The sequence below is a fragment of the Erythrolamprus reginae genome, chromosome 3, assembly GCF_031021105.1.
Source record: "Erythrolamprus reginae isolate rEryReg1 chromosome 3, rEryReg1.hap1, whole genome shotgun sequence".
Lineage (NCBI taxonomy): Eukaryota > Metazoa > Chordata > Lepidosauria > Squamata > Dipsadidae > Erythrolamprus > Erythrolamprus reginae.
The window spans coordinates 157,803,508-158,380,223 of record NC_091952.1 but is presented as its reverse complement, the minus strand read 5'-3'; the positions used below and the strand labels follow the sequence as shown (position 1 = coordinate 158,380,223).

General features: G+C 39.2%; 4 protein-coding genes across 7 annotated transcripts; 3 read left to right on the top strand and 1 right to left on the bottom strand.

The window, feature by feature from the left end:
• Nucleotides 1-95,314: 95,314 nt before the first annotated feature.
• On the bottom strand, nucleotides 95,315-181,959 carry BASP1 (brain abundant membrane attached signal protein 1). Its single transcript, XM_070747110.1, has 2 exons — nucleotides 181,642-181,959; nucleotides 95,315-96,984 (listed from the first exon to the last, which is right to left on the bottom strand). Exon 2 carries the CDS (start codon nucleotides 96,973-96,975, stop codon nucleotides 96,259-96,261), a length of 717 nt encoding a protein of 238 aa, XP_070603211.1. The 5' UTR covers nucleotides 96,976-96,984; nucleotides 181,642-181,959; the 3' UTR covers nucleotides 95,315-96,258.
• Nucleotides 181,960-296,452: 114,493 nt separating this feature from the next.
• MYO10 (myosin X) lies at nucleotides 296,453-473,965 on the top strand. Its single transcript, XM_070747109.1, has 41 exons — nucleotides 296,453-296,555; nucleotides 338,511-338,609; nucleotides 366,893-367,051; nucleotides 377,074-377,261; nucleotides 381,828-381,962; nucleotides 390,461-390,585; nucleotides 391,437-391,450; nucleotides 391,551-391,635; nucleotides 393,135-393,238; nucleotides 394,208-394,337; nucleotides 394,674-394,792; nucleotides 397,709-397,855; nucleotides 397,957-398,057; nucleotides 398,278-398,344; nucleotides 398,645-398,737; nucleotides 399,149-399,217; nucleotides 399,632-399,714; nucleotides 408,006-408,114; nucleotides 410,085-410,165; nucleotides 443,966-444,090; nucleotides 444,178-444,292; nucleotides 447,086-447,192; nucleotides 449,486-449,698; nucleotides 449,877-449,916; nucleotides 450,049-450,921; nucleotides 451,703-451,826; nucleotides 452,700-452,943; nucleotides 453,255-453,350; nucleotides 457,036-457,129; nucleotides 457,701-457,756; nucleotides 459,444-459,586; nucleotides 460,978-461,172; nucleotides 461,462-461,619; nucleotides 462,422-462,545; nucleotides 463,892-464,189; nucleotides 465,358-465,565; nucleotides 467,456-467,592; nucleotides 468,997-469,117; nucleotides 470,277-470,732; nucleotides 472,219-472,410; nucleotides 472,960-473,965. Exons 1-41 carry the CDS (start codon nucleotides 296,535-296,537, stop codon nucleotides 473,068-473,070), a joined length of 6,159 nt encoding a protein of 2,052 aa, XP_070603210.1. The 5' UTR covers nucleotides 296,453-296,534; the 3' UTR covers nucleotides 473,071-473,965.
• An 8,162-nt stretch (nucleotides 473,966-482,127) lies between these two features.
• On the top strand, nucleotides 482,128-546,728 carry RETREG1 (reticulophagy regulator 1). 4 transcript variants are annotated; one of them, XM_070747100.1, is made up of 9 exons: nucleotides 482,128-482,416; nucleotides 491,084-491,190; nucleotides 491,808-491,838; nucleotides 530,556-530,682; nucleotides 535,147-535,231; nucleotides 536,580-536,717; nucleotides 537,100-537,164; nucleotides 539,018-539,144; nucleotides 541,349-546,728. In XM_070747100.1, exons 1-9 carry the CDS (start codon nucleotides 482,223-482,225, stop codon nucleotides 541,843-541,845), a joined length of 1,371 nt encoding a protein of 456 aa, XP_070603201.1. In that variant the 5' UTR covers nucleotides 482,128-482,222; the 3' UTR covers nucleotides 541,846-546,728. The 4 variants fall into 4 exon arrangements, with proteins under 4 accessions (XP_070603201.1, XP_070603200.1, XP_070603202.1 ...); XM_070747099.1 differs by having other exon boundaries at nucleotides 541,346-546,728; XM_070747101.1 differs by lacking the exon at nucleotides 482,128-482,416 and adding an exon at nucleotides 487,057-487,621 and having other exon boundaries at nucleotides 541,346-546,728.
• Nucleotides 546,729-554,770: 8,042 nt separating this feature from the next.
• ZNF622 (zinc finger protein 622) lies at nucleotides 554,771-570,265 on the top strand. Its single transcript, XM_070747098.1, has 7 exons — nucleotides 554,771-555,209; nucleotides 556,118-556,732; nucleotides 557,568-557,819; nucleotides 559,991-560,153; nucleotides 562,648-562,760; nucleotides 568,665-568,808; nucleotides 569,986-570,265. The coding sequence occupies exons 1-7, from the start codon at nucleotides 555,176-555,178 to the stop codon at nucleotides 570,111-570,113; spliced, it is 1,449 nt and encodes a 482-aa protein (XP_070603199.1). The 5' UTR covers nucleotides 554,771-555,175; the 3' UTR covers nucleotides 570,114-570,265.
• Nucleotides 570,266-576,716: the final 6,451 nt, after the last annotated feature.

Sequence of the window (576,716 nt, the reverse complement as noted above, 5' to 3'; positions counted from 1 at the left end):
TGCGCATGTGCAGAAGCCCCCACCCACCCATATACACACATACATACTCCTCCCAATAGCGAACTGGTACCAAAGGTAATTGAAACCTACTACTGTGTTCTGTCGGGCTCTCTGGTACACTCCTCCCAAAAACTCACAGGTACAAATTGCAGACACACACACGTTTGAAAATTCAAAACAATGTTCTTTATAATGAAAATTCACTTAAACCAAGCCCTCTTTCGGTATAGCAAATAGCACTGGTCTCCAAACAAACTGGTAATTTGTACAAGTCCCTTATCAGTTCTGTGATACTTAGCTTGCAGCTGTGAGGTAATTCACAGTCCTTCTTCTTTCAGAAAGTGAAACACACTTTGCTCTGGTTTAGTTTCAAAGCGGGGGAAAATCAGCACACAAAAGGTCAAAGTCAGTAAAGCAGTCATGAAACACAACGATCAGATAATCCTCCATAATGGCCAAACCCACAGGCTGCTATTTATAGCAGCCTCACTAATTACCACAGCCCCACCCAACCACAGGTGGCCTCATTTTCTTTGATAATAATCTCTCAGTTGTTGTTGCCTATGCTCTCCGCATGCATGGCTGTATCATTAACTCTTGTTCTGAATCCAAGGAGGAGCTAGATAATTGATCTCCTTCTGAGCTGTCTGCCACACTCTCCTCCTCCCTGTCACTCATGTCTTCTTGGTCAGAGGAGCCTTCATCAGCAGATTCCACTGGGAGCAAAACAGGCCTGCAGCATGTGGATGTCTCCCCCACATCCACAGTCCTTGGGGCAGGAGCTGGGCCAGAGCTAACCAAACACTACTGATTTATATTTTATATTCTAGGCTGATGAATTGTCTACATCAGTTTCCTTATGATGGGGAAGAATCATGAATCAGTTTTATGTTTTGCCCCTACACTCCAACAGCTGTATGAAATCAGGATTCTTCTTTATAAGCTCCATAATAATGTTGCTGCTCTGACTTAAGAGGTAACCATTATTACATGCTTCAAGAAGCAGAAAAAGCAGCCCTGAACAAGTACATAACTTTATGCCAATTGTTTTAATTAATGTAAGTACGATGAAATCATAATATATTCTAATTGTTTGTTTGCCAGTATTAAAGGCTGTAAGTCTCTGCTTTCAATTTTTATTAAAGAGTAACTTAGTAAATTGTAATTGAACATACGGTATGTCAATTTAACCAGCAAAGACTTGGAACTGCTGTAAAAAACAAAGATAAATAAAGCAAATGAAGTTTAACAAGTCAGATTTGATAAGAGTATAGATCTCTTATTACATAGAAACCATTTAAAATGTGGGCTCATGTTTATCATTTGGCTTGGTTAATGAAATATTTGAATAACAAATCCCTAAGCAGCAAAACACACCCATTATGTTCACATAACATGCTATGCCCTAACAAACTGAGATTGTTTTACCTAATTTGAAAGCTGCTGGAAAACTATAGGTAATTTCCAGATTATTTTTGTATCCAGCAAATTCCCAATCAATCCCTAGTTCAGAGAAAACACATATTTAAGTCACTTTAGCTAGGGAAAAAAAGGTTAATATCTATTTATTGAACATCAGCAAGTAGCAGCATTATGCTTTGATATTAATCTTTATCTCATTAAATCCCTATCTCATTAAAGTGACCCTTTTATTTTCATCGTTAGTTTAACCTTAGATGAGTAAAGTTTATTAACTATGATTTTTTAAGTTTTTAAGTATTTATTAGATTTGTATGCCGCCCCTCTCTGAAGACTCAAGGTGGCTCACAACAACAATACAGTACACAGAGTAAAAATCCAATATAAGTTAAAAAACGAAATTTAAAACCCATAAATATTAAAAACAATCATTACTTCACAATCACACCATTCTCATGTATTACAGTCAGGGAAAAAAGGTGGTGGTGGGGGAAGCGATAATTATTCCCCCCATGCCTGGCGACATAGATAGGTCTTCAACATCTTGCAGAATGGGGGAAGAGGAGGGGCAATTTGAATCTCCTGGGGGAGTTGGTTCCAGAGGGCCGGGGCCGCCACAGAGAAGGCTCTTCGCCTGGGTCCTGCCAGATGGCATTGTTTAGTCAATGGGACCCGGAGAAGGCCAACTCTGTGGGACCTGATTGGCCGCTGGGATTCGTGCGGCAGAAGGCGGTCCCGCAGGTATTCTGGTCCGATGCCATGTAGGGCTTTGTAGGTCATTACCAACACTTTGAATTGTAACCAGAAGATTAATATTAATATTAATATTCAACTGAAGTCAACTTTTCTTGTTGGAATTAGTGGACAGCCAATTAGTAAGGAGCCATAAAATATTATTTTTGTGTAAGATTACTATAATGAGACTGTTATTTGACCAAAAATGAAAAGATTCTGAAATACCCACAATAAGGAATGATTTTTGAAAGCGACAAAACTAGTAGAGACAGCAAAATTAACTTGGGTGATAACAACAACTACATTTATCTGAGGTTGGAATGCCCTTATGCTTTTTTCTTTTCTTTTTTTTGTTAAAAAAGAAAAAATGAGCTTGATTTATGAGTGTAAGATGAGAGAGAGAGAGAGAGAGAGAGGGCAAAACATAAATGTATTTATAACCTTTGTCAAAAAGAGTCAGAGCCACTTCTTTATACAGCACTCCTTTCTTTGTTATTTGTTATTTCTTTTTCAAGTTTCATTACTTATTCACTATTCTTGTTTTCTTTGTTTCTTTTCTAATATTGGCGTTGGTTCCATCTTGTTAAAAAAATCTCTTCAGTCAAAAATATATTTAGAAAAATAAATATTTATTATTTGTCTACTTAAATTGAGTCCTTCGGGATTGGGCGGCATAGACGTCAAACAAACAAACAAATAAATAAATAAATAAATAAATAGTAATGAACTAGCTCCTTTTCTGTAATTTGAATTGAAAAATATCATTTGTAAAAGCACACACCAAACCTGTTCTCTTATCTGCTCAATAATTTTTCAATGCTTTGATGGTAAATATTAAGTGGAGAAACATATTTATTGGCAGGGATTCCTAATCTGATTGCTTCCCAAAAATTCCTGCAGAAAATTACTAGTGGCCACAACTTTTTGTTATAAGTTTTCTCCAGCTTTTTAAATATATTTTTTTCACACCTGTTTGCACACAGAGGAGCTCCTGGTCCAGAGGTGGGTTCAGACTGGTTCTATACAACTGTTAGTAACTTGGTGGCCTGGGTCACTAAAACCAGCAGCAACTCAGGCCTGCCACACCCCTGAGCCAATTTTCTTGGCAGCGCCATAGGCACCACCATCTTGTTTTTTGCTTCTGCACATGCACAAAAGCTTTATTAGGACTTCATCTGCACATATATGCAAAGTACATCCTTGAGCGAACCGGCAGCAGCAGAAGCTGGAACGCACCCCTGTCTTCGTTTTTATGCAATCCCCAACCCAAAAGGCTTAGAAAGCCAAAATTTACTATGTTTCTGCCCATCTGCATTGTTAAACCTCTGACCACTATCTGAGCTAGAAGTCCTCACGTATGTGCCTCTTGTTATTGTCAATCAAAAAATAAAAATTTCACAAATTGAGAGGCTGGGCGATTTAACGCCCGGACGACATTGGCTGAAGGCAGGAACCAACTCGGCACCACCTATCAGCAGGGGTTGATCCCGCGCAGTAGCGCGGGAATGCCCCAAAGTTCCTTTGGCTGCTCAGGCATTCTGGGAGGCAGGAGCAGGGCGAGTGCCTTTTATCAGGGCCTGCTTGCCACCCCAGCCTCCCTTGCTCTCACGCTCTATGCCAGACAAACACCCACCCACACTCCACTCAATCCAGGGTGTTTTTAAAGGTTGCCTAGTTTGGGGCCGAGTAGGAATTCTTTTTGCAATCTTAGAGCATTTGCTACAGATTGTTTTTTTCACCTACTCCATCCTGGACGAGTGAAATGGATTTGTGGTTATGGGTGCATCTGTTAGTAAATAGGTTTTGATTCAACAATTGGATGTATATACACTTGGTCACTATATGGCAGAAACGGGGTGGAAAGGGTATCAGTAGCAACTGTGTGTTCTCCTTTGGGCATCTTTTTAAAGATGATTGGCACCCCCATTGCACAATTCATGCTTTCTCATCGGATGGAGCGGTGTGAAGGGGGTGCCCTTGGGGCTCACCTTCGTCATTTCCGGTTCCGGGTCATGCAGGGTGAGCCCTCCCACACGCTGGGCATGGCTTTACGGGCTGGATGTAGGCGGGGCTTGCCTCACCCTGACCAGGCATGGAGTTATGCCCATTTAGTTGCCCAAGCATGTTGTGTTCAGGAAACTCCGCCCCATTTAGCGACCCCTGCAAGTCTTTCTGTTAATATTTAATGAAGTGAACCATCTTACCGAGTGTTCATTTCCCGTCCGATGCAAATCATGCTATTCAGAGAAGTAATGTACAGAAGCATAGTAACCTAGCCTTTTAATTTATACTTAATTGCTTGATGGAATCTAGTTTCTATTTTTAAATAAATATTGCATTATACCAAGGTTACATGTACTATGCATAGAAATGTATGTCAATGGTTTATTAAGTTAAGCAACTTCTCAAAATCATAATCTCTAGCAGCTAAGTCTAAATTCCGCTCCTTTCAGGTTCTTTAGAATAATATGAGGAGTGCCAGATATCACTACAGGATATGGTTATTTGAGGAAGATTATGTCTCTGACACACACACATACACACATATATATAAACACATATAAAACAAGAATGAGAGAGAGATTATTGGAGTTTAGCACTGCAACATTTGCCCCTTTATATTATTTAATGACAGGCAATTTTAGTTATATTAAATTACATATACAGTTACAAATATAAAATCACAAATGTTTTTTTCCATACAAAGGGAAAATTAAACACCTATGAAGATTCTGAAGAATGGTCAAGCAAATTCTTTCTGCAAATTCAGAAAGGTTTCACAGCAATTTACAGGCAGATGAAACCTTTCTTCTTAAAGGCTTATTTTAATCCATCCTATTAACATCTTTAGATAAATCGAATTTAAGCGCCATCATATTAGACAAGTGCACTGTGTGGAGTGAGAGAATCCTGAAAGAGAAAATAAAATAGCAATTAGATTACCTTGTAATGCCAGTTGTACTTTTATGTCCTGCTATTTTTAAAACAATTTTCAAAAAATATTGGTGGGATGATTATTGATCAAATTCTGAAGTAAACTACTTTCTTCTTTAAAAAATATGAACTCACCAAGAAGTGCCAAGTTGGTCTTTTTCTGTTCGGTAACCATGAGGACCTGGTGGTGGGATTGACAACACACCCAGACTACTGCAGGTAGACCTGCCTGTTCATTCATTAATTTTGGAGGATTAAGCAGATCTAATGTATGCTATCAAAACTTGGCTGAATGAAGATGGGAATATTGTACTCACAGAAATTTGTCTAGGCAGGTTTCAACTTCTGCATCATCCTTGATTTCAATGTCAGGGGAATTGAAAGCTTATTTTTAACCTGGATCTTTGTTTCTGGACTGATAAAGTATGATTGTCTATGTGTGAGTTTGCTGAGCTATAGAAAAAACCCTAGGGTCCTCTGTGTGTGTGTATGTGCATGTGTGTGTGCGTGTGTGTGTGTGTGTGTGTGTGTGTGTGTTGGCTACTCTGCTACCAGTTAGAGAAATAAATATTTCATACTTCTGGTCTATTAACTATTTGAGGGCTATCATACATTGCCATTATTCAGATAATCAGTTCTTTTTTGGGTAACAGTCAACCTGTGGAGTCACCACAGAACTTTCCTAGGAATGTATATTTTCTAACATCAAAGAGCAACGTATCAAATGGTCATTGCTCCATCATATTCTCTCTTTTCTTACTAATCTTGGAGAAAGTTTATCTTAGCTGTTTTCCTTCTCAATTAACTCTCTTTGATGCGATGCCTTCTTTTTATGGCATTAGCCTAGTAACAGAGCTTGAGGTGCTGTATTTGCAAAACCAAGTAAGTTCTCTAAATACTCTCCCACTACCTGATGAGTAAAGAACCATGGTTACATGATACCACATACTAAACAAATCTGTGGCTCGGTGTGGGATGTCTTTTCAACCAAGTTAGTTTCTTAAATAACTGAATCATGTCTCAGATATGTTTAATATGTGGTGCAACAACAGAAACTGTGCATATCCTTGTCTTATGAAGTGGACATATATTGATGACACAGATGCCTTTAAGTTCAGGAACTGAAGGAAAGTCTTGTTTGCAGAAAATGGTTCCTTGCCGTAACAAATGGGATGTAAAAATAGTTTTGAGAATTTGGAGGCAAAGTGGAAATAGGAAATGGAAAACTAATAGCCACAAAGGTCCAAAAGGATCTGTTTATTGATGTTCTATATTAAACATTGATTGTGGAAAAAATTAACCAAGTCATTTGTGAATCTTTAACAAGCTTTTGCTTAAAAGTGATCTTCTTTATGTCAGTATAGTGATAAGCTACTATTTCTGGCTTCTTTATAACCAGAAATATCTCTAATATAACCCCTGGGTCATTTTTAAAATCATATGTTCACAATAAGGCTTTTCAGAATTATAACTCCCTGTCTCCCTCATTCATACACATAAACCCCAACCCCTACTACTTCTGGCCTATTTAAAATATTCTTAGAGCATCAAAAGCCTTTCTGTCAAAAACCCAAATTAATATGCTTTCCCCCTCCCCTCTGTAAAAGAATCAACTGCATATTTTTCTCTTGATCTGTCATTTCCACCCCACTCTTTTTGGCATGCATGTTATAATAGAAATAACAAGATGACAGAGTGTATTGCCAAAGTTTACTCTCCAGATCTCACATAGCTGAATTCCTTAATCCATGATTTATAGCCCTCAACCTAGTAGTGGGATTCAATTTTTTTTACTATTGGTTCTGCGGGCATAGCTTGGTGGGTATTGTGTGGTGGGCATGGCTTGGTGGGCGTGGCAGAGGAAGGATATTGTAAAATCTCCATTGCCTCCCCATCCAGGGAAAGCTAATGCAAAATCCACATTTCCTCCTAATCAGCTGGGACTCAGGAGGTAGAGAATAGATGGTGGTGGGGCCAGTCAGAGATGGTATTTACCAGTTCTTTTGACTACTCAAAATTTCTGCTATTGGTTCTCCAGAACAGGTCAGAACCTGTTGAATACCACCCCTGCCTCAACCCCAAATGTCTTTTGCTTTTACACTTTCTTTCTATCAATGGAATATTAGAGTGGCTTAGATGTTTTGCAGATAAATCAATAAACAAACAAACATCACCCTAGACTCCCTTAAATTCTGCCCAACTGTTTTCTTCTGAAAGAAAATTCCATTGCCAATCTGTTCTCTCGAGCACAGATTTTTTCCTCCAACCTGCTTTGCTTGAGTTTCTTCAGACAGACTCCCTGAATTTCTCTCTCTCATCAGCAGAAAATATCTTGAATGTAATTACCATGACATTTCTTCCACATTCCTTCCTTTCAAACTTCATTTTCCATCCTCTTTCAGATTCCTCTCTTTCACTACATTGCGTACATTTTACACACCCTTCAATCCTTGGTCTTTCTTTTTTAAATTTTCCATGTTCAGGGGTTTCTTTCCAAGTTAGCCTAATCTACCACCACCACCACACACACACAAAAAAAACCCATCTCACCACCACCTTTAATTTCAGGTACACTGAATAACCATGTTTGAACTAAAAACAATAAATACTTATTCATTACTAATGAGAATGCATTGGAGGCAATTTATAGCCCACCAAAATGAGCTGGGTCCGCCTCTTGGGAAGCCAGCATAGCAAATCCTTTTGTGTGATAATTATCAAGACAAAACATAATTCTATGGCTTATAAGCCCCCTTATCACTGAATAGGAAACAGACCAGAATTCCTTGTTAAACCCTTGTTTGCGTGCCACAGAAACCCTATGTCATATTTTTGTCATATTTGACAAAGTTTTCCCTAATAAACTACTGCATTTTAAGTTCTAAAGAACCCCAAAAGTTAGTGTGCAAAAGAAATCCTGGGCCAATTCGTTTCCTTTCCCTTCCATTTTTTTTTCTTACCTTCCTGGGAGCCAGTCCCATTTTATTTCTATCCTCCACAAAGTTAATACTCTGGGGTGCTTGAGATACTCTTCTCTCACTTCTGAAAGATGAGACCAGATCATCAGTTGTTTCAAAGGTTTCTGTGTAAGTAACATCAACGAGTTTGCTCATTTGTTTGTACTTCCTTCCTGCAGGCAAGTATAGAACATGGAATTTTGAACACTAATACTTATATGATATTTATATTGCATCCAAATTAGAGTCGGATTGTTCCTGTTTTGGACTTCAGTCAGGGCATCTTAGTTGGTTTACGAAAGCAGATTTTGAAAGGAAGACTGAACAGACCCATAAAGGGGAAGCTAAGTTTTAGCCATTTGTCACAACTTGTTTCCCCTTTCCTGCCAAAATTAGCAGATTTATAGAGATCTATTTTCTCTGTGATCCATCCATAACAGTGAACCAATGACAGTGATAATGAACATGCACAGGGTTCATTCCCAAAGCACTTTCATTTCATATTATCCTGGCTAGGGCTGGGCAGACTTACAAAAAGTGGCTATAAGTTTTTTTCTGACAAAATTGCCCTCTGCATGAGCATAGGTTGAAAGGAAAGGAAATAAATAAATGGTTTTCAGGAAAATTTTCCCTGAGATTTCAAGAAGGGAACAAGACTTGTATTTAAGTGTTTGCATTCATAAGTGAGGAAGCATTCATCAATGTTTGAATTTTTTTTTTAAATCTTTGTGCTGATAAGGGAAGCATATTTTCAATCATTACTCATCAATATTTTGACTCTCTCTCCATTTTTCTCTCAGATAAACTCTCTCGAAGAAGGTCTGGTGCAACTGGAATGGATTACATAGGAACACAGCAGAAAAAGGGGTTATACATTTTAAAAGGTTAAAATCTGTGATGATGGGGGAAATACTATGGGATGCAAGATTTATCCAGTGATGGGCTCCTATGGGTACGGTTAGGAACGCAGTACCGGTAGCAAAATTTGGAGCTCAACCCCAGAGAACCCAATTTTCACTGAAAGATGTTGAAACAAAATGTATAAGCCACGCCCACAGTGTGGTAGTAAAAATTTTGGTAGCCCATCACTGGGTTTATCCCTAGATATTTAATAAGATCTATCTCAGAGGACTATGCTACTGTTTATCTCCATATATTTTCTACTTGTAATGAACAATACAAAATGCCACATTTGAGTAACTCATTCACCTAGAAATAATGAAAATCCAAGTCATGCTCTCTAGTAAAATAAATCATAGTATCTTAGGGAGTCACTTACTTTTGAAGTTCATTTATGAACCTAAGTCCAATCTCATTAACATTTCTATTTACTTCCTCAAAATGAGTTGGGGAAAGTCTCTGTTATAGGAGCATTTCCAAATTCAACTCCATGAATATATTTCTTTCTCCCATTTCAGCAACAAAGCAAATTTACTATTGATAGCCAGTTATGTTAATTTGTTACTTTAAAAAAATGAAATCATTTTCATAAATATTAAGGTTCTATTTTTTTCTTTTACTCTTTGATTTATGACAAAGCCTTTCACAAGTTTGGAAAACAAAGCAGAAAAAGTGTCCCACAGATTGATTGATTGATTGATTGATTGATTGATTGATTGAGTGAGTGATTAAGTTCATGGATATTTGTACCATTTCATTGAGTAATACATAGGGTTTTTAGCTACAGGTTTTTTTAAAAAAATGTATTAGATTTTTACTGTATGCTGTGCTTTTATATTTACTCTGTGAGCCGCCCTGAGTTTTCAGAGAAGGGCAGCATACAAATCTAATAGATAATAAATAAATAAATAAATAAATAAATAAATAAATAAATAAATAAATAAATAAATTTGAAATAAACATCAAATGTCATATAACATCATTGCTTATGGACTAATCCACGACAGATACCAATAACCTTCATGGTTAATTGCAAAAGACATATGCATTGAATTGCATCTTGGGTTCCCCAGTTTACTCTTTTTATTCATCCTTGTAGCAACTAATAGGGAAGTAAAGATCAGTGATTTTGCTGAGGAAAGGAAAAGACCTCCTGCCACAAATAGACAATTATTGTGTCTCGTGTTGAGGCTACTAATGTTTCAGCTTTTAAATCAATCCACTTCTGTATTTCTATCCTAAATGAAGATGATAGCTGTTTTTGTAAGGAGTTTATGTATGTGCCCAGTGGTCAAGTTATAGAGTTTAAAACTGAGAAAACAGCATCAGTCATAGAACTCAAGGGCTTATGTTAGGATTTTTGGTCAGTAAAATTGGCATGAGTCACAAACTGCCAAAAGATAGGCTCCTAACCACACTGGATTGTCTTGTCTGAAAATGTAAGAAGGGGGTGATTGACTATGGCTAGAATCGCCTTTGGTTTTTACACTATCAGTGTCTACTAGAACACATGCCAGATATATCTCTTCCACTATCTCTAGATTTATTTATTTATTTTAGAAAAATTCTCATCCAATCAGACATAAAATTGAAGGGAAGATTAATAACAGTTTTCTGTACCTGGAGTATTTGTATTAATCAAGTTGCTCTAAATTAATGTAAGCAAATTTTGACCCATACTTTTATGCAGCTCTAGAATCTTCTGCTTGCGCTGCCAAACTTTAATGGTCCAAATTCTCAGATAATTTTTTTTAAAAAACCAAGAAGCACAATGTTTTATTTTAAAAGTATTCAGGTCTGCTTTCTAGTCTTCTTCCAAAAACCAAGCTAAACATTCTGGCTTATTTCCCTGTGCCAATATTATTGCTTCTCTGACTATCCTCTCTAATTCTTTCCTAGAAAAAACAAACAAACAGTAAGTACCCTGGGGAGGTGGGTATATGTTTAGATTTAAAGATAGTCAAATGTATCTAAAACAGTTTTTCAGTTGTTTTTGAAAAGTATGTGTTGTATTCGTTTTTCAAAATGATTAGTACAGTCAGTGCAGCTTCACATTTCAGATATTCAAACTACATTTAGAGAACTGGATAAAGGTCCTTGAAGGACTCAGCAAAATGAGATAAAAGGTTTTCTTCAGGGAGACATAGCCTATCTATGCAAAAAATAAAACTTCACAATAAAGAAGAATCCAAATATACTTACACGTTGGCATCTGTTCTGTCTAGATGGGTCACCAATCAGAACTGAAAACTATACACATTCAAATAATAATATATAAAAAGTATATTGCTTATAAAACATTCAGGTAAATAATGGTTAATCGTTCTAATGATAAATTAGTCCATTCTGGCAGCATTCACAGCTTAATATCTCTGGGATAAGAACAGGTCCAGGCCAGAAGCCAAAAACTCATTAGTATTTTCCTTTGAAGTGATTCTGTCAATCAATCGGACTTACATTTCACCACAGCCCTTCAGATGATGCAGATTGCATGGTTAGAGCAATCTGAAAGCAGGAAGGCACTTTTAACTCCAGCTCACACACGGCCATGATTTTAGGAATATTGTTCGCCACTTCCATTGCTCGCAAGGCTGTCACTTATATAGTGACAAGGCGTGGCCAAGTGTTCCATAGAGCTACTAACGCAAAGATCCTTCCTTCTCAGATACTCCTGTCTGGACATAGTTCTCCTCACTCTTCCGTCTAACATGGGCCCCTCTTCTATTTCATCTTCCTCCCCTGACTCACTTAATAGCATAACTGGAAGTGCTACAGTTATGGTTGGTCCTCATTCTCTAACCCCTCATCACTCTCACTATCAGACTCAGGTGTCAAGAACACTGGCCTAAGATGCCAATATGCATCCATCTCTCAATCCTCGAAATCCATGACCAGCTGAGCCAGACATGGACCAATCACAACAGCACCAACCCCTAAGATTTAGACTCCTCTTCTCGAATTTTGGTGGTAACCTGACTCTAATCCTCTATTGTTGTTTTATCAAACTGGAATGGTTAGAAGTTGCAACACGTTTACAAAACCCTTTGTCTGTTTACTTCCCACTTTGCTCCATACTCCCTAGAAGGTAGTAGTTTGTTTTCATTATGTATTTTATTTTTTTATAAATTACCTTAAGATTCTTCTGGATGTGTTGGGGTGTTGATATGAGTGAAATTGGTTATCACTGCCACTTGACTGCCTTTCACAATGATCTCTTGTCACTGGGTATGTAGTAGTTTTATATTTAAAAAATTCTCCTATTTTCTCTCAATTCATCTTTCTTTTATATATCAGTCCCATAGGTTGTAAGCCTTTCTTTTTTTAAAAAAAATCACTACCTTATGGAGAAGAAAACTACTAACTTTTTAAAGTCTTATTTTTCCCTCCAGCTGCTGAGTGTGTCTAATAATTCAGTTAGATGCCAATTCAAGAAGCCACTTCTTGAAGATGTGAACATTTTCCATAAGCCAGAGGCCAACTTCATTCCACAGGGCAACTTTTCATAATCAAACAGGGCTTGGGGGAGAGAATTTAACAACAGACAAGTTAAAGCAATGTGCTTTAGGCCTCTATGGGTCACGTCTAATTTAAGAAAGTTCAGAGAGTCAGCCAACTCACATGAGTCAACTTCAGTGCTGTACATACAAAGGGAATTAACTGTGGTATATGGGAGTCAGCATAAATTTTGCTTGGTCCTTATTTCTCTTCCGGCTTTTGGGCTTGAACACAAAGATAAAATATTTAAAACTAATCTCATTGTTTGAGAGGAGCACACACTATTTAGGTCTACCAAAATAATCCAAGCAATTGATGTGGTGTCATGATTAAAGAACCAGCCTAAAACTAAAATACTCATTTTCAGATTCTCATTCCAATCTATGTATTTCACTTGGTAACTTTGAACAGTGTGCTTGCTATCTCTCAGCCTAACACTTCTCTCACAAACTGACATTGAAGAAAGGGAGATAGAATTGCTGAAAAGTTGTAGTTTGGAGATTAATACTCTCTATAATTTTGGGTACCTCCCATTCAGGAAAAGAGCTCACTCTATCTCATTTGGATGGGATGAGAGGAACTAATTCTTTAAACCTTTTTTAAGTATGCATTGATATATAGCAATAGTATATATCACTTCATAGTGCTTTACAGCCCGCTCTAATCAGTTTACAGAGTCAACATATCGCCCACAACAATATGGGTCCTCATTTTACTGTCCTGAGAAGCATAGTTCCCTCTAAGCTGAGCAGGTGAGCAATCGCTCACTTAAAAATCATCATCAACTCAGAGTTTTCCAAACCTGCCCAGAAGCCGAGAGGGAAATTTTATTATTATTTCTGTGTCGCCCAGTCCCGAAGGGACTGCCGCTCAGACACTATACTTTTCCGCCCACCCCAAAAAAAATTTAGAGAGAACACTGCTGAGAAGAATGGATGACTAAGTGAACTTTGAGCCGATAAGGATTGGATTCCTAGCAGTCAGCAGAATTAGCCTGCAATACTGCATTCTAACCACTGTATCACCCCAGCTCTTTTCTATATTTGGAGGGGGGGACCTCAAGTACTCATTTTCTGCAGAAAACAATAGGAAAAGTCACTTACTTTTTTTAATATGCTGCCAGATTAGGAAACATTCTAGACAGAAAATAAAACTAACCAAAACCTTAATGTAGATAATTCTCATTTACCTACCGGACTGGCAATTCTATCATTTAGCAAAATAATCATTAAATCTGAGGCTCACCTTACTTCAACTTTTGTTTGCTTTATAAATAAGGTCAAAAATGGAAGGGTTGGTTGTAATGTTGCTTTTTCATCTTTGTGAATGGTCACTGATCAAGGTAGTCACTATGGCACAGCAATCAACTATATAAACAAGACCATGTAAAACATAGCCGCTAAAATCAAACCCTTCATGAACTGATCAAGGGTATTATTCAAGTTATTTTATGTGTGAAAACCTTCCTATTAATATGAATGTCCCTGCTTCAAATGGAGATGTATTTCTTATCCTACACAAGCACTTACTACTCTATAATTTTCTTCCATCTAAAAATCAAATATCGACATCCTAAGTCATGTTTTCAATCATGAAAATTAAAAGATGCATATACTAGCTACTGTTGCAATCAGGTAGAACAAAACCTATTAGGAAAGGCTTTTCATATGGAATGGTCCCTTATGCATTACTCTTCCCTTCCCACTAAAAGAGACTCGGCAAACTCTTCTTCATGTCAAGCTCAGCACTTTGTGCACTTATTAATATTGTCTTCCGAAAAACTATATAGAAGTGGTTAGCTATTGCCTTCCTGTAGGACTTTTTTCTTCTAACTTTATCCAATTTCATTTTCTTTATTTTAACAAAATCACCCAATGCCCATATTTCTCAGTGCAGTTTACCATAAAGCATATTAATATTGCAATTTGAATAAAGTCCTGTAATACAACACCAAGTAGAATACAAAGTCAAAACTGCATATAAATTAGATAGCAGAGAGGCAGTCATTCAAAATATAAAACTATGCAAAAATAAATATAAATAAAATATAATTAAGAGCCAAATTTTAAAAAATGGAGGAAATAAAAAGGATTTCACCTGGTGTCAAAATGATGCTAGTTTGGGAGTCGGTTAAATCTTTTGGGAGAAGAATTTCATAAACATAACATGCTCTCTCTTTGGAGACAATTGTCTCAGTTCTTTTGGTGGGAGACCTGGAAGAGATCTTTAATGGAAGATCTTAAGCTCTGGACTGGTACATGTAGGAGAAGGTGTTCCCTCAGGTAACCTGTTCCTAAGTCATTTAAGTCATCCTAAGCCTTTGAACGTTAAAAACAATACTCTGAATTGGATCCAGAAATGTATTTGGCAACTAGTCTAGGTAGCGAGGTACTGGCATAAAATGTTGTTATTGGCCTGTCTTAGTAAACCAACTGGATTTCCATATTGCCTTCAAAGCTAAACGTAGGAGAAGCTACTTGGTTAGTGATAAATTCCAGTCTGTTTTATTCTTACCGCTTTTCCTAAGAATTATACTTGATGGGTTTAAAAAGCATGTGTAACTGGATATTTTATTCCTGAAGCTTCTCTGATTAATAGGTCAGAGCTTTTAAGCTTACATCTTAAAGCTAGATATGAAGCAATGCTTTCTAAATCACTTAACCTTTCCTTTCAGTAACAGGAAAAGGAATAAAACACTGGTTTGCACTGCTACTCAAGGGTATTTTGTTTTGCCCTGCGCTTAACCTCTAGGTCTTTTAATCTATTGGGCATTGCTCAAGATTTTTCAGCCCTCAATCCTCTCAGCCTTGATTAGTTCAGCAGGAGTCTCACACAAGAAAGAAGGAAACTGTAACCAAACAAACTGGGCAGCTAGAAGGAAGAGGGAGACGCTGAAAGGAAATATTAAATGCCTAATAAGATGTGGACTGAAGTTTTCTTTGTTTGCAAATAAAGCCATCACAGAATCCGTTGCAGGTTGGTGTGACTGAGAAACCCAGTGTGGGCCTCTGCAAATAAAAAGGGAGAGGAATGCAGAAAATGATTATTCTCAGCAACCTGAGAATTTGGCAAACAGTTTAGTCTGCCACCTTTGTGCAGCTCTCAGATGAACCTGTTAGGTTCATTCCATTTGAATAAATCATTACCATTTAGAGATTGCAAATTGGCAACTGAATCCGAATTACTCTGATCATAGTTTGGCTTAACACTCACGTTTCATGTTGTTGGGACTCATGAATTTATGAGACATATTGCATCCTGAAGGTTCTCCCATATTAAAGCACTCTGATATACATAAGCACACATGTAATTTTATATACATATGCACATACAGACACCCCCAAAGCTGATGAATCTAACAAAACACAAAACACAAAGCACAGATCAAGATTTCTACATTCATTTTTCTGATTAGTGAGCAAAAGGCACTAGTTGAATCAAAGTAATGGGGGCCCAGATGAGAAAAACAGCGAGATTTTGAGAGATTGCAATGGTGTCAACATTTCCATCTTAGCAAGCTTAGCAAGTTATACAATTCAACTCTATTATGTAAGTTGAAGGGATGCAGCCCTCCTTCTATTTAGTAGACTGACATTTTGTAAGCTCATCTAGGCCGAAAGGATTTCTTCTCTAGACTTCTACCTAGCAACTAGGCTAGAACTGCTCCCCTCTCTCTGGAGCGTCTTTAGCATTTTTATTTATTTGTTTGTTTGTTTGTTTGTTTGTTTTGTCCAATACACAATAATACACAACGAGGGTTATAGAGGATATAATCAGGTAGAATGTATTAAAGGGGGAATAGAGGAGAAAATAAAGGAGTGAAATATAACTATGAGAGAATAGCAGAAAAATAATGGGGTTTTTAAAATGTTTTTTAAATTATTAGATTTGTTATGAATTGTTCTATTGCTGTTGTGAGCCGCCCCGAGTCTACGGAGAGGGGCGGCATACAAATCTAATAAATAAATTAATAAAATAAATAAATAAAAATATAGGTATAGAAGAGAAGATATAGGAGAGACAATAGACAGGGGATGGTAGGCACTCTGGTGCACTTATGTATGCCCGTTACTGACCTCTTAGGAACTTGGAGAGGTCAACCGTGGATAGTCTAAGGGTAAAGTGTTGGGGGTTAGGGGATGATACTACAGAGTCCGGTAGTGAATTCCACGCTTCGACAACTCAATTACTAAAGTGGTATTTTTTACAGTCAAGTTTGGAGCGGTTAATATTAAGCTTATAACTGTTGTGGGCTCTTGTGTTGTTGTTGACCTGTTTAGCAGAGATCCCTTGACTAGATTTCTGAACAGCTCCTGTAATGTTAGGCAATTGACATGAAAACTCTTCTTTCTAATTCTGAAAATAAAATCTCTGTTTCTCTGTTCTAGTCTTCAGATTAGTATTTTCTCAAAATTTTCACTCAGTGGTGATGACCAGATACTAAATAGCCACACACTGCAGTCTGGGCATTTTGTTCTTTTGAAAGTCAGTATTGATAGAGTCTTATGAAAGATGAGAATGGAGTTGACATAGTTCTCATTTGCTCCTGGTTTATCCATTCCAATTATAACATATGGGTAATCATTTCCATTTCCTGCATAGAACATGGTGTCATATGACCACACCACTTAATGGTGGAAATTCCAGCACTCACAGTTGCCATTGTTAAGTGAATCACTGCAGCTCATGAACAGTTTTGACTGAGTGGTCATTAGGTGACGACCACCTGTACCACCTGAAAGAGCACCTTTTGTTTGGTGCTTCTCCATAGTTTTTATATCTTGCCAAAATCTTCCATCCAAATTCTTGTACAGACTTTTAAGATAGAAAAGTTAGGAAAGAGCAAAATAAACTACTAACCGGCCAGGCAAGTTCTTAGTTCTTTGTTAATTTTCAAGACTGCTCGTTCAGTTAACCACAGATTAGCATAAAATGTGAATGGTAATACAGTATGTGTGTCCAGAAGTCTTATTTATATTGTAATGGCATGAAGAATGAATAATAGTGCTGTGTTTTGCCTCTGAAGATGACTACAATTTCTAGCCCACCCCAATAAGATTCCTCTTGTCAGTGAAGTAGAATCTGAGGGAAAGATACTTTATAGGACCTCTGTCTACTCTCAGTGATCTTATTTAACTGATTCAGTCTGGTTTTTGTTAATTTTTCTTGATCCATCAGAACTGCTAAATAAAATCTTAACTTTTTCTTGCTTGTCTAGGCAAATCTGGACAAGTATTGGACTATATGTAAATAAGCAAATCCAAAGTCTTGGCAGGATCATGCTCTGAGCTTTCTGGAATCAACTTATGCAGCCAATTATTTTTTCTTAGTTCTAAATACTGGGACTTATGCAGCAAATGAAGAATTTTATATATATATATATTTTCAAATAAAAGTTGATGTGTATAATTTGAATTAACATGTTTTCCTTATTTTTATGTATACACAAACATTGCAGAGCCCTGGGCACAAAAGAGTATTATCTACCAAACTAGTAGTAACTAGTTTTAATTATTTGGGTACTGCATCAGCAATATTATAAAGAGAGGGCAGTTAAATGAGGAAAATTGTGTCTCTAAGCACTCATATCTTTCATCCACCATACTCAAGAGAGACCACAGTGTAACTCTCCTTGTGTTTTCAGTTCTCGGATAGAATAACCCAGTCCAAAATGTTAACCTTTTATTATCAAGAAATTCCATGCAATTCAAAGGGAATTCTTTACATGGAAGAATACATTGTGGCCTGCCAGCAGCCAGCAGAGCTGGGGACAGACTCGAACAGTGAGGAGGTTGGAAAGGAACAGGGGCCAATCCTGTAGTCTGGGGAAGGCTCTGATGAGTGCTCTGCGTCAGAGGCAGAGATGGGGCCAGGGTCGTTGGACAGTTATCAGCTACATTCTGAGTCAGAGATAAGTGGGACGGAAGAACAGCTGGATCCTGTTCCTGCAGAATTATCAGGAGAAGTGAAGAATTAAGGAACAGAGGTTGACTTGGGAGTAAAAGCACAAGGGGACACTGAATGACCACTTCCATAGGAAATAAACAGTAGCGAAAAGGGAGTGGTGTTTGCAGGAGACAATTAGTTCATTTGTGTGAAGATTTGTTTATCTGAGAGACTCCTTGCCAAGTATTTCCTTGTTCAGCATTGCATCAAGAAGTTATTGGCCTGGCAACTATCCAAGGACTGATAAGGTCTGTGTTTGCAACTCACCCTTGAAAGTCTGTTTGCTGGAGATGAATGCTTAGAATTCACATTAGCCAAATAAAAAGGGGTTTTTTGGAACAAGGAATCTGTTTCATAATTTGGTGAAACCTAGGTCAGAACACAATGCTAAAAATGTTTCCTTACATTCCAAAAAACCCTCCATTGCTCAATGTTTGAATTACCGTGACCCCATTCCTTACTATATGATGCCATGTTGATGAGAAATGTCAATTCTACTCTATGAAGTCATATAATTGCAAGATTTGAGAACTTCTGCCTTATTGCTGTTGTGACGTGCTAGAATGAAACAGCCTTTTAAAACATGTATTGGCACATCATGGTTATTAACTAGTTTAATAATTCTCATTTTAAAGTTGCCTAGTTGCTACTGCTGTGGCAGCAGAGAATAAATGATTCTTTCTTCCTTTTCTCCAAGTCAGCATCAATGGCTTCAGCCTGGAGAAGAGTCTCTCTCGCCAAAAGAAGATTTGCTCTAGAAGCCAGACAGTCCTACTTATGTCTTGGCAGAAGAATAAATGACACTGAAATCTATTTAAGGAGACAGCCCTAAGAAATACTCAGGGGTAGCAATTAAATGTCTGTCCATCCTCCTCAGGATCATGTGATGTCTGTCTGGAATGAGAGATTTGTTCACTGCATTATGGGATTGTCTCTGGTTTTCACCACCCACCAAAGAGGTGTCATTGGAAATCAGAGATCCCTTAGATAAGTTTGCACTTTCAGTGATCAAAATTCACAATCACATGGGACTATAGATCATAACAGTACACTATTATTTAACTTAGGGAGAATCTAATCTAACAGGCTCAAACTCAACCCTGACTGGGTGGCTGTGGGTCCTGCCTCCCAAGGACAATCTCATCTGTCCATCCATCACTCAGGGGGGGATTTTGACCCCCTCAGAGAGGGTCCGCAACTTGGGAGTCCTCCTAGATCCACAGCTGAGGCTAGAACAACATCTCTCAGCTATGTCTAGGGGGAATTTCGCACAGGTTTGCCTGGTGCACCAGTTATGGGCCTATTTGGACAGGGAGTCTCTTATCACAGTCACTCATGCCCTCATTATCTCTAAGCTCGATTACTGCAATGCACTCTACTTGGAGCTATCCATGAAGAACTTTCATAGACTTCAACTAGTCCAGCACATAGCCGCGAAAGCCATGTTGGGTATGCCTAGGTATTCCCACAATAGTCCAGCACTCCGGGAGCTGTTGGCTGCTGATTGGTCTCCAAATGCAATTCAAGGCATTGGTTGTTATCTATAAAGCCCTACATGGCATTGGCCCAGATTATTTATGGGACCGTCTTCTGCCTCACATGTCCCAGCGATAGGTTAGGTCGCACAGAGTTGGCCTTCTCCGGGTCCCGTCAGCCAAAAAATGCTGTCTGGTGAGTCTGTGGGGGAGAAACTTCTCTGTTGCAGCCTGGGTCCTCTGGAACTAACTCCCCCTGGAGATTCGTACAGCCCCCACTCTCCTCGGCTTCCAGAAGGTATTAAAAACACATTTATGCCGACATGCCTGGAGACCATGAGTGATAGTTCCGTTCCAGCCATTAGTATGAATGAGGGATGATTGATTGTTTTTATATTGGATTTTATCTATTTTTTCTAATGTTTTAATTGTATTCTATTTTTATCTTGTCTTTTTTACTCTTGTAAGCCGCCCTGAGTCTGCAAGGAGAAGGGTGCTCTATATTAACAACAACCTCCTTTTTAAAGTTGTATCAACATATATTTGAATTTTTGGCTCAATATTTCTTTTTTTTAGGGAAAAGGACCTAAATTCAAGGGCAGCAGGAGTTTGCCTTGTCTTATTCTTTGTCCTGATTGTTTCCTGGCAATCTTTTTTTTTTAACAAACCACTAATATCATCACAACGGGCTTCCTATAAGGCAGCTAAAAGTGGCTCCTCCCTGCAGAATAATGTAACTACTACATACAACAATGGTGTAACTACTGATTCCTGAAAAAGGCTGTCATACTGCCAGGAAGGAGGATTAATGAAGAAAAAATTTAATCACTACTGTTGTGGAAAAGTTTTGTCATTTTGTGGAGTTCACAAAAGGACTCTACAATGCCCCTCCTAATTTGCCATCCTAGCAATGAAAAGGGGTGGAACTACCTAGGCTTATTTTAATAAAGAATATTTGTTCTCAAGAACCAGCATAGCCAGATTTTAGAGGAGCAAAGGCAAATAAAGAGAGAACAAAGAGTTAGCTGAAAGATTCAAACCATCTGAGGGTATAGGAAGAGAGCCAGATAATTTACAATTTATTGACAATTATTCTCTTTTTCAGTTTGAGTAATCAGGAAAATAGTCAGGAAAACCCCTAAACATTCTTTCCTTCAAAGGAATTCAAATACAATAAATGTCCTGCTGTGGGTTTACTCTGCTAGTTGTAGCCAACTTTAGAGGGCAGTGCTCATCTTCATTTCCTTAGGCCATTGAGCCAGCACTTTCTGAAGATGTTTCCATGGGCCACATGACATCACACCTCAGTACAAAATGTGCAGCAAAACACTGAATACCATCACCTTCCCACTAAAGTGGTACCTATTTGTTTATTTGCATTTACCTGCTTTCAAACTGTTAGGTTGGCAAGAGCTGAGACAAGTGGTGGGATGTCATGTGATGGTAGGACTTGAACCACTAACACATAGGTCTTCTCTGGTATCTTTTAAATCACTGAGCCACTGAGTTCAGTCAAGTACAGTACATCGCAAACATTTTTCAGCATTTAGGATATGAAAAGCAATATTGGAAAAATCACACTTTCTAGTACTGGTACCATCTATGAGATGTTAGAAGGGAAACTTTTAGATGCAAATTATGTTCTTGCAGTTGCATTTCCTTTATATAAGGCAAATGTCCTATTGTGAAGACAAATGGCTCATGTACATGGACAAATGGCTCATGTACATGGACAAATGGCTCATGTACATGGACAAATGGCTCATGTACATGGACAAATGGCTCATGTACATGGACAAATGGCTCATGTACATGGACAAATGGCTCATGTACATGGACAAATGGCTCATGTATTTAAGGCTATTTCATACACAGTCCATAATTCACTCCAAATTTTGAACTCACCTCTTATCTCTGACCCAGAGACATATCTTTGGTTGTGCCTTCAATTATCTTTTTATTTATTTCTTGAATTTGTTCCCAAGTTTGATTTTTAATTAAAAAAAGACCAATGCTGGCTTGTAAGCATTCAGAGTTCATGTTCCTAACTGTCTCTTTGTCTCCCGCTTCTTTCCTATGACTTGTTCCTTGCTTCGAATTTCCGGAAGAAATGAACAGCTTTTCCCAACCTGCTGCTGTTAAACGACACTAAAATGCAACTCCCACAATTCCCATTTCTCCAGATTGGAAAAGGTTAAAATAGAACATGAGAGCAATTTTTAAGGGGCATATATATTATAAGCAGCAAAGGCCTGCTACCGGTGTGCCTTCTGCACCCATTGGTGTGAGATTTTGCTTCTGTGCATGTGCACAAGCAAAATTTCACATGAAGATGCTCGCGTGAGCAAGATTTCAGTGATTTTCACCGATATTTTTGCTTTCACACATGCACAGAAGCAAAATATCGGCAAAAATCACCGAAATCTCACTCGCACAAGCATCTTTGTATGAGATTTTGCTTGCTGTGCATGAATAGAAGCAAAATCTCACACAGGGCTGCATCGGGAGCACGCAGCTGCTTATACATCCCAAAAATCGTTACTGTTGTGGTTAGCTCTGGCCCAGCTCCTGCCCCAAGGACTGTGGATGTGGGGGAGACATCTACATGCTGCAGGCCTGTTTTGCCCTCGGTGGAATCTTCTGATGAAGGCTCCTCTGACCAAGAAGACATGAGTGACAGGGAGGAGGAGAGTGTGGCAGACAGCTCAGAAGGAGATCAATCCAGCTCCTCCTTGGATTCAGAACAAGAGTTAATGATACAGCCACGCATGCGAAGAGCGATGCATAGGCAACAACAACTGAGATATTATTATTAAAGAAAATGAGGCCACCTGTGGTTGGGTGGAGCTGTGGTAATTAGTGAGGCTGCTATAAATAGCAGCCTGTGGGTTTGGCCATTGTGGAGGATTATCTGTCCGTTGTGTTTCGTGACTGCTTTACTGACTTTGATCTTTGTGTGCTGATTTCCCCCCGCTTTGAAACTAAACCAGAGCATAGTGTGTTTCACTTTGTGAAAGAATAAGGACTGTGAATTGCCTCACAGCTGCAATCTAAGTATCACAGAACTGAAAAGGGACTTGTACAAATCACCAGTTTGTTTGGAGACAAGTGCTCTTTGCTATACAAAAAGAGTGCTTCGTTTATTTGCATTTTTCAGTATAAAGAACATTGTTTTGAATTTTCAAATGTGTGTGTGTCTGAAATTGTATCTTTGCATTTTTGGGAGGATTCTACCAGAGAGCTCGACAGAACAGTTATCTGAATGTAGTACCTTACCGTTCTGGTAGTAGACTCTCACTGATTATAAGACAATGAATAGGGAGGTTTTGAGTTTTGTATTTTGAATATTACATTTACACATAAAGGTAAAGATTTCCCCTGTGCAGTCATGTCCGACTCTAGAGAACAGTGTTCATTTTTAGTTCTTAGCCAAGGGAGCCAGCATCATCCAAAGACATTTCTGTGGACATGTGGCCAGCATGACTATAATTATTAATTTAATAACAATAATTTATTAGATTTGTATGCCGCCCCTCTCCAAGAACTCGGGACTATACACCAAGGCAGACAGAATTCTCTTACCTTCCCACTGAAGTGATACCTATTTTTATCTACTCACATTGGCATGATTTGAACTGCTAGGTGGGTAGGAGCTAGGCAAGTAACTGGAGCTCACCCTGTCTTGCAGCGCTCAGGTCTCAAACCTGGACTGCCAGCATTACAACTTTACTGCTTTCATTGCTGAGCCATCACTCTCCATATATGCACATATAATAAGAAAAACCAGTCTACTCTCTACTTCTTGAAATTCATTCCTAATTCATCTACTTCGTTTTTTAAAACAGATAAATGAACTACAGTATTCTATTATGGAACTCAAAACCTACTGTTTTGGGGTCTGTGTTTGCCTCCTTTTTCCTAATTCCTAACCCGTTTCAACAAACTTTTCATCCCTCAGCAAAACTGGGACAATTTTTCATTGATTATATTGTTGAATTTGTCCCCTAAAGGATAAAGGAATCATTTACTTACTTTAATTATAAGAGATTCACAATGCTTTTAATTTTAAACTTTAAAAGAAGAAAAACTGCTTCATTTGCTAACTCTATAGCAGTGGTTCTCAACCTTTCTAATGCCGCGACCCCTTAATACCGTTCCTCATGTTGTGGTGACCCGGAACCATAAGTCAAGCGCCAATTTTCCCAGCAGAGCTTTAAGCTGATTGGCAGGAAGGTCAGAGGGACACCCCTACTGTAAATGCCTGATTGGTCGGATTGTAAAAATATGTTCCAAGGCACCAGAATAGAAACTTTCGTTCCTAACACTATGGGAAATTTGTCTTTTCCCATGGTCTTAGGTGACCCCTGTGAAATGGTTATTCGACCCCCAAAGGGGTCCCGACCCCCAGGTTGAGAACCACTGCTCTATAGCTTCCCACTAGCTATAGTTCAAAGAGTCCCGTTTGAGATTGGGGCACGACCTTTTATCTTTTTCAAGCCATTTCAAGAAAGCTTTAGAGATCACCTTCTCTAAGCTCCTGGACCTAAATGTGTTGAGACTTTGACCATGGTGGAGGGAGATTTGGTTGTAGTCACAATATGCTGCCTCTTTAAACTGGCTGTAAAGAGAGCTGTAAAGCACTATGAAGTGGTATATAAGTCTAAGTGCTATTGTTATTGCTATATCATTCTTGAATACCTAGTTGTTAAACTCTTTCTATCTTGCACGCTTTTTCTGGCCAATTTTATCACTGAACAAATAAACCCTGTTTGGCCATAGAGGACAGTAGATTGCAAAAGACAGGTGTAAAGGCTGCTTGCATGGTATTTAAAAATTAAAGAAGACCAGGGGTGGGCTCCAGACAAAATGCCTGGAATGGTCGTTCAGCTGTGGAAAGCAGAGCACGTAGGCCCGTTCCGGTTCCAGCTGCTGGTGCACGTATGTGCATAAGCAGCCGGAGCAATTCCGATTAACAATTACTGGGTTGTTTGCTTCTGCACATGTGCAGAAGCAAAGAAGCCAGCAATGTTTGCTGCCAGAAAGATGCCTGCATGCGGTTCCAGCTGCTGCCATTCTCCGGCCACACCATGCCTACGGCGCTCCTGCAGAGTAAAAGGCAGCTGCTGCCACAAGAGGCACTGGGGGTAGATAGAACAAAAATTGGCCAGCGGCTGCGAGAGGGTAAAAGGAGGCTAGCGGCTGTAGGCCACCACTGCCGTGAGAGGCGCAGGGGTGGACAGGGTAAAAGGCAGCCGCTGCCACAAGAGACACCACAGGCAGGCAGAGCAAAATATGGCTGGCGGCTGCAGGCAGCTACTGCTGCAAGAGGCCTGAGGGTGGGCCAAAGGAAAAGGCGGCCGGCGGGTGCACGCAGCTGCTGCCGCAAGAGGCACTGGCACAAGCAGAGCAAAAGGCGGCAGCGAGCCGCAATGACCGAATCATTGCAGGGCAATGGTGGTGAGCAGGGTGAACAGCAGTGGCAAGCGGCCACTTACCCTTTTTTAGGCTATTTCTGGAAATCTTGTTTTTGCATGAGATTAGGCTTCTGCGCATGTGCAGGAGCCAAATCCCGCATGGAGGGGCACCATGCAGGGTGTGAGGGTGCGCGGGGGGGCATGCTCCCAGCCCATTCCAGTAGGGCTGGGAATGGTAGCCTGCCCCTGAAGAAGACTATGAATAGTGTCTAAGGCTAAGCAGAGTAAGAAACAGCCTTCACTGCAATATTAGGTAATTAGTCCTTCTTCAAATTCAAATGGGATAGAAGAGAGATCATTTTGCCTTCACCCACACAGCTCATGGACAAAAAAGAAATTTCTGAGTCCATCCTGATATTTTACCAATCATATAAAAATATGGCTGCCGTTCTGCAGAGATTTGCCTATCAAACCATTGAAATTTACACCAAGTTCAGAAGTGAGACTTTATCAACATTTTTCTCACTGCTGATGGCTTCTTTTTTAAAAGAAAAGTTGCTGTTTTCATAAAAGAAGGAAGAATTGCTGAAACAAAGAAATTTCAGCCTTTTGGTGCTTCCTTCTGTTTCATTTACATAAGGTTTTCAAGTGCACATTTAATGTCAGTCCAGTTTTAATTAAAGTTATTTGGAGGATTAGCAAAGATTTGAAAGAGAGCCCAGTTGAATCACAGCAGAAGCTCAGACTGCAAACAGCCACCCAGCAAATAAGATATGGAGCTTGCTGGCAGGATTTTCTGGAGTCAAACAAGAAATAATGAGTTGTATTTTGAGTCTTGGATTTTGTCTTGTACTGGATATGCTTTTCAAACTGATTCTTTTAAATGTCTTAATACTTTACATCAATGTTTCTTCAACCTGGTCATTTTTCCAAGAAATACAAACAATGATCAGAATATAGTGGATACATCATTAGACTCGGGAAATATAAGCTTGTTTCAAACTCATTAGGAGATCTTACATAATATATTATACTAAAATTACCATATTATTAAGAATATAAGATGCCCTGGAGTATAAGACACATCATAGTTTTGGGGGAGGAAAACAAGGAAAAAACAAATCTGCCTCTGTCTCCCAGCAAACAGCACAGATTATATACACTGTTTGCTATGTATTTCTGTGCATGTGTGTCTGATCCATAGAAATAGGGGAGAATTGGATAAATGTACATTGTGGCAGTATATTAATGCCAGCAAGTCTTCTTAAATATAGTCACACTAACTCTTCCTTATTTTAAAAAGCTTCTTCATTTTGTTAAGTTGTCTAGAACAATAATAAACCCGTCTTTAATAATTTGAACATTCTATAAATATTTATAGTTATTGACTCACCTCCTTGCAGCAAAAAACAAACCGACAGTTTCAGCACAATCTGATTAGCACAAGAAAATAAAATTCTACCTTGCCTCTCCTGCCAGCAATTTTCCCCTGTACGGATTTAGTTTCACTTTCCTTTTAGCACATGGGCTTTCCTACAACTTCAATCAATCAGCTGAGCCTCAGGAGATATATAATCAGTGGCTTGTGATAATCAGGCTCTGTGCTGGTTGCTGCAAGGGGTAAATTGCTGGGAGGCAGAGACCAAAGGGTAAGGATGGCTGGGTGGAGCTACAATCAGTGTATAACATGCCATATTTTCACCCTCTTTTGGGGGGTAAAAAGGTGTGTCTTATACTCTGAAAAATATGGTAGTTCATATGTTATGAGAATGATAAGGCAAGACAAAGCTTCATGCTAAATAATTCAAATGGCAACCCCATATCAATATTTTAATCATGTATTAGTGGTTAATTAGTAGTGTTTATTGATAACCTCAAATTTACCCTTAATAGTGGATGTAGTGGCTCAATGGCTAAGCTGAGTTTGTCGATCAAAAGGTTGGCAGTTCAGCAGTTCGAATCCCTAGTGCCACGTAATGGGGTGAGTTCCCATTACTTGTCCCAGTTTCTGCCAATCTAGCAGCTCGAAAGTACTTAAAAAATGCAAGTAGAAAAAATAGGGACCGTCTTGGTAAGAAGGTAACAGCATCCCATGCACTTTTGGTGTTTAGTCATGCCAGCCACATGACCACAGAGACATATTTGGACAACACTGTCTCTTTGGCTTTGAAACGGAGATGAGCATCTCCCTCTAGAATTAGGAACAACTAGCACATAAGTGCAAGGGGAACCTTTACCTTTATTATACAGTGATACAGACTATTTTTATTACTTTTTTAAAGTAGCATTAGATTTTTTTTTAAGTAACATTATTCTGTTGTTTTGTTAAGATGGATTTTTTTTCAATGCTAAATGCTATGTTTTGACTTATAAAGTAAAAAACAACATATAGAGATACATATATCTGAATATACTATATATATATGTTCTTAACAATTTATTCATCTATAACAGAGTTTTTAGCACATTTTAAGATGTGTGGACATCTTCCAGAATTCCCCAGCCAGTAGCCCCCATTCTCTTTGCTTTCTATGATGCAATTTATCCCTTGGTCTGCATCTGGTATGGACTCTTCTTAGGTAGGAATAGGTAGATTTTCACCATTTCAAAATAAACTATGCCAGGCTTGTTCTATTTAGGAGCCCTTCTATTCCTTCTAATGAATGGTGCTCTGGATATCAGACTCCCAGTCCTGCTTTGATGATACCACTGGATTCACAATAGTGGTTGGCAAACAACAGCAGAAAATATATGAGAGCAATCATAGCTGATTTATCTCCACCTGCATGGAGATAATGTCTTTTATTTGTTTATTTGAAAACATTCTTAGCCACTCTTTGTTTACAGCTCTCAGAAGGGCTTACAACTAAAATAATAAATTTCCATCAACTGACATCTTGCATAAAAACAACCACAGAGAGAGGGGGAAAAGCCTAGCTAAATAAAAGGCTCTGCACAAAGTTGAAGGGAAAATAAGATTCAGGGAAGGAAGAAAATGTTGTATATTCCTAAAGAGTAATCATACATGCACAGAAGAAGTGGAGTGATCAGATAGGCTGCCTTTCCATAAGCCTGCAGAAGTGTCTTCACTTTCTCCCACATATGTAGAACGTCTGAAAAATCTTGCAAATCCTTTTTATAGGCATTATTACTAAACAAGGTCCCAGCATAAAGTTAAGAACAGTTGCAATTTGATCTACTGGAATTCAGTGGAATTATTATCATTATGTCTCATATTTCTGGAGGTTTCACTGCTGCAAGTGCTAAATAGCTTCAGAATAGGCAGAGATAAGAAATCTAAATAAATATCCTAGAAATATATAAACACTACAAAGTCTGGATCCAGATTTAAACTTTTCCACAATGTGGAGGAATGTATATCCTAGTTTTGTTTAACAACCATAAACAACGGAATAGTAGAAGAGCAATTTCATAATTATTTTTCTTCTCAGAGCATGGAATAGGTATAATTTCAGAAGCAAACATAAGATGCAGTATAGTAATATTTTATTTATGCTATTATCTGTTGTTATAATTCTTACAAGAGCTGTGATAACTGTTCAGTGGTTCTAAGTTAATCACAATATTAAAGTAACTGAACCTATTTCCCACCTTCTTAGGCTGCCAAATTTTATGAAAGCAAGTAACTCTCTCTTTTATACTGATAAGGATGTGTCAAAGAGCCCGATTGGTTTACAGGTTAAGGCAGGGTATCAAACTCAATTTCCCTGCATCGGGGTTGTGTTTGACCTCACAGAGCTGTGGTGGGCATGGCCAGATCAACATGGCCAGCTAGGTATCACTCGTGTTAGGAGCCCAAGCACTCTATCAGTGAAAATGGACTCCCAAGCTCCTTTTCAAGCTGTGATGGCCTCCTGCAACTCTCTGCCAGTAAAAACGGACCTTGGGAGGATCACCCATGGTGCCTCGCAAGCTCCATTTTTGCTGGCAGAGGCACCACAGGCCAGTCCTTTGCTGTTTTCAGATCTAATCTTCCCTGTGTACCAGATCCAGCCCCCAGGCCTTGAGTTTAACATCCCTGTGTAAAGGCATCATGCTAGAAACCCAGAAACTGTGATTTACCCCCAGAAGCCGAGTAACAACGCTGAGACATGTTGTGGATTAAATATGGGTCATTTATTGAATTAACATAAATTTAAATAAATTTGAATACGCCAATTTAAATACAGTACTTAAATTCAGAACAAACTAAGGACCTGCAGAGGCCAAAACTAACGGGGCAGAAATTCCTACCATAACATTCCTTGGCAACATTGGGCAAAAACTCCTTGTTGACCCAGGTGAAGGTACCACCTTCACCTGGATCCAAGCCACGCCCCTTTGTCATGTGGGAGGAGTCCACCCTCCAATCCCTGTGTGAATTGGATCCGGTGATTCCCATGGACATCCTCTCTCCAATCCCCGACGTTGTTCCAACCTCTAGTTCCTGAAGAGAGGCGGTCCATCACCCTTTGAAGGATGGCCAAAGGAGCATGCGCAGTTGCTTCTAATTGCCCATTTCCGCCCTTAACCTGCCAAGCCCCAATGACCAAAGGGAGGCCTATACCACTAAGTGCGCCGCACCCCCTAACCAATCCAGTCCACACCGTCAGTGTAGAATAGGCAAAAAAACGGCCGCCTCTAAAGGGGAGGCTGCAAAAAATTCCTATTCGGCCCCGAGGCGACCTCCTTAGGACACACTGTTGATAGCGGAGGGTGGGCGGGTGTTCGCATGAAGAGGAGCCAGAGCAAGCGGGAGGTCTTTTCCGGATTGCCCTTAAATAGGGCGATCCAGGACCTCCCCCAAGTCCCAGCAGGCAGCGCACCGCCCTGGTGCGCTGCCAAAAGCCGAACTTCTGGGTTCCAGAGGAACCTGGAAGTCCGGAGCTCCAAAGAGCTGCCGGCAGCGTCTCCCCAGGCCCCGCAGGTAATTTCAGCCGGTGGTTTAAACCGCTGACTGGGCATTTCTGGTCCCACCATGGCTGAATTCAGACCTTTCACCCTCTCTCAGCCCTAGGATAAGCAAACCACTTTAAAATGAGAAGTTTTCTAATAAAACTGCAGGAACGTCTACAGACAGTCATCATGAGTTAAAAACTGACTGGAGGGCATAACAAACAAACTAAAAACTAAAACATTTGAGTCCAATGCTCATTGCCTTGGCAAAGTACTTAAAACCACATATATAATGCAATGTTCCTAGTCAGGGTTCAAGGCAATGCAATTTGCGTTATCAAGATATTTCATATTTTTTCAGAGTTTTATCTTGCAATTCCCAAAACTGGACATGCATGTGGAAATATCTGTTCTAGTTATTGGAACTGGAATGGAAGGGCTCCAACAATAACACAATTGGTTTGATTTTAAAAAATGAAGTGAGGAGGGAGAACGTTTATTGCAATTTCCTATGGACCTTTATAAAAAGGAACGACCATATTGAAGGTTTGCTTCTAACAGACAGCAGTCTGACCAATAATTAAGTGAAGAAGATGCCTGCCTGTTTCCTCATGAAAGAATTTTGACCAATGAAATTGCAGCTGATTGGCAATTGGGAAGGAGTGAAATCCACAGAGGTGGACTAACTGACCTTATGTTAGCATAAAAGATTTTCTGATTTGTCACAATAATTCAATTTCTTCTCATTTCAAAGCTGTTACTGCTCTTAAAAAGCAATTGAGAAATATGCAATATTTCTGTAGTTGTGATATGTAGTACATATTCAACCCAAAGTAACAGGTAGGAATACTGTTAATAAGTAATAGACCTTTGAACTCTGGCACATATATATATGTATGAGCCGGGGTGGCACAGCAGGTAGCATGCTGTACTGCAGGCCACTGAAGCTGACTGTAGATCTGTAGGTCAGTGGTTCAAATCTCATCACCGGCTCAAGGTTGACTCAGCCTTCCATGCTTCCAAGGTAAGTAAAATGAGGACCTGGATTGTGGGGGCAATATTCTGGCTCTGTTAAAAAGTGCTATTGCTAACATGTTGTAAGCCGCCCTGAATCTAAGGAGAAGGGCGGCATGAAAATTGAATATATATATATATAAGTAGTCAGTAATGAGAAGTAATGAGAAGTAACCTCATTAGTGACTAATTAGCAACCATTTGCAAATATAATAGTAATAAATGGTAATTAAAAATTCATTTTCTGACCAATATGCGCTAATTAAATTTTGCATGCATGACAAATCCTAATCTTTTCATCATATCTCCTTTCCTCCCTCCCACCCTCTTTTTCTCCCTCACTCCCTCACTCCCTTTCCCTCCTACCCCTCTCTCTATCTCTCCCTTCCTCTCTCTGAGAGAGAGTGACCATTTCAGTTAATGACCTGTTTGCTGGAACAAAATTTAACCTCAGCTTCTTCACACTGTATATTTGCTTATAAATTAGTGAAGCCCATATGAAATGTTGCCTTCTGGGTATCTGGAAGAAAGTATTTGCTATAAACACTGAATCTTCTTGACAAAACTCTCATTAGTCTATGATTTGTCTTTTTGTTATTGTATGAACAAACTATTGGAAGTTATTATAGAATTCTTCGATTTTATTCATGTTTAGAACATAAATCTAGATCATTCTATTATGATTGGTTTTTCTTGGACTTAATTTAAAATCATTCCATCATCCGAGCACTAATTTTGACATCCTTTTGTTAATAATGGGAGCTATTCTTCAGATGTGAAGTGACCCATTCTAGTCCATTTTGGTTTGATGATTCCTGGAATATCAATATTTAATTTTAGCATTTTTGCTCTGATCAACACCAAGTAAATTGATATGTCACAATGACATTAGGAACTATTCTACTCTGAGTGGTACAAAATGGTGGTCAGTCTAAATACAATCCACTGGAGCAATAAATTAGAACCCATTCCAGGATTCTGTTAAAATAACCAAATAGACCTTAACAAGCAGGATATTATCAACATATTAATGGCAGTTAAACTCCCCAAGTCAGAAGCTATTCAGAAAGCTGCCAGAGAAGAGCAGATGGTAAAAATGAATAGCCTATGGCAGCGGTCACCAAACTATGGCCCGCAGGCCGCATGCGGCCAACTGAGGCCATTTATCCAGTCTGCGGGTGAGTGACAGTGCACCAGATTTTACACCTTCTTTCAGCGCTGCTAACAGTCCATTGCTGGGGGGGGGGGGGACCATGGCGGTTGGGAGATTGCTGTCAGGGCAGCAGGGGCCCGCTGACGTCAAGCCCTGTGCTGGCCGGCAAAGCCAGCCACCCAGGGAAGCAGCATGCTTTACAAAAGCATGCTTTTCAAATGTGCTGCTTCCCCGGGCAGCCAGCTTTCCTCGCCACCACTGGGCTTGACATCATCTGCCGCGACAGCAAACCCCTGACCACCGGGCTTGCCTTGTGCCATGAGGGCTGGGAGGGCAGCCACTTGCAAGCCCCTAACCTTCACCACCTCCTCTTCCATCACCCAGCTGCCTGAGCCTGTGCTGTTGGAAGATCCGGTGTCACTTTTGCTAAAGGTAGGCAAAAAAGAGAGAGGGGGGGAAGGAAGGAAGAGGGAGAAAGAAAGAGGGGGAGAAAGAGAGGGAGAGAGAAAGGGAGGGAGGCTGGCTTTGTGGGAAGCGGTGGCAGCAGCAGTGGCAGCAACGTCCGGAGGCAGTGGCATTGGGGGCCCCAAGGAAGGTGCAGCAGGTTGAGGGGAGGGCTTCAGCAGCGGTTGTTTCAACATGGCACTGCAACATGGTGGCTGCAAGGCCTTCAATGAAAAAAAAGGTGAAAAAAATATAGAGAAAAAAGGGGGAAGGCCGAGTGGAGGAGAGGGAATGGACAGCTGAGACTGATGCTGATGCGGGGAGAGCGACGCGTGGCATTGGGGCCGCTTCTAAGCTGGTCCCTCCAGTTAAATAAAACAAAACATGCCGGCAGCGACTCACAGGAGAAGAGAAAAAAAGGAGGAGAAGTCTTCTCTCGTTGAGCGTGATGGGAATGGCAACCTTCGCGGAGGGACGAGGGTGGAAGGAGGGAGGAATAAGATGGAAGAGACTGAGGCCACAACAAATGCACACATAGAAAGAGGAAAAAAAGAGGGAAGGGGGTTGGTCGTGGTGTTGATGCGCTCAGGGTCATCAAATCCCTTCCTGCCGAGAGGGAAAGTGGACGGCTCTGCTATGTTGAGAAAGGGAGGGAGGGAGGAAGAGAGAGAGAAAGAGAGGGGAAGAGAAAGGGGGAGAGAAAGGGAGAGGAGGGAGGGAAGGAAGGGAGAGAAAGAAAGAGGGGGGAAGGAAACAAGCGAGCAAGAGAAGTGACTTGATTTAAGCATATGGTAAAAAGCACCCAAAAAATAACAGAGAAAAAAACCCCAGCCCTCACCTGTTTTTGGAAATGGTTCAAGAGTTCACAAACACACACATACACACACAAGGGGGGAGGAGACAGGAACGGAAAAAGATAGGAGAAGTGAGGGGGGAAGGAATGAGAGAAAAAGGGAGGAAGAGGGAGAAATGAGAACAGTGGTAGAAATTTGAGGAGGGATGATTAATTATTAAATATGGATTGACTATGGAATATTGGTAAAAGATATACTTAGGTGTTGTTTAATATTAGGATGTATGAATTCGTAAAATTGGATTAGAATTTTAGCACTATATAGAATTACATAGGTAAAATTAATGGAATATACATATGATATGTACTATATGATTTTATGAGTTTGCATTATGAATTTAAAATATACAGTGATACCTTGCCTTACAAATTTAATTGGTTCCGGGACGAGGTTCTTAAGGTAAAAGGTTTGTAAGACGAAACAATGTTTCCCATAGGAATCAATGGAAAAGCAATTAATGTGTGCAAGCCCAAAATTCACCCCTTTTGCAGCCGAAGCGCCTGTTTTTGTGCTGTTGGGATTCCCCTGTGGTTCCCCTTATGGGAAACCCCACCTCCAGACTTCTGTTTTTTCGATGCTGCAGGGGAATCCCAGCATTGTAAAAATGAGCACTTCGCTGGCAACGGAAGTTCGGATGTGGGGTTTCCCAGCGAAGGGAACATCAGTGAAATCACAGCATCACAAAAACACCAAGGTCCTCGAAACCCCACCTCCAGACCTCTGTGTTTTTACGATGCTGTGATTTCACTGAGGCTCCCCTCGCTGGGAAACCAGAGGTGGGGTTTCCCATGGAGGGGAGCCTCTGGGAAATCCCAGCAGCACAAAAATGGGCACTTCGGCAGGCAATGGAAGTCCGGAGGCAGGGCATCCCAGCGGCAGCAGTGGGTTTGTAAGGTGAAAATAGTTTGTAAGAAGAGGCAAAAAAATCTTAAACCCTGGGTTTGTATCTCGAAAAGTTTGTATGATGACTGGTTTGTAAGATGAGGTATCACTGTACTTGGAAATGTAGAAGATTGATGAAAGTTAACAATAGTAAATGCTAAGTGCCTGAAAATTAATTGAGCTTGAAAATATTGAATGAAATTATAGAAAAATATAATTTATGGAAATATGTACAGTGTGCATAGGGATTTTCTCATAGGTTTTTTTTTATAATCCGGCCCTCCAACAGTCTGAGGGACAGTGAATTGGCCCTCCGTGTAAAAGGTTTGGGGACCTGTGGATTATGGCCATGATGGCTCTGACTAGTAGGAGCCCTGTGATGATGTATTGGTGATTTTTTTTCCAGGTTTAGATGGCTTCTCCACACCGAAAAAAGCACTCCCACCTACCCTCGTGTTAATGCCGACCTTTATTCTTCATCCGAAGCACAGCTGAGAAGCTCCTCAGCTATGTTTTGGCTTGTAATGTCACCCTGAACATGCACAAAAGTGAACTCATGTGGTGGGATGTGTGCATATGCATTGCATGGATGTGCACCGATAGTGAAATATAATTGGAACTCACTCCTGTGCAAACCTATGGCACACATCCATAGGTGGCAAGTGGAACAGTATCTGAGGGCATACTAGACATTGCCCTATGTCAGCTCCAATGCACATGCGCCAGCTGATTTTTGAGCTTGGGAAAGGCCATTTTTGGCTTCAGGGGGCTTCTCTCATGATTAGGAAAAACAGGTTTGCCCATTGGGCCATTTTTTGCACTCTGAAAGCTTCAGGGAAGCCCATGGGAGAAAAACGGGCCAAGGGGGGGGTGCATGCACTGGGATGCATGCATGCATGCACAGTGCGGCATGCATGGGGGAGATTTTATGTCTCATCACACATGCACACACTCTCATTTTTTGGTGTGCAAGAAGAAAAAGATTCACCATCACTGGCCAATGGCTTATCAAATGACTTGATTAAAGCCCAAAGAAAGGAATGTCCAGTTGTTAATATGTATAGAAGCAAAAGTACTAAAAAAAACAAGATGGTGCTGCTGTAGAGAGCCATTTTGGGGGCGTGGCAGGCCTGGGTTGCTGCTGGTTCTGGCAAACAAGGCCACCAAGTTACTACCAGTTCCATAGAACCGGTCTGAATTGGGATAAACCCACCTCTGATTTGGATGTTTAGTCATTTTTTCTCTAGATCTCCAAACCCAAAGGAATGTATTGCAAAAAGGATTGTCTCTTAAATGAGCACAAATATAAAATATGCTTTTCTGATAAGGATGTAGCTTAGCTACATATTGGAAGAACGCACCCCAAATACAACGTATAGTATAGCCTTTTCATTATTTTATAGTGTTCCTGATCCTCTGAAAAGTTCTAACCGTGTTTGACTTTCCATAATTACAGTCTTCAGATTTTCTACCTTAAGAAAGTCATGGGATAGAAAGAACAGATGTTGTGCACGTAGCCTGTGCTCTCCTCATGCTTACTTAGTTGAAATGTGTGAAGCATGACACCATATCTTATCCTTTATGAACACCCTGAACAAATAGGAGGGGTGATTTCTTAGTATAGAGTAAAAGAAAGCATCCCTAATTAGACAAAATTATGAAACATAGGAATTAGAGTATCTGAAGATTGTTGGCAAAAATGAGTGGTGGCTATGTGAACCAGGAAAAGTTAAATGCCAGGAAGTTCAGTCTAGCACAGTGTTACTCAGCAGAGAGAAACAGGAAGAATACAGTATTGCAGGCTAACTCACTGTTCACTCCAGGAGTTCAATTCTGACTGGCTAAGCCTTTTATCCTTCCGAGGTCGGTAAAATGAAAACCCAGATTGTTGGAGCAATATGTAAACTACTTAGAGAGGGCTGTGAAGTGGTATATAAGTCTGAGTGTTATTGCTATTGTTGGAAAGTGAGTGAGGGAAGAGGGCTGAAGAAACATTACATTTGCATGACCATAATATATTCCTTGTTGTATTTTTTCCTTAAACACACTCTTCCTTAAATAGCTTATTCAATCTAGCATCAAGCAGCATTGAATATTTTCTTACTCATCTGGTTGATCTCAATTCCCTTTACCTAGAGTAATTAAAATAGAATTCTTTCTTTTTAATTGATTCCAGAATCCAGATTCAAAATTTCTTACATATATTCTAAGAATTTGAAAACCAAAGAAGTAGGCAATTGCTCGTACACAATTTTCTGTGAACTTTTATTGCATAAAGGTAAAGATTTCCCCTGCACAGTCTTGTCTGACTCTAGGGGGCAGTGTTCATCTCCATTTCTTAGCTGAGGGAAGCAACATTGTTCAAAGATGCTTCCATAGACATGTAGTCAGCATAACTATCTGCCAAGGCTCACAGAATACTGTTATCTTCAAGCTGAAGTGGTACCTATTTATCTATTCACATTTGCATGCTTTTGAAATGTCAAGTAGGCAGAAGCTAGGGTAAGTAATGGGAACTCATCCCAATGTGCATTGCTTCGGTCTTGAGCTGGGGCTGTCAGCTTCCAGTTGACAAGCTCAATATTTTAAGCCTCTGAGCTAAAAATTTCACCCCATTCCATCACTTAGTTCCTCATAATTTAAAGTCATGATTGCTTAGATTAAAATGGAACATTGTGTTTATATCCATAGTATGCAACACTAAACAAAAAGCAAACTTGCATGAAAGTTTTGTATTCCAAAGAGAAATAAAACAGACCTAGGCTGGATTTTGATTGTAACGAGAGAAACAGCTTTGAATGCTCATAAACAACTTGGTCCTTTTTATATGACAAAATGCTGTTGTGACAAAGGAACCTGGCACACATGTGTCACATATTTTCCCCCCAGAATTCTTTAAACATTTTAGTATGTTACGTGCTTTTACAGTCACTTTCTGCAGATTTTTTAAAAGTGATCTTGTTGAGTCTCCTTGATTTCTTTGGTGATTTTTATTATATTGATTGTAGTATACGTCTGACAATCTCTAGGGAAAATCTATGCTGATTGGGTATTGATAATGCTGGAACTGCCCTTAAGCAATACATTTGGGATATAGATCTCCAAACAAACTTACAATAAGTAAGATGTTTCATTCCAGTATTTTCATTTTCTTCACAAGAGTTTTGTTTCAGCTTCCTATTTATTATTATTATTTCAAATTTCATAAGGCCTTAACTTTAGCTGGCTAGGATGTTTTTCCCTTAGCAGTTCTCTTTTGATGTTTTAAAGATACTTCTATATACTTTTAGTTATGTCCATGTAGCTCAATAGAAACTCTAATCTATTATGTGCCATATATAAGAATTCTTCACAGTCCCTTGTAGTATCTTGTGTTGAAGAAATATCTAGGTATTTCTATTTAATATTACTTATTTTGGACAAGTCAACTAATTTTGTGCTACTATCTATACTACACCCAGTGAAGAGCTACCACAATTTTTACTACCACACTGTGTGCATGGCTTATTCAGGATGCCCTGCATTTTCTTTCAATATCTTTCAGTGCAAATTGGGTGCTCTGGGGTGGAGCTCAATTTTTGCTACCCCACTGCATCTCCCCCCCCCCCATCCAGGCAGTAGCCCATCCCTGAATACAACCCACACTGCTACTTAGGTTTGGAGTTTCTTATTCACATTTTATTTTGATACGTTGTAGTTTCCCTGCAGAGGGCCCATTTCCTCCCCCCTCTTTTCTCAACAGCTGATCAGCACCTGTTCACCTAGCTACCCAGCCTGAGGCAGGGGGCGACCCAGGAAGGAGAGTACAGGAAACACAGAGGAAATTGTCCCCCCAGAGAGCGACACTGGTGAGGTTGTAAGTCGAGTACTTAACAGTTCACTTGAAAAATGATTATCGTTCAAGCCACTCCCACCTGGTCAAATGGCCAGCAAGCCACTCCTATCCAGTTGCATGACCATCAAGCCACACCCACAAAATAAGCCACACCCGAGGTGTGGCAGTAAAAATTTTGGCTGCCCATTACTGACTGAATCTAACAAAACAAAGACATCTGTATAATCAGTTCTCTTACCCAAGAATTAGAAAAGCCTTTTGCTTTGACTGGGATTAAATTCATCCAGAAAGATCAATGTATAACCTGGGGGTATTCCTATAAATATAAAAGGTTCCCTGACACAAATGGTATTTTCCAATTGGTTCATTAGTTTAGTCATTCCTCTAGGACGCTATGGCAACAGTGATCCATACACTAGTAACCTCAGGACTGACCTGTTCCAATGTACTTGAAGTAGATATATATTAGATTGCTTGTTTGCAGGGAAGGTACAGCTAGATTTAAAATAAAACAATACTTTCAAATGGAATCAAAATTGCTGCTGATGAAGAGTTATAATATCTGTATTTATCATAACCTATAAAAATCAGTACTTCATAATAATAATAATAATAATAATAATAATAATAATAATAATTTATTAGATTTGTATGCCGCCCCTTTCCGAATACCATAACATTTGTATAACAAGCAAAATAGCACATCTTGGCTGTGCAGGAAAAAAAAATCCATATTTTGATTATTTAACAGCTTTTCCCAGAAATGATTTAGAATTCATTGCATATAAGTGTGTTTGTAATAATTTGCAGGGCCTGAATTTAGTTATTAAAACACTCGGCTCTTTGAACAGTTAAAATGCACTCTTCTCTAAAAAGTGCTATTATTTAGGCTTCCACAATGTGTTATCATATTTTTTTAAAAAAGATAGAAATGATGTTGTAGCAACACAACATTAGCAGATGAAGAAAAGGTTTTAAGAAAATTTAGAAAGAGCTACATTTGGTAGCTTCCCAAACTTCAAAACTGTGTGCAGTGATTTTGACAGATTCTAATATGAGACCAAGAAATGTTCATCACAAATTTAGCATGCATAATTTTGGTGAGAGTGGTATAGAAATACATTGCTGGTTGTTCAGACAACATGGCATTTGGCTTGAAATTAAAGGCATTTTTAACAAGAAATGGCCAATGTAAATATATTATGTGTTGCGGTGCTGTGTTGCTAGGTTCTCCAACTCATCCTACTTGTCTTAAATAAAGTCTTACAGTCCCCATTTTAAAATTTTCTGGCAGATTTCTGGCTGCTGTTTAACTTTTGGCATTTCTCAATATATCTCTTTCCTGAAAACCACACTTGCCGTCTTCATAATTCATGAAGGATAGGAAAATTCTCAGAATCACCACTACCATTAACAGAAATGATACATTACATACAGTCCTTGACGTACAACGAAAAGTGTTTCCAAAGTTTCTGTGGCTAAGCGATACATTGATTAAGTACATGTTGTCCCAATTTACTTGCTATAATTGTTAAGTCAGCAAATCACTGTAATTGTTATGCAAGTTATTAAGTGAATCTGACTTCCCCATTGACTTTGCTGTCAGAAGACAGCAAAAGATGATCACATGACATTCGGACACTACAACTGTCATAAGTACAAGTCAGTTGCCAAATGTCTGGATTTTGATCACGTGACCTTGGGTATTAAGTCGGAGGCGAGTCTGTCATGGAACTCAGCTTTATTAACCGCAGGAGGAAAACAACCAGGAACAAGAACTGAACTCAACAATGCAATGACAGGTTATTTATAATAATAATAATAATTTAATAATAATAATAATTTATTAGATTTATATGCTACCCTTCTCCGAAGACTCGGGGCGGCTCACAACAATAATAAAAACAATGTTACAGTGGAACAAATCTAATATTAAAAGAGAAAAAACATATAAAACCCCATCATTTAAAACCAAACAACACATACATACCAAACATAAAATATAAAAGCCTGGGGGAGGTGTCTCAGTTCCCCCATGCCTGGCGATATAGGTGGGTCTTGAGTAATTTACGAAAGACAAGGAGGATGGGGGCAGTTCTAATCTCCGGGGGGAGTTGATTCCAGAGGGCCGGGGGTGCCACAGAAAAGGCTCTTCCCTTGGGGCCCACCAAATGACATTGTTTAGTCAATGGGACCTGGATAAGGCCAACTCTGTGGGACCTTACCGGTCGCTGGGATTCATGTGGTAGCAGGCAGTTCCGGAGGTACTCTGGTCCAATGCCATGTAGGGCTTTAAAGGTCATAACCAACACTTTGAATTGTGACCGGAAACTGATCAACAGCCAGTGCAGACCGCGGAGTGTTGTAGAAACGTGGGTGAATCTGGAAAGCCCCACGATGGCTCTTGCTGCCGCATTCTGCATAATCTGAAGTTTCCAAACACTTTTCAAAGGTAGCCCCATGTAGAGAGCGTTGCAGTAATCGAACGTCGAGATGATGAGGGCATGAGCGACTGTGAGCAATGACTCTCTGTCCAAATAGGGCCGCAACTGGTATACCCCAGCTGAACAAGTAGACAACCAATAGGCATGTCGTAAAGCGCCCACCAAAACTCAGCAACTTCCCTAGTGATAGGAACATCCAGTAGAACAGAAACGTACTATCACTAGGCAGGGACATAACAATGGGGATGTTGCTATGGTTGCAAGCTACCGGTATGCCCTCTGGGATTGTTGTAAGCATGCCTGCATCCGGCAGGTGCGTGCACACCCGGCAGCACAAGATTTGGCTTCTGCGCATGCACAGCAAGTGACATCTCATGTGAGGATGCTCTCACGTGTGAGATTTTGCCAATTTTCAGTGATTGCTTCCGTGCATACTCAGAAGCAAAAAACCCTCCAAAAATCAGCAAAATCTCATGTGCGAGAGCATCATCATGTGAGCTTTCGCTTGCAGGACATGTGCAGAAGCTAAATACCATGCATGCACGCATCAGGGGCATGGAGATGCATGCGCATCACAATTTCCACCAGTGGAACCATGATCCCAGCCGTACCGGCTTCAATCCACTACTGGTTGTAAGTGTGAAAAATGGTCCTAATTCACTTTTTTCAGTGCCATTATAACTTTGAATGGTCATTGAAGGAACTGTTGTAAGGCAAAGACTATCTGTTCATTTTTATTTTGACCAATAAAGATATTCCCAACAGTTTATTTCAACAGAATAAAGACATTCCCTGATAGCAATGAATTTTTTTATTATTGTAAATTCAGCTTAATGTTATTGATCATTTGTTTAGTTTCCAATTGGGATCCTGGGCACATGAAGATAAGTGGGTTTAGGGATTAAGTGCGAAAATAATGACTGTTGATCCATGGAACAACTGCATTACAATGCTCTGTGAATGGTTACCATGTTGGTGCTCTGCCTGTAAATCCATAAAGGTATTCAAGCCAAGTTATCTAAACAACCAGGATGGTCACATGGCAATCTTTGAAAAAGAGACACTTGTCAGTAGCTTTATCTTTGACTAGAACAGCAGCTCAGCCATGTCCAAAATCTATGTTTGTGTGTATGTTTGGTTTTATTATAAGGGTTTTTAGTTGTTTTATTAATTGGATTTCTACATGCTGTTTTTATCATTGTTGTTAGCCGCCCTGTCTGTGGAGAGGGGCGGCATAAAAAATCCAATAAATAAATAAGAAAGAAAGAAAGAAAGAAAGAAAGAAAGAAAGAAGAACGACACCATTTTTGCATGTGTATTTCGTTTTCTCAGCTTTTGTTTAATCCAACCTTGGCAGGCAGGCATGTTGAGGTCAGGTGATTCATAAAGGCAGCCCAATCCAAGTCATGAGATACATTTTTCTGTGGCTCAGCTTCCCAGCATTTGCCACACTTCCTGAGCAAGGCAGAATCATCAGTTATTCGTCACTGCTAAGAATGTCTCTATTTCAACTTCTGTAGCAGAGGGTTTCACCTATTGCTGCATCAAATTTCAACCACTCCTTCCCTGCCGAGAAGAAATTTGCCTGCCTTTTGCATATGACCCATTTCTGAAAGCAGCTCTCTAGAATGAAGGAAGGGAATCCTTTGGAGCCCTGAGGGTATATCATATGCAGCATCAAGCAATTCAAGGGCATACCTTCCACTCTGTGGGTAACCGTTTATTTAGAAATACATACACACATACACACACCTCACATTATCTGTAGGAGAGAGAGAAGGGAGAGAGAGAGAGAGAGAGAGAATATGAATAGAGAAAGAGGCCCATTCATGGACAGTGAGCACATCTGAATCAGTGATATTGACCACATCGGGATCTCCTCTTGACCTGATTGATTTCATGATGTTTGTTTTGGTGAACTGAGCTGATTTATTTCTAACTCTGCACCAGTTTATTTGACTGTACAGCAAAGCTAGAATAACACAACTACACTCCAAAAAGACCTGAACTCTGTTTCTGAGTGGTCTAACACATGGCAACTCCAAATCTCAACTAGCAAATTCTCTGTACCAGTGGGGTGTAGTTTATTGAATATAATAATAAAACCAATCAAAAATATAACAAAAAGCAACCAGAGCATCATTTCAATTTGAAAATAGCAACAAGAAGAATCTGAGCTCCAAATACGAATTGAATAAGCAAATTATCACAGATAATCCCCACTCAGTTAAAGACCTCGGTATACTAATAACAAAAGATTTAAGTGCCAAAGCCCACTGCAACAACATAGCCAAGAAGGCTTCAAGAGTTGTAAACCTAATCCTACGTAGCTTCTGCTCTGGCAATCTCACACTACTTACCAGAGCTTACAAAACCTTTGCCAGACCCATCCTCGAATACAGCTCATCTGTTTGGAACCCATATCACATCTCAGACATTAACACCCTTGAAAATGTCCAAAGATACTTCACCAGAAGAGCCCTTCACTCCTCCACTCGAAACAGAGTACCCTATGAGACTAGACTTTCAATCCTGGGCCTAGAAAGCTTAGGACTAAGACACCTTAAACAAGATCTAAGTATTGCCCACAAGATCATATGCTGCAACGTCCTGCCTGTCGGCGACTACTTCAACTTCAACCACAACAACACAAGAGCACACAACAGATTTAAACTTAATATTAACCGCTCCAAACTTGACTGTAAAAAATATGACTTCAGTAACCAAGTTGTCGAAGCGTGGAACTCATTACCGGACTCCATAGTGTCATCCCCAACCCCCAACACTTTACCCTTAGATTATCTACGGTTGACCTCTCCAGATTCCTAAGAGATCAGTAAGGGTCAAGTACAAGTGTACTAGAGTGCCTTCCGTCTCCTGTCCTATTGTTCTCCTATATCTTCTATGCCTTTCTTCTATTCCTATATCTCTTCTTCTATTCTTTCATTGTTATGTTTTATTCCTATATCTTCTCTTCTATTCTTTCTTAGATATATTTTACTATGTGTATCTCCTCTATAACCTTCATCATATATTTTACTATGTGTGTGTATATATATATACCCACTAAAGCCCTCATTGTGTATTGGACAAAATAAATAAATAAAATAGAAGCGGACGGTGGGAGTGGGGAGATTGCTATGACTTTGCAGAACACAATTTCCCATTGACAAGAATGTTTGCCTCACACTTCCTCCTTCCTAGCTTTCAGCTCAAGCCTACCATTGCTCATTCCCCACGCCCATTCCATACAAGGTAAATAGCCAGTCTATGAAACTTCCTGCTTTTGATATGTAGTAATTAGAACTTACATTCGCTCTCCTTCAATGTAGCTGCTCTTGCAACATGCAATTTTGATCACAGATATTGGGGAAGGTACTCCATTGGAAAACTTCTACAGGTGGTTCTTGACTTACAATCAAAATTGAGCCCAACATTTATGTTGCTAAGGTAAACATCTGTTAAGTGAGTTTTGCTCCATTTTACAACCTTTCTTGCCAGAGTTGCTAAGTGGATCAGTGCAGTTGTTAAGTGAATCTGGCTTCCCCATTGTCTTTGCTTGTCAAAGGGTTCGCAAAAGGTGATCACATGACCCCATAATACTGCAACCATCATAAATACGAACCAGTTGCCAAGCATCCAAATTTTGATTACATAACCATGGGGATACTGCAACTGTCATAAGTGTGAAAAACAGTCATGAGACACTTTTTTTCAGTACCGTTGTAACTTTCAACAGTCTCTAAACAAACTGCTGTAAATTGAGGACTACCTGTATCATGTTATCTCTCACAACTCTCAGGAATGAGCAGGGGAGTGGCATCAAAGTGGCTGAGAAAACATTGGGAGGTTTCAAAAGTTTTGTTTATTTTTGTTTTTATTTTTCATCTTATTTATTTATTTTATTTATTTATTAGATTTGTATGCTGCCCCTGTACGGAGATTCGGAGCGGCTCACAACAACAAAACAGTACAAATCCAATGGTTCAAACAATTTAAAACCCTTAATATAAAAAAACACAATCATATATCTCATACAAACCATATATAAAGCAGAAACAGCCCAGGGGAATCAAGGTTTTAAGGAGTTTGCAAAAGGCAAGGAGGGTGGGGGCAATCCTAATCTCCAGGGGGAGGAGTTGATTCCAAAGGGTTGGGGCCGCCACAGAGAAGGTTCTTCCCCTGGATCCCACCAGACGACATTGTTTTGTCGACGGGACACAGAGAAGGCCAACTCTGTGGGGCCTAACTGGTCACTGGGATTTGTGTGGCAGAAGGCGGTCCTGGAGATATTCTGGTCCATTGCCATGAAGGGCTTTATAGGTCATAACCAACACTTTGAATTGTGACTGGAAACTGATCGGCAACCAATGCAGACTGCGGAGTGTTGATGTGACATGGGCATATCTGGGAAAGCCCATGATTGCTCTCGCAGCTGCATTCTGCACGATCTGAAGTTTCCGAACACTCTTCAAAGGTAGCCCCATGTAGAGAGCGTTACAGTAGTCGAACCATCTCCCTTGTAACTTCCCACCATAGCAACTTTTCTAATTGTTGGGGTTTTTTCCAAGAAATGAAGGAAATATATTTCCTGAAAAACAAAGGTGGCAGGATTCTAGCGAGGTGACAGAACTGTTGTCCATTGTAACTGGAGTAGAACATTGATTTCATTATGCTCTTTGCACTTTCTTCTTGGTTAGCTGGAGGAAAAGAAAATAAACAATGATTGGGTCATGGCGTTCTCAACTTGTTCTTATATTCTAAAGTTGACAGAAGTAAATATGATTATGAGTCTGTTTCAGATTGCTTTGTGAAGCATTGCAAATTAAAATTGTGATGATTTGGAACTACACATCTCCTTTTGAGCACACATAGTATCTCTTTTAGACACTTATATAAGTACCCCATATCTATCACCTATTCACCTATATCAGGGGTATCAAACTGGAGGCCCACAGGCTGGATGTATCATGCACAGGCCATGCCCACTCCAGCTAGAGGAGAGAGATGTCATGAAACGTCACGTGACAACAACATGACACAGTCAGTTGGACATATGTACCCTATATGCATACACAAAGCTGCTGATTCATACTCAAATCCTTACTTTTCTCTCATATCACTAATATTCTATTAGTTCTCCTACTTCTTGGAAGAAGCTTGGTGAACAAAAGCCTTGAGAAGTCATGATAATCTGCGGTTTTGTGCCTTTATCATCAGATGTGGGGTTGCTGTGGAATCTCATGAAATTACAACATAGCCCCCTCAAACCCACCCAGAATAGTCAGTAATGAATTATGAGATGAATTATACTCAGTGATGGGCTACCAAAAATTTTACTACCACACTGTGGGCATGGCTTATGCACTTTGTTTCAACATCTTTCAGTGCAAATTAGGTGTTCTGGGATGGAGCTCCATTTTCACTACCCCACTGTGTCCCCCCCCCACATCTGGGCAGCAGCCCACCCATGATTATCTACTATATAAAGTGTATGTACACACACGCATGTGCAGCTCTTCTAAAATTATATACGTTCAACCTCATTTACTGCGATAGGAAAAACATACCCAGAGCCCAGAAGGGAAAAAAGAAAAAAACATCAAAATTTTGTTACCAGTACTGTGCTCCTGACCGTACCCATAGGAGCCCACCACTGATTATACTCCATAATATCTAGAAAGCTGCATATTGGCCATTTATAGTCCTAAATAAAGGCTCACATACTAGTAAACTCATCATAACTGGCTAACCGTTACCTATTTACGATGATTATTCTTATAGTTAAAGTAAGCAACTCTACAGTTTATTTTGGAGTTGGTCTAGTGTAATGTAGTCTAGATTCCAAGAAGAGAGGGGCTGTATTCCAGTGGACCAAGAGACAGAGGTTTTTTAATATTGTGGTACCTCTACTTACGAACTTAATTCATTCCGTGACCAGGTTCTTAAGTAGAATAGAATAGAATAGAATAGAATAGAATAGAATAGAATTTTTATTGGCCAAGTGTGATTGGACACACAAGGAATTTGTCTTGATGCATATGCTCTCAACGTACATAAAATAAAATATACATTTGTCAAGAATCATGTGATACAACACTTAATGATTGTCATAGGGGTCAAATAAGCAATGAAGAAGCAATATTAATAAAAATCTTAGGATATACGCAACAAGTTACAGTCATACAGTCAACATGGGAGGAAATGGGTGATAGGAATAATGAGAAAAACTAGTAGAATAGAAGTGCAGATTTAGTAGAAAGTCTGACAGTTTTGAGGGAATTATTTGTTTAGTAGAGTGATGGCGTTTGGGGAAAAACTGTTCTTGTGTCTTGTTGTCTTGGTGTGCAGTACTCTGTAGCGACGTTTTGAGGGTAGGAGTTGAAACAATTTGTGTCCAGGATGCGAGGGGTCAGTAAATATTTTACCCGCCCTCTTTTTGGCTCGTGCAGTATACAGGTCCTCAATGGAAGGCAGTAAAAAGTAGAAAAGTTTGTAAGAAGCAATTTTTCCCATAGGAATCAATGTAAAAGCAAATAATGCATGTGATTGGTGAAACCACAGTGAGGGTGGAGGCCCTGTTTCCTCCCTGGAGATTCCTAGAGAGGCCCCATGGAGGCTTCTCCCCGCCTTTTCTGGTCCTGTTTCTTCCCAGGAGATTCCTAGAGAGGCCCCACAGAGGCTTCTCCCTGCCTTTTCCGGTTACAGTTTCAGAGGCTTGGGTTTGTAAGTGGAAAATGGTTCTTGAGAAGAGGCAACAAATCTTGAACACCCAGTTCTTATCTAGAAATGTTCGTAAGTAGAGGCGTTCTTAGATAGAGATACCACTGTAGTTGGTTAGGAGAAAGAGTGTTGAGACGGCTCCTCACTTGCTATTCCCAGAATATATTTTTGATAATGTAAATAATTATTATAGTTTAGGAAGATGACAAACTGCTTGGAAATAACTTGATGTCCCTTTCTTGGTTCCTGGGGACTTGACGGTTGATTAAAAGATCTATATTTCATCTTCAGTTCACATACTCTCAAGGAAATTTTAATAAAATTGCAAGTAATCTGTAGACAACTAAAATGTGTGTTGTCATTATCTTTAAGTGGGCAAAAAATGCATCATATGGGAACAGTTCTTGAGCCAAGGTACCTCAAATGGGCTAACTTGCACAGTGTGTTCAGAATCCAAGGAGCTATGTCTCTCAAAGGAATGAAATTTAGGGAAATTGGGGCTGATTCAGTGATATTGGCCACTGCTGTGCTGGTAGGCTGTTGCTAGGCCCCTATAATCAGAGGTGGGATTCAGCAGGTTCTGACCAGTTCTGGAGAACTAGTAGCGGAAATTTTGAATAGTTCAGAGAACCGGTAAATAGCATCTCTGACTAGTCCCACCCCCATCTATTCTCTGCCTCCCAAATCCCAGCTGATTGGAAGGAAATGGGGATTTTACAGTAACCTGCCCCTGGAAGGTTTTGTGGAAATCTTACAATATTTTATGGAGATGTTACAGTATCCTTCCCTCGAGTGGAGTGGAAATGGAGATTTAAAAGTATCCTTCCCCTGCCATACTCACCAAGCCATACCCACCAAGACAAGACAAGCCACACCCACCAAGCCACAGCCACAGAACCTGTAGTAAAAAACTCAAATCCCACCACTGCCAATAATCTTCATTTTCAATGTTCTGTGACAATTTCCTAGTAAGTTTCACAATCCTTCACTCCCTCCCCTATCCAGCAGCAGCCATTTACCTATCTTTTGGGATGGGAAGGAATATTTACAATGCTCCCTATCAGATTTTCATAGGGAAGCTCAATGGCGAAGCCAGAGGAAAGACAAAAATCGCTCTTGCCACTATTGCTTTTTTTGCCCAATCTAGGGGTGAACCAGTGGGGTGTAGGTTATTGAATATAATAATAAAACCAATCAAAAATATAACAAAGGCAACCAGAGCATCATTTCAATTTGAAAATAGCAACAAGCAATACATAGGAGATCAAGTGGACCTTACTCGTCTTAAGAAAAATAAAAAGATCTTAGGAAGGAAGCATCACACCCTTTGTGTGTCATTCCTCAAAATTCCTATCTCTCAGTAAGACCTCGGAAAAAGAGCACTCAGAGAAGTGTAAAGCAGTTTCACTGAGGGAAGACATCCTTAGAAAGGAAAATAATAATAATAATAATAATAATAATAATAATAATAATAATAATAATAATAATAATAATAATGGGTTTTTAATATAGTTTTATATTGGATTTGTATTCTACTGTATTACTATTGCTGTTGTGAGCTGCTCCGAGTCCTCGGAGAGGGGTGGCATACAAATCTAATAAAATAATAATAATAATAATAATAATAATAATAATAATAATAATAATAATAATATCATCATCATCATCATGCCAGATCATCCCGTAAGCAATTTCTGAGGCTTACAATATGTGTTTGTAACTGAAAAGCTGTGTTCCTGATATATATTTCATTTTATGTACGCTGAGAGCATAAGCACCAAGACAAATTCCTTGTGTGTCCAATCACACTTGGCCAATAAAATTCTATTCTATTCTATTCTATTCTATTCTATTCTAATCTTGATCCATTCACAAAACACTGGGAGAGCTGCTAGTGTTTTCTCCTTGTAATGAGATTAGTTTAGATCATTTTCATGGTTAGGCCTAGACAGTCTTCACTAACTCCATCAACTTCCTTCCTTCCTTAGTCTCTGCTGGTTTTTTCCTCTCTCTTCCAGTTTTAGTCAAGTGGGTTTGATAATTGAAAAGAAAAAAGAAAAGAAAAAAGAAATCTCCTGTGGAAAGGACACAGGATTAAATAGGGAGATGCTCTCCTTCCCTGAAAAGATTTTAAAATTAATATTGGACTTAACCCAATGCTCTGATATGTCAGGTTCAAAGCACCTGATATGCCCTTTGTTGCAGATCGAATTTGACCTGTTTCTCATTTTTTTTCTCCCTACAATTTTCACCTTTGCTTAGCCACTCAGAGCAAAGCTCGCTGAGGAATTCTGGGAGTTGAAGTTGACAAGTCTTAAAGCTGCCAGGATTGGAGACCCCTGACTTAGAGAGCAAGTATTATTTAAACCTAATTTATTAACTTAGAGTTGACCTAATTTTCATACACCATTTTGGGAAAACGGCGATATTCTACCATGGCATAAGAGCAGTGATCATTAACAAAGCCGATATGCATACAAACCGTTTTGCAGCATAGCCAATGGGTGGGAGTGAACACAGAATGTATCTACTTTTGTAGGTAATTATCACAAGGTTTAGGGAATTAATGAAAAAATGTGCCTGTCATAGCAGATTGAAATGAAATATGAGTCAGTCTTCCTCCTTTAAAAAAAAAGAAAAAAGAAAAAGAAAACTCTGTCTTGGTATCAGCATTCCAGAGTGGAGCAATGCCTTTGTATTGTAAATGCAGCCTTTGAAGTTGGCCGAAGTTTCAACTTTAATTGGAAGTGTTAGTTATGTCTTTTTGTTTAAGCATTCTGACAATGCTTGCAGAGGCTGACAGAATAATAATGCAGCTGAAAAGAAAATGACTGTGTCAGAAAAAAAAAAGGTTCAGTTTTTGCATCCAGCACACATAAAAGCAGAATAACTTAGCAGGGTTTTTCTTGCTTTTGTTTTTGTTTTCATTCAATCCTCTTGCAACTTTAACATTGGAATTATAATTATACCAATATGTATATTGGGCAATCAGACACAAAATTTTAATTGAAACGTTTTGAGCTGAACTTGTTAGTAGGAATATTGTGAAACATGTGGTAATTGTTTCCCTGAGTAACTGGACTAGTTGCATCAAGTTTAAATTTGGTTCAGGGAGTTCACATTGATACATTAACAATTGATACTGTCTCTGCTTAAGCTTTTGATAGTATGTTAAAGCTAGAGAGTTATTTCTGGTCACCCAAGCGAAAGCTAAAGCAAGAGAAATAAAACCCACACCAACATTTCCTAGAATTAAAACAACTTGGTTTGTTGCCACAGAGATTGCAATAAAGTTATTGCTTTCCAATAGGAGAACGGATTTCAGCAGCCATGTAAATTTAGCAAATAACATCTTTTTTCTCTCCACAGAATGCTGTCCGAAAGCCAAGTGTTGTTCTAAGGCAGGCAGGAGCAATTATTCACTGTAGACTAAGCTGTGCTGCTCCCATGGTGCTTCCAGCTGTTTCGTTTAAGAAACATATAGCTTCAGAAATCCAACTCTGGCTTCCAGTGGATGGGCAGTCAGGCTAGGCTAGTGCTGAGCATAGTTCCCTCTAAGCTGAGCAGTGAGCAATCGCTCACTTAAAAATCATCATCAACTCAGAGTTTTCCAAACCTGCCCAGAAGCCGAGAGGGAAAGAGTGAGAGGGAAGGAGAGAGAGAGGAAGAGAGGAAGAGAGAGAAACAGAAAAAAGAGAGGAAGGAAAAGAGAAAGAAAAAGAATGGGAGTAAGGCAATGTACCCTCTAATTTTTTTTTGGTGTGGGCAGAAAAGTATAGTGTCTGAGCGACAATCCCTTTGGGACTGGGCGGCATAGAAGAATAAATAAATAAACAAACAAACAAATAAATAAATAAATAAATAAATGAATGAATGAATGAATGAATAAATAAATAAATAAATAAATAAATAAGAAAAAATCCCTTCTTTTTTATTAAAAGAAATTAATAATTTAAAAAAACCAAAATCCATTACTATTAAAACTAAATCAACCAGCAAAACCAAAAACATAACTATTAATAAAAACAGGTGAGGGCTGGGTATTTTTTCTGTTATTATTTAAGTGCTTTTACCATATGCTTTAAATCAAGAGTCACTTCTCTCTCTGTTTTTCTCTCTTTCCTGTCATTCTCTGCCTCAATCATTTTCTCATTTCTCTTTTCTCCCCTTTTTTCTATCATTTCGCTCTATCTCTTCCTTCCACTCTTCTCTCTCTCTCTTCCTTCCTCTCATCTCTCTCTTGCTTTCTCTCTCTCTCTTTCCCTCTCTCCCCCCTCTTTCTCTCTCTTTTTCTCACTTTCCCTCTCGTTTTCTTTCTCTCTCACTCACTCTTTCTCTCTTGTTTTCTTTCTCACACTCTTTCTCTCTCTTGTTCTCTCTCTCTTGCTATCTCTTTCTCTCCCCCCTTTCTCTCTCTCTCTCTCTTTCTCACTTTCTATCTTGCTGTCTGTTGCTCTCACTGTCTCTCGTTCTCGCTCCGTTCTTCTCAGCGGAGGCCGGCGAAGGTGATATTCAATGTCGGGGGCGCGGGCATTTGCGCACGCTCCAAATCCCCCTGCTAGCCCCCCAGAACATTCAAAATAAGAAAAGCCTTCGTCAGCGAAGGCTTTTCTTATTTTGAATATTCCGAGCGGGCTAGCAGGGAGATAGGGAGCACGCGCAACCTCTCGCGCACCCCCGACATTGAATATCACCTTTGCCGGCCTCCGCTGAGAGAATGCCTGCTCCACCTCTCCTGCAATCCCCTTGCCGAGAGCCCAGGACGAAAGTGCTCTCGGCAAAGGTGAGACGGGCAGGGTGTGTGTTCCGGGTGCGGGAGGAGCCGCGCTGAAAGGCAGGAGGCGGCGGAGGAGCAGAGGGGGCGGGCGGAGGGCAGCGCCGAAAGGCCGAGGGGCCGGAGGAACTGTGGGGAGGCAGGGGCGGCCGCGGCTCCATTCCCTTCTGCTGCCGGCGCCTCCCCGCCCCCCCCCCCACGGCTGGCATGGGGATGGGGAGCGCGCGGCCATGAAAAAGGCTGTGCTGGGGTGTATTTTGGGGCGCGCAGGCACAGCTTTCTGGGAACGGTGGAGTAAGGAAGAGAGAAAGAAAATCAAAATCTAGTTTGAAACTAGCTCAACTATTTAAGTGGCATTTTGATATTGATAGAGTTGCCCTATTATGAGCTCACTGTTATAGACACACAGTACAGTATTTTATTTTGAAATTCTCTGAGGCAAAACAGGGTGGGTTTTTTATTTGTTTGTTTGTTTGTTTGTTTATTTATTTATTTATTTATTATTTCTGTGCCGCCCAGTCCAAAAGGGACTGCTGCTCAGACACTATACTTTTCCGCCCACCCACCCCCCAAAAAATTAGAGGGAACACTGGTGCTGAGTATTGATTATGATCACCACAAGACTACTGGATCCTCTTCTGTTAAAAAAAAAAAAGCATTCAGTCTTTCATAATAAGTATGTCACTAAGAGAATTAAACAATTAAGTTAAGGGGTTGAGGAGCTTGTTGCAGGACTAATGAATGGGATGGCAGAAAGTGAAATCTGAACCTTTGGTATAGTTCATTGTCCAGGAAGAGTTTGCACAGAAGGAAAAGCTGTTTAAAGGAATAGAGAGAATCCCAGTGGGATGGGGGGTTTTCCCAGTGGTTTAGAGTTTGCTCTAAACAATTTCCGCCAAATGAGTAAAGCTAGACTATATTTATCTTCAGAGTGGTTTGTTTTTATCATTAGCTAGTTTAAGAAATAGTACTAGTAATAGCATTTAGATTTATACTCTTTCATAGTGCTTTACAGTCCTCTCTAAGTGGTTTACAGAGTCAGCATATTGCCCCCCAAAATCTGGCTCGTCATTTTAATGACCTCAGAAGGATAGAAGGCTGAGTCAACGTTGAGCCAATCAGGATCAAACTGCCAAACTGCAGGCAATTGACAACCAGCAATACAGTGTTCCCTCGATTTTCGCGGGGGATGTGTTCCGAGACCGCCCGCGAAAGTCGAATTTCCGTGAAGTAGAGATGCGGAGGTAAATACACTATTTTTGGCTATGAACAGTATCCCAAGCCTTCCCTTAACACTTTAAACCCCTAAATTACAATTTCCCATTCCCTTAGCAACCATTCAGATTATTACTCACCATGTTTATTTATTAAAGTTTATTTTTAAAAATGTTTTTTAAAGGCAGACAAAAGTTTGGCAATGACATATGACATCATCGGGCGGGAAAAACCGTGGTATAGAGGAAAAAACCGCTAAGTATTTTTTAATTAATATTTTTGAAAAACCATGGTATAGACGTTCCGCGAAGTTTGAACCCGCGAAAATCGAGGGAAGACTGTACTGCATTCTAACCACTGTGCCACCATGGCCATATTTATCAAATAATATTTTTTATTATTTAGGATTATATGAGACTTTTGGAAATCTGTTTTTTCTCTTCAGTCACATCTGAAAAAATACAATGAAATACTGTAGACACTTTACGGCGTACGCTATCCCAGTGAGTCAAGTCCATATTGGTTGATTTGTTCAAAAACTGGTGCAGAAGAGTTATATTTTTCTTTACTTGCATGTTTTATAAAGAGCACATATACACACAGATTTTCCTCAACTGACAACAGTTCATTTAGTAACCATTCAAAGTTACAACAACACTTTAAAAAATGACTTATGATATTTTTCACATTTACAGTCATTGTAACATCCCCTTAGTCACGTGATTTATAGTAAGATGCTGACAACGGATTCATATTTATGACAATTGCATTGTCCTGAGTCCATGTGATCCCTTTTTGTGATTTTCTAAATTAAGATATGAAAAGATTAAAGATATATACAGTATATAAAGCCCACTTTAACAACATCACCAAAAAGGCATTAAGAGTTGTAAACCTAGCTTCATGTAGCTTCTTCTCCGGTAATATTACACTATTAACCAGAGCATACAAAACATTTGATAGACCAATTCTTGAAGACAAGTCATCTGTCTGGAACCTCCACTGCATATTGGGCATTAATATAATCAAGTGTGTCCAGAGATATTTCACGAGAAGATTCCTCCACTTCTCTGCTCACAACAGAATACCTTATGCTATCAGACTTCATCATGACCTAAGCGTAGTTCACAAAATTATCTGCTACAACATCCTATCTGTCAACATCTACTTCAGCTTCAACCACAGCAATACACAAGCACACAACAGATACAAACTCAAAGTGAACCACTCCAAACTTGATTGCAGAAAATACGGCTTCAGCAACAGAGTGATTCATTCCTGGAACTCACTACCTGACTCTGTCGTTTCATCCCTAAATCTCCAAAACTTTTCCCTTAAGACCTCACCCCTTTCCTAAGAGGTCTGTAAGGGGCGTGCAAAAATGCAGCAGTGAGCCTACTGTCCATGTTCAAATGTTCCCTTTTATTTGTACCCAACTTATGTATTCAAATAAAGTTATATTTATGTATATTATCAAATATGTACTTGACAAAATAAATAAATAAATAAATAAATAAAATGTGTGTGTGTGTGTGTGTGTGAAATAACAGATTATATACTAACATACAGGGGTGGGCTACTGTCTGGATGGGGGAAATGCAGTCGGTAACTAAAATGAAGCTCTGCCCCAGAGCACCCAATTTGCACTAAAAGATGTTGAAGAAAATGCCCACAGTGTGGTAGTAAAAATTTTGGTAACCCTTCATGCTAACATATATACTACTAAAAAAATTGTTTAGAAACATAGAAACATAGAGGTTTGACAGCAGAAAAAGACCTCATGGTCCATCTAGTCTGCCCTTATACTATTTCCTGTATTTTATCTTAGGGTGGATATAAGTTTATCCCAGGCATGTTTAAATTCATTTACTGTGGATTTACCAACCACATCTGCTGGAAGTTTGTTCCAAGGATCTACTACTCTTTCAGTAAAATAATATTTTCTCATGTTGCTTTTGATCTTTCCCCCAACTAACTTCAGATTGTGTCCCCTTGTTCTTGTGTTCACTTTCCTATTAAAAACACTTCCCTCCTAAACCTTATTTAACCCTTTAACATATTTAAATGTTTCGATCATGTCCACCCTTTTCCTTCTGTTCTCCAGACTATACAGATTGAGTTCATTAAGTCTTTCCTGATATGTTTTATGCTTAAGACCTTCCACCATTCTTATAGCCCGTCTTTGGACCCGTTCAATTTTGTCAATATCTTTTTGTAGGTGAGGTCTCCATAACTGAACACAGTATTCCAAATGTGGTCTTACCAGCGCTCTATATAGCGGGATCACAATCTCCCTCTTCCTGTTTGTTATACCTCTAGCTATGCAGCCAAGCATCATACTTGCTTTTCCTACCACCCGACCACACTGTTCACTCATTTTGAGACAGAAATCACTACCCCTAAATCCTTCTCTTCTGAAGATTTTGCTATCACAGAATTGCCAATACAATACTCAGATTGAGGATTTCTTTTCCCCAAGTGCATTATTTTACATTTGGAAACATTAAACTGCAGTTTCCATTGCTTTCATCATTTATCTAGTAAAGCTAAATCATTTACCATATTACAGACGCCTCCAGGAATATCAACCCTATTGCACACTTTAGAGTCATCGGCAAATAACCAAAACTTCCCTACCAAACCTTCTCCTATATCACTCACAAAGATATTAAAAAGAATAGGACCCAGAACAGACCCTTGTGGCACACCGCTTGTAACCTGTCTCTGCTCAGAATACTCGCCATTAACAACAACTCTCTGATGTCTACGCTTCAGCCAGCTGCAAATCCATTGAACTATCCAGGGATTAAGTCCAGCTTCTTCTCTACTGCCCTTCTTGTGGATAGGCACAAAACTGGCCATTCTCCAATCCTCAGGAACATCTCCTGTTAACATGGATTGGTTAAACAAATCAGTCAGGGGGGTAGCAATGACAAATCTGAGTTCTTTAAGAACTCTGGGGTGGATGCCATCTGGACCCATTGCCTTATTTACCTTTAATCATTCAAGTTCTTCTAAGACATCAGCTTCTAAGATCACTGGAGCTGAATCCATACAGCTGGAAGCAATGCTATAGCCATCTATAGTATTATATTGTAAAGTGTCTTTTGAAAAAACTGAACAGAAGTAGCTATTGAAATGGTCAACAACCTCCTTATTCCCATCAATGTATGTATTATTACCGGTACTGAGCTTCAAGATGCTGCAGTTTTTCTTCTTCCTATCACTAATTTATCTGAAGAAGGTTTTATCCCCCTTCTTTAGAGATTTGGCAATTTCTTCCTCTTTTGAGGCTTTAGCAGCATATATTATCTGTTTCGCCTCCTTCTGTCTCATTTTATACACCTCTCTATCAGCTATACTTCCAGACTCTTTATACCTCCTATAGGCAGCCTTTTTTTCATTGACTATAGCCCTTACAGCATTGCTAAACCATAGCGGTTTCTTCTTCCTTTTACCTTCCTTTTACAGAGTCCTCCACCTCGGCAAAAAGAACCCTAGACACACATACAGCCTGGGAGATACCCCACTCAGCAGTAGTGACTGCGAAAGAGATCTTGGAGTCTTGGTGGACAATCAACTAAACATGAGTCAGCAATGTGCAGCAGCAGCCAAAAAAGCCAACTCAATCCTAAGCTGCATCAACAGAGAAATACGCTCCAAGACCAGGGAAGTACTAATACCACTCTACTATGCCCTGGTCAGACCCCACCTGGAGTACTGCATCCAATTTTGGTCACCTCACTACAAAAAAGACATTGAAACTCTGGAGAAGGTGCAAAAAAGAGCAACCAAAATGATTAGGGGACTCGAAACCAAGACTTACGAAGAGAGACTGAGAGAACTGGGCATGGACAGCCTAGAAAAAAGAAGGTCTAGAGGGGACATGATAGCAGTTTACAGATACTTGAGGGGTTGCCACGGTGAGGAGGGGGTCTCTTTATTCCCCAGGGCACCAGAGGGCCGGACCTGGAAATAAGGAAGAACTTCCTGACGGTCAGAGGGATCAACCAATGGAACTGCCTGCCAGGGGAGGTGGTGAACTCCCCAACCCTGGACACCTTCAAGAGGAGATTGGACTTCCATTTGGCTGGGGTGCTGTAGGGTTTCCTGCTCAGGCAGGGGGTTGGACTCGATGACCTAACGGTCCCTTTCAACTCTATTAGTAAGTAAGTAAGTGAGTGAGTGAGTGAGTGAGTGAGTGAGTGAGTGAATGAATGAATGAATGAATGAATAAATAAATAAATAAATAAATAAATACCTTTAGTTATTTGTCTTACATACAGTCCAGTGGCTTTTAAGGTGGGCTTTTTTAGTACAGTCCACTGGGTGCTTGCTCCTGCCTGTTTATCCCTCCCCTTTAATTCATTATTTAAATATTCCCCCATTGCATTAAAATTTGTTTTTCTGAAATCCAATACTTTGGTTGCAGCATAGGATTGCTCACAATCAGTTTTTACATCAAATTTCTATTATTGTTTATTAATATTTATATAATATTAATAATTATATAGAGATATTCTGACAAGCAAAGTCAATGGGGAAACCGGATTCACTTAACAGCCTTGTTATGTTAATTTAACCCCACTGCATCCTGTTCACTTCAGAGGAGTCTGTAACGCAATTTAAAATTTTATTTGATACAAATTGTACAGTAGAGTAGGGGCCCAGTAGAAAAGTTAGTATTCAGGACAGGTAACTATTTAGACATAATTACAAAGTTGGATATTTTACTATGTGCCACTGAAACTATCCAGAAACGTATTGAGTAAAGTCCTGCAGCATCTTCTTCAAATGCCCCAAGTGCATAGGTGATCATTATTACCAATCCCCATGAAGGAGATTAATCACCAAAGGGCATTTTCACTACACTGCTCCATCCCTTTCTCAGTTTCACAAACTTATCTGGAAGAAGATTGACGTCATCTTCAAACTGAGGACAAACAGCAAAAACTGCCCTGCCCCAAGCAGAACTTCTTCACCTCTACTCCACACAGAAGAAAAACAGCATAACTATCATGGCTGACTCACCATGTACCCCGCTCGTAACCAACAACAGAAACAGGGAGGGAGAAGGGAACATTTTGGAATGCAAGGGAGGTTTGGGAGGGAACTGAAGAATTCAAGTGAGCCAAAGTGGTCTGGGACAGTCTCAACTCCCCAAGGTCAAACAATGGGAAAACTCCAAGCTGCTCAGAATGTTCTCAAAACATTCTGGGATTTTATCTATGTTGCTTCTCACCCCAAAACGTAACCAAACCAAAACCTTGTCTCAAAGGTGCTTTTTTCAAAAGGCAATTGGACTTTCTGGTTTTTTCTTTGAAGACGTGTTCTAATCCAAGAAGATTTGTATGCCGCCCCGAGTCTTCGGAGAGGGGCGGCATACAAATCTAAGTAATAAATAAATAAATAAATAAATAAATAAAATAAGCTTCTTCAGCTCTGATAGGATGGTGAGGAATGGAAAAATATATACATTTTGCAGACAGATGGACATTTGCATTATTTTAGCAAGTCATTAAGGTCACCTGGAGGTTTATCTGCGTCATCAGGGTCACCTGAGCGGAACCTTCTTGAACTGTTGAAAGGACTGTGTTGTATATTGGAGATAGATTATGTCCTTTCCACCCCCCCCTGTTGACAGAGGGTCATTCGGTTTTGACATAGATGGCCTCTTTAACCCTTCTTTCAAACCAGCGATCCTCTCTGTCCAAAATATGGAGTTTATTGTCTTCAAAAGAGTGGCCTGTATCTTTTAAATGCAGATGGACTGCTGAATCTAGTTCTGATGTGTTTGTTCTCCTATGTCGTGAAGTAGTTCTTTCATTTCCCCAATGTACAGGTCTACACATGGCTCACTGCACTGTACTGCATATGCCATGATGTTCAGTTTCTGTTTGGGTGTTTTATTCTTGCGGTGGACAAGAATATGCCTTAGTGTATTCTTGGGTTTGAAGTGTGTACATATGTTCTTTAAAGTTAGACTCTTTCTAAAATAATGTCACAGGAGTTTCTTTTGCTGCATTTACCAATGGGATGGTTGACAATGGTTGACCAGTCTCTATGAAAGGGAAAGGAAAAGGTGTGAAACTTTTTCTGACAACTTGACAAAGATGTCTTTACCACCATAGTGCAAAATAAGCCAGGCTGCAAACATCTTCCGTTTTGTATTCGCAAGGTTTTTTTTTAACTTTTTACATGCCTCACAGATTTTATTTTTAATAATAATTTCATTAGCATTATAATAGAAATGAAAACTATTGCAAACTAAAAAAAGAATAAAAAATAGAAAGTGAAGTAATGAAGAGAAATAGTAAAAAATAATAAAAAATAAAATAAATATATACAGAAATAACTTCCCCCAGTATCACAATTAAAAACAATATTAGTAACTTATCGTCTTATCTTAAAATACAACAAATGATATCTTCTTTTTGTAGCCTACCTTTTACCTACAGTATAAACAGATTCTTAAAGTATAGTCATTTCAGTCCTAATCAGCAAAAACCCATTAAGGGTGACCTGAGATAACATGTCTACTTTAACTTTGATCAAATAAACCAATTTTGCATCCCACCCTTTTACTTTTAACAAGCATTACTTTCAACAAGCATGGACAAGCATCCTTTCAAATAATGTCCTAAAATTTAATTTGATTTCATTTTGTCTTTCTTTTTTCTCACAAAATTCTTCCAAGGTTTTAACAAATAGCTTGTCAACCCTCAAAATGACTTCAGCAATGCTTACTTTTGTTTTGTTTCTCAGTTGCCACTTCTGGGGGGAAGGGTAGTCAGAAAATATTGGAAGGTGCCTTAACTGCTAGACAAAACATCAACTAGAATCAGCATGAGAGTCAAGATCATGGCAATGAACATCTGCTGAGACTGAAAAGTAAGCTGCTGCCAGGCTGATTGGTTAATGTGACCTAAGACACCTGAGAGGGATTAGGGAGTTTAGACGTGTGGGAATTATTTAGAGCTAGCTTCATCCTTCTATGTGCTGATGTGATATATTCAATAAAAGGTCTTTTGAGCCTGACTGAAGCCTCAAAGTCCTGATTTGATTGGGTTCATTATTTGGAATCATGACATATCTTTTGTAAATTCAGTATAAGAAAGTTATTCAAATCATCCTTTTGGTTTATTATTTATTATTATTATCCTTTTTAATTATTAAGACATCCACTGGTTCCATTTATATATCCAATGTAGCAGTTTTTCCCATATCATAGGATCAGTATACAAGTAGCAAACTCAACTGGCTTTTGGATCCAAGTACCCAAGCAGGGCTTCACATCTGATTTATTTATTATTTATTTATTATTTAGATTTGTATGCCGCTCCTCTCCGAAGACTCGGGGCGGCTCACAACAAGATAGAACAAATCATAAATAATCCAAATAACTTTAAAATTTTTAAAAGATTTAAAAGATTGTCTGTGAAGTAGTATTTATTAACTGAGTCAAAAACTACTATATCCTCTAACTCAGGATAATGAGTGGTTCCAAACCTGAAAACCTGGTGGGCATGTTTCTCTCCCTAATGACCAAGTTTGGTAATGCAATTCAGCTCTTTTATTTATTAAATTTATTTTATTTATTTATTTATTAAATTTGTATGCCGCCCCTCTCCGCAGACTCGGGGCAACATACAAATTTAATTAATTAATTAATAAAATAAATTTAATAAATAAAAGCTGAATCTTCCTTCTAGTCCTTGATCATAGCTGTTTTCTAGCAGCTACACATGGCATTTAAGAGTCCCTGAATATTCACCACATTCATACTTTTTATGGGGTCAGGAGCAGTTAGGTTCATATACTTGCTACTATAAACCTTAATCCAGACTTATTTGAGTAAGAGCTAATCCCTGGAGCTTCTCACGGGTTGAAGAAATAGATTGAGTTCTCTGTATTAGATCTTACAAACAACCTCTACTATCAGCTTTCTTTTACTAATCATCCAGGTTTTAATAAGTTTCAGACACACAACATGGCCCAGAATTGGAACAGATAGCCTGTACAACAATCACATTCTAGAACATAATCCTGACATGGAATATAGAAAATCATGGATTGATAAAATTTGTTTAAAACCAAAGTGGATTTCTTTAAAAGCAGAAGCAATCCTAATTTATCTTTGGAGTTTATGGGCAAATGAAATGCACAACAATGCAAGTATGAAAGAGATGACAATAACTAACACTGTATTGCTAATTCATATGCTGCATGGAGAGAATCTCTTTTTTATTCACAGAGCACACTTGCTCCACATTATTCAAGGATTATATAATTGGCTTCTTCAAGTCAATAAAAGAATGCAAGCATCACGTAGAAAGGATGAAATGTTTTAGCTGACATAAACAAACTTAAGTCACTTTTTGTTATTTATAAAAGGAATTCTTGAGAACATCAATCAAGGAATATGTAGAGGTCATACAAATTGCTAAATTTCCTTCACACCTTGCTAAATTTCTTCTCACACCCTCTCTCAGGTCTGCAAAAATTAATAAATATTGAACTCTAGGATTTTAATGTGGCCTAGCCCAATTTACACAATACACAAAGAGTGCAGCAAAGATTACTCTAATTCAATTTTTCCTCTCTCTGTCTTCATAGGTGAAAATAGTGTACTGCATTTAAGCCATTTGAAACTGTAATGCTGTGTTAATACAGCATCAGGCTGCCTTTGAATTTAGCTGATTTTGGAATTTCTGTTAGATAAAAATCTGGAGGAAACCATTTAATAATTTTATGCAAGTTCAGTGATGTTCTGCAAACCAAACTGTCCTCAATGAATGACTAGCTATCAATATTAAAACAATTTAAAACTTTGTTTTTAACTGTGTGTTTTTATGATTGTATCGCTTTTATAAATTGAATGAATGAATGAATGAATATTATTATTTAATAATGTTATTCTTATTGAATAATTATTATTTAACATTATTTAATATATTCTACATTTTTCATGATGTTCTCCCAGATGCCCCCTCCTTTAATCTTCATTTAGAGCACAATGGACTCTATTAGCTCAAATAATGATAAGGGGTGGGAGATGACCATTTTTAAATGACTGAATTATTTTAAAATATTATCACAAAGTACCAGAATAAATGAATAGCCTAAAAACTCTATTCTTTGCTGCTATATTTTTTTAGAAGGAAGACACACCCTCTCAAATCTATTCAAACTATTCATAATATCAAGATTTGTCCAAACTATCAGCTATCATTTTTGTCCCAAGAAAGAGATCTAAAAATTTCAAAAATATAATATATAAACCTATTACTATATGATAATATAAACATCATTGTTTGAATCTTTATCTGTCCTTATGAACTGCAGCTATTTCCATCAGATACAGTACAGAAGCAAAATCCTTTTCTAAATATTCTAAACTTTTGTCTGCATCATTTACAAACTTTGCAATAGCAAGTGGTTGCACAATTTATTCTGCAACATAAGCTATGTACCAATTTCACACATGTAAGATGTCTAAGCAATTCAAATGCCAAGTTGAGCTCCTTGTGTCAAACAAAAATAAAATGCTATATTTTGATGCTGAGCACTATGACAATGTTTTCTCCAATTCAAAATATCCTGAAGGACACTCCTCATTCTCTGCATTAGAAACAAGCCTTAGCCTCAATTTTTTTATGAAATAATCTTGTGTGAGAGAGAGGGGGGGGGAGGAGAGGGAGAGAGGGAAAGGGAGGGAGAGAGAGATGTTCAAGAAGAGTTTGACATGCCTCTGGAAGTACGGTAAATTTTCAAATAACAACCAAAATATTACTCAACAGTGTCCAAATTGTGCAAGCAAGTCATGCTTCTTGTTTGAAAAAGATAAAGTTTGTGTGTTCTACAAAGGGACATAGCTGAAATGTCTCCTTTCTTATGTCCCTGCCACAAACCTAACCAAATATCTAGCATTGCTGATAACTATTTTTGCTGATACCAAGAGAACTATCTTGTTCAACCATTGCAAAATTGATTTATGAATGAGGCCCAGCGGGTATAAAAACCCACCCTCAGCACACACAACCAAGGGAACAGGAGCCATGTGACAAAGCAAACATCTAATCCCTTGGGCATGAACAGTGATTTCATGAATTTTGAAAGGTGGGGAAATTTCTCCTCAGTCTATTTACGATCAGATCAGCATTCCAGAGACCAACCCAATAACTCTTCCAGTCCTCGCCTCAGCATTGCCAGTCATAAGCAGTTTGAAAAAGCAGCATTTTAAATCAGCTTCTAACCCAGTCAGCTTGGAAAAGTGAATAAAATGTAATGTAAACAAAGAAATTCTTCTCAAAACTCACAGGGGGAAAGGCTCAATAGCAAAGGTGGGGAAAGTCCTATGATGCTGCCGTGATGACACGAGTTTGATACCCCGGGTACTAAAGCTTTAGCTAAACTTGAACTCTACTTGGAAGGATAGAAAGGAATGAGATTGGCAGCCAATATCTCTGATATCATATCAATCACCTGGCTGCTACATAGATACTGACATTTCAAAAGGCTATCTTATGAATTATAAAATAGAGGCAAGGTGAAGAACAATAGGCAAAACATTGTAAATAATACCTAATTATTGATGCTAGTAGCTTATTTAACAAGACTAAGACATTGTTGCAATTTCCTTTTTGTCATATTTTAACACTTGCTGAAATTCCTTTCTACATAACAGGTTAAGTAACAATATAGTAGGGACCTCTACTATAAAAATAAAAAATGAGCTAGGTAATACTGTACAGATAATAACCTCAGGAGATTCCCTTAAATAAACTCCTGCTTTCTCTGCACCAGATTGCAGCTGTGATCAATAAGCATGGAAGGAATTTGTCAGAAACAGAATCTGTTCAAAAGCACCCATCATAATTAGCTACCATATGAAAACATTCTGAAGCTGGCATTCTACAGTGCATTGCCAGTGGCAGCAGATGTAGCCTGAAGACTTGCCCTAGTTAAATGAAGCTCTCTTTTTTTCAAGGAAGACTTCTGCTATGTACAAGATAAGGTATTATTTGCAATTATGTATTGGAGTAGAGTTAAATATGTTGTGTTTCACATCATTTAATGTCTCATACCCAGAGTTTTGGTTAACTAATATGGAATCAGATCGTGAAATAAAAAGCCAGAGTAGTAATATTGGGTTATAATAGCAGTTTAATAAAACAGTAAACAGAATCCAGATAACCCTTGCAACTCCATTTTTTAAGTTGCATAAACTTAAGGAATAAAAAAGTTTTAAAAATTAAAAATAGAGTGAAAAAACAAGACATAAGTAAAAACATTATGAAGATGAGTTCTTTGTAGAAAACTCTTCCCTCCCTTCCCTTTTTTTCCAGCCACTAACTACTACTTACATATTTGTGCCATGCTTTAAATATTAAACATGTTTTTTTTTTTAAGAGATATCTGCTTATTATATATCTATTTGACTCATTTCATCTGTTGGTTTTAGTTCATCTGTAAATCTTACTTTGAAACTGTATTACAAATGTATAAATTGTCTTGTCATATGATATCTCATATACATATACATACACATACATATATAACTCAAATTTGGTTAAATTTCTGTTATGAATGTATACAGTTTCTTTGGACATCATTGTATATTCTCCAATTTGGGTCTCCCCCATTTTTTTTATCAACATCTCGTTTGATGTAGTGAGTAAGCACCAGTCTCCATATAAGGACATCATGAAATGTAGTCCCACCTGTGGTATAAGAGCAGCTGCGTTTATTTATTTATTTATTTATTTATTTATTCATTCATTCATTCATTCTTTCTTTCTTTCTTTCTTTCTTTCTTTCATTCATGCATTCATTCAATCATTCATTCATTCATTCATTCATTCAGTTAGACTTCTATTCTGCCCAATCCCAAAGGACTCAGGGAGGCTTACAATAAACAATATAAATACAATGCAATAAAAAAGAAGTTGAATATGAAATCTAAAACAATAAAACCCTCATTAAAAAACCCATGATAGAACAGTCACAACAACATGCATACCTACCATTCATACGATTTAGCCATGATGGATGCATTTTAAGGCCCTCAGGCCTGCTGGCAAAGCCAGGTCTTCATGGCCTTATGGGAGGCCAGTAGGGTGGGAGCAGTATGGACATCAGGGGGGAGTTGATTCCATAGAGCCGGGGCAGCAACAGAGAAGGCCCTCCCCTGCAGTCCCACCAACCTGCATTGCTTAGTCGACGGGACCTGTAGGAGGCCAACTCTCTGTGCTCTTATAGGTCTTTGGGAGGTATGTGGCAAGAGGTGGTCCTGTAGATAGTCTGGCCCTGAGCAATGTAGGGCTTTGCAGGTAATGACCAACACCTTGAATTGTGCCTGGAGACTAATAGGAAGCCAATGCAGCTCGCGTAGCATAGGTGTTATATGGATGTACCGAGGTACACCCATGATAGCTGGCGCAGCTGCATTCTGGACTGTTTGCACTCTCCGAAAACTCTTCAAGGGTAGCCCCATGTAGAGTGCATTGCAATAATCAAGACGGGAGGTGATGAGGCCCTCAGTGACTATGCATAGAGCCTCCTGGTTCAGAAAGGGTTATCTTGGGCCAGTCACTCTCTCTCAGCCCTCAGGAGCAGGTAATGGCAAATCACATCTGAAAAACTGTAGGGACATGTCCAGGGACTCTAAAAATCAGACACAATTGAAAGGAAGAAAAACCATTTTGTATCATTGGCAAAGTTTCACTTTTCCAATACTGTGTCACATACATTCTTATCGTAGTCAGCATGTACCTTAATATGTTGTGATACTTTTTATTTAAGCTTCCAAATAAAGTATTTGTAATCTTTTTCAAGATCTCCACCCCCTTCTTTCATAAGGTCTTCTTTTAATTCTTCATCCCCTTGTCATCATATTAACCCTGGTAATTTCCCCTCTTTGTTAAGCAATTCTTGCAGTGTCTTTAAACTGTTTTTTGAGTTGGAAAATCCTTGCAATATGAGTTTCAGCTACAGTTTGACCACCAGTGGGTTGCTCCCAATTCAGCCCAGTTCTAAGAACTGGTAGCGCCGGCATTGTGAAGCTCCATCCACCCACCCAGGATGCTTCTGCACATGCACACAAATGTTCCTTGCATGTGCTTGCGTGTGGACGAACTGGCAGTAAACAGTTTTAGAACCCACTATTGAGTTTGACCATATATCAAGGGTGAAATGCTACCATTTTGAGCCAGTTCACCTGAACTGTTAGTAACAAATACTTACAGTTCTCTGGCAGTAAAAATGCTTTTAAGAAGGTTTTTTTTTTAAGTTTCCCATGATTGTGCTGCACAGCTGATTATCACAGCTGATGAATCTTTTTTTTCCCCTTTTTAAAAGCATTTTGACGACCTATTACCCAGAGCTGGAAGTAAAAAAAATGCTTTGCAGATTTTTTTCATATGTCACCAATCTCAGCTGTTTGACAATCAGCTGAGATGGGAGGGTGTGGGAACCTTTTTTTTTTTTTAAAGCATCTATTCACTGAAACTGTGACTCTGTGAGGTTCCTGCTTTGTTTCAGGGTCCATTTTGTGTGAAGTCCAGCTGCTTCTGCATTGTGTGTGAGTCAGTTGTGTAGCTTTTATTATTATTTATTATTTATTAAATTTATTTGCCATCCCTCTCCGAAGACTTTTTTGTGTATGAAAGTTGGTTTTTGAGCTCTTTGTGGCTCTGTAGGGTTCCTGCTGGTTGTTGCAAGGGCCATTTTGTGTTCTTTAGCATTGTGTAGGATTCAGTTGTGTAGCTTTTGGGTTATTTTTGTGCAAAGTGTGATAATACATTTTTGAGCTCTCTGACTCTGTGAAGTTCCCACTTGTTGCAGGGGAGATTTTGTGCGAAGTCAATTGCTTTTGCATGGTGTGTGAGTCAGTTGTGTGACTTTTGTGTTGTTTGTGTGTGAAGTGTGAAAGTTGGTTTTTGAGCTTACCAGGTCACATGATCATGCCCATCAAGCCACACCCATCCGGTCACATGCCCACCAAACAATGCCCACCAAGCCACACACACCAGGCCATGTCCACAGAACTGGTAGGAAATTTTTTTACATTTCACCACTGCCATATATGATGATGTTCATCCATAGTTTTTGAAGAGGACCTTGACATCTTGGGAGGGATGTTAAGACTTGCGCATGAATTGGATTAAAGTGAGAGAGGGGTGTGCATAGTCAGCCTCACTCTCTCTTCCCAGATTCCATCTTGTTCCAATAGCAGGACAGAGTCAAGACAGTTGGAGATGGTCTGGGCACAGTGGTAGACCAGGGCGTCTTTCATGTCTTGCCGTGCTCTTAGCATACCACATTGCTTTCAGAGACCACTTTCATGACCATTGTCCTAATATAGTAGATTTCATCTACTCAATCCACCAGAATCTGTCTTCATATGCTCAGGAAAGACAAGTCTCTATCTCACCGAAGGTCAATGACCCAACAGCCACTGTGCATGCTACAGCTACTGGGAGCCACAGGTGAGAGCTGAGTGACAGGTGGGGACCAAAGTTGAGCAAGCCACCCTAAAAGCTTCCCTAAAATGGGCTGCCATAAAAGAACATGACATGCTTCTACACCAGAGGTGCTACCCCTTCATAAATAACTCATACATCCCACTGCTATATATGTATGTTGAGCAAGTTACAATCATTTAAAATAATGAAGAAATCTGATTTGGGGGCAAAGACTGCAACTCATTTATAAAGTAGACTTCAATGGACCAAACCCTTGTCTGGAGTGGGGAAAAATCACCCAGCATGGTTGAGATGGAAGGCCATCTATGATTTCAAACACCAATTGCCCAATAGACAATATTCGATATGTAGATCATCTGTCAAAGTAATACATGATTTTTTTTTCCTGGAAAATACAATCCTTTCATCTTTCTCATCATCTGTGTGTGGTTTTTCTTTTCTTTTGGTGGCTTCTTTAAATGGCTTGGAAAAGTGTGGGGTGGTGATTTTATGATATGACTGAGATTCTGCCTTCTTGATGAGATACATTTTTCCTTTTCCTTTTTTAGAAAGCTGAATAGAGCAGGAGAATCCTGATTGGAGCATCTATGTTTTGTGAAATGCAAACTTCAGTCCATTCTGGGTAGAGTTACCTTTCAATATTTCATTCTAACCAGGGGTGGGGTCTAATTGATCTCGCTGCCAATTTGTTTGCTCAGTGCCAAAAACTATATATATATATATATATATACATATGCCACATGTTTTTTTGCTGAATTTGAAAATTAAGGGAGACTAGGATAGATCTATTTCGGCCTTATTTTGGCCTCATCAGCTAGCCATACCCACTGGGACTTGAACCTGCAACCTTTGCCTTGTAAGGCAGAGAATTATCCTCTAGGCTACAGTATCCAATCCCTTCAGCTTTGCACCAGGGAAGGGTTACATATTTTTGTGTCGAATCACCCTGGTGTATTTGAAGGAACATCACAGCTCCTTATTTCCCTCTCGGCCCAACCCAGGGCCATTTCCAAGGCAGTTAATTTATTCATAGCCGACAATTCTATCTGTATGTGTCACATGTTTTTTTGCTGAATTTGAAAATATATATAAATATATATAAAATGCTGAAAACAAGATGGCTTATGAAACTCCATATGCCTGACCAGAAAAACTGTCTACCAAGAAGGTATGAACAAGAAGCTCCTTGTAGTTAACCTATATAAACAAGCTATAGAGTTCTAGATCCTAAAAAATGTGATTTGAGTGTGGCAAGAAAAACTTTAGAAAGAGACTCTATCACTATGACAAACATTCAAATTCTAACTGTAAAAAAATGAAGCTGAGAAGGAGAGGAAGAAGGAAGTTCTGAAAGCAATATTAAATCTGCAACAATAACAGCAATAAAATAACTTGGCTTCTCCATCTGCCCTAAATTAAATAAAGAAAATGTGAGGTAAACACGAGTGGATTTATGTAGAAATAACTGGGAGCTCTGGTCTAATATTTTGAAGAAATTTTCTGGCCTCCAGGGATTTCGGTATTCTTGCAAAATATAAAATAGTTCTACATGCCTACAATCTGGTCAATATCCACTCCTATTTTAGAATGCAAATTACCCTAGTTTCTTGGGAAGAAAGAGCATTCAAAACTCATTCAATCTAACTCTTGCCAAAGGTTCTCCATTATCTTTCAAGTTTCAGCAAATCAAGTAGAATATTACATCTGATTTATAACTAAATGTAGCTTCTAGCGGTTACTGTCCATTCCTATTCTGAAAGCAATTCCAGAGATTTGTATCTTCTTAAGGGCTTCAGCTTAAGAACTCCCCCCAGAGATTAGAACTGCCCCCACTCTCCTTGTCTTTCGTAAATTGCTTAAGACCCACCTATATCGCCAGGCATGGGGGAATTGAGACATCTCCCCCAGGCTTATATAGTTTTATGTATGGTATGCTTGTGTTGCATGTTGGGTTTTTAATGTGTTTTCTTTTAAACATTAAATTTGTCACATTGTACATTGTTTTATTATTGTTGTGAGCCGCCCCGAGTCTGCGGAGAGGGGCAGCATACAAATCTAATAAATTATTATTATAATTATTATTGTGCTTTCTTTTTCCTTTCTTTTTTTTATACCCATCCTGCATAGAATGAACTTCATATTTGATACCCATCCTACATAGTATTAACTTCATATCCAGTGACCTATTCATTTCATATGTTTTAGTGTGCAGTAAAGCCAATTGGCTAAAAAATATAAAATATGCCAACAATAGCTAAGGAATGTAAAATATGCCCCAGGATAGGGGGTTTCAAACTTTATCAGGCCATCCTAATTGTTGCTTTAAAAAAAAAAAAACCTCTGACCAAGACACAAAACTCTAGTAACAGAAAATTGTCTGCATTTGAGTTCCTTTTTTTGGTTTGTTTTGGCCTTAGTTTCTCACAGATCTCCATCAAGATCTCATAAAATCTTAAGGTTCCATGGAAGATGTGTTTTTTTTTAAAAAAAACAACAACAACCCAACCCTTTCTTTGTGAATTAGTAAACTTTTTCAGCCTGATATTTTGAGAATAAGGAAGTTTCTACTGATAACAGTTGAATTGTCACATCAGGACATTCTACCTTCCTACCTAACCCAAACTTATACTTGTGGCATTCCTGAGTTTCTCTAAAAACTCTGAACGTAATTTCATTCTATATTCTTCCTCTTTCCTTCAGAATAATGTATGATACTTTACATTAAGAAACGGCCAAAAATAACATGTCGGCCATTCCCTTGTTTTTTTAATTCTTCCTCTAGGGTGGAACTTTCTTCCTCTCTCTGTTCCCGTCCGTTTTAATTATAATAGCCTTCAGGCATTGCAAGTCCACTTTCCATTCGCAGTGGCCCTCCTTAGAACCTACAGTACTTCAAATCAACACAGAACAAGATTTGCAGTTTTAAGTGCTGATGTTCTTACCAGCAAAAGAGTTTGTCCTACTTTTATACTAAACCATCTCTAACTGGTTAAAAAATCAGGAGCAAAGCATTAAAAAAAACCCTAGATTTTCACTAAGCCATTAATATTGCCACCAAGCACTTGGGACCATGTATTTTTCAAAGTGCAATATAACAAATTCTTGCTCTGGTAAGATATTAGCTCCCGAAGAGCTAACATCAATCAAGTTGTATGAAAAGCTTTTCTTTAAAACATTAACTGTGAACAGCTTCATTTTGTTCCATCCCATAGTCATTCCCATCCCCAAAATCTCGAGAAGCATTTTAAAGCCAAGCTGTAATTATCTCTATTCTACTAACACAAAACACTGAGAACAAGGAGCAAAACTCCCTGCCCCACCCTGAGCTGCGGCAAATTCTGCAGCAATAAAAGAATCCCCTCATTTTGGCTCTACACAAGGGAAGGAAGGCAAGACAAGGAAAGCAGCCAGGAGCATCTCATAGGCTGATCTTTCTTTAGAGAAAGGGAAAATGACCAGATCCTTTGTATCCAAATATTCAGCCCCAAACCTTCCGTCTAACTTACTGAAGTGGTGTTGCAAAGCCCTCAAGAGTATATTTTGCCGTCTGGAACTTGCAGTTTAAAAATGGAGGAGGAAGTCACAGTTCTCCTTAATGAGGAAGCAAAACCGTTGGCATCTTTCCCCCTTCCCTCTAAGGGGAAAAAACCCCTATCAACAGCAATTTTGACTGTCTGCAGCTCAGCCAGAAATAAACAAGAACAGTTCTCCCACCATGCTGATGCTACTGTAGGAGCATAGAAATATAGAAGTCCTCTAAACTGGACCATTGTATGGAAATTTTCAGGCATCATTTGTGGGTTTTTTCCCTCTTTAAAAAAAATCTCTCTAACTAGTTTGAGTTTGTCTATTTTTTTTTCAATAATAGATTTATTTTCCTCTGATTTCTAGCAGAAGCATTATTATTACTGGGTACATAATACTGTGAAATCAAAGCTGCCAGTTCTTTAGCTGGTGTTGGCTTTCATGTGCATCTAGGATGTTGTAATGTATTGGCATTGTATACATGTGGATATGCAGACAAAGCAATGTGGCTTTTGTAAATGACAGATGGAAATTTTGTCAATGTGCAGATTTTCAAAGTACCATCCAAGAGTTTTGATATGGTGATAACCACTGGAATCAACACAGCCGGTTTATGCCATCATCATTTAGTTCTGATTTTCAGATCTTGACATATTATGATCTACTCCAGTTCTTTGTTTCCTATTCCACAATCCCTGATATTGCCACTTTAACTATATCTATTCAGTGGTACCTCTACTTAAGAACGCCTCTACTTAAGAACTTTTCTAGATAAGAACTGGGTATTCAAGATATTTTTGCCTCTACTTAAGAACCATTTTCTACTTAAGAACTCAAACCCAGAAATTTTTCCCAGGAAATTTGAGAGCGGCACGAAGGCCTGGCCAGTTTCCTGCCATCTCAGGCTTTTTTGGGCTGCCAAAGGAGCCTTTCGGTGGCGCTTAAGGAGACTTTGGCAGCCCAGAGCGAATGGAGCATTTTCCTTTCTCTAGGTGCTTGAAGAGGGAATAAACCACTTCGGTGTGGTGACTCCCTCGCACTGCTTGTAATAACTAAGATACACAAGTTCTAAGTATTTCTTCTTTATTCACAGCAGCAGCTTAACGAGCGGCTGTAACACTTTCGCTCCGGCTCGCGCTCAGCAGAGAGAGACGCGTAAGACCAGGAGCCTCCTATTTATCACATTTAGCCCAGCAACAAGCGGCGGCTGACAGCTATCTGATTTTGGCGCCAACATACACTAGCCAATAGAAAACAGGTAAACAGTTCTTATTACATTTGATGATTTCTGCTTAACAACAACTATTTAGAACTTTGCCTAGATACAATTCTTATATAAACCTCGGACATAACACCCCTCCCCCTCTGGTTAGTTTTTTATTTACACTTTATTCTGACAAATAAGTAATATAGTCATCCAACCGGGCAGGCCTTCTCGGTGTCCTCTCTGATCGACGAGGTTCATGGGATACTTGGGTGTCTACGGAAGAGGAGGGTTCTTCAGGTCCTGTTGAAGAAGATTCCCCACGACTGGCATGTGGCAGAGAAGGGGCAGCGCTGGAGTGGCCACTGACCCCAGGTAAGTCCCAGTCTATTTGTTCTTGATTTCTGCCCGGTCTAGTATAACTCCCTGGGGGGGGGGGGTGAAGGAGTAGAGACCCCATTACTATTGTTATCCACATTTGTTCTTATACTAGCTGTTTCCTATCTTTCTCGTATATGATCTATGTGTCATTTCCATAGACGTCCATCATTTAATTTGATCATATAAGTCTTTGGGCCAGATTGCTCGGTCACTATGCCATATTCCCATTGCTGGCCCCTGTCAAAATTCTTAACAAATACCGGTTGACCCACAGACATTGCCCTTTCCGGAATAGACATATTTACATTTTTGAATTGTACAAAAGAGGGGTGAAGTCTGTCCAGGGGAGACCTCAATTTCCTCCCCATAAGTAGCTCGGCTGGACTCTTATTGGTGGTTAAACTGGGTGTAATGTGTTGAGTCAGGAGAAAGGTATCTAATCTCTCTTGCATCTCCCCTGGGGATGACCTCTTAATGGCCTCTTTGGCCACACGGACATATCTCTCCGCCATCCCATTAGACCAGGCTGCGTGGGGTGATGTCAAAGCATGTCTGACCCCTAGATGTGCCAAGAACACCTCAAACTGCCTTGAAGTGAATTGGGGCCCATTGTCCGACACTATGATGTCTGGACACCCATGCGTTGCGAATAATTTCCTTAGAGCAGTTATGACAGCTGAGGAGGTAGTGGACCCTAGCAGAATAATCTCCAGCCACTTAGAGTATGCATCCACTATAATTAGAAACATGTTGTTACCCACTGGGCCCGCCAAGTCGATGTGCACCCTTGACCACGGGCTTTGAGGCATGTCCCACTGTGCAGGGGTGGTTTTGGGTGGATTTGATCTTGTTTCCTGACATTGTGCGCACGTGGCAACCCAATCCTCAATTGTTTTATCCAAACCAGGCCACCATAAATAGCCTCTAGCCAAGGCTTTCATCCTGACCACCCCTGGGTGTCCCAGATGTAACAATTTAATGACCTGTGGCCTTAGAGTAGTGGGAATGACCACTCTGTCACCACACAGAATACAATCATGCATGACTGACAGCTCCATTCTTTTAGCCTTATATTCCCCCACCCCGGGGTCTTCTCCATTGGGTGGCCATCCTTTTAGAATATATTGTAGCACCCTGTTTAAAATAGGATCCTTTTGTGTTTCCCTAGCCACTTCTTTAGCAGTGACCAAGGGTTCAGTATTTAACTCAATGAGGAGAACATCTGCTGCTGGGGCAGGGTCCTCTACCCTTTGCCCTAAGGGGCAGCGACTAAGGCCATCAGCATGGTTTATCATGGAGCCCCCTTTATGGATGAGAACATAATCATACCCTGCCAAGAAAATGGCCCATCTAGACATGCGGGGAGACATAAAAGGAGGGGTTGGGTGACCAGTGGCTAATAGACCTAATAAAGGTTTGTGGTCAGTGACCAATTGGAGGGGTCTCCCTAATAAATAGTGGTGGAACTTCTTCACTCCAGCCACCAATGCCAATGCCTCCCTGTCAATCTGGGCATAGTTACGTTCGGCCATGGACAAGGTTCTAGAAAAATAAGCCACTGGGGCCTCTTGACCGTTAGGGAATACATGGGCTAGGACCCCGCCCACCCCGTACGGTGAAGCATCGCAGGTGAGCCTAAGTGGCAGGGTAGAGCTGTATTGAATTACGACACTCTGCAATGTTAAAAGGTTTTTTACAGCTGCGAAAGCCTGATGTTCTTTCTCACCCCATTCCCAAGATGCTCCCTTGTGGAGGAGTCGATGAAGTGGCTCAGCTGCGGAGGCCTTCTGTTTCAAAAAAACAGAGTAAAAATTTAATAGCCCCAAGAAGGCTTGCAGCTCCGTTTTACATGTGGGGGCAGGAGCGTCCTTAATTGCTTTGATTTTTTCCTCAGTGGGGTGGATTCCCTGTGCATCTATACGGAACCCCAAAAAAATCAACGGAGGGGGTCCCCCACACACATTTCTCTGGCTTAAGCCTTAAGCCCTTATCCCTTAGACGGGAGAGTACTTGCCGGATTCTGCTATGCAGCTGCCCAGGGGTGTCCCCACAAATTAAAATGTCATCAAAATAGGGGACTACCCCTTTAAGCCCGCTCAAAAGTCTTTCCATCAACCTTTGAAATATACCAGGGGCCACACTGACCCCAAATTGTAAGCGTGTACACTTAAAGGCACCTCTGTGCGTAACAATAGTTTGTGCCATGGTTGTGGCATCGTCGACGGGTAATTGTTGGTATGCCTGGGCAAGGTCCAGCCTTGCAAAGATTCTCCCTGCCCCTAGGGTATGCAGCAACTGCTGGACAACTGGTATGGGGTATGAGTTGTGCTGCAATGCTTTGTTAAGAGTCGATTTATAATCCGCACATACTCTAAGGGAGCCATCCGGCTTCATGGGGGTCACTATAGGGGTTTCCCATGGGGCATGTTCAACAGGGACTAGGATGCCCTGGGCTTGTAATTTTTGTAATTGGGCATCCAGCTTTTCTAACAAGGGCAGTGGTACCCTATGTGGTTTCAAACGAAGGGGGGGAATAGTTAGATCCAAGGAAAAAGAAATCGGGGGCCCCTTGTAAGTTCCCAAACTATCCCAAAATACTTCTGGAAATTCTTGAATGAAATTAGGCACCCCCAGATTAGTTATTTTGTGGAGGCCAGTGACAGCTAGCCCCAAGGGAACCATCCAATCCAGACCTAACAGAGTGATTTGCCCCTTCCACAATTAAAATTGGCAACACATGGTGGACATTTTTAAAGGTAACAGGTATTCTAGTTCTCCCCAATACCCGAATAGGGTGTCCCTGAAAGTCATTAATTGCAATGTCCAGTGGTTGCAAAGAGTCTCGAGACAAAGCTAGCACATAGAGCCGCAACTTATGCCACGGCATTAAAGTAAATTTGGAGCCAGTGTCCAGCTCCATGTGGCATGGTTGGTGATTTAGAAGAAGTGGGACAACAATTTTATTAGGGGGTGGGAGATAAGTGCCACAGTCGGTGTGTTTTTTGTTACCTCGGTGGTTCCAAGGCCGTCTGCTCCCTCTGCCCTGTTGTCTGAAGGGTCGGTAGTACCACTGGGTAGAAAACGTGGGTAGCAGGTCTTGATTGCCAGAGAGGTCATCAGGTAGAGTGGCCCGGCAGACGGCGGCAATGTGCCCGCGTTTATCACATCGGTGGCAGAAGGCGTCTTTGAAGGGGCATCTGGATCTCGGGTGCTGACCGCGGCATCCGGCACAGGGCTGGAATGACGGGCGGGGTTGCCTCGCTGGTGGCCCCTGAATTTGACAGCAGTAGTCTTCATAGGTATCGAGGTCTTGAGAATGGTGCGGATGATTTCCTGGGGTGCGATGAGCTTCAGATATTTTGCAGACAGTTGGCAGCTTGTCGTTGGACTTCAGGTCAGCTGCAGCGGCTTCGGCCACTTCAGCTGTTTGAGCAGCCTTGATGACATCTTGTAGGGATGAATCTTCCGCCGCCAGCAGCTTGTTCCGAATTGTTACATTCCCCATGCCAAAAATGATGGCATCTGTTAAGCGAGCTTCAGGATTCTCGAATTGGCATTTAGCTAAAATAGTCCGAAGACGAGTAGCAAATTGGTTGATAGATTCCCCCTCAGCCTGGGCTGTGCGGGAGAACTGATGCCTGAAAACCCTCGCCGGTTTTGTTGGTTTAAAATGGGATGCCAGTTTATCCCTCAACGTATCCCAAGCCACGGAGTTGGCGGGCTCGGGATCTGTCAAGGTGCCCACCAAATCCAAAATTTGGGAGCCACAATAATTAAGAAATAGGGCTCGTTTCCTGCCGTCCTCAGCATCCTTCATGCCGGCTGCCTCAAGAAATATCTCGAATTTAGCCATATAGGCAGTCCAAGTTGACCTCTCAGGGTCAAATAGTTCTGGAGGTTAAATGATCGAAGGGGTCGCCAGTAGTATTTTTTTTCCGTATGTGAGGAAAAAAATCACCTCTAGACCCTCGTCGACACTGTAATAACTGAGATACACAAGTTCTAAGTATTTCTTCTTTATTCACAGCGGGAGCTTAACGAGCGGCTGTAACACTTTTGCTCCGGCTCGCGCTCAGCAGAGAGAGACGCGTAAGACCAGGAGCCTCCTATTTATAACATTTAGCCCAGCAACAAGCGGCGGCTGACAGCTATCTGATTTTGGCGCCAACATACACCAGCCAATAGAAAACAGGTAAACAGTTCTTATTACATTTGATGATTTCTGCTTAACAACAACTATTTAGAACTTTGCCTAGATACAATTCTTATATAAACCTCGGACATAACACCGCTTCCCATATACCCGGCGCGAGGTTGCCTCCCAGAGCATCTGGGCACCGAAAGGCAAAAGGGGGCACTTCGCCCCGGCCTCATCAACTTGGCTTCAGCCAAACTGAGGAGTCACCAAAGTGAAGAAAAGGCACTGGCTACAAAGCAAATGAGCAAGAGGAGAGGGGAGGCCTTCAGCATGGGAAGGAAGAGGCAGCAGGTAGCAGCAGCAGCAGCAGCAGTCGCCTTTTGGTCAAAGGAGAAGGAGGTTCCCCCCTCCGCCTGCCAGGGTTTCTCTCTCTGGTGCAGTGTATGGGGGGCAGCATCACACCAGGTGTCTGGGGGGCACATGCTTCTCCTGGCCGCCTTAGAGTCTCTCTTTATTTTTTAAGCCTTAAAGTTTTGGATTTTTTTGATTCCCCTCACCTCACCTTCTTCCTTTGGCAGTGACTGTCTTCTTTCTCCTCCTCCTCCCACCCAAATTCTGAGCTTTTATTTCTTTCCTGATGGGTTTGCACACATTATTTGCTTTTACATTGATTCCTATAGGAAAAATTGCTTCTACTTAAGAACATTTCTAATTAAGAATCTGCTCACGGAACGAATTAAGTTCTTAAGAAGAGGTATCACTGTACTTTCTTATTTTCAATCACTATTACATCGTGTGTGTGTTTTGTACCAAGACTTTGTGTTCAGAAATCCCATAATATTTTAACCTGCTAATTTTTTTACCACTTTTTCAACTACATGTTTTCACCAGTTTCATTATTAGTGATAATTTTTATAGATGTTCCAGTGAATCATTTTGGTAACTATATTATGTTTTTTGTTATAATCAATTTGTGCAACTGTCTTACATGAAAATATGAGCTACTATTCCTTCTACTTCTTGCACAATCTCTACTTTGAATCATTTGATAATTCTGGTCTTGATTTCATTAGTTAAAAGAGCTTGCTTCTTCAGTTTCTTTTTATAATATTCAGGTTGTAAGCCATTGCCAGCTTTTATCTTTATTTACATTCCCCATCCATCTTTTTTAGAACTTGACCATCTAATACTAATCCTTGCCAGCATTTGTGTTTTTATTACATTATTTTGATATTCATATTTCATTTCCTGTACATTCATTAAATGCCAAGTTTTAATTTGCACCAATGCTTGTTCTTTGTTGTCTTTCATGGAATCAGCCAATCTATGCTGTGGAAGTTTTGTTTCCATTTCTGTGGGGCAAATACAGATAGTCCTCAATTTACAACTGATTGCTTAGCAGCCATTCAAAGTTATAATGGAAGCCAAAGGTATTTAAGATCTCACCCACCCACCACTTCTGCACTCAGCAAGCAACCATCATTTATAGTCATTTGCAGCATCACACAGTTGTATAACCACGATTTATGACATTTTTGCCAGAATCCAGTATTTATTTCTGGTTTCTGGCAAAAACAGTCCATTGTGGACAATGAATTTGTTTAACAACAATGGTGATTTACTTAAAAACTGCTGCAAAAAAATGTAAAATTGATGATTCACTTAATGACCTGAATGATTTACTATATTATTGGGCTCAGTTAACAATTGTAGGTCAAGGACTACCTGTATATCTATCAATATCACAATGGAGAGATAATACATAGTGGATCATTTTATTGGATTTTGGTCTGAATTACCCAGTTTAGTTTTGGTCCAAACTGCCATTATTGTTATTATAGTTTTTTTATTATTTGCCAAAGACTAGTGTTGAGCGAACCCAACAAAGTTCGGGTTCGGCGAACTCACCTGAAATTTGCCGTGAAGTTCGGGTGAGTTCGCCAAACCCGAACCTGAACCCGAGCAACAGCAAGCCGCTGCGGTGTCATTTTCTGTAAAAATAAACAAGGCATTCTTTTATTTTGCTTCCTTTTATTTTTGCAGAAAAGGATGCCGCAGCGGCGCTGCAAGCAAAAGGAGGTGGGGAATCCCACAAAGGGATTCTGGGGGAGGGGCATTGACATCATGGAGACTCCTTCCTCCCCGTTTCGGCCAGCCAAGAAATAGTCTCCATGACATCAAAGCCCCGCCCCCGGAATCCCTTCATGGGATTTCCCACCTCCTTTTGCTTGCAGCGCCACAAGCAAAAGGAGATGGGAAATCCCATGATGGGATTCCCCACTCTCATCCCAGGCGGTGTAGTTTCGCGGTGTTCGAGCGAATGCCAAACCCGAACCTGAACTTTACCCTTTCGGGTTCGGCGTGCCGAACACTGCAAAATTTGGCACGAGCCCGAACTTTGCAAGTTCGGTTCACCCAACACTACCAAAGACAACTTTGTAAAGTTAAAAATGATAATCCTGAGCCAACTGCTTCCAAACAGCTGTATAAGGAGGCCTATAAAAATTTTCCTGAAACTTTAAGAGTTTCTTCTTTACCTGAGTATCAGCTGGGAGCAGAGGAGTGAAACAAATGATATCTGAGAAAATTCTGCAATCTGCAACAGGAACCAGATAATACAAAAAAATATATATTCTTATATATCATAAGCAGATAGCCAGACAATGTGAAGGTGAAGGATTTTTTTCTCTCTCTCTCTTCAGAATCAGTTTCAAAATTGCAAGGTTTAAGGGCTGGTGATCTTGCCAATTTTGCTCAATGTTACTTGAGAAGGTTGCAATCCTATTACCCTGTTTTTTTGGGAATTCCTGAACTAGATTGGTTTGTGCATAGAAATATACAGTGGTACCTCCACCTACAAACGCCTCTACTTATGAACTTTTCTAGGAAGGGAGAAGCCTCCGTGGGGCCTCTCTAGAAATCTCCTGGGAGGAAACAGGGCCTCCACCAATTGCACACATTATTTGCTTTTACATTGATTCCTATGGGAGAAATTGCTTCTTCTTACAAAGTTTTCTACTTAAGAACCTGGTCACGGAATGAATAAAGTTCGTAAGTAGAGGTACCACTGTATAATATTGCCTTTTTTAGCCCCCTTTTGGCTCCCAGGGGGCTGTAGGGAGGCTTGCTAGGCCCAAAGGGGTGAGGGGGGCTTCAAGGGAGAAAGAAAGAAAGAAAGAAAGAAAGAAAGAAAGAAAGAAAGAAAGAAAGAAAGAAAGAAAGAAAGCCTCACTATTTGGGGATCCCCACGTGCACGGGGTTTGAGTTGAGAGCTTTTATAAGTGGCTGCTAAGCTATCCTCAGACGAAGCTAATCAACAGTCAAGCTCTAAGAATGCCAGATGATCAATGGACATGTTCTCAGTTTCATTTTGGTGGCAGTTTTTTTCCTGGGGTTCTTTACAGGAAGGGAGGAAAGGAAGGCATAGTTCCCTCTAAGCTGAGCAGTGAGCAATCGCTCACTTAAAAATCATCATCAACTCAGAGTTTTCCAAACCTGCCCAGAAGCCGAGAGGGAAATTTTATTATTATTTCTGTGCCGCCCAGTCCCGAAGGGACTGCCGCTCAGACACTATACTTTTCCGCCCACCCCAAAAATTTTTTAGAGAGAACACTGAAGGACGGTGGAAGAAAGAGTGGGAGGGAGAAAAGGGAAGGGTAAATTCTTTTACTCACAATTCATCCTCACTGTTTGGAGATCCCCACATGCACTGAGCTTGAGTTGAGAGTTCATTGAAAGTGCTGTTAACTATCCTTGCTCAAGCTAAGCTAATCAACAGTGAAGCTCTTAGAATGCCAGATGATCAATGGTCATGTATTTAGTTTCAAAATGTCTGGGTTTTCTTCCTGCTACCAAAGACCTTCTGGAGTTCTTCACAGGAAGGGGGGGAGGAAAGGAGATTTAAGGAAAAGAGAGAGGGGGGAGAAAGAAAGAAAGAAAGAAGAAAGGGGGAAAGAAAGAGAAAGAGAAAGAAAAAAGAGAACAAAAAGAAAGAAAAGAAAGAGGAAGGAAGGAAGGAAAGAAGGAAGGAAGGATGGAGGGAGGGAGGGAAGGAAGGGAGAGAGGGAGGGTGGGAGAGAGAGAGAAAGGAAGAAGAGGAAGGAAGCACCACAAACACTGCCACTAGACGTGACTTCAGAAGACACTTAGAAACAGAACAGTGGGGGAGGAAAGGAGATTGAAGGAAAAGAGAGAGGGGGAGAAAGAAAGAAAGAAAGAAGAAAGAGGAAAAGAAAGAGAAAGAGAAAGAAAAAGAAAAAAAGAACAAAAAGAAAGAAAAGAAAGAGGAAGGAAGGAGGGAGGGAGGGAAGGAAGGGAGGGTGAGAGGGAGTGTGGGAGAGAGAGAGAAAGGAAGAAGAGGAAGGAAGCACCACAAACACTGCCACTAGACATGACTTCAGAAGACACTTAGAAACAGAACAGCAACTTAGGGATGAAAGATATCTCTGAGGTAATTTAGTCCAACCCTGGGCTGTAGCAGGATACTTTACATTGTCTGGATTATTTTGGTGCCTTTAGCAGAGAGGGAAATTGCCAGAAAGAAAGTGTTTACTAGGACAAGCCTGCCATGCAGAGGAAGGCAGAGATAGTCCTTGACTTCTGACTACAATTGAGCCCAAAATTTTGGTTGCTAAGCAAGAGCATTGTTGACTGAATTTCACCACATTTTATTTTATTCATGACATTTCCTGGCTCTAGCGTCATGTGCAAACTAGGGAAGAACATCTGAAGACATGTGTAATGTTTTAATGTACAGACGTTATGGTTCAATGTGTGACAGAAAGTGGACTCTTGGTGTGTTTTTCCAAAGGCAGTAAGTGAGGATGGATGTGCAGTTTTATAAGCTCTCTCTCTCTCTGTGTGTGTGTGTGTGTGTGTGTGTGTGTGTACATATGCATACAGTATATATAGTACATAATGTATCTTTTTGTGTGCCTGTGTGTAATATGTATGTACATATATGGCATATATACCTAGGATTAAATAAATAAATATTTTGGATGTTCCATAGTAGTAAATAGACAGGAAAATTGTATCTCCTTGAGGCCTTTGAGGCGAGGAGAGGATAGGCACCCTAACCCTAAACCTTGACATGAGTGACATCAAGTTGGCCACTCCGAACCAGTCACATGACTACCAAATCACTCCCACCCAGTCACATGACCACAAAGCCACACCTACAATCACATGAGAATCAAGTCACATCCACAAAATTGAAACCCTCCCCTGGGTGGGACTTGTACAAATACATTTAAATTTTGAGAGGCAGAATGTGTGCCTGAGAACAGAAGGGGAATGAAAAAGATGGTTCCTTGATAGAAGTTGTATTGAAATAGCTATGTCGGTTGTATTGAAATAACTGTGACTCTCTTTCTGAAGTGGTGGATATGTACAACGGAGGCCCTTGATTTAAACATACAATACATATCATATTCCCTAATCTATCTGCTGACATTACTAACAACACTTGCAACTACCAGGCAATGTAGCCATGACAACTCATTGCCAAAACTCCTTTTTTTCCCCCACCAAGCAGTCTCTTGTTTTTTGTTTTATTATTATGACGGAGAAAAAAATTCCCCTAGAAGTTGCTTTGACAAGATGTTTGCTGATATAGTCATATACATCCAATCCAAGTTAGACACCAATCTGAGAAAATCTAATGAATTGTCTGGGTAATATCTTGGAAAAGTGTCTACAGCTTTTTTCAGTTTGCAGAGGCTGAGGAAGTAACATTAGTTTTTCTGCAATATGGGGTCAGCTACATACAGGCTGATCTATGCCCTGTCTGGCTGCTTTGAACTTTGAGGAAAGAGAAGTACAACTGAATTTGGGAGATGGTCAATGCCTTATTTTTGGACAGGGGAGCTGCTTCAGCAACATAATACTCACCTGCTCGCTTGCAACATTTGTTACCAGTAGTTTCTGACACTGATTAAAGGACCGTCTTTAATGAAGCAATGAGTGGTTTGGTATCTGTGAATATCCAAGCTGAACCATCCATTTTATGCATTTATCCCAGGAGTCAATGCTAAAGGTCCACTTCTCACATGAGGTTAAATGGTAGGTTTGCTAATATGTCTGCTTTCTTTCCCATTTGCCTACCAAAATTTGGGATTGTGAACATTGTCCAAATGAACTTTATTCTGGCCTTTTAACCAGCTTGTGATACCACACTCTGTACGTTGGAAGTGTTGGATCGAGCTGACCTCTAAGCACTTACAATGGGTGATTTATTGTGCATAAACCTGGACATGTGTTCGTTGAAACATGCACAGATAGCCCATCTTCATTTACATATGCATTCATATGCATCTTAATATGCATTGGGACTTGGTATTCTCAGTTGTAACAATTAACTCAGTTCATACAACATGGGCATGATAGTTTAATAAGGTGGATGGGCTTTAGATAGATACATTGCTTCTCTTCCTGCAAACTTCCTATGCAAAATTACATTTCTATTACACTGTTAATATTATAAAGTTTAGATGCTGTGTCACTAGTTTTGTCTGATATACAGTACTGTAGATTGTTAAGCTTATATTATATTGATCTAGCATGGTGAAACATCTGGTGTCTTGGTGTAGAATCTTTATTTACAGTTGCCAATTTTTTGTGAGAGAAAGAAAACCTCAGTCTGGGATTAAATTCTCACATAGGAACAGAACAGTTTGAGAGGAAAGGCTGAGTAGGAAAGCTCAAGACTGAAAATCAGAGGAATTATTGAGGAAAGAAAATGGTTAAATCAAATAAATTTGCAAGCTTGGGAGTGGATTTAAATAAGAGAGCATACACTTCCTTTTAATAACGGGATAAAAATAATAAAATGAACAGATACATAGGTGAATGAATCCTTCATTTTTCTTAAAATTGTTCAGTGGATGATTGAAGTAACCTGTTGTGTTCAGCATTAAATCAAACCTAATCTGAATATTTCTTCAAAAAATAATGAGAAATTGCGGTACTTTGAAATTAGTGGCACAATTTCTGGGGACTACAGGAGTCTGTGACTTCAAATCCATTCTGCAGTCTTTAAGGTCAGGAAAAATCTTCAAAATACAATTTAAAAAACCAACATACATAATTGATTTGAATTTACTAACCAACTCATTAAGGCTTCTTAGAAGAACTTTATTCAGATATTTTGAACATAAATGAGTTAAATGCTTCTTCACTTTTGCTATGCAGAAAGAAGTGGTTGCTTAGTTTTGAAAAATCATTAGTGGCACAATTTCTTTAAACATTGAAATTTGAATTGTGCAGAGTATTTTTGTTTGTACGCCAACTGCTTTCCCTAAAAGTGCATGAAACAAAAAGCACACGTAGCATAGATTGCTCAGCAGTCAGTGGTGTCCAGAAAGAAGGGATTTTCCATGGCATTTTTGCACTGTTCATCATAGCAAGTTGCCAAGTGTCTGTACTAGATCTGCCTAATCAGCATAGCTATTTCTTTAAAAGGAGTTTAGCCATTATTGCACAAACTTGCTTTGTGATGATCACAGCTCCCTGCCAGTATGCATTATCCTAACAATTGCTTTTTCCCTAGCAACTTGTAATGACCGAGTTGATCATTCTAAACTAATTTGAAACAGTAATTATTTTAGAAAGACTTGAAAGTTAACTCCAACAGCACAGGTTTCTTATAGGACATGTCAAGCAAAACAAAAACACCTAAACCAGAGTTTTTGATTTTAATATAATGAAATAGGAAAAAAACAACCCTGGTAATACAATATTTTTTAAAAAAAGATTTTAGAAAAGACTTCATTAGTAGCTTTATTTATTTATTTATTTATTTATTTATTTATTTATTTATTTATTTATTTATTTATTTATTTATTTTTGTATGCCGCCCCTTTCCGTAGACTCGGGGCAGCTCACAACACAATAAAACAGTTTAAATCTAATAATTTACAATTTAAAATATTTTTAAAAAACATTATTTAAGCAAACATACATACAAGCATACCATACATAAATTGAATTGAATAGGCCCAGGGGAGATATCTCAGTTCCCCCATGCCTGACGACAAAGGTGGGTTTTAAGGAGTTTATGAAAGGCAAGGAGGGTAGGGGCAGTTCTAATCTCTGGGAGAGCTGGTTCCAGAGAGTCGGGGCTGCCACAGAGAAGGCTCTTCCCCTGGGGCCCACCAACCGACATTGTTTAGTTGACGGGACCCGGAGAAGGCCCACTCTGTGGGACCTAATCGGTCGCTGGGATTCGTGCGGCAGAAGGCGGTCTCGGAGATATTCTGGTCCGATGCCATGAAGGGCTTTAAAGGTCATAACCAACACTTTGAATTGTGACCGGAAATTGATCGGCAACCAATGCAGACTACGGAGTGTTGGTGTAACATGGGCATACCTGGGGAAGCCCATGACTGCTCTCGCAGCTGCATTCTGCACGATCTGAAGTTTCCGAACACTTTTCAAAGGTAGCCCCATGTAGAGAGCATTACAGTAGTCGAACCTAGAGGTGATGAGGGCATGAGTGACTGTGAGCAGTGAGTCCCGGTCCAAATAGCTTTCCTGCACCAAAGACTGATCTATTGTCATCAAAAAGTCAATATAAAAATAATTTTCAGTGGTGCATCCATACATCAGTCCCATTGTGACATGTGGTGGTTTGATATCTAGGGGAAAATAGTCTCAGAATCAACCCAAAGCTGTTTGGTTGGCAAGTCCCTTTTGTTATATCAGATTCCCCTCTACATGAAATCCATAAATTAATTTGAGTGAAGGTTGTCAGGGTATTTTCATGACTTGATATTTTAAGTCATGTGAGAAAAACAAGGGATAGGGAAATTTAAGGAAGCGGAATAGTCATCTGAGAAATAAAATTATAATTGGAAATCAAATAATCTTACAATTTTTGCCATGGGATTTTACTATTATAGAAGGCAACTATATAAGATTAGAAGATTACGTTATAAATAGTAGTAACTTGAGAGTAACCAATTTATAAAAGCAAACATTTTGCTTAAGTTGTTGGCTTTTATAAGCTCTATTCTAGCTATGACATGGCATTGCAACTGTAATTATAACTACCAGCTACGACTTTAGGTCATCATAAATACAAAACCACATGATAGCTACCAAACCATATTTAATTGGGCTGAGTTTGGAGTTGGCAAGTTAAATATAGCCTTAAAGGAAACTGACATCTGTCAACACAGCTAAATATTGTAAAGCCCATGAGATCAATGGGACTTACTGCCAGTCATCGTAATCTAAGTGTTTCATTTAATGGGAAAGGATGGGTGTAAGTGGTAAGGAATGCTAAATGCATATTGAAAATACTGATACTTCTTTATAAACAAGCAAGTTTTGCCTTACCTTCCAAGTGTGTTCAACTATGGCTTCCACAATTCCCAGTCAGCATGTATGCACACCCGGAGTTCACTGGGCTTGAGATGAATGTATTAGCACTATCTGAGAGCTTGCCTGTTGGCAATGAAGATGTTACTGTCATTTTTCAGTAAAGCAATCTTTTCCGTGTTTAGTCAGAAGAAACTCTTAGTGTGTTCAACTGATTTATCATCTAGTTAGGATAGGAACAGTAATTCCTTCTGTTGTTTCTTCAAGTGGAAAATGGCCCGAAGTTTCAGAAAGCAGGGTATCAGGGGATTCTAGCTATTTAACATCTGTTCAAAATTTTATTCAAACACAGAGAAATGTAAATCTTTAAAACATGTCTTATCTATGTTTATAAAATGTGTCTTTCACCCTGTATATTGTATATGTATAATTTTCATCAAAACCCTAAAATAATAACTTTGGGATACAGAGACCAGGGAAGGTTGTTTGGGTTTAACATATGCTTACATTTCCCACTTTTTACCAACATGATTGGCAGCTGCATTGGTTTGTTTCTTTTTCAACCTGGAAAATGCTGACTCAGGGATATGAGCTTTTATTTCAGAAAGAAAGAAGTGGTGCAGCTGACAAAGTTTGGATAATAAATCAAATATTGCAATAGGGCGTGAAACAACAATGTGTTTAACTCATAGGCATGTGATACATTTTGAAAGCTCTTTAGGGATTTGTCAGTTGTTATATGTTGCTTCAGAACCCAGGGTTATAAGAATAAAAAAAACCCCTCATGGTTATCTAAAGCTGTTACTGCTCCTTGTTAGTATCTAGGTCTTCTGCTTACATGTACCATAGCAACATTTGAGTAGCCTGGGTGTAACTTGTATCATCTTCTAGAATCATTCGGCCATCATTGTGCCAAAATAACTGCAGAGTGGGACAGGTTTTATATCTCCCAGTGAGTCTGTGGAAAGCTGTGCAGTCACTTTAAGTTAATAGTAGGGAAAGGGGCATTATACTTACCTAATACGCCCTTTCTCGTAGGATGGAGCTAGCCTCCAAGAACGGGAAAAGACACTGCCCTTAGCCAATCAGGACTGAGTCTGAAAGTGTATAAATAGGACCTCCGTGCCTCAGTTCCCCCTCTTTTGACGAGAGACGTAAGTCAGATCCTGCGTGCAATCTTCAAACCATAAAAAACCCAACCATTTGTATTTGTGATGCAGCAGTGCATCAAGGTACATGTTTTGTCATTTTGACAAAATGTTGGCTTGCTATGGAAGCTCAGGTACTCATCACTGTTCTGTCTCAAGTGATAAATAGAAATCTATAAAAAAAACCACCATCTACTACTCTAATCTAAATACCTTGGAAATTATGAACTTTTCTATCCTTTTCTATTGGCTCCCCAGGAAAGCATCACATACAGTAATCATTACATTATGGTTTAATCTTTTCTAAATTGATATTATGGGAAAATGCAAACTTGAAAATATTAGTTTTGTGATAATGTTTTGATTTGTTTCACACTCTTAAATAAAATGACTTAAAGGCTATTTATTTCATAACAAGGTACACACACACACACACACACACACACACACACATAAAAATACACCTTACTTTATATATAAAGAAGAGATACTGGGTCTTCCCCATTTCCTTTTTCTTTTTCCATATATATTTAAATCAAAATCCCATTGAAGGTGTCTGCTCTGTTGTTATACTTAATGTTATTATAAATTATAAATTCAAGACCAGTAGAAGCAGCACATCATCAATTTTGCAAATAGGCACGTTCCCCCTCTCATGGTAGGTGGAATAGAAAGAATAACATCTTCTTTTGAGATATTTGTGAATTTTCCATCACCACATCAGTGGTGGATAGTTTTCAAGTAAGCAAGGTCTAGGAAGTAAAGTGAAGTACAGCAAGCACCTATTGAGAATTAACGAATAACTTACGTCTAAGTAATCACTACGCCTTATATTACCTTTCAGTGCTAGAAATTAGCTCACAGTCACCTCGGTGAAAATTTCTGCCTGATTCTAGTTTTTTTTTTTAAATTTTATCTTAATTTCAATACAAAATTATGAAGATTAACCATGTTGTTTTTAGAAGAAAGGCTGATTATACTGTTGCATAGATCTCAGTAACTAGCACTTGAATAGTTTTTAAATCAAGATTTTGTAAGAGGTGATAGATCAAAAGGTGTCACTACATACAAATCATTTCTTTACCAAAGCTGTAAAATCATTTCACAAACTAACAATTCATTAATTTCAATAAGACTTTGACAAAGCTAATTTTTCCAAGATCTAGTTTCTATCTTTGAACGAAAATCTCCAGGATTATGAAGTGAATAACTGAAATGTAATTATTCTATTAAACTATTTCTAGCTTGATTCATTTTTATCTGTTTCTCTTTCCTGAAATATGGTGAAATCTTTGATTTTTATGGACTTCAGTTAAATGCATCTCATACATCAGAGAACACAAAGGACATAATTTGTATAATTTGTGCTGCACGTGACATTGTTTTTGACTCAACAGTCAAAAAAGAGAAGAAATGTCTATGCAGAAATTGAAAGGGTGATCAGAAAAAAAGTATCTGGTTGGCAGAGATCCAGATTGGTCTGGAATGAAATTACCGAAGCTTTTCTTAACTATATTTTCATTATTTTTCTGATCTGGAGGACTTTTTTATTTGGGCTGGGGCATAGTTGATATATGAATTCTGTTTTTCACACTGTGGTGTTGTTAAGGCAGTTTGGTGTCTTTTGTCATGTGCCAGCTGTGGGCAACACAGAGAGTGCCAGGGAAGACATGACAGCAGTCTTCCAGTATCTCAGGGGTTGCCACAAAGAAGAAGGAATCAACCTATTCTCCAAAGCACATGAGGGTAGAACAAAAAGCAATGGATGGAAACTAAACAAAGAGAGAAGTAACTTAGAACTTAGGAGAAATTTCCTGACAGTCAGAACGGTTGATCAGTGGAACAGCTTGCCTCCAGAAGTTGTGAATGTCCCATCACTGGAGGTTTTTAAGCAGATGTTGGATAACCATCTGTCTGAAGTAGTGTAGAGTTTCCTGCCTAAGCAGGGGGTTGAACTAGAAGACCTCCAAGGTCCCTTCCAACTCTGTTGTTGTTGCTGTTGTTGTTAGTTCAAAATGTGGTGAGTAATCCTTTCTTCCATTTTGACCAAATCTCTTCTATATTTTCAGGTTTTCAGTTGCATAGTCATTTATCATGCAACTGACCATTGTTCTTTGTCATAAAGTCACTTCATGCTCTTTTGAAGCAAAGCTGGTAAGTAGAGCCCTGATATGAATAACTTAAGTGTATTTTATGCCTTGAGTAATTCTTCTTGCTAAAAGCCTGGAATGTCAAATTATCTTCTAGACCTTGCTGTCTTGGACTTTCTGTTTGTCCAGGCTTTATATATTTAATCTCAGGTGAAGGACTCACAGCATGTTAAAATTAGCTTTCTGTCAAACATGGCTTTTAAATTGGATGAAAGATAGGGACACAATAGCTAATACGTAGGGATCTTGAGATATTTGAACTATGGCATTTACTATTAGCTTTCCTAGTTTAGCAAGGTTAGCCCTATTGGCTAATAGTAAACGCTCATCACATTCTACCTATATCAATAATTAAAAGCTAGTCCCAATGATTCCATATGTTATTATATTATATATTTAAGGCTAGTTTTAGGCCTGCTTTAAGAATAGAGTATTTTTCCATAATGCTGCTTAATTGGGATTCATTTTCCTAGGAAAAATTGAAAGGCTGACACTCTTCCTTTTTATACCTGTCTTAATAACATTAAAATCATTTCTTTTTTGACCACATTCTAGATCAAGAATGGGCATGACCTGATTAATGTCAGGTCCTTTCTTGCTGCATTGGTTCAAGTCCTAGTCCAGTGATGGCGAACCTTTTTTCCCCTTGGGTGCCAAAAGCATGCACATCCGCACCCTATTGCATGTGCGTGCCCACAACCATAATTTAATGCACCCCATGTGTCCTGCCTCTTTGTGTATGAGCAGGTGACCCCTGTGCTGCCCCACCCCCATGCATGCATGCACAAACCATCTCCCCTGCTTCCCCATTTCCTGATTTCTGGTGAGCCCGGAGCCTGGGGAGGGTGGAAATGGCTTCCCTGTCCCATCGCCTGGAGGCCCTCCGGAGGCTGAAGACACCTTTCCCAGAGCCTCCGTGTAAGCTAAAAATCAGCTGCCCGGCATGCATATGTTTGCTGGAGCTGAGCTAGGCAACAGTTCACGGGCCAGCAGATTTGCCTCTGTGTGCCACCTGTGGCACACGTCATAGGTTCACCATCACGGTCCAAGTCATTGTTGACATGCGACAGTTCTTCAGAGTTTTTTTGTACTGTCCATGATTACCATGAGAGATCTACAAAATCCAGGTTTCTCTTTTTAATATTTTAAAATCTATGTTTAATCATTGGGCAAAGTCATCTGGTGGCATAAAACTATATATAATTGATATGGTAATTAGTGCAGGTGGTCCTCGACTTATGACCACAAATGGGGCCCAAAATTTCTGTTGCCATGTAAGATGGTTAAGTGAGCTTTGCCACATTTTATGACCTTTCTTGTCACAGATGTTAAATGAATCACTGCAGTTGTTAAAAGTTAGTGACATAGTTAAGTGAAGCTGGCTTCTCCGTTGACTTTGCTTGTCAGGTCACAAAAGGTGATCACATAACCCTGGAACACTGCATCCATCATGGGGATGACCCCAGGACCATGGGGTTGTTGCAACAGTCATGTGAAAAACAGCCTCTTTTCTCAGTACCGTTGTAACCTTGAATGGTCACTAAACAAGCTGTTGTAAGTCAAGTAATACCTGTTCTCAGTTTCCTGGAGAACAGATAGAATTGGAGATGCACTCAGGAGATAAACAAATAGGGAGTGAACCCAGAGTGTACCTGGGTACTCCATTTGCAACTGAAATATTTTACCATATGAAACAGGCTTGTCTTGGATTTCACTATAATTCTTAGCTGCTGAATGGCAACCCAGAATGATATACAGTGATCCCCCGGGTATCACGATCCCGATCATTGCGAACGGGCTAAATTGCGATTTTTCAACCCGGAAGTCAAAACACCATCTGCGCATGCGCGCCCTTTTTTTCTATGGGCACGCATGCGTAGATGGCGCCGGGCAGATCAGCTGCTGGGCGGCTTCCCTGGGTCTTCCCCCTCTTGCTGGCGGGAGGGCGAGCGGCGGGCATCAGCGAGGAGTTTCCCCACCGCCCACGCAAACTCCTCGCTGCCGCTCGCCCGCCCTTCGCCCGCCCACGCCGTTCGCTCGCACCGCTTCCCAGCTGAGTCCTGAAGCGAATTGGCTTCAGGACTCAGCTGGGAAGCGGCGCGAGCGAGCGGCGTGGGCAGGCGAAGGGCGGGCGAGCGGCAGCGAGGAGTTTGCGTGGGCGGTGGGGAAACCCCAGCGCCGCTTCCCAGCTGAGTCCCCTTCCCAGGAACCCCAATCTTCGGCTCCTCGCTAGCGCTGCGGAAGTAAAAACACCATCTGCGCATGCGCAGATGGTGTTTTTACTTCCGCAGCGCTACTTCGCGAAAACCCGATCATTGCTAGGGGTCCTGGAACGGAACCCTCGCAATGATCGGGGGATCACTGTATTGGTTTCAGCTGATTTGCCACCTGCAGCCAAAGCAAACTGGCTTCTACCTTGGAATATATCATGGAAATTTCTTTGAAAATGATCCGGAATCTTCAGTCAGTAGAGAATGCCAATGAGGAAAGAAACATATTCCCATCCATTCTGAAATACTGGCACGTTTACATTTTCAGAGGCTGGTGGAACTTGCTGGCCTACATGGCTTGGATGTTGTCTTAGAACAGCAATGGCTAACTTTTTTTGGTTTGCATGCCAAAAGGAGGGGAGCACGAGTGGGAGCACATGCATGTATGCCCACACCCATAATTCCATGCACCCCCACAAACCCCCTGGCACAGGATGGCATGTCCATTTCCCACTCCCTTCAGAGTGAAAGGCTTCAGAGCCTTTCTAGAAGCCTGGGAAAGGCAAAAACAGCCTCCACCCCCGGAGGTCTTCCAGAGTTAGAAAATGACCCATTTGCCAACTTCTTGTTGGACCAGAAGGCCTCTTTTTTAATCTCCCAAGCTCCAGAGCCTTTTTAGAAGCCTAGAGAGGGCAAAAATGGCCTTCCCCACCCCACCGGTTGTCCTCCAGGAAAGGTGGTAAATTGGCCATTTCTGGCCCTCCAGCAGTTTTCCCCCTCCATAGACTCCTAGAAAGGCTCTGGAGCTTGAGCAGAGGTAAAAAAATGGGCCTTCCCAACCCCCCTCCAGAGGCTGTAAATAGGCTGTTTCCCAACTCCCAATGTGTCCAAAAGGCCCGAAAATCAGCTGGCACATGCTGGACCTGAGCTCCCATACCCACTGATACAGCTCCATGTGCCACTTGTGGAACACATGCCATAGGTTCACCATCATGGTCTTATAAAGTTATTTCTCCTGTAGTCTTCAGGAGTTTCAATTTTGTTGATGAAGACTGTAATAACTGTTGGGTTTCTGAAAATCAGGTCCAGCTTTTTCTAAAGGTAGGTCTTGAAAAGTGAAATAGCATTCTTTTAAGAGGTCTGCTCTTCACTGGTCTCATTTGGATGACAAATACATCCTCATTTTACTAAAGATGGGATGTAAATGGAAGTGTGCTTCTAATATTCTGCCTTTAAATCATGGGTATCAAATTTGTAGCATCATGTTGCTGTCACATGATGTTTTGCAACGTTTTTCCCCCTTGCCGAACTGGGGTGGGCATGGCCTGCGCAGGACACACCCAGCCCATGGGCCACCAGTTTGACACCCCTTCTTTAAACTATACTTTAAAAAACTAAACTATACTGCTAATACCTCCTATAATTTATTGAAACATTAGATAGGAAACACTGATGTTAAACTATGGAAATAGTTAACATATGCAAGAACTGTTATATTGTACATCCTTGACTAAACACCATTTAGATGCAAATCTCCTTTATTTTATTTATTAATATCTGGGCCACATAATTTCAGATGAGTAGATAGCGAAGAAAGACCTGTCTATATATTTTTGTCATCTAGTGGAGTTCTGTATCCCAGATCCATACATTTATAGATACTTCCTGAACATAGAACGAGAGACTTGCAAACCGCAGAGGCCAGATAGTCAAACCTCCTGTTCAGGGTTTGAATCCCTTAAACAATTTGGAAAATTTATCTAGTCTCTGTTTAAATACCTTCCTTTAAAAGGAACATACTTTATGATGCTGCCTATTTCAGAGGTTTACCATCAGGAAATTCCTGTATCTACTCAAATCTACTTTTCCGTAGTTTCTGTCCTTTGATTCTGGGCCTGCCGTCTAAGACAACAGAAACCAAATCCCTTCTGTCTTCTATATGCCAATCATTTAGATATTTGAAGATTACTTTCATGTTTCTCCCAGACTTGTTTTCTGGCTACTTACAGATATGTGGATTTTAAATTCCCAGAATTCCCGCTGATTGGGGAATTCTTGAAGTTTTGAAGTCTAGATACTTTCAAGTGGCCAAAGTTGAAAAACACTGCTTTAATAATTCCTCACGGGAGTTTAAGTCCCATCACCTTCTTGGTGGTCCTCCTCTGAAGGCATCCACATTTTATTACAGTATGTGGGTTTTTATTTTAGTTCTTAAAATATCTACCCAGAGCATGAAGCAGGTTATACTTAAATAGTTTTGTCTTTGTTATGCACTATGTCTTCAGAATTAGTGGCTCTTTCTCATTTTTTTTCTCAATTCTCAACTCCCTAATTCTTTAGCTAACAAGATCAAAAGAAATAGGTTCACTGTACCTTCAAAATATCAACTTTGGAAAAGCTATAGCAATCTCAAGATACAGGTACATAATATAAATATAGATATACTGAGACATAATTTTCCATGCGATTAACAGATAAACTAGCAAAAGATACTATTGAGTCAGAATACACACTAATGATAATGGCCACATGCAGGGTTAAAGCAGTACCTTTGGTGACCAGTCTTGCAGTCCCCGATGCTTGAACCCTAATATCACTAAACAAATATTTCAAAGTCCAAGAGTACTGGGACAAACTAGCTACTGCACATCCCTGCTTCTATAGGAAACATTCTTAATTTTATCTGTGCAATGGATCATAAGCAACAGCTTATGTACAAGTGACTGTACAAGTGTTTTCTGATTTCCAATTACCCCAATCCATTTTCCATCTGTTTCTCTCTTGCTTAGCTATGTCTTGATCTCATCTTATCTCTTTTCCTGGGAGACCTGTCTCAATTTGGTCAACGTTCTCAATAACTTTGGCACTGTTAAATTCTGATTTGGAAAAGAGACACAAAAGGTCTCCTTTTAGAGGAAGGTCCCAGAATTTGATAAACAGAAAGAAGGGAGGAGTCCATATCATGTCCACTAACAGTTTATACTGTGTACTCTTTAGTTTAATGAAGTTATCAATATATTATGGAGTGAGGAGGCTTTGGTTTTTCTGCTGGCTTGTGACAGAACCTAATATTGATTTCGGCACAGAAAAAAATGACTGGACAAATAGCACCTAGATGGGTTTTGTTCCTAACCTGGGCCTCCATGCTTTTAGTCCAGCACTTTAACCACTATACCCCACACTGGCTCACTATTAGTGAGGGAAGTTAATCTAAATAAAATTGCAGCCGCTAACACCTGAAATGTTTTTTAAATTATTTAACTTTTATTACTGTTGCACCATTTATACAATTACATATAATTTCAATGCATCCATTGTACATTTTGCTTTTTCTTTTGTTTATTTCCAATGAGAGGTGACTTGGTGTCTGTGACACAGAATGGAAGAGAAACTGGAACTGCAATGAACGCAGATTTTTTTTTTTCATTTTCACTGACCAATAAACAGAACTACAGGTGCACTCAACCACAGACATGCATTAAACTCGTCATGAGAAATCTAGGTAGGCTAAGTAGGATGAGAATGCTTTTTTTAACTATTTTTTTTAACTCCCAAAAATATTTGGGGAAGAAGAAGAATTGCAGGATTGGCACTGAGAAAGAAAAAAGATGTTGACAGCTATGTGAGTTTTGTCTGAAAGTTGCCATTCATCCACTGCATAAAAAATACAAAATGATAAAGCCTGTAAATAAAATGTTTAAAGAACCCACAAGAAATACTGCTTTTATAAAGGTTTGATTGGTGTGGCACTGGCCCAGAAGGCAGAATTAATCCTATCATTGCTCCTCCATCCCTCCTAAGAAAAAAGGAAGGAAAAAGACAAGTGGAGTGCATTTAGAGCAGGTCAGGAGGAAAAAGGAAGAAGAGAAAGAGGCATACTGCACTTTCAGACAAACTGGGTTGTCTTCTTAATGAAATGCAGAGATTTTTTTGGGAAGTTGGCAGAAACTATATTAGATATTTCCCCCACAAAAATACTATTTAGATTACCCCATGTCGACCATTCCCCCATCCCCCTTAACTTAATGGGACACTTCTTGTTTGCTTGCTTGCTTGTTTTCTTGGGCAATACAGTTCAGCTACGTAACAAGTTAGTAGAGCTGGGGAGAAAAAGATAATTAAAAAAAAAAGACACAGGTTGTTTTAAGTGGTTAATTTTGTTTTGTTTTGCAATAGGCTGTCCAATTTAATCCTTCACTGCTATGGTTTGATCCGAGTTTGCTGCTGGAGCTTCAGATGGTTTCGCTTCCTCTGGTGGGGCTGCAGGCTCGGAGGCCTTAGCAGTAGAACTAGGTGCTTCTGTTGTTGGTGGGGTCTCCTTGGAAGAAGGTGCAGCCTCGTTGCTGCTGCTGGGTTTTGAGTCTGAAGCTTGGGCCACATCACTTTTAGTTTCTGGGACTGCAGGAGCCTCAGTCTTTTTGGCTTCCCCTTCCTCCTTGCCCTTGTCATCTCCTTTACTAGTAGCTGTGACCTCTGAAGGCTGGGAAGCTTTTGCATCACCACTGGGCTCCGAGGATTTCGGGGTGTCACTGCTGGCAGGAGGAGCATCTGAGCTCGCCTCCTCCTTAGAGGTTTCAGTGCTCTTCGGAGGCTCTGCTTTTGTGTCACCCGGAGAGTCCGGCTTCTCTGGTTCTGCCTTCTTCGGTTCTTCTGGGCTTACACCTTTCTCCCCTTCCTTCTCTTCTGTCTTGTTGGCAGCTACCTGGGCATCCTTGTCTCCCACCTCCTCTTTGTTATTCTCCTTCACTTCTGCAGTCTCCGTGGTGGTCTGCTGGCTTGAGTCATTCTCTTTTGGAGCCTCCCCTTCCTCAGCTGTTGTCCCCTCGGCCTTCTTGTCTTTATCTTTGGTCTTTTCATCATTCACATTATAACCCTTCTTCTTCTTGCTCAGTTTACCTCCCATGGTGGAGCTCTGGAAATGAGAAAAAGGAGAAGTTTATCCTCCAAATAAGGTTACCAGTAAAATGAATACTAAATTACTTTGCCCTTCTCACACAATATGCAAACAATAATACTGGGGTAAATAGAGAAGAGTGGGCTGCATCCAGACTAAATTTCTCAATCGTGTTTTTGATCTCATTGAAATAAATGAAGTTAACTAGTCATCAATCCCATTTCACAAAACAGCAGTAAACAAGACTGTTTCAGACATGTTGTGCTATCAAGGCAACTTACTAAACTGTAAGTGGCTGTGTTCATCCATAAAGCTGAACCCAAAGAACATTACGCTCAGTAGGATAGGTATTTGAATGCAATCCAACCATTTTATAACTGCAAACTTAAGTAACATTTTAACTATGAACTTATGCTGTACCACTTAAGTTGCAATTGGATTTAATTTTGCCAGATAAGGAAAATCATTATATCTACAGTATTAGTAAAACCATAATTGCACAGAGTAAATAAATACCTGGGCCCAAAATATTGTAAATCTCCATTCCATACAGTTACATTGTCATGGTTTTCTTTAAAATTGTTTCTAATTTAACAGAAGTCTCCATTAAAGATTTGTCTCTGCGGATTTGGCCATAATAAGATACAGGTATATTAAGTTCCATTAAATATTTATTGCCCAATGCAGTGGTAGCACAACAGGTGGAGTGCAGTACTGCAGGCCAGCAGTTCAAATCTCATCACCAGCTCAAGGTTGAATCAGCGTTCCATCCTTCCGAGGTGGGTAAAATGAGGACCCGGATTGTGGGAGCAATATGCTGGCTCTGTTAAAAAGTGCTATTGCTAACATGTTGTAAGCCACCCTGAGTCTAAGGAGAAGGGCGGCATTTTTAAAAAATTCAAACAAACAAACAAACAAACAAATAAACAAATAAATTTCTAAGAATGTTTGGAGTAAATCTATACTAGTCTTCCTCATTTTTCCCCTTTCTACAACTCTTTAATCCAGATAGCAGTGGTATTAGAAGACTATCTGTCATACACCTCTCTTCTCCACAATAAACCTGGTCTAATTACTGGAGAAATAAACACCAATTCAAAATCCTGTCCCTATTCAAATGCCCTGATATACACATTTCCTATGTTACCTTCCTTCATATACCATTCACGCCATTTCACCTTGATATAACAAAGGAAAATTCCATTGCATTGAATAAAATAGAGCAATTTTTAAAGTATAAATGTATATGACAACATCCAAATAGGAATGGGCAATCTTACCCAAATCCTGAAAGAAAGCCTGCTTAATTTATCTTCATTTAATTTTCCTTCAGCCTTCCTACAGATGTTTACTAGAATGAAACTTTCCATGCATTGCAAATTGTAGTCCAGGCAAATGAATTTTATTCTCTTGTTTTAGATGGACTTTTTTTCATCTGAAAAATATTGGACAATTTTCCAAAGCTTCATGTAATACTCCACATTTTATGAAGTTGCAGTCCTATGCCATGTGTAGCATACTTCTTGCCTTGCTCCTCTCGGATGCCAATTTTAAACTTTCATCTAACATCTAACCTCTATTCTGATATGATCTCAGATAATAAACCAGGAAAATAAGTTGGAGCACAGAAGAGAGAAGTAGGGAACATATTGTAGCAATAAGCTTTGGGTAATTGTTGGATCATAACTTCTGGGCACATTAGTTCATGTGTGTTTATTCTTTCCTGTATTTCCTGTAATTTAGAAACGGAAAGATTTGCTGGTGGTTTCCCCCATGTTTTAGGAAATAAAGATTTTTCTATCCACTTCTATATTTACAAGCATTCATGACTATAATAAAGCTGTTTTAGAAAAAGAATTAAAAGATAACAGCTTGCTAGGAAAGATTTTTAAATAATGCACTGAATTTAAAATGGATCCCACATCAACCCTTCCAAAAAGACACCCAGGTCCACTTGGGTCAGGAAAACAGTCGCTAAAACCTAACAACATTAATGCCACTCCATTTCATCCATGTAGGTCGCTGTGAGTTTATTGCATAAAGAAAACAACATGTTCATGCCCATCCAGTCACATTTGACTTCACCGGAGTTTTTGCAAATCAGCAATAGCCATGCATTAAACAAAAGCGAGAATTATATTTGCTTCCAGATAGTCGATCCCCAATTAAGCCTCTATTTGTTTGCCTGGCAATGGCTAGATAACACAAACCTGCTTTTGTGCAAGGTGCCTTTTTCTTCCCTCCCTTCCACAGTTTCTATCCCCAGAACAGGATGGGCAACAGAAGTAGGTAGAGTGCAAGCTGCCAGAAGATACACTGCAACCTGACCATCAGTTATGCCATTATATTTGAATGCTATTATTTTTTTCACAAGAATGAAAGATAATCATATATTTAACTGAGATAAAAACCATCAGTCGTGATGGAGGGCTGCAGATGAGAAGGGCATAAGGTTGGAATGGGTTTTCTGTTTTGTTTTGTTGAATGGCCATTGGATTTAGACAGGGTCATTTTTGTCCTCACCCAAAATATATTTCATTTCTAGTCCATTGACATTTTGATTTCATCTATTGATTCTACTAATTAGATCCTGTTCAATGAACTCAAATGTCCTTCTTGCCCCAAGCTACGATGAAATCAATGTTTTTTTTGTAGCTGGGAAAATTCAATGGGGGTGGGTAGAGATACTGAGTCAGAAATAGAAAATGGAATAACATGGCAGCCTAACACCGCTTCTCTAATAATTCTACAATGGTCTGAAGAGAATTCACTTCCTTCTTGTTGTGGTTAGCTCTGGCCCAGCTCCTGCCCCAAGGACTGTGGATGTGGGGGAGACATCCACATGCTGCAGGCCTGTTTTGCCCCCGGTAGAATCTGATGATGAAGGCTCCTCTGACCAAGAAGACATGAGTGACAGGGAGGAGAAGAGTGTGGCAGACAGCTCAGAAGGAGATCAATTATCTAGCTCCTCCTTGGATTCAAAAGAAGAGTTAATGATACAGCCACGCATGCAGAGAGCGATGCATAGGCAACAATAACTGAGAGATTATTATCAAAGAAAATGAGGCCACCTGTGGTTGGGTGGGGCTGTGGTAATTACTGAGGCTGCTATAAAGAGCAGCCTGTGGGTTTGGCCATTGTGGAGGATTATCTGATCGTTGTGTTTTGTGCCTGCCTTGCTGATTGTGTGCCTTTGTGTGCTGATTTTTCCCAGCTTTGAAACTAAACCAGAGCAAAGTGTGTTTCACTTTGTGAAAGAAGAAGGACTGTGAATTGCCTCACAGCTGCAAGCTAAGTATCACAGAACTGATAAGGGACTTGTACAAATTACCAGTTTGTTTGGAGAGGAGTGCTCTTTGCTATACCAAAAGAGGGTTTAGTTTAAGTGAATTTTCATTATAAAGAACATTGTTTTGAATTTTCAAACGTGTGTGTGTCTGAAATTTGTACCTATGAATTTTTGGGAGGAGTCTACCAGAGAGCCTGACAGAACACTTCTGGACTTGAACAAATGTATTCTCACCAAATGTAGATTTCAAATTTCCACTTAGAAATATTAGGAAGAGGAAGAAAATTTAAAAAAACCTGGAAGAAGGTAGTGAAAAATACCTACGTATATATATTGGACATTTAAAACTAACGGTGGTGCCACACTTTCAGCATATCTCAATGCAAGCACAAGTAATGAACAATTGTGTGTGTCTGTGTGTGCAGGACTGTTGTCACTGAATTTTTGTCTTGTCATTGGTTGTTGTAATCAAATTGTTGTCAACTCAACACCATCCAGCCAAATGCCTATTTTCTTTTAGCTCTTTTAAATGTAAGACTTTTTCATCTTATGTTGGTTTATGAGCTCTGGTTTGCATGCCGCACTTTAATGCTTTGTAAGCCAACCATTCCAGTCCATTCCACTTGGCTACTATATCTATGGCAGTACTGAGTGCTACCAGCTTGCGTGCACGCGCCACTTCTGCGCATCTGCAGAAGCATCTCGGATGGGTGGGCGGAGCCTCCCACCTTCAGCGCTACAGGTTTTAAGAACCAGGCCAAGCCGAGAGCAAACCAATGCTGATCTATGGTGTGAATACTATCCCCTTTCCGGCCCCTCATATCTGTCCCTGACTTTTTTCTTACAAAATAACTTTTTTTTCCATTTAGGATGAAGAAAGAGGGAGAAAATTCTTAGAGGAAACAGTGAAACATGAACCTCGTTTAATTTTATTTAACAAGCTGAATTAAGAGGAATGTTGTTCATATTTTTTCTAGCCCTAGTCCAAGCAAGCATAGTAGAATTGTGGTACTTTTCCCCCCTTTTAAAACAAACAAATTGATCCAGGAAGAGTAAGCAAACAGGGCAATCCATTAATCAACCTATCACTGGGGCAGAGGTGGATACAGATTTAAAAATGGCCATTGAAGTCCTTTTCTTTATGGATATGTAGTGCAGATTCAACAGGGTTGGGGATTTCATGATAATGATAACAACAACAACAACAACAACAACAGAGTTGGAAAGGACCTTGGTGGTCTTCTAGTCCAACTGCCTGCTTAGGCAGGAAACCCTACACTACTTCAGACAAATGGTTATCCAACATCTGCTTAAAAACTTCCAGTGTTGGGGCATTCACAACTTCCGGAGGCAAGCTGTTCCACTGCTAAATTGTTCTAACTGTCAGGACATTTTTCCTTAGTTCTAAGTTACTTCTCTCCTTGTTTAGTTTCCACCCATTGCTTCTTGTTCTACCCTCAGATGCTTTGAAGAATAGGTTGCCTCCCTCTTCTTTGTGGCAACCCCTGAGATATTGGAACACTGCTATCATGTCTCCCCTGGTCCTTCTTTTCCTGCAACCGTTCTTCATATGTTTTAGCCTCCAGTCCCCTAATCATCTTTGTTGCTGTTCTCTGTTATTATTTCTAGTCTCAATGATCTTCCAGTCTCCCTCACCATTTTGAAAGCAACTACTGTACACTCAATATGTTGAAACCAGTCTCACCGTGTTGAAACCAGTCACACTCATTATGTTGAAACCAGTGACTGTCACTGACTGATTGAGACTAAAGCAAAGGAAAGATTTGAAATCTAGAAAGGATTCCTTATATCACCCACTCCCCAGCTGATTTACTCAGGGAGGCAAATGGATGCAGCATGGATAATGTCTGTTTTTGTTTAATATCTAAAAAGTAATGCTAATATTTATTCATTTATTTGGTTTTTGTTTGTTTATTATTTATTTATTTATTTATTTATTTATTTATTTGTCTCCTATTTTTCTGCATATGCAGCAATTAATTGGCTTATGCCTTAAGCTACTCAAGCAAAAAAAACAACAAACCCAATAACAACCAACAGTTGAGAAGTATTCCTTTGTTACAGGTAGATATGGGGGGGGAGCATAACAGAAAAAGATGAGTATTCTGGGGAAAGAGGGATTGTTCTGGTTTTATAACATTGGGGTCACTGAAAAGAGGGGTTGACCCCAGTGTTCCCTCTAATTTTTTTGGGGGGGCGGAAAAGTATAGTGTCTGAGCGGCAGTCCCTTTGGGACTGGGAGGCACAGAAATAATAAATAAATAAACAAACAAACAAATAAAAAACCCACCCTGTTTTGCCTCAGAGAATTTCAAAATAAAATACTGTACTGTGTGTCTATAACAGTGAGCTCATAATAGGGCAACTTTATCAATATCAAAATGCCACTTAAATAGTTGAGCTAGTTTCAAACTAGATTTTTATTTTCTTTCTCTCTTCCTTACTCCCATTCTTTTTCTTTCTCTTTTCCTTCCTCTCTTTTTTCTATCTGTTTCTCTCTCTTCCTCTCTCTCTCCTTCCCTCTCACTCTTTCCCTCTCGGCTTCTGGGCAGGTTTGGAAAACTCTGAGTTGATGATGATTTTTAAGTGAGCGATTGCTCACTGCTCAGCTTAGAGGGAACTATGGTTGACCCCCTTTCTCTCTATAATGTTTGCAGCCAGTTCTTCTGTGGATTGAGGCTATCTCACTGAGCCTTTTAGTTTTAGTTTTCCCAGGTAATTATTAGGAAAACATGAAGATTTATACGATAATCTTACTCCATGGAAATTTCCAACAAAATATAAGGACATTATTTGGTCTTTGATCCATGGCAAGAAAGAAGAGTTAAATCCTTTCAACTCAGCCATCATACCAGTCTGAATCCATGCCATCGTTGTATTAGTTCTTTAAAATGCATTTTTATATCTGTGAAATATTATAGTGAGTTTTTAAATAGATGCTGCATTACATCAGCATTCCTCAAATTTTTAAACAGAGGGCCAATTCACAGTCCCTCAGACTGTTGGTGGGGGGGCTGGACCGGCTGGGTGGGCATGGCTAGATCATGTGACTAGGTGGGCATGGCCAATTTAACAGTCCATTAAACAATGCACACTAATTAAACTGGAATTTTGCTCCTGGGGGAGTTTTATTTGCTTTTGTTTGCATGTTGCTCTTTTGGTTGAGTTTTGTTTTTAGTAGATCATTTTTTCAGTTGTTTAGGAGTCTTGTGGTCCATTTCAGAAAACTCAGTTTTGCCGCAATTCTTCTCAGCCCCAATGAACTTGAGAATTATCTCCCTGACTGATTAATGGCTTTTGCGTGCCGCATACAGTCCATGGGCCATAGTTTTAGGACACATGCATTTCATTATATACTAGGTCCATGGTGGCAAACCTATGGCACATTACCACCAGTGGCATGAGGAGCCACCAGTGGCATGAGGAGCCACCAGTGGCATGAGGAGCCTATGGCACATTACCACCAGTGGCATGAGGAGCCATATTGAGCCATGTTTCATCTCCAGTGCACGCCAGCTGACTTTCAACCATGGGAAAGGCTGTTTCATCCTCTGGACACTTCAGGAAAGCTTCCTTGAAGCCCCGGGGGGGGGGATCCTCCAACGGACAAACTGGAAGTTCAAAAAAATGCACTTCCAATTTGCCATTTTGCATTTTCCAAACTTCCAGTTTGCCCGTTGTGCTGTTTTTTGCATTCCGGAGCTACAAGGAAGCTTCCCTGAACCTTCCAGAGTGGAGAAAACAGCACAACGTCAAACAGGAAGTGTATTTTCTCGAACTTCCGGTTTTCCCATTTGGGCATTTTTTTTCACCTATCAGGCTTCAGAAAGAGGACACTGCGGGGAGGGAGGGTGTGCATGCATGGGGGGATGGAAGGGTTGTGGGCATGTGCACGTATGCTAACACACACACACACCTTTTGGCACATGAACCAAAAAAAGTTCTCCACCACTGTACTTGGTGTTTAAAAAACAATATTAAAAGAAAAAATGACTACAGATCTTTTAAAAACATGAGTGCCAGCTCATATAAGCTCAGATTTCTCTACAGCACTAATCAGCCTATATGCATCCAATGCAGGATGCAGAACAGATTATCTTTTAAGTGCCTTTTAATTTACTGCTTAAAATATATCCCATAATTGCCATTAAAAAGTGTAAAGCAAAAAACAAATATTGCTATTTTGTTTGTGCATTGAATATAGGAAGTCAACCAATAAATGAGTATTAACTCATTTATGAGATACTGTATATGAACCTTCAACACCTGTAGAAATAGATACACAGGAAACTAGCCCAACATGTTCGGTGGAAGAATAATTGCAATAATCCTTAGTCAGCAGTACTTTTGTCCATACTCATGAGGATCAGAAGTATTGTAGTCTCTAGACATCCAAAAGGCAACAAGTTAGAGATGGATGTGCCAATCAGTTCCTTATATCAAGTGTTATAAAGAATGAAATTCATATCCAAAACTATGAATTGTTTCACAGTGTTTCAAAATTGTCTTCAATCACTTAAAAATATGAACATATATGCTTAAGAACATAAGGAGCAGATGCTTCCCTACATTTGTGGGGAATCCTTTGATTGTGGATTGAACTCTCTCTAAATAAACCTCTTGAGTTCATATTATATATTAAGGAACAGTTATGATTACATTTGTGTCAGCATTCTTACAGATATTTTGAATATTTATGATATTTATGATATACCGCCTTCTGCAGTATGAGTCCCAGTGACTGGTTAGGTCCCACAGAGTCGGGCTTCTCCAGGTCCCATCAACTAGACAATGTCACTTGGCAGGACTTAGGGGAAGAGTCTTCTCTGTGGGGGGCCCAGCCTGGAATCAGCTCCCCCTAGAGATTCGCACTGCTGCCTCCCTCCTCACTTTCCACAAGAGTCTTAAGACTCATTTATGCTGCCAGGCTTGGGGTGATTATATCTCAGCTCCCTATCCCAACGAATGGTTGTATGGCTATTGTCTGAATGGGTATGACTGCTTTTTAACATAACTGGGGATTTTAGATTGTTTGTTTAGTTTTAATTAATTGGATTTAGCTATTGCATTCTGTTGTTTTCTTTTTATATGTTGTAAGCCACCCTGAGTCCTCGGCGAGGGGCGGCATATAAATCCAATTAATAAATAATTAATAAATAAGTAGTAGGTTTTCTGCAAAACCATCTTCATTACCACTTTATTTGTGCTCACTGAAACAAACCTAACAACATACAGTTAAGTGCCCAGATACAAACCAAGCAACATTTTTTTTCTATTTCTAACAGACTGGTAAAGGCAACATCTTGGCAAAGGTTGACAGTCATTATTTTTAAGATTTAAGATCCTGCAGCTACTACTTTAAAAACCACCAGATCTTAAAAAAAAAAACACTTTCTCCAGCTCCCATTTATTGCTTAACCTCTTGATAGTGAAAGGCAAGAAAAACAATGCTATTAAAAAGCTGCAGGATTAAAAAGAGAAGTATGATTATATCCATACACTATTGACTAAGCTTGTGAGAAACTCACAGCTCCAACCCTCCACCACCAACTTTTCAATAAATTGTGGACTGAATTGGGATACATTAACTAGATAAATTTGCCTAAGTATATAAATAAAAATAATTAGGTAAGCTGAATGGATGGCCATTCCTCCTATCTCGACTTGTATCGTCTTTGTGGTGGAAATGTATAGAACAGCGATGTCAATGTTCGATTTCCTTAAGGGCCATATCAGAGGTGTGTTTGATCTCAGGGGGCTGGTGGGCGTGGCTAGCTTGACACCACTCATGTCGGGGGCACCTGTGGCAGCCCAAGCGCTCTGTCAGCGAAAATGGAACTCAAGATGGTTGCAGGAAACAGTTGAAAAGGGAGATTGGGAGGGCCACATGTAGTTCTCACAAGCTCCATTTTTGCAGACAGAGGGCTGCAGGAAGCTGTTAGCCAAAAATGGAGCTCAAGAGGGCCACATGTTGCCCTCCCTAGCTCCATTTTCAGTGGCAGAGGCACTGTGGTCCAGTCCTTCACTTTTCCAGGGCAGGCCTGAGATCAGATCTAAGCACCCTGCAGGCAGGATGTGGGCCACAGGACTTGAATTCGACACCCCTGGTATAGAAAATCACTGAAGCATTCCTTTTAAACAAAGGGAGCTTATCCAGCAAATCCTGCTAAGAGCTTCAATAATATCCATATGTCAGTTTCTCCCATCATACAGCTGTACTAAGAAGACTAGAGGCAGCTCTTGCAAACCCACTCCTTTAAATAATTCTGTGTTTAGGATTTAGGGTGGAACACTCCCATACACTCAATAAATCAGCCAATTAATGGAAGAGAAGGATTCAAATAAAATTCTTTATAGGACTTTAGACCAGCTTCAGCAGTTTCGATAATAGTAGAAGAGCAGCTATAGACCAGTGATGGGGATTAAATTTAGTGCAAAAAGTTGCTGGAGTTAGAATCCACAGTCAAAGTGACAAGCAAGAAAGGCAGATACGGCCTTCAAATCACAGATATGCCTATCTAGGAAAGGATTGCTGAGGCTCTTGGCACAGCATTTTTCGGGACTTTGGAGCAATGTGCTGGAGAAGAAAAATTGTGCTCTGCATTTTTGCTGTTTTGCTTTTTTAAATCCCTTATGCTAAGCAAGGGGAACAGAATACAGGACTACTGGGGAAAATTATAGATCCTGCCAGTAAAACTGAACAGTCATCTAAACTTCAGGCCAGCTAATAATCATGTCTGTAACATGAAACTTAAGGAACAGTTCCCTTCCTGTGGCAATTTCCTCACTTCGTTTTCTTCTTCTTCTTCTGGTTTGCTCTCACTTGTGGCTTGAGAGAATTTTTCACGTTTTCACATATTCTCCCACCCCACATTTAATGTCCTAACTTGTCACAGAGGTCCTTTCAATACACCAAGCCTGCCTTATTTTCTACTCTTTTCACTTGTGCTTCCTGTCCTTCATTGAACAAAATCAGCTTAAAGTTCCAACTTTGTTAAAGTCTAATTTCAGCAACTGCTGATGCAAAACTTTTGACAAAGGGAAGAGGGTTTACTACATCTATCACGAGCCAGCAGATGATCCTCTGCATGTGATTACATGCGCAGAGGCAGGCATGTCCTACCAAAGAATATATATTTAAATGATTAACAGCAAATCTCTGGTCAACATTCAGGTTACTCAGTTAGAGGATCACTCTGCTGTGTTCTTACATTAGCTTCCAGAATTATAAAGTCTAGTGCAGCAGTTCTCAATATGTGGGTCGCAACCCCTTTGAGGGTCGAATGATCCTTTCACAAGAGTCACCAAAGACAATGGAAAACACATATTTCTCATGGCCTTAGGAACCAAGACACCGCTCCTCTATCCATCTCCAGGCAGGTCCACCCACATGCAAATAGACTACTGCAAAAAAAAAATCTGTACCATAGAAACTTCTGAGCATGCACAGACCCGAATTTCCGATACTGCGCATGCATTGCTATCTTGTTTTTGGCTTTTTTTTCTTTTGTAATTTTTTTAAAAAATTGTAAAGTGCATGCACTCCCATGAGGCATGGCCATGCAGCACAGGAGGAACTGAACTGGCAGCGAGGTAGGTTAGAATCCACCTCTGAGTTTCCTAAATAATATTATTACTTTATGGTTGGGAGTCACCACAATATGCGGAACTGCATTAAAGGGTCACGCCTAGTGAAGGGATCCTCATCGCCGGTGTTCCCGGTGTGCTCCCAGTGACCAGCACAGGTCGGCATGAGATTCAGCTTCTGTGCATGCACAGGAAGCAAAATCTCACATGAGGATGCTCACACATGCGAGATTTCACCGATTTTCGGTGATTTCTTTGCTTCTGTGCATGCAAGGAAGCAAAAAATCACCAAAATCAGTGAAATCTCGCACATGCGAGCATCCTCACATGAAATTTCACTTCCTGCACATGCGCAGAAGCCAAATCTCATGCAGGCGCATGCATGAACACATCAGAGACGCAGAGATGCAGGTGCATCTCCATGTTTCCTACCAGGACTGCATACCGGACCCATGCAACAGTCCACTGGTCTAGTGGAAGGTTTGTTGGGAGATTTATAGAGTTATCACTATCTGCACAGAAAATATGGATGCTTCATCAGCTATCATGGTAAAAACAATTATCAGTCACTTTGTTGCAATAGGGCAGTGATGGCGAGCCTATGGCACGGGTGCCACAGGTGGCGCATGGAGCCATATCTTCTGGCACGCGAGCCGTTACCCTAGCTCAGCTCCAACGTGCATGTGTGTTCCAGCCAGCTGATTTTTGGTTCACAAGGAGGCTCCGGGAGGGTGTTTTTGGCTCCCAGAGAGACCCTGGGGAAATGGGGAAGGGCGTTTTTACCCTTCTCCGGCTTCAGGGCAGCCTTTGGAGCTTGGGGAGTGTGAAACTTGAACCTACTGGGCCCACCAGAAGTTGGGAAACAAGCCTTTTCTTGCCTCCAGGGGGGAAGCTGTTTTCGCCCTCCCCAGGCATTGAATTACGGGTGTGGGCTCTCACGCATGCGCGATAGCACACATACGCGCTCTTTCGGCACCCGAGGAAAAAACGGTTCACCATCACTGCAATAGGGCAACAAATACCAAAATACCAATTTGACAAAGTTCTGTATATGGGCCCACTTTGCATTAGGCCAAATGATACTGTAAAATCAGTGCAACTGAAAGTATCACCGTTCTTACTTTGCGCTCACTGTTAAACCATTACTCTTTTCAAAACCAGCTTATTGAATTGCTGTCCAGTTCATGGATGGAAACTGCATTAATATCCATGGCTATTATGTGATCCTCTACACCCCCACATTATGTCACAAATTACTGTAGTGATACTTTTTCATGCATTTTAAAACAAGCAGTGAAAGAGATGCCTATGATCTCTTTTATACAGGCATATGCAAATATGTACATATTTACACATCAAAAGTTAGGTCAGGAAACATTGTTTCTGCCCCTGTTGGTGTTTTATCCTGACCACGGCTTTTGTGGGTCTCAGCAATTGAAAAAAAAAAATACTGAAAGCAACCTTCTGCAAAATGTTGCCTACATTTAAATCTCAATTAATCAGTAATGCTTGGATTCATACATCAAACTAAGCAGACCATAGTACAGTATAAGCTTAGTGCACAGAGTGTAAGCTGGATTTTTGCTTTTCTCACTTACCACAATGTACCAATCTCTAGTGCCTTCATATACTTTTTATACCTCCATTGACTTCACTGTTTATTTAACGAAAGATTACTTTAACAATTCAATGTAAATTATTATAACAATTATTCAATGTTCTATACTATCCTGAAAAAATTATTGCTGCCAACAGGTGAATGTACAGTGGTCCCTCGATTTTCGCAGGTTCGAACTTCGCGAAACGGCTATACCACGGTTTTTCAAAAATATTAATTAAAAAATACTTTGCTGTTTTTCCCCCTATACCACGGTTTTTCCCGCCCGATGACGTCATACGTCATCGCCAAACTTTCATCCGCCTTTAATAAATATTTATTTTTAATAAACTTTAATAAATAAACATGGTGAGTAATAATCTAAATGGTTGCTAAGGGAATGGGAAATTGCAGTTTAGGGGTTTAAAGTGTTAAGGAAAGGCTTGTGATACTGTTCATAGCCAAAAATAGTGTATTTACTTCCGCATCTCTACTTTGCGGAAATTCGACTTTCGCGGGCGGTCTCGGAACGCAACCCCCGCGAAAATCGAGGGAACACTGTATTATTTGTCTATATCAATTACTGAAGTAAACACTCAGGAAATCTTCACTTTAAAGCATTCACAATCTTCTTTTGTGAAAACAATTCTACAGCCCAACCTGTGTAATCTGCAATTCTTAGCTTGCTAGAGAAAAGCAGGAAGAAAATAACTTTATTTTAAGTCCATAGGACTCCATTATTAGGAAATCTTTCTCTCCGTGACTGATAGCTGATCACCTCAACATCATATGGCTTTTAGCCATGTTACTCTAGGATAAGATGCAGGAAAATTGTTCTTTAAACACCCTTTCTGCAACCTAGGTTTATTATTCTTAAATAATTGCACCCAGGATGGAAAGTGACTGCAAAAACTAAGTTGACAAAAGTTCCTACAAAAACCTTAACCCTTATTATCTTGGGTGGATTATTTTCTGCCCACATTTTACCTTGCTTTGGAAACTACAGTGTATTCCATTAATTTTCTAAATTTTACTCATGAAAAGTTTCATTCCTTTTAAATATTACTTGTTAACTAGGTTAAATATTACTTCAATTTAGCATTTAGACTTACCGGTATATACTGTTTCATAGTGCTTTTATAGCCCTCTCTAAGCGGTTTGCAGCGGTTTAATAATATTATTTAGTATTTATTAATTAACATTAATTATTTTTAATAATATTAGTAATAAAATATTACATTAACTAGGGAATTCAACAGATAAATATAACCTGCACTGCATATCAGACATTACATACATACATACATACATACATACATACATACATACATTCATACATACATACATGAATGAGTCCAGAGATATTTCACGAGAATAGTCCTCCACTCCTCTGCTCATAGCAAAATACCTTATACCACCAGACTTGAAATTTTGAGCTTAGACAACTTAGAACTACAACACCTTTGGTATAAGTGTAATGCACAAAATTATCTACTACAATGTCATACCTGTTAATGATTAATTCAGCTTCAACCACAACAATACATGGGCACACGGTAGATACAAACTTAAGGTAAACCACACCCACTCGATTGCAGGAAACATGACTTCAGCAAGAGTGGTCAATGCCTGGAATACACTACCTGATTCTGTGGTTTCGTCCCCAAGCCCCATAACTTTAACCTTAGACTCTCTGCTGTTGATCTCACTAAGAAGTCTATAAGGGACATGCATAAGCACACCAAGGTGTTTACCGTCCCTATCCTACTTTCCCCATTAATCGTATCTATTTCCTGTATTCATAATCATGTTTATACAGTACTTATATCTGTTATCTTATATGTTCTTGAAAATTAATTAAATAAATAAATAAATATAACATAAATAAAGTCCTGGAACCAGAATCCTTTACTGGAATGTACAAAGAGGGAATTGTTCCACTATCTATAATTAAATCTGAGTTACAGATTTTAAAATATTGAGATCTCATTGTGTAGCCTTTATAGGCAAAGCATTCAATTTCCCATCATCCTTGAACCCGTGTTTGTCTTCAGCTCAAATCACCATTACAAGTTTTATCAGAAGTTGACTGGCTCACAACAAAATTCATAGGAGCAAAAGATGGAAGTATTTTTGTGCCATCACAATGTAAACCCCAACCTTCTTGTATATCCATGCAATATCACAACAAGCATATTAAAAAGTGAGAGGTCACTATGCGATGCTGGTCTTATTATCTGCCGTCTTTCATAAATTGTTCAATTCAAACTGAGCCATAAAATGGAAAATGGCTGAAAGGGTATCCTTCCAGTAATTTTCTATACTGCAGTCTACTACCTCTTACATATTACAGTACATCAATATATCATTGTACAAAAGTTATATTGTGCTTACTTTTATGTCAGATCCACATTTCTGACAAACAACAGTTAGCTGCATAATTTTCAACAACCAAATATGGTTTGCCACTAAAGTAGAAATAGAAGCTTCTAATCTGTTTCCCTGACATGAACAAAAAGGAGAAAGCAGTACAAGGAATACATCACTATTTATGCCTTCTCACACACATTTCCTACATCCTGGAATTAGCCTTGGAAGAATCTTCTTCTACATTATCATCAATCAAGGTAAATTTTGCTTCCCATGATGTTGATGGTTCAATGGTAATTAAGCAATAACAGCAAATATGTGACACAGAAAGGAGACTGCCCTGTTGCCTGTTAAAAACTTGTCATGGTTGTAAAAGTATTTTTCAATCATTTCTGATTTCAGCTCTAAAAGCCAGCTCATCTACCACAAACCATTGATGTTCTTGAAATGCAACAGGGAAATATAGATTATTACAAGACAAGAAAAGATTGAAAAAGTCCAACATTTCTAAGTACTCTTGTAATAAAGAGTTTTGAAGAGGAGGAGGAGGAGGAAAAATGAAGTGGGGAGACTGGCAAAGTCCACAGAACATACTAAAACACAGAGATATAATCATATATATCATATATAATCATGAGGACCCGGATTGTGGGGGTAATACGCTAGCTCTGTTAAAAAGTGCTATTGCTAACATGTTGTAAGCCGCCCTGAGTATAAGGAGAAGGGCGGCATAAAAATTGAATGAATGAATGAATGAATGAATGAATGAATGAATGAATGAATGAATGAATGAATATCTTAGTTTGTTGAGTAGGATAATCAAAATTATCCATCCATTTGGATAATTTTGTCCTATCTGAGATACAAATTGGTTGATTCAAATGTCACTATCAAGATATTTTACCTTTTAATCGCCTTTTCTTTATATAATCATGCAGGAATTAAGACTTCATGCTAATGTTATCCAGGAAAAATCTGAAATAAAGGATCCTTCAAACTGTATTACAATGCTTAACTTTTACAGAAAATTATGCCAAAAGTCTGGACTTTTAACAGAGGAAATTTACAATGACAGGATGTCCCCAGCGATATTCTAACAAGATAAGGGATTGTTTTCTGTTAACTGACTAAAACATAGGTTACTGCTAAGTACTATAAAACCTCACGTTCCAGATGCTAAGTACTATAAAACCTCACGTCAATTAATACTGATTGGGTCTCCTTATGTTTTAAAAATAGTTCTTATTGTAACTTGCAACAGATTTAAAAACATGATGATTACATGTAAGTAATAAAAAAGACAAAATGGTATAAATGCATGTCTTTTTAGGTACAGTGATCCCTCTATTATCGCGAGGGTTCCTTTCCAAGACCCCTCGCGATAATCGATTTTTCGCGATGTAGGGTTGCGGAAGTAAAAACACCATCTGCGCATGCGCACCCTTTTTTTTCTATGGCCGCGCATGCGTAGATGGTGGAGTTTGCGTTCCCCGCCACCCACGCAAAGGGGAAACTCCGATTCGGCTCCTCGCTGCTGCTGCGCTACTGAGCAGATCAGCTGCTGGGCGGCCGAAGGAACCTTCCCTGGGTCTTCCCCCTCTTGCTGGCGGGCGGGCGAGCGGTGGGCATCAGCGAGGAGCCGGGGTTTCCCCTTTGCGTGGGCGGCCGGGAAGACCCAGGTTGGGGGTTCGGGGGGGTGCTGGGAAGCCCCCCAGGCCAGCTGCGACCTTTTAAAACAGCCGTGCCGCTTCCCAGCTGACTCCCGAAGCCAAACGCGGAAGTGGGGGTCTTTTTAATTAATTTTTTTTTTAAATCGCGATATAGAGTTTCGCGAAGATCGAGATCGCGAAACTCAAGGGATCACTGTATTCTCATAACATAATTAATAAATAGAAAAAAAACTAAGTTTAAAAAGTTGATACGCATAGGAGTTCTATTGGACCACCTGCCTGAAGGCCTAAACCCCTGGTGGCACAGTGGTTAGAATGCAGTATTGCAGGCTAATTCTGCTGACTGCCAGCAGTTGGATCCTGACAGAGTCAAGGATGACTCAGCCTCCCATACTTTTGAGGTGAGTAAAATGAGGATTCAGATTGTTGGGGGCAATATGATGACTCTGTAAATCACTTAGAAAAGGCTGAAAAGCACTACGAAGCATATCTACTGCTATTGCTAAATATACAAGTAATCCTTGACTTACAAGAGGAGTCGCTTAAGAACCATTTCAAATTAGGACAGAACCCCAAAAGCTACTTGTGACCCAATCCCATAGTTCTGACAGCTACACACTATCCCATAGTCACTTGGCTACAATTTTATTTATTTATCTATCTATCTATCATCTATCTATCTATCTATCTATCTATCTATCTATCTATCTATCTATCTATCTATCTATCTATCTATCTATTTGTATGCCGCCCCTCTCCGTACATTCAGGGCGGCTCTCAACACAATAAAACAGTTCATAACAAATCTAATAATTTAAAATTTAAAATATTTTTAAAACCCCATTATTAAGCAGACATACGTACAAACATACCATACATAAATTGTATAGGCCCGGGAGAGATATCTCAATTCCCCCATGCCTGATGACAAAGGTGGGTTTTGAGGAGTTTACAAAAGGCAAGGAGGGTGGGGGCAGTTCTAATCTCCGGGGGGAGCTGGTTCCAGAGAGTCGGGGCCACCACAGAGAAGGCTCTTCCCTTGGGGCCCGCCAAACAACATTGTTTAGTTGACGGGACCTGGAGAAGGCCCACTCTGTGGGATCTAGTCTGTCGCTGGGATTTGTGCAGCAGAAGGCGGTCTTGGAGATATTCTGGTCCGATGCCATGAAGGGCTTTATAGGTCATAACCAACACTTTGAATTGTGACCGGAAATTGATCGGCAACCAATGCAGACTGTGCAGTGTTGGTGTAACATGGGCATACCTTGGGAAGCCCATGACTGCTCTCGCAGCTGCATTCTGCACGATCTGAAGTTTCCGAACACTTTTCAAAGGTAGCCCCATGTAGAGCATTACAGTAGTTGAATCTCGAGGTGATGAGGGCATGAGTGACTGTGAGCAGTGAGTCCTGGTCCAAATAGGGCCGCAACTGGTGCACCAGGCAAACCTAGGCAAACGTCCCCCTCGCCACAGCTGAAAGATGGTTCTCTAATGTGAGCTGTGGATCGAGGAGGACGCCCAAGTTGCGTACCCTCTCTGTATGCTTGGCTACTAGCTCATTTTTACCCCTGGTTAAAACATTTAGTGGTCACGTGACTGTAATTTACAGTGCTGATTTCCAGCCTTCCTTTCCCAGCCAAAAACGCCTATAGGACTATATTAATTCACCCACTTAACGGCCACAGCATCCAATGCGAAATAAAAATAAAAATCACAAAATCAAATCTGGTGACAAAGGTGCTTCAATTTATGACTTTCATGAATTATGACAAAAGTTCTGAGCTTCATTACTTGTAATTCAAGGATTACCTGGAATTTTATCTTGCAAGTGTGTAAATTATGACTGGGACTAAAACTTATCTTTCAATATGTTTCTTTTCTTTTTTTAAAGAAAGGTAGGCTTCTACCCTTAATTTTGTGTATGTCAGTCTCAAATGTGCTAAATGAGCAATAGGCAAAACAAATTTAAGAAAGAACAGGATTTCCAGAGGATAACAGTTGTGCAATACATTTAAGGCTCTTACAGTTTCCCATGGAATCGAGTACAGTGATCCCCCGGTTATTGCGTCCCCGACCATTGCGAACAGGCTAATTTGCGATTTTTGAACCCGGAAGTCAGAACACCATCTGCGCATGCGTGCCCTTTTTTTTCTATGGGCACGCATGCGTAGATGGCGCCGGGCAGATCAGTTGCTGGGTGGCTTCCCTAGGTCTTCCCCCTCTTGGCGGGCATCAGCGAGGAGTTTCCCCACCGCCCACGCAAACTCCTCGCTGCTGCCGCTTCGCTCGGGCCGCTTCCCAGCTGAGTACTCAGCTGGGAAGCGGCCCGAGCGAACGGCTTGTCCGCAGCCTGCCTGCCCGCGCGCCCGCGGCTCGCGCGCCCTTCTCCCGCCCACGCCGTTCGCTTGGGCCGCTTCCCAGCTGAGTACTCAGCTGGGAAGCGGCCCGAGCGAACGGCTTGTCTGCAGCCTGCCCACGCCGTTCGCTCCCCCTCTTGCTGGCGGGAGAGAGAGAAGTCCTCCCCAGCACCCGCTCGCCCGCCCTTCGCCCGGCCACCCACCGTTCGCTCGCTGCTCGCCCGGCCACCCGGGTTCGTTTGGCTTGAGGGCTCAGTTGGGAAGGCGCGCGGGTGTTTTAAAACGTCGCCGCCGACATGGGGGGCTTGCTAGCCCCCCCCCAAACCCAGGTTGGGGGTTCGGGGGGGTGCTAGCGAGCCCCCCATGTCAGTGGCGACGTTTTAAAACACCCGCACACCTTCCCAACTGAGCCCTCAAGCCAAGCGCAGAAGTTCGCCTTTGGCGCTTGGCTTGAGGGCTCAGTTGGGAAGGCGCGCGGGTGTTTTAAAACGTCGCCGCCGACATGGGGGGCTCGCTAGCACCCCCCCAAACCCGGGTTGGGGGTTCGGGGGGGTGCTAGCGAGCCCCCCATGTCGGCGGCGACTTTTTAAAACACCCGCGCGGCTTTCCAATGAGTCCCGAAGACAAACGCGGAAGTTTGACGTTTGTCTTCGGGACTCATTGGAAAGCCGCGCGGGTGTTTTAAAACGTCGCCGCTGACATGGGGGGCTCGCTAGCACCCCCCCGAACCCCCAACCCGGGTTTGGGGGGGTGCTAGCGAGCCCCCCATGTCGGCAGCGACGTTTTAAAACAGCCGCGCCGCCCCCAATCTTCGGCTCCTCGCTAGCGCTGCGGAAGTAAAAACACCATCTGCACATGCGCAGATGGTGTTTTTACTTCCGCAGCGCTACTTCGTGAAAACCCGCTCGTTGCGGGGGGTCCTGGAACGGAACCCTCGCAATGATCGGGGGATCACTGTACATATCTGTGAGGATAAAATACTCAATTGTGGAAATTGGATCACATTGGAACTTATTAACTTACTTACAGATAGCTTATAATAGTGTTACTATTAGTCAATGGAAATATCGGTAATTGATTTTAACCAGAATCTAATGCAGCCTTATAATGACAGTGTTCAATGATTTCTATTAATGTCCTTATACATAATTTTAGAATATTATCATTGGAATTTTTTAAAAAAATATCATCTAGAACAGAGGTCCCCAACCTTTTTTGCACCAGGGACCGGCTTTAAGCTAGACCAATTTTCCACGGCCCGGGGGGGGGGCTTTGGTCATATGGGGGTGGGGTTATGGAGGGGTGGAGCTTAGTGACGCAGCCCTCCACACTTCTCCACAGGGCGGGGAGAATCAGGAGGCTCCTTTGGCGGCTGGGGGCTGCCTGGCTTTGTGATTTTGGCTGGGGGGGGAGTTAGGAAGGTCCTACTTCTCCACCCCCCAGCCAAAAATTCAAAGCCTATCTGCTGGATACGGGCGATGAGTGGGACAGAGTGGCGCGGAAGCCTCTTGCAGCAGCTGCTACAGCCACCGGCTTCCGCGCCGCTCGTCCCACCCATCGCCCGTATCCAGCAGAAGCTGCTGCCCGAGTGCTCTTGGCCGGCGGGATTCAAAGTGCTGGGGTGGGGGGTGTCCCGACAGCCCCCCCACCCCAGTGCTTCGCCTCCCGCTGGGACACCCCCCACCCCAGCACTTTGAATCCCACCGGCCAAGAGCACTCGGGCAGCAGCTTCTGCTGGATACGGGCAATGGGTGGGACGAGCGGCGCGGAAGCCTCTTGCAGCAGCTGCCACAGCCACCGGCTTCGGCGCCGCTCGTCCCGCTCATTGTCCGTGTCTGGCAGAAGCTGCTGCCCGAGTGCTCTTGGCCGGCGGGATTCAAAGTGCTGGGGTGGGGGGTGTCCCAGCGGGAGGCGAAGCACTGGGGTGGGGGGGCTGTCAGGACACCCCCCACCCCAGCACTTTGAATCCCGCCAGCCAAGAGCACTCGGGCAGCAGCTTCTGCCTGACACGGGGAATGAGCGGGACGAGCGGCGCCGAAGCCGGTGGCTGTGGCAGCTGCTGCAAGAGGCTTCTGCGCTGCTCTGTCCCACTCATCGCCCGTATCCAGCAGATAGGCTTTGAGTTTTTAGCTTGGGGGGGACTTAGGAAGGTCCTACTTCTCCCCCCCCCAGCCAAAAACTCAAAGCCTATCTGCTGGATACGGGCGATGAGTGGGACAGAGCGGCGCGGAAGCCTCTTGCAGCAGCTGCCACAGCCACCGGCTTCGGCGCCACTCGTCCCGCTCATCGCCCGTATCCAGCAGATAGGCTTTGAGTTTTTGGCTGGGGGGGGAGAAGTAGGACCTTCCTAACTCCCCCCCAGCCAAAATCACAAAGCCAGGCAGCCCCCAGCCGCCAAAGGAGCCTCCTGATTCTCCCCGCCCTGCCCGACACCCCACCCTGTCCTGCATAATGTCATCTGCCGGGAGGGCAGCGGCGCCGCGGACCGGCTGGAAAACCCCAACAGCCCGGTCCGCGGACCGGCGGTTGGGGACCTCTGATCTAGAAGATGCCATAAACACTTTTTTGCTATCTGGATTGGGACTCACTGCTCACAGTCACTCATGCCCTCATCAGCTCAAGATTTGACTACTGTAACGCTCTCTACATGGGGCTACCTTTGAAAAGTGTTCGGAAACTTCAGATCGTGCAGAATGCAGCTGCGACAGCAATCATGGGCTTCCCAAGGTATGCCAATGTCACATCAACACTCCGCAGTCTGCATTGGTTGCCGATCAATTTCCGGTCACAATTCAAAGTGTTGGTTTTGACCTATAAAGCCCTTCATGGCATCGGACCAGAATATCTCTGGGGCCGCCTTCTGCCGCACAAATCCCAGTGACCGATTAGGTTCCACAGAGTTGGCCTTCTCCAGGTCCTGTCGACTAAACAATGTCATCTGGCGGGTCCCAGGGGAAGAGCCTTCTCTGTGGTGGCCCCGACTCTCTGGAACCAGCTCCCTCCGGAGATTAGAACTGTCCCCACCCTCCTTGCCTTTCGTAAACTCTGTAAAACTCACCTCTGCCGTCAGGCATGAGGGAATTGAGGCACACACACACACCCGGGCCTATATAATTCATGTATGGTATGTTTGTGTGTATGTCTGTTTTAATAATGGGGTTTTTTAAAATTTATTAGATTTGTTATGAATTGTTTCATTGTATGCTGTGAGCCGCCCCGAGTCTACGGAGAGGGGCGGCATACAAATCTAATAAATAGATAGATAGATAGATAGATAGATAGATAGATAGATAGATAGATAGATAGATAGATAGATAGATAGATAGATAGATAGATAGATAGATAGATAAATAAATTAATAAATTAATAAATAAATTAATTAATTAATTAATAAAAATAATAAATAAATAAATAAATAAATATTATGAGGATTATAACAACTGGAGCCTGTTCCCGATGGACTCATGCACAGAACTGTCAGGAGAAGGAAATAATTAAGAAACAGGTAGACTGAGGAGTAAAAGTACAAGGAGATGCTGAATGGCCCCTCCTATAGGAAATAAATAAGAGCGAAAGGGGAGTGGTGTTTGCAGGACATAATTAGTTCATTATTCATTGAAGATTGGCTTATCTGGGTTATGCCTCACAGAGACTCCTTGTCATGTATTTCCTTGTACAGCATTGTGTCTGGAAGCTATTGGCCTGGCAACTATCCAAGGACTGATATGGTCTGTGTTTGCAACTCACCCTTGGAAAACTGTTTGCAGAACTTCGCTGGATATGAATGCTAAGAATTCACCTTAGCCAAATAAATAGAGGTTTTTCGAGACAAGGAGTCTGTTTCATGATTTGGTGAAGCCTAGGGTCAGAACACATATAAGCAAACTGCCATCTAAAAACCTTGAAAATTATGTGAGAATAGAGACGGTCTAGCCCAGGGCTAGGCAAAGTTGGCTCTTCTATGACTTGTGGACTTCAACTCCCAGAATTCCTGAGCCAATCATACAAGTTATAGAAGAGCCAACTTTGCCTACCCTTGGGCTAGTCAAAATCATCACCTTGAGGATTTATAAAGAACATCAAGCACAACATAGTTAATCTCTGTATTACAGAGTATCAGAGATGAACAAGATAGACAATCTCTTCTCAAAGAATTTGCAAATACAGTGGAACCCCGACATAAGAGCTGCTCTACTTACGAGCAACTCGAGATAAGAGCTGGGAGGGGAGAGATATTTTTGTTCTACTTACAAGCCCAAATTCGAGATACGAGCGCCAAGGAGCTGTCTCCTGAAGCCAAATGCTAACTTCCGCGTTCGGCTTCAGGAGACAGCTGCGAAGCGGCGCGCATATTTTAAAAGGTTGCAGCCGGCCTGGGGGGCTCGGGGGGTGCTTGCAGCCGGCCTGGGGGGCTTGCCAGCACCTCCCCGAGCCCCCTAGGCCGGCTGCAACCTTTTAAAACACGTGCGTGGCTTCGCAGCTGTCTCCTGAAGCTGAACGCGGAAGTTAGCTCTTTTTCTTTCTCTCTTTTACCTTCCCTTCCTCTATTTCTTCTTTTCTTTCTCCTTCCCACCTTCTTCCCTCCCTCCCTCCCTTCACTCATTCCTCTCTTACTCTCCCCTTTCATAAATTTCCTTGCTTCCTTCCTCTGTTCCTGTCCCTTCCCTTTTTCCTTCCTTCCTTCCCACCCTCCGTCCATTCATTCACCCATTCCTCTCTTGATCGCTTAAAGCCGGTCCCTGGTGCAAAAAGGGTTGGGGACCTCTGTCCTACAGGATTGGGTGGCAGAGAAGTTGAACATATGTAAATTTAAAAGTTTAAGAAAGTTTACAAGTTAAGTGAAAGAAACTTCATTATTCATTTATATGTACATGTACATTTCTTCATTAAAAACTTGTCTTTCTGCATAATTTAGACTAACTTTGTGAGTTTTTTGAGGGCTGGAACCAATTAAAATTATTTACATTAATTCCTATGGGGAAAAGTCGTTCGAGATAAGAGCTGCTCGACTTAAGAGCCCAGGTCCGGAACGAATTAAACTCGTATCTCGAGGTACCACTGTACTGTACTATTTAAGTGAGGGAGGACAGATTAAAGAGGGAAGGCAAAGGATGAGAGGCAAGGTAACACAACATGAACATGATTAGACACAATTTCACAATCTAGGATTACGCTAATTGGCTTCAAAACTTGATTTTTGGGCAGACTTTTATTTAGAAATTCTTTGTTGCTCTGTGACATATATTTCCTATTATACATGCCTAATTTACAACGCAAGGGTTTTTTCCTATTTTACCTTTGAAAATGTGAATGTACTATTGGGAATAATACCCATACTGAGAGATGAATGAAAACTACAAACAGACAATTGATATACTGTATTGTCTACTGAAGTTTCCTTGTAAATTTGAAAAATTAGTTTAAGAAAGTAAATGAAAAAAAATGCCCCTTATCCTCACCTGACATTTATATCCCCCTACTACATGTGCCTTCAACCCAAGCTTGTGTGTGTGTGTGTGTGTGTGTGTGTGTGTGTGTGTGCGTTAATTTCCTGAACACTGTGAAGTGGCAGGTAAGAGCTATAAAAAGGAAGATAAAATGGGAAGATTCTTTATATTGTTAATCTGAGCTTGATTGAAGCCTCCAGTCCCAGTTTCTACCTATTCCATTAGACATTGTTCAGGAGATTCTCCAATACTCTTTTCAAAAAGTACTTTTTGAAAAACACAGACTGTGGGGGCAGTAAACAGACAGAAAACATAAACTTTTTTAGAATACAACTTTTCTTAATCTCAAAACTATACACCAGAAGATCTCCATGCAGAATTAAGGGCATACAATGTATACAGTATACAGGATGTCTTAGTACATCAGTATTATTGCCAATAACACAGTTCTCAAGTAAGCTGAGAACCATCTTTTCTTCGGATCTATGCCATTACTTCATCATTGCTAACAATGACTGATTTTTAGCTATTATTATTATTATTATTATTATTATTATTATTATTATTATTATTACTATTATATTAATAATAATAACAATAATAATTACATCTGTATGCTGCCCATCTCCGAATACTGCAAATGTTTCTAAACAAAATTATATTTTATCACCAAACACTTTTGCTGAAGGTTACATATTTTATTCATTTATACACACACACACCTTATCAGGGGTGGGCTACTGCCTAGATGGGGGGGAACGCAGTGGGGTAGCAAAAATGGAACTCCACCCCAGAGCACCCAATTTTGCAATGAAAGATGTTGAAAGAAAATGCAGGGCATCCTGCATAAACCGCGCCCACAAAGTGGTAGTAAAAGTTTTGGTAGCCCTTCACTACCTCTTATCTTTCCATTACCATATTCAAAAGAAGCTAGAAGGCTCTACAATGAAACCCTAGCAAAAGTAACAAGCATGGTTTGGAGTGAAGCTACTACTGCATGAATGCCAGCACATCACACTTTGCTCCAACATAGAAGCAGAACACTCTCCACCCACAGATTATTCTATGTATAGAATGGGAAGCTAAACCTGATTCAATGGTAGAGATGAAATACAACCTCCAGTGCATCTTAAATCATCTAGTCTGACAGGTGGCATTCAGAAGCTACATGAAGCCTGCTGCAAGTAATCATTTTGTAACCTCGAAAAGTTTTGCTTTGCTTTGGTTTTTTTAAAACCATCTACATGGTTTAAGATTTGTCCATGCTTAAAAAAACCAATGTTGTGGCTGAAAAATCTGTACCCCAAATAGCTTGAATCTTGTCTATTTTTGGTGCCTTGACACATTGCACAAATTTTGATGTCTTGACATTAAACTGTTGGAGGTTGTTCAGTTTTGATGTCAAGCTAGTGGAAGTTGTACATCTAAGGAGTACAGATCACATCACAGAGTAGATATTATTATCTCAACATTATTAGTTCAAAGGTTATTCCATGGTAACTGAAGGATAATATGGTACCATCACTCCACATATAAAAACAAATTAAACTACTTCTAGAATCTTACTTCCAGATTAATTCAGCTAAGGTTTAATGGATTCTCAGGATTCAGGATTCTCAGTCATTTAGTCATGGTTGTCCCAAAAGTGCTTGTTCAAGAGGCAACTGAACTTTCTAGTTTTTCTTTGAATACATTTCACTTCTCATCCAAGAAGCTTCTTCAGCTCTGGCTTGATGGTGGGGAATGGAAAAATGTATACTCATTGCAGACAGCTGATCATTCTTTTACAGAGTCCTTGAAGTCACCTGGAGTTTTCTCTGTGTAGTCAGGGTTACCTGAACAAATGGCTGTGGGGTATTCTTGGAACTATTGAAAGGACAGCATTGTACACTAGTTGAGAAGCAAACTATCTTCAAAGAAAAACCAGAAAGTCCAGTTGCCTCTTGAAAAAGTACCTTTGGGTCACCTAAGGCTTATGATGAGTTTAAGTACTACTGTACCTAAAAGACTAGTATTTGCTGAAGCATTTGAATGGGAAGAGTTGAGCAAAAAGAAGTTGAAACCAGAGTTAGTGCAAAACCCAAGTTAGTGAATTCACAATTCAAATTCCACAGTAAATGGGCACGTTTTATAGATTTCATACTGCATCTTTCCCTACGTGGCATACTTGTTTTAAAGTGTTTGCTATCCAAAGCAACTGAGAGTTAAAGTTTTAACTTCACAGTCTGAGTTACTGGATTTTCAATACATCAAAGCAATGCTGTTGTAAACATGCCATGAGGGATTTAGCTTTGTTTAATGTTCCATTCCACCACAGTTTCAAAACAAGAGTTTTCCTCTGTAGATTTAAAGATTACTGGATGACCCATGCACAATTTCACACACTTTCTATCATATGAATATTTTGTTTTTGCCATTCTTATCCACAATTCATGTATTGATCACTGATATTTGGAGTGACTCATACTGATGTTTTTGTTCATTTCAATTTATTTTTGATGAATTGAAATGGCTTATGACTCCCTAGTGAAGCTGTAGAAACATGACTTTCAGGATTATGCCCAGAAGTGTAATTTTGGTACAACTGTATCCTAGACATGTTTATTCATCAGCAAGTTGATAAAAGCTCATATGCATGTACATATGAGTACACAGAAATACACAGGAATGGGCTCTATCAACTTTATCCTGCCTTCTGATTAATCCATGGACTAATCCAAGAATCACTTTTACATTCAATTGTATTTCATCAGGCAAAACAGGCAACAGGAAAATTAACTACATTAGAAGAAAATCGTTTCCCACATGATGGATTCCCATCAATGCAAATGTTTTTTTTAAAAAAGAAATATTGCAATGCCTTAATGAGGTAAAGATTACTTCATATTTCTAGGCCTGATCCAGCTTCTTTATAGTCTGCATTACAGTACTGTTAAATCAGCCAGAGAGTTAAACTGAATCACCACTGCTGAAACTATTTCTTGTGGTTGCTATTAATAATAATAATAATCAGGAAGGAAGCTATCCTTATTTGTATTTTTGCTCCCTAGTCAACAGCTAATGCTTCATACAAAAATATTCACCAGCCATCTTGGTTAGTGTATACCAGGGGTGGATTCCTCCCAGTTTGGACTGGATCGCCTGAACCGCTAGTGACCCGCTGTTGATGTCGTGATGGTGTCACGGATCCAGTTTGGTTGGTGTCAGTCTGTGGACACTGCAATCTTTTTTTCTGAATTTTTTACTGTTTTGAAGCATGCAGCCCACTGGCAAAGTAAGTGGAACCCACCCCTGGTGTATACTTTTCCCTTGCCACATTCCATCTGCATAACAGTTTTACAGGTAACCAAGTGAGCTTCATGAATGAATTAAATGTAGAATGTATTTATATATTTATATATTTATTTATATATTTATATTTATTTATATATTTATATATTATTTATATATTTATATATTTATATATTTATATATTTATATATTTATATATTTATATATTTATATATTTATATATTTATATATTTATATATTTATATATTTATTAGATTTGTATGCCACCCCTCTCCTCAGACTTGGGGCGGCTCACAACAATAATAAAACAGTGTACAATGAACAAATCTAATATTTAAAAGAAAATATCTAAAAATCCATTATTTAAAAAACATACAACACAAGCATACCATACATAAAACTATATAAGCCTGGGGAAGATGTCTCAATTCCCCCATGCCTGGCAATATAGGTGGGCCCTGTCCATTACTCTCAATGTTTATGGGAGAATTGCTTATTAAAAATCTGTGGCAGCTTCACAAATTCTAGAGCCAGATGTGTTCTGATTGGCAGAATGTGTTTACATTTGCTTATACAGTGGTACCTCGAGATACGAGTTTAATTCGTTCCGGACCTGCGCTCTTAAGTCGAACAGCTCTTATCTCGAACGACTTTTCCCCATAGGAATTAATGTAAATAATTTTAATTGGTTCCAGCCCTCAAAAAACTCACAAAGTTAGTCTAAATTATGCAAAAAGACATTGCAAGAATAAATGTAACTTTACTTATTAATAAGATGATAAGCTGAGAGCTTTCCTTCCCTTCCTCTTTTTACCCAAAACAATCAACATGGCAAACTTTTATTTTTATTCATTAAACTGTAGTTATTTATTCAACTTCACTGCCACCCAATCCTGTAGAGGGAGGAAAGAAGGGAGGAAGGAAAAGGAAAGCAAGAAATGGAGGGAGGAAAGGAAGGAAGGAAAGAAAGAAAGGAAGAAAGGAAGGAAGGAAGAAAGGGTGAAGGGACAGGAACAGAGGAAGGAAGCAAGGAAACTTATGAAAGGGGAGAGTAACTTCACTGCCACCCAATCCTGTAGAGGGAGGAAAGAAGGGAGGAAGGAAAAGGAAAGCAAGAAATAGAGGAAGGGAAGGTAAAAGAGAGAAAGAAAAAGAGCAAGAAAGAAAGCAAGCAAGAGAGCAAGAAAGAAAATGAAAGAGAAATAAAAATAGAGAGGGAGAATGAAAGAAATGGAAGGAGGGAAGGAAGGAGAGAAAGCAAGAGAAAGAAAGAAAGCAAGAGAAAGAAAGAAAGAAAGAGAAAGAAAGAAAGAAAGAGAAAGAAAAAAGAATGAAAGAGCAAGAGAGCAAGAGAGAAAAAGAAAGAGAGAGAGAGAGAAAGAAAGAAAGAAAGGCAACTTCAAAGAAAGGCTCACTGAGCATCTCTCACTCTCTCTCTCTTTCTATACCTCTCTCTTTCTCTCCCCCCTCTCCCCCCTTTCCCTCTCTCTTTCTCTCTCTCCCTCTCTCTTTCTCTCCCCCCTCTCCCCCCTTTCCCTCTCCCCCCCAAGGCCGGCAGCGATGTTTTAAAACAGCCGCGCCGTTTGCGAGCTAACTCCTGAGGTGCGGAAGTTCGCCTTTGGCGTTTGGGCTACTCGGAATGTGAAATTCAAAACAGCGTTCGGCTCCCCCCACCCCCAGCAGAAGCCAAGGACCCCCAGAGTGGGGCGGCAGGGGAGGCGACCGCCTCTCCACTCACCAAGTGCCGGGATACGAGCCGAGAAGAGCCGGGCTGGCTTACTTTCCTTCCTTCCCGCGCTGATGCAGAGCCACTCGAACAAAGCGTCACGCCCCCCTGACGCTTTTGGCAGCAAAAGAGCCCAGCGTCGCTTCGGAAGCCGCCGAAAGCATCAGAGGGGCGCGACGCTTTGTTCGAGTGTCTCTGCATCAGCGCGGGAAGGAAGGAAAGTAAGCCAGCCCGGCTCTTCTTGGCTCGTATCGCGGAGAGGGGCGGCATACAAATCCAAGTAATAAATAAAATAAAATAAAAAAATGTCTCTCCTCTCCCAGCTCTTATCTCGAGTAGCTCTTAAGTCGAGCAGCTCTTATGTCGGGGTTCCACTGTAGTAGCTCCTTATTAACAGTAAAACAAGAGAGTAATAGATTCCTAAGAACTAAGCAGAAGGGAAAAGAAAAAATTACATTTCAAACTCAGAATGAATCACATACACTGGCTGTCTGCCTATGTCCAACAAGACATAACATCTGTCTCTGACTGATGTTTATCTCATAGCTTGCATAGTGTGAGATAGGATCCCTATGCTTCATAGATCAAAGCTCCTTCCAGGACAGAACTGATGATAAGGTTTCTACATTCCTGAAATCACTGTACTGTAATCACATTCATCACAACTAACTTTCCAGGAATGGTACATACTTTGAAGAAAGGATGAGTTGTTATAATACATTCCTGCAGCCAAAGCATCAGCAGTGCGGTATGGGTCACCCTTCAATGAATCATCATAAAGGGAAAGTTGTTGTTTTTTACCTATGCTGGAGAGTAGGATCGTAAAGCTAAGGAATCTTTAGCAAAATGAATGGCATAAAAATAAAGCTGCCATTTTACCACTTGGTTTTGTTTACATCTCCAAGATCACCTAGAGCAGGGGTAGGCAAAGTTGGCTCTTCTATGACTTGTGGACTTCCAGTCCCAGAATTCCTGAGCTAGCGTGATTGGCTCAGGAATTCTGGGAGTTAAAGTCCACAAGTCATAGAAGATCCAATTTTGTCTACCCCTGACCTAGAGATAACATATTTTTTGAGTATAAGACACACCTTTTTTCTTCCACTAGAAGAAGTGGAAATGTCAGTGCATCTTATACACTGACATCCATTTTTGGCCTCCCAAAGCCCCATCCCTTTGTCCGATTTTTGTGAAAAATGGGCCTGTTTATCATAAAGACGGGGTGCACAGAGGGGTTGGGAGACTGTGGAATGCTCTTGGGGCCCGGGAAAAGGCAAAAACAGCCCTGTTTTGTGAAAAAAATGGGCAAAGGGGGCAGTTTTTTTGCAAAAACAGGAGCATTTTTCTTTCCCCCTAGTCCCTAGAAGCACTCTGCAGGACTCCCAAACCCTCTGTGCACCCCATTTTGGCAAAACAAATGGGGTGCATAGAGCATTTGGGAGGCCTGCAGAGTGTTCCTGGAGGCTGGGGGGGACAAAAACATTTTTTTCCTTACTTCCTCTTTGAAATCTTGGTGCATCTTATATACTTGTGCGTCTTATAGTCCAAAAAATTCAGTAATCATTGGGTGCTTGCTCTTACTATACCTCACCATCTACCAATAGGTTTTTAATAATCAAATTAAGCTACCAATGGACAATGTTTACAGCATCATTAAAGGCTACCTTATGATACTTTTGCACTTTGATGCCCTCTTATAAAATCTGTGAGAATTACAGTTTGGTGAAAATGCTGAGCATTGTCACAATTTCCCACTCGAGTGTTAAGTTCTAGTTGAGAGATTAACTCTCATACCAGCAAAATTGTGGATACCTGTGTCTGTCGGGGCTGGGGAGAATGAAAAAGAAGTGTACCTACAGTTGGATTTGCTTGCTGTGCCGGTTTTCTTTACTCCTTACCCGAATTGTTATACCATCAAATCATCAGGCACCAAGCAGTTTACAGCAATACAATTCGATAAAACATAAATTCAGCCCACAAACCCAAGTCATAAAATCCATCATCTACTAAAACCAGTTAACATCCAAAACAAACTATAAAGGCTACCCAGAACACCATCAGTATTCTGAATCAGTCATATGAGCCAAGATGGCACAGTGGGTAGAGTGCAGTACTGCAGGCCACTAAAGCTGACTGCCAGATCTGCAGGTCAGAGGTTCAAATCTCATCACCATTGACTCAGCCTTCCCTCCTTCCAAGGTGGGTAAAATGAGGGCCCAGATTGTGGGGACAATATGCTGGCTCTGTTAAAAAGTGCTGTTGCTATGTTGTAAGCCCTGAGTCTAAGGAGAAGGGCGGCATAAAAAATCGAACAAATAAAATAAATAAATGCTAGCTAGCTTTCTTAGACCCTATACATTTCTACTTGGGATGCACGCAAAGGGTAGATGGAATTTGTCACAAGAGATGATCCTGAAGGTCTTTTTGTTCCAAAAAATATGAAGGATGTGGGTATTAATGACTACAGGTAGTCCTCGACTTACAAAAGTTCATTTAATGACTTTTCAAATTTACAATTGCACTTCTGACTTATGACCGTTTTCCCATTTACAACCACTGAAGCATTCCCATGGCCACGTGATCAAAATTCAGATGCTTGATAACTGGTTCATATTTATGAGGATTGCAACATCCGTCTCATTTAGCAACATGAATTTTGGGTTAATTTATGGTCGTAAATCGAAGACTACCTGCATTTTTTACTTTCCAATTTAGCTACTAGCCTGCAACTAGTTTGATTTAATGCAGAAGAGCTCTTGGGACATAGCATGTAACAGCTCAGACAACCCAAACCCATAACCCATGGCAGCCAAAAGCACTCTTAACCATTTCCCTTACATGTTATTTTTTTCAGAGTGAAAAGTAATTTAAAGAGTATATACACTTAAGCAGTCAAATAGAAGTTGTTTCCCGTTACAAAAATCATTTTTTAAAAAAAATTAAAATCACCAATACTCAAAAATCAAACATTTTTACAATTGGTGAGAAGAATCTTCTTTATACATTTAAGCCACTTTTCCTCAAATGGAATTATTTCCAGATGTGCTGGGACAAGAGCTTCCATCATTCACAGCCAACATTTTTATTCATGGTCCATCTGTTCAGTTTGTTTGCTTTGAGTTCCCCCTCTTTAAAATAAACCATTTTAAAATAATCTTCCTCACATACAAAACAGTGTAAATTGTTAACCCATTGCTTTAAGATTAACAAAAATAATGGGGTTGGAAGGGACCCTGGAGGTTTTCTTATTCAACCTCCTGCTGAAGCAGGAGGCCCCGACCTATATCATTTCTGCTGATACAGTTCTACAGAGGAATCATTGAGTCTATCATCTGCACCTCTATAACTGTCTGGTTTGGTGCTGCAACCCAACAAGACCGACACAGACTTCAGAGGATAATCAGATCTGCAGAAAAAACAGTTGCTGCCAACCTGCCTTCCATTGAGGACCTGTACTGCACAAGTCAAAAGGAGGGTGGGGAAAATATTTACTGACCCCTCACATCCTGGACACAAACTGTTTCAACTCCTACCCTCAAAACGTCGCTACAGAGCACTGCACACTAAGACAACTAGACACAAGGACAGTTTTTTCCCGAACGCCATCACTCTACTAAACAAATAATTCCCTCAACACTGTCAGACTTTTTACTAAATCTGCACTTCTATTTCTACTAGTTTTTCTCATCATTCCTATCATCCTTTTCCTCCAACTTAGGACTGTATGACTGTAACTTGTTGCTTTTTTATTTATAGATTTTTGACAAATGTATCTTTTTCTTTTATGTACGCTGAGAGCACATGCACCAAGACAAATTCCTTGTGTGTCCAATCACACTTGGCCAATAAAAAATTCTATTCTATTCTATTCAAACAAATGGTTGGCCAGTCTTTTCTTACAATGCTCCAGCGATGATGTTTCCAATATTTTGTTATATTCTTGCTCTTAGCACTTACAATAAATGAATCCCAAATACTCTTTTTTATTATTTTTTCTTAGAGATGAGTAAGAAGAGTAATTCCTTGACAGAAGAGCTTAGAAGGTACTAAGCAGGCTAGAGTCTGTTAGGAAGCCAATAAACTAACAGCAGCCCTTCCTAATTCATTTTCAGAGGATCTCTGGGAAGAAGGGGATCTGTCACGCAGGAAAGTACTCCTGTCTTTAAATCTGTAACACGTTTATTTCTGGAGGCTTGCCATTCATGCTGAGTTCTTGTATATACTGGAAGTCTACATAATCTACAGCTTTCTTTTGCATTCAAGGATTCACTTATGCATGATATCCCATTATAGCTAAATTTTTAATGCCAGATTTTCTTCTAGGCTATGATTGAAACCATGGATTTTGCTTACATCAACAGAAGAAAAGAACACACTCTTCTTAAAGCTAAGAAACACAGCCAGAGTTCCTTGTCTGTTTTGAAATTACGTAGTTAATTTGAGAGTCAGATATTCAACTGCAATGGAATATAAATTCTGTTCTGTTCTGTTCTTTCTTTCTTTTTTTTTCTTTCTTTCTTTCTTTTGTCCAATACACAATACATATTGAAGAGAATAGACATGAAGTATTATATATAAAGAGAAGATATAAAAAATAGAGGAGAAGATATATGAAGGAAGAAAAGATATATGATATATGAGATAAGGAGAGACAATTGGACAGGGGACGAAATGCAGGTTAGTGCACTTATGTACGCCCCTTACTGACCTCTTAGGAACCTGGAGAGGTCAATCATGGTCAATCATATTGGCTCAGTCTTTGTTATTTTAAGCACTAGGTATTGAATTCCACCCATATAAAATAGTTGACAAACACACATGAGACATAGAAGAGAAATGCTTGGAAAAACATGCATTTTTGAATAAATAAATAAATATTGAAGGATTATGGAAACCAGGAGTAAGGTGGTCTTCTAGGTGGCATTAATTGCCCTTTGCCATTCACAGCACAGTATAACAAGGAAGAACTTTCTCTTCCAATCCAAATAAGGTTTATTTCTCAACCCATTTCTGAGTTTCAAATATGACTATGGGTATCTCTCCATTCTATTTCCATTGTGCTTGCACAGGGAAAAGTGTGCAAAGTAAGTTGTGTGCATATATGTTGTGGTCAATTGAGCTGAAAAAATGAATGTCTAGCTTAGTGATAGCAAACCTATGGAATAGGTGCCACAGGTGGCACGTGGAGCCATATCTGCTGGCACGCGAGCCATTGCCCTAGCTCATCTCCAATGTGCATGTATGTGCAGACCAGCTGATTTTTGGCTCACACAGAAGCTCTGGGAGGGTGTTTTTTGCTTCCAGAGAGCCTTGGGGGGGGGAGAGCGTTGTTAACCTCCCCTGGCTCCAGGGAAGCCTTTGGAGCCTGGGGAGGATGAAACATGAGCCTACTGGGGCCCATCAGAAGTTGGAAAACAGGCCATTTTTGGCTGCCAGAGTGCCTCCGGGGGGTGGGGGAAGCTCTTTTTTGCCCTCCTCAGGCATTGAATTATGGGTGTGGGCACTCATCTATGCATGATAGCATGCGCCCATGCTCTTTCGGCACCTAAGGAAAAAAAGGTTCGCCATCACTGGTGTAGCCTATTGTTATAATGCTCTTCTAAAATGCTGTGCTTAATAAGACTCTTGGAGGAATAAAAATATTATTATAAATTAACAAATACCTGTGGTTACAGGGATATAATAAATCATGAATTAGCCAGGAATGAAAAGCCCTAGAACAGACCAAATAGTATCATAACCAAACTAAATATACACTAATATTTCATACATCTCTATTTATTTGGAGCACTAATAGTCTGTCAAGGCAGGCTGAATGAGAGTGGAAGAAAAGGGAGATAGATCAGATTAAATCAGAAGATGGTTTGCTACACATCTACTTGTGACATACAGATACTATATTATTGCCTGTCTATGGTGTAATGTTGCCAATGTAATATTGTAATGATAATGAGCCGGGGTGGCGCAGCAGGTAGAGTGCTGTACTGCAGGCTACTAAAGCTGTCTGCTAGATCTGCAAGTCAGCGGTTCAGATCTCATCACTGGCTCAAGGTTGACTCAGCCTTCCATCCTTCCGAGGTGGGTAAAATGAGGACCCGGATTGTGGGGGCAATATGCTGGCTCTGTTAAAAAGTGCTATTGCTAAAATGTTGTAAGCCGCCCTGAGTCTAAGGAGAAGGGCGGCATAAAAATTGAATAAATAAAATAAATAAACAGAGGAATCTGGCCTGATCTAGTCAACTAGACCACTAAGGAAGCAGATTTTCAAGAGCTGAGGTATAGAGATCCCAGGGAAGTTTGTAACAGGCAAACTAGAGATTCTGACAAGTATTATGTGCCAGCAAGTATCCATTTTTAGAAACCACATAGAGATTTTGCCCATGATCATCTATCCCTAACTCAGTCCTTCTTCCATTGGCTCACCCAGTAGTGGAACTGATTCTTTTCCTTTTCCTCTTTCTTTCTCATCTTTCTCAGCATGAGAGCATTCTCTAGTCTAAACAACCAGATAATATGCACCAAATAAGATAATTTCAACCTGGTCATTTTGTCTCAAGTGAGAACATTAGTTTGATTTGTTTGATGATCCTTTGTTTCTTTCCTTGGCTGTCCTGGTACCCCCAAGTGCTTTCTCCAGCACCAAATTTCAAAAATGTCAATACTGATTTTATCCTGCTTCCTAAAAGTCCAACTTTGGGATATGGCGAGGTAGTATGTATCTCTAATTAAAACAATGGCATATCTGAGCTCAGAATCATAAACAGGACAAGCAGTCAGTGAGAAGGCGTTTCAGCAGCATTAAACAAGAGTATTAAAAAATGAGTATGCATTTACATTTTTTTCTCCTGAAACTCCAAATGCTCAGAGGTATTTACCCTGAAAACATGTGTTTCAAATGTTACCTTCTCTATATGGAAAATAATGAGATGGAATATTAAAATTTCAACCAAGACATTTAGGGAATCTAGCAATGTCTAGAGAGATGCTGAAGTCTTCCTGGAAAAAAAACACACACCAGTTGCCTTTTGAAAAGAGCTTTTATAAGAAACCAACAATGATATGAAATGTAAAAATCAAATGATTCTGACTGCATCTGTTTTATCGGAGCTGACAATAATAAAAGGCTATGAAATATAATAATCACATAATGAATCAATCTAGTGGAATAAAGTTAAGTATCAGAGCATGTGCAATTGAAATAACCTTCCAGAGCATGATACAAACACAACTGCCCTACTAGTAATTCCTAAAAACTCACTCAGAACATTAAATGTATGATTTTTAAACTGAAGTTAATTCATTAGACACAGCTCATATTTCAGTTTTCAGGTCACCTGAATCTCATGTATTCATTTGTGCTTAATTTTCAATTGGCATTATCAGCAGTTCATGAATCATAAAAAATCAAATGTGAATACCAGCTGGAGGGGATATCATATTGTAAGGTTTTCAGTGGTTCAGGTTTCCTTGATTTTTCAGTGGGTTCCAATTTCCTTAAGGCACTTTAAGTCTGATGTGCTTGACAAACTAATTCTACAGATCTTGGATACTGTAAAACATCTGGGTAATAATTACAAGAATACAGAAATAGAAACAAATGAGGATGTGTACTTAACCAAAAAACAAAGTATACAATGGGTTCTTATATTTTTCAATCATCCTCTGAGCTGAGATCTATATGAAAATAGATCATCTAAAGTGACCATACAGTTGATTCATATTAGGAATTTAACCTTTAAAATGGCTCTACTGAATTCTTTCAAGCCTGTGATTTGGTCATTTACTAGCCAAGAAATAAATACATTCCTTTCAATTTTTATCAGGTGGAACAGGATTTTGAACACTGTATTCTCCAACTGTGAACTACAATAGTTTCCCTACCTAAGACATCATACTTCGATTTAGTTTCCTACATTCTATAGAAGGCTTCCTCTGATCCTCCACCACACTTTTACAAAAGAGCAAAAGAACACAAGATCACATGTATAATTTTGTGTCTCATTGCTGATGTGCATTTTGGTTACAGTCCTCCAGCAGCTGCATGTTTAGCAATGTATATTGCAGCAACTTTTGGCAACATATATTAAAGATATGTTGTAGGAACATGACCATGGAGAGGCCACATGTAGGACATGAGGTGAGCAGCTTGCAATTTGAACATGCTATGAGCCACTGTGGATGAGCAGTCATTGTTGGTAATTGACTGTTGACAAGTCTGCTTTTTCATAATTTGTGTAATCACCTTTTAATGTTTTGTCAGCTTCCCAAGATCTTGAGCAAAGAATCCTTTTCCAGTCTTGTTACCTGAGTGGCATTTTAAATAAAAGTACTGTATCTTCTAGATCAGTGATGGCGAACCTTTTGCTCAGGGGCCAAAAGAGCAAGTGCTATCATTGATTGATTGATTGATTGATTGATTGATTGATTGATTGATTGATTGATTTAATTAGATTTGTATGCCGCCCCTCTCCGTAGACTTGGGGCGGCTCACAGCATACAATAGAACAATTCACAACAATCATGCATGCACAAGTGCCCATATCCATAATTCAACACCTGGGGATAGCGAAAACACCCCCCAAAGTCCCACTGGAGGCCAGAAATGGCCTATTTCCCAATTTCTGTGGGCCCAGTAGGCTTGTGTTTTACTTTCCACAGGCTCCAAGGGCTTCCCTGGAGCTCGGGAATTATAAATACACACTCCCTCATTCCCCCCCCCCCAGAAGCTCTCTGGAACCAAAAACACTCTCCCAGAGCTTCTGTGCAAGCCAAAAATCATCTGGCTGGCACACACATGCAACGGATCGTGTGCCAGCAGATATGGCTCCGCATGCCACCTGTGGCACCCGCGCCATAGGTTCGCCATCACTGTTCTAGATCCTTCTATTTGCAGAGGGCTTCTCACTGGTATCTGACCTGACTCAGAAATCTTTCTTTCCTTATGATTTGCATGCCAATAAGAACACCAAAGTCCTAAACAAAAGGAGACATCCCCTACCCTCTACTAGATTCATAGCATAGCCTTAGGCAAATTAATACTATTGATTCCATTCTGAATCTGAAAACTAGAAACATATGGAACTGCCTCATAGTTCTGTTGAGGAGATGAATGAGATTAAGGACTATAAATTGAAAAGACACAGGAAGTATATATCATAATTTCTTCATAGTATGAAACATTGCTCAACTATGCATCTCGTGAACTCCAGTTATGAATTTGTTGAAGTCTCTGATAGAATGAAATGAAAGCAGAATTAGGCCAAAAAGTAAGTCCTCTAACAATATATTCTCTATGCTCAAATCTGAGTTCTGAGTTTCTAAATTTAAAGTTAATCCTCTTTCAAACGAGGTATTTTTTTTCTTTTTTTAAAAAAAGTAGGACTGCATGAACCTTCTAATCTTGCAGAGGCACCATGGGCTGCATTTTTCATAAAGTCTATTAAAAAAACTGTACTAATACCAATCCAAGATTTATATTTCCCTTTCACAAATAGCAGTAAATTGCATTAAAGTAAGTCCACAAAGATCAGATAAGAAAGTGAGAAGGGAAGCACTAAGAGTAGAATGACATTCTTGTGGTTTCTGAACATGATAGATTGGAGCAGAGTACATAGGCACAATTTGTACTCACAATTTTGCTATGAGTTTTTACAATCGTGATATGCTTTGTGCTGCCTCGTATGCACATTTTTGTTTCTTTTTTAAACAGTGGTTTGTATTGCAAAATAAAATAAAATTATAGACATATTCATGCAGTTGCTTTCCAGTATGCACATAAAGCAGGGAGTCTGGATTAGCACCGCTCTTTTTTATTTTGACAATACAAAAAGGATGTCTCAGCAGGTATTGTTTGTCTTAATTTTTTGCTAAAATGATCCTATTAATCTTTGGACAACCCTATTAGTTCACCTTTGTTTCTGCTAAGACAAATTTGGAATTGATTCTGTTTCATTGCAGTGACAACCAGGGAACAGGCCTGGACTTTTCATATAAGAATTCAGAGTTCTCCTTAAATGGACCTCAGACTTAAGCTTCCTGGCTTTGTATTAGAGTACAAAAGCTTTATAAAAAATGGCTAATAAGCAGACATTTAACAATGAGATATTTCTTGGGTTACTGTGCTATAAAGTTACTTTTTTAAAGGGGATAATGATAGGCAACTAGGATTACTTTTTCAGCATTTGTCTTGTAGCACCTGCGAAATTTTGTTCATTTGTTTTGTGAGGATGATTACATGAACATGCCTGGCATTTTGCTTGACAATTGAAGTTTTTCCAAACAAATCAGATAGAGGTGCTTCCTATGGTATTAGTCAACAGGTCCTATTCAGGAAGATCTGGCAACACTTGATCAGCATGGAGAGGTTTTTCTTCATGCAGGATGAGACAGAAAGTGATGGCTTCTTATCTCCTCTATGGCATGGATGATTGACTTTGACTTGGATTGGGATTGCAAGCTGGGGAGAGACTCTCCCAGTGCCATGCCACTTATCCAGAGATGATAAACAAGACCATCCCATATGGCTTCCATACTGCAGCATTTCCTCTAATTTTGCTGCCACAGCTGGGCTTAAGGAACCTTGTCCGACATCTGTTGCCTTTTTTCTGGTGATGTGAGGGTTTTGCTTTTTGCTAGATATACAATGTGCAGGGTTTTTTTCCACTTTATTATTCCTACTTTTAAAATGTAAGTCACCCAGAGACATCTGGAAATCTGGGTGGTGTATGTGTGTGTGCGTAAGCATAATAAAACAGAAAGATTGGAAAAGTTAGCACTTGTCAGACAGTAGAAGAAAGTGGCAAGGCAGAAAGCAAAGGCATAAAATAGAAAATGAGAAAAATATTGATTTAGACTAAACAGAATATAAAAGAACACATTAACTGACAGACATGAAAATTCAGACACATGCCACAAATAGAATCAGCCCTATAATTTCTCAATCTTTAGTCATGATTTTTAAAGAGTAGAAAAAAGCCATCCAAATATTTAGATAATCTGGAGAGAGTTGAAGCCCACAAGTCTTAAAGTTGCCAAGGTTGGAGACCCCTGGTCTATTATATCTCTACTTGGCAGAGAGATCTTGGTATCTCTGTTAACATCCTTGATATTTCTCTTCGTATCTTGACATTAAATGGCAATTTCTTTTGTCTGGTCACAGCTTCAAAGCTATATTATCCTTTGTACTCTTTGCTTTGAATCCTATAACAACCCTTGAGGCAAGTTACTAGTTCTGTTTTTGTGCTTGGCACCAACATGTTTGTGAATTTTATTCGGCTTCAATATTGCTTGGTCTTCAAAATAATTACCCCTATTTTATACACAGAAAAGCTCTGTGTGCATTCCTCATATTTCCAATGCCACCTTTTTTATCCCAACTTTTCTACATGATTTGCATATAGAGATCCACTAATGCACCAACATAAAGCTGTGCCTCTTGGCACAAAATCCAGTCCCATGCATAATGTGATGAAGATTGCTTGCTTTTAATTCTGGAAGGGACTTAAATCTAAGCCTGAACAAAAAATTGCAGAGATCCTGCAGGATATTTAGAGCGCTTCAGAAAGGTACTTTCAAAGACTCAGCAACTGCAGCCCTCCAAGTCTGTTTAAACCAGTGCTTCTCAATCCCCCCCTCCCAGGAAGAAATAAACATTTCATGCCCCCCAATTCTCCGATCTAGGACCCAATGGAATTTTAGTGTTTTGACATGGGCCTGGCCAGTGTCAAGATTCCAGGCAACATCCAAACTAAATCAGAGTCCAAGTCAAAGTACTCCTCAACGTTCCAGTTTATTTCCTGAGCCAACCTGGCACCTACAATGGGAAACCTGAATCTGAGTTTCCCATTCAGTTGAAAGTTCACATCCCTTGTCTCCCACCCACAAACTTGTCACATTGCCTACTCAGATTGTGCCAGTATGGCAAGTCCTTCCTCCACTTCCACCCAGGTGGGTGGGTATAGGATATCCTTGAACCACTCATAAGAATGCTTTGTGGCAACATCTGTTCCCTCATGAAAATCACCTCCCAAGTTCCCAGAAACGCCAGGTCTTCTATAGATAGTGTGTCGCAAGCCATTAATTTATCACTAACTTCTGCACTGGCTTGACAGGCAGCCACCCTTCAAGAAAAAAGTATATCCTGCCGTGGAGTGAGATTACAAGGGGTTAATCAGTTTAACCATCTCTCCCTCCCCCAGCGGGGACCCTTGGGTTTAATCAAGCCAATGTTTTTGGGTTGCCGTTCAGGCCCATAAGTGCTTCTTCTTCCGGGCACTCACAATGAATAGCGTGGAAGGAGACCTTTCGAAGCTTTCACACAGCTGCAAAGGATGTGCCTCCTTGTCCAGCAGGAAGTTCGCCACACCATTCATGGCTACCACGGCACTGTTCATTGCTACCACGGCACCTGCTGAGAACAACAAGAACTCACACAGCCACCCTGACCCACCTGGCCGCTTCTCTTCTGGGCTCAGAGCAGCATGCAACTGAGAAAACACTCCCTATCCAGGGGAATTAATCGAGAGAGGCCGCAGATGTTCACCAGGATCACATGTGCCCCCCAGGGGGGCACATCCCACTTTTTGACAAGTACTGGTTTAAACCAATATGTTGGAAACCCCAATGAGTCTTTGGTCAAATCTTCCAACTCTATGCAAATACTCTTGGTGTTAATACTGCACATGGATATGTTCATCCAAAGACACTGTACAACAGTATTCTGGGAGTAGATGTCCTCAAGTCTTAAAGTTGCCAAGGTTGGAGGCCTGTGAAATAGACAATCTCACAGATACTAGAGGTGCTCACATGGTTTGTGCTGAACAAGGTATTCTTTGGTGTATGTCAGGGCTGCCATACTTCCAGCCTGTGGACTGGGTGTGTCATGACTGGCCACACTGTCAGAACTATGTACTGTACTTAACCAGTTGGGTTTGTCAATATATGAACTAACCAGCAATGTATATTTAGAGAAATTAACACAATGTTGCTTTAAGGGCTAGTGTTGCAATTAGCTATAAGAGGGAGCCAGGTGGGCCTCTCCCCCCCCCATCTTACTCTCTGCTAGTTTTGTCTGTGTGACTATACTGTAGACACACCCATGGCTGGTTTAGTGAATGGGAAAAAAGTGTATGCAATAGTTCCACCAATGTTTTAAATTAGCCAATGTGTAAGGCAAGTAAGGATTTGGAAACCAAGCATTGTAGATATTGGCAGGGGTTTGGGAGCAGTTTTCTTTTATTTAACCAACGTATATAAATTGCACAAATCATACTCATAGAATCATAGAGTTGTAATTGACTAAGAGACTTTCAAGACTAAACTCGCTGCACATTGCAGGATTCATTGCACCATGTCTGATAGATGACTATCCATCCTCTCTTTGAAACCACTTCATATAATAGCCTATTTCACTGATTGACAGCTCTTAAGTCTTTGCTAAGGTCTCATACGTATCTTCATCCTTGGAATGTCATCTTCTGTATTCTGCTAGGCATTATAGTTGTTTATGGCTCATCCACTTGTGGAATATAATTGGTTCTTGAACCAAAGTGTCCATAGCCAAATGAAGCCACATGAATAGAGAGCATATTTATTTATTTGGACCTATATGCCACCCAACTCCGGTGGGATTCTGGGTGGCCCTATGCTGTTCAGCTAATGTATAACCATCTTGTTTTCTCTAACTCTTGGCACCTTCCCCTCCACATTAAAAACAGCTTTCGGAAATCCCTGAAAGCACTTTCCTGTGGTAAATTAACTAGCAGAACGCATATCTCTACCTTTTCCTCTTGCACCCTGAGTTGGAGGAGAAGATGGAGATAGGAAAGAAACGGACCAATCAAAATCTCATTCCATCTCAGCCTTCCTCCTCCTCTGAAGTAGGCGCATAAAAAGTTTTGATCATTAGATTTAAGCACCTTCCAAATTGCAAACAGATGGAGAAATTAAATCATACAAAATAAAAGCCTGAACAGGGGGGGGAAAGAGGAACATGAAAGATCAGATTTGACAAACCCCACTAACATGTAAAGCTACTGTAGTTCTATTTTATATCTGGTCTTAAAAGCAGCAACCAACTCAGTTTTGCAGCATTGGTTTCAACTACAAACAGCTTGTATTTTTCCACTTTGGAGATAAATGGCTCCTTGATGGTCCTCAACACAGGTAGCTTGCTTGCTTAAGGGAACTGCCATCCCATCTCCTAAGCCCCCACCAGGGAAGGGGAAAAACAATGTCAACACTTTCAATCGATGCTATAAGATAAAGGCATATTTTGCAACAACAACAACCCAGCAATCAAGAGATTTGAGATACTGAGCTGCCACAGGGCAGTTAAGACAAAATCTTATAGGCTCTTTCTTTATGGCATGGTTTGCTGTGAATAGCTTTGGAAGAAAAGAAATGTTTCTTGAAGGCTGATCTTTCACCTCAATTCGGAAATTATATCATGAGGGCAATCACAGTTTTCCTGTTCTGGTCATAAAATTATAGCCAGAGAACTGGAATGTGTGGAATGCATTCTAAAGTAGAGCACCCTAAGGAGAAATCCTAAATGTAACTTACTGTTAGTGGATAGCTGGGAGCAGAGAGTAGCATTGCCCACATTCCAAGCATTCTGATGCCAGAACATTAATTGATTGCCACATTAGCTGACACAGGATCAGCCTAAGGCCAAGGGTCCTTTAAATGGAAAATTTAATAGGAGGGAGAAAAAAGATTTTTTTAAAAAAGTGATGTGCAAAATGGGATTTATTGACAATAAAGTAAAACTCTACACCTTTTCAGCAACAATAAGCTCAGTCAGAAAATCTTTTACAGGAGCTGTGCTTTTGAGCATAAGCTTCTTTGAATTAAATATCCCTCCATAAAGAGCTTATCCCAGCTTTGAATGAGTTGGGTTCCTGCTTTGTGAATAAATTCCAGTTTGCACCAATTTTCTTTTGATCTGTGCTGATTGGGTGTTGCGTGCATACAATGTTACAGATCAAAACAAAACATCTTTACAATGAAATATTACTAAATTATTTTAGCTTGATCATCCTAATTTTTTTCAGGCCATTTCCTGGGATGCAAACTAAGTAATTTGCTCATACTGTATATCTCTTCTTGGTTTTATTTTTCTTTTTGGGGGGGGGTTGTTGTCTAAGCAAAAAAGACTCCTGGAACAACATCATTCATTTTACTTTTAAATGGTGCAAAGGCACAACCCACTTAAAAATGATTGCCTTATTAATTTATAAAGCAGGGGTGAGATTTATGTTTTGCACCAAAAAATGAATCAAGTAGGGAGAAGTGCAAACTGATCCATTCCTGGCTTCTTCTAACTGCATTTGACCACTTTGAAAGTCTTTTATTTCTCTTGAAAAGGAGGCTGGCTAGAGAAACAAGATAGCAAAGGGATCCTCACACCAAAGCTATGACTAAAATGACAGCCATTTGAAGCATATATCACGAAATGCTATCCTTCTTCCAAATCTGATATGATAGAGGTCATTTCGCTTGGTGTTAAATAAACATAGTTAAACAAATAACTGATAGAGGGAAGAAAATATGTCACTTAGCTTACAGGGAAAGGGAGTTGTTAAACCTTTATTCCAAGTAAAATCCTAATTAGAATTAAGACTCATACAAAAACAAACACCCTCTACTAATGATTTTCCCCCTTCCACCATATTCTTGTTTACATTGTGGTGCAGGATTACTTAAACCCCCAATCCATCACACCACAAACATGTATGTATGTATTGCTGACTCTCAGAATTCAACACTGAACATTGTTCTGCGTATTAGCATTGGTTAATTGGTTAGGCAGGATGCCAATGAACTAAAATTAAGCATCTAAAGTTTCGGCTATACTGATTTAAGATCACGAAAACAACCTACCAAACAAACGGCAGCTGAAGTTTAAATCTGACAGAAAAAGAGGAACTAAAAGGGGAAAAAATGAAATTTTCCATAAAAGGAAGTTTGATCACCACTTGCCTGCCTGCACAAATTTGACTTTAGTTCTTCAATTCGTATAGCTCCAACAAGTAACTGCAGAGTGTATGTGGCAGTTCTTATACTTCTACTGAACAAAGGGCCGGTCAAAATATTCGCTGTACCTGCTTATTTACAAGAACAGACGGCATAAGCCATATGGCCCGCTGACCTTCCATGCTCCAGTCTCACCCAAATGTTTAAACATTTGAAAACAAAAGCTGACAAACCACATTGCAGCTGCTGGTGGTTTTCTGAGCTATGAGAAAATGCATTTCAAATGCACTGTGGGAATTATGGGAAACTAGTCTAGGGGTAACAGCAGGAACATGGTCAGAGATTTTGGAATGGAACATCTGGCAGTAATTAGAAGAGACCCAATGGTATACATTTAGGGTTTGGGAGGCATGGGGGGGTTGGTTTCTTTTTAAAAAAACAGACTGGGTGTCTGAAATTGAGCCCATTCTTCATGGTTTGTCTTATATTCAGGGTTGTATAAGGCACTTCATTCCAAAAAATGTGTAGAAATCCTCCATCTTGGTCACTTAATGATTATTTCTATACCCTAATACAAAAATGACTTTACTATATTATACGATTTTATGTGTGCTGTTTCTCTCAAGCTCTCAGAAGCAGCTGTCTGTGTCTATCTGTGTGTAGTCCATTTTCACAAATCCTATGTATCAGTTAATCAGAAGAGAGATGGAAGGTCTTTTAGTCCAACCTTCTCAAGGAGGAGACCATATACAATTTGAGGCAAGTGGCTGTCCAGTCTCTTCTTTAAAATCTCCAGTGACGAAGCACTCACAACTTCTGAAGGAAAGCCATTCCACTCTTAATTGTCCTCACTCTTAGGAAGTTTATTCTTAATTCCAGGTTGCTTCCCTCCTATGTTTCTTGTGTTGCCTTCTGGTGCTTTATGTATGTACATGTGTGTACATATGTATGTATGTATGTATGCATGCATGTATATTCGTATGTTCGTATGTATGTTCATATTTATTTATTTATTTATTTATTTATCTGACTTATGTGCCGCCCAATCCCATGGGACTCAGGGCAGCTTACAACAATAAAATAACATAATAAAAAGTCAAAGATTAAGCAATAAAACCCCATTAAACTAGTCAATCAATTATAACATCTGTAAAATCCCTTAGACCAGTGTTTCCCAACCATGGCAACTTGGAGATATTTGGACTTCAATTCCCAGAAACTCCCAGCCAGCAAATGCTGGCTGGGGGATTCTAAAAGTTGAAGTCCAAATATCTTCAATTTGCCAAGGTTGGGAAACACTGCCTTAGACTAACAATGCAATCATCCACTCACACATACCAATCAAATCATAATTGGGCCAGAGCTAAGATATTGACTCTCACGGCCCACAGGCCTGCCGGCAGAGCCAGGTCTTCAAGGCTTTTTGGAGGCCAGTAGGAAAATAAGTTGACGTCCTCTTCTTTGTGGCAATCCTTCAAATACAGTGATCCCCCGCTCGTTGCGAGGGTTCCGTTCCAGGAGCCCCCGCAATGAGCGGGTTTTCGCGAAGTAGCGATGCGGAAGTAAAAACACCATCTGCGCATGTGCAGATGGTGTTTTTACTCCCACAGCGCTAGCGAGGAGCCGAAGATTGGGGGCGGCGCGGCTGTTTGCCGCCGGCATGGGGGGCTTCCTAGCAGCCCCCCAAACCCGGGTTGGGGGTCCGGGGGGCGCTGTCTCTCGGCGCTTTCAAGCTGAGTCCGGGAGCGAATTCGCTCCCGGACTCAGCTCGAAAGCGCCGAGAGACAGCGTGGACAGGCCCGTTCCTTGGCGCTGTCTCTCGGCGCTTTCATGCTGAGTCCGGGAGCGAACTCGCTCCCCGACTCAGCTGGAAAGCGCCGAGAGACAGCGTGGACAGGCCCGTTCCTTGGCGCTGTCTCTCGGCGCTTTCGTGCTGAGTCCGGGAGCGAACTCGCTCCCCGACTCAGCTGGAAAGCGCCGAGAGACAGCGTGGACAGGCCCGTTCCTTGGTGCTGTCTCTCGGCGCTTTCGTGCTGAGTCCGGGAGCGAACTCGCTCCCGGACTCAGCTCGAAAGCGCCGAGAGACAGCGTGGACAGGCCCGTGCGGCGAGAATGAACGGCGTGGGCGGGCGAAGGGCGGGCGGCAGCAAGGAGTTTGCGTGGGCGGTGGGGAAACTCCTCGCTGACGCCAGCAAGAGGGGGAAGACTCAGGGAAGCCGCCCAGCAGCTGATCTCCCGGTTGCCATCTACGCATGCGTGCCCACGGGCACGCATGCGTAGATGGCATTTTGACTTCCGGGTTGAAAAATAGCGAAGTACCGTGTTTGCAATGGTTGGGGACGCAATAAACGGGGGATCACTGTACTGGAATACTGCTGTCATGTCACTCCCAGGCCTTCTTTTGTCTAGACTAGCCATTCCAGTTTCTGCAATCATTCTTCATGGTTTAGTCACCAAACCCTTAATCATTCTGGTTGCTCTTCTCCACGAACTTAATTTATTGACACAATTATGAACTAAGTATCATTTTCCATATTACATTTTTTTTTTGGTATAAACCATAATTTAATCTGGTTGCAATTTTGACTATAAAGAATAAATGAAAATATTTACCAGAGGCAAGACTGTTACCACCCCTAAACCTGGGCATTTACAAAATAATAGAAATGTCAGGATGCTTGAGAACTTCCTTTCCTTTTCTCCCTTCCCTCCTTCTCTCTTTCTCACAGGCCCCACCCCCAATATCCAGATGTCTACAACTGCTTGAAAGACTTTGAGACCAAGACAGTAATTAACCAAACAAAGCCTATCTCTTTTCTAGTCTATATTTCTTATGGACTAGGCAGGTAACTGAATCTAGATTTTCAGAAATAAGAAAATGGAAACTTAAAAACTCAGAGCCTCCGAAGAGGGGCGGCATACAAATCTAATTATTATTATGAATAATAATAATAATAATAATAATAATAATAATAATAATAATAAAAGGTATTCCAACTCTTGCAAAGGCAATACAGTATGTTGCAGCACAGATACTGATTTAAAAGCATAGTTTGCCATACATACATAATTGTCATAAATAATCTTGTAGGACTGCACACTCTGCCTAGGAACAGCCCTGTTTTTTTCTGGAACATTTTGAAATATTTCCCCCCATAATGCGCTACTTGGTAACCAACTTAAAATACTCAAAACAATAGTGAATGGGATCACAGGCCTGTAGTGCAAGTCATGCCATTCAAATGTGCCAGTCATAAATTCAATGTACCAGCAACCTGAATTATTACTTGCAGTTTGTAAAATAACCTAAGTACATAATTTGTATTGTCTGTGCAATAAATGACACATGCAATGTCACTTTCTCCCACCCTGCTTGGCCCTCCCAGAAATGCCAATGAATGGGATGAAAGCTAATACTACACAATCAATATGAGGTATAATAGCTTCTGAAGAAACAATTATGAAAATAGCAGTTTTATGGTTGAATCCTTGGATGCTAAGATTATATCACTGTGGGTTGGGCAGTCCGCCCCCCCTAAAATTAAAGTACCACCCATCTCACTTTCAGAATGACTCTGGGCAGTTTACAGCATACAAGATGATTTGCTAGGTAAGATAAATCATGTTCAATATAGTTAGTAAAAAGCTATCCAGCACATTTTGAACATTTGAAACATGAGCCTATGAATTTACCTTTCACTCATGTATGTTGATATGTATTATATTACCAAGTATATTCTTTTGTATGTTGAATGACAGCTTCAATTCCTTCTTTTCCTCATGAGAAAAGGAACATTGGAAAGCAAGTTAATATTTTTAAAAAACTATTGACCTTTTGATATAAATATACTCAGTTTCAGATCCTGGCATGCGGATATACTTGGCCACCATAAAAATGGTAGACAGCAGCTGATACATTTAAAAATGCACAAGGCAGTATGTGACATAAAACAGATCTCTACTGTTTGAAAAATATGGGTTGCTTATTACTACATTTGCACAACAGGGTAATACCCTGCAACTGTTAGAACTAAATGTTCCATGTGAAGTGTCACATAGTTTTAGCTAAACTATTCACTTTGAAAATGCCTGAACTGGTTGGACATGTACTTATTTGCACTTTTAGCTTTAAAATAATCCCACAGATTTTGGTTTTTTTAAAAAAATGAGGCTTGAAAAATTTCACCATTGTTCAAGGTGCCAACAAAACCACAATTAAGGCTGATGAAAATAATGAGATGGCAGAGGCTGGAAACAAACATATTTCAACTTGTAGCACATTCCAGATCAGGATTGTTAATTATAAAGTCCAGTAGCCCTCAAAATTGTTCATTATAAGAAAATAGATTCTACAGCTACATTTGTGATATAAGATTTAAGAAAAGTGGGTTCATCATTCATCTATTGGTTAAGGCAGCACTTGGCTTGATTCCACCGTAATGTTTTATCCAAACACATCACTGCTAATGCTGAAAACTGGTCAGGCAAGGTAATGTTGCAAAACCTTTTTCCACAAGAATAATTGCTCCTCCTGTTCTTGAGAGTTGATTGTTAATATTGCAATAGGTTTTTTTTTCTTTTTTAAAGAGCAGCCAGCCAACCTCAATGATTGAAATAAATTTCCTGGAGGGAACTGGTAGATTCATCAGCATTAAAGCACCTCATTGAATCATATGTTATCATTGGAAGATTTTACTAGTTTTATTTATTAATCTAATTTATATAATTGACTCTGAGAAACACACAAGAATATGTGTTTTCTATACCACTATGGTTTCTAAAAAAACCTTTCCCACTGAAATCAAGACTTAAGCTACTTTTAACAAATTTATTGGGGGGGGGGTGTTTGAGGAATATTATGATCCCATTTTATATATCTGTTTAATTGAGAATAGTTTGTTTTTCCTTCTAGAAAACTGAAGATTAAAATAATATCTGTCCACTTCTTATTTACTTTTTTACTCAATTAAATATATTTCAATTTCAGCTCAGATTAGGCTGCTTTTCCTTTTTCTTTTAAATGGGTCTTTAAAGGTAGCTGAACTTCAGATTTTGGCAGGCAGAAGTTCTGCTCATACGCTCCTGTCTTTTGAAACGTTTCCAGAATGTGATTCTTATTACAGGTCCTGAATCAGACAGAGAAAGTACTTCTTTGGACTATTGTTATCAGTTTCTAGGAGGTTGGGAAGAAGTATGTGATTAGAGTTGTGAATCATTGTGAAGGAGGGAGAGAATACAAGACCAGGTATTGAGTGTGCCAGATTAGTGATATATAAAGGTTAAACTTTTGGATTAATCCCCTGAGAATAGACATATCTACAAAGTCATAGTAAACATGCTTGACTATCATGTCTGTATCCTCATTAAGAAATTCAAAAACATCAGACTCTATATTGCTGTATCTCTGCATAATTTGGATGTACCTTTGTTCTATAAACTCTTCTGTGCTGGAATAGCTAGCTACCATTTTTTAAAATAAAGGAAAAAAATTAAAATGGAGGTGAAGTTACTTCCAAAGAACAGCTTATTAAATCATCTGACACCACTGCACAATATTACTCAATGGACTTCATGTACAAAACACTAACTGAAAATTTCTGTGTTGTTTAGCTGAGATCTCTCGTGATGATGCCAAAATTCCTAAAGTTTTGCATTAAGATTTCTGCATTCCTTCAGAAGATTACAAGAGATTTTATACAATACTCTCATCCAAGACTCTGGTGAAATTGGCAGTGCCTTAGAAAATCTGACAATCTTGCAAGATGTCAACAATTTTATTCTTTTGAATAGGAAAACAGTGGCTCTGTGGTTAGGATGCTGGCTTAACAAGCAACAAGGCCGTGTTCAAGACTCGAGTACCATGGAGTTGGTTAAGTTTGTGTCCTTCAGCTCCTGCTGGGGACATTGAAGAAACCCCCAACTGGGCATCCCCTGGGCAACAGTGATGTCACCAGCTAATCTTTTCAACCCACACTCATGCTGCTTCCAACATGAGTGTGATGTGATTTTTAAATATATTCATTTTGCATTAACAGTTTAATTTGCAGTTACAAATGTTATTTTCAGAAGAATATAAATCCCAGAGACTTTTAGGACATTTGATCAAAGTAAATTAGCAGAAAAGTAATGTCTTCTATTAGAAAAACAGTAACACCTCCTATGTAAATAGTCTACGTTGCATGGAGAATGAGAATGAGGAAGACTGGCAGTCAGAAATGCTCCCTTCAGACCACTGCAGGACCATTCCTCCCAACTGGCCCAGGGGGTTCTGTTCCTCCATGGCTACTTCATCCAGCACCTATTTTTGTTTGTTTATCTGATGAAATAAAGCTAGTCCTCAACTTATAGGAGTTCATTCAGTGACCATTCGAAGTTACAAAAGCACTGAAGAAAGTGACTGCTTTTCACAGTGTAGTCCTTCACTAATGATGTTACCTGCTTTGGTAATGAAACATCTGCAAGAGAACAACTACGTTCAGAGAGCATCAGGGACCACGCAGTTCAACCTTGAGCTACAAATATTCTATTGGCATGCCAACTCTGCTAGATTGGATTATCTGGACAGATACTATGGAAGATAGGCAATCTCTCAAGGAACCAGGCATCTTAAATGACCAGCATCTTGAATCAAATCAAAAAGCTAATTGGCAACCAACAAAACTCCCAGAGCAGAGGTGTTGCATGATTTAGGGGCCAGCTCTTACGTCACTCATGGAAACCAAAATCCCTTTTGGCAGGATGCCCCCAAGATACAGGATGCTTCAGGAAACTGCAACATTTGGCAAAAAACACTCCCTGAGCAAAAAAAACAGGGAGGGCTTCATTTTTGGAAAAGTGACAAAAACATACATATCAAGAACAGCGGTTTTCAATTTGACATATTTTCAGCCCATTTCAGGAGCAACAACTTTAAAATGAACATTTACTGTACTAGCCATCCACAAGCAACACAAACACTACTTCATCCTCTGCAAATTGTGTATCTTGATATAGAATATATGGAATTTAATCCACCATGAAAAAGCTTTCTAAGTCATTTAATAATAATATGATCCACAAGAATTTAGTACATTAATTTTGCATTTTATTTCATGGGGTTTGTCTGGATATTAACATTTGTGAAATCAAGAACTAGTTATCCTAACAATCATTTGCATGCTGCAATGCTCAACCTGCTAGTGGATACTTGGTCATGACCTCAGAAAGTAAAAAAAATAGTTTTTCAGTAGGATTTTTCCCATATAATGAAAAAATGATACATTTCTCAAAGACAAAGCTAAACATTTCAAACAATGAAAAATATTTTATTTTTTACCAGTTGAAATCACATAGATTCCTTGTATCCAAATATCATAGCTAGTTTCATTCCTTTGTACACACACATTCAATTCACACAAAAGCCAAAACGTCTCCAAAATTTAATACGAATACAATTATTCCCCCCCCCCCCCCAAAATCCAGTTTACCATTTGTAGTTCTCTCATTCCAACTGGACTATGAGAACAAAATAAGAGAGTTTGTGTACTTCCATCTCAATCATTGGATTTGATTGCATTTGCATGGATATGAAAATTTTTCCATTCAAGCCAAGATTATTCCCCCAAAATATTATGATGTACAATGGTAAGAATACATACTATGGGGTTTTGTTGGTTATGGAGAATTATGAATGTGGTTAGCTAATGTTTAATACTGTGATACTACCCTTCATGAGGGAAGGGATTATGATGACAGAGAGTCATTCCACAACTAGCTTTCTAGAGATCCAGTAGACATGATGAATGTGCAGGATATACTTATTCTAATAACCAGACACACTATACAACTGACAGTAAGCATCAATAGTTTTATAAGAAAGATTTGGTGCATATCAGTTACTTGACATAGTTCATTGAAATTACTCTACTTAATTTAGAAAATAAGTAAAGGGGCAGGATGAAATTTGAAGTACCATGAAGAAAGATTAGATCTGCATACTAAAGTTACTGTATCCAGTAGCTCACTGTTTTCAAACACATCACTTTACAGAATAACAATTTTAGCTGCCATATTTTTCAGACTATAAGACATACCAGTGTATAAGATGCACAAAGATTTTGAAGAGGTAAGCAAGAAAAAAAATGTCCTCAATGGTCCCCAGGAACTCTCTGCAGGCCTTCCAAACCCTCTGTGTGCTCCATTTTTTTTTTTTTTTTTTGCAAAAATGGCTGAAAAATGGGACAATTTTTGCAAAAAATGGGGCAAGCAGAGGATTTGGGAGGCCTGCTTCTCGGGTCTGAGGGAAGGCAAAAATGGGGGCACAAATGGACCCTCTTTTTTTGAAAAAATGGGATTCAGGGGTGGGGTTTTGAGAGGCCAAATATGGCTGTATTCAGTATCTAAGACACACCAACATTTCCACCCTCTTTTAAGATGGTTGGGAAGGTGTGTGTTGCACTCCAAAAAAATGGTAGTTTTCATATATGCCCACTGTTATATTTGTCCAAAGTTCTTGGTTTTTACAAAAGTCATTATTAAAGTATGACATATTTTCCAACGACACCATTCTGATGGCATTTTATTGGAAAGGTGGCATTCAAATAGCAATAATAATTATGTGATAAGTCAAAGACAACATGCAATATTGTTAGCAGGCGAGGGATATTGTGTACCAAATTTTGATGAGTAGACACATAACTGAAATGACCTCTGCATATGAATCTGTCCTGTAAATGTGGCTTTTATTCCTGCCTTGACACAAACTTTCACTTTGCCTTGGGGCAAGCCACCATTCCTCCACCTGAAATCTTCATCCTGAAAACCCATTTAAGCTACTTTATATACAGTAGTTCCTACATAAACAAACAACTATGAAATATTTTGCAGAAGAAAATGAACTAGAGGTGGTATTTATCCTTAATGAGACACCTTCTAGAGTGATATAAATAGAAGAACGTGGAATTTAGATAGATAATAAGTGTATTACGTGTCCTACATGGCATAGGACCAGATTATCTCCAGCGTCCGTTTTGGTCCCACAGAGCTGGTCTCCTCAGGGTCCCATCAGCCAGACAATGCCGGCTAGCGGGGCCTAGGGGAAGAGCTTTCTCTGTGGGAGCCCCAGCCCTCTGGAATCAACTCCCCCCAGAGATTTGCACTGCCCCCACCCTCCTTGCCTTTCGTAAGAATTTGAAAACACATTTACGTTGCCAGGCTCGGGGTCATTAGACCCCAGTCTTTGTACGTGAAAGCCACATTTACAAGACAGATTCATATCTGTCTACTCATCCAAATTTGCTACACAATATCCCTGGTGATAGTATGTATGTGATTCTTTGATTTTAAATGTTTTGTTTTTACGATAATTTTAAAATTAATTATTCCATTAATTGGCCTATAAATGTCTTATTACTGATCTTTTACCAAAATGTTGTAATCCACCCCAAGTCCACGGAGAGGGGCGGCATATAAATCCAATTAATAAATAAATATAGTGCTTATGACCAACAATATGTTTTTGTCATTCCTTTTAGCCATTAAAAAATGTCACAACTTTGAATGGTCACTAAATGAAGTCATAAATCAAAGACTACCTGTAATAACTTTGTTACTTCTCAGATTTCGTGCTTTGATACATTTGGTACGTAGTAAAAATATGTCCTATTGTTATCATGAAACAGATAGAAAAGGAATTACACTGTGATAAAAAATTAGATTTTAATAAGAGATCTAACTATATTTAGTTATTGCATTTATTTGGATGCCCAGTTCAAACAATGTTATCTGAATAGAATACAAAAATAATCAAGAACAAATGCAAAACTCTAGAATAGTTACAGCATAGAAATAATATTAAAAAATTATGATTTTAGAAAAGACACCGATAGCTTAAAGATGTACCATAATATGTTATAGTCTGTTAAATAAAAGATGAATTAAGAATCACTTAGGGAAAGAGGAAGAGGTAGAAAGAGGAAGTAGAAAGGTGAATGGAGAAGATTGGGAGTGGGAGTGGAGGGAAGTAAGAAGGGGGGAAAGGAGTAAAAACACAGAGAGAGGAGATGGAGATAGAGGGAGTGTAAAGAAATGAAGAAAAATAGACTGATAAATAGCAGCAAAAAATAGATGCAAAATAGGATATTTATTTATGACTATTGGATAAAAATGTATAATTATGTTTGTTCCATATTTTAAGGTATATGCATTGATGTATATATGAAAATTGTGGAGAAAAAAATTACAAACAAACGCAAAACAAAACACACACACAGCATTAAAAGTGAACTAAAGTAATAAAATGTAACCAGACCAAAAATATACTGTAACTCATGTGATTTAGAACTGTGCTATTCCCAAAGCAAATTCTAACATCTAGGAGCCATTACCAAGAAGATATGTTATATAATGTCAACAAGGTAGACCAGACGAAGAAACTGGGGCTACATATATCATGGGTTTTTTTTTTACCTTAACAGTTACAGAAATAGAATCTCATAAGAATCTCCACTACATTCTGGACCAAATGAAGCTTCTGACTCAATTGTATTTTGATTGTATTTCAGAGACTTGTAATAAACAATAAGGATTGTGATAAATAAATATATCTAAACGTACTAATGATGATCTACTGCAATGTTCTATATAAAACACTGTGAATCAGGGGTCTCCAACCTGGCCAACTTTAAGATTTGTGGATTCGAATTCTTCTCCCAGATTTCAACTCCCAACTTTGCTAGCTGAGGAACTCTCGGAATTAAAAGTCCACAAGTCTTAAAGATACCAAGGTTGGAAACCCTTGCTGTGAATGACAATATCCAAGGAAGATTTCTTTCTGAAGTAAATTCAGTGAGAAACACACTCAGATTACACTCAGATTCATTTAGCACTTATAGGTTATCCCTATCAAAAATAGTTCAGCTCTAAAACTTACCTAAGTTAGAAGCAGATGCTATACAAACTAATGTTGTGCTACTAGTAACAAGAGAGGGTGATTCCTTTGAAATAATTGAAGAGAACTGTTTTTAGTACTTGAAAACAAGTTACCGGATCAGAACAAATATCTGCCTAAGTCAGCATCTGGTTTGTCACATTTGGGTACTTAAAAAAAAATTACAACAGCACAATACTGTTTGTCAGTAGTGGTATTTATGAGCATCTTGGTGGCAGCAACAGCTACAATCTCTGTGACAATGATGGGTTTTCCTTTCAATTCCCTTGGAGGAAGAGTGGCTAGAAGTCATGGTTGTGATGCAGTGATATCACCAGAATGGGCAAGGCTGAATGTAAAATGGGAAATAATAGCTGTATACAAAGTGAAATGCTACAGATTCACCTAAACTGTTAGTAACAAATATTGTACTTCCAGTTTTCCAAACTGGTAGTAAAAATGCTTTTAAAAAGTAAAAAAAAAGTTTACCACCATTGCAGAACACAGCTGATCGTCACAGTTGATGAACCTTTGTTGTACTTTTTTGAAAACATTTTTACTACCTATTCCCCAGAGCTGGTAGTAAAAAAAAATGCTTTAATTTTTTTTAAAAAAAAAATCTGACTTTCACCTGTTTGACAATCAGCTGAGAGCAGGATCATCCCAATATTTTAAAAAACTTTTTAAAAGCATTTTTTTAAAATTACCGATTCTCTGGAAGTGTGACTCTGCTTTTTGTTACAGGGGCCATTTTGTGTGAAGTCCAGCTGCTTCTGCATTGTGTGTGAGTCAGTTGTGTAGGTTTTGTGTTATTTTTGTGCAAAATGTGATCGTTCGTTTTTGAACTCTCTGTGACTCAGTGAGGTTCCTACTTGTTGCAGGGGTCATTTTGTGTGAAGTCCAGCTGCTTTGCATTGTGTGTAAGTCAGTTGTGTGGCTTTTGTGTTATTTTTGTGCAAAGTGTGATAGCTCAGTTTTGAGCTCACCTGCTCACGTAAGCGTGACCACCAAGCCACGTCCACCCAGTCACATGACCACCAAACCATGCCCCCCCAAGCCACACCCACAGAACCAGGAACATTTTGAGATTTCACCACTGGATATAACATTCTATTTTGAATAAGTGTCACTAAAATTTATATTTTCCTTGGGATTCTTGGCACATCTCATACAAGAAGTATTTGGGGAGGGGGGACACAATTTAGCAAGAAAAAATAAAGATGATAGGAGAAATCAATATATTCATGACATTTGATAACATTGATCAAAAACTGCAGAATTAAATCTGGAAATTTGAGTTATAGGTAGCCAAGGGTACATTTGGTAAACAAAACGACCTCCTTCACTCTGCTATTTATCTATCTATTTATTTAATACATTTATATAGCTGCCTATTTTCTAACCAACAATGGGCAACTCCTAATTGCAAAGACCTGGCCTTCTCAATTACACTAGAGCAGTGTTTTTCAACCAGTGTGCCGGGGCACACTAGTGTGCCGCGAGACATGGTCAGGTGTGCCGCGAAGCTCAGAGAGAAAAAAGCAAGAGAGAGAAAAAAGAGAGAAAGAAAGCAAGAGAGAGAGAAAGCAAGAGAGAAAGAAAGCAAGAGAGAAAGAAAGCAAGAGAGAAAGAGCGCGAGAGAGCTAGAAAGAGAACAAGAGAGAGAGAGAAAACAAGAGAAAGAAAGAGAGAAAGAGAGAGAGAAAGAGAGGGAGGGAAGGAGAGAGAGAGAAAGACATAGAGGGAGGGAGGGAGAAAGAGAGCAAAAAAGAGAGGAAGGAAGGAAGAGAAAGAAAGAGGGATGGAGAGAGAGAGAAAGAAAGAGGAAGGAAGGGAGAGAAAGAGGGAGGGAGAAAGAAATAGAGTGAAGGGGAGGAAGAGAGAGAGGGGGGATTTTTTTGTCCAAACTTTTTTTAGCCGCCGCCCCCTCCCTGCTCAATGTGCTTAAGGGTTTCGTAAATGTAAAAAATGTGCCGCGGCTCAAAAAAGGTTGAAAATCACTGCACTAGAGGACTGTGGTGTCCGTTTGGGGGAGCATTCAAACATTGCATTGGTGAATGTTTTAAGAAAGAGCCTCATGCACCATAATTTTCCTTTAAAAAGCTGTCAAATTTACGTTTCATAAAATTTTATTCCCCAGCACAACCATCACCATAAAATTAATATAAGTACAGTGGTACCTCTACTTAAGAACACCTCTACTTAAGAACTTTTCTAGATGAGAACTGGGTGTTCAAGATTTTTTTGCTTCTTCTTAAGAACCATGTTTTACTTAAGAACCCCAGTCTGGAAAAAATTTCCCAGGAAATTTGAGAGCGGCATGGAGGCCCACCAGTTTCCTGCCATTACCCCTGGGTTTCTCTCTCTGGCACAGTGTATGGGAGGCAGCCTTGCACCAGGTGTATGGGAGGCGCGTGCTCCTCCTTGCCGCCTCAGAGTCCCTCTTTTTTTTAAACCTTAAAGTTTTAGATTTTTTTGATTCACCTCACCTTCTTCCTTCGCAGCGACTGTCCTCCTCCTCTTCTTCCTCCTCCTCCACCCACCCAAATTCCGAGCTTTTATTTCTTTCCTAATGGGTTTGCATGCATTATTTGCTTTCACATTGATTCCTATGGGAAAATTGCTTCTATTTACAAACTTTTCTGCTTAAGAACCTGGTGATGGAATGAATTGAGTTCTTAAGTAGAAGTACCACTGTATTTATTTAATACTTATATTCGGCTTTATTTGTGAATTTATTTATCTTTGAAATCTATGGCTTTCTTGTCACTATGCATGTAGGAGATGACCAGGCTGAATCCAAGAAGGGGTGTCAAAGGCATCATCAGTCAAGGGTCCCTTCTTGCCCACAAGAGATCTAAATTCAGTTCTCCTTGAATTCCTTTCATTCTTATCTACTGTCATTTGGTTTTGACAAAGTAGCTTCTTGTAAAGAACTTAAGCTTGCAATAAATCATATTCATTTGAACTGCCTGAACTTCCCTGGCATTTGAGATTTCTACAACTACCCCATGTTCCAAGTGGGGAGGAGGGAAATGTGATCATGTGTATGACCTTACCTGGGAACAAGTTTTATGCCTTCCTCATTTGGTTTGCTTCCTTCACAGAAATTAAAAGCTGTAAAAAGCTGAGTCCAGAGCCTACATTCTAATTGTGCACAATAAATGTTATCAAGTAGTCCAGAATCCTGAAATAAGCATGCTTTGTCCGACCTTGTTCTAAGAGCCAAATCAGTAAACTTCCAAAAAGAACTTAAATGAATATAAAGTCTTGCAAAGCTTCTCTACTTGGCAAATGGGAAAAATGTGACTCTAATGTAAGGGCTGTTTCAGCTAGAGGCCATTTTGGAACTGTTTTGACAGCCACTGTAACATAGTTAATTTGCCAATTTTATCCAAATGACTTAATACCCCACAAAACTCATATAGGTATGCAATATCATTGTTTATATGACAAGAAAAGCTGTCCTACCCTTTAGATCAATTGTTTTTAAAAGGGAAATTTTGTTTCATAGGAATAATGCAATTCAGTTATATTTCTTCTATTTTTATTATTTTTATATTGTACTTGGAAAACTTTCCCCATCTTGTAACATTTGGAGCTTTCTGTGATCATAACTGTTGAAAGCAGGCAACAGTTCCTTGCCATTTCAGGTAGAAACTGTAGGGTATACTATCACAAAACTAACCATGACCACATGTAGTTTGGCCTAATCCACTTGAAGCCCTCAGCATCCTGTCCCAATCTTTTTTGCAAATAACTCTGGGAAGTGAGGACTCTAAAAGTAATATTTAAAATAAAGAAATAGACTCTCACAAATTCAATTCAGGGATATTTAAATTTGCCTAATAGGAACATAATTTTTATAAACCTGAATGGCTATAATTCCTTTATTTTCTATAAGATACACGTGTGTAAAATAATTGAATGGAACAAATAATGAGACAATTGAATATAATAGGGACAACTGAAATGATTGAAAAATAAAAGTGATTCTGATTGGATTGATTTTCTTATCTGCAAACCATTGAAGCTAACATTTAAAATTTACATATGCTAAGAATGGCTGACATGTAAATTATGCACAGAATGGATCTTCCATGTTTCAAGGCCAGTCCTATTCTTTATTCAATCTATCCTGACAGTTAAATTAATTTAAGAGATGAAAGAACAACTCTACAGTGCTGAAAGATTATGTCTATAGAATTTGACCTGTGAAAGAGATTTAACAGAAGTTGGATCCACATCAGTATGCCTTAAAGCCACTTCTGTTCTTAGGCAGTAGTCTGGTCAGATGTGTTTGACAGGATTAAGAGATATTCTCAATTTGTTGATTACTTCTGCCTTCAATATACTGTACATAAGTGAGCTTGAATTCTGGTTTCTGTATCTCTGGAATAGGTTGCTTCAAGAGTTTTCAATGCATATCTTCCATTGCTGTGGCTTCCACTAATTCCTTATGTTTCTGCTGTCTTTAATAATGTTTTCTCCACTGATCTTGTTTCAAAACAACAGTCTAAAAATATTTATTTTTCAAAGAATAAATCCATTGCACATTTAAAGCAATTAATTGTAATATTTTTCAGCTCTGTTACTTCTGTAATGGAAATTAGACAAGGTAGATGTTATCGTTCCAAATGCCAGCTTGTTTTGCCAGTCTAATTTGCAACTTCCTGAACCTAATCTTCTGTATTTGATATTCTCATCCAGAACAAGTGGTTGCAAACAGGCCAGTTTTGGAACTGCAGATTGGCTTCCTTCCTTCTGAGTCATGTTCTTGGACAGATTACTCACACCTCAGTTTCCTAGTGTTCTACGGGTAAGATAATTTTAAATGATACAGGCATATGTAGATGTTAATAATACTGCAGATACTGAAACTCCTAACTCAGCATACAGTGGGCTGAAATGATCTAGTTTCCAAAAAATGTTTAATTTTCCCTCCTTCCCTCCCTCTCCTTTTTCTCCTTCCAAATTGATTTTTAAAAAGAAAAACTACTTAGATACAATCACTCGATTTCATATTTGGTGTATTACATCAATTTTACAAGCAACTACCATTAGTTTCAGAGGAATAGATTTCCCCCCAAAACCAAATACTTTTATACAGACTTACATTGACAACAATACAGCAAAAACCTATATACAACCATTACTGGAGGCTAGAAACCATGACATGGTTATATGAAGTTCATTGGGCAATGCAATGTTACATTTTATTCCTCTGATTAAGATATTTCACAACTATTAAAACTTACCTGCCTCTGCTGACTATTTTAGAAGGCTAATACTGTAGTAAAAGGTTCACAGGGAGTACCAATATCACCAAGATGGAGTCTAAAAGAGTTTGACTATCACATTAGTTGCAGCATCACACATTCCTAAGACAACTGAGGACACTGAAATAGCCTCAGCTGTAAATGATCATAAGCCACAAATCAATATCTCAATGTCTGCATATATTCTGTATGTTGGCACTACTTCTGAACCAGGAGAAAAATATTTTTGTGGCGTTGTACACAATCTAGGAATACAAAACATTTAAAAAATTGCCAACCAAAAGGAACAAATAAGTTGATATTATTTTGTTTAGTTATGACATCCAGGCAACGTTTCCAAAAAACCTCTAAAAATATAGTAATACCATGTAATCCAGTTCAATTATTTAAAACTATACTTGCCTATCACAAAAAAATAGTCTTCCATATGTCAACTTCAAGATTATACTGGGAGAACAGTACACATTAAAGAATATACAGTATGGAGTATTATTGGGCCAAGTTATGAATTGATACAAGCAACCCTATTGTTTGGTTGCGATTGCTATGAATATTGTCATGTGTTTAACTATCAGTTTATCTGATATTCCCTGTCTATGAAAAGCTTCTCAGCATATGGAGAATCATTGGCTCAAAGTTAAATTAATCAAATCCCTATAGAGGAGTTTAATATTATATTTGTATTATATTAATCAGAATTTTTAAGAATTTTACCTCTTCAAAATTTAGGTTAGAGGTACAAAATCTGTCATGGTGTAATTTAAAATGGATTATAATAGAAATGTACTCTCTCTTTTTAGTTGTTATTTAGACAGCGGAGAAATTTGTCAAGATTCTATGGATAAAAGGAACAAAGATTAATTTTCTACCATGTCAAAACAATGATGTAGAGCAGGTGTCAACAACCCACAGCTCCAGAGCCACATGTGGCTCTTTCATCCCTCTGCTATAGCTTCCTGTTGCCGGAGCCTTAGTGCAGGAGCAAAGCACCCTTGCCTTTGCTTGAAACAGCATTCTGCCTTCATCATGGTACAGTTGCTGTTGCTGCCTCCATGGCCTCTTGCAGCGCCTTGCACAGCACAGTGAAATTTAGCATGCTTCAAAATGGGGGAGATGAAGTCTCCTCTTCCTGAAGCCTATTACAACACCGAGCCACAATGCAACCCTGCATTGCCATCAGCTCACTCCTACCTCCCAGATGTCTGTTGCTTTTCCTGCAGAGCTGCCAGTGTTGTGGTGCCTCGCCTCCCCATTGGCCAGCTGGTCTTCGGTTCTCCGCCAACCAGCTGATCATTGGTAAACTGCTCCTGGGCTCATCAGCATTTGGGCCTCAAATTACCATCACCCAGCATCAGTTCAGAGTTTCTCCCTCATGAGTAGAAAAAGAAAGAGAGGCAGAGAGACAGAGAGGGAGGGAGGGAGGGAAAGAGGAAGGGAAATAGAGAGACAGAGGGAAGTAGAAAAAGAGAGAGAGGGAGAAAGTGAAACAGAGAGACCGAGACAGAGAAGCACAGAGAGAAAGGTGAGAAAGGAAATTTTTACAGAACTATAAATATGTTGAGGCCATGAGACAAGGCGGTGTGTGACAAGAGGTGGCTGGGAGGGTCTGGTAGGCAGGGCTGGGCATTGCAAATAATTTAATAACTGGGCATTTCTGCCCTAATGACTGGTTGCGTAGGTGTGGCTGGAGGGTCATGTGACTGGATGGGAGTAAATAACATTGAGTTGACCACGCCCAGCCAGGTTTTGTGGCTCCCGGTGTTTGCTCTGAGTATTTAAGATTACAGACTCCTGTAGAGTGACCCAGAAGCCAAGCATTCACAGACTGGTCTTTTCCAAAGGAAAAATTAGCATAGTGTTTTGGGAAAATTATGTACCATTAATATTCCAGTGGTGTCCAGAAGATATATCAAGACGATATGACCTCAGGAAAAGATAATGTGACTACAATGAATTGTGTAGTATAAATGCAGCCTCTGATAACTTGGGATATATTTAACAGACAGCTCAAAGATAAAAAGCCAGGCAGTCACCCAATTCAATGCCCATTCTGTTTTCACAGAATGTTACGTGTTCCCTTGCCCCTCACATCTAGTGAAAGCATATTAAGTTCCAGAATGCACTTTTTTTTAATGAATCTGTTGTATGAAAAGAAAACATAGCTTGCTCTCAAAAACTATTAAGATCAATGCTTTAAAAAATATTCTTCCAAACTTGCTGGCCAGGTTTTTTTGGGATAATCAGATTCGCTGGAAGATTCAGCATGATTGTTTCAAAATCTCCTCCATTTTACCTGAACATATTCATGAACAGACAATTTATATACTAGGACAGCCTCAGAAGCAAAGTTTCACAGAACATCACTATGAAAATCGTATAATCATTTCACTGCCATAACTTATAGAATTATTCAGATCATTGTGGTAGCACTGTCAATGGAATATATTTTCAGAGTCACTGCAGAATGTTTACCTTTCAAAATTTTATAGCATTGGTCGCAAACCACAGTAAATCAAATACACTTGTACACCATAGATATGCAGTATGTTTGCTACAGGGAGTAAGTTTTTAAAACTATGCCCAATTGCCTAATAAATTGTCAGAGCATGCTTTAAAATACAATAGCAACAGACCTCCCCAATGGTTATTGGAGTGCTTATTTATTTATTTACTCATTCATTCCTATATGTTTGTGATTTATCCCTCACTTCAATCTGAAGGGCCATTAAGCAGCTCAACTAAATAGTTTTCAATTGCTAGCTTTCCTTTTCCAATATTACTGTGAGTGTTGAGAACTGACTCCGGCCATGTCATGAATGACTAATCCAGTTGGATGAATGTGGATGATTGTGTTCTTTTAGGAAAAATGAGATTTTAGAATTTTTAGAACTTTTTAAATATTACAGTTCCTCACATATTTTGTACTTTGTATTTATTTTGATATAAGCCACTCTGAGTCAGTTGAGAAGGATGGTATAGAAATCTAATAAAATAAAATAAATAAATAAATCTAATATAATCACAGAAGAAACATGGATTGTGATTGACAAACATATCTCAGATAGCAATGTTCTGGCATAGAATACACTGGATGAATTGTGATGAACTTTAACATGCAATTGCATATGAGTGTGATCAAAAAAGTTAAGAAATGCAGCATTTTTTTTATAAAGCTGCAGTTCATGAATACAATTTCTGACCTACCAAGCCAAATATTAATGAATTCATGAGACATTTAGAGATAGGGGGAAAGACAACCCCATTTCAAGGACAGAATGAGCATTATTCGAAAGGAAATCTGTTCTTGTTCACTTAAATTAAGACCACCTATCAATGTTCTACTGTTTCCCTTTAAAACAGAAAGCTAGCAAATAGTTCTCTCAGAACCTTCTTAATTTGGGGAGTACCTGCTCCCTAATCTCCATATGGGATCCTTCCTGGACTTTGCCAGTGGTATGATTACAGGATCCATTTTTTTCTATTACATAACTTAATATGATGGAGTGTTTTGAAAGTAGTGTTCTCTGATGGTGGTGGGTTTTTTTACTGATTATTAGGCCCACATGTCCTTTTTTTCTTTTTTTCCTATAGCTGCCCTATAAAAATATATGAGAAAGATAGTTCAGAACAATAATGTGCATTTTGTCACCATTTAGAGCAGAGATCTGCAACCTTAGACACTCAAAAGACATTTGTACCTGTTTCCCACAGAAAAACAAAAGCAGAGCCAAACAACATGGGTGGGCATGGCCAACTTGACATCACTCATTCCCACCCAGTTACCTAACTCCCTGCCACACCTGGTCATTAAGGCAGAGAACTGGATGTTTAAAGCTCTGGCGACAGGGAGCCACAGCAGAGTGATGAAACAGCTGGATGTGACTCTGCAGCTGCAGGTTGCTGACACCCCACTTAGAGGAACTTTGGGGGGGGATCTCTTTATCAACCTTTACCAAACAACCATGATAGGACAATCTGTAATAATCTGTGCTACATATGTATAAAGCAAATAAAGACCCAAACTGGTGTCCAAAATAGATATAGAGTATTATATGAAATAATATACTTATTATATTATATATGTATTATATTAATAATATAATTTATTTTGTGTAATAATATACAAAATAAAGTATTGATGTGAAATAATATACTTTGATACTCATCAGTTTACCAACAGTTTTTCCGTTGGGGTAGAAAAGATTGGATTGAAAGAGGAATAGAGACTCAGTCACGTGACTTAGAATTGCTCCTGGAAGCTTCTTTGCTAGCCTAGGATTATTCTGGCCTTTGGTCCACTTAGATTTGACATGTATTCAAGTTCTTATACTCTGAAAAATATGGTTTTTATGACACTTTTTATGATTTTTAACTGTTCTCACCAATCTGGCACCCTCCAGGTGTTGAAGCAGCACTAGAAAGTCACTTTCATAAGATACTTTAATTTGGTTTCCTGCACTTGATACCAAAATGACTCTTTCCAACTTTATGATTTCATGGAATGTCAATCCACAGAATTCCTCACCAATTGGCCTTCAGATTTCCATTATACTGGATGGGTGCCATTTTTGTAGATGACTGCTCTATTCCATTGCTGTAGATTATATATAAAGAATCAGTTGTCAACTTAGTAACATCTAAATTACTGATCAACAGAGGGAGTCCTCAATTAATGATGAATGACTATCACTAAATGATGTGGCCATAAAATGCAATGTCAGTTGTCACGCCACTTAGCAATGGCAATTTCAGCATTTCTGGTTGCCACTATGAAGTGAATCTCATGACACTTAAGCAAGGATGTCACCTCACCACTGTATGCAATTTCCTCATTGACTTCCTGTGTTGGAAGAAGTTCGTGAACAAAGAACTTATCACCATGGGACATGGTGATAGCAGAACTTCATGGATCAGCTGTAAGTTCCATTCAGTGCCATTACAAATTCAAACAAGTGGTTGTTACTAATGAGCACCTGCATTTGAAACTACAATGGAAAACAACCATTTGATTCCATCCTGGCCTTTGCACAGGATCTCCTTAGGACATGGGTGTCCAGCTTGCCATGTCACATTGCTGTCATGTGACGTTTCATGAAATTTTCCCCCTTTGCAGAGCTGAGGTGGGCATGGCCTGTGCATGATGCATCCAGCCTGCAAGCCACCTGTTTGATACCCCTGCCTTAGAATAAGGGGAAACGATAGCTGAAGTGAAGCAGATGAAAACTTTCCAGAAGATACCTCCAAATGCAGTGATACCTCATCTTACTAACTTAATTGGTTCCAGGACGAGGTTTGCAAGGTGAAAAGTTTGTAAGACGAAACAATGTTTCCCATAGGAATCAATGGAAAAGCGATTAATGCGTGCAAGCCCAAAACTCACCCCTTTTGCCAGCCGAAGCACCTGTTTTTGCGCTGCTAGAATTCCCCTAAGGCTCCCCTCCATGGGAAATCCCACCTCCAGACTTCCATGTTTTTGTGATGCTGCAGGGGAATCCCAGTATGGGAATCCCAGCAGCACAAAAATGGGTGCTTCACTGGCAACGGAAGTCCAGAGGTGGGGTTTCCAGCGAAGGGAGCCTCAGCAAAATTACAGCATCGCAAAAACATGGAAGTCTTTGAAGCCCCACCTCCGGACCTCCGTGTTTTTGTGATGCTGTGATTTCGCTGAGGCTCCCCTCGCTGGGAAACCCCACCTCCGGACTTCTGTTGCCAGCGAAGCGCCTGTTTTTGTGCTGCTGGGATTCCCCTGCAGCATCACAAAAACACGGAAATCCAGAGGTGGGGTTTCCCAGGGAGGAGAGCCTCAGGGGAATCCCAGCAGCACAAAAACGGGTGCTTTGTTGGGAACAGAAGTCCGGAGGCGGGACATCCCAGTGGCGGCGGCTTGGGTTTGTAAGGTGAAAATAGTTTGGAAGAAGAGGCAAAAAAATCTTAAACCCCGGGTTTGTATCTCAAAAAGTTTGTATGACGAGGGGTTTGTAAGACGAGGTATCACTGTATTCATTTTAGATTAGTTCATTATGATTTCTTTAAAAAGAAAACTGAAAAATTAACATTAAAGCAATATAAGCTGGTACAAAAGGGTGGGGGATTTGGAGAAATGTAATAGTACAGAGACTTGAATAGGTAATTTAACAGAGGCGTTATACATTGCATAAAATTGAGCAGTGTCAGCAAAGAAGAGATTGGCAAAATAATAACGACAAAAAGGACACCAAGTCTTGAGCAAGAAATGTAGCAACTCCAGAAAAAGCAAAGGAGAAGACTTTTTGAGAAGTTAAAACAGAAGCAGAAGCAGCAGCAGAGCAGAACCTGTTAAGGGCCAAAGTGCTTGGAATAGAAAGGGAGGAACTACTGTACATATAGTATATCATCAAAGTTTTGAAGAAAGAGGAAGAAAAGAGGATGTTGACACCAAGATTAAATTAAAGTGAAATGGTTCCTTATCACCATGCTCACTTTGGGAAACAAGGCATCACCCGCCCACCACAATAAAAATCCTATGGGAAAGAAAAGTTAAAAATGGCACTGTGAACTGTAAAATTACTTACCCTAGACAGAATTTCTTTGACTGCCAATGGAGCCAGGATGAATACAACAGTTAAGGACATGGCTTTAATATAATTATGATGTAAAGACATAATGTCAAAAATAAGCTAAGAGGGCTTTAGTTAATTATAGAAGTCAAGCAGTTTAAGACTTCTTTATTAGATAGGGTCTTCTTAGTGATAGAAGCTAAGCTCTGGAATACGAACAAGTCATTAAAATGGATCTCCATCAAATTTTATTTCTTAAAATTTATTATTCCAGTTCTACTTGAGTAATTACAAATGAGATTACTTCCCTCCCTATAATAGTAGTACCTGTCAAGGATATCCAATATTTCCTCTTACATTTAATTTACTTTGGTTTATTTTATTTTATTAGAAAATTCTGTGATACTCAAATTACTATATATAGATGTCAGAAGACGTTATTTTATATGGATGATATCCAGATAGGTCTAAGCATTGTCAAAGATCTGTGCAATATAATCAATATTCTGGATATAAAATAAATTGAAATAGATCAAATATTTTGCCAGAAAGCAATAAGGTTTCTATATAAGAATGGCTTTTTGGTTGTTTTTTTGTTCACATTCTATTAACTTACTTGCACCCAGGAAAATATCTTGTTTGGTTAATATGGATATTTCAAATAACCTAGTACATATTAATGGAGATATCCATAGGTTTATGGCAAAAAAAAATATTGTGAAAATGTATATTAAAACTGATATATATTCCAAGAAAAATGGCCATGTTAATTCTAATTCTAATTAGATGTTTTAAACATCAGTAATTAAACGTTTAAACAATGATCAAGGTTTTCTCTTTCAGGGTTGCATTTTAATATGAAAATGGTCTTTTTACTTTTCTGATTTTTAATATTATTTTGGACATATTTTGTTAATGTCTATATTGCATTAAATTGTAATGAAAATGACATTGATATACCACTAAGAGTACAACTGCTCGGGAATTCTGGGACCTAAGAGTACAACTGCTCAGGAATTCTGGGACATATTAAAGATGAAAACACTTTCAAAAACATCTTTCAAATATCAAGACCAATCTTATTGCTTGGTCCTCAATATAGTGAAAACTCCATTATATTTCCTGCACTGAGCTAAAATGTGCTGATTTAAATGATAATTGGTTAGAAATTAACAATTGATCAATGTTCTAATGAGAAACTGACCCTTTTGAACAATCCTTATTTAAAATCAGCCAAATTTACTACACTGATTGAAGTTCTTAGAAGAAGGTTAAGATCTGAAAATCTTAAATTATACAACAAATACTGTATTGGAATTTGTGTTTATCAGTCTGCTGCGGCCTACAGGTGGTGCTCTTGCCTCACAATCAGGAGGTTGTAAGTTCAATCCTAGATAGCGGCAGATGTAGGGTCTCCTGTTTGAACAGCGAGTTAGAATAGATGGACCAGCAAGAACCTTCCAACTCCGTTAAATCTGTTAATCTGTTAATTTGATCATTCTCCTAAAGATCAGCAGTTCCTGGAAAGACACTTTTGTAGAAGATACCAAGAGTTGGTTTTCATGAAACATAACAACTTTCACTGTTTGGAATTTACTTTATTGGTATAAAAAGACAGTAGACTATGTTTCTCTGTGGTCAAGATTCAATTTGCTCTTACAAAGTGAGCTGTAGCAATTCTTATGTAAACATAATTGTTATATTTTTGTAGCTTTTTTCTTTTTGTTAATTTGTTTTGTAGTTTCATCTTGTTTTGTTCTACTGTATTTGCATTCACACTTTTTTTAATTTTGCAGTTATATTAAACCAATAAAACATGTTTAGGGACAAGACAATAAGAGTTATGAAGCCTGAAGATACTAATTAAAATGTCGTGGTGGCTATGGATTTATTAGATAAAGTCAGATAAGCTAATTTCTCTGAGCCTTATTTCAAGGCTCAGTGTCTTTTGTTTATTTGGCACTCAGCGTAGAAACATGGCAGATGAGATACCAAATGTTCTACTGTGACATAAAAGAAGCACCCTTCTTTCAAATACGTTGACATTACATCTTGTTCCCTTCAAAAATAAGCTTCATCTTAAGAGACTTTGCAGCACTTAGCTTAAACCCACAATCCACACCCATCAAATCACCTTGTACATTTGGTCAGCATCACCACCACCCCTCGCTCAATCCTGGCTCATTACCAAAATCTATTTTTCTTTTAGACATCACCAGAATTGGAGAAAGTGCCATGGAATAAAACTGTTCTATAGTTTTAGTGTATTTATATAACCATGTTTTTTGCATGAAAGCCTGGGGAAACCTATAATGCATACACATATTGAAGAATTTGTATGTAGTTTAGCCAAGAGGGCAGCAGGGGAACCTGGCATCTGATGAAGAAGAAGAAAAATTGTGGAGAATCATTTCCCCTGGTTTCCAGATCTTCTGGTTCTTGAAACAGGTAAACAAACAAAAACAGGCAAATAGTCCCATAAGCACCAAATATTATACATACATGCATACATACATACATACATACATACATACATACATACATACATACCAAATAGAGCACTGCACACCAGAACAACTAACAAGAACAGTTTTTTCTTGAATGCCATCACTCTTCTAAACATAATTCCCTCAACACTGTCAAAATACAGTGGTACCTCATCTTACGAATGCCTCTTCTAACGAACTTTTCAAGATACGAACCCGGTGTTTAAGATTTTTTTGCCTCTTCTTCCGAACTATTTTCACCTTACGAACCTAAGCAGCTGCTGCTGGGATGAAGGGATTTCTTTTTTTCCCTTTTTTGAAGAAAGAAAAGGGAGGGGCTGCTTGGAGTAGGAAAAATTTTGCAGAGAACAACGTGCTTGCAAAGGCACTGAAAGGGTGTTTTTTAAGAAAGAAAAGGGAGGGGTGCCCCCCTTGCCTTTCTTCCTTCCCACTCACCCTTTAGCCTAGCCTTGCTTCTTCCACCCGCCCCTTTAGCTGCTCCTCCCTGCCCTCTGTTCGCCTCCCTTCTAAAGTTTGGGATTTTCCTGAAGGATTTGCACGCATTATTTGCTTTTACATTGATTCCTATGGGAAACATTGTTTCATCTTACGAACTTTTCACCTTACGAACCTCCTCCTGGAACCAATTAAGTTCGTATGATGAGGTACCACTGTATTTACACATGTTGGGAACGATGATCTTCCTATCATTCCCATCACCCATCTCCTCCCACAAATGACTGTATAACTGTAACTTTGTTGCTTGTATACTTACAATTTATATTGACTGGTTCCTAATATGAATTGATTGCTTATTTGTACCCAGATTATCATTAAGTGTTGTACCTTACTATTCTTGATGAACATATCTTTTCTTTTATATACACTGAGTGTATATGCATTAAGACAAATTCCTGGTGTGTCCAATCACACTTGGCCAAAAAAATCTATTCTATTCTATTCTTTCAGGCAGAACATTGTTGCATAGCATGGTACTTATCCAAGATCACAACATACTGTGTCTGTGTGTTGTATGATATAGTTGTATGATGTTCATAAAATTGTGCATAAGCATTCACCTGGTGATTCATCGTACTTATTTTCAACACAGGCCACTCCAGAAAACATTGTGTTGAATGTAGGCCCCATTGATTTTTCCGTCTTACTTTGCTTTCTCTTTGCATTCCACCATATTAGGGATTTCCTCCCAAACCAATTTGTGACAACAGCAATGCTGTCAAAATATCTAAGCCCATAGATATATGCTAATTGTCTTATTTTGCATGCTTATTCTTTTTTCTACACAACTTTTGTCAATAAAAATAACAGCTTCCAGCCTATAAAGGCCACCACCAAGGCTCTTGTCTATTAGGTTTCCCTGGGAACAATGCAGCCTTCTTTGCCAATTTTTCCCCTCTTTTTAAAATATTCACAAGCTGTACAGTTAGTCCTCAATTTATGACCACAGTTGAGCCCCAAATTTTAGTTGCTAAGGCATTTGTTAAATGTGTTTTGCAACCTTTTTGCCACAGATGAGTGAATGCGGCTTCCCCATTGACTTTGCTTGTCAGAAAATTGCAAAAGGTGATCATATGACCCTGGGATATTGCAACCATCGTAAGTATGAACCAGTTGCCAAGCACCTGAATTTTGATCATGTGACCATGGATATGCTGCAATGGTCATAAGCATGAAAAACAATCATAACCCACTTCTTTCAGTGCTGCTGAAGGGGTGAAGCGAGCCGGCCATGAAGGGAGCATGAGGCTCTGCCCACCTGCCCAGACACCACCATTTGAGTTCTTTTATCCTCTGTGCATGCACAGGATGCTTTGTGCATGTGCAAAGGGTAAAAGAAACCAAATGGCAGCATCCAGGCTGGTGAGCACAGCCTTGTGCTCCCTTCGCAACCGGCTCCCTAATGACAGACAAGCACAAGCAAAATGGGAGTATTTCACCCCTGTGCTGTTATAACTTTGAATGGCTAAGTGTTGAGGATTACTTGGATTTCCTACCGCTTGGCATGCATCTCAGATTCTAAATAACAATCAGTAAGTTAATCAGGCAAAAAAAAAAGCTTAAAGTACTAGAGCAGCAGAAACATCTTCCTTAGAATTAAAAGAAACAAATTAAACAAGGCTGCATTTCAGCAAAGAATAGCTGATTCAACTTGTCTGGACTTGGAAGCTAAGCAGAGTTAGGCCAACTTAGTACTTCGATGGGAAATCTCAGGGAATATTAGTGTAGTAGTAGAAAGTGCATTCCAGAAGAAGACAGTGGCAAATTATTTCCAAGAAAAATCATATGATCACTTTTGTAAAATCACCAGGTGTCATCTTTGATTTACATAAGGAATGCTATGTTTTTATTTGTAGACACTTACAATTAAGCTTAGTAGAAGCAAACAAAAACATTACAACACTTACAAACATTTCTCTTCCCAATTCTACTATTATTTTATTTTTAATAGTAAAATATAACATTTCCAGAGTAGCCAGGAATGAGATTTGTACTGTTAGTTCCAGTCGCTCTTGCAGCATTGCTGTTTTTGCTACCACCACTATCAGGGTTTTTTTATTGATTTATCATTTGTGCCTGAGGAGACACACTATATAAGATGAGGCTCAATGGAGAGCACTTAGCTCAGTGCCTGTGCAGAATTAAAGGAGAGGTGTGCAAAACCAATAGGTGGTTCTAAGCAGGACATCTAAGTATAGATGTACAAATGCTCTGAGCTGAAACTTATTCCAAAATGGCTATTGATCATACTGTGCACACACAACCCTGGACCTTTGTAGTTCTATGATAGGGTTAATCTGGTAATTTCATTTCCAATTTAGCCAGCACAACCACAGAGATAAATGATAGTCCCAGAGCTATTAGCTCAGACTGGATGCATGGAGAGGAATGCTGCAGTATAGCAGGAGTTAACTAGCAAGGTCAGGACTGAAAAGGTTGTGTACTCTATTTTGCTACTCCCTTTGCACAAACTAGAAAAGACAGATTACCTGGTAGGTAAATTATCAGTAATGCATTTCATTTTCTTGTTAGAGGGAAGTGTTGACTTCATGCGAGTGGGCTGCATATGGGCTTTATGTGCTACTTTCCTTTGCTGCATTGTACACTCCTAAATAAAATAGGTGAATGCAAATAAACACTAATAGCCACAGGTGGGTGGGGTACATATTCTGCTTCACTGAAAACTGTTGTTAGTATTGCTGAAATCCTTAAGATGTAAACATAAAGATTATTATCTAGCACTGTGTTGAATATGTTTGGTCAGTCTTCTAATCTTTGGTGAATTTTGGTTTATACTCTGTGTATGTTCTTTTTTGTAAGTTTAACATCTAGCTTTAAATATATTTAAAATTTCAAAGGCTTCTGGGTTGATTTGATCCATTTATTGAATTTGGTGTGCATGTGTTCACATTCCATGTTATGTGGGAGTGCCTTGTTGATGTTGGTCTTCAGGGCATATGAGCCGGTTTGCAAAATTTATTGCATTAATGTGTATTTGTGTACAATAGGAATAGTAATGCTGTAAATGGCTGCAGACAAGTCGGGTTTGTATTAACCTAGCAGATGTTTTTTTATTAGGCCTCTACTGGGAGCAGATTGACCCCAAAAGAAAAACAAATCAAAACTCTAAAATCCTGCTGCATGAACTTGTTTCCTAAATGAGTCAGGGTGGGAACCCATACCGGCTGCTTTCTACCATTCAACCTGAAGGGGGGGTATGGTTAAGAGGATGATTACCTATTTTTATGGTTCTATGGTGAAGAAAGGCTATTCTCATTGTTTTATATGGCTAACAAACAAATCCCAGGGGAAAAGATATTCAGAAAAACAGTCTGTTACTTTGTTTCAAAGTTGCTCCATTGGAATATATCCAAGTTGGGATTTTTTATAGAAAAAAATAAATATAGCTAGACTTCCAAGATTTTATATGTATGTATGTATGTATGTATGTATGTATGTATGTATGTATGTATGTATGCATGCATGCATGCATGCATGCATGCATATATGTATATTTCCAATTTGATCACATCCTTACATCAAACCTAGAGCCAATCCAGATTACTTAAAACTGCTTCAAATTGGAACAATGAACTAATATTAGTTGATGGTCCTATTTAGCAACAGCTAAAACTAACATTCTCAGAAATTTATAACTGTTACATGAATAGATACTACTTTCGAATTTTAGTAGGGGAATCCAATGATAATACTGAAGGAGCAATTTCTTACATTCACAACTTGGCATGTTGTGTCAAATTTAATACTATAGTTTTTCAAACTATCTTTGATGGCTTAGTAAAGCATATGAGACTACTATAGCTTAGTCATCAAATCAATGATCAGAAATGTCATAACATGTTTATCACTTAATGGGGCTCAGTTCAGCAAGTTTCTCTCCCCCCCCCCTTTCCTCTCTTATCTCAGAGCCATCTATGGTCCATGTCTCTTAATTAGAGACCTGTCTCAATAAAAAATTTTAAAAAATCAAAATCAAGGAGTTGTCAGTTTGCCTGAAGCAAAAGATAACAGGCAAAGCAAAACTGGGGAATCTTGGACTTACATTATACAGCATTTGCTCTGCAGGAGGGTCAAAAGAAACATTCTCCATGTTTATTTAAAAGAACAAAAATGATTTTTGCAATATTTCTAATGAATGCTAATTAAGGAAATGTTATTAGTCTTTATATTAAAAAAATAATATCATGTTATGACTTGCTTCTACAATATCTCGCCCTGCCAATTTTTAATTTTCTCTAGGGTGCATTTTGAAATGATTATGGGAATTTGCACCATTATATAGGAGCATAAGCCATGTGTCCAGAGATTCACAGCAGTCCTCCTACTCCTTTCATTTGCTATGGCGGTAACCATAGTAAACGAAAGAAGATTAGCAAGGGAATTTTTGTAGCCTTCTAGCAAGGACAGCTAAAACTTAGGTGCTATTTGGGTTACTTACTTATGTAGGTGGAGATCTTTAATTGTATGGCTGTATAAAGTTTCCATTCAAGAAATTAGAAAAATCTTTTGAGAATATGAGCCTGCATAATGTTTACCAGAAGGAAGCAAAACGTTGTGGAATGTTCTCCCATCGTAAAGATATCTATGCAAACTGTTGAGACACCAACTGGGGAAGTGCTCATTTCCTCAGTCCTCTGCACCTAAATTGTTGCTTAGGGACCTGAAAAATGCTACTGATCTTTCATTTTCCACTTGGTTTCACAAATACAGTATAGCAAAGTAGGCTTAATCATCAGGCAATGTAAGGCAGTTATTTCAAACAGCAGACTTTAGCTATCATAAAAGGGAAACAATGAATAGGTGATAGACCTCTAAGAATCAGCATATGTTTTACATGAAAAAGAGTAATTAGGCAACACTTCTAACTCTCAAATACACTTAAGCCATTTTATTTATTTATTTTGCATTATTTTCTCCACTGTTCTATTACGATCATGCTATTCCTTATTTCATCTTTCTTTTGTTAAAATGTCATCTTTTTCTTTTCCCAGTTTTGATTTATCTTCTTGTTTACCCTTACAAAATCAGTAAAGGGAAAATAATAAACCTGAAAATGACCTGAAGGAGGAAAGAAGGGAGGGGTGGGAGGGAAGGAGGAGGAACATTGAAGGGTTCTTTTTATTATTTATTCCATTTTATATGCTGCCCATCACACCAATAATTATATTTTCTTAGAAGTTAAACAAATCTTTAAAACATTTTACAAACAACAAAGAGCATTGAATTATTGATAATAATAAGAGTCATGGTGGCACAGTGGTTAGAATGCAGTACTGCAGGCTACTTCTGCTGACTGCAGGCTGCCTGCAATTTGGCATTCAAATCTCACCAGGCTCAAAGTTGACTCAGCCTTCAATCTTTCAGAAGTCAGTAAAATGAGGACCCAGATTGTTGGGGGCAATATACTGACTGACTCTGTAAACTGCTTAGAGAGGGCTGTAAAGCACTGTGAAGTGGTATATAAGTCTAAGTGCTATTGCTATTGTATAATAATGTAATTTTACTTTTGAAAAATAAAATAGGAGAAATGCAACTTATTGCCTGTGTTGGATCAATTTTCCATTTTTGTATGTCTTTGATGATTAAATAAAACAAATATACTTTTCCTGAAAGGAAGGGTTTAAAAAAAAAAGGCAAAACTACAACCTGAAACATTGTTTGAACTGGGATAGTTTACCTCCCCCCATCCTTTGTGTCATTCATTCTGCAAACCTACTCAGAGTAAGTTATTATTTTCAAATATTTTGAAACAGTATATTTAGATGTTATAACTATTTAGTTAAAAAAATGATAGTATATGACACTAAGATAATGCAGAAAGGAAGGATATTCTTACAGTGTGTTTCATTCTCAATAGGTATTTTCTTTGGTACACAGCTTAATGCATGGACCATCTATTATACAGCATATGGTTTCTATTTTCAAGTCTCTGATGCTTTTAGGAATTTGTACCTTGACTTCATTTACTGATGTTTAGCTGCAATATGAATTGATTGACAAGAGAAAGGCCAACCTGTTCACACCCTTCAGCCCATTCCCCACAAGTTATTTCCTGAATCAACTCAGCTATTTAATCTAAAACATTCATCTTTCAACCCACCAAAAGGGTTGGTGTTTGGGAGAAAGACATTTTATCTAAACTTGCCCTATTCTTTCTTACTTCTTTTCTTCCTTTCCCATAATATGGAGATCAAAGTAGAAAAATACTAATACTTAAGGTGTTTCTATTTGGGGGGGAAGTATTGGGGTTTTTAAAAAAATATTTGATGTAGATAAACTGTTTAGGTATTCAGTTTTATCAGATGACAAGCAGTTTTGCTTAATGGAGATATTATTTTACTCTTTTTCTGTTAGCCCCTTTTTCCAATGCAATTTTTGTAAGCTATACATATAGAAAATGTGTTGTATAACAAACAAACAAACAAACAAAAAGTCATAGTTTACCAACCACACTACCTTTCAACACTTTGTGAGATTAAAGATAACAATTTCCAAAATGTTTAACTGCACGCCAGGCTTAGCATTCATATTCCTCCTGTATATGATTCAGCTGGATGCTATTTACTAGGTAAGAAGGCCATTTGCATTCCTACATATCTGGGGGGGATCTGATAAAGAGACAGTTGGGTTTACTTGCCTCAACAGCCTCAACCTTCATTGTCTGGACAAAAAAAGAAAGGAAAAAAACAAGAGGAAAAATTCTCATTTCTTCCACAGCCTTTCAGAGCCCTGATAGTTCAGAAATGGTTGTTTTAAGGTCTTTTCTCTAGACTTGTATTTGAATGTTGTTATAAGCACATATTTCATTCCATATCTGCATCAGATATATGGCAGAATCATTCTTTTCATTTGGCAGCATACTATGGGTGACCGAACTGTTTCTGGGGAAAACAACTCACTTTGATCATACAATTTTGCCATCTAAATGAACTCATCATTACATCATTAAATAGCTTTCAGCGATATCTAGTCCAGTCTGGCAACATCCTAACACATTAAACTTAAGATGAGAGGTCTCCAAAACTGCCAGACAAACTAAAGACCTGACTGTATATTGCATCGGTGAAGACAAATCCTGTGCTACAGTGTGTTTGTTTACTGCACAGAAAAGTGTTATCATACTGCCAGCTACAGCACTTAATGTGAAGACTGGATACATGATTACATTGTTCTATGCAAAAATATAGTTACAAATGTTACAGAATAGGACCAGACATTGCAGAATGTTGATTTGGACACTTTCTCCAATGCATTCTGGCCCTGACATTAGGTTTTAGGATTTCGTCTACAAATTGTGGTTTCTGTATTACGTGGAGTCCTTAGACTGACTTAAGATCATGGTGGAGATTATGTAATGTAGAATTATGGTGTGAGGTCCTTTTTTTTAACAAAGAATAAAGAAAAATACAGTCCTTTGAATTTTAAACAGAATTTGAAACAAAAGGATAATGCAGAGTATACGGGAGTGCAAAATAGCACCTGTCTACAGCTTCTTAAACCAAATTCAAATTGCACAACCTTGCTAATGACTAGATTTCAAAGTTAAAAGAGCCAATCACTTCTGAAATTTCATATATATGAAGACTGGCCATAGTATCCAGCAATCAGACAAAAATATTCAATTCAGCACCTGTTTAATCTGTTTAAAGTGTTGTGATTAAATTGAAAAAAGGGGGGCTCCAATTCAGTCTATGATCTGTGTGGAAAGATTAAATAGCTTTTTTTCCTGAAGAGCAGGTGTTTCTAACACATATGCTAAAAGATTTGCAACAGATTATGATAGAACAGTGATGGCAGGGAGAAATGTAACAAGGGGCACAAATGGTATAAAATGGCAGGCTGAGGTAGGATAGGTAAGTTCTTGATTTTAAGACATATTTTCAGAATGGAAGTCAGAGTAATTCTATTATAGTTGATTACAGAGTTTGAAATATTGGTCAAGAAGGTCTGTTTGTAAATTAAGTAATATAATATTTGCATTTTCAGTAGTCACTCAATCCAAGGGAGATAATGTATTGCATACTAAGAAGTTATTTTTGGTTTCCATGTCTGTTTTTGCTAAAAATGAGACAAAAGTTAAGTGGGGATGGATGAAGGGCATATCATTTTGGAGATGTTTTCCCTTTAAACTACATCACATCTAGACATTTAATTCACTAATTAGGACAAGACCTAGCAAAACAATAGTTGTACAATACTTTAAGGATATCAGTTAACCAAGGCTCCCTAACCAACAATCAAGGGTAGTACTAGCCCATAATCAAAGTGGTGATCTCCAAAAGAAACCTCAAATTCAATCTAATCCTAAAAATTATACATCTTTCAGATGACTTTCACTTGAGATATATTCTGCTTGTGGCATGTTACAAACTTGATAATTTCAAACTTTCTTTTTTTCTGGAACAAAGAGGGGCAAAGAAGAAAGAGGAAAAAGAACAAGGATTGAAAACAGGAACCATAGAAATTCTGCTTCTTTTACCTAGAATAAGACTCACTTCACAGGATTTTATTTTCTCACTTTCAAGGCACATCATTTGCACAAATCTTCTTGTGCAAAATGTGAACTGGCATTTCCAAACAAAAAGCAAAAGCTTCCATGGAACGCATCAGGAAAGACTTAATGAACTCAATCTGTATAGTCTGGAAGACAGAAGGAAAAGGGGGGACATGATCGAAACATTTAAATATGTTAAAGGGTTAAATAGGGTTCAGGAGGGAAGTGTTTTTAACAGGAAAGTGAACACAAGAACAAGGGGACACAATCTGAAGTTAGTTGGGGGAAAGATCAAAGGCAACATGAGAAAATATTATTTTACTGAAAGAGTAGTAGATCCTTGGAACAAACTTCCAGCAGACGTGGTTGGTAAATCCACAGTAACCGAATTTAAACATGCCTGGGATAAACATATGTCCATTGTAAGATAAAATACAGGAAATAGTATAAGGGCAGACTAGATGGACCATGAGGTCTTTTTCTGCCGTCAGTCTTCTATGTTTCTATGTTTCTATTAAATTTTACAAGTGATAATAGGCAGAGTTAAAGATATACTACATAACAGACAAGCAATGAATGCAGTCAAACATATTTAAAAGGGGTTTTGTTGGTTTTCTTCTTTTTCTTTTCTTTCTTTCTTTTTTTTAAGAAAGTACCTACTGCCCAGATAGTTCTCTCAAGTACTTGCTATATTAAGAATTTGTTCCTTTTTACTTTCTTCTAAGTAAAAACACATTAATTATATAATACTTACCAGGAACTGTCTTCCAATGAAATCAGAAGATACTTCTAAGCAAACATGTTTAGAATTTTGGCTACTGGCTTACCATTAATGAGTCTTGTTATAAATATAACACATAGAAGCTACACTTACTAAGGCTAACAAACATACCTCTGGCTGCTATATTACAAATATGAATGTCAATCATTTACTCAAGAGACCTTGCAAAAAAAAGATAAAAAGAATTTAGAGTGTTAGAACAAAGTTCCATTTTATGTTGCAAGTTTCCACACAGACTTCAACAACTTCTGCTTTACTTATGAAAGATGCTTTTCTAAGTATAACTATGCTTACATAGTATGTTTAGTTAGTCAGCAACAATGACAGGAAAATAAGACACATTAGAAAATATGTTTTATTTGCAGTTTTCTAGGACAACTTGACACTATTATTTTCCTTGCCAGCTATTTATACCATATGTTTGAAGGGAGAAAGAGAGAAGACAAGACTATAAATATTATCTCAAACAGAACTTAACCAATGTTAGATCACTTGAGCAAGATCTTAAAGAGAAACTTCAGTTAGACGTTTTTCTCAGTTGCAAAGCAGCAATTCTGCATGTGATAGATTTCCTCAACTGTTAATTTACTAACAAATTTCCTGAATTACTCAATGGTTTAACAACTTACAAGACACAAAAGCAAAGGAGAGGGAGAAGGAGTCAGTGTAGGCTGCAAAAATCTGGATAACCATTAGAGGGCAACAAAGAGATACAGAAAAGTCTTTGGAGTTATTTGCCATAAGTATTTCAGGGTAGATATATAGGTCTTAAAAATAAAGCTATATAAATGACAATTGGAGTATTTATTCCATAATTTCAAAATATTCAGTAATAAACAGATTCTTTAATAGAAAGCATTATATAATAAAAAGCCTTATTCTCCTTCCAAATTTCTACTGTTTGTTTTCTCTTCTCATATTTAAATCAAAGCTGCTACTTTTAATAGCCCCACTTCCATGCCTCCATGGGTTTGTTTCTCAGAAAATCTATGCATTGGCCCAACTCTTGTCTTAAGCAATTGATGTGTTAATTTATTATGGCAAAATTATATATCTGTCTTCTTTATGACTTTTTTGTAATTAAATGAATGCTGAACAACCAACTGCTGTAGCTATTACACAATGTTAACAATCAATACTCCCAATTTATATATTATTTTATTTAGCAATTGAACACCTCCAATTGTGGCTTTTCGAATTTATTGAAAAGCTTGCCCATTTTTTGTAAAATATCCTTCTCAACTAAGTTAAACCTGGATGGTATTCACACAGATTTTGTTACTATTTTGGAAAATCTTTGGGGAAAGCAATATATTGACTTTGAGGCCTGTAGATGGAAGGATGATATCCAATGAGCATTCAAAATAGTCTTTAATTAGCTGAATTATTATTGTTTCACTAGATTCATAGACAGAATACAGACAATACGTACACTTGGGCCTTCCATTGGTTATTCATTTTTTAAAATGGCAGTTTTTGATAAGGCAAATAATTCAAAAGATATGAGAGAAGCTTGACAATTAAAAGTGATTTCTTCTATTATAAATATGCCAGGCAACCATATTCTTCTGAGATCAAGTTTGACCATTTGCATCAACCACCCACAAGAAACATACATCCATATTAAAAATAAAGGAACATTACCATCTTAAAGCTCTACTTGACAAATGTAGAATTTTTCAGTTCTCTTAAATTGTTGAATCTAAGCAAATATGAATTGCACCCATCCCACTGGTTAGACTTTATCAATTGAAAAAAAGAATTTGTTCACTTCCAGAATATGCTATAATAGCAACATTTTCACTTAAGTGTATTGATGCAGTCACTAAGCTTCACTAAAATAAATCCAGTTATGCCCTAGCAAATAGCCAGCTTTTGCTACATGTTAATACAGAGGAGTGGGGAAATGGCTATCATGTTTTCAATAAACAACTGAGAAAAACAAGAGAAGCAATAAGTGGAGTTTCAGGAGACAGACTAAAAGGTGGGAGTCTGAATACATTCATCCATTTCTGTCCTCTCAGAAACCATGACAGAAAAGAAAGCATCCAGCTAAGGTGGAAAAATCTGAATAACGGTGGCAGCTTGGGTGTCTGCTATGGCAACAGCTTCTCTAAGTATCATGAAATGTGGAATTTAATTGCATTACACACATTGACGTTCCCTAATTGTCATTTTCCAAAGGATCAGCCTAATTAGTGCATTTCAACTACCCTCCTAATATTTGCAGACAAGATGGCCAGCTTAGCTGATACTAGTTGAGGAGTAGAAAAAAGCAATGAAATGGTTGCCCCAGTTCTCAGCAATTGCTTGAGAGCCATTTTGCAAGACATGAGAGTGTGAGATGGGGGGGGGGGACCACAGCCTACACCCACCATTTTCATTTATTTACCTTGATTTTTCCTTAATTAAATGGCAGGGATGGTATCTTTTTTTCTTGCCATAAAAGGAAAACTACTGAGATGTAATATCACACTAATGACAATCTTACCCATTCTATCCTGAACAAGGATTTTCCTTTTTAACAATTGACATAATTCCATCCATGTGGGATTGCACATGCTGAGACTTTAAATACTGGGTTTAAAGCCAATACAATATTTGCCAATGCAATGATTATTTAAGTGGGGTCTGTTGATGAATGGACGTCCTAAAATGCTGTCCTACAGATCCTGAGTGATTACTCTCTCAAGATGCCAGTCTTTGTTCCAATAATTCTGATATGAGCCTGTCTAAGGATGGAACGGCTGGTCTCATCTCTCTTCCACACCCTGCTCTCCTACGCATGCGCCACGCCAAGACAAAGGAATAGGTAATTACAGAAGACTTTCATTCATTTCCCCTGCAGTACTGCAAAAGAGAAGCCAAACTGGAGGGTTTTCTCACCTATGAACATGATATGGCAAAAAAAAAAAAAAAAAATCTGTGAAAGCATGCATACCGCTGATGGCTCCTTTAAAAGCATCCCTTAATTAAACAGGGGTGGCCGGGTTTAACATTTCCAGGGTTACCATTTAAATGCACATCCTAAAAAAGGCAGTCTGCAAGGGTGGAGAAGGGAAGGGGGGGGGGGGAAACGCCAGGATTTAGGATTTGCAAAATACACAGATTTGCAGGGGGGGTGAGGGGAGGTGGAGGAAGGGTCTTCCATATGAATATTCATGGAGCGCGGAGCATCTGTGCAGTAATTTTGATCTTAATAAAGATGGGTCGCCGGGTTTTTAAAAAGCTCTTGCCTTGCAGCTTTTGTATTAACCAGGGTGGGGGATTAAAAACAGCGTCTTTTCTTTTTTCAAGTCACATCCGTGAGCATTAAACAAAACCATAAGCTCTTTTCTTTAGGGAGGGAGGGAAAAAAAGAAAGAAACCCCAATCAACACATGCCCGAATGGTTAAAATTGGCAGATGTCCATTTTTACAAAGGAAGTATTATTATTGCCTCCCTCCTCCCCACTCCGCCACGCCAAGCCGCCCATCAGTTCTCCGCTAAAGAATCCGCACGGTTACTTTTTTTTAACGTTTGATCCACCGGGCACTCCCAAATTGTTCGGAGTCTTCTTCTTTTTTCCTACAAAGCGTTCCAACAGGTAATACTGTGGACAAGCCTCTTTCGGCAACTCCGGCTCTTAAGAATGGTTGGCAGAGCTCTCTCTATAAACGCTCCCTGCCTCCCCCCATTATTCTAACACCCCCCCCCCCCCCAAATCTTCTGCAGGGTCTTAGCAGGGATGGATGCCACCCCACCCCTCCCGCGCGCCTTCTTCGAATCGAGCCTTTTCTCCCCGCGGTGCAAGCAAATGGCTTTTTCTTTTAAACAAAAAACAAAAAAACACCACACCATTTTTAAAAGCCCTCCGCCCCGATCTTCCCACGCAAGGCTCTCCATCAGGCGACCCTCCAGCGGATGTTTCGTGCCCAGCAGAGATTTCATTTCTCTCTACGTCTCCCTGCTCGTATCGCGCAATAAAATAAAATAAAATAAAAAATAAAATAAAAACCCGGCGGCTATCGCTTCTCTTTTCGTGGTAGTAAAAAGTCGCCGTCCAGGAGCATGTGCGCTCCACAAGGCGACTCCCAAGAATGGATCCATTCCTTTCCCCCTTTACCTTAGGGTTCTCCCCCCCCCATCTCCCTAAGGCAGATTCTTGAATCTCGTGCACATACGCGAACATACAAACACACAAACACATCCTTCATACATGTATACCTGCCCGAAACCGTTACCAAAGAAGCATGCATATCCGACAACCTGGAGGAAAGAATCCAATCAATTGGGCAGCGTGGGGGGGAAACATCAAGCTCTCAAACGCGGGGAAAAAGCCTTACCTTCTTTGCCTCGGTTCCTCTGTCCCCTTTTGTGCGGATTGGGGAGGTGGGGGGGGTGGGTGGGGGTCACAAAGAGAGCGAGAGCGAGAGAGAGAGGCCCGGCTAAGCCCCCGCGCCCACTGACTGAGACGCCGGAGATCTCCCTCGCTCGGTTGCTGGGAGTGGAGTGGCTGGAGCTGGCTGATTGGAGCAACGCCGGCGCCGCCGCTACTGCCTCTGCATTTCGCTCTCCCGCCCCGCTTCTCTCGGTGACAGTCTGTGTGGGCAGTTCAAAAGCCACCACATGCACGCGCGCGCACGCCTCTCTCTCTCTCTCTCTCTCGTTTCCCCCACCCACCCCCGGTTTACTGAGGGTTTTTTTTTCTCCCCCCCCCCTTCCTTTTTTTTTTATATATTCTCCCTCCCCCGCTCCATGCAACCTCTTACGCTTCGAGAGAAGCTCGCTCGGGCTCGCCCTTTAGGGGGCGTCCTGAGCCCCGCTTTTTTATACACATATATAAAAGAGAAGTGCCTTGGAAGGTGTTTTAAACGCAGCTTTGAACCCGAGCGAGCTGCCAAAGCTTACGTTGAGACACTTTGCAAACCACGTCTCCCCCCCTTAAGACAAGCAAAGCCTGTATAGGTATATAGTTTCTTAAGCGGAGATGCGGATTGGAAAGCATCTACACATAGCTTTGAGCCCGTGCTGCCCCTTTCCCACGAAAAGGGCTCTTGAAGGGATTGTGAGGGGTGGGGTGGGAGAGAAATAAAATAGAATTCAGCATTTCTTCGGACGGATTTCTCTCTCACAAGGCCTTCCCCACCCCACCCCTCAATCTCCGCGGGTAAATCGTATTTTTATTTTTCCCTCCCTCCCTGTATTTTTTTAAAATTATTATTTTGAGAGCCTCCCTCATGGTGCGCGCGGGCGAATTCCGGCACCGTTCTCGGGACTGGAAAGGGGAGTGAAAGACGGAGAGCACGCTCCCGCGCGCGAGGGCCAGAGCAACACGCGGTCTGGTATGCTTGCTTTCTCTGAAGGAGCGACACCTCACAGCCAGAATGAAATAAGATACATAGATGTTAAATAAAGACGGATTCCCTCCCAAAAGGTCGACGGCGACGTCTTCGTGCTTGGAAGGGACGTTTCGTCGTTACGGGAGGGCGTTGCTCCGTCTCGGAGCGTCTTTGAGGCGTTGGAAAGGCGCGCAGAGCCTCAGAGGGCTTGCAAAGACAATGGGAAAAAGCGGCGAGCGGACAGAGCGCTGAGTCGCTTTCTGTGGTAGGGGTTCGCCTCGGACGTGGTGGCATCCTCCATGGAACTTTGGAAGAGCCCCGTCTGACACAACAACTGCCCTGCGCTCTTTTTCGCCTTATTTCACAATCCAGTAAAAGGCTTCCGTTATCTACAACCTCCTGTTTCCTTCCGGAAGAGACCGCCAGTCATCTTAAGAGCGAGCGCTGCATATGTTTAGCACGGGACAACACGGCCTTGATGCTGCTGTGGTGGTGTTTTATTTGTGGTTCTGTGGCGCCCTCTGTCGGCTAATCTGCTGAACAGCAGCTTGTCTTTTCTATGAATTATAAAGTCCAAATGTTTCCTTTGACGTGTGCTTCGGTACAGTTACACTACTGAATATGTTTCAGTTATGAAATCGTAATGCAGCGTAATATGTAAAACGTCTTTAATTAAAACTCGGTACACTTGTATGCATTGGGTTTAAGAGTGCTGATTGCAAATAATTGGATTATGTCCAGTAATCCTGATAATACGAAGGATTTACTGTTGTAACGTACTGTAAAGTTAAAATGGGTTCAGATTTGCATTTTCGTGTGCATTTTTATTTTTTCTACGCTGCATTAACATGTTCACAAATAGCAAGAAAGAATCAACCGGGCTTTGTTTATTCAGTAATGTTTACTTGAAAGACATGTTTAACGTGGCAATTTTCCTGCCATTTAGCAGGTTCAAAAAGGACTGAGAAGGGGGGAAAGAGACTAAGCAGAATCAAATCGTTTATTTTGCATACATAAATATGTATTTACTCAAAATGTATTCAATTTGCTACATAAGCATGTAAAGCTTGAAGCGTTTTGTAAACCGTTACTGAAATTTCGGTAAATAGATGGAAAACAAAGTAAAAATACATGTGACTGCAATACCTTCCAAAGGTTAGTAGTACTGAATCCAATGCTGCAGTCACAGTGCATTAGTTCCCATAGCAACCAACATTTATGGTATCTTTTTTCCCAGTGCTTTTAAATTGCATCTACCGTAAATAAAATAAAGAAAATAGTTCCTGTTGTAAAGGTAAAGGTTTCCCTTGCACATATATGCTAGTCATTCCTGACTCTAGGGGGCGGTGCAAATCTCCGTTTCAAAGCCGAAGAGCCAGCACTGTCTCTGTGGTTATGTGGTGGCATGACTAAATACTGAAGGCGCATGGAACGCTGTTACCTTCCCACCAAAGTGGTCCCTATTTTTCTACTTGCATTTTGAATTGCTAGGTTGGCAGAAGTTGGGACAAATTACAGGAGCTCCCTCAGTTACATGGCACTAGGGATTCGAACCTCCGAACTGCCGACAAGCTCAGTATCTGAGCCACCACACCCCTACTTCCTGTTGTAGAGAAGGCAAAATAAATTACAGTCAAGAATGGTCAGTTTGGTTTTTCCTAGGGGAAAAATATGCAGAGTATTCATATCTACAATTAGCATGATGGATAAGTACAGCAGTTCTGGCTAAGTGGACATCTAATAATTTCTTCTGTGATGATGAGCCACTATTCTGCACAATTAATAGAAACAGTTTGTGAAATGGGAAGATTGTCATTCATATCTAACCTTGCACTTAGATTAATGTACCATTTTTACTTTAGAATCCATCATGTCAAATAAATTCCTTAATATTCATATGTACTTCATTAACTCTCATATATTGGAAACATGGAGCCCAGAGGAGGTGGGGGGGATTGGACTATAGATCTACTAATTGTTACAAAAACAGGCAAATCATATATTCCCACTAAGCCATCCCTGCCTAAGTTACTATATTACAAGAGCCCTAATATGTTTAGGTGCAAATAAGTTACTTCTATGAAACATTGTATCCTGTATTGAAATTATTGTAATGAGGGCCCGGCCTATTAATTTATTAGCAAACTAATTAAGAGGCTTTTGTAAGGGAGTCATGAATTAGCTCTAACTAGAGCTGATCCATCTATGTATATACTTTTGCTTGATATTAGAATAAGGAGCTAGCTAAAACCTACATTGACATTTACTATAAGAAGTTAAAGAAGCTGACCTGACCACAAACTTCTGTTATAGGAAATGTTACTTTAGCTGTCTGACTGTGGCTTTGTATCTATGCTGAAGAATTTTGCAAGACAGCCCATTACTGGAACAAGGAAAGGTAACATAGAATTTGGCTTAAGCTGTGGTCAAAAATGTCCATACAAACATCCAGAGGTAAAAAGTTCATCACTAGCATGTTAAAAAATATACTATGTTATGTTAAAGTTATGCTAAATTCAAAAATATACAAGACAAGGGTTTCCTTTATCTCTTTATTTTAGTTTTAGAAGTTTTAACTAGAGACATAAGACAGGTTGAAAAAACATTGTGCTTGAAGATTTAAAAAACCCACAAAATATAATGATTGAGATTAAGAACCTTGGAGTTGCAATGATTAATATAAGTTCTAAATTGTTTCAGAACAGCTACATGACTGGAATAATAGTAAAAAAGGATTTATTAAGGTGGGATAAATTACAATTCACTTTGCTGGGAAGAATTTCTGTAATCAAGATGAATATTTTACCTGAGATGTTGTTTTTGTTTCAGATGTAACCAATGTTGATGACAGGCACGTCATTTAAGCAATAGCAAAATGATATTTCTAAATTTATATGACAAGGGAAAATGATAATTAAATAAAAATTGTTGCAGGATGCTAAAGAGAGAGGAGGTTTGAAGCTAGCAGATTTGAAATTACATTTTAGTTTTATGTCAAAACTAAATAGTATTAACAGTTTTAAAACACTTTGGATAAAGGAATGGATAACCTTGAAAAATAAGAAATTATGATTTGAGATTTGAATGGCATGTCTATTTGAATCTTAAGTAAACACAGATTTTAAGAATTGTTTTATTAAGCATGCCATCAAACGAGTTTGGATTAAAAATAAAGCAAGATACTTTTCCTAAAACATCTGTTGGGTTGTCAACCCAGGAAACGTTTTTTAGAAAAGCAATGATACAAGACCAATCTGGTGGATCCATGGTAAAATATTATGTTTTATTCCAGGTGAACCAAATATCAATATAATTAGAAGAATTAAAGTTTCCCTTGCATATTTGCCATTAGTCCAAATGTTTAACAATTACAAGAAAAAAGTAACTTAAATATTAGAAGTCATGATTTTGAGTATTAAAAATGAGATTTTAAATTGCATTGTGTGACAATGATGGACATGTTATTGCTAAGATTTATAAATTGTTGAAATTGAATTTGAAAAAATGAACATGGTAAGAATTGTATGATCCAATGGGCTATAATGATTGATAAATAAAAAACATGTGAACTAGTGAGTTGAAATTTACATTGAATTATACTTTTTGAAAGAATTTTTTTATAAAGTGATGTATTGTTGGTATTTAACATCTGAGAAGTTGTCAGAAATGTATACAGAAGTTTCAAATGTTGGAAATGCAAAGAAGATACTTTTTATCATCTCTGGTGAACTTGTGATAAAACAGATATGTCAAATGCAAGGCCTGGGGGGGAAAGATCCGGCCCACTCGATGTTTAGATCTGGCCCATAGGGTCACTCTGGAGATGGTGAGAGGTCAGCCCCCTCCATCTCAGCCCTGCCCTAGCCGTACTCACAACCAAAGGAAAAACCTAAATCCAGTGGGCCAGAAGACACCCAGCTACCACAACACTCGGGAGCAGGTTCCTAATTTTTTTACTATCACTCTGTGGGCATGGCTTGCAAGTCATGTGACCAGTTGAGAATGGCCAGCCCAACATTTAGCAAAAGGCATTATTGCAAGGAATCAGCAGAAATGTCCCATTCTAAGGGGGAAATGCTTCGTCTATTCTCCAATCTGTTCAAGATGAGACGAAATGAGACAAGAAGGATTACACTCTTTCCTTCTCTCGCCTTCTGTCCTTCCCCATCTTCCTCCCTTTGCAAAGAGTGTATGTGCATTGGATCCATCAGCCACAGTATGTGCCTAGAGAGCTTGGGGTAATCCTACTAGACACGCTGTTCTCCCCAGTCCAGAAATCCTTGGCTAAAGTTAATCCAGTGGCCCCCATGGCAAAATTCCAAGGTGCTCTAGAGCATCTAGCATTCATGCAAGGGCATCTACATGCGTCACCTTCCAGAGATGGTCCAGGCAGGGCCTGGGCTCACAGCAGAGGAGCTCCTGCCATCCATTCCTCCCCACCTCAGCAGCCTGAGAAGAGTCCAAAGTTGCGACAATGCCTGGGATCATGGCCATGCATTCAGAGTTTCTCAGAAAGGGGGGGGATGGAGATAGCTCCCACCGCCTGTTCCTCCACACCATAACAGCCCGAGAAGTGTCCAAACATGTGGTGCCTGGGATCATCGCCACACATTCAGACCATGTTAGTTGTTAGCCTACACTGCACTGATGTCATCTAATGTGTATGGGTTTTATGATATATAAGCAGCTTGTTGAATGCCCAAATCTGGTTGGCCTGATTTGAACTTGGGTCCCAAGTGTAACTCTCTTTAATTATGCCCAGAAATAAAATGTTGAATATCAGTTTTCCCTCTCAGAATGATTTTTGGCTCTAATTGTGCCAAGTAAGATGCAAGCTGGGCCAACAACAAATTAATGCATATTGGGATTTATTTGCTTCTACTTCTCACTGACATATGGGTAACTTATCTTATTTAGTTAAGCTCTCCTTCTTGTAAATTTGCTTCAAAAATATGTAAGCATGAATAATGCTTCCATATTTTTGCTTAAAATTATTTATGGGGGGGGGTGTATAAACAAGGGAACAGAATATATATATGATGTTCACCAGACAGTAAGATATATGTGAATTTGGTTATCAATAACAAGCCAAAGACACATTTTCACTCTCTCTGCCACAAAAACAATTGAAGTTCTATTCATACAGTAAGTTGGGTCACTCACATTTATATTTGTGCAAGATTATCAGCACCTTAGGGTAAAAATTTAATTGTTGCTAATGTTGATTGTTCACAGTGCAAAATGGAACAGAATGGACCGTTGGTACCCTCCTGGTCAGTTGGTACCCACTTGTAATTTTATGTTGGAAGGATCTTGGCAGATATTCTTCCTCCTGTCACCCGAGGCCATTCTCACATATCATTTCAGTGATGCAGAGTTATGGCTGATAGGATAACATCCTACCCTATATAATGCATATGGATATATTTGAACAGGACTTACATTTCATAAAAATTTGGAAGAAGTGCTCTGGATCTCTTGTGAATGCATTGCCTCTCTAATATTTATTAAAACAATCCACTTTTTTCCAAATTCAAAATAACTAGTTGAGTCAGTAAGTACAGTGGTACCTCTATCTAAGAACGTCTCTACTTAAGAACTTTTCTAGATAAGAACCAGGTGTTCAAGATTATTTTGCCTCTTCTCAAGAACCATTTTCTACTTTTAAACCGGAGCCTCCGAAATTGTAACCGGAAAAGGCAGGGAGACGCCTCCGTGGGGCCTCTCTAGGTATCTCCTGGGAGGAAACAGGGCCTCCACCCTCCCTGTGGTTTCCCCAATCGCACACATTATTTGCTTTTACATAGGTTCCTATGGGGAAAATTGCTTCTTACAAACTTTTCTACTTAAGAACCTGGTAATGGAACGAATTAAATTCATAAGTAGAAGTACCACTGTACAACTATAGTGTGTGTCATTGCTATTTTTTTCCTTTGTGAACTTGCTTGTGCTTGCTGTTGCACCTGACTCTTTCTCTCAGCCCAACTCAAAGGCATATGAATAAATAAATACTTTGTGGTCACTCTATGTATATACACAGTATACCTATACAACAAAATTCACATGACATCTAAAAACCAGTCCGAACAGACATAACAATCCCAAAAAACATGTCCCACCCATCCACAAATTCCCCACCCTGATCCACCCAAACATCCACACAACAGACAAGTAATACTGTCCAGCAGCTCACTGATGGTGACCCTTTAGTTAATTGTTAAGTGCAAGTATAGCTCTGGGATGAAAACTATTCAGAAAACATGTGGTCCGAGTTTGAATTATTCTGTATCTTCTGCCAAAAGGCAACAGTCCAAAAAGATTATAAACAGGATGAGAAGAGTCTCTGAAAATGTTGTCCAAGAACAGTGAGATGCAAAGATATCATCCAGGGCTGGTAGCTGGAGCCCCATGATATTCTGGACAGTCTTAATGATTCTCTGTAGAGCTTTTTTATCTGCTACAGAGCTGCTCCCATACCATGCAAGAACACCATAGGTCAGGACACTGTCAGTAGTGCTGCAACAGTAGGACAGCAATAGATGCTGAGATAGATTTAGCTTCTTGAGCATTCTCAAGAAGTACAGCCTTTTTTGTGCCTTCTTCACAAGCATGTTAACATTCATCGCCCATTAGAGGTCCTCTGGGATATGAATACCCAGACATTTAAAACTACCAACCCTCTCCACCTCCTTGCCATTTATGTGCAATGGTAAATGTATTGACTCCTGAAGTCAATTATCAGTTCTTTAGGTTTTTTGGTGTTAAGTGTAAGATTATTTTCTTTACACCATAGTGTCAGCCCTTGTGCTTTGTTTCTATAAGCAGACTCATTGTTCTTATTAATGAGCCCCACTGCTGTCGTATCATCTGCAAATTAATAATTGTGTTGGTGTTGTACAATGGGATGCAGTCATGTGTATACAAGGAATAAAGGAAAGGGCTTAGCACATAACCCCACGGAGCTCCTATGCTTAGTATCTGAAGTGTTAATGTTCATAAATGGGAAGGTGGAAAATGTGAAAATAGAATCTAAAGTTTTATATGTAAAGGTCAACTTACCATTAGGTTAAGTGATAATCTTGGAAACATCTGATATTACAATTTTCTCCAGAATGGGTGAGGCGTTTATGGCATTTGTATCAGAAGTTCCAAAATAATTTGTCTAGTTTTTTATATTAGATCTCAGAATAAGCATCATTTATTGCTCCATTTTAGCCATTGTCTTACACAGGACCAAAGTGATTACTAATTATATTTGTATGCTCTCAGAAATTTAAGTACCGTAAACATAATTATCTTTGTCTTCCTTAATGTGATACAATAGATTCAGCATGAATTCAGCAAGAGATAGATAAACACTCATAGAAATTTGCAAGGAGTGAAAACCTAGTTATTTAATGTTTGATGACTTTCAGACATCAGCTACTTAATGACTTATATAGGGCTGGGGGCTCTTTTTTGAAAGTTCTTGTAAAGTGAAATAAAAATTCAAATTAGATGGAGCATCCAACCAAGAAATGTGAATGTGCATTTGCTGTTTCTATTGACTTTGGTCCCTGAACTAACTCTCCAAATCAAATCTCATTTAAGTTTTAAAGAATATATTTTCTCTTTTTTTTATCTATTATTAATACCTCTTATGATAGTACAAAATAGAGATAACCTGTTCTTGCAGCTTTCTGGACCACACTGAGGAAGTGCATTATGTGTGTGTTCAGACTACAGCAGGGCTGTCAAACTCCTGGCCCACGGGCCAGTTGCATCACACACAAGCCACGCCTATACCTAGTGGTGCAAAGTGGGAAAAAGTCTTGATATGTCACGTGGCACTGCCTTAAAAACGTGAGTTTGACACCCCTGGACTACAGTCAATTCAAAATACATCACTGCTAAATCCTTGGAGTCCTCGGAGAGGGGCGGTAAATAGATAGATAGATAGATAGATAGATAGATAGATAGATAGATAGATAGATAGATAGATAGATAGATAGATAGATAGATAGATAGATAGATAAATGGCTCCAAGAGAAGAACTATTATCTTGAGGGATCTTAAGAGCTTCACTGACTTTTTGTCCACTTCCAAGCACCATTCAGAGTGCTAGAGCAACCCTTCAATGCTACATGTGTTGCTCATGTCTGAAATCAGCAACAACTCCATGGAAAAACTATGGAAGATTAAAACATTTGTCAACCAAAAGCCAGGTCAGAAGGTAAGGAAACAACAAAAGAAATTAATTACATCACAGGGATAAATTACTACACAGTCTGACACCACAATCACAAACATACAAGTGGTAGCATCAGGTGAGAATACTTAAACAAGAAACTGCATTTGCCAGCAACATAGTAACCATACTTAGATGCCAACATTGAAGTCTTCTTGGGAGACTTTTCTTACACTTGATCTTAACAAAAACGCTGAATTTAACAGATCATCATTCTGCAAGCCATCTTTTTCAGTGACCATAATCATCTTCAGACCTCATTTTTGTCAACCATCTATTGTATGTTGGATTTTTCTGATCGTAATCTTGGAATAACTTCACTATACCTTCTCATTTAAGGATTTTTCTGAAACAAACAAGACACACAGTTGGATGAAGTCTTTCTAGATTTTTGAAGGAATATTTACTCCAGTTTGAACTTTCTCATATAGATAGTCCTCAACTTACAACCATTTATTTAATAACCATTCAAAGTCACAACAGCACTGAAAAAGGTGACCTCTTACAGGTATGACCTTTGCAACATCCTCACAGTCACATGATAAAAATGTGAATACTTGGCAACTAGCATGTAATTATGACAATTGCACTGTTTCAAAGTTATGTGACCACCTTTTGCAAGTTTCTGATAAGAAAAATCAATGGGAAAGCCAGATTGACTTAATAACCATGGTTCTAACTCAGAGGTCTTCAAACTTGGCAACCTTAAGATTTGTAGACTTCCATTCCCAGAATTCTCCAGATGGCTGGAGAATTTTGGGAGTTGAAGTCCATAAGTCTTAAAGTATGCTGAACTGATTATTTTAAATAAGGCATTATTTCTATTTTCAATTCCCTTCCAAATAATTCAAGGTATAGAATTTGCTTATCTTTTTTAATAGAGGTTCAATTATTTTCATTGACTTGTTCACTATGATTGCAAGTTCTCTTTCCTAACTCAGGTTTTATTCATGCATAGAGGAAAACACACACACACACACACACACACACACACACACACACACATATACCTCTCATATGAAATGAATAGATATCCTCTATTCATTTCATATGAGAGGTTCATATGAGAGGTAGATCCGCAGCATCATCATTTCTGAATTACTTCGTTGCAAATAACAAGCCACATGGTGGAGCTCTCAGGTAATCAAAATTATTTTAAACTACCATTTATCATTTACACTGGGGAACAATTTGTAACACAATTTATGTTGAGTTTGGTTTTTGAGCTTTTTTATAGTTAATTAGGCACTCTGGTTTCAAAACTAGTTAGTTTTACACATTTTACTATGTGTATATAGATATATACCCACTAAAACCCTCATCGTGTATTGGACAAAATAAATAAATAAATAAAAATAAATAAATAAACCATGTTGAATTTTTTTCTCTACAACTTATATATATGTATGTATGTATGTATCACATGCTTTTGCTGAATTTTTAAAATTAAGGAAGACTAGGATAGCGCTAATTTGGCCTTATATATATAATATATAGTTAATTAGGCAACATGAGCATCAAATTGTATAATCTTGCTAACTTCCTGGAAAATCTTGATGCAGTCAGTGATGAGCAGGGTGAGCAAGGGTGACCAAGATTTGAAGGTCATTGAGGCACGGTATCAAGATAGATGGGATATATATATGATGACTGACTATTGTTGGAACATCAAGCGAGAATGTCCACAGATTAAACACTTCAAAAAATGCTATAAGCGAAAATGTTTACCTTAATATGTATAATTACTGTTTGATTAAAAAACAACTATTTGTATGTACAATTTAACTTGCAGTAACTATTATAGCTTTTGTATGAATAAAATTATTCTTTGTACATTTGCTAAATTTTTATTTTACTTTACTTTATATGCACAATGACTTTTGAGGGTATCCTGTAGCTTAAAAAAGTTGACATGATAGGCAAAACCTGTGGTTATTTTTGGATCCAGAGGCCAAAAATTAGTTGAAAACAAGTCACAGATTTAAGACAACGAAATTGCTGTTCCCCAGTGTTATATGAGGGAGGTACCAATTTAAAACCAGTTTCCTTTGGTTCTCCTAAATCATGAATATCAAAATAGAATTCTCAGTTTATAACTTGAATTCCTTCTGACATATTCAGATCATGCATTCTAATCCCATCACTCTAGTAATTAGAATGCTATTTGTTTACATAAGCCGTTTTTGTTATCCACACAGATTCTGCTGTTGGTCATCATTCTTTTAGTGTTTGTCCCATTCTTTCAAGATTTGGTTAATTTTGCACTGTATTTGCCCAATCCTTAAAAAGAAACTATCAGTGTATGAAGTGACAAAGGAAGTTTAATTTAACAGCTGGCTTCTCATACAGTCAGAAACCAATTTAGTTTGAGAGAGAAGGACTGGCCCTAGCAACCCCAGCTGGGTCCCATCATTCCTGGTTCCAGCATTTTATCAACCCTGGCTCTCATATTTGTTGATTCTAAAATATTTGAACTAAATACCAATCTGGTAAAATTTGGAACCAAATTACTGTATACTTGTTCATTTAGTTTCCTTAATTCATATCTTTCCCCTAGATCAGGGTTGTCCAATCTTGGCAGCTTTAGGTCTTGTGGATTTCAATTCCCATAACTCTTCAGCCAGTCATGCTGAAGTCACCAAGATCCTCCCAAGCAGTAGACATGCCCACTGAAAACCAAGTAAAGATGCCCCTGCAATCATTACAATAATGTAACAGCTATCTGAAACTTTTCTCACTGACACTTAAATTACCATGGGTAGATGCATTTGTCAGGGAGTGGCATGGCAGCTGAAAAGCCAGATCCTGGAAAGAAAAATTCAGAGTGACATATGAGATCAAATTCTTACCCAGAGGACTCTTGAAATGGGAGACACTGCTTAATTCCTAAGTCTTGCTTTGAAATCTTACCCCATTTTTCCAGAGAGATTTATTTTCATCCTATATTTTTAGGTGCAAAGTTTGATAATTGGATCTAAGAAAGTACCTCAGCCTTTTACAATGAATGTCATGCATGGCACCAGCTGTCTGTTTCTGTGAAAGAAAGGAGCATATAATAACTACAGTTCATGTCTATATAAGACAGAGGGCAGACCTGATACTAATTAAGACTCATACAGAGAGGTCTTAAACAGATCACATTACCAAATTATTTATATTACATTCATAAACTTAAATGCATGCATGCTTACACTCTCTTATTTTGATCATTAATGCACACATCATTAGAAAGAAACGAAACAGAAATAGTCAGAATATATTTCATAAACTAGGGCAAGCAGTCTGCAGGTTACATGCAATTCTAAAAGCCATTTCATTTGGCATGCAAAATTGGATGGAAACTGCTTAGTGGCAATTTAGCAGTTAGAAAGGATTATGTTGCATTTAATATGCCATAGAAAACAAGCTGTTGTATGAAATAACCTAGAGAAATATGAAATTAAAACCGAGTGGATTTTCTATTCATTTTTCAAAGCTATTCAGCAATTTATTTCTTTTCATTTAAAATTTTGCATTTTCCAAATGGCCTACTTGATAATCCAAGGGCTATAAATTTTATGGACACATAAACGTGGACAGAAACATACCATTGATTAATGGTGGTAGACTTATATATGAATTTACTTGATTTATCCTTGTTCTTGTCCTCTTAAAAGCATATTGCTGGCCAAAGCTATTCGCGTAAATTTATGAATTTATATCTCACCTTTTTTTTGGTTTTGACTCATCTACTTCCCCTTGCATACTAAGAAGCAAGATACAACAACATTTCAAGCAGTGAAGGGCTACCAAAATTTTTACTAGCGCACTGTGGGCTTGGCTTATGCAGGACGCCCTGCATTTTCTTTCAACATCTTTCAGTGCAAATTGGGTGCTCACACCAAACATCATGAGTTATTGCAAGCTGCAGTCCAGTTTTTTTTAAATACCAACAAGGGGTGGGCAGATGTTTTTTTTTAATACCAACTAGGGGTGGGCAGATGTTTTTTTTAAATACCAACTAGGGGTGGGAAACAGGCAGGATGGGGTGGAACACAGTTCCACCAGTGGAAATTTATTTATTTATTTATTTATTGGATTTGTATGCCGCCCCTCTCCGAGGACTCGGGGTGGCTCACAACATAAATGAAGCTGTGTGCCCAGCTCCGGCAAACCATCCCACCCTCCCATCCTCCTCCTCAGAAAGCGGCAGGGAGACCAGCACCGGCAGGAGTTGCAGGGAGCCCATTTCCTCCCCCATCGTTTCTTAATAACTGATTGGCACCCGTTTGCCTAGCTACCCAGCCTGAGGCAGGGAGTGACCCAGGAAGGAGAGCGCGGGAAACACAAAGCAAATTGTCACTCCAGCGAGCAACATTGATGAGGTTGTAAGTCGAGGACTTAACAGTTCACTTGAATAATGATGATCATTCAAGCCACTCCCACCTGGTCACATGGCTGGCAAGCCACTCCTATTCAGTCACGTGACCATCAAGCCACATCCACAAAATAAGCCACACCCACAGTGTGGCAGTAAAAAATTTGGCTGCCCTTTACTGATACAACGATGCTGTGCTTCAGTAGTTAGATGGCTTAGACCAGTGATTTTCAACCTTTTTTGAGCCGCGGCACATTTTTTACATTTACAAAACCCTAGGGCACATTGAGCGGGGGGGGGGGCTAAAAAAAGTTTGGACAAAAAAATTCTCTCTCTCTCCCTTCCTTCCTCTTCCTTTCTCTTTCTCCGTCCCTCTTTCTTTCTCTTCCTTCTTTCCTCTCTTTTTTGCTCTCTTTCTCTCCCTCCTTCCCTCCCTCTATGTCTTTCTCTCTCCTTCCCTCCCTCTCTTGCTTTCTTTCTCTCTCTTGCTCTCTCTCTTGCTTTCTTTCTCTTGTTCTCTTTCTCTCTCTGCTTTCTTTCTCTCTCTTGTTCTCTCTCTTGCTTTCTTTCTCTCTCTTGCTCTCTCTCTTGCTTTCTTTCTCTTGTTCTCTTTCTCTCTCTGCTTTCTTTCTCTTGTTCTCTTTCTCGCTCACTCGCTCTTTTTCTCTCTTGCTTTCTTTCTCTCTCTTGCTCTCTCTCTTGCTTTCTTTCTCTCTCTTGCTCTCTCTCTTGCTTTCTTTCTCTTGTTCTCTTTCTCTCTCTGCTTTCTTTTTCTCTCTTGTTCTCTTTCTCGCTCACTCGCTCTTTTTCTCTCTTGCTTTCTTTCTCTCTCTTGCTCTCTCTATTGCTTTCTTTCTCTCTCTTGCTCTCTCTCTTGCTTTCTTTCTCTTGTTCTCTTTCTCTCTCTGCTTTCTTTCTCTCTCTTGTTCTCTTTCTCGCTCACTCGCTCTTTTTCTCTCTTGCTTTCTTTCTCTCTCTTGCTTTCTTTCTTTCTCTTTTTTTCTCTCTCTCTTGCTTTCTTTCTCTCTCTGAGCTTCGCGGCACACCTGACCATGTCTTGTGGCACACTAGTGTGCCACGGCACACTGGTTGAAAAACACTGGCTTAGACATTGGTATTCAAACATAGATCTTTTTAACACTTATATTTTACTGTGTTTTATTAATCTAGGTGAAATGTTAATACATAGTGCCAGTGCATGTACGATATGCCATACACTAAATAAATAAATGTACTTTCAGACTGACAAGATGTTGTTAATGTAGCTTTACAGTAAAGCAGAATTACTTTCTCTGGTCATGTTTCCTCTCTGATCTACCTGGCAAGGCTGACACATATAGAGCATATTACCAGGAAGTGACTAGGGCAGGGGTCGGCAACCTTAAAAACTCAGAGCCATTTGGATCCGTTTCCCAGAGAAAACAGACAGCTATTAAAACCAAATCAATAAGTAACTTTGCCCATTGTCGTTTTCTTAGAAGCCACAGTGCTAAATACAAATAAAAGTTTTTTAAAAAGATGCTTATAGAATGGAGTTCCTAAAAAGGCTCAGGATGGTATTTGTTTTTTCCCCTCTATGAAGGAAACAGTTTAAAGGTTGATTGGTTGCTGTTGTTGCAGCAAAGTCCTTAAGAAGTAAATCCATCCCCTGACCAAATGTTTCAATTGCTTATCCTCAAAATCAAGAACTGCCAACTTTCCTTTTAAAAAGCCTTTTGCAGTCATCCTACCAGCAAAACAAATAGGTGTGCTTATTCCTTCCAGTTCAGATCAATAGGAAGTAATAGGATAAAAAAAATTGAGTTCTACAAACTCTTGGATCTGATTTAGTCATTCATGTTGACTTTCAGCCAGATAGATCGAAGGGGATACACAAGTCAGAAGGTTTTCTTTGCTACTTGTTAGTTGAAGTCACAAGATGTCAACTTGTGACTGGTCATTGTTGAAACAAGATGTACTGCAAGTGCATTGAAGATGTTGCCAGCCCCTTGCTTAAGTGACATGTTTTGCAAAATCCCCACGAATGCCTGGAAAGGATTCTTCATTGAAAGCGTACATTAATTTTAACTGTGATCCCAAAGTATTTCAGCTGAAATGTGCCAGAGAACATCTGGTTTTCAGAATTACAAGAGTGGGGAGAATTTTATCAAGGCTATCTTGGCTGCAAAATCTGGACAATTACTAGATAGCAATAGAGACAGGAAATACATTCTGGTGTTAGCTTTAACCCACATATTCAGGTTTGAAACCCAGGTTTTGAGAAATTGGTAGAACAGAGGAAAGAAAACGAGTCCTAGATAGTGAACTCATCTCTGAGAATTGTCTTAGGAATGTCTATTTAGTTATGCTATCCATAGAATTTGACATTAATTGGATCAGATATTTAGTAACAACTTGAACATTGTTCTCTTCCTCTCCCTGCCTCATTCCTATAGCAAACCTATTGCATTTGTACCTCCAACTTACTTCTACACGCTTATTACTATTACTATTACTATTATTATTACTCTAAACAAAAGGTTAATTTGTGTACTGGACAGATATTACCAATATAAGGCCCTTTTTATTTAGAAAAAAAAGTAAAATAACCAACTAGTCTGTTTTGAGATCACTAGTATAGTTACTGTAAGAAATTTAAAAGAAGAATTAATATCCAAGTGTGTGCATCATTAAAGGGCTGCAAATTTTTTTACTACACACTGTGGGTGTGGCTTATTTTGTGGGTGTGGCGTGCCGGCCCTGTGACCAGTTGGGAGTGGCTTGGTAATCATGTGACCGAGGGTGGCTTAAAGATCATGTGACTGGCTTAAAAGTGGCCAACTTGACATCACTCACGTCAAGGGTTTGAATTAGGGTTAGGATACCTGTCCTCTCCTCGCCTCGAAGAGATATAATTTCCCTATCTCTTTACTATTATTGAACATCCAAAATATACTTTTTAATTCTATTTGTATATGACATATGTGTAAATACATATTACACACAAGCATACAAAAATATACATTATCTACAATATAAACTGTATGCCCAACTCTTCTAAAATTATACACATTCAACCTCATTTACAGCATTTACTCAGAACCCAGAAGGGGAAAAAAGAAAAAAAAAATTTTTTTTCTACTGTTCTGCGTACCTGACCATACCGATAGGAGCCCATCACTGGTGTGCATTTGTGTGTATGCATGTGCATGTCTATGTGCAAATATAGTTTGGAACTATCTGTTTTCTATAAATACATGTTGTTTGTGCCCCCTAGAAAATTAATTTCCAGGGAGAATTAATACTATTATATGTGTACCAAAATCCCCCTGATCAAGACTACTAGCCAAATTGCAAAACACCAGCCAATTGCAAGATGGTGATAAACAGATTTTAAAAAACAACAACATTGATACTCCTCTCTTGTTATAATCTAGGATTTTGTAGCCCAGATCCGGTAGTTTTAACATCAGACCATATAACATTGGCAAAACTTGTTGTCTTTCTTACTTGTTTGAGAAGAATGAGGTTGGAAAATATATTAAACAGGAAATTCCTTCCAGAAGATAAGCAGCTACTCAATTCCAGAATTCAGCTATCGTGCAACTAAAATGCATTTATGAATTATACTCCTCTTTCATGAATAGTCAGCATTTTACATATATTTACCAAAAGGAAATTCTTAGATTACAATCCATCAAGATGTTTTAAAAATTCACATACTTGTGGAAAAGTAAGAGCTCTGTCAAATTTATTGATTCAATTTATTATCTCCCCAACTCACTTTTATATGATACTGCATAAATGTTTTTAACAGTTACATTTTTACCCTATAAATATTTGTGTCATCAGAAAATAGCTAATACTTAGTCTTATTTACACTAATTCATTCACTTCATTACACAGTTCAGTTTTTTTGTAAGGCTGGAGAAAAATAAGACTAAGCCACATCCATAAATTGTAAATTAAAGTTTACTTTCATGAACAACATGTTTCTGTTTTTTTAAAAGGTTTAACCTGCCATTTTTAAATTTTGAACTTTTTCTTATTCCAATAAAAGAATCTTTCTAGAAAACAAGTACACAAAATATGGATATATTATAATTCTAAAGGTAAAGGTTTCCCCTGTGCAACCATGTTCAATTCTTGAGGGTAGTGTTCATCTCAAGGAACCAAAGACACTTTCTGTGGTCATGTGGCTTGCAAGACTATATGCAGAGGCGCACAGAACGCTGTTACCTTCCCACCGAAGTGGTACCTATTTACCTACTTGCATTTGCATGCTTTCAAACCAGTGATGGGTGGTGGTGATGGGAGGTTCCAAACACCCACATGGGGCACATGCACAGAAGCAGTAGAACACATGTGCAAACTGGTAGTAACAGGTTTTAGAACCCATTATTATGTCAAGCTATTAGGTGGGCAAAAGCTAGAGCAAGTAACAGGACCTCACCTATTGTGAAGTGCTCTGGTCTTGAACCCAGGCTTTCAGCTTTTCCAGATGACAAGCGCGGTGTCCCTCACCCCTGACTCATCATGCCCCCACCCATTATAATTCTATTCTTGCTTAATTGAGAGTACATCCTGTGAGACCTAATGGACATACAGTACTGCTGGAGACTGAGTTATAAAAGTATCAAATATGTTTTTCACAATTTTGCTATTTTAAACCCCAAGTGTAAAGGTTTCCCTGACTGATGATTCCTCATTACACGAACACTTAGAAACATAAATCACCCTTGGCACAAGCATGACAAATTTAGTCCCAAAGTTCCAGTCGGCATCATTTTTGAGGTATCAGTTGCCACTATACCTGTGAATATCTGAATCTCACAGAGGCAAGGAGCATCTGATAAGATCAAAGCAGGTAGATCAATCAAAGTCAAGCCACAGCAAGGAAAAAAAATATCAAGGAAGCAGCAGATGAAAACAGATCTTTGCACAGCTGCAGCCAAATTCAGCTGCTTGAAAAGCTGTGTCTGTTTATTTTATTTGGCAATATTTATAAGCCCCCAATCTACGCAGACTTTGGGTGGCAGACAACAGCTCAAAATTTGATGCATTAGAAACATTAAATAATGTCACTCAACTGATCATGATGATCCCCCAAACAATAATTATAAACCAAAGCTTGCTGAAATAGTATCAATTACTCTCAGTTATTCTCAATTAACAGGGAAGGATAGGGCCATCAATACTTTTATGAGTAAAGCCTTTCTCGAGTGGGATCACAACTGAAAAGGCCTCAGCAAGGAGCCAAAGTCAATTCAATTAAAGGTTTTTTTTAAAGTATGAGCCATTCATACAGTACATATTGGTATCCAATGAGTTACCGTAATTAGACGGTTAAAGGATCCTTATCTGATTCTGTGCCGTAAGAAGGAAATTCTGCTTGGTTCACTGACTAAACAGTCTTCTATGATTTTGAATAAGAATATAACATTCCCCTTGTAAAATGGAGTGTTGAAACTTATCCTGAAGATTTTGTTTTATTTTAATTTTTTGGCCTGTGAAATCATTACAAACTCCAAGATAATAAACATTCTAAAGTGTAATTAGCAAAATTAAAGGGGGTACGATTTCAGGTCAAGAGGCCTTTTGAATTACTTGGGTTTTTTGTGTTAAATGTTTATGCAATTTGACCAATTCTATCAACCGAAGAGAATTCTTTGGGATAGATAATGATAGTGTGGCTGGAAGCAAATGAATTGCACAGTAGCTTTAGACAAAGACTGCTCCTGGAGTGATTAAAATACCAACAGGCATCTACAGCAGGCCTGTGCTGAGCAATAATGATTGGGCATTTGATTTATTCATCCATCACTAGAAAGACCACTTTTCTTAAGGCAGGAGAATGTATACAATCATTAGCCTTTGGATGATAATTTAATTAGTTACGGGGAAATTGTAACCTTTACCATATGAAGCCTGGTTCAATGAGTCACAGTTGGAAATTCTTGTAATTCTTGTTTGGAGATTTGTTGTCTATTCACCTTGAGAAATAAAACTTTCTTCGTATTAAAAGAATTATCCATATATATTCAATATGTGGGTTGTCACTGCAATTTGTAGCTATTAGAGTAGAAAGAAAATGTGTGACCAGGGTAAAATACAATTATTTTAAGTATCTATCCATTCTATTTGTAATTAGAAAAAGGAACATTAGATGCTTAAATTCCAATACATGGTAATACGCTATAAGAGGTCTGGTATTTACACACCCTTAATCTAGGAATGCTATAGGATTAGTAAAGCATCCTTTCAACAGGAAGTAGAAAACAAGGAGCAATTTTTACCGACCAGACAATCTTTAAAATCCAAGGGATGAAGAACACAACTGAATTTTGTCAGCATTCCTCTAAATTTGTCTTGGTAAAATAATGTTGGAAAAATTTGAATTCTATATTGGTCTGCTACAGTGTAAGTTTCACTCTAATATATAAAAACTCTTGTTAGATTAATCTTAATCATAATATTTAAAATCTTGTTTATTTTTAAAAAGAAGTTTCCAGAATATTGATATAGACATAAAAATATTGGTGGAGTACAATAATGATAATTTTCCATTGTCCATACACAGTAAAAGTTGAATTTGCATTTTTCAACCTTCAGTTCAAACTTGACTGGCAATTTCAGAAGTTGCCTGTCATTGCTTTTCTTCCTTGGACTGAGAGAGAGTAAATGGTCAAAGGTCACAGAAAGGACATTCTTTGTTGTGCTTTTTTGATGACATTTTTGATGTTAGATGACCATTTTAGGTCTTCAGATATGATAGAACCTAAATATTTCTCATAAAGCCCTTCAGAATATCTCCGGGACCGCCTTCTGCTGCACGAATCCCAGCGACCAGTTAGGTCCCACAAAGTTGGCCTTCTCCGGATCCCGTCAACTAACAATGTCATTTGGCAGGACCCAGGAGAAGAGCCTTCTCTGTAGCAGCCCCGACCCTCTGGAACCAACTCCCCCCAGAGATCAGAATTGCCCCCACCCTCCTCGGCTTTCGTAAGCTCCTTAAAACCCACCTCTGTCATCAGGCATGGGGGAATTGAGATATTACCTTCCTCCTAGGCCTATCCAATTTATTCATGGTATGTTTGTGTGTATGTTTGGTTTTTAAATAAGGGTCTTTTAATTCTTTTAAATATTAGATTTGCTATATGTTGCTCATTATTGTTGTTAGCCGCCCCGAGTCTACGGAGAGGGGCGGCATAGAAATCTAATTATTATTATTAGACTATAATAATATAATATAATATAACTATAACTATAATAATAATAATAATAATAATAATAATAATAATAATAATAATAATAATAATAATAATAAAGTCTACCACCATTTCTATGCTTTTGAGTGTGTTCTGTTCCAGATTGTTCCATTCACACCAGGAGGTTAGTTGTTCAACCTCCCATCTGTATGCAATTTCTTCATTGTCCTGAATGAGACCAATCACTGTTGAAACATCTGCAAAGTTCAGTAGTTTAACAGATGGATTGTTTGAAATGCAGTCATTGTTACATAAAGAGAAGTGGTGAGAGTACACAGCCCGGTGGGGGTGTGCTATTTGTACAGGTATCTGATGTGATTTTTCCTAGCTTCATCTGCTGCTTCCTGTCTGTTAGGAAGCTTGTGATCCACTTACAAGTGTATTCAAGTACCGCTAGCTGATTTAGTTTAGTTAGAAGAATGTCCAGTATGATGGTATTCAATGCTGAACTAAAGTCTACAAAGAGGACCTTACACAGATCTTTGGAGATTCAAGATGTTGTAGGATGTAGTGCAGAGCCATATTAACAACATCATCTGTCTATCTATTTGGTATTAAATTGGAAGGGGTCTAACAGTGGATCTGCGATGGTTTTCAAGTGGGACATCACTAGCATTTCAAAGGTTTTCATATCTATAGTCATTCAGTTCCTTGATGGAAGACTTTTTCTGCACTGAGATAATAGTGGAGCGTTTGAAGCAAGAAGGAACATATCTCTAGTGATTTGTTGAAGATTTGGGTGAAGATGGGGGCAAATTGGTTAGTACAGAACTTTTAAGCAAGAAGCAGTTATCTTGTCTGGGCCTGGTGCTTTTCCTGGATTCTGTTTGCGAAATAAATCTTGCACTTCCTTTTCTGGATCACCAGGGGTTGTGAACCCAATGAGATAGGGTCAGTTGTAGGAGGCTTGGCTGTTGTTGGTCTGTCTGGGATGGAGGTTGTGGAGATAGGTGGCTGCAGTTTCCTTTCAAACTTGCAGTAGAACATGTTCAGGTGTTCTACTACAGGTAGAAAATAACACATTCAGATCATCTGCCAGTTGCTTATTACCTGTTTTTAAGAGTTTTTCACATGTTTGCTGATTCATTTGTTGAGAACTGATTGCTTTTCCCAGTAGCTTCTTTTTGCTACCAAGAACTACGGAGACTTTTCCCACCAACATTGACAGGGCAAGCCACTAAAATATAAAATGAGAGCAAACCCCACTTCTTACTAGCATTGATATATTACCTAGTTTGGAAGAAACCAACCAAGCTGAGAGAGTACCAAGGAATCCACATGGAAACCTTTTTTGGGACTTCAAATCTGTAAGGAAAGTGGTTGAAAGACTACCTTCAGAAAAAAATTAAAAGCTTGGTGATTGACAGCAGGCAGACCAAAAGGTCCCTACTTACAAGCTTGATTGTCAGCTTAGATGGGATGCCTAAGGTACTGTATTTCACTTAAGCAGTCTCATGATCTGGACCTCACTCATGAAATGTTGACGATCAATGAGCACCTTAGATATCACCTACATTTCCTAACAAATGTATGTGTGTCCTAATCAAAAAAACGAATCACCTAATTTTAAGAAGCTAAAATTATTAGAGATTCCATGTTTATCCCTGGATAAGTCCCAGATTCCTGACACATATAACCCAGCCAAGTTCTGATCTTCTGTTACTAAATATGTTGGCACTGTTCTCTCTCATTTTCTTATGCTAGTACAGAACATGATCCCCACTTGCCCTGTCATATCACATGTACTGCTGTCTTGATAGCCATCTACTTCAACAGTCACAGCACTATTGTTGCTTAATACTACATTTATATGGAAATGACAAAGATTATGAAAATTGATTATAATCTTTCCGGGAGCTACAGCTGTAGGGAATTTCCCAGTTTATCTTACATCATAAAAAAGTGTCTACGGAGAGGGGCGGCATACAAATCTAATAAATAAATAAATAAATAAATAAATAAATACATACATACATACATACATACATACATACATACATACATACATACATACATACCCAGATTGAAGATTTTCCCCCCATCTTATTTCTCTAGCCTCTCAACTTGAACTGCTTTAATATCTTTGTTTTAAAATTATCATAGTCAACTATTATGAAATCCATACTCTACCTTAGTGTTTATTAAAATCAACTTAAAGCTTGTGTGCACTTTGGCGTCATTTTGTTTGATCCTAACCAATGGTTCGCTCATGGATACAAAATGCAGGTGGGTGCATGCACAGCACTAAAAAAAGATAAATAGCAAAAACAAGATAGCGGTGCCTACAGTACCACCGAGAGAACCAGCTCAGGGGCATCGCAGGACTAGATCGCTGATGGTTCCAGCGACCTAAGCCACCAAGTTACTAACAGTTCTATAGGACCAATCCAAACCAGTAGGACTCCACCTCTGATCCTAATAAAGATGTCAGAGAGCAAGTTTGGTGCAGTGGCTAAGGTACCAGGCCAGGAACTTCCACTAGTGAATTTTAGTCTCACTTTAAGCAGAAAGCCAGCTGGGTGACCTTCAGCCAGTCACTCTCTCTGAGCCCTAGAAAGGAAGCAATGGCAAACCACTTCCAAAATCTTGCTAAAAAAATTACAGGAACATATTCAGACACTCACCAGGAGGTATGCATACACTGACATATATCTTGAGTTTTGAAGTATAATATGTAAGTGTACATGTATTTGTGTATACACAGCATATGTAAATGATGTCTAATTAAACAGATAAAGATCCAGAAACAATGCTTCCGTATTATAATAGCCTGAAGCAGGTTTCATAGCTGAGAACAAGTGCTTCCTGATCTGGGATTGGTTAAATTATCATCTGAATTGATACTGTAATCAGCAACACAATCTGGAAAAATAATTTAATCACAACTGCATGCAATGCAATGGAATGAATGAAATTAGATAATGAAATTAAGCCAGACTCCCCTTGAAGCCCTAACCCTAAACTGTGCCAAATTCGTGACTATATATTTCCACTAGTGACTGCAATGGTAAAATAATTCTCTGTTGTTGTTACACATTGCTTGCCCTTATTTTGTATTTTGATTTTTTTACAAGCATAAACACAGGGACATAGGATAGGAGTAAAGGTTACAAAGTTGGATTGACACTCATTTATGGTACAGAGCCCTTTTTTGGAATTTGAATCTTATTTGAGGACATTTACATTTTCAGCCTGGTGGCAAATAATAACTAAAGATTTTAAATAGATAGATAGATAGATAGATAGATAGATAGATAGATAGATAGATAGATGGATGGATGGATGGATGGATGGATGGATGGATGGATGGATGGATGGATGGATGGATGGATGGATGGATGGATGGATGGATGGATGGATGGATGGAGGGAGGAAGGAAGGAAGGAAGGGTTAGGTTTTTTAAAGCCACTATAAACCTCACAGATGCTTAACTAACAATCAATTTTCACTCCAGGAGCTGTTCAACACATATCAATTTGTTTCCCAAGTGTAATAACAGAGAAGAATTTTCTACTTCCGCAATGAAGGCAAAAGAGAATGAGACCATGCTAGCTGATAACCTATCCCAAATTTGTGCATCTTTCTAGCTAAATCTTCATATCTATCTGTTCCACAGAACACATGAGTGTCAATGACATGGCTAACTGACACAGTCCTTTTACTGATTCGTTTATTTTGTGATGCTGAAGAGTGTTGTGAAATACTTGTGGTTCTTTTATTTGGGGTAAAAAAAGCATATAAATATCTCATAAGCTTCTTCCTCTTCCCAAAATAGACAATCTTGGACATCTTCGGAGAGGGGCGGCATACAAATCTAATAAATAATAATAAATAATAATAATGATCCCATTGTCAATGAAGTCTCTACATACATGCAGCTGTGAGGTAACAAGTCTGCAAAAACGCACATGAGAATTACCGTATTTTTTCAGAATATAAGACACCTCCTTTTGTATTGTATTCTGTGAGCCACCCCGAGTCTTCGGAGAAGGGCAGTATCATATAAGTCTAAATAATAATAATAATAATAATAATAATAATAATAATAATAATAATAATACTTTTCTCCACAATCACGATGCATAACACACCAGACATCCTGATTGTGGAGAAAAGGAAAGTATGGATCATTGACATCGCAATCGCAGAATTGAGGAGAAGCAGCTAGTGAAATTAGTGAGATACTAAGATCTAAAAATCGAGCTGCAACAACTCTGGCATAAGCCAGTGAAAGTGGTCCCAGTGGTACTTGGCACGCTGGGTGCAGTGCCTAAGGATCTCAGCGGACATTTGAAAACCATCAGAATTGACAAAATCTCCATCTGTCAATTGCAAAAGGCCGCTTTACTGGGATCAGCACACATAATTCAACACTACATCACACAGTCCTAGGTGCTTGGGAAGCGCCCGACTGGTGATGAAATACGAAATCCAGCATAGTGATCTCCTTTGCTGTGTTGTATAATAATAATAATAATAATAATAATAATAATAATAATAATAATAATAATAATAATAATACACACCGGAGTATAAGACTCACCTTAGTTTTGGGGGAGGAAAATAGAGGTGGGAATCTACCTACCAGGTATTCCTTTGGCTAGCATCCTTAGACTGGTCAGTTTCAACACATCTTTTTATCCCTTGGTTAGGGCTGAAAAAAAAACATCTTCGGAGGGAGTAGAAATGAAAACAAGCCTGCAAAGACTTAGGGCTGGAAAAAAACTTCTTTGGAGTAGTAATGAAAAAAATCCTCCAAGAAGTAAAGAATCCACACCTCATTAGGGCTGAAAAAAATTTTTCAGAAGAAGTAGCAATGAAAACAAACCTGAAAGCAGGGAAGGACCGAGAAGATCATTAGCATTCATAAGGGCTAGAAAATTTTGTTTTGAAAAGCTACATTCAGAATATAAGATGCACCCAAATTTTCAGCCTCTTTTAGGAGGCGAAGGTGCATATTATACTCTGAAAAATATGGTAGTTTACAAAGTTATACACAACTCACAGCCAATCTGGTTGACTTAAGACAGAGGTGTTAAACTTGTGGACTGCAGGCTGGATGCATCGCGTGTTGTCCCTGCCCCCACCCATTTTAGCAAAGGGAGGGGAGTCCAAATATGTAATGTGACACCACCATGATGCCGCGAGTTTGATGCCTCAGACCTAAGACTATTTTTAGTGACTTAAGACTATTTTTCACACCCCTATTGCAGCTTCCCCATAGTCATGTGATCAATGTTTGTATACTTGGCAATTAGTTCATATTTATGATAGTTGCAGTGTCCCAGGAGCATATGATTCCATTTTCTGACATTCCGATTACCAAAGTCAATGGGGAAGATAGATTCACATAACAACCAGGTGACCTACTTAACAACTGCAGTGATTCACTTAACAATGGTGGCAAGAAAGGTAATAAAATGGGGAAAATTCACAATGATTTTTTTCACTGAGCAACATAAATTTTGGGTTCAATTGCACTCATAGGTTCGAGGACTACCTATATTAGAAAGCAAGCCATGTAGTCTGATAACTGAAAAGGGAATTTGCCTTACTTGAACAGTTTTGAGAATAAGGAGATTGTCAATCTGTTTGAGCAAAAGTCTCAAAATCTATTCAAATACTTTTTGTGTAGTGCTCATGTCCTACCAAACAGAATTTTCTATTCTGAAAGGGATTTTAGGTTGAAAAAAGATTTTTGTTATCTCACAGAGTAAGCCAATTCTGCTGATCTATTGATTCATGAAACTCAATTACTGTCAAGACTGAAGCCTACAGACAAGACAATGAAATCCAATCCACTCCTTTATTTACTTACCATGTTTTTGGGAGTATAAGGTGTACGTTTCCCCTGCCCCCACAAAAAGAGCCTGAAAATTTGGGTGTGTCTTATACTCTGAATGTAGCTTTTTCAAAGTTTTTTCTCAGCCCTAACAAGTTCCTAATGATCTTTCCAGCTCTTCCCAGCTTGTAGGCTTTTTCATTGCTACTCCTCCTGAAAAAGTTTTTTTCAACCCTAAATCTTTGCAAGCTTTTTTTCATTGCTACTCCCCCCGAAAAAGTTTTTTTCAACCCTAAATCTTTGCAAGCTTTTTTTCATTGCTACTCACTCTGATTGGGGTTTTTTTAAGTCCTAGCCAGAGAATAAAATAATGTGCTGAAGCTGACCAGACTAAGGATGTTAGTCAGATGAATACCTGGTAGGCAGATTTTCCCTCCTATTTTCCTCCCCAAAAACTAAAATGTGTCTTATACTCTGGTACATCTCATACTCTAAAACATACCGTATAGGGGCATATTTCCACTCACCAACGTCGCAGTGAGATTGTCAGTTTTTCCACTTAGTCAGAAGGGAGAGAGGTGCATCTTATACTCTGGAAATATAGCACATTAGTGGTGCACATTCCATCACAATTACAGAATAATAAACACATTAAAATAATCCTGGGAGACATAAATTGAAATTTGTTATGATTTTAAAACAATATTTACAATTTGTCCTCGCTCTGTCATTCTGTGTTATATGCCTATGTAGTTCTCGGACAGGCTCTGTTTCAAGAGACCAAAGTTCATAAGTTTGCCTGGACAAATCCAGAGGCATCGGTTTTGATCCTTGTTCAGAGATAAGCAGAGATAAAGTCATAGATCAAGGACAATCAGTCTGAACAAAAGTCTAGAAGGTGAAAACAAAGTAGGATTATAGAAGAGAGATGGACAATAAGTGGGAAATATTTAGTTGTTAAATCAAAAAAATGACAGAGATTAATTTGCAACAATAAAAAGATTTCATATCTGATTTTCAGTCAATCCAGTAGAATTTCATGAAAATTTAGCTTTAGGGCTTGGTCTTTTTTATCAGTATTTTTTTCCTTTTTATGATCCTCCAACCTCTTAATTTGGATTAGAATCAGGACAACTGGATGAAATTGGGTGTTTACTGGCTGGATGCCCTTCCTGATGCTTACATGGAGTTTGCAGATGTTTCCGCATGGTGCCCTGAAAGGGAAACATCTACCACTAACTAGAATTGAACTCTCAACCTTCTGAGTGGGACGAGAGTACCTTCACTACTATGCCACCATGAAACTCTCTGTGTTACCACTAATATTTAAAAACAAATAGTAGGCACCAGGCATACTAGTGATCTCCAAATTAATGACCTACTTTATGTATCCTGAGCTGGTACTTTCCAGGTGTGCTGATATTATAAATGTCCAATTATATGTAGAAAGTACCATGAAGGTGGCTCATAAAGTTTATTGTGAGAGATATGTTGTATAAGCGATATGGTAGAGATTGAAGTAATTGGAATTAATTTGTATATAATAAGAAAATTGAAGCATATGCCTTTTTCCCTCTCAACAGCTCTTCAACTGATCTCTCTATTCTTACATGCGGTCCATGATGATCTCACAAGTAAGGGCATAAGTGCTATCAGAGGTGGGCTTCAAAAAGTTTAGCAAGGGGTTCTCTGCCTGGTTGCTGGGTGGGCAGGGGCTAGTTGGCCACCTGCACAATGGTGAGAGGGATGTTTTCACCCTCCCTGAGCTCTGCAGGCTTTTCTGGAGCCTCCTGGAGGGGAAAGACAGCCTCCCCAGGCTCTGGAGGCTCTCGGGAGGCCAGAAATGAACTTCCATTAGGCCCACTTTTTCCCTCCCCGAGCCTGTGCACATGCCCTGCCCTTACCTGCATCCAAAATGGGCCAAGTAAGGCCTCCCGGGGGGGGAGTAGGGTAGGCAAAGCGGGGCCAGCCAGGAGTGGGATTTGGAGGTTCTCCAAACTGCACTGAAACTTATCTAGGGGATCTCCCAAACCCCTGCAAACCCCCAGCATCCCACCCCTGGATATTATATACAGTATCTGTCTGTCTTTTTCTTAAACCTATGTGTTGGATAGTAAAAGAGCTTTTAGGGGGAGCAAATTTACTACATGTGAAAAGTGCCCTTCATTCTTTTACCCTATCTAGTCAAGATAAAACCCACTTTTAGCAAGTATAAAATAAACACACTGGATTTTGGATTTGATGTACTCCAACTTGAAAAAAAATGAATTATTGAATTTGTAGAGAAGATACCTGATGGAAATATTTTATTCACATGCTTTCATGACTTGGAAAGCCAACAGTCTAAATTTGAGACCCGAAAATCATGGGGTAAGTACCCATCTTTGCCTAGCTACTGCACACCTTGCAGTTCAAAAGCATGCAAATTGTATGTAGATAAATAGGTACCACTTCAGTGGTAAGGAAACAGTGCTCCGCAATATCATGCTGGCTATGTGATTATGGAAACATCTTCGGACAGCACCGGCTCATTGACCTTGAAAGAGAGATGAGTGCTATCCTTAGAATCAGCAATATTAGTGGAGTAAAATCTGCAGGGACTCATTTCCTTCCCTTTTTCCTGATTTAGTAATACTTCTGCCTGTTTGCCAAGGTTTGGCATCATCACCTTATACATTGCATGTAATCATACATTACACCCATTATTCTTATTCCACCTTGAGGCCTTGGGGGTTCATCTTTGATAGAACTTGGCTGCTGGCCTAGATCTACATTGCACAGCTATATAATGGCATTGTTTTTGTACTTTTATCAGGGAAAACGGCCATTCCATAAAATGAATGATGTCTATAATAATATTTGTTAAAATGAAAGAAGGAGATCCACCTTAAATATATCATCACAATCTTTTTTTCTTCTTGGACAGCAGTTTCTCTTTCATTCCTGGGACACAAGACAGTTTCAAATATTTGTCCTAATCTACATCTTCTATAATAAACCTTTTCATGGCATTTATTATTGTTGGCTATAAGTTCCCTGCTAGATTGAGGCATTAAGTATGCCTTAATCTAGGTGGTTCTCAAACTTTCTAATGCCGTGGTCCCTTAATACAGTTCCTCGTGTTGTGGTGACCCTTAACCTTAGGTCTAGTACCAATTCTCCCAACAGAGCTTTAAACTGATTGGCAGGAAGGTCAGAGGGATACCCACACTATAAATGCCTGATTGGTCAGATTGTAAAAATATATACAGTATCTTTAAGAAGTAAGAAGGAAGCCTATCCGGCACAAGACATACCCATATTTTTTGAAGTATAAGATGCAACTTCCCCCCCTCCCTGAAGAGGCTGAAAATTTGGGTGCATCTTATACTCCAAATGTAGCTTTTTTGTTCCCCAGCTTTAACGAGGTGCTAACAATCTTCCCAGCTTGCAGGCTTATTTTCATTGCTACTCCGAAGAAGATTTTTTTCAGCCCTAAGTCTTTGCAGGCTTATTTTCATTACTACTCCCTCTGAAGATTTTTTTTTTTAGCCCTAAAAATAAATTTATTTTATTTATTTATTTATTAAATTTGTATGCCACCCCTCTCCGCAGACTGAAGCTGACCAGACTAAGGACTAAGGGCACTAGCCAGAAGAATACCTGGCAGGTAGATTTTCCATCCTATTTTCCTCCCCCAAAACTGAGGTGTGTCTTATACTCTGGTACATCTCATACTCTAAAAAATACCATATAGGGGCATATTTCCACTCACCAATATCGCAGTGAGATTGTCAATTTTTCCAGTTAGTCAAAAGGGAGAGAGGTTCTCCAATTTTTTGTTAATTCAAAGCAGTTTTTACATATCAATCATATTGTGTATGCAATCACACTTGGCCAATAAAGAATTCTGTTCTATTCTATTCTGTTCTGTTCTGTTCTGTTCTGTTCTGTTCTGTTCTATGCTATGCTATGCTATGCTATGCTATGATATGATATGATATGATATGATATGCTATACTATTTACAAGAATTCTAAATTATGGCTAGAAGATGAGAATTGCTATTCTAGATATATGGGGAATCAAATATACTGACCTCATGATCACTTGAGACCCCCTGTAATTCACAGAAGTAGCCATAGTCTTATCAAAGATACTGTATGATCAAACCCAAACAAATGTAGCTTATTGTTCATAGCAGGTTGTCTTGTTGAATGAATTATTTTTTCTTTTATGCCCAGACTTTTAAGCTCAGACTTGCACATACAAAATACATGGCTATCACTAAGCTCCAAACAGGCCATGCTCTGTCTTAGCTGCTTTTGCAGCCACCAGATTCATAGTATTAAACATACAACACAGGAGATAATGACTATTTCTTGTGAATGTTCTTACAAAGCTGCAGACAATTGTGTTTCCAACAGATGTGGTAACCATCACTGGATATTTTATTTGAAGTCCATTCCCTTCTATCAAAAAGAGATGGAATATGCAAAGCAATTTTTTTCCCAAACTTTCAGAAAGTTACAGCTTGTTTTGTTATGTACTTAATAAAGTTTTCCAATAGTTTCACAGAAGCACACAGAGGAAAACTTGGCTGTTGATTGTAACCAAGCAGCTATATTTCCCAATTTAATGGCTTGGGCTATTTTAAGTTTCCAACAGGGAGGTTTACAAATATTTTCCTTGGCTTTGACTCTTTTAAACATTGCCATCCATTCAATTTTTTTCAGCCAATTTTAGCTTTCGGATATCAGTTGATTCATAAAAGGAAGATTAACAAAAACATTTCACGTTGGACTTAAAAATAATATATTTAATGATCCCAAAGCTGTACTCCTAGCAAACAAAGATAAACAGAAACAATAGCCTTCTGTCTAAAAAGACATCTCTCTCTCCAAGACAAGTCTGCTGCATGCCAAACCTCAGCTTCTTCTTCTAGTGACTTGAATCTGTCTTTGTGCCTAAATTGGAGTCAACAGGATGCTGCTTCATTATTATCCCCTTCCTGGAGGCAATTTCCTTTGATTGCAAGGTTCTTCTGGTGCTATGAGCATCTGTCCTTCTACTTCTGAAGTCAATCCTTTGTTGCTAGGCCCCTAATAGGACAGTCATTGAAGCCGTATATGGTATTATTAATGGACTTTTCAGAGTTGTTTACTGGCCTTGTGCATTCCAACCAATTCTCTTTGTAAGTGAGGTGGAAAGTGAAGCAGGAAGACTAAGTCTGCTTCAACAGTTGCATCTAAGATTGCAGCAGGGCCATTTTAAATGAAGGTGAAAGGTCGTAACAGTGGTCTTACAATTTCGGCGTTTATTTTACTGCCTTGAATGAAAATATAAATCCAAGAGACAATTCATTTTTGGGAATTTTTCCTCACTGGACAAAAAGCAATGGAGAAAAATTTACATTAACACAGGCAACAGAGAGGATGAAGGTTGCAGAGTTCATTCTGCCCTGGGCCTCTACAAGTATCTGAATTATAGCCACTTCTCTCTGTTTTCATTCCACTACTCTGAGTTTTCTAATCCCATTCTGCACATCTACAAGGCCCTGGATTAGATGGACAAAATATCACAGCTTGTTGGGGTTTTTTTAAACCCAATACTTTCCAAAAGAGAAGTTTTACAAGTAAATTGCAACAATTTATGGATCCATTGCTAGACTGGCTTGCCATAACATTAGAACCAGAGAATTGTGCTAACACAGATTTGGAAACAAGCAGAGGTGAGTGTCATGCACAATGAGACCGGGGTGAGTTCCTCCCGGTTTGGACCGGTTCGCCCAAACCAGTAGCGGCTCATTGGTGACATTATGATAATGTCACCAAACTGGATTGGTCACTGCCAGTCCAAGTGTGCCGCCATCTCTCTTTTTTTGAATATTTTAAAAATTATTTTTGAAATTTTTTGAATTTTTAAAAATGTGTTTATTTTTTTGAATTTTTTATTTTTTTGAATTTTTTATTTTTTGAATTTTTTTTTCTTCTGAGTATGTGCAGAAGCTGGGTTTCCAGAATTGTGCATGTGGTCACTGTTCTGTCGGGCTCTCTGGTACACTCCTCCCAAAAATTCACAGGTACAAATTTCAGACACACACACGTTTGAAAATTCAAAACAATGTTCTTTATAATGAAAATTCACTTAAACTAAGCCCTCTTTGGGGAAAGCAAAGAGCACTGGTCTCCAAACAAACTGGTAATTTGTACAAGTCCCTTATCAGTTCTGTGATACTTAGCTTGCAGCTGTGAGGCAATTCACAGTCCTTCTTCTTTCACAAAGTGAAACACATTTTGCTCTGGTTTAGTTTCCAAGCGGGGAAAAATCAGCACACAAAAGGTCAAAGTCAGTAAAGCAGTCATGAAACACAACGATCAGATAATCCTCCACAACAGCCAAACCCACAGGCTGCTATTTATAGCAGCCTCACTAATTACCACAGCCCCACCCAACCACAGGTGGCCTCATTTTCTTTGATAATAACCTCTCAGTTGTTGTTGCCTATGCATCGCTCTCCGCATGTGTGGCTGTATCATTAACTCTTGTTCTGAATCCAAGGAGGAGCTAGATAATTGATCTCCTTCTGAGCTGTCTGCCACACTCTCCTCCGCCCCTTCACTCATGTCTTCTTGGTCAGAGGAGCCTTCATCAGCAGACTCCACCGGGGGCAAAACAGGCCTGCAGCATGTGGATGTCTCCCCCACATCCACAGTCCTTGGGGCAGGAGCTGGGCCAGAGCCAACCACAACAGGTCGCCATCTTGTTTTTGGCTTTTTGATTTTTTAATTTTTTGGGGGGGGTGTTGGGCATTGTGCATGCGTGCGTGCATCCACAAGGAGCGCCAATGCCATGTGGGAGAAAGTGAACCAGCAGTGAGGTAAGTTAGAACCCACCCCTGAATGAGACCCACTTTTGCAGGTTTGCTGAAAATAGCAGCGAGGGTAGGGCAAGCACAGGGCAAGGACCATGATATTTTCACAAACGAGATTTGGCATGTTCAAAGGGCATGTTTCGCAACTTTCTTAGAACACATTCCGTGAACACAAAGTGTGAAGCACTGTTCAAATTTAAAAAGCAGCATTATATCCTGGACTTTAAAGGGAATCCTATTTACTGGGAATCAAACTGATGTTAGTGGAGGCTAAGTGTTTTACTCCTCTCCCATATGCAATATATATTCCCAACTAAAATAATGTTGCAAGATCTTTTTTTCTACCCTCAGTCAGGAAAGTCCTTCTACTGCTTCTAGCTCTGAAATGTCCTACTACTCAGGGAACCATAAGAGCAGAACATAAACCTGCCACAGAAACAGTTAACCAGAGAAATAATGATTTAGAAATAGCTCTGGCAGCTTTCCTCAATGTGGTGTCCTCCAGATGTTGTGGGGTTGCAACATCCAGAATTCCCAACCAGCATTTCTGTTGGTGGAGAGTTGGTCATGGGAACAGATTTATTATTTGAGTACAGACTCTGCGAAGCAACTACAGCAAGTAGAACTGATTTTGCTCTGTTTTCTTAGAACTGAAGAAGAATTCAGGACCTTAGCTCTCTAAAAATACCACAGGCTGAAAAATGAGCTTAAGCAACTTGCTTGCCCCTTGCTCTCAATTAAACCCATAGACCAAATAAACTTCTTCTTGGTGGAGAGAACTGGTGATCAGTGAGGATATTGGATGAGACTTTATCAACTACCAAAAGATATTATAGAAGAGAATACAGGCTTGTTGCCCTACTTTGAAACCCAACTCAATTTGTAGCATAAATTCTACAGTTGTGCTCATAGAAAATGAACTTGGTTCAAATCTTTAGTGACATTTTCTTCACCAATAGCCTGTATTCCCCATCTGTATGACTCCATATAAACAAAAACATATACCGTATTTGGACTCTCATGTAATTTCATTTCCAGTTGAAAACCAGGGCTGCATTTGCTAATCTGGTCTCATTGTTCTGGTGTAAAATGTTCAACATGGCTTCAGTTCTGATTGTTCCTTTAGGGTGTTTTTTCCTCCCATATTTCTGCAAACCTTGAGTTTCCCACAAACAAGCAAATGTTTCTCTTATTTCTCTATGGCCCCATTTTGGCTGCAGTCCTGCTGGCATTTACTAGGTGAGTTTGCTATTGGAAGGAGTATGCTTGGCTGAAATTAAACTGTTTCAGTGATTTAGGTATTAGTATGAGACTGGGAGCAAAATGCTAGACATAAACTCAACTGACATTAACCAAACAACTGTGTAATAAGTGGTTTAAGCAATGCTGATCTTTCTATTTCCTAAATATTGACTGAACCTCAAAACCAAAGCCCTCCTCAGTTCTATCTGCAAGTTTTGTTTTTAATTTCTCACCATTTTTTTGGTAAGGACCATGCATATTGATTTAGGGTTGAAATAATAATCTTAATTGACATTAAGTGTGGCTTTACTTGATTAAAATGAATCTGCATTTTATGAAATGTCTTTCTTGTAAGGATGGACTATGAATACAATATGATGTTTAAAGAGCTTCCTATAGACAAATGTACCATTTTACAGAACATAGAATCATAGGATTAGAAGCAGAAATGGGATTCAGCAGGTTCTGATCCGTCCATCATAAAATGATGTCAATTTCTGAGAGCTGAATACTGTACCCATTAGAACAGTATTTCACAGACTTAAAACTGTTTAAGAAACAGCTTTATATTCTACCTGGCGGGCTGCTGGAATTTGCTGTGGTTGCCTTGGTTTGGAAATAACAGCTACCAAGTCAACAATCAGAGCAGGAATCAACCCAACGTAACTTATTAGCATTAAAGAAGTCAAGGGCAGACAAAGATCATAGATCAAGTTTGTTGGAAATCTGAACCTCAAACAGAATCTATTGTCTGAAAGCCTGTGGATTCAAAAACTAGGGATTCAGGACATTCACAAAAGCCATGAATCCATAGGAACATCATTTCCAATATACATTGGTCTGAACTTGGGTAATTTAATGCAGAATTTATAAAATCCTCAGAGCCATAGACTGAAATAGATAAATTTCAAAATATCTCCAATTCCATGACTCAGTGACCACATCCATTGTCCAGATGCAAACTAAAGGCTAGAGCAGTGGTTCTCAACCTGGGGGTCGGGACCCCTTTGGGGGTCGAACAACTGTTTCACAGGGGTCACCTAAGACTATGGAAAAAAACAAATTTCCAATGGTGTTAGGACTTAATGCTTCTATTCTGGCATGTTGGAATATATCTTTACAATCTGACCAATCAGGCATTTACAGTGGGGGTCCTTTTAACTTTCCTGCCAATCACCTTAAAGCTCCGTTAGGAAAATTGGCGCTAGACTTATGTTTGGGGGTCACCACAACATGAGAAACTATATTAAGGGGTTGCGGCATTAGAAAGGTTGAGAACCACTGGGCTAGAGCCTAAACCATACAAATATCTACATTGCTTCTGGTCAGGTGGAAGTTTATGTTAGTTTCAGTAATATAATTAATGAAAAGGATGAATAATGTTTTGATGGCTGGCTGCCAGACAGAGGAGGTTGGTGGTAAAACAGAAAATGTGATTAAAAAGACAAGATACGTGGTATTATAAGGTTCTGTTTTGGATAAATGAGGGGTTCTTTCTGCCTTTGTTTTTAAAATTATAACAAACATATTATGTAAATTTTTATAGTATAGTATAGCATAGTATAGTATAGTATATATTTATACACACACACGCATACTGTACATATATATAATTATATAATATGTTTGTTGCTGTGGTTGGCTCTGGCCCAGCTCTTGCCCCAGGGAATGTGGAGATGGATGCAGGGGAAACTTCACCATGTCATAGGCCTGTGTTATTGCCAACAGGGTCAGTTCAGAGTTTAGTTTCCTCAGACAAAGAAGAAGGTGGGAGTGACTTGGAAGAGGGGGGCTTGGCACACAGCCCAGGCAGTCAATCTCCATTATCTTCCATTGATTCGGATGAAGAAGTCTTAGACCCACGCAAGTGCAGAATTATGCATAGAAGAGACCAAGTAAGGACATATTACAGGAGATAAAAGAGGCCACCTGTGTTTGGGTGGGGCTCCAGTAATTAGGGCTACTGCTATAAATAGCAGCGTGTGGGTTTGGCCGTTGTGGAAGAGTATCTAATCGCAGTTCTTCAGGAATCGTGTGTTGCTGTTTTCTGGATTTTGTTTGTTGATTTTTCACACCTTTGAAACCAAAGCAGAGCAACGTGTGTGTGTGTGTGTCTCACTTCGGTGGAAGAAGAAGGGGTGTGAAGTTTCTTCACAGCTGCTAGCTAAGTACTTAATGACGGCTTAAGGGAAATTGTATAGGCTACCCGGTTGTTTTGGGACGAGTGCCCTTTGCAATACAAAAAGAGTCCTTAGTTTATTTTGAATTTTGTGATAAAGAACATTGTTTTGAATTTTCAAACGTATGTGTGTCTGAAATTTGTACCCTTGAATTTTCGGGAGACTCCTACCAGAGAGCCCAGAAGAACATTTATATTACATTATAAACATATATAGTGTGTGTGTGTGTGTGTGTGTATGTATGTATATATGTGTGTGTGTGTGTGTGTGTGTGTGTGTGTATGGCTAGCTGATGAGGCCAAAATAAGGCCGAAATATATCTATCCTAGTCTCCCTTAATTTTCAAATTCAGCAAAAAAACAACAACATGTGACATATATATATGTGTGTGTGTGTGTCACATGTTTTTTGCTGAATTTGAATATATATATATATATATATATATATATATATATATATATATATATATTTGTTTTCGTAGATTTTCACGGGTACAGGTATGACGGTCTTGGTATATTCGGGTTTCTTCCCGTGTAGGATTTGGAAATTTCTGGCGACGTTTCGATGAGGTCTCACTCATCATCTTCAGGCTGGTGTTTCTGTCCTTTTTCTCAGGCGAAGACTGCGAGACCTGAGCTGCATTCCTTCTATAAATACTGGTGGCTGGGTGTGGTTTGATGGCTCAGTAATTGCCTGCTGTGTAGAAACTTCCTGGTGAGTCAGAGGGGTAACAATTGGGGTCGTTGATGTAGCTGAGGTATGCTGGTTAGTTAATGGTTGTAGATTAGGCGTGATGTCCTGTGTAGTTAGAACTTGTAGGCTGCTTGATTGCTTTACAATGTGTGTCCTGAGTCTGGTTTCTGTGGCTGGGATATGTTTGAGGGCTGGTTTCCAGATGTCTGGTAAGCGAGAGGTATAAGCGGGATGATACCTCTCGCTTACCAGACATCTGGAAACCAGCCCTCAAACATATCCCAGCCACAGAAACCAGACTCAGGACACACATTGTAAAGCAATCAAGCAGCCTACAAGTTCTAACTACACAGGACATCACGCCTAATCTACAACCATTAACTAACCAGCATACCTCAGCTACATCAACGACCCCAATTGTTACCCCTCTGACTCACCAGGAAGTTTCTACACAGCAGGCAATTACTGAGCCATCAAACCACACCCAGCCACCAGTATTTATAGAAGGAATGCAGCTCAGGTCTCGCAGTCTTCGCCTGAGAAAAAGGACAGAAACACCAGCCTGAAGATGATGAGTGAGACCTCATCGAAACGTCGCCAGAAATTTCCAAATCCTACACGGGAAGAAACCCGAATATACCAAGACCGTCATATATATATATATATATATATATATCGCCTGAGAACAAGGACAGAAACACCAGCCTGAAGATGACGAGTGAGACCTCGTCGAAACGTCGCCAGAAAGTTCCAAATCCTACACGGGAAGAAACCCAAATATACCAAGACCGTCATATATATATATATATATATATGTAGATTGTTCTGAGTTCGGGTTTTGCCCTGTGTAATATTTTGCATGTCTATGCGACGTTTCGGTGAAATCACATTCACCATCATCAGGCTGAAGTTTTAAGCTTCGTGTTGCCGTAAATATGGAATTTTTACATATTTACAGCCACACGAAGCTTAAAACTTCAGCCTGATGATGGTGAATGTGATTTCACCGAAACGTCGCATAGACATGCAAAATATTACACAGGGCAAAACCAAGGTCCCACTTGTCATCTTCAGGTTGGTGCTTCTGTCCTTGTTCTAGGGCGAACATATTCTTACCATCAGATTGTTCTTCCTTATTTCCAGGTTTAATCTCTCTTTGGTCAGTTTCCATCCATCTAATCTGGCCTTTTAGTGCTTTGGAAAACAGCCTGAACCCCTCCTCTCTGTGGCAGTCCCTCAGATATTGGAACACTGTCATCATGTCTCCCCTGGTCTTTCTCTTTTCTAGACTATCCATGCCCAGTTCCTGCAACCTCTCTTGTATGTTTTAGTTTTCAGCCCCCTTATCATCTTGGTTGCTCTCTTCTGCACTTTCCCTAGAGTTTCAATGTCTTTTTTGTAGTGTAGTGACCAAAAGTAGATGCAGTACTCTAGGTGTGATCTAGCTAAGATTGACAGATACTCTCCCAACAGTTAGGAGGAATGGGCTCTATAGAACCAACTTCCCCCTGATATCCATACTGCTCCCACCCTGCTGGCTTTTCACAAAGCTACGAAGAGCTGGCTTTGCCGGCAGGCCTGGGGGCCATAAATTCACAGCTTCATGGCCAACTGTAAGAATGGTGTGCATGTATATGAGTGTGATTTTCTTTTTGTAATAACTTTTTATGGGTTTTTTTTAGTTTATTATGTTTTAACCTCAGTTAACTGTTTGACTTATTTTATTGTTTTGTATTTATTCTTATTGTACTTGTACCACTGTTGTAAGCTGCCCTGAGTCCTTTGGGATTGGGCGGCATAGAAGTCAAACAAACAAACAAACAAACAAACAAACAAACAAACAATGAAGCTCTTGTTAACACTACAGCTTTCAGAGAAATCCTAAAGAAAGTTCATTGTATTCTTCTACCTTAGGCAGCAGGATGCCTTTCACCAAAGTATTATGCTCACACAACAGAGCTGGGGAAAATTTGTGAGCGTTTTTGACCATATACAAGCAGTTTAACACTCCTCCTTGCAATTTCCTTACTGCAGAGAGATTTGTGAGTCCATTCAGCGAATCATGCTTACAGCTGAGTTTTAAACATCAGCGCTAAATGAACAAAGGTCTTTAGAACAGCTGGTTGTGTAGAGTTGTTGGGAATAAAACTGGCACTCTAACGTTCACCTGCCATCCAGGTAAGAAAGTTAAGAACAGTATGAATACAACTATCAGCATTCCAGGAAATTCTATAATTACTATGGGAATGTTTTTACTTGCAGGCAGGAGAGAGTATGCCTTCATCAGAATGTGGTTTATGATTTCATTATAATTTCACATTGCACAAGGCAGACAGGGGTATTTTTTCTGGCCCAATTCCCTGTTCAAACTCAACTCACGCTGAGAAAACAAGCTTTGAGTATTTCTACTTTATTGGCCAGAGATAGATTGTTCAAATTACATGCAGTCACTTTGAATCCTATCTGGGGATAACCAATGTATTTTAAGTAAAAATAATAGCTACCAGAGAGCAACTTAGTATCTATCTATCTCTGAAGTGTTGTTGTTTTTTTAATGGTAGCATTGGTCTCACTGGTGATTTGGGATGAAAACCGCAGATCTGTGAAGAAGATGGATGACTATTTCATCCACCAATCAATTATATATTGGGTAAGTGGTTCAGCCTCTGGTGGAATTAAAACAAGGTTACATTTTAAAAAATATTTGGAATGTCACGTGTTTTGAGAATACAGATGTTAATTCTAAAAAAAACCAAGAACCCAGAAGTCTTACAGTTAGACAGCTGGACTCCACAGGGAGAAAATTTCCAGACATGCTTGTCCCTTTCTGAAATGCTCTGAGGCTCAAAAGAGCAACTATGCTGGAGTTCGGCCTTGTGTAAGCAATTAAGCCTGGCACTCAAAAATGTAGCGGGTCACGGGGGTAAGAGAGACATTCCTGACCTTGCACTTTACAAAAATGCTGTGTTATGTTCATTTTAAAATGACTGTTCCCCAGAGAAAAGAAAAGGCTACCCAGAGTTCTATCTGTGAAGACCATAGGGGTGGGCGAAGTTTCAGAGTCTCCTTGGTGAATTCTGACTTGACATTTTGCATTCACAGGTAGAAATACCCAGGCCCAGAACAGTAGGGTATGTGTAGATCTCATTTGTTATGAGAAACACTGGCATAGGTAGCTAATCCTCATTAAAGCAGTCTTGCAAATGAAAACATCCTTTTTTCCCTGTGCCTATTCTTTAACACCAGTAGGAAAAATTACCACAAGGGTCCTAAGCAATATCGGGTTCCTACCCAGTATACGGGCCACACTGCATACCGATAGTAAAATGGGCGTGCGCGCACAGCTTTGGGTGTCCAGCATGCGCGTGCATCCCTGAGAGATTTTGCTTCTGCGCATGTGCATAAAGCACACAAAGGGATGCGCCTGCACGTGAGATTTCGGCAATTTTTTTGCATGCACTAAGGCAAAGAAATCGCCGAAATCTCACACACACGTCCCCTCACAGGATTTTACTTTCTGGTTCTAAGTCATTACTAAGTATGATTAAAAAAATAAAAATACATAAATCTGCAAGTTAATAGTACTGACTAACAAATTCAATTTTTTCCAATTTTTTGTGAACTTCTGACAAGCAAAGTCAATGAGGAATCCAGATTTGCTTAATAACTGTGTTACTAATTTAACTACTCAACAACTCGCCCCGGAGATCAGGACTGCCCCCACCCTCCTTGCCTTTCGTAAGCTCCTGAAAACCCACCTATGTTGCCAGGCTTGGGGAAATTAATATACCCCTCAGCTATTATGATTTATGTATGGTTTATGTGGGTTGTATGATTGTTTGTTATTATAAGGGTTTTAAATACTGTTTTTAATATTGTATTTGTACTCTGTATATTGCATGTTGTGAGCCGCTCCGAGTCTTCAGAGAGGGGCAGCATAGAAATCTAATAAATAATAAATAATCTAATAATCTAATAATAATAATAACTGTGGCAAGAAAGGTCATAAAGTGGGGCAAGAGTCATTGAAGAAATATTTCACTGAGCAGCAGAAATTTCAGGCTCAATTGTAGTCATAAGTTGAATACTACCTATATTAGGCATAATCAGAGGTGAGTTCCTCATGGTTCAGACTGGCTTGCATGAACTGGTAGCGACTCGCTGGTGACATTACGATGGTGTCATAGAACTGGTTTGGTCAGTCCCTGTCCGTGGGCGCTGCCATCTTTTCTTTTCTTTTTGGAATTTAAAAAAATAATTTGGATGGGGCATTTTTTCTGGGGGGGTTTTCTTCTGCACATGCGCAGAGCCACATTTCCGGTACTGCCTATGTGTTTGCCATCTTGTTTTCAACTTTTGGGGGGAAGTTGATTTTGTTTGCCACTGTGCATGCATGCACCCGCAAGGCGCACCCACATGGCGTAGGAGGAAGTGAACTGGCAGCAAGGTAGGTTAGAACCCACCCTTTGGCATAATGATACAATATTCCTTTAGGTTCAAAGAAAACATGCTGTTTTGCAGTTCATCTGTGGACACAGAGGTGTCTCTGCAGTCCCAATCTAGAAGAGTAGAGTCTTGCATAATCGGGGCATTGGAAGTCCATTGTTGTACCTGGATTTTAAACAATCATAACTAAAGACAGATCAATTGTTAAATAATTGACTCTAAATTCCTTGAACACTTTCCACTGCAACCTAACCATTTGGGATAATTATGCAGAATACTTCATGAATTACAAAGAATTACATAGTGGAAGTGATCCTCTTAAGCAGTGGTGAAATCCAATTTTTTTTACTACCAGTTCTGTGTTCGGGGCTTGGTGGGTGTGGAAGAAGAAAGAGGAGGATATTGCAAATTTCCCATTCCCTCCCCATTCCTGGGGGAGGGATATTGCAAAATCTCCAATCTTATCCCACTCACTCTTGGGCCAGCCAGAGGTTCTCCAAAATACTCAAAATTTCTGCTACTGACTCTCTGAACTATTAAAAACTTACCCTATCGGTTCTCCAAAACGTGTCAGAATCTGCTGGATTTCACCCCTGCTCTTAAGCACTGCTATGCTACCTCATTGTGATGGGAGCTGTTCCTGGGAGGGACAATAATCAGAACACATCTGGCTGGCAGTAATTCAAATCTCAGTGCTTTAGATTTTTGAAAATAGTTATATTATTTCTTTACTAATGGGGTTCACTGAGTACTCCAGACAGATCTACTTTGTGCTATCTAGAATAAATGCTTGTAGCTCCAGTCTGTCTTGTTGGCTTGTATCCTTGAAATTCTTTGGAATGGTTCTATTTCTCTTTTTTCTTTCCAGATCCCTCTTTTTATTAAGACTGGCTTAATTCTTACCCCCAAATGAAATTAATTTGTATCTAATGCATATATAATACATTTGGGTTTTAAAAGCTTAAATCAACCCGTGTATTTATTACATAACAATAATAAACCAAACTCAATTATTTGCTGGAATAATACTTTAAGCAGGTAGATACAATTTAATTTTTCAGTGGCATTTAACTATTTGAGGATTACCCTTGGAATAAAATATTTCTATTAATAAAGCATAATGAAATCAGATTGTATGATATGCAAATTGAAGCAACTAATAAAGCAAATATCCTGCAAATTATATCTTTATTCTTACTATCAGCCTTTGATAAACTTGAACAACATGGTAAAATGTTTTTGCTTGTTGGAATTTTTTTGATGCAGTATCACGGGAGTCTCTCACAATGCAAACAAAAGGGCAAATCTTGAAATCTCAAGCAGTTACTATTTAAAGGGCTATGTGTATTCAAAAGAAAAACCAGGAGATTACAAATTCACCAAATGACTAGAGCAATTACTGCAAACACAATGCATTCATTCTCTTTGATTTGATTTCTTGTATAGAATAGTGGCTTTTATCAATTAACCTCTAACTGTTAGCAGGGTGTTGCTCATTAAGGAAATATATGAAAAAATGTGGAACTGAACCCAACTGTAGCAAGTAGATCAGGGATCACTAAACTTGGCAACTTTAAGACTTGTGGACTTCAACTCCCAGAATTCTCTAGCCAGCATAAAGTGAGACTTTAGCAGATTCACTCTGGTTCCTGCTAGAAGCTGTATTTTATTCCTTGTTTTGTCAAAATATAGAAGAGGAGGACATCACTTGAATCTTGATTCCTTGCTCAAATATAAAACAACTTCAAAATCTGGATTTTATAGCTACAGTTATAACTCTGTTTTTACTAATACTGCTAGAAATCCTTTGTGGAGTAAAGAATTACAAACAGGGATGAATTATATCAGGTGTAATGTTATCAACTATAAATGAAACCTAATTATTAGAAGGATTTTAAATTTGTAATTCTAGTGTAATCCAACACAATATAGAACAATAATCACTTGTATTATAAAACTTAACTTTTGCATTTTCTACAATATTAAGAAGGTAAATAATGGTGCTAAATAAGGAATCAGACAAGAAAATAAGTAAGTCTTTCCTATTAAATTTACAATTTGATCACCAGTGCTGAATGTCAGTGAATTTTGGATTTGTTTTTCCCCCTCACACCAAACCTCTTATTTACACTATCTAGAGAATCATGGGAAATGCAGTGCATGGAAACTTATTAATATTTCTAACAGTATTCTTAGGAGCCTCATTACATTATAACTCTTAAGGTGCAGGGAAACTAATTGATACCAGTAGATCAAAGGCAGCCTATCAAACAGATGTCTTTGAAAACTCTGTAACAAGAATTTTTTTAGCTTTCTGTTTCTCTTTTCCTGCAATTAATATTGAGCAATATATGGCTCGTGATACAGGATATAAAAAATAAGTTTAATCAGAAAATCTCACCTTTGTTAAATGGCAGAGATTTAAGGAGACCACCGGAGTATTTCAGGTAATGTGAAAAATCTCCACACGCTTTCAAAAATAAACTTTTGCTCAAGTTTAATGCCAAGGATGCCAATAGGAAAGAACTTTGATCAGGGTAGAGAAAGTATATAATTATACTATTGGAGGATTGATTGGATTGCAACTATTGATTGATTGATTTATAAGCAACAGTGGGCTACTAGCCAGAATTCTAAATTGTGCTTGCTGCCACAGCTCGTAAGTGCTTGCAGGGCCAGCACGATTTTGCTTCTGCACCTGTGGAGGTAGCAAAATTGCACACGGAGCCGCAGGTATGCCAGTGTTTTGGTGAGTTTTTTTGCTTCCGCATTTATGCCAAAACATAGGCGCACCTGCGGCTCCATGCATGATTTTGCTGCCTCCACAGGTGCAGAAGCAAAATCGTACTGGCCCTGCAAGCACTTACGAGCTGCAGCAGCGAACGCAATTTAGCATTCCGGCTAGTAGCCCACCGCTGTTTATAAGCCACCCAAACTAGGAGTTGTGGAAGTGACTTAGTTAAAAGGTATTGCTTCTATTCCAATCCTTGCTACTTGATGTCTGTGTAACAACATAAATAACCATCAGCTTCTTCCTTTCCATTACAGTTTTTTTAAAGAAACACTTTAAATATGAAAGTTTTTTTTTCTAAAATTCTGTTCAAAGCAAAATTTATGTGCTTGGCCTGGAATCACTCTATCTGCCTCTACATAAACAGTGTTCTGAATACATAACAGGTTCGTTCCCTCTACACAAAACATTGATGTTTGCCAGATTTTATATGAAAATCTAGCCAGCAAGCTAAACAGTTGCAGAGCTGTAACTTATGATAAGCTTCCTCTTCAGCTGCTTCTGAGGTAGCTTTTACAGAGTCACACTTCCAGCAGACAGAAAGCAGGTGGTCCACTGGATTAAAACTAAAAGTAGATGTTAGCCCTCCTCCCTTCCGAGTCTATTTATATAACTTACTGCATTTGTGGAAAGGACCCTGCAGACCAGCTAAGAATGTTTAATAGCTCTGGAAGGTGACTACCTGGCTTCTCTAATGGAAACTTGCAGGAAATCAAATTTCATTCATTCGATTGAGTAGAACCATTAGAAAGCAAAGTCTGATGTTGGGACCTAGGAACCCAAAAAGCAGGAAAACAGAAAAGAAATTGAACATTAAGTTAGTGATGGCAAACTGAGTACCCAAACCAGAATGCACACACCTGGGCCAGAAACCCAAAATCAGCTCACCAATGCACGCACATGTACATGCCAGCCACTTGGTCTCTGGGTTTCCAGGGATCACAAAGACCTGCTAGCTGGCACACATGTGCACACCAGAAACCAGAAGGGCAGCTGGCGATGGTGCATGTGCCCACAGAGTGGGCTCTGCATGCCCTCTCTGGCACGCAATCTATAGGTTTGTCATCACGGAAATAGGTAATGTTACAGCAACAAAGCTGTGATAGGGAGTGGGATGTGGGGTTTGAAGGAAACAGAAAAGGCAGGTGGGACTATTAAAAGAAAGTTCAGGAAAAGTACCTGTGTTTCCATTTTAGAGGAACTACTATATATGGTAGGAGGAGGAAAAAAAATACTAAGAAAGCTGGCCATGATATTTACCAATTCTTGGTAATTGTGCTACTTAAATTTGATAGAAGAATTAAAGGATATTCCAAGAGCTCAGAAAAGATGTTCAGAACCATGCTTTCCCCATACTTACCATGAGTGCAAAACAAAGAGGTTGAGTTTATACAATTTTTAATGAGGGGCTATCAAATCAATGTCCACTTTTAGCAACCACACAGATTTTCTTCAGGATGCGAATAATACAAGATAAGGCATATGATGCAAGAATCAAAACACAGTATGATATGTAAACAAACTGAAAATGACAAAGTAGAAAGTAGGCTTGTGGTAAAACACAAAAATGGAGATGGAATTGCACCTATCAGCAGAAAAATTTGGGAGTTTGGATCTCTAAGTTCAGGGAGTCCAGATTCAGCCTCTTTGATGCTTATTGTTTTTACAGTAAGTGCAGAATTGTGACCAGGCAACAAGGGCAGAAAAAGTCAGAGAAGGGGAAGGAATGAGTTTCCTGTATTCCAACTAGCTTTATCAATTTTTGCTTGTAGACTTATATTTAACATGAGTTGTTTATTTTACTAAATCTTTAAACCAAAGCCTGTGTAATGTGATGACCTTGCCCAGAGTTCCTCAGATAAAAGTATTTTCTTTCCATTAATCATTTGTGTACATACAACTGTTGTGAGGACCTTGAAATTTGTTAGATAAAACATTCCATTAGTGATGATGGGAAACCTATCTTTACCCATTTGAATAAAAAATTACTGTTTTTTAAGGAGTGAGAATGTGCACAAAAATATAGAATTATTACCTGAGTGTAGGTTTTATGGCAAAAAGAAAACCTTAAACTGACATGCATTGTGTCCATTTAAATTTGTCTGTTGTATCCTTGATTTCATGGAGCCAATTTGTATGAAGTTACAGCAAAGTATTCCATCATTTAATGGAAAATATGTGGAATATTATTTTATACATTGAGTGAATAGAAATAGCATTAACCAAATGACAACTAGTCACAATGTGCAAGATTTTGTGTACATTGTTTGCCAAGGAATAGGAGAATTTTACATGTTGGCCCCCTAATCGTGTATACATAAAATAAAATAAGACAAAAATGGAATTTGTGGAGAGAATTAGTTAAAAATAGACTGTGTGTGTGTGTGTGTGTGTGTGTGTGTGGAACCACCTTCTGCCACATGAATCCCAGTGACCGGTCAGGTCCCGCAGTGTCAGCCTTTTCCAGGTCCCGTCAACTAGACAATGTCATTTGGTGGGGCCTAAAGGAATAGTCTTCTCTGTGGGGGCCCTGGCCCTCTGGAATCAACTCCCCCCCCCGGAGATTCATACTGCCCCCACCCTCCTCGCCTTTCGCAAGAGTCTTAAGACTCATTTATGCCACCAGGCTTGGGGTCACTAGATTCTTGCCTCCTGGCCAATGAATGTGTTGAGAGAAAATGTGTTGAGAGAAATGAAATGACTGTTCTTATGGCTTTGGGGTTTTTAGATTTTTAATTTTTGATTAATTGGATTTAGGATGTTGTATATTATTTTAGCCGCCCCAAGTCCTCGAAGAGGGGCAGCATAAAAGTCCAATTAATTAAATTAAATTAAATTAAATTAAATTCCCACAGCACAAATACAGTCTCCAAATCAAAGGATGGCTTCGGCCAGACAGTATTAGAATTCAGAGGTTGCCTTACATTCTAGGAAGGCATTAGTCAACACATGGAATTTCACCACACTTGATTTCAGGAGTCTGTTGAAAGTGGCAGAAATAGATTTCATTTTTGTTGTAAATGTCTTTAAATTTGAAGTCCTGGCTTTCCAAATATATTTTTCTTTAAAAAAAACCAGTGTTTTAGTGATAACAAAAACTGTTCCTTTGGCTTCCACCCAATGAAAGGAGGGTCACAGGATGGCCTGTGGATTGCATAGTCTGATATATTGGAGATTGTGGGTGAGATTGTTAATTTTCTAGGTGTTATTGTTTCGAGTTTTATTATTGATGTGATTTGCCCATAGCTGTGTTCAATAAGTTGAGCAAATGGCTTTATATGTATTTTAAATAAATAAATATGCACAAAATGATTGTATATGATAAGTATATGTTACTAGACACAGTTCAGCCAAGATATACCAGAAATCCAATAGCATTCTTAAAACAATTTATTCATAACTGAAAAACAATAGTATTTTCCCAATATTGTGGGAAAAGTTATTACTATTCAATACTTTTCCGGCTTTTGACAAAAAGAGTTAGCTGTAGATACCACCCAGCGTCAATTTTATGAGTGCATTGTTTCCCACGAGGAGATTGTGTTGCATTGTTGTGTTGGACCTGTTTTAAAGTATTACAGTGCTCAACTATTGTTTAAAGGGTAAGGTAAGAAGTGAAGACTATTTACAGATAAGAAATTGGCTGGTAAGAAAAAAAAAGGCTGTTCAATCTATATTTGCTATTCGGTAGGCTTATAGAGACTGCAATTGCTCTCTCAAATTGTTATTGTCAACAATAAGCAAAATGCTAAAATTTAATTTCAAAGGGAAGAAAAAGTCAACTATCACTACAAAACTTATGAACTTTCTTTTCCCATAATACTGCAGATAGGACAGTTTTCTACTTATCAAAAGAAAAAAAGGGGGTTGTCAAAGAGAAAAGAAATGAAAAGAAGTTATAGTAGGTCCCCACTATTTAGGGCTCACTTATTATCCTGGACATGACTGTATGTATGTATGTATGTATGTATGTATGTATGTATGTATGTATGTATGTATGTATACAGTATATGTGACATGAGCAAGGATTGAGACAGAGGCCTTTGTCCTGCAGTGGATAGACAATAGCTAGAATGATGTGTGTATGTTTGTACATATATGTGTCTGTGTGTCTGTGTATGTGTGTATACATATACACATACATGCACATGTGCAGAAGCCTCCGAGGTGGGTGGGCAAAGCCTTCTGCCACCACTGCTACTGGTTTGTAGAACCAGACCAGTAGCAACTCACCCTGATATAGACACACATCTATATAAATAAAAGTTAGACATTCTATTCCCCCTCCCTACCTGAAAAGAACTCTGTTCCAACTGCCAGTTGTCTTATATTAAAATGGTCTGATGCTAAGGAGTTAAACATTCTACATAAATTTTCAAGCTTTAAATGTCAACGAATCAAGCCTGATTGTAACTACTCATTAATTTTTAAGCTTTAAGTGTCAATTTATCAAGCCCAATCATATAGTTTTGTAGCAAATAGTAATAGCATTTAGCAATAGCATTTAGACTTATATACTGCTTCACAGTGCTTTACAAAACTTCTTGATGGTAAGATTGCCATCTTTTCAAAATCTTGAGATTCTATGAATGGTTTGCTTTTTTTATTATTGTCCTCGGAGAGGGGCGGCATAGAAATCAAATAAATAAATAAATAAGTAAGTAAGTAAGTAAGTAAGTAAGTAAGTAAGTAAGTAAGTAAGTAAGTAAGTAGTAAGTAAGCAAGCAAGCAAGCAAGCAAGCAAGCAAACAAACAAACAAATAATTAAATCATTTTACTATATAAAATTGTCATATGATAGCACTGTTTACCCTACATGATTAGAGCAAACTGTCAAGATAATTAACAGAATGTAAATGGAAGATTACTAAACTTTTAAAGGAAATGAAAAAAATTAATCAATAATATATTTATTCTACTTAATAAAAATTAAAACAGAACTATTGTAAATTACACAACTGAATATTCAATGCATAAGATCCCAATGCATAATAGCTTCATATGAATAAAATAATAGTTTTTTATGAATACACTAAATGCTTACCGTAGTCTCCCCGGTTATAAGCTTCCATTGATGCCTATAAAATGGCTACATTAATTTGCCAAAAATGTAATATAAATAACAGAACAAAATGTATTAATAACAATTGCAGACTGTACACATTATTGTAATTTAGATTAATAAAAAGAACATACATCGAAATTAGATGTCACCAAACTGATGGAACATAATTTCATATTTGTGAATTCACTTTTTAAAAAATGAAGTGAGTAGCATAACATAGGAATGAAATTTTAAAAATGTTGCAGTATATTTTATTATAATATGCTTTGTTCAATAAGCTTTCGAACTAAAATCTTTTCAAAGAGAATGGGGAAAAAACAAGTCATCTCTTCTAAAGGTTTTTGTTTGGAGGTTTTTAACCTCGGGTAAGTAGGTCAGTATGTCAGCTTTAATCCAATGAAGTGGATTGTCATCCCAAAGCTCTTTATCGGCATATGAATATAAACCATATAGCTACGAGTTCTCTGTTCTATAAAATACCTTAATTAATTCCACAACTTAGACACAATCCAGAGAGTTTTAGAAGGTTTTGATGCACATACAAAATTGCAAGATAAAAAGGGATTTCCCGTTCCTTTCTAAAAGTCAGCAAAAAATAAAACAGTTCCGATCTTACTTTACATGATCCTATGTGTAAGTTAAGTCAGGATATTTTAAACATGTTAGTGGTTCTAGCCAAGGTGAATTCATTTGTTTACAATGCTAATTACACAAATAACCTATGCTATTTTACAGATTTCTTTGTAGTTTTGCCCTTTGATGTTAATGTCCTTGAATTCTGGATTTCTCTTTTACAAGAAGCCAATGCAAATTACTGAAAATAGAGAGGTTTTATCCCTTTGGCTCTGTCTATAACGCAAACTAGAATGGTAGTACTTTTTTACACGTTCTTTGTAAGTTTGCTTGCTGCTAGAATGGGATTATGTGTGTAAATCCTTTTTTAAAAGTGTGATAGCATTGAACTGTTTAGCACCCCTAATTCTACAGCTTTTTATGGTGTACTTTATAATAGGGTTTGTTTGGGTTTTTTTTACCCATAGGGCTGCATCATGCTTCAAATAACTCTATAGGGAGAGATATAGGTAGCCCACGACTTATAACAGTTCATTTGATGACTGTTCAAAGTTACAACAGCACTGAAAAAAAATTGACATGACTGTTTTTTACACTTATGAACATTCCAGCACCCCCAGAGTCATGTTATCAAAATTTGGATGTTTGGTAAGTGGTTCATATTTAGGACTGTTGCAGTGTCCTGGAGCTGTGTGATCAGCTTTTGTGACAGTCTGACAAGCAAAGCCTGAAGCCAGATTTACTTAGTAACAACTATGTTACTAATTGAAGAACTGCAATGATCCACTTAACAATTGTGTCAAGGATGGTTGTAAAATGGGGCAAAACTCATTTAACAAATGTCTCAATTAGCAGCATACATTTTGGATTCAATTGTTGTCGTAAGTTGAGAGTTACTTGTATCATTTATGGGGGAAAAAAGCTTTCAATCAGGAAACACATTTAACTATGCATCAAAATCACCAAATCGGATATATGCTTATATGAGAAGTCAGCTATGAGGCTGATAAAACTACTATCTTGATTCTATCCAGAGGTCTTTTTTATTTCGAGGTATTCCAGGGTGAGCTACGACTCACCCAAATGATAAAATTGATTGGCTGCAATGAATGCCATAGCTAAATAGAGCTAAATAGGAGGTTGGAGGGAAAGTTGTCATATTTAGTTAAATATAATCTTTGATCAGACCCATCAGCAGTGATTATGCTGTTACAGTAGTCAGAACAACGAAGCTGCTGTTCTTGGGATGAAGCAATATTTTCTCAACACCAAGAGTTCATAAATAAAGAGGAATATTTAGTCTGAACATTATTTTTTTAAAAAAATTGAGGAAGCTATTTTATTGAACTGTTTTTAAAGTAATAGGGTGGATGTGACTGAGAGGAGTTTTTCAAAGCTAATCTTGAATCCTGGTTGTTGAAGTCTGGTCAGCCAAAGGAAGGAAATCTTTGTTTCCTTTTTCTGTTGATGAAAATCTAGTGCTTAAAAGGCAATTCCAGAGAAGGGGGAAAGATAATATCACAAATGTTGGAACACGTCCCATTGCTGTGGCATTCATTTTTCTACGGTTGCAACAGTCCACAGATCAAAAGTTTCTCAAATAATGCTACAACATTCCATCTTTTGTTTATATTTTAGTGATTTGTTTTATACACCACAAATTCAAATATCAAGAAAATATATATGATAGATTAATGTTTTACATTTCTATTTTTATGCCATGCAGAAATTATCCAATCTTAATTTTAAGCCTGGGTTTTATTGAAAAGCCAATTAGTAACAAACAGGATATAGATGTTGGAAATGTAAACATAGCAACCAACCATGGGTGGGTTCCAGATTCGGCTACTGCCAGTTCGCTCAGGGATGGGCAGGGCGTGCGGGTGTGTTTTTTGTGTTACAAGCCCATATGCATGCGCAGTACTGTGCACATGCACAGAAGCAAAAAACAAGATGGCAGCACTTGTGGTACCGGAAAGAGAATTGTCTTGGGTCCATGGCAGGCCTGGATCACTGCTGTTTCCAGTGACCCAGGTCTCCAAGTTAGTAACTGTTCTGTCTGGGTCCCCCCAGACACCAACACCAACCCAAAAGAGTAGCCAGACACACTGGTAAAAAGCAAAGGCAGTTTATATACTTCAAAGCAAACACAGGTAACAAAAACTGTGCTTACAGACAGGAACACTATGAAGCTTCACAGAGGTTTCACGAAGGCCAGGCAATAAAACAGGATTCTTGCTGGCAAAAACAACGCTGGAGATAATAAAACCCACGCCTCCCCCAAGTCTTCCAGACTTCTAGGCCACAAGCCAAGATCAGAGATGCCGAGAATCGAAGCAAGGTCACAGGACTCCCAGTTGATAACTCTCCACAAGACTGTAAGGGCCTGCCTTTTCAACCCTGCTGAGGAGAACCACACCCAAACCCAGCTGTTGCCAATTCAGGGATGGAAATACCTTTCTAATTGGCCCCGTCTTTGAGCTGCACGTCGCTGCCTCATGTCTATTATAGCCTGTGCGTCTTCATCCAATGAATCCAGGCTACTAGCTGGGGAGAGCCCCCCCCCCCCAGTGTCTCAGGCTGCTCTCCCTCCTCCTCTTCCTGACGTTCCTCTCCCCCGTCTGCCTGGTCCTCCCCCTCCTGTTCACTGTCCTCCTCCTCTGGGCATGGATCCGGCAGAGATCCAGCCGGTCCCTGAGGAGCCTCAGGCTGAATCACAACAGTAACCGATAAGAACATGTAAGAACTCATCTCTGCAACCAACCAAATCCATAAGTAGAGCAACCTATAATCCATAGCTGGGCTATATCTATTTCCAGGCCTGCTGAGTTGTTCCAAAAAGCTCAAACACTTGAACCATATTTGGAAATGATTCAAATGCAGATCATGGAAGGAAGGCCCCTCTCCCAATTAAATTCATTTTTCTAATCATGGAGTCAACAATTTAAAGTCCAGCTTAAAATAGCAACTGCAGAATGAATGGGTTACTAACATATATTGGACGTATCCAAAAGCTATAACTTACATCTTGTCCCCATTCTAAAATTATAGAAACTAACTGCTTCAGAACTCTATCTCATGCTATAGATGAAGTTTCTGATCCAGGAAGAAAATAGAAATACAATGAAATGACAGTGTTTATATCAGCCAAGGTAAACATTAATTTTGGGAAACTTATTCGAACAGGGCAAGCAACTAAGCTACAGCCTTAAAACTGCTCTAAATGCTTAAACATTCACAGCATGATATTTTTGAAAAGAAAGAATCAGATAATGTAAAGTTTCATAAACACCCTTGGAATGTAATATCACTAACTTGTTTTTTCTGTCACCTACAAAAATTTACTTATTTTTTTAGCTCTATATTAATCAGTTTTATATTACAGGCCATTATGATATTTACATGTTACTTATAGTTAAAAAGCTCATCTGAAATTCCTGTTGCTGCCAAGGAAATGAAAGGAAATGTTTACCTCTAAAGTTTGTTTAAATTTAGCACATAGTATTGAATAATAAAATCTAAGCTTGTTTAAATTATGGTCCCACTACAATGTATTTAATTGTTTGGCACTATAATACTGTGAATGGGAAAACCCCATTGTATATTAAAATCCTAGCTTAAGCAGTTCAGCAGGAAGTACTGTGCTACTTTAGATCAACTGTTACTAGGCTAAAGAACACCAAATAAGGAAAAATGATATTTAGAAATCATATCCCAACAATTCAAGTTAAGCAAAAAAGTTTCCTTTGGTTTTGAATTAAGGGTAATATTCAGTATTGCATGAATAAGCATCAGTGAATAAGTAGCTTTCCTTTTCTTGTTTCTCTTGGAATTTTCAGGAGCAGAGAAAAATCTCCAAGGGATTCCACAGGAAATCATTTGCAAAATGGGCTAGCTGAGACAATTAGCATACCCTAGAATCCTAGAATTTATGAAAATTCAGTAAGACATGCTTGGTCGTGACTTATCTATGAAAATATAAGTAGTGTCATTGTTCTATAACAGAACAACAGAGTTGGAAGAGACCTTGGAGGTCTTCTAGTCCAATCTATTGCTCAAGCAGGAAACCCTATCATTTCAGACAAATATGTTATCCAGTCTCTTCTTAAAATCCACCAGTGATGAAGCACACCTAACTTTTGGAGCTGAGTCTTTCCACCAATTAATTGTCCTACCCATCACAAAATTTCTTTTTAGCTCTAGCTTGGTTTTCTCCTTGATTGGTTTCCATCCATTGCTTCTTGTCCTGCCTTCAGGTGATTTGGACAATAGATTGACTCCCTCTTCTTTGTGGCAACCCCTTAATTATTGGAACACTGACAGGATTTCACAGGGGTTTCTTAATAACAAATTCAGAACTACTCAATTCATTTTGCTAAAGTATGGCCTGAACTTCTACCATGCTAAACTATAGACTAAGAAGACTTTGGTGACTACAAGCCACATGTGATAATTTTGAGGAGCCTGAGAACAAAATGTATGATCCTGATAAAATTATTATATTGCAAGAACAAATACAAATTAGCTTGTTAACCAAACAATTAATTCTTCTTACCTTCAGCTCTTTCTACATATGATAGCAATAGCATTTAGACTTATATAATGCTTTACAGTGCTTTACAGCCCACTCTAAGCAGTTTATAGAGTTAGCATATTGCCCCCAACAATTTGGGTCCTCATTTTACCCACCTTGGAAGGATAGAAGACTGAGTCAACCTTGAGCCTGGTGAGATTTGAACTGCAAAATTGCAGGCCGCTAGCAAGCAGCAGAGGTCGCCTACAGTACTGCACTCTAATCACTGTGCCACTTTGACTCTTGATAAATATGTTAAAACAAAAAAATGAGAATAGAATTCCCAACTATTGTGCTTCTGGGGGAATCTCTCATATGAGATATGAAGAAGGAGCTAAAATTGTGACACTCTGTGAAATAAGCTTCCGCATGGTGACAGCTTAACTTGACATCCCCCTTCAAATGCCATCAAAAGCAAGAAAAGAACCCGAACTAGCAACATTACTGGAACCAGTGATGGGCTACCAAAAATTTTACTACTACACTGTGGGCACAGCTTATGCATTTTGTTTCAACATCCTTCAGTGCAAATTGGGTGCTCTGGGGTGGAGCTCCAAATTTTGCTACTGGTACTGCGTACCTGACCTTACCTGTAGGCAGCGTTCCCTGAAAGCTGTGCGCGTGTGCGTGCGCGCACCCCAAAATACCCCCCATGCACTCTTTTCCACGGGCGCGTGCTCCCCATCCCCCTGCCAGCTCGTGGGGGGGGCAGGGGCGGGGAAGTGCAAGCAGTAGAAGGGAAGGGAGCCGTGCCTGCCCCTGCCTCCCCACGGTGCCTCCGGCCCCCTCGCACTCCTGGCCTCTCGGCCTTGCCCCCCACCTGCCCGATCCGCCCCCTCTCCTCCTCTGCCGCCTCCTGCCTTGGGGCGCGACTTCTCCCGCGGCAGTGGGCGGCTGCGGCTTCTTCTCCTTCTCTTCTGTGCTCCCAGCCAGGGGGCTGGGAGAGAGGGCTTTCTCCGTGTGCTTTGGGAATGCCCGCCCCGCCCCTCTCGCAGCCCCTTCACTGGGAGCGCTTTCGTCCCAGACTTCCAGCAAGGGGGCTGCAGTAGAGGCAGGGCAGGCGTTCCTGAAGCGCTCGGAGAAAGCGCTCTCGCAGCCCCCTCACTGACAGAGAGAGAGGGAGAGAGAAAGTGAGAAAGAGAGAGAGAGAAAAAGGGGGAAGAGAGATAGAAAGAAAGAGTGAGAAAGAAAGCAATAGAGAGAGAGAAAGAAAACGAGAGAGAGAGAAAGAGAGAGAAAGAGGGAGAGAGAAAGTGAGAAAAAGAGAGAGAAAGAGGGGAGAGAGAAAGAGAGAGAAATGACTCTTGATTTAAAGCATATGGTAAAAAGCACCCAAATAATAACAGAGAAAAAAAACCCAGCCGTTTGTGTGTGTGTGTGTGTGTATGTGTGTGAACTCTTGAACCATTTCCAATAGCTCACCTGTTATTGGAAATGGTTCAAGAGTTCACACACACACACAAGGGGGGAGGAGACAGGGATGGAAAAAGAGGAGAAGATAGTAATAAAATAGATTTTGGTTTTGGTTTATTATTATTTATTTGTTTGTTTGTTTGTTTGTTTATTTATTTATTTATTTATACTTCTATGCCGCCCAGTCCCAAAGGGACTGTCGCTCAGACACTATACTTTTCCGCCCACACCGGGAAAAAAATTAGAGGGAACATTGCCCGTAGGAGCCCATCACTGACTGGAACCCATAAATCTAACAAAACAGAAAAGCAAGTGAGGATGAACTCTTAACCTCTTCATCTCAGAGGCAGCTAAAATATGAGTAATAGATCCACAATTCAAGGACCCCTTTCACCTTCAAAGACTATAACAATGCAGAACCCAGCCATAACATAGGTCAGGCCCTCAACTCTCCAGAGACTTTGCCCAAATCATCCCCCAGAGCAGGAAGATAACCTCCTGGACAGTAGTGAATTCTAAAACGTGTTATTACCGATTCACAAAACCAGGCCGAACCAGGACCAACCCATCACTGCTCCTGAAGCATGTTCCCAGGACACTCCTGCCCCACATAACAACTACACTTGTCTCACTAAACCCTTCCAAATGCCTTGCCCCTCTTCAAAAACATTGGTTTTTACATTGCAACAATTAAATGAAATTGCAGCCAAGGTAGACAGCTTCCATGTGGGACATGAATCATGTCCTCCAAAGAAGAAACCAGTCTTTACAATATAAATTGCAAAATGGTATTGAAAGATCCATACCTCAGCAAAAGAATCCAAGTTCAGTTCTTGGCATCTTAAAGCAGGGTTGATAAAGATCCTTGTCTGAAACATTGGATAATATTATTGCTTTGTGAGTATTATCACAGACAGTATTAAGTTGGATGGACTAATGGTTAGATACTATGGTAAGTCAGCTGTTAGGATTACCATGAATTCCCTAATTAAATCATGGGTTTTGAGCCAAGCTTAAAAGAAATCCAGTTATTTATTAGGCGCTCAATGTCGGCACCTACCCAAGTGGACACAACTCTGATCTACATAATTCACACTTCAGTATGACCCTGTTTTCCCCCTCCTCCCAGGGTGTATCATTAATCACATGGATACAGTCTTGAGAGAGATAAGGGTGGAATGTGCTTCCATCTTGGGCTTTGCTGGTTTCCCATCCCACATTCCCAAAATGTTTGAGTTCCCTAAAATTGGGAACAAGCGCTTCTCTTTTAGGTGCCTTCAGTATGACTGCAAACGGTCTGGTTTGGCATGCTTTAGCTCATATGCAAAATAAATGTCCCTATATTTCTACATTAGTAGAAATCTTCTTGTGAAAAATAATCTTGCAAATGTGTGTAATGTTATTTAGTAATGAACAACTTGAAAACATTCGTATAAAATACTAAAAAGTTCAAATAGTAAATAATGTCAACTACATAAAGTTTCTTCTCTTGTAGATAAATATGTATTTTAGTTAGTCCTGAAGCATTTTGCCATTTACAGGAGTGACTTATATTACTTCAACAATTTAAAGAACGGGTGGATGGATGTGTCTGGTTGGTTTTTTTAATTGGATTAGGTTGGCAGTATTTATCTTCCTATATTATATGGAACATGAATAAAGACTTTTAAAAATGTAGAACATTTTATCCTTCCTTCCTGTAATAGTTTGGTTACATTTCATAAGACTGAAATAAAACTGAACCCAATGAGAGATTAGCAACTCACTGTAGTCCATTCAGTATGAGGGTGTAAAAAAAAAGATTACACATTATCACTTTCCCTAGGCATATATATTCTGGGCACAATGACCTGTCTTGCTTATGTCAGAACTTGTCATGTAACAAACTTGCAAAGGAACATCTATTTGCATTCAGATTTACAGTGTAGACATTTCTAATCTGCAGTCCTAGTTTTAATAGGCTTTGTTTTCTCACAAGACACATTTGACAATTTCTAGATAAGCCAAGCCACATTCAGCTCCAGCTTTAAAACTCTGTGATGTCAAAACAAAGATAATAATAATGGATATACAGTACATTGTGAAAGTGAAGAAGAAGAAAAATAGGAAGACATGAAAAGTGCTTTAACAAAATATGTGAAAGAAATACAATAAAGAAACATACATTATAACGAACAGTTTCAATTGTATATACAGCATATTGTTTTATCTCTGTTTTTGGTACTTCCCCCCTTCTTATTATTAATTAAAAACAATAAAATGCATTTGCCATTCTTTTGATATTGGTTGCAATTATTCCTAGCAGCTCACTTTCCTTTCAAACTTTCCTGGGAGGCCAAGATTGTTTTATAATGGGTACAAAACACTCAAAACGGGACAATCTGGACAAGAAAAATAGGTGATTCTGAAGGCTGAAAGCCTGAATGTGATAATGGAGAAAGAGCAAGCTGGTTCCATCTTACCTAGTTGGTGTCAGGCCTGGAAACCATCTTTTACCTTTTTGTATTTAGGCCTGCCACATTTTCTACTGTGGGAAAATGAGAGGAGGGATTACATGGAGCAGGTGATATGTAGTAGTCTAAATAACATTATTTCCAGAAAGTCAACACAACTGTGCCCTGCAGCTGCAATGAAATGACTGCTTTGGATGGTGCCTGATTGGATTGTGAGATGGACATGTGGATGCTGGGCAGGGACTTCAACTTTTGTTTGGGTGGAGAAAACAGGGAAGTTTTCAGATTTGGGTTTTCCTAGATGCTGCCAACATGGCATCTCTAATAAATTGGAACTCTGAGGAACTTCTAGATTTAGATTTATTTTGTTAGGGTGTTTATTGGAATGCTGACAGTTGCATTACTTTCTGTTGGGACAGTCGCAAGATGTAAAGATATTTATAGTTTCAATAGGACGGTATAATTTTATTATTTAGCTTGCAGTACATTTTGCAATGCTTTCCCATGTTTATGTTTCTTCTTTAAAAAAATACAATTGCTGTTTCTAAAATGAACAGTGAATTCTACCTACTCAACTATATTCATCCCTTATTACCATTCCAATCATACCTTGTTGAATTCAGCTCTCTTGATGCTGGAATAACCAAAGAATGGTTCTGTAGAATGGCAGTAGACATGGTAGAGAATCAAACCAGTTTATAAATTCACAGAACAAAAATATTACCTGCAATCAAAAGATGAACCACAAGTAGGAAGGACTAACCAGGGAGGAAATTAAGCTTAAATTCAGTCTCAAAAACTAGGTTAAAAGAACGACAACAAGCTAGAAGCAGTAAAATGCAATCTTTTTCAGTGTAAGAATTCTGCTTGATTTGGTATGCTGGAGAAGGACTCCCCACAAAAATGGGGCTTCGGGACAGAAACAAAAGAGGAGATAAGACAACATGTTAATATAAAGATAAGTTAAAACAGTTACTAATTTAATCTCTTTCCTCTTCTATCACATTTACATTTACAATCTGTGACAACCATTGGAATTTGTTTATGAGGTATATCAAAGAGTTAGGGAGATTGTAGGTGATTTGAAGCATTAACTTTGCAACCCTGTTTGGTCCAGTCTACATACACTTTGGAAATGATTAGCAATAACAATAGCAGTTTACAGCACTCTCTGGGCAGTATGTTAGCAAGAAACTGAGTCCTCCTTTTACCGACCCCGGAAGAATGGAAGGCTAGGTCAACCTTGAAGCCCATCAAGACTGAACTCCAGGATGTAGGCAGAGTTTGCTTGCAATGTTGCATTCTAACACCAGGGTTCACCAAAATGTTAAGTTTTCAGCATCATAAAACCAAGAATTTGTTCTAAATGGAAAAACAGGGCCTTCAGAAAAAATATGAATCCTTGGATGGCATTATGGGCTGTGCTTGTTATTGTTACATTAATCAATGGTTATTGATAATAGTATATTATTACTATTGAGAGTAATAATTATTTATAGCAATGTGCAGTTGCCCTTAAGGTATATCCAAAAACATTAGCTGACACAAAATTTGACAACAACCACACGAGTTTTGTTGGTTGCCAGTTTGCTTCCAGGTACAAATTAAGATGCTGGTTTTGACCTTCAAAACCCTATAAGGCATGGGGTCAGGTTATTTGAGGAACCACCTCTTCTAATTGTATATATCCATCCTATCAAATTTGATAGGAGAGGCATGCTACATCTCCTGTCCGCAAAAGAGTTCATCTGATGGAATCTACTCTAGGAGGCGAGCCTTTTCAGCCATGGCAACTGCCTTTTGGAATATTATCCTCTCAAGGTGATGTTAGCCCAAATCTTGATAGCCTTCCAGAAAGCACTCAAAACATGGGGGGTTTTCCCCAGTAACCCTAGAAATATCCTGGTAAAAAGGAACTTACATGCTGGTTCTTTGTCTCAGCTTTCCTCTTAGGGTCTTGTTTTATTGATTTTATTGGTTAAATGGGTTTGTAAAATGTTTTAATTCTTGGCTTTACTGTGGATCACCATATTTATATTTGGGTGAGATGGGCAATCATACAAATTTGACTAAATAGATAATTACTGTATTTTAATATCATGAAAAGCAAACACATTTAAAGCTAAAACAACTCTTTATTGCAATCTTAGAAAAGCAGTAACCTTCACCATCTTAAGCTAGCATCCAATAGTGGGTTCTAAAACCCTTTACTAACAGTTCGCGTGTGTACTTGTGCATGCTCTCAGTGTTTCTATGCATGTGCAGAAGCATCCCAGGAGGGTGGGCTGAGCCTTAACAAACCGAGAACAACCCACAGCTGCTAGCATCTAAACTTTAGTTTAGGAATGGTTCTCTCATAATCAATGGTTTAAAATAAAGATGGGAATTTGTATATTAATAGTTGCAGTTGATGTCACAAAAGAACATGTGCCTCCCTCAAGCAGCAGTGTTCAAGAGGTTTCTCCTCATGTTGCCTGGCAAGGGGAGGCAGAAAAGTCTATTGGAAAGGTTTCTTAGTGGAATGTGGCAGTTTTCCTTAATTCAGTTTTATCTTCTCCACCTTTTCATCCCTCAAGACTGTTCTCATTCCTGCAGGCAAAGCAGTTGCGAAGGTGAAGGAGGCAAACATTTGCAGATTTGTAGAACATTATATTGACAGATTCTTTAGTTAGGTAATATGTATCAGTCTGTTCTAGCCAGGATTTCATCAGGATTTGGCAGCTTTGACTTCCATTCACTTTGTTTGACTGTTCTCTTACTTTCCTTCCAGCTTTCAATGAAAACTATTACGTATATGAAACAATTTTTCCATTAGCACTTTATGTATGATCATGTACGAGAGCACCTGGCCTGGCTTCAAAAGCTCTTTATCCTTTCAAACCTTTTATTTTTCAACCCTTTCATTTTTAATTATGACAAACAGCACTTTATGATGGTCCCGAAGGCATGCTTTGATAACCCCTGACTTGAAATGCAATATGTGTTTACCAATGTATTCAATCATAAAGATTTTTATAACAGAAATATGGCATATACTGTGCAGTATGTGCTTCCTATCAATAATGTGGGCCAGAATCAAGAAATCGGAAGGCAATGCAGAAATTTTTGGATCCCAGGCCCCATAATCTCAAAGAATCCCATGATAATTGATTCAGATATTGATTCAGACAGTTGATTCAGATATTCCAAATGTTTTGGGTTCTGCGTAAAAAACTCAGCTGCATGAGACAATGCATGGAAATGACTATTTTGTTATGAATCTTTATACAGACTACTGAAAGAAATGGCAATGCCCATTAGATACATGTGGTATATTGTACCCCAGTTAAAGCTGTTATGACTCAAGTGTTGGAATGGCAGCAGCATTCACACAGCTGCAGAAGGGAGGAAATGAGGGGATTTTATAATAAAAATTAAAACATAACATCCCCAGGTGGATCTACAAAGCCCCTTTTTTACACTGTTCTGTTTTGCTGCTGCAGCAGCATTGGTTACCAATAGATTTCCACAGAGCTACTTACAGAATTGATTTCTCAGCATAAGCATAGTTAATCCACAGGTGAGCACATGTCACCAACATCTGGGATGGGCGTGGTCTGTGCATGACGCATTTGGCCCATGGGCCACCAGTTTGACACCCCTGCATGTCAAAGTGGGCAGGAGCTCACAGCAACATGTTTCAGTTGCAGCCCCAGAAGGGGTTAGAAATGTTAGGTTTTCAGCCAGGATATTGCTGTCAAAAACAAGCAATAGAAATTCTGAAACGAAGAATCATGAACACAAAATTATAAACAGAATATAGTGAACGTCACTCTCAGAATCCTACTAGGTCGCAACAAATTTTAGCTTAAACAAACAGTGTATTTGGACCATCTTATAAACAATAAATTTGGTAGGGGCATTTAATTTTTGCCGCTTGGTTATTTGTGTCATCAGCAAGTGGTAGAGGGTAAATTCCTAAAAAATCCAATACTAAAGAGCTTTGCCTTTGTGAATTTGGGAGTCTTGCATCTTGGGCTCATGTCTTGCATTATAGTAATTTCTTCCAAGATGTTTGTAATGAGCTGCCAGTATCAATTTAAGCCCATTTCCCAGATGGATGCAGAGGAGTTGTGACTCAGTGGCTTAAAAAATGCCAGAGAGCATCTGTACTTCAGTAGTTTGAGTCCTACCCAGGGTGAAATCCTCTGAAGTCTGCTACCAGTTTTCTGCTAACACACGCATGTGAACTGCAGCCACTACTGTGCAGGACTGAAAAAGGAGTCTGCAAAGTTAAGTAGAACAGCGGTGGGAGATCGGCTGTGCCACACAATTTAGATTAGTTAGAATCCTGTTTTCTAGCTAATCTAGATTGTGTGGCATCTAGATCACACAACTGATCGTCAGATATATTGATTGGATGGAAAGCATTTTTTACTACCGGTTCCAGCAAACCGGAGTGATGGAGTGAACTCCTGTCACTTGCCTTAGTTCCTGCCAACCAGTTTGAAGCAGGTTAAGAAAAGTAGAAAAATAGGTCCCACTTTAGTGGGAAGGTAACAGCATTCTGTGTTTCTCCATATGCTTTCCACTGTCGCATGATGTCATGCTGGCCACAGAAATATTTTCAGACATTGCTGGCTCAATAGCTTAAAGAAACGGGGATGAGAACTACCCCATAAAGTTCGCTATAACTAGTGGAGTAAAACCCATAGGAACATTCTTTTTCCAGATGGATAGAAATGATCTATGTATCTATCTTTTAGCAAATGAAGATAACTTTTGCCATTGGTAAATTTGTAATGTTAACCTGTGAAATTCAAACTTTGTTGATAGCAAAGGAAATTGAGCATGATCACAGCTCTTCCTACCATGTGGTTTTGCATTGTCTGGATTTATGCCCTAAAGATAATTCATTCAGTTGCATACCCACCTTTAAAGATATTTCTTGTCTCTTTTAACAGTCATCTATAACATTGTGTTAAGTTCCTACCTAAGATTTTTATCTTTCTTGGCATTGGTTTCTGTCTCTTCTTGGAAACTTCCAAAATAGGTTATGAAATTCAGTTTGCCTTCTTTTGTTTATTCATTTTTGCCAATCTTTTTTCACATTTATCCTTAATAATTTATTTAAGTTCATTCCACAGTTACTCTTTTTCTCTATTAATTGGGGTTCAGGTCTTCAAGGCAACTTCTGATATTCTTCTTGAAAATGGTGGGTATGTGCTCAAGAGAATATCAGTGAAATTGGTTGGCATCTAGGCCATGTCTTTAATATTATAACTGAACTCCTCTGTCATCTTTGGCAATAATATGGGGGACATGGCATGGGGGAACTGAAACATCTTCCCCTGGGCATTTTTAATTTATATATGGTATGCTTTTGTGTATGTCTGTTAGTATATGGGGTCTTTTTTAAAATCTTTAATATTTTAAATTGTCAGATTATTTATGATTTGTTTCCACGTGTTGTGAGCCGCCCCGAGTCTTCGGAGAGGGGCGGCATACAAATCTAAGTAATAAATAAATAAATAAAATAAATATCTACGGAGTCTACGGAGAGGGGCGGCATACAAATCTAATAAATGAAATGAAATATGGCAAACTTAATTTCTATGCACTCCATCTGGCAATGTCTATATATACTGGTATAGATTTGGTTGTCTGAAGACAGCATTACCTATGAAGAAATCACTGTAGTAGGAAAAATTGGTAAGTATTCTCCTGCTTTCTTAAGTCATACAATCTACATTTTCTTCTGCACTCCAGTCTCCAATCACAAGCAGCACATCTTGTTTTGCATGTTCTATTGATTTCAAATTGAACATGATCATAACATTTATCAACATCTTCTTTTGCATCATTCATTTGAGCATAAAAATGGATCGTCATCATATTAGAGGGTTATCCACAAAGTTTAATCCATTACATTTGGTTATTGATTGCATTGAAGTCAAGTAGTATTCTTAGTATATTTTTGATAACTATAAAACCATATTGCTACTTCTTTGTTTTTTATGTTCTGAGTAACAAAACATGTACTTTTTCTGACTGAAAGCATCCAAAAATCAATTACTCTCAACATGTTGATACCTTACATGTCAATTTGTAGTTGTTCCATTTCATTTTTCACAGTATGGAGCTTTTTGGTGCTTGTGGTTTTTACATCCCACATTCCCACTATAATTTTGCCTTGACAGTTTTGGATTTTGTTTTCCTATATCACAATATCAGCAACAAGGTGTCCCGAAGACTTTAATCTAGCCAAGTTATCAACATCATTTATACTCTTAAGCTTTCCCCCAATAGCATGTTGAGTGCCATCTTAGTGAAGGATTCATTATCCAGCACTATCTATTTACCGGTAATCACTTCAAAATTTTCTAACCATGCAGTTTAGCATTACTTTCCCATTAAAGTGATCATCTGCCTCCAGAATCTTTCTATGTTGCTGCTACTCAATATACACATCTGTATGTTTTAGCTAGGCAGCTGGGATGACCTTCACACTTGGATGGGAATACATACTTTTGGCAGGGTTCTTCACTCATCACTCCCAAAATACCCTCTGCCACAATGAAGCAGTATAGCTTGGACATGTATTGGGGTGCAGGAAGAGATAGACAACCTGGAACTCCCAGTAAGAGTCAACTTTAATTTTGTTATGGAAGAAAAGATATAAATACCATATTTGTGTTTGTGTGAGAGAATATATTTATAATTTAAAAAACCCATATCTTTATCGTCGGGCAGCACGATGGCTCAGCGGTTAAGACGCTGAGCTTGACAGCTGCAAAGCTTAGCAGCCCAGGTTCGAGACTTGAGTGTTGTGTGATGGGGTGAATTCCCTTAACTTCTTCCCAGCTCCTGCCAACTTCCCAGCTCAAAAACATGCAAATGAGAATAAACAGGTACTACTTCAGTAGGAAAGTTTACTGTGTTCTGTATTTTCATGAGGACCACCTGATGATGGAAACATTGCTATGATCAGATCCCTTGGCTGAGAATTGGAGATCCTTGAGTCAGTCACAACTGGACAAGGGAGACCTTTAAATCTATCATTTATTCATAGTTGGTGGAAGGTCTTAAGCATAAAACGTATCAGGAAAGACTTAATGAACTCAATCTGTATAGTCTGGAGGACAGAAGGAAAAGCGGGGGACATGATCGAAACATTTAAATATGTTAAAGGGTTAAATAAGGTCCAGGAGGGAAGTGTTTTTAATAGGAAAGTGAACACAAGAACAAGGGGACACAATCTGAAGTTAGTTGGGGGAAAGATCAAAAGCAACATGAGAAAATATTATTTTACTGAAAGAGTAGTAGATCCTCGGAACAAACTTCCAGCAGACGTGGTAGATAAATCCACAGTAACTGAATTTAAACATGCCTGGGATAAACATATATCCATCCTAAGATAAAATACAGAAAATAGTATAAGGGCAGACTAGATGGACCATGGGGTCTTTTTCTGCCATCAGACTTCTATGTTTCTATGTTGACTTAAACTAATTAGGAGTTCCATAAAAAGATCCAGAACGTGAACTATTGATGCACATAATTTTGATATATTACTATTACTTGGGGATAACTTTTTATTCCTCTGGTTATCATACAGCTTACTTCATAAATATTGTCCAGAAATTGCAAAGAAATGTTGCAGCTCTCTTGCTCTTTTGCTTTAAGCAACAGGGACTCAATACATATATACTATATCAGTTGCATTTAAACCTTTGGCAGGACTTTTGAAGATACATGATTGAGGACCTTGAACATACAGGATTGTTCATAAATCATCACGGTGCTGAAGATACCTAATTTCTCATAGAACATTGGGAATGGGAGGAGTTGAAAGGGTTGAACGTCACATAGAATGAAATTTTTGCCAAATACCTTTTACTGATTGCAAAAAGTCCTGCTGTGCTTAACTGTATTTCTAAAACTCATAACTCACTTTTATGAGTAAGGTATAAGGTATAATCCTGCCATTCTCAATTGCACAAAAATATCCAGTGATATGGAATCCTGTGAGAATATTTTATTACAAACTCGTAAAACCAGTGTACATCTGCTGCTGATTTTTCATTGTGCTGCTAAATGAAATATACATGCACTTTGAAAGCAAAGAATTCTGGGTAAGCTTACCCAAACCACTACAATATTCTCTTTGTTGGCTTATTCTGTAACCGAGAACTAACCAGTCCCTATGTTTCTTGCCGGCATCGGATTTTTTTAAAAAAATAATCAATTCAGTCTTTGTAATTTTCTTTTCGAAATTAAAACAGAATTAAGAAAGGAAAGTTTTGTGAACAGGCTGGATGCAAAAGATTGAAATGGTTGATAGGGAGCATAGAAAAGGGCAACGGGGAGGGGGGAGTTGCCTGAGGCTAATGCATGACTTGTTTGTATCACATGTTTTAGGACTGAGGGAATTTAAGGACATTAAAAACATCAGGCTGTGTTTTGTTAAAAAACAGAGTTTTCCTTTTCTTTGATGTTGTTTTTACACACACAGACATGACTTCTCTATGTGGGAATTGCGAAGAATTATGCTATGCCATTTTCTTTTTTTCTTCAGGAATATGTCATCTTGTCCTTGTTGGTAGAACAAATTAATTGCCGTGCTCTGGTACAACAGGGATTACCAAATATATCAAATATACCAATCATCAAGATGATTGATTGACGTAGCAACTTTTTTTTCTGTTTATATTCTAATTAATATAAAAATAAAAATTTATTGATTGATTTGATTGATTGATTTCTAAAAGTTTTTTGCTACTATTAATGCAAAAAGTCCTAAGACTTTTTAATGTTCCTATATTTCCATAAAAATAAGATCAATTGATAGCTACCCATATGATATTTAAGAATACTGTACAGGCAGTCCTCGATGGACGACCACAATTGAGCCACAAATTTCTGTTGCTGAGTGAAACATTTGTTGAGTGAGTTTTTCCACATTTTACGACTTTTTTTGCCACAGTTGTTAACTGAATCACTGCGATCGTTAAGTTAATAACATGGTTGTTAAGTAAATCTGATTTCCCTATTGGCTTTGCTTGTCAGAAGGTCGCAGAAGCTGATCACATGACTCCAAGGCACTGCAGAATGTCATAAATATGATCCAGTTGCCAAGCATCATATGGCCTGGGATGCTGCAATGGTTGTAAGCAGTGAAGGGCTACCAAATTTTTTACAACCACACTGTGGGCATGGCTTATGCAGAACACCCTGCATTTCCTTTCAACATCTTTCAGTGCAAATTGGGTGCTTTTGTCAGGAATTAAAAATCCCTGGGTAATATCTTAATGCAGAAGGTAGGCCTCAGTTAAGAATGCTGATTCATTCTGAGGCAATTGAGTGTGCCGCAACCTAGTAATTATGTGAAAAAGTATTTAAGTAAGCAAGAGCTCCCTGCTCTCTCTCTCTGTCTTTTTGCTGTCATTAGCAGTGTACTGTTGCTGTTTGTGGAAATATGCTTTGAAGAAGCTGAAATGCTGTACAAGTTGGTTCCTGTGAGTTATTGAACTAAGATAGTTGTAGCAAGGTACTAGTAAGATACTAGTTTATTGTATTTATAGTATAGATAGTAGTAGTAGTAGAAGTAGTATAAAGAAGTAAATATATTTTTCCACAACTCTCTACTGCTGCTGTGTTTCATTGAAGACTTCAACTCCATTTCTACTGGTCTGTGGCTGGCTGGCTGGTTGGGTTGGTGGGCTGGCTGGAAGGGTTGGCTGCTTGGGCACAAACAGGCTAGTTTCTGCAAATGCAAGCTCTGACAGATCTCGGGTGGAGCTCCATTTTTGCTACCACACTGCGTTCCCCCCCACCGTCCGGGCAGCAGCCCACCCCTGGCTGTAAGTGTAAAAGTTACAAGTTACTTATGAAAGTTACTTATGAAAGTTGTCATAAGGGCCATTGTAACTTCAAATGGTTTGTTGTAAATCAAGGGTTACATGTACTGCTTTGTTCCCATCTCATGCAACTCTTCTTTCTCTTCCTGTTACTTACTTGAGGCAATTAATGGATTAATCCCAAATACTACTTTTTATATATGATTTGCATCTCCTTAAGAATGAGGAGGTATCTTTTTTCATGTGTCCACAGTGTCCAATGACACTGAATTATCTCCTTAAGAATATTGGGGGGGGGGGGGGATATTTGACCACCTATAATCCAAATCCTCCAGCTATGATCATCCAACTATCTATATAATAGAAGGAAAATATGGGAACAAAGCAAGCTTCATGACACAGATAACACCATTTGCTGTGCTATTTTAACATAGAAACATAGAAGACTGACGGCAGAAAAAGACCCCATGGTCCATCTAGTCTGCCCTTTTACTATTTCCTGTATTTTATCTTACAATGGATATATGTTTATCCCAGGCATGTTTAAATTCGGTTACTGTGGATTTACCAACCACATCTGCTGGAAGTTTGTTCCAAGGATCTACTACTCTTTCAGTAAAATAATACTTTCTCATGTTGCCTTTGATCTTTCCCCCAACTAACTTCAGATTGTGTCCCCTTGTTCTTGTGTTCACTTTCCTGTTAAAAACACTTCCCTCCTGAACCCTATTTAACCCTTTAACATATTTAAATGTTTCGATCATGTCCCCCCTTTTCCTTCTGTCTTCCAGACTATACAGATTGAGTTCATTAAGTCTTTCCTGATACGTTTTATACTTCAGACCTTCCACCATTCTTGTAGCCCGTCTTTGGACCCGTTCAATTTTGTCAATATCTTTTTGTAGGTGAGGTCTCCAGAACTGAACACAGTACTCCAAATGTGATCTCACCAGCGCTCTATATAAGGGGATCACAATCTCCCTCTTCCTGCTTGTTATACCTCTAGCTATGCAGCCAAGCATCCTACTTGCCTTTCCTACCTTCCTTTTAAGGTTTTAGAACATTCCACAAAGGCCACCTCCCAAATTTTAGTTTGATCTTGAACTGTCAAAAGGAGAGTAGGAGAAATGCCACTCTGGCCAGGCTTTGCTTTGCTTTTGTTATTTTATTATTTTATTGTATTATTTATTTTATTTTATTTTATTTTTATATTTTTATTTATTTTATTTTTAAATTTTCTTTTATTTGTATAGCCACCATCTCAACAAGTGACTCTGTTTTGTAAGCAGAATTGTACACTCCCTTACATTTTTTCTTATAATGAAGGAGAACATATTATCTTTCATCCAAGTGTGGGAAAAAGTCATATGCCTACACTGAATCAAAGCCATTAATAATAGACTTCAAATTATTACCCTAAAATAAACCTTATTCAGTAATGGGCTGCTGCCCCCACGGGGGGGGGGGATGCAATGGCGGTAGTAAGTTTATGCACTTTTTATTGAATACTTAATAGGTTTTTTTAATTGTCCTTCCTTCTCTACTACTTTAGTATGATCCTTAATTACTTTCAAAATAGGAAATAATTAAATAGCATGTTTTTACCCATAAACACTTTAATTATTTTAATCATTATCTAGAACTGAACTTTTATAGCAATTAAAGAAAACTGAGCTACATGCCTAATTTGTTATCATACTGAACCTTGTCCTTTTTATGGCTATTCAAATAATGTGACTTAGTCAACTGGAAACGAATCCAAGCACCTATTTGAAAATTTGATCACATGACTTTAAGCCACCCTGGTCAAATGATTGTGAAGCACTCCCACCTGGTCACATGGCTGGTAAGCCACTCCTAGCCGGTCATATTACCCTCAAGCCACACTCACAAATTAAGCCACATCCACAGTATGGCATTAAAATTTTTGGCAGCCCATCACTGACCTTGTCCACCCAAAAAATATTGACTTTTCTATAATAATAAATACCATCCAGAGCAGTTTGGGATTTTCTTTACTCTTTTTGCTACATTTTAGTTTATATTTTACATGCTATTTAATTTAGCTACTTCTCTTTTTCCTGTGTTGTTGTTTTGTCTAAAATATCCAATATCTAACTCTATGTGGTGGCCATTTTGACAGAATTTTGAGGCAGTAAACACAAGGCAATAAATATGATATAGAATAGTAACAATTACTGAACTTCTGAGAAGAAAAACATCTTACCTTTTGTGAAGATATGAAATACAAAAGTGACATGATGCATCTTAAACATTCCTGAATTAGTTTCTAATCTCTCTCTATATAACCCAAATACCACTCACACATCTTCACGAAATCTCCAGAACCATAAAGCCTACAAACTTGAAATTTGGCACGTGTGTTCCTCTTGGCTTCTAGGCACTCGCTAAGAAAGGATTCTTCAAAATGATTATCAGATCATTAGTTATTTCTTATATTATTATTAGTAATCTGCTCTAACACTAAGGAGTTAGACGTTCTACTCCCACTTCCCACCTGAAAAGAACTCTGTTCAAACTGCCAGTTGCTTTATATTAACACACTCTGATGCTAAGGAGTTACACATTCTACATAAACTTTCAAGTTTTAAGTGACAATGTATCAAGCTCAATCTAACTACTCATCATTTTCAAGCTTTAACTGTCAATTTATCAAGCCTCATCACATAGTTTTGTAGCAAAGAACAGGTATCCAGATACTAGTGTTATATAATATCGGCTCATAGTTTAAGCTATTGAGAACCAATTAGCAGGATGTCTTCCAGTTCTGATCAGGAGTTCAGGTTCCAGCACAAGGCTTCTGAATTAAATAACCACTTCTTCCACAACTCCTAGTTCCATCATCTTTCAACAACTGTCTCTGTTCTTGTTTTTTGAGTATAGTATACCTAAACCTTTGGGCAACAGTGGGTGTCTGACTTTACTTATTAAAATGTCAATGCAATATAATTGCATAAACATCAGTGTTATAATTTTGCCTCTTTTTATTATCCTCAGATTCAACAAAACTGGAATAGTTTATCGTCTGATGCTCATCATCAAGGTTAATGGGTGTTCTGCCGGGCTCTCTGATAGAAACCTCCCGAAAATTCAAGGGTACAAATTTCAGACACACACACGTTTGAAAATTCAAAACAAAGTTCTTTATCACAAAATTCAAAAGAAATAAAGCACCCTTTTTGTATTGCAAAGAGCACTCTTCCCCAAAACAACTGTGTAGGCTGTACAAGTCCCTTAATCAGTCCTTAAGTACTTAGTTAGTAGCTGTGAAGAAACATCACAGCCCTCCTTCTTCCAACAAAGTGAAACACACTTTACTCTGCTTTGGTGTCAAAGGCATGAAAAATCCACAAACAAAGTTCAGAAACAGCGAGGCACTATCCTGAAGAACTGCGATCAGATAATCTTCCACAACAGCCAAACTAGCACACTGCTATTTATAGCAGCAGCCCTAATTACTGGAGCCCCACTCAAACACAGGTGGCCTCTCTTATCTCCTGTAATATGTCCTCAATTGGTCTTTTCTACGCATAACTCTGCGCCTGCGTGGGTCCAAGACTTCGTCATCTGAAGCAACCGAAGATAAGGAAGATTGGCTTCCTGGGCTGTGTGCCAAGCCCCCCTCTTCCAAGTCACCCCCACCTTCTTCATCCGAGGAAACTGCACTCCCTGACTTTGCCAGCAACAAAACAGGCCTAGGACATGTTGAGGGTTCCCCTGCATCCACCTCCACATTCCCTGGGGCAAGAGCTGGGCTAGAGCCAACCACAACAACGGGTGTATCAGGAGAAACCTTTTATTGACCTTAGCTCAGTGGCAAATAGTGGTTTTCTTGGATGATTTTCCTTTTCTTCCAGAAGTTGGACTTCCAATAGTTGGTTATCCAACTATTGATATTATGAAAGTGGGGGGGAAATAAAGTCAATAATTCAGAACCATTCATGGCTCATGCACAGAACAGAAGTAATGCACTTTCCTAATGCCAATATAAAATATATAGCCCCCTTAATTAATCTTTAATCATGCCTCATCCTGAAGGCCAGTGCTGTTGCTGACCTCACAGAAAGTAACAGGGGTTCTTTTCAGGTCTTGATGCATTCTCTATTTCTCAGGGCTGGGCCGGGCTTGGAAAAAGCAGTTCCATGGGCTGAGCCCCCAATACCCTGAGCCTTACCTCTGCATTTCAACTTTCCCCTTGCATTTCCTTGGCCTTGCATCTTTCTTTCTCTGGGTCATCTGAGGTTTCCATTTTTTTCTGGAGAATCCTCTCTTTTCCCCCCCTAAAAATATATGAAAGATGGCAGAAGGGGGAATGTTTAGTATATCTAAATTTGTACTGATGCCCCAAGATGCAACTGGACTTTATGTTTTTTCTTTGAAGACTTTTGCTTCTCATCCATGAAACTTTGCCTCTGAAGCGCTAAAAATCACCTTCGGAAGAACAATGATCTGGATGACTGAGAATCTCCATAGACATTTGTACTGATGATTGTATTCTGTGGAATAGACTGGAAGAGGAAGAAATTACTCTTCTTTCAGTCTTTCCTCTATTTGTCTTTATCCTTCCACCTTCAACATCAGAGATCCACATTTGTAGAAAGCTGGTTTGCCTTCTCCCTTCTCCACCTTTTCTAAAATCAAGTCAATGTTTAAGGAAGAGAGTTGTAGAACTGCATATATGTACCCATGTGTGCAAGTGCGATTCTGATCTAGAACATAAGCATCTTTAATAAAGGAGTAGATAGATACACAGAACACAAGTGAAATTGGCTCTCCCTCATCCACACAGGCTTTATTGTTTCAAGCAAAATGAAAACAACTAAAAAGGACTCCAGAAGAACAGAGTAGATAGGAAACATGTGCTGCACATTTTTGATGTAGCTATTTCAGGGGGGAAAAGAACAATAACCATCAAAATTGCTTCATCGCTGCATGTTCAAACTTTCCTTTTTAAATTCTTCCTATGCTTGTTTTTAAAACAACAATGGGGTTCAGGCAGAGAGAGGAGAAATTGTGGGAGGGAGTGTTGGAAAAACAAAACAAAAAGTATTTAATGAAAAAGAAGCAACTATCTTCCTTTGAAGACAAAACTGTCCACTTATTTTTAAAAAGATGGCTGTTTCCTTGCTTTAAATCAGCCTGGAATCTGCGTGGGGTTTGCTCTGCCTAAGGAAGGAGGGAAAACCAGGAATTTGACTGTGTACCAGTGGAAATGTCAACCTCCTGATAAACCTGCATTTGGCCTTACATCTTTACTCTCCCACCAAATATTTTAAAAAAAATTATGGTGAAACAGAAAGGTGGTGTTCAGTCTTTCTCAACCTTGATATCTTGAAGATGTGGTGCATTTCAGCTGCCAGAATTCTCCAGTTAGCAAGATGGCTTTGGAATTCTGGGAATTCAAGTACATACCATACATCTTTTGGTCATCAAGGTTAAGAAATACTGGCCTAGTCTGTCTAACAAACTTAGCACAAATGGCCATGGAGGGGACATGAGGGGCCTAGGGACCACATAAGAGGAGGCAGGTCTACAGCAGACTAATTAGAACCCTACAGATTGCTGGCATCCAAAGGCTCCCCTTCCATAAAACTTAGAATATAGCTTTTTTATTGGAACATCCCTTTGCTAGTATCAGACTGGCAATAAAAATGGATGCATCATTGTGAGGACAGCAAATGATAGTAATAGCAGTAATATTTATTATTATTATTATTATTATTATTATTATTATTATTATTATTATTTATTAGATTTGTATGCCGCCCCTCTCCATAGACTCGGGGCAGCTCACAACACAATAAGACAGTTCATAACAAATCTAATAATTTACAATTTAAAATATTTTTTAAAAACCCATTATTAAGCAGACATACATACAAACATACCATACATAAATTGTATAGGCCCGGGGGAGATATCTCAGTTCCCCCATGCCTGATGACAAAAGTGGGTTTTGAGGAGTTTACGAAAGGCAAGGAGGGTAGGGGCAGTTCTAATCTCTGGGGGGAGCTGGTTCCAGAGAGTCGGGGCCGCCACAGAGAAGGCTCTTTCCCTGGGGCCTGCCAAACGACATTGTTTGGTTGACGGGACCCGGAGAAGGCCCACTCTGTGAGACCTAATCGGTCGCTGGGATTCGTGCAGCAGAAGGCGGTCTCGGACATATATCGCTTCACAGCCCTCTTAAGCAGTTTACAGAGAGTAAGCATATTGCCCCCAACAATCTGGGTCTTCATTTTACCGACCTCGGAGGGATGGAAGGCTGAGTCAACCTTGAGCCTACTGAGATTCAATCAGCCAAACTGCTGGCAGCTGGTGATCAGCAGAAGTAGGTTGCAGTACTGCACTCTAACCACTATACCACCAAGGCTCTTGGTGGGCTTTCTCTGAGTCAGGGCAGAAAAGCTATCTAAATGAGCCCTCCGTTACGATAATTGTCCCTCATTCTCAACAGATAAACACTTGGCAATACTTGTATTTCCTTTTATAAATTTTACACTTGATGCATGTTTTAAAAGATAGACCATTCCTCGGTGACATTCAAAACTAGGTCACAAACTGTACCAGTCTAACTGCCAAAACAGAATGACAACAGACTGTCTTTAAAATGACCACAGAAGGATATATCTCCTTATATAGGGTGGTATAATCTGCCTGAATTAAAGTTTCAGATAATTCTAAACAGCTCTCATAATGAGCATCTCAGGGTAACATGCAGTCTGGTATAGACATTCTCTCTCATCACAATATGGAGATACCGAAATAATTCTGAGGACTATTAAACTGTCTTCCTTTTTTAAAAAAAAACCACCATAAACAGCCTTGGAAAGACAAATAACTCTTTTTTTAAAAAAAATGTATCATTTTACATTCCACACATTTCCCCTCAACCTCCCCTCCAAAAAAACACAGCCTCTATAGAATAAGGAAAGAGAAAGAGGAAATAAACATAAGCAGCATAAGAGTATCTACATATATGAGCAAGTCTTAGATTAGGAAGATTAAATGAGTCCCACTAAGCCCCACCGCAAATGTCATTCCTACTTAACATGAAAGCCAGCCAGGTTGACTCCTTTTTTGATGCATCAGAAGATGACACGCTATGCTGACGGCAGCTGAAGCTACTTGAGGGCCAAGCAACTTCACCGCGCATAGTGTGAGCTACAGCAGTATTATTTGTTCTCAATTTCCAAGTTCAAGATGAGTCTTTGTGATGAAGCGCCAGAAAGCAAATGATTCAGTCAATTACTCCTTTGTTAAACACTGATGCAAGTAAACCCCAACGTTTTACAGTTTCATTAACAGTAAGGAAAAAAGAGTGGAGTTACCACGGATGCCATCATTCCCAGACCAAAAATATTCCAAGCCACGAGTACATCCGTCATCCAATGAGTCAGTATCACCACAACCACTAACAACATGGGCATGATAGCATAGGCAAACAGATCTAGTATACATTCCCATCATAAGCACATTTAGTCGAAGCTTACTGTATGTTTTACTGTGTTGACAGACCAAAGCCTATTTCCCAGGCAATACCATGAAAGAAAAATTTCACCCTTTGCTTTTCCTGCAAATAAAAATGAAAAAGATGTATATTGTGTATTTACTTTGAGAATTTGATGGTAATCAAAAGGGTTTCTGCTTTCAACATGCCACCATCTCCAATCCATCCTCCCACCCAAGATCATTCATACTGCAAAATACTTAATTTTCTATACTTAATTTTCATCACCCTTTTCATATACTACATTTCTATCACTTTGGTAAAATTGGGCTATTTTATCAGTCTTTACTGATAATTGTTTGCCTGTTAGGGAGAAATTTTAGGAAAAAATGCTGTGGGGGGGGGAAAGAGAGATGAAACAAAGACATTTGCTCTGAAATGAGGAATTATAATAGACAGCCTAAAGTAAAGTAAAAGTTAAATTCAACATCCAAATTGCTGTTTTATAGAAATAATAAACAAAGTAAGCTTCCCATAATCATTATGTCAGATGAAAAGCTATATACAATTAATTAATTAATGGAAACTTATTCTCTGGCCATCCATCTGACCAATACAGGCAGTCCTCAACCACAATTAAGCTCAAAATTTATGTTAAGTGAGACATTTGTTAAGTGAATCTTGTCCCATTTTATGACCTTTCTTGCCACAGTTGTTAAGTGAATCATTGCAGTTGACAAGTTAGTAACTTGGTTGTTAATTGAATCTGGCTTCCCCATTAGTTTTGCTTGTCAAGAGGTTGCAAAAGCTGATCACATGACCTTGAGGCATTGCAAGATCACATGACCATTGAACCAGTTGCCAAGCAGCTGAATTTTGATCACATGATCATGGGAATCCTGCAAACATTGTAACTGTGAAAAACAATCATAAGTCACTTTTTTCAGTGCCATTGTAATGGTCACTAAATGAACTGTTGTAAGTTGAGTACTTCTTGTACTGCAAACAGAAATCTTTATTTTATTTTATTATTTTTCTGGGCCTCTAAGGACTGCAAGAACAAGGTAATGATGCAAACAGTCTAACAGATTTTCACTAGGAACTAGGTACAATTCATATACAGTAATACCTCGTCTTATGAACCTAATTGGTTCCAGGGGGAGGTTCGTAAGACGAAAAGTTCATAAGACAAAACATTGTTTCCCATAGGAAACAATGTAAAATCCATTAATCCGTGGAATGAAAAAGAAAAAGCGCAAAAAAAATGCCGCCGCCCGGCTGTCACCTTTTGAAACAGCCGGGGGTGCTTCCCAGCGTCCTCCTGAACTCGAACGCCAAACCCGAACTTCCGAAAAGCCCCCCCCCCCCCCCGCTGTTTTAAAAGGTGACAGCCAGGCGGCGGGGCTTCCCAGCGGCCTCCCAAACCCGAACTTTTGCCGAACCTCCGGGTTCGGCATTCGGGAGGCCACTGTTTTTAAAAGCAACAGCCGGGCGGTGGGGCTATTCGGCGGCGGGTTCGTAAGAAGAAAAAAGTTCGTAAGAAGAGGCAAAAATTTTCTGAACCCCAGGTTCGTATCTTGGGTTGTTCGTAAGATGAGGGGTTCGTATCATGAGGTACCACTGTACTTCAGTGACACCAGAGTTGGGTTCCTGCCGGTTCGGATTGGTTCTATAGAAGCAGTAGTAAAAATAGGGACTGGTTCTCTGAACTGGCAGTAATGGCAGCCTGGCCACGCCCCCGAACCAATCCCCGCTTGCTCACGCTGCCCACCTGATGCTCACTCACCCTGCCTACCTGCCCTGCCTGTCTCTCCAGTCAAGCTTGAAACTTTGCTTCAGGAGGGGGCAGTCAGGCAGCGTTTCCCCTCTCTACCTGGGCACCTGCAGCCTCAGAGTTTGCAGCTTTGGAACAACTCCTGGCTTTTACACAATAAATAAAAAAACTTCTTGCAAGAAGTTAATTGCCTCACACTCAGTGGTGGGTTGCTACCAGTATGCCCCGAAGCCCTGTTCTAGTAACAGCTGCCAGATTGCGCAATTTACGTGCGACTGCTCTGGTGCCATCTTCGCCAGTCTGGCGCCAACTTTTTTTAAAATTTGGGGGCTTTTTTGCTTCCTGCACATGCACAGAAGCAAAATCTCATGAGGGGATGCTCATGCGCAAATTATTTTGATTATTTTTTTAAATCACTGAAAGCATGTGCACACAATAGTCCGAAATCCAAATAAATATATAAATAAGTAAATAAGTAAATTGACTAACTAACTAACTAACTAACTAACTCCTGGTCCTTGCGCAGTAAAGGCTCTGAGGGAGGCAGGGGTGAGTTCCTATCAGTGAGATCCGGTGCGGACACTCCGGTAGTGGCCTGTGATGATGTAATTTTAGTACGATGGCTCTGATACTGTCTGTGTCAGTCAGTGTGCACCACCATATTTTTTTTCATAATTTTCAGTGATTTTTCAGATTTGGATGGCTTTTCCTCATCCTGTCCTCCAACCCACCCCCGGGCTGATATCGACCTTTATTTCTTTGTCTGAAGCACAGCTGAGCAGTTCCTCAGCTGTATTTTGGGCTGAAACGTCCCTCTGAGCATGTGCAGAAGTAAAATTGTGCAAGGGGGTGCACATGTAAAATGTTGCGGTGTGCACCGGTAGCAAAAGGTAAAAGGAACCCACCCTTGGAGGGGGGAATGCTGCCTGACTGCCCCCTCCCAAAGCAACTTCAGAAATTTTCAAGCTCATCTGGAGAGGTGGGTTTTTTTTTAAAGAAAACTCCCCAAAAGCCATAAGATATAGAACTGCCAGTCTCTGGTACGATGCGCATCTCATGGCCCACCCTGCCCCAGCCCAATCAAAAGCAGGGCACAAGCAGGCACATGCAATCTGTGCTCTGCAGTTTCCTGATGCACCTAGGGGTGTGTTGGAGGGTTGCAGCCAGTTCCTCCTGCCCCTTGTCCCAAGTCAGGATTGGGTCAACTTTCCTCCCTCCCTCCCACCCTGCTTGCACAGTCCAATGTCTTGCTTGCATTTTTTCCTATATCCCACCCTTTCCTTCCTGTTGTCTGCCCCCACACACTCACCCACCAGATTTATAAACATAGGTGTGTCCTCTGGGCTGCAATGTTGAATGCGTTGATTCCTTTGAGGAAACTTATGACTTTTCCACACTCTAAATCCTCCGGCAGTCTATTTTTCAGAATTTTTCCCCTCTCTCCCCCTCCCTTCCCTCTGAGTCTCCCCCAAAATTGCCACCATTGTGGTGGGTGTGCCTAGGGGACGGGTCATGTGACTGAGTGTGAGTGAGTGATGTCATATTGGCCACACCCACTCAGCCACATGCCCCCATCTTAGCCATTCCACAGTACCAGTAGTGAAAAAACATCGAATCCCCCCCTCAGTGACACTTAGTGTAATTAAAACAACTTAGGTGTTTCCTCACAGGGAACTCATAGCACTGCCATTCAAAAGGCCCCATGCAGCTATTTTGACTTTTCCCTTTTTGAAATAGAAAATGATAAGAAAGGAGTGGAAACTTTATAAGATCAATGAGAACTCCTCTACATGATTTCATGAAAGAGGCAGAAATGGGGGGGGGGGGGGACATGGCCAGGTGTTTCCTAAATATCCCTTATTGGGGGTGGGGAAGTGGGGTAGAGTTATTTTTTGAAGCAAAAGCCTCAGGTTTTATTTGGATTAGATTTAAACTTTATTGTCTAGTATCTGCTTGCATCTTCATCTCTTCTTAATCCACCCTCTTTTTTCAGATCTATTCACAGAATATTAGAACATATGTTTTGTGGACAAAGTACTGAATGCTACTGTATTTCCTATTTAACTTCATATATTTGGTTAGATAGATAGATATTATATTCTATCCTTCATGATATTAAATTGTATTAAATGTCTTTATTACATGTTTTCTGGACATACATTTTAAACTGCTATTCTATTAACAGAGTTGAGTATATGTATTGTACACATATCGCACAGAGTGTAATATATAAGTGTAATGCATAAGCGCGCCACTGTGCCTACTGTCCCTGTCCTATTGTCTTCTTTTGTTACTTTTTATCATTACTTATCTAAAGTTTTATTTGAACAAATTACCACTCTATAATTGTTTGACTAGATAGATAGATAGATAGATAGATAGATAGATAGATAGATAGATAGATAGATAGATAGATAGATAGATAGATAGATAGATAAATAAATATACGTATGACAGTATTGGGTTGATAGCCAGTTCAGGCCACATTGCGCACCGAATTAAAACCGGCAATGTGTGTTCAGCTCCGGGTGACTGGCAGGTGGGTGGGTGTGTCCCATGAGATTTTGCTTCTGTGCATGTGCAGAAAGCAAATCTCACGTGAGGATGCGTGCGCGTGAGAGATTTCAGCAACTTTTCGCTTTCATGCATGTGCAGAAGCAAAATTTCACTGGGATGTGCCCGCCCGCCGATCACCCGAAGCTGCACATGCATCGCTGATAGCAGCGGTAAGTAGGAACCCCCGCCTGATGTATGTATGTATGTATGTATGTATGTATGTATGTATGTATGTATGTATGTATCCACCCTCCCCCAGTAACTGAACCTCTTACAGATAATCCCCAACATACAGCAGTTCGTTTAGCAAACATTCAAAGTTACAATGGCATTGAAAAAAAGTGACTTATGACAGTTTTTCATAGTTATCATTGCAGCATCCGTATGGTCATGTGACTGCAAAATAATTTTTTTAAAATAAATTTTATTGATTTTTTTAAATTTTAACAAAAAGATAAAACATAAATTCAAAACATAAATGTGTGTACCATCACCAAACAAAATCATATATCCCTCCACTAGGGAAGATTCAATTCTATATCTTTCATTTACCTCAGCTCCGGGTTACATTGCTCATTCTTTATAGAGTGATTGAATTTTATTTTTAAAATTTGCATCGCTTACTAATATTAATATATCATTTTTAACGTTTTCCCACCGCCTCATTGTTCCTACTAATTTCTCTTCATTATAATTATGTAATCTAATTTCCATAATTTCGTAGTGAATGTGATCCACCATGTACCTACACCAATTTTTTATCGTCCATTTATTAGCATCTTTCCACCCAAGCACTATGGTTGCTTGGGCACTTTCTATTGCTGCAATTTTAATTTCTTCATATTCTTTTACCTCACTACTTTTTATCAATAGTGCTGCTTCCTTGGTTAATTTCCAGTCACTATTCGTAATTTTATTCACTTCCGTTTGTATTTGCTTCCAAAATCTTTGGACTTTACTACATTCCCAAAACATATGCATAAATACTCCTTTTTCCTTACATCCATGCCAACAATTTCCTTTCACCATCGTTTGAAAGTGTGCTAGTTGTACTGGTGTATAATACCATTTATGTAAAAATTTTCTTCTCATCTCTCTTATCCTTGTATTTTTAATTCTTTTAAAATGACTACAAAAGAATTACCTACCTGACTAGAGGTGAAAATGTATGGGTTTCATCAGCATACTACCACACTCTGTGACATCAGAGGACTTTGCCCACTGGCCTCATGTAGAGGGGTGTCAAACTTGATTTCATCGATGGCTACTTCAGGGTTGTGTTTGATCACAGGGGAGCTGGGGTGGATGGGGACAGGGCAGGCATGGCCATCTCGAGATCACTCGTGTCAGGGCGCCTGCAATGACCTGAATGCTCTTTCAGTGTAAATGGGCTCCTGAGCTCCGTTTTCGGCTGCAGCGTCCTCCTGCAATACTTTGCCTGCAAAAATGAAGCTCACAGGCCAGTTTCTTTGCTGTTTCCAGATGGGGCCCCTGTGCCAAATCCATCCCAAGGGCCTTGTCTTTGATACCCTGATGTAGATAACAAAGTGGAGACAGGAAAGATTAAGTTCGCCTTTCATTTAAAATAAGATTGGTGAACATGATGCCCTGCAGATCTATTGAACTAAAGCTCCCATCAGCCTCAACCCAAACAAACCATGAACTTATTTCTTAGGCTAAAGGAAGTCCAACATCCTTACAAAGGTAACAGATTGAGGAAGGCTGACTGAAAGGATGTTGATTACCAACATCTAATCTGCCTTGTTTCCTGTATCTTCCAATGGGATTTCATATCAATTATTAACAGGATATCTCGTTCCTCGTTCCCTGCTCTTTTGCTGTCCACAACTAAAGGTTTTTTTAATTAAAAAAAAAACCCAATCCAATTGCTTTCAGTTCTGGATGAACAAATTGAGCCTACGCAACAATGATATATCCCCCAGAGAGGAAATAATTCACTATAAAATGTTAAGCCCTCTCATAAAAATATTTACAAAAATGATATGATGAAATGAAAACTCAAAGTATTAAAGTATATTTCCTCTCCCTATCTTTCCTCAGTGTATACCTTAGATCAGTGTTTCCCAACCTTGGCAACTTGAAGATATCTGGACTTCAACTCCCAGAATTCCCCAGCCAGCATTCGCTGGCTGGGGAATTCTGGGAGTTGAAGTCCAGATATCTTCAAGTTGCCAAGGTTGGGAAACACTGCCTTAGATAGAGAGTTGCAGCCAAACCTCAGCTGCTTGGATATGTTTCACCAAAATATTTGCTTCGAAATCTAATTGTCTGTTTCTCCACTAATTTTTCTCCACTTCCGAGGGCAGGGCACAACACAGACCAGTGAGGAAGCGATCAGGGAGTGGAATCTGCCATCTCTCTTCTCAGTTAAGTAGGAGGGAAGTGGTCATCAATTCAGGAAAGAAGCTTTTCCTCTCTGGCTTGCAAAGCCTGTTTCTTCAAGGCCACTGTCTCCAGCGAGGTTTGAAGAGTGCCAAGTCAAACCTGGCAGAATATCATTTGGGCTGGTCATCCATCCAGTGCAAAACTCAAGCCTGGCTTGGAAAAGCAGAGGGGATCTTTAACTCTTGTTTACTGAGCGGCAACAATGCCAAGTCGCAACAGAGCAAGGACAGGGAATTGTGGGTGGGAAAAAGAAGGAGGATAACAATTGGGTGGGTCATTTTTCATTCAGAAAGTATGTGGGGCAGTAAGATTTAAGACGTGGCTTTTATAAATTATTTCAAATTGCTCATATAATATTTTTGAACATGTTCCCATTTATTATTCTCCTACACTGTTGCTCTTTTTTGAGTGTCCTTTCCCTGTTTCCATGTTATAGTACTGTTTTAGAGGGCAGAATATTATTATGACCTGAATAAGAATTATTTATTCTGGCAACAAAATTTCATTTTTATGTGTGCTAGAGTGCCACAGGGAAAAAAGTAACAATTATTTTTTACTCTGATGGGACTTCCACCTCTAGGCTTCAATAATCTAGTCAACCACTGAATAAAAGCAAAGAGATATAAAAACATCTAACCCAATTCTGGTGTCTAGTGACCATCCCATTTTTTGTGATCTGTATGGAAGAGCTAGTTCTCCTGCAGAAACCCAGTTTTGCCATCCAAGATCCATAGGGCAAATAGCAATACTGAGGAACGATATGAGGCAAATACAACTCATTGGGATATAATAATTCTGGGTCTATTCCTTCTACTTATGGAGGAAATCAGATCAAGCAACCACAGATTTCACTATTATTTTTATTAATTACCTAATCAGCTTCCAATAAAATAAATAATATCATACTCATACAATAGAGCAAATGGATAAGCTGTTGTCCAACACAAAGAACAGGCAGAATATAGAACTGGCTGTAAAAGGTTTGCCTCCTGCTAGTTGATACTTGTGCAGGAATGTTGCAGACTTCCCATTTGGGGACTCTGCTGTTTGCTATTTTAGAGTGTACACACCTTGTTCTAAAGAGGAAACTGGAGACAGAGATTTATTGCCAAATTGGCTACCAACTGCCTTACAAAATCCCTGGTTGAGTCTAAGCAAATCATTTGTTTGTTATTCATTTATGGTATTTACAGATAATCCCAACAGAAATTGGGTGGAATACAATCTTCACTCCAAGACAATGTCCTGCTAAAATACTCCTAAATGTTTCTGGAAGATAAGAGTTACAATGCTTCCAGTGATCCACAATATAAGGCCTAGTTCTGGTCCATATCTCTGGTCCACACCTCTCTTTCAGGGTCACAGAGAACCATAAACGTTCCTGACTACCCCAGATGCTCATAAGTGATGATGATGTTCATCTATCGTGTTCGAAGAGGACCTTGACATCTAACAGGTTGTACAGGAATAGGGAGGACAGGATGTCAAGGCATGTGTGTGAATTATATTAAAGTGAGGGAGAGGTGTGTATAGTCAGCCTCACTCTCTCTTCCCAGATTCCATCTTGCTCAAGTAGCAGGACAAGAGTTGAGACAGTTGAAGATGGGCTGGGCACAGTGGTTGACCACGGCGTCTTTCGTGTCTTGTCATGCTCTTAGCGTACCAGAGACCTTGCAGAGACCACCTTCATGACCATTGTCCTATTCTAGTAGATTTCATCTGCTCAGTCCACTGGAATCTGTCTTCATATGCTCAGGATAGACATGTCCCTATCTCACTGAAGGTCAATGACCCAATGGCTACTCTCGAGTTGGTTTGGCCAGCCTGTTGGAGCTGTTGCCCAGAATGTGGCTGCTGCGCATGCTGGGAGCCACAGGTGAGAGCTGAGTGACAGGTGAGGATCAAAGATGAACAAACTACCCTAAAAGCTGCCATAAAAGGACTTGACATGCTCTTACACCAGAGCTGCTACCCCTCCCTGAACACCCCATACATTCCTCATAAGCTTATAAGTGGACAATTCCACTATCATACTAGGTTTCATCTAATATTTCTCTCCATCTACTCTCCAATGGCATCTAATCATTAGTTCATATTTTCCATAGGTTCACCAACCAAGCTGAGATAGCAACCTACAATTGAGTATTATGTCCAGGGTATATAAAATTGTATATAGGTGCAATGTCCTAAAGAAAATATATGGGCAGGACTGATTCAGTCCTCACAATTATAAAAGTATATGTAAAGGTTTTTCAGGAGTGGGCTGCTGCCTGGACAGTGGGGAACGCAGTGGGGTAGCGAAAATGGAGCTCAACCCCAGAGCACCCAATTTGCACTGAAAGATATTGAAAGAAAATGTAGGGCATCCTGCATAAGCCACGCCCACAGTGTGGTAGTAAAAACTTTGGTAACCCTTCACTGATTGTACCATTTCAAGATTTGGAGAACAGCTTGACTCTGTGAATATAGCCTAATGAGAAACAAGAAAAGAGTCTTTCCTGCATCCTGAAAAGTAGCTTTCATAAAAAGTATGCTTTGTTATTCGATCACCTTCCATATCTTCCATCGGCTCTAATAATAGGATGCCTATTTTAAGGTTAATTATATTAAGGAAATGCTAAGATTACTGTCTGCTACAAAAGCTAAATAGCCAACTACAACAGCTTTATTGTCTTTATCTTTTACAACTAAAAGTTCTGCTTGAATATTAACCATTAACTTGACTTACTGAAAGCAAAGACTCTTTATCTTTATACCGAGAGGCAAATGAAGAAAGCTGCAGGCTGGAATATAATTTCGTGCTAATGGACAGAATTTGATTTTTAGTGTCAGACCTGCTTTCCTTTTCTTTAATACAGCAATCCCCACCTTTGTGACTTGCTGGCCCAAATGTGGTGGGGTGGGGAGCAAAACTGAGCACATCTGTACACAGTTCGACTTGCACGAGCAGCATGTATATGCATGCAGTGCAACTGCAACTCATGTGGCCCGGTTCCGAATAGGCCCACAACCTAGTAGTGCGCTGCACTACTTTAGAGACTTTGTGTCAGAGGAGGGTTCCTCTTTCCTCCATACTGATGTGCTACATGCACATTGCAATGTTTTGCACGTGTATGCACTCACTGAACACACATGTCCCCTTGCACGATTTTGCTTCCGCGCATGTGCAAAAAAAAATTTGCTAAAACTCTCACGCATGAGGGCGTCCCCTCAGGCTATTTGGCTTCCATGCATGCAAAGAAGCAAACACCCCACCCTGAAAATTAATTTTAAAAAATGCTGCCACACATGGACGAGCAAAGACAGTACCGGAGCTGTCACACACAAATTATGCAATCAATGGGCCACTACCAGACTACCGCATTGGGGCGCACTGGTAGGAACCCACCTCTGCTTTCTGCATGTGCATACACCTTTGAATCAGTCATGACTCTTTGTGACTGCCTGGACAAATTTCTGCAGTTTTCTTGGCCATATTTTTAGTAGTAGCTTGCCATTACCTTCTTTGTAGGGCTGAGACAGTGACTGGCTCAAGATCACTCACCTAGCTTTTTATCTAGTGTGGGACTAGAAATCATGGTCTCCTGGTTTCTAACCTAGAGCTTTAACCACCATACCAAACTGATTTTCTCAGAAATACTGTAAAGATACTTTTGGGATGGTGAGCAGATATTAACCCTAGTCCCACAGGACATAGAACATGTCACAGCAATTTCTCCACCTGTAATTCTCCAATTACAAGTAGGACTAAGTCTTAAGATCCTGCCACGCATCTCACAACCCAATGGTACCATCTCTATGAGGTTTACTGGGTGATTTACTGGGTGAGCCTTACAAGCTGCATGTGAAAATGGAGAATGGGGAAAAGATAAGAGGGGAAGAAGCAATGGAATGGTAGGATGCTTACACCATGCACAGGTATAAGAGAAAGATGAACAATATCCTCAATTGCCCAGTTTTCAATGCTTTTTAGTTTCATGTGGACATTTGATGAAATGCAACTGAATAGAGGTTGTAGAACCAGCTTCCTAATTTCCCAAAAATTCAGTTAATTCCAGATATCTTCAATAGCTTTTATTTTACAGAATTCAGGGAACAGAAAGCACTAAACGTGATTCAAATAAGGCAGAAGTGACGAAAACTATGGCTAAATGTTGCTTAACTATAATTTCCAGCAGCGCTGGTCAACATAATCAGTGGGAAAAGATGCTGAGAGTTGTAAATTAGTAGTATCTGGAGGGTCAAACATTTTCCACTCATCATTAATAAGAAGCAAATATAGCTTGTGCCCTGTCTGGTGATCTAAGTTTATTGTTCCTGTCATTGGGAAGGCTGCAAAGAAAATACGGCATTCTCTCTCTTGCTAATAAAATCTCTAGACTTCAGCCATATAGTTTGACGAGTTAGAAATCAGGAGATTGGTTAGGTTCGGTTTTATTCCGTTTTTCATTTTTGTCAACCTGCCAACTTTGCTTCCTGTTACCTAATTTTTGTAACTCCATCAAGTATACTGTATCAAATGGCAAGAATTTGGCTCTTGCTCCCTTTTGGCCTGCCAAAAAGTTTCTGCCCACCAGTGAATTTTGGCCTCTTAGTTCCACTGCCTTTCATATCTTCTCTCAGCCATTCCACATGCTGTATCTGCAATGGATTTGTTGATTAAGACATTTGCAGAACTGTCAATTTATCCGCTGTCAGGCCAAAAAAAAAGGGTCACAACATTTTATCATGAATAGCAGGGGGGGAGGGGGACAAGAGCTGAGACTATTCATACATTTGTAGTAAAGATTTGTGCATTTAGTATCTAAAAAGGTTAAATCATGGCAACTGGAATGAATTTTTTTAAGCTGATATGTTTGTTACTCATCCAAGTAACTTCATCAGTCAAAATAAAAAAAAATAGTTAGGCACGTACAGTGATACCTTGTCTTACAAACTTAATTGGTTCTGGTACGAGGTTCTTAAGGTGAAAAGTTTGTAAGACGAAACAATGTTTCCCATAGGAATCAATGGAAAAGTGATTAATGCGTGCAAGCCCAAAATTCACCCCTTTTGCCAGCCGAAGCACCCGTTTTTGCACTGCTGGGATTCCCCTGAGGCTCCCCTCCATAGGAAACCCCACCTCCGGACCTCTGTGTTTTTGCAATGCTGCAATTTCACTGAGGCTCCCCTCGCTGGGAAACCCCACCTCTGGACTTCCGTTGCCAGCGAAGTGCCCGTTTTTGCGCTGCTGGGATTCCCCTGCTGGGATTCCCTTGCAGCATCACAAAAACATGGAAGTACGGAAGTGGGGTTTCCCATGGAGGGGAGCCTCAGGGGAATCCCAGCAGCGCAAAAATGGGTGCTTCGCTGGCAACGGAAGTCCGGAGGTGGGGCATCCCAGCGGCGGCGGTGGGTTTGTAAGGTGAAAATAGTTTGTAAGAAGAGGCAAAAAAATCTTAAACCCTGGGTTTGTATCTTGAAAAGTTTGTATGATGAGGCGTTTGTAAGATGAGGTATCACTGTATGCCAGTTGTGGGTTGCCCTTGGTTTGGCCTGGTTCTAAGAACTGATAGAGCCAATGGCAGGAAGCTCCGCCCACGCAAGCACATACAAAAACCAATAGTAAAGGTTTTTAGAAGCCGCTACTGATGTATGCATTTAGGTATTTACTTCTTGAGACATGAATTTTATCTATCACACATCTTATGCAAACAACTTATCCCTGTACTTTATTTGTAGGAATGTTTTTTTTAAGTTTTATAATGCGTTCTTTTTCTTCCTGTCAGCCTACATTACAAAATGTTGAGTACTAATTTTTTAATATTAATTAAGACTTGATTTATAGCATTGATTTGAAATATGAAATGAGGTAAGCTTGTGAAGTAGGCTTCCCCTGTCTCTAGTCAGCACTATTTACCAAAAAAAAAAAGGTGCACATTATGCTTTCTATCCATGACATTCCCTCATTGGAGGGGGTAGGAAGAATAGAATCCAGCTGTAGGAGAGCTGAATTTATCCAGAGAGGATGAAGTGATTATTTAGCTCTTCTCCCCTTTCCATCTTCATGTTATTTCCTGCAGTTTACCCAGTGGGGGAAATACTCCTTCCATAAGGCATGGACAGATTTGGCAAGGGATGATGAAGACCAGGAAAATGACACATTAGAAATTGTTAAGTTTCAGTTAAAAAGGAAAAGAATAGAGACCCCCTGTGTAAAGTACAGATTGGATCTCAGAAACAGCTACCGTATTTTTCAGACTATAAGAGGCACGGAAGTATAGAATATATCTTAGTTTTTGGTGAAGAAAATAAGAAAAAAGCTGATGGGGAGGGGATGACCTGCCTAAATACCCTCAATCAGCTGTTTCCAGAGGTGAACTTCAGCAATAGATTTGTTGCTTGTGAGCTCTGTGCCTTGTTTCTTCAGCCTGTGAAACCTCTGTTGTAGTCCCACCAGCTTCTCAAATAGAGGTTTCAAAGAGTGGAAAAAAGTCTCTGAAGCAGAGGTTTCACGGGCTATTTTCAGCCTGTGAAACCTCCATTTGAGAGGCTGGGCAGGGCTACATTCAGTGTATAACACACACCCAATTTTTCACCATATTGTTTTGGGGGGAGGTGTGTCTTATACTCTGATACATACGGTATTTCACCTGACATTTGGAAACAATTTTGTATGCTTAGTGATCTTGATGTAGAATGTGTAATCAACAGGCCCAGATTTATGATCCCTGTCATTTGCTGAAACTACATGCAAATAAATACAAGGCTTACTGCTAGAATGTTTCAAAAGACAATCTGGCAATAACAAAGCTAACGCTGCCACATTTTTATTGGGAAGTCGGAGGGAAACCTGTATTTCTGGAGTGCCTTACTTTAGTACTGTATTGTAGAAGCTGGTTTTTTGGGTTGGGGGAGTGTAATAAACCTTGAGAACAGACAAATCTGGCATATTAACAGGCTCCTTCAATTCTCTCTAGTAAGACTCTAAATGGTACTATTAATCACAAAATTCTGAAGAGCTGTAATTGGGAGGACTGATTATAAAGGTATTTTCCGGCTTCCGGTTTGGCGGTGATCGCGGCGGGACATCCTTGGCAGGGCTCTGCCAAGCGATCCCTTCTACCCCCTTCGAAGGTCGCATTTGCGATCGGATCGGGCTCGGATGGCCCGATCCCAGAACAGGGGGCTCCCCTCTGCCCGAGGAGCCATTGCTGAGACTCCAGAGGCAGCGGTTCGCCCCGCAGCTTTGAAGACGGGAGAACCGATCCTCTTCGCCTGAGAGGACCGGCCAGCGCTTTCTCCCCTCACCCAGCGGGAAGCTGAGAAAAAGCTTTAAATTGAAAGTTCTACATTTAACTAACTGAAAAAGAATACATCCGATAAAGGACTCAAGGTAAAAAATTTCCTCTTTGTTTCAAGACCAAAATCTGAAGATTTGATCGTTCGCAAGCCTCAAGGGAAAGTTTTCTTTAACGAGGCGAAAGTGAAAGTTTTTTTTTTTCTGAGTCTCATCCGCAAATAACAGCCGAGACTAAATTCTCTCATTTTCATTGTTTCCATTTTGTATTTGAATTTTGGAACCTATAAAACATTTTTTTTACCCTATGCTTTAATAAAAGATCTTGAACTGGAAATGACTATATAGAAGATTTCAATGCTTAAAAGAAATTAGTAAAGATGACTAAAATTTCTTTTTTATAGTCTGTCAAAACATTGTGTTCCGGGCTGACATCTTAACAGCGGAGGAACACAACTTTGTTGCCTTATTTTTTTTTCTCATCCTGTTGTCTTTGCAACATAATAACATTATATAACAACTTGAAAATAAATGGGAAATAGAAGGAACTGATACCTTTTCTTTGGAATATCTACCTTTGGATTAACCTGCTTGGATTACTTGCTGATTGCCTTTGAACTACTTTGGATTACTTGCTGATTGCTTTTTTTCCTTGGGATTATTTTTTCTTCTGAGAACCTTTTCACATCTGCCTGATCATATGAACTTCTGACTTCTAACCTGACTCCATCTTGGGATCTATTTTTTTTGCCTTTGTCTTGAATTTGGAAAAGAACATAGACTCCATCTTAACTACAAGAAAATCATTAATTTGACTTTTTTTTTCTTTTCGTGAGACCTGCAATTGGGATTAAGTACAATTGTATTTTCTGACATTGGGATTCACACTCTTTATTCATCTAATATAATTTCCTGATTTATAACAAGAACATAACTATACATATTGTGTTTTCTTTTTGATTAATTAACTCTTTTTTTGTTCTCCTTCTGATTTTCCCTCTTTTTATTCCTATTTTTAAAAGAAGTTTGAATTGAAGACTATGCATTGTTAGCAAACCTTGGTTTCCTGCTCTATTCTAATCATTTGAATTGAAATACTCCCCATTTCTTTTTTCTCTCTCCCTTTTTCTCCCTCTTCTTGCTGCCTTATTAAGTCTCTTTTCTCTTCCTTTTTTTTTCTCTGTACTTTTTCAAAGTCTCCCTTTTTAAAATAGTTATTACTCCTTTTTTGCTGTCATTTATTTTGTCTTTTTATTAGACCATTTATTTTTAACTTTTACTGGTTTTCTATTCCTAAAAGTTTTATATTTGTTTACTGAGTTATTATATCTTTAAACTTTTAAATTTTCAAAATAATTAATAACAATATATATTGGATTTTGAATTTTCTTGATAATTGAATAGTTATAATTCAAGCGTAACCGCTAATAAAACAGATTGAATAGATTTGGAATTTATAGAAATTTTCTCCTTTTCACTATATATAAATTTAGATTGATTTAAATTAATTCAAATTTTAAACAGCGGATTCAAAATTGATAATGTCAACTTCTTCAACCGTTGTTAAAACAGTCAAAAAACAACCTACTGCAACAATCTCTTCTCCACAAGTGTCCCCACGTCCTTCCCCGACGCACCAGGCCTCAGCTATGTCTTCCAAGGATAAAGAAAAAGACAAAACAACACAGCCCAACTTTGCAACATTACAAGAAACTTTAAACAATATGCAGGACTCTATCTTTAAATCTCTAGAGAATGCCACCCAACAAAGAGAGGTTATAAAAGAGGATGCAACACAACAAAGGGAAGCTATAAAAGCAGACTTGGCTGAATTTAAAAAGGAGATGGCCCAACTGAAAGCTGATATGGGCGAGGTCAAAGACCAGATAAAGGTGATCCAACAAACACTACAAGAAAGTGATGATCGAGTGAAAAAGGTTGAAGAGAAATCCGACAAAAACGCAAAAAGAATTGATTATCTCGAAGGGAGAGCTGATGTAAGACACAGAAGACATGATGAATCAATTATTCAGCTGGAGATGCAACGTGCTTCGTATGGACTACGATTTCAGAACATGAAAGAGGAAAAAGATGAAGATTTAAAAATGACTATGGCGGAAACGATTGGAGGAATACTCCAGGAGGATCCTGCTGCGCTAGTGAAAGAAATCGATGAAGTTTACAGGACTTCGAATAGTTACATCCGTCGCCACAATCTTCCAAGAGAGATTCATATCAAATTCACCAGGAAAACTTTGCGAGACGACATACTCCATTGGGCAAGAAACTCCAAACTCCAACATCAAGGAGTGGAAATAAAAATATTGAAACAAGTTCCAAGAAGTGTCAGAGAGAGCAGAAGAGATTACCAGTTTCTTACCAGAATTTTGATCAAAGAAAATATAACCTACCGTTGGTTAATCCCACAAGGTCTTTCTCTGACATGGCGTTCTACAAGATACAAGCTGGAAAATGTAGAACAAGCTAGGTATTTCTTTGAAAATAGTGGCATTAGCCACATGGACTTTTCAGATAAACAACAAGAGGCTCAACAACAACCAGCACAACAGCAACCAGGAGAGATGCTAGCAATCCAACAAGAAGAACTATTGGGGGCCACAGCTCAAGTAATAGAGCAGGACCAAGGTGCTATAAGAAGAGTTCAGCCTCAGCGAGAAACCAAAAAACCCACTAAATGACAACAACTAAAGATCTAAAGATCTTTTCGGTAAACGTTAACGGACTTAATGAACCAAGGAAAAGGAAACAAATCTTCTCTAAAATTAGAAATCAAAATGCTCAAATTGCAATACTACAAGAAGTACATATCAAAAAAGATAACCAAAAATTATTGTTGAATCCCAAAATTGGAAAAATGTATGCTGCATTAGCAGATCAAAAAAAAAGAGGTGTGGTGATGTATGTAGAGAATTCTATAAATTCCAAACAGATATATAAGGATAATGATGGTAGAATATTGATTGTGCAAGTTGATATTGAACCTAGACCTATAGTGGTTGTTTCTATTTATGCTCCCAATGAAGACCAAATGACATTTTATAAAAATTTACATCAAATGATAATAGATTTAGCTATTGAGAATGTATTAATAATAGGTGATTTTAATGCTATTGTGAATAGGCAATTAGACCATTCAGGGGGAGGGAGTCATAATAAAAGGAAAAAAACAAAAAGAAATCTACTACCAAGTACTTTCCAAAAAATGAAAACAGAATTATTGCTAAATGATATATGGAGGGAAAGACACCCCCATAAAAGACAATTCACGTTTTATTCTAATCCCCACAAAATCTGGACAAGAATAGACATGGTATGGACATCAAAAATGGTTGCAGAAGAAATAAGGGAAGTAGAGATAGATGTTAATACATGGGCTGACCACAACCCAATAGTGGTTTATATAAGAAGGAACAACAAACAGAATATTTGGCGGATGAATAGAAATATATTAAATGATAAGAAATATAAAGATTGGATCGAAAAGGAATTAAAAATATTTCTTGAAATTAATAAAACCCCAGACACCACTCCACAGAATATATGGGATACACTCAAAGCTTATATAAGAGGGTTAACAATATCTTATACAGCAAAATACAATAAGGAAAATAAATTAAAGTACGTACAACTAATAAATGAATTAAAACAATTGGAATTTGCATCGCAGCAACACACCAAGAACAGAGATTTTAAAACAGAAATAAATGTAATTAAACATAAAATTAGAATTATAGAACAAAATCAAATAACTGAAAAAATTAAAAGAGCAAAACAACATTATTTTGAACATGCAAACAAACCAGGCAGATGGTTAGCATATAAACTTAGAAAGCAGAGTCAATCCAAATTGATAAAAAAATTAGAAGACAAAGACGGTACAATAAAATATGATACAGAAGGAAAGGCGGACATTGTTTATAATTTTTATAAAGATCTTTATGCCAAAGACAATGTTAGTGAAGATGAGGTTTTTAATTACTTACAGGCTTCAAAATTACCACAAATAACAGAAGATCAACAGACTATGTTGGATGGTCCAATAACAATGGAAGAACTCCTAACTATAATTAAAAAGCAGAAAAACAATAAGGCCACTGGTCCGGATGCTATACCGGCAGAATGGTATAAGATAGACAATGAAATAGTAAGAAACTACATGTTAGAAATTTTTAATTTATGTAGACTTGAGGGTAAAATTCCGAAATCTTGGTCAGAATCGCTGACAACTTTAATACACAAATCCGGTACTGACCCACTAAAAATCAAAAATTATAGACCCATATCTTTATTAAATGTAGATTATAAAATATTTATTGCCATTTATGCAGATAGACTTAAAAGAATTATAAATGGAATAATACATCAAGACCAAAATGGATTTCTACCAGGGCGACAAATTAAAAATAACCTTAGAACAGTAATAAACACATTAGAATACTATGAACAACATCCAGATAAGACAGCATCCTTAATGTTCTTAGATGCTCAAAAGGCCTTTGACAACGTTAACTGGACATTTATAAAAATGCAATTAAACAAAATGAGATTTGGCTCAAAATTTGTTAATTTAATAGATACTATATACTCAAAACAAACGACTAAAATAATACTAAATAATAACCAATTACAAGCACTTGATATAAACAAGGGAGTTCGTCAAGGATGTCCTATATCTCCATTGTTATTTATTATGACACTTGAAACTTTATTAATTAAAATAAGAGCGGATTCCGAAATAAAAGGTTTAACTATAGGAGACGAAACTTACAAACTCCAAGCTTTTGCAGATGACTTAACGTTTATAATTGAAGAACCGATAACAACTGTTCCTTCTTTATTGCAAACTATTGAACAATACGGAAAGGTAGCAGGTTTAAAGATAAATAAAAGCAAAACTTCTTTCTTAACCAAAAATATGAATAAAATACAAGAAACTAAATTAGAAAATATTGCTGGAATAAAAACCGTAAAGAAAGTAAAATATTTAGGAATAAATTTAACAGCGAAAACAATAACTTTAAAAAATGATAATTACATAAAATTATTATCAGAAATTAAAAAAGATTTAGAAACATGGAATAACCTGAAAATATCTTTTTTAGGAAGAATTGCCACAATCAAGATGAATATTCTGCCTAAGGTTTTATTTCTTTTTCAGGTAATTCCAATAAACCCAGGGGGAACTTTCTTTAAAACTTTGACAAACTTAGTTAAAAAATTTATATGGCAAGGGAAAAAAGCAAGGATAAGAATAAACTGTTTGGAAGACATTAAAGAAAGAGGAGGATTTGGTCTTCCAAACTGGAAATTATATTATCAGGCCGCTGCTTTAACATGGATTAAAGATTGGATAACCTTAGAGAATAAAAGAATATTAAATTTAGAAGGACATGATCTTATGCTGGGCTGGCATGCATTTATATGGTATGACAAGGAAAAAAATCACTCATATTTTAAAAGACACACATTAAGGAAGTATTTACTAGAGGTTTGGAAGGACATAAAGAAAAATCACTTCTTAAATGTCCCAGAATGGATAGCCCCCCTAGAAGCAATAACACATCCAAAATCTATAAAAGACACGAAAATATTTTATAGATATAAAGAATTATTAAATGATCAGATGAAGCTAAAGCCTAGGAATAAACTACAAGAAGAAGGGATAATAATAGATTGGTGGCATTATGCCCAGATTCGATCCAGATACCAGAAGGATATAACTCTTTACACCTTTAATAAAAGTAAGAATTTGCTAAGTCATTTAATTATTAATAATTCAGTAAAAATGATAGGGAAAATATATAAATTTCTTATCGCTCACAAAAATGTAGAGTTGACTCTAAAAGATACCATGATAAGATGGTGCAGAAACATAGGTAAGGAAATAGATATTGATACTTGGGAAAAAGTCTGGATTAATAATTGGAAAATGACCAAGTCAGTTTCATTAAAAGAAAACCAAATTAAAATGTTTTATAGATGGCACCTTCCACCAAACAGGATAGCTAAAATGTTTCCTAAAACATCCCCACTGTGTTGGAAATGCAAGAAAGATATAGGAACTTATTACCATCAATGGTGGACATGTAGCAAAGCTAAAACTTATTGGAAGATGATTGAGAAGATATTAAAAGAAATATTAAAATATGACATAGATAACACCCCGGAATTTTACTTATTAGGAATTACTAATCAGACTTATAAGAAGGAAACTTTTTACTTAATCATACACATATTAACTGCGGCTAGAATAATATATGCGCAAAACTGGAAGGGGGAGGAAATCCCCAAGAAAGAAGAAGTTATAGCTAAAATATTAGATTGCGCCGAAATGGATATGATGACAAGACGATTAAACGATCAAGAAGATACAAAATTTTATGAAACATGGAACAACATATATAAATGGTTAGATAAGAAAAAATAAGAGATAGATCTGTTTTTATTTAGGTAATAATAATATTAGATGTATTTGTTGATGATTTTGATATAGTAGTTTACTCACAAGCGATATATTAAAAATTTTGTTTTATGTATGTTTAGTAAATGAGATTTGTTTGAATGTTTGATTAGATGAATATATTACACATAAATAACATATTAAGCATTTTTACTTATAATGTACTAATATTGCATTTAAGATTTGAAAATTTTTTACTAGACTTTTTAACATTTAACAAATGTTTGATTATGTATTCTTTTTTCTATTTGAATGTATACTTTCAAAAGAAGCGGGGAAATACATCCCCATTTTATGTTTAATGTTTGTACGTATGTATGTCTGTTTTATGAAAAAATAATAAAAAAATTGAAAATATAAAGGTATTTTCCAGTGTCATCATAACCTTCAATGGCCGCTAAGCAGGGCAGTCATTAACTAAGGACTGCCTGCATTATTAAGAGTGCAATTCTATGCAGGTCCACACAGGGATACGACATTTAGACTGCAAAAATCCAGGAAACAGCACAAAAGGACTGGCATCTGTATATCTTTGCTGCCATTTAATAGGTGTCTGCAATTTTGCAGCCTTCTTTCATATGAGTTGGTGTTTCCTTTGATGACTCCCACTACAGCTAAAATACTTGAGGTTGACTTAATACTTATGGGACCGCCTTCTGCCACATAAATCCCTGCAGCTGGTTAGGTCCCACAGAGTTGGCCTTCTCCAGGTCTCCTTAGGGTCCCGTCAACCAGATAATGTTGTTTGGCGGGGCCTAGGGGAAGAGCCTTCTCTGTAGGGGCCCTGACCCTCTGGAATCATCTCCCCCCAGAGATTTGTACTGCCCCCACCCTCCTCACCTTCCGCAAGAGCCTCAAGACTCACCTAGGTCACCAGGCTTGGGGTAATTAGACCTTGCCCCTCTGACCAATAAATGTGATGCATGGTGTGATTGGATTGTATGATTGTGTATTACATAGGGTTTTTAGTCATACTTTTTAATATATTAGATTTCTGCTATATGCTTGTTTTGTATCTATTCTGTGAGTCTTCGGAGAAGGGTGACATACAAATCTAATTAATAATAATAATAATAATAATAATAATAATAATAATAATAATAATAATATAAGCCAAGCCAGGTATCTTGTTAGTGTAGTACAATATCCATAATAGCTGGCTAGCTGGCTGGCTAGATAGAGGATCCTGAAAGCTTTAGTTTGGGTAAAGTCACAACTTTCTCCACTTCTGCATACATGACAACAGGCGAGGTTGCTGCTCCTGCCATGATCGGTGCGCGGTGCATGCAGCTCTACAGCTCATGCAGTAGTGGGTTCCTACTGGTACGATTGACGCCATCGTACCCGTAGCAAAAATTGAGGTGCATGTGCAGCATGTGCATGTGGGTGTCCGAGCAAGATTTTGCTTCTGCACATGCACAGGAAGCAAAATCTCAGGAGGGGACGCATGCACAAGAGAGATTTTGATGGTTTTTTTTGCTTCCGCACATGTGACACAGAGCTGCACACACACCTCAATTTTTGCTACCGGTACGATGGCGTCAATGGTATCAGTAGGAACCCACTACTGCATGACGAAGATGCCTGATAATAATGACAAGTTACGTTTTCGTCTGTTGGTAACTGTATTGAATTTTATGGGGTCACACAGAGCTTTAGTATAAGAAACCAAATGTTTGGGAGTTCGTCCGTAAGGAGACAAACATAAAGATGTGAATGTTTTATGAAGATGCTTTAAAAATGAATGGATTGATTAAAAAAAACTCTACATATTTATATAGGCTTACATAGTGGAGAAAAATGATCCAAATGGACGAAATGGTACAGCCCCATAAATATTCAATCCATCACTGCTATAATTTATTATTTGTTTTGAGAATTCATCATTTGTAGGTGTTTTACCTATAACATTGGATGGACAATATTTTCTGCTTAAGTTTAAGTGTAGCATTTAGATCTAGTATAGTTCATATACACATTAATATCAAGTACTGTTAGTCCCGCATCAGCAGTTCAAGGCCAGAGTGGAGGAAGCCAGGAAAAATAAGCTGAAATATTCATTTTGTTATTTGGAAAACACTTTTCTTACAAATAAATAGTCTCAGATTTATGTCTGTGTGTGTGTGATTTTTTTTGTCGAAGATATTATCAGCAAAATATGTTGCATGCACACACACACACACACACATATATACATACATATATATTTGATGTTCACACAGCTTGTTAGAATATAAATAAGGCTTCAGTTTTGTTGGCAATCTTCCTTGCCATCATCCCTGCCAAATGGTGAAAATCACAGAAAAAAAGTTGATTTATACAAGTTAAAATTTCATTTTATTGGAAAGCATTTGAGCAAAATTAAATATGAATGCTTACTTCTATCTGACCTTAGTTACAAATATGGAATTTCAATGCAATGCATTTTAGTGACACAGAGGCATTTCAGTGCATTGGTATAGAAATGGTGTAACTTAGAGCTGCATCAGTTTTTAAAACCAATGTCTAGAAAAGCGAGGATTCATGGTCCACACAGCTAACAGGCAGGGATGGGTTCCAGTTTAATTTGCTGCCGATTTGCTCAGGGACGTGTTGGATGGGCACACGCACATTGCGTGTATGCGCGGTACTAAAAACAAAATGGTGGCACCTATGGCGCCTCTGGGAGAACCGCTCGAGGGCATGGCAGACCTTGGTCACTGCCGGTTCTAGTGATCCAGGCCCCCAAGTTACTACTGGTTCTATAGAACCGGTCCAAACTGGGAGGAACTCACCTCTGCTAACAGGACAAATTCAAATACTTTTCATGCTGTAGGCCAAAGAATGCAGAAAAATTCAGTGTTATGTTTGTTTTAAAAAATATATTATATTAAACACTGATTTTCTTCACATTTGAAATCCACCAATATCTTCTGAAAATAAGATTAACCTTATTTGTTTAAATAGAGCAGCTGCAGCATTTGAAACTTGCTGTACCAATGTGTTGGTCAACCAAGAATTGGCTCGATTCATACAATACATTAAGCCAGAAACAGTAATTTTCTGCAATGATTGGGTTTGCTACATAATGGTTGTGTGATCCAAATAACTGTGATTTAGTAAAGAAGTCATAATAAAACTAATCATAGTTTAGCATTATCTGCAAAGTCTCTCTGATTCATACATTTCACGCATAATTTAAACACATAGTTTCTTTATGGACACTAAACACAATTGTGATTTACCATAATGTATGAACTCAAGTTCCTTATTTAAACAGAAGTCACACCTAAGTAAACATGTAAAAAATGAAGTCACAGTTTGCTTAAACATGAATAAGCTGAATAAACAGTAGTAGGCTTGGTTCAAATAAAAAACTAAACTATGAACCTTGGTTTATAATCAATAGTCTGAATTTATATACTGCATAAACAGGCAAATTACTGTGTTTTCTGAATCCAGCTTTTGGAAAAACCAAAGTCCAAGCTAGCAATGAAAACAGCATTTTATCAATATAGGTACTATATATATAAAATTAAATTATAATGCAAAACATTTAGATTCAACAATATATATATATATATACATATTAGTTCTCGGACTTCTATTCAGCTTCTGTCATAAAACTGACTGCAGGTGGCATACATTTTGTGACAGTTGAAATATAATAATACCACGTGCCTCCAAAATAAACAAGATAATGGATAACAAAAAAATATAAATCTGTCATATCATCCTGAGGAAAAATACTTCTAAAATAATTATCATTTCCTGAAGGGAAAACCCAATTTTCAGCCACTCCCAAACTTAGGCCTATTTCTCTAAACAACCAGACCAAATAGGCATCTAACAACAATAACATCACCATCAAACTGTTTTGATTCTTAAATCACAACTGAGATCTATAGTTGTTAGCATTCCACACTGGGCTTATAACCAATGTTACAATCCTAAACTTAGAAACAAAGTATATGTGACAGTGGTGGTTGTTCAGCCAATAAAGTGGCCTAATAAATAAGAGTATAAATATTATTTACAATGTATATAATAAATGAATCAGTAAACAGTCAAGTACATACATATCCAACTCAAGCAATCATATACAAACCAGATATCAGAATACAGTATACAGTTCTATACATACAGCAGCTAATCAATAATATTCTCACATAGTTCCATCCAATACCATAAATATAATACACAGACCACTATTTAGCACACAGCAGGTACATGGACCAATATTTAGCGCACAGCAGTATTAAGCACACGGCAATACTTTGCACGATATATAGCACACAGCAATAACAAGCATTAGCAAGACTAACTGCAATAGCCACCAACAACCAGTAGAGTAACACATCTGACTCCTTTTTATGGATAATGGCAGCCCTAGCTCTTACAGTAACATTATACTAATTCCTCCAAACATACATTGCTGGTTAGTTCATATATTGGCAAACCCAAACAGTGAAGTATATAGTACTAACAATAGTTCCCACAGTATAAAATCATTTGACAGATGATTTGACTGGTTTGATAGTTTTCAATAATCTGTTTCTAGGTCATGTTTTACTAATATTAGTGACATCTGGCAAAGCTATCTACATATAACTGATACCTGGTACTGATACAAAGACACATGGTACTACTACCTTAGGTTAACTACCATCAAAACAAAGCTGACATGGTAATAAAAATATGCAGTCTCAATTTACACCTAATGCAGTTTCACACTAATGTCTTGTGAAACTGATGATGAAGTTTTTAGATTTCTGCATTAGTAAACAAATTTAAAGAAAAATTGATTAACCACATAGTATTTTTATATTGGAAGATATGGGAATTCAACTTGTGAAAAGGATTTCCTAGCAGAAATCCTTAGAGAATTTTATGTGAAAGGTCAATTCTGTGCAGAATCTGGAGAGACATGAACCAGTAGATCAATTAATATTAGCTGTTTTTTGTTGTTAATTTGAGGAGTTGCAGTATTATAATTTTTGGGAAGGCTGAAAAGCAGTCAATGTTATCTCTAATTTCCAATATGCCATGTGGAAAAAATGTTTTGTGCAACTTTTCCCAGATATAAAAAAAATTGGATCCCACGACACGAACAAGTCTAATTTGATATAGCAGATGTGGCTTTGTGGACATGTCATTTTTCAATCATTATAGGGGAAATGCATTTAATAAAATTATAAAGAACCTTGTTTTCAGAGCAGCTGTTTAAACATTGTCAGTCAATTCTTTTAAAGAAACTGAAAATAACATTCAAATAATGTTTAGAATTTGGGTGCAAACGATGGCATCACAGTTACTGGAACTATTCATTTAAATTCCCCTCTCATAAACTCTGTTTATCACAGGAGAGTCTTATCTGTCTCCCAGCTGGTCTATCACCTCTCCTGTTACAAAGAGCTCTCTAGGTGTGATACTTTGTTTAAAGGCTTCTGCACCTGTTGTTTCAGCTGCTACTGATGTAGCTTTTTTGCCTTTGCTCCTCTCTCCCCAGCTGGAGCCTTTGTTGCTTTTTTATTCAAACTGACAGCCTACAACACCTTCTCCCCCTCAGCCTTTTCTCTAAACTGTTGTAATGTGGATGGCAAGAAGATCATTTGCATATATGGATAAACCCAGGGCCTTTTTAAAAAACCAATGCTTTGGGACAAGGTATAGAGTAATTCTGTATCAAGTGGACCAATTTTAAAGATCATCCCAGATTTTGATGAAATTTGGCACATAGTTTCCTTATGATGTGAAACTATGTTGTGCAAAATTTAAGTTCAAAAGACTAAAAATTGGGAGTTCTAGGAGACCTCAAGTAAAGGGTTGCAAAATGCTGAGTCCGCAAAAATGACATTTGGGGCCAACGTCCAGAAGCTGTAAATGTGGCAGTTTCAGTAGTATGTTGGAGATATTTGGAGAACTGCACACCTTGTAAGGCTTCATAAACTGGCAAACCCCCATGTACCTAGTCCTCTTACTTTTTACATGGTTCAGGCTCAAACTTTGCAAAAAACCCTCCCAAAAATGAATTTATAGCAATCTTCAGGCTGCTGTAGTTTCAAAACTAGTTTCATGACTTGGCACAGGAGAAGGCATTAACTATTCCCCAAATCTATTTAGATTCAATTAGCTCAATGATCAATGTCAAAAGGGGGGGGGGGGAGTTAAAATCTAAAACTTCTGAGGGCATCTCTGGATTATTTATTTATTTGATTGACTGATTGTTTGTTTAAGAAAATGTATATAGCCATCCAATTCACTCTCAGTGATTCAGTGATTCCAAGCAGCTTACAAGGATAAAAGAATTATATACCGTAAGTATTATGACACAGCTTCAGAATTAGAAATTGCCATGTTCTATAATATCATCAGAGAGTCAACTGAACCCTAAAGCTCATTTTAATCCAGCATTTTTTCTAACATTCAGCCTTGTGGATCTAAAAATTCAAAAACTGAGCATGAAAATGATGACTTTCTCTTATTCCTACCATCTAGTATTCAATGGTATATTATCTTTAGATTTCTCTTTGGATTTCTCTTTGGCTGATGTGCCCAATAATCACTGATATGTAATTCAGGCACTACTTTTAAAAGCATAGCTAAATTAGTGACCATATCTCATGAAGAGTCTAGAATTCCATACAACAATCATATGTTTTGTTAAGTGATGCTTCCTTTTGTCAGGGATCTACTGCCAATCTCGAGTGGTAAACTTGTTCAGGATATGACTGAAAGGAAAATTAGAAGGAAGAAGAGCACAAGGAAGGACTAAATTACCAGTGCTTTGAGCAAATTAAAGAAAAGTGGGGAGCAAATATACTGGTCTGGAATTTAAAACAACAACAAAAAGGCAACCTTGTGGAGAGCTGCTGGTTTCGATCTATCAATGGAAACGGAACACAAAGCCAAACATAATAGATATCCCCCCCTCCCAATCCCACAACCATTTCAGTAACTGAAGTGCTTTTATATTATTTTACCTACAACACAATTGCATAGCGCTAAATGTCCAATTTAATGTTCTGCTTTGGAAGATTTTTTCTCTCATTTAGATGGATAATGCCTATCCTTCTTTGTAGTCTTTAGGGGCACTGAACTTGCTCTTTTTACCAGAATCTACCCTGAGAGGTTGGTAATACATCATAAAGGTTTAGGATTTGCTGCCAAAGGATTTGCTGTCAAAGTAATTAAAAAGAAATCCTTCCCAGAACTTTGATTAAGAGGCAGAGTGATATGTTTGTCTTCTGTCTGTCTGAAGTTATATGAACAAATTACAAAATTTGAAAAAGAAAATATACTTATAATTGGAGATTTTGTTAAAAATATACTTTATTAATTTATTAAGAATGGGGAAGGGGAATGGGAATACAAAAAAATAGGAGGGGTGCGAGACAATAAATCTTTTTACATAATAACATATATAAATTGTTATATATTCATTTCAAGCATTTATCTATAGATATTTATATTGTATTCAATATTCATATTTACATAATCTTATATCTATGAAATATGCTAATTTAAGAATAAAGTAGTGATTTGATATATGTATTAGTAGATAGATGATATAGTAAAGATTTTAGATAAGGTAAGAAAAGGGGGGGTAGTACCTGCGAGATAGCAGGGGTATACATAGTGACAACTTAGCTTTGGTTATGTTTGTTAATTTTGTGTATTAAGGATACTTATGAGTTATGTTGTTAGTAGATTGTCGGTAGTTATCGGTTGGATTAAACTCGGACAGAGATTGTGTTTTAGTTTTAGTCAGTATTTCTGTTGTGTATATTTTTCTCTTGGTTTAAGATAAGGAGTTTTAGCTGGTTTCTGTTTTGTTTTTAAGGTTAGATAGCCATCTGTACCACTTCTCCCAGGCCTTGTAGAATTCAGAATCATTTTTGTTTTGTATTTCCATTGTTATTTTTGATAATTCAGCGCATTCCATGATTTTACTAATAATAGTTAAATTTGTCAGGGTATCTTCTTTTTTCCATTGTTGTGCATATGTTAGTCTGGCGGCAGTCAGTATTTGGATAATAAGGTATCTGTCTTCTTTGTTTAGTTTCTGTCTAAAAATGCCTAAAAGGAACAGTTCTGGTTTGATTGTGATCTTTATCGATATGACTTGGTCTATTATTCTTTTAATTTCTGTCCAAAAATTTTTGACTTATGTACAAGTCCACCATAAATGATAGCACGTTCCCTGATTCTTCTTGCATTTCCAACATAGAGATGATACATTTGGATACATTTTTGAGAGCCTGGCTGGTGGAAGGTGCCATCTGTATATCATTTTATATAGGTTTTCTTTGTAGGATACCGCGGGTGTCAATTTATAATTAATCGTAAATATTTTTCCCACTCTGTGAGTTTTATTATATATCCAAAGTTTTGGGTCCATGCAATCATGGATCCTTTGACTTGCTCTTCTATTGTATCCTGTTTTAATAGATAGCTGTATAATTTGGAGATCATTTTTATGTTAGGTCCAAATAGTGTTAAGTCAAGAGGGTTAAGGTTTTGAAAGCCTAAGGTATTTTTGTGTTGTTTGTATTTTGTATTTATTTGTGTATATGTAAACCAGTCTATAAGTATTCCATTTTCTTCTAGTTGTTGCCTAGCAAGGATATTGTCATTAGAATCTAGTAGTTTGGAATAGGTTATTATTTTTGGTGTTGAGAGAGCAGTCTGGTAGGTAAAGGATTCATTTGGGGATAGCCATTTTGGAATTGCTAGGTAGTGGTTTTTTAAAATCTGTTGCCAAGTCAATATTAATGTATTTCTTATATAATGATTTTTAAAGTATTTTGGTATTTTGTTTGGTTCCATCATTAGGAATGAGTGCCATCCTGACTGTCGATTGAATCCTTCTAGGGAAAGTAGGCATGTGTTTTGAAGGGTTATCCAGTCTTTGATTTTGGTTAGAATAGTGGCTTGATAGTAAAGATGAAAGTTGGGGAGGCCAAAGCCTTCCCTTGACCTATGGTCTTGCAGATTTTTTAGTTTTATTCTTGCCTTTTTTTTTGTCCAAATGAATTTCCGAATTAAGTTATGCCATTGTTCAAAGAATGACTTGTTCAGTTTGATAGGAGCTACCTGGAATAAATATAAATATCTGGGAAGAATATTTGATTTTATTGCAGCAATCTTGCCCATCAGGGATAGTTTTAAATTTGTCCATCTAGTTAGATCTTTTTGTATGTCATGTGTAAGTTTATCGTAATTGTCTTTTTTTAGGGTGCTATTATTCGCTGAGATCGTGGTGCCAAGATATTTAATTTTTTTCACTGTTTTTATTTTGAGAGCTTGCTCTAATATGGAGTTTTGTTCTATTGTCATATTTCTAGTTATAATTTTGGTTTTGTCTAAATTAATTTTAAGACCAGATATTTCCCCAAATCTATAAAGTTCGTTCATTAGAATATGAGCTGTTTTGAGTGGGTCTTGAATTGTGATTACTATGTTGTCTGCAAAGGCTTGAAGTTTAAAGTGTTCCTTTTTTATTTTGAGTCCATTTATTTGCGCATTGTTTCTTATGTTTTTTAGTAGTGTTTCTATGGCAAGTATAAAGATTAGGGGTGCTAAGGAACATCCCTGACGTACACCTTCATTACTGTTATTTCTTCTGTAATAGACTTGTTAAAGAGCATTTTGGTTGATTGTTGGGAGTAGATAGATTTTATTAGGTTAAGAAAATTGTCTCCAAATTTCATATAATTGGAGATTTCAATGCAGTGCTAAACCCAAAATCAGATTACAAATCAGGAAATAAGAAGCAGCATGAAAGAAAAACGCTACCTAAAATGTTTTTTGAAATGGCCAGAGAATACAATTTAAAAGACATTTGGAGAGTAATTAATCTGAATAAAAGTCAATTTACATATTTCTCCAATCCACAAAATAATTGGTCTCGGATAGATATGATCTGGGCAAATATTGAATTACTGAATAAAACACAGAAGACTGAAATTAAACCGAATATTTGGGCAGACCACAATCGATAGAAATGTTTTTTCCTTTGTTTTTAAACTTTATAAATAAATAAAAATGTATTTTAAAAAAAGAAAAAGGAAACATATACACAGAAGAATCTATAATGCAATTGCAAAAGGTGCTACCTGTTCATCACAAAATGCTATTTCAGATTCTTTAAGCCTTCTATATTCCTTAAAGCATGTACTTAATTCTTGCAAATCCACTTATTCATGCAGTATTAACATGAAGCCACACCCCTACTTATGAATCTGAATCAGCCTTGCTACACTCAGAATGTTTGTTTAAAAGGGCCTAATTTCAATTATTCCAGTCTGTGAGATAGCAGAGAACCATGTACGGTGCCTTTAGTTCAATTAATCAGAGTAAATTGTAAACTGTAGTTGGGCTGCATTCCAAAATAATAATTTTAGCAGCTACAGTTCAATCCTGAGCAGATCTATTCAAAAGTAAAAGGTGCTAATAAAGTATTACTGATAATATTGTATTTGGCAAAAGAACAAGGATCTAAATGACTCAGGCCAGAGGACCTAGCTATTTAAATCAATACCTTATTTCTAGCTGAAAGATATTTCACCAAACATTCTCAACTGGTGTTCAAGGGCATTATTGTTTCTGAACCCCAGGACACCTATATAGCTATCAAGCCTGGTTAATAGCCACTGAGAATCATCTATGAATTTAGCATATTCCCTGTTAAAGTTAATAAATGAATTGATTTTCCCATAGTATATCCTAATCTGCCTTTAAAACAGTGTATACATTGGCTGCAGTTGCAGATTGTTACTCCAGATGATTTAGCTATGGTTTATTTAATTATCCCAGTATCCTGCATTGACACAATATGTGGAACCAAAATATGGGCAGTATTTGTACAACACACTAGGTTAAAATATAGTTGGCTAGTCAATATATCATGTGAACATCTAGACACATACAAATTTCTGATTATGGAGTTTGTGGCCAGAAAATTTTCCTTTATTCCCTGAAGTACCACAAACAATGATGTGGTAGATTTTTGTCTTCTACTAAGTAGGTTCGAGGAGTAGTACCTCTCATGTTTGAAATAATAACTATCCATAAATTTACAAAATACTAATATTCCGTGCCAAGTGGACCAGCAATTTTCCTATTGAACCATGAAATGTTCCTTTCCTTAGAGCAGTGGTTCTCAACCTGGGGGTCGGGACCCCTTTGGGATTCAAATGACCATTTCACAGGGGTTACCTAAGACCATAGGAAAAGACAAATTTCCCATGGTATTAGGAACTAAAGCTTCTATTCTGGCATCTTGGAACATATTTTTTACAATCCGACCAATCAGGTGTTTACAGTGGGAGTGTCCTCCTGATCTTCCTGCCAAACAGCTTAAAGCTCTGTTGAGAGAATTGGCGCTAGACATGATTGGGAGTCACCACAACATGAGTGACTCCCAATTAAGGGGTCACAGCATTGGAAAGGTTGAGAACCACTGCCTTAGAGTAATAGAACTATTGTGAAGGTGAAAACAACACAGAATGACACTGAATACAGGAAGTAATATTAAATGATTAGAACTATAGGTCAGAATAGGATAGAATAGAATTTTTATTGGCAAAGTGTGATTGAACACACAAGGAATTTGTCTTTGGTGCATATGCTCTCAATGTACATCAAATAAAAGATACTTTTGTTCAGAATCATGAGGTACAACACAATGATTATCATAGGGTACAAATAAGCAATCAGGAAACAATCGATATTAATATAAATAGTAATGATACAAGCAACAGGTTAGTCATAGTCATAAGTGAGAGGGGATGATGGGTGATAGACTTTTATTTTCTAGTCAGCCCCTGAAATTTTCATTTGCCTCCCACAACTTTTGTATGGTTTAAATATCTGAAGAAGCCCCATAAATCTAGTGTAACTTCTTACTATTTCATATGACTTTGCAATTCAGGCATTATGTCTTCTATATTAGGTGTCTGGGTGAACACATTATTCAATTTCCAGCAAATAATTGCAGTATTGTACTGCTGACGTACTGTGTAAATGCATATGGGTTAGTGTTAACTCTCCAAGAATCACTAGAACAATAGCTTTCACAATTCATTGGGCTATGTAATCAAGCCAAATGGGTACATAAAAACTATTTACACAATATTATCACATGTGTTCAGTGCAGAAGTAGGCAACAGCTTGTCTCTTAAAGGGGCCCAACATTTCAGTTTTGCAGAACGCTTGTATGTCATCGCCATGTTCCTTTCAGCTGTCAGCAGCTTAAAAAGATGCCCCATCTGTTCAGTATAAGAAAGACATTCCTTGTTCTTCCAGTATAAGAATCAGCACTTACTTGTTTATATAGTACATTTTGAATCCTGTTAATAACTGGAGTTCTTTTGGTGGATTACAAAGCTACTTAGTGGCTCAGTTTATGCTATTCAATTAATGAGGTTAAAAAATGGGTTGGTATGCAGACAACTATATCCACTCACCAGTTCGAAAGTGTTCCAAAGTTAGGTTTCAATGGTCAGGTCTGTCTGGTTGCTGGCCCACAGCTGAAGTTCTATAGTTAGCCTGTAAAAAGAGATCTCGCCTAGAAATTCTCTCAGTAAACTTTGCATTGTGTCACAGCCACCTACGCACATACACACACACAGAAAAATAGGATAAATATGGGTACTGATGCTATCTGCACTGGACCAATCTAATTTGGGCTACCGTATATTTTTTGTGGATAGGTAGTCCTTGACTTAACGTTCTTGTTTAATGACCTTTCAAAATTATGAGTGCTGGAAAACATTACTTATAACCAGCCTCGCATTTGGAAACCAGCATGTATTGACTGTGGTTGCAGGAACCCTGGATTATTTAATCATTGTTTGCAACCTTCTGAGGAGGCTTCAAACAAGGAAAGTAAATGGAAGAACCTGGATTCAATCAGCACCTATGGGATTCCCTTAGTGACCCTGGAAAAAAAATCATAATCTCAAATGTGACTCACATCAACTGCATCACCTAGTAATAGACATTCTGGTCCCTATTATAGTCATAAATCAAGGACTACCTGGGTCTTCAATCTCTCTCCCAAGTAGGAGAGTGCAAGGCAATCTAAAATGACTGGTCTTTATTTAATTTCAATAGAATTTGCTGGTGTGTCCTTTAAATTCATCTGTTTATTCCATGTGATTGGTTGGATAAGACTTCTTGTATGAACACTGACAACAGAGCAGAGGAAAAGTACTCAGGAAAAAAGAAATAACCTGACCTGGAGAGCCAAGGAGATGACCTTGGAGAAATTAAACAGAGACAACGCTTGCAAAAACATGTTTGAAACCTGGGAAACCAAGAAAACATGAGGAAAAAAATTCAGTGTCTCCATTTTAATTCATTTGGGTATAAGAAGGAGCAAGGGGGTATGCAAGGAAGCTTTCACATTTCTATTACTACATGTCAATAAAATATGGTTCTAATCCAAATTTGTGGAATCTGTTTCCTGATCTTGCCCGTCTTGAAGGGCTGATACTTGAGCTAGAATGCAAAGTCATCAGTGGGTTTCCCACAGAAACCATTCCCAAAATCAGCACGCACTGTTGAGAAGTTTCCTCGCCTGATTTCATTTCATTTGGTGGAGGCACACAAAGAGAGTCCTAGCAAAATAGTGCATTGAGGCAGGTGCATTAGCCCAAAGTATCCTGGACTTGAAAAAAAAAATCCCGGATCCTCCTTGAACTGTATTTTTGGAACTCATATTTTCTTTTAGCTTCGTTTCTTTAGAAAAAAAATTAGGAAAATGAGATAATGAAAGCTAATTAGATAGGTTTGGTGCAATGATTCAGGTGCTGGCTTAAAAGCTATGAGTCCTAGGCCTCCCTTAAATGTGAAAGCCAACTGTGGGACTTGAGGCAAATCACTCTGTTGTCACCATTAATGAGCCAAATAGTTCTTGCTGGACTTTTCCTCTAATGCATTATTCAGCTTTTCAGAGCATTCATTTCCCCCAACAGCCTTAAGCGATGTGACGACACTCACTGACTAACTTTAAAATATCTATCTATCTATCTATCTATCTATCTATCTATCTATCTATCTATCTATCTATCTATCTATCTATCTATCATCTATCTATCTATCTACCTACCTACCTACCTACCTACCTACCTATCTACCTACCTACCTATATACCTACCTACCTACCCACCCATAGAGAGAGCTGAAATTAGGATACATAAAAAACATCAAGTTATTGATTATACTAAAACCATTTAGATTAGATTAATTGACTAATCCAAAGTAGTACTGAAAGAAACCAGACAACTTTGTGGTCAAACAAGTTGCAAAACCTGGGACAAGAATGAATCAGTATTCTTTACTGGAATTTTACCATCATTTTGCATTAGACAGCATAATCACTATCTCTTAATTACAACTTGGAGGTTTCTGGGTTAGCAGTTAAAATTATTGCATATGATCAGAATTGATTCATTGATTCAATTCATTCCAGCATAGTTTATACTACTGTGAATACACAGTTTGGAGGCAGGAATGGTATATGGTCGTGTTTGCTGAACAATCATGGATATGTTTAGGACCCAGAACAAGGGATGCCAGTCCATCCTATGCTAAAACATTCCAAAGCATTTTACTCATCATTTGAAACTTTTGAAGCAATAAAACATATCAAGAAAGACTTAATGAACTCAATCTGTATAGTCTAGAGGACAGAAGGAAAAGGGGGGACATGATCGAAACATTTAAATATGTTAAAGGGTTAAATAAGGTCCAGGAGGGAAGTGTTTTTAATAGGAAAGGGAACACAAGAACAAGGGGACACAATCTGAAGTTAGTTGGGGGAAAGATCAAAAGCAACATGAGAAAATATTATTTTACTGAAAGAGTAGTAGATCCTTGCAACAAATTTCCAGCAGACGTGGTAGATAAATCCACAGTAACTGAATTTAAACATGCCTGGGATAAACATATACCCATCCTAAGATAAAATACAGAAAATAGTATAAGGGCAGACTAGATGGACCATGAGGTCTTTTTCTGCCGTCAGACTTGTATGTTTCTATGTTTCTATAATATACTACTAATCCCTGAAAACTGCTTCTGTTTCTATATTTCACAAGTTCCAAACAGTTGGAAAGAAAACTGTTCCCCACTGTTTGTTATTCTCGATGATGTTGAGATGGATGCAATCTCACCCTGGTTCTTCCCTGGCAGAATGGAGAAAGCAGGGATGAAAATGGGAGATTGTCAGGCTTAAGAAATCAGGAACCAAGGCTGTTCAAATGCTAGCTGTCTATTAGAATCTGAACTACAAATGGGCAAGGCAAATTGGCGATAGATGAGTCAATGAAATTTAAGCGAGTTGGACTTAGATCTCTTGTGGGTGCAAAGGGACTCCAAACTGAAGTTGCGCTCGACTCTTTCCTCAGGCTCATCTTGGTCATACTACAGAAGCAAAAAGAAAGGCTAATTGTTACCCCAAGGATAGGCAATGTTCATATTATTGAACTGCACTCTGACCAGCCATACTGAGCAAGAATGAGGGAGAATTAGTGGAACTCCTGTGAAACACTTGGAGGGCCTGATAATGTGTTATCTCAGCTTTATGACCATGATGTTCCAAGATGTAAACTTTTAACTCTCTTAAATCCCAAATATCAAGACTTTGCTGCTTGGGGAATTATTGAAGCTGAATTGTGATGTTCATGGAGAATTCCAGGTTTGGAAATATGAATGATCCCTAAGAGACCACTTTTAAAGAAAAAGTGTGCAATCTGTCTCATGGTATGGTACGATCTAACCATAGACCATTTATTTTGGCGTACAATGGTATTGTACTTGGTGAAGTAGGAGGGTGAGTCCTATTACTATGTAAACATATCAGACATTTCAAAGATCTTACTTTCTATGTGTTTCTGCAGTGTGACCATGTGGTCAAGATAGAAATAAATGCCATGGTTGTGGTGCATCCTGTGAACATGTCAGGGTACAGGGCAATGTAACACAGTCACAAAGGATAATCCTGGACTATTGCCAGGCAAAAGCACATTGTATACTGTACAGGTGTGTATCAGGAAAGTTGGGCTGCCACATTGCTGCAACAAACCACGATGTAGATGAGTAATGGATGCTGATGACACTGTGAAGTAGCCTTCCCTACATGGGAATTGTAGGGGCTGATGGGCAACTGAAGGAAGCTCGAAAGGTCCTCCTTGACCTGTTTCATCTGCATGCAGATTGGTGCCATTCCTCTTTCACCTCAGGTAGCAGATGATAGACTATGGGGGTGGAAAATCCCTATAACAGTGATGGTGAACTATGGCACGTGTGCCACAAGTGGCACATGGAGCCATATTTGCTGGCATGCGAGCTGTTGCCCTAGCTCAACTCCAACGTGCATGTGTGTTGGCCAGCTGATTTTTGGCTCACACAGAGGCTCTGGGAGGGCGTTTTTTGTTTCCGGAGTGCCTCTGAGGGGGATGGGGAAGGGCATTTTTACTCTCCTCCAACTCTCAGCAAATCTTTGGAGCCTGGGAAGGGCGAAACACAAGTTTACTGGGCCCACCAGAAGTTGGGAAACAGGCTGTTTCTGGCCTCCAGAGGGCACGCAGGGGGTGGGGGTACTTGCACATGTGCGATAGCGTGCGTATACGCTCTTTTGGCACCCTAGGAAAAAAGGTTTGCCATCACTGCATATACGTCTAAGTTCTATTGCTATCTGGGAAGTTATCTTTTCTTTTATGTACACTGAGAAGCAAGTGCACCAAGACAAATTCCTTGTGTGTCCAATCACACTTGTCCAATAAAATTCTATTCTATTCCAGAGAGCCCTTTGGGAATTGGGTGGCATGTAAGTAAGATATGTTATGTTATGTTATAAAATATGTTAAAGGGTTAAATAAGGTTCAGGAGAGAAGTGTTTTCAATAGGAAAGTGAACACAAGAACAAGGGGGTACAATCTGAGGTTAGTTGGAGGAAAGATTAGAAGTAATGTGAGAAATTATTATTTTACTGAAAGAGTAGTAGATGCCTGGAACAAACTTCCAGCAGAGGTGGTTGGTAAATCCACAGTAACTGAATTTAAACATGCCTGGGATAAACATATATCCATCCTAAGATAAAATACAAGAAATAGTATAAGGACAGACTAGATGGACTTTGAGGTCTTTTTCTGCCGTCAATCTTTCTGTTTCTATGACAAATTAATAGATAATAATAAATATTCTATTCTATTCTCATAGCACTACATGTCAAAATCCCACCTTGGGAACCACATTGGAACCGCCAGGAATTTCCAGAGGGATTAAGCTGGCTAATCCACCGTCCAAGCATTGAGAAAGAGAATGGGGTCTGAAACTTAATAGACTCCAGCCACGGGAGTTAGGAGGGGAAGAAGGAGCGTCCCCAACCATCACACCAAGCAGCGGCTGAAACACACGGAGCGCCGCAATGGAGAAGAGCGAAGAGGAAGGTGTGCGTGTGACGGGCGGGTGGGGAGGGACAATAAACAGGAACGGACGAGCCGAAGGAGGGAAAAAGTCGCTCGCGCGCCTCCTGGGTCAAAATTCCAAAGAGGCGCTCGCCTGGGATTGGCTGAAGCGCGGGCTTTTCGGGGCGGAGAATCCATAATCTCGGCAGAGACTCCGCCGTGACCCGAGAGAGCCGTGGAGCAGCCCCCCGCCTTCCACCAGCAAGAACGCAAACCTAGCGTAAGGTGTGCGTCCTCCCCCCCCCCAACTCGCGTCCCCCTCAGCCACGGAGCGAGAGGCCGGCGCCTTCTTGCTCAGGAAACTGACGCGGTCCGGCTTTCGCCGTGAACTTTTTTCTCTCTCTCTCTCCCTTTTGCGCCTCGAACAAATCCAGCGCGGGCTTGTTCTTTTTACCCGTTCAGGGCGAGAGGAGGGGTGGCGGCGGTGGAAGGAAGCCATGTGCTACCGGGTTTCCTTCGGCGGACGCTCCTCGCTGCGGCGTTGAGCCGCACAACCGCGTGGAACAAAAAAAAAAAAAAGAAGCCTCCGCTCGCGTCTGAATGACCGTTCTGGGGGTCGCTTGGCCGGAGGGGGAAAGAAGAAGAAGGCAAGCGAAGGGGGAGACGACAGGATGGCGGCGGGAGAAGAAAGGGCGTGAGGACCCCCGGCTCCTTCCCCTCGCTAGAAGCCACAACCGTCCTTTTGCCACCCACGCTTGAAACCGCCCTTCCCTCGGCTCGACTCTTTTCGGAGTTGGTGCAGCCATGAGTAACTTCTTCACAGAGGTGAGTACTGCAGGGTTTGTGAAAGGGAACCCGGGCGATGCTTGGAGCAAACTTCCAGCAGACGTGGTTGGTAAATCCAGAGTCACTGAATGTAAACCTGCCTGGGACAAACATATATCCATGATAAGCTAAAACACAGGAAATAGTATAAGGGCAGACTAGATGGACCATGAGGTTTTTTTCTGCCGTCAACCTTCTATGTTTCTATGCTACTGGTTCTCCTCCTTCGACCATTCGTGTTCATTTGCCTTGAAACGCGAAGTCACCCGGGCACCGTGGGAAGTGTGTCGCGCACGCTTGCACGGGGTGTAATATAAACCCCCGCTAAACTCCTGGTGTGTGTGTGTCGATCTATAGGATTGCATCCCGAATTGTCCTTTTGGGCTATCAAAAGATGAAGAAATATAACAAAGGCGCTTTTCTCTCCTGCCCGGCGATCCTGTCAAAAGAGCCTCGATTTAAAAAAAGAAAAAAGTTGATTCTCTCAAGACCCGGACGCGATGCGGAAAACTGACTTGTTAACTTTTGGAAAGAAAGAAAAAATCATAAAAGGTTGCCAGCCAGGGTCGCTTGGAGTTAATTCCGATTGCTTTCATTGGAACCTAAAGTCCAGGTTTGGGGGGGGGGGGAGGGAAAGGAGATCTTACGTTTTATTTGATATGGTCCACATATAGGACCATAGGTGAGTCGTCGTATCGTTGCCATTTCTGCAGGGAAATTAACGACAGGTACCATCGGGGATAGACTTCGTGTGTACCATTAAAACCAGTGGGAAGGGGAACCTTGCTTTCGTGGGATGTGAATTGCAGTGTGTATGTGGGGCACATGGGCTCCTCTCTCTCTTTCTCTTTCTTCGGGATGTGGGTGCAGAGGTGAGTTGCTTTTATGGAGAATCGCTTTGCTTTGCAATACCTCGTTCCCTCCTATTGTTTGGCGCCTTGCATTTAGGTCAGTAAATTGGAGGTGTGTGTGTATGGGGGGGGGTAGCCTTGACCCATTGAGCCCATTCAAGTGCCAGAAAGAAATAAAACACTGGATTTGTAGCATCTTCCTTGTGTCGAAAGAAAATCTGTAGAAAGTTTACTTTTCCAGCAAAGCATATTAAGCGCCTAGCGTCTTGCAGGGAGCAGTCTAGCGTTTCCTTACCAGGCTTCCTGCGAAGGTGGGGGGAATGTGCAGGCCACTGCAGGGGTTCAAAGCCTTCCAGTGTCAGCAGAGAGCAGAAGGATGAAGCAGATGGGGTGGGTGAGCCAAGAAGGGAGGAAGGATTTATTTCATTTTGGTCCATTTCCTCTTTTGTCTTCTGGTATTCAGTTTATAATGTTGACCAGATGTTTTGCCCCCTCCTATTTTTTTTTTCATATTAAATTTTAAAAATAAGCAAACAATACTGGAAGAGTCTGAACTAAAACCTATCTTAAGGTTCCTTTTTAGTTTGTTGCACATCGGTTTAAAATATTTTAAATGTCGACTAGTTCATGTATATTTTGCTAAGACTATTGGGCATGACAAAGTAAAATCTCTCTTGGAGAAGAAAAGTGGGTGTGTTTATGGCAAGATCAAGAAGCCTCATTGATTTTAGTAGAAGAGTCATGCTTTTAATTAAAATATGTTTTAAATATGTGCATGACTGGGCAAGAGTTGTCTTTGGGCATTAGGACTGGTTTGTAGATTGCTATGCCAAAATGATAGTTTATATTTTTAATTCAATCAGCAGCAGGTTGCTCCTGGTTCGGCAAACTGGTAGTGACGGCGGTGGGAGCCTCTCAGCCGGAACCTCAGGACGCTTCTGCACATGTGCATGTGAACCGGTAGCAATGGGATTTAGAATCCACTACTGAATTCAATCAATATTCTACTATGTAAAAATAGTTAAACTTTCCCTTCACTTCAAACCATGATTTTGGATAAGACCTACAGCAATCAAATTTAATTCTAAGGATTAGAAAGTACTTATGCAAATTGAATTTGCATGATTTCAAAAAGCTTCCTCATATTATTGTACTACTGAGTAAAATACATTGCATAAAGCCACTAGCAGATTGATATGTTGTTAATTTCCTATTTGTTTGAGCAATATTGCTCTTCTTTCTGATGTTATCTTGAAGGAGTAATCAATATTTGGCGAGTGGAATATGATAACTTCTCTAAGGAAATGACAGACAGATCTGAATCATGCATTAGCTTCTTAGATTTTACTTTTTCTCTGCCTGACCTTGCAGATGTTGCTGTAATTCAGCAACATTTCTGTAGTTTATTAAGACAACAGTAATTGCCTTGTGATATGTTTCCAGTTGTTTTAACTTGTTTCATTATTTATGGTTTGTCTCCAAATATAAAATGAAATGCATTTTGCTATACATATTTCTAACAGAGATAAATATTTCAGAAAAGACATGCCTTTTAATACGCTTGTTTATCACACTGCAGCTATTCATGTTTTGTTCACTAGGAATTAAGCATGGTTTGAGGATGGCTTTACTCTGTACTGTTTTTAAGTTAGAGGAAATATTTTTAAGTATTACTGGATGCTAGAATTCAGTCTTAATTGTTGAAGGTCTAAATTAGAGAATATGTGTAAATCAGGGATTGGGAAACTTTTTCTCCAAAGGACCAGATCTTGTACTTCTATAGGAGCAGCTGCAGCTGGATCTGGATGCTAAACAGCCCAGCAGCCATTGGATAGTGCCAACCCAACAGTAAGGAGGTCACTGATAGGGTACTGCTACCTAGGGCACCTAATCTCAGCAATTCTCTCCCCCCCCCCCCCCCAACTTCGAAAGTTGGGTTGAGGCTTGGGCCTGGTAATCTGCCATCTGGCCATCTGTTTGCAATCTGTATAAAAATAGGCAGCAGGCCTTATTTGATCTGTGGGCTGCAGTTTGCCAAACCCCAGTATAGATGATAAAGTAAACATTTAAGTACGTAATACTCTTCCTTACAGCTCCAAGTATGTAGAATTCAATTCGGAATTCAAAATGATTTGTTGTGTTTTATAACCACTTTTATTCTGATTTTTTGAAAAAAATGCAACATACTATGAACAAGGTGGAGAGCTAGCATGATATAATGGCCAGGACACTAAGTTAGAAATTGGGAGACACTGAATTGTTGTCCTGTCATAGGCATGAAGCCAGTTGGGTGAAATTGGTTCAGTCACTCTTAGCCCTTGGAAGAAGGCAATAAGTAGACAGTTTTTAAAAATGCTGCCAAGAAAACTGCCAAGACTAGATAGTCCCTGGAGTTAAAGGAATTGCCAAAAATCAAGACTAATTCAAAGACGTGGATTTAACTCTTGAAAATCTAGAATTTATATAAGGCCTTACAACAATTCACTGTATAATTTTGAATGATTCTCTTAATTTATCCATTTATTTTCTGCCAGGATGATAATATATCCCAAGCAGGATAAAGTATTTAATATCTGTAAGGCAAGTTTAGATCATCTGTAAATTAACTACATGTTAATTTACTGTAATTTTTTGAAAGAAGCAAATTATGAGGATATGTTCTTTAGGTGTCCCTAAGTTTCCAATAAAGACTTTAAGCAGCAGTTATATAAAACAACCTGAAACAATTAGATATTTCAGCAGACTTGCAAAAGATTAAAAAGTGCACTGAGAACTACTCATTACAAACCCCCCCCTCAAAACAGCAACATACATTATATTTGCCTGAGGCTTTCCTCCCTCTGTTGTCTTCTTTCCCTCTGCCTTCTAAAAAATAATTGCAACCAAACATATTTTTACATTTACACCTTTATTATTTATATTTTTTTCTTGTCCCTTTGTCAAGTATCTTTTTTTTTATACAGTGATACCTTGTCTTACAAACTTAATTGGTTCCGGGACGAGGTTCTTAAGGTGAAAAGTTTGTAAGACGAAACAATGTTTTCCATAGGAATCAATGGAAAAGTGATTAATGCGTGCAAGCCTGGACTTCCATTGCCAGCGAAGCACCTGTTTTTGCGCTGCTGGGATTCCCCTGCAGCATCACAAAAACATGGAAGTCCAGAGGTGGGGTTTCCCATAGAGGGGAGTCTCAGGGGAATCCCAACAGCACAAAAATGGGTGCTTTGCTGGCAACGGAAGTCTGGAGGCGGGGCATCCCAGAGGCAGCGGTGGGTTTGTAAGGTGAAAATAGTTTGTAAGAAGAGGCAAAAAAATCTTAAACCCCGGGTTTGTATCTCGAAAAGTTTGTATGATGAGGCGTTTGTAAGACGAGGTATCACTGTACTTGCAAATTCAGGCAATGCAAATTTTCTCTACCCCAGCAGTGGTGCCCTCTGATTTTTTTAAAAAAGGTACCTGCTTCCTATATTAAATCTAGGAAAGTAGAGGACAACTACAGTAATTTTCAAACATGAAAACCTGTTAATTTCCAGCAACACAGATCTGTGAGATAATTTAAGTAAAAGATAAGTTTCCCAAAATAGAAATTATAAATTAAGGTTGGTAGCTGATTTTGTTTATATTAGTATTTTTAATCCAATACAGTTGGAGGGCTCCAGATTGAAGGAGATTGTTGCTGAAATTGGGGAGGGATCAAATTCTTTTTAAAAATTGAATTGAATATATACCTACAAGTCTGCTACTACTTGTATTTTGTATAGTTAGTTGCCATTCTGACCTTTTCTTTCCTAAAAGTAAACCCTTATTCTTTTTATTGTTTTTCACTACTCCCATAAGAAAAACCAGTTACTGCCTATCTCAGAATGGTAATTAATGAAATAAGAGTAAGGGGTCTTGTTAAGGACCTAATCTGAGCCTTGTTCGCATCATCGGTTTTGAAGAAATGTTAAAAGCTGCATTGGGTGAGCAGGAAAACAGATTATAACATGTTGAGTGGAATGTTGTTAATTTAAAAAAATTAACTCCTCAATCTGACAACCTTCAGAGATACTGTATTGGCCTTGCTGTTCTCAGAATTCTTGGTCAGCATGATATTTCAATAAGCATTAACAGTAGAGTACTGTATAAGCATCCTTAATACCCACCAATATTTTTATTGCCTAACTGCAAAGGAGGACAGAAGTTAAGAGAATCATATGTAGTACATATAATACAGGACAGTCAGGAAAGAAATTTGATCATCGTTCTTAGCTTTTTCACTAAAATAACTTGGTCTTTCGATGGTTGACACTGGGAACAATATTTCTTATGGCAAAGGAAGAGAGAGGTGGCGGAATCTTATGAAATGTAGGTTTCTTGGGTTCCTATCAGGAAATATTTTCTGTAACTTTTTGAGTAATATAAAAGGAGGTAATCTATATTTTATATATTTTTTTCAGGACTAGCAAAAAAGGAAAGAAAATCCTCACTTATATTAATCTCATGTTTGAGAGTATTTATTACACATGACTAAGTGCACATTGAAACTGTTTTGCATTGCTTACTAATGAAAGTTACTTACCTGAGACTAAGTGAGCAATACTTTTGAAATAGTGCAGTGTTTTTTTTAAAAAAGAAAAGTAATGTTAATGTCAGAACACAACTTTGATGATTTTATTTAAGATCTTTTAGGTATTCTGACATGCTGCTACTACTTTAAACAATTCTTTTGTCCTGTTCTCTTTATATATTGTTCTTAATGTCATTCCAAATTTTTGTTACTGAGCATAAATATACAGCAGTATGGCAGTGAAATACAGAAAAGCAAAGTAGCAGGATTCAGATAGCAAACATATAATTGCTATTAACTATAAAAATACAAGGAAGTTTTCCTGCTCTCCTACTTCACATTTATTTCAGCAGGGTTTCCTCAGGAGACTTTTTTCTTCCTGGTAAATTGTATCTGTTTAAATATACTGCTATAGCTATGACTAAATGCTGAATTGGATTTTTTTGAACTAATAGAGCCATGTTCACAGATAAATATACAGTAATCACAATGGGCAAGTCTTGTCTAGCTCATATTATGTGTCAAACCCTATTTATGTCTTGGAAAAATGATATTGACACAGCTACAAATTTGAAATTTAAAATGAGTCACTAACTGTTCCTCAACCATTTTTATGAAATTGTGAATGCTTCACCTGTGTAATGTGAGTGATTTGAATAGGCTGGAAGAAAAATTGTCTTTAGTTGTCCTGTTTCCAAACCATGGATCATCTTCAACTGATATGTAAAAGTGTTCTGGAAATAGTAGTCAAACATCAGTTTATATACGCAACCTACTATCAACCCACATCTGGAGGATGAAAGGGCCTGTTCAGTTAATTCTGATAGTCAAAACAGCAAGATTGAATAACTGAATTGGTACAGGATTGGTACAGGATTGGTATTAGGATTTTGATTTTGATTGGTATTAGGATTTTGATTTTTTAAAAAAATAGGCCTTGGCTATAATCAGATTAGCAAAGGCCTTTATTCTTGTTTTGAGCTACATGGAGTTGGCTATTCCCAAATCTGCATATTTTCAATATTTTTGGGCCATTCGGCAGGCACCTGTTGATACAAATTTTGGAGGTGGTTATGATGTGAGTTCAGCTGCTTAATAATTTATCTCCTGAAATAACATATATAATTGAGAAATCTAATGCCCATCTTCCTGAACTGATGACATTGTAATTTAGCAGGTTAGATGCTGCATTTTTTCCCAAGTAACCTTGCATGCCATTTCAATTCAAAATTCCTTGTATCCAAATTGATTAATCAAGTATAAGTGGAGAGCGCTTAGTTAAATATGCTCGCTGCTAAAAATAATTTATTCTTTTAAACTAGAGAACTAATTTAATTGTACTATGAACTTCTGTTTTAAATTGTTTTTATTTCAAGTGTTGGATAATTTGGCTATTTAATAAAAAGACTGGTGAAAGTGATGTTGTCAAAATAGATAACTATATGGATATTTGTATTAAGCAGTTTATTTTGCAACATTGAATAAACAAATGTCATAAAAACAACATTTGTGACTCCTTGTTCCATTTTTCTTCCTTGCTTATTAGGCAAGTTAATAGGAAGCTGTGATATAGTGACTGCCAAAGTCACCCAGTTAGCCATAGCTAAGAAAAGACTTGAATCTATATCTTTGCTAATTGAGTAGTTTAATCTCTACGACACACTTGTCTAAATAAAGTACTTGTGTACTGTTTTATTAATGACAAAAGTAGCAATTTAAGTGCAAGCTGTATGGCTTTCTTCTATTTAGAATAATATTGCAATATTCTAGTGGGAAAAAACCAGTGTTGCAAGATTGCAGAGTTCAAGTCAGGACAAGGTACAACAATATGTTTAGCTTGTCATGCTCAATTGTGGTTCTATGATGAGTTCCAGGCCTGTGTAGTCTTCAAAAGATTTTTGGAGGTGTATTTTGTTTTGGGAGATGGATAATTAAATTTGCATATTCTTATTTTGAGCTATATGGATATCAAATACAGATATACAGATGTCAAACTATGGGACTTAGGTTTATGCAGTGTGTTGTCTCAGCAAGAAATTATTTCCAATGTATATTAACTTGATTCATATAACTAAAGCTTTTCTTAGAATGCTTATTTAAAAGCTGTGGATGAAATGAAATGGTTGAATCTTTCTTCATGGGAAAAATATTGGGAGAAGAAAAAAAACTAGCCACAGGACAGTCACCTTTATATGTGCTGTGGTTCATCTTAATGAACAGACCCCCACCCCTCAAATGTTTGAAGTATGCAGGGCAGCGTAGGAAGCGTCTGGAGGGGTGATTTTGGGAACGATTTGGGGCAGCGTAGGGAGCTTATGGAGGCGATTTGGGGTTGCGTAGTAAGCTTGTGGAGGGGTGATTTTGTGAGCGATTTGGGGTGGCGTAGGAAGATTTTGGAGGAGTGATTTGGAGGCAATTTGGGGTGGCATAGGAAGTGTCTGGAAGGGTGATTTTGGGAGCGATTTGGAGCGGCACAGGAAGCTTTTGGAGGGGTGATTTTGGAGGTGATTTGGGATGGCATAGGAAGCGTTTGGAGGGGTGATTTGGGAGGTGATTTGGGACGGCATAGGAAGTGTTTGGAGGGGTGATTTGGGAGGTGATTTGGGACGGCATAGGAAGCTTTTGGAGGGGTGATTTTGGAGGTGATTTGGGATGGCATAGGAAGCTTTTGGAGGGGTGATTTTGGAGGTGATTTGGAGCGGCATAGGAAGCGTTTGGAGGGGTGATTTTGGAGGTGATTTGGGATGGCATAGGAAGCTTTTGGAGGGGTGATTTTGGAGGTGATTTGGAGCGGCATAGGAAGCTTTTGGAGGGGTGATTTTGGAGGTGATTTGGGATGGCATAGGAAGCTTTTGGAGGGGTGATTTTGGAGGTGATTTGGGATGGCATAGGAAGCGTTTGGAGGGGTGATTTGGGAGGTGATTTGGGACGGCATAGGAAGGGTGATTTTGTCAGCGAGATGGGGCAAAGGAAGTGGTAGGCTGGGGGGATTTTGGCAGTGGGATGGGGTGGCTGCGGGGAGCAGAGGGAGCGGAGGGCTAGAGGGGAAAGTGGCAGAGAAATGGGGTGGCTATGGAGAGCTACTCTGACGCGCTTCATTTTGGCCACTGCTCGCAGCAGCAGCAGCAGATAAAAGAGAAGCAAGGGTTCATAGGTAGAAAATGGTTTGTGAGTAGAGGCAAAAAAATCTTGAACACATGGTTCATATCCCGAAAAGTTCATAGGTAGAGCATTCGTAAGTAGAGGTACCACTGTATTTTCATTGACATTCCAATGGAAAGCATAATATCTCTTCCTTTTCTGTTTATTTGAGTATCTTTCCAATTTCACATATGCAGGAACATATAGGATTAAGAGCTACTTTAATATGCTTTCACACAGAAGAAAAACAAGCTAAAATACACTAATAGTTTGTATATATTATTCTAAAAACTGGTATTTCCTGTTTTTTTCTCCTAAATGTGTACTAAGCAGAAATTAATACCAGTGAAGTATTTGTTTTTTAAAATAATAGAATAATAATCTGCCATGAGAAATAGTTTTCCCTTCAAAAATAAACAAGTCATGTTATTTTTGTGTGATCTGGATACTATAATTATTGCAGACATGTTTTTTCTTAAAGATTTCTGATTATAATGTTATTTTTTCAAATGCATGCTTTATTTTTTTTAAAAAATACATGCTAGCTGCTATTAAAACGATATCATTTGTCTAAATTATGGGAGGCCTTATTTTTTCCTGTGAGATGATCCAATATTTTGCCATGTGATAGTTTCAGTTAACATGGAGTCACAGCTATGTACAATTTACTATAAATATTTTCTACCATTCTGAAAAAAATAATAGCTACGGTAGGAAAATAAATGTCAGAACAGAAAATGCTAACATTGGACAGGTTATCAATAAGGAAAAACACCTGAATATAAACAGAATATTAAAAAAATTCATGGAGATATATTCCAACTCTTTGATTGTGATTGATTACATTAAAGACAAAATGAGATGAACTTTAATTTTTTTTAAATTGCATATTCACAAGTCCAATAGTAATCAAAGCTGCATGATATCATGGTGCTAAGAACAGCAGTAAAGGTGAAGATTTGTTTGTTTCCTGCTAACTTATGCAGAATAATTCAGACAAGATCTTGGAGAAAGTATAGAGACTATTAGTAAACCATGAGCTTAATCTGGGAAGACAAGGAAGTCTGAGAAAGAAACATGAAATTGCTCCACCTGGATTTTCTTAGATTATGTTACATGTTGTAATCTGTAAAGTAGGGTTAGGATTAGGGTCTTGAGAATTTCCTGACCTGTTCTAGCACCACAGGCTGACAACCTTCTACCTTCAAACAAGGTGGGAAAATGCTTACCACTGTTGAAGATTCAAGACAGGATCTATACAAGGAAATTGAGATATAGACATCATCATAATAATCCCAGTGACCGATTAGGTCCCACAAGAGTTGGCCTTCTCAGGGTCCCATCGACTAAACAATGCCGTCTGGCGGGAGTCAGGGGAAGAGCCTTCTCTGTGGCGGCCCTGGCCCTCTGGAATCAACTCTCCCTAGGGATTAGGACCGCCCCCCACCCTCCTTGCCTTTCAAAAACTTCTGAAGACCCACCTTTGTTGCCAGGCATGGGGAAACTGATATACCCCTAGCTATTATGGTTTATGTATGGTCTGTTAGGTTGTGTGATTGTTTTCTTTTTATAATAAGGGTTTCAAATTGTTTTTAACATTAGATTTGTACATGGTATATTGTTGTTGTGAGCTGCTCCGAATCCTCGAAGAGGGGCGGCATACAAATCTAATTAATAATAATAGTAGTAATAATAGTAATAATAATAACAACAATAATAATAATAATAATAATAATAATAATAATAATAATATCTGTCTTATTTTGAAAGTGAACTGGCCATGTTCTTTATTCTTACTCCCATTGTACATTTCTCAATGTTGTTTCAGTTTGTATTACAAGAATACTATGAATGGGGTATATTTCCTATTACAAATAAAAATTTTCTGACTTAGAGGTTTAAAAATGTAGTAACATGTCTCTTCTATATTTATTAGTAATGACAATCCCAATACCTCCAAATATACTTCCTGAGATCATGTGTTGAATCTAATCTTTGGGATGATTTTCCTTTTTTAAAAATTCTTTATCTCTTTTTCTCCCTGGCTGATCATTTTATATTCCAGCTATATTTAGAACAGGTTCCTTGGACTGACCAGCTTAAAAAACAGGCTACATCAATCTACTATGAATATGCTTGTATGTACAGTAGATATACAGGTAATGCAGGGATGGGATGCTACCGCTGCGGTAGGCGAATGCACACTGGTAGTGGCTGCCAGATTGTGCAGTTTGCTCATGACAGTCCTTCATGTGCCACCATCTTTTTTCTTTAATTTTTCATATTTTTTGTTTTGCGCACTGAAGCCAAATCTCTCAAAGGTACGCTTGTGCGTGCGAGATTTCAGTGATTTTGCCCCCAAAATGCCGAAACCTTATACACATGCAACCCCTTGCAAGATTTTGGCACGTTTTTGCTTTGTGCACATGCGCAGAAGCAAAATCATCCTTGGGACATGCACGCACTATACGCAAGGCGATGCAAGCTGCGCATGTAGGGTACCAGTACCAGCCAGTAACAGCAATCTGTCCCTGATGTAATGGATTTGTAATCCTAGAGAATGAGTATATTCTCGCCTAATGGGTGTGTCATTTATGGAGCAAGCTAATTAAGCTATGCACTCAAATACAAAAGAGGTTTATTCAAAGTGCAAGTTATAATTTTTGGAGGGTTGGCTACGAGTAGACATGGTAGATTATCAATTCATGCATTCAAAAATTAAATACTACCATTATTTTGGAAAAGTAATGAAAGCCTGTTGCTCTACCTTCTCTTGCTCATCATTTAAACCTAATTAGTTAGTACCCTCAAAATGTAAATGTGGCATTTACCGACTGCTGATGTTAATCCTGGATTTATTTATTTCAATTTCAATGTATGAATTATATATTTAATCTGGTTATTGTTACTCTTATGGCACACAAATATACTATTAATGGTAGTTTCCAAAATGTATGATTTTTGTTCGTAAAAAAAATCTACATATATTATGTGTATAGATATTTTTTAGGACGGAACAAAAATCATATACTTTGGAAGTCAAAGAACAAAATGAATGGAGAATGGCACCTGAGATTGGAAATTCAATGCAAAATCAAATTGTAAAATGTAAAATACCACTATACCAATGAGTATCTGTTTTGATAGATCCTTTATACATATCTAGAAAAAAATAATTAAGAGAAATGTTCTGTAGTATTATAGGAAGTTAGCACCCACCCACCCCTCCTAGAAGAATGAAATATTTGGGAAATATTAAGGCATAATATTTCAGCTTTATGGTGATGAGATTAAGACATGTCCCTCAGGTACTAACAGTTCTGTGATGGTGGCTTTGTGGGCATGGCAGGGGAAGGATACTGTAAAAATCTCCATTCCCACCCCAATCCAGGGGAAAGTTACTGAAAAATCCCCATTTCCTCCTGGTCAGCTGGAACTCAGGAGGCAGAGAATAGATGGGGGCAGGGCCAGTTAGAGGTGGTATTTATTGTCCTAACTACAGTACTCAACATTTCTGCTTCTGGTTCTCCAGGACTGGTCAGAACCTGCTGAATCCCACCTCTGCCCTCAGTCATGATAGGATTAGCCCTCTATCGATCTCACCACATGGCACCTAGGATGATTACATCACCCAGCAAGGCACAAAACAGGCCTGGGACACAGACAGCCTAAAAAGGTAGCTAAGACCCCTGCCCCCTGGAAGTCTGACAACCAAGCAATATACAAGCTCAGATTCAAAGCTAAACAGAGGGTATAAATCCCTCTTGCTCTCTCAACCATGGGCTTTTTGCTTAGGACCTCAAACGATGTGGTCCTCTTCATTAAAAAATCTCATCTTTTCAATCAGCCACCATGTTTCCAGTGTCTTTCTCCGCACTTGGACCCAGAAGGATATTTCTTCCAACAATATTTTCTTTCCAAGAAGTGAAAAAGATAATTGTTGTTGATTGATTTGAACATCAAATAGGAAGAATGATGTACGAAGGTGTTTTTTTTAATGCTTGAGCTGAAAAGGGATCAATATTTTATATCAGAGGTCCCCAACCGCCGGTCCGCGGACCGGGACCGGGCCGTTGGGGCTTTTCAGCCGGTCCGCGGCGCCAGGGCCCCCTCGGCCTTTCCGCACCACCAGCGGCGCTCCCCCAGCCAGCCAGCCAAGCCCCGCGCCCGCCGGAACCGGCTCCTCGCTCTCCCCCCGCCGCCCGCCGCGTTTGCAGGAGGTGGGGAGGGTTGGGCGGCCCGCCAAGGCCAGGAGGGACGCCGCTGCCCCCCCCCCTTCCCTCTCTCCGCCCGCCGCTGCGCCTCCTTGACGCCGAGAGGAAATGCCGGCAAAGGCTTTCCTCAGCGGAGGCCGGCGAAGGTGATATTGAATGTCGGGGGAGAACGGGAGGTTGCACGCGCTCCCTATCTCCCTGCTAGCCCACTCGGAATATTCAAAATAAGAAAAACCTTTGCCGGCGAAGGCTTTTCTTATTTTGAATATTCCGAGTGGGCTAGCAGGGAGATAGGGAGCGCGTGCAACCGCCCGTTCTCCCCCGACATTCAATATCACCTTCGCCGGCCCCGCCTCTCCTGCAAACCCCCTTGCTGAGAGCCCGGGGCGAAAGTGCTCTCGCAAAGGTGAGGCGGGCAGGGCGTGCGCGCGTCATCGCTGAGAAGAACGGAGAGAGAACGAGAGTGAGTGAGAGCAACAGACAGCAAGATAGAGAGAAAGTGAGAAAGAGAGAGTGAGAAAGGGGGGGAGAGAAAGAGATAGCAAGAGAGAGAACAAGAGAGAGAAAGAGCGTGAGAAAGAAAACAAGAAAGAGTGAGAGAGAGAGAGAAAGCAAAAGAGACAGAAAGAAAACAAGAGAGAGAAAGTGAGAAGAAGAGAGAGAAAGAGGGGGAGAGAGAGAAAGAGAGGGAGAAAGAGAGAGGGAGAGGGGGGAGAGATAGCAAGAGAGGGAAAGGGGGAGAGAAAGAGAGAAAGAGAGAGGGAGAGAGAGAGGAGATAAAGGAAGAGGAGAGAGAGAAAGGAAGAGAAAGAAAGAAAGAGGGATAGAAAGAGAGAGAGAGAGTGAGAGATGCTCAGTGAGCCTTTCTTTGAAGTTGCCTTTCTTTCTTTCTCTTTCTTTCTTTCTTTCTTGCTCTTTTTCTTTCTCTCTTTCACCTTCCCTTCCTCTATTTCTTCTTTTCTTTCTCCTTCCTACCTTCTTCCCTTACTCTCCCCTTTCATAAGTTTCCTTGCTTCCTTCCTCTGTTCCTGTCCCTTCCCCCTTTCTTTCTTTCTTTCTTTCTTTCTTTCCTTCCTTTCCTCCCTCCATTTCTTGCTTTCCTTTTCCTTCCTCCCTTCTTTCCTCCCTCATTCCCTTCTTTCACTCCTTCCTCTCTTACTCTCCCCTTTCACACCTTTCCTTGCTTCCTTTGCACCCTTCTTTTGTTCCTGTCCCTTCCCTCTTTCCTTCCTTCCTTCCCACCCTCCGTCCATTCATTCACCCATTCCTCTCTTGATCGCCCCTTTTACGGCGCCGCTGACAGCTAGCTCCCCCCCCTCCCCCACCGGGCCATGGAAAACTGGTCTAGCTTAAAGCCGGTCCCTGGTGCAAAAAAGGTTGGGGACCTCTGTTTTATATAATGAAGAATTATAATATCTGGTTCTGAAGAATTAACGTTTTTGGTGTTCAAAAATGTGAAATACATTTCTTATGATTTAAAAATGAAATTAATTCATTAGGTGATACGTTGTTTATTAGACCTCACAAAGTGTTTTTTTTAAAAGGGCAGACATGAGATTTTTAGTATTACATTGTAAACAGTTTGAAGGTTCTTAATTTGTACGATTTAATCATGTTCAGCTATAGTCTTATTTTGGTTTTGAATCAACTACATACTATATGTCAATAGAATTTTGGGAATTACCTTATTTTTCAGAGTATAAGACGCATCTTTTTCCTCCCTAAAAGAGACTGAAAATTTGGGTGCATCTTATACTTCAAATGTAGTTTTTTCTAAGCTTTTTTTCCAGGTGCTAACAATTTTCCCGGCTTCCTAATTCCTCCCAATAAGATTTTTTCCAGCCCTAAGTGTTTGCAGGCTTGTTTTCATTCCTACTCCCTCTGAAAAAGGCTTTTTCAGCCCTAAACTTGGAATAAAATAATGTGCAGGTAGGTAGATCCCCCCCCCTATTTTTCCCTCTCAAAACTAAGGTGCATCTTATACTCCAAAAATACGGTAATATTAATTTATAATAAATATTATAATATTAACTATAGTATTATAGTTAAGGATTTTAAGGTGATGTTGAACTATATTCTTAAAACTGGAGTTCGTTTCATAAAAATGCCTAGCTAGGCATGGCAAAGGTATTAATTTTATACAAGTAAAAGTCTTGTTTTTTTGATTTTAAGGAATAGATCCAGGTTATGAGTTTCTTCCTTATTTTTGAAAAGCCTTTGTGTTCTAAAAGTGTGAAGAAGATGCAGTAAACAAAAATAAAATCAACTTTGTATGATTGTTGTTAGTAATTATACAGATTTTTTTTCTCTGTTAAAAATTCCTTTCTTGTCATTTATTTTAATCACTACAATATGTGTAGGAGTTGTATTTTATCAATGAAAAAACATCAGAAACTTAACTTCTGGGGAGCTGAATGATCCTGAACGCTATCTTTTAAGAAGATTTGGGTCATAGCTTCCTCAGTTTCTTGCCAAGGCTTGTTAATGACACATATTTTTCACTTAGTCAACTTAAGAGTTATCCAAATATCCTGAAGGTTTTTTATTCTATGTTTTTGCCACTGTTATGCAGATAGTAGAATAAAAGACTGATACAAAAATGAATAATGTGTGAATAGTAATCCTTGTTTGACATCTGTATATTTCTTATGACCTTGAGGTGTACAAACATAAACATGCATATGTGTATGTATGTGTGTATACATACATACACATATGTATATTGTGTGTGTGCGTGTGCATGTATGCACACGCATGCAAACACACACCTATAATCTCTTGTTCCCTGTTCCCATAAAAAAGAAGCTTGTCATGACCATGTAAATAAAAACAAACCTGGATTACAATAGGTTTTCTGTTGTCACCACATAAGGGTTAGACTTTTATGAAGTGGATCTTCTGGTTTCTATATAGCTTCTTCGGGCTTTTATCAAGTTTGTTGACTTTTTAAAAATCAGATTGGGATTAGATGATCTTTTGTAGAAACACTATGTTCCTGGAGAACTAAATGTCATCCTGAATCCAAAATTAGACCCGCCATTTTTCCTTGTATCCTGACTTGTGGGATACATTTGGATGAACAAAAATGTTTAGGCATGTATGATAACTTGATTTTCCTCTTAACTCTTTTGTTTGGTAATTCTTCATGTATTAATCTTTTAAATGTATACCTGAAATAATAATTTGAGGAAATGTTTATGCTTATTAGGAAAGATATAAATTAATGAAACTGCAAAATGAAAATTATATGTGGGAGATAATAAAATAAGTTTTATTCAGGTTAGGTTCAGTGGAAACAATTGCACATAAATGGTTTGGTATTAACTATATGTTTCATAGAACAGGTGAAATGGAGTCCCCCAAAAGTAGTTCAGGGCCAAAGACTGCTCATAGCACTTACTATTGTATGTCATTTAACAGCAACATACTCATGTGTAGAACTGAAATATTATATATACCAGTGATGGCAAATCTTTTTTCCCTCAGGTGCTGAAAGCACATGCGCACACACTATTGTGCCTGCGCGAGTGCCCATACCCATAATTCAGTGCCTGGGGAGGGTGAAAATTGACTACTCTGCCCCCCCAGGCCCTCTGGAGACCAGAAAGAGCCCATTTCCCAACTTCTACCGTGTTTCCCCGAAAATAAGACACTGTCTTATATTAATTTTTGCTCCAAAAGTTGTGCTACGTCTTATTTCCGGGGGGTGCCTTATATTTCTCAAATAAGACAAATTCAGAGGCAGAAAAGCTGACATCCCCAAAGAAAGTGTACCATATGGTACACTGATTATGGTACGGTACCTGTCAGTATGGCACCCACACATACAAACGACGGCACTTATATGGTACAACAGTATACTCCTGCTATTGCAGCTTCCAGCCACCAGAGGAACTACAGTCTACGCACTGTAGTGGAGACTGTAATGGCGGTGAGACAGCAGCAGACCATGTCTGCTGTACTGGACAGCATAGTTCCCTCTAAGCTGAGCAGTGAGCAATCGCTCACTTAAAAATCATCATCAACTCAGAGTTTTCCAAACCTGCCCAGAAGCCGAGAGGGAAAGAGTGAGAGGGAAGGAGAGAGAGAGGGAGAGAGGAAGAGAGAGAAACAGATAGAAAAAAGAGAGGAAGGAAAAGAGAAAGAAAAAGAATGGGAGTAAGGAAGAGAGAAAGAAAATCAAAATCTAGTTTGAAACTAGCTCAACTATTTAAGTGGCATTTTGATATTGATAGAGTTGCCCTATTATGAGCTCACTGTTATAGACACACAGTACAGTATTTTATTTTGAAATTCTCTGAGGCAAAACAGGGTGGGTTTTTTGTTTGTTTGTTTGTTTATTATTTCTGTGCCACCCAGTCCTGAAGGGACTGCCGCTCAGACACTATACTTTTCTGCCCACCCCCCCAAAAAATTAGAGGGAACATTGCTGGACGGTACAAAGCGATGGAAGGGACCAGCAGGGGACACCACATTATTACGGTACCGCTATGAACAGCTTTGAATGGTACCGTATGTTTTTCCACCGTACCATATGTAAACTTGACTACGCCTTATTTTCAGGGGGTGCCTTATATTAGCAAATTCTGCAAAACCTCTGACATGCCTTACTTTCGGGGTACGTCTTATTTTCGGGGAAAGAGGGTAGTGGCCCAGTAGACCCATTTTTTACCCTCCCCAGGTTCCAGAGGCTTCCCTGGAGCCGGGGGAGGGCAAAACGCACTCCCCCATCCCCCTGGAGGCCCTCCGGAAGCCGAAAATGCTCTCTTAGAGCCTCAGTGCGAGCCAAGAATCAGCTGGCTGGTGCACATGTGTGCTGGAGCTGAGGTAGAGCAACAGCTAGTGTGCCAGCAGATATGGCTCCATGTGCCACCTGTGACACCCGTGTCATAGGTTTGCCATCACTGACATATACCACCAGTTTCCCTAATTCATAGTTTTAAAATAATATTTGATAACACTTCAAGAATGAACATGCAGAAAAGCAAATCTTGTGAAAGATTTCCTCGGAGTTTGTCTTAACTATGACACGTCGGGTAGTAAATATTTATGTGGAAACCGACCTTAAGGGCAAAGTGAATACATGCTGATCTTTGTCTACATTTACTGGCAACTTGTCTACTTAGGTGTGTATGTATGAATCAGTTGTCTGAAATTAACTTCTTGAATTAGTGTATATTTAATTTGGAATATCACAATCTTAATAATATTCCTAATAATATGCTAATGTGTATTGTTTGCAAACATTCTTCTGTTGGATTATGCATTGAAATAATGCTGTTCTTATGAACAGAATATTATTAGCATATACGTATTTCATTCTTCCTTCAAGGAGTTTCTTACAACAACTCACTAATTCCACAGAAACGTGCTGCCAGCATTGATACATTGTTACAAGAAAGAAGAAACAGTTTCCCATTTAAAATTATGGTTGAGTCTGTCTTGCATTGTGTAGTTAAGGACATCATATCTTCTGATTTCTTTCTAGTTGATGTTCTTAGATGCACTCTGCTAATCTGCTTCTTAGTCTTTCTGCTGCTGTCCTTAGACTATATCTTGGACATGACTTCTATGGTTTTTTTCTTATTGGAATGTAGCCTTTTGGTTTACTTTGATGTTTTGAAGGGCTTTAGTTGGTTGTTTGCTACGATGATACTGAATGGTTGTAGAACTGTGTTGATTGTTTCTGAAATTATTTTGATGTATGCTAGTGTTATTCTTTTCATAGCTGCTATTGACTGGCTATACTGGTCAGACAGTTTTTGGTATTTTCTACCATTCTGAGACAATAGTAGTAACAAAAATAGTGCCAAAGCAGTGCTAACTGCTCAATAACTCAAAATGCTAACATTGAATAGGACTGTTATCAATTAAAAAAACCATTGAATATAAATATAATCAGAAAATGTAGCAATGGAAATATATTGCAACTCTTTGATTGTAACTTACTATATTAAAGACAAAATGAGATGAATTTAAAGTAAACTGTTGTACTGAGAAAGTAGAATAGAAATGGGTCTCTTATAGATGTCTCATAGATTCAATCTCTCATGGATCCAAAGTTCAGTATGGCTTGTCTGTATGCCTAACCTGAGGTGTAGGTATTATATCTAGTGCAATCAACATTTCATTTAAAAAGTTTGGCTTTGGAAACTATGTACACACTCCCTGTGAAGAAAATAGTATAGAAAATTTATGGTACTGTATCTATCATAATTTTTTTTTAAAGAAGTGAAGCTAAAGTCTTAAACAATTCCTTACAAAGACAGTCCATTGTACACACATACACACACCCTTGGCTAGTCACACTTCCCAGCCAGTGAGTAGCAGGCTTGTAGAATTTCCATTTTTCATACTGCTGAACGACTGGATCAGTTACCTAAAAAAATTTCTCCTGGGCTTGATAATAGGAATAACCTTCTACTTTTGGACAATAGCGTAGAAGGTCAGCATATTGTAAACAATTTCATATCATTCACTGACTTTTATCTCTGCGCAACAGCATATCCTGTTGAACACAAAGTCATAGATAACAGAGCACTGAGATTTGAAAAGGGACAATAAATTGTGTGGAGGTCCTCATTTAGCAACCTGTTATCCTCACTTAACAATGTAAATAGGGACTGCATAGATGGCCATTGCTAAGCAATGTGATGACATGGCACATGCTTTATGATCACATCATTTAGCAATGGAAATTCCAGTCCCAATTAACGTTGTTAAGCAAGGGCTTGTTATATATCACTTGTCACAAGGCCTAGGGGTCCCAAAGGAATGGGGAGTTGTTGAGATTGCTTCATCACTATTATCTGTTACCCTCTCCTAGTCTCTTAATCATAATTTTAAGAGACAAGGAAGAGGGCAAGTGACCTCAACAACTCATTTCCTTAGGATTCCCAGGCCTTATGAAAACCAAGATTTGAGCAACTTACAAAACTTACAGTCTCACCTGGGAATGGGTGCCATCGTAGAGAAGCCACATCTCTAGGTTCCCGCCAGATGTGTTCATTAGCAGATGCAACATACCTTTCCTAACTCTTCTGATTGAGTTACAGGGAAGCGGGCAGAGAAAATCGTAAATCACAGGACATTTGGCAGCTGGTTGTAAATACGAAAAAGTTGCCAAAATCCTGAAATTCAGTCATATGATGGGGTGGCCAGCAGGGCTGCCGAGAGGATTATTAAGTGCTGGAACAAGACTAATATGGGGCCCCTTACATAAATCAATAATGTCACACATCATGAGTCTCAATTGGTGCTCATGCTGGCCATTAGCTGCTCAGCCACAAAGCTTCCACTAGGCCCTCTGCTATCCCCCCCCCCTCGATTTCCCCTAAAGTGAGCAAAAGCCGGCATAAGAAGCGAACAAGAGCAGGCAGACAGCAGCCGATCACTTAACAGCCACGGGGCTCAGGGATGAGTCTTTAAAGCATCTGCTGCGAGGGGATCTGAACATGGAAGCAAAGCCTGAAGAGGGAGGAACCTGGCTCAGCGACTGTGGAGCAATATTCAGATGCTCTTTTGGAGCTGACAGATGCTGGCCTGGCTTTGGCATGCTTCTGGGTTGGAGTTTGTCCGCTGCATTGCCCCCATGAGCCTCAGCCTGGCTAAAGTGCCTTTTGGAGAAAGAGCAAGGCCATGGTCCAGCATAGCCCGCTTTCCCCCTGCAGGGTGACCCAGCCAGCAATGCCCTTACTTTTTGTTTCATGAAGGAAGGAGAGGAAGAAGGCAACAGAAGTTTGTGTATGAATTTTTAATATTAAAACACAGGTTGCTATTGTAACAGATTGATAAAATAGTTCATTTGATTCTGAATCAAAATGCAGTTACCAAAGTTAAGCCAAATGAAAATGGATTGAAACTTTAATGTTCGACAGGGTCAGCATTTAGTCCAGATACAGGTGATGTAAAGAGGATCTCAAGCAGTGGAGTAACTCCAAAATTGTCACAAAACTTTCTGGTGTTACTGAGTGAAGTCAACTCCAACTTTATGATAAAACCTGAAGACAATAGAGTCTATAAAAGGACTCACCTTTTCGTTTTCTCTTTGCCTTTCTCCTGAATACTGGTTAGCCTTAATTACAGTTAAAAATGATGCCAAACCTTTGCTTTAGATAAGGGCAGTAAGGAAAATGGTGTTTTAGACAGCTGCAAGAAGGGAGTATAACATCTTAGCAGCTGTGTTCTAAGCATGGTTGCATTACCATCTGCTTTGATGTTGGATAGAAACATTTGTTAAAAGTTTTTCCTTTTACAGTTACATAATTACAGTGATATAAAATGTAATGTGCTACTGGCATTTCTTTCAAATGAAAATGGCAAACCCACTAAAAATGCGAGAGAATTTGTGTTCTCCGTACTGAAGGAGCGGGTCCAGCAGTCACATGGGTTGCTCATGTCCAATCCGGTGGAACTGAGCCTAGTGTTAAAAAAGCTTGCCGGATCCGCCCCTTCCCCAGAATTCGCTCAGTTCGCATATCCTGCGGTTGTATTGTGATAGCTCGTTCAACATTCTAACACCTTCCCTTCGATCCTTTCCTTCAAAAGTAGTAAGAATTGTTTTATCCTTATTATTTACTTGCACTAATAGCGCCAGCCGTTTGTGGCTCGGCTTTTTTCCTTGGAGAAGTTGCGGTTTCGTTTTCCCCCGGCGGTTTTGCCGGTTACGATTCCCGCTGCCGCTTGTGGATTCTTTTAATCCTTTGGCCTGGAGGTCTTGGTGCAAGTATTGATTTATTGATTTATTGATTCATTATTGTATAATATTAAAGGGCTTAAGAAATACCTCCTGCGGAGTGAGACGTCTTTCTAGTCTCCTGGACTTAGTCGATCGCTTTCCCTTTAAGAATATTACGGAGCGATTTTTCGGCGCGAAGGCCTTCTCGCCCTTTTTAAAATTTAGGCCTCTCGTGTTGGCCCCCTGCCAGCCGCGTAGGCCTCAGTCCACCGCGTGGATCCCGGAGCGGGTCTTGGGACGCCCAGGCTTAATTCTCCACCGGCTAAGCCTCCAACCAGAGTGCCTTGGTTTACTTAATTAAAAAGTTTAGGGAGGCTGGCCCCGCTGGATTTGGGGACACGAACTCTGGGTTTGCCCAGATTGCCCTCAAGTCTCAGCAGCTTCGAGGCCTCGAAGCAGGATCCATTCCTCTTGGGAAGTCCTTGAAATTCTTCTCCTTAATTATTCAGTTATTGGCTCAGCCTTGTCTTCTGTTAATTGTCAGACTATGGCTACTTTTCCCAAGAGAGGCACAACTAAAGGTCCCAGAGAGGCCAGGCCTACAGGCGATGAGATTACTAGTATCCCCCAGGCCTCTTCCTCCTCTTCTCCAGGGGCCCGCCCCTCGACCAAGGTCACCAGGGCCGAGAAGAGAAGGGACCTAGCCCTACAAAGAATCCATGACAAATCAGCAAAACGTTTGAAAGTACAGGCCCAAGTACTCAGTAGTCAAGACCCCCCAGAGGCTTCTAATCTACCTCCTTCTGGGGTCCCTGTGTTATCTCTGGATGAGCCTAACCTAGACAGACCCCAACCTAACCTATGGGGCATAGGTCCAGAGGAACCAGATATTATTGAAGATTCCCCCCAGCCAGGATCCTCCCAGGCCTTTAGGGATTCTTCTGCCTTTCCTGCTGATATTTCTAGTTTACCTCCTGAGTTCCAATCTATTTTTGCTGTGTTGTCCAAGGCCATTGATGCCAAACTCTCCACCATCAATGAGCTTCCCTTACCTCTTCCTCCTCCTCGTCCCTCCCGCCCCTTGGGTTCTTCCCCAGCGGTTAGAGCTCCTATTCAGGATGATTCAGATTCCTCTCAGGACGAATATGAGGATATGGAGGATGATGAGGACCCCTTTCAAGGCCTCTCAGATGATGAGGAATCCCAAATAAAGGTTCCTTCTCCAATTACTATTTTTCCTTCTCAATTATTCAAATCTCTCCTCCTCAAAGCTAGAATTTCTACGGGATTAGCGGCCCAGGAGAAACAAGCCTCCACTGCCACAGATCCCCCGGAGGAGAATTTACCTTACTTCACAGAGGAACAGGAGGATAACGAGGTAATTCCTATGCCTAAATTGTTTAAAGATGCTTTACTCAAACAGTGGGATTTCCCAGCCTCTGGCCTTAATCCCTCCACCAAGGACAGAAAGTTGTACAAACTTTCCTCTTCTTATGAAGAGCTTCTATCCTTTCCCAAACCGGATGAACCTGTCAAGATCCTTCACTCGGCAGCGGCTGTGCCAGGCGAAGCGGAGGAAGTCCTCCGCCCAGAGGACAAGCGGATTGAACAAATGCTCAAAAGAGGATTCACCGCAGATTCCTGGGCCATTAAAAGTTCTGCAGCAGCTTCCTTTTTCTCCAGAGCCATGCTTCTGTGGCTTCGCCAACTTCAACAGCATATTCCTCCCGATGACTTGAGAGGTCAACAAGACTTCAACAAGGTCTTTGCAGCTGCCCAGGACGTGGCTGATGCCACCTTGCAATCTACTAGATTTTCTGCTAAGTCTATTGCAGCTTCTACAACGGCAAGAAGACTCCTATGGATTCGCCCTTGGCAAGCGGGAGTACGCCAGAAGTGGCAGTTATCCCAGGGACCCTTAAAGCGTGACCTTCTTTTCGGTGATCTTCTGGATCCACTCCTCACGGAAACCACGGACAAGAAGAAAGTTTTGGGTCCAACCACAAAAAAGGCTACCAAAACACAGTCCTTTCGTCACCCAGGGCGCCAGCAAGATCAAGCGGCGTCCTATCAGAGATCTCCAGGTCAGTATTCCCCCCGCTTTCGTTCCCAAGGTAGGAACTCCAGGGGCAGAGGTTTTCGCTTCCAAAGGGGAGCGTCCTCTAACAGGGCTTCAAAAAAACCTAGATGGTAATCTTTCCTCAATTCCCATAGGGGGTCGCCTAGCCCATTTCGCCTCTAATTGGCGTCTCACCTCCAAGGACCCCTGGGTCATTGACACTGTTCAAACAGGTCTTCTTTTAGAATTTATTTCTCCTCCCCCGAAACGTTTTATTTCCTGCCCTTCTCCCAGGTCCTCCTCAGATTGTAACCGTATGGAGGAGGCCATTTCTCATTTATTGTCCATCAGAGCCATTCAACCGGTTCCTTCCGGTCAGAAGGGCCTAGGTTTTTACTCCATCCTATTTATGGTTCCAAAGTCCTCCGGAGGTTGGAGAGCTATTTTGGATTTAAAGAAGCTAAACCTATTCATCAAATATAGGAAGTTTAAGATGCACTCCTTATCTTCTATTTTGGCCGCCATCCACACGGGAGATTTCATGGTCTCCTTAGACCTCACTGAGGCCTACCTCCACATTCCTATAGCCAAATGCCACAGAAAATTTTTACGTTTTTCCTTTCAAGGCAGGCATTTCCAATATAGGGCGATGCCATTTGGCCTTTCCTCGGCCCCTCGGGTCTTTACAAAGCTCTTGGGGTCCCTGGCGGCCTATATCCGGGCGTCTCCCATCCACATTTTATGTTATCTTGATGATATTTTGATTCATGGGAACTCCCTAGAGAAAGTGAAAACAGACCTTTCTGTCACCATGTCAGTCCTTCAGGACCATGGATTTTCCATCAACTTTGATAAAAGTCACCTCCAACCTTCCACATCCATCTTACACCTGGGATCCATTATTAATTCAGAATCCTCCCAGGTTTTTCTCTCTCCCGAGAGAAAACTCAGTATAGGGGAGTTAATTTCTAACATCTTATCTAATTCTTCAGTATCCATAGTAACTCTGTCATCCCTTTTGGGGAAGATGGTGTCATGCATAGGCATCATTCCCTGGGCTCGCCTTCATGCTAGGGAACTCCAGTGGCTCCTATTACCCTTTCAGAGATCGGGGCACAGCAACTCAAATCGTCAATCCCACCAAGTGTTCGCAGATCCTTCAAGTGGTGGAAGTCTCCGGCCATGGACAAAGGATCCCCGTTCAGGTGCCCGGATCAATTTGTCATCACCACAGATGCCAGTCTATCGGGATGGGGCGCCCACGCCCAGGGGATGATAGCCCAGGGCACGTGGTCCCCGGAGGAAGCTTCCAGGCCAATCAATTGGCTAGAGTTAAGAGCCGTTTCCCTGGCTCTGAAGCATTTCTCTCCTCGCATTCCCAACCGGCACGTTCTCATTCTCACCGACAACATTGCCACAAAAAGCCATATCTGCAGACAGGGGGGCACGAGATCCAAGGCCCTCATGAGGGAGGCCCTCAAGTTAGGCCTTTGGGCGGAAAAACATCTTCGGTCGCTCCTAGCAGACCACATCTCGGGGAGCCTCAACGTCCAGGCGGATTGGCTATCTCGAGCAACGATAGACCCAGGAGAGTGGAATCTCCATCCAGACCTGTTCCATCAAATCAGCCTCAGATTCGGCCTACCAATCCTGGATCTCTTCGCGACCAATGCGAACGCCCAACTCCCTCGCTTCTTTTCCAGATTTCCATCCCCGGGAGCGGAAGCAATCAATGCCCTCCGGAGTCCATGGCCTCCAGGCCTACTCTACGCATTTCCTCCAATTCCAATTCTCCCGGACGTGATTCACAAGGTCCTCACCGAGAGGGCCCGAGTAATCTTAATCGCCCCTCATTGGCCCCGCCGGCCCTGGTTCGCGGATCTTCAACAGCTGTCCGTCCAGGACCCTTGGCGACTCCCCGTTTCGGGGGATATGCTGCGGCAGGGGGCTTCATTTCATCCAGACCCGGAGTGGTTCCACCTCACCGCCTGGCTGTTATCAGGAGAGACTTAGAACTGCGTGGTCATGACCCCGATTCAGTGGAGGTCATTTTAAAGGCCAGAAGGGGTTCGACCAATCGAATCTACGACCACACGTGGTCCAAGTTTCACCAGTGGTGTCTACAGGAAGGTCTCTCCCCTCTGTGCATCCCCATACACAGAATCATTTCCTTCCTTATGCAAGGCTTCCATAAAGGACTTTCCACCAGCACCCTCCGGCGTCATCTGGCAGCCAGTTCATCTGTCCTAGGGGGTCCCCGCAGACAGCCTCTCCGATCCTTCCCTGAAGTTCAGGAATTCCTCAAGGGCATAGCCAACCTCAGACCTTCCAAGGTCCACAGGTACCCATCCTGGGATTTGCCACGGGTTCTCCATTCCCTCACGCAGGCACCATACGAACCCTTAAAATCGGCGTCCCTCAGGTACCTATCCTTTAAGGTAGCATTCCTGGTGGCTATTACCTCTGCACGACGCATTTCGGAGTTGGCTGCCCTCTCGATCAGGCAGGACCTTTGTCAATTTCATCAGGACAAGGTAGTCTTGCGACTGGACCCCACCTTCTTACCCAAGGTCAGTTCCATGTTCCACAGAACTCAGGATATTGTCCTACCATCCTTCTGCCTCCAACGAGATCATCCCTTGGCAATTAGATGGCACACCCTGGATCTTATTAGAGCGCTGAGAATCTATATCCAACGCACTGGACCCTTTCGGAGGTCAGAAGCACTGTTTATAGCCTATCACCCCAGAGTCATGGGTACCAAAGTGTCTTCAACAGTAATAGGCCGTTGGATCAGAGGGACTATATCTAAGGCCTATGAATCGGCCTCCCTCTCAGTCCCAAGGAACATCACAGCGCATTCCACCAGGAGCGCAGCCACCTCGGCCGCTTGGGCGACTCAAGCCCCGTTGGAGGAGGTCTGCAAAGCAGCCACTTGGGCCTCGCCAAATTCCTTCATCAGGCACTACAAGATTGATGCTTACGCTTCAGCGGACGCTGCCTTCGGCAGAAGGGTACTCCAATCCGTTATCTCACACGATAGCAATCTAATCCCTCCCTAGGGACCATCTCTTGGGTATGTCCCATGTGACTGCTGGACCCGCTCCTTCAGTACGGAGAATAGGCGTTGATTGCTTACCTGAACGCCTCTTCTCGTACGGTGAGCGGGTACAGCAGTCACTTCCCGCCCTTGTATGTGTCTTCTTTACCTTCTATAATCCTTTTTCCTCTAACAATAAGAGTTGAACACTACAGAGCTTCACAGCTGAGCCTAGTCTATGGATTCGCGAATTCTGGGGAAGGGGCGGATCCGGCAAGCTTTTTTAACACTAGGCTCAGTTCCACCGGATTGGACATGAGCAACCCATGTGACTGCTGTACCCGCTCACCGTACGAGAAGAGGCGTTCAGGTAAGCAATCAACGCCTATTTCATAAGATTTATGTCTCTAAGGAAGTATATGGTAAATATATTTCTTTGTTATTTTTCCTGCTATAATACCATATTACTGATGGGCAGAATTTAGAATAGTTAGGGATTTTGGAGGTCTTCTAGTCCAACCCCCTGCTTAGGCAGGAAACTACGCCACTTCAGACAAATAGTTATCCAACATCTTCTTAAAAACTTCCAGTGTTGGAGCATTCACAACTTCTGGAGGCACTTATTATTATTATTATTATTATTATTATTATTATTATTATTATTATTATTATTAATTAGATTTGTATGCCGCCCCTTTCCGTAGACTCGGATTAATTGTTCTAACTGTCTGAAAATTTCTCCTTAGTTCTAAGTTGCTTCTCTCCTTGTTTAGTTTCCACCCATTTCTTCTTGTCCTACTATCAGGTGAATAGGAGAATAGCTTCAATCTCTCTTGTTTGTGGCAGCCCATGAGATATAGGAACACTGTTACCATATCTCCACTAGTGCTCCTTTTCATTAAACTAGACATACCCAGTTCCTGCAACCATTCTTCATATGTTTTAGCCTCCAATCTTTGTTGCTCTTCTCTGCACTCTTCCTAGGATCACCTTTGAACAGCCTTTGAATTTGAACAACCTTTCTTTGAAACATGTTTTCTCATCCATTTCAAGCTAAATGTAACCACTAAGGTAGTAGAGAGTTTTGGATTAATTTCTGAAAAGATGCATTGGAAAATATGCAAGGGCTCAAACAATAACTGTCTCTGTTTAAAGCAGTTGCTTCTTTCCTTGTGATTGTTAATCTGTTAAATTAATCCTGATTAAGGTCTAAATCAAGGTTGCGATCCTGATTGCTTCTCCAGTCATCCACCAGTATCCGACCTGGGATTTGCTGAAGGTCTTATGGTCCTTGATGGAGGCCCTGTATGAACCTCTCAAAGAGACCTCCTTGCGTCTCCTTACCTGCAAAGTAGCTTTCTTAGTCATGATCATATCGTCCAGGTGTGCGTCCGAGTTAGCGGCCCTGTCTGTGTGAGAAGATTTGTGCATCTTTCATGCGGATAAGGTTGTTTTGTGATAGGATCGCATTGTAAGTAGGTGGCTTGGGCATGTCCCATGATGGCTGCTATATCTACCATGAGGGAGAAGGGGTGTTAGTCCTACCTGATACGCCTCTTCTGTGATGGTGGATATAGCAGCCAGACCCTCCTTGTTTTCCTAGGTTGTAGGTTGGCTTAGCTTGTTGAGTTTGTTGAAGGCAACATTGACTATAACATAACAGAAGCTGTTGCTTCGCTTCTTCCTCCCGAAACTGGGAGACAAGGCAACAATTACATCACAAGAAGCTTTGACAGTCTCAGTTCAATCAACGAGCAGACAGGATTAACCCATGCATGGCTGCTATATCCACCATAGTAGAAGAGACCTACCAGGTAGGATCAATTTAAGAATAAAAGATGCCTACCAGGTTTTTTATTAGGTTATTGTTTTCAGAGCATGTATTTTTTCATGCGTACTTCATTCTGTTATGAATATCTAAAGGAACACCCCTGCTTTTCCTGGAAACAAAATAAAGGATGTCCGATATTAAATTCCGCAAGGAGTATAAACATCCTTCTTTATTTCTCCAAGACAGAGAATTATAATCTCCGTGTATCTATAACTCTGCATATAGATTTTTAATACAAACAGGCTGTTAACATTCTCGAATTGCTTTCAGATATTGTTCATATGGTGGATTCCCAAACTTTTAAATATGTTACCACAAACTGATCAGATGAAGTCTTTAATGGGCCAACTATAGCAGGAGTGTCAAACTCAATTTCATTGAGGGCCGCATCAGGATTGGTTTGACCTTGGGGAGTGGCAGGTGGAATAGCCAGGGTAAGTGTGGCCAGCTCGACATTACTCATGTTGCGAGTGCATGTGCTGGCCCGATTGCTCTGCCAGAAAAAATGGACTCCCAAGCTACATTTTTGGCTGTGATGGGCTCCTGCAACCCTCTGCCAGCAAAAACAGAGCTGAGTTTTCACCGGCAGAGGCATCTCAGACCGATCCTTCACTGTTTCCAGGGTGGTCCCACAAGCCAGATCTAAGAATCCTACAGGGTGGATCTGGAGTTTGACACTCCAGAGCCATTGAATCAGAATCAAGCTTATATAATGAATATATAAGCACCTGGTTTCTCCTCCCCCAAAAGAAGGGAGGAATTGTAACCAATTGTTATCATTATTTTTATAACCAAGTAAATATTTACTACCTGTTACAGCCTCTCCACCCACCCCCCTCATTCAGGGAGGGGTAGCCCTCTGATGGAAAGGTTTATCTGTCTTTTTTAGGGCTGCTAATTCATCTTAGGTACCTACCTGGCCTTCAGTGGTCAGTTGTTGCTCTGAGTACCTGTAACACACAGTGGCCAAACTGGGAAACCAATTCGGCAGATTAACCAAACCAGGTGAGGGCAGATGCTGCATCCTCAACTTTTGGTGAGGTAGTGGGTTTGTCTATCCCAATGTGTAAAATCTGGCTCTGGGAAATTGGACAGAGGAGACTGATCAATGGTTTAGACCACCAGGTTTCCCAAGATACTCTGCCACATAACCACCACAACCCCATTTTGTATATTTTCTTTATTCTTGATTGTATGTTTCTCCTTTTACTTCTTGCCCTTACTTGCTGCACAGTTTTATAAATTGCAAGACATTGGATTACAATTTAATTTATTGGACTACAGTTTAATTTATTGTTAATTTAATTACAGAATTAAAATTTAATTTGCTGCACAATTTGGATTAAACTTTTAAAAACAACAAACCTACTTATTGTGTACAGTTGTCAGGAAATGAGTTAATTGCCATGGAACATTGTTATTTTTAGCATATGCATGAATATGCATCTTATGGCAGCATAACTTAATTCTTTTGCTTTTGCTTGTTAGCCCAAGTAAATGGATGTAGAATTTTCATATTTTTGGAGATTCTTTCAAAATTATTGTAGGTTTTCTCTGTGTTGCTTTATACAGTTTGATGTATTTTTTCCATGCAACTATATTAAATAGTATATCCTCATTGTTCACCAGTCAGTTTGGGAAAGGCTGATCTAATTGTATAAAATAGTCCTGTGGATACTTCATGAGCTAACACAGTCATGCTGAGCAATTGATGCTCAAGCAATGTGCAGTTGAAATCGAAATTACTCAGGCTCTTGCTTTATTCTTTTATTGGGGAGTTGTATAACAGTTGATTGAGAAGCATATACAGTATTAGAATTTTTCAAATGTCTTGTCAAACCCAATTACCTTGGTCTTTGGCATATTAGTTTTTAGATGTACAGTGATGCCTTGTCTTACAAACTTAATTGGTTCCGGGATGAGGTTCTTAAGGTGAAAAGTTTGTAAGACAAAACAATGTTTCCCATAGGAATCAATGGAAAAGCGATTAATGCGTGCAAGCCCAAAATTCACCCCTTTTGCCAGCCGAAGCACCCGTTTTTGCACTGCTGGGATTCCCCTGAGGCTCCCCTCCATGGGAAACCCCACCTCTGGACTTCTGTGTTTTTGCGATGCTGCAGGGGAATCACAGCAGGAGAATCCCAGCATTGCAAAAACAAGCGCTTTGCTGGCAATGGAAGTCCGGAGGTGGGGTTTCCCAGCGAAGGGAGCCTCAGTGAAATTGCAGCATCGCAAAAATGCCGAAGTCCTCAAAACCCTACCTCTGGACCTGTGTGTTTTCGCGATGCTGCAATTTCACTGAGCTCCCCTCACTGGAAAACCCCACCTCCGGACTTCCGTTGCCAGTGAAGCGCACATTTTTGCACTGCTGGGATTCCCCTGCAACATCACAAAAACACGGAAGTCCGGAGGTGGGGTTTCCCATGGAGGGGAGCCTCAGGGGAATCCCAGCAGCGCAAAAACGGGCACTTCGCTGGCAACGGAAGTCTGGAGGCAGGGCATCCCAGCGGTGGCGGTGGGTTTGTAAGGTGAAAATAGTTTGTAAGAAGAGGCAAAAAAATCTTAAACCCCAGGTTTGTATCTTGAAAAGTTTGTATGACGAGGCGTTTGTAAGATGAGGTATCACTGTATATTCCTTCTTTCATCATGTAGTCTGTCAGTTAATCTCTACAAATTATTTCGCTCAGTTGTCTTGAACCTCATGATGGAGGGGTCATATAAATTTAATAAATAAATCTGTGCTTCCTCTTTAGGAAACTAATTATGTTCAGTGGATCTCAGTGGTGGGTTGCTCCGGGTTTTGACTGGCACAGGTGGTGGGAGGCTCTGCCACTGCACAGAAGCATCACATGCATGCAAACTGGTAGCAAAATCATTTAGAACCCACCACTGGTGGATCTTCTATAGGTTGTTGTTGCATAGGTTGTTGTTCGTCAGTGAATGGCTCTTTTAAATTATTTTTCCTTTTGCCTGCAACAGAAGAAGTTAGTGGGGGAGTCTTGTGCTAGCTTGAACAAACAGGCTTTTGCATGCTTATTGAGTAATAAATCACATTGAGTTCGGTAGCTTTTATTCCTGGGTAAATATGTTTAAGATCTGTAGTCTTTTCCAGTCATGTGCTATCTTTTCTTCCTTTCTTTCCACTTCTTGTTTCTGCAATCAAATGAATATCTGCAGATACTTTCTACTAATTCTTTCTCCCGATTTTCCTGATTATACTCCCATTCCATTTGCATGGTGTCAAACTGTGATCAGCATGAACTAAGCAGCCACAATTTGTTGATCTACTTCAAACCATGTTTTTAGTCTAGGGCTGTTCACAAGGGGATCATATCCTATATTAATTGTATTTTCTTCTATGTATCCATATTGGAAATAATTAGGAATGGGAAAGGAAGTGGCTCTGAAAAATAAACATATTTGCATGAAGTTGGCTCAATTTCTTAGCCATGATTTGTTTTCAGGCAGGCTGCAGATGGGCTAAGGATTGTTTCTTTTATTGTTAAAATGCAGATACATTTAGGAGTATTTATGAAAATAACTGGAGTTTGATAAGAGATGTCAAAAAGCAGTATGGATTGTTATTAGTGTCCTTCTGTTTTCAGTTTAACAAGACCCTATTGCTTGGTTATTAACAATCTAAATGAAGAACAGTTCATTTAGTGAATGTTCAAAGTTACAACGGCACTAAAAATGTGACTTGTGGCCATTTTTCACATTTAGGACTGTTGCGGCATCCCTATAGTCACATGTTTAAAATTGAGCATCCTGGCAACCGACTCATACTTATGATGATGCAGCATCCTAGAATCATGTGATCCCCTTTTGTGACCTTCTGACAAGCAAAGCCAATGGGGAAGCCAGATTCGGTTAACAACCGCATTACTAACTAAACAATTGCGATGCCAAACGGGGCAAAACTCACTTAACAACTGTCTCGCTTAACAGCAGAATGTTTGGGCTCAATTATGGAGGTAGCTTGAGACTTGCCTGTACTTTTGAAAGAAATAATTCATTCCAAAATAAAACATTATTTTATGTAATTTTGCCTTTCATTTGATTGCCCTTTTTAAAGAAAAAATAGAGCTAAGAAAAAGCAGCTAAGCAAACCTGCCTAAACTTGATGCCCACCATAACTAGCAGACCTAGAGATGGGATTGTAATACAATTGGAGGGCACCAGATTGATGTCTGAATTGGGCTATATTTTCTTTACTTAAGGCTTCTATTTTCCTCCCTCTATTGCATAGAGATATTTGGTGGTTAGGAGGGATTATTGAGAGTATATTGTTTTATTTTTTTCTCCTGCCTCACTAAATCTGATTGGAGGGAAAAATCTTTTTGTAATATAAATCGCCTGGCCTTGTGTGTCCTTCCGAAACACTTCCACAGCGCAGCTGGGCAGCTTTGCAATTCTTAATCTGTGTTTTTGCTTTCTTTTTTATTCTGAGATAGGACAAAGGTTTTATCCAAAGTTTTGTTCCTCTGCGTCCTTGTTGGAAGATATTTCTCACGTGCGCTGCTGAAGGATGGATTTTAGAATGACCCTCAACATTATTAATGCTAAAAACATACTGAAACTATCCATTCTGATTTACATTCACAGCCCTCACGCTGGGAAAAAGTGAGGAAAAACATTTGATTTTTTTTAAAATGGCTATCTTCAAAAAGTTATAGAAATATCTACAAGAATGAAATCACTATTAGTAGCCATTGATACACTTTTGTCTCTAAATGTATGTAGTCTCCTTTGAAATCCATTGGTTAGTGTTCATTACTTATTTTACAGTATATTCTAAAGCTTAAATATACACTATATGAACATTCTTGACTTTTGTCTGTTCTACATCTTTTTTCCAGCAACGTTCTTGCATGACCCCTAGTTTTCACATTTTCAAAGAAGAAAAAAGGCATTTCTCTTGCCATGCATGCTTTTATATATATATATATATAATTTTTATTGAAGATTCTTTTTTAACTGAAAAAGAAAAAAGATCAGTAAATAAGGAGAGACGTGTCCAGTTTTTCACCTGTTTTTGCAAAAAAAAAAATGTGGGGAGTCAAGGGTTTGGGGGGCCTGCAGAATGCTTCTGAGGGCTGGGAGAAGGCAAAAACGTCCATATTTTTTACAAAAATGGGGGCATTTTTACTTTTCTCCTGTCCCCCCCAAAAATACTCTGTGGGCCTCCCAAACCGTCTGTGTGCCCTGTTTTTTGCAAGAATGGGACACAGTGGCAGGCTTTGGGGGGCTAAAATGGCTGTATAAGACATTTCCACCTTTTTGGGAGAGGAGGAGGTACGTCTTATACTCCAAAAATATAGTATATTGTGGCTGCCTTCTTGAATTATTCTACCTTTTAAATTGTCAAACCCATACAGTAAATAATAAGTTCATTTTTCTTGTCTATGGATATTCTCAGTCATCCAGATCATGATTGTCCATGTCATTTTTCTTCTGTTTTCAGTGATCTTTGTTTCACTATGATTTGAACCCAAATATTTGTAGCTTTTTTGCAAGTCCTGACGGGCATGATAAATTGATCCTTCATATTTTTCTGCATTACCAACAGAGATTTGAAGTACTTGCATACAGTCTAAAAGGTTTTTTTGCTGTCATATACCAAAAATGAACATTCTCTTTGAAATTGTAACATAATGTAAATTTCAGACCTTCACATACAGTAATTTCCTATTGATCCCTCTGTGTGTTATAATTAAAGTTCTTAGCTTTAATTTGTTCTGTTTCCAATTTCCCTGAACGTATACATTTTAGCAATTATTATATTTGTTATTTTTACATAATTAAATTTCAAATTCTTATTATGTTGCTGAATGTTTTTTATCTACTTTAAGCCTTTCCTTTAATTGTACTTAAGAAAGTCATTGGTTACTCCTCTTATATATGTTTTTTATGAGAAAAAGAGATTCCACTAGTCTAATGTTCTCTCATGCAAAAGGTGTTCAAACCTTTTGTGACCATTTTGACTGCTTTCTGTATTTTTCCAGTTCCGGAATAATATTTATCAAATCTGGCCACCAATATTGTACATCCTGTCCCTGGTACAAATACAACATAGATTTGTATAAGGACGTTGGCAGTTTTATTTTCAGTCCCCTTCTTAATGATCTTTATCATGGAACTTTTGCAGCTGTTGCTGAACAAAAAGTTGACATCTTCACCGACCCACAGTATTTTCCTTATTAGTTACACAAAGCTCATACCTTACATGTATGTGAAATTGTGTTTTTTTGTTTCATTTTTTAAAAATGCCCAGGATACTTAAATTACATCATGTTTGCTGTTGGAGTGGCCATTTGCTTTATTTAAAGCTCTTCTTAACCAATTTTAGTTTTCATCACCCTAAATAGCTTAGCATTATCTGCAAACTTGGTGTCACAGATCTTTTTTAGAAGAGGTGATGAAAGACAGAGATCAGCTTTTATGAGAAAACCCCTTTTTACATATGCAAGACTTTGTTTTTTTCTATATAATTTTAACTTGATTTATTTTATTTAGACATCATTTTTAACCCTGATTTTTTTTTCTGTATTAAATATTTTTTTCTGCTATAATGTTAATTTCTTGACTTTTGTTCTCAGTCCTCTATGGTTATTATTCTTTTCACACTTTCTTGGCTCTTTTATAGCTCAGCTCCTAGACCTATTATTGCTTTAGTTGTTTTGGCTATCTCTTATCTCTCTCCACACTTCTTTGTTCATGTTTGCTTCCAACTTCCTTGTTCAAGCATCTAGGTTTGAAGTTGGTTGTTAAAATGGCAGTTGCTTATCTCCTGCCTTTATTTTTCTCTCAATGGCCTCTTTGAGAACTTTCAAATATTCTCTCTCCTTCTTTCTCATCTCCATATTCTTCCTTCCACCATTCACCACCTCATTCTGGTTTTCCTTAGAACTTTTTGGTGTCATGTTTACTGTTTATGGACTTTGTACCTTCTGGTCCTCTCTTTTTATCCAATTGGTTTTTCCTTTCTTTACTCCCATTCCCTCACTTCAGCACCTCCAAATTGTTATTGAGATGCTGTCCAAAATCATGTTCCATCCAGCACAAACTCAGAGTAACCTATCTATTATTTTCAAGAGGCAGGTAATCCTATATTTCACACTGTGCAACACCTGTCTTCTTTTATTGGTTATTGTTATAATATTTTTCTTTATTGGGAATCATGCAAATCAAAAAAGATAGCCTCTCTGCTGTAGTTTTATAAAGTTTGGGACTTTATCACAGTCTCAGTTTCAGTCACTGAACTCACCTTGACAGTCTATGGAAAGGAGACATCCTTCTCTTTCTTTGCAAATCTCTTCTTGCTTGTTCCTGGTTGCAGACTCTTTTTGTTTCTAAAATGTGCTTCCTGGGACATAGTTGCTAACTGAAGAATATGACTCTGTGCACCAGCTAATTCATTTAAAAAGCGAATCAGCCTTAGATATAAACCTCTCCCGTCAGACCATGTGTTTCACAAAGAAAGCAAACATTTCTACCCTGCAGCCAGAACCAAACATACAGCCACCTTCAAATACTCCTTAAAGCATCTGATCAGCTGTTAGAACTCACAGTCTTCTTCAGAAATAAAAGAGTGGTATAATTTAGGTTTTGGCTGGCAGGGAAACCTGGGTCCAATTCCACCCTCAGTCAAAGAAGCCCTCTATGTGACTTCGAACTACTTTTTTCTCAACCCACCGACCTTACATATTGACATTCTAAAAAAGAGGGGGTGGGAAGGAAATCAGAGCTTGGTTCTATTTTTTAAAATCAATTCCTTGCTTGACTGGTTAATGGAGATTCCTACTCATTACAGATGTTTTGGTACTAGCTGATTAATGACTGTAACTTTGTAGCTTGCATCCCTACAATTTATATTGACTGGTTCCTAATATGATTGGGTTGCTTATTTGTATCCGGACTATCATTAAGTGTTGTACCTTACGATTATTGATGAACTTAATCTTTTCTTTTATACACACTGAGAGCATGTGCATACAAAAATAATAAATAATAATAATAATAATAATAATAATAATAATAATAATGTGTACCAAGACAAATTCCTTGTGTGTCCAATCACATTTGGCCAATAAATTCTATTCTATTCTATTCTATTCCATAGGATGCAAAGAGGCATTTTTTCTTACAGAAGATTATGTAAGATTAGGTAAGCATTGAGTGCTTGGAGACGGGCGGCATATAAATCCAATACATACATGCATGCATGCATGCATGCATGCATGCATACATGCATACATACATACATACATACATTGTTGTTTGTTCTTTTGCTTCCTCCCCACCCCCAACCCCATTCCTGACAAGTTTTCCACACATTTCTGAGGGAGGGTATACAGAAATGTGTTCTGAATGTATTCTGTTCCTTCAAATCATGAAATACTTTTTGGATGGTGAATGAAAGGGTAATCCTAAATGAATGGGAAAGATGTGTGTGCTTTCCTGAATGCACCTTAAAGCAAGAACCAGCTGTAGTCCAGGTGCTTGTGTTTCTGACTTGCTTAAGCCATGTTGTTTTTCATCTCCAGGCAACAAGCATTATTGTTCTTTTTTTTAAAAGCACTTGGTCTACAAAGAGCAGCTGTCTTCTGATAACTGAATTAGCTGGACTTTGACAGGCAGCTGCAAGTGTCAGTTGGCTTTATCTCTGTAGCTACTGCCATTTTCCGTATTGCCCTGTCAGCAGTTAAAGCTGTTTGAACTCAGAGTGAGCGTTGATAGGTGGAACAATAAGCCCAGTCTATAAGTAAACATGATCAGTGCCTCTTGTTCTCTGTGTGCTAGGCCTGATGGGCTGTACAGAAGCAACAGAAAATGTGTTGGCAACAAGAATGCTTGCAGATAATGATTACACTCATTTATAATAACATGATTTCTATTGTAGTTGAAATCTTCTGTTATGAAAGATATGATAAATGTATGTTGAGATTTATGGAAGATTTGCAATGAGGAGTGAGATTTCCTTTTTCTAGACTCCCTCTCCACATACATGTTTCCTGCCTGCTCCCACACTTCTTTGCATAGATAGAATAAAGTAGAGTAGAGTAGAATAGAATTCTTTATTGGCCAAGTATGATTGCACACAGAAGGAATTTGTCTTTGGTGCATATGTTCCCAGTGTACATAAAAGAAAAGGTACATTTGTCAAGAATCATAAGGTACAACACTTAATGATTGTGATAGGGTACAAATAAGGAAACAATCGGTATTAATATAAATTGTAAGGATAAAAGCAATAAGTTACTGTCATACAGTCATAAGTTGAAGGAAATGGGTGATAGGAATGATGAGAAGACTAATAATAATAATAATAATAATAATAATAATAATAATAATAATAATAATAATAATTCAGCCTTAGTGAATATATATATATATATATATATATATATATATATATATATATATATATATATATATTTGCTATGTATATCAAATACCGTGTAAAATCTACCCAGCCACATATATTGGACAAACTAACAGGAGAGTAAATGCACGTGTTGCAGAACATAAGAATGCATTAAGGAAAAAAGAAAAAAACTCTTTCCTTTTCCAACACTTCAAAACTACAGGACATGAAATTGATTTTGACAGTACTAAATTAATTTCCAAAACAGAACACTACAGCAAAAGAATAATCATGGAAGCCATCGAGATAGAAAAACATACCCCAAATATGAACAAGCAGGATGATACCTCCCGCCTACCAGACAGCTGGAAACCAGCCCTCATTAACAAACGTATCCCAGCCATAGAAACTGAAACCAGACTCAGAACAAACATTGCAAAACAACCAAGTAGCCTGCAAGCTCCAACTACTTAGGATATCACCCCTAATCCACAATCATTACCTAATCAGCATACCTCAGTTAAATCAACGACCCCAGGTGTTACCCCACTGACTCACCAGGAAGTTTCTACACAGCAGGCAATTGTTGAGCCATCAAACCACATCCAGTCACCAGTATTTATAGAAGGAAGGCAGCTCAGGTCTCGCTGTGTTCGCCCTAGAACAAGGACAGAAGCACCAGCCTGAAGATGACAAGTGGGACCTTGTCGAAACATTGCCAGAAATCTCTGAATCCTACATGGGAAGAAACCTGAATATACCAAGACTGTCATACCTGTACCCATGAAAATCTACGAAAACATGTACAGTGATCCCTCGATTTTCACGGTCTCGATTTTCGCGAAACGCTATACCACGGTTTTTCAAAAAATATTAATTAAAAAATACTCCACGGTTTTTTTGCTATACCACGGTTTTTCCCACCCGATGACATCATACGTCATCACCAAGAGTCACTTCTCTGTCTCTTTCTCTTTCTTTCCTGTCATTCTCTGCTTCAATCATTTTCTCATCTCTCTTTTTTTCTCCCCTTTTTTCTATCATTTCTCTCTCTCTTTCTTCCTCTCTCACACTCTCTTCCTCCCTCTCTCATCTCTTTCTTTCCTTCTCTCTCTTTCCTTCTCTCTCCCCCCCTCCACTTGCCCACGAGAAGAAAAAAAGCAACCTCTGCCGGGCAGCTCCCCTTGTGCCCCCGCTTTGTGCCTGCCTCTTGTCCCTCGCGAGTGGAAGGGTTTCTGGTGCCTTGTGCGGAATCGGTTGCGAGGTCCGCCTCCGGCTAAAGGTTGCGGCTTGGGCTGGTCGGCCTCGGAGGTGGGAGAAGGCGAAGAGCAAGCGGGGAACCCGGCGGGGTGGATGGCGGCGGCGGTGTGTGTGTGTGTGGTGGTGGGGATAGGATAGAGAGGGACCCGGGAGAGTTCGGGTCTGCTGCTTGGCCGCCGCCGAGGAGAAGTGCGGGGAGGGCGAGAGAGGGAGATCGTGGCATGCGAGGTCCCTGCAGAGCAGAGGGGGTGGCTGAGGCGGCGGAGGCGTAGCAGCGGTGGCGGCAGGCGAGCTTGGAGCCTTGCTTCGCCTCCTTCGCTGCAATAAAAATGAAGGGGTCAGACGCAGCCTCGGCAAGCCGAAGGTTTCCGCGGCTCTGATCCAGAACAGGAAGGGCTGGTGGGGGCGGCGAATCCACCTCCCCAGCCACCGGAGGGAGATCGGGCTGGTGGGGGCGGCGAATCCACCTCCCCAGCCACCGGCTCCACCATCTGCGCATGCGCGGCCATGGAAAAAAGGGCGCGCATGCGCAGATGGTGTTTTTACTTCCGTGCCGCTATATCGCGGATAATCGATTTTCGCAGGAGGTCTTGGAACGTAACCCCCGCGAAAATCGAGGGATCACTGTATACATATACAGTGATACCTTGTCTTACAAACTTAATTGGTTCCAGGACGAGGTTCTTAAGGTGAAAAGTTTGTAAGACGAAACAATGTTTCCCATAGGAATCAATGGAAAAGCGATTAATGTGTGCAAGCCCCAAATTCAACCCTTTTGCCAGCCAAAGTGCCCATTTTTGTGCTGCTGGGATTCCCCTGAGGCTCCCCTCCACAGGAAACCCCACCTCCAGACTTCTGTGTTTTTGCAATGCTGCAGGGAATCCCAGCAGGGGAATCCCAGCATCGCAAAAATGGGTGCTTCGCTGGCAACGGAAGTCCGGAGGTGGGATTTCCAATGAAGGGGAGCCTCAGGAGAATCTCAGCAGCGCAAAAATGGGTGCTTCACTGGCAAAGGAAGTCCGGAGGCGGTGCACCCCAGTGGCGGCGGTGGGTTTGTAAGGTGAAAATAGTTTGTAAGAAGAGGCAAAAAAATCTTAAACCCCAGGTTTGTATCTCGAAAAGTTTGTATGACGAGGCGTTTGTAAGATGAGTTATCACTGTACATAGCAAATAAAAAATAGAAAATGAGCAAGCAAAACTACTGTGGGACTTCCGACTTCCGACTGACCGAATTCTGAAGCATAACACACCAGACATCCTGATTGTGGAGAAAAAGAAAGTATGGATCATCGACATGGCAATCTCAGGGGACAGCAAAATTGAGGAAGAGCAGCTAGAGAAATTAGTGAAATACGAAGATCTAAAAATCGAGCTGCAACGACTCTGGCACAAGCCAGTGAAAGTGGCCCCAGTGGTACTTGGCACACTGGGCGCAGTGCCAAAGGATCTCAGTGGACATTTGAAAACCATGGAAATTGACAAATTCTCCATCTGTCAATTGCAAAAGGCCGCTTTACTGGGATCGGCAAACATAATTCGCCACTACATCACGCAGTTCTAGGAGCTTGGGAAGCACCCCGACTGGTGATGAAATACGAAATCCAGCATAATGATCTCGTTTGCTGCGTTGTATTGACATAATAATAATAATAATAATAACAACAACAACAACAGCAACAACAATTATTATTATTATTATTATTATTATTATTATTATTCAGCCTTAGTGAATATACATAGAACTGTAATATCCCACACATTCACACAATTCCTATATATGTATACATTCTTATAGTTACTTTTACAGCTCAAGCATACATGGAACACTTTGTCTTATACCATCCATCCATCCAGATTAGCATAATTTCTATTAAATTACAACATGAGAGAATCCAGACTGATGTGCATCCCAAAAACTACATGGGAAGAAATATATTTGTACTGTAGAAAAAAGAAAATCAATACACTTCTGTAGAAATTTTGTGTGAATGTTAGATTAAAAATATGTATTTATGACTTTTAAGTAATCTTTCCCAGGCATAATTATAATTTTTTAGTATTTTAATTCTAAGCATCCAGTGATAGAGCATTCAAATAATTCAACTTATGACCTTCTTGTTTACTCCTTTTATTTTTTCCTTTTTTCAATGTAATCTCATTTCAAGACAAATCAGTTAAAAAAAATATGATCTAAAGCTTATCACCTTGATGTATTACTTTAATCCTTCCACTCATCTAACTTTATTGATGAAGTGGGTAGTGGTGAACCAACCGAGGCTGAAGCTCAAATACTTTAGCCAACAAATGAGAAAAGAGGACTCATTGGGTGGAAAAAAACCCTGAAGTTGGGAAAGGTTGAAGGCAGAAGAAGAAAGGACGGCATAGAGATGAGATAGTTAAATAATGTGACGTGGTGGGCATGAGTTTAGAGCATGAGATCAGGGAGACAATGTAGCGTGGGGGGGAGCTGGCATGTTATGGTCCATGGGGTGTGTGTGTTAGCATGTTATGGTCCACAAGGACACAAGTTAGTGATGAACAACAACACAAAGTGGTGAACCGAATGCGTCATGGGATGGAAAAACTAAATATTTCTTTGTTCTGTAAAATAACCATGATGAAGGAGGACGTAGTTTTTATGGAGATCTGAGTTTCAAAAGATCCCATGCGCTATATCATAAATATAAATATTGTGTGTAATTTTATGTAATTGTAATTCATCTGTATGACTCAGGGAATTGGAATAATCTGTTTGTGGTTTTCTATTTTTTTAAGGTAAAACGGTTATGGTTATTAATAGAAACAGCAATGTGTATTTTTTTGGATGGGTGTTTGTACCTGTTTTGTTGTTTATTAAATGGTGTCTGCATATGTCTGTAGGGTGTGGGAGATGTGATAAATTACTAAGATTATACTTCTAAAATTAATTGTTGATTAATGTTGGTTTTTGTTTTCCCTCACTTTAGGGAGTACGAGTTTGGTTGCGAGAAAATGGCCAACATTATCCAAGCACTGTACTTTCCTGTGCAGAAGGAGTTGTTGTATTCAGGACTGATTATGGGCAGGTAAATGCATTGCTTCCAAATATGTTTTGTTTGTACTATCCATAACCAGGCAAGTGAGTGAGTTGCTATGAACTGTTAAAGTTTTTTTACTCCACAGACCAGTTTTAGGAGCAGTTATTTCTTATTTATGATAATTCCCATGAGATAAACTGTTATTATTAAATAGAAAGTCATCAAGAAACCTTAAGAGGTTTTAATAAAGTCTTCCATGTTTGTATAATCTTTCTAGATTGCCTTCTATTTCTTTAGCTTTTACCACACCCAATGCAGAGAAATAACAACCCCTGAGTCATCTCAATGTATGTCAGTCATTATGCTGGAAATGTCATCTGTCTTTAAAATGACTAAAGATGCTTATACATTTTAGGAGTGCCTGCTTATTCAGAGAAAAAGTAGTGAAAGTTAATCACTTTCACTGTAAATGGCATCCAAACTGATAGTAAGAGTTTATAGCTTATCGTACAATATAAAATTATAGAATTAGAAAAGGCCATTGCATCAGTATAGGAATCCAAGTTTTACCATCTCCAACAGATGGCTGATTAGCCACCACTGGAACTCTTCCGATGAATGGAGCTGACTTCTCTTGTTCATAATTCGTTCCACTGTCAAACTATTCTAACCATTTGGAAGTTTTTCCTAACATGCAATCAAAACCTTGCACGGAACTTAAGACCATTGTTCTGTGCCTCACAATATTGCCCTGAAAATATAATCTCTCTCTTTCTGAAATATGCATAGTTACAAATGAACAGCATTTTTTTTTCTTGGCTGATAATGATTGTTTCTGTGAATAATGTTAAAAGACTTTTCCTTTTTAGAAGGTTAAACAACCTAGAAACAAAAGAATCACATGATTTCATTCCATTTTTGTTAGTTTTTGCACTAACAGAAAGGGATAAAAATAACTTTTTCCTTTAAATCTAAGAAGACCGAACACAAAGGAAAACAGAAGTTTCATGAAAACATGAGCAATAGTTTGAATGGGGGAGGGGGTGTCCAGTGGATGACTGCAAGCTGATTAGCTTCTATAACATCAAACAAAAGAATGTTTAATTAGAGCACCAGTGGACGAGAGTTTGGCTGTGCGGGAAGGGGTCATGCTGGCTGGCTTCAGTTCCAAATGCTCTAAATAGAAGCAGCTGATATTTAACATCTAAAAAAATGTAAAATGTGTGCATTTCCCAGTCAAAACCACAGATGGTAAATATCATGGGCCTTGGCATTCAAAAATCTTTCCTGAATTTGCTTAACAAAGAAATCATTCATGGAATGGCATTAGGCTAGAAAACAGAGGATGATCCAGTATCCTCTGCTTAATAAGCACCTGTAAATATCTTCTCCATCTTCCATTCATGCCCAGCTCCCATTTCTTTTCCTGATTTTTTGAAATTGACTTCTCCCTCTCTTCCTTGGGAACTTAATTTAAAAAATACTTTGGCGGAACCTGAATGATGTGTTTAGCTTCAAATATATTCCTGTCTACAGGGATTATACTTCGCTTTCTCATTCTCTTTGGGAGTACGTGAGAGGTGGCAAGCAAGAAATAATGGAAGTTTGTGATTATCACAGGGTCTTGGGAATCCAGCCTGCATTCCTCAAGAATTCATTTTAGATGGATCTTTAAAACAGATGGCAGCAATAGACAGCCAGGAGGCCTTGAACTCTTTTGAAGTAGGAAGAATTTGAAGCTACTTTGTTGAAATGTGTGGGCGGTCACCTTCAAACTAATGTTTGTAGTTCACCTCTCTTTTGCTTTTCTATTTAAATCTGCTTCTATAGTTTATGTTCCCCTTTTGGATTGCCAGTTCAAGGATAAAGGGAAACCATGGAGGGAATACTGTTTTAGAAAGGATTTGAGGCTGAAAATTTATTTATTTATTTATTTATTCATTCATTTATTTATTTATTTAGTCCAATACACAATGAGGGTTTTAGTGGGTATATATCTATATACACATAATAAAATACATGAAGAAGGTTATAGAGGAGATACTCATAGTAAAATATATCTAAGAAATAATAGAAAAGAAGATAAAGTAATAGAACATATCAATGAAAGAATAGAAGAAGAGATATAGGAATAGAAGAAAGGTATAGGAGATATAGGAGAGCAATAGGACAGGGGACGGAAGGCACTCTAGTGCACTTGTACTCGCCCCTTACTGACCTCTTAGGAATCTGGATAGGTCAACCGTAAATAATCTAAGGGTAAAGTGTTGGGGGTTTGGGGATGACACTAATGAGTTCCACGCTTCGACAACTCGGTTACTGAAGTCATATTTTTTACAGTCAAGTTTGGAGCGGTTAATATTAAGTTTAAATCTGTTGTGTGCTCTTGTGTTGTTGTGGTTGAAGCTGAAGTAGTCGCCGACAGGCAGTACGTTGCAGCATATGATCTTGTGGGCAATACTTAGATCTTGTTTAAGGCGTCTTAGTTCTAAACTTTCTAGGCCCAGGATAAAATAAAACCTGAGTATTCCACAGCATTTGTACAGGATTGGTGACAGAGAAAGTTAGTTGCTGACAAGACCATTGAGTCCTTATTTACTAAAAGCTGATTTGGTACAGATCACAAATTCTGTGAAATGTAATAGGGTTTCCACTTGCCTATGAACTAATCCAACTCAGGCTTACCAGTCTATATTGGGTTTTACTAAAACCAACAACCCATCTTAATAGTGAACTGCTAGATCCTGTTCAACCCATTTTAGCTGCCAAACATCACCCCCAGTCTTCTCCTTTCTGGGTTTAAAATAGCTGCATAGCAACTAATATTAATATTTATAACCTTTCCTTTCCTATGGACATGGATTTTAAGAGAACCTAAACAATATTCTGTTTACAGATCATTATCAGCAAAGTTTAGCACTGAATTAGCCCAGTTTGCTTGGGTATTTGCACGAATATAGGAAGAGCCAACAAGACGCCATGACTGAAAATAGGCACATCACAATAAATGAATGTGCTCCCTTAGCACCGGCTATAAGATCTGAATCTCATCTCACAGTTGCAGATTAAATTTTGAAACGCTAGATATTTTACTAAGATGGTTACTTCTCCAAAGGAGAAAAAATTTGCAGTTGATAAATTTTAACTTAACACATTCATTCTTCTGGTCTGCAAATTACTTCACTATGCCTGCAGTTTATTTTGGATACAAGAAATTTCGTATATACAAAATAGTTTATAGAACTATAAACAATAAAACAATAATAAAAATAATAGAACATGCATTATATACATTGTTAAGGATTGTGATATTTAAAAAAACAGTTTTGGTGAGCTTTTTTTTTACCTTGGGTGCCAAAAGAACATACATGCATGCTAACACACATGTGTGAGTGCCCACACCCATAATTCAATGCCTGGGGTGGGTGAAAACAGCTTCCTTCGCCCTCTGGAGGCTGGAAATGGTCTGTTTCCAAACTTCTGGTGGGCCCAGTAGGCTCGTGTTTCACGCTCCTCAGGCTCCAAAGGCTTCCCTGGAGCGGGGGAGAGTAAAAATGCCCTCCCTATACCCCCACCCCCCTGGAGACTTTCTGGAAGCTATAAACGTCCTCCCAGGGCCTCTGTGTGAGCCCAAAATCAGCTAGCCAGCACACATATGCAAGTTGGAGTGAGCTAGGGCAACAGCTAGCATGCCAGCAGATATGGCTCCACATGCCACCTGTGGCACCCATGCCATAGGTTCGCCATCACTGTAATAGAATTATCAGTCCATTCAACTTTTAACTTATTTCATAAAGATAGCAATCATCCAATATTAAAAATTGGATTAATAAAACAACTAAGGAATACAGGTACAAAGCTTGGACCTCTTTTGAGTACAAAAAGGACGGGAGAAAACAGAACCATGAGTAACACACTCAGCTTCTTGAAGCAAAAGAAATTCCTCTATAAAACATGACAAGAGTTGCATGGTGTTCAGTTTAGCAAGAATCATTTTTGCCTTATTATATCTGAAATGTTAAAATGTGAACACAGTGTTAGAAGTCAGTATTGAGTGGTTTCATCTGTGTAATTCTTAGGTTTTATTTTATCCAGGCAAGTTATCAAAGTTCAAGCATCTGTCTAGTGCCAGGGTAAAGAGAGCTACTAGCAGATGTTAACTGAGCACTGCTTGGAGACCCATATTCACAAAACAATAGCTAAAGCACATGTTACTCATTGTCAAACTGACCAGGTTTTTGTAACTAGCATTATCTTCCAGACTTTGTATGGGTTTTCGAAATAGGTTTTAAAGGATATGAAAAGAATCATTAATTACTTCCCAAATACTGGGGTCATGACCTCTGAGGGGGTCATTGGGAACTAAAAAGGACAAAGAGATTGGAACCTTGAAGCCTTTCTGATGAGACTTCCCTCATTCTTTGAAAGTCACTTCTTTGAACAAAATTTGACCACTTTTTAAAGATTGAAGTACTACCATGAATGTCACTCTGTTTGTATTTATTAGATTTCTGTTTGTGTCCTGTTGACTGTTATACAGAGCATCTTGTCAGATGTTGCATGTACCTTATTAACTCATAACATCTTCTAGAAAGGGAATAGATTTCTAATTTACTTCTAACTTTTCTATACCTTTATACAAATTATTTGTGTTTTTACCCATTAGGTAAAATTCTTGTGTTCTTCTACAACAAATGAGATTGATTAAATTAACATAAGCAGACCTGTGTTTTGAAACTTTATATTTATACCCATGAACATCAAAATGGAGCCTGGAATATGCAGAGATTACTAAAACTCCCATTTGCCATTTTTATTTGTTTCGTCTCCATTCTGAGCATTTAGCTTTGTGATCAGTGAGAAGATAAGCAGTATTTCATTCTTATTAAAAATGATTCTTAAAATGATTAAAACAAACTTGCTCTTGGTGATGGAAGTCTATTATACTTAGGTTAATTCAGGGCTTAGCTAATTTAAACATAAACATCTGGGAGTAAGCAGTGATGATATCTTTCTTAATGGACTATTTCTGGCTCTGGTAAAAGCAGTTGGATGATCTATAATGGAATAATATCTAACAAAATATCAATTAATGTATGTTATTGTCTATGTGGTTTACTGAATAGTTCTTTATAGTACTAGTCCTCTGGCTATTGAAATTGATGTGTATGTTAAAGTGCCAGATAGATAATTGATAGATGGTATCTAATAGTGCAATTCTATGATCAAATGTGTTCAGAAAAAAAATCAACTTTTCAACTTAATAATGATTACTCCACAGAGCAAATAGGGCAATAGCTTGAATGCTTGCTTATTCTTACATCAAACTTAAATTGATATATTAAAAAATTAATTTAAATCTTTATAAATTATTGGACTATCTTTATAAATTCTCAGAAAAGCATTTAAGATTTATTTATGCAAATACTGAAAATGCTGATTCTCTATAAAGGTTCAAATCTCATCTATTCCTTTCTCTTCTTCTCTTATATTAAAGAAAGAGGGTTTCTCCGTACTGAAGGAGTGGGTCCAGCAGTCACACGGGTTGCTCCTGTCCAATCCGATGGAACTGAGCCTAGTATTAAAAAAGACTGCTGGATCCGCCCCTTCCCCAGAATTCGCTCAGTTCGCATCCTCGGATGTGTGTGAATGCTCGTTCCTCTCGATAAAACACCTTCCCTTCGATCTCTCTCAGCTAAAAACAGTAAGAATTTTCCTTTTTAGCTTGCCGGCAGTGGATTTTACTCAGCCCTACAGGGCTTTGAGTTGGGGGAGAAGTTAGCGGCTCAGCCATTCGCCGTTTTTCCCTCCGTGCTGTAGCCGGGCCGGTTTGTTAATTCCGGCCTTGGAGGTCCTGCCGTGAGCAAGCTTTATTCTTTCAACTAATTAAGGGCTATTTACCTCCCGCGGTGTGGGACTTGTTTTGTCTCCCGGGCTTAGTCGCTCCTATTGCAATTAACGGAGCAGTTATTTTGGCGCCAAGGCTCTGACGCCCAGTAAGTTGCACTTTCGGTTCTGCCCTAAGGGGTCGGCCATTAGTGCCTACAGCCCGCCGCCTGACCCTGGAGTCGTCGCTTTGAGTTCCCTCGGGCCTATTCTCCACGGAAGTGGCCTCCAACCAGTGTGCCTTGGTTTTTCTTAAAGTTAAGTTAGTGAGGCCTGCCACGCTGCACTTAAGGACAAGAACTCTTGGTATCGCCCAGGATTGCCTCTTAAGGCGCAGCTGCTCCTGAGCCTAGGAGCAGGGTCACCTATCCTCTTGGGAATTCCACAAAATAATTCTTCTCCCCCCTATTTTTTGGCTCAAGCCTTGTCTTCTGTAATTGCTCAGACTATGGCTTCCCTTCCCAAGAGAGGCACTACCAAAGGTTCCAAAGAGGTTAGGCCTACTGGTAATCCTTCTGAGCTTCCCCAGGCCTCTTCCTCCTCTTCCTCAGGCTCTCAGTCTTTAGCCAAGCCCACTAGGGCTGAGAAGAGAAGGGACCTAGCCCTACAAAAAATACATGATAAATCAGCCAAACGTTTTAAGGTGCAGGCCCAAGTGCATATCAACCCTACCCCCCCGGAGGCCTCTAACCTGCCTCCCTCTGGGGTACCTGTGCTATCCCTGGATGAGCCAAACCTAAATCCACCCCAACCTAACCTATGGGGTTTAGGTCCAGAGGAGCCAGATATTACCGAGGATTTCCCCCAGCCAGAACCTGTTCAGGGCCTCAGGGATCCTCAGGCTTTTCCGGCTGATATTTCTTCCTTGCCTCCGGAGTTTCAGTCTATCTTGACTATTCTGACTAACACTATTGATGCTAGACTCTCATCTTTAAATGTACCTCCTCTGTCTCATCCTCCCCCTCGCTCCTCCCGTCCCGTGAGTTCTTCTCCTTCCTACAGAGCCCCAGTCATGGAGGTCTCTGACTCCTCTCAGGAAGAGGATGAGGACGTGGATGCAGAAGAGGATGATGACCCCTTTCAGCGTCTGTCGGAGGATGAGGAATCTCAGATTAAGATTCCAGCCCCAGCTGCTATTTTCCCTTCGCAGCTTTTCAAATCTCTCCTGCTAAAAGCTAGAGTATCTACGGGGCTAGCCGGGCAAGAGAAGCAAGCTACTCCTTCCACAGACCCTCCAGAGGAAAATCTTCCTTACTTCATGGAGGAACAGGAAGACAATGAGGTAATTCCTATGCCCAAGTTGTTTAAGGATGCCTTGCTTAAACAGTGGGACCACCCAACCATAGGCTTCACTCCCACTCCCAAGGACAAGAAGCTCTACAAGCTCTCCCCCTCCTATGAGGAACTCCTAACATGTCCCAGGCCAGATGAACCAGTGAAGACGCTCCACTCAACTGCTGCCATGCCTGGCGAGGCAGAGGAGGTCCTCCGGCCAGAGGACAAACGACTTGAACAAATGCTCAAAAGAAGTCTCCTTGCAGACTCATGGGCCATTAAGAGTGCTGCAGCGGCATCCTTCTTTTCCAGAGCTATGCTCTTATGGCTTCGTCAGCTCCAACTACACCTGCCTCCAGATGACTTACGGGGCCAACAGGATTTCAACAAAATCTTCGCAGCTGCCCAATATATAGCAGATGCTACTCTCCAATCTTCCAGATTTGCAGCCAGGTCAGTAGCAGCCTCCACAACGGTCAGAAGGCTTCTATGGCTCCGCCCTTGGCAGGCGGGGGTAAGACAGAAATGGCAGTTAGCTATGGGTCCACTGAAACGTAACCTCCTCTTCGGAGATCTTCTGGACCCTCTCCTTACGGAAAACGCAGACAAGAAAAAGGTCTTGGGACCTACCACCAAGAAGGCCCCGAAACCGCAGTCCTTTCGGCGCACCGGGCGTCAGCAGGATCAAAGCTTCGCATTTCACAAGAGCCCAGGTCAGTATTCCCCTCGCTTTCCATCTCAAGCTAGAACCACCAGGGGCAGAGGGTCCCGCTACCAGAGAGGATCCTCTACTACCAGAACTTCCAAAAGAACCAGATGGTAAGTTTTCTCACCTGCCTATAGGCGGTCGCCTAGCCTGGTTCTCTTCCGCCTGGCACCGCTCTTGTAAGGACCCCTGGGTCATTGACACAGTGGAAAGGGGCCTAAGGTTAGAGTTTATTTCTTCTCCCCCTAACCGTTTTATTTCTTGTCCCTCTCCCAGTTCCTCTCCATCTCGTATTCGAATGGAGGAGGCTATTTCTCATTTGTTGACTATTAGAGCTATTCAACCGGTCCCCTCTCTCCAGAGAGGTTTAGGCTTCTATTCCATCCTCTTCATGGTCCCTAAGACTTCTGGAGGATGGAGAGCCATCTTGGACCTAAAGAAATTAAACCGCTTCATTAAATATAGAAAATTCAAAATGCACTCCCTATCTTCCATTTTATCAGCTCTTCATCGAGGAGACTTTATGGTGTCTCTAGATCTCACTGAGGCCTACCTCCATATCCCCATTGCCAAGGTCCATAGGAGATTTCTGCGCTTTGCCTTTCAAGGCAAGCATTTTCAGTATAGGGCTATGCCTTTTGGGCTCTCCTCAGCTCCCAGTGTTTTCACTAAACTCTTGGGATCCTTGGCGGCTCATATCCGGGCCTTTCCCACTCATATTTTATGTTATTTAGATGACATTTTAATTCATGCTAATTCCAGAGCTGGTGTAGCTGCAGACCTCTCCTCTACCATGTCGGTTCTACAGAACCATGGTTTTTCCATAAACCTTAACAAGAGTCATCTTGATCCATCCACTTCCATCCTGCATCTGGGGACTATCATTAATTCCGAAATATCCCAGGTTTTTCTCTCCAATGAGAGAAAACGCAGCATTTTGGATCTCATTGCTCGCATCCTGCCCCAGCAATCGGCCTCCATTGTCACCCTATCCTCCCTTTTGGGTAAAATGGTGTCATGTATTGGTATTGTTCCCTGGGCCCGCCTTCACGCCAGGGAACTTCAATGGCTACTATTACCATTTCAGAGATCAGGCCACAGCAACTCGAACCGACGCATCACCATCCCACCGACGGTTCGCAGATCCCTCAAGTGGTGGACTTCTCCAGCCCTAGACAAGGGATCCCCCTTCCGGTGTCCCGACCAGTTTGTAGTCACCACAGATGCCAGCCTCTCGGGCTGGGGAGCCCACGCCCAAGGTCTTTTAGCTCAGGGCACATGGTCACCGGAGGAGGCTTCCAAGCCCATCAATTGGCTAGAATTAAGAGCCGTGTCTCTAGCTCTAAAGCAATTCCAACCTCACATATCCAACCAACATGTGCTGATTCTCACCGACAATATAGCCACCAAAAGCCATATTTGCAGACAGGGAGGCACAAGATCCAAGGCCCTCATGAGGGAGGCCCTGAAGTTGGGTCTTTGGGCAGAGAAAAATCTCCAATCGCTTCTAGCCGATCACATCTCGGGGAGCCTCAACGTCCAAGCGGACTGGCTCTCACGAGCCACCATAGATCCAGGCGAGTGGAATCTCCATCAGTCACTGTTCCACCAAATCTGCCTCAGGTTCGGCCATCCAGTGTTGGATCTATTCGCGACCAGAGACAATGCCCAGCTTCCCCGCTTCATCTCCAGGTTCCCGTCTCCGGGAGCGGAGGCAGTCAATGCCCTCAGGAGTCCTTGGCCTCCAGGCCTACTGTATGCCTTCCCTCCAATTCCAATTCTGCCAGACGTGATCAACAAAATCCTCCTGGAGAAAGCACGTGTAATCCTGATTGCCCCTCACTGGCCTCGCAGGCCCTGGTTCGCGGACCTTCAACAACTGTCCGTCCAGGACCCCTGGCGACTCCCCGTTTCGGAGGATATGTTGTGGCAGGGGGCCTCCTTCCATCCGGATCCAGAGTGGTTCCACCTCACCGCCTGGCTGTTATCCGGAGGGACTTAGACCTGCGAGGGTATGACCCAGACACAGTGGAAATCATTCTGAAATCTAGAAGGGGGTCTACCAATCGGATTTACGACCATACTTGGTCCAAATTCCATCAGTGGTGCTCGCAGGAGGGCTTATCCCCCCTGTGTCTTCCCATACACAGGATAATCGCCTTCCTTATGAAAGGTTTCCACCAAGGTCTCTCTACCAGCACCATCCGCCGCCATCTGGCCGCTATCTCTTCCGTCTTGGCGGGGCCTCGCAGGCAGCCCCTCCACTCCTTTCCAGGAATCCAAGAATTTCTAAGAGGAGTGGCCAACCTCAGGCCTTCTAAAATCCACAGATATCCTACCTGGGACTTGCCACGGGTTCTCCACTCTCTTACTCAGGCACCTTACGAACCCCTGAATTCTGCGTCCCTCAGGTACCTATCCTTTAAGGTAGCATTCCTGGTGGCGATTACATCCGCCCGACGCATATCTGAGTTGGCAGCCCTTTCTATCAGACAGGACCTTTGCCAGTTTCACCAGGACAAAGTGGTTCTGCGACTGGACCCCACCTTTCTACCAAAGGTTAGTTCCATGTTTCACAGATCTCAGGATATCATATTACCTTCCTTCTGCCTCCAACGAGAGCATCCCCTGGCAACTAGATGGCACACTCTGGATCTCACTAGAGCGCTAAAGGTTTATATCCAACGCACAAGATCCATCCGGAGGTCTGAAGCACTCTTCATAGCCTACCATCCCAGATCCTTGGGATCCAGAGTGTCTTCTACAGTAATAGGTCGTTGGATCAGAGGGACCATCTCTAAGGCCTACGAGACAGCTTCCCTCTCCATTCCAAGGAATATTACAGCGCATTCCACCAGAAGTGCTGCCACATCTGCCGCTTGGGCGACTCAGGCTCCGTTGGAAGAAGTCTGCAAAGCAGCCACTTGGGCCTCGCCAAATTCCTTCATAAAGCACTACAAAATCGATTCGTACGCATCAGCGGACGCTGCCTTCGGCAGAAGAATACTCCAATCCGTTATCTCACGATAGCAATGTACTCCCACCCTAGGGACCTATCTCTTGGGTATGTCCCATGTGACTGCTGGACCCACTCCTTCAGTACGGAGAATAGGCGTTGATTGCTTACCTGAACGCCTCTTCTCGTACGGTGAGTGGGTACAGCAGTCACTTCCCTCCCTATGTGTGGTCTTCTTTACCTTCTATTCTATTTTCTTATAACACATGAGAGTTGAACATTAAAGAGCTTCACTACTGAGCCTAGTCTACGGATTCGCGAATTCTGGGGAAGGGGCGGATCCAGCAGTCTTTTTTAATACTAGGCTCAGTTCCATCGGATTGGACAGGAGCAACCCGTGTGACTGCTGTACCCACTCACCGTACGAGAAGAGGCGTTCAGGTAAGCAATCAACGCCTATTTTTTAATGCAGATATATACATTGTTATAGTTTAAAAGGTTAATTTTTGATTTTAATCATACTTTAGTTATTTACACAAACATGCAGTTTGATTTATGGGTGAAGGCACCAGGCTAGAAACCAGTAGACTCCAAATTCAAGGTTTCCTTTAAGCATGAAAGCCAGGTAGGTGACTTTAGGCCAGTCACTCTCTCTCAGCCCAGGATGTCATACTGGTTGATCAATTCCTGTTGCAACTAATGGATCACTGATCTGAAAAAGGAAGACCCTGCATTTTCAGGGGGGGGAAACTAGAAAGAAAGAAAAAAAGCTTACAAAAAATAAATCTGTCTGCTGCCCATGTGTGCTCTCCATACATTTGTGTCATGATAGCTGATATATATTCAGACGCGCGAAGCAGAAGTAAAAATCTGTGGATGTGAAGTTGGGTTAATCATTCAAAGCTTTGAATGTCACAGAAGTGTAAGACTTTACAGTAAGATGTACAGCAAAAACGCTGTTTCTGGTTTGCATAAGGAAGGATGTTTGTGTTGTTCAGGAGAATTGGATGTAACTCAAGAAAATCAATGAGACTGATAACTTGTATAGTAAATTTGAATGTTATTTTTTAATCATGCCATTGCAGGCATTTAATAAATTGTTCTAGAAGTTGATAGTAAGTCTGTAATCTATGGAGCAGACTTTTGAGACAGAATACTTGAAATTGTGATGGCAGAAATTAGTTTTGGTTATAGTTATAACGCAAAAAGTTTCCCACTATTATATTGAAAATGTGGCAGTAGTGATAATGTTGCTTTATTTGATTTTTGCATGATTTTACTCTGTAGAACTATTTTCTTCTATGGAGAAACCAGACAAAAATAGAAGCACAAAATAGGTGCTGAGAAATAAAACAGAAAGCATCTCTCTGTGTTTGGAAGACTCACATTTTTTGTGAACCGCAAAATAAATATTCTAAATCAACAAACTCACTGAAGTGTTACTTGAGGGGGGAAATGCATGAAAACTAGAATTGGAATGACCTGCTTGAACTCCTGGCTACATAAAGTACACAATACTATCCTGGAGAATAACATGATTGGCCCACAAGAAACATAAAATAAAAGATTTCTGCCAAGAATTCTTAATACATTCCAAAGTTTTGTTGCATTTTTTGTTTTGCTTTGTTGTTTTCTTCTCTACTGGTTTTCTTTTCTCATCATCTGACAACCCACCCACCCCACTTTCTTCCTCGCTAATCTTAACTCCAGCCTATTTTCTTGTTTTCTGCAGAAACTTTTCCCTGCTATCATTCCTATCATAGAAAAATTGTGTGTACCACTCATGAATTCCTTAGCTCTGTTTAGTACTTATATTTAAGGCACGGATGTCATAGGTACGTAACATAAGTAACTGCACTAGGTAAATAAAAATTATACACAGTGTGTATGATCATAAAATGATGCAATCAATGGAAAATATTTTCATATGTGATAGTACAAATATTTCCTAATATTACAACAACCATTAGAATAAATAAGAAACGTTTTCCAGATTCATACAGTTCCTGCAAAGAGTCTTTTGAAACTTCAAGATGCTGAACTCCAGATATAATTCAAAGGAGGGATGAAAGAGTGTAGGAGCATGAGGGAAAACTCTAAAACATGAGGTAGGGGGGGAAAGTGACCTTGATTAGATGAGCAGGCTTATTTCAATAGAGATTGTGGGTTCTGAAAAACTTATTTCTGTGACACTTGTATATGTGATGCTCTTCTTTTACCTCCTCAAGCCCCGTTTTTCAAATTAGTTTTCTGGCTGCAGCGCTGACCAGAACCACTCACCGCCCACCCATCCCCATTCCAAAAATGGGGCTTGAGGAGGCAAAAGAAGAGAATCACATTTCAGACAGTGGGTTATCCGGCCAACGCTGCAGCCTGAAACCACTTTTCTCTCTGATTCCAAAAACAGTGTGTGCAACCGGCGCTGCCTGCCGCCCAAAACTCAATGCTCTGTTTTGATCTCCAAACGCCCTGTTTTTGGAATGGGGAGAAAAGTGTTTTCAGGCAGAAGTGTCATGATCCCCTCCCTGATTCCAAAAACGGAGTGTGCGGAGACCAAAACAAAGGATTTCATTTTGGGCGGCAGGCAGTGTCGGCTGCATGCCCCATTTTTTGAATCAAAGAGGAAAGCGTTTTTGGATGGCAGTGCCGGCCAGAACTGTCTGCCGCCTGAAATGCGATGAAAATGCTTTCCTCCCCAGCAACAGGTGAGTCACCTTGCCTTATGTCTCCAGCGCAGTGCTCGCCAACTGAGTCCCTATCTTTCCCTGGCCCACAAGTGTAAGTGATCCTGTTGCCTGGAACCACCCCAAAATGCAATGTGTGGAGGCCAAAATCCTCCGAAGGGTGGGGGCTGGTGAGTGGGTGGGGCTACATTTGGAATATAAGACGCACCCAGTATTTTGGCCCTCTTTTTGGGAGCAAAAAGGTGCATCTTATACACCACAAATATTGAAGTTTGAAATATTTCCCAATGCACTATCCTGTTTCCCACAAAATAAGACGTTCCCTGATAAGAAACGCAATTGGGCTTTTGAGTGCATGGCAATAAATCCAAATGCTTACTTCAGGGTTCAAAAAAAATATAAGATAGGGTCATATTTTCAGGGAAATACAGATATATTCTACATAATTATTACTGATAAGAAATTAGGGGCAATAGGAAAACAACAGGCTTGGGCAGCAAGGCATCTTAGTTTTGTTGTCCACTATGTGTGATATAGTTAAGAATAAACCTGCTTTCAGTCTAAGTAATCTGTTTGAATAGGCATCCTGTATTAGCATAAATGTGTTGTAAGTGGATAAAGGTCTCTAAATACCATATCTTGAATGACAGCAAATTCAACAGGCAGTAGTCTACTCAAAGACACCCTTAAGGATCATACATTAACAAATGTGTTATACGTTGTTATTTGGTAGTTTGAAATGAAGAACTAAGTCCTAGATGTAAGCTGCAGAAGAATTATCCAAGGTTGTTTTTTTAAAAAACTTATGAATGAAATTTCCTTTGCTTAAAATATTTCATTTTTGGCTTGTTAAAGCTATATATTTTTAGCAGTATAAATAATTTTAGCAGTATGATTACTAGAATAAAGTAAAGATTGCTGTAAATAAGAATAGAAGAATGTTAAATGGAATGTAAGTACTGTATTATAGTAATTGAAGCTGAACACACAAGGAAATTGAAGTTGACTGCCCCTACCCCCCTAGGCTAAAATAAAAGGGATGGGAGAAATAAGGTTGAAAGAAAGAATCTGTTCTGGTTAAAAGCCTAAGTAAAGTTAATCCTTCTGATTTTGTAAAATACACTCTGACCTAGAATCTTAAAATGAATAAATAATGTCTCAATACTTTTTTCTTCTCACTGGAACCTGTTATCACAGCTGGACTAAAAGGATTTCTCAAGGTTAAATAAACCTTGGACGTCTGTTATGTTAAAATCCTCTCACAATGTTTTTCTCTGTTTTTCTTTGTAGTATTTGGTTGGTTGGCTGCTCTAAATATTGTGTGTGAGTTTCTGTGAATACACACAGCACTGAATCATTAAAGAAAACTTAAATTGCTGGAAATAATTTGAACATTCTATAGATATATAAGAGCCAGGGTGGCGCAGCAGGTAGAGTGCTGTACTGCAGGCCACTGAAGCTGTCTGTAGATCTGTAGGTCAGCGGTTCAAATCTCATCACCGGCTCAAAATTCTCAGCCTTCCATCCTTCCGAGGTGGGTAAAACGAGGACCCAGATTGTGGGGGCAATATGCTGGCTCTGTTAAAAAGTGCTATTGCTAACATGTTGTAAACCACCCTGAGTCTAAGGAGAAGGGCAGCATAAAAATTAAATAAATAAATACATACAAACAAACAAACATAAATACATAAATAAATAAATAAAATATTTATAGTTATTGACCTACTTCTTAGCAGTTTCAGCAGTCCAACATTGCCAGCAATCCACCTTGGAGCAATTTGACTCCTTGTAGCTAGTTTCACTAGCTTGCCTGTTTCTGAATCAGCTGTGTGTCGGAGGCTGATATTCAATTGCTTATGCTAATCAGGCTCTGGCCTGCACTGTTTGCTGCAAGGAGGTAAATTGGCAATGCAGAGAGCAAAGGGTGAGGGTGGCTGGGTGGGGCGACATTCGGTGTATGGGACGCACCCAAGTTTCCCTCCTGTTTTGAGGAGTAAAAAGGTGCATCTTATACTTCGAAAAATACGGTAGCTATCTTTGGGGTAAATCAGTCATTGTAATTGTGTACACAAGAAGTTTGCTATAAGAATAAACTGCAGCTGCCCGAGGGGAGAGACTTCTTAGCTTGGAAAAGCTTTGCTCCAAAATCATGTCTACATGTCAATGATTACTACAGGAAAGTTGAGGAATATCCATACATTAAAAGAAAGATTTCATTTATGTATAAATCTTTGTGATGCATGTGAGGAAAATATATAGAGGTGAAACTCAAATAATTACAATATTGTGCAAAGGTTCATTTCTTTCAGTAATGCAACTTAAAAGGTGAAAATGACATATGAAAGAAACTAATTACATGCAAAGCAAAATAGTTCAAGCTGTAATTTGTCATAATTGTGATGGTTATGGGGTACCGCTCATGAAATGATCAATAAAACAAGGATTGTACACAGAACAATATCGGACCTCGGAAAAGTATAAGCATGCATATGTACTCAGTACTTGGTTTGGCCCCTTTTCAGCAATTACTATATTTTTCAGTGTATAAGACACACCTTTTTACCTCCCAAAAGAGGGTTAAAATCTGGGTGCATGTTATACTTCAAATGTAACCCTGGGTGGTTCCGGGCGGCGGGGATCCTCACTTCCACTTGGAACCCCGGGAACTGTGTTGAGAGCGTTCCTAACTCAGAGGAAAAAGGATGAAAATTCAGGAGGAGGGAAAAGAAGATGGTGCACTGGGATCTTCCCAGCTGCGAAAACACGGAGCAAAGTCCTAACGGAGTGAAGAGTGCAGGAGGGAGTGAGGGAGAGGAGGCAGCCGCGGCCAGGGATTTGAAAGTGGGACGCAGAAGTCAGGAATAACTCGAGTGCCTGTGAGAACCGCAAGGGGGCTCGCTTCCCTTGTAACTGTGGCATGTCCAGATTCAAGAGACGTGGGAGTTCTTAGAGACGAGGAGCTTTCCAATAAGATTGTTTTAACAAGAGGCAAAAAACACTGCTGCCTGGGACAGACCTCTCCTCTGAACGCCTAACTAAGCAAGCGCTTGGGATCTCCAGCCTTTGTTTTGATCCCAAGTTGCCTGCAGAAATAAAGCAAAGGGTTTAATATGAAGTTTTCAGGTGGCAGATCCCCCTCCATTTTGGGGAAGGGGGAATCTGTCACCTGGTATCTCTTTCCTCCAGTTCCTTGCGTTTTAGGCACCCTTTTTGTAATCAGGCTGCACATCTGCCACCTGAAAACTTCGTGGTTTTCTGCACAACTGTCAGGTCAGCCGTCTTTCAAATGATTGGATGCCTACTGAACCAGATTGAGATCAGGAACTCTTTGCAAATGTTATGGCTTAATTATCAGATTAGAGTGGGACACTTTGAGCCTGGAATAATACACCTTTTCACAATATTCTAATTTTCTGATATTGTGAATTTGGGGGTTTAATGAGCTGTACCCTATAATCATTACAATTATGACAAATCACAGCTTGAACTATTTTGCTTTGTATGTAATGAGTCACTCTCATATACAGTATTAATTTCACCTTTTAAGTTGCATTACTGAAATAAATGAACTTTTGCACAATATTCTAATTTTTCAAGTTTCACCTTTACTATAATAACAATTTCACCTGTATACAGTAATATTTTCTTGGGGTCTATTCTGACATAAATTGAAATCTACTGGGGGGGGTTTATTAAACCACTAGGAAACCTATGATTCACATGACATTTTCTGAATCTACATTTTAATTCACTTTTGCTCGTAGCTACAACTTATTGTTTATTCCTGGCAAGTAGAGTGTAATTTGAATTTGACCATCGATGAGGAGCATAAACATGGACTGAATACTAACTTATACTTAAGTGTTAACCAGATTTTTCATTTTGTTTTGTATAAACCAGAAAGCAAATGTTCTGTTTGTGAATGAAGTAAGGAGCAGTGTTATAAATTGTGCCTCTTGAGGATTTATTAGTATAATCCAGGATCATGTAACATATTTTTTGAAATCCCCCAAATCCTCAAAATTGTACCAGGGACATTTGATGAAAGGCTATATATTAGCAGTAATGCAATTACAACTAATGTATGATGAGAAAAATAAATTGATGTGGTATGCATCCAATTTGTTTAATCTATCAATTATCAATGAAAGAAAAGGATCTCTGAAATCAAGAAACATGGCCTGAAAATTTTCAGCTTGCTCTTTCTATTGATATCATCTCATTGCTTCCATTGTCTCAATAATTGTATGGGATTAAAAATAATGGTATGGGATTAAAAAGTAACCTTATTGGCTACAAAAAGATTCCACGCCCCTGGAAAAATGCCAAATTAAAGATCTGAACAAGCCTTGATTTTAATTTTAAATAATTGTCTCCTCCTCCATGCTCGTTCATAGCACATTCTCTTTTAATAAATGTATTATGGGAGTTGTTTATAGAATAAATTAATGTTGTAATAATGATAAATCAGATATGCCTTGTAAGTGGTATCACAGGTTTGACAAGAAATATGTGTATGAGTATGAGAAAGGTTTTCCAATTTTATTAATGTCTTGTTGTCTTTTTAAAAATAATTGTTCTGGCATCATGTGTAAGGGATGAAATTTTGTAAAATTTTGGAAACTATATAGTAATGGCAGTGAAGTTATGTTGATTAAAGTATTTTAGTTTAGTATTTAGTAGAGCAGTGTTCTCAATCTCGGCAAGTTTAAGATACATGGACTGTCAGGCCGAAGATGTTTTAGTTGAGGTCTTTGGCCTGCTACGCCAAATAAACTGTATTCTTAGCTGTGGGAATTTGGGAGGGGTAATTCCATGAGGGATGTGTGCATGTAGCCATAACAAATTCCTAGATTGTCAAGGTTATCCTTTGTTTTTGCACTTCTGCACCTGTATGGAAGGAGATAGGAGTTGCTGCCAAGTTGGCAGATGAAGATTAGTCAATGTGATGGACTTGGGAGTGTGGGGACAAGGACTTGAAATTTAAACTGGGTTGAGAAACACTTGGGACTTCAGATTTGGGTTTCTCCCAGATATGCCAACATGGCTCTGCTAATAAATTGGAACTTAGAGGAATACTTTGCATCGGACTCTGATTTAATTTTTGATGCTATTTGGAACCCTGATGTGGACTTCAACTCCTGTTGGGGGAATTGTGGAAGTTGTCATCCAACCATCTTAAACTTGCCAAGGTTAAGAAACATAGCTGCGGAGCAGTCAAATCAGCAGTCAGGTTTTTCATAAAAACTAAGCTCTATCAATTGGCCTTCAACAAAAGGTTTGGGAATGTAATATATTGAGTGAAAGACAGGCTTTTTCTGAGCACTTGTAGGAAATGAGATTTGGAAAGAGTATGGATAATATGAGTCACTAGGAGAATTATTTTGCTGTATCTTGGGTTTATTCTGCAGAACTGTATAATCATAAACATTGGAAAGATGCTTGGTCAAGAATGATGTAGAAAATTTTTGCACAATCATCAAATAAGTATTTTTCTTATTCGTGTTGTAAACCCACTTTTGGTTTTCAGCCACTGAAAAGATATTTGTAAGTATGTGTCAAGTGATACTATTTTAAAAAGTGTCTCCCTGAGCATCTCACAACCTTTACTTATTGCTTAATCAACCAGAAATTCTGGCTTGATTTTAATCCCTTATTTTAGCTTTAAAATATTCTCGGCACAATGCTTGGTAATTTAACTGTATTTACAGTTAAATCAATCATTATTAGATCAAGAAATAGAAACATAGAAACATAGAAGACTGACGGCAGAAAATGATCTCATGGTCCATCTAGTCTGCCGTTATACTATTTCCTGTATTTTATCTTACAATGGATATATGTTTATCCCAGGCATGTTTAAAATCAGTTATTGTGAATTTACCAACCACGTCTGCTGGAAGTTTGTTCCAAGGATCTACTACTCTTTCAGTAAAATAATATTTTCTCACATTGCTTTTGATCTTTCCCCCAACTAACTTCAGATTGTGTCCCCTTGTTCTTGTGTTCACTTTCCTATTAAAAACACTTCCCTCCTGAACCTTATTTAACCCTTTAACATATTTAAATGTTTCGATCATGTTCCCCCTTTTCCTTCTGTCCTCCAGACTATACAGATTGAGTTCATTAAGTCTTTCCTGATATGTTTTATGCTTAAGACCTCCCACCATTCTTGTAGCCCGTCTTTGGACCCGTTCAATTTTGTCAATATCTTTTTGTAGGTGAGGTCTCCAGAACTGAACACAGTATTCCAAATGTGGTCTCACTAGCACTCTATATAGCGGGATCATAATCTCCCTCTTCCTGCTTGTTATACCTCTAGCTATGCAGCCAAGCATCCTATTTGCTTTTCCTACCACCCGACCACACTGCTCACCCATTTTGAGACTGTCAGAAATCACTACTCCTAAATCCTTCTCTTCTGAAGTTTTTGCTAACACAGAAATGAAGAGAGAAATGAAGAGTGGAAGCCTGAATTGCCTCGAGAAGGGTGGTATAAAAATCTAATTAAACAAATACATCCAAGAGGGCTTTTTAATAAATTCATTTGTATCCCAGTTGTGACTGGTCCTTGATTGTGAGTCCCTGTTCAGTCAGTTACACTTAGTTACTTTCCATCTGGGCTATTGCAATGCGCTCTATATGGGACTATCCTTGAAAAGGAAAAGAAGATGTAACTCGTCCAGAAAACTGCAGCCCATGCAGTTTTAGATATGTTATGGTAGATTTACATAATGAGCTATACTAGTTCCCATTAGATTTCCATGTGTTGTCAACTTTGAAGACCTGCATGGATAGATAATTTGATTAGCTGTATCAATGTGCATTTTGAAGCTCTAACTTTGGCTGTGTAAATTCAATGCAGCTTTGTATGTGTATGGGGTGTGTGTCTATATAATCAGGGAAACATGCATATGTGGCATTGCCAGGTGGGGGGAATCAAACTTACTGGTCTGTCAAAAGTAGTATTGCAATACTGTAACGGAAGCTGAATCTTTGAACATCACAGAAAGATAGCACGATACTACAGTACAGTGATCCCCCGAGTTTCGCGATCCCGATCATTGCGAAAGGCTATATCGCGATTTTTCCACCCGATGACGTCATTCCCTTCCTTTCTCATCTTTCTTTCTCTCTCTCTTTCTCTATCTTGCTTCTTCCTGTCTCACACTCTCTTCCTCCCTCTCTCATCTCTTTCTTTCCTTCTCTCTCTTTCTCTATCTCTCCCCCTCTTGCTCTTGAGCAGCAAGCGAGCAGCCGAGCGGGCGGGCGAACGGGCAAGCGGCAGGCGGGCGGGCGAACGGGCAAGCGGCAAGCGAGCAGGTGGGCGGGCGAATGGGCAAGCGGCAAGCGAGCGGGCGGGCGAACGGGCAAGCGAGCAGGCGGGCGGGCGAATGGGCAAGCGAGCAGGCGGGCGGGCGAACGGGCAAGCGAGCAGGCGGGCGGGCGAACGGGCAAGCGAGCAGGCGGGCGGGCGAATAGGCAAGCGAGCAGGCGGGCGGGCGAACGGGCAAGCGGCAAGCGAGCGGCCGGGCGAGCGGGTGATGGGCAAGCGGCAAGCGGCAAGCGATCTTGGGGTTTCCCCTTTGCTTGGGCGGCGGGGAAGACCGGGGAAGGTTCCTTCGGCCGCCCAACAGCTGATCTGCTCCGCAGCGCGGCAGCAGCGAGGAGCCGAAGATGGGGTTTCCCCGTTGCCTGGGCAACGGGGAAACCCCATCTTCGGCTCCTCGCTGCTGCCGCGCTGCGGAGCAGATCAGCTGTTGGGCGGCCGAAGGAACCTTCCCCGGTCTTCCCCGCCGCCCACACGCAAACTCCACCATCTGCGCATGTGCGGCCATGGAAAAAGGGGCGCGCATGCGCAGATGGTGTTTTTACTTCCGCACCACTACATCCCGAAATATCGATTATTGCGAGGGGTCTTGGAACGGAACCTTCGCGATAATCAGGGGATCACTGTATATCTGTTATTTTGGCAAAACCAGCTGGAACTGTGAACACGTAAATTTTGCCCAGGAAGTTCTACTTATAGTAAAAAGAAAGCAGTCGACAACTGCTCCTCTAGAATTGAAGAGTGGGAGGACACATGTCTAGTAGAAGGACATGATAGCTTGTTCTTTGGACTAAATACCCTGTGGGCTGCTGTCCAAACAGGATTTTCTTAACTGGTTAAGAATAAAATCAATTTCTGTACAAAAAAAGGAGCAGCTTAAAACCAGTTTGGTGAAGGGCTTGAGGCTCCAGGTTCAGAGCAGGAGACTGTGGGTTCAAGTCCTGCCTCAGCCAGGAAAGCCAGCTGGATGACTTTGGGCCAGTCATTTCCTCTCAGCCCAACCCATTTCACAGGGAAAACAGAAGGAGGAAGTGTTGGGTATGTTAACCACCTTGAATTATATTTGTATACATTCTGGTTGTATGGTATGTAGAAGGAGATTGAAGGGATGAAACCTGCCCCTCCAAATTCATGAATAAAAGAAAAAGAGGGGAGCAGAAAATAAGGTAGTACAGTGTTCCCTCCATTTTCGCGGATTTGAACTTCGCGAAAAGTCTATACCACAGTTTTTCAAAAATATTAATTAAAAAATACTTCACATTTTCCCCCCTATACCACAGTTTTTCCCACCCGATGATGTTATATGTCATCGTCAAACTCGTCCAAATATTTTTTTTATAAACTTTAATGAATAAACATGGTAATAATCTAAATTGTTGCTAAGGGAATGGAAAATTATCATTTACGGGTTTAAAGTGTTAAGGGAAGGCTTGTGATAGTGTTCATAGCCAAAAATAGTGTATTTACTTCCTCATCTGTACTTTGCTGAAATTCGACTTTCGTAGGCGGTCTCGGAACGCATCCCCCGTGAAATTTGAGGGAACACTGTATATCCAATGTTCTCCCATCAAGTGTCTTCCTTGCTTCCCTTGTAAGGTCACCTCCAAATATTAAAATTATCTAGATTATTGATTATCACTATACCTTATCATAATTCAATTAATGGGAGAAAACTACTGTGTGAAGAAGCGGAAGGAAAGGATTTTTATTCAGAAGGAGAGGATTTTTCCCCCTCTACTTTTTCACACCCACCTTCATTTTTAACACCATGGTTTTTAAAAGAAGAATACCAGAGTTTCTCCAGAAGTCATCTTTTCTAAAGTTTCCAAGTTTATAGCAACTTTTTTGAGCCACGGTAATCAAAAGTATACAGAGTATTCCAATTGGGATTGCATCACAAATTTCTAAAAATATATATATTCTGTTACTTTTTTGTTTAATTGCTAGTGATCCTTAAATTGGAGTGTTTTTTCAGTGTGGCATTGAATTATCCACTATTACGCCACAATCTATTTCCTGATGTCCTAATTGATTATTACCAAGTGAAACACAATTGCAATTTTTAGTTTTGTCTCCAATTTTGGCTACATTCAACAGCACAGGTCAATTGAAAAAAATCTTTTTTAAAAAAAATGTCTTCCTCTCCCACTTTGCCATGGAAGAAAGTATATTGATCAATCTAGAGTAATAGTGAATTGATTTCCCAAACTCTTTTTTAAAGGGAAAAATACTTACATTTTGATTTTAAAGGCAGGAAAGTAATTGAGATAGTAAATTGATGCCCGAGTGTTATTCCTTTAGCCTGAAAATTAAGTACTCAAACAAGAGAATATTCTGCTCTATGTAAGATATTAATAACTGAAGAAAAAGGCTAGTCTAAATATCATGTTCTTGAGGTATCAATTCTTCTCTCAGTGCAAATATTTTTTTTATATGGTGGAACTGACTTGATTGAGTTCCTGCTTACAAATAAAAGTGAAATAATTCCAATGCAGGTTTACCATTAGAGTAAAAATTAGCCCTTAATTTGTATAAATTTATAACGAGATCTTGTGTTCTCTTGGAATTTTACAGGTTTAGTCCCTGGCTCACTTTTGTCTCTAGCAGTATGATGACTGCCTGAGGGTTTTTTCTGTGCTTTTTTTTAGAAAGCCACAAGCAAATTGCAGTTTATAGGTTGAGAAAGTAAAACAGAAAATAACTACAGAGGCAAATAGCGAAAGAGGTTGTAAAAAGAAAAATCAAACAAGATGTGAAAATGAACTTTATATATAAAGATACTGTAGAATATCCGATGTTGCATTAATAAAAAAATCTTCAAACAATGATGTTAAGATTTACATTTGAAAAAAATGGACAAAATATTTACCATATTTTTCGGTGTATAAGACACACCTTTTTACCTCAAAAAATGGTTGTGTCTTATACACTGAATGTTGCATGTGGGGAGAGTTGGGCAGCGGTCAGCAGCGGTGGTGGCAAGACCTATTCATTCATTCATTCATTCATTCATTCATTCATTCATTTATTTGGATTTGTATGCCGCCCCTCTCCGAGCACTTGGGGCGGCTCACAGCATATACAAAAACAGAACAATAATATAAATCCAATTAATACTACATTAAAAACAACCATTAAATTCTATTAAAAGAAAATAAAACCTATCAAAACAATCATTCAACACTCATACTTGAAACATTCATTGATCAGGGGGAAGATCTAAAAGTCCCAAGCCTAGTGGCAAAGATGAGTTTTTAAGCTCTTTCGGAAGGCAAGGAGGGTGGGGGCAGTGCGAATCTCTGGGGTAGCTGATTCCAGAGGGTCGGGGCTCCCACAGAGAAGGCTCTTCCCCAGGTCCCGCCAGCCGACATAGTTTGGTTGATGGACCCTAAGGAGGCCAACTCTGTGGGATTCGTGCGGCAGAAGACCCTAAGGAGGCCAACTCTCTGGGATTTGTGCGGCAGAAGGCGGTCTCAGAGATAATCTGTTCCTTTGCCATGAAGGGCTTTATAGGTCATAACCAACACTTTGAATTGTGCCCGGAAACAGATTGGTAGCCAATGCAGTCCGCGGAGTGATGGCGAGATGTGGGCATTTCTTGGAAAATAATCCTCTTCCTTATCTGAGTTTCAGAGAAAGAGTTCAGTTCCTTGGTTAGTCTTCTTGAGTCACATGTGATGTCTTCTGTTCTTGTTGGTTTTGCTCACAATTCTTGCTACCCACTGCTCGCCTAATTAGAAAAAGCTGAGAAAATGTTAAAAGGAGAATAGATTAGACATCAATATAAGAACTGAAAGTAGGAGTCAAAGAAGAGTAGGGAAAATAAACCAAACCTATGGAGAATCACATTCAGAGTCTATGCCTGTGATGGCAAACCTATGCAGTGGCTTCTCTGTAGGGATGTGAGCCATTGCCCCAGTTCAGCACCACCACGTATGCATGCGTGCCTCCTGCTGGCCAACTGGTGTTCAGATGTCTGCCATGCATGCATGTGCAGGAGTGGAACACATGCAGAGACTGCACATGCATGCATAGGGGGGGGGTTGTGTGTGTGTGTGGATGGGACACCTGCGGGGGCCATGCATGTATTACATTTGGGGGGTTCACATGCATGTTTTGGGCACTAGATCCGAAAAAGATTAGCCATCACTGGGCTATGCTATTTGGCAAGAAATCTGCAGCCTTCAACAGTATAGTTAAGACAGACGGGATGTGAGTGCTTCAGACTCAAATGAGGTTGAGCTCATATTTAATGAATGCAAATGATAGTTTATTTCTGTTTAAGAAGTCCAAAAATCTATTGGCAAATTATCAGGCCCAAGCCCAGAGATGAGAAAATGAGATCCAATCAGATCCAATCCTTTATTTCTTTAAATCTAATAGACAGAATCTTGCCAAACTAAAGCTATAGTCTTCAAACCTTCTCAATATATGCTGTAAGATTCTAGGGTGTGGTTATCCTGAACCTCAGCCCCATCCAGGTCAGCGTCTTGATTTGGGTCTCCTGGGAAAGCTCTGAGTTGGCAAAATTTTCCCCCTCTGCTGCTGCAGGTGCACATTCCATTACACCCACATAGCTATCGCCTTTATATGAGCAAGGTTTTTAATTTTATTTATTTAATTAGGAACTTCCTCTATATCATTACAGCAAAATTACAGCTAGTGTCCAGATGGCATATATTGAACAAACCAGCCTAAGTAGACCTTTCAAAGACATTACTACTGTATATATAAGGGATACTATTTCTGCTCCATGAATTTCTGCTCCATGAATAATGCCTGCAGAAAGCAACAGAGACAGAGAGTGAGAGCATTGAACTGTCAGCTCAATGGTTTGTCAGCAATAAAATCAGAAGTTTCATGTTCCAGTGCCTCTGTACAGTGTTCCCTCGATTTTCGCGGGTTCGAACTTCGCGCAAAGTCTATACCACGGTTTTTCAAAAATATTAATTAAAAAATACTTTGCGGGTTTTTTCCCTGTAACACGGTTTTTCCCACCCGATGACGTCATATGTCATTGCCAAATTTTCATCCGACTTTAATAAATATTTTTTTAAATAAACTTTAATAAATAAACATGATGAATAATGATCTAAATGGTTGCTAAGGGAATGGGAAATTGCACTTTAGGGGTTTAAAGTGTTAAGGGAAGGCTTTTGATACTGTTCAGAGCCAAAAATAGTGTATTTACTTCCGCATCTCTACTTCGCGGAAATTCGACTTTTGCAGGCAGTCTCGGAACGCATCCCCTGCGAAAATCGAGGAAACACTGAAAGACAATAGAGAGTTTCTTCTGTAGATACATAGAAATGCTTTTACATCACCAACCTTATAATATGTGGAATATCAACAAACTCAAATTAGGTATGTATAAATTAGTTTCAGGGATTTCTATCAGGCCTACAATTTTCTCATGCACGGCCATTCATGCTTATGATATGTTTATAATAATATGTGGCATATTCCTCCCAAAAATATTTTTTACAGTCCCCCCTCTAATTTTAGGACTTCGATTCTTCTAATCAAATCAAATTAAAACAAGAAATATACATATTATATACATATTCTTCGGAGAGGAGCGGCATACAAATCTAATAAATATTATTATTATTATTATTATTATTATTATTATTATTATTATTATTATTATTATTATTATTTTGCAGTTAATGGATCAACAGTCATCAGGGTGGTTTTGGTTAAGAAATGCTCTGAATGTTTATTCTGTATCTCTTTACTTATATTATAGTAAGGCCATCTGCATGCAATCCAAGTTACTCTTAAGCTGGTTCTTAGAAGGTTTTTTTTTATCATTGTTCAAAGAAAAGAAACACTCAGCTGTGCATACATGAGATGTGATGCTGCCCTTAAGCTCCGGCAGTTCCAACATCTGCTTTGCAAGGCTGATAATAAGAACTCACACTTACATCACAGACCTGGAAAGGTTTTTAAAAGATGTATAAGATTGTATTTCCAAAGCCGAGAGCTGTACAGACTCTTCTTTTCAGGGACTGCCTCTGTTCAATCACATATACTTGTCCCATCAGATGTGGTGGAAGTGGCATGCTTGGGTTCCATTAATTCCCAAGAAGAGGACCTTTTCTGTCATTATCTTTGCCCTTTCAAGTATCATCTCTTGCATATTGGATTGACTCCCAGTCCTTCTAGCTTTCTGTATGGCCCTAAAAATGTCAGTTTCCAACAGGCACAGATGAGAGCATAATACTGCTTGTGCTATGGCTGTATTGATGAATGCTGAACTATCTTAGTTATGAATGTTATAGTATTGGGGTTTTTTAGTTATTTTTATTGTTCTTAAATTGCTGTGTTGTTTTGATGTTTTTATATTGTTTTATAAATTGTGGGCTGTGGGAAATCATATATTTAAGATGGGAGGCAGTACGAATTGAAATAATCAAGCAACAAACACTGGAATTAAAGGACAAGTAAAAGAAGTTGGGTTTCAAAGAGAACCTGGGCTTTTCCACGTGGAACCACTTTTACCTGTCCCATCAGACTCTCCAGCTGCAGCCTAGAATAAGTGAGCAATGGAGCAGCTATGGCCCTTTCATGACTTGTGGACTTCAACTGTCTCATGCTGGCTCAGAGTCCACTGTCATAAAGAGGACATAGTTGCTCACCCATGTCTTTTAGTCTAATATTGCAGGGTCCCAAAAGCATATCTTCTTGATGGTACTTGCTGTTTGGAGTGACACTTCCACAGAGATCCATATTGTTCTCACCCTTACTAACTTTTCCAAAATTATTAAAAATCTGATTGTTTTCCCAAGCATTGGGATAAGATGATTGTGGAGCTCTGATTTGTTATGGTTGCTGCAGATTTTTGTTTTTGATATTGAGTTAGCCTTCTGGTCAGCTCTGTTTTTTAATATGTTTTCCCCCCCCTTGTTTTATTTGAAAGCCATTCAGAGTCATTGAGGAGTTAGGTAGCCTCAAAATTGAATAATAAATATGTACTTTTGGATTAGGATTTCCAGGTTTGATTTTTTAAAAAAAAAACTAATAGATTTCATGATTGAAAAAAGTGTAAAAACCCTAAGTAAACTCACAGAAAGTTTTGAAGAACTGGGTTCTAGAGTAAATAACGTTTGTGATAATTCTCAGGATAAAATCCTGATTTTTTTTCCTCCTCTACTCAGAACATTTCTGAATACAAATGCTTTGCTTGCTTTTTAAATAAATTTATTTCATGCTTTTAACTGGGAAAATCGATTGAAATTAGAATCACAATTATGGGCATGTTGATGTATGTTTTTATTTCACAGTATATAAAGGGTTATGTATTTGTAGAGTGATTTTAGTTTGCATTAATTTGTTGGGTACTGTCCCTATAAAATTAAGAAGCTGGCAGTTTATGTTTTAATGAACACCTATAAAAGACTTGTCTGGTTTTTTTTCAGAAGCAAAAATAGAATTCGTATTTTTATAATTGCCCATTTTTAATGACCTGTTGTTATTTTTTTATTTTTGCAGGTATATACGTACAAACAGAGATCACTTACACATCAAAAAGTTACATCTATGCAGCCTACAAGCACAGATGGCCTGGAAGATATGGCAGCACTGATAGATCTCCATGAAGGTGCAATCATGTATAATTTATTCCAGCGATATCAGCAAGGCAAAATTTATGTAAGTGCCTAGAAGAGCAGAATAAGATATGAATACTTTCATGAATGATCATGTTAATTTAGCATTAAGAAAATTTTCCTTGCAGGGTACATGGAGGCTTCGGAGGGGGGCAGCATACAAATCTAATTTTTTATTATTATTATTATTATTATTATTATTATTATTATTATTATTATTAAATATGGTGTAAGGTATATGGCAATTTGGTGAAAATGATTCCTTAATACTGTTGGTAACTCCAATAGATGAACAGCCATTTTAGGCTATTCAAATGGAGACATTTTGCCTAGTCAGTCTAAAATGGTGAAATTATGTTTCTTATTCTTTTTAAATAGGAACCTACTTTATTATACTTAAAGATCAGTCCATATTAATGACAAAAACTAGAATTGTTATTATTTATTTTATTATTTTATTAGAGTTATAGGCCACCCCTTCTCCTTGCTGACTCAGGGTGACTTACAAGGATAAAAATGGACATAGTAACAGTAAATAAAATGAAAACATTGGAAATAAATAAAAACCGCTATAAAAAACAATCAATCATCCCTCTTTCATACTAATAGCCGGAGTGAAACTGTTACTCAGGGTCCCCAGGCCTGCCAGCACAGGTGTGTCTTTAACGCCTTTCGAAAGGCAAGGAGAGTGGGGACAATGCGGATCTCGGGGGGGGGAGTTGGTTTCAGAGGGCCAGGCCGCAACAGAGAAGGCTCTCTCCCGTGGACCCGCCAGTTGGCATTGTTTGGTGACGGGGCCCGGAGGAGGCCAACTCTGTGCGAACTAACTAGTCGCAAGGACATGTGAGGCCAAACTTGTCCCAGTATTACATCATACAGTGAAAAGCAACAGACTTTTTTTTTGTTAGCCTCTACCCTGATATCCCCACTTCAAGGAGATGGAATATAATTTTTTATTCAAAGATATGACTATAATTTGGGGAGGAAGAGAACTTAAAACCATATAAGTACATATATGACTCCAAATTCCATTAATTTTGAATAGCAAAATTCTCATTCCAGGTATTTCTTTCAAGCCTATTTGTAAATCATGGTAGAGTGGCACCTTACGTTCAGATACTAGATCAGTACTGTTAAGGTTATTTGATGGTTAGATTTCTATAGACATCTAGATAGATTCTGCTCTGTTATATAGTTCCTAGGCTTGAAAATAAAAATGGCTAAGACTGTTATTTGAAATACTTCATCTAAAGTAAAAAAAAGTTGTCTACATCATAAAGACAAGACTATAATTTTGGGGGCATTCAAAACCTGGTTCCAAAATTAGATATGCCAGTGGTATGGTGGTTACGTGGCTTGCTTTATCAAAGACAAGTATGTCTGAAAAGTACTGTAGAAGTTACTCTTTCATGGGATAGTTGCACTTTACACAGAACATTTGGGGAGGAAGAGAACTTAAAACCACATAAGTACATATATGATACAGTTAAAAGCAAGGACAGTCTAATTATGGTGTTAAGAATTGGCTCCAAATGTATTTGTTTCCCACAGATTGCAGACTGTCAGCTGGTTTGGGTAAATACAAGCTGAAATGAGGTCAAAACAGCATGAAAGAAAGTGATTGAAACAAGTTTATGTTAGAGCTAAAAATAAAAATGATTAATAAATTTTGGAAATGAATCCTCTGTATATCCTCTGTGATTCAAGCAAAAGCATTGCTTTTTAGCACATATATTCTTTTAGACATAACCAAGAGGTTAATGAAGGTTTTACCACATGGAACAAACAGCTTTATCAATGATTAATTTTATCTCATTACTATTGTGATGAAAGAGTTCCTCCTATTTTTGATATTAATTTGTTTTGTAGAGGTAATAATTTTAAGATAGCGTTTATAATTGTACCTAGTTCTCAATGCTTAAAAGAAGAACGAGTAGAGCATTTAAAGTATGATTATAAGCAGATGATAGACCAAATGCTGCCACAGTTTGCATTTTGAATGAGATTTTTCTTGTATAATAGTTGTTTTGTCTAGTGAATATTCCTGAAGGAAAATTCAGGAAATAGGGAGAGAACCTTAGAAAAGATTTTAAGAGACATCAAGGCCTAGGTGTGATAGTAAAGGGATAGTTAAGAGAAGAAGAGAGAGAAAAAGAAGGTGACCTACTGTAGATCAAAGAAATAACAATGGTAAACAATGCCCATTGCTGGAGAGACGGAGTAACGACACGGACACAAGAGCTGGATTTAAACTGGGTCATTTTTATTAACATAAATTTGCATAATTTATTCATTAAATTTGCATATATTAGCATAATCAACTATGACCCGGAAATGGACCTGCAGGGTCAAACAAACACTTCCGGGGCGGAAATGACGTTAGGGCAAAACTTCCTGGGCAACTCATGGGCGTATCTCGATGCAAGTCCAGGTGAGGGACCACTCCATCACCTGCGACCCTGCCATGCTTTGCATGAGGGGGGTCCCACCGGCTAACCCGAATCCGGGAATTTAAAGGTGCAGGACCCAAAGACAGGTTCCCCCCAGCCGCTCAGGCAGTCGCTCCCTCCATGAGCTTGCGGAGAACCTGTCAATCATCCCCAAAGATGCCCAAGGGAGAACGCGCGGTTGCTAAACCACCCCCCAATTTTTCCGCCCCTAACCTGCCTACCCAAATGACCAAAGGTAAGCCAATTAATCTAATAAAAAATACAGGCACCCCCTAACCGCACATCCATCTCCTCAGTGTGGAATGGGCGAAAAAACAGCCCAGCTAAGAGGCAGAACTGCAAAAAATTCCCATTCGGCCCCCTAAGGGCGACCCCTAAGCACACTGCAAAATAGGGAGGGCGGGCGGGTGTCTGCTCGAGGCTGCTGTCCGGGCGGGAAGGCTGAGCCTCGGGCCTGCTCGCCCTTATATAGGGCAAGCAGGCCCCGCCCGGACCAATCAGCAGCCAGGCCCGAAATCCCGAGCGAAGTCTCACCTCGCGAGACTTCACTCGGGATCCAAAATGGCGGCCATCCATGAGGGTCCGGTGTCTCCCGGTCCCTCCAGCAAAGCCTGCCTGCCGGGTAAGTCCAGCGCCGTCATTTTATTTCTCTATCTATACATGCCTAATTTTTATGGCTGCTTTGTCCATTGCACTAATTTTATTTAAACATTCTTGGTACGTTTTATATTTGGAAGATTTGTTGTACAGCGTAAAACTATATCAACTTTAATTGAATCTCCTTATGCTTTATATCTTTGTTTTGGTTCAATAAACTCTTTTAATAACACTTGATCCATCTAATTATGAAATGCTTTGCAGTCTAATTTTATTCTCAGGAGAGATCTTTCAGTGAGATAATATTAGACTATATATTAATGATAAATGAAAGAATGAATTGTTTTATTCTCTTATGGCTTCTAGCTAAATGCAAAAAAGCATTTTAGACATTCCAATCTTTGTTATCTTAATCTACTAAACATTGTTTTAGCAGTATCTATATTCTAGACACTGGCTTTGCCCTACTAATTCTGATTTACAAGTGAGCTTAAATCCATTTAATATTTTGGAAGCCATAATTAAATGTGGTGATTTACCTATGATAAAAGTAGAGGCTAGTAAGCTCTCAGATATACTGATCTTCCAAGGAACAAGAAACCACCAGGCCTATATCGTGATTTTAGGTAGTCTATACTCATTAGAAATTTCTATGTGTTTTTCTTCTGGTTGATGTTTCCGCTTTTTTTTTTTTGATCAAGGTAATTTTGCAGATATAAATGATCAAGGGGTTTAAATATATGACCTGTATCCTTATTTCTCATGACTTCATTTCAATTCTTGTCTCTCTGTGTGTCTCTCTGTGTGCATGCATATATGTAAGCCTGATGTGTCTAGGCCAGCCTTCCCAACCTTTCCAGCTTTGCGGACTAGTGGGGAGGGGATGTTTCTGTGTGACTCGCAGGAGAGTGTGTGCACACGCAGGAGCTCCATTTGCACTTGACCAGTGCTTACACAAATGCAGCTCTGTGTGCACGTTCACCCACCACTTCTATAGACAAGTTCTGAATCGAACACGGCACGGGGGTTGGAGACCCTGGCCTAGGCAACAGTGCCCTATCTCTTGAAATGGAATGTGTAACAATATTTGCTATTTAGTTGCTTTAACTGGTATAAGAATAAAGGTTCTTTAGAGTCTTGTTTCAAACCTTCCTCTCAGTACATCTATTTGTGAAATTTATTTGTTCCAGCTGTAGAAGGGAGAAGATAAACATCTTACTCTTTACAGATAAGGACATTTTTTTCCCTTGAATAGTAGTAGTTTAATTTGTTTATAGAGGAATATTTTTATTTATTTATTTATTTATTATTTATTTAATTTGACTTCTATGCCGCCAATCTTGAAGGACTCACAGTTAATACATCTTACCTGCCCTATTGCATAGCATCTTGTTATGGGAACCCAACACATGATTAACTGATGGGAGATTTCTGTAACAAATGATGTAACTACTGTAGATAGAAGGTTTTATAAGCATATAATCATATGTTAAACTATTGCTTTTAAGAAAAAATGTTTGACCTCAAACATTTAACTTATAATTTAGGGAGAGAATTGGACTCTGTCCCTTACAAATTAGATAAACAAATTAAGCATAAGGCAAACTGAAGTGTTGGTAAATCAAGGGTATTTGCATGCATGCACCCATAAATTACGACTCACTTTATGATACAAGAAAGAAACAGCCTATCAAGTGCTGGGCTGCCTTACATATTTTTTGGTACTAATTTGTGTTCAGTGACTGACCTACTTGGCTCACAGAAAAATGAGCTTGCAAAATGGGAAGCAACAGAGTAAGATAAAGTCAAACATACTGTGTCTCAAATTACAATGTAATTCGTTTTATCAATAACAATTGGGTCAAATTGCTACAGATGGATCTTCTGTTCTCTGTATTCAAACACAGATTGCAAGAACTCAGAAACAAAACATTACTTTGAATTCCCATGCTGTTCTGTGGGTTTCCTAAAGGAATCTGGCTGACCGCTACTTTTATTTTTACATTAGAAAGCACACCCCTTCTACAACACCATATAATAAACTGTCTTTGAAATCCCCCATCTGGTATGTTGCTTCTGTGTATTTGCATGTGTGTGTCTAGGCACATACTTTTCCAAAACACAAACTAGCCTTGGGTATGTTTCTTTTAATGATATGTATCTTTGCCAACATTAAAATAAACGTTTTAGTGATTCAAAGTTATAGCCTCACTTCCTTTTCAATATGTTTGGCATTGAAGAAATTTTGAGAGTTTGTATAAAACAAAAGTTCTAAAGGATTCGAAAAGTGAGGCAACTGTAAAGTTACATGAGGGCTTTATAAGAAATAAAATTTAGTTAATCTGTTTGTGGTTTAATTTTTGCAAACATTCAATTGAATAAATTTCTGAATACATCCCTGATAATCATTCATACTGTTAGTACCATAGTGACAATATTTAATTCAATGGGCTAAATGGAAATCATGTAGTTAAACATTTTATTTATTACAGTACAATTTTGATTCTTTGGACTTCCGTTCAATTATTTTTCCATGCAAACTAATAAAACTTTTGGTTTGGCATCAATGCATGCATATTTGATATAACTTACATTCTTTGTGCAAATATAAAAACAGCAATTATGTAACTACAAAACCAGAGAGATAATATAATTTTGGATTTAAAAAGCATTTACTTTTAGCAAAGACTGCTTCACTTCAGATGGCCAGTTGAACTGAGATTTTCCTTCATTTTGCCTTGTGTATTTCTTGGAAGAGTTCTCCACTGGGTTCCTCCTTTGTTCAAGACTGTCAAGGGTCATAAAATGAAACATCCATTCTTCTTTGCTCTTTATTCTGAATATTTTTAAAAAAAGAATAATCTGGCTTTAAATTCAGTCTTTAAAAAAAATATTTTTATTGCTTTTTGTAAAAAAACATACAAGACAAACAAACATTTAACATAGATGGGGCTACAATTGCCCCACTCAAATTAGAAGTCTTCTAATACAAAAAAGAAAAACTCTGAGATTCTTAAAAATATAGAACATAGAAAAGATTAAAATAATCTAATCATATACATATTACTTTGTGTACCAATCACTTAACATTCTTTTTATTTAACCATATATAAATCCTTTCCCAGATTCTATAAAAATCTGATTCTTCTTGATTACTTAATTCAGTCTTTAATGTCGCCAATTACCATATCCAATAGGACTGGCTCATAGATTAGGGTAGGAGTCTAAATAATAGGAGTCATCGTTTTGTTGTGGTTCTCTTTCCTTCAGGGATTCTTTCAGAAAGTGTTGATAGAGGAAAGACCAAACCCCTGACTGATTCTTTGTGAGATATCTCAGAGCTTAGTTCTCTCCTCACTTCTGTTGAACATATTCATGCTAATGCTACCCAGTTGTACATCTCAATTCTTGATTGCCCACATAATGTGTAAGATTCTGCTTCATTTGAAAGAAATTGTTTGACTTTTGAGGCTTCCTGAATCTGGAGAGTTTCATATTTGTGTGAGGCCGTACTCTCCCAGAAAGTGTGGGTATACAATTTGGGCCTATTCTTAGACTTAGAATTCCTGCTTGAAGGACAATGTAGCTATGGCTTGGAGAGACTTTGCACAATTATTGCCAATTGTGGTTATCCCTGGTTTGGGAGACCTTCCTTTAAGACTGCACATCCTCTCCAACCTCTTCGCTATCAGACTCGGGTGCCCTCTGGAATCAGCCCCTCGGATATTCAGACTGTCCCCACCCTCCTCATCTTTCATAAGAGTTTAAAGACTCACCTATGTCCAGTCAACGAAGCAGTGGAAGTGATGTGCCGGTGCCTGGAGGCTGTTGGGGCCTGGATGGGTGTCAACAAACTCAAACTCAACCCAGACAAGACGGAGTGGCTGTGGGTCTTGCCTCCCAAGGACAATTCTATCTGTCCGTCCATTACCCTGGGGGGGGAATTATTGACCCCCTCAGAGAGGGTCCGCAACTTGGGCGTCCTCCTCGATCCACAGCTCACATTAGAAAAACACCTTTCAGCTGTGGCGAGGGGGGCGTTTGCCCAGGTTCGCCTGGTGCGCCAGTTGCGGCCCTATTTGGACCGGGAGTCATTGCTCACAGTCACTCATGCCCTCATCACCTCGAGGCTCGACTACTGTAACGCTCTCTACATGGGGCTACCTTTGAAAAGTGTTCGGAAACTTCAGATCGTGCAGAATGCAGCTGCGAGAGCAATTATGGGCTTCTCCAAGTATGCCCATATCACTCCAACACTCCGCAGTCTGCATTGGCTGCCGATCAGTTTCCGGTCACAATTCAAAGTGTTGGTTATGACCTATAAAGCCCTTCATGGCACCGGACCAGAATATCTTCGGGACCGCCTCCTGCCGCACGAATCCCAGCGACCGGTTAGGTCCCACAGAGTTGGCCTTCTCCGGGTCCCATCGACTAAACAATGTCGTCTGGCGGGACCCAGGGGAAGAGCCTTCTCTGTGGGGGCCCCGACCCTCTGGAACCAGCTCCCCCCTGAGATTAGGATTGCCCCCACCCTCCCTGCCTTTCGTAAACTCCTTAAGACCCACCTTTGCCGTCAGGCATGGGGGAACTAAAACACCTCCCCCTTGCCCATGTTGTTTTGTTGATTGATTGACTGTGTGCCTGTTTTTTATATATACTGTTTTTTATGAGATTATTAATTTCAATTGGAACTGGATGGGTGGGCATTGGATTTGGTATTGTGTACTGTACTGTTTTTTATTATTGTTGTGAGCCGCCCCGAGTTTGCGGAGAGGGGCGGCATATAAATCCAATAAACCTAACCTAACCTAACCTAACCTAACCAAGCTTGGGGTCATTAGATTCTGCCCCCGGCCGATGAATGTATAGTGCATTTGTTGACTAATGGATATGTATGTATTTTAATCATTTTTTAAGTTTTTAGATGTAACTTTTAGTTAATTAATGGGATTTTGATATATATTAGCTTTTTTATATGTTGTGAGCCGCCCCGTGTCCCCAGAGAGAGACGGCATATAAATCCAATAAATTTAAACTTCCTTATACAATCTGCATTGGATTACACTTGAAAACATGAAAATATAGCTGGTCAAGAAAACAATAGAACTGGTAGTTACAGGTACATACTATTATTTCCAAGTAACATTGGTACTTGCTGATGCAATTCAAGATTCTGATTATGACCAATAAAAGCCTCCATGAACATGGGGCCACCTGTTTCTGTCCGATTAGCTTGCTCTCGCTCCTGTCAATGAAATAATCTCATATGTTGTGAGCCAAGAGATGTGGCTGCTTTGTTGTTGTACTTATCATATGGAATAGCACGTCCTTTGACATAATTGCCTGGCTGTTCTTGGGTTGGTAGATCTTGTGAACACGACTGGGTTGACTGACTTGAGGTGTGTGCAAATTGAGTTTGCTTGAAATTGCTGTTCTGTCCCAACATTGACATCCCCCCCATGGAATTAGGCACACACACACACACACACACACACACACACACTTATTCTACAACAATCAAGCATTTACTTCTAACATATTCTGAGTAGTGAGGCTGGGCTTTAAGTATGTTCGGTGCCAGATGCTAATTAGTGTCTCAACAATGAGTCACAGTCCAAGCATAAACCAAAATGAAAACAGGTCATTTCTTTGATCCCGTAGATCTCCTTCACAGACTTACTATGAGTTGGCAGGAAACCTGGATAAAATTAGTCCCAATTGCCAGTTTGTAAATCATCATTGAAACAATAATGTCCAAGAGAGAAAGTCCGAGTGAACAGCTGGAACAAAATGAAAGTTGACTGAATCATAATGTGACTAAGCCTTAAATAGTCTAAGGGCGTGGCCAATAGTTCTACATATCTATTCACACAGAGACCTCCTTGCTTAACCGTTCCTGCCTCCTAGCAGCTCTGCATGCCCTAGCATCAAAAAGAGGCTCCTCCTCTTCTCCTGAGTCACTTGTGCACCCTGGGAGGTGCAAAAGGCCCTAGTTAGCTTTCAGCCTCTAATCCCACATCCTCTCTGACCCCTTCGCTATCAGACTCCAGTGCCAGGTGCACAGGCCTATGGTACCATGGCACAACTGTCTTTCGATCCTCGGGATCCATGACCAGCTGCGTGGAATGCAGACGGGCCACAACAATTGCTTTATGCCTTATTTTGTGTAGCATTCAAATTCCTTGTTCAAATGTGTATGCTGCCATAAGTCATGTCATCTGTGGCAATATAAATCGACAAAACAAATAGATTTCATTTACCCATAATATACCTTAAAAATTTATATTTGTAAAAAATATAAATAAGGATGACCCTTGTCATTTGTGGTATTCCATTTCAGCTAAACAGCAAATAAGGCCATGGATAAGGGATAATATTGAAAAAGTACTAGATACATACAAATTTGCTGCAGATACATGAAATCACTTATTATGTTATCAAGAGTTGGTATGCATTTTCCTACCACAGATACATAAAGCAACAGATAATGGGACCATAGATAACAAGAGCTGTCTATATTCTAGAAGCTGACATTTTTCCCATTTATTTTTAATTCAAATATTTAAGTTTTTAAAAAAGGAACAAATTTTGGGCAGGGAGCCTGAGAAGAATCAATGAAGATGTTCACAGGCCTACCAGTGCCCACATATTGCCTTTCCCTGCCCTTAGGCTTCTGCTGGAAAACATCCCAGAATAGGTTCTGGATTGTGCTTCACATCTTCTATTTCATTTTATAATCCTAGGCTGCAATTTTACCATATTTAACTTAAGAGTGAGCCCTATTAAAATTCAGTGAAAACAAGTTCTACATAGAATTGCTTTTACTAATTGTTTTTAGTTGATGAAATCAAACCATCCCTAGCCTTTTGGGATTCCCCCCCCCCAGTCAAAATTGGGGTTTTTCTATGCTTGTATATGCTAGGCCTTGTCAAATATATTTTTAAATTCGGGAATATAATGATTATAACATGATATTTAATCAATTCATCAAAATGTGCCTTATTTTTTTTCCTTTCAGACTTACATTGGTTCCATTGTTGCCTCAGTTAACCCCTATAAAACAATCCCAGGTCTGTATGATCAGACCACGATAGAGCACTACAGCCGTCATCATCTGGGAGAGATTTCACCTCATATTTTTGCTATTGCTAATGAATGCTACCGCTGCCTATGGAAACGTCATGACAACCAGTGTGTTCTCATAAGGTATTTTGAATAATGTATGAATTACTCCAGTTTTTTGTTGCTGAATTGTCACTATATGTGGAATTCTTCATTGTTGAATATGCTTAATTTTTTTAAAAATGAAATACATGGAGATATAGCTTCATTACATGATCCCAATCTCTTCTTGAAGATAAACATCTTCACATCTAATATATGTCATACGGTCCATTCAATAAAAATTATGTTTCTAGCTTAATATAGTTTACTTTGGTCAATTAACTTAGACTTCATTTTGTTTTGACTTTGTCACTGAGTTATGTCATGCTGTGCAGAAGATTAATTTGTCACCACTAGTCATGAATAAGTACATTGATCAAAGAAAGACCTTTAAAAACAACTCATAAATAACAGCAGCAGTAATAATGAAATTCTTGAAAGTACAGTATTGGTTGGTTTAATCTCCTTAATTGATCTTGCTTATTTTCTTTACAGTTTAACCTAACCTCCACTTTCATTTAATGAGAATAAAATAGTGTGTCACTAGATCCTAATGTTCAGTGGTATTCTGAGATATGACATTTCAGTTATTGTATTAACGAAATGTTGCACTTGAGTTCCCTGCGTGTGTTAAGACACATGAAAGATCTTTATGTATAATCACTTATACTAGTAGCATATCGTGGATAGGGCTTTGGAAGAGCAGGTTGATAGAGACAGTTGCCTTGGACTCCCTGCTTTGAAAGAGTCTCATCTAAAAGAAAATGAATCAATTATAGCCTCAATAATTATTTCAGTATTCTGGGTCTCCATCAATACAGATCTTAGATTTCAGTAAAAAAAAATTAGAGAATTGCATAGGATGCAGGAAGAAGAACGATAATTGAATGAATATTGGCTTTTAAAGTTGGGGTATCTGAGGAAAACAAAAAGCCAAGAGGTATGAATCTCCCACTTCTCTGTATGTGAATGCAACACGAACCTATATATAAAAGGTTGGGGCTTTGACAGTACAGTTGTGACCATCATTGTAATTTTTGAGATGCTTCTCTTGTAGAGTCCTTGCCTCAAAGTCTTAACATATTTTCTTCGATAGGATTATTTAGGAGGCTGTGATAGTTCTGGGATCTCATTTGTATCATTAATAGTACACTGCTCAAAAAAATAAAGGGAACACTTAAACAATGAGAATATTTCATTCATTCAGATCTAGGATGTGTTATTTGAGTGTTCCTTTTATTTTTTTTGAGCAGTATATTAATGTTTTTAAAAAGTTAAATTTGATAGGTTTAAATATTTGTACTTTTAAAGTGCTATGCCACTTTTCAATATTTCTCCAGGGCAGCTTATAATAAACATATCCAAATGCCAGTGGGGATGAAAAGAATTACAGTTGGTTCTGAAAAGGCAATACAGTACAGTTGCTTGATACACCTCCCTAAGGAAGTGGTGTTGGGAGGCAATTCCAAAGTTGGGAGATTTTCATGAGAAAGGCCACCTCTTGAGTAATCGCTGAGCAGGATATCCCAAGCTGGTGTCATCTGTCTTCAGTCTATCACATTTAGATATCATTCATCTCAGTATCCAAATACAGATGCAGGTACAAACGCCTAAGACTTGTTTCCTTTAGATCAGGGGTCTCCAACCCTGACAACTTTAAGACTTGTGGACTTCAACTTCCAGAATTCCTCAGCCAGGAATTCTGGGATTGAAGTCCACAAGTCTTAAAGTTGCCAAGGTTGGAGACCCTCACTTTAGATAATATAGCCCCAAACTAAAAACTTTTAAGGCAACTTTAGTTACTACTAGAAATTTAGTTTTTCTAGGTTTTTTTAATTTTAATTTCACCATCCTTACCATATTCAGCTGTACCTCTCATCACTATTAGCAGTTCTGCCTGTTCTTGATCAAGATTGTTTTTCAAAAACTCCTCTGAATTTGGATGATAGCTATAGAGATTACGCTAATTTTTTAATCGTTTTATTTTTTAATGACTGGTTTAAATGTAGGGAGGTTGCTGCAGAGTATGGGCAAAAGCAGAAGACAGATGTTGTTGCCAGAGAAAGATGGGTGTGTTGAAACTGCCAAATGCGTCTTTCCAGGGAGAGCAGAAAATCTTTTCAACGGTAGCCCAATTTTTTGGCACCAGCTAATAAAACCTATTAGTGAATTATTTTATTGCACATTCACTAGGGACTGTATATCATTGTTTTCTATAGGTTCAGGGCAAACAATAAAGGTGATTGAGTATGTACTGCATTCTTAGCTGTCACACATCTGAATTGATATTGCCAGTGTTATTGATTGACTCAGTTTCTGCTGCTGCAGCTAGAAAGGGTCACTATCTCAATTTTTGAACCCATTTTACAAAATATTTTGAAAGCTTAGGAACAGCTTTCCTACAGAAGTTGTGAATGCTCCAACTCTGGAAGTTTTTAAGAAGATGTTGGATAACCATTTGTCTGAAGTAGTGTAGGATTTTCTGCTTAAGGGGGTTGAACTAGAAGACCTCCAAGGTCCCTTCCAACTCTGTGGTACTTGTTGTTGTGGTGGTGGTTGTTGTTATTATTATTAAAAATGCTTCTTTATGGCTTGCAAATTAGTGGATAAAAGGCTTTTGGGCAGAAATTTGCTTTAGGGGCTCTGACTTTTCTAGTCTGTTTAAAAATGAAAGAGATAATGAAACAGTGTTTTGAAGACATTGATGTTCAAATTTTGCAGGGCTTGCTTCCAAACAGAAATAAAATATCTTATCTTGATCAGGGCTTCATAGCACACTGATTTTATTGCTACAAATGAGGTGTTTCTGTTAATATTTATCCTATGCCATAATAGTATGGTTGTTGTAGTTATACTTGCTCTCCAGAATTGCAGTTATAATAAATAAATTGATTGGTTGGTTGGCTATAATTATACTCTATGTTAGCATAATTATTTTGTTTGGTCTTCAATAAGAATAGTAATGTAGTTTATGGCAATCGTAGCTATGTATTTGGTTGATTTCTCATTAAAGTCAGCAAACCCCCTCTAGTGGATCTGCTTGTTATTTGTCATCTTGTTGCAGGTCATACTGAATTTAGACCATGCTCTAATTACTATATAATTATAATGAGTTATTGGATTGTTGTTTTTAATTGAATTTTATTCCATTAAATTATTAGGAATGTAGTCCTCAGATCTATTGCTGTGTGGTATCCATTGTGTTATTTAAACTATATCTACAATTGGGCAATACCTTTATTAGAACTAACTGAACGGCCATGAAAATGTAATAGCTATTTCCTTCTTTGGGATTTTTCATCAGAACATATGGTGTAAATAGGAAAGTTACTCTACGTTCCTGAATAGCATTTGCAAAAAGTATTATTTTCATTAACTTTCAAAAATACATATAAGAGGCTAGGGGTTTCCTCAGAGTTTAAGCCATTACCATTGCTTTTACATCACGCTATCCCCTCTTACACAGTTAATATATTTACAACATAAATGTGGTTAACTAATGATCTCTGAAATGTTTCAAGCTTCACTTAACTCACTGGAAGGAGGGAGAGAAAATGACATTCTGGAGGGGATAAACTGCAGTTTGATGGTGTTGGAGATTGATATTCCTCGTGTCATATTTGATACAGGTTTTGTCTTATCCTTGTACATAGTCAGTACCCCTTGCAGTTGCTTATAATAATTGTTAATGAACAAGGCAGGTGATATAAGTAAAATAATTCAGATTTTTTTTAAAATTCTGAAGGAGCTAAAATTTAGGGGACTGTTGTAGCAGGAAGAAATAACTTACTGATGAAGTGATTATACTAAAGATAGTGGTTTATACTAAAGATATAGTCTGGAGTTGGGTTTTTGCCTCAAGCTATCCTTTGAAAAGCTTCAAACACTCCTGTTTTCCAACAAAAGCAAAAGGGAAACTTCCTTCTGGGGAATAATTAAGGGTTCTTGGGAAGATTTACTAAGTCATATCAAAATAAAAATGTTAATATGATGACTTCACTTGTAATTAGAACCTTACAGAAAAATCAAGCCCAAGGATTTATGTATGAAGTTTATTTGAAATAGACCGCTTTTTTTCCTTTTGATTGTGAAGCACACTGCTATTTAAAAATCACCTTTTCAACATATTAGGGGTTAGTGGGTCCCATGAGGAGTATAATAACATGTAATAACTTAGCCAAAGGGTGGCAAGAGAACAACACATCAGCATTGTGATGTACCATTGCTCTTTGCATCTGCAGCCAGCAGTAACACCAGGACAGTGCATCTGGTTGCTTATCTTAGGAATATTTGCTGCAGTACATTGTTTTTCCTGCTCCTTTTGTGTAGGATGCCAGGCATCTCTCACTTACAGTTTAGCACCATTGTTTAGGGAAAGGGCAGTTATTAAAACCTGATGTGAACTTACCATACAAGTTGTCCTTGATTTACTGTAAATCCATTTGCTTAACATAAACAATGTAAAAAAAAAAAGGTTGTAAAAATGGCACCGATCCTAGGTCAAAAGCCTTTTTCATAATGTATTTATCTACACCCATAAAATGCCCATCTTTTCATAAGGTATTTGGTCTGACTAACTGTAGACTTGTTTTCTTTTTTGTCTTCCAGTGGTGAAAGTGGTGCCGGTAAAACGGAGAGCACTAAGTTGATTCTCAAGTTTTTGTCTGCCGTAAGCCAGCATTCCTTAGAACTCTCTTGTATGGAGAAAATCGCTAGTGTCGAACAAGCAATTTTGGAGAGCAGGTATATATGCGCTGTAGCATTTCCTTAAGGAAAACACTAAACAAGACTTATGGAAGGAAGTTATTTCAACATAAGCTTGCCTGCTTGCTGATAGAATACAAAACTATTAGCAATATCAGAGAATACAAAACTATTAGCAATTTCAGAGATGAGTAGTTAAATTTATATAATCTAACTCCAATATAAGTCAGGGATGGTCAAATTCGCATCCCACAGGCTGTATGTATCATGTGCTGGTCATGCTCACCCCTGTTTTAGCGAAGGGGAGAAAAGTCACATGACACGATTTTGACATTCCTGATATAAGGAGATTTCCTAGGCAGTAGGCAAACTAGGAAATTAACTGAGTTATTGACAATTTAACAGATTGGAATTTATGTGTGCTATTTAAAATTTATTTCTCAATGCAAGTATTTTTAACTTTGGTAAAAACTATATGTTAATACAACAGTTTATACATTTTTTGGGGGGGGGGTGTTTGGTGAAATATATCTTCAAAAGATTGGTGTGGTATATCATAAAATAATCAGTAAGTTGGTTTCATGGCAGCATCCAGCTATAATTGGTCAAAGTATCTTTCATGCAATTTAGCAAGGCCAGAAAAGATGCCATTTCTGCTCAAGCCTGAATTGGCTTGCCCTATTAATTCACAGTTGTCAACCTATTGTTTAATATGTTGTGGAGATTCTTCCCAACATATTAAACAATATCTTCCCAACTACTCCACCAAGGGTTTGAGTAGGTCAACCTCGCTAGATGCGTGGCATCCTTCAGCAACAACTGCGTTCATAATTGTGCTTTTGGAGATATGCGGTGTTACAGTTCTTTCCAGTTACTTAGGCAGAAGCATGAGGAAAAGTGATAAACAATTTTTTATACATTGGTCCTGATTTTGGACAGAAGAACATATATCATGTATTACAGTTGAAAACTATATGTTCTGTGACCTAACACACCACTTTTCAGTGTGTATTCCAATGATGCTCTTCTTCTATTTCTTTATTATCTATTGTCATCTAATTCTCTCAACAGTAATAAACATGGTCATTTTTTTCATCACTGACCTAATATATATAAAGTATATCCACTTGTTAATCATTATCTTGCCAATCTTTTTTTTAGGAGCTATTGATTTATTTTTAACTACTCTTGGTAGTCTTTAGTAACTGAGTCTCCATGTCTCATTTAAAAGTTTTTTGATCAATATCCAACTTTCAGAGCTATAAATTACAATTGGCAAATCACTGCTTTAGCAATTCTCCACTGCAGCTGGAAGGAGAGTCCAACATGGGTAGTTAACCAATCTTATTGGTAGAGACTGAGTTAATTATTTACATATTAATTGGGTACCGCCCCCTTGTATCCCCCATGAGCTCAGTTTTAAAAACTCAGTCTAAGAGTAGAGACTTACTGAGTTTGATCTTGAGCTAATTAAAGCTAATAATTTATTTAAAAAATTCGTAAAAATAGTAAAAAAATATTTAAAAATGTTGTGAACCTGTTTAATCTTCTGCTTTGTTTTTCAGACACAGCTAGCAGCAGTGGAACAGTCAACAAGGGGTACCTGCCCTCCGTGGGCAGCACCCCCAACGATTCTCCTCAGGGGTTTTGTATTCCCCCCGAGGGAACACCCCGTAGAGGAGCACCCAGCCTGGGAGTCCCTGGCCTCCGAGGCCACACTAGGGCTGCCGGCCGAAGGTGGGGGGGTCCGCCCCCCCCACTGGGAGGCTTGGAATCGCTCTCCGAGATCGGCGCGGCGAGCCGAAAGAGCGATCAGCTGTTCGGCGGCTGGAAAGGAGCCGCCGCCGAAGCCGCCGCCGCCGGAGGAGAGAAAAAGCCGCCGATAACGCCGCAGGCGCTGCCGAGACAACGGCGCGACCGCTGAGACCACCAGGCGTTTTTCTGGACAGCGGAGGCGAGAGCCAGGGCGACCAGCCTGGCGGGGATCGCCATTGAGGCGGGCGCGGAGCGGCGAGCCCAGAAAGAGCGCGAAGCGCACGGGCGCCGCCATCTTGGCCATTCCGGCGCGAAAGCCGGAAATTCGGGCGGCAAAAGGCGCGAGAGTGGGTTATGAGCCCCAGTGCGCATGCGCAAGAGGCCAAAGTGCCGAGACGCCATTTTTAAGGTGACTTGCAAGGGCGTGGAGCCAAAAAGTTTACTGGTCTGCAATATTAGACTTGGATTATCCTCCAACTGTGAGTAAAATGGAAGAGAAGGCAGGAACTGACAAAAGCAGTTCCCCAGCCGCTAAGGATAAGGGCAAAGGGAAGGCAAAAGACAAGACAAAAGCCTCCCAATCTTCTAGCTCCTCATTGAAGGAAGCAGAAAAACGTATTAAGGCCCTTGAAAAGAAACTGGAAGCGGCCCTGCAGCCATCTCCTTCGGGACTGCCCCTTACACAGCGGCAGCAAATGACCCCTGAACAACTGACCTCCCAATCTCCCCTGGGGACCACTGGGGCCATGCTAACAGGGGACTGGTCGCCTGACAGACAATTTGTACCTATACCTCAGGCCATGCCATCACCTGGCACCTCTTGGAACAGACCGGGGTCTGCAGGGCACTCGGTCAGAAGCCTACAGGGACCTTCAGCTACGTTTACCCCTACGGCAGCAGGCTTAAGGGGTCCCTCTGGCCCTTGGCAACAGATGACACCTGACCTTCAGGAGCTCATTGCCAACGTATACTCACAGGGCATTGCTACGGGGGCACAACAAAGTGCGAAGCCCCCACAACAGGCTCCAGAAAGGAATACATGGACAGTACCGCCCCCTTCTGGCGTGGGGTCGCTGATGGAGGAACCACAGTTTGAGGAGAGTGACAGAGAATATGATTGGTCAGAGGACGAGACAATGCCGGAGCCGCCACCATCGGTGGGACTGTTTAAGCCCGCACTATTCAGGACCTTGCTCTGTAAGGCCAAGCAGGTGATGAACCTCGCAGCAGCGCCTAAGGCAACTGATCCTACTGACACAACAAAAACTTCTGAGGCACTCCTCAAGGAAGATCAGCCTGAGACTGAACACTTTCCGGCCTCTCACATATTTGTAGAAGGAGTTAAGCGGCCTTGGCAGCACCCTGCGGCTGCACAAGGGCCTTCAAACATCGAACGGAAGTTTTACACCTTCGACGAGGAGGTCGAAAAACTCCTGGAGTTCCCGCCGATTGACCAGCCAGTGGTGACTCTGGTGTCCAGCGCGCTGGTGCCTTCCGAAACCGGCGACAGCCTGAAACCCGAAGATAGGAAGGCTGAGATATTGCTGAGGAAGGCGCATCAGGTGTCTGGCTGGGGGTTCAGAGCGGCTGCCGCAGCATCATTCATCAATAGAGCATCCATCATGTGGCTGCAGGAAATGCAGGCCAGACTCGGACCTGAGGACGGACGACTCCGGCAGGACCTGAGCAAGCTGCGAGCGGCAGCGGAGTTCTCAGCAGACGCCACCCTCCATGCGGCGAAGTTCTCGGCTCGAAGCATGGCAACCACCATGTCGTCACGACGGCTTCTCTGGCTGCGGAATTGGCCAGCAGACTTAAAATCAAAGTGGAGGCTGGCCTCGAGCCCTTTCCAGGGTTCCATGCTCTTTGGGGAGAGTCTGGAGAAGGTCCTCATTGAGGACAGGGACAAAAAGAAAGTGCTCCCCAGGGCTAATAGGAGACAAGACCGCAGGTTCACACCATACACGAGGCGCCAGAACCCTCGCTGGGAAGCCAATACAGGTGCAGGACAGACCCAAAGATCCTTTGGTCAGGGTCAATACAACCAATACAATCAACCATCCTTTCGGTCCGATCGGGGATCTTTTCAGGACAGACCCCGAGGTTACCAACAATCGAGACGGCCATTTCGAGGAGGTAACCAGAGAGGCTTTCGTCGCTCCAAGTGACTCAGCCGGGATGCCAATAGGAGGGAAACTTCAGCATTACAGTCTCTCCTGGCATCACACATCATCCGACAAATGGGCCTTAGCCACTGTTTCACAGGGACTTCGACTGGAATTTGTCCAGTCCCCACCATCACGATTCCTTCATTGCCCCGCAATACGGGACTCACAAAAGAGACTACAACTCCGAGAGGAGATAAAGCATTTATTGGACATTCATGCTATAGAGCCGGTGCCCCGACAGGAAGAGGGCAAGGGGTTCTATTCAGTGATCTTTATAGTGCCCAAGGCCTCAGGAGGCTGCCGGCTCATACTAAACTTGAAGCAACTGAACGTTTTCATAAAGTACAGGAGGTTTCGAATGCACTCCTTACAAACAATTATAGCATCCATACGCTCCCACGATCTGTTAACATCAATAGATCTCAAGGAAGCGTACCTCCATGTGCCCATACATCCAGGTCATCGACGGTTCCTCCGCTTCTGCGCCGAAGGGGAACATTTTCAGTACAGGGCCATGCCATTCGGCCTCTCCTCGGCCCCGCGAACCTTCACAAAACTGTTGGACATTTTGACGGCAGACCTGCGCCAGAAATCTGTTCGGCTGATGGCTTACCTGGACGACATAATCGTTTTGTCCAGGTCCCCATTGGGAGCCAGGAGGGACTTAGACAGGACAGTGCAATCACTGGTATCTCACGGTTTCACAATCAATATGGAGAAAAGCCACCTGTCTCCCACCACCAGATTACTCCACCTTGGAGCAGTCATAGATACCATATCAAACACGGTATCTCTCTCTCCGGAGAGACAACGCACAATACGACAACTAATCTCCAGCATCCGACACGACAGGAGAGTTTCCCTGGCGTTATTATCCAAAATCCTGGGGACCTTGGTGTCGGCCATCGGCATCGTTCCCTGGGCAAGACACCACATCAGGGACCTACAGTGGTTCTTGCTCCCAGCACAGAGGGCCCGGAGGAGCCACTGCAACAGGAAGGTCCGGGTTCCAAGGACAATCAGAGAGTCCTTGGAATGGTGGACGTCACCAGCCTTAAGCAAGGGTTCCACCTTCCGACTCCAAAGCCCAGTAACCCTCACGACGGACGCCAGCCTTTTTGGATGGGGCGCACACATTGGACACCATATGGCCCAAGGCCTCTGGTCGGACAGGGACTTGGAGCCGGTCAACATCAATTTCCTCGAATTGAAGGCAGTGTTTTTGGCCCTTCAAGCGTTCACCCCACTAGTGCGGGACAGACACGTGCGGGTCCTGACAGACAATGTTGCGACCAGGGCCCACCTGAATCATCAGGGGGGCACGAAGTCACAACGCCTCATGGCAGAGGCCAACCGTCTATTCAATTGGGCCGAGACCAACTTGGCATCCTTGTCGGCCGAGCATATTGCTGGCATCAGCAACACTCAGGCGGACTGGCTGAGCAGGGCCATTCTAGATCCCTCAGAGTGGAGATTGGATCCCGACATCTTCCAGCAGCTGACACACAGATTCGGCATGCCATCCGTGGACTTGTTTGCAACCCAGCGGAATACCCAACTTCCCAGGTTCTACACACGTTTTCCGGACCCAGCGGCAGAAGGGACCAATGCCCTTCTTTCCCCTTGGCCACCGGGTCTACTTTATGCCTTTCCTCCCACCAGTCTCCTGCCCAGGGTGGTGGAGAAGATAATAGAGGAGAGAGCGGAAGTGCTATTGGTGGCACCTCACTGGCCTCGACGCCCTTGGTTCTCCGACCTCGTGGCACTATCGGTGTCTACACCGTGGAGGATTCCGGATCGGATCATCGCCCTCAGCCAGGGGAACCTTCAACATCCGGATCCCCAGTGGCTACATCTAACCGTGTGGCACTTGAGAGGAGCAGGCTGAGGCAACAAAAGCTACCAGAGAAGGTCATTGATACAATACAGGCAGCACGTCGCCCTTCGACGTCAAGAATATACCAAGCAACTTGGCAAGCGTTCTGTAAGTTCTGTGACCAGCACCGTCTGAATCCAAGGGAGACATCAGTTATTCCGGTGTTGGAGTTCCTACAGCAAGGAATAGACCGGGGGTTAGCCCCTAACACTTTAAAGAGGCAGGTGGCAGCCCTCGCCACTATGATACAAGTTCCAGAGGCACGCTCCTTGACATTTCACCCGTGGGTGAGGGACTTTCTACGAGGAGCTACAAATAAACATAGCCCGCCAGTCCGGAGGTTTCCGTCATGGGACCTCTCGTTAGTTCTCAAAGCATTGACAAAGCCACCTTTTGAGCCGTTGAGGACCATATCTCTCCGACTGTTATCCATTAAAACAGCTTTTCTGGTCGCAATTACCTCCGCACGCAGAGTGTCGGAAATAGCGGCCTTATCAGTCAGACAGGACCTCTGTATCTTTTACCCAGATAGGGTTGTACTAAGACTGGATCCCACCTTTATACCAAAGGTAAACTCTACATTTCATAGGAAGCAAGAGTTGATACTTCCTGATTTTTGTACTCATGGGAACCACCCATCGGAGTTGCGATGGCACAAAATAGACGTCAGGCGAGCCCTGAAGATATACATCAGGCGTACGGAGACGTTCAGGAAATCTGAGCAATTGTTCATATCATTTTCACCTCACAAGATGGGACTTGGACTATCCTCCAAATCTATTAGTCGATGGCTCAAGGAGTGTATCACGGAGGCTTACAAGGCTAGAAACCAGACCCCACCATTGGGACTGACGGGTCATTCAACACGTAGCGCGGCCACGTCTGCTGCCTGGGCCACGCAAGCATCCATCGAGGATATCTGCAAGGCCGCAACATGGGCGGCCCCTACCACCTTTGTTAAACATTATAAGTTGGATTCGTTTGCTTCAGCGGACGCAGCGTTTGGAAGGCGTGTTTTGTAACGAGTTTGTGCCTCCACGACGTCCCTGACAAGACCTTCTCCCTCCCATGGGCCTTAATCTTTGGCATATCCCATGTTGGACTCTCCTTCCAGCTGCAGTGGAGAAGGACCGTTGTACCTACCTGAACGGTCTTCTCGCTGCACTGGAAGGAGAGTCCAAACCCACCCGGCACTGCAGAAGTTCAGGGACGCCGGTGTTGGGAGGCCCTTGTTGTTGTTGGTTGTTGACAATAAATATTGGTTATCCTCTTACATTGTCTTCGTTTTTAAAACTGAGCTCATGGGGGATACAAGGGGGCGGTACCCAATTAATATGTAAATAATTAACTCAGTCTCTACCAATAAGATTGGTTAACTACCCATGTTGGACTCTCCTTCCAGTGCAGCGAGAAGACCGTTCAGGTAGGTACAACGGTCCTTTTGATCTTTGTTGTCACGGAGATGCCATCTTGAATAGTTTTATCTAAGTTGATCATTACTTAGGGCTATATTTTTCTATTTCTATAGCACAATATATATCTATATTTATACTTCTTCATATAGAAAGCAAAATGTTGCTTACGCCAAGAATTAGTACATTTTAGTACAATAGTTTCTCTTTGCATCATTGTACTTAATCTAGGCCATGGTATGTTATATTATGTTTATTATATTTTTTGTATTATATTCTGGTTCTTTGTTGGCATCTGCTTTCTTTAATGTTCCAAGTTTAACCCATTTATTTTATATTAAGAATTTACTGTCTGTTCACAATTTGTGCCTGGAAATATCCTAGCTGACTGGATTGCATTTCTCTATTTCTGTTACCTTATATATAGTTTGTATGATTCCAGTATTGATCATCTGGTGATATTCAAATGTTCAGCATTTCTATATTGCTTGAAGTGGAAGCAGATATTGAGAATAAAATAATTTGCTTCACAAAACCTTATCATCTTAACACAGTCCACTTTTCTTTAGTTTTCCAAATTCAGCATTCCCACCACCAGTCTTTCCTGCTTGATACTAAATTTATTATCTTGTCCGATTCAACAAGGAAGTGTCATTTACCTTATGTCTTACTAAGGTGATAGTAAGGTGATTGATGTTTATGCTCTACCCACTGTTTCTGTCATTAATTGGGTTACAGTTCAGTATTTACCTATGTGCTTGTTAATATGATTGCCACCACATTTCTTCAAGTCTTGAACAAGGTTTCTTGAACAATGAATGATTGAATGATGAAAAATGAACATAATTATCTGAATTAAAGCAGGAATGTGGACATGGCAAATGTCTCAGAAGGGAGCGTCTCTAATTTCTTGCGCTATAAAGACGATGCGAAGAAATTTTCAGACTTGCAAAATTTTATTAATGTAACCATACAATAAAGTAGAGCTAGACCTTCTGGATGAGCTTCTTACCTATATTTGTTTATTTATTTATAAACCAAATTTAAATAATGTCCACCTCACAGAGCAACTTCTTGTTTGGACTATTTTGCTATGCTAACACGCCAAGAGATTTCCTTCTTCCCCCTTTCCTGGTATATTATTTCTTCAAGGAATATTTAAAAACATATTAGAAGCTCATGACTTGCTTGAGATGACTTGATGTGTTTTATACTGTGAATAGATCTTTTTAAAACATTCGTGTTGCAATATTTTCATCAATAAGATTCATTATAATTTTTATGGGACTCATAAACACTGAATAACTTTGTCTTCTTTTTTTGCAGCCCAATTATGGAAGCATTTGGTAATTCAAAGACTGTTTACAACAACAACTCTAGTCGCTTTGGAAAATTTGTTCAGCTGAACTTCTGTCAGAAAGGCAATATTCAGGGAGGAAAAATTGTAGACTGTATCCTAAATTTTTTGTGCCTTGTAATTATTGTATATGTACATATATATAAGGCAGCTTGTCTATTTTATTCCAAAATTGCACATTAGAACATTAGAACATTGGAAACTCTGAAAAATCCTCTTCTTTTTCTTTCATGGTTCAAGGTAGGAAACTGTATTGAAAACATGTTTTAAAATGTACATTTTTATTTTTCTGTACACCTTCAGAGTAGTAAAACTTTTCAAACTTAATGATTAGATGACAACTTTTGTCTAGGGAAAACTAAAATACAGCTGTATGTTCAGCTTTATAAATCAAGTAGATAATCCACTCGATTCTATTGTGCAGTGTGTCAATGAGTGAGTGATTAATTTGAGCCAGGTTTGCTCTATTTAATCCTAGATATGTTCCTTTTTTTCAGTCAGTGTTGGTCCTGCTGCCTGGATCAGTATTAGTGTAGAAGTAACTAATCCTTTTAAAGTGGATTTATTTTTCTGGGTTTTTTAAATATTGCCAGAAAGATTGATAGTACCGTACTAATTCTTCATAGCAAACAAAAGATACACATAAGAGAGAGAGAGAAAGAAAAAGGGAGTTTTACATATTATGTTGGGATCTGTTTTTTGTATAATTTACTTAATTATTTTACAAATATATTTTCATTGCCAGACATTAAGCTCAGCTGCCAATATACAGATAGTCATTAATATTTATATATAACAAATGACGTTTTAAAATTAAAGAAAACTAATAAAAATAAATGTTCTTCTGAATAAATATACTAACAAAAATAATATATAGATTACATTTCTTACAAGTTCAACTGAACCATTTTGTTCCTTGACCTATTCACTTGATGCCTCCTAAAGATTTATTAGAAAAGGTAACTTACTTTTTCCCCCTAATACTTTTTTTCCCTAATACTTTACATTAAAAATGTAAAAGAGTTTGCTCAATATATTTCTAAACGTTTTGTCTCATAGAATCGAGTAGTAAGGCAAAATCCAGGAGAGAGGAATTATCATATATTCTATGCCCTGCTGGCAGGGATTGAGGGAGAAAAGAAAGGTGGGACTCTGTTTTGTATTTAAACAATGGCTATTTCCAAAAGAAATTACTGTTTGTCAGAAAACATTCTTTTCATTTTTTTAAATAGTCCTTGTTAATTTTCCTATATTAAAAACACAAATACAAAATACAAATGCAAAAAAAAACCAAGGCAAAGAAAAATAAATAAAAGTAAAAAAATAAAACAAAAATCAAATTGAACAAATACAGAATATATACAAATTATACAATATATATTTACAGTATTTCATGTCAATATATATATATATATATATATATATATATATATACATACATACATACATACATACATACATACATACATACATAAACATACACACACACACACTACTTTTCTACTTCACCATTTAAATTGGTTCATGTTTTTTGCCATTAGTGATTTAACCTTTAGTTTCATATATACACGAATATTTTATCATTCAGGTTTTTATTTTTTCTGTTTCTTACTTGATTCCTAATTTCTAGCCAATTGTAAAATCTATTCCAAATTCTATAATAGTCCGACTCCTCTTTTTCTTTTAATTCCATCGTCATCCTATCCATTCCGGCACATTCTAAAATCTTCAGAAAACATTATTTGTCCACATGATGATAACAATCATGAACATGTGAACTCTTTCCTGCTCATGCTGTAAATCCTGTTAAACATGAGAAGCTGAATCATGAGGGAATAGCAACAGGATAGATAATTTCTTGAATAGAGTAGAAACAGTATAGGAGGTAGCTTTCTTGTAAAAGGGGAGACAGGAGAATATGCTAGTGTACTTATGGTGTCCACATAACATTCTATAAAGACATTGAGTGCCAAGAACCTATATCACTGTCTATAACATATATAAGACATAACATTGTTATTTGGTGGGCAGCCTATTATATTTATTTCCATACTTCAGGTGCATTTATAAAGCAATGTTAACAATAATTGAAACAAACTTTGATGCACGCACACATATTAGAGTCAGGTTCTCCAGGCTTTGGGAGATAAATGCTAATGTATTGATTGGGGTTTATGCAGATATTTCACCTGTTGACTGTTGCATGGCTTCTTCAGTGCAGCAATTCCAGCAATATTGAGGGTCTCTGTAGGAGTTGCTGTGGGTCAGTTGTCCTATCTGGGTGGTGGATCATACCCAGCTCAACAAGCAAGTAAGGCAGACTTATCACAGTAGATACAATACCATTTCCAGCATCCATTTAATTGGCACCTCCCAGGAATACCCTAATCACCTGAGTTTAAACCTTACAAAGATTGCAGTTGCAACCCCTACTTCTGAACTGTTTCAGTAAGATAATCTTGCTGAGATGTTGGGGGTGAGGGGGGAGGACGTCTATAGAAAATTCTGTCAGTATTTTTATACTGATCTCCAGAACAACATCAATGTCTGAGTTCTTTATTTCAAGAAATCTATACAAATTCTGATTGTTACTTCTCTTGAATATTAGATTTAGCATGATAGAAATGTTTTTCCTCTATTCAGATGCATTTTACCTATCTGCACCTGAGAACTATCACTACCTGAACCAGTCTGGATGTGTAGCAGACAAGACAATCAATGATGCAGAAACATTCAAAGAAGTCATTGTGAGTTTGACCAGTTTTTTCATCCTTTCCCTTCAAGGTCCCATCAAGGAAAGCCATAGAAGAGAATATCTATTGAATATTCTCCAAAAGAATATGTGTAGCTCAAGGTTGAATTGTAGAGTTATTGGTACTCTTAGTTTAATTCGCACCCTCCAATTCTCTGATCTGGGCCCCAAGGGAATTTTAATGTTAATATTTATTATTTTACTTATAGCCTGTAAGCAAACTATTGGCTGGGGAAGGCTATGGGACTCACTTACCTGGGACTAAGTCACACGGAACTCAGTGGAGCCTGTTTTCAGTTACGCAGGCATAGGCCCTCTTTTGACATGGGGCCAGGCCAGCTTAATCAAGCCACTGTTTGGGGGTTGCCGGCCTGGTCCGTAAGCGCTGTTTCTGCTGGGCACTCACATCGAATGTTGTGGAAGGAGGTTTTAGGGTACCATTCAAAGCTTTTACCCAGCTGCAGAAGATGCTCCTCCTTATCCAGCAGCAGGTTCGCCACGCCATTCATGGCTACCATGGTGCCCACAGTCACCCAGCCCTGCCTAGCCACCTTCTCTTCCAGGCTCAGAGCAGCGTGCAACTGGGAAAACGGGTGCGTCTGGAGGAATTGATCGCAAGGGACCATGCATTTTCCCCGGGGTCACACATGCCTCCCTGGCATCGCTCTGCCCCCCCCCTCCCAGTGGGGTGTGCTCCAGTATTTGAGAAGCACTGGTTTAATTGCTTGCAGATGGGTGCCTAATGATGGCGATAGATTTTTATTCTGATCTTAATCTCTTTTCCTTGCAACACAACATTGAAATAGCAAGAAATAAGAAAAGACTTCATGTGGCCAAAACCATTTGGAGAAACATGTCCTTCTGAAGAGACGTTTTTGAGATTCTTCATGTATGGGAGATACTTGAATGACATGTGATACTAACGAGCACAAAGGCTTAGCCATATTGTGTATCTCTTTTCTAGATGGCAATGGAAGTGATGCAGTTCACCACTGAGGAGGTACGAGATGTTCTTAGGCTCCTTGCTGGCATTTTGCATCTTGGCAATATTGAATTTATTACAGCTGGCGGAGCACAGGTGTCCTTCAAAACAGGTAAAAAAATAGCTATTTTCTAATTATGAATATCTATGTTCTGTCTTTCTAGTTCAAATTCTGAGAAATTTAAATTAGGACTTAGGATAAATTTCAAAATTAGTTTCAGTTAACTCTTTAATCCTCTAGATCTGTTTTTCATTGACATGGATTGACTCTGAAATGTAATATAGATAATTTGGAGAATGGCATTATATAAGAAAAAGATTGTATTGAGGGGAAGCAATACTTACAAATGGCAAATTGGTTATTAGGTTTTTTTATCTTCACAAATTATGCTACTGTATTTTTAGTAGCTTTTTCTGTTACTATGGTTTGTTGCTCTATTGTTCTTAGCTTTGAATAGATCTGCGGAATTACTTGGGCTGGACTCAACACAGCTAACTGAAGCATTAACACAGAGATCAATGATACTCAGGGGAGAAGAAATTCTAACACCTCTTAATATACAGCAGGTAAAATCTAATTCTTTTAGAATGTTTTTGTGTATAGTATTTAGGATCTCTGAAAGATCTCATTTTTTAATTTCTACTATGGCAGAGTTTCCAGAAATCTAAATAGTATGCATGCCCAAAAGATACTGTGTTTAAAATGAAAAAAATCTGCTATTGGTACTCTTACAGAGAGAGAACATTACAATAAAGTCTAGGGCAGGTCATTCCACTCCTGGTGAATGGCACTTAGCTTCATGTAGAAATATCAGCTCTGTTCAGGAAGGAAGATTATATTTCATTGTTTAAAATTATAATGGCCTCAGAAAGGGTGGTTTACAGCCTGTAAAACACTTCTGCTTGTTGTAAATATCCCACACACAGTGGTCACATGACTGCATTTCAGGCACTTGGCAATTGTCTCACATTTATGAGTGGTTACCCAGTACCCTTTGATCATGTGATCCTTCTTTGTAATATTTTCTTCCCCAGAAACTCAGTGGGGAAGCTGGCAGAAAATGTTACCTATGGAGGGAATGGACAGGTGAACTCTTCAGGATTTCATCTCTATCCCTGAAGCACCTCAAAGGATTTTCCCTGTGTGCACAGAGAGGGACTGAATTGCTTTGGTGGGCTGCAGAAACTTTTGAGAACAAGAGCTACCTGCCTTGCAAAGCTGAAATCCTCCTGGCAGGCATCCCTTTTAGTCAGTCTGCTTAATGATTGCGACCAGGAGTGCCGGGATTATATTCATTGATTGAAGCAGTCAAGTGGACATCTTGCTTAATGACTGCTTTCCTCAATGGCTGAGATTCCAATCCCAATTGTAGTCATCAATCAAGGATAGGAAGATAGGAAAAATGTGTATCTATTTGGCAGCAGTTAGGGGAGAGGGGAAAAAAGAACCAAGAGTTAATCAATTAAGAAACTAGAACATGAATTCTAATCTTTCCTTAAGAAAACTGCAGGGACTGGTCCAGGCACTCACCAAGATTCAACACTGTTTCTCAGGAATAGAATAGAACAGAACAGAATAGATTTTTTATTGGCAAAGTGTGATTGGACACACAAGGAATTTGTCTTAGTGCATATGCTCTCAGTGTACATAAAAGTAAAGATATGTTTGTCAAGAATCATAAAGTAAAACACTTAATGATAGGTGGGGTACAAATAAGCAATCAAATCATACTAGGAACTGGTCAATATAAATCTTAAGGATACAAAAAAGACAATCTGAATTGGATAAAATAATCCTAGGACAAGATTAAAAAATATTATTAAATAATCAAGAAGAATCAGATTTTTATAAAATTTGGGAAAGGATTTATATATGGTTGAATAAAAAGAATACTAAATGAATGGAATAGAAAGAAATATATATATGAATTGATTCTCTTACAAAAGTTTTAATATATGAAAAAATTAAAAACAAATTCTCTTTTTTATATTCTCTGTATTGATCCTACAAATTCTAGTGTTTTCTTTTCGGTATTAGAAAGACTTCTATTTTGAGTGGGGCAATTGTAGCCCCTGTATATGTTCAATGTTTGTTTGTTTTGTTTGTCTTTTTATGAAAAATTAATAATTGAAAATTATATAAATATTTATTGAACTACAAAATGGAAGAGTTCATAGTTAAAGGTAACATACATAACTGGATTAGGAAGTTTGGTTACAATGTTAATCTAGATAAATGGGACATAATTTGGTCAAAGAATTATAAATTAACAAAATCAACGGCATATAGAGAGAATCTTTATAAGATGTATTACAGATGGCATCTTTCACCTGCAAGATTAGCTCAGATGTATCCAAAATTAAAACCGCAATGTTGGAGATGTAAGGAAAAAATGGGAACATATTATCATGTTTGGTGGACTTGTCCAATGATTTAAAAATTTTGGATAAAGATATAAAGATGGTTATTCAACATACTTAAAGTCAAAGTAGTTATGAAACCCGAAGCATATCTGTTAGGAATTATAGATCAAAAACTACAACAGGATAAATATTATTTAACAATACATGTACTAACAGCGGGCAGAATGGCAATAGCACAAAGTTGGAAGCAACCAAACGTACCAGATGACTCTTAATTTTTTTTTTGACTGTGCAGAAGCAGACGCACTAACTCTAAAATTAAGAAATAAAGAAGACACCGATTATTATAAAATTTGGAATTATTTCTATGAATGGTTTGCAAAAAGGAAAGAAAACTAAAATCACAATAGATGTAATAATACATTATCCATAAAAATATTTTTTCTTTCCTTTTTTATTTTTTATTTTGAAAAAACAATTAATTCTATTATATATATATATGTAATATATGTATAGAATAAATATTTGTTAAGATATTAAACATTCAATATAAATTTAACATAAAGTGGTAAGAAAATAGTAGATTTATGGACAAGATAACAATAACCAAGACAAGTAAAAGGACACCGAATATCCAGGCCAGAAGATGAAAATATTTCATATTAATTTTATTGAATGGATATAAATAACATTGATAATAGTAATAGAGAATGATTTATTTTTTTTCTCCTCACAAAGTACGAAGTATAATTATAAGTTTATATATTGTTCTTAAATGTTTGTTGTTGGTTTTTGTTGGTTTTTGGATGTTTGTATTTTTGTATTGTATTGTCTTTTTTTGTTTTATATATTTTTTTTAAAGAAGAAATTTAATAAAAACTATTTTAAAAAATAAATTGTAAGGATACATCAATAAAGTTACAGTTATTAGTGGGAGGAGATGGGTGATGGGAATGATGAGGAAATAGCAGCAACAAAATGAGAAAGAAAACTTAGTTCTGAAGGAAGTAATAAAGTATAGGGATATATATTTAATTGCTTGGCATGTTTCTTAGAAACATTACTTTGAGGAATGCCATCGGGTCATAAAATAATCTACTTTTTATTATCAACCACCAGGCTATAGATAGCCGAGATTCAGCAGCTATGGCACTTTACTCCCAGTGCTTTGCCTGGGTTATTAAAAAAATCAACAGCAGAATCAAAGGCAAGGACAACTTCAAGTCCATTGGCATTTTAGACATTTTTGGATTTGAAAATTTTGAGGTATGTTCCAAGCTGATGCTTTTATGCTTAAACATCATTCTTTTTTCTCTTGCATCACTTGACTAAGAATGTCAGTTACTTATGATTTGTCTTTTTTCCAGGTTAATCGTTTTGAACAGTTCAATATTAACTATGCAAATGAAAAACTTCAGGAATATTTCAACAAGCACATTTTTTCATTAGAGCAATTAGAATATAGTAGGTAAGAATGGTTAAATGTCATTTATTTCCTCTGCCATAGCTTGAACATTTGTGTTAATCCATTTGTTTTTCAATCTTAGCTTAGTTCTTTTAGAGATTTGATTCCCCATAAAATTCATTGTAACATTATTGTAAAGGATGCATGTTTTCATCCAACTTTCTTTTGGACAGTCAAAACAGTTTGTGCAATTTAATAAAATCTCTTTCTTTGGTTTTCTTAGAGAAGGACTCCAGTGGGAAGACATTAACTGGACAGATAATGGGGAATGCTTGGATCTTATTGAAAAGGTAAATATATGAGTAGTCTCAAATTTAAGGGAATTTGTGTGTGTGTGTGTGTGTGTGCATGCACACGCACGTTCGCGCATGCACATACATAGATTTATACATAATGTACATACATACACACACATACTTAAAAACAGACTAGATGATAGAAGCAGTGTTACTATCCAAACTCTGACCCTTTTCTGAATTATAACACTATATGACAAATATATTCGGTATACACAAACACATACACGCATATGTACTGAGAGAGAGAGAGGCATAAATATAACATATTTCTATTGTATCTTGATTGTTTAGAAACTTGGTTTGTTGGCTCTCATCAATGAGGAGAGCCACTTTCCTCAGGCTACAGATAAAACCCTGTTGGCAAAATTACACATTCAGCATGCAGTAAGTAATGTTCTTTTCATTTGTTTATTAATTCCCTGCATTTCAAATGCAGTGCTAAAGTAAATTTTGATCGTTGAAATTCTAGATTTTTACTGAGCTAATTTATTTATTAAGTTAAAATATTTATCTATTAATGCTTGAAATTAATAGATCAAGATACTTTTGTCAATGCATCTTTAATTTACATCTTTCCTGAAAGAGATTTTAATTTTACACAGTGCTTACATAGCTATTATGTTTTGGAGCAATGTTTAAAAAGTCTAATAATTAAATGTGGCAGATTTTGTTTTAAAAAAATCATCTTTCAGCAAATTCTGAGAAGCATAGTTCGAGAGAAAATTATTGTTTTTTTAATATTTTATTATTTATAAATAAACAGGTTTGACTTATTTTTGTTCTTCTTATCAATAGAACAATACTTTTTATGTGAAACCAAGAGTTGCTGTCCACAACTTTGGAGTGAAACACTATGCTGGGGAGGTAATCTTTTTTCCTATGTTTATTTAAATTCTTCTAAATAGTGTTTTAGGAGCAGCTTAGTTTTGTCTCTTACAACAACTTACAAATTAAAAGAAGCTTTGAATTATGTGAGAGCCAGTTTGGTGTAGTGGGTAAGGTGCTGGTTAGAAAGAGCACGAGTTTGAGACTTGCAAGAAAGCTGGTTGAATGACTTTGAACCACTCACTCATTCTCAGCCCAACCAAGGTCACAATTGTTGTTATGAGCCAAATAGGAAGAGCAGAAGATTGGTTATGTTTGCCAACTTCAGTTATTTATAAAGTAATAATGGTATAAAAATTAATAAATAAATATTTTCCTCTTCCTTATGATAGCGCCTCTTTGAGAAATTGTTAAGATTCACATATTATTCTTTTTTTTTACTTTTTCAAATAGGTTCAGTATGATGTAAGAGGAATTTTGGAGAAAAACAGAGACACCTTTAGGGATGATCTTCTGAACTTGTTTCAAGAAAGCAGGTATGCCAGTAGAGTAATTGGTAGATCCTGACCTTGTTGAGATGTTAAAAACTAAAGGTTCAGAAGGAAGGGAATATGGGGAAAATGTAGAATTCAGTTCTAAACTATCTTTTTGGCACTCTATTTATCCTTTAGAATATACTTTGTATATTTGAAAGTACTGCATTTCTAAAGGAAAGACAAATATAATATATTTGCCATCATATGGAGCTTATGTTTCTGCATATACAGTAGTCCCTCGCTATACCGCGCTTCACCTACTGCGGCTTCACTTCATCGCGGGTTTTCAAGAAATATTAAGGAGAAAAATCATTCACGGATCTTCGCTGGTTCGCGGGTTTCTGAGGAAGTCGATCGGCAGATTTAAACAGCCCGCCGAACTCGATCGGCAGGTTTTTCAAAAAAATATATCTAAAATTGTAAATACTGTATTTAAATACTGTATCTAAAATAAATACTCTGTGGGAAGGGTTTATAAACAGTTAAAACAATGAAAACTTACCAAACAATTACAATATAAATACTTAAATAAGTACTCTCAGTCGATAAATTCCCCATCGCGGATTTCACCTATTGCGGCCGGGTCTGGAACGTAACACCAGCGATAGGTGAGGGACTACTGTATTTTGATTAGTCAGATAGATGTCAAACCTATGTCTTTCCTACATGATGGAAGGGAGTTAATTTTATGAATGATTTGCCAATATTATGCTATGTTGCAAGTCAAGGGAATGGGCTTTTTGCTAGAATGATATTCAAATTCTACTTTAACTATTTTTACCTTTCATGCAGTTTTCTTAATAACATTGCATTTTAAAAGATATCCTGAAGCATGAAAGATACCAGTTGTCATTTTGACTTCAGAAGAAACAACCAAATGTTTTTTGATTTAGGGAGTGATTACATTTGTAATAATCCACCTATAAACAGTATGGTTATATTCTCCGTACTGAAGGAGCGGGTCCAGCAGTCACATGGGTTGCTCATGTCCAATCCGGTGGAACTGAGCCTAGTGTTAAAAAAGCTTGCTGGATCCGCCCCTTCCCCAGAATTCGCTCAGTTCTCGCTTCCCTTCGATCTTTCCTTCAAAATTAGTAAGATATTATTATACTTATTTGATTACTTGCCTTATTAGCGCCAGCCGTTTGCGGCTCGGCTTTTCCTTTGGGAGAAGTAGCGGTTTCGTTTTCCCGCGGCTTTTTTGCCGTTTATGATTCCCGCTGCCGCTTGTGGATTCTTTCAATCCTTCGGCCCGGAGGTCCTTGTGCAAGTATTTATATATTTATATATTTATAGTGCTATTGTTAAAGGGCTCGAGAAATACCTCCTGCGGTGCGAGACGCTTTTTTTCTAGTCTCCTGGACTTAGTCGATCGCTTCCCCTTTAAAATTACTGTTACGGAGCGATTTTTTCGGCGCGAAGGCCTTCGCGCCTTTTTAATTTAGGCCTCTCGTGTTGGCCTTCTGCCAGCCGCGTGTGCCTTAGTCCACCGCTCGGATCCTGGAGTGGGCTTTGAGACGCTCAGGCTTAATTCTCCACCGGCTAAGCCTCCAACCAGAGTGCCTTGGTTACTTTAGTTAAAGTTTAGGGAGGCTGGCCACGCTGTATTTGGGGACACGAACTCTGGGTTTGCCCAGATTGCCCTCAAGTCTCAGCAGCTCCGAGGCCTAGGAGCAGGATCCCTTCCTCTTGGGAAAGCCTTGAAATTCTTCTCCCTAATAATCCAGTTTCTTTGGCTCAGCCTTGTCTTCTGTTAATTGTCAGACTATGGCTTCCTTTCTCAAGAGAGGCACCACTCAAGGTCCCAGAGAGGCCAGGCCTACAGGCGATGAGATTACCAGTATCCCCCAGGCCTCGACCGCCTCTTCTTCAGGGGCCCGCCCCTTGACCAAAGTCACCAGGGCTGAGAAGAGAAGGGACCAAGCCCTACAAAAAATCCATGATAAATCAGCAAAGCGATTGAAAGTACAGGCCCAAGTGCTCAGTAGTCATGACCCCCCAGAGGCTCCTAATCTGCCTTCTTCTGGGGTCACTGTGTTATCTCTGGATGAGCCAAACCTAGACAGACCCCAACCTAACCTATGGGGATTAGGTCCAGAGGAACCAGATATTATTGAAGATTCCCCCCAGCCAGGATCCTCTCAGGCTTTCAGGGATTCTTTTGCCATTCCTGCTGATATTTCTAGTTTACCTCCAGAATTCCAATCTATTTTTTCTGTGTTATCCAAGGCCATTGATGCTAAACTTTCTGCCATCAATGCGCCCTCCTTACCTCATCCACCTCCTCGTCCCTCCCGTCCCTTGGGTTCTTCCCCAACGGTTAGAGCTCCAATTCAGGATGAATCAGATTCCTCTCAGGATGAATATGAGGATATGGAAGAGGATGAGGATCCATTTCAGGGCCTCTCAGACGATGAGGAATCCCAAATAAAGGTTCCTTCTCCAGTTACTATTTTTCCCTCTCAATTGTTCAAATCTCTCCTCCTCAAAGCTAGAATTTCCACAGGATTAGCGGCCCAAGAGAAGCAGGCCACCACATCCACTGACCCTCCGGAGGAGAATTTACCCTACTTCACAGAGGAACAGGAGGATAACGAGGTAATCCCTATGCCCAAATTGTTTAAAGATGCCTTACTTAAGCAGTGGGATTTCCCAGCTTCTGGGCTTAATCCCACCACCAAGGACAAAAAGTTGTACAAACTCTCTTCTTCCTATGAGGATCTCCTATCTTTTCCCAAACCGGATGAACCTGTCAAAATCCTTCACTCGGCGGCTGCCGTGCCAGGCGAAGCAGAGGAAGTTCTCCGTCCAGAGGACAAGCGGATTGAACAGATGCTCAAAAGAGGGTTCACCGCAGATTCCTGGGCTATTAAAAGTTCCGCAGCGGCTTCCTTTTTCTCCAGAGCCATGCTTCTGTGGCTTCGCCAACTTCAACAACATATTCCTCCCGATGATTTAAGAGGTCAACAGGACTTCAACAAGGTATTTGCAGCTGCTCAGTACGTGGCTGATGCCACATTACAGTCCACCAGATTCGCAGCCAAGTCTATTGCGGCTTCCACAACGGCGAGAAGACTCCTATGGCTTCGCCCCTGGCAAGCAGGAGTACGTCAGAAGTGGCAGTTATCTCTGGGACCATTGAAGCACGATCTGCTTTTCGGAGATCTTCTGGATCCACTCCTCACGGAAACCACGGACTGGGTCCAACCACCAAAAAGGCCACCAAAACGCAGTCCTTTCGCCGCCCAGGGCGTCAACAAGATCAAGCGGCTACCTATCAGAGAATCCCAGGTCAGTATTCCCCCCGCTTTCGTTCCCAAGGTAGGAACTCCAGGGGCAGAGGTTTTCGCTACCAAAGAGGAGCGTCCTCTAACAGGGCTTCAAAAAAACCTAGATGGTAGTTCTTTCTCTATTCCCATAGGTGGCCGCCTAGCCTATTTCTCCTCTAGCTGGCGTCTCACTTCCAAGGATCCCTGGGTTATTGACACTGTTCAAAAAGGTCTTCTTTTAGAATTTACTTCTCCCCCCCCTAAACGTTTTATTTCCTGCCCTTCTCCCAGGTCCTCCTCAGATCGTAACCGTATGGAGGAGGCCATTTCCCACTTATTGTCCATCAGAGCCATTCAACCGGTTCCTCCCGGTCAGAAAGGCCAAGGTTTTTACTCCATCCTATTTATGGTTCCTAAGTCCTCCGGAGGTTGGAGAGCTATATTGGATTTAAAGAAGCTGAACCTATTCATCAAATATAGAAAGTTTAAGATGCACTCCTTACCATCCATTTTAGCCGCCATCCACCCGGGGGATTTCATGGTTTCATTAGACCTCACTGAGGCCTACCTCCATATTCCTATAGCCAAATGCCACAGAAAATTCCTACGTTTCTCCTTCCAGGGCAGGCATTTCCAGTATAGGGCGATGCCATTTGGCCTTTCCTCGGCCCCTAGGGTCTTTACAAAGCTCTTGGGGTCGCTGGCGGCCTATATCCGGGCTTCGCCCATCCACATTTTATGTTACCTAGATGACATTTTGGTTCATGGGAACTCCCTAGAGAAAGTGAAAGTAGATCTTTCTGTCACCATGTCAGTTCTACAGGACCATGGTTTTCCCATCAACTTTGACAAAAGTCACCTCCAGCCTTCCACATCCATTTTGCACCTGGGATCCATTATTAATTCAGAATCCTCCCAGGTCTTCCTCTCTCCTGAGAGAAAAAACAGTATAGGGGAGTTGATTTCACGCATTTTATCTCAACCGTCAGTTTCCATAGTAACCCTGTCTTCTCTTTTGGGGAAGATGGTGTCATGCATAGGCATCATTCCCTGGGCTCGCCTTCACGCTAGGGAACTACAGTGGCTTCTATTACCCTTTCAGAGATCGGGGCACAGCAACTCAAGTCGTCGCATTGTCATCCCACTGATTGTTCGCAGATCTCTCAAGTGGTGGATGTCTCCGGCCATGGACAAAGGATCCCCTTTCAGGTGCCCGGAACAATTCGTCATCACCACAGATGCCAGTCTATCGGGATGGGGCGCCCATGCCCAGGGGATGATAGCCCAGGGCACGTGGTCCCCGGAGGAAGCCTCCAAGCCAATCAATTGGCTAGAGTTAAGAGCCGTATCCCTGGCTCTGAAACAATTCTCTCCTCGCATCCCCAACCGGCACGTTCTCATTCTCACCGACAACATAGCCACAAAAAGCCACATCTGCAGACAGGGGGGCACGAGATCCAAGGCCCTCATGAGGGAGGCCCTCAAGTTAGGCCTTTGGGCAGAAAAACACCTTCAGTCGCTCCTAGCCGATCACATCTCGGGGAGCCTCAACGTCCAGGCGGATTGGCTCTCTCGAGCAACGATAGACCCAGGAGAGTGGAATCTCCATCAAGACCTGTTCCATCAAATCAGTCTCAAATTCGGCCTACCAGTACTGGACCTTTTCGCGACCGAAGCGAACGCCCAACTCCCTCGCTTTTTTTCCAGATTTCCATCCCCGGGAGCAGAAGCAATCAATGCCCTCAGGAGCCCCTGGCCTCCAGGACTCCTGTACGCATTTCCTCCAATACCAATTCTCCCGGACGTGATTCACAAGGTCCTCAGCGAGAGGGCTCGAGTAATCCTAATCGCCCCTCATTGGCCCCGCCGGCCCTGGTTCGCGGATCTACAACAACTGTCCGTCCAGGACCCCTGGCGACTCCCCGTTTCGGGGGATATGCTACGGCAGGGGGCCTCATTCCATCCAGACCCGGAGTGGTTCCACCTCACCGCCTGGCTGTTATCAGGAGAGACTTAGAACTGCGTGGACACGACCCCGACACAGTGGAGGTCATTTTAAAGGCCAGAAGAGGTTCGACCAATCGAATCTACGACCATACATGGTCCAAGTTCCACCAGTGGTGTCTACTGGAAGGGTTTTCTCCCCTGTGCATCCCCATACACAGGATCATTTCCTTCCTTATGCAAGGTTTCCATCAAGGCCTCTCCACCAGCACCCTCCGGCGTCATCTGGCGGCCATTTCCTCTGTACTAGCGGGGCCCCGCAGACAGCCTCTCCGTTCCTTTCCAGAAGTTCAGGAATTCCTCAAAGGTATAGCCAACCTCAGACCTTCCAAGGTTCACAGATATCCTTCCTGGGATCTGCCACGGGTTCTCCATTCCCTCACACAGGCACCCTACGAACCCCTAAAATCTGCGTCCCTAAGGTACCTATCTTTTAAGGTAGCATTCCTGGTGGCTATTACCTCTGCCCGACGCATTTCGGAGTTGGCAGCCGTTTCAATCAGGCAGGACCTCTGCCAATTTCATCAGGACAAGGTAGTATTACGGCTGGACCCCACCTTCTTACCCAAGGTCAGTTCTATGTTCCACAGAACCCAAGATATTGTCTTACCTTCCTTCTGCCTCCAACGGGACCATCCTTTGGCAATTAGATGGCACACTCTGGATCTCATTAGAGCGCTTAGGATCTATATCCAACGCACAGGACCCTTTCGGAGGTCGGAAGCACTTTTCGTAGCCTATCATCCCAGAGTCATGGGTACCAAAGTGTCTTCAACAGTGAAAGGCCGTTGGATCAGAGGGACTATCTCTAAGGCCTACGAGTCGGCCTCCCTCTCAGTTCCAAGGAACATCACAGCGCATTCCACCAGAAGCGCAGCCACTTCGGCCGCTTGGGCGACTCAAGCCCCGTTGGAGGAGGTCTGCAAAGCAGCCACATGGGCCTCACCAAATTCCTTCATCAGGCACTACAAGATTGATTCTTACGCCTCAGCGGACGCTGCCTTCGGCAGAAGGGTACTCCAATCCGTTATCTCTCACGATAGCAATCTAACCCCACCCTAGGGACCAATCTATTGGGTATTTCCCATGTGACTGCTGGACCCGCTCCTTCAGTACGGAGAATAGGCGTTGATTGCTTACCTGAATGCCTCTTCTCGTACGGTGAGCGGGTACAGCAGTCACTTCCCGCCCTTGTTTGTGTCTTCTCTATCTTCTATCTTCTGTAACCTTCTTTCTTCTAACTATGAGAGTTGAACACTAAAGAGCTTCACATCTGAGCCTAGTCTACGGATTCGCGAATTCTGGGGAAGGGGCGGATCCAGCAAGCTTTTTTAACACTAGGCTCAGTTCCACCGGATTGGACATGAGCAACCCATGTGACTGCTGTACCCGCTCACCGTACGAGAAGAGGCGTTCAGGTAAGCAATCAACGCCTATTTCATTAAAAATGCATATATTTGACATGTACAGTTTTTCGGAGTATTTCATAAAATGTACTTAAGGTAGCATTTGAATGTCATTCTAGCATTCTAGCACTTTCAGTACAAAATTTTGGATAGTGAGAATTTTGGAGGAATGTATAAGAATGTTATGTTTATTAAAAGTAGAACCACTTAATGAAATACATAGCAAACAGATAAATGGATTTGATGTCTAAATACATGCAAATGTATAAATTAAAGAAAAATTCAATAAAGATAAAAGCTTACACATTATAAGATATGTTGGGTTAATTCTTAAAGATGCAACCCTAAACTAAAGAGAAAAAGGAGTCTGTGACTGATATGCTTTTCACATTTATTGTTTAGGCTTTTTTATTGCTCTGAATATGGTGCATTTCTAAGACAGACAAATGCCAAACAAGATAAACACATAACTATAGCATAATTTGTGAAATAACAGCATGTGAAGAGATTAATAGAACAGCAAACACACAAAAATGTTAAAATAATATAGATGTATTCCAAATGGAAGTTATTTTGTATTAGAGTTTGGTGTTAATAAATTCATGGTTATTAGAATACTGTAAATCAAATATTTATTATAAACATCCAGAATCTAGATGAATCTTTATCATTTGTTTTTTATCCCATATTTTGCTCGTTAATAAAATATTGCACAACATTCTTTATACAAATAATGTAAAGTACCTTGAGCAGTAGTTCTAATATGGAATGATAGCACAACTGTTTTCTAAAATAAAAGAACAAACATACAATTAGTTTTGTTTGTACCTTCTCTCTCAGAAGCTCAGTACCATATTCAAGAAAATATTGTACTTCAAAGATAAGTAACCAATATTCTCCAGATTTGGCTGACTAACCAACTCATAAAAGCTGTCACTATTGGCCTGGACATTAGATGTTAGTGACAGTTGAGGAATGCCTGGAGAACTTCAGATTCTGCCGTATTTCTACTATAGAAGAGTCACCTGAACTGTGAGGTGGGCGGCAAATAAGTTTGATAAATAAATAAAAATATTTGATCATCCCATCAACAGAGTCAAAGAGGTTTATTAGTCCACTGTGGTAAAAAACAGCAGAGACTTTTAGCCTCTTAAAAGCTAACACAAGTATTATGGCATATGCTTTCAACACTATGTGCCTGTTCAGCAAAGGTAAGGAAGTAGTGTAATATTAATATTAAAAAGTATGAGAAGAATTCCCCTGGGATACCCAAAATGTGAGAGTATTTAATGTAATATCACATGAAATGGCAATGGTCTCTTCATCTAAATGCTGTGTTCTCTGTAATGTGTAGCAGTCTTTTTCTGGTCATTATATACTGTATCTTGATTCAGCTCTTAACATTCAGAGGAAAAAATAACGATAGGGCCTAAGTCTACTTGGTATCCAGTTTTGGATTATCAGCCCTTTTCAAGTAGGCAAGCAGTGGGGAAGTATCAATTTTTAAAAGCAGCCATATTTTTAAAAGAAAGAACAGTCCTTGTACAATAGGCTTTACTTTGGGTCTTTGTTTTCATTACTTATTTAAACATTATTTAAATTCCTATTTCAGCCTTGATTTCATATATGACCTATTTGAGCATGTTTCAAGCCGCAACGGTCAAGATACTTTGAAGTGTGGGAGCAAGCATCGGAAGCCCACAGTCAGCTTACAATTTAAGGTAGTTGTTTTCATCCACTAAGCTTTTACAGACATTGTAGTTTAAATCTCCGATCAAATCAGTTTCAACTTCTTAATCAGGGGGGAGTTGGGGAGCCCTTGCAGAGTAGTGCCGAGGACTTTAACACATTTTTTGCTGATAAAGTCGCTCGGATTCGGGCCGACCTCGACTCCAATTGTAAAACAGAGTCGACTGACAACGAGTCAGTCGAGGTGACTGGGGCACGTACTTGTCCACCTGTCTGGGAAGAGTTTGATCTGGTGACACCTGATGAAGTGGACAAGGCCATTGGAGCTGTGAGTTCCGCCACCTGTTTACTGGATCCGTGTCCCTCCTGGTTGGTTTCGGCCAGCAGGGAGGTGACACGGAGCTGGGCCCAGGAGATTACCAACGCTTCCTTGGGGAGGGGAGTTTTTCCATCACTCTATAAAGAAGCGCTTGTGCGCCCCCTCCTCAGGAAGCCCTCCCTGGACCCAGCCGTACTTAACAACTATCGTCCAGTCTCCAACCTTCCCTTTATGGGGAAGGTTATCGAGAAGGTGGTGGCACTCCAACTCCAGCGGTCCTTGGAAGAAGCCGATTATCTAGGTCCCCGGCAGTCGGGTTTCAGGCCCGGTTACAGCACGGAAACTGCGTTGGTCGCGTTGATGGATGATCTCTGGCGGGCCCGGGACAGGGGTTTATCCCACTACTGTAATGCTCTCTACATGGGGCTACCTTTGAAAAGTGTTCGGAAACTTCAGATCGTGCAAAATGCAGCTGCGAGAGCAGTCATGGGCTTACCTAGATATGCCCATGTTTCTCCATCACTCCGCAGTCTGCATTGGCTGCCGATCAGTTTCCGGTCACAATTCAAAGTGTTGGTTATGACCTTTAAAGCCCTTCATGGCACTGGACCAGAATATCTCCGAGACCGCCTCCTGCCGCACGAATCCCAGCGACCAATTAGGTCCCACAGAGTGGGCCTTCTCCGGGTCCCGTCAACTAAGCAATGTCGGTTGGCGGGCCCCAGGGGAAGAGCCTTCTCTGTGGCGGCACCGGCCCTCTGGAACCAACTCCCCCCGGAGATTAGAACTGCCCCTACTCTTCCTGCCTTCCGTAAACTTCTTAAAACCCACCTTTGCCGTCAGGCATGGGGGAATTGAAACATCTCCCCCTGGGCACGTTTAATTTATATATGGTATGCTTGTGTGTGTGTCTGTTAGTATATGGGGTTTTTTAAATCTTTAAAATTTTAAATTGTTTGATTACTTATGATTTGTTTCTACATGTTGTGAGCCGCCCCGAGTCTTCGGAGAGGGGCGGCATACAAATCCAAGTAATAAAATAAATAATAAATAAACTAATGGAAAAAAATGACTGTCATCTCCTGCTATGAATATGGGTTTTTCTTTCAGAATGTTTTCTTAATCATTTAAAATTAAATATATATATTTCTTGGCTGAAACCAGTTGTTCGCACTTTGTTTTCCAAGTTGGTTTGTCATCAATAGCATTCCTTCTAAGTGTATGTCTGCCATAAAGATAAAGATAAAGTAGACTATTTTAGGTTTATCTCTTGATAAAGCAAATTTGATATTTTACTTTTGACAAGTTCTGTGGGCAAATATACTCTGCCTTTTAAAAAAGAATCTCTGTCTTTGAGAATCAGGGGCAATTTAAAATTGTTTTGTACTTTAAATTTTATAAGTGAGAATTAATTTAAATAGATAACGTATTCAATTCTGAATTTTAAGGCCATTGACACCGCTCGCCAGATAAGGATAAGTGTATTATGCAGTGTAGCAAAATTGATTTTATCTGTCTGATCATTAAATTTACTTTGTCATAGAGTTATTTTTTTTAAAGTGTAAGAAAATAATAATTTGTACACTGTGCCACTAGGTGACGCTATTGTGATTATTAGGAAAGCTTTGCTGAGATGATTTGGAAATTTAATATTTTCCTTCTTTCTTTCTCTCTCTTTTTTAGGATTCGCTGCATTCCTTAATGGCAACATTAAGCACATCTAACCCTTTCTTTGTTCGCTGTATCAAACCAAATATGCAAAAGGTAAGCTTAAGATTGCATTTACCTTAGATCATTCACGATGTATCTATAGAATGTTATCATAGTCTTCAGGGACTGTTCTTGCAATTACTCTAGTACTTTACTTATCATTTATCAAGATGCCAACTCCCTTTTATCTGAAATATTTATCTACTGGTATGTTTCAAACAGTAGTGGGTTTCACTTGCCTTCGTTTCAAGTTCGGAACTGTGAACGTGCTCACACGTGGCACTTCTGCTCCTACACAGAATCTTCTGTGCATGCACAAATCATTTGTGATGATGGCCAGGTGGGTGCGCAGAGCCTGCCTCCGCTGCTATCAGTTCGCCCAAACCAGGGCAAACCATTAGCAACCCACCATTGGTTCCAAAGCTGTGTTATATTCATTTATTTATTTATTTATTATTTAGATTTGTATGCCGCCCCTCTCCGCGGACTCGGGGCGGTATACAAATCTAAATGTATTCAATGTATTCTATCAATATACATTGATAGAATCTAACAAATAACTGATCAATAATTGGCAAAAATAATTTATCTTTATAAAGAAGGTGCATAATTTTGTAGTTTATACTAAGTGATCTAGTAAGACAGATGTTAGAAAATATTTCCAGAAATGTTTAATTCAGAAGTAAGCTCTATTGAGTTTAGTGCACATTTATTTCAGTGTGTGTGTGTATATGTGTTTGTACCAGTTTCCAGTTAGCAAAGTAAATGGGGAAGATGGCAGAAAGTAACAAGTTGTACTCATGTGATATGCTTAATGACCACAGGTGATTTGCTTAAGCCTAGGTAGAACTAGAAAGAACTGATTTTGTAAATTGAATGTGGTCATGTGATGTTTTACTTTATAACTCCCTTGCTTAGCAATGGAATTGCTGATCCCAATTTCAGTTGATTCCAGTCAGAATGTAGTGGTTATTAAAGCAAACTTTAATGTACAGCTTTTGATTAATTTGATTAATAATAATCAAATTAATTATAATTTGATTATAATATATGTTCTGTTTATAATATCTGGGCTTCAAAACTGGGGCCAACATTAGATGGAAATAAAGAACGGGTTTTTTAAATCCCCTCATTCTTCCCAGGGTAATCTTGATTTTTTTCATCCCAGATATTCAGCCCATATATATGTTTGTGAAAATACTTAAGGATTCTTTCATAGTCCAGAGGAACTGTAATCATGAATATAAACCTACATTCGTAAATGATTCAGAGATCATTCTTGAACAAAGCAAATACTTTTGTGATTTTTCAGGAAAATGCCACTGTGGTTCTTCTAGAAATTATTATTTTTTAAATCTTTTTGATAAATTGCCATATTTAATATTATTAATTACAATTTTTATATATTGTTTATTACATTGAGACCACTGTTTTCCAAATACAGTAATTTTTAAAGTATGTGGGAACTGGAAGAGCAAAACATAGTACATTTTCCTTTCTCCAAGTCTGTGATTTCTAAATTTAAAATTTATTTCTTATGGAATAAATAGTTGCATTTCCCTAAAGATCATAGTGGGAAAGTCAATTTTTGAGAAGGTCAGTTGTTGGTTTTAGAACTATTGATATAAATTATTTTTATTTACCTTGAGCTTAATATCCGCTGTTGAATCCTGATTTTCATCATTGTTACTTTCCTGGACTCTTCCTAGTTGTATATGCTCTGTTTCTCAGTTCTGTTGTTTTCAAGTTTTTTTCTTTCGGTACATAAGCCTTTGCCCAACTATTATGTTCAAAATAATGAATAACGAATCAGAACACTGCAAATAAAGTTTCATGTATTCTAATAAATGAATTTATCAGATGAACACTATAAATATCTCAAGTAATGTTGTTTTCTGCCCTCAATTTTTTTCTGAAAAGAAAAATCACTACAGGAAATTATAAGAAAAACTATCCCTCTTGGCTTAGAATAGATGACAGGTGCAAGGCATAATAGGAAGGAGGCCATGGTGGGATATGCCATTTGTGATAACTGCTTGCCTAATCTAAACGAAACAAGCAAAAAGTACAGCAAAAGTAGGAATAGATTGGATTCCAGGGATCCTAGTTTGCTGAATTTGGCTCTTGATATTTTTTTAATGGAAAAATACTGAAAGGTTGGCTAGTTGTCAAGACAGCATCTAAACTATACTGGTACCATTGTCATGTATTACCAGTATATCAAGTTTAACTAACGTTTGACATTTACCTTTCAAAATGATTCATATGTAAGGTCAAAGCTTTTATGAAGAATCACATTCTTAAACATATTAGAAATCATTTACGGACAGTAAAAGACACGAGACAAGAATCCTGCTTCTCTTTTCCTCAAATACACAAGAGAGATTGTGATGAATGCTTAGTTGTTCCTGTATTGTTATGCATATTATTACCTGTTTTACTGACCAAATTTTCCAATGGCTCTACTATCAGCATGTTTAAAAATACTGTATCTTTTAAAAAATAGTTATCCTGTTTCTATTATTTTATAGACAACATCAATATTTTTCTTGGAGATAAGAGTATAAGATTTCACTTCTGAAATCTTCCCAGGAATTAACAGTGATTTGAAGTGCCCCTCCTGAAGAATAATTTAATTTGCAGGCAAATAGGTTCTTCAATACTATAGGAGAGCCTATTTGTGCTATTCTGTGTGTGAAAATAATTATTTGCATATAAATGTATAATCTTTCCATAAAATACATGGATGTTTTTTTTTAAAAAGTCATATACATGGAAGTTTTAAATTATATTGACAACCAAGAAGCATGACCGACTAGATTTGTTCTTATAGAGACTTCTCAGTTGTGGGAAGAAAGTGACAGCTGTTAATGAATGACGTGATCATGTGCAACGTGTGCATTGTTTCCTTATCTCAACCTTCTGAAATACTGTACATATGTAATTGTGCTGCACCATGAAGCATTTTTACTAAAGAATCAGGAGTAGGAAACATCAATTGGAGAGACAGGCATGAATGCTAATGAAACCACACTCAAAACTTTAGAAAACATGTGATCATAGAGCTTTTGCCATAAAATAACCAAACCTTTTTCTGCATGGTCTTTTAGTTTATATCCTTCCAACAAAAAGAATGTGTTTGGTTATGTATTTACCCACATAAACCTCTATATTGGGATAACTCTTCCATTTGCATCCTGGAAAACGTAAAATTTGATATATGATTAGACAAATATTGTACTGTCCCTATCCCTCCACACTCCCCGATTTAAGATTGTTGGATATGCCCTTCTTGCTTGTGCTGCTCATGCAGATTGTGTGATTTGGGAGCAAGAGACCGAAGAAGTACAGGAAATTTTAGTAGCCACCAAGATCTTGGATAAATATTTTCAGCTGCCTGTCAGTTGCTGGAACAAGGTTGACTTCAAAATTAAATTATGAAAGCTTTCAGGGGCTAACCAGAACAAGAAGATTGAGCAACATTTTTTTACCTTGATAAGGATCTATTTGAGAAATTCCAAGCATAGTGAGCAATTTAAGTATTTTGACCTTAACTAAACCTGAAGTCTATAATCCAATATGCACTAACGTTCAATCATTTAATTTTACTAGAACTCTAGACTTTTCAAATTCTGTATTAGAAAAATACATATTATGCTAATTCAAAGTATACTATAACTCATAGATTTTTAAAAAATTGTTACTATATCTATCATGGCCACTTACATGAAAACATTTTGTAGGTTCGGTGTCTGTTCTCTAGAATAAAAGTCCTCATTTATTGCCTAGAGGAAACTGCCATGCAAATATTCCCATATAGCATAAATTTCCACTAAAGTTTCTGAACCCCAAATTGTCCCCATAAATTTTCTTAGAAAATAACATTGATGAGGTGCTTCTATGCTGGAGTTAAAGACAAGTCATTGCAGAATGCTAAGATGTCTGTCTGCCTTCACAGTGTTTATTGCTTTGGATACAGTTTTTTAAGCAGCAAAGGGAGAAGAAATAACAGAATTTTTATTAGTGAATTCACCTCGCCAATCCTTAAGAACATCCTGTTGATACAACCTAGATGAGATCATATACCAGTCAGGGATAATGTCCTAAATCATTTTGACTATGTGAACTGGGTGAGATCATGTAAGCATAAGAGGCCCATTAGAGATAGGCAGTTTGCTGCATACAACTTTCACATGGTCTCTATCGCTACATCTCATTCTTTTTTATTTTGTTTTACAATACATTGTCATAAAAAGGGTTAATAATCAGTAGAGGCACTCTGTACATGTGCAGAGGGTAAATAACTAAAATTATGGCATCCGGGCTAACAGCTCTCCGACCACTGGCAGATACACCTGAACCAGGAACATTTCATCCCTGATTTGGACCCTTAATCCATGTGAAATTTGTTACATTTTTAGTCACTCTTTTGTTTATTAAAAAAACAGAAACAAATTAAGTTCTTAAACTTGTAGTTAAAACTTTCTTTGGCTAAAGATTGAAAAAAGCTCACTGTCAGGATATGACTGGAGCCATATTGGAGCTTCAGTGTTGCCACTCACATCTGCTGTTAAATTTGTCCAGTCAAAGGTTTCCAATATCTGAAAAACAGTTAACAAGCAATTTTCTAAAATTGATTTGAAAAAGAGTTATGCAAACTTGATATCCTTTCAAAAGTGCTGATCCTGGTTTGAGGAAGAAGATGATTCCATCTTTCAGAACTCTTTAGCCTGCTAGAGACCACTGCCTTGTGGTCCAGCTCTTCATTGAAGTTGTCAGCTGTTATTTTTTGCAGAGTTGTCTTCTGTTCACCTTTTCTTCCTTGAAACCCTAGGAAATAACAGAATAGTTGAACAAACTGAGTAAGTTCTCACTTCAGCTTCACTTAATTACTAAAATTAATGGATTGTTATTGATATTCACTTTTGAGTTTCTGCACTGGAGCATGATCACAATTGGCAAAATTACTACTGAAAAAGTCAAGAAAAGGAGCATAGCAGGACTATCACTCAGGACTACCTCCTGTCACATCATGTTGTTGTAAGAAAGAGGACAGACTACAATTGAAACTTGAAAGAAATAGAGGTAGACTTGAGAAATTGTTGTTTGCAAACCTTTGTATTTTCAAGCTGTGCAAGTACTAGTGTTTTTCTTCTTCTGAATACTCAAGCAAACAAAAAGTAAATCCTTGTCAAGGATTTCTAGAAAGATGTCTTAAATTCTAAGTGGATTCTGTATGTAGACATGGCAACAATTCAGGGAGATACGAAGGCTGATGATGAGAAGTTTGAAATGGAAGCACAATTGGAGGGCAATTTGTTTCCTTGCAGTGAAAATATTTAGAGTTCCTATCCCCTATGCTAGATTTTGTTTGCAAGCATATTGTTCATGTCTTATCACTGAAGGCCTCTGAAGAATATATTTGTTTTCAGCATTGTTCACATTTTCAGCACTCATAAAGGAAGATTAGTGCCCACTCCTCCCTCTGGAGTTTTGATTAGAGCAGTGGCTGCTCTTGAGCCAACGTTGGCCAGGCATGACTTCCTCTTAGCAGCAGCAGGAATGAATTAAAAGAAACATAGCCAAATACATCACACGAAACTCTCCAAATACCAGCAGTCTGAAGAAAGCCCTGTTTTGTGTGCAAGTCTCAGTGCCTCTGTGTGAACGTGTGCTTAGCATGCGCAGCTGCTGCGGTTAGAATTGCAGATTTTTGCTGAACTAGAAGAGGGACTCGTTTCAAGAAAGTAAGAGAAATCTCTTAATAGATGGATGTTGTCAGGGCCATCTACAGATACAAATTTGAAGTAATTTATTTGGAAGCCACAGTCATAAGGCAAATAGAAGTAGGCTGCAGCAGGATCATTTCGGCTTTCAAACTAAAATCACTTGATATTTATGAAAATTGCAGAGTTTGGCTATTTAAGCAAGCTCTTCAATTGTTCCCCAGGAGAAATAGAAAAATGAAAGTGTTAAAAGCAGCGTTCTCCTATCTTTCTGAGTTGGCAGTCTGGCGTGGGGGAGAAGGGATGGTTTTGTGCAACGGGTAGGTGTGCATGTACGGACAGCTTCATTTGTGTGAGCAGGGCATGTAAATACCTGCCAATCATATGAGAAACACTGAATGCCAGCAGCCACTGCTCACATAAATTGGGCTGCAAGCACTGGTGCTTGCACGAGTGGGATTGCAAATGCCAGCGCCCACTGCTGGTATGAATCGGGCTCTGCATGCACACCAGCCTGCCATTCGCACTGGCCGCATTGTGGATAGGCCACGGCCTGGTAGTGAACCATGGCTCACAGGTTGGGAACCCCTGCATTAAAATACACCTTTTATGCACATTTAGAAATTGAAAAAAATATCATAATAATGTGCCAGGCAGTTAAGTTGTATACTTTTATATTAATCCCATATAGGTATGTATAATATTTGGCTTTCAGAACTATATAAAAGTTTCAGGGAAAGAGATGAAGGTAACACAGAAGGGCACAGAATTGAAAAAAAATATGAATATATATTCTATATAAACTCATTCATGCCATTTTCTACAAGTTAGAATTATTTTTACAATCTTTGTACCAAATGTTGATGGTGCACATTAGTTGAATGTGAGGAAGAGGGGCGGCATATAAATCTAATAAATAACATAAATAAATAAATAAATAAATAAATAAATAAATATGAAATTCCAGACAAGTCCGGTTGATAAAAACAAATAATAAGGAAATTGTAATCTTACTTTACCTTGCAAAAAAAGGGAGGTTGGTTGTTATTTATGAATCTGGGGTTGGTTTTTTTAATCCTTCACATTAGTGATTAATAGGGCTAGAATATTTTAAATATGTAAAGTAGCAAATAAAGTATGTTAAAGTTTCTTTTGAAAGAAATCTATTTTGAATATTGGAACTGTCTAGGAAGAATTTGGACTTATCCTCTTTTGTAATTCTTAACAATGTTGCAAAAAAGAAACCCCTTGTCCAATATACAGATTAGTTACTTGTTATATTTTCATTAGATTCTAGCTAGCAGCAATGTTTTAAATCTATAAATTAGGTTTTCAATCTAATTTCTCTATTGTGAAAGACATTTATAATTAAAGAACAATTTATGCTGATAAAATGGAAATACAAGAACGATTTATTAAAATTCTGTCTGGCTCCTCCCAGAGCAAATGCAAGATTTTTATCTTAATTGTGTTCATTTAATAGATTTATTAAGTGGAAATAACTAGTCTCGTTACAGTTGTGGAATTAAACTCATATCTGATTTTTTTTAAAGGAATTCCAGTCCTAAGTATTAAATAGAGAGAAAGACCTAGTGACTCCAATCAAATGATGAATAAAATTTAATTTTAGTTTCTATTATGGCATGGGCAGACCATCCACTTCTCTTTCGGCACATGTCCTAGACCAATGAGTCTTTCAGACAGTCATTCCTTAGTTAATTTGTGACTTGACAATCTGCTCTACACAGGTCTGTTCTTGAGGATTACCCAGAAATGTGGTCCAAATACATCAGCAAAAGCATCAATGTGCATGCCTCAGTATTCCTATGTAATGTCTCACAATTCAAAGTGTTGGTTATGACATCGGGCCCTTCATGGCATCGGACCAGAATATCTCCAGGACCACCTTCTGTCGCACGAATCCCAGCGACTGGTTAGGTCCCACAGAGTTGGCCTTCTTCGGGTCCCGTCGACTAAACAATGTCGTTTGGCGGGACCCAGGGGAAGAGCTTTCTCTGTGGTGGCCTCGACCCTCTGGAACCAGCTCCTCCCAGAGATTAGAACTGCCCCCACCCTCCTTGTCTTTCGTAAACTCCTTAAACCCACCTCTGCTGTCAGGCATGGGGGAATTGAGACATCTCCCCTGGGCCTATACAGTTTATGCATGGCATGTTTGCTTTTAATAAGGGGTTTTTAGTGATTTTTAGATTACTAGATTTGTTGTGCATTGTTTTATTGTTGTTGTGAGCTGCCCCGAGTCTGTGGAGAGGGGCGGCATACAAATCTAAGAAAGAAAGAAGGAGAGAGAGAGACAGAAAGAAAGAAAGAAAGAAAGAAAGAAAGAAAGAAAGAAAGAGGCGGTCCCGTAAATAATGTCAAAGCTATTATCACAGGATGTAAACCATTCCAGGTAAAACTGCCTTTTGCAATTTACTGGTGGTGATTTTGCCAATGCCAGTGGTGTTCAGATGGTGCTCCAGATGTTTTGAGATTGCACCGCAGATTGCACTGCAGAACTTTTGTCAGTTCTATTTCTATTTGCAAGTACAGTGATCCCTCGATTATCGCGAGGGTTCCGTTCCAAGACCCCTCGCGATAATCGATTTTTCGCGATGTAGGGTTGCGGAAGTAAAAACACCATCTGCGCATGCATGCCCTTTTTTCATGGCCGCGCATGCGCAGATGGTGGAGTTTGCGTGGGCGGCGGGGAAGACTCAGAGAAAGTTCCTTCGGCCGTCCAGCAGCTGATCTGCTCGGCAGCGCAGCGAGGAGCTGAATCAGGGTTTCCCCTTTGCGTGGGCAGCGGGGAAACCCCGATCTTCGTCTGCTCGCTGCTGTTGCGGCCGCCCAGCAGCTGATCTGCTCGGCAGCGCAGCAGCAGCGAGCAGATGAAGATCGGGGTTTCCCCGCCGCCCACGCAAAGGGGAAACCCCGATTCGGCTCCTCGCTGCGCTGCCGAGCAGATCAGCTGCTGGGCGGCCGAAGGAACCTTCCCTGGGTCTTCCTCGCTGATGGCCCCGCTCGCCCGCCCGCCGCCCGCCCGCTGCCCGCCAGCAAGAGGGGGAGAGATAGAGAAAGAGAGAGAAGGAAAGAAAGAGATGAGAGAGGGAGGAAGAGAGTGTGAGAGAGGAAGAAGCAAGATAGAGAAAGAGAGAGAGAGAGAAAGATGAGAAAGGAAGGAAGAGAGTGACGTCATCGGATGGGAATAATCGCGATATAGCGTTTCGCGAAGAAGGAGATCGCGAAAATCGAGGGATCACTGTATTTGCATTTGTGATTTCTCCAGTTCTTTCTATTCTATTCTGCTATCTCCAAATATTGCAATGTTCACTGTCTAGATTTTTTTTTTGGGGGGGGGTGTCTTATCAACAATTGTCAAGTCTGGTCTGTTGTATGTCCAGTCCTTGCATGTTTGAATTCTAAAGTGCCAAATCACTTTAGCTTACTTATTTTCTATTTGTTTTTCTTTGTTTTGGTCCTACCAGTTCCTACTTGCAGGTAAATGATATTTCTTATAGATATTCCAATGGACCATTGTTGTTGCTTTGTCATGCCACTGTTTGTGATCACTCTGGGCAATTTTGCACCAGCTAACGTTTTTTCAGATTCTTTGCAGAGCTGACATTTGTCGCCTGTTAGCTGCTGTTGTGATGATAATGATGAAAATGATGTTTGCAAGGCAAACAGTGGGGGGATCTGTTATTTGAGTGAGTCAGGCCAAGAAAAGCAGTGGACATTTAGATAAGATTATAGGTGGAGTTAGTTCCAAGAAATAATGGTTCTGTTGGTACAGGGAACAGGATTGAGGTGGTTAAGCTTGAAGAACAAGGTAGGAGCAGACAAAGCAGATACGAAGTTTTCAGTCTAAGCTGCAATATGGGACAGTTGTCAGTACTTCGTATCTCTAGAGAGTTGGCATGACTCCTGTTACATTTTTTTCTAGGCCAGCATTCCAGGGAATGCCAGAAGCTGGATTGAGCTAGTATATAATTTCTTATAGTTCTCCTGAATTAGCATCAGTCTGTGGTATTGTAGAAAAGTAATGGGTGACTAGACTTTATTACCCAGCACTGTTCTGAATACATCAATCAAAGCCCACTAACCAAAAAAAGAATTTTTAAAGTCATCTTCAGAGCTGTAATGAACCAACCCTGCTGCATAAAATAGATATGGTCTAACAGTGTTCAAGGTTCCAAGTTAAGTGCATTTCACCAGCCAAGAATGGTGATCCAACCATGAAATTGGGATGGGGAGGAGGAACATAACGGTTTCAGATGCTGGGAACTGGAGAAAGGTGATAATCAAAATATTTGTCTGGTGCATTGATCTTCCTGATCACAATTTATATAGAATTTGGAAGATACTTTATTTATTTATTTATTAGATTATTTAACAACAATGTCGTTTGGCAGGACCCAGGAGAAGAGCCTTCTCTGTGGCGGCCCCGACCCTTTGGAACCAGCTCCCCCTGGAGATTAGAACTGCCCCCACCCTCCTTGCCTTTTGTAAAGCTCTTAAGACCCATCTCTGCCGTCAGGCATGGGGGAACTGAGACATCTCCCCCGGGCCTATACAGTTTATACATGGTATGTTTGTGTGTATGTTTGCTTTTAATAATGGTTTTTTTAGCGTTTTTTAAATTATTAGATTTGTTTTTACATTGTTCTTGTTATTGTTGTGAGCCGCCCCGAGTCTACGGAGAGGGGCGGCATACAAATCTAATAAATAATAATAATAATAATAATAATAATAATAATAATAATAAATAATAATAATAAGAAACAGCATAAAACAAATCTAATATTTACATTACTAAAAGCCTTTATTACAAACCAAGCATACACACAAACATACCATGCATAAATTGTATAGGCCTAGGGGGAAGGTATATCTCAATTCCCCCATGCCTGACAACAGAGGTGGGTTTTAAGGAGCGTACGAAAGGTGAGGAGGGTAGGGGCAATTCTGATCTCTGGGGGGAGTTGGTTCCAGATGGCCGGGGCCGCCACAGAGAAGGCTCTTTCCCTGGGCCCCGCCAAACGACATTGTTTAGTTGACAGGACCCGGAGAAGGCCCACTCTGTGGGACCTAACTGGTCACTGGGATTCGTGCGGCAGAAGGCGGTCCCGGATTGCATAGCAAGCTTTGCCAGCAAGAGAAAAAAAAATCTTATATTAGAATAATCATATAAAAAAAGCATAGAGCAAGGCACAGGTTGGTCAAAATACTTTTGCTTTCAGGAATTAGGAAACTCAGCTAAAGAATTAAGTTTTACTTAATTTATTTTCTCCAAAAATCTATAGTTCAGTATAGATAGAGCCTATTTGGTTTACTGCTTAAGGCAGCTGACTAGAACCTGGAGGCTATGAACTCCAATCTCCCTTGACTCTCGACCGATGTCTCTGGCCCAGTCTCTCTCTGCCCAATCCATCTCATAGGATTATTTTTGTTGTGGGGAAAGCAGGAGATAGAAAGAGCATTAGATCTGTTCACTGCTTTGAGTTATTTATAAAAATAATATAGATTTTTTTTTAAACAAAATTAAAAAAATGCTGTTTTTCTCGGCTCTGGCTGTCATAGCTGAAATTATGGCCAATAGAACTTTTAAGAGTCAAGGGATTTGGGTAACCTATTAGTAAAAAGGAGCAACCAGAGTACTCACTGCCTGTCAGAATTATTAACTAATTAATTAAATTTGTATGCCACTCAATAACTCTGGACATCTTAAAATAAACAAAAAGGCCTGGGTGAAGAACCAGATATTCACAGCTTTTCTAAACAATAATCACCAGAAGAATCTTGTTTCAGAAGATGCCTAAAGTAACCACATCTCCCTGTGAAATTAGGCTGTGAGTTCTACACTTTGAAGCCCAGAGTAGATGTTGATACAGTAGCCAAAATCGGAGAATTGATGGATGAGCCATGGATAATACAGAGGTCTTAATTCTTTCTTTCAAGAAACAAGTACAGCACTAAACGGACTCCTTCCTTCTTGCTAATTTCTCTAGCTAATTCCATTTTGTCTAAAATCATATCATTTCACAAGATTATCTTTTGTTAAACCATATTTGTCAGGTCATGGTAATAAGGCAACCTTGCTTCATGGTAGATTATTAGCAAAGGGTTTTTTTAAGGTATCCCAAAATGCATTGCAAGTCAGTACTAAATTAAGACAAACACGATTATCTCATAAAACTTTTGACAAAGTTGCATTGTGTTAAGCAATCCAGAATGTTAATAAGTTACAGTTGGTCTCCTACCTTCTCCTCCTCATTGCCTGCCACCCTGCATAATATAAACACTCATTTTAAAAATCTTTCAACAATAATTGATTTTTTAAAAACCCGGCAAGAACTAAAAACCTAAAACCTTTATTAGAGACATTGGTCTTTCTTAAAATTCTGGCATTTTTGCTGAATAAACTGATGTTTTAAGATTCCTTTCTGTATTATATTTTCAAACTATCCCCATAAAATTATAGAATCCCCTTAAAATATGAGATTGTAATATATAAATGCATGTCAAATTTCAACATTTATTTCAAGCATTACATTGACATTCAAAAGCAGCGTGATTAGGTAACATACAACCAGAACAGCTTTTTTTCAAGACTGAATTTCCATGCTGAGAAACTGCAATCTCTATATTCATGTCCAAGTAACTGAATTTAAACAGCTACAGCTTTACCCAACTTGGTATTGTAATGATGGGAGACATGAGATCAGTTGTATTTCTGCTGATCATGTGATTTTTTAAAAATACTTAACTGCAAGAAGCTCTCCCAGGGGAGGCATAAAGTAACATAAATGCTGGTTAACTTAAAGTGGATTTGTCCCTGAGGACTAGTTTGCAGTTGGTTTCATAACTGGGAAAATGGAAATTCATTTAAGGTGTACCTGTGCACAAGTCAGCTCTAAGTAATAAATAATTTACCTTGAGGGAGATTAAATATTGGTGATTTCCATCTGTCGATATTTGTGAATAACAATATGCTGTATTGGTATAATTGTTTTGTATAATTATTACAGGAAAATATGCAACTTTGTAACTGCTCTCAGATTATACTGATGGGCCTTTTATCTATCATCTATCTATCTATCTATCTATCTATCTATCTAACTATCTCTCTATCTCTCTATCTATCATTTGGATTTCTAGGCCGCCCTTCCCCAGGGGACTCAGGGCAGCTTATAGCATTAAAAAAATTCCAAAAGACGAAGAGGTTTTTAGGAAGATTATGGAATGTGCAGAATTGGATATGGTGACGAGAAGGTTAAATAATCAAGTGGAATCTGAATTTTATAAAATTTGGGAAAAAGTGTATAAATGGTGGATTTGAGAAAAAAAGATTATTGAATATAATAAAACAAAGTATGAAACAGTAAAATGTATATTTTTGAATACAACTTACAGTGAAATTCAATGAATAACACTATTTCTAATAACTGAGTTTAACTATTTAATCATAATTATATAATCAATAGAAAATGTTTGAAATTTTAGGTTTATTTTTCTTTGTATATTAGTATTGTATACAAACAGATATTTCATCGATAAGTTTACTTTTCTGTATTGATCTAAAATAGAATTATCTTTTTATTTTTTTATTAGGAAGACTTCTATAATAAGAGGAGCAATGGTAGCTCCTATTAAATGTTGTTAGTTCTGTCTGTCTTACATTTAAAAAAAAAATCAAAAAAAATATTCAAACCCCCCCCGCCCACAAACCTATTGTAAAAGCTACATTTGAAAATCCAAACATTTAAATCCCAATCTTAAAAAGCCCCATTCAATCAACTTCATTCCATCACAATCATACTATACGCCCAGAGCATAGTGTCAGCGCTCAACGGCCCAGGCCTGCCGGGAAAGGTATGTTTTTAAGACCTTTCAAAAGGCTGGGAGGGTGGGGGCAGTGCAAATCTCTGAGGAGAGATGGTTCCAAAGGACCAGAGCTGCCACACTGTTTGGCTGATGGGACCTGAAGAAGCCCAACTCTGTGGGATCTGACCAGCCGCTGGGATGCATGATGCAGGAGATGGTTCTATAAATAGTCTGGTCCTAAGTCATTTAAACTTTAAATTACATTCAGACACCTATTGGTAGCCAATGCAGCTCATGGAATGATGGTGATACATGGGTATACCTCGGTAGGCCCATAATTGTTTGCATGGCTGCATTTTGGACTAGCTGCAATCTCTGAATGCTTTTTAAACATTGTCCCATGTAGAGAGCATTGCAGTAATTGAGCTGTGAGGTGATGAGGGTGAGAATGACTGTGAGAAGAGACCCCCCTGTCCAGATAGGACCTGTGCCAACATCCTCTTCGCCACAGCTGAGAGATGAGGTTCTAGCCTCAGCTGTGGATCAAGGAGGACTCCCAAGTTGCGGACCCTCTCTGAGGGGGTCAAACCCCCCCCTCCCCCCAGGGTGATGGAAGGACAGATATAGTTGTCCCTGAGAGGCAAAACTTAAGCCTGTTGACAACCATCCAGACCCTAACAGCCTCCAGGCATTGGCACAACACCTCCACTGCTTCACTGAATTGACACGGGGTGGAAATGTACAGCTGAGTATCATCAGCATACTGTTGGTAACTCGCCCCATATCATTGGATGATCTCACCCAGCAGTTTCATGTAGATATTAAATAGCCAGGGGGAGAGAACCGACCCGTAAGGAACCCCACAAAGGAGGGGCCTGGGATTCAACCTCTGACCCCCTGCCAACACCGACTGCGACTGACTGGAGAGGTAGGAGAAGCACTATAAGATGGTGCCTCCCACTCCCAATCTCTTCAATTGGCACAGAAGGATACCATAGTTGGTGGTATCAAAAGCTGCTGAGAGATCAAGAAGCACCAGGATAGAGGAATGACCCCTATCCCAGGCCTGCCAGAGATCATCCGTCAGCACGACAAAAGCAGTTTCAGTGCTATGGCCGGGCCTGAAACCAGACTGCTGAGGGTCACAATAATCGGCTTCATTCAAGGAGGGTCACAATAATCAGCTTCATCCAAGGAGCGTCACAATAATCGGCTTCATCCAAGGACCACAGGAGCTGGAGTGCCACCATCTTCTCAACAGCTTTCTCTAGAAAAGGGAAAGTTGGAGACAGGACAATAGTTATTTAAAATAGCCGAATCCATGAAAGGCTTCTTGAGGAGGGGGCACACCACCGCCTGCTTCAAGGGACCTTCTCCATCAACAAAGTGTTGGTAACCGCCTGGATCCAGCTTCGTGTCACCTATCTGCTGGTAGAAACTAGCCAGGAGGGATACGGGTGCAATAAACAGATGGAGGAGCTCACAGCTCCCATGGCTTTGTCCACTTCATCAGATGTTACCAGTTCAAATTTTTTCCACACAACTGGACTAAGACCTGTCCCTGTCATTTCTGTTAAAACTGCCCAGTCGGAATCCAGGTCCGTCTGGATCTGTGCGACTTTATCCGCGAAAAACTTATTTAAATCCTCAGCACCGCCTTGCAAAGGTCCTCCCCCCTGGCATTCAGGAGGGAGCGAGTCACCTAGAATACGGCAACTGGGTAAGATTCCGTGGATGCAATCAAGGCAAAAAGATATGAACATCTTGCCGTCTTGATCAACACTAGATAAGTCTTGATATAAGATCTTAACAGTGTTTGGTCAGATCTAGATTTACTGGATCTCCAATGCTCCTCTAGATGTCTCTTCTGGCATTTCATCCCCAAGTTCCTTGGAGAACCAAGGAGATCTCCTGGGTCTACTGCCACAGGGTGGTCACAAACGAGCAGTCCGGTCCAGATCCCTCTTTGCAGCCATATTCCAGACTGCTATCAGGGATTCTGCCAAATTGTGTATAAGCGAGTCAAGTATTTTCCCAAGCACCCTCTGAAATCCTACTGGATCTATTAGGTGTCTGGGGCAGAACCACCTAATTGGTTCCACCTGCCATAGCAGAAAATGGTCTGACCAAGGCAAGATGTCTAAGCCCCTTGATTTCAGATCATTACTCAACTGCCCCGAAAGAAACGCCATGAGTCGGGCCCTGTATTATCCGGGTCAGGTCTATGGTTGCCATGGACACCATGAACTCCTGCGCCAACCAGAGGATTTGCTGAGGGACCGCACATTGAAGTCCCCCAAGACTATCAGTCTGGGGAATTCAACCGCCATCCTGGCTACCTCCTCGAGTAGTGCAGGCAGGGCTGTTGTCACGCAGCTGGGAGGCAGGTATGTGAGCAACAAGCCCATCTAAAGTCTTAGTTCCAACTTCACAAGGAGAGACTCACAGCCGACTATCTCAGGTGCAGGGAGCTTGTGCAGGCTGAAGGTCTTCCAGGCTATAACAGCCACTCCTCTTCCCCTTCCCTGAGTCACGGCTGATGGCACTTGAAACCCAGCTGGGCACATTTCCAAGAGAGGAACATCTCCCTTGGGACCCAGCCAGGTCTCAGTCACACATGGCAGGTCGACCTCCTCATCTAAGTCAGTTCTGGATGAAGGAAGCTTTATTTACAACTGACCTGGTATTAAGTAGAAGAAGCTTGAGCCCAAGGCCTGGATTTCATCTATCACCAGTACCATGGGTTGAGCTAGATGGTTCTGGGGGGCCAGAATGAGGAATCGCTTTGAGGCAGCGAGTCCTTTTCCCCATGAGCGGCCTACCCCCGCTACCTCAAATTCAGCTTAATATTGTTATGCTACACATAAAAGATGCATAGAAAGATCAACATACGTAATGTTCTGTATGTCTTAAGTGTCACAGTTTTATATAGTAGCTTTTATCACTATGTAAAATACAGTATATAGCAGTTCTATTTTAATGCATTACACTGCCATTTGTATATTGGACAAATGAATAAATAAAATAAAAATAAATAAAAATCTTCAGGACTGCAGCTTTTGAATAACCTAATAGAAAGATAAAACAAATGGTTGTGAAAGGATTTTGCTTCTTAAAACAAAGATATTATTAAATGCCAATTCATGGAAGTATCGACTTTCACACATGAAAGACTGCCCTAAATTCATCAGAAAATATAGAAATGTCGGGGTAAAACTGATACATACTTTTACAACCATGGAAATTCTCTGGTAACACTAGGCTAAGCATTCTATCTAAAGCCAAGCTAACTCACAGCTTTCTTTTGACAAAAAGTAAGAGTTGGAATCGCCATGTGTGTTGCTTTGAACTTACTGAAAGTATACTTCATAAATAAATGTGAAAACCCAATCCAATGTATATTTGTGCAAAATAAGACCCAATGAGTTTAACAGCATTTAGTCTCGAAAGACTACAATATTTTTAAAGCATTAGATACAAAGAACTAAAGTACTTAAATGACCTCTCTTAAAATCCCTAGGACTAAAACTTACTTAACCGTAGTTACATTGATCTTCAGTTTGGTGCCCTATGTAAAAAATTGATTGAATTCCTTGTGGCTTTAGATACTGTCTTAACATGCTGGGTAAATTAGGTCACCACAGTAAATAATAACATGCTTATTTGTACAGTAAATTATGACATACATATTGTTAACCTGGTTTTAAGGATCTAGAGTAGCTTGAATGCCTAGTTCATGCTGTCTTAAATTTTACATGTTACAGATACAAAACACTGAAATTTTGACAAAAATCTATTACTCATTTATTATTTTCCTAATTTGACAGAGAACCAAATATCTGATTCATCACAGTCCTTTTATCAATCAAGAAATATCTGTTCTGTATTGACTTTCCTGATTTCTGCTTACTAGCAGCAGGAACCTCTACAATGAAGCTACTTTAATCTCTTACCCTTGCTGTTAGCAGAGATTAAAAATACAGGGCCTTGCCACCTCTTCTATGCTTCAGTCAAGTGCTCCTGAGTCAGCCAAAAAAAGAATATGCAAAGCAATCCTTTGATGCTTCCATTCTACATAATTTGACCTCATGGTCAAATTCAGACAGAAGGTCTCTTATTCTCCAGACTTGGTTGCAAATCAAGAGGGTAGCTTTAGGATTTTTTAAAAATTTGAATAAATCCTCTAGGGTGGGAGGGTTATTGATTTTCCTTAGCTAGTTTTTTAATTGCACAGATAAATCCACATTTATCTAGAATTTTAAATCAGCCTTTGATGGGAGGTTGCAAATCTTAATTGAGGAAGACGCTGGTTAATGTTAAACAGAGTTGGCATCGATGAAGTTGTAATGCTTAAACCATGCAAAGAAAGAAAAGGGGGAGAGGTTCACTTGGGAAAGAAAGCACTATGTGTTTTCAGGCACTCTCATAGGGTTTTTCAGCCTTTAAAAAAGCAGCAGCCTTAATTGTTTTACTAGGCAGTGGATTGAAAAACACAGTTCTAATTCTTTAGGCACCAGTAATTTTTTTTAAAAAAATCTGAGATCTGCAGTATAGAGTCTGTTGACTGGTCAATATAAACATGCCAAGGCAATTATAAATCTCTGTCATCCATACTTTCAAGAAGCTTCTTACTTTTTTGAAATAAGGCCAACAGATTCCCTCACCATCCAAAAATGCTTACTTTGCAAGTACCTGGCTATAGGATGGAAATCAGCAGGTGGCAATATAATGTCTTCTTTCTTTTCCTGTGTACAAGGAACGTTGTCAGGTATTAACACATGGACATGATGGAAGATCAGTTATGGAACCAATGTAATGCACAATTATTTGGGAGAATAATAAAACTAGTAGAACTTTTTTGTCCCAAGTTACAGGGCCGAAGTTTGAAATGAAAGAAGTTCTGTGAGTTTACCATGGAGATGGGAATAATTTGCCCTTTGAAAGTTGTCTGACCTTTGTTTCTTAGCAACATAAAACTAGTCAGTAGACTATGTTTTTAGTGTACCTAATTTAGACTATCAAATATTAGCTTTAAGACAACCTAATTTCCCATAATGATTTTTCAGACGCCATTAATAAGCAACAGAGAAAGGAGAACAGTTTCACTTAGCCCCTCCCCTTTCAAATCTCATTGAAATGGTCAGAAGCAATTTACCTAACGAATAAAGCCATTGTCTGGCCAATGGAATTATTGTCTGTGTAATTTTTAACACTGTAAATTTTCAATTGCTTTAGCTACCATTGTTGAATCTTTAGTTTCAGTGGAACCAACTACTGTATACAGCTGAAATTGTATTCCAAATGGTTTTAAAAAAAACCACCATCATAGATCATTTTCCCATTCTGCTTGTCACAGAAGTGTGATCTGTTGAATCAAACATGCTCTGATATATGTGAAAATCTCTTTGAATTCTTTTTTTTCATTTTGGTGATCAGCATTGAATTATGTTGCCAAGCATCTGGTACCAGGCATCACAAACTCTGCAGATCAATGCAATGGAAGTTATAATTAAAGGAGAAATACAGTGATTGATTGTTGCTGGAGATGATTTCTTATCTGTACCCTGGAACCAATCATTGGTTTAGTTAGGCATCTTTCTCTAGATGTGTGATCAATAGTTAACTGCAGGTTCTTTAAGATAGTGGGGAGATAAAAATTAATAATTTTTCAGTTCAAGCAAAATTCCTGCAGTTATGCAGTTTGCTTGTGGATCCAGCTTTGTTCTTCTTGATTGGTGCACTGTAGCACAAGTGGATTCACTGACTCAGTCTTCAGAGATCAATCATTCTGGGACTCTTGAAGAGATGATTGTGTAACTGTTCCTGTAAGAATAATATATTGATACCAATAACTATATTTAATAATATTAATAGTAATTTTAAATATTAGCTATATTTCAAAGTTGTATGTGTTGAATCAAAGTTGTATCACTTGAATAGTTATAGACATAAAACTTTAAGCTCTTTATGTTTGTTTTTAATCTGAACTTTGAGGTTATTATTATTACTTCTTTATCCTTATGAATGAATTACATTAAGAGTGTAACACCATTATTTTTTATTATTTTTATTATTGTTATTTATTAGATTTGTATGCCGCCCCTCTCCGTAGACTCAGGGAGGCATACAAATTTTATTTTATTTTATTTATTTTTATTTATTTTTATTTATTTATTTACTTATTTATTTACTTACTTACTTACTTACTTACTTACTTACTTATTTATTTTGTCCAATGCACAATAATATATAATGAAGCTTATAGAGATATAGTAGAGAAGATATATGAGATATAGGAGAGACTATAGGACAGGGGATGGAAGGCACTCTAGTGCACTTATGTACACCCCTTACTGATTAATTCTCCAGATTATGGCATTATAGTAGCTTTGTAATCTGAAGCATAGTAAGATGGATAGTTTCAGTCTTTTCACTTCCTTTGTCAGGCTTGTATCATAGGAACATTTGGAAGCAACTGTTGGGATTCCATTAGAGCAATAACAGTTTTCATTAGTTTTCCATTGAAACTCATTGGGAAATCACATTGCCATTATTCGGCAACAGAATACACAAACAGCACTAAAGCAAGAACTATATGCAGCTAGGGGCCATGGGTTTCTCATTGATATTCTACATAAACTCATAAAACCCATAGTACAATAATTACTCTAATTGCACTTAATAGGATTATGTTTAAAAGGGAATCCAACTGAAAAGTAAAGGTCCTGCTACTAAATGAACAACTCCTTGTGTTAGCAACCCAAACATTTTAGGCAGCTATTCTGTATTTGGTTTGTTAATGTATGATGAGAATGGGGGTGAAAAGCAAAACAAACCAGAAATAGTGGGTAAATGCAGGAGACTTTCTTATAAATGAGTTTCTGGACACTTCCCCAATTCTATGAATAAAGCAAGATATTATACAATATAAGCTTTGTCTGGAAGTACTGTGACGCTGCTGGCATTGAAGGAAAAAAGTAGTCTTTCCTTTTTGGGAGACTAGTAGCAAAATAACATTAAGTTTAACATAAGTTCCACAGCATAATTGCACAAACTAACATACATAACAAATTTAAATTTCAGAAAAGATCCCAAATTAAGTCTTAATGTAATATTACCTACTATTAACTTTAGTCCAAAAGGTTTAAATAGTTTCCCATTGCTGAAAGATGAAACAAGCATAAAATATAGGTCTTTAGTTTCTTTAGTTTGTGTAAAATACAAAGGGAAGCACATTTCTCACTATAATATTAGGACAGCCTGATAGAGTTAGCGTAGCCATTGTTCACCTACAATGGTCCGGACCTCCTGCCTACTGTTGTAAACAGTGATGCTTCTGCTTTTTTGGTCAGTGGAGTTAGGTGAGAAAGGACAGCTGTCTCTTAATTAGAATTTCACAGCATGTCTTCCACCAATCACCAGCAAATCTCTGACTATCTCCAAACCAGATTTATTTTACTTCAGCGGAAGACCACTGACCGATAACAATGTGGCAAAGAGGAGAGAAGCAGATTGAGAGTCAACCATGAGGGGCCGCAAGCTTTAATTAGGATGACCTTAAGTGAAGTGGCAACAGACTTTTCACAGGTGGAGGGGAGTGGCTGTCAAGGTTTCCAGCTGGGTTCCTGAAGCCCTGTTGTCAGTTGTACAAAGACTTGTCAGCCTTAAAGTTAATCAGAAATCGTCTTTCTCCCATTCCCCCACTATTATATTGAACACAGTCTGTTTCCTATTTAGCGGAAAGACATTCTTAATCTCTTGCTTTTTGCTTACTGAGAAAGCTCAAAATGTCCAAGGAGCTGCTGATACAGTTCTACAGAAGAATTATTGAGTTTGTCATCTGCACCTCTATAATTGTTTGGTTTGGTTCTGCAACCCAACAACAGACTTCAGAGGATAATTAGAACTGCAAAAAAAACCAAAACCAACCCACAAACCAATTGCTACCAACCTGCCTTCTATTGAGGTCCTCTACTGTGCATCAAAAAGAGAGCTGTGAAAATATTTACAGACATCTCACACCCTGGACATAAACTGCTTCAACTCCTTCCCTCAAAACAACACTATAGAGCACTGCACATCGGAACAACTAGACACAATAACAGTTCCCCCCCCCCCCAACACTATCACTCTGCTAAACAAATAATTCCCTCAACACTATCAAGCTTTTTACTATGTCTGCACTACTATTAATCTTCTCATAGTTCTCATCACCAGTCTCCTCCCACAAATGACTGTATGACTGTGACTTTGTTGCTTGTATGCTTACAATTTATATTGACTGGTTCCTAATATAATTTGATTACTTATTTGTACCTGGACTATCATTAAGTGTTGTACCTTATGATTCTTGAAGGTTTTCTTTTATGTACACTGAGAGCATATGCACCAAGACAAATTCTTGTGTGTCCAATCACACTTGGCCAATATTCTACGTTATCAATGCACTTGTAGAGGATTCCTAGGTATAAATCATGCCTGCAGGTAGAATAAGATAAGATTTTTAAAATAATATTTTATTATGAGTACCTGGTGGCATCCTCATTGCCCATTGTTTATATTTTTCTTTGTTAAGTTTTAAAACACTATAGGAGGAACGCATGAGTGTCTGTTTTCAATAAAGGGAGATGTACTATCTTGCTCCTCTGAGAAGTAATTGAGCAGAATTGGTAATTTTTTCTGGCCATTGACAGAATTGCTGCATGCCCATTTTGTAAAAATAAATTAACATGTTCTGTCTTTCTGTTTCTTATTCACACATAAACACACATAAGCAGTACAGCAGCACACTGTTTGATCTGCAATCAGGAGATAAATGGAAATAGTTTTGACTGGGTATTTTATTTGAATTGTAGAAATTAGAAATAAAAATCCTAATTTAGCTAAGTACTCAGTCTGGCTGGCTTTATATTTAAATTTAATTTTAGTCTATCATATTTGAATGAAATGAATGAAATGACATGAATTATTTATGGATTATAGATAACTTTTTTGCTCTCTGCAAATGATTTGGGATAATGAATTGTGAAATAACTGGCAGCTACATGAAAATTTCCTTATCCCTTGAAATGCCCTCAGCTCTTAACTTGTAATTGTGTGAAGCAGAGGAAATGTATCTGAAGAAAATTACTATAAACAGAATTGTATAGTAGCCTTTTGATTTACAGATGCTGGCTTCAGATTTTATTGCCTTGAAGTTGATTGTTTTATTATTTTACATGTGGCTTAATTTGAGAATTATAGTTTATTCTTATGTTATAATTATTCAGAGACATTTTGTTAGGATTGTATCCCACCAAGAGTGTTTTGATTGTGATGTGCAGGGGGGAGGGGGGGAGGGGGGGAAAGTGGAAATCAAATAATGAAATAAATAAAAACTAAAAGTATATTTGATTACATTTTAATTTAACTGATTGGAAATTATGTTGAAACCTTTCTTGGACACCTTGAATGAACTATGCTGAGTGTGGAATACCACTGTTCTTTTTTAAACAGGGTGTTGCATATTTTGAATTTATTTTGAAGACTATACTTCTTATGATTAAAAAAAACTATTTTTAATGATGGCATTTCAAATCCTGGCATACAGAAGGGTTTTTTTTATATATAATCTGTTGAACTTTCTCACTCACTTTCTTTGCCATGTTTTCATGAGCATTAACAATTGTTGTATCTTGTTGTAATGGAATTGGCTACTTTAATTTGAACAAAGTGCCATGTGTATTTGCATTTATAAAATTATAGCAAGGCATTTTAAATATGAATATAAAACAGTTCCTCTGAAAAAAAAAGTATTTCTTCCACATAGATATGAATAATAAATACTTTGTTGCAGTAGAAATAGATTGTTTCTAGAAATGGGAATGGTTTGTCATCTGCATTTACTGCTTCATTGCTTCATTTTTAACAAACATAGGTAAATATAGCAATTCTGTTTCAGAAAATTAGTAACATTTGTCCTGAAATCTATATAATTTAGAATAACTGAAAGAGATAATATATCCAGTTAGCAGATCATTCTTCATGCTAGCTCATTCTTTTTAGATTTTTTTTTTAACATGCCCTTATTTCATCTTATTCTCCTCAGTTTTCTCAGTTCCTTTTGCAATTCATTTCTGCTTTTGTTAGATACACCAAAGCCTAGCTATTCGTAGCTACCTTAATTGTTCCAGGCAATTTTTAATTTTGATGACTAGACTGCATACATACCTGGAACATGACTAAGCTGCATATAATTGTGTATGTTATTTGCCCATTAGAAAAACATTATCCTCTTAAAATTTAATTCCTTTTAATAGATTAATCCAGAAAAAAATAGTTAGGCATATTTTAAGTACAAAGCCGATATAATTTATGAAGTTGGAGCACTATTTGAAGATTTAGGGATACAGTGAGAGCCAGTGCAAGTTCCAGACTTCTTCTGGAATCTTCAAAACTTTCCATTCACTTATAATTTCAATTTGACAAAAAATAGGAATTGCTAAATAATCCATTAGCTGGGGGAATGATTAAGAAAAGGGAGTAGTAGAAAGATAGGGGGTCAGCCCAATCTGTTGGTGAGATATGATTTCATAGATCTATGGTGGTGCCATTTGGGTGGGCACGCAGGTCCAGTGTGTGCCAGCTTATTTTTGAGCCTTCTGGGCCCAATAAGAGTTAGGAAACAGCCTATTTTTTGCCTCTGGAATGGGTGGGGAAGGGTGATTTTTTTGCTCTCCTGAGCTTCCGCATCTTTTTAGTAGCCTGGGGATTGTGAAAATGCCCCCTCCCCCGGAGGTCTACCAAAGACTGGAAATGTTCCGTTTGCCAACTTCTGAGTGAACTGGAAGTTCCAGGGGTTTTTTTTCTTCCCCTGGGCTTCAGAGCCTTTCTAGGAGTCTGGGGAGGATGAAAATGGCCTTCCCCTCCCCCAGAGCCTTTCCAAAGGCCAGAAATGGCCCGTTTTCCCACTTGAAGTTGGCCTCCTGAAGACCGTTTTTGCCCTCTCCAGGCTCCTAGAAAAGCTCTGAAGCCTGGGGAGAGCAAAAAACTGGTGTGCCATCGTGTGCCGCAAGCGTGCGTGTGTGTGTGTGTGTGTGTGTGTTTGTCATGCAGGCATGCCCAAGGGTGCATGGAATTATGGGTGTGCAACTTCAGTGGCACATATAAGAACAGGGTGTCCAGCAAACTTGGAAAACAGGGAAACCAGGGAATTATCAAGGAAATCAACGGTTTGGGAAGTATCAGGAAATTATCAGGGAATTCGTGAAAAAAACAGAATAAATCAGGGGGAAAAAACAATGTATTAAAATGTTTAAAAGTCAGGAAAAAAATCATTAAAAAAAGTCAACGGATCGCGCTGCCCGGCAGAGTTAAGCCAAAATGAGCATAACTGTGACAACAACTTACTTCCTCAGCTACCGATATTTCCCCACAGCTTAGCCATTTGGTATGACATCATCTACGACCATGCCTTAACTAGACGGCACGTTACAGCGAAATGTCAAGGAAATATCAGGGCATTTCAAAATGCTTTCCCTCTGGACACCCTGTAAGAAGTATAATCTGATTTTGTAAAGTTTGATAGCTTCCACAATAATGGAAAATCTGACTATAGGTAGACCATGTTTAGTGAATGCAATCATGATTGGCAACATAGTGGTTAAGAAAAGTGGGTACTAAATGAAACCATAAAGTGCTCATGATTTTACTTCAACTTTCCATTCTTTTACCAACCTGCAAAGGTCATAAATGGGAGAAATGGTTGCAAAGTGACTTTGTCATTGTTGTTATTACTGTGTGCAGTTGCTAAACAAGGCAGTCACTAAATGAGGACAACCTGTACACTGAAAAGCATCTTGTGTGCAAAAATGTAGTAGTTCTGGCCACAGAATTTGGATCTGTGAATCTAGGGGTTGACCCTCTATCTTTGTATTGCTCCCTTTTCTCAATCACTCCCCCACTAATGGACAAATTCTTGCCAAAGTTCTGCACAGAATACAGTGGAACCCCGATATACGAGCAGCTCTACTTACGAGCTACTCGAGATACGAGCTGGGAGAGTAGAGAAATTTTTGCTCGACTCACGAGCTTCCATTCGGGATACGAGCCGAGAAGAGCCGGCCTGGCTTGCTTTGCTTCCGAGCTGATGCAGAGCCGAATAAAGCGTCACGCCCCTCTGACGCTTTCGGCGGCTTCCGAAGCGATGCTGGGCTCTTTTGCCGCCAAAAGCGTCAGGGGGGCGTGACGCTTTATTCGGCTCTGCAAAGCAAACCAGCCTGGCTCTTCTCCGTTCGTATCCAGCGCTTGGTGAGTCCTTGGCTTCTGCTGGGGGTGGGGGGATCTGAACGCTTTCTGCTGGGGGTGGGGGGATCTGAACGCTCTCCCTGGCTGGGAGCACTTTCGCTGCGAGAGAGGGCTTTCCCGAAAGGGACGGAGAAAGCCCTCTCTCGCAGCGAAAGTGCTCCCAGCCAGGAGGCTGCGAGAGAGGGCTTTCTCCGCCCTTTCGAGAAAGCGCGCCTGTCTGAAAAGATCCCCGCCGGTCTGGTGGGATTTTGCAGCAACCTCCGAGCAACCTGGGCTCGGAGGTTGCTGCAAAACCCCACCGGACCGGCGGCGATCTTTTCAGACAGGGGTGCCGATTCTCCGCTTTTAGCAGTGAGCGGAGAATCGGCGCGCCTGTCTGAAAAGCTCGTAGCTGGCATGGAACATCCCCCCATGCCAGCTACGAGCTTTTCAGGCAGGCGCGCCGATTCTCCGCTCACTCCGGGTGAGCGGCGAATCGGCGCGTCTGTTTAAAAAGCTCGTAGCCGGCATGGAACATCCCCCCATGCCAGCTACGAGCTTTTCAGGCAGGCGCGCCGATTCTCCGCTCACTCCGGGTGAGCGGCGAATCGGCGCGTCTGTTTAAAAAGCTCATAGCCGGCATGGAAAATCCCCCCATGCCAGCTACGAGCTTTTCAGGCAGGCGCGCCGATTCTCCGCTCACTCCGGGTGAGCGGCGAATCGGCGCGTCTGTTTAAAAAGATCGTAGCCGGCATGGAAAATCCCCCCATGCCAGCTACGAGCTTTTCAGGCAGGCGCGCCGATTCTCCGCTCACTCCGGGTGAGCGGCGAATCGGCGCGTCTGTTTAAAAAGATCGTAGCCGGCATGGAACATCCCCCCATGCCAGCTACGAGCTTTTCAGGCAGGCGCGCCGATTCTCCGCTCACTCCGGGTGAGCGGCGAATCGGCGCGTCTGTTTAAAAAGCTCGTAGCCGGCATGGAAAATCCCCCCATGCCAGCTACGAGCTTTTCAGGCAGGCGCGCCGATTCTCCGCTCACTCCGGGTGAGCGGCGAATCGGCGCGTCTGTTTAAAAAGCTCGTAGCCGGCATGGAAAATCCCCCCATGCCAGCTACGAGCTTTTCAGGCAGGCGCGCCGATTCTCCGCTCACTCCGGGTGAGCGGCGAATCGGCGCGTCTGTTTAAAAAGCTCGTAGCCGGCATGGAAAATCCCCCCATGCCAGCTACGAGCTTTTCAGGCAGGCGCGCCGATTCTCCGCTCACTCCGGGTGAGCGGCGAATCGGCGCGTCTGTTTAAAAAGATCGTAGCCGGCATGGAACATCCCCCCATGCCAGCTACGAGCTTTTCAGGCAGGCGCGCCGATTCGTCGCTCACCCGGAGTGAGCGGAGAATCGGCGCGCCTGCCTGAAAAGCTCGTAGCTGGCATGGGGGGATTTTCCATGCCGGCTATGAGCTTTTTAAACAGATGCGCCGATTCGCCGCTCACCTGGAGTGAACGGAGAATCGGCGCGCCTATCTGAAAAGATCAGAGCCAGCATGGAAAGCCCCCCCATGCCGGCTCCGAAGCACCGGGCACCCCTCAGCCGACGTCTTTTCCCCTCAGCCCTCGGGCTTGCACGCATTAATCACTTTTCCATTGTTTCCTATGGGAAACAATGCTTCGACCTACGAGCTCTTCGACATACGAGGTTCCTTCCGGAACCAATTAATTTCGTATGTCGGGGTTCCACTGTATTTGGGCTGGGTATTGGTTCAGGAACTGTGTAAAAGCAATAAAGAGTACCCTCACTGAAGGATTGGGAGATGGGGCTGCAAAAAGCAATGGACCTAGATTAGAGATGCAAACTTTTGAAACAATTAGCCAATACATAGAACCAGAGATCACGTATGTCCTTATTTTGATGCAAGCCAGATTCATTTATTTCAGAATAATGTACTCAATAATAAATACACACATACTAAGTACTGTAATAGCATAATGGAGAAAGCGCTGTGTAAGCGAAGGGCTCCAAATTATTCAGGCAACTAAACTGAATCATTATGCCAGAAAGAAGGGTAAACATTCACACCCACACACATACCAAAGTTGCTATCAAGTCTGACTGAAGGAAATCCAAATCCCGTGGACAAGAAATCTTCTTTCTGAGTCTTTTCTAAAAGATGGCACATTGAATTGCAACTTTGTGCCAGACTACAACTGGCCAGTACCTGTTGCATTTATACTCAAGAGTTGTAAGCAACTAAGCAGCAGAGAATAAATCAGAAGCAATAGCAAGAGTTACTAAGAGAAACGCTGCAAGGTAAGTTTCATTTGTATTGACCTTGTTTTGTCTCGAACTCAAGGGCATAGCTTTGTTCCAGTGAGATAAATTGGCGCCTGCAACCCTTCTAATACAAATTGACTTTTGATTTCCAACTTAATTTTAGGTATGTGTATGTATGTGTGTGAATGATTGGCTCTTGTGCTGCAGACATCGCTTTTAACAAAATAGTTCCAGGGTTTTCCAGTCCCGTTTTGTGAGATGCACAGAGCTCCATTTCTGCAGCACACAGCAAAGGAGTGACTTGCCCTAGTGTCACTCATTTGCATATTTTCCTGTGCAGCCCTCCCAATCAGATCTGAAAGACACACCATACTAATTATCCTTCGAAAGGGAGGGGTTGTCATGGCAACTGAGCACTTTTTAAAGCACTAGGAATAGTGTTCATTATTGTTCAGTGTCTTTAGCAGTGGAGGAAAAAGGTCAGGGTAGCAGTTACTGTCCATATGAATTTTGCCTCTGAGAAATATGAATCTGCAGTGCACCCACAACCCCTATGAGTTGGTGAGTGAAAACTTATTTATTTGGTGTTGCAAGATTTCAGTTTTTTATGTTTTGAGAAACTAGGCATAGAAAAGTATTTGCCCAGGGCGCAAACTTGCAGCAGAGAAAAAGCTTACCATACTATGTTCTTCTCTGTGCTAACTCTACTCTAAGATCTTACATATTGTAGATGAGATTTTTATATTTATCGTGCTTTATTTCCAGGCAGAAGGTTAATACTTTTTTGCCTAAATATAAAGTTTTAGCATATACTTTTGTCTACTCATAAAAATACTAAGTACAGATTTGCCAATTTTTAAAAATTCTTTATCTTGACAAATGCAGGGACATGCAATCCAGACTTCCCAAATAGTGGGCTGTTTAAATTATTTTAGGGTAGAAAAAAGGGGAAATAGTATTAAATTTAAAAAGAAAAGCTTACAAAAGTACTTGCATTTTTCTGTTTGTACATATTTCATGGCACTAAAAACATTTTATACACTTCATGGGTAATCCAGCTCTGATACTTTGACATGATTATAAATAAATAAAGATAGAATCTATTTCAGAAAGAGGTGATAAGAAATATCTTAATGAACTTATGTATTTGCCTGTTTAAAGTATATTGATCAGGATGCTTTCAAAGTGCTGTGAAAAGTTGTTGTTTTTAGTGCTCATCATTACTTGTGCATTGTGTCTTTGTACTTAAACTCGGGAATGAAGAGAGTACTGTACTCTGATCATAGAAATTTTAGCTTTTTTGGTATGATAAAAGTAGAATGTTGCATTTGAAGTATTTCAGTTCTCTTTTATGAATTTCTGCCCATGTCTACAAAATATTTTTTAACAAATCTAAAAACATTTCTCAGAAGGGTAGCATCAAATTCTTTGATGTTTATTGTAAAGAACATATTCATGATTTTAGGTTATAGTGTTAATGAGATTTTTATTAGTAAAACAACAAATACTTCTTCAATGTTTGCTCACAAAATTATTATGAATATTTATGGTAATCTGTTGATTTTACAATTCTTGATACCAATTTCTTTTGGAATAATTGGCTATCTTTTAAAATAGGAAAAAATAGAGAGCATTTCTGTATGAATGAAACAATTCTTACTAAGTCTTAAAGAAATTATGCCCATATTTGTGCCAGTGGCATCTGATTTGCAAATAGGATTTGATTACCTCTTGGGAATGCAGATTAAGGCCCTTCATTATTCCTTAGAGATGCCATGAAATTGTCTCTTTGCCAAGGCTCCGTTTTACTCTGTCATTACTGTCAAGCATTTGGAATTGCTAAATAGCAATGAAGGCTAGTGAGTTGGGATTGCTTATTGGATTAATCAGGATGTCTGGATTAGACAGAGAAAAAGATTCAAAAGATAGATTTTATCCCTGCAGTTGTCTCTTTGGTTTATTGTTTTTGGATGCAAGATTATTACATTCTCTTAATTAAACTTCTGTGTCTAGCAATATCTTAGTAAATAAATGGCTCATTTACTAAAGACGTCCCCAAATCCCATATACTAAATATTTGTACATAAAGTCAGGATTAAGCATTCAGAAGAAAACTCTATAAGTGAAAAAGTAGCACTCCTCTTCTTAAGTACTTATAGCATTTAATAGAAGGCACATCATTCTATGCATTTATATTTAATGTACAGGGAACCAAAAAGTTCACAATTCTTTTCAAATGTCTATAGGTTATCAGATTTAGAATGAAATATGTATCCTTCCTAAAAAAAACAAACAAACACAACGCATGGTGATACCATGCTTCTCATTAGATTACAAAGAAACATTAAAAAGTTATAGTAAATTATTTAAACCAGCATTCTGTTTCTGCAGATTATTATGGGGAAGCCACAAATGGAACATTACATACATTGTCATCTTATTCATGTTCTCTGTACTGTAAATAAGCATTCTGATAATATGATTTGTATTCTGATAATGATGGATAAATGTATCTAATCTATATACACACACACACAGAGTCATCCCCCTGGTATTGCGACCCCGATCATTGCGAAACGGCTATATGGCGATTTTGCAACCCGGAAGTAAAAACACCATCTGCGCATGCGCGCCCTTTTTTCTATGGGCACGCATGCGTAGATGGCGCCGGGCAGATCAGCTGCTGGGCGGCTTCCCTGGGTCTCCTCTTGCTGGCGGGAGGGCGAGAAGCCCCCCCCAGCACCCACTCGCCTGCTGTTCGCCCGGCTCGCCCGCCGCTTGCCGCTCGCCCGCCCTTCGCCCGGCCACCCGCCGTTCGCTCGCTGCTCGCCCGCCCTTCGCCCGGCCACCCGCCGTTCGCTCGCTGCTCGCTCGCCCGCCCTTCGCCCGGCCACCCGCCGTTTGCTCGCTGCTCGCCCGCCATTCGCCGCTCGCCCGCCCTTCGCCCGGCCACCCGCCGTTCGCTCGCTGCTCGCCCGGCCACCCGGGTTTGTTTGGCTTCGGGACATGCCGGCGGCGATGTTTTAAAACAGCCGCGCGGCTTCCCAACTGAGTCCCGAAGCCAAACGCGGAAGTTCGCCTTTGACTTCGGGACTCAGTTGGGAAGCCGCGCGGCTGTTTTAAAACGTCGCCGCCGGCATGTCCCAAAGCCAAACGAACCCGGGTGGCCGGGCGAGCAGCGAGCGAACGGCGGGTGGCCGGGCGAAGGGTGGGCGCGCGGGCAGGCAGGCGGCGGACAAGCGGCGGGCGTGGCAGCAGCGAGGAGTTTGCGTGGGCGGCGGGGAAACCCCAATCTTCGGCTCCTCGCTAGCGCTGCGGAGATGGTGTTTTTACTTCCGCAGCGCTACCGTGAAAACCCGATCATTGCTAGGGGTCCTGGAACGGAACCCTCGCAATGATCGGGGGATCACTGTATATATATATTAACTAAGATACCTCAAATGCATCTAATTTACAGAATGCAGGACCCATGACTTCAGTCTTGGAGAGTCTTTGGAGAGGGGCGGCATACAAATCTAATAAATAAATTATTATTATTATTATTATTATTATTATTATTATTATTATTATTATTATTACTCCTGCGAACTTGAAATTTACCAGTTATGGCCATTTCAGTGCTACTGCAGTACTGCTCAAATGTTCAGTTAATTGATCCTGCCTTGGCTTTTCTTTAGCTGCTGGAAATCAGTAGACTGGTTCCAACCTAGCCCTCCAGAGACCTGATAGACTGTTCCTACCATTGGCCACTGGAAATCAGGTAGACCAGTCCACACCCTAGTCCTCTAGAGGTAGATCAGCCCTGCCATCAGTTACTGGAGGATGGTCAGTCAAACTGGCAGAAAATCACAAAGTGTTTCTATTCCATTGCTTCTTTGCCCTTCATCATTCTATTTCTCTATTTAAGTAAAGAAATATTTCTGAAATGATTACCCAAGGGGTCATGGGTTGATTGCATTGCTTTTAAAGCTGCTCAAGATACTGGCTATCCCAATATCAAACTGCAGATTCCCAATTGATGTGTACTTTATGTTCTAAATTTCCATCTGTTCCTTTTCCTTGGTTGATCATTTCTGGTACAGTATTATGAGCAATGAAGAAAACCATCTCCTTTTGGTATATTAGGTGTAATACAAGTAGAGCCCAGCTTTATATCCATTTGCTCAACAATTATTAAGGTTGCATTAAAAAAAAGATGTTCAATTGAACCATGGATTTCCAATTGTCACAGCATCCCCATGGCTATGTGGTCACATTTCAGATACCTATCTTACAATTACAACAATTGCTGCGAGCTGTGATGCATGGTCACCATATGTAGTCTTCCCTTGTCATTTTCCTGCAAACAAAATCAAAAGGAAGCCATTAGGAAAAATCACATGTTTCTCCAGTATATTGTTCCTGCCCCTTTTCCTCCAGAGATGGATCCTGGATCTCACACTCCAAAGCCTCTGCCACACCCTGTAGAGTGTGCCCACCTGCAGTATTCCTCTCATATACCTTAGTAATTTGTCTGTACTCCCTAGCGCCCATCTAAAGCTCTCACCAGCTTGCCTGCACTCCTCTCATGGCCTTGCCTTCTCTCCCTCTATTTGAGGCCTCCATCCACCCTATTGCACCCCTCAGAACCCCACTTGCAATCCATAATACAGTGTTCCCTCGCTTCCTGCGGGGGATGCGTTCCAAGACCACCCGCGAAAGTCGAATTTCCGGGAAGTAGAGATGCGGAAGTAAATATGGCTATGAACAGTATCACAAGCCTTCCCTTAACACTTTAAACCCCTAAATTGCAATTTCCCATTCCCTTAGCAACCATTTAGATTATTACTCAGCATGTTTATTTATTAAAGTTTATTAAAAAAAATATTTATTAAAAGCAGACGAAAGTTTGGTGATAACATATGACGTCATCGGGTGGGAAAAACCATGGTATAGGGGAACAACCCGCAAAGTATTTTTTTAATTAATATTTTTGAAAAACCATGGTATAGACTTTTCGCGAAGTTCAAATCCGTGAAAATCGAGGGAACACTGTATATGTCTGAAGAAAACCCCACCATCTCATGCTTCTTACTTGGGAGTCCCACCCTTTTTCACTTAATGTTTACCATAGTCTGGCTTTTACAATGGCAGCCGGGACCATCAGGATTTGCCAGTACTAAGCAATGGGATCACATGACTTTGTGCTTTATTATCACTTTTCCTGGCGATGGTAATCCTGGCCCCAACCTTTGTAACCTGTATTCTTGTTTCCTCGTGCTCATTTTTAAAGACTTCAAAGTTGTAACTTCTCATGCAAGTTTTGTTTAACTCCTTCATTATTTCAGTTTTACACATGCAAGTTCATAGAATATGTATGCAGAGAGATACAAAGGAAGTGAGAGAGGGTGTGAGAATGAATTTGGGCATTTGTACCCCAGAATAAATTATAAAAATATAATCGGTCTTAAATAGAAAGGGTTTAAGATTACAGGAGCAGATTGGTATTTGAACCACCATACATGTCTTTGGTATCACCTCTTTATTAACCTGTGAACTGGCTTCATTCAGAAAGTCTTCTCAATCCAGCAGAAAAGGCTTCAGAAGAATGGATGATGTTGTTTTGCCCACTGAATTGCTCCATTAATTGAAATTAATATTTAAAAATAATGCAGCTGCACTAATGCATTTCATATGTTTATTACCACTCATTCTTTGACATACCCTGAATCTCTTTGTTTACAGATTCACAAATTTTATAGCTAATGAAATGCACCTGATTATGTTACATTTTAGATGCCTGACCAGTTTGATCAGAATGTGGTTTTGAACCAGTTGTGCTACTCCGGTATGCTTGAAACAGTACGGATACGAAGAGCAGGTTTCCCTGTGCGGAGGCCATTTCAGGATTTTCACACAAGGTAGCAATCTGTTATGTTTAAGAGCAGATAAAGAAAGGAAAATGAAATAAGGCAATTAAAAATAATATCATTGTTTTGTTTCTACAGATACAAAGTCCTGATGAGAAATTTGACTCTCCCTGAGGATTTAAAAGGAAAATGTAGTGCCTTCCTCCATCTATATGATAGCACAAAAACTGAATGGCAACTTGGAAAATCTAAGGTAAAATAAAAAATACATGGATATGCAAAGCCAAAATAATGATTAAAGCATTTTCTGTATTAATACACAGTTGGGTCTGGGCATTGCCTATGTTCCAAAGCTAGACAGCTTGTAGCGTTTGGTGCCCAGTTATCAAATAACTTTAGCTGTAGTAAACTATTTAATTTCTGTGCTACCCTGTGCAGCATAAATACATGATAGATTTGTTAATTGTGGACTTTGACTTTAAGAACAGCTGAAATGAAATGTACTTCTCTAAAAAAAATGTCCTAGCCAATTGAGGATGAATGAAAAAAACAATTAATTTAACTGACCTCTGGCAAAATCAGAACAATGGCAACTAAAATATTTGTACAATGAGCGAAACGGGCATAGCAGATATTCCTCTTCGGGTAGGCAGTAGCTGAGTTCAATCAGTGGGTTCAATCAAGATCTATTCTGTATTTTCTTCCTAGACCCAGATCACCCTGTATATCAGAGGTCTTCAAACTTAGCAACTTTAAGGCTTGTGGATTTCAGTTCCCAGAATTCTCCAGCCAGCTATGCTATATATCTTCCCCATGTTAAATCAAACCTTAGCCTTGTATAATTGAGCTACTCTCATTGGATTTATTGGGTCAATCCAAATCCCAGTTCCAGGCTCATTGGGTCAATCCAAATCTAGTTCCACCACAAAAGTCATCTGCCTTCTCCACTTTCATCCTACACTCTGTCTCTTATCCATTAACAGCAGTGCGGTCTTTCTTTTTCATTGCAGTTGTTCTTCATGTGAATGGGAGAGTTTTAATCCATCCACAACTTTAGCCCATTTTCTTTTCATTTTCTTAAATGTCTCTAGCCTTGATGAGCCCTAGAGAATTCAAGAGAATAAAGATGGCAGGTAGCTGGAAGCAGCACTTCACTTCAAAACACTTCCATCATTTAACATTTCAAATAAATAGATATGCAAGTACATATTTCTTTAAACATGGGTGTCAGCAGAACACATTGCAGGTATGGTAGAGATGTTTGCCACAACATTGGTGCATGTAGGCTCCACATTGTCTAATCCTAAATTATATAGGAAGTTATATTATATGTACCTGCAGAATATGCACAATCTCAATTGCAAAGCATTCATGCATCCACTCCCAGTTGTTTAATATGAATTATGGCCTAAATAAGCTTTTTCATATTTAAGTATGTACTGTAAATAAATCTGAACAACCAATATATTTCTTCTGCATTCATAAGTCTTGGTCTCTCAAATCATTTTCTTGCTATTCCTTAGCTTCTATATCCAATGTTGAGCAGAGTTACAGATAACATTTGTGATTCCCCCCTCCCCCCCAGTATAAGTTAATGTGAAATTACTAATGACATCTGGACATACAGTCAACTTTTCTTACTGAAATATTCTGCTCATTAACAAGCTACGTGCATGAGAGATTTTTTAGTAACTTGATTGACAATGGCCCAAAGGCTGTCCAGAGCTTAGAAATCTTGGCAAAACAACAGAGACCATAAGAGCACAAATCTAATAGTGGAGCTCTTCCATTCTAATAAACAGAACATTTATTTAAACATTTATTTAGCTATCTAGTTAAGTATAGTACCAGAGGAAGAGAGATCACAAACTATTTCCAGATCCTAGATCTAATTCCTCAGTTTCATTTTAAGAACCTAGCAACTGGACTACTTGACACTGGGCTTAGATTATTGCTTCTTAAATACCACGTCTGTAATAAAACCAACCTCATTTACAATTTAATCATGGATGTGGAGTCAGACCTGAGATATCTTACTAAGATTTGCCTGAATGAAGTTAGTGGTGATGTCACTTATATGGAGATCTGTCAAATCAGATGTCATCTTTTGCCTTGGTCGTAACCCAGAGCAAGGGAGTAGTGAAGCAATTATGTACTCAGCAACCCTAGCTATTGCAAGAACTGCTGTCCCTTTGTTGGCCAAACATGAGGCCTGCACACATGATGCTAAGCAAAGGGACAACCTGAGATGCCATCCAGCTGCATGGCTGCATAGCTAGTTGTTTCGATTCACCCAGACTGTTAATACTAGGTCATTTCAACCTCCCTTCTTTGGACCTTCAGAAGACTTAGGGAGTTAATGGCTGCAATGACCACCATGGGCTGGCTCGAAAAGATCATTAGTCCAATGCCCCAGGAGATCATTAGTCCATAGTTTGCTGCATCATAGATGGTATTCATTTCAAAGAAGATAGTTCTGGAGGAACTTTCAATCAATTTACTATCAATGAACAGATAGGTTCTTTGTAATGAGGGCTGACTGTGATGGCCAACCTTAGAAATTTGAGGGAACCATTAGGATGTTCTGTCCCAGAATGCACAAAAGCCAAATATTATGCAGATGCCCACCCACCAGACGTGCCCACCTGCACTGGTCATCAGGAGCGATCCGGTAGCACCAGCAAAGAGGAACCTTCGCCTGGCTGCAGAGAATATGGTTATCTGAACCTTGGAAGTCTGAAATGGGCATGAATAGAAATGATTGGTTGTTCTCATGACTTACCTTGCTATTATTTAGATGGTGGAGGCTTGGCATATTGTAGCATCACTTCTTAACTTTAGTACTATTAGTTAATCAACTTTAATTTTCATTTTGTATCTTGTTTTTAACTTCTGTAAACTTCTAATGTCCAGCTAATTTCAGGGAGATTAGATAAATGTAATAAATCAGTAACTAATAAATAAATAAGTCTTTACTCTGCTTTTTGAAATTGATTTGTAATTTAAGAAATACAAATTAATTAAAATAAGTTTGACATCTTTTCAGGTATTTCTACGTGAATCTTTGGAACACATGTTAGAAAAACAGCGAGAAATAGAGGTTGGCAAAGCAGCTATGATTATCAGAGCACATGTCTTAGGCTACATGGCACGGTAAGAAATTAGGAGTTGTGTATTATTGTTGAGTTGAACTCAAAAACATTAAAATTAGTATAAATGCTGTGGATTGCAAATTTGAATTCCTGAGGCAGAAGATTAAAGCAATATTTGATTTTTTGGGGGAGGGGATGGTCAATCTTTGTTTGAACATTTATTTTGGGGGGATATAATAGATGCTGAAATCGGAAATAGATATTATGCTGTGTTAGTATTTATTTAGATGTTATACTGCATTAAATTTTAACTTGTGACCATTGCATTGTTTTAATGTATTTTTACAATAATTAATAATTATCATTTTTATTAATTAATTGGGTTAATTAATTGTATTATTACATTTAAATTGTACAGAATCCATTCACAAGCCTTTAACCTATGTCAAAAATAACAAAAGTAAAATTAGGCTATTTAGCAATAAGAACATTATTACTACTACTACTACTATTACTACTACTATTATTATTATTATTATTATTATTATTATTATTATTATTATTATTATTATTATTATTTAGATTTGTATGCCACCCCTCTCCGGAACATCACATTCACAGAGCACATATAGTAACTTACATTACAATGAAAATTTAAAGAAGCATAGTAATAAAACTTTGAAATATGCCTTTTCAGTGGAACTTTTTTTTTTTATTTGGGAGATAATTTTAAATTATATTTCATACAGAGTCTAAGGCCACAGTATATTAAATAATATTTCTTATAAAATAAACCCTGCATAAACAGAATATTTATGCCCTACCTGGAACTGATATTTGTTGTCTGTCATCATATAAAATTGCATTCTCCAATCAGGCACGTTCCAAATTATAGCAAATTTAAAATGTGCAAGACTTATTTATTTATTTATTAGTTACTTATTTATTTATTACATTTATCTAATCTCCCTGAAATTAGCTGGACATTAGAAGTTTACAGAAGTTAAAAACAAGATACAAAATGGCCGGAGCAAAATATAATGCTCAATGACCCCAGGCCTGCCGGCAAAGCCGTGTTTTTAAGGCCTTTCAAAAGGCTATGATGATGGGGGCCATGCAAATCTCTGGGTGGAGTTGGTTCCAGAGGGCCAGAGCTGCCACAGAGAAGGCCCTTCCCTGACATTGCTTGGCTGAGAGGACCTGGAGAAGGCCAACTCTGTGAGCTCTGATCGGTCGCTGAGACGTGTGAGGCAGATGACGGTCCCACAAGTAATCTGGCAATCTGATGATAGTTATCCCAATAGCTGCTTAAACAATAGGTCACTCCTTTTTTTTTTAGAAAAAGTTTATTAAATTTGAAATATTAAAGGGGTGGGAAGGGAGGGGTCAATGGAGTCAAAAAGGTAAGAAAACATAAGCATTACATGATAGTAAAACAGGCCTTATCCTAAACAAAAAGTTATCTATATCTCTAAACAGTTGTATTATACTTGTGATTACATTACATTATAAAAGGTATAGAATATGTGTACATATTATATAACAGTAAATATATAGAATACATGTATAAAGAACAAAGGGAAAGAGAGGAATTAGGGGGAAGGGGGAAGATAAAAAAAGAAGTAGAAAGTGGATGTAAGTAGAAGGAGTTTGGGGGGATGAAGGGAGTGGTGGGGAAAATCTATGGAGTTGCAGACATTTTAAGGATATGCGACAAAGTGATATGATAGAGTAGTGAGTGTATATGATAAGGAATAAAGTAGTCAGATATAGATTTGAGTCAGTGGTACATGCTTATATAGTAATGGTATAGTTTAATTGTTGTTTCGAAGTAGTTAGAGAATAGCTAAAAAGAATATGTTGCAAGAGTCTGTCTTCAAGGTCAGATTAATTATAGTCGGTATTTGGTCTTATTATGTTAGTAATTAGTAGAGGTGAATTTATTATTTTTAAGAAATAATGGATACATATTTTTTTGCTGCAAAAATAGGTCATTCCTTTTATGCACCTATTGAGAGAGAGAGAGAGAATGATTTGTCCTTTATAAGAGTAGAAAATGCTTTGCTTAAGGACAAATAAATGTTTATCAATGTTGATACACACAGGTTGCCCACAAATAAAAGCTATTAGGGCAATGTTAGGAAAATGTTACTCAAGATGCATCTTTCCTTTTTGTAATGATTCTTCCCATGGGGGACCAGAAATGTGACGCACAAGGAAAGAAGCTGAGGGAGCTAAATCCACAGACTTCTTTTACTATCTGGAATCTTTAATTTGTGGCACGGGGAGTGATTGCTCAAACCGTTGGTCCAGTATGTCTTCTTCACATGAGTCGCCCCTGCATCTCATTTCAGAAAACACTACAAAAAGGTCCTTTACTATGTAGTTATCATACAGAAAAATTACAGAGCTTTTTACTTGAGGAGGAGGTACCTATCGCTGAAAAAAGCAGCCGTCACCTTCCAGAAGCAGATACGAGGTCTGAATTCCCGCCGTATTTATAGACAGCTATTGGAGGAGAAGAAACAGCAAGAGGAAGAAAAAAGGCAAAGGGAAGAGGAGGAAAGGTATGGAATATATACTTGCTTTAATATATCTGGTAAGCAATTTATATTAAACAGAGTTTTTAGAACAGTTTATGGAAGTTATTGACAAGTATTCAGTAGCCATGTCTTGCTTAATGATGCCTTTCTTTTGCTTTGATGCCTTTTCATCCTTCCTGACATTTTCTAATTATCTTTTTAGAAAGCAACAAAAGATGGAAGCAGAACGTCTGGCTCAGCAGGTTAGCCATTTGTTTCCTACAATGTTCGTGTTAGCGTAATTTATTGTGCTAATTATTCTAACGAGGGGAAAACCCTTTGGTTTGAAAAATAGCACATTATCGATAAAAATGATTTCTACACTATTTCTGCAGGCTAAGGAAGCACTTGCAGCTATTCCAAAAACCTCCAAAGAACTAAAGCGAGACCTGGAGAGTCATAAAGAAAACAAGCAGGTGGAGGAGATCCTGCGCCTGGAAAAAGAAATTGAAGATCTGCAGCGCATGAAGGAGCAGCAAGAATTGACGTTGACCGAAGCATCACTGCAAAGGCTGCACCAGCTCCGAGATGAAGAGTTGAAACGCCTGGAAGATGAAGCCTGTCGTGCCGCACAAGAGTTCCTGGAGTCCCTGAACTTCGATGAAATCGATGAATGTGTCCGAAACATTGAAAGAACCCTCTCTGTAAACAGCAATTTCTGTGCAGAGCTTAGTGACACCACAGGCACCGAAAAGCCCAATTTTAACTTTAGCCAGCCATATCCCGAAGAGGAAGTTGATGAGGGCTTTGAAGCGGATGATGATGCTTTCAAGGATTCGCCTAACCCAAGCGAGCATGGCCATTCAGATCAAAGGACGAGCGGCATTCGGACAAGCGATGACTCATCCGAAGAAGATCCGTATATGAACGACACAGTCGTTCCAGCTAGTCCCGCCACAGGCAACAATACCCTTATCCCTTCTATCCTTGACTCTCTTAGTCTCCACAACTCTTCAAGCGGGGAGTCCACATACTGCATGCCAGAGAATGTTTCCCGCCAGCCCCCTAATGTTGCAGAGCTCATTTCTCCTGAGGCAGACTATGATTATGACCAGGATGACTATGAGGATGGTGCTATCACTTCTGGAAGCAGTGTGACATTTTCTAATTCTCACAGTAGCCAGTGGTCTCCTGACTATCGCTGTTCCATAGGGACATACAACAGTTCTGGAGCATACAGATTTAGTTCTGAGGGAGCTCAGTCTTCTGTGAGTAGTTTATTTTCTTGCATTATGTATTGTTGGCGATTAAGAGTAATATTAATCTGGTCAAATCCAATTGTTATATATAGTTCAGAACAGTTCTCTTTATACAAAACTGGCCTTGATTGGCCATGCAGGTATTAACTTCTACACTTCTCATCACTCATGGCTAGTCTTCCCCGAGGCTTCTTTTAATGGCTGCTATGTATTGCAAACTTTGGCCTTTTTAGTTCATTAATACAACTGAAATAAAACACTTCTCAGAACTATATCTTGTGTAACTGAGAAGTCTTAAATGATCAGACTTACTAAAAAGGCCTTTGGGGAAGTGCCAGAATTTGAATTTTTTAACATAATATTTATTGCTTACTAAAATATAAATAATATAGAATAATATATTGTTCAGAACTGCATGTACCTGTTGTTTTTAATGTCCTAAGTATAATGTCCTGTATTAAATATATGGGTGTAATTTTAACTGGATTTAATTAAATTTACATTTTCAAAAGTAAAATCTTTGCATATTTAGTTAGATATTCTCTTTTTCCATGATAGGAATTTTCTATTTCAGGAAAATGGCAACTATTTTGCAATCATATTTATAATGATTGTATTATATATCAGAAATTAAATTTGAGTAATTTTATTTATCACAATTGTAGCACTGCATTGGTACATTGTTTTATTGAACAACAGAATTTGCCTGTCAGAATTAATAGAAATCAAAAGTTATAGATTAGGACTGTAATATAAGACAACTTCATTTATTATATTGCTTATTTTCCAGTTTGAAGACAGTGAAGATGATTTTGATTCAAGGTTTGATACAGATGATGAACTTTCATATCGGCGGGATTCTGTCTATAGCTGTGTCAGCCTACCCTATTTCCATAGCTTTTTGTATATGAAAGGTAATTTATACAAGAAACAATTAATTTCTTTCTTAATTATACAATATTAGTGCTTCTCTTTTGAGAGGAAACAAGTAGAAATACTCAGAATTGTCCTTTTTTACTGATTTTTTAATGATCCAGCTGTTAAAATTAGTTGTATATGTTTTGTATCATCTGTGTTACTTTCTCATGATCACTGGCTTATTTAATGATTATGAAAGTAATTGATGAAATAGTATATGATTTATCATCATCTTTACTCATCAGTCCTATATACATGTATATATGTAAAAGAAGGCAGAGTAAGGGGCTGTTTAAATCTGGGAAGTGGAGATGCTATTGCAGAGAGTAGGCACACTTTGGTGTGGAAATCAAGACAGATTGCTGTTTTTAATATGTTAGTCATAAAAGAAGATAGCTTGAAGGTCTATAACCACTAACTGTTAAATAAAGTATAGATTTATTCACACATATAAAATATCTATATGCATACATTATGCAACTTTTTCAGTTTTAGTAGCGGTTGACTGCTTAGATTATTATTTTTATAATTGCAGCAAAACTTCAGTTTAATGGACCTTAATGCAACAAACCTGATGCAGTGATCAAAGCCTCCATTGTATTTATACAGTTTACACTATTTGTCTAATGATGTTGTTGCAGATTATGCATTGTTTGATTTAAAGGAGGCCGGAATAACTGGTATCTCCTTCACCACTTCATCTGTTAAATCAAAGTTTCACTATACAGTAGGTTCTTTGAAATTTTGAAGTTCTTCAGCAGATTTTCAGAAGTTCTGTGAGTCCGCTAGGATGCCTGAAAGATAGGTTTTCATGATGCATAGGAGCATGGAACATTTTTTTTTAAATCTGTCTTCTTCATTCCTGGCAGGTGGCTTAATTAATACTTGGAAGCGCCGTTGGTGTGTCTTGAAAGATGAAAACTTCTTATGGTTCCGCTCAAAACAAGAAGCTCTTAAGCAAGGTTGGCTGAATAAAAAAGGTGGGGGTTCATCTACACTGTCCAGAAGAAACTGGAAGAAGAGGTGGTTTGTCCTTCGACAATCCAGGCTCATGTACTTTGAAAATGATGGTGAAGAAAAACTCAAAGGAACACTTGAAATACGATCAGCCAAGTAAGTAAGGCAGTATATAATCATGAATAAAATCTTCTAATTTGCAAGCTGCTACGTCTCATCTTCTTCACTGAAAATTGAAAATGCCTCTAATTTTCCTGGTTTGATCTTGGTTGAAGGGATACTGTACACCAGATTCTTGGTTGGAACAGATTGAATCAGTGTGTAGTGATATCCTTGCCTGAGATGGCAACATCAAGGCTGTTTGAAAGAACTCCAAATAATTGATTAATAAAAGAGCATTTTTGGAAATGCCAAAGTATTGTCATTATAAATATAATGACATATTCACTCTTCCTTCCCCATTTCAGAGATATCATTGATAATACATGCAAAGAAAATGGGATTGATATTGTCATGACAGATAGGACATACCACTTGATTGCTGAATCACCAGAGGATGCAAGGTAAGAATTGTGTCTTTTGTGTTCTGTGTACATTTTAATCATTTGTACTTGTAAGCTTCACTTACAAGGATAAACTTAATTGTGACATTTAAAAAAAACCCTCACCTACATAAGGAAATTAACCGGTATGGTTTTAAATTCAGTAGTGGTAATCAAATTCATGGCTAAAGTGGATAATTTGCAACAATCTTGCAGGATCCCAAATTCAATTTTTCTGTATCCCAATACTGTACTTTCCAAAAATTACAACACCAAATTTTTTTGGAAGTACAGTCCTGTTTTGTGAGTTAGCTTCTGGGTTCAAGTCAAAGTGCTGGTTATCACCAGAAAGCCTTCCATAGTTTAAGCTCTGATTCCTGTCTCTGTAATTTTCTGCACATTCAGTAAATTCAGATTAAGCAGTGTCAAATTGCAGGATCCAAGAAGCATGCAATGGCTCTAATCTGTAAAATGACATCAACTTTCCATAACTTGTTAAAGACTTGGTAGTTCACTCAGTTCTGGGGTTAGGCAAGGAGGGCGGGGGCAATTCTAATCTCCGGGGGGAGCTGGTTTCAGAGGGTCGGGGCCGCCACAGAGAAGGCTCAGCAATTGAATATGAAGCAACCATAATTTTGATAATAAGCACAGTCTACGGAGAGGGGCGGCATACAAATCCAATAAATAAAATAAATAAATAAATAAATAAATATGTTAGTGAGTGAAGCCCTTTAATTCATTACTTTGTCTTCCAGTCACACCACTTATTTTCTTAGTTTGAGAAGACGCATTATGCATATATTATTATTATTATTATTATTATTATTATTATTATTATTATTATTAATTAGATTTGTATAAAGCCCCTCTCCGCAGACTTGGGGTGGCTCACAACAATAATAAAACAATGTATAACAAATCTAATAATTAAAAGTCACTAAAAAACCCTTATTAAAAAGCAAAACCTACATACAAACATACCATGCATAAACTGTATAGGCCCAGGGGAGATGTCTCAATTCCCCTATGCCTGACGGCAGAGGTGAGTTTTAAGGAGTTTACAAAAAGCAAGGAGGGTGGGGGCAATTCTAATCTCCGGAGGGAGCTGGTTCCAGAGGGTCGGGGCTGCCACAGAGAAGGCTCAGCAATTGAATATGAAGCAATCATAATTTTGATAATAAGCACCACCAGCATGGTTCTCTCAGCAGTGCCATAGGTGCTACCCTCTTATTTTTTAGCATTGTCCATGCATGCGGTGAGCAAACCGGCAGCGAAGAAAACCAAAACCCACCTCTGAGTTGAACTTATTGTATACTCACCTAAACAAACCTATTTTAGACAAATTAAGTTCAGCCTGTTTCATGGTATTCTATTGTAACCTGAACATCCTAAAAATTATATAGAAGACTTAATAATTCTGGTGGTCTGATCATAAAAATGTTAATATCTTTTTTCGCCTTGGCTCAAATATTAGCATAAAGTATTCTAAATAGAAGCATTACCTGGAAGTTAATGATTTAGCTGATTTAGCTTATAATTGTTCTCTGATGAGCCAAACAACACCTTCAGATCCATGAATAAAGGTGAATAAGCGGTATGTGTGTGTGTGTGTATAAGTGAGAAGTCTTAGGCAAATCATATTGTCTCGTATCAAGGAGAAAATAATATTTATATATGTTGTCTTTGCTTTGAAAGACAAATGTCACATGAATGTGACAGATTAAATAAAAAACAGATTGCTCCACTTCATTAACTATATCTAGTAATCCAAAGAAAGGTTATTGGAGACATAGCAAAATTGCAGAGAGGAATTAATATAGTTTGTTTATATAAAACAGGGGTGAGAAAACTTGGAAGTTGTATAAAATTCTAAATTTAGAGGTGAAATATGGTACTCGATTTTCAGTAGTATGCTTTTCGTCTTCTATTTTTCTCTCAAAAAAAAATAGCATGTAATTGGAAGATGGAAATCCCAATTAGGTCAACTATACAATTTCTACATTAAAAAAAAAACCAGCCTCAAGACACTTGAACCTAGACTAGCAAAACACACTGAGATTTAAGCATTTTGCCAGTAGATTTCAGATGAAAAATTTTGGTCCATAGGGATAGAGCTAGGAGACCTTGGAGAATGAAAATGGGGATTGGTTTGCCAATCAGAGTCCAAAAAGGTAAAAAGGGGGGGGAAAGGATGTGACATTACAACTTCTCAGTGATACCTCCTAACGCTTAGAAGTTGTCCATTTTATAGAGAAAATTAATGGAAAGTTACAGAGGATTTTCTGAATGCTGAGATATTGGATAGATAACCTATAGCATTATATGATAAATGGTGTACTCTAGAGCAGTGTTTTTCAACCAGTGTGCCGTGGCACACTAGTGTGCCGCAAGACATGGTCAGGTGTGCCGTGAAGCTCAGAGAGAGAAAGAAAACAAGAGAGAGAGAAACAGAGAAGGAAAGAGCAAGAGAGAGAGAAAGCAAGCAAGAGAGAGAGAGAGAAAGCAAGCAAGAGAGAGAGAGAGAAAGCAAGAGAGAAAGAAAGCAAGCAAGAGAGAGAGAGAGAAAGAGAGGGAGGGAAGGAAGGTGGGAGAAAGACATAGAGGGAGGTAGGGAGGGAGAGAGAAAGAGAGCAAAAAGGAGGAAAGAAGGAAGAGAGAAAGAGGGATGGAGAGAGAAATAGAGCGAAAGAGAGAGAATTTTTTTGTCCAAACTTTTTTTAGCCGCCCCCCCCCCCCCCGCCCCCACTCAATGTGCCCCACGGTTTCGTAAATGTAAAAAATGTGCCGCGGCTCAAAAATGGTTGAAAATCACTGCTCTAGAGGAAATGCATTCATTCGTGCAGTGTTGGTTTATGAATTAGTTTTTATCTTTAAAAGGGATCTTGAATTGCTTAATGCCCTGAAAATGTTAGTTCCAGGAACTATTCAATTCGAAATGTAGGTTGCGACATTCATCAGGGGCTTTTCAGTTGCAGGAAATATAAGCAGAATAATATAGAAATGGTCAAACAAAAGCATTTAAGTGCCAGAAACTAAACAAACTAATAGAGGCAAGGAGGAGAAAGATGTGAGAGTATAAACAATTCAAGGAAATTTTCCATATGCGTGGAAACTGGATGAGAGCAATGTAATATTATTACCTGAGAACTAATTAGTGAATTAAAAATTTTTGAGATAGAGACAGTCGGATAATTTGAAAGTGACATTTTATTTAAAATATTATTTATTCAGTTAGCAAAGACCAGTTTTTAATACTCTTTTTTTTTGCAGATATATAAACAATTATACACCTAATCATAAAATATGAAAACATGGTTTAAATGATGCACTATTTACTAAATAAAATAATTATCATAGACAGTATTGTTCATACTTATGAAAGTAATGCTGAAAATATAGCAGCTTATCTCTAGAAATCAGTGATATTTCCATTTTAATCTATGATGTTCAGTGATGTCCCAATCAGAAGAGGATATTCATTTGTAATTTTAAAAAAGCTGGCCTTCCTAATGAGAAATAATTGTTGCGACATATTTACAGAATCTGTATTTGGTATTTATGACTAAAATATTTTTTTCTCAAGTGGATTAATGTTGATGTTCCGTGGCTTTGTGGGGAAAAGGCTTTCTTTCCAGAAATCATCAAAGAGAGCTTGTTTCATTGAAAAATAAATACATGTAGTCTGATCTTTTTTTCCTTCCTCCAGTCAGTGGTTCAGTGTCCTGAGCCAAGTTCACACTTCCACAGAACAGGAAATAAGAGAAATGCACGATGAGCAAGCCAATCCACAGAATGCCATGGTAAGGAAAGACCAAGAGGCACTCTTTTGCCTCTAAAAATGTTTAAGGATACAACTGTCAGTAAAACTTTTCTATTAATTCGACTAAGTGGCTTTTCCATTACCTCCATCCTTGATGCCCAGTTTTGGGAGAACTGAAATAATTCACTATTGATTTCTCCCTGCTTCATAAAGCAACTTTTTCACATTTGCCAAATAATGTAATTTGTGATCAATATTGTATGTAGCCATCACTGCACATACACAGGCAGGCTGTTTATGTGGTATTAATTGTGTAGCTTAAGAGTGGCCTAAAGGTTATAGAAATCATCCAAAAAACTTCAAAAAGGGATTGGCACCATTAAAAATGCAGTGTTTATTTTTTCAGAAGAAGCTTGAAACAGGGTACAGCTTGTGCCTTACAAACTATACAAGTCATACCAAAATAAATTTTCCCACACCTTATGTAACTAGTATTTGTTTTCAATATCTTGTATAACTGATACTTTCAACTTTCAGTTGTTATCCATTTTGTGTTGTGTCTATTCCATGATCGATATACACAATATTTTTGTTTTATTTTTTTTACATAGGGCACACTAGATGTAGGGCTAATTGATTCAGTCTGTGCGTCTGACAGTCCAGATCGGTAAGTTCAATTACCCCTTCTGACTCATAATTATTATTAAATCTTTTGTTCTAAACTATTATACATTGCAGCAAATTCTCTTAGTTCTTGATAGAAAGAAGAGTAATACCATTCATAATTCCATACCCCTCTTCCCAGGGAAAATGAAATGGACAACGCTGCTTGACTACAGATTTAGGACAATGATCCCCAACGTTTTTGGTACCAGGGAAAAGTTTTGTGGAACACAGGGTGGTGGGTGGGTGAGTGTGTTTTGGTTTTGCCCACTCCTTCACCACTCTGATTTCTAACAGGCCACAGACTGGCACTGGTTTTTGGCCCTGGGATTGGGGACTCTGATGTAGGAGATCTGCACACTGGAACTGGTAGTTGGGTTGAGATATATGAGAGGGCTGTTATTAGCACAGCTGAAACTGTTTTTGAAGCACCGCTCCATCTCAAAACAGGTTTGCCATGTGTAAAGGCACTGAATCTTTTTTTATATTAAACATCCAATACAACCCTTCCCTCCTTTTTTACATCCCTAAATAGTTAGAAGCCATCAGACAAATTAGATAGCAATAATAATTGCAATAGTTAAAATATGCAATTCAAGAACAATAGAGGAACCTGGTTATATCAGACAGGGCGGCAATGGACAACAGACTTATATTTCCAGTAGTCTCTAGATACTATCAATATCAACTTTATTTGATTAGTCAATCGACCATATCAAAGCAAGGAAAAAGACCACATCGGTCGTCATAAAACTGTGACTGGTTAAAATACAATAAAATTGGCTAAAATAGAGGGAATTTGAATAAATAATAAGTTAAAATGCAGTATAATATGCTAAAATTGAGTAGTAAAACATGAGATACTAGATACTCTAGATACAGCAAAGTTATAAGAAAGCTGTTCCCCAGCAATAGGTATTTGGAACCAAACATCCCTGAAAGATGTAGACAATACTCACTCAGCACACCTCACCCATTGTACTTTCTAGGTCTACTTTCCATAAATTTGCCTAGCCCAACTTTTATAAACCTACAGTACAATTTCTTCATATTCTCCTACATTTTAAAAAAGTGGTCTTTACACAAGCAGCTTTGCATTCCTTTAAGAGACTATGAATAATGTTGCATTTTAATGATACCTAAAACATTTATATATTTTAAATATTTTTTTTTAATTTGATAATTAATCCTGGAGGTTGACTTTTGACATTTAATCTATGCAGAGTCTGTATAAAAAGTGTACCTTAAATATTCTGTTGTAGGGAATCTTTTATGGTCTTGTGTGGATTCTTTTGCTAGTCTCAGTTTGCCAGTTTCATTGTTCAAGCACTTCATAAAAATCTAGGCCTGCCAGTGGGAGATTTGCATGTTATAACCAGTTCAAAATAGGGTTCTCTCATTATTTTATCAACTACAATCAGGTGTATTATGAGAATAATACAGTTTGTATAGAGTTTAAATATCAAATGCCTTTATACTTAAAAAAAACCCCTAAGTTGTGGGTGGTGCCAAATTGCTAAGTAATGTGATTTTAAGAACAACTTGATGAAGAAAATGATTCAACATTGACCCATTACATAGTACAAAACAGAGACAAAGGCTTACAATGACAAGTCAGATATAATTTATGATTCCAAACAGTAACCATGTTTACTATATAGGCATTTTCTTCCTTTATTTTTTCTCCATAGTCCCAATTCATTTGTGATCATTACTGCTAATCGTGTTCTACACTGCAACGCAGATACACCAGAGGAGATGCATCATTGGATCACTCTGCTACAAAGATCCAAAGGGGACACTCGAGTAGAAGGACAAGAATTCATAGTGAGAGGTAAGATCTTCTCAAAAAAGAAACCTCCTACAAGAACAGAGTTTTGTTCCTTGCTAAAATCTAATGATACCAAATAGACAAAGAACAAAAATTTATCATTTTTCCATGTTAATCTCTAGAACCATCCATCTAGAACCAGGATGAGATATTTATCTTCAGCGTCAGATTATTTTGGGTACCATAAAATAATAGCAAAACAAAAGTAGATAGTTGCAAGCTGGTCTGGAAATACCTGCACAGCTAGCAAATTGGCTTCCTTTAACTGACTGTGTTAAAATTGACTGTTTGGGAAACTGTTAACTAATTTATCTAGTGTTATAGCTTGAGAGACTATCAAATCAAATGAAATTTCTGAAGAATAGCCAGAAAATGAATTGTACAGTTGTTTTATGTTAGCACTAACCTGGAATTCACCACTGAAAAATCATTCACCTAAACCAGAGGAGATTGGTTGTCCATCTCCTCAGTTTTTAGAAAGACAATGGCATAACATTATCTTCTTTTACATGATAATTGGTAAAATTCTGATACCAATTTGCCTGTTCATAGATCTGCTATTTGCCTTTATCAGGAGCCAATTTCAGAGAGGTAAAGTAGGGATAAAAGATCAGTTTTGTAACTTGTATTCTTACAAAAATAAATAAATCACAAGTGATGTATGTGTGGTTTAATTGAAATTTTGCTACTGTTGTATCTACTTCAGTGTACTAGTAACAGGATACCCATGCTTCGCTACTAAACTGTGTGATCGGGTTTGACAAATTGACAGTTAAAGCTTGAAAATTAATGAGCAGTAGGGAGTTCTCTTCCTCAGGCTTGCCCCACAGAAGCCTCTCCTCTTCCCTTCTCTCCCTCAAGCTTGTCCCACAGAAGCCTCTCCTACCTTATCCCCCTCCCCCTCTTCAGGTAGGGAAGGGGAGTAGAGTTCTTTAACTCCTTAGCATGGATTAGAATGCCTAAATTCCCAGCCCGAATGCTGGATGAGTCACACACTGGCCATGCCCACTGGCAGTTGGAACAGAGTTCTTTTCAGATGGGGAGAGGGAGTAGAATATCTAACTCCTTCGCATCAGAGTGTGTTAATAATAATATTATTTCTTATATTATTATTAACACACTCTGATGCTAAGGAGTAATGCTAATGATCTGATGGTCATTTCGAAAAATCCTTTCTTAGCAAGCACTTAGAAGCCAAGGGGAACCTACGTGCCAAGTTTCAAGTTTGTAGGCTTTGCAGTTCTGGAGATTTTGTGATGAAGTGTGAGTGGTATTTCACTTTTATAATATAGATTTAAGCAGAAGGATTCTTACTCATATAGGCAATTTCATGAATATCCAGGAAGGAAATTCATTTTTGACATCAGTAACTTGCCTTTTCTTCTTCTGTCTAGGATGGTTGCATAAAGAAGTAAAGAACAGTCCAAAAATGTCATCGCTGAAACTGAAGAAACGTTGGTTTGTTCTGACGCACAATTCCTTGGATTATTATAAGAGCTCAGAGAAGAATGCCCTCAAATTGGGCACCCTGGTGCTGAACAGCCTTTGCTCTGCTGTGCCTCCTGATGAGAAAATCTTTAAAGAAACAGGTACTTTAGGAATAATTTTTATTTTAAATCAATAGAGCTAATAATATGACTGTTAAGACTCTAAAAATTACTTTGGAACTATACATGTCTAATCTATAGACAGAAAACACTGTCTTATAGGATTTTGATTGCTTAGTTAAAAGAATTGTAGGTTTGCAGCTCATAGTAGAACTGCTCTTTTTTTTGATTAATCGGAATTAATTTAATTCTGCTATTTTAGTTTTAGGGGACCTCAGATTATATTGTAAAACAAATTCACAAAATATTCACTCATTTATTCTTGCTTTAGGGTATTGGAATGTAACTGTGTATGGACGCAAGCACTGTTACCGCCTTTACACCAAATTACTGAATGAAGCCACTCGCTGGTCAAGTGCTATCCAAAATGTGATCGACACAAAAGCAGCAATCGATACTCCCACACAGCAACTCATTCAAGACATTAAGGTAGTAATGCAGTTTGAAAAGTGTCATTAGTGAAAGGCAGTCTACTGCATTATATATTCTTTTTATGTCATAATTTTCAGGAACAGAAGTGATTGTTGTTTTCTCTGATTTGTCATTCTTGTTACTAATGTAATTCAGCTACTGATATCCCAACCAACACTATTTTATCTTTCTACCTTTTTATACTGATTATTCTGCGATGCCATCTAGAGGTCACTAGGTCATGGAAAGCTATTTTATATCTCTTATGAATAGTTTTTCCCCAAACTTGTGGAACAGTTTAAATATACATCTTGCATGTAATATTTCTCTACTTTTAGATTTCCAGTTCATTTTCTAATTGTGTATATATGTATTTGTGCACTGCCAGTTTAGATATAATTTCACAATAAGGCATGGGTTCTAGGTCAGAATTTAAAGACAGCCCAGGTCTTTGTGGCAGTCATTTGTCAAGATCCATGATGGAGCAGTGGTTAGAATGCAGTATTGCAGGCTAATTCTGCTGAGCACCGATTGCCATCAGTTTGGCAGTTTGATTCTCACCAGGTTCAAGATTGACTCAGACTTCCATCCTTCCGAGGTCGGTAAAATGAGGACCTAGATTGTTGGGGGCAGTATGTTGACTCTGTAAACCACTTGAAGAGAGCTGTAAAGTATTATGAAGTAGTATATAAGTCTTAAGTGTTATTGCTATTTTCCCTTTTGGTATTTTTTAAAAAATTGGTTTATTGCTATTTCATAGCCATTTAGAATTCTATTATTTCTTACCCGACTGTAGTAATCTTTTTACACATTTATATAGGAGAATTGCCTGAACCCTGAAGTTGTTGAACAGGTGTATAAGAGAAACCCAATTCTTCGTTATACACAGCATCCGTTGCATTCTCCACTATTACCCCTTCCTTATGGAGACATCAATCTGAATAGTAAGTTTTGACTGAGGCCTTTGAGATCTGCCGATCTATTATGGCAGAAGCCCCTTCTAGATAAGCACTTTTGCCATGCACACACTCAAGAGTTCTTACTCGTTTGCATAGTCCATCAATAACAACTCTTCTGCAGTCTTGTTATATCAGCATGATAATGTGTTTAAACAGTGTAGGTATGCAAAGAGTATTTCATACATATTCAGTGCAGTGGTTCTTTTTTTTATTTTGCAAGTTATTTTACTTCTTCACTCATATTTCCAATTTCTAAACTGATATTAAATTTGGGGAAAGGTAATACCTAGTATCCAACTGTTTCAAAGGTGATTCACTCAGAATCCTCACAAAGATTTTGGCTGTATCCAGGAAATCTGAGATCATGAAATAACTTGACATTAGAAAAGTTACTGTTCCTATGAAGGGAAAATAGTTTAATTAGTTTGAATGATGGCCAGAACCACTGAGGATTCAATTCCAGAGAAGGAAAACCATAGAATGTTTTTTTTTAACTTTTTTTTTAAAAAAATGCATCATTTAGTGAAGAAATAACTGTTAAATTCTCATCAGTTAAGAAAACTTAATTTCTGTAAGTTCTGAGTTTGAATATTACTTCAGGTAGTCCTCGACATATGACCACAATTGAGCCCAAAAATTGTATGGCCAAGTGATAACTTCGTTAAGTGAGTTTTGCCTCATTTTACAACCTTTCTTGCCACATTTGTTAAGTAAGTCACTGCAGTTGTTAAGTTAGTAACATGATTGTTAAGTGATCCGGCTTCCCCATAGATTTTGCTTATCAGAAGGTGACTACAAATGTGAGTCAGTTGCCAAAGGTTTGAATTTTGATCACACGACCATGAAGATGCTGCATCAGTCATAAGAATGAAAAATGGCCAAAAGTCACTTTTTTTCACTGCTATTGTAACTTCGAAAGGTCACTAAATGAATTACCATATTTTTCAGAGTATGACATACTTTTTCCCTCCTAAAAGAAGGTGGAAATGTAGCCCCACCAAGCCTCTCAAACAGAATTTTTGGAGTCTGAAACAGCCTCTCAAATAGAGCTTTAAAAGGCTGAAAACATCCTCTCAAACAGAGCTTTGCAAGGCTAATATACAGTACCTGTTCCAAACTGTTTGCTAAACATTAGGCAGATTTTTTTTTCTTATTTTCCTCCCCCAAAACCAAGGTTCATCTTATACTCTGGTGCTTCTTATAGTCCAAAAAATACAGTATTGTAAATTGAGGAGTATCTGCAGTTGGTTTCATGCTTCCCTATTTGAAATAACGTATTTAGCTTCTGGTCAACTTAAGGTACATTTGCTTATTTCTTTTTCCCCCCCTAGTACTAAGAGACAAAGGCTACACAACTCTACAGGATGAAGCTATCAAGATATTTAATTCTCTGCAGCAACTGGAGTCTGTACCAGATCCCATTCCTATTATTCAGGGTATTCTCCAGACAGGACATGATTTACGTCCTCTGCGTGATGAATTGTACTGTCAGCTCATCAAACAGACCTGCAAAGTGCCTAACGCAGGGAGCCCTGGCAATCTTTATAGCTGGCAGATCCTCACTTGCATGAGCTGCACGTTTTTGCCAAGCCGTAGTATTCTCAAATACCTGAAATTCCATCTTAAAAGGTAAGCTGAACTAAGACAATAAAGATTGATAGTTTGAGGGTTTCCTATGGTGGATAAATCTTTGTTTCTATGCTATTACACCTATCACCTGGTATCTAGGTCCTTTTGGGATAAATAAATATGTATGTCCACAACTTACAACCATAATGGAACCTCCCCATTACAGTCATAAGTCTTGAAGTGGGTGCAGCCAATCACCCATATGACTCACCCAATCTTACAACTTTTTTCTTTTGCCATGGTCATTAAGGGAACCATTTCTTCACTGTGGGCTGCTTTTGCTGAAAAGTACATTCCAGGTTTGGAGAGGGGAAAACATAAAATATGGTTACACAACTGTGGGTTATGCTGCAAATGGCCATAAATGCAAGTTGGTTGCTGAGTATCCAACATGGAGTCACATGGCCACCAGGAGGTAGCCACGGGAACTTTGAAATCAGGTCATAAGTACCCTTGAGGAGGTTCATTGTAACTCTGAACAGCCACTAAGCAATCAGTCATAAATCAAGAACTACTCATACAGCTAATTATTAGGATTACAGTTGAATCCTCAATATACTACTCCCCCCAGTCCTTGATTTATGACCACATTCGTCCTTGATTCACAACTGCATCAGCTGCAGCTTCAACGTGATTGGTTGAAGCATAAACAGATGGAGTGTGAGAGAATGAACAGTTCCTATTGGTTTAGGGCTTGACAGCTTCCCTATAAAAGGGAGCTATCAAGCCTCACATGGTCCCCTGTTGCTGTCATAGCTGTTTGGTGCCGAATAAATGTTCCTGCTTGCCTAACAGCCTGTCTTTCGCCTAGCTGTCTAACAAATATAATTTAATAATAGATCCATGGTTTGCCTCAGAATTCATCTTTCATATCTAGGGAGGGAACGGGGAGATACATTCAAGTACCTCAGTGAAAAATCAATAGGGATGGTAATGCAAGTGAAATTTAGCCTGCCTTGCTGGCCCAACTACACTGCTACGGAAACAAATTCAAATGTGGAGATCTCAGATCTAAGCAAGTTTGGAGGAGGTAATGAGAGATTGCTAAGGATATAACTTGCCCTAAGGAAGCCTTAAGAAACGAGCCACGGTTTAAAAAAGAGTGGTCAGCCACACCAGAATGCAAATGCATATATGGGAAAAATAAAGTTTAATATTATTCCCACAGGATCCATGATCAATTCCCAGCCACAGAAATGGCAAAATATGCCTTGTTCATTTATGAATCCCTTAAAAAAACCAAAGGCAGAGAATTTGTGCCATCCAGGGATGAAATTGAAGCTTTGATCAACAGACAGGAAATGACATCTACTGTCTATTGTCATGGAGGAGGTTCCTGTAAAATCACAATTAACGCTCATACCACTGCTGGTGAGGTGAGTAGTTTTGCAAAAAGAAAAAAGATTAGATAATGACTAATTTTAGAGATCCACATCCTATAATAATGGACATTCAGTAATATGCAAAAAATGTACTGACACATGACAAGTTCTCCTTGTGAAATAGGAAAAAAAAACCTTTGTTTTATTTCTAGACATTTTGGAAATTGGTATATCTTCCCAATATATATTCTTAGATTATGAAAGTAAAGTGGAATAATAGGAATTGTGAAGTTGGTGTTATTCCACTTTACTTTCATAAGGATGTTTTTAAGGAATAACTGTACTATGGAATGTTTATACCTATCTTTCATTGTGAACATATTAACAGATTGATTTATATCCGCTTCCAACTCACAGAACAGAACTAAATAATATAAATATCAAGAATAGTTTAGATAGCAGAAATAGTTTAAAGCTGTGGAACTAGTAATGTTTGTAATACAGTGGTACCTCGGTACTCGAACGCTTTGGTTCTCGTACATTTTGGATACCGAAGCAAATTTTCGTCAAAAATTTGCTTCAGTATCTGAACAAAAATTCGGATACCAAACAGCCACAGAAAATTTTGTTTATTATCCGAAATGCTATAAGATCTGAGGGGACGGGGTGAGACAGAATGGGAGTCAGAATCCGACACGCCCATCCTGGCCGCCCACTAAACAGCCTCCCGTGTCTCTAGTCTAAGCGCTCCAAGCTGTAGGAAGAGTGGGGGCGGCTGCAATACCGGCAGTTTCGGGGGGGCTCCTTTCCTCAGTGGTTCCTCTTGTTCCCTTTAAGCAGCTACACCAACTTTCTCCTTCCCGACGGTGGCGGCGGCTTTCCTTCGAGCAGCAGCAGCGCCAGGAACGTCAGCGGCTTCCCTTTCTCATGTGACGTTCCCGGCGCTGCTGCTGCTTGAAGGAAAGCCGCCGTCGCCGAGAAGGAGAAAGTTGGTGTAGCTGCTTAAAGGGAAGAAGACGAACCACTGAGGAAAGGAGGCCCCCGAACCTGCTGGTATTGCAGCTGCCCCCACCCTTCCTACAGCTTGGAGCGGAAAGGTGTAGGAAGGGTGGGGGCGGCTGCAATACCGGCAGTTTCGGGGGGGCTCCTTTCCTCAGTGGTTTGTCTTCCCTTTAAGCAGCTACACCAACTTTCTCCTTCCTGACGGCGGCAGCGGCTTTCCTTTGAGCAGTAGCAGCGCCGGGAACGTCAGCGGCTTCCCTTTCTCATGTGACGTTCCCGGCGCTGCTGCTGCTCGAAGGAAAGCCGCTGCCGCCGTCGTGAAGGAGAAAGTTGGTGTAGCTGCTTAAAGGGAAGAAGACGAACCACTGAGGAAAGGAGCCCCCCCCGAAACTGCCGGTATTGCAGCTGCCCCCACCCTTCCTACAGCTTGGAGTGCTTAGACCTCAGATCTTTATCCCATAGGAAATAAAGGAAATAGGGGCTAGAAACCAATTAAACCCATTTCCATTATTTCCTATGGGATAAATTAATTCGGTACTCGACCAAATTGGTTCTCGACCACACTTCTGGAATGAATTGTGGTCGAGAACCGAGGTACCACTGTATTATGTTATTGTATTGATTTATGCTACCTCCTAAACTCTATAATTTTAATGGAATAACTATATACAAGATCTTTTTTCTACAAATTGTCTTGTATTCCTACGCTAGTATTTCTAGTATTCAAATTCAGAACATTCCTGAAAAGAAAAGGTAAATTTGGGATCTAGTTTTGTATAACTGTTAACAATTGTCCATATACTTGTCAGTTTAAAACTGAAAATTTTATATCACAACAACCTTTAATTGAGAAAGAAACAGTTGCAGACTTGATGTGAAACGTCAAGATTAAAATAGTTAAAAAGAAAAAGAATTAAAACCAGTCTTTATTTTATCTCCTAGGTTGTTGAAAAATTAATTCGAGGTTTGGGCATGGAAGACAGCAGAAATATGTTTGCCTTGTTTGAATACAATGGAATTACAGAAAAAGCCATTGAAAGTAGAACTGTTGTGGCTGATGTCTTGGCAAAGTTCGAAAAGTAAGTGGGTCATTGATAATAAACAGGGAATTAATATTTCTTCTAACAGCTTTCCAAATGTCTCTTACTTGTGTTGGTAATATCCCCTTCCCTTCTGGTAAAGGATGTAAGATGGTGGGCCACTATGTGACACAGAATGCTGAACTTGATGGGCTTTGGCCTGATTCAGCATGGCTCTTCTTATGTTCTTTTCTTTTTATGACCCACTGCATTTCTACTGTCCAAAAAAGGACTTCCTCATTTGGATTTTGTTCATTTTTGGATTGTCGAGGGGAAGGGGTTTCCTACAAGTAGTGCATCCATAGAAGTACAACCAATCATTATTGGACATTATAGAACTGAACTTGTTGTTTGCTTATTACATCTCCATTGTTGTCTCTAATACTGTTAGAAAAACAATGCTATGTTTTATGCTAGATTGATGGGCCATTCAGACATACTTCAGATTTTAATGCCTTTAGTATTCATTTATTTTCTCTCAAGCTTTTAGTTATTAATTCAACGCAGCCTTTCTCCTCATTCAATAAAAAAATCCCAACATTTTTCAGGCTACCACACAACCCTGAGAAACAGTGACATAATTTTAAGAATTTTATTAATAAGTAGATGCCTTAAACTAGCTGCATGATTTTAGGTTCACAAAGAAGGCCAAATCATATTGAGCTTCTTTAAGTAACTAGCAAAAAGTACTGCAGTCATGCTATGTACAAAACATCTGTGTAAAAGCATTTTTGAATGCACAGCTTTTTTTAATCATGCTCAAAAGGGAGGAAACCTTGTATATGAAAATATTGTCTTCAAACGACACTGATATTATATAAAGGCTTTCATTGTTTTATTAAGTTGTGCTTGAATCTAATGATAAACCAGGAATGTTTAGAATTATGGCTTGCTCTTATGAGCAGTCTATTTATACATACTAACTATATGTCTTAAATTTTCACCAAACGAATCAGCAAAAATGTCACCTTATATGTTAATTCAACTATCATTGTTACCATTATTATTATTATTATTATTATTATTATTATTATTATTATTTATTAGATTTGTATGCCGCCCCTCTCCGTAGACTCGGTATTAACCAGTATTAAAAATAAAGTTCCAATTGTAGTGACAAACTTTGGCTGATTTAAAGGAACAATAAACTAAAAAATTGGGTGTGGCCATATTAGAAAGCTTTTACTACTTTGTTAATTTTATTAACTCCAGCTATTAATACAAAGCAAATGTGGTTGACTGAAAATGATACAGCAGTCGCTATTTGAGAATAAGGCAAATTTCTCATTCTGGTTTACTGTCATTTTGAAATACCACAGTTCGGTTTATATAGATTTAACCAGAGGTAAAATAGGTTTTAATTTTATTACCAAATAATAACAGTTGTTGTTGATATCATTCCAGGATTGGTGCCACTTCAGACGGTGACTATGAAGTATGGAAATTTTATTTCAAACTCTACTGCTTCCTAGACATTGAGCATGTACCAAAAGATAGTGTGGAATTTGCATTTATGTTCGAACAGGTAAAAAAAAGGAGTTTTATTACACAAAGATGCACTATATCTATGGTGCCATTTAGATAAAATGACTGTAGGAAAGTACCAAAACAAGTTATTAGCAAATGAGGTTTAAATTTGGTTTTTATGTCAGATGTTATTATATAATAAGATAGACCAAGGCAAGTGTCCAGACACAGTGTGTTGTCTGTCATTAAATGTTTTGGGAGGAGTATAGTTAATCTGGGAAGACATTGCTGTACTCCACCTTACTGGCTATCTCCAACTAAACATTTGGCAATCTTGAACACTACCCAATTTCAGCAATGGGCTGCATGTGGGAGAAAAAGCTAAAATGAAATCTAGACAAGGCACGGGTACTGTTGATAAGGAGAAACTTAAATGTAGGATGTAGATAAGATCTGTTTGGAATGAGGTTGGACTCCCCCTTAGCTGTCACTAGATACATAATACATAATTTGCAACTCTGACAAGGAATAGTTTGGATCAATTGTTACTAGTTCTGATTATTTTTTCTTTTTTCGAATACCATTTCCTATTTTTGGTAGTTTCTGATCTCTTGAGAATCGTGCTATTTAAACTCCAGACTCTCTAGCCAATTTGAAAAGCAAAAAATAAAATAAAAAAATTACACAAATGCAAATACCTTAAGCAGTTCAAAGTCCTTCACACCACTTACATTATTGTAATTTACTTTCTTCCAAGTATTTTCCCACAAGTGCAAGAACCATTTTTTTTAAATCAGCCAACTGTTGATCCATTGGTTGCCACACAACTTGACCAACCACCTTGTTACCCAAGCCTGATGTTGTAGGTTGAGAGAGAGTGGCTGACCCAGAGTAACACAGCTGGCTTTCATGTTTAGGACAGAACCTAAAATTCAGTCTCCTGGTTTCTAGGCTAGTGCTACTACACCAACGGAGTCTCTACTTATCTTACTGTAAGATTTACCACAAAATAATAAAACAACTATTCTAAATGATAGCTCCAGGTCAGGGATGGGTCAGGCACAATGTTGCTGCTTAGTTGATAATCACTTGATGAGTTCCTGGCAGTTGATGAATTCCTGGTAGGTCCAGTTTATTTATCAATCTCTTAGTCAGTAGTTTACAGAAACAGATATAGAATTCAGAATGTTATGACATGTTTTTCCCCCCCTCCTTAGGCACACGAAGCTGTGATTCAGGGCCATTTTCCAGCTCCTGAAGAAACCCTCCAGGTCCTTGCTGCCTTGCGACTCCAGTATTTACAAGGGAATTATTCTTCATCCAATGTTACAGTACCGGAAATGGAAGATGTCTATCCCTTGCAGAAGCTGAAGTCTCGTATTGTTCAATCTACTAAAATTTTTGTGCCAACGGAGAGGTTTGAGAAGAAGCGGAACAACTTTCTGGAAGGGACTCTAAGGAGAAGTTTCCGGAGCAATTCTATTACTAAGCAGAAGACAGAAGAAGATCAGATGCTTAATATGTGGATTAGGGAGGAGATCTCTGCAGTCAGGACTAGTATGCTGGATAAATGGAAAAAAATGCAGGGAATGACTCAAGAGCAAGCAATGGCAAAGTACATGAATTTAATTAAGGAATGGCCTGGCTATGGGTCAACACTCTTTGATGTAGAGGTGAGCATGCCATACTTGCCACCATATAATTATGGACTAAGAGGTTATAACTAAGTATTATAATGTGTAGTGTGCAATACTTAAAACGTCTGCATTATAATTTCTACATTCCCTCTTCTCCTGAATTTATTTGCTAGCATGGATGGGAGACCTTTAATAAGAAACTGAGAAAAGGATAGTAGTAGATGATAGCAACATTTCATGTGAAAGAGAGAAAGAGAGAGCATGCCATAGGGAACAACTATTTTTCTTTTCAAGGTGTCATCAGCTTTTTTGTTTTGGAACAAGGTAACAGTACTGATAATCCTCACTTAACAACATTTATTTACGACAGCTCTGAAAAAGCAACCTAGGACTGGTTCTTGAACTTTACAATCTTCACAGGGTCCCTGTGGTCACATAATCTCATCCAGGTGCTTGGCAACCCTTGCACATTTACAACAGTTACAGCGTCCCAGGTCATTTAATTACCATTTATGACTTTTGCAAGTAGGCTCAGTAGGAAAGCCAACAGGAAGTTGCATGTTATGATCATATGATGTCTTTTTAATAACTGCAACTGGGATGCTGGACCTGCTGGCACTAAGCAGGGCTATTGTGTGATGTTTCATTTAACTGCCTCATCACTTAATAATAAAATAAGAGTTGCTAGTCCCAATTAGATTCATTAAACAAAAACTCCAGGTAATCTACACCAACAAATAAGAAAAGAAACAAAGCTACTGGTGCTCAAACAGGCTTAAAATGGAATCATTGTATGTCAATGAAAAGGTGTTTTGGAGTGCATGATAGCATGTAGTACCAGTCTGCAACTATTTAAGCATCCCCAACTGTTTTTGGGGTTACACAGCTACTTTTGTACTTAACACTTGATCCTGGGGAAAAGATGTGGCTGCTTTTAAGAATATAGCAGAAAAGTGTTATGATCATGCCTTTGCACATTCTAGAGCTCAATTCAAATAACAGAGAGAGAGAGAGAGAGAGCAGCACCTCAAGATCACTCATTCACACATACCCCATCTTCATTGCCTTGTTTCCACACGTTAAACATTTTGTGCCCTTTTTGGATTAATTTTGACATCCAGATATTAGGAAAGTTTTAGGCTTAAGAAATCTAACTTTAAAAGGAAATTGTCTCTTGATATGTTCCATGCCTTGGGTTTTATCAGGTAGTTTTTAATAAGCAAGTGTTCAAGGGATTTTATTCACATGTTTTATTGTGTAATATATACTTACATACCCATTACTCAATTCTTTTTTTGAAGTAAGTAATAGTATGCAAACATTTTCAACGAATTAGGCAGTTGACTCATTAAACAAAATAAAAGACCATGAGAAAATTTTGTTGAAGATATATGTTGAAAATTAATACAGAAACCGACACGGTAATCATTCCAAATTTGTTTTTACAATTGTAACAAGCAGCAGCAATAATCTATACTATGTTTCCACCATTCATCTTAATGTTATTTTTTTCTTTCTTTAGTGTAAAGAAGGAGGATTTCCTCAAGAGCTTTGGTTAGGCGTTAGTGCAGAGGCGGTTTCTGTATACAAGCGTGGAGAGGGCAGACCATTGGAAGTATTTCAGTATGAACATATTCTCTCCTTTGGAGCGCCACTTCCTAATGTGTACAAGATTGTGGTGGATGAAAGAGAACTGCTTTTTGGAACCAGTGAGGTGAGAGAAAATTAGAATTGAACAAGAATTTTGGAAATCATTTATTCCTTTAAAATGCATACATGCTAGCTTATTGTTCCTCCTGCCTTCATCTTTTTAACTGCATATGTAATTTCTTGGCTTCTTCTAATCCAAAAGATCAGTGGTCCCCAACATTTTGGGCACCAGGAACCGATTTTATGGAAGATAATTTTTCCACAGACCAGGGGAAGGATGGTTTTGATTTTGCTTGCCCCAACCCCACTCACCTCTAGCTATGCAGCCCAGGCCCTAACAGGCCACATAGTTGGACTGTGGCTCAGGAGTTGGGGATTCTTATAATAGATGGTATTTCATTCAGTGTATCTATTTAGATAAAAATCTTCCAGTTTCTTGTTTCTTGCTTCTATTAAATCATGTAATTAAGGGCCAATGTAACAAAAAATGTGCTTCTGGTTTTCCTGCCTGTGTGAGATTGCAGATGTATAATTTTATATTTGCACCGCACGTGCTTCACAACAAAGACAGTAGATTGAAATGTGATTTTGTTTTGATATTATCTTGATGTAGGTCATTGATATTGCCAAACTGATGAAAGCCTATATCAGCATGATTGTGAAAAAACGTTACAGCACATCTCGATCAGTGAGTAGTCACGGAAGCCAAAGCAGCTGCAGGTGAAGTTGGAGAATCTGTCTTGTTTGGCCCTCGCTATTGGAACATCTCTACCAACCACGTTTTCTCCAAAAATGGTGGTCTGCACCTCTTCCAGGAGAATCTGAGCAAACCTATAATTATAAAGTGTTTGCATATTGCCATACGCAACATGTGCTTATGAACATCAATCCACAAACTTTTTTTTACCTCTAGAATAGCATACTCTATGCCTTAATATAATATACTGTCTTCTGAACAGTAAGAAGTGCCTTAAAATATGTAAGCCCGCCTGCATTGACCTATGCTATATTAGCAGAGGGGGTGTATATCTGAATAAACCACTTAGGATAGTAAACAGAATGTAATACAGCCATTTTTGCACTAACTGGCTGGTTCATTCATGAGAAAGATGATTCTGTGTCGGAATGCTGCAGGCAGCTTTCTTTATGGACTTTACGAGGCAATGTTGTATCTTCCCCTTTTCCCGTAATCTTTTGTATGTGTGCATGGATACAATTCAGGTCAATTCTGCTAACTTTATTCCATGTTTCACACACATTTAAAATTAAAAGGGAATAATAATGTGCAATGATGTAAACAGTCTTTCTGTATATTTTAATAATTCAGAGCTATAATTGTCTCAATGTTAGAGTGTCTTTATTACACTAGTTTTATTTACAAATTTGGCAAATTTTTCATAGCAATTCTTGTACTTTCTTTCAGAGATATTTTTTCGCCCTTTGGTACATATACGTAATGCATCTATGTTTCTGTACTGCTGTATTTAACTCATGTAGTTGAAAGAAATAGTATTTATAGACTACTCTTGATATGGAAATGTCATTATCAGCACAATATCCAATCATTTGTCTCCAGTCTATGAAGCTGTTTTTAAAAATAGTAAACATTTATTTTAAAAGGACTGCTTTCATGGAATTTTTGTGTGCTGGGTTTACAGTTTTACTAATTGTAAAACCTTCTGTAAAGGAAATCTGATTTGATGTCAAGTTGAGGAAGCAATGACATATATTCTACATATGATTAAATTAGTACATAATTCTTGACCTTCCTCCAGTCACAGTGGCTTGCAATATAAATATTAGCAGTTTTCAAAAACTTCAGTTCCATATCCTGCTGTTCTACAGTACAGTATATCTGAAGTGATTTATAGTACTAAAACATCTTACGGAAATTCAAACAGCAAAATCCTCAAAACAGTTACAGTATTGCAATGAAATGATATTAACTATACACAACTATTTCTTTTCTGTACCTGATAACTCATTAGCAGTCATTAGCAATGATTACAGTATTTTGATAACTATTATGATAACTTGATGCAGTCATTAGCAATGATTATTTGCTTCTATTTTGTTCCATAGCTACTGTTCTTTATGCAATACACGAAATAAAATACAAAATAAAACAATAGTAGATAAAAACCAAGATAAAAAGTTCAGCATCTGGGTTAAAGACAGCCAACAGTAACAAAGTAATATACAATACATAAATCAGAGTAACAACCTCGGCAAATAATATGAATGTACATTCAGTACTAAAATACATTTATTTCAAGTTTGAGGAATTAACTGCTGAAAGGTCTGTTGTACATGCCCTCCCAAGTCTGTACATGAAATGCTTCATAAATACCATTTACGTCTCTTTCATGTCTCCCCTTGTAAAAAGGAAAGAAAGAGGGAAAGGTAGCCTCAGTCATCTGAAAATTACAAACTATGTCCACTTACAGGGCTTTGGGGGAAAATACTTGGACTTCTTTCTTTGAAGGTGGGGTGGATAGCCTAGAGATCAGCATTCTCTGGCACTCCCTCTAATGTCATTCTGATAACAATTTAATTGCTACTTTAACAGGTAGTACTAAAACAGAAAATTTAAATTTATTCATGCTTACTGGAAATGACTTATTTTTATATCAATGGTTCCCAAGAAAGCCCTATCATCTTCTTACCAAAGTCAACAATTTAGATAACTGGGAAAGATAAAATATTCATTTAAGATTAGAAGAGAAAAGTGATTAAGAATACATTTGGCACTCATAGTACTAAATTGGAAGACAAATTGGGTATGATATCTGAAATAGATATAATATTTCTACTGACATACTATATTCAATACCAGAAGCATAAATCAATTACTGGGAACATCAGCAGACTACTTCTGTGCTCAAGTTCTCTTTGCAGACTTCCCATACATACCTGGATAGGTATATTAACGGGATATGTATATGAGTCCTTATTTGGAAAAAGCTATCCACATTAATAAGCAATACAATTACATTGTTTAAGGACAACATATTTTATAAAACAATGTGGACTTATGAAATAGAAGAAAAGGGGTAGAGAAAGATGAGTGTTTCCTATTTAAGCTGCACCGAGTCTACGGAGAGGGGCGGCATACAAATCCAATAAATAAATGAATGAATGAATGAATGAATGAATGAATGAATGAATGAATGAATGAATGAATGAATAAATAAATAAATAAATAACAGTTTTCAATGTAAAGTCACATATTGTAGATTGGTTCCAAAGGTAGGGGAATAATCTTAAATTTTCATTAAGGATCCTGAAAGCTTGCTCAAAAGACACAAATAACAGTTTTCATTTTCAGCATTCATACTCTATTTCCACTGTTAGAAAAGTCATATATCTCCTTTCATAAGTAGAAAAGGGAAATTTTACGACTTCTGGGGTGGTGCCATGGTGGTGTGGTGTGGTCGCCCGATTTTCTGTGTCCTGGATTGCCAAGAATGGTGTGCGATTCTTTGGAGGAGATTGCAGAAAGAAAGGGGACAGTTTACTGTAGAAATAGAAAGGTGAGACTTCCTGCTGTAGCAGGCAGAAAACCCTGAAACCAGGCTCGGAAGAGATCAATGAAAGAAGATGATCCAGAGGAATAACAGCTTGAACCTCACATAGAGGAAGGAAAGTGAGAGTGGAACAGTAAGCTGTCTGATGAACTTTGTTTATTGAAATGCAGAGCTCTGAGTGTGGAATGCTGAGAATCCTCTGAAGGGAGAATTTGGCTTAGTGGAATCAGAAATCGAGAAAGTCTCTGTAGAGGAATGGATGGCAATGAAAGCTGAAAGGAGCAGTAAAAGATTGAAACAGCTAGAAAAAGCAATACAAAAACAAAAGAATAACAAAACCCCAGGACCAGATAATATTTACAGCAAAATTTTACAAGAAATTACAGAATTCATTGGAAAAGTTATTATTGGTAACATTTAATGAGGTTTTAAATAAAGGAGAAATTCCTAAAACTTGGGCAGTCAAAAATAACACTAATACCAAAAGATAAATCAGGAAAACAAAAGATACAAAATTGCAGGCCAATCTCACTGTTGAACAAAGACTACAAAATTTTTGCAACGTTAGTGGCTGAAAGATCAAAAAATATAATCAATAAACTCATCAATTCAGATCAAAACGGTTTTCTTCCAAACAGACACATCAGAAATAATACGAGAATGATCTTGGACACATTAGAATATTATGAAGTAAACCTGGGGAAACCTGTAGTTCTCATGTTCCTCAATGCCCAAAAGGACTTTGACAACCTAAATTGGGATTTCCTTATAAATAAATTAGAAATGATGGATTTTGGTCCAAAGTATATTGGAATGATTAAAACATTATACTCTAAACAAGCATCCAGGATAATTATAATTGATGATTTAACTCATAAATTTGATATTAAAAAAGGTGTTTGACAAGAATGTCCATTGTCTCATTTGTAATTTATATTTTCCATAAAAACACTTTTACAGCAAATTAGGCAAAATCCAAATATCAAAGGGCTTAAAGTTAAGCAACAAGAATATGAACTTCAGGATTTCACAGATGACTTGATGTTTATAATAGAAAATCCACTAGAACTAAGGCCAAAACTATTACCAGAAATAAATAAATTTGGAAATGTAGCAGGCTTAAAAATCAACAAGAAGAAAACGAATAACTAAAATGTATTAAAGAAACAAATTCAAGAGTTAGAAGGAAAATTGAAAATCCAAGTCGTCAAAAAAAATAAAAATATTTAGGAATAATACTGACAGCTAAATGTTCAACAATTAAGAAAGGCAATTACATAGAATTAAATAAACAAATAGAAAAAGATTTGGAGAAATGGAATAAATTACCTATTTCGTTGATAGGGAGAATTGCAATTATTAAGATCTCCGTATTGCCAAAACTACTTTATCTGTTCCAAAAATTTATTTGGGCAGTGGAAAAAACAAGAATCAAATTAAAATATTTACAGGATAACAGAAAACAAGGGGGCTTTGGATTTCCAGACTTGGAAATATATTACCAGGCAGTTATACTGCAATGGATAATGGATTGGATACTTTTTAGTAATAAATAATAATAATAATTTATTAGATTTGTATGCCGCCCCTCTCTGAGGACTCGGAGCAGCTCACAACAACAATACAACATGTACAAATCTAATATTAAGAAACAATTTAAAACACTCATTATAAAAAGAAAAACAATCACACAACCTAAGAATCCATACATAAAACCATAGTAACTAGGGGTATATTAATTTCCCCATGCCTGGTGACATAGGTGGGTCTTCAGAAGCTTTCGAAAGGCAAGGAGAGTGGGGGCAGTTCTAATCTCTGGGGGGAGTTGATTCCAGAGAGCTGGGGCTGCCACAGAAAAGGCTCTTCCCCTGGGGCCTGCCAGACAACATTGTTTAGTCGATGGGACCAACTCTGTGAGACCTAATCAATCGCTGGGATTCATGCGGCAGAAGGCAGTCCCGAAGATATTCTGGTCCGATGCCATGTAGGGAATAAAAGAATACTAATACGCGAGAGACGTGATCTACAGGTTGGATAGCACGAGTTCTTATGGGATGAAAAACATAAAACACACTATTTCCAAAACCACAAAATTAGAGAATCGCTATACAGTAATACCTCATGATACGAACTTAATTGGTGCAAGGAGGAGGTTCGTAAGACGAAAGGTTCGTAAGATGAAACATTGTTTCCCATAGGAAACAATGTAAAGTCAATCCGTGCAACCAAAAACCCCCCCACAAAAAAACGGCTTTCAGCGACTGCTGGGAAGCCGCGCGGCTGTTTTAAAAGGTGACAGCCGGCCTGGGGGCTTCGGGGTTCGGGGGTGCTGGCAAGCCCCCCAGGCCGGCTGGGAAGCCGCGCGGCTGTTTTAAAAGGTGACAGCCAGCCCGGGTTCGGGGGGGTGCTGGCAAGCCCCCCAGGCCGGCTGCGACCTTTTAAAACAGCCGCGCCGCTTCCCAGCTGTCTCCTGAAGCTGAACGCTAAAGCCGAACTTCCGCGTTCGGCTTCGGGAGACAGCTGGGAAGTGGCGCGGCTGTTTTAAAAGGTGACAGCCGGGCTGGGGGGCTTCCCAGCAACCTCCCGAACCGAACCCGGGGTTCAGAAAATTTTTGCCTCTTCTTACGAACTTTGTTCGAGTTACGAACCGGCGTTCGGGAGGCTTCTGGGAAGCCCCGCCGCCCGGCTGTCACCTTTTAAAACAGCCGCGCGGCTTCCCAGCAGTCTCCGAACGCCGGTTCGTAACTCGAAAAAAGTTCGTAAGAAGAGGCAAATTTTTTCTGAACCCCAGGTTCGTATCACGAGTTGTTCGTAAGACGAGGGGTTCATATCTTGAGGTACCACTGTATATAACATAAGCCAAAATAAAACACCAGACTTATAAAGAAATCCCGACCTGTTTCTCCAGTATGGAAGCAATTATTCACCCCAACACAATAGACAAACATAAAACGCATAAATGGAACATACTATCATATGTGGTGGACCTGCCCAATAATCAAAAAATCTGGGGAAAGATATACATCTGGCTCGAAGAAAGAACAGAAAATTAATATGAAATCAAAAGTATTTTTAATAGGAATATTTGATCAAAAATAGAAAGAAAATATTGGTATATTATATTACATATATTGACAGCTGTGAGAATATGCCTGGCACAACACTGGAAACATTTTAGAATGCGCAGAAAAAATTTAGAATGCGTAGAATTAGATAAATTGACCAGAAAGAAGATTCAAAATATTTTAAAGTTTGGAATTTGTTCTATAATTGGTTGGAAAGGAAGAATAAAAAGAAGAAAGAAGATGTAGAGATGTATATCTTGATGTTTAATAAAAGAATGAATATAAGATTTTACAAGTTTGAATATAATGCATATATATATTTACCAATAGATAAGTAGATAGAAACTGTAAATGAAATACAGTTTATATGAACTATATATAAATGAAAATTTAATGTTAAGACAGTTTACCATAGAAATGCCAAAGAGCTTGATATGTATATTGGTAAATGTGTTGTTTGTCTTGTATATAAGTTTGTCCTTTCTTTAATGTTTTTAATGTTTGTATTTAATAAAAATCATTAAAAAAAGAAAAAGGAAATTTTACAATAAAGAGAAGTGGAGATATCACAGGTTTTATACTGTAGATATGATAGTTCAAAGGAGAGATTAAAATACAATCTATAAATATACAAAATGTACAGTATGTTCTTCACAAAGTAAATATCTTGGAAAATTTTGATTACTGAACATAAGAAGAAAAATGTTTGCGGAAAAAATCCCCCTTTTCCCCCTAGATTCAACTTTACATTCTGACACAAAATGTTGGATTTGCTTGTTTGTTTATTTAAGAAAATTTATATGGCCACCCAACTCACTCTCAATGATTCCAGGTGGCTTATTCCAAAAATCAAATTTTCTTTTAGCCTTTTGCATTTATTTGCATTAATAACAATTGTATTTATTATTTTAATAAAATTTACAGGTCGTGAAATTTGATTCAGATCAGTCTTTGGTACTCTGCAAACAAGTTTTTAATTTATAGATTTTATTTCTTTTTGAGCAAAGAAAAGACTTTCAGAACTGGGGATACTTCATGGTAATTAGAATACTTTAACTCAATGGGGGAGGGACTGCCATTCTGGTAAGTAATAAAAGGGGCTTTGAAGTAAGCTCCACTGGATTGGAACAGATGTCATAAATTGATTGGTAGTCATCGCAATTTGTTGCAGCCATTTGATATCTTAAAACAAAGGCAATCTTTCACTGTATGATCGTATTAGATCATATCCTGATAGATCATATTAGAAATCACTAAAGATTACTCAAAGATACTAAGCATGGGATACTATTGTTTGCTGACCAAAGAAGAACATGGCATTAAAATTCTTCTTTGACAAAATAAAAATACTAGAAGTAAATACTGTACATGTTTTACCTGATAGACTTATTTTTAGCTTTGCCTATCAAAAGCGTTTATCATACATTTGACAACAGTAAACAAGACAGAATTAGCCTTCCCCTTCTCTCCATCCACCCAGCTGGGATATTCCCCGATGAATAAAAATGCAAACAACATTGAGTGAAATCGATGTAGTGCAATCTAGGTGGCAGCTCTCCCCAATCCCAGTAAAGAGGGCATGGGAAATCTTTTGCCGGGAACTTTTTAAATGATACACCAAATATGGGAGGCTAAGACAAACTTTTGATAACATTGTGGGAGAAATGCTAAATAAATATTTTGAGAAAACAAAGGCAAGTATTTTTTTAAGGATACTAGTGCATGTGGTATGCACTTTTTAAAAAAATATGAATACCTGCATGAAGAGATTTTTGCAAACGGACCTGGCCAAGAAAATAAATGAGAAAGAAGAAACGATTGTTAAATCAGGAAAAAAACAAATAACCAATACTGACTGCTATGTTATCACACTTCTTACTTATCTGCCAAAGCAATAAATCATCTGCCTCCATTAGTTCACTCCTATGCGTTTCTAATGCCTGGAGCTTTGGCTTCGGTGGTGAGCTTGCAACGTATTATCGCAATCAATAATACCCTATATTATATAAATGTGTATAAGAGTATGAAATTATGGGATAATAGGTAGCTGTGTGTGTATATTATATCTGTAGTGTGTGTGTGTGTGTGTGGAAATAACACACATATAAATTATATAAATAAATACATTTCCACAGAAATTTTTCTGTGGAAATAACCCTGGTATTCCCAAATGTGGGAGGAAGCAACTTTTAAATCCCAGTAAAGGTATATCTGTCTGATGATACCTAAAAAGGTTGAAATAGATCTATGACAGCCTCCCTTCCTTTTCACTTATCAGCAAAATGTGTTTGTGTATCATGTCTCGCTCCATCCACCACCGTGACGTTGCACCATAGACTATCCAGGAGTTGGCTTTAGTCCAGGTCGGGGAGGAGATCCCTCAGGAGACCATCCTCAACCTCACCAGGAGCATGCCCAGGGGTTGTAGGGAGGTCATACAGGCACGTGGAGCCCACACACAATACCGAGCCTCATTTTGACTTGTTTTAAGGACATTACACCAAAGTTGGATCAGCCTGTGTTATGTTTTTCCACTTTAATTTTGTGTGTGACTCCAAATCCAGGCCTTCATTGGTTAATAAATTTGATTTCCATTGATGATTTTTGTGTGATTTTGTTGTCAGCACATTCAACTTTGTACAGAACAAAGTATTCAATTATATGTGTTTGTGTGTGTCACGTTTTTGCTGAATTTGAAATATATATGTATCTCTCTATATATAAAATAAGGAAAAAGAAAAAATGTTTGAGTATATAATAGGCATAACTAGGAAAATGTGGAAATGAGAAGGAAAATAAGATGGCATAAAGCTGTATTAATGGAATTATATTTCACATGTATATGTGGTGTACATATTTGTTTTGTATGTTGTATTGTTTGTTAGTTGCTTTTTTAATTGGATAATTGCAATAAAAATATTTTTTTTAAAATACCCTCTCCAAATTTTCCCCGTTCCTCCCCTTTCTCAACGCGCCCCTCTAGACAGACACACGCGTTATTTGCCCGCCGCTCGGACCGGCCTCTTCCATCCTAGCCCCGAAACCTATCCTACCCCCGTCCACCCGCCCCCTTTTAGATTTTCTTCTTCTGCACTCTCTTGCACGCTTGGAGACCCTGCCCCCAAAGCAGCCAATCCCCAAGACTGCCTAGGCCCATCGGAGGCTCCTATTGGCTCCTGTCTTGAAAAAGGGGCGTAATAGGAGGCTTGGCTATGCCCGGATGTTTAGGAGTCTCCGCTGGCTCGCTCGCCGCCTCTGTCTGGCATCGAGGGCTGTAAAGCGACATGGATGGCGGGGAGGAGCAGGTGATGATGTTGCCGCCGAGCCCTCTGGAGGGGCCCCGGGTGGAGGAGGAGGCGGCGGCGGCGGCGAAGCAGGAAGAGCCGGCTGCCGAATATTGTGCCGTGATGGAGGCGCTGACTTGGAAGAGGCCGTTCTGCACCCTGGCCGCCTTCCTCTGCGCCAACCTGCTCTTCTGGTGAGCGACGCAGCCCCGCATCTCAGTCCTCCGGACGGTCCTTGTAGACTCCAATAGAGATTTGCTTCTTTTTTTCCCATCCTCCTCCTTCTCTTCCTCTGGGCCCAGTTTTTCCCCCTCCCCTCCTGTAATGCCTCCGTTCTACCATCTGTTCCTTGGATCGCGCAAGAAAAGGTGTTAAGGGCGCGCTCGTGGAAAGGGTGCTCCTGAGCATGTACAGAGTATTAGGCGGGCTGATCTGGTCTACGGTGATTATTGCAGAGAAACGGGATGCTGCTAAAGTACAAGTACTTTACCAGTACAAGTGCACTAGAGTGCCTTCCGTCCCCTGTCCTATTGCTCTCCTATATCTCCTATACCTTTCTTCTATTCCTATATTTCTTCTTCTATTCTTTCATTGATATGTTTTATTCCTATATCTTCTATTCTTTCTTAGATATATTTTACTATAAGTATATCCTCTATAACCTTCATTATGTATTTTACTATGTGTATACCCACTAAAACCCCTCATTGTGTATTGGACAAAATCAATCAATCAATCAATCAATCAATCAATAGAGGATGAAAGGAGTAGACCTGTGTGGCTTATGGGCAGGTTTCAATAGGCTAACTCTAGCTACTTGGCATATCTGTTTGCTTAATCCTTCTAAGCCACCTAAGCCAGGAGCCTTCACTTCATCGTGTAATAGTGAATTTCATCATTTAATTAAGGCACAGTAGGAAGGATTTTTCTCTCTCTCCCCCCCCCTCCCTCTTTGTGGAAGAAGCACAACTGGTTTCTTCATCTTTTAGGAAGGAAGGGCTTTTATGGTAGACAACTTATTTATCCTGGGTTAGGTTTGGATTCTGTTCAAATAAAAAAGATATCTGTGCTCCACAAATACTTTTGCTATTTCCGCTGAGCAGCTACCTAGGAGCTTCTAATGGGTTGTTTTTCTTCTGCATCCTTCTGTCTGTTTTTCTTTCGCTTCTTCAAAGATGGTGGTGTTGCAAAATATGTCCCTGAGGGACACACACTGGAAGGAAAGAATGGAAGCCCATCGGAATAAGTTAAATGGTAGGGGAAGGAACAAGGGAGAGAGATAGAGACTAAGTGGGGAAAATGGGTAGAAGAATAATTTACTGTATTTCTTTGTTTGTGTTTGTTTGTTTGTCGAGCATGATATAAGGTTACCGAGAAAGTATAAACATGATTGTGAATACATAAAATGCATAAACATGGTGATGAATACATGAGATGGTTACGAATATACGGTGACATAAGGACAGGGAGGATAGGCAGGTTGGTGCGCTTATGCATGCCCCTTAGACAGTAATTGGGAAGGAATGCAGTGTGGATGGGAAGGTGAATCAGCTGCAACTAGATGATGCTAGGGACATCAAAAGCACCTAGAGAATGCTTAAAGGAAAGGAGGAGCTACAACTGACACGGAAATGCAAAATAAAGAAAATAGTGACAAATTCTGCATGTGATCCTTGGTTGGATTTAATTAGTGGGGTAGAGGGCAGAGCAGCTGACTGCAGGCAAAGCCATGTGTAAGCAAAGCCATACCTGTAGCAGAAGCCACAGATAGGCTGGGGGAAGTAATAGCAAAATAAATGCAGAGCAGAGCTGGGAGGGGACCTGTTCACATCAGCTTCCAGCTCTGTTGGGAGAATTTTCCTACTCCACTAGCCAACAAGTGCACAGGGGGAAAAAGCAACAGTGACAGCACAAAACAAGAGATAGGTAAAGAATCACATAGCAGTATGATGAAGATTTTCTTGGAATCTATTCTTTTTCCCCCCAGCAAATCTTCCTCAATAAAAGAGATTTTGAAATTGGTAGTGTAAAAATAATGTGTTTGGAACCTCAAATTAGCTGGCATATCATACCGTGCAAAACAATCCTATGGGATTGGCTTAAGTCTCAGAGTGTAGTTGTGTTATTCAAATCCAGAAAATTAGATTGAATCAACAACTTAATAATAGGTTCACAGGTTATGTAAATTCAGCTACTTTAGTTAGTTGAAATCATCAAGTAAGACTTTAAGCCTGGTTTCTATGGTCCGCATCTTAACCTGCTATCGGTTATATTTCAGAGCTGAGATTCAAAGGATAGCTGTTTAAATTATTCACCTTATGTATTATCTTTTTATTCTGATAATATTACAGAATTCTAGTGATTTAACATTCTGGGGGTTTAGTCTATCGCTTGAGTTTCGAACCTGGGCTGTTGTCTTTCTAGCCAACCAGCCCAGTTTCTTAACTGCTGAGCCACCGCACCGCCCAAATTCAGAGGCATTGTGTTTTATTTTCATCCAAGACTATCTTCCATCATCAGAAACACCGTAGGCACATTCAACTTTGTACAGAACAAAGTATTCAATGAGAATATTTCATTCATTCAGATCTAGGATATGTTATTTGAGTGTTCCCTTTATTATTTTGAGCAGTGTGTGTGTGTGTGTCCATATCCATATCCATATATTTATTTATTTAATTAGATCTAGGCACTGTTTTGACTTCAAAACAAGTCCGGGCGAGTCACAGCATCAAAGAAATTACCGTACTAAATGTACAATGTAAACAAGATGGTATCCAGCCAATTAATACAAAACATGTACATTGAGAATCATCTTCTTCCTACGCCAAGGGAGGGGGAAAATATTATTGTTCATGACTTACCTAAGTTTGTCATTGCTTTCCCCAGGGACTGAATTCTGCTTCACATTATCCATTTTTACCTTCTGGTGGTGCCAAAGAAAACAAAACTTTAAGCAGGTTGACTGACAGCTTTTGTAACAGATGTTGTAACAGATTTCTACTTTTCACATTTAAATTATGAAACTAAAATTTCATAATTACTGGAGTCTTTCTAAAGAACTTAAGTCATTTTTAGGTACCAAAGTAGTTTAACACACATTTGTTAGTGTTTGGTATTTTAAATTCAACTGTTATTTCTTTAATTCTGCCATTCTAATAATAAATTTAAACTGAAATGAGAATAGCGTGGGTATGTATTTCACTTTTATGTTCAGAATAACTCTCAGTTCTTACAGTTCTTTTTTCCATTTTTTATTCAAAATGTTAAAATACAAGATGAGAAAAAAAGAAAAGAAAATGTGGCAAAAACCTCCACACATAAATTGTCACCCCAATTGAACACTGATATATTTTTAGAATAATATTGAGATGCTGTGGCACACCCATTAACTTTAGTAAGACCCTCGGTTGTGCAGTGGTTAGAGTGCAGTATTGCAAGCTACTTCTGGCTGCCAGCAGTTTAGCAGATCAAATCTCAGTAGGCTCAAGGTTGACTCATCCTTCCAAGGTCGGTAAAATGAGGACCCAGATTATTGGGGGCAATATGCTTACACTATGTAAACCGCTTAGAGAGGGTTGTAAAGCACTGTGAAGCAGTATAAGTCTAAATGCTATTGCTATTGCTAGTATGTGCCGTATCCTGTTATGATCTACCCAATCAAAAATCTTGCTCTAGTCAATAGAGCAACAGTAGGCCATTTTTAGTTTCTTTATCTTTCTTCTTTCCATCTTGTTTTCTGCTCTTTTGTCTTTCTTTTGATTTTTTTCCACATACAGCATTTCTTTCTTCATTTATAAACCTATTATTCTTTGTAATAAGTTATTTAGCCATCTGACAAATTAGCATAATGTTTAGGAACCTTCATCATGCATTCTGATTTGGGGTTCAGACTTGTTTAAACATTTCAGCCACATCCTGCATTTTTCTTGGTAATAATTTGCCCCTGTATTGTTTTTAGATTATTTATCCCAACTTTATTATTTTTATAAATAATTCAAGGCAGCAAACATACTTACCATATTTTTGGGGGTATAAGAGGGTCGAAATGTCTGTATGTCTAATAGACCGAATGTTGCTGAAGCCCCTCCCACCTGTCAGCCTTCGGCCTCTGCCTCCCAACAATTTTCCTCCTTGCAGCAAACAGCCTGATTTAGCACAAGCAGTTGGTGTTTGGATCAGCCTCCCAGAATACTGCTTATCAGTTGTTCTAGCTACAGGGACCGCCACCACACATCACTGCTGTTGCCCATTGCCGCCACCACCTCTGCACGCCCCATTTTCGGCCTCTGTGTACCCCATTTCTGGCCCATTCCAGTTGGCAGGGATAGGCGGCGGTAATGGAACAGGACAAAAATGGGGCATGCAGCAGCTGAAAACGGGATGCATGGAAGCCAAAAATGGGGTGTGCAGAGGCAGTGGTAGGTGTCAGTGGCGATGGGGAGTGGTGATCCCCACAGCCTGAAACAGCTGATATTCCAGGAGGCCAATCCAACTGCCAGTCAGCTATTTGTGCTAAATAAGGCTGTCCTGAAGCTGATCAGACTGTTTGCTGTTTGCTGCAAGGAGGAAAATTGCTGGTGTGCAGATTTTTTTTCTTGTTTTCTTCCCCAAAAGCTAAATACGTCTTGTAGTCTAGAACAGTGTTTCCCAACCTTGGCAACTTGAAGCTATTTGGACTTCAACTCCCAGAATTCCCCAGCCAGCAAATGCTGGCTGGGGAATTTTGGGAGTTGAAGTCCAGATAGCTTCAAGCAGTGTTCTCTCTAAATTTTTTTTGGGATGGGCGGAAAAGTATAGTGTCTGAGCAGCAGTCCCTTTGGGACTGGGCGGCACAGAAATAATAATAAAATTTCCCTCTCGGCTTCTGGGCAGGTTTGGAAAACTCTGAGTTGATGATGATTTTTAAGTGAGCGATTGCTCACTGCTCAGCTTAGAGGGAACTATGGCTTCAAGTTGCCAAGGTTGGGAAACACTGGTCTAGAGCAATGGTTCTCAATGTGGGGGTTGGGACCCCTTTGGGGGTTGCCTAAGAAGACAAATTTCCCCTGGTGTTAGGAACTAAAGCTTCTATTCTGGCCCCTTGGAACATATTTTTACAATCCAACCAATCAGGCATTGACAGTGGGGGTGTCCCTCTGACCTTCCTGCCAATCAGCTTCCAGCTCTGTTGGAAGAATTGGCGCCGGATTTATGGTAGAGGGTCACCGCAACACGAGGAACTGTACTAAGGGGCCACGGCATTAGAAAGGTTGAAAACCACTGATCTAGAGTGTCTTATCGCCTGAAAAATGTGTTAATACTATTTGCCTTTTGTTTTCCCCTCAACAACTCTGATGTGAGTTGGGCTGAGAGAGAATGTCTGGCCCAAGATCACATAGCCGGCTTTCATGATTAAGGTAAACTAGAACTCAGTCTCATTGTTTCTAACCTGGTGCGCTAACTTTACACTAAATCAAACTGATTTTCTGGCTTCTTGTCCCAGTTGTAATTTAGACTTCTTTTACGATAGCTTCGCTTTATTTACGATTGCAGAGTTATATGTACTGTCACCTCACATTATTCTTAATTTCACCCATTTACACATGACCTTACTGGCAAAGATAACTGTATCAAGACCTTCCACTTTTATCAAAGTTACACAGCAGGCTATTGAGTCCTCCCACCATGTCAGTTGCTAATGTACTCCTCTAGATTATAGCTTACATAGATGGCATGGAACCAGGATAATTAAGAGACTGCTTCTCTCTGACTACATCTACCCTTCTTCATTGGATCCACCAGGAAAAACTTGTTATGGGCCTTTCAAACCTGTGAAGGTTGTAAATATGAAGGTTGCTGCAAGGTTCCTTTTTCATCACAACTGTGAAGAGTTGCCAAAGAAGGCTTTCCCTAAATATGGACTACTTGCACCATCTTTGTTCATCTTTGCGTAAACTGGAGGGAAAAAGAAAATGTTTTCTCAACTGTGCAAATACAGGGTTATCCAGTTAAAGTGACGGGCAATTTATCCTTAATTTGCTTTTTGAATGGATTGGCATAAAATGTGGGAATATTTTAATAGCGTTTAAAAGTTACAGCCCTCAATTTCTGATACCCAGCTTCAGAGACAGTATGCCTTTTAGTAACAAGTTCAGGAGAGGAGCAGCAGAATAGCATATTATCCCAAAGGCATCTTGCTGTCAGTAGAACATGGGAGAAAGATGCTGAATTGCTTAGGCTTTTTTGTCTGATTTGTGTGAGTTTCTTTTTATAAACAGGGGACAGTGTTGTTTTGATTCTGAGGAGATAACATCCTCTGCATAGTTAGGCTGCTTAAACTGTATTGGTTGAGTAGGTTTTACAATATGCAACTATGATCATTTCTTACAGAAATGCCAAACATTTGGGACAAATTAGTTTGAAACTTGAGCTCCCTCTCCCCAATTAATATGTATTGCTTTCTAGAAAAACCATTTTGAAATGTCTACTGAATTGAAGCTATGGGTAAACCTTTAGCTATTGTTCTAAATGTAATATCTTAAGCTATCACAGCCTTGTATCTAATACAGTGGTCACCAACCAGTGGTCCTCCAGAAAATTTTGGTGGTCCACAGAGAAATCTTTGCATTTCTCTTGAGGAGCTAGCCGAAGTTTCTTGTGCCGCGTGCGTTTCAGCGTTTTGACTCCTAGGGACAGGCTGGGGTCCTTCAGGCAGTTAGCTTGGCCGCATGTTAGTGGAGAGAAGCCCCTGGGATCAACCTTACCTTTGCTGTCCATTGTGGATGCTAAATCGTCCCTCTGAAAACCTGTCTCTCGCTTTACTTTCCTCCACTCCCCCTTCCTTCCCTTCCCTACTTTCCTTTCCTCCCCTCCCCTCCCTTTCCCTCCTTTCCTCCCCTCCCTTCCCCTCTTTCCTTTCCTTCACTCTTTCCTCTTCTCCCCTTTCCTCTCCTCCCTTCCCTTCCCTTCTTTCCTTTTCTGTACCCAGGTGAGGAGCTGCCCCTTATCTATCACCGCTTGGGGCTCGGGGCGATGAGCTGTGTCCAAAAAGCACTACAGCAGAGAGAAGTAGCCAGAGTCAACCCTAGCTTTGCTGTCTGTTGCCGATGCTAGATCATCCCCCCCCCCCCAAAAAACCCCTCTTGTTTCTCAAGGAGCGCTCGCTGAAGTGGCACAGGAAACTTTGCCTGGGCTCCTTGAGAGACGAGAGTTTACAGGGGGCCGATCTATGTCCACAGTGGTCAGCAAACCTAGGGTTTACAGTACTTTGGCTACTTCTCTCTGATGTAGTGCTTCCCAGACCTGATTTACCACTCCCTTAACCCTAAGTGGCAGGAGATAATAATAATAATAATTTAATAATTGATTAGATTTGTATGTCACCCCTCTCCAAAGACTCGGGGCAGCTCACAACAGCATGAGGAGCAGCTCCTCCACCTGGGTTCAGGAAAGAAAAGGGAAGGGAATGGAGAAGAGGGGGGGGGGTTGGAAAGGGGAAAGAAAAAGAAAAAAAAGGAAATGAATGGAAAGAGTGAATGGAAAGAGTGGAGGAAGGGAGGAAAAGAAAGGAAAGGGGAAGGGAGGGGAGGGAAGGAATTATAGCTACAGCTCTGGAATATGGGACTGACTTTCCCACCAACATCCGTCTGTCCGTCTTCGTTTTCCTTCACTCAGATTGATCAAGCTTCTTGAGAAAAGAAACACAAAAGAGGTTTCCAGGCTGTGTGCCTGGACCATGCACTTTCTCTTAGGCATCCCACCTGGAGGCCTAGTAGAAGCAGACAGGTAGGCCCGAAAGGCAGCTGAGCCTCCCCACCCCAGCGGTCCGTGGGATTTAAAATTATGAATTAGGTGGATCTTGGGGTCCAAAAGATTTGGTTCTGTTCTAATATACCTTACTAGTTGAGACAATAATGATACAACCAATACAGTTTCTTTAGCGTTTTCTCTGATGAAGTAACCACTCCTCCAAATATTCCGATCACTTCATTAGTATATTAATTGAACAAAAAGGCAAATGAAGTATCAGTATTTGTAGTTTGCCAGTTAAGTTAGGATCAGATATGAACGCCTTTTCTGAGACCAAAATAAATCAGCAGGTCAGAAGAGAGCTATAGTCTCTCTTTTTTCCCCATGAAAACAACAATTGAATCTAGTAAGAAACTATTGAGTAATGCAATTGGAAAGGGAAATTATGTTCAAGGAAATATAACATGTCTTCTCTTGCAGCTTTTTTGTTCTGCTTTTTCTTTTAAGAAAATGCCACTTGAAAATGATAACATGTATTTTCTTTTTAAAGAGTCATCCATTATTTGCAAGAATTCATTGTTAGATCTTTTATAAACACGTTCTATATAATTACATCTGTCAAAAACAAAACCTTACTGTGTAATAGAAACCCACATTAAAGAGATAAATTTACACATCATACTAAGCCAACATTTATTTAACAGATATCTTAAACAAGATGATATAGTCTGCTTCATATAATGCAATGCCATTAACTTTGTTTATAAGCCGCAGTTGACGGGCTTGCTAAAGCTAAACAATTTTTTATATTATTATAAAATTAAAGCTAAACACATTTTTAAATTATATATTTACTTATATAATATATAAGTAAATATACTTTATATCACTTCCAAGGTCCCTTCCAGCTTATTCTATTTTATTCTATTCTACATTTCAAGCAACACTTGCTTAATGGCAACACAGCACAGAACTTTTTTTTATTTAAACTTGGCAAACAGTCACGTTAAATCCACAAAATTAGGTTTCATTTTAAATTGATTTTGATTCCTGGTGATTTCAATGCAGCTTTTTAAGAAAGCAAAACTCACTAAGCTCAGTGAAATGATTCTGATATAATTCTCTTGTAGGTTCCTAGCATTAACTCCTTGGAAATTTTACCACCTGGTTTCACTCATACTACTTGGCTTAGTCTTTATGCAAATGATGAAGGAATTAGTGCTGTCTAGACTAAAAGGTAAGTTTTTGTTTTTCTTGTTTGGAAGCTAATCTGTATCACTTTGTCCTCCTAATTCAGAAATTACAGTCTCAGGTGATCTACCTTGGGTGTTACATAAGTAAAAGAGTGCCCCCCACTCCATTCTTAGTTTTATTTTAATTGAATGTCAAAATCTCAGATCCTTCTTTATTGTTTAAATCTTTTACATTCGATTTTATCCAAGAAGCCTAGAGTCGTCTTTGCCAAGATGGGCAGCATACATATTAAATTTATTTATATATTGCTTAATATTGTGATTAGATAAATTATCAGCTCACTAAGAGAAATGGCCCATATCAACTAATTTATCCCAGAATATGTTCAGATGTCAGCTCCTATATTACAAAGTTCATATTCACATAAGCATTTTTGAAAGTTTGTAGTGTTATGTGATTCCTTTACCTACAAGAACCAATTCCTATGTTACATTTGTATAGCTTAATTATGATCTGAATATGGATCACATATATGCATGTGTGTGTGTGTGTGTGTGTTTGTGTGTGTGTAAGAGAAGTTGCTAAAGCAACTTGATGGCTCATAATAGGCCACAAAGGAAATACCTTTTGTTTTTATTATTTATCCTATTTTGATTTCAGGTGGGCAGTTATGGCGACGACTCACTGACTAGTAAGTGTTGCTGAGTTTCTTACTCCACCTATAATCTTTATTTTGCCAGGGATTTTTAAGTATCAGAATTTCCTCATGATTTTCACATAATGAATGAATTGGGGTTAATACTTTTTATAAGCTTTTCTAGAAATGTTATAAATATTTTAAATTAATTGATTTTTTTTAAAGTGCCATGTAAATTTTGCCCTGCTTTGAAATGGCTTGGCATAAAATGTGGGAATATTTTATTTAAAATATTTTATTTTAACTATTTTAAATCTTATTCTTAGTCCATCTGAGCCAAAAATACAGTGTGAGATATCCAATATCATCCATGTCCTGGTCATGGGTTGACTATTGCAATGCATTCTACATGAGGCTGTCTCTAAAGATTACCAGAAGCTTCAGTGGGTCCAAATATGGTGGCACAAGAGATGATGATGATGATGATGATGATGATGATGATAATAATAATAATAATAATAATAATAATAATAATAATAATTTATTGGATTTGTATGCTGCCCCTCTCCGTAGACTCGGGGCGGCTAGCAACAATGATAAAAACAGCATGTGACAATCCAATAATAAAACAACTAAAAACCCTTATTATAAAACCAAACATACACACAGACATACCATGCATAACTGATGAGTATGGCCTCAATATGCTGATGTAGCATCTCTGCTTCATGTTGTCAGTTTGTTTTCAAGCTGCTGGTTACTATCTATAAAGCCCTATGTGGCATAGGACCTGGTTATGTGAAGAGTAACCTGTCTGTCTCCCATATGATCTTCCCAGCTGAAATGATCTAGCAGGGTTAGTGGGCTCTGGATTCCTCCTGAGGTCATCTGTTGGGAATCCAGAAACTCACCTTGTGTGTAGCAGCATCTCTGAGATGAGATTACCCTGAAAATCAAAGACCCTCACCCTTCTGGCCCTAAAAACCTGTTCTTTGGCAAGGGTAATTGAAGCCTTTTCTTCTTTGCTCCATCCAGTTTAATCATTTCGGCCAATTTTCCTTGTTTTTAAATGTCTTAAAAGTTTATAAACCATCCAAAGTCGCTAGGATTCAGGCAGCATATGCTATAAACTTAATATTACTGTTATATTTTCCTGTGATTCAGAAGAATGTTTACAATTTCAGATTATCTTCTTTAAAAGTTCTAGCTAAAATGCTAAAGCGTACCTACTTCAATAAAAGTCAGTCTGAGTAAAATACTCTTTTAGTAAATGACTATTGGCATATGCTATAATGCACTTAAGAATCTGTATTTCATCTGAGATCGGATGTCAGCACAAATGCTATAGTAAAAAGAAACATCTAGTTGGGGAACCAAAACAACTACTATATCGCCATTTACTTTTACCTCTCGTTAGCAAAAGAAACAAGATTACTGAATTGTTCTACTCTTCCTCTGAAAGAACTTGGCAGTATTCAGAGTTTTAATCATTTGTGATAGAATCGTATGGGATATGTTAGGTCAAGAGGAAATTGCACTGCCAAAGTTGTCTAGGATGATTCATGGCTGAAAGAATAGGTTGAAGGAAATATATTCTCCGTATGCTTAAATTAACATCTATAACTGTTATTACAAACTGGCTTTTGCATGAATAGAATGATGTACCCGCTGGAAAATAACAATGTGAAAATTATATTTCTGACTTGGACTCAAATTTCTTTTAACACTGTTGCATTGGTCGTGACTCTTCCTGCTGTTCCCCAAGTTCCTTCCTACTTCCCATTACTTCCCAGTGTCTTCCTTAATAATTCTTATTGGATAGGCAGAAATTCCTTGGAAGTACACAGCTCCCATACATCTAAAGGGTGTTCTAAACTTTTTTAAAAGTATTTAGAAAATACTGTACTGTACTTTATGGTTCAGGCTTTCAGAAGTTGCCAACCAGTTTTACCATCTTTTTTTAAACATACTGGTGAGGACAGTTCATGCTAGCTTCATTTTGATTTGTCTTTTGGTTTCTGGGCACAGTTCCTCTACTGCTGTACTTCTAATATGTCCAATATGTGTGCATGGATGCATTTTTCTTATACAGAAAAATATAGCGGATTTATTTGTTTATTTAAAAAATGTATTAAAGTTTACAAATACAAACATGAAAGACAAAGAAAATGAAAAATAAAAGTGCAAAGTGATTTTAAAAAGAAAAGAAAAAAGGTGTGTGTGTGTGTGTGTGTGTGTGTGTATACACACATATACTTTTTCAGAACATGACTATTGAGACAAATTCTGTTGCTGCTGTAATTCAAAGTTTCTTCAATGAATACTGGGGAAAGTAGGCTGGAAGCTTCCCATTCCATATCCATACTTTTGAACATCAAAAAATTATAATGCTCTTTTAATTGGAAGCGTGGCAATCTGCAGGAATGCTTACTGAAATTCTCTTTTTTCTTTTCTATTCCAAAGAATAAATTACATTCTTGGTATTTGGTGTGACGATCCTGAAGAGGGCAGTAAAGTGTATCAAATATAATGTGCTTTGCATGTTGTAAGAAACAATATATAGGCTTTGATGTAATTACATATATGGCATTCCCTCAGTCTTGTTGAGAAGCAGATAGCTAGATGATAGACAGGCAAACAGACAGACAAAATACACACATATACAACACGTTTATTTCAATCTACAATTCTGGTTAGTCTTATTCTACTGGATTTTCCATAAAACTGGATTATAAATAATTCCACTGAATTGTAAGAAGAGCACGGTTTAAGTGTTCAATCCTTTACTTCAAACTTTTCAAACTTTGATTTTTATATTGTAACTTCTAATTCTTCACTTCTTTTTTTTGAAAAAGTTTTTTTTAATTTTCTCCACAAACTCCATCAATACATCAATGTACACATACCTTAAGATAATCAATGATATACATATTCATACATTTTAAGTCAATCAGTCGTAAACCAATATCCTATTTTGCACCAATTTTCCATTCCTTTTATTCAGTCTGTCTTCTGTACTCCCCACCTCTTCCTTTCTCTCCTCTTCCTTCCCTCCTTCCATCCATCTTCTCTTCCTCTTCTACTTTCTTTCATTTCTTTTCTTTCCTCTCTTGTACTCTCCCTTCACCTCCTACTTCCTCTTTCTCCCTCTTGCCTTCTCCTGAGTGTTTCTCCTCCTTATATCATACTTGACAGACTGATATTTTCTTCCCCACTGTTGATCTAATGGTGCCCCCTCCTAAAATTATTATTGCTATACATCATTCTGTATTTATTATTTTGTAGTTTAAATACCCCAACCTAGTACCATATTATGGGTATGCGTTGTTTCCCTAATGCTACCTCCAATTTAAAAAGTCTAGTTTTGCCATCTGGGAACACCAGCGATTAGTTTCAAATTATTATATCAAATTAACCGCTGTAGCTTAACTTCTCAGTCAATTATTGTTTACCTGCTTCTCAAATACAAGCCGTAATGCTTTCTCCTCTTCCTTGAATTCTTACTCGTACTTTGTTTTTTTAGCCCAATTTTTATCATAGCTAAATGCCCATAGAAAATCCGCATACATAAATTAATAAGAAAAATTGTAATTATTAACTACAATTTTCATATTAAGTATTCATTTAGCTATTTATATCAAACAGTTAAATGTTTAAATGCATCATATTCACTATCAATAGTAATTCAATAGTCTTCGGAGGGAGGCGACATACAAATTTAAATAAATAAATAGAATTTATCATAGTCAAATATAAAGATTCAAAATTAGCAAAGGTTCTATTTCTTCCCATATTAATTATCAAAATCAAATGTTGTGTAATAAAGAAAAAATATATAAGTAGGTATAGGTTATAGTAAATATTTAAATATTCAAATACATCTTCAACATCAATATTAATTATCCTCATCAAATATATTCATAAATATGCTGCATTAAAAATAAAAAATCCTATTTCTCTCTATCCATTTTTTCATTACTATATAATGGTCACTTCACAATCATCCATTTTCTTTAAATTTCCATTCTCTTTTTCTTGATTTCCTCATTTTTTTCTTTCTTATCCCTTTATAACCCCAATTTCTTTCCCTTTCTTCTTTTTTCCTCCTTATGTATACTAATTGTAGAAATTTTCCCTCAATGCTTCTAAATCCCTTCCCGTTTTCTTTTTTAATTTGCCATATCTTTGCCCTATTTGTTCCTTGTCACTCTTCACCCCAGTGTAATCATCATGGCATGCAGTATGACAATTAATCTGTCTGTTTACAAAATCTTCACTCCTTTTATCTCTATAATTCTCTGTGTCTTCTTCCACCTGTTCTTCCTCTTCCAATTTCTTTTACTCTCCACTGTTTTGTTTTTTATTCATTGTCATCCTGTTTCCCAAGTCCTTATTGTCACCTCAATTTTTTTTCTGATTCTAACTTCAAAGTCCAAGAAACATCTCTTTGTATCTTCAAAATAGCCTTTTAAAAAGGCTACAAACTCCTCATATTTACATGTCTCCTTAATGCCAAACAGTTCACAGTTCTTTATAGCAATACAGCTGTCAATCAAATTCATAGAGTCTGTTCCAACAACCTACTAAAATGTCTTCTTTTAAGCAGAGTTTGTTCCAAACATTTCAATCCAATAATATCTCTAAAATAAACTCAAATCTTGTACTCTCGTAGGGTTTCAAACTAGTTCTCAGTTCAAGGCCAACAGATGTCAAAATAACCATTCACTATTAAAATAATTCCTCCCAACAGCAGGTGGCACTCTTCATTGCTCCCACAAGTCTTTAACTTATTTTAAATCAATTCAAATAAATCAAAATATTTTCTATAAAAAAAGTACTGGGTCCATAATTCAAAGTTTTAAATACCCATGATTGGGTTTTAGTTACCACTTTTTGTAAATTAGTTCGTCTATGATTTTCAGTGTGCTAGATAGCTGCTTAATCAGTTATTAATCCTTTTGTTCCCTGTTAAGGTTTAAAAAATTTCCAAACGCTTCTTCCAGCAATGTAGTTTACCAGTTCAAGTTTAGCATCCAATCTTCCACAGAAAGCGCTTAGCTCGTTTGTGGCCTCCATGGCTTGGACAGCTGCAGCGAGTTCTCCAGCACCGCCAGTTGAGGGCTCTATGCTGGCTTTCTGGGGGGTTGCACCCTTCCCAGGTCACCGACAGTATCCCACTTCTTCACCACCCCTCCAAGATGGTTCTGGTCTGGTTCAGACAGAACCAGGTCCCCCGGGCGACATGGATATTAGGGTTCCCCTGTGGAGCGCGGGGAACTCCTTGTTGCCGCGACATGTGGCCATGCCCCTCCCCCTGTAATTCTTCACTTCTATTTACAGTGGTACCTCTATGTAAGAACATAATTAGTTCCATGTCCAGGTTCTTAAGTAGAAACGTTCTTAAGTAGAAGCAATTTTTCCCATAGGAATCAATGTAAAAGCAAATAATGCATGTAAACCCATTAGGAAAGAAATAAAAGCTCAGAATTTGGGTGGGAGGAGGAAGAAGAGGAGGAGAAAAATCGCTGTCGAAGGAAGAAGGTGAGGTGAGGGGAAATTTAAAAAATCCAAAACTTTAAGGCTTAAGAAAAAATAAAGAGGGACTCTGAGGTGGCGAGGAGGAACATGCGCCTCCAATATACCTGGTGCGAGGCTGCCTCCCATGCACTGCCTCCCATACACTGGCTGCTGCTGCTGCAACCTGCTGCCTTTTCCTTCCCATGCTGAAGGGCTCCCCTCTCCTCTTGCTCACTAGCTTTGTAGCCAGCGCTTTTCCTTCGCTGTGGTGACCCTTCGGCTGTCTGTAGTGAAGGGAGTGTTTCTTTTTTCTGGGCGCTAGCAGAGGTTTATTCCCTGTCCAAGCACCCAAAAAAAGGAAAATGCTTCGTCCGCTCTGGACTGCCAAAGCCTCCTTAAGCACTACCAAAAGGCTTGTCTGGCAGCCCAGATGGCCGGGATTAAAGGGGGACTGGCAGGAAACTGGGCGGGCCTTCGTGCCACTCTCAAATTCCCTGGGAAGTTTTTCCGGGCTCAGGTTCTTAAGTAGAAAATGGTTCTTAAGTAGAGGCAAAAAAATCTTGAACACCCAGTTCTTATCTAGATAAGTTCTTCAGTAGAGGCGTTCTTACGTGGAGGTACCACTGTATATTATGTAAGAATAAATAATTTTAAACCATAGAAAAAGAAAAAGAAACATTATGAGTTTTGAGAGCCAGTTGGATGTAGCAGTTAAATCACTAGACTAGAAACTGAGTTCTGGTTCCACCTTAGGCCCAAAGCTAGCTGATTGTCCTTGAGCCAGTCATTCTCTCTTGGCCCTAGAAAGAGGGCAATGGCAAACCTTTTCTGAAAATTACAAGGACTAGGCATGCCGTTTCTAGGTATCAACACTGATTTGAAGGTAGAAAACAAAAATACATGAGTTGTCTTTGTTCATTTTGTATCCAGGTAAAAAAAATTATTAATATTTTCAAATTGTCATCCAGCAGTAGTATAAGTAAGAAAAGTGTGCAGGATTGAGGACTGCGAAGGTCAGAAGGTTTTTGTTAGCATAGTCATTGCTGAAGAATAAAATATTAGCCTCCCGACCTTTACTTGTAGCCTGGCTCACTAAACACAATTATTTATAAAACACGAGCAAGTGTTACAAAACACTCTTTTTACAGAAGGCACAGCACCCAGGTTATAATGATACTAGAGGGTGTGTTTTCCATCAGAACACCTGATTAGTTGCTAACTTTGGCAGGAATGTCCTGGCACGAGTTTATCACAGCATGTGAATGCTTCAACAAAAAAAACATGTTTATTTCTTTCACAATTTTTCTGCTTAAAGCCTGACCTCATGCAGCCTTGTATTATGCATGGAAATAAACTGTTGCAACATATTTTCTGTGAAGTGGGTTTCTCAAGTAAACAGAAACATGGTTTGTTTATGTACCAAAAATCAGTGAATGTTTAAATAGTGAGATATTTCTGGCACATTCTGTATGTCCTTTGATGTCCTTAATGATATAGCAACTCTGTCCATGTTTAAATCATTAGCCATAATTTTGAAGGCCCTTTTGGGTTATCTTAGAATTTACTTGAGACAAATTCTGTTGTGTAGAAAACAACGTGTGACTTTTATATTTACCATTGCATGTGTTCAGTCATTTCACTTTATAATATACTATATGCCACCCAAACTTGTATTCTGGCATTTTACAATAATTACGTATTTATGTTGCCAAATATAATTCATTTTCTTTTTAAGTATGTATATCATATTAAATCAGATCTTAATGCTTACATACAAGGTTCTTGAAGGGAAGGAAAATAGCTTGTTTCATTATTATACAATTAAGTTTGATTAGGGAAGTTTTCTGAAACGAAAAAATAATAATTTTCTTTAATAGAAACATAGAAGATTGACGGCAGAAAAGGACCTCATGGTCCATCTAGTCTGCCCTTATACTATTTCCTGTATTTTATCTTAGGATGGATATATGTTTATCCCAGGCATGTTTAAATTCAGATTCTGTTGATTTACCAACCACATCTGCTGGAAGTTTGTTCCAAGAATCTACTACTCTTTCAGTAAAATAATATTTTCTCATGTTGCTTTTGATCTTTCCCCCAACTAACTTCGGATTGTGTCCCCTTGTTCTTGTGTTCAATTTCCTATTAAAAACAATTCCCTCCTTTAACATATTTAAATGTTTCTATCATGTTCCAAATAATCTGGGGAGTATCAAAACAAGCATTTTTCAAATGTTAAGAGAAAAAGAATTTCACTCCATATTTCTGTTCTCCCTTCTTTCATATGTAATAGTATAAACATTACCAAAATACTGTACAACTTTTTTTTTAAAAAAAAGTATGCAACAATATGGACAATTGACACATTGATTCTTAACAATGTGCTATTTAGGCTTGGATTCAGATTTCTGCAGAAATCAATTTCTCTGGATTGTCCATAAAATGTAGTTATTGCAAAGGGGGGAAAAGCTTATGGTCAGTGACATTAAAGGCGTTAATGAATGTGGGTATTATAAACTGCTTAGAATCATAAGGGTAGATGGCATACAGATTTTTGAAATAAAATAAAAACATAATAATACAGTCAAAATTTTCTTTTGGACATATATCATTTTCTCATTCATTGTTTGATATTATGTATAACTTATAATGCTCTAGCATTCAGTACTGAAAGTAGAGTTTCATAGGTATTCATTTTTAATTCTCATAGCTAAAAGATATGCAGTGTCTTAGATTTGTATGTTTTTAAGGTGCAGGTTTTTAAAGTAAAAATGAGGAAAGCATAACAATAATTTAATTTTGTATGGGTGTTCCTTTTGTTTCTCAAATGATTTTAAGGCAATGAAAAACCCAAACGTTTTATTTTCAAACTTGCTTTGTATTTGCTTTTCTACCATAATATGCAGAAATACAAAAAACATAATTATGCAACATCAGAGTAATATACATACAAACAATATTAAAGCCAGTAACAACTTTAAAAAATTGATTCTCCTTCTGAAAGCAGAAAAATGGGAGAGCTCAATATATTTCAGTGGTAGAGTGGTAGAAAAGAAAGAATTCTTGTGTGCTCAGCAAGCTGTTTTCAAATGGGCCTCTCATTCAGATGAGATTAATTAGAGAAAACAAATATATAGTCTCTCACATAATCAGATTCCAAGATGTCCAGGATTTTAAAAGTCAAGACCAACATCACAAATATTCATGACAGTTTCTTGTGTTTTTGTTAAGATTAAGTGTTAAAACCTTTGGGTTTGTTCAGATGTTACAATGTGTTATAATTATATGATCTGGGTATCAGCTTAACTGCCATGTTTTCCAGCAATTGGAGCACCCTGATACTCTCCAAAAGTAACTCTTCATAGAGCAGTGATGGCTAACCTTTCGCAGACTGACTGTCCAAAGCACAAGCATGTGCCTGAACCCCCAAAATGCAATGCATGCATGTGCCCCCTCTATGCATGCATACCCCTGCATGCACCTCACCCCATGCATGCCCACATGCCCCGTCACATGCCCACATGCATGCACATCCCTGCATGCAACCCACTCCTCCATATGCATGTGCATCCCCTGCACGAGGCTCATGTACATTTATTTATTTATTTATTGGATTTGTATGCCGCCCCTCTCCGTGGACTCGGGGCGGCTAACAACAGTGACAAAAGACAGAATGTAAAAATCCAATACTACAAAAGCTAAAAACCCTTGTTATAAAACCAATCATACATACAAACATACCATGCATAAATTGTAGAAGCCTAGGGGGCAAGATTATCTCAGTTCCCCCATGCCTGACGGCAGAGGTGGGTTTTGAAGAGCTTACGAAAGGCAAGGAGGGTGGGGGCTATTCTAATCTCTGGGGGGAGTTGGTTCCAGAGGGTCAGGGCTGCCACAGAGAAGACTCTTCCCCTGGGCCCCACCAACCAACATTGTTTAGTTGACAGGACTCGGAGAAGGCCCACTCTATGGGACCTAACTGGTCGCTGGGATTCGTGCGGCAGAAGGCGGTCCCTGAGATAATCTGGCCTGGTGCCATGTGTACATGGCCCCCTACACACGCCCCACACACATGCATTCACGGCCAGTATTGGTTTGCAGCATGGATGTTCTGGTACACCATCTCAGTAGGAAACATGGAGATGCACACGCATCTCCGTGTCACTAACGTGTGCCCGCATGACATTTGGCTTCTGCGTATGTGCAGGGAGCAAATTCTTGTGCAAGGATGCTCGCTTGCATGAGATTTTGCTGAATTTTTTGGTATCTCGCATCAGCACACGTGCACACCGGACGCATGCATGCCCATGCCAGTCATCAGGAGCGCACTGCTAACACCGGCAATGAGGAGCCCTTCACTTTTCACAGCCTCCTCCGCAAACCCACGCCCCCATGCATGTGTGACAGAAAGCCCAAGACCAGCTGGTCAGTGGGAGGCAAGCACACATGCGTGGTGGAACTGAACTGGCGATGGCTTGAGTGCCATCAGAGAAAACGCTGCGTGCCACTTCTGGCCCATGTGCCATAGGTTCACCATCATGATCATAGAGGATATTATGGCAGTCAATATAATCATGGATTTGTTTACTACTGCCATGTCAGAATGACTTTATTTCAGTTGGTATTGCACTGCCTGCACAGAAGGTTCAATAATATTAATAAATTATGGAGTATTCCTAGGCTACAGTACTGGTTTTTCAAGGAGTACAATCCTTTCTGGAAGGGAATTCCCGCAGAACAAATATCAATGGATTCCTTCAAATTACATAAAAAATCAATATTGATGGCACTTTCTTCCAAAATTCTAGATGACCTTCACCAGCAGTTTCATATACTGAATAAAACACAAAAACGAGTTTGAACTTCATGGGACTACTCAGAGTACATTCTGTTCCATTGTTTTATACCTACATCTGACTGGAAAGACTACCAACATTACAATACAAAATCCCCTGAGCCTCACCTTATTAGATAAAGAGTTCAATGCTTTAGAATATCCAATATACAGTGTTCCCTCGATTTTTGTGGGTTCGAACTTCGCGAAAAGTCTATACCACGGTTTTTCAAAAATATTAATTAAAAAATACGTCACAGGTTTTTCCCCTCTACCACAGTTTTTCCCACCCGATGACATCATATGTCATCGCGAAACTTTCGTCTGCCTTTAATAAATATATTTTTTAATAAACTTTAAGAAATAAACATGGTGAGTAATAATCTGAATGGTTGCTAAGGGAAAGGAAAATTGCAATTTAGGGGTTTGAAGTGTTAAGGGAAGGCTTGTGATACTGTCCATAGCCAAAAATAGTGTATTTACTTCCACATCTCTACTTCGCGGAAATTCGACTTTCGTGGGCGGTCTCGGAACGCATTCCCCGAGAAATCGAGGGAACACTGTAATTGAATAAATCTTGTGGCATATAATTTAAATTTGCGTAATTTACCAGGTATGTACAGATTCAACTCAAGCCCTAAACCACAAAAGCTTACTGTATAAATTTAGGCCAGTTACTTTTGAACAAAATAAAAGAAGGGAAGATTATGTAGACCAGAGGTGTTACACTGGATTTCTTCGAGGGCTGGATCAGCATTGTAGTTCTTCTTCACATGTCATCCAAGAGAGGGAGAAGAGACACTGATGGATGCTTTCTGCAGCCCTCCACCAGCCAAAATGGGGGACGAGGGGTGCATGCGGCTCTCCTGCACCCCATTTTTGCTGGCAAAGTGTTACAGGAGGCTATCCAAGCTGAAAGTTGGTTGCAGTAGGGGGTGCACGCCAGTGGTGGGTTGTTTCTGGTTCAGGCCAGTTCTTGGAAGAGGTACTGCCCATGGCAGGAGCCTCCGCCCACCCACCTGGTGTACGCATCGTATAAGCGATGCGTACACATGCACATAAACCAGTAGTAAAATCATTTACAAACCAACACTGGGGCACAAAACCCCTATGCCCCATTTTGGCTGCCAGAGACACCACATGCCAGATTTAAGCACACCATGGAGTGGATCTGATCCACAGGCCTTGAGTTTGATGTAGACTGAATTTATTTCTTGAAGAAAAGGCAACTAGGATAGAAATCAAGTCAACAAATAAATTACCCAATTTCCGATTCAAGGCAGCATTTGCACTATTGAATCTGCCAAATGAAAAAGCAACAGTTAAGTTTAAACATTTGTACAGTAAGAAGTTATGAATTTAGAACAACCATTGTCATTGCTTTGTGCAAGACCAAAACAACCACATTTTTGGAGCTTTCTCCAGCACATAGTGGTTTTGTTCAAAGCTTGAAACAAAACAAGTGTTGTATAGTACATTATTTTGAATATTCTATTAATTTAAAGTCTTATAATTGACTTATACTTGTAGTTAGACCGTAGCAGTTGAAAATGTGTTTAACAATGTTAAAGAAATTAAGATTCACTTTAAAGTTTTTTTTAAATTCAATGAATTGTTCCAGTATATCCAGCAAAATATTCTACCAGGATATTCTGTTGTTTCCGTTTTGTTTTGTTTTTCTATTTCATATTTACATTTAGTAGAAAGTAAGTGGAAAATAGGATGTTTAGGTACTCTAAATAATTAAGATATCTAAATACAACTTCCTTTTTTATATGCAAGGATTTATACTTTTTTATGATATATTTTACAGATAATTCCTGGCAAGTCCAAAAGCAGCTTAAAGCCATTCTAGTTTGTTGCCCTAATAAGGGACAGATAAGGGACTTTAGCTATTGCAAGACATGGTCAGAACAAAAAGACACAGTAATGTATACTTTGATATCCTTATAAATTGGACTCACACTGATACATAACCATCACTTGAATTCTTTTTCTAACAGCTTCATTAATTTTTGCAATAAATGTGCTTGATAGAGATCTACATTCTTAGATCTCTGCCTATGCTGTTAACAGTTTTAATACCTATTGAGAGAAATTTAACAGCACAGTTTTGTGAGGGAAGTGGTCAGTAGCTTAATAGAATTATAGATGTGTCTTCTATTATTTGAAAATACTATATCAATTATTACCACAGCTGTCATTCTCAGTTTGGAGCCCTTCAAATCTGTTAAATCACATAGGGGAACTGCAGTGATTATTAAATTAAGAGAGATTGTTCTCAGTGAGTATGCTGGTCATTGACGGTGAAATACACTGCTCAAAAAAATAAAGGGAACACTCAAATAACACATCCTAGATCTGAATGAATGAAATATTCTCATTGAATACTTTGTTCTGTACAAAGTTGAATGTGCTGACAACAAAATGAAATTGATTGTCAATCAGTGTTGCTTCTTAAGTGGACAGTTTGTTTTCACAGAAGTTTGATTTACTTGGAGTTATATTGTGTTGTTTAAGTGTCCCCTTTATTTTTTTTTGAGCAGTATATTTAGCTTGTTAGTTCATAGTGACTGGGGTGAATGGCAACTGTCAAAAGATCTGAAGGGCACCAGACTTGAAAATGCTTTGCTCTACTATTGTAAGGAAGAATTATATGCTTTTTTGTCATCCCCCCCCCAAAAAAAGCATTTTTTTCCTCTCAATCTATGGCTTTTGGAAAAAAATATCAGATGAATCCTAATATGTATGTTCTTTTTTGCAATTCAACATATATTATACAGTCAGTTCATACTGCTGCTGATACAGCCCTTACTTCAACATAAATCTCTCAACATAAATCTCTCTCTCTTTTTTTAAAGTATTTCACAGGGCAGGTCTAATTAAATGGAATTGACAGGTAAATAAAAATGTCAAATCCATTCTAAACATTTAGCTGACTACACGAGCAGTTTCACTTCCATCTGTTAAAGTTCACTATAGAGTCAAATTAATGAACTATTTAAGAATAAAAAAGAGGACCAAACATAAAACAAAGCTAAAATAAAACTATTATTGTAAATATTATAGAGAACAAAAGTATTGATGGTGCCATTTGAGGCATCCAGCCAACAGATCACAAGTCAGAAAACAATTGTTGTTTTTTGACATTCATTTGCTATATCTCCCAGTCTGAAAATAAGAAGACCCAACTTGATAAAGTAATGTATCTGTTTTATTTAGTCTTAAAACCAAACAGCCTCTAGCAAATTTCACTTGCATTTTCCCCATTGTTATGAAGTTTCCCCCCCATTGTTATGAAACTTTTTAAATGTTATTTTTTATTTTTTTAAGTCTTTGATTTAAGTAAAAGGACTATCAAGATAAATCCTAATACTGTATTCCTTTTACTTAGCAAATCAAAAAAAGGATTTGCTTGGTTTTTTGGGGGTAAGGGGTACAGGACAGGACTGCTGCTAGCTCAAAGAAAAAGAGGCATTGCTGGATATGAGCATGCAGAGAGTAAACACCAAACTAGCAAACCAGCCCTGACTAGTATAGTAAGCTTGTGTTTTTAAGTGTATCCTGAAACTCAGCCTCAACAGGTCACAAGAACATGCATGGAGTACATATGCATACAAACATGCCACCCCATTGTAGCCTTTCATTGCCTGCTTGCCAGAGTGCAAGATAATAAAATTGGTTTAGTTCATGGCAATTTTAAAAAGAAATAAAGCTATAACTTACCAAGCAGGCTTGCAGGAGTTGCAGATATTAGCAATCTATTTCTTTTTTTTTTAATTTTTTGGTCAGGCTATGCTGCTGCTTCTAAATAATCCAATACCAAATCACCCATTCCATATAAACTAATAGCAGTGACAGACATGATTATCCCTGCTGCTTCATAGCAGTTTGAAAAAAAGGAAGCCAGTCACAACCCACCCACCCACATATACAGCCCAATCACAGTGCTCTGAGCAGTTGAAATACTTGCAATGATGCCAGTTGAAACAGCCCGGTTTTGTTTCACATTTGACATGCATGAAACAGATGTTTCAAGGATTTTGCACATCCATGTCCCTGAGGGTCATTCTTTTCTTTTTTTAAAAGAACATTAAATAGAGCAGGGGTCTTTAAGACTTGTGGACTTTAACTCCTTTGAGTTGTGGACTTCAACTTCCCTTTTTCTGGCTGAGGAATTCTGGGAGTTGAAGTCCACACATCTTAAAGTTGCCAAGGCTGGAAACCCCTGAAATAGAGGAATCATGGGAGTTTCACAGCAAAGAATGCAAAAATATTCATACAGAAGTTCATCAGTTTCAAGATTTTAGAAATATTTTTTATTATAAATCACTACCTACCTACCATCTAACAAGCAGACAATTATTTGCCATAGGATTTTTGATTGATAATTATTTTAAACAGAGTAAATTCAATTGTCTAGTTCAATTGTCTAGTTCAATAGTATAGCAAATGAATTAAACCCTGCTTCCCTTTGATGTATTTGTTGTTTGGGGAGCCTTAAAAACAAACAAAAAGGAGTTATCCTTACACAATTATCTTTAGCTTTTATTTTCGTACTATCTTCAATACTGTATATATGCCCAGTATAGCTAACTGTGGATCCATTTTGATTTTATGATTTTTTTACTTTATTTTACTGTTAAGTACTAAATTCCTAATTAATTAGTTGCCTAACTAGCTGTCATTTCAATTATCAAATGAAAAGTGTCCATAGAAGTGGAATGAATGTATAATTAGATGTAAAAAAAAAGTTGTTAAAAGTATACATTATTCATACAGTGCTACAGTGTGGGAGATACTGATCTTATTCTAATTAGAGGAATCCATAGCTGGGTTAATAGAGTCCAAGCATTATCCTTGTTTAACAGAGTAACTAGTCATGAGTTGAAAAAACTGGTATTTATGGATTCTCTGGGTGGGATCACTTCAGCTTCCATAGCAGGGGTGTCAAACTGGCAACCTGTGAGGCCACATGCGTCATGCGCAGGCCACACCCACCCCAGCTCCGTAAATGGGAAAAATGTTGCAAAACATCATGTGACTGCGTGTTTGACACCCATATTGAATAGAATTCACTATGTCAGTGGCCAGCTTTTGTATCAGTAGGAGCTACCTTTAAAACATGGCTTCCTTTTTCTCTCAATTGATCCACTTAAAAATATAAATTTCTCACTAGTAACACAAGAGACTCTGTGCACAAGAGACATTCAACTAGCCCAAAAGGGAAGAAAAATACCTTATCATCTCTCCACCAGCAATCAGCACCCAGATCAGAATAGATTAACTCTAAAGTTGATTGATTGATTGATTGATTGGATTTGTATGCCGCCCCTCTCCGTGGACTCGGACTCAGATCAACAGTCAAGTGAACAATACCCCATTCAAGAATTTGTCAGAGACAACATTAAACAACACTGCCCATCCCATTTTTGCAAAAAAAAAAAAAACCCAACGAAAAATGGCCCGTTTTTCTGCAAAAATGGACAATTTTGCCATTTCCCAGCACTCAAGAGCTCTTTGCAGGCAGGGGAGAGTATCTTCGGGACAACAAAAATGGCTGCATCCAGTATATAAGATTTATTTTTATTTATTTATTTATTTGTCCAATATACAATACATATGGAAGAGAATAGACATTAAGTAATATATATAAAGATAGAAAGTAAAAAAGAAGAGAAGTAGATGGGAGGGAGAGAATATATATGAAATAAGAGATAAGGAGGGAATATATATTAGATAGATAGATAGATAGATAGATAGATAGATAGATAGATAGATAGATAGATAGATAAGGAGAGAATATGTATGATATATAAGATAAGGGAAGACAATTGGACAGGGGACGAAAGGCACACCAGTGCACTTATATACGCCCCTTACTGGCCTCTTAGGAACCTGGAGAGGTCAATCGTGGAGAGTCTAAGGGAGAAGTGTTGAGGGTTGGGAGTTGACACTATTGAGTCTGGTAATGAGTTCCACGCTTCGACAACTCGATTGTTAAAGTCATATTTTTTACAGACAAGTTTGGAGCGGTTAATATTAAATTTGAATCAGGGAGGTCTTATGTTTTTTGAAGTGCAGGAGGGGATGAGAGTGATCACCTCATGGCTGTTCAGCTCCTTAGCTGCGGCTCTTGGATCAGCTGAACCAGCAAGGGCTAGGAATTGTATCTACCATGCTTGCTTCAAAATGCCTCCTCCTGCCATAGCATCTCCTACAAGATAGGAGAGTAGGAGAGTAATAGGACAGGGGATGGAAGGCACTCTAGTGCACTTGTACTCGCCCCTTACTGACCTCTTAGGAATCTGGATAGGTCAACCGTAGATAATCTAAGGGTAAAGTGTTGGGGGTTTGGGGATGACACTATGGAGTCCGGTAATGAGTTCCACGCTTCGACAAATCTGTTACTGAAGTCATATTTTTTACAGTCAAGTTTGGAGCGGTTAATATTAAGTTTAAATTTGTTGTGTGCTCTTGTGTTGTTGTGGTTGAAGCTGAAGTAGTCGCCGACAGGCAGGACGTTGCAGCATATGATCTTGTGGGCAATACTTAGATCTTGTTTAAGGCGTCTTAGTTCTAAACTTTCTAGGCCCAGGATTGAAAGTCTAGTCTCATAGGGTATTCTATTTCGAGTGGAGGAGTGAAGGGCTCTTCTGGTGAAGTATCTTTGAACATTTTCAAGGGTGTTAATGTCTGAGATACGATATGGGTTCCAAACAGATGAGCTGTATTTGAGGATGGGTCTGGCAAAATTTTTGTAAGCTCTAGTAAGTAGTGTGAGATTGCCAGAGCAGAAGCTACGTAGGATTAGGTTTACAACTCTTGAAGCCTTGGCACTTAAATCTTTTGTTATTAGTATACCAAGGTCTTTAACCGAGTGGGGATTATCTGTGATAATTTGATTATTCAGTTCGTATTTGGTGTTCAGATTCTTCTTCCCAATGTGTAGGACAGAGCATTTGCTAGTTGAGATTTGGAGTTGCCATGTGTTAGACCACTCAGAAACAGCGTCAAGGTCTTTTTGGAGAGTAGTTGTGTTATCGGTAGTGTTGAAGAGTTTTACATCATCGGCGAAGAGGACACAGTTGCTTGTGATGTAATCGCAAAGGTCATTGATGTAGAGAATGAAGAGCGTTGGTCCCAATACACTACCTTGGGGAACACCGCTTTTAACTGGGACGGGGGTGGATATGGTGCTTCCTATTTTGACCACTTGTTGTCTGTTTGACAGGAATGTGTGTCTTATATTCCGAAAAATACGATAATAGGTGAAAACTGCCAGCTACATTTTATCTCCCATTGGGCTAGTATGCCAGCCCAGTCACTCTTCTTAAACTACTGTCTCCTTCTGAGCATGCAAACCAGTAGCAATCTAATTTAGAACCCACCATGAGCCTTTTCCCTTTTACCCTTTCTTCATGAACAGTCTTTCCCTGTTTTCTCCCTTATCTCCTTAAGCTATCTCTTAATTACCAGTGTTGGAATTTTTTTTATCCCTCTTGCTTTAAATCCCTGATGAGTATTGCCTTTATCTCTTAAAGCTGCTTCATAATTTATACTAACCATTTCCATTTCTTTCTCATCTTCTTGGCCATTGCTTCAAGCTGACTTTTGTTTCTCTCCTTTTTCTCCTTATGGATCTGTTTCTGTCCAATCTGTCAGAGCCCAATGATATCCGAGTCGTATAATTCCCTAAATGTGTCTCTTTCTGAAATTCTAAGTTACATTATTCTCTGTTCTCCCCCCTACCTTTCAAAGGGTTTCTTGCAGGCTCCATGTCTACTGAGAATCCACTTATCTACTTCCATGATCTTTATTGGCATCTGAGGAACCTGTTTCTTCTGCTTCTGACTTCTTCTATTACAGACCTGTAGAACCAGATTCCTAGCACCCAATTTAATTTCTTTGATTTCCCATAGAAAATCCTCATTGAGAAGATTTTGTACCAGGTTTATTCATTTCTCAATTCTGTTGCAGCTTTATTCATTTCATTTACTAATTATATCTGCCAAGCGCCTAGTTGTTTACAGAGATTATAATGTAATATAATCTCCATTATCATAATAAGACTCCATTATCATAGTAAAAGACTATCATGTTTACTGATCTGATCGTGAAACCTGTAGAGGAGGTGGAGTTGCAATTTTCTATAAAAAATCACTGAACCTAAAAAAGGTGCAAGCTAAACATTAACTCGATATTTGAGAAACTATTATCTGTGAACTGACCTTAAATACCACACATCTCTTCCTACTATGTTATAGAGCCCCTGATTATGACATCATACATGTGAACAAGCTAACCTCATTACTAACGTGGGCAGCCTCCTACCCACATCCTCTTATTTTTCTTGGTGATCTAAACCTACCACATCGAAACTGGACTCTGAACGAATATACAACTGAACCCATACATTCAACCCTTTACAATGCTATTACTAGTTTAGGGCTAGATCAATTAGTTACAGACAATACTAGACTCAACAATTGGCTTGATCTCATCTTCTTCAACAATTTACACTCAATGTACAGACTACAAATAAAATAATCCTTTTCCAGCAGTGACCATAGCATGATCGACTTTTGTTTCAATACATGTCCTTACAGAAACCACCTCAATGATGGGATAACCAATTATAACTTTTTAAAAGCTAACTATCATATCATAGATGCCGACCTCTCATCTCTTGATTGGCATACAATATTCGCTGGCTGTAATATTGCTGAAGACTACTACAATATATTTTTGCTTGAAATCCAAAGAGTCACTAAATTATGTGCACCACTAATAATCATCAAAACCAAGAAAAATAAATTACCCATAAAAATAAGGAAGCTGCAATCCAAAACAAGATCTCTTTGGCGAAAAAATTAAGCAGGTTACGTTGCAAACTTTAAAAGCCGCTACAAAAATTTGTGCCACCAAATAAAGACTGAATGTACCAATTATCACATCAATCAAGAAGTAAACCTTCTACGTACAAAGTCCACTTGTGCCTTTTATAACTTTTTAAAAAACCGACTCAAAGACTCAAGATCCATCCCACCCCTTAAAGGACCGAACGATAAAGACTATAATGATGAAACAGTTAAAGCCAACATTTTTAATACCTTCTTCAGCTCATGGACTTTGTAAACAGCAATGGCTCATACCCAACATTTTCTAGTCGTACCCAATCAACTTCAGCGATCTAACACAAATCAATTTTACAGAAGAAAATGTTAGAAAGGCATTACGCAATCTAAAATTATATTTATCAGACCTGATGGACTATGTTCATACTTCTTAAAAAAGCTCTCCACAACCTTTGCTGAACCTTTAAGCATAATTTTTAAAAATTCCTTCAGGACTAGCTCCTTATCCAAACTATAGTCACTAGCCACAGTCATCCCTCTCTTCAAAAAGGGAGATCCAAGTAACGTTGAAAATTACAGACCAATCTCCTTGGGTTGCATCACTTGCAAAGTCGTGGAAATAGTCATAAACCAATCCATTACAATCCACTTAGAAAGTAATAACTTATTATCCAGCAGGGAAAAAAATGGTTTCAGAAAAAAATTACCCTGTAATCTGCAAGTCTTACCCTGCAAAAACATATGGACCACTTAACTTGATCAGGGTAAAATAATAGACGCAATCTACATAGATGTTTGTAAAGCCTTTGATTCAGTAGTATACGATAAACTACTTCTGAAACTAAAATCCTATGGCATTTCTGCACCACTACATGATTGGATAACAGTATTCCTGTCTAACAGACAACAAGTGATCAAAATAGAAACTTCCATGTCTAATCATGGTCCTGTCAATAATGGTGTCCCTCAAGGCAGTGTTTTAGGACCAACACCCTTCATACTCTACATAAACAATCTTTGTGATCATATTATAAGCAACTCTGTTCTCCTTGCTGATGATGTTAAACTATTTAATACTACCTACAATGCTGCTACCCTTCAAAAGGACCTTGACCATATAGCTGAATGGTCAAACAACTGGCAACCTCAAATCTCAACCAACAAATGCTCTGTCTTACCCATTGGCAAAAAGAATCAGAATACAAAATAAAAACTTAGAGGAAGCAAACTTATAGATTACCCTAACTCTGTCAAAGACCTTGGAGTACTTATATCAAGGGCTAGAGCCCACTGTAACAACATTGCCAAAACGCACTAAAAGAGTTCTTCATCTAATCCTACATAGCTTCTTCTCTGGCAACATTGCACTGCTAACCAGAGCATATAAAACATTTGTTAGACCAATTCTAGAATACAGCTCACTTGTCTAGAACCCACATTGCATATCAGACATTAATACAATCAAGAGAGTCCAGAAATATTTCACAAGAAGAGTCCTTTACTCCAGCGTTTCCCAACCGCTGTGCCGCGGCACACTGGTGTGCCGCAAGACAAGGTCAGGTGTGCCGTGAAGTTCCGCTTCCAAACCGGAAGTTGAGTGTCCCGGCTTGCTTCTTCACACCTTCATTTTCGCGCCTTTCTTCTTCGTGCCTTCTTTGCAGCAGGTGAGCTTGGGACTCGGCGGGATGGCAATAGCAGCGGCTGAGGCTTTCACTTGTGGCATCGGGAGTGCTAATAGCGGCGGTGGCGGGAATAGCGGGGGGTGGCTCCTGCAAGTGGAAGCCTCAGCCCTGGAGCCCCCTCGCACCCATGGCTTCTCGTCGATGCCTCTGCCTGCCCGATCCGCGGGAGTGCTAATAGCGGCGGCGGCGGGAATAGCGGGGGGAGGGCTCCTGCAAGTGGAAGCCTCAGCCCTGGAGCCCCCCCCCACTATTCCCGCCACCGCCGCTATTAGCACTCCCGCGGATCGGGCAGGCAGAGGCATCGACGAGAAGCCATGGGCGCGAGGGGGCTCCAAGCATGAGAGAGAGAGAAAGAACAAGAGAGAGAAAGAAAATAAGAGAAAACAGGAGAGAGAGAGAGACTAAGAGAGAAAGAAAAGAGAGAGAGAGAAAATAAGAGAATGAGAGAGAGCAACAGAGAGAGAGAAAGAACAAGAAAAAGCACGAGAGAAGAAAAGCAAGAGAGAAAAAGAGAGATAGCAAGAGATACTGAAAAGAAAGCAAGAGAGAGAGAGAAAAAAAGAAAGCAAGAGAGACAGATAGGAAGAGGAAAGGAGCGAGAGAGAAATGAGAACAAAAAGGGGAGGAGAAATGAGAAAATGATTGAGGCAGAGAATGAGAGGAGAGAGAAACAAGAGAGAGAGAGGTGATTCTTGAAGCATGGTAAAAAGCACCCAAATAATAAGAAAAAACCCCCAGCCCTCACCTGTTTTTGAAAAGAATAAAAGAGAATAAAACCCCAGCCCTCACCTGGTTTTGGAAATGGTTTGAGTACACACAGACATATAAGGGGCGGGGGGAGAGACAGAAATGAGACAGTAGTATAAATTTGAGGAGGGATGATTGATGATTGACTGTATTTATAAGGGGATGTTACATGGGATTGTATGTTCTATGTATAAATACATGTAGAAATACTGTAGATCTGAAGGTCAGCAGTTAAAATCTCATCCCCAGCTCCAGGTTGACTCAGTCTTCCACCCTTCCGAGGTGGGTAAAATGAGGACCCAGATTGTGGGGGCAATATACTGGCTCCGTTAAAAAATGCTATTGCTAACATGTTGTAAGCCGCCCTGAGTCTAAGGAGAAGGGGGCATAAAAATTGAATAAATAAATAAATAAATAATATTTACTGTCATTTTGTGTCATTTTGGTTGGTGGTGTGCCCCAGGATTTTGTAAATGTAAAAAGTGTGCCGCGGCTCAAAAAAGGTTGAAAATCACTGCTTTACTCCTCCAAACAAAATACCTTATTCCACCAGACTTGAAATACTGGAATTAGACAATTTACAACTATGTTGCCTCCAAACTGATCTAAATGTAGTTCATAAAATCATATACCAAAATGTCCTCCCTGTTAATGACTACTTCACTTTCAACCGCACATAATAGATTCAAATTAAATGTAAGCAGCACTAAACTCGACTGCAGAAAATACAATTTCAGCAACAGAGTGATCAATGCCTGGAATGCACTACCTGACTGTGATTTCTTCCCCAAACCCCAAAAACTTTAACCTTACATTGCCTACAGTTGACCTCTCCCCGTTTCTAAGAGGTCTGTAGTGTGCATAAGCACACTATTGTGCCTACTATCCCTGTCCTATTGTCCTCTTTTATTGTTACTTTTTACTTATGTTATTTCTATACAAACTATAGTAGTAGGATAGTAATACTGCTATCCTATTCATGCTTGACAAATAAATAAAATAAAATAATACAACAACCTCTTGTTTTGTTCTATTCGGGCTACTCTTTACCTAAGTGATGTGATGACTGTGTGTTGACCATCTGCCATGGGGGGGGGGGGGTTAAATCTCAAATCAGACTGAACATCAAATAAAAAGAAAAGGCCACCATCTTAGGAAATTGCTTTGTTTGCTTTTAATTCACAAGATTTGAAGGATGTATCAAGTTGCTGAGGCAAAAAGGAAGCAGTTTTTAATTGGGACAAAAATGTAGTATTGGCCATTCACTGTTCCTTGCATGGTACTAGTATCTAATGATCTCAGCAATAACATTGAGAGAGTTAACTAGTTGGAGGGGATTGTTTATTCTACAAAATAAAATAAAAAACACAATGAACAGGCCTTATTTTTCTTTTATTTATCAAGTTAGCAATGTGAAAGCCATTTCTGACTCATAGTTAGACAAGTAGAAGTTAATAACTGGGTAGTGTTCGCTCTCATGTGACTATAAAAGTATTGGCTTCTGGACACTGCTTGCAGTTTTACAGCCTGTCAGTGTTTGGAATTAGGAGTGACCTGTTTATTCACTGAATTAGCCAATCAAAACAGTCCTGTGTGAACTTCATTCAAGACAAGCAGACACTTTGTAAATGTGTAAATATACCTCCTGTTAGAGTGACTTAACAGGAGCTTGCTTGCAAAGGAGACTTGTAGACTGGATTTCTTCATCCTGAAATCTTTTCTTGGGCTTTGGATTAATACTTCTGATACAAAAAACCTGCCTTATATATATATAGGGATGTCGGAAGGGGAAGATCCTGCCCAGAGTGAGAGGTAGTGTAATTTTACCTTTTGAAAATGGTTTTCTTTTTGTTTAATTAATCAGTATCAGCTTGAATGTTAACCATGACACTAAAGATAAATTTCATTATGTGTGTAAAAATTAATCCAAATATGTTACATGATGGTGCCAGTACAAAATTCGTGATTTGTAAAAGCTGAATAGGAAATGCCTAAGGGAATGACATTAAATGCTCTGACTTATAAAAAAAATCACTGTCATTTCTGCCTCTTCGTAATGTACAGTGATAAAAGACTTAAAAGAAATGTCAGACCATTAGATAATCCTAGTGTAATTTGCTTTCATTAGACACGTAATGTACTACTACTAGACTGCTCCTTTGATCATCAAATCAGCAGGTTGTAACAGAGGATTTTAAGGTTTTGAGTTGAAGGATATTAGAAAATAACTCTTTTTTCTTTGGATTAGAATGACTATTTGGAAATTGAACTTTGTTTTTAACTAGCCAGATATTTGGAATTATTAATTATTGGAATCATTAACTATGCTGGAGAGAGTTAGAGACTGTTGATATACAGGTGTTGTAGTCATCTAATCCAATGTTTCCCAACCTAGGCAACTTGAAGATATTTGGACTTCAACTCCCAGAATTCCCCAGCCAGCGAATGAAGTCCAGATATCTTCAAATTGCCAAGGTTGGGAAACACTGATCTAATTTAATCAGATTTTCTGTTACCAAAAATTAGAATATTACTCCACCTATTAGGAAGAAGCATATGTTTTTAACATTCTGTTGCTCTTATATTATTAAATACTGTATTATTGACTATTATTGTATTGTGTTATAATATAAAATTTATTTAAATAATTAAACTTAAATATAGCTACCATTATAAGATGTACTGTTATTTGCAAGATATATCTGGCTCAATTTAGGCCATGGGGTAATTTTTATGAATACACATATTGTGTTATCATTGTAGGCATTTTATTGTTACAGGTAGCCTTCACTTTTAACAACTGGAAGTGGGACTGGAATTTCTGTCGCTAAGCAACACAATTGTAATATGGTCAATATCATGTGACCATGATGTTTAGTGACAGAATTCTAGCCCTTCCAGTTGCCATCATTAAGCAAATTCCCCCATGTCATTAAACAAGGAAATCATGCAGCTGCCATTTGCAATTTTCTGGTGGCCTCCCCACTAACTTTCCTTGTAGGAAGCCAGACAAGGACACAAATGGTGATTGCAGGATTCCACAGCATAATTGGAAGCCAGGCAATGAGTCCCCAGATTGCGACCACATGATCACGGGGATGCTGCAGTCAACATAAGTATGAGAATCAAATACTGTTTATTCAGCACTGTCTTAACATTAGATGGAAGCTGAATGAGTAGTTGTTAACAAGAACCACTTGTACTTTAATTATTAGCATTTCAGATGAGCACATCTCCAGTTTGCCCCCACACCTTCTAATAAGAACACAAAACAATACTTGCTGCATCAGGTAATGATAATGTATTGTTGATTACTCCTGATCATGACGAATGAATTGGATATCAGGTGTGTTAGTTATTAGGACAGGTTTATGTTGCAACTTACCCCTTATTTATATAAGTAACACTATGGAGTGACTATGTTATTTTTTCCTGAAATTCCCGTTTTTCTTCTACTAATTTTTTCATATAAAAGAATGCAGTGAAATTGAGCAGAATTGGGGAGTCAAATGTATAATGAACACATCTACATTTGCCTCCTTTTCATTCTGATTCCACTTTTATATATTATTGAGGACATCTACCTCCGTTTTTCCAGCAGTTTTACATTTCAAATATACTCAGGTCCAACTAAAATGTTATGTTAATCTTAGTTATGATCCATGTGTTTATTGATTTTATTTGTTGATAGATTTATTAGCCTCTATGTCTTCAGTTTTTGAATATGCAAGTGGCTATATCACATATATTATTCCATAGGCAAGGTTGTAAAAAAACCATTTATGGAAATTAAGACATGGCAAATATTCAAGGTTGTGACATTTTCCTTGCTAATCTGGGACGTCTGTTAGCACAGAAAGTACAAAGAACTTTCAAAGTTATATACATGAGAATATATGTGAAAAAGCCAGTAAGTTAGCCCTCAACTTACAACCATTTGTTTGAAGTTACACCACCATTGAAAAAAGTAACTTGTGACCATTTTTCATACTCATGACTGTTACAGAATCTCCATGGCCAGGTAATCAAAATTCAGACACTTGGCAACTGGCATACATTTGCGACCTTCCAAGAAGCAAAGTCAGTGGGGAAGCTATAATCAGTTAACAACCATTTTACTAAAGTTAGTAAATCAGTGATTCACTTAACAATTGTGACAAAACATGGGACAAAACTCACTTGACAATTGTCTTGCTTAAGGGAATTGTTGATCTCTTTTGTGGTTATAGCCATATCCAATCCTCCTCAGTTTTTTAAAGATCACAGTCACTTACCTGCTATATATGTAACACCAAAGGGGAAACATTCCAGGACATTGAAGAGTAATAGATTAAAGCAGAGATCTTCAAACCTGTCAACTTTAAGACTTATGGACGTCAACTCCCAAAATTCTCCAGCCAGCAGTTTCAATGTCCTGGAGTTGAAGTTCACAAGTCTTAAAGTTGACAATTTTGGGAACCCCTGGATTAAAGTGATATTTTTTTAAAAATCCTGGGGATGGCAAAGTATACTGTATATACAAATTTGCCCATATATACAGTGATCCCTCGATTTTCGCGGGTTCGAACTTCGCAAAACGGCTATACCATGGTTTTTCAAAAATATTAATTTAAAAATACTTTGCGGGTTTTTTCCCGATACCACGGTTTTTCCCTGCAGATGACGTCATACGTCATTGCCAAACTTTCGTCCACCTTTAATAAATATTTTTTTTAATAAACTTTAATAAATAAACATGGTGAGTAATAATCTAAATGGTTGCTAAGGGAATTAGGAATTGCAGTTTAGGGGTTTAAAGTGTTAAGGGAAGGCTTGTGATACTGTTCATAGCCCAAAATAGTGTATTTACTTCCGCATCTCTACTTCGCGGAAATTCGACTTTCGTGGGCGGTCTCGGAACGCATCCCCCGCGAAAATTGAGGGAACACTGTAGTACTCAGCAGAAATCAAGTTCAACTCAAAAGATACACATAAGTAGGTGTTTTGAAAGTTCATTGGATGCACAATAGCATATGATACATACATACACAATTCTATCAGCAGCAAAAAAAAATATGTCTGTATGAAACACATGAATTTTAATCCAGCCAAAAAATAATTGAAAAATGATTGAAAGGTTCTGTAATATGTTGATGTTCTGTTTTAATTTCAATATATCTGATCTTTTTTCAAAGCAATTCTTGTACTGTAGTTGGATTAAATTATATAATTATCAAATGAATTATTACTTGCTTTCGTATTACAAAAAATATATAAATGCTGATTCACCATCAGAGTTTCCTTATGTAAAGTTTTGATTGTCATCATGGAGGAATATGACGCAAAGAGATGTAGGATATTTATTGGCAATGTTGCAATCCTTAGACTGCTTTCCTGGAACTTGAACAAGTAGTTTTGTGCTGTAACTTGACTCGTTTGTGCCTTTGGTTGACTGTAAGTCCAATTTAGCTTCAGCATTAGATCTTCTGAGGCAACCTAGCCTCTAACTCTGGGATTACTAGCTTCTGTGATTAAATTATCACTATCCTTATAGTCAATATGTTCCTAAATAAAAGCACTCTTAATTTCTTTTCTAATAAAGAAAAAGACCATAGGGAATTTCCAGTAAAGACCATAGGAAATTGGGTACTGGAACACCATATTATAGTAGTGTCATTCCTACTTGCAGGAACATAGGTTCTGATTATGTGTCCACACCCTCGTGCCTGTGATGTGGCAAACTATAAGGCACAATTTAACCCAGTGGTGTTTATTATCTTTATGAAATTGCTAGGGGCAGTCAGGAATTTTGGAACTGGGTGTCACCTATATGTTGATAACATTCATGTCTATTTCTCCATAATATCTGAATCAGGAGAGGTTGGGTTCATCTTGAAATAATGCTCAGATGTAGCAGTGAGCTGGGTGAGTGCCAAAAAAAATGATGCTGAATCATGACAAGATGGAGATTTTGTGGACGGATAGTTTCTGGAGATGGGACTTAGGGAGTTAATTTGTTCCAAATGGGGTTAGGTTGTGGGGGTGGTGTTCCTACAGTCGTCACTGTTATCGGAAGCCCAAGAGACCTTTGTAGCCTATTGACAGGGTCAATCAAATTACAAATGGATGTAAGTTGGTAATTTCCTGTTTACGTTATTTTCCCATTGCATCTTTGTTGAATCAATTTCACTGGTTGCTGATTAGCCACCAAGCAACATTCAAGTTTTTGTTTATGACATCCAGGTCACTGAACAGCTTGGGATCATGTGAGCTTCTCAGATCTCCTTTGCTGTTAATAGATTTTGTCATTCATTGAGATTCTTGGGAGCTGTCCTGCCAAGGTAATGAGTCAACAATAACAAACCCATTCTGTGGTGACAATTCCACGCATTTCTAACAAATCTTCTAACCAATCTTATAGACTAAATAATGAAAATATAAGTACGCTGAAATTAGTTGAGATTTGGGTTTTGTGTTTGTTTGTTAGGTTAGGTTAGGTTAGTTTAGTTTAGTTTTGTTTTGTTCTGTTTTGTTCTGTTTTGTTCTGTTTTGTTTATAGGCTATCCCACTCTGTTATGACTGGATAGGCAACAAGTAGTATAGTATAAACCTCACCAAACATATGGGAGGGGAGGACAATGGTTTAAAAGAACAGAAGTAGAAGGGATCTATCATTCTCTCTAACCTAAGATTAAGAATGGAGCCAGGTTTTAAGGGCCATATAACATACCAGGGGGAATGAAGTTCCAAAGGAGAGGAATCCCAGTAACAAGCTTACATATTTATGATTTTATTGCGACTTCTCTAGCTTAGCTAAAATTTATATACAATGAAATATATTTCACAATACTCAATTTATGTTAAAAAAAATTGCACGTTAATGCCAAATAAGCACCTTTTTAAAAAATCTGTTAAAATATGCTTAATTTTAATCCGTGAATAGGCAGTGTTTTGTTGTCTTGTTCATGTTGTAGTATGAGAAATGGTGATGTTCTCTTAGTTTAACATAATTCAGGGGCAAGACAAGCCTAGATAATTCAGAGTTCAAAAGACTGTTGTTTCCACTGTCCACTTAACAGCATCATTTGTAGTTTGTCTTAAAACGGTCTTTTAGTAAGTGTCAGGAAGTATTAAAGGGATTAGTCATGTATTCAAAAGACAAAATCAAGAGGAAAATAGAATACTTAGTGTTATTATACTGCTTTAGTAATTTAATGAACACTAAATACTATGAATACACAATTTGGCGTGCTAGTTTGCTGGCATGGAAATGAGTGCTTAATGGGGTGAACAAATGGAACAGGGAAGTCATTATTTGAAATTTGCTGGTCAGTAGTTAGCCATTTCTGCGCTTGACTGGACATTCACGTGACATAGAGTATATGCCTTGCCTGCGCTCTCCTATCTCATGACTGGCAACAGTGCAAGGACCAAAATGTTTTAATATTGTGAATTACAGTAGCCGCTGCTAACTACAGTGATCCCCCGCTCGTTGCGAGGGTTCCATTCCAGGACCCCCCGCAACGAGCGGGTTTTCGCGAAGTAGCGCTGCGGAAGTAAAAACACCATCTGCGCATGTGCAGATGGTGTTTTAAACTTCCGCAGCGCTAGCAAGGAGCCGAAGATTGGGGGGCGGCGCGGCTGCCTTCCGTGACTGAGCCTGGCTGGCCCGGAAGATCGTAGCGCGCGTTGGCTGCAGCGGCGGCGACATTGCTGCCGGCTTGGCTTCGCTCGCCGCTGCAGCCAACGCGCGCTACGATCTTCCGGGCCAGCCAGGCTCAGTCACGGAAGGCAGCCGCTTGGCCCGGGATGCTGGGCCGAAAGGAGCCGGGCTTGAAGATCGCAGCGCGCGTTGGCTGCGGTGGCGAGGGCTTGCGATGGAGGGTGGAGGAAGCGGCCATGGGAGGGCGAGCTGCCTCAGGGAGGAGGATCGGGCGGGACCAGGTGGGGGCTGGAATTTCTCCGCCAGGGCGAAGGGCGGGCGAGCGGCGAAGGGCGGGCGAGCGGGTGCTGGGGAGGGCTTCTCGCCCTCCCGCCAGCAAGAGGGGGAGCGAACGGCGTGGGCAGGCGAAGGGCGGGCGAGCGGCAGCGAGGAGTTTGCGTGGGCGGTGGGGAAACTCCTCGCTGATGCCAGCAAGAGGGGGAAGACCCAGAGAAGCCGCCCAGCAGCTGATCTCCCGGTTGCCATCTACGCATGCGTGCCCATAGAAAAAAAAGGGCACGCATGCGTAGATGGTATTTTGACTTCCGGGTTGAAAAATCGCAAATTACCCTGTTCGCAATGGTCGGGGACGCAATAACCGGGGGATCACTGTACTACTATTTTATAAAGGTTCAGGACCTGGAACAGCCACTATGTGAAAATGTGTGATTACACATTCTTAAATTAAATTAAATTAAATTAAACTATTGAAAATTATTTAAATGCTCGTATACTTTGCCATTGGTTTATCAGTAATAGTACACGGCTTGAAACAGTGCATAACTCTGAAACATGGATGTGTAATTTTTAGGAAAACTTGCCATAGATTCATCAACTGTTTAATTTAATGGGTAGAGACAGCACTAAAGGATTAGTCTTTCAGTTGAAATATTTTGAAGGGAACTTTAGGGTATATAAATGAGAGGTTTGACCAGAACAAACAGAAGTTTCAGAAGTTTCCCACTTTCAGCTAATGTTTTTCTGATGTACAACCAAATCCACAGTCCTGGGACTGTGTTTTTTTGTTGATTATGAGGCGTAGGCATGCTAAATTATCCTCTGTTCCCATGAGAACCAATACAAGTAGTAATAACTATTTTCTCCCTTCAGCTCTTATCTCTCTACTTGTTTTTCTGTGTTCAGGTAAAATTTTAAAGTTTCCATTGCTTCAGAGTTGTTAACCTGATCCTACGCAGCTTTTGCTTAGGCAATCTCACTCTACTCACAAGAGCCTACAAAACTTTTGCCAGACCTATCCTAGACTATTGCTCATCTGTCTGGCACCCATACCACATCTCAGACATCAACATCGTTGAAAATGTCCAAAGATATTTCACCAGAAGAGCCCTTCACTCCTCCACTCGAAACAGAATATCCTACGAAAATAGACTAACAATCCTGGGCCTAAACCACGACTTGAGTATTGCCCACAAGATCATATGCTGCAATGTCCTACCAGTCAATGACTACTTCAGCTTCAACCACAATAACACAAGAACACACAACAGATTCAAACTTAATACGAACCGCGCCAAACTTGAATGTAAAAAATATGATTTCAACAATCGAGTTACCGAAGCGTGGAACTCATTACCAGACTCAATTGTGTCAACCCCTAGCTCCCAACATTTCTCCCTTAGACTCTCCACGATTGACCTCTCCAGATTTCTAAGAGGCCAGTAAGGGGCATACATAAGTGCACTGGTGTGCCTTTCGTCCCCTGTCCAATTGTCTCTCCTTTCTTTCACCTATCTTATATATTCTCTTCCTTTCATATATCCTCTCCTCTAAGTTCACTTTCACCCTCTTTTATATTATCACAAGTCTATTTTTCTTCCTATGTATCTGTGTATTGGACAAATGAATAAATAAAATAAATAAATAAATAGGCAAGAATGGATTTCCAGACAAGTAAAGTCTAAATGAGGTAAAGAATATGAGAAAGAAAAATAAGACTGTGTTACTAAATTAAAAGTTAATTGTTCTTCTCCATTCTGGGTGGAGCCAGCATTCAGGACGGTTGTCTTCATCCACTCAGAATGAGGACTGAGTCTATAATTTTTGCCAGGATCTGCCCTGCTATGATCCAGCTTATGACTCAGTCCTTCAGCAAGACGGACGTGGCAAATTCAGCTCTCATTCTGAATGCTGGATTTCTACCATCAAAGCACACACGCAGTTCCCTACAATTTGTCACTTGCTACGAGGGGCATCCAACTTGTGTCATCTGGTGATTCACCATTATCTGACATGGGACCTTTCATGGGTTCTCAAATCCCTCATGGGTCCCCCCTACGAACCACTGATGGAAGCGTCGCTCCGTCATCTTTCTTTCAGAGTTGCCTTTTTTAGTCACGATTACATCTGCAGGACGGATTTCCGAGTTATTTATTTATTTATTCATTCATTCATTCATTCGTTTATTTATTTATTTGATTCCCTTCTCCTTAGACTCAGGGCGGCTTACAACATGTTAGTAATAGCACTTTTTTAACAGAGCAAGGCTATTGCCCCCACAATCCGGGTCCTCATTTTACCCACCTCGGAAGGATGGAAGGCTGAGTCAACCTTAAGCCGAAGGACTGAGATTTGAACCGCTGACCTTCAGATCTACAAGTCAGCTTCAGTGGCCTGCAGTACAGCACTCTACCTGCTGCGCCACCCCGGCTCATCCACACTCTCAGTTCGGCAGGACCTCTGCATATTCCACCTGGACTGGGTGGTTCTTCGTTTGGACCCATCATTTATCCTCAAAGCCAATTCTTCTTTTCATTGGGTGCAAGAACTATTCTCCTTTCCACTCACACCCTATGCACCCATCAGAAAGACTTTGGCACTCGCTGGATGTCAGAAGGATCTTTCAGATATATATATAAACCAGACCTGTACCTTCTGTAGAACAGAGGCTCTTTTTGTAGCCTTCATCCTTCAGTCCTTGGGCCTTCGAAGGTTTTCAACAACCATTGGTCAATGATTCAGGGCACTATGGCCAAGGCATGCAGGCTCTCTTCCTTACCAGACCAGCGGGCATGACGGCACACTCAACCTGCAATGCAGCTACCTCTGCGGCCTGGGCCACCCAGTCATGTCTGCAAGAAGCAGATTGAGTGGCTTCCTGAGCTTCGTCTTCTCATTTTATACACCATTACAAGATTGACACATACGTGTTGGCGGACATGGCCTTTGGCCAGAGGGTCTTACAGAGAGTGGTAGAAAACGTCTGCTAGGGGACATCAGACTGTTCCCACCCATGTGGACCTAGGGCTTTGGTATGTCCCATCCTGAATGCTGCCTCCACCCAGAATGGAGAAGGGATGTTGGTTTTACCTGATACGCCTCTTCTCATAAGATGGAGCCAGCATTCAGTCCCGCCCTTGACCAGTCTGGTTTTCATTTCATGTAACCTGTGCTTATTCCAGACCAGGATCTACTTGCTCAGACATTGCGATGCGGATGGGGGCTTGCAGTTGCTAAACCTGTCTGAGTTTGCCACATTGATTCTAGTCTTTGGATTTGTCAAAGCTGGGTCATAGCAAGGCGGATCCTGACCAAAAAAAAGACAGACTTGGTCCTCATTCTGAGTGGACGAGGATAACCATCCTGAATGCTGTCTCTATCTTATGAGAAGAGGTGTATCAGATAAGATCAACACTGTTTTCTGAGTCCTGAGTCAATTACCTAGAGTTGTTGATATAACCGGAAACTGTGTAACTACTATCATTTGTTTATGTTTTCATAATCCCTTACTTACCATATCATGGCATTAATTCACCTTAATGTGGAGCAAAGTAAGGACATAATTCATGAATACTTTGACCAATTCATGTAACTATAAAATTATGGGAAACAGGAAGATCCCTCCCTCCCTCTTTCTCTCTCCCTCTCTCTCTCTCTCTCTCTCTTTCTTTCTTTCTGTCTTTCCAGTAATATGAGATGTTACTGACCTTTCTAAGAAAAACCCAGTGGTTTATTTTCCCGTGAGCAGATGTCAGGTTACACACTAGCAGCATGAGAGCATTAGTCATTTTCAGAGAATCTGATGGAACTGAATCTCCTGGACAGCATTTGGAACTGTGATGGGCTGCAGCATCTGCTTGTCTTAACTACTAGGAGACTGGGCATGAGGCACTTCAGCTCTGAGCTAAGCAGCTCTTTCATCACAGAACAAAGCCAGAAGCTTAGAAGAAAACATTCTTGTTTGGCTCCATCTGCTAAATATTTCTATTGGTATGAACAAGTGTAGTCTCTCAAATTGGATAGGATTAGCTTAGAATAGACATGCAAGGATATGTCACTAAATTACCAAAGGTCTGTCCACAAAAAGAAAATTGGCATTATTGTCATAAGAAGCAGAACTCTTTATTTTTAATACATAATGGAAGTTGCAGTTGTTATTATAGTTTTCTTGTTACCATTGTTGTGGCATTCTTGGTTCTCTTTGAGCTTGATTGTTTGATTGCAGAGGTTTTATTAGTCAACTAAGTAGCATCATCCGTATTGTTGTTATAACCTGTTAACAACAATAGGAAGCCACAGCCACCAGTTGTTTAGCTAGTATTGATCTTCATAAGCATCAAATTCTAGGGTATCATAATGTATCAATGTAGTATATGTGTGGATCAAAGCAGTGTGGCCTTTTATAATTGATAGATGGAAATTTTGTCAATGGGTAGATTTTCTAGCTACTGTCTTAAGAGTTTTTGGGATGCTGATAACCACTGGGACCACCACATCTGATTTATGACATAACCTGCCATAAATTGTAGAGGTTTTCCAGTAAATTGGCAACTGTGTTATGTTATTTATAAACAGTTTGTATGGTCTTCTTGCACAAGCTGAGTGTATGAAGTACTTTTCTTTTGTTTCTTTGCACAATCTGCACTTGTAAACATTTGATTATTATTTTCAGTTCTGAACCTAATTGCATTAGTTCAAATTTATTTTTTATTTATTAATTGGATTTGTATGCTGCCCCGCTGCAAGCTCAGGCAAATAGCCTGTTCTTGAGCAGCCAAACCAAACCTTCAGTTTCTTTGTTTAATATTCCAGTTGTAAGCCATTGCCAGGTTTTATCTTTGTCCAGTTTCCCTGAAAACATTTGTAGAAATTGACCATATAATGCTTTTCCTTGCCAGCATTCCATGTTTTATTACATTATTTTAATATTCATGTTTTGTTTCATGCTCATTCAGTAACTTCCAATTTTTAAATTATTATTATGGCTAGAACCCTTAGGCCAGTAATGGTGAATCTAAGGCACACCTGCCACAGGTGGCGCACGGACCCCTATCTGAGGGCACGCAAAGCATTGCCCTATATCAGTTACAGCCCACATGCGCGCGCTAGTCAACTGGGTTGGGGTTTTTTTGCCTTCTTTGTTGTTTTCGCTCTCCCCAGGCTTCAGGAAAGCTTCCTGAACCCTGAGGATGGCAAAAAATGGCCCAATGGGCCGATTGGAAGTTTGGTTCCGAACTTCTGGTTGGCCTATTTTTTGCTCCCCCTGGACTTCAGGAAGCTTTCTTGAACCCTGAGGAGAGCAAAAAACAGCCCAACGGGCCTACTGGAAGTCCAGAGGCTTCAATGAGGCCTGGCAGGTCATTGCATGGCGGTTGGGGGCACGCATGTGCGCTCAAAAGGTTCTCCATCACTGCCTTAGGCTATACAGTGGCCTTTCAGGTGCCTATCTTCTGCATCACCTCTGATATATCTGAAGGCAATAAGTAGTCCTACGTTTAATACTGTGCAGAATAACTATATATCTTGGAACTCATAGTTCTCGTAACTCCAATTTTGATTGATGGGTTTTGTGCATATTACCATGGATGGAAAGCTACTGACAAGGTGATATTGGAGTGAATAGGTACAATTCTACTGTCCTTTCTATTTCATCTGTGATTTTAAAAAAAGATGCTTTAGTCTATTTGATGAACAGAACAAAATAGGACATTTTAATATTAATGTATTTTTCGGAGTATAAGAGGTTTTGGGGGAGGAAAAAAAGGCTCTGCCTACCAGCAATTTGTCAAACCACAAATAACACAGATGATACATACGGTTTCTGATGTATTTCTGTATGAGTGTGTCTGGCCCATAGAAATAGCAAAGAATTGGAAAAATGTACATAATGGCGGTATATTAATCCCAGAAATTTTTCTTAAATGTATTCACACTAACTCCTCTCAATTATTTAAATACAGTGATACCTTGTCTTACAAACTTAATTGGTTCCGGGACGAGGTTCTTAAGGTGAAAAGTTTGTAAGACGAAACAATGTTTCCCATAGGAATCAATGGAAAAGCAATTAATGCGTGCAAGCCCAAAATTTTCCCGTTTTGCCAGCCAAAGTGCCTGTTTTTGCGCTGCTGGGATTCTCCTGAGGCTCCCTTCCATGGGAAACCCCACCTCTGGACTTCTGTGTTTTTGCGATGCTGCAGGGGAATCTCAGCAGGGGAATCCCAACATCGCAAAAATGAGCGCTTCGCTGGCAACGGAAGTCCGGTGGTGGGGTTTCCCAGTGAAGGGAGCATCAGTGAAATTGCAGCATTGCAAAAAACACCGAAGTCCTCAAAACCCCACCTCCGGACCTCTGTGTTTTTGCGATGCTGCGATTTCACTGAAGCTCCCCTTGCTGGGAAACCCCACCTCTGGACTTCCATTGCCAGCAAAGCGCCCGTTTTTGCACTGCTGGGATTCCCCTGCTGGGATCCCCCTGCAGCATCACAAAAACATGGAAGTCCAGAGGTGGGGTTTCCCATGGAGGGGAGCCTCAGAGGAATCCCAGTGCTTCGCTGGCAATGGAAGTCCGGAGGCGGGGCATCCCAGTGGCGGTGGTGGGTTTGTAAGGTGAAAATAGTTTGTAAGAAGAGGCAAAAAAATCTTAAACCCCGGGTTTGTATCTCGAAAAGTTTGTATGATGAGGCGTTTGTAAGACGAGGTATCACTGTAGATCTATCCAAACATGACTAAGTTAGGTTTAACTCAGCTGCCTTATCTTAATACTAATATTTAATACTAATATTTAATACTAAAACAGGACATTTCTGATTATACTTTTACAGATCTTTAAAATTGAGGTGGCTTTCTGGAAGTATTCTCTGCTATTTAAAAGATGATACAATAGAGCTGGGCCTCTTCAGATCAAACATTTATTTTAAAAAGTTTCCTCATTTTGCTAAGTTGCAATAAAGCAGTCTTTAAAAAATAAATCTAATAATTTGAACATTCTATAGACATTTATAGTTATTGACTTACCGCCTTGTAGCAAAAAACAGCCAGTTTCAGCATAGTCTGATCCCCCCCAGCAATTTACCTCCGTGCAGCTTTAATTTTACTTTCATTTTAGCACGTGGGCTTGCGGGCAATTTCAATCAATCAGGAGACATATAATCAGTGGCTTGTGCTAATCAGGCCCTGCTGCTTTTTGCTGCAAGGAGGTAAATTGCTGGGAGGAAGAGGCCAAAGGATGGCGTTGGCTGGGTGGGGCTATATTTGGTGTATAAGAAACACTCAAGTTTTCAAGAAGAGAAAGAGGTAGGTGTAAATCTGGACCAGCGTTCCCCTTAAGTTGCGTGCGTGCGCATGTGCATGCCCCAAAATACCCCCTTGCGCACCCTTTTCCATGGGCGCGCGCTCCCCATCCCCCTGCCAGCCTGCAGCGGGGGCAGGGAGGTGCCGTCAGTAGAAAGCAAGGGAGCCGCGGCCGCCCCTGCCTCCCCACGATGCCTCTGGCCCCCTCGCACCCCTGGCCTCTTGGCCCTGCCCCCGCCCGCCCGACCCACCCCCTCTCCTCCGCTGCCTCCTGCCTTGGGGCGCGACTTCTCCCGCGGCAGGGGCTGCGGCTTCTTCTCCTCATCCGCGCTCCCAGCCAGGGGGCTGCGAGAAAGGGTTTTCTCCGCGGGCTTCGGGAATGCCCGCCTCACCCCTCTTGCAGCCCCTTCGATGGGAGCGCTTTCGTCCCAGACCTTTCAGCAAGGGGGCTGCAGTAGAGGCAGGGCAGGCGTTCCCGAAGCGCTCGGAGAAAGCGCTCTCGCAACCCCCTCGCTGACAGAGAGAGGGGGAGAGAAAGTAAGTGAGAAAGAGAGAGAGAGAGAAAGGGGGGAGAGAGATAGCAAGAGAGAGAAGAGAAAGAAAGAAAGAGAGAGAGATAGAAAGAAAGAAAGAGTGAGAGATAGAGAAAGAAAGCAATAAAGAGAGAGAGAGAGAGAGAGCAAGAAGGGGAGAGAGAAAGAGAGAGAAATGACTCTTGATTTAAAGCATATGGTAAAAAGCACCCAAATAATAACAGAGAGAAAAAAACCAGCCGTTTGTGTTTGTGTGTGTTTGTGTGTGTGTGTGTGAACTCTTGAACCATTTCCAATAGCTCACCTGTTATTGGAAATGGTTCAAGAGTTCACACACACACACACACACACACACACACACACAAGGGGGGAGAAGTCAGGGATGGAAAAAGAGGAGAAGATAGTAATAATAGCAATAGATTTTGGTTTTGTTTTATTATTAATTTCTTTTAATAAAAAAGAAGGGAATTTTTTCTTATTTATTTATTTATTTATTTATTTATTTATTTATTTATTTATTTATACTTCTATGCCGCCCAGTCCCAAAGGGACTGCTGCTCAGACACTATACTTTTCCGCCCACACCAAAAAAAAATTAGAGGGAACATTGATCTGGACTACATGTAATCCCAGATTTCTGAGAGCATATACTAAAATTCAATAGCAAACCATCAAATACTATATTTTTCAGAGTATAAGACATACCTTAGTTTGGGGGAGGAAAATGGGTGGGGGGACTGCCTACCAAGTATTAATCTGGCTAGCGTTCTTAGTCTGATCAGTTTCAGGACATTATTTTATCCCCAGGTTAGGGCTTTAAAAAACCTTATTCAGAGCAAGTAACAATGAAAAAGCCTGCAAGCCAGTAAGAGCTGGGAAGATTGTTAGCCCCTCGTTAGGGCTAGAAAAAAACTTATTCGGAGCAAGTAACAGTGAAAAAAAGACTTGGGGCTGGAAAACGTTCTTCGGAGAGAGTAATAATAAAAAAACCTGCAAACCGGTAAGAGATGGGAAGATTATTAGCACCTTGTTAGGGCTGAAAAAAAGCTTCTTCTGAATTGCAAAATTTTGCTGGGACGTCCACAATTAGGTAGCACTTATATTGTTCTCTGTGGAATACAGTATATTCTTATGATAACATTTTCCACAAATTTCAGGAAAAGTTTTATGGACTTCTTAATTTCTGAAGCTGAAAAAGTCATGTGGCAAATAAAATCTGGCCATCTCGTTCCAATCCCTCGCAATGGCATATGTTATAGGAGAAGTAGTAAGGAGAATTACTAATTTTAAGAAATAAGAGTCTATTCATTTCTGCAAGTGTAGAGAATTAGTTTCTGTTAGAAACGTATGATTTAATGTTTCTTTATTAATTTATTTAATTGTCTTTTTCAGCTACCAAGTCAATGCATCTAAATCCGAAAATCGCCTTACACTGAACCAATGTATAGAAGAAACAATGATAAGTTTTTTCTTGTTCCTCCAAGAAATGTCTCATTTTAAAGAACAGAACCCTGGCAAGGTAAAAATTAAGCTTACAGTGTCTTCCATTTCATTTCACTGCTTTTCCTTTTCTTTTTTGCTTTTGCCAACATTCTTATGTAAAAATCTTGTGTGTATGCTGGATTAGTAAATAAATTGAATTACTATTAGGGAATCCCAATTCCTTAAACTAGATTATGACATTTAAAACATCCTGGAAGAAGGCAATAGTTCTGTTGCTAAAATAAATAAATAAATAAATAAATAAATAAATAAATAAATAAATAAATAAATAAATAAATAAATAAATAAATAAATAAATAAATAAATAAATAAATAAATAAATAAATACCTGCATAGAAACATAGAAACATAGAAGTCTGACGGCAGAAAAAGACCCCATGGTCCATCTAGTCTGCCCTTATACTATTTTCTGTATTTTATCTTAGGATGGATATATGTTTATCCCAGGCATGTTTAAATTCAGTTACTGTGGATTTATCTACCACGTCTGCTGGAAGTTTGTTCCAAGGATCTACTACTCTTTCAGTAAAATAATATTTTCTCATGTTGCTTTTGATCTTTCCCCCAACTAACCTCAGATTGTGTCCCCTTGTTCTTGTGTTCACTTTCCTATTAAAAACACTTCCCTCCTGGACCTTATTTAACCCTTTAATATATTTAAATGTTTCGATCATGTCCCCCCTTTTCCTTCTGTCCTCTAGACTATACAGATTGAGTTCATTAAGTCTTTCCTGATACGTTTTATACTTAAGACCTTCCACCATTCTTGTAGCCCGTCTTTGGACCCGTTCAATTTTGTCAATATCTTTTTGTAGGTGAGGTCTCCAGAACTGAACACAGTATTCCAAATGTGGTCTCACCACCATTCTATATAGCGGGATCATAATCTCCCTCTTCCTGCTTGTTATACCTCTAGCTATGCAGCCAAGCATCCTACTTGCTTTCCCTACCGCCTGACTGCACTGTTCACCCATTTTGAGACTGTCAGAAATCACTACGCCTAAATCCTTTTCTTTTGAAGTATTTGCTAACACAGAACTGCCAATACAATAGTCAGATTGAGGATTCCTTTTCCCCAAGTGCATTATTTTACATTTGGAAACATTAAACTGCAGTTTCCATTGCTTTGACCATTTATCTAGTAAAGCTAAATCATTTACCATATTGCCGACGCCTCCAGGAATATCAACCCTATTGCACACTTTAGAGTCATCGGCAAATAGGCAAACCTTCCCTACCAGACCTTCCCCTATGTCACTCACAAACATATTAAAAAGAATAGGACCCAGAACAGACCCTTGTGGCACACCGCTTGTAACCTGACTCTGCTCAGAATACTCGCCATTCACAACAACCCTCTGGTGTCTATGCTTCAGCCAGCTGCAAATCCATTGAACTATCCAGGGATTAAGTCCAATCTTCACTAATTTATCTATCAGCTCTTTATGTGGAACCGTATCAAAGGCTTTGCTGAAGTCCAGGTAGGCAATATCCACAGCACCACCTTCATCCAACACCTTTGTGACATAGTCAAAGAAATCAATGAGATTAGTCTGACATAGAAATTACAAGGAAAGAATAGTAGAAAAGATTTGCTTTTTCACATAGCTATATATAAGTACAGTAAGTCACGTTAAGTTCAATAGAACTAGTATTGTAGGCATATTATATAAAAATTATATTCTACAGTTACATTAACAGTAAAAAAAAGTTGTCCAATTGAATGAGTAGTTACATTTTTATGGATATAGACAGTCTAACATTCCAAGGCAGTTGTACAAAATGGTAATATATTGTGTGTGTTCAGTCCAGTCTTTTTTTAAATCCACTGAAGTGTTACAGAGGATGCAAGAAAGACAATATGATCCCCAGTTGTACTCTAACATTCACACCCCACTTCTGCATCTAATATTTTCTTCTGCATCTTTGGATTGTACGGTACTGCTTGAAATGATGAGATGTTCTAAGCTGAATCACAATCAGACTTTGCAAATTGTTTTCCCCGCAAGATCCAGAAATAGCGCATCTTTATGTGAATCAGATGTCCTAACATTTCTATGTGATTTCCTTTGGCTAAAGGAATAAATGAGATAATATCTGTGTAATGAACTCCCTTGATATGGACATTGCTAAAGAGAGGGTGTGCCCAAAGGGAGTAAACCAAGGTATGGCAAAAATTAGTAAAGAGTCACATAATTCCTACATTTCCCCACTCTCACCAAATTATCTTAATTGAGAATTTTACATGTATATACAGTGGTACCTCGGTACTCGAACACTTTGGTTCTCATACATTTCGGATACTGAACAAAATTTTCGGCAAAAATTTGCTTCGGTATCTGAACAAAAATTCGGATACCAAACAGCCACAGAAAATTTTGTTTATTATCCGAAATGAGGGGACGGGGTGAGAAGGAATGGGAGTCGGAATCCGACACGCCCATCCTGGCCGCCCACTAAACTGCCTCCCAGTCGTGCTCCAAGCTGTAGGAAGGGGAGGGCTGCAATACCGGCAGTTTCGGGGAGCTCCTTTCCTCAGTGGTTCGCCTTGTTCCTTTTAAGCAGCTACACCAACTTTAACCTTCCCAACGGCGGCAGAGGCTTTCCTTCGAGCAGCAGCAGCGCCGGGAACGTCAGCGGCTTCCCTTTCTTATGTCACGTTCCCAGCGCTGCTGCTGCTTGAAGGAAAGCCGCCGCCGCCGCCAGGAAGGAGAAAGTTGGTGTAGCTGCTTAAAGGGAAGAAGACGAGCCACTGAGGAAAGGAGCCCCCCCCCCCGAAACTGCCGGTATTGCAGCTGCCCCCACCTTTCCTACAGCTTGGAGTGCTTAGACCTCAGATCTTTATCCCATAGGAAATAAAGGAAATAGGGGCTGGAAACCAATTAAACCCATTTCCATTATTTCCTATGGGATAAATTAATTCAGTACTCGACCAAATCGGTCCTCGACCACACTTCTGGAACGAATTGTGGTCGAGAACCGAGGTACCACTGTATCTCATAATACTAAAGAGTATCCAACAATATCAGAGTGCTAGTTGTCAGATGCAAGTATAGACTCACAATTCATACCTTCCTACCAGTCTAAGAGCAGTGGAAGTGATGTGCCGGTGCCTGGAGGCTGTTGGGGTCTGGATGGGTGTCAACAGGCTCAAACTCAACCCTGACAAGACGGAGTGGGTGTGGGTCTTGCCTCCCAAGGACAATTCTGTCTGTCCATCCATTACCCTGGGGGGGGGATTATTAACCCCCTCCGAGAGGGTCCACAATGCTCTCTACATGGGGCTTCCTTTGAAAAGTGTTCGGAAACTTCATATCGTGCAGAATGTGGCTGCAAGAGCTATCATGGGGCTTCCAAGATCTGCCCACGTTTCGCCAACACTCCGCAGTCTGCATTAGTTGCCAATCAGTTTCCGGTCACAATTCAAAGTGTTGGTCATCACCTATAAAGCCCTTCTTGGCACTGGACCTTGGTATCTACGAGACCGCCTTCTGCCGCGCGAATCCCAGCGACCGGTTAGGTCCCACAGAGTTGGTCTCCTCCGGGTCCCGTCAACTAAACAATGTCGTTTGGCGGGACCCAGAGGAAGAGCCTTCTCTGTGGCGGCTCCGACCCTCTGGAATCAGCTCCCTCCAGAGATTAGAACTGCCCCCACCCTCCTTGCCTTTCGTAAACTCCTTAAAACCCACCTCTGTCGTCAAGCGTGGGGGAACTGAAACATCTCCCCCTGCCTATGTAGTTTTCTGTGTATGATATGACTGTATGTATGCTTTTTATATATTGGGTTTTCTTGTTTTTTAGACTTTTTAAATGTATTATTGTTATTTTAGAGTCTAACTATTAGATTTGTCATCATATATTGTTTTTATCATTGCTGTAAGCCACCCCAAGTCTACGGAGAGAGGCAGCATACAAATCTAATAAATAATAATAATAATAATAATCTATGTCACCAGGCATGGGGGGAATAACTATCTTGTCCCCCCAGCACCACCTTTTTCTGACTGTAATATATGAGAATGGTATGATTGTGTAGTAATGATCATTTTTTTATATTTAGGGGTTTAAAATTGCTTTTACCTAACTTATATTGGATTTGTACTTTGTATATTGTATTGCTGTTGTTGTGAGCCGTCCCAAGTCTTCGGAGAGGGTCGGCATACAAATCTAATAAAACTAAACTAAACATTGATTTTATTATTATTAGGAATCTTTGATTATTCCTATTCTTAGGTTTGGGGAAGAAAGGAAAAGAAATTCCTATGTTTTTCCCTATGTTTTTCCCACCTACAATGTCTCATACAGCTTCTGCTCTCTGTCAGTTCTCCCTAAAATATTTCCAACTGTTTTAGGGAAGAAGAAATTCTGATGGAACATTCTACAGTCTCAGTTTCAGAACACATTAAAAGGTTTATATGTTATAGGTACTGAATGTTACCGACTGATCTGATTGACACTTGTTCTTTTTTTAAAAAAACAGTTTTGCCTTCTGGTCTGCAGCATATGCACATTCTTCACAGTCTTGGGAAGTTGCATTCCTGGAATTGTACTCTCCTATCTTCTATGTAAGTTCTTACAAATGCATAAGGAATTGGGTCTGGAATTTCTGTGGTGGCATCATGGATGCCCACTGCAATATGTAACCATGTTAACCGTGCTAAGAAGAAGAAAAAATACATTTTCCTCGTAATTGCAATCAAAGTCCTGAGAAATGCAATAACTGTTGAAAGCATTTGTATAATATTATACAAATGTATACTGTAATATGAAAATATTTGAATAATAGAGCAATGGTAGCGCAGTGGTTAGAATGCAGTACTGCAGGCTAATTCAGTTCACTGCCAGGAGTTCGATCCTGACAGCTCAAGGTTGACTCATCCTTCCATCCTTCTGAGGTCAGTAAAATGAGGGCCCAAATTGTTAGGGGCAATATGCTAACTATGTAAACGTCTTACAGAGAGCTGTAAAACACTGTGAAGCTAAATATAAGTCTAAGTGCTATTGCTAATATGTTTCAGAGTAACAATTTGAAAGTCATTTCTAATAATAAAGCAAATAAAACAATTAATTTTGACCTCCGGGTCCCGTCGACTAAGCAATGTCGTTTGGCGGGACCCAGGAGAAGAGCCTTTTCTGTGGCGGCCCCGACCTTCTGGAACCATCTCCCCCCAGATATCAGAGTTGCCCCCCCCTCACCTTTCGCAAGCTCCTTAAAACCCACCTCTGTCGTCAGGCATGGGGGAATTGAAATTTCCCTTCCCCCTAGGCTTATAGAATTTATACATGGTATGCTTGTATGTATGAGTGGTTATTTAAATTGGGGTTTTTTTAGATTATTTTTAATATTAGATTTGTTTAAATTGTCTTTTTATATTGTTAGCCGCCCCGAGTCTTCGGAGAGGGGCGGCATACAAATCTAATACAATACAAATACAAATAATTAAAAGGTTACTGACAAATGAAGAGTACTTTTATTAAATTTTATTTCCTTACAGATTATGTTGAATCATTTCTAATGAGTGTTTGGTAGTCCTAATTTTGGTAGTCCTAATTTCAATCAGAAATGCATACAATTCCATTGTTAGCATTCAGATGACTGCACATAATAAACATACCAATCATTTGTGCAACAATTATGTCAGTTTATTTATTTGCATGTCGTAACATTATTATTCCAGTTTTGCAGATTAAGAGTAATAAGCAAAACCTGCTAAAAGGTCGTTTAGAATTTATAATAAACTAGCTTCCATACTAGCTGTTTAATGTGAATGCAACCAGGTTTTCCCTTGACAATCTGCAAATTGTTTTTATGTAACTTAAATTTATACATAGTTATTTGTAATTCCTGTTTCAAAGCCCTGTGGCTCAAAAATATAACATTATGCATGGTTTTATATTTATTCTTCTTGACAGTATTATGTGCCTTTTTATGTCCATTCTTCAAGTGCAATGAATTTGGACAAAAGGTATATAGTCACATTAAGTCATATCTTCTGAAACTGAACTTCGGAATACAAGACTTTATCAACCAAAAGTTAAAAGAAAGAGCAGGTGAGCTTTCTTGATGAATATTTTTTTAATGGCTGTTTATCCACTGAAATACCCAAGTACAGAAATACTCTTACCATCTTTATGAAAGATAAAAATAAAGCTTCAAAATCTAATTATATTTTATTTCCTGTAACAATTAATAATCTTTCCATGACTTTAATAATCTTTAAATGACTATATCCTGATAAAGGTAAAACGTCATATAAATAAGTAAACAGATGTAAAGATTATGCACTTTAGCAGCTGATTTTAAATGCAAATTGTGGCTGGAGGGCACAACTTATTTGTAATGCATGCCTTTTTATCCATATGACAAATAAGCGAAAATAAAAATACTTGGCTGGCATAATAAGCAAAAATCCTTAACTGTTCTGTTTTCCAGAAATGATCAAAACAAAACCAAGTGAGGATGATAGTGAACTAGACTTATCAGCTTTATGTCCTAAGGTTGGTTGATTCTTATATCATGGGGTTTTTAAAAATGTTTTTTTGATGACAGTGAAGCACATGAACTTTTATTTGCCTTCACAGAGCATATTTCTGCTCCCTCCCTTTATAAAAATGAGGTGGAATAATCTAACCTTTGCCAATGAACTGTGCGCTCAGCGGGATTTCTTTCCACACAAATAATCACAGAATTGCAGAATAAAAGAAATAAAGTTACATTTTTGTCTAAACCTCTTGATCCAATAAGTTTGTCTTTTAAAAAAAAAAAAAAGGTCCTATTTTTGTTATATCAACATTTAAATATTTGTTGGTACCGTATATACTCGAGTATAAGCCGAGTTTTTTAGCCCCAAAAATGGGCTGAAAAACACAGCCTCGGCTTATATTCGGGTCATTGACAAAGTCACCACACGAGGGCGCCATTGCTTGAGCCAGAGCGAGGAGGCACCAGCTTTTGTCCCCTCTGGCACGCCGTAGTTCCTCTCCCTAACTCAAGCAAAGAAGGCAGCCATTTGCAATGGTGAGTCGGATTAAAAAGGCCCCCTGCTGTCAGATTCTCCTCCCCCTCCTTTGAAAGGATTTAAACTGTTTAAAAAATGGTATTTTGTGGTAGTTGCTGTCCTTGCTTGGATAGGATCTAATAATGTGTTATGAGGCAGAGCTAGACAGGAATTCTTTTTCTATCTGTCTATCTTTCTATCTATCTATTTTTCTATCTATCTATTTTTCTATCTATCTATCTATCTGTATCTATTTCTTTCTATCTATCTATCTATCTATCTATTTTTCTATCTGTCTGTCTATCTTTATATCTATCTGTCTATCTATCTATCTATTATCTATCTATCTATCTGTATCTATTTCTATCTATCTATTTTTCTATCTAACTATTTTTCTTTCTATCTATCTATCTATCTATCTATCTATTTTTCTATCTGTCTGTCTGTCTGTCTATCTATCTTTCTATCTATATCTATCTATCTATCTATTTTTCTGTCTGTCTGTCTGTCTGTCTATCTATCTATCTATCTATCTATCTATCTATTTTTCTGTCTGTCTGTCTATCTATCTTTCTATCTATATCTATCTATCTATCTATCTATCTATTTCTATCTATCTATCTATCTATCTATTTTTCTGTCTGTCTGTCTGTCTATCTTTCTATCTATATCTATCTATCTATCTATCTATCTATTTGGTTTTCTATGCTGATAACCTCACAGCAGCTAATGCTGAAGCTCTTCTTTGGATACACTTATTTGTTTGTTTGTTTGTTTGTTTATTTAATTGGATTTGTATGCAATCCCTCTCCAAGGACTCAGGGTGGCTCACAGCATATATAAAAACAGAACAATAATGTAAATCCAATTAATGATGAGAAGGAATCCAGTTTTGAAGGATTTTAACTCTTAGGTTTTAGCTTTGTTCCTGATCGAGCTACTTTTTTTACTTTTTAATTTATTGTTAATATTGTTAATTTGTTTACCCTCTTTTAAATTTACAGAGCTAGTTTACTGGTTTTCTTTAAAATAAATATTCTAAAACATGTCTCAATTAATGTAATTTTATTGTTTTCCATTTTTATAAGTTACCAGTAGCCACTGCATTTTCTAACCTCGGCTTATACTCGGGTCAATACGTTTTCCCAGTTTTTGTGGCAAAAATTGGTGCCTCGGCTTATACTCGGGTCGGCTTATACTCGAGTATATACGGTATATCTCCATTGCCTAAATAAAAAAACAACTGTTCTCACTCTATAATGATATGATCATGCTTATGGTGTTGAAAATTATGTGTACTGGAGCAACATTTAGTCTGCGGTATATCTGATCGTTTGGTTTTCCAATCTACAGGTTAGCTCAGCCACTGCAGCCAAGGAGATGTCTGTATCAGACACTGATATCTCAGAGATATCTTGGACTGACAATGGAACTTTTAATTTATCTGAGGGAAACACTCCACAAACAGACACATCCGATGGTATGTTCTACTATTTTGAATTCTTCCAGATTTTATTTAATTGTTAATTGCAGATTACTTTTAGCTATCTCAAGCAGGGGTGTCAAACTCACGTCATTATAGTGGAGTCATGTGACATATCGGGACTTTTTTCCCCTTCGCTAAACGGGGTGTGGGCATGGCCAGCACGTGACGCATCTGGCCAATGGTTCGGGAGTTTGACAGCCCTGATCTAAAGTAAAGTAATTTTACTATGATTCTCTAATATCTGCTTAACATTTATTCCTTGTAATCTAGATGTTAACATCAAAATTTGAAAAAGGTTTTCATGCAGACTCATTCAGGCTAAATAATAATAGAAATATACACACACAAACCTTTGAGAATGTAGACTGGCACAAAGACTGGCAAATCTGAATAGTTACTGTATAAAACCATTATATTGTATAACCACTCATCTCAAACCAGTGACTTTGGGTGGCGAACAATCATAAAAACTGTTGAACAGAATAGAAACAAGAAATAAAATACCAATACCAACCAAAAATATTATAATCCATCTATATTAACATAACTAGGAAATGGAACTCTTTACTCACTTGGGAACCGAGATCCAGGTACACAACCAGATCTGTGAAGTTTTCCCAAAGGCCAAAAGTTTCAATCCTAATCTCAGGAAGGAGAATATTCTAAAAGGGCATTTCCTTATTCCCGCCAGCCAGCATTCTTTGTCTGACATGCACATCCTGCAAGATGGAATTGAATGGGTAGAAACAACCTCAGCTAACCCAGCCGCATGCCATGAGGGACTTTAAAGGTGACAATCAGCACCTTGAATTGCACCAGAAACACCATGCAGCCCATAGAGCAATGATGTTATGTGTGCTTAATAGCCGGCATGATTTAAAACTCATGCAGCTATATTCTGTACTAGCTGAAGCTTTTGAATGCGTTTCAACGACAGCTCCCTGTAGAGTGTGTTACAGTGATGTAAATGAGAATGTAGGTTGAGATCTACATATATAAAAGCCAAATACCACTCATGCATCATCATGAAATCTCCAGAACTATAAATCCTACAAACTTGAAATTTGGCACATATGTTCCTCTTGGCTTCTAAGTGCTTGCTAAGACAGGATTTTTCAAAATGACCATTAGATCATTAGTATTTTTATACAGTATATAAGAATACATACTGATTTTAAGGAGTTAGACATTCTACTGCCTCTCCCCTCCTGAAAAGAACTCTGTTCCTACTGCCAGTGGGCATGGCCAGCATGTGACTCATCCAGCCTGCAGACTGAGAGTTTAGATATTCTATTCCATGCTAAGGAATTAAACATTCTATTCCCTCTTGCTACCTGAAAGGGAGAGAAAGGGGTAAGATAGGAGAGGCTTCTGTGGGGCAAACCTGAGGGAGGGAAGAGGATAGGAGAGGATCAATGGGGCCAGTTTGAGGGAGAGAAGGGGAGAGGAGAGGCTTCTGTGGGGCATGTCTGAAGGAGAGACCTACCTACCACTCATTAATTTTCAAGTCAAACCTGATCACATAGTTTTGTAGCAAACCATGATTATCTCTAGCTACTAGTGTATGTATGTATGTGTCTGTCTATCTACTGTATCTATCTGTGTGTGTGTATATATAATTTTATGCACACACACACACAAATTGGTACATACATACATACATACATACATACACACATACATTGTTCTCGTGTTTTTTCTCTCTCTCTATCTATATATATAGTGTGTGTGTGTACACATACATACATATATATGCACATAGATATGTGTGGTGTGTGTTTGTGTCATTGGCTTTTCCAGACTAGCTGTACAATGGAGTTTATTTTTTGTTGATTTGCAATTTATATATATGAAACTAATGGCCAATTGTAAAACGGAATGTATTCATTTATATTTAACTCTTGAGATCTGCCAGTCATTATGCCAATCATCTTGCTTCCCTTTCTCTCCTTCTCTTTTAACATTTATAATATCACAGCTTGTATTTGGACATATAGATGTCCTATCCAGTTAGCTGAAAATTTAATTCACTTTGGATCAAGCCCTTTTTTAAATTGATTACATTTTCATTTCTATAAATGGCTGAAACGGAATTTGATTTTTTTTATATGAACATCATAACTCAGAAGAAAAGATATGTTAAAGCTATAATTGTGGTGATTTATTTAGAATAACATGTCTTGTTCACCCTTCAGTAGATTTTGACCGGCCAAGTGACCATGAGGAAGCTTTCGCAAAGGATCTTGCAGAATTTCCATCTGTAGAAAATGGTGCTGGAACAAACGATGATGATGATTCAAGCATTGGCTTGCCGGTGCGTCATAAAAGAAAAAAAGCTCATCCCAGAACCTCATTGGACCAGTATTACAGGCAGGATAAGGAGGGGCTCTCTGCAGCAGGCCTTTCCTTGTCTTTGATCAACGACCAGGCCTTCAACTTGGTGACAGCAATTGCCGGTGATGTTGTTACATCGGTGGTATCAGCAGCTGTCAGAGAACAGTTGCAATCTGTGCAGGAAGTCCCAAGTATAAGTGAAGAAGCAGATGCAGATGAAGGAGACGACTTTGAACTGCTTGACCAGTCAGAGCTTGAACACATGGAAAGTGAACTGGTGCCTACCAAAAGCCCAGAGGCAGAGCCACAGGAAAAGAAGAAGTCTTCAGGCTTCCTCTCAAATCTGCTTGGTGGGCATTAATGTGGAAAGAGAAGCTGCTTAATAGTATATCGACATAAATACAGACAATGTGAAATGCAAGGAGAGAAATTGTGATCTGTAAGCTTTATCTATTATTCTAGATGTGCTGTAACATTCTTCATGCAGAGTGAACTAACATGTTTTAGATCAGTTGATGCTGGTAGCTTTGTTTCTGATAGTGATGCCATAGAAATGAAATCATGTTTTCATTCACAGCAATTTTAGAGGCTTCTTATACCAATATAGCTCAGTTTTGGCTGTCACCAAATCTTTGTCACTTTCAGCCTGTTTGTTCTTTTTCCCTCCCTCCCCTCAAGCATTTTGGCAGAAATATTTCAGGGAGAGAAAATACCTGCAATATTCATATCCTACCTTAACAAGGCTTTGAACACTTTTGCTGCCATCATTTTTATCCTACTGAGTCACACATTCTCTAATTGGATAGTAATTTTTTTTTGTATTACCTGTCTGAATCTCAGTTATTCATATGGGTTAACTAGAGAAGCAGTGTCTTTTCAAACTGTATTGTTAAGAGGCCTGGGAGTTAGGCAAAATATCCATATCCTATATACCATAATGCACTTTGTACAACTATTTGTAGCACATGTATCTGCTGTGTGGAATTGAATTTAGGTTGAGTAGGAACTGATTAGGAAAAAAAATTCAAAACTGAAATTAAGTTGGCATTTTTTAAAATTTTCAGTTCCATTAATTTAAAATGGTGTAACCTTATATATTTAATATATAAAGTCATAACAGATCTGAATTATTTATTTCTGAAAGACTATTATATAAGAAATAAAATATTCCTGGTATATAAATATAAAATGCTATTAATTTTAGCACATTGAACATTCTGTGGCTCACTCTGAGAAGAAACTTAGTAAATCTTCTGTTGAGCATTATGGTTTATCTTTAAAATTGAGGGTAACAGGAATGTCTTATCAAGGTGAATCAAACTTTTAAAAGAAATAGCTTTAACATGCCTTGATTGGCATGTTAAAAGAAGCCACAGATTGAGGGACCATATTAACTGCTGTGATTTATCTCCAACTTATAGAAATTTTTACTGGCATTTTAATCAGTATATATAGTAATGGTGTGACTTTACGAAGTAAAGGTACAGTTTAAAGATAAATTTATTTCCTTCCTGCTATGTTTATTAGGTAACTTGAAAAGTAAATGTGGCTTTGCAACATGCAGATCTGAGAAAAATGTTATGATAGTTCAGGTCCAAATCTTCCTACCTTCTGTAAACATTCATCTTCCTACCTTCTGTACACATACATCTTCCTACCTTCTGTAAACATTCAGTAAAGCACACATACTCAAGGCTACACTAATCCAGTGCTAACTATAAAGCAGATTGTTCACTGATTTTTGTACATCTTTACCAAATGTTACTGTGCTTCAAATTTGGAAGTGTAGAGAAATACTGGGTTGCAATCCCCCAGAGTGAAAACAAAACATAGGCATCTAGAACAGTGGTCAGCAACCAGGGGTCCGTAAGAAAACTTTGGTGGTCCGCAGAAAAATTATTTGCATTTATTATATTGCACTAAATCAGGGGTCCTCAAACTAAAGCCCCTGGGCCGGATGTGTGCAATGAACATTTGTGTTGCAGCCAGCCAGTGCGCTAGATTGCCCCTGCAAACTCTGTCTCTTGAGGAGCCTAGCTGAAGTTTCGTGCACTGTTGCTAAAGTGCTTGTACAAGGATGGGCTCCTTCAGCCACTTAGCTTGGCCTGCTGTTTAGTAGCTCCAGCCCCTCCCTCCATCACGGGAATCCAGGCTCCTCAACAAGCAGCACACAAAACTCCCACCACCCGGGAGAAGAGTGTGTCAGAACCCAAACACTGAGCCTTGCCTGCCTGCAGAAGCCAGGGATCCCAGCCACATAAAGGTCTCCCAAATCCCCAGGTTGTTTGCTCCACCCGCTTGCTCACCTACCACACCCGGGCCTGCTGGATACATCTTCCCCCAAACCAAGCAGCAGGGAGGGACTGGCCAGCTGAGGACAGCACCTGCTGTCCTGGCAAAGGTGAAGTGGAAGTTGGCAGCAGCAGTGACTCGATCCTGGCCGCCAGCGCTGCGGGCAAGAACTGGCCACACTGATCTTGCTTCATCGCTACACAGATGGAGCATGCACTGTCTGCATCTCTCCATTGTAGTGCCTCCCAGACACGGCCTACAGCTCCAGGCCCAAAGTGGCGGGAGGCGAGGGTTGCCTTGGCACCACCAGCTGGCACAAATGTACTGCAACAAAGGCGGAATGTTGTTGCCATGCAAAGGCAAATGGCACTTCACTCCCACACACTAAGGCTTCACCACTGCCATTTTGGCCTATCTACGTCGCCACCCCTCCTTGCCACAACAGCACCATTACTTTATTCCAACCGACGAGGGCTGTGCTACTCCTTGTACGTTGCACCACTTCCAATGTTGCATGTAATACCACCCTTTACAGCAAAGATTTCCAGCCCCACCACGAACTGCCCATCTAGTTCCATATTTCATAGATCTAGGACTGGCCCACTGGTCATCCCAGAGCAGATCTTTTACCCAGGTACACCGACTTGCCAAGGAGCTGCTCCCTGGCAGACTGTTGCACCCGAATGGGGGAACTGCCAGTGCTGTGACTAGAGCTCTGGAATATGAGACTGACTTTCCCACTGACGTCAGCTAGCTACCAATCAGTCTGCTTTTGCTTTTACTCAATTTGACCACAAAGCTACTCTTTGAGAGAAGGAACACAAAAGAAATTCCTGGAAGGCTGTGTGCCTGAACCAGGCGCTTTCACTCAGGCCTCCTGCCTGGAGGTCTCACATGAGCAAAGATGTGCGGGAAGCCAAGAGAAAGCTCGTTTAGTGATCATTTGTGCTTAAAAAATTTATGAGCAGTCTTTGCATTTATGGCTATCGCATTACCTCATTGTCACATGATCAAGATGCAGGCACTTTGCAATACCTAGACATTTATGACCAAATGTTCCATGGTCATGTGATCACCATTTCTGCGTCCAATAAGCAGAGTCAATGGAATAAAATTGCAATTTGCTGTAACATATCTTGCTTAATGACTGGGTGATTCACTTAACAACAATAGCAGAAATGGCCATGTGATGTCTTGTTTAATGACCATGTCACTCAGTGATAGAGTTGCCAGTCTTAATTTTGGTTGTTAAGCAGGAACTTATTGCACAGGTAATCCTCTGTACAATAGGATACAATTGAGGCCAAAATTTCCCTTGCTAAGCAAGGCAGTTGTTGAGTTGTGTCCCATTTTCAACCTTTTTTTTTTTGCCACAGTTGTTAAGCGAATCTGATCATGTGATCATGAAAGCTAATCTGGCTTCCCCCATTGAATTGGCTAGTCAGAAAACTGCTGGGAAAGTTACAAATGGCGATCACATGACCTTGGCACAGTGCAACTGCAATAAATACATGCCAGTTGCCCAGCGCCCCAAATTTTGATCACATGACCACATGAAAACCAATTATGAGTCACTTGTTTCAGTACCACTGTAACTTCAAACGGTCATCAAATAAATGGCTGTAAGTCGAAGACTTGTAACTTGTTGTGTAACATCCATTCTGCTTTTTATTATTAAAAATGTTCCTTTCACTTTTTGTTTAATCTGGAGTAACATAGGAGAAAGTGGTTTTAGATTCAGCAAAAGAAGGGTATTGTCACATAACCATTACTCCTAAGTAAATAAGGTACAAACACAGGCTTAGAAAAGGTGTGATGGGAAGCAATCCTCTTAAGGTAGCCACAGCTCCCCAGAAGTTTCAATAAATTTGGCTTTTCTAAGTCATCTTGGTGTGCATCCACAGCTACTTTGTTTTACTGACAATCCCAATGGAAGTATTGTCTGTACATGGACATTCAGGCAATCTTGGAAAACCTTCAATGCAGTTGTGTGAAGCCTTTTGTGTAGAGTTGCCTCAAAGATTTTGGGGATGGTTTGTTCAAATGTATGTGTTTTGCAGTGTCCTTTTCAAATTATTTGCAAAGCCCTAAAAGTAAATCCCCTTAAGACTTTTTAAGGAAAGCACCTGGTTTCAGCAAAATCAGTGTTCTGATAGCTTGGTTCTGACAGTACCAAGTTCTGACAGTTCTTGCCAATCAAATGTATTAGATGTTTGCATAATTCTAGTTTTGATACTGCTGGGCAGTTTCATCATTTTGAAATACAAATTAGAAACCTCTACCATTGTGTAGAATGCAAACTCAATAAATTGTGTTTTCTTTTGAAATTAATGGATCTTACCATTAAATGGATATAGGAATAAGTGGGGGTTTACTTCTAAGGAAACGTGCTGCAGATTGTGAGTCTAAAGAACAGGCACATGGCTGTTGTAAGTTAAACTACTAAGATAATCTTCCCAGTGCTGCCCATTATGTTGTGATCTGTAACTATGTGCACTTTATTATTTTCTTTAAATAAATATTTCAGGGATTTTCAAATGTCAGATACAGAGGTACTATTTTAGAGAATGAAGTTCCATTATTGAAAACAACTTAAGGAACTACTTAAGACTTCTTGTAAGCAATTCTCTTTCTAGTTTTCAGGTAAATAGGTATAATTCCCATATTTTGAGATACCTTTCTGGGCAACCTAAAACATTTATATAATTGCACTCATTTTTTTTAATTTTCAGAAATGTATATTGCAAAAATTATAATGAATTGGTACCTTTATGTCTATGTGTTTATTTTTAAACAATACAGGCTAAAAATCTAGTTGTGACACACCCAAAGATCTGAGTATGCTGAATTTCCCCCCTAGTTTGTTATTGTTGTTGTCATTGCAAAATAAAATATTCTACTTACGAAGTTCTCAAATCAATTTAACAAATAGAAATGCTCTACAGATAAAAAGTGGCTTGACTTGATATGAATTTGACAAATCTGAGCCTTCCATTAACCAGTGTGATTTGTGTGGGGTTTTTTATTCTGGCTCTTCTTATATTCAGCACCCAACAGCTCAATATAAAGTCATCAAGTATTTTCATATATTTCATTGTGGGGTAAATAATAACACACAATCACATTAGCTTTACTCTTGGGAACTAATGGAAACAACACTATATAGCCAATTCAAGAAATGTTCATGGATAACACTTTAGAAAATGTAGAGTTAAGATGGCTTCTGAATCATTTAAAAGGTTAAAGATGCTAACTCCATAAATATGGCAAATTCAAGCAACTGGTATTGCAGTATAGAACTATACTGCTCAAAAATAATAATAAAGGGAACACTCAAATAACACATCCCAGATATGATTGAATGAAATATTCTCATTGAATACTACAAAGTTGAATGTGCTGACAACAGAATGAAATTGGTTGTCAATCAGTGTTGCTTCCTAAGTTTGATTTCACATACGTTTGATTTATTTGGAGTTATATTGTGTTGTTTAAGTGTTCCCTTTATTTTTTTGAGCAGTCCAGTATATATTAGTATGCAAGCATTGGGTAATATTTCTCTTTACCTTTTAAAAAATAGATACTTCTGGGACAAGGAGTTTGCATCACAAAATGTACCCCTTCCACACACTTTTTAAAAATTCTTACTTGTAATATGCTTGACTTAGTAGGATTAGTACTCTGAATATGCATCTACTTATGAGTAATGCATCATTATAAATACATTTGAACATAATCTTCAGTGTAGAACTTTCACAGTGCCTTCCAAAGCCTGAAGCTTGTTTAACACTTTCTGAAGTATATCCAAAGGTGTTCAAATTGTAATTAAGAATGGTATCTTAGACTTCACAGCAAAATAGATCAACAACAAATGGTAAATTGCAAAGCATATTTTTGTGGAAATAATCTTCAAGAGAAATATTCTGGGTAACAGGTTAAAATTTTCAACCTACTTTCTTTGAAACCAATGTAACTGTTCCAGAGTGGGTAGCTGTAACAGGTTTAATAAACAAACAGACGTAACTAAAATGTTTTTAAGAAACAAACCGACGGTGCATTTTAGAGGGTTCTGACCAGTTCTGGAGAACTGGTAGCAAAAAGTTTGAGTAGTTCAGAGAACCTGTAAATGCCACCTCTGACTGGCCCCGCCCCCATCTGTTCTCTTCCTCCCGAGTCCCAGCTGATCTGGAGGGAATGGAGATTTTGCAGTATCCTTCCCCTGGATTGGGTTGGGAATGGAGATTTTACAGTATCCTTCCCCTGTCCACCCACCAAGCCACGCCCACAGAACAGGTAGTAAAAAAAATGAATCCCACCACTGAAACAAACATGGACAACACTACTGTGAAATTTAGGAAACACATTTTTAAAAAGGACTCCTGAAATCTGTATATGAAGAAAATAAAATGTTGTGTTCTAGAACATCATAAATAAGAGTTTGGAATATTAAAAAAGCCCTGGCTTTTAAAGTGCTGAATAAAAATCTACTCTGCAATCATAGGGAAGCAAAGAGATACCTGGTGGCTATTCTTTTCATCTATTTAAAATAAATTATTGTGAGAGAAATACCGGAATACAGGTAGTCCTTGACTTAAAATAGTTCATTTAGTGACTGTTCAAAGATACAACATCACTGAAAAAAGTCATTGTTTTCACACAACTGTTGCATTACAAAGGTCTTCAAACTTGGCCACTTTAAGACTTGTGAACTCCCAGAATATGGAAGCTATGCTGGCTCCACAAGTCTGAAAGTGGTCAAGTTTGGGGCCTGTCATAATGACATGATCAAAATTTGGATGCTTGGCATCTGACTCATATTTATGACCATTACAGTGTCCCAGGGTCATGTGATCACCTTTTGTGACCCTGTGACAAGTAAAGTTAATGGGGAAGCCAGATTCATTTAACAACCATGTTACTAACTTAAGAACAGCAATGATTCACTTAACAATTGCAGCAAGAAAGGTCATCAAGTGGGCCAAAATTTACTTAACAACTGACTCACCGAGCAACAGAATTTTGGGCTAAATTGTGGTAAGTTAAGGACTACCTGTACAGAGTTGTATCAACCCTTTTTTTTAAAAAAATGTAAATTAGTTTCTTTAGCCTGGTAACAAAATCTGGTGGCTTTCATATGTCTACGGAGAGGGGCGGCATACAAATCTAATTAATTAAATAAATAAATAAATAAATAAATAAATAGATAGATAGATAGATAGATAAATAGATAGATAAATAAATAAATAAATAAATATTATTAATAAAAGCACATATAAGCTAAAATATAGGGACATGGTGGCGAAGATGCTGAGCTTGTCGATCAGAAAGATCAGCAGTTCGGTGGTTTGAATCCTAGTGCCGCGTAATGGACTGAGCTGTTACTTGTTCCAGCTTCTGCCCAGCTTCTGCAGTTCAAAAGCTTATAACAATGAAAGTAGAAAAAATAGGGACCATCTTTGGTGGGAAGGTAACAACGTTCCGTGTGCCTTCGGTGTTTAGTCATGCTGGCCGCATGACCTCAGAGACATCTACGGACAGCGCTGGCTCTTCAGTTTTGAAACAGATGAGCACTGCCCTCTATAGTCGGGAACAACTAGCACATATGTGCGAGGGGAACATTTACTTTTACCTTTAAGCTAAAAAATATGCCACAAGTCTAGTTGAGATAATTTAGAAAGTTAGTTTTGTGGCAACTACCTAAAGCAATGCCCCCCAAATTTATTCCTTCATTAGCCAAAATCTCTTTTTTCAATCCAAGATGAATATTCCCAGTCATTTAACTAGTAATTTTCAATTTAAATCTAAGTTGGTAGTTTTAGGAAGGATGCTCCACTCAAGTTATTTCTTGTACTATTAATTCTTAATAGAAATATTTGTTTCAGTTACTTATTTAGGACTGACTGTAAATTTAAATCATTTAGAATTAGGGCTAAGCAACGAGGTATCTATGTTTACTGATGCTACAATATTATTCCAAGTGTTAAATGGGAATTGCAAGGAGCTCAAAAGAAAATCTCTCCAAACTGGATGCATATGCTTAAAGTTGCCAATTACAATTGAAGATATACAAGTATAAAAATAGTTATTTATTCAATTTATATAGCTGCCCATTGACTGGGCATTGCACCTGACTGGGCAGTCCACACAGTTGAAAGACAATAAACAAATACAAATAACCAAAACAAGAGGAACTCCATCAAAATCAAATTAAAACCTAACAGTATTAAAACAGGATCCATGGGAGAATGTAGTTCATACATTACAAAAAATGAAACCATTTGCTGGTTCCGTACCTCCACTGGCTCTCCAGGCATGAAAGTGAAGTTATAATTTCAGGGCGTAAAAGTATGCAATAAATAGAATAATTTATTAATTGATTAGTCTTTTAATTTATCAATAAGATAAAAGAAAATTAAAGTACATAATCTAGATAAAATAAATGGAAGGTAAACACATTGATAAAATATGTAATTATCAATTTATCAATGTCAGCAACCAGATACAGTGCAGTCAGGCGGTAGGGAAAGCAAGTAGGATGCTTGGCTGCATAGCTAGAGGTATAACGAGCAGGAAGAGGGAGATTATGATCCCGCTATATAGAATGCTGGTGAGACCACATTTGGAATACTGTGTTCAGTTCTGGAGACCTCACCTACAAAAACATATTGACAAAATTGAACGGGTCCAAAGACGGACTACAAGAATGGTGGAAGGTCTTAAGCATAAAACTTATCAGGAAAGACTTAATGAACTCAATCTGTATAGTCTGGAGGACAGAAGGAAAAGGGGGGACGTGATCGAAACATTTAAATATATTAAAGGGTTAAATAAGGTCCAGGAGGGAAGTGTTTTTAATAGGAAAGTGAACACAAGAACAAGGGGACACAATCTGAAGTTAGTTGGGGGAAAGATCAAAAGCAACATGAGAGAATATTATTTTACTGAAAGAGTAGTAGATCCTTGGAACAAACTTCCAGCAGACGTGGTAGATAAATCCACAGTAACTGAATTTAAACATGCCTGGGATAAACATATATCCATCCTAAGATAAAATACAGAAAATAGTATAAGGGCAGACTAGATGGACCATGAGGTCTTTTTCTGCCGTCAGACTTCTATGTTTCTATGATACGTGAATCTTCCTTGCACGATACACCAATTTTTCAATGCATCAGATTCTTAACTTTAAATTAAAAATTTAGCGGTTCTGCTTACAATAGAGCCCAGGAGAAAAAAAGTTAATCTGTCATTCAGTTCTCAGTGTGCTGTTCTTTCCAATAGGGATGATAAGTTGACAGTTGAACAACATGAGCAATATTTTCAATGGTTGAGGTATTAGGCTTCCAGAAAGCCAAAGATGCTGGAATGTGCATGCATGCACACAAATGCACAAACATAAACACACACACACACACATTAAATATCTCTGGTATGGTAGTGGCTGATAAGAAAAGGAATCTTACAGTCATGGTTTGCTTAAAATGTTTGATAAAAATGTTAACACAGCATGCAGCTGCTGAGGATAAATAATGCCATGTTTTGAATCATTAGAAGAGAACAGCAAAATTAATGCTTTGTGAGAGCACACTTTGAGCATTACTGGTATGTACACATCTTAAGAAGGATATGATAGAATTAGAAAGGATATGAAGAAAACCTATTAACATTTTTAGGGATCAGCAGCAGGTTCCTTATGAGAGAAAACTGCAACAGTTGGGGTTTTTCAGCTGGGGATGAAGGACAGTACAAGGACACATGGCAGAAGCCTACAAAAATCATAAATAATGTGAAGAGAAAATTTTCTCAATCACTCACAGGGCTTGAGATCATCCACTAAAACTGAACACCTGTTCATTCAGGTCTAACAAAAGGAATGCTTTTCAAAGAGCACACAATTAACTGTAGAATTTGTAGTCAGCAGATATGGCGACAATAGTCAATGAGATGGTTCTAAAAGTTACTGAACAGGGTAATGGAATATTACAGTAACAATGACTATTAATATTAATAATTGAAACATAAGAACTTAAGAAGAGCCATGCTGAATCAGGCCAAAGCCCATCAAGCTCAGCATTCTGTGTCACATAGTGGCCTACCAATTGTCCATGGGGGTCTTGAGTAGAAAGAGAAGGCAAGATCCTCCCTTTCCCCTGACCCCCAACAAATGGTACACAAGGGAATCCTGCCTGCCTCAACCAACATAGAGATGGCACATGGACATCCGTTTCAATAACCACTGATACACTTGGCATCCATGAATCTGTCTAATCCTGCCTTGAAGCTATCCAGGCTGACAGCTGTCACGACCTCTTCTGGAAGTGAATTCCATAAACCAACGACCCTCTGGGTGAAGAAATATTTCCCTTGATTTGTCCTCACTTTCTTACCTATAAGCTTTAGGGAGTGCCCTCTCGTCCTAGTATTGTGTGATAGAGAAAATAATTTTCTCTATCCACCTTTTCTATCCTATGCATGATTTTATACATTTCGATCAAGTCACCCCTTAAACGCTGTCTTTCAAGGCTGAAGAGACCAAACATAGTATTGAAGCTGCAGATTTCAACACTAATTAATGAGAAGTTATAGCAGAAGGGACAATCCCCCTCCATTGAGACCTGTCAAGTTTCCCAAATTATTACAGTTGGCCAAAATGTGACACAAAATAATGGACTATATGATTTTAGCTTCTGAAGAAAGAGGACAAACAGAGGGCAGCGAAACAAAACACTAGCACTGTGAAATCAAAACACAACACTTGCACTGTGTCATGTCACCCATTTGGCTGGTTACTGACATTAACAGGAGGAATCTTCTTTGGTTAAAAGGCCAACAAGAATATTTATGGACATGCAGCTGACCATCAGGTGCAGTGCCAGTTTTGGATATGTGATAGATGAGGGTTGTATAGCCAGATTTTTTCAGTTTAAAACTCCACATCTTTCTTTCATTCTCTTTTTATTTTCCCTTGTATTTTTAAAAGAAGACAAAAATTAACTCAAGCTAATGTAAAGCAAGAAAAAGAAATGAAGAAAACAATCAAAGAGAAAGTTAAGGTGCAATAAAGAGAAAATGAGGTGAAAGAAAAATAGAAATGAAAAAGTAACTTTTGATCTTTACACCAGCTGAGTAGAATTATGATTCATACACTATGTTTACAAAATAAGTCTTGTTTCTATAATCTATGATTCTGTCTAATTATTGAAACTAGAAATCATAACATCATTTCCGTTTTACACAAAAAGTTTGTAAGAAGTTTCCAGTCAGGAATTAATGTCCCATTTCATTTTATTAGTGTTGCCCAGGGAGCAAATCAGAATTTCCTTTGAGTCAGATGCTGGTCAGTGAAATGCAATCACAATTTTCTCACCATTCAAATCTGATTTGATAGAAGTGCGCAACACCTTCAAGTTTCTAAGGAAAATGTAATTCAGAGCACAGGTGAATCTGTATATATCATCTGTTGAAAAGCCTTAAAAAATAACTCCATGGGGAGGGGCTTTCTCATCATTATAATTGTTCTTCAGTCACTCTTTGATCTTAAAAACTAGGAAACAAGATCAATCTGTGATCCTTTTCTGTGTCTCTTTCACTCTCTCCCAGCGCTCGACCTCCGATCTATCTGTCATGTTTTTCTTCCAAATTCCTCCAAGCCACGAGGAAGCCATGTCTGAGGAAAATACGCTGAGAGGGGCGCTGCTCAGAGGAAGAATTGGGGGTGATGCCTTGGTAGTGGTGGGGACAAAATCCACTTCTTTCCCTCCCTTTCTACGACAGTCGCCCAGAAAGGAATGCACCACATTTTTTTCCCTTCAGCCTATAGTAATGGTACGAATGCGAAACTTTAGATATACATTATTTGAATTGTCAGGAGTGCGTGCGTAAATTTTGCATTTCTTCAGACAGCGTAGCTGCAGCAGCGTTTCGAAATGGCGTCTGTAAGTGATGTACATTACAAGCAGCGTGTCATCATTGAATTTCTCACTGCGGAGAAAGAAACTGTTGGGAACATTCACAAACGTTTGTGTACAGTTTATGGAGAATCTGCAGTTGACAGAAATACGATTAGTCACCGGGCACAGAGGGTGAGGCCATTAGAAGACAGTTTGGCAGAGCTCCAAGGCTTCGTGACCAAGACAAGGAGTGGTACCGACAGGGCATACATGCCCTTGTGTCTCACTGGAGGAAGGCCATAGAACGGGACAGCAATTACATGGAAAAATAGGGAGTGTAGAAGAAACGTAATTCTTTCTTCTGTGTAAGTTTCATTGTGTTCAATAAATAATTGAGAAAGAAAAAATGTGGTGCATTACTTTCTGGGCGACCCTCATAGTTCCTTTGTTTTGCAGTTCGGGGGCAGAAAGGGACCAGGGCAGCCTCAAGACTGCCGGGTTCCATTTCTGCCAGCCATATAGCTTGTCAGGGTACAGAGAGAAAAAGTGAGGTGCAGATGTTGAGAAGTGAGCCTGGGGAGGGGCTTGCGGGGGATGCAGGGCCTACAGCAGGTAGTTGAAAGGACTGTGGGGCGATTTTTCTTGGAGCAGGGAGAAAGTCAGAATAAAGGCTTCGGAATGGGACAACTTGCAAGGGCCAACTCTCCATCGTAAAATTCAACTATTCAATTTAATTATTTAAACAGGGGTCTCCAACCTTGCCAACTTTAAGACTTGTGGACTTTAATTCCCAGGAATTCTGGGAGTCCACAAGTCTTAAAAGTTGCCAAGGTTGGAGACCCCTGATTTAAAATAAATTAAAAAATATATTTAAATTGTTGTCGTTCCCATTTCATTTTGCCTCTCCTTTCGCTTCTTTTTTTAAAAAAATAATTCTATTCCACAATTTTAAATAATTCTATTCCACAATCCCCACAGCGAATTGTCCCATGTTAGAGCTGGGCCGCGGCGAATTGGGGCATCCCAAGACTCAAAGGTCCCTCTACACTCTGTAACTCTATGAATCTAACTGCCCTCGCGCGTACGGCTTCTAAAAAGCCGCTCATTCGTCCCGAGCGCAAAGACAAGGCGACCGCAAGCATAAAGAAAGGCCAGCTGGTCCTCCAGGCCTGCAGAGGGGGCAAATGTAGAGGGGCAAATGCGGAAGCAGGTTCTGATCGGAAGCAGGGAGAGTCCTGATCTGCCCGTCTGGTTCTCTAACCCGGAAGCGAGAAGAGCAGCTCCACGCGGGGAGGGCGGAGGGTGGCTTTGCAACTTAAGCTCGGAAAAGCCTTCCCTCCCTCGAAGTAGCCCGACGGCACATATCCTGAACTCTCGGGCCACGTCCAGTCTGACCGAGCGGCCTTCTTGTAGCTGGACCCCGTTTCCCAGGCCTTCCTCGACTTCGGCTTGAGCTCCCGTGGGGCTATCCTGAGCTGCTGCGTGGCGTTTCCCGGCGGAGCTCGGGCTATGAGCGACGAGCCGCCTTCCCTCGGAGCGACGGGTAAGCTAAAGCGTACGCTCAATCTCGCGCAACGAATGCTGGATCTTTCCTCCTCCTCCGCTTGAGCCATCTTCGGTACCCTCGTTCGCGATCGCGCACACTCTAAAGCAGTGTTTCCCAACCGTGGCAACTTGAAGATATCTGGACATCAACTGCTGGCTGGAGAATTCTGGGAGTTGAAGTCCAGATAGCTTCAAGTTGCCAAGGTTGGGAAACACTGCTCTAAAGCAGGCCCAGGCCGTTACAGGGTACGCCTGATGTTGACAGTTGCGGTAGAGGCCCCTTTCTTGGTGTGTGGAAGAGGATGCACTGTCAGATACAGTCTAGAACTAGGGAGGTACTAATACCACTCTATAAAGCCAGAGTTAAAACACACCAGCTCTTAACCTGCATACTGGTGCGCTGAGTGTGCATCCTTCTCATTCAGGTTGTCACGCATGCCCGTGGGTGTGTCCACTTGTGCGATTTTGCTTCTGTGCAGGCAAGGAAGCAAAAAATTGCCGGAATCTCACATGCATGAGCGTCCCCTTGTGAGATTTTGCTTTGCATATGTGCAGGTAGTAAAAATGCACTCACAAGGAGACGCCCACGCACAAACGCAATTTTGGTGGGTTTTTTGCTTCCAGGTATGCGCGGAAGCAAAAACTTGCTGAAATCTTGTGTGAGCATCCTCTCATGAGATTTTGCTTCTGTGTCTTAAAATAAGATAACTTTGACTTTCAAGAACATTAGACTATAATTTCTATTGTCAGGTGTGATGACTAAATTATGGGAGCTGTAGTTCAGTATTGCTGGAGGGAGCCAGAATGGAAATGTCTGAAATATAATTATGTCTAAGCTGACTGTTTAAGCCAAATTTCTTTCAGTTCAACCTCTGTTGTGTATTTACTTGTTTCCTTTCGTACCAGCTCCAGCATCATACACCTGCATCACTTGCCGAGTAACTATCAAAGATGCTGATGTTCAGCGATCCCACTATAAGACTGACTGGCATAGGTATAACCTAAAGAGAAAAGTTGCTGAAATGCCTCCTGTCACTGCTGAGAACTTTCAAGAGAGAGTCCTAGCCCAAAGAGCAGGACTGGAAGAACAGAACAAGGCCACCGCAACTTATTGTGTGGCTTGTAGCAAGAGGTTTTCCAATTTCAATGCCTATGCGAACCACCTGAAATCCAGGAAACATTTGGAGCTTGAGAAGAAAGCGATCCAAGCTATCAGCAAGAAAGTGGAACTCTTGAATGAGAAGAATTTAGAGAAGGGTCTTGCTCAAGAGAACGTTGACAAAGATGCTATGAATACTGCTATCCAGCAAGCCGTCAAAGCTCAGCCATCATCGTCTCCAAAGAAGGTTGCCCTGTCTGCAGATGCCATTGGTGGTTCTTTCATGGAAGAAAGCAGCAGTTCTGTTCAGGGAAAAGAGTACAACGAAAGGCCACCTAGATTACACTGGTTTGAGCAACAGGCTAAGAAGCTAACACAACAGCAGTCTGACGATGAAGGAAAGGAGGAAGATATGGAGGAAGGTAAGGGCAAAAGCAGTCTAAACTAAAAGTTATAAACTAAAATGTGGATCCTGTAGCTGGAAGGAAGCCATGTATAATGTTCAGTTTGAATCTTTGAAAGCAGCTTTGCATCTTCTAGTTACACTAGGCTGCACTATCTAATCGGATATTTGAGTTGTGGAATAGAATATGCTATGGAATAATCCTTACTGAACAGTAGGCTCTTGGATAGTTATAAGATTATACTGCATTGAAAGCATGATATTAATTGAAAGAATGATGCCATACCATTGGCCTGTATTTTTAAAAAACAAAACAATATTAGAATATACAATGCACCGTTAAAAAGAAAACAAAGTGTTTTAAAAGGCTTTTTCTTTTGCTTCTACCTTAAAAAATATTTCCTGCCATGTCCTCTAAATTGTATATAATTCTGAAGACGTGCTTTGCTTCAGAATTAGATTTATTTTTACATTATATTATGGCTGAATTAGTATACTGCATGTAATTTTGGCTGAAATCTTTTTTCATTGAGCCAAAATTGCTTCATGTCCTCTGCTAGCTGGTTGATATCTAATTTATGAGTGACTTTTGAGCCATCATGTAGGATATTCACCAAACTAACCACTGGTATACTGATCTGAATCTCAAATTTCTTTGGAAATTTGATTTGGGCCTTTTGGAACTCATAGATGCAGCACCTGTCTTCCAGTCTTTAAAACAACTGTGTCATTTAACAGTTAACAACATTATCCTAACTGGTAAGATCTTGTGGCCTGCTGTTGCATTAAATTGTTGACATGCATCCTCTTAATGCAATTAAACCTCCTTAAAGTTTTCTTCTGATTTCATGTAGAAGGTTGGGAAGATATTGGCTCAGATGAAGAGTCTGAAGAAGAGATGGAAGGAAATCCAGATGAAGCGGAAAGCAGTGTACCTGTGAATGATGGGGCTGAACCTGATGCAATTCCTATTACAGACTGCTTATTCTGTTCTCACCATTCAAGTTGTTTCATGAAGAATGTGGCCCACATGACAAAAGACCATAGTTTTTTTATTCCAGACATAGAATACCTTGTAGATTTCAGAGGATTGATCAAGTATTTGGGTAAGTCTGTCAGAGCTTTCTCTCTTGTAAATAGATAAACATTGTTACTGATTTTTAAGAAAGATATATGTTATTTCTCTCAGTGTTTCATTCTCATATATAATTGATTAATAAATAAATATGGCATTTTTAAAAAAATCACATTTTCTTAATGTAGATGGCATTTTTATATTAGCTATATTAGGGTTGGTGTGGATGGCATCTTAAATGTGTATCAAATAGGATAAGATGTCATCATGTTGTACAGAAGTTGACATCTAGAAGTAAAGACTATTCTATATAGATGTAGACCATTGGCTTTTCTCCTAGAATTTAATGCTCTTTAATAAACTTGATCTTACATCAGACTAAGGTTGAGCACGCACATATTGAGGAGTATATCTATAAGTTTTGTATAAGTTGTACGTGCAGGTAGATCTTGGGTTACAACCAATCATTCAGCAATCATAAAAGTTATGTAGCAGAGCTGAATGAATGGTACTTCCAACCAGTTCCTCTAGTTCCAGCTGCTGCAGCACCCCAATAGTCACATGATCACAATTTCCAATATTGCTGTTGGCTCCTTACAAGAGGAGTCAGTGGGAAAGCTGGCAGGAAGTCAGAAGTTGTGATCACATGGGGTCCTTACATGATAATGGCAATCAGGACTGCTAGAATTGCTGTGGCTAAATGACATTGGGCTTTATAACTGCATTACTTAGCAAAGCCAATGATAACCAGTATCTATATTATAGTATAGATACTGGTTATGAAACAATTATCTCTGTTCCTCTCACTGGTGAAATGGACCTGCACCAGAGGTTCTTGTAAGCTCTCATGTTCAGCTGAAAAGCTTATCTCGAAAATAATGTTAATCACAGGAAATAGAAGTTACTTTTACAATACATTCTACTATGACCACTGCTTTCGTTGACAAGAAATCTTGACTGGGATTTGGCCAAGTTTGGAACTGTTATGCCGGGCTATTGGCAATTAGCCCCCTATGAGTTCAGAATAAGTTTCAAACACACAGCCAGTAAAATAAATCAGGTTTATATGCAGTCTTGTAAAACAGGTCTCAAGAGGTGTCAAATTACTCTCACCCAAAAGTTCTTTGATGCTGGAGCGTGCCAAAACAAAGGAGTAAATGACGAAGCTGTAAAGCCAACTTCTTACATGCCAAATTCCTCAAAGCTCTTTTTGCACTGAAGTATGGCAAAGTTCACCAGAGTCCTTGAACACAGAAAGCACCCCACGCTGCTCCAATCTTCTTCCAAACACTCTCACAAAACGGATAAACGCCCACAGCTTGGCGCTTTCCAACTCCTTTATTTATCTTAGGCTCTTTAGTATAATTACCCCCTGAACAGCTGTACACTCTTATCTCCTTTGACGCCTGCGCAACTGATCCCTTCGTGCCATAATCTTGCCATGATACCCTTCAGAGTCTGATGATTCCCTAGCTGGAGAACTGCTGGTGGGCTGGATGCACCCATCCCCCTGTCTGCCTCCTCTCTCCCACTGTCTGCTTCTGCTTGTGAGCCAGTTTCACTGTCCAATTCAGCTGGCAACCAAACAGGTCTCTGATAAACTGAGGATTCCCATAAATCTACATCAAAATTCCCAGCTGCAGGAGCTGTCCCAGAGCCAACCACAACAGGAACATAGGTCAATTCATCGTTGTTTTATAGGTACTCCTTCATGAACAACAGTTCACTTGGTGACTGATGTTATAATGCCAGTTTAAAAAATGGCTGCAGTGATTCACTTAACCACTGTGGAAAGAAAAGTCTAAAAAATAGGGCAAAATTCACTTAACAAATTTCTCACAGCCACATAAATTCTAGGATCAATTGTGGTTGTAAATTGGGGACTACCTGTACTTTTTATAGTTTCCTTTGTTGTCATAGGTGACCTTTTAAATGATAAATAGATTTCTAACATTTTAACAACGAGGCTTTTGATAGAATGGCTACTCTGAAATGTATTTTGTCAAAAAATATTGGGATAGTTCCATGATATGTAAAAGGGTGGGGGAGGGATGCAGTGCAAGTGGAAAAGCTGAATAGTGATTCTTGGCAGTAGCAGTAATAACCGAAAGTAGTTTGATCCTAAATGTTAGGATGCAATTAATATTTTGAAATCATGTAAGACCAAAGGTCAATTCTTGTCTCTTTTCTTCCAATTCTCAGGAGAGAAGATTGGGGTTGGGAAGATCTGTCTGTGGTGCAATGAGAAAGGCAAGTCCTTCTATACAACTAAAGCTGTGCAGGCACATATGAATGACAAGAGCCATTGCAAACTCTTCATTGAGGGAGATGCTGCTTTGGAATTTGCAGACTTTTATGATTTCAGGTAGGAATTGCGTTGTTGGTGATAAACATGGAATATTTGGCTTAGGCAACAATCTGACAGTGATGGCACAAGTCCCTAGCTTAGGATGGTGTATGAGGTGAACCTGCTTATGGATGACCAGAATTTTATAAGGCTATGTTTTAAGTTAGTGCTATTATTCTGTAACAAACAGTCACTTGACAATCACAAGGAACATAAATAATCTTTTTATCAATGGGGACCCACAACAAAGCCTTTCAAGGTAAAAATGCCCCTCTTTGCTTACAATACTCCCTTAGATGTAGGAGAATTGAGCTTCCTTCCTATCAATGTCTGTCATTGAGTCTGCATGTAGACCTTGTATTTCCTACAGTTGTCTAGATATAGTCACTGTAGATATAACAAATTCAGTAGTACCACATTTATACTGGCCTTTTGAAGCTTGGAGGTGCGTCTTCATTCTGTCTGTCCACATTTTGAAGTCAGGCAGGGTATACATTTCTTCTTCCTTACGTGAATTATAAATATATTGAACAATATGCAGATAGCTTATTCAATAGGAAGGAAATAGCTTATTAAAGGACATCATGTCCTTGATTAAAATACATTCATTAAATCTGTATTCTACAAGATCCTTGTTTTTTTGCACCGCAATATGGATGCAGTATGATTTAAACAAGACTCAAATAGCACAATACAGTGGTATCTCTACCTACAAATGCCTCTACTTACGAAATTTTCAAGATAAGAACTGGGTGTTCTAGATTTTTTTGCCTCTTAAGAACCATTTTCCACTTACAAACCTGAGCCTCCGAAATTGTAACCGGGAAAGGCAGGGAGAAGCCTTGTGGGGCCTCTCTAGGAATCTCCTGGGAGGAAACAGGGCCTCCACCTTCCCTGTGTTTTCCCCAATCACACATATTATTTGCTTTTACATTGATTCCTATGGGAAAAATTGCTTCTTCTTACCAACTTTTCTACTTAAGAACCTGGTCACGGAACGAATTAAGTTTATAAGTAGAGGTACCACTGTATTCAGTCTTGCTGCAATTGTACTCATTTAGATTAAATTGAAAGAGCCTGCATTAATTCCCTACCTATAAAATACAATGTCATTGGGATGAGAGCTAGGCTGCACACTATTTACATATAACCCTGCCATTGTGATTTTATTTTATTTTATAGTCACTTAACAGTCACTGTTAAGTGACTATCAACATCATAAAAACAAAGACAGAAAACATTAACACACTAAAGTTTTAAATGGACTGAAGTTAAATAAGTTAAAAAACAGAATACTACAGAATGGAGATGGGATCTTCCTAGTCCAATACCTCCAACATGGAAGGCCCAGGGCAATCAGCAAAGCAAGGTTTTGAGGCTCTTACAGAAGACCAAGAGGTGGGGGCAGATCTCTCTTTGAGAGGCATGTTGTTCCAAAGGGCGGGAGCCATAGCAGAAAAAGCCTTTCTCTAAAGTGCCTTTTATTGCATCTGGTGCACTTTTACTTTCTTTTAGAGTTACTAGCTATTGCTGTTTCAGGAATCATTTTAATCATTTGGAAACATTGCAGTGCATTTGAATCATCTGATTGAAAAAAAATATCACTGGCAATCTATTTCTGATTATTTAAAGCAATTACGGAATGCTCTGTTCATTAACTAGAAGGAGTGGCTCACAGATCAATAATAAATGAAAATAATCCCTGATCTGAGCCATATAAAGAAGTTTTTTGTTTGTTTGCCTGTTCTAAATTTCCTTCTAATCAATTATATTGAATAACCATTTCTCTCGTGGCTAAAGAGAACCCCAGATCCTGCTGCTTACAACAACAACAAAAATCTTTATCTTCAGCCAGTTTTTCATGCGATATATAATTTTATGTATCCTGATCATGTTGCCCTTTATATACCTTTTTCTAGGCTAAATATCTTAACTCATCCAGCCTTTTCTTTGTTGGGAGGGTGTCAATCTGATAGATTGTTTTTGACCAGACCAATATATATTATTTAGCTCTGGCCATACCATAAATGATAATATTGGTTGCTTTTTTTTTCTAATAATTCCTAGATACATTCATCGCCTTAAATTATAAAAATAATAAAGGTGGGATAAAAATAAATAGATCATAGTCTCACCATGATAAAAATACAAGATGTGAGGAAAAGTGATGGCAAGGCTCTAATTTTAATGATCAAGATTCATACAACAATCAGCTATAGCTCAGCTTCATGACCAATAGGAAGGAAACAGCTCAGTGAGAAGAGAAAGCAAAATTGCTGGTCCTTAATTGAATGCATGTTTCCCTAGGAGGTAGGATTAGGACAGCTATGCATTTTTCCCCCATCTTTAAGCAAACTCTTTTTCTTCTTGGCCTCAAAGTTCCTACAGTTATATTTCTCAGCAGCACAAGATTTCCCTTTTCCAGATTCAGCTATTTTAACAACTGGGGTTTTTTTTTCCAGACAGTCTTTTCATTTTTTAAAGGCAAACTGTTGACCCTTTCCTTTTATAGGAGCAGTTATCCTGATTATCAAGAAGGGGAGGATGCGGAGATGTCTGAACAACTGCCGTCAGGAAAGAAATTGGACTATGATGATGAAACTATGGAGCTGGTTTTACCTTCAGGTACGCGGCACTGGAAGTTAGCCATGATTGTCTTGCTATGCTAGTTTTCTGTTATTGCAGTTTATCCATCCATTGCAGAACACAGGAAATTGCTGTAATGATGGATTTGGTTTAGAACATGGTTATGGGTTTAAGAATGCTTAGAAGGTCAATTGCACTTAAGGTTAGTAAAATTGAGAAGCGCTAATCTATGGGTTAGATACTGTCAGAAAATTATCCTTTGATCTTTCAGTTAGAAGCCTAGAGAAATTGAGATCCCCTTGGAAAATGGGACTGGCCAGCAAATATTTTGAAACATTTTCTGGACTCATTACTCCATTCCCTCATTTTTTTTACATTTATTATCTCACAAAAATAGTTATCAATAAAGACATTTGCATTGCAAATATCAACTGTGTGAATAACAATTTCCTAAATGCTAGGAATTGTAATCCGTAACTGTCGCAGACAATTAAAATAAGGTGTTGATTTCCGCGAGCTTTAAAATGCTGATTATTTTTTTCAAAAGGTAAATCCAGCACGTAGACTGGTACTTAATGCAACAACTAATCATATGGATCTGGTCAGTGCTTTAGTGGAAGACTATCTAGGGAAGTCCGTCTACATTGCCTTGGGTTAAATATTGAAAGAAAATTGAATTATAATTATCCTAAGTAACTGTAGTTCTACTTTTCATGCATCAATTAGATTATTATATCTCTATTTGTAATGCACTTTATGTGGGCCTATCCTGGAAACTACCCAGAAGCTCTTACTATTTTGGAATAGGATGGCACAAATAAATAAAAGGCATACCTTGGTACAGTGATGGCGAACCTTTTTGTCCCTGGTTGCCAAAAGTGTGCATGTGCGTGCTATCACACGTGCAAATGCCCACACCCTTTATTTATTTATTTGTTTATTTATTTGTTTGATTTTTTTGTTATGCCGTCCTTCTCCTTAGACTCAGAGCGGCTTATAACATGTCAGCAATAGCACTTTTTAACAGAGCCAGCATATTGCCCCCACAATCCGGGTCCCCATTTTACCCACCTCGGAAACATAGAAGGCGGAGTGAACCTTGAGCCGGTGATGAGATTTGAACTGCTGACCTGCAGATCTAGCAGTCAGCTTTAGTGTCCTGCAGTATTGCACTCTACCCACCCACTGCCACTTCGGCTCATTCGCTGCACCACCTCAGATGACACCCACACCTCCTGTGCATGTGTGCGCTCCCCCACCCTCGTATATGCATATATAGCCCCCCTCCAATTCCCGACTTCTGGTAGACCCATTTTTCACTCTCCCCAGGCTCCAGAGCAGTGGTTCTCAACCTTTCTAATGCCACTCCCCCTTAATACAGTTTCTCATGTTGTGGTGACCCCCAACCATAAATCTAACGCCAATTCTCCCAACAGAGCTTTAAGCTGATTGTCAGGAAGGTCACAGGGACACTGCCATTGTAAACACCTGATTGGTCGGATTGTAAAAATATGATCCAAGGCGCCAGAATAGAAGCTTTAGTTCTGAACACTCTGGGAAATTTGTCTTTTTCCATGGGCTTAGGCGACCCCTGTGAAACAGTCATTCGACCCAAAGGGGTCCCGACTCCCAGGTTGAGAACCACTGCTCCAGAGGTTTTCCTGGAGTCTGGGGAGGGCACAAATGCCCTCCCTCACTCCTCTGGAGGCCAAAAATGCCCTCCCATCAGCTGGCCGGCGCATACATGTGCACTGGAGCTGAGTTAGGGCAACGACTCGTGTGCTAGCAGATATGTTTCCATGTGCCACATGCAGCATGCATGCCATAGATATGCCATAATTTATTTATTTATTTTATTTATTTATTGTATTTATATGCCGCTCACTCCAAATGGACTCTGAGCGGCTAACAATCATGTCCTTAATACATCGTGAACACCCGAGCTCTGTGAGCTGGGTTGACTCCCTATGGATTTCTGGATTTAATATTGTGTGCTGATTATCACCTGTAAAGTCCCTTTAAAACACTGAATGATTAATATAGTTGCACAAAGCTTGATATACTATGGCACTTATTAAAAAAAGGTTTTTTAAAAAATAAAATTCAGTTAAATTGACTTCAGTTGTCTCCATCCCATAAGATTCTGCAATCTTTAATATAGAAACAGATTATTTGCAAGTACCAAATGTTCGCAAAAGGTTGAGCTCTATGTTATGAAAAAATAACTTTAACTGCATCTATGTAATTTCTTTACCATAATTTATAAGTATGTCATTGTGCAGCTCCTGTCTTCACCCAGACTGCTCAAAAGCAGCCTCCATTGGACTGTTTAAATGAGATTTTATTTTCATTAGCCTGTGGCACTTTGCCCTTGCTAGCAAAAAAAGAATCTGATGGTTTGAAGTTCCTTTTACTGATTAGTTTTTCAAATCATGCAATATGCAACCCGTTTGAATAACATATGGGCAGCTTTTTTTTAATCATAGGGGTCAGGGAAGGATACCAGATGGGACTTGCATCTGGATCCTTTTAACTAGAAACTATGGTAATTGTGTTGTGTAAACTCTTCCAGTGAGCATAATGAGAATGATATAATTGTTTTGCAGAATTTGGCTTGTTAATTTCCATACAGACCCCTAAGAGCCTTCTTGTGCTGAATTGTTTCTTTGGCTTCCAATGTACTGTCTGAAGAATAAAGAATCTTTTCCCTCCTTCCCTACATCACAAATTCAGCAGGAGTGATTCGATGTACTGGGCAAATTCTGCTAGGACATGAAGCAGATCTGACCCTGTAAACAAATTGGAATTGAATAGATGCTATAGTATTGGGTTAACGGGTGGGAAAGCATTATGCTTAAAATGGCAGAAACTGAACAGAAAAAAATGTTCTTCAAAACTTAGTAATCTGGATGAAGTAACACAGAATATTAAATGTTGCCATTTTTACTTTATTTATTCACAATTACCTAAAAATATTTGGGGGATAAGAAGCTATAGGATTAACATTAGGTACAGTTGACCTCAAATAACTTGATAAAGCAGAGGTATACATGAAATAAATGGCTATGTTCCCTGTAAACAAAAGACATTTCAAGTGTATGGTGTATTACAGTATTTATTGGGATACATTTTACTGCCGAGATTTATCCTTCTTTTAAAGAATCCGTGGGATATTACTCATATCCTCTAGAATAAATAATACATAGTTGGAATATATTTTATTCAGCCTGTCGCATTAATCTTATTATACTGGATAAAGCCTCATTATTCATAATTACTAGTTTATGTGCTCTAAAATATTTTATTATTTTATTGCACTTTATATTTAGATGTGATGACATAGCCAAGTATTATACAAAGAATTAAATACATAAATAATTAAGCATTAGGCTTAATACATTGATATAGAACATATTGCTATAGGCTTTTTGATTCATATTGCTAGACTGTTCTCAATCATTAGCAGATTCACATGCGCAGGAATACTATTCTGTCAGATCCCTGCATGGCCACATTTACCAAGAATGATTCATTCATTCATCTGATCTTAAATTATGTTTGATGCATGGCAACTTTATCTGTTATAAAATGGAGGCAAAATGATGTTTTCTAATAATGCAAAGACTTTTCCTTGCTTTTGGCTTGTAGTAGTCTTAGATTAAAGGTTAAACTCTTCGATTTTCAGGCACGTGGTGACTCAGTGACGCTGACCTTGTTGATCAGAAATTTTGGCAGTTCAAATCCCTAGCACCGTGTAATGGAGAGAATAGGAATAGAATAGAATAGAATAAATAGCATTCTTTATTGGCCAATGTGAGTGGACACACAAGGAATTTGTCTTTGGTACATATGCTATCAATATACATTGAGAGGAGAAAGAGACACTTAGAGGGTAAGAGGCCATTTATTCATTTGAAAATGATTCTGATAGACAGTATTTGGGAAGATGTTAATATTTGACCTCACCCTGAGGATAAAATCACAAATCTTAGATTTCTTGTCCTGGTTTTTCAATTAATTTTTCTTTAAAAAAAAAAATTATTAAATTTTTATTACAACAAACAAATATGTCTGAATCTCAAAAATTAATAGTTGATTAATAATAATAATAATAATAATAATAATTTATTAGATTTGTATGCCGCCCCTCTCCGAGGACTCAGAGCGCCTCACAACAAGCAATACATATACAAATCCAATATTAAAAAACAATTTTAAAAATCCTAATAAAAACAATCATATTTCAGAATGGAATATTATCTTCCATTCACTTATGAATAGAGTGAATATTAAAAATATTTGATGAACTTTTGGAAAGAAAACAGAGTAATGCAATAGCTTCAAAATTAGGTTTCAAAATGCCAGTCAAATTCCAACTAACATTGGGTGGTGGCCCTTAAAGCAAAGCATTTTTTTAACCAACCGTGTGTGCGTGTGTGTGTGTGTGTGTGTACACATTATCTTTTCTAGAATGCCAGAGGTTTTGTTTTTTATAGTTCATATGTGGTTTGTGGCCTGTATGCTCAATAGTAGATTAAATCCCCCCCTCCCAAAAAAAATGGGTTGTGCACAAATTTGGTGACCCCTGAGGCATGTCAGAAAGTTTTATACATATGCTAGTTCTTTAAGGCAAGACAGAATCTCAGTACCAAATTGAATGGTGACTATGGTGAAGCTTTGGTTTGATTCAGCTCTTTAAACCAGGGATCTCCAACCTTGGCAACTTTAAGACTTGTGGATGTCAACTCTCAGAGCTGGCTGAGGAACTCTGGGAGTTGAAGTACAGTGTTCCCTCGATTTTTGCGGGGGATGTGTTCCGAGACCGCCCGCGAAAGTCGAATTTCCGCGAAGTAGAGATGCGGAAGTAAATACACTATTTTTTGCTATGGACAGTATCACAAGCCTTCCCTTCACACTTCAACCCCTAAATTACAATTTCCTATTCCCTTAGAAACCATTTAGATTATTACTCACCATGTTTATTTATTAAAGTTTATTTAAAAAAATATTTATTAAAGGCAGACGAAAGTTTGGTGATGACATATGATGTCATCGGGCTGGAAAAACCGTGGTATAGGGGGGAAAACAGTGAAGTATTTTTTTAATTAATATTTTTGAAAAACCGTGATATAGACTTTTTGCGAAGTTCGAACCCGCGAAAATTGAGGGAACACTGTACACAAGTCTTAAAGTTGCCAAGGTTGGAGATCCCTGCTTTAAACTATTTTGAAAAAATAATACATTGTGTTTACATTTTAAAAATAACTATGTTTAGTTTTTGTTTCTCCATAAAATGGCAAAGTGCGCATAAAAATGGATGAGTAATTGACAAATCTACTTTCTTACCACAGGGCAATATATATTTCCATCAGATTGCTGTGGGAAAAATATTGAATCTTTCATTTCCTTGCAGCCAATCTTATTCGTTCAAAATAAAAATGTGTCACAGGTCCATAACTTAATTAAAACAAAGAATTTAAAATAGCCTACTTTTGAAAGCCCCAAAGTTATTTCTCTACAATTTATCTCCCCAGAAGGATCTGTTGAGCCTGCTTATTTCATCCCAGGTTTTTTAAAAAACAAAGTTAACGTCAGTAAAAACTGGTTGCTATATTTCCAAACCTCACCCTAGACTTAGTTTTTACTATTTGAATGACAATATTTCATAAAAATTAATTACAAAACAAATCTCACCATAGGCTCAAAGGTCCCAGATAAAGCGATCAGCTTTTAAGATTGAAATCCGAATGAAATCTAGCAGTTCCCATCAAATTTCCTTTTTGTCTGGGCATAGTATTCCACATTGAATTTCCAGCTACTTCTGTGGTTACATGCTTTTGGAAGAGAATATTCCTCAGTTAGAGACACACAATAATATTATAACAAAATAAGCATTTCATATCTTTTATTATTTTAATATATGAGTATTTTTTTTTAATAAAGGTGCCAGGATTGGTCACCGTTCCTTGATGAGATATTACAAGCAGCGATTTGGTTTTTCACGAGCAGTAGCAGTTTCCAGAAACAAACAGACAGTGGGCAAAGTGCTGCAGCAGTATAAAGCCCTTGGTTGGACAAGCAACTCAGGTGAGCAGATAAAAGCATTGTGTTTACATCAGTGTCCTTCTAGCTTGCTTTTTCATTGTTTTTTAACAAATTTTCAAGTAAAAATTGCATGGCATCCTTCATGGCACCGGACCAGGGTATCTACGAGACCGCCTTCTGCCGCATGAATCCCAGCGACCGGTTAGGTCCCACAGAGTGGGCCTTCTCCGGGTCCCGTCAACAAAACAATGTCATTTGGCGGGGCCCAGGGGAAAGGCCTTCTCTGTGGCGGCCCCGGCCCTCTGGAACCAACTCCCCCCCGGAGATTAGAATTGCCCCTACCCTCCTTGCCTTTCGTAAGCTCCTTAAAACCCACCTCTGCCGTCAGGCATGGGGGAACTGAGATATTCTTTCCCCCTAGGCCTTTACAATTTATGCATGTTATGTTTGTTTGTAGGGATGTTTGGTTTTTACAATAAGGGTTTTTAGTTGTTTTAGTATTGGATTTATATGATGTTTTTTATTACTGTTGTTAGCCGCCCCGAGTCTACGGAGAGGGGCGGCATACAAATCCAATAAATGAATGAATGAATGAATGAATGAATGAATGAATGAATGAATTGGCGTCCTTCAGTCTCGAAAGACCATGGTAATACGTAAATAATAAAAAGTTATTCTTGAGAAATAATTTGTTGAACCATAAGGTTCCTATAAGTAACTAAATCTAAACCCAGATGTTGATGGAACACTTCTCTCAAACTCCAAACTGGATGTCGTGTTTTCAAGAATGGATACGCCAATTCTTCCATTCCCCTGTGCACCTTTCCTTTTACTTACTCTGAGTGCTGGTAGAATCCTCCCCACCCCCTCATGGTTATTCTGCCAAAAAATGTTACAAAACTCTACTGATAGCTCAGTTCTCAGAAATGCATACAGTAGGTATAGTTGGAAACAGAATATTGAACTAGATTAACCATTGATTTCTATGTTGATCAGTTTGCAGGATCAGAACAATAGGCAAACTCCATCTAAGATAATTTCAAAATGTTTATGAACATTTAAAGTGTAAAGATAGTTGTGTTTCAAAAGTGACAGACTTTATGGAGAACACAGTATACCTTTCCAGAGTTCAGGGCAGGTTTAAGCAGCTTTGTTCATCTAGAAAATAATTACGCACTTTGATGAAATTCAGATATTGGCTCTTTCTCCATTAATGCAGGAGCAGCTCTGGCTCACGAGCGTGACATGCAGTACCTTCAACGGATGAAAGCAAAGTGGATGCTGAAAACTAGCATGCAAAATAATACTACAAAGCAGATGCATTTCCGCTCACATGTTCAGTTCTAAGTGCATCATAAAACGTATTCAGTATTGGAGTATTGATGCTGCAAACATATGGCTGATGCCTTACCAGTGGTTGCAGCTAAGCTGCTATTTCAAATATTTCATTTGAATGTTGTCAATCAGACCTGCTCAATAAAGGATATGCATAAAATGTATTGTAATTTGGTGATAGCATTGCATCTCAACCATGTGTACTATGTAGCTGGGATTAAGGTGCACCTCTTCTCTGGAGCTTTCAGATAATATGCATCATTCTGGCATGACACTTGTAACCATTTCACACATTCCAGTTTAGTGAACTGTTTCACATACTGCTTCGTAAAACTATTGGATTAAAACCTCATTAAATTGGAAATTCTCTAAGAATACACTTGAATTGGTGACTGCCTGCCTTGCACTATTAAACACTGCATTCAAGCAGTTCTCTGCTATTCTCAAGGGTAACATTCCAGATGGCTAGAAGGGATTGTGGGAACAATTTCATTAACTAATCTTCTGATAAATCAGTGTTTTATAATTAGCAAGGTCCTCTCCACAATCATTTTTTCAAAGTGCCAGTGAGATACAATATTCCAAAATTCCAGTTGAGGCTACTAACCTTGAAATACTGGGCAAATTGTATTTTGTACTTTGGCAAATTGTAACAGCATGGTCTAATGCAGTGTTTTTGAACCAGTGTGCCATGGCACACTAGCGTGCCGCGATACATGGTCAGGTGTGCCGCGAAGCTCAGCAAGAGAGAGAAAGAGAGAGAAAGAAAGAAAGAGAAAGAAAGCAAGAGAGAGAGAAAGAAAGAGAAAGAAAGAAAGCAAGAGAGAGAGAGAAAGAAAGAAAAAGAAAGAGAAAGAAAGCAAGAGAGAGAGAAAGAGGAAGAAAGAGAAAGAAAGCAAGAGAGAGAGAGAGAAAGAAAGAAAGAAAGCAAGAGAGCAAAAAAGAGAGGAAGGAAGGAAGAGAGAAAGATGGAGATAGAGGAAGGAAGGAAGGAAAAGAAAGAGAAATAGAGCGAAAGGGAGGAAGAGAGAGATATTTTTTTTGTCCAAACTCTTTTTTAGCCCCCCCACTCCCCCCCCCCCCCGCTCAAGGTGCCCCATTATTTTGTATATGTAAAAAATGTGCCGCAGCTCAAAAAAGGTTGAAAATCACTGGTCTAATGTATCAGCTAGAGACAATTCTCATAATGAACTTAATGCTGCACTTATACTGAGAGTTTACTGAAGGTAGAAGCAGATCTATATACAGTGGTACCTCTACCTAAGAACCCATCTACTTAAGAACTTTTCTAGATAAGAACTGGGTATTCAAGATTTTTTTGCCTCTTCTTAAGAACCATTTTCTACTTAAGAACCTGAGCCCGGAAATATTTCCCAGGAAATTTGAGAGCGGCACGAAGGGCCAGCCAGTTTCCTGCCATTCCCCCTTTAATCCTGGCCATCTCAGGCTTTTCTGGGCTGCCAGAGGAGCCTTTTGGTGGTGCTTAAGGAGGCTTTGGGAGTCCAGAGTGAACAAAGCATTTTCCTTTCTCTGGGCGCTTGGAGAGGGAATAAACCACTTTGCTGTGGTGACTCTCCTGCGCTGCCTCCCACACACCCGGCGTGAGGTTGCCTCCCGGAGCATCTGGGTGCAGAAAGGCAAAAGGGTGCTTTGCCCCGGCCAAATCAACTCAGCTTCAGCCAAACCAAGGATTCACCACAGTGAAGGAAAGGCACCGGCTACAAAGTGAGCGAGAAAAGTGGGGAGCCCTTCAGCATCGGAAGGAAGAGGAAGCACGTAGCTGCAGCAGCCGCCTTTTGGTCAAAGGAGCAGGAGGTTCCCCCCTCTCGCCCCCCTGGGTTTTTCTCTCTGGCACAGTGTATGGGAGGCAGCCTTGCGCTGTGTGTATGAGAGGTGCATACTTCTCGCTGAGACAAAGCCTTTTTTAAGCCTTAAAGTTTTGGATTTTTTTGATTCCACTCACCTTCTTCCTTCAGTAGCGACTGTCCTCCTCCTCTTCCTCCTCCTCCCACCCAAATTCCGAGCTTTTATTTCTTTCCTAATGGGTTTGCACACATTATTTGCTTTTGCATTGATTCCTATGGGAAAAATGGCTTCTACTTACAAACTTTTCTACTTAAAAACCTGGTCACAGAATGAATTAAATTCTTAAGTAGAGGTACCACTGTACTGCTATAATGTAAAACAGGTGAGTTTATGCATCTTCCAGTTGAACTAACTAAATAGTCTTGGATAATTGGTTAGAAAGAGGCATATCTAGAGGGACATTTTTCAAGCGACGCATGTGACTATATCATAAGTGACCTTTTTCATTGCAAAGTGACTGCATACAATTAACATTTATTACAGTCAAATTATATTGCTCAAAAAGATTAAAAAATAGGGAGAATGTGAATTATCAAGAGATGGAACTGCCTGATCTCCAAGTATAATTACATTCTTTTGACATGACAGTTTTAACATTTGCATTCATTTGCAATAGAGCTACAGCATATTCTTTGCACATTTCCTATTTAAACGGTATGCTATATATTGTCATGTAAAAACCATACAGTACTGGGAGCTTCTGGGGAAGAAATGGAAGACTGAAGAAGACTGCAAAAAACAACAACCATAGACAATGTCCATGATTAGAATAGAACAGAACAGAATTTTATTGGCCAAGTGTGATTGGACACAAAAGGAATTTGTCTTGGTGCTTATGCTCTCAGTGTACATAAAAGAAAAGTTCATAAAAATCATAAAATACAATACTTAATGATAGTCTGGGTACAAATAAGCAATCCAATTAGGAACCAGTCAATGTAAATCATATATTGATTTACAAGCAACAAAGTAACAGTTATGGGGTCATTAGTGGGCGGAGGTAGATGATGGGAACGATGAGAAGATTAATAGTAGTGCAGACTTAGTAAATAGTTTGACAGTGTTGAGGGAATTATTTGTTTAGCAGAATGATGGCATCTGAGGGAAAACTTCTGGTGTCTAATTCTGGCATGCAATGTTCTATAGCGTTGTTTTGAGGATAGGAGTTAAAACAATTTGTGTCCAGGATGTGAGGTATCCGTAGATAGAAACATAGAAACATAAAAGATTGACGGCAGAAAAAGACCTCATGGTCCATCTAGCCTGCCCTTATACTATTTCCTGTATTTAATTTATTATTATTATTTATTTATTTTATTATTTAGATTTGTATGCCGCCCCTCTCCGCAGACTCGGGGCGGCTCACAACAAAGTGAAAACAATTTGCGACAAATCTAAATTACTGTTTAAAAATATTTTAAAAACCCATTTTCTAAACACACATACATACAAACATACCATTCATAAATTGTATATGCCCGGGGAAGATATCTCAGTTCCCCCATGCCTGACGACAAAGGTGGGTCTTAAGGAGCTTACAAAAGGCAAGGAGAGTAGGGGCAGTTCTAATCTCCGGGGGGAGTTGGTTCCAGAGGGCCGGGGCTGCCACAGAGAAGGCTCTTCCCCTGGGGCCCGCCAACCGACATTGTTTAGTTGACGGGACCCGGAGAAGGCCCACTCTGTGGGACCTAATTGGTCACTGGGATTCGTGCGGCAGCAGGCGGTCTCGGAGATATTCTGGTCCAATGCCATGAAGGGCTTTAAAGGTCATAACCAACACTTTGAATTGTGACCAGAAGTTGATCGGCAACCAATGCAGACTGCGGAGTGTTGGTGAAACATGGGCATACCTAGGTAAGCCCATGACTGCTCTCGCAGCTGCATTCTGCACGATCTGAAGTTTCCGAACACTTTTCAAAGGTAGCCCCATGTAGAGAGCATTACAATAGTCGAACCTCGAGGTGATGAGGGCATGAGTGACTGTGAGCAGTGAGTCCCGGTCCAGATAGGGCCGCAACTGATGCACCAGGCGAACCTGGGCAAACGCCCCCCTCGCCACAGCTGAAAGATGGTTCTCTAATGTGAGCTGTGGATCAAGGAGGACGCCCAAGTTGCGGACCCTCTCCGAGGGGGTCAATAATTCCCCCCCAGGGTAATGGAAGGACAGATGGAATTGTCCTTGGGAGGCAAAACCCACAGCCACTCCGTCTTATCCGGGTTGAGTTTGAGTCTGTTGACACCCATCCAGGCCCCAACAGCCTCCAGACACCGGCACATCACTTCCACGGCTTCGTTGACTGGATATATGTTTATCCCAGGCATGTTTAAATTATGTTACTGTGGATTTACCAACCACGTTTGCTGGAAGTTTGTTCCAAGGATCTACTACTCTTTCAGTAAAATAATATTTTCTCATGTTCCTTTTGATCTTTCCCCCCACTAACTTCAGATTGTGTCCCCTTGTTCTTGTGTTCACTTTCCTATTAAAAACACTTCCCTCCTGAACCTTATTTAACCCTTTAACATATTTAAATGTTTCGATTATGTCCCCCCTTTTCCTTCTGTCCTCTAGACTATACAGATTGAGTTCATTAAGCCTTTCCTGATACGTTTTATGCTTAAGACCTTCCACCATTCTTGTAGCCCGTCTTTGGACCCGTTCAATTTTGTCAATATCTTTTTGTAGGGGAGGTCTCCAGAACTGAACACAGTATTCCAAATGTGGTCTCAATATAGTGGGATCACAATCTCGCTCTTCCTGCTTGCTATACCTCTAGCTATGCAGCCAAGCATTCTATTTGCTTTTCCTACCGCCCGACCATACTGCTCACCCATTTTGAGACTGTCAGAAAATAAATACTTTTTACTGTAAATAAAGAGCCAGTGAGAAGACTGGCTCTTTGTAGTTCCTCTGCAAATGAAGACTTAAAATTAGCATATGTTGCTTGGGGGAGGGGAGTTGGGTGGCGGTCAGCAGTGGCAGAACCAGCTTTCCCCTAGCCCTGTGGCAGCAGATTTTCATGCAGTTTGCTGCCACCGTGGCCGCCAAAACATGAAAAAGCTAAGGAGAAAGAGCTGCTGCCGCTGCCATTCCTGTTCAAAGCCTGTGAGGAGCTGCTGCCCATTACTGGCTGCCACTGCCAAACTGCATGAGAAGTTGCCACTGCCAGACTACAAGAAGGCTGCTGCCACCGTCGTTTGGTGATGGCTAGCGGCGGCAGCAGTGGCTTCTCAGTGGTCAGCAGCGTTGGTAGAGGCTTTCCCATAGCCTGGTGGTGGCAGCTTCTCACATGCTTCAGCGGCGGTGGTCAGCAGTGGAGGCAGCAGCCTTCCCATAGCCAGGCAGTGGCAGCTTCTTGTGCAGTTTGGCAGTGGCCAGCAGGCTCAATAAGACTGCAGAGTAGAGAGCCAACCTATCTGCTGCCACCAACTAATCAGCGATCCATCTCAGCATGCCTGAATGATGGACGGGGAAAAGAAAGAAGGTGCACTGAACTGCCTGGAAGGCTTTGTGGGATGGAAGAAGTCCTGATGGGGCTCCCGGTTGTCTGCGACTTTGTGCCTCCTATTCTGTAACACTCTATTATTTTTTTTAAAAAGTTTACAGTCTGATCTTTCCCCTCCTCTTCTTCTGCCTTGTGCGCACGGAGTTTGCCTCCCTCTGTGTGAACAGCCAATCCCGCGTCTACGTGGCAAGTGGGCTGAACTCCCTTGCTTTACATCTGAGGTAGCATGACTGATGGAGGAATTCTGGGAATTGAAGTCCACTAGTCTTAAAGCTATCAAGTTTGAAGACCCCTGAGTTAGGGATTTGGAGTGCAGGGGTCTTCGAACCTGGCATGTTTATGGCTTGTGGACTTCAACTCCCATTCCTGAGCCAGCATGACTGGTGGAGGATTTCTGGGAGTTGAAGTCCACAAGTCTTGAAGCTGTCAAGTTGAAGTTTATAAAAAGTGTACATGGTTTTAAAAAGTACATTGTTTTAAAAAGTATGCATGGTTGTAAAACGTATTCTGCTACACTGGTATTTTATTGAACAATATAATGCTACACCATTTGGTTCAGAATACTTTTTTCCTTGTTTTCCTCCTCTAAAATCTAGCTGCGTCTTATACACCGAAAAATACGGTACCCAAAAGTACTCCAGACAATTGCTCTTTGTGAGGAGACCATAAGACAGTGGTCTCCAGAAAATTTAGAGCTTGGAGAGAGAAGGAAATATCCATTTTGCTCAAACTATAGACGGTGTCTTCAAAAGGACACTTGATTCACATACTTTCTTTTCAAATTACTTGTTAATTGCTTTTCAGCTATTAGGAATCTTTGGATTGATAAAGCTGAAAATATTGGATGACTTTCTTTCAATCCTTCATGAAAGAAGTTTTAAATACTTGTGTTATGTGTTTTATTGAATAAACAGAAAAAAGGTGATTAGATATTTGATTGTGGAAAGTCACATTACTTAAACTCTCCTGTGTATCTATAACCTTCAACGGGGTAAAATGGTGCATGGGAGAAACAGGTTTGAACCACAGTGCCTCAAAGGAAGTAACATAAAGAATGCATCCAAAATCCAGGCCCTATGGGGTTACCTGCAACAATACTGAAGCCAGACTCGATCACATTAACTTGATTTCCAGTGCTTCCTGCCAACTTCCAAAATCAATGTGGAAGCTGGCAGGAAGTTGAAAATAACGCCTGTTCCCCTTGCTGTTATGACAGGACTTTAATCAGTTCCACGTGTTCAGC

Bases quoted from the DNA above. Each gene is read 5' to 3' on its own strand.
- BASP1 (XM_070747110.1), bottom strand. From the start codon at position 96,975: ATGGGAGGTAAACTGAGCAAGAAGAAGAAGGGTTATAATGTGAATGAT.
- MYO10 (XM_070747109.1), top strand. From the start codon at position 296,535: ATGAGTAACTTCTTCACAGAG. The intron at 408,115-410,084 runs GTAGTTGTTTTC...TCTCTTTTTTAG, and splicing joins CAGTCAGCTTACAATTTAAG to GATTCGCTGCATTCCTTAAT. The intron at 444,091-444,177 runs GTAGCAATCTGT...TTGTTTCTACAG, and splicing joins TTTCAGGATTTTCACACAAG to ATACAAAGTCCTGATGAGAA.
- RETREG1 (XM_070747099.1), top strand. From the start codon at position 482,223: ATGGATGGCGGGGAGGAGCAGGTGATGATGTTGCCGCCGAGCCCTCTG. The intron at 530,683-535,146 runs GTAAAAATTAAG...TTAAAAAAACAG, and splicing joins AAGAACAGAACCCTGGCAAG to TTTTGCCTTCTGGTCTGCAG. The intron at 536,718-537,099 runs GTGAGCTTTCTT...TCTGTTTTCCAG, and splicing joins AAAGTTAAAAGAAAGAGCAG to AAATGATCAAAACAAAACCA.
- ZNF622 (XM_070747098.1), top strand. From the start codon at position 555,176: ATGAGCGACGAGCCGCCTTCCCTCGGAGCGACGG. The intron at 556,733-557,567 runs GTAAGGGCAAAA...GATTTCATGTAG, and splicing joins GGAGGAAGATATGGAGGAAG to AAGGTTGGGAAGATATTGGC. The intron at 562,761-568,664 runs GTACGCGGCACT...TTTTTAATAAAG, and splicing joins GGAGCTGGTTTTACCTTCAG to GTGCCAGGATTGGTCACCGT.